Below are 514,919 nucleotides of genomic sequence, written 5' to 3' on the forward strand. Positions count from 1 at the left end.
GTCCCCAGATCCCCGCGGGCTCCGGCTCGGGGCGCCTCGCTGGGGTCGGCCGCCGCTATTGTTGTCGAGGCTGCGGACAGTCTCGGTGGCCGGCGTTCCCGAGGTCCCGAGCCGCGAGGACAGGATTCCGCAGGTTCGACAGAAGGCAGATCAGATGCACTTCCCAACGCAAGGAGTCCGGAGCGAGAGCCGTCTCAACTTTTCCGCGGCGCTCGGGAGTGTGCGCGTTCCGAGCTCCCGGCGTGTGTGTGTGCGAGCGAGACGCGCTCGGAGAGAGTGACTGAGTGAGCGTGTGCGCCGCAGCGATCCCGGCCAGTGCACTCCTCCTTCTCCTTTTCCTCCACCTCCTCCGCCTCCCGGTGACTCACGCTGTATACACACACACTCACAGGCCGGGCTGTGTAAACAGTTGGGAAGCCGGGTTGTGCAATGAGGTGGCTGCGACGACTCGGGCCTTGCCGCCAGCGAGCAATCACCAGAGCGGAGGGGGAGGCGGGGGGGGTGGGGGGGAGCAGAGGTGGAGCTGGGTCCGCGGGGGCGCTAGGGGTGGCCCCAGCGCTGGGGATGCTCCGGGCAGCGCGCGCTCCAGCGCAGGTGGTGCGTCCGGAGCCGGCTGGGGCGCGCGCACACACCCCCGGGGCTGGGCTGGGCAGGAGGCGGCGCGCGCCCCCGGGCGGGCCTGGAGCTCAGCTACCGAAGCCGGAGGAGGGAGGCGGGGGAAAGTTCCCGTGACGTCAGGGTCCCGGGGAAGTGGGCGGGAGGGGCGGGGCTGCGGGAGGCGAAGTGGCCGGTGATTGGTGCGCGCTGCCATTCACACCTAGCACAATGGTCTGCGGGCACGCGCACCGCCGTTCTCCGCACCCCCGCTCGCTGTCGCCCCGCCGTTAAGCCTTTGGCCACGGGGATCCCCCCTCACCGCCCCGCGCCTAGGAACCTCCGGTTGGAGCCGTGGGCGCCGCTGAGGTCGGGTGCAGCGGGAGGAAGGGAGGATAGGAAAGGTGTTGAATTCCAGAACCAGTCATTCACCCCCACGCGGTAGTTCCGGGGAAGACCTGTGCGTGGTAGTGGATGTGGCTTTTTTTTTTTCCCTTTTCCTGCCCCCCCTCCCAGTTCTAATCCTCAGCGTCTGTTCGCTTCCACAAATAGAACCTTCTGTTGGATGAAATAAAAGCAAACACTAGGCCTTCTGCGCTGCCTCCACCTCCACGCCCCTCCCGCGCCTGCCATCCGCCCGGATTGAACGGAAATAGCTTCTCCAGGCTCCCTAGCCGCCCCTTCGCGGTGACTCGCAGAAAGAGCTTCCTGAGCCGCGGCCAGTGGGAAACAAAGGATGTGGGGAGCGGACGGAAGGGGCCCACGTGGCCGCCGCCCGGTTCCTGCCCCCTCCCCAGCCTCCACAGCAGAGCCTGGGGCCCGGCGCCAGTCCCGGTTCTGTGGTGGGCGGGTAGGGGAGTGGAAGTCATTCTGGTCACAGACAATGATACTGCCTACACTAGGGCAACCCTGCCAGGTCGTATGCGTGCATTCGTGCAGTGTGGTTTGGGTGAGCATGAAACGTGTGCCAGACTCTGCACAAAGCTCCGAGGGGGTGGGGGGTGGGGGGACACACACCTTATCTGTCATTTTCTTTAAAGAGAGAACCAGGTCAATTTGGAGTCCTTGCGTTTCTTCTGCTAAATACTTAATTTTCTAAAACCAGGTCCAAGACCCAAGGATAAATCCTTTTCCATATTAAGTTTCCATTCATTCAACAAACACTAATTAAGCATCAACTAAGAGCTGGACGCTGAGGATTAAGAGATGAAAATTAAAATGATGCTAATAGCTAACATTACTGAGGTCCGTAATGTGTTAGGCACTGTTCTTAGCACTTTACACAGATTACTTCACTTGGTATTACAACTTCACTGTGGGGTTTTGTGTTTTGTGTTTTTCTGCCCCATTTTCCAGGGGAAGAGGCCTGCAAAGAATTAGTTACTTACTGTGGTCAAGTCCCTAGTTAAGTGGTGGCACTTCAAGCTGGTAAGCACCAGTGGGGGACTCAAAGGAGAGATTATGATTTGCCGGGAGAAAAGAGGAAGGACTCCATCTAGGAAGCATTTGACCTGGGGGACGTGGGGGATGGTGAGATGGTTGCTGAGGGGGAGGTATAATGGTGGGTGGCTAGGCTAGACCAGGTAGGGATGTTGGCTCAGAGGCCTGAGTGGCTGCAAGGGAAGCAGGGAGCTGAGCCTGCAGAAGTCCTTTGGGAAAATGTAAAGGGCTCCGATGCCATGCTGAATTGGTTGCACTCAGTCCTATGGCCAGGAGAGAGCCCACCTGAGGTGTTTGGTCTTAAAAGATTCTTTTGGCCTGACTGGCGCGGCTCAGTGGTTGAGCGTAGACTTATGAACCAGAAAGTCATGGTTGGATTCCTAGTCAGGGCACATGCCTGGGTTTCTGGCTTGATCCCCAGTGGGGGGCGTGCAAGAGGCAGCCAATTGGTGATTCCCATCATTGATGCTTCTCTCTCTCTCTTCCCCTCCCTTCCTCTCTGAAATCAATAAAAATATATATTTTTAAAATGTTTATTTGTGCGAGTCTTTAGATCCACAGAACGGCCAGCTTTGAATCTGTACTTGGACGGCAAACTTAGCATGGTCCATCAGTGTCTTCCTCCGGTGTGCGCCTCCTTCACTGCCTCCCCTGAGGGGCAGCACCGCCACACACTCCAGGCGCCAGAATCCCTGACAGTCATTTCCCGCTGAAGCCACCCTTTTCCCGTGCCCCAGCGCCACTGGGTCCCGGGGTCCTCCTTAGACGGTTTGCTGTCAGAGCCATCCCTGCGCAGCTCCCTGGGGCTGCTGCTTGCAAACTGTTTCCCATGTTCAGCAGGAGGCCCTGGAGGGAGATGGCTGGGTGGGAGGAAGAGAGGATTGTGGCTACTTATTCCTTTCTCTCTCTGCTTGGGACTGGCTACACCTCCTCTGTGGCTCCAGGCCCCTAGAAGTCCCCTTTGTGTAGCTGTTACCATGTGCTGTGAGATTCCCCCTCCAGAACTGGAGAATTTAGTCCACCCAAGGCTGGGTGCCTCTGGGGAGCCTTTTCTGGACATTGTCTTGACTGAGAAGAGCTACCTTGTTCATGGTCACACTCCCTTTCCAGGAGGTTACACCAATGACTGGTGATTATGAAGGTCTGGCCTCCTTGCTACAACTTGGGCTGATTCTGAAGGGCGCCTCTGCTTCAGACCAGCTGTGTAAAGAGTTCCCATTGAATTCTTCCCATTGAACTACCTGGCCTGGTTTTCCTGACTGATACAAACCTTGCACATTCCCCATGCCTCTCCACTCTCATGAGCTTAGCTTAGGACCTTCTGGGTTTTTGCATAAGCTCCTAACTGGGTCACTCCTTCATCCCTTCAACATACACTGAGCATCTCATCTGCCAGTGCACCTACTAGATGCTGGAGGTGCAATGGTGCACAAGACAAAACGTGCCCTTTATCTCCTCCATCTGGGCCCCACACAGCTGTCAGAGTATGTTTTCTAAAATTTGAACTTGATCACATCAGGCCCTGGCCTCAAACCTTGCAGGGACCTTCGGATGAAATCCAGCCACCACAGTGTGGAAAAATAGGCCCTCTTTCCTGGCCCCCGCTTCCCTTCCGGGCCTCACCTTCCTTGTTTTCTCACTTCCCTACCTATGTCAGCTCCTGGTAGGGCCCTAAACACAATGTGCCAATTCACACTGCTGTGCTTTTGCTTGTGCTGTTCCCTCCCACTGGAATTCCCTCGCCTCTCCCTGCCAATCTAATGAACTCCTATTCATCCTTCAAAACACCACCCAGATTTTCCCAGCACAGAAGTTAGAGAGGTAAATGTCCTCCCAGGCGGGGTTGAGTCCTGTTTTTGTCATGGCACTTTCTACTCAACCGTTTTCACAGAGAGGAGGGGCCATGTCTCATTTAGCCCGGTGTTGGTTATGAAGGGGGGAGGGAGGGGTTAGTAAGTGTCAACCAAGTAAATGTATTCAAGGACAGAGGGTCACCCACAGGGAAGGTGATGGGATGCAAGTTGCTGGGGAAAGAAGGGGCTTGAGCTTTGAGGGTTTCCAGCCCAGACGCCTGTGAGGATGGACGGGTACCCTTAGCAGGGCCTGAGCAGGTCAGCCAAGGGGACAAGTGAGCTAAAATTATCTTGATTTCATTGCTGGGGCTTTCCCTGCTGGCAAAGTCTGGACTGAACTTCCATCAGACATTTTGGACACTGATATGAAGAAGCTAATTGCTCTTTATGGATCTCAGATGTCTCCCCTGTGAAATGGACATAATAAAGTCCTGCTTTTCCTCCTTTTCGAGGTTCTTCTGAAAGCAAATAGGTAGAGACGTGAAAAGTATTTTTGAGTTATCTACCTCTACACAAATGTGATCGAGGGTATGCCTTGATTTTGAACTATGCTCATTTAGTCAACAAATAGTCATGATAGGCTTAAATATGCTGAACTGAAAAAGACCTTCACTGTGAAAATCCAAGTTGACAAATACAAATATATAAATAAATAGGATGTTAATCAGGAAGTAATTCTTCCCAGATTAAAAGAGTTCTTAGCCCTAACCGGTTTGGCTCAGTGGATAGAGCGTTGGCCTGTGGACTGAAGGGTCCCAGGTTCGATTCTGGTCAAGGGCATGTAGCTCGGTTGTGGGCACATCCCCAGGAGGGGGTGTGCAGGAGGCAGCTGATCGATGTTTCTCTCTCATCATCGATGTTTCTAACTCTCTATCCCTCTCCCTTCCTCTCTGAAATCAATAAAGATATATTTTTTTAAAAAAGAGTTCTTAGCTTTATTGGGAGCATCTACCACGTGATGCCATTAGCAAGCTCCTTTCGTTCATTTAGGAAGTGGCTTGGTAAAAATGTGGGAACCTTGAGAGCAAGAATCACAGCTGATTGTGTGTGTACGTGTGTGTGTACATGTGTACGTGTGTGTGTGTCCTCTAGCCTCGGCATAATTCTGAGCTCACACCTGATGTGTAATACATGTTGAACTGGGGAAAAACATTGATTTATCTCCAACTTTTCAGGAATCACATGTTGCGTAATATGGGGAAACCTGTATTGATTTTTCTGGATAAGGTTGGGCCACTGATGAGCTCGGACTTGATTCTTTTTTATTCACGCCCAGGTAGGTTCTGAGTCTTCCCGCTTCTAAATGCTGGGGAATTCTCAACCAGGGAGCCAGCAGGGCTCCTGTTTCCGCCTCTCTCCTTCACGGTACACGAGGCTTCACAGCCACACCGCGTGCCTTATGCTCCCTGCCCCTAAATTCTAAACGAATGAGCAGCAGCAACAAAACTGGGACATATCTAAGAAAGACAATATTAGTGTTTAAGACAAGGTTCCAAGAACTGGAGAAGAAATGAAAATTGACTAAGTTCCTTCCTTATGCTAGACCCTGAGCTATTCTCTTGTTTAATGTTCAAGATCATCTCACCAAGTAGTTATCACCATCCTTTTACAGATTCACCAGAAGGATCAAGAGAAGTAGATCAGCTTGCCTAAGATCACACAGTGGGAAGATGGCAAAGTTAGAATTGGAACCCTGCTCAGACTAACCCCTAACCTTGCTCCTTCTACATCCAACTGCCAATGAAGAGGAATTCTATTGCAACATTTCTCTTATTTTATTTAATATATTTTTTATTGATTTCAGAGAGGAATAGAGAGGGAGAGAGAGAGAGATAGAAACATCAATGATGAGAGAGAATCACTGTTTGGCTGCCTCTTGCACACCCCCTACTGGGGATCAAGCCTGCAACCCAAGCATGTGCCCTGACCGGGAATGGAACGGTGACCTCCACTGAGCCGCACCGGCCGGACTTCTCTTATTTTATTCTAAGTGCACACACAAGACGCCTCAGACCCTTGCGGCCTCCTCCTAAGCTCTGTGGGGGCCTGGACAAGAGTACAAACCAGAGTCTGTGATCCGATGCCTAGTCTCTCTCCTGGCCGGTTCAGCCATTGCCTCCAGGGCACGTTCTAGACATCCCAGCCAACACATCCCAGCTCTTCTGGGTCTGTCACCTGGAAGGCCTGCCTGTGGCCTCTCCAGCACAGGAGATGAAGTTCTTCCTTGGCCTCCGGGTGACAGACCCAGCGGAGCCTGTCCTGCCCAGACCCCAGGCAGGAGCACGAGGCAGCTACCTTGGGAGGAGTCCTCTGCCTCAGCCTTCCACGCCTTCCTGGCTGAGGCCCCAGACCTCACGGTGCTGACCAGAGCACCCCGCTGCGCCCCTTTGGAGTTCCTGGCCCACAGGAGTGTTTACCCCTGTGTTTGGGGGTGACTGGTTACATAGCAATAGATGACTGCAACATGCTGGAACTATTCTGGATACATTAGGGGGTGTGGCAGGTAGGGTGTGCCAGGCTGTAGGACACCTGGGGACGGTACCACCCCAAGCCACAGTGGGCAGAGGGCTCGGTCAGTTGAATGCAGGCCGAGGGCCCTGCTTCCCTGCTGCTGGGATCAGTGCGAGCTGAGTGGACAGAAAAGGAGGCATTTCCTTCCTTCCTTTCTTTCTTTTACAATTAATTTATTATTTAAAATTTTGTTATTGAATTTATTGGGGTGACATTGGTGTAGCTACTGCGGAAAGCGTTATAGAGTTACTGCAAAAAATTAAAAATGGAACTGCCTTATCACCCAGCCATTCCACTTCTGGGAATATAATAAAAAAAAAAAAGAGCACACACACACAAAACACCAATTCAAAAGAATATGTGCACCCCTGCGCTCCCTGCTGCACAATTTGCAATAGCCAAGATCTGGAAGCAGCCCAAGCGCCCATCGGTAGATGAGTGGATAAAAAGCTGTGGTCCATCTACGCCATGGAATACTACTCGGCAGTAAAAAAAGAAGGAAGTCCTAGCTTTTGCGACAGCAGGGATGGACCTAGAAAAGGCGTTTTCTAAACACTCACACAGGTGCCCTGTAAACTTGTTGATCATCTCTCAGGACTTGGGGAGGCCCCCGGGTCAGCCCTCACTGGCTCTGCCTCATCAGTGAGTCATCTTGACACATAAGCATCGATCTACATATCTACATTTATATTCACACACACACATATCCTACAGGCTGCCTTTTTCCTTTGCTTATTAAAAAAAAGTCCCCACCCTACCACCCCCTGACCTGACGTCTGCAGGCTATGTTGAATGAATTCATCTTGCCTCTCCAAACATGCCATTTTCCTGGACTCAGCTGAACTAGGCTGCGGTGGCAGCTCGCCAAGCATACCTCCCTTTGCTCTCAAAGGCAGCCTGGCCCCATGCAAGGGGCTATTTGGTTTCTGGGATTTTCATAAAACAACAACAACAAAAAACTCTAGGCCTGTGGCTTTTCTGCCGTATTTCTGGGGAAGGCTGCAGACAGTGACCTGAACGGTGAAGTGGGCTGGGGGCAAACCACAGTGGGTCGGGTCGCCAATTGTTTGTGGCATCTCCACTGTCCCTTCTTGGGAATTGCAGGGGGCGGGAGGGCAGATCCCTCAGCACCCCGGGGCTCCGGCTTCTGGCTCCCAGCTCTCCCTGGAGGGCTGGTCTCCACTGGTCTGAGTAACTGGCAGCTGCAGGCTCAGCAGGGGCAGCTCTTGGGGTTTGTAGAATTTATAACTCACTTTACACAAACCTGGGAGACAAGAATCTGAGGCAGTTGTCCACGTAGCCAGTTTTCAGACAGCCTCCTCCCCGGAGAAGGGGAAGGGGACCCGCCTCTGCTGAACAGCCACTCTGTCGCTCACTGAGCTTTGCATACTTTATCTCACTTATCCTCGCAACAGACCTACAAGTCAATATCTTCTCTGTTTGCCAACTGAGGAAACAGAGGCCCAGGGAAGCTAATTAATTTGCCTAAAGTCACACTGTTAGAAAGACTGAGTCAGGATTCGAACTCAAGGTCTGCCCACCTCAAGTCACTTCCCTCATCCCTTCTCTGCCTCCTTCCCGGCTTGCTCCCACTCTGGCTCCCTCTCTCCCACTCACTCTCTTCATCCCCCTCTGTAGGAAACTATAGAGCAGCGGTTCTCAACCTGTGGGTCGCGACCCCTTTGGCGGTCGAACAACCCTTTCACAGGGGTCGCCTAAGACCATCCTGCATATCAGATATTTACATTACGATTCACAACAGTAGCAACATTACAGTTATGAAGTAGAAACGAAAATAATGTTATGGTTGGGTCACAACATGAGGAACTGTATTTAAAGGGCCAGAAGGTTGAGAACCACTGTTATAGAGTATCTCTGCTAACCTATGGGGTGAGACTACGTCTGGCCTCCCCTGTGGGTTTGAGAGAGGGCTTACCTAGCTCATGCAAAACATGATTCAACTCCCCAAAACTTGTTCTCAGACCTTCGGGGAGTGCTCCATTTTGTGCATTGGGATGAACCTGAACTGGGACTCTGGGAGGATCTTGGTCCTTGGCCAGAGTCATTGGACATTCAATGGGTATTTACTGAGCTCCTACTATGTGCCAAGCTTCGTGTTAGACACCTGAAGCAGAGAGCAGCCCTGTCCTCAGCGAGCTCCCAGCGGAGTGGGAGGAAGGCAGCGAACGGAGCACTGTAGCATGAGCAGAATGGAGTAGATACTAGAGGAGGAACACACTGGAGGGAGAGGTCATTTCTGTGGAAAGCCCCTTATGGACAGGCTCTGGAACCTGACGTTGAACTTGTGGAGTGTGGAGATTCACCTGACCTGGTTCCTGCACCTTGACAGAGTGAGAATTACGACGATCAAGGCAGTCGGCAGACCCGGGTGAATGTATCCGCAGATCCATGAACAGTCAAGTCACTCTGCCGAGGCTGTTTGCAGATATGGCCTTTAAAGAGGTCAGTAAGTTAAAATGAGGTCATGTGGGTGGGCCCTCATCCAATGTGACTGGTGTCCTTGTAAGAGGAGATTGGGACACAGGTAGCACCCATTCCAAGGAATGACCATGTGAGCACATGGTGGCCATCTACAGGCCAAGGAGAGAGGCCTTGAAAGAAAGGAAACCTGCCCACACCTTGAACTTGGACTTGATCTGAAGCACCCACATGAGGTCACGGGATCGGGAAGGAATGCACACAGGCCTCCAGACTGTGACAAAATAAGTTGTTTAGCCGCTTGGTCTGTGGCGTTTATTATGGTAGCCCGAGCTAGCTGGTGCAGGTGGCAATTGGTCCACCCCTGCGGTGCAGTCAGAGGGGCACACAGCTGCATGGGAGAGGGAAGTCGGGGTCTGGCAGTGGTGACAATGACAGAGGCACAGTCACCGATCACCCCACGGTGCTGCTTGATGCTTCTCCTCTGACCACCTCTCTTTCTGTTCAGACGAGCCCCCTTGCTCTCTCTCCAAACAACACCAGGACAATGTTTCGTTAGATTTCTGCTCCCCACATTACCTTCACACTCCCCAAGTTACTCCAGTTCACCTTGCTGGGCGATTGGGGGACTCCTCCAGCTCTTCTCTCACATCTCACACCGGTATGGCTGGCCCCCTGGTTTCCTCCTTGAACTTCGACAACCTCATTTCCAAGTTCATAGGAATAGTGGGAGGCCAGCATGTTTAACAATCCGTTTGGGGTTGTAGGATTTGCCGATTTCCATGGTGTAAATACTCCCGCCATGGTCCATTCTAAAATGCCCCCATGAGGTCCCGGAGTGCAGCATCGGAGAGAGATGCACACGTTGCAGCCAGGACACTGCTGCTCAGCAGGCACCGCCCGTGGCCTTCAGGGATGACACATCACCTTCCTGTCCTCTGAGAGTCCGAGTCCCCGATGTTTGTAGGAACATTGTTTATGGGGTAGGAGAGGGTTAACAATGTCTTAGGAGCCCCCGGTGGGAACCTGGGAAAAACCAGAGCATGGGAAAATCCCGAGGGTGCCCCGTTCTGGAAGCACCCCTCCCTCACTGTTCCCAGGCTGAGAGGATAAAGGCCACCCTAGAGAATGAAGTGGACCTAGGACTCAGCCAGGCCCAGGGGGTGAGGACTCTCACTGCCATCCCCAGGGAGGCTCCCTCCCCCCATTCACCTCCTACAATCGCTTCCTCTGTTCCCGGGGCTCTGCTTCCCTCGGGGTCCCATCCAGCAAGAGCCGTGATAAAGGCCACCATTGATGAGCTCTTCCTCTGTGCCAGGCACTGGGCTGGGTCCTCTAGATCCATTTTCTCACCGAATTCACCCCACAGCCCATGGACATGGTGGGTGTAGTTCCGTCCCAAAGATGAGGTTCACAGAGGTCAGAGGAACGGTCTCAAGGTCATGGCAGCAGGGCCGTGGTGACTGAAGCTGTGGATTTCCCATGGTGCTTCTGGGGTCAAGCAGGCCAGACTGAGTGGCAGGGTAATAACAAGGACGATCGTGGTGAGTACTTACTGCGGGCCTGACTTTAACGAGGGCACATGCGCACACTGACCTCCCTGTGAGATGGGGCTAAGCTGTGACCGGGTCTGCAATGACCGTGTGCAACTGGCCCCTAGCGACGGCTGATTCCTAGCAGGGCTGTGAGCTCCTTGGGCTGGGGTTAGGGTTGCTGGCCAATCCATTCATGCCCGCCCCCTCCTCAGTCTGGCTTTGGCTTCCTGGCTCTCTTCATAACCGCCCAGAGGACTAGCCCTTTGCCGGGGCTGGGTGGGAGAGACCCACGCTCCGCTGTTCCTGCCACAGGCCCCGTCTGGGCCGTGGGAGAGGAAGTATCTGCATCCTTCCCCTCAGTGCCCATCCTCCCGTTGGCTGAGCCAGCACCTGGGCGGGGAAGAGGGTAGAATGGGGCTATTCAGAGAGCTTTCCTGATGCAATAACTGATTGCAAAACCCTCGCATCCCTGAGCATTTTGTGGAGGGTGGTAGTTTTGAACAGCAGCAGGAAGCCCCAAACTTACCCAGCCCCCAGAACAGGGCCCTGCAGGTCAAAGGCTAGTCGGGAGGAGCGGCTACCCCGAGGTGGGTGCTAGGAAAACAACAGAAACGCCAGCGACCACCGAGCTGGGGCTCACACCCCTAATCGCCTTTGATCAACAGTCCTCTCAGGTGGGAGGGGCAAACCCAGGTCTCCGCTTACAGAGGAGAGTGCTCACCTGCTCAAGGTCACTGAAGGAGTCAACAGCAGCAATGAGACTGAAATCTGACCTTCACACTGAGGTCGGGTGGGCGTTCTCCACAGTGGGGGTCTGCACTGGGGGGAGGGGCGATGGGGGATGCTGTCCAGAGGGGCTGGAAGCAAGCAGATTTTTTTTTTTTAAGAAGAAGGATAAAAACCTGTAGCGGGATTGATTCAAGTGCAAATCATGGCTCTGCAGCATCAGGCAAGTCACTTAACCTCTCTGTGTCTCACTGTCCTCTGCAGTGAGACAGGGTTATTATGGTCACCAGTTTGAGCTCTGGAGTGGGAATGCCTGGATTTAAATCCTGGCTGCTCTACTTACAGTCTGTGTGACTTTGGACACGTCACTTAACCTCTCTGTGCTCAGTTTTCTTGTTTGTCAAGTGCATATTTTAAAATCCACCTACAGGCTTGCTGTGAGGATTTTCTTAGCTAATACAAGTAAGGCTCTTCGCACGAGCCCGGGTTATGGTGAGCAGTCAATAAATATCAACTGCTCGTATCTGCAAAATGAAGGAAAAAGAGCTTTTGGAGATTAATGAAGATAGCACATTCCTGGTGTGTGTGTGTGTGTGTGTGTGTGTGTGAGGAAGTGCAGGAGGGTTCTCCACAGACTGAACTGGAACCTTCTAGAAAGGAGGAAGGAACAGAAGGCTGGCCTGAAACAACTACCTGGCCTTCACCTATGTGCTCCACGGCCTCTTCCCTGTGAGTCAAGCGCCACTTCCTTCCAGCCACTCCTCATTCCCAGCAGCCATTCCCTTGGGAGAACTACCTCAAGCTGGAAATCTTGGCCAGGGCAGTGAAAGGGCAGAAATGTAAATACATGGGCCTCGGCGTTTTGTAACAGCCATGAGTCACTTCTCCACATAGAAACCACGGCGAGGGGACGAGAGCGCCAGTCTTATCAGCGAGGCCGGACTTGGTGGTCTCCACCCGGGGCCCTCCCCAGCTCCCTCCACCAGAACCATGATCTCTGGGTGTCTGTGCCAAAGGCATGTCATGGTTCAGAAGAGGAAACCGAACACGACTGGACCCAGGTCTCAGTTCCCCTCATCAAACATCGCTTCTGCCTTTTGTTGTTGTTGTTGTTAATCCTCAATTGAGGATATTTTTTCCATTGATTCTTAGAGAAAGTGGAAGGGATGGAGGGAGGGGGAGAGACAGAGAGAGAGAGAGAGAGAGAGAGAGAGAGAGAGAGAAAGAGAGAAACGTCGATGTGAGAGAGACACAGTGATTGGTTGCCTCCCACCTGCACCTCGACCAGGGCCAGGGATCAAACCCACAACCCAAGTACGTGCCTTGACCAGGAATCAAACCCAAGACCCTCTGGTGGGAGAGCTGACACTCTAACCACTGAGCACACCGGTCAGGGCATGTCTTCTCAATTCTTGGCTACCTGGACCCTTTCCCAGCTGCCTCCAAGGCCTGGCAACTTGCCATATATTAGTTCTACAGTTTATAAGTAACAGAAATTACAGTATTATAATCAACTAGAGGCCCAGTGCATGAAACTTGTGCACTGGGAGGGAGGGGGGTTCCTTCAGGCTGGCCTGTGCCCTCTCATAGTCTGGGAGCCCCTGACTGATTGCCCCAAAGAGGATCGCCCCTGCAGAGAAAGGCCCCGCCCACCCGCCACTGCCCGCCGGTCAGTGGCCTGGGCCTCCCTCTGCAGGGCGATCATGGGGCAATGGCTGGGCCCCCAACCAATCGCATTGCACCCGCCTTGGCTGGCTTGGAGCCAGTGGGTGTCATAGTGTGGTCGTCTGAACGGCCGTTCTGCTGTTCGGCTGTATGGTCGATTTGCATATTACACTTTTATTATTATAGATGGGGGCTTGTTTGCTCACATAAAAAGAAATTCAAACGTGAACAGGAGTGGTTGGTATTTTGGCAGTACCTGTTGACGACGCGGGCTTGGAGGACGATGATGCCAGCAGTCTCAGCCTTTAAGTGGGCAGGGGGGCGGGTGTCAGAGGGGGCTGCTGTGGAGCCCAAGGACTCAGGGACCTTCCATCGCCTCCCCTACTACATGTTGGGAAATAGAGAGTTTCCAAGTCCCGATGATTCCGTTTGCTGCTGCTTCCAGAGGCTTCTTTTTCTTTTCTTTTTTTTAAAATATATTTTATTGATTTTTTACAGAGAGGAAGGGAGAGAGATAGAGAGTTAGAAACATCAATGAGAGAGAAACATCGATCAGCTGCCTCCTGCACATCTCCTACTGGGGATGTGCCTACAACCAAGGTACATGCCCTTGACCGGAATCGAACCTGGGACCCTTCAGTCCGCAGGCCAACGCTCTATCCACTGACCCAAACCGGTTTCAGCTCCAGAGACTTCTTTGGGGAGGAAGGGACACCTAAGGACAACCCTGAAGGCTGGGTGGGCTTGCCAGGAGTGGGAGGGAAAGTCCCAGGAGAGGAGAGCACAAAACCCAGAGTCAGGATGGCGTAGGGACTCCGGGGACAGTTCCCATGATTATGAGCAGGTTTTGGCTTTCTTTTTTTCTTCTGTCACTTCATTGAGATTGAATCTAGAACTCAGTTTTGCCACCAATATTAGAGAAGGAAGGATCAGCAGTCAGCCCACGTGCTGCCACTGGGGCAGATGCTTCATTCTAAGCCTCAGTTCTTCTTCCATACAATGGGCTTGTGGCCGAGTTGTCCAAATGATGGAATGAGAAGTGGACATCAGTTTTCAACAAACATTTTTGATTGAACTGCTCACAAAGGTACCCTGCCCACCTTTGTGCCAAGGGTACCTCATCTCTTTCTTTCTCAGCATCCTCAGCCTCCTGTTAGGAGCAGGGGACCCCAAGGTAGATTGAGGCATCTCCCATCCTCACCAAAATACACATTCTGGCCTGGCCAGCGTGGCTCAGTGGTTGAGTGTCGACCTATGAACCAGGAGGTCAGGGTTCAATTCCCAGTCAGGGCACATGTCCAGGTTGCGGGCTTGATCCCCAGTGTGGGGCGTGCAGGAGGCAGCTGATCCATCATTCTCTCTCATCACTGATGTTTCTATCTCTCTTCCTCCCTCTCCCTTCCTCTCTGAAATCAATAAAAATACATTTAAAAAGAAAAACACCTTCTGCGGTGAGGTTCAGCTCTCACCGCCCCAGAGATGGTGTCCCCAGAAGGGTGAGCGACTCCAGCAGGACTAGCGGTTGGGGTGCGTCAGTGGATGTGGGGAGACTTTGGACAGCTGGGTGGACAGATGGGCTCTCCCACACCTGACCTTTGGGGGCTGGAGCAGCAGTTTCTCTGGGGAAGGCTCCTTCTCCCTTGCCTTCTGGCCAGAGCGTGGTGTCCACTGGCCTGGCCGTTTCACATCCCCTCGGCGGGTTCATCCCGACCAGGGCAGTTCCGGGAGGCCAGAGCAGCCCTTGTTCCCACTGTGTCCCCTGAACTTGAGGAGTGGCCAGATTTTGGAGAAAGCATTGATTGCATTCCCAGAGGTCCCTAGGCCACCTGGTGACATTCCACATCTGCAAGTCACCTCTCTTCATCACTGTCATCATCATCATCGTCATCTGCACCATCATCAGCATGGCCTTCCTGTCCTGAGCCCCCTCCAGCAGCACTCAGACCCCACAAAGCCTGGGAGAGAGCTCCCGCTCTCTCACTGCTGAGCAGTGTCTGAGGGGTGAAGCTAAGCTGCAAGGTCGTACCACAGGTTAAGCTAAACTGTCAGGTCACACAGCAGATTAAGCTAAACTGCCAAGGTCACACAGCAGGTGAAGCTAAGCAGCCAAGGTCACACAGCAGGTTAAGTTAAGCAGCCAAGGTCACAGAGCAGGTGAAGCTAAGCTGTCAAGGTCACACAGCAGGTTAAGTTAAGCAGCCAAGGTCACAGAGCCGGTTAAGCTAAGCTGCCAGGGTCGCAGGGAGTCAGAACTTCCCTGTGGAATCAGACTCCATCACACTGGCCTTCAGTCCTGGCGGTGACCCCGCCCTGTTGCCTAGAGCCAGGATATGGGGTCTGAACTCGCACTTCCCGAGGAGGGGCAGAGGGGCGGAGGGGAGGCCAGCCTTTTCTGGAACAGCCCTGAGGGTGACTCAGAGAGGCCCTTTGCCATCCTCTCTCTGTGAACACTGGGTCGATTGTGGACCATTGTTGTTCTGCACAAGAATAAGTGTGAGTAACTGGAATGGAGAGGCTGGGAAGGGGCAGTTCCTGGGTAGAGGCGGTGGGGGGGGAGTGGTTCTTGGGAACAGGAGGTGTCCCTTACTCAGGAAAGCTCTGCCTCGTGCCAGACTCGAGGGAGACAGCACAAAAGCAGGAGCCAGGCAGAGCGATTCCAAAGCCTGCGGGCCTGGGGGAAGTTTGACATCACGTCTGTGGGCAGAGGAGGGACCTGGGAAAGTGAGGAGGTTGCCGGGCAGGGTGGAGAGACAGGTGTGATGGAGACCACAGGCCCTGGGGCAGAGGAGTGCCGCAGGGGCAGGTGATGGGCTGCATTGGGGGCAGGAGGGGATGCGTCCAGATTTATAGATGCTGTCCCCACGCTGCCAACCTGCTCCCCAGGGCAGAACACACTGTGAGGGCCATTTGCTGAGAGTGGGGAACTTGACCAAGTTGGGCACCCTCTACGGGCACAGACAACACAGATATCCAGGGCAGCACAGCTCAGAGCAAAGCCAGAAGGAGGGAGGGATTGGCTCCATGGGGTGGCCAAGTGCTACTTCCCAGAACATTTACCAGAATGCTCGCAAGCCCCGGAAATGTGCTGGTCCAAATCGAGGGGGACTAACTAGTAAAATGCACATTACCTGAAAATAAAATAAAATGGTTTTTATTGATTTTTAGAGAGGGAAGGAGAGGGATAGAGAGATAGAAACATCGATGGGAGAGAAACATCCATTGGCTGCCTCCTGCATGCCCCCTACTGGGGATCGAGCCTGCAACCCGGGCGTGTGCCCTGACCAGAATTGAACCGTGACCTCTTGGTTCATGGGTCGATGCTCCACCGCTGAGCCACACCGGCTGGGCTCTCCCTGGCTTCTTTGAACTCTTTCAGCGCCATGGCTCCTGGACAGTTGAAAATCACACACGTGCCGGTCCCCATGGCTTGTGTTACATTTCCATTGGACGAGGCTGGCCAGGTTTGACTCCTCCAGCTTGGGTTAGAAGGTGAGATGACAGCCTGGCCTCATTCACAGGTCCTCCCCGAACCACGCCGACACACAGTGACTGAAACAGCCAGGATTGATGCTGCTGACAGTCGTGTGAGTCAGCAGTCTGAGCCAGGCTCCGCTGGGCTATTCTTCTGCCTTTCTCAGCTGGTCATGCTCCGTGTCCGTGGTCAGCTGGGCGGCTCTGACTCATAGGATTGGCTGGCTGTTGCCAGGGTGACAGAGAAACTGGGCCAGTGCCCCTCATCATCAGTCCAAGGTGCTAAAAGCTGGCGAATACTAGTAGAAGGTCAGACGCCCTGAAGGCCTGGGCTCAGAGTCCACCCAGTGCCACTCCTGTCACACCCATTGTCCGAAGTGAGTGGGGTTTGCAGGCCGGCAGACAGACGCCGCCTCCTTCGTGAGAAGTGCTGCAAGAACTGTGGCATTTTTGCAACCTGCTTGTGCCAGCCGAGTGGCCCCAAACAGAGAAAAAAAATGGGCCTCGCTCCCAATCCTGCCCTTGGTCAGGGCCTCACTATGACTGTCATGGGCTCCGGGCAGTTTTGCCTGCACGGCCCCTCCCTCCATAAAATGAATAAATGAATGAAATGAAAACTGTTTTGTAGCTACATTGGTATAAGGATGAATGTGATCTAGGCTGGATTCGTTATTACATGCTCATTATTATCAAATCCATTTCTTCTTCTGATTTTAAAAGACATGAAAGCTGAACCACTGCCGTGGGCCCCTGTATCACGGGCACTAGGCCTTGTGCCGAGTGTGCCGACTGGAGAAGTCGGTTCTGCTCTTTGGGGCTCCGCGGGCACAAGGGCACCAGGCCCGAGGGGCTCAGAGTGCCAGCCGTTGCTCAGCCTCTTGGGAGTTATTCAGGCGGGTGGTGGGGGGGGGGGGGGGAAGGCAGGCATCCTCTGAACTACTGACATATTTCCCCAACTCACTGTGTTTCGAACACCCTCTAAGCACGTCCGTACTTGGTCCTTCCTTAGTTGAGGGAGGAGCCGTGGCTGGGCTCCCAGGGAAGCTCCTGGGGCAGGTGAAGCCAGGAAGCGAGTTCAGGCTTCCAGGGGTGAGAGCCTCTCGGACCCTCCCGTTCCCAGATCACTTACGGGCTGGGAAGGGCTCCCCCCTGCCGCCCCCCCCCCCCCCCCCCCCCCCGCCTCCGAGCCCCACACCTGCCCTCTGAGCTGAGCCAGGCAGATGGTTCTACCCACCTTTTCAGACGCAGACACTGAGCTCCGAGAGGAAAATTACTTGCCCAGTTAGTGGGAGGTCCGCCAGGGGCCCAGGTTCTGTGATAGGCACGTTGGGCCGGTCCCCGACCCCCATCCAATCCCAATGGCAGGACCTGGTGGTAACGAGGATGGCCAGCGGCCTCACAACCGAAGCTTCCCGTGACACCTGACCGAGGACAGGCCTTGGCCGAGGGACGTGGGAGAGGAGGGTCCCTGAGGGGCGGTGAGCTTGGCCACCTGAGTTGGGGTGGGGGGCTGCGTGGCTCTTTTGGGTCCTGAGGGAATAACTCCCGCAGCTCTTCCCACTCACAGCTTGCTCTCCGCTCCTTCCGTGTGCGCACACTGGTCTGCTGTTTCTAACGATGTTATGTCATCACTATTTATATGGAGACCACACAGGAAAGACTCAGCTTCGACGCCCATGGCCCTGCTTCTCCCGCAGCCTTCCAGCGAGGTGGCTGATTTGACCTCTCTGTGACTCAGTTTCCCGAGTTTGAAATGAGCCCGGGAGCACCCGTTTTGGGGTTGGTTCCTCCGTGGGGATTAACTGAGGGACAATGTGGGGAATTTCCAGCCCATCGTTCAAAGGCCTGCGCTGGGCCTGGAGGTCTCCAGGCAGGGACCCTGCAGTGGGCAGTCTCAGGGCCCCTCCCCCGGCCTTGCTCCCGCGCCGCCCTCTGTAGATGAAACACGGAGTGTGTTACCTCAGACCAACGCGAACCCAAATGCTAAGCAATGTGGTCGTTCTTCTGTGACAACATCAACAGTCGGGATCCTTGCCCCTCAGAGGTCTGCTGGGGAGTGTGGGGCCCAGCCCTGCCCCCAGAACCGGCCTGTGTAAGCTGAGACCGAAGGTGGGGGTGGGGGAGCCGGCATACCAGTCATATTTCCCACAGGCGCCCAAAGCCATTTCCACTCCATGCTGAAGGTCCCTCCCACCCCGAGACCATTCCCTTCCCCGCCAGCCCAAGTGCACCTTGGCCGTGGCGGAGACCTGTTTCCTGCCACAGCCGCCTCGGGCCTTAAAGTCAGATCCTCAGGGAGGAGAGGGCCTCAGAGCATGGGGAGAAGCAGGGGACCCTGGAGGAACAGAGCAGGGCCACATAGTCAATCAGGTGAGATCAGGGAAGGCCTCCTGGAGGAGGTGAGAGCTGAGCTGTGTTCTAGGTTCAGGACACAGACTGGGAAGGGAGTTCCAGGCAAAGGACTCAGAGGCGCTGAGAGACCCTGTGGAGCGAGAGAAGGGACAGCCTGAGGAGGAACAGGCCTCCAACGGGGCAGGTGTCCAGTGGGCCCCTCCACCTGGCTCAAGGTGGTGCCTGAACGGATCGTTTCCTTTTCAGCATCTATGCATTTGCTTCATGGCTATTAGAAAAACAGAGAGAGAATACCGGGCCTTCCTGCGGAAAGTTGCCTTTAGAATTTTCTAAGGGCAGTGGAAGGGTGAGTTAACACCATCAAGTGCTGATGAGGACCTGGGACAACGGGGACTCTCATCCGTCGCTGGTGGGAGGAGCAATGGGGACAGCCACCGTGGAAAACCATTTGGCAGCATCTGACGTCAAGCCCAGCACCCAGCACCTGGAAGGTGCCCAGTGCAGAGCTGGGACTGAAGGAAGCAGGAGAGGACACTGGCGTTTACGGCCAGGCAGAGGAGGAGCTGGCCGGGCCGTGGGGGAGGGGCAGACAAGACTGGAACACGGGCCACATGCAGCGGGGGATTCAAGGGGATGCGGTTTAGACACCCACTGACACATTACACCAGCTGTGTTCCTCCTTTTATCCCCCTTTCGCATTCATTCATTCATTCATTCATTCTTTCTTTCTTTCGTTCACAATACTTCTGAAGTACCTCCTGTGTGCCAGGCACTGTGCTGGGCACCGAGTATTCGTTAGTGACCAGTTGAGGCCTGGTTCGCACCCTCAGGAGCCTGGACAGGGAGTCGGAGAAACAAGTGAACAGGTCCATGAATGTCACGTTCCTGCCTGGAGGGCTGGGTGCTTCCCTGGGAAGCGGTCACATCAAACAGCAGGGGCAGTCTCTGAGCCCTTCCACTCTGACCCATCCTCTTGTCTCCAACTCCCCAAGAGGTGGCACCACCATCCCTCCCGTCCTACACATAAGGCAGCGACGGCAGGCGAGGAGGGGACCCACCCAAGGTCACACAGCCTTTCCACTCCGGCCACCACAGCCTAACCCTGCGCCCCTTATGCGGGTTGATTGAAAGCCTGGGGGGAGGCATGCAAGGAGGCTTGGGAGGGAGGGGCAGGCTCTGGTTCGAGACCTTTTACAATCCCTTCTCTCCTGGATCCCGGGCCCTGCTGGGCAACACTGTGGACAAGCCCTGGGGCGGGCCAGCGGCCTGGCAACCTACGGCCCAGACTGAGCACGTGGATGGCCACGGTGAGAGATGCACTCACTAAGTCCTCAGTGTCCTCCACTTCCCTGGCACCTTCCCCAGGTGACGCCCACAAACATTAAAGAGACAGGAGAGAAAAGGACGGTGGCCATAGCTTCCTTCTCTCTCCCTCCGTGGTTTGCATCACTGCAGGGCCGGGCACCTGGGTTAGCAGCCACACCTCTGCCTCCTGAGGAGGTGCAGACCCGCTGAGGACTGTGAGAGGAGCCCCTCACTGCACCCCCCACACACCAAGCATCCTCTGTCCACGCGCTGTCAAACCCACCCGGGCACTTCACAGTGGGGTGAGGCTGGCCCGCGCTGGCGTTCCCATCTCAGGCCAAGGGCCTCAGGAGTTCCTTCTCATTTCTCCCAAAACAGCCCTGGGAGGTGGGCATTTGGACATCTCCATTTTATAGATGAAACCCTGGCGCCGTGGGAATTTATTCCCTTTCCCCAGTTCAGGCTGGTGGTGGAGCCAGGGCTGAAATGAAGCCACATTCGAGGCCAGAACCCAGGCGCCCGCTCGACCGGTCGGCTGCGCAGCCCTCATTCCCGTACAGTTCCCTTCACCGTGCATGACCCAAGGGCCCGCAGAGCGGTGCAACCATCCTCTCGGTCGGTTTTGGAACATTTTCACCAAGAAAAGCCAGGCCTTTAGCTGCTTCCCCTGAACCACTCCCTCCATCACCTCCTAACCCTGGCAACGCCTGATCTACTTTCTCTCCTGATTCGCCTCTTCTGGACATTTCATATGAATGGAATCATAGGGTATGTGGTCTTTTGTGCTGGTTTCTGCATGGACATGATTCTCTTGGGCATACACCTAGGAGCAGAATCGCAAGGTCAAATGTTAAGCCTGTGTTTTCATTGCCACTATTTTGAGGGAGGCCAGAGCAGTCACAGTTTTCAGCTGAGGAAATAAAGGCTCCAAAAAAACCCAGTGACTTGCCCACGCTGTACAAAGCGTGAGTGGCCGAGGAGGCTTTGCCTATAGTTAGGAGCAAATTCAAAAGCCAAGCTCTTTCAGCCTATTCCACTGCAGGGACAGAATTCCCACAACTTTAAGTCATGCTAAAAAAAAAAAAAAAAAAAAAAAGATGCGGTCAGAATTAAACCAGTGATCAAGCAGGTCTCTGCCTGAGACCTACCATGACTAGACCACTCATTCAATGAACTTTATTCAGCACCTACTATGTGCTACAATTTTTGCTGGGTATGATGGTGGCCACAAAGATAAAGGAGGGGCCACCCTGGCCCCCAAGGATCACTGACCCTATTGAAGAAAGCCCCGGGCATGCCAGTGGCTAATGTTGATGGGTGACAGGTGCAGTGGCCGAGCAAGGTGCTGGGGACACGGGGCAGGGCTGGGGGAGCCTCCCAGAGGTTCTGCTGGTGAGCTGGGCACTGGACGATGGGGATAAGCAAAAGGCATTTCAAGGTCAGAGGACAGTCTGTTCAAAGGCCTTACAGTGTTGGTGGGTCAGAGTGGAAGGTGTGGGCAGAGACCTGGACAAGAAGCTGAGCGGCGGGTCAGGGCCTCAGACACCACATCGAGGAGACTGGATTTGTTCTTTTGAAGTGCCTTCAGCAGGAATGACACGGGGTAATTTGAGTTAGAAAAACCCCTCTGGAGCAGCAAAGAGAATGAGAGGAGCAGATGAAGATGGGGGCAGGAGGCTGGGCTGGGCTGGAAGGCTACTGCACCAGTCCCAGCAAGAGAAGTGAGAGCCTGAGTAGGACAGTGGCTGTTGGGATGGAGAGGAAAGGACCAATGAGAGAGGCATCTAGCTGTTGACTGGCTCTGAAAGAGGCAACTTCTGGGATATAGTGGGTTGAATGATCTCCTCCCCGCGCCACCCCCGAAAAAAATGTATCCACTGGGAACCTGTGAATGTGACCTTATTTGAAAAAGGATCTTTGCAGATGTTATTAAGGTACAGATCTCGAGACAAGAACATCTGGGGTTATCCCAATAGGCCCTAAAAATCCATTGGCCAGTGGTGTCCTTACAAGAGACACAGAAGAAGGCCATGAAGAGGAAGTAGCGATTGGAGTTATGCAGCCATAGCCAAGGAATGCCAGAAGCTGAAGAGCCAGGAAAAGATTCTCCCCCAAAGCCCAGCAGACACCTTGATCTGGAACTTCTGGTCTCCCCAACAGTGAGAGAATGAGTGTGCTGTTTAAGCCACCACGATGGTAGTTATCTGTTTCAGCAGCCTCGGGCAGCTGGTACACGGCATTACACGGGTTCTCGGGGGCTCTCAGCTCTGAATCTTCCCATCCAGATCTCGTCTCTGGGCCCCCAGGACAGGGGCGCCCTGCTCCCAGCCTGCAGACCCAGTCAGGGCAAGGCTGCAGGGAGAGGAACTCATCGGAGCTCAGCCTCCTGCTAAACAAACAATCCCCACTGTGTTGCCACATGAGGATTAGTCAAGTAATTATGTGCTCTGACTTCCCCTGAGTAAGTCGTGGGGCTGAAGGCTGAGGCCTCTGGAGGGATGAGTGGACTCAGCGCCTGGTCAGCAAGGAACAGCAGCGCCAGATACCTCCCAGAAAAGGGCGAGGCCGTGGGAACCTGCAAGAAACCCAACCAGGCGCGCAGGTGGCACACCCCACACATGAGCCAGGCGGGTGAACTTGAGGTCACCAGCTAGCCACCAGCCTATGCACCCTGCTCCATGCCACAGAAATATTTCGGTTGTGCCAGAAAGATTCAGGGATTAGCTTGAGGTCAGAGGGCAAGTAATGCCAGGTCAGTGCTCGGACCCAGGCTTCGGACCCACGTGCTGCCACCTCTGTTCCAGGGCCTGGGCAGTCTCTGAGGGTCCAGGCATGTGAGATTGGGCCAGCTCAAGGTCAGTGTCAGCCCACCCGGAACATCACTGGCCTCTACCTTGGAGCGCTCTGGTCTCTTCATCTCCTCATAAGGCCACCAATTCCATCGCCAGGGCTTCGTGACCCCATCTGCCTTTAATTACCTCCCAAAGTCCACGAAAGCTCTTCTGACATATATGTCATGGTTTCAGCAAGGAGCCATGGTTTTAATTCGCATTTCTCTAATAATTAACGACATTGAGCATCTTTCAATGTCCTCATTTGACACCTGTTTATTCTACTTGGCAAAATCTATTCAAATCTTTTGCCCATTTAAAAAATGTGTTGTTTGTTTTCTTATTATTGGGTTCTGAAATTTCTTTATATATTCTGGGTACAAAACCTTTATTAGATGCATGACTTGCAAATATTTTCTCCAAGTCTGTGGCATAGCTTATCATTCTCTTAATAGTATCTTTTTAAAAAGCAGAAGTCTTTTAATTTTGGTGAAATTCAGTCTATTCATTTATTACACTTTCGGAGTCACATCTAAGAAATCTCTCTCTAACCCAAAGTCACAAAGGGTCTCTCCTATGTTTTTTATTCTAGAAATTGGATAGTTTTAGGTTTTTGCACTTAGACCTATGTTCCATTTTGAGTGTATGGCACAAGGTAAGATCCAAGTTCATTTTTTAGAATGTGGATATCCAATTATCCCAGCACCATTTGTTGAAAAACCAGTTTTTCCTCCACAGAACTGCTTTTGCTCCCTGTAAAAAAGCACCGGTGCTCATATCTGTGTGCGTCTGTTTCTGGACTCTCTTCTGTTGCATCGATCTGTTTGTGTGTTGTTACACCAATACCACACTGTGCTGACTACTGTAACTATAACAGGACTTGAAACCAGGTAGTGTTAGTCCTCCAACTTTGTTCTTGTTCAAAATTGTTTGACTGTTCGAGGTCCTTTGCATTTCCATAGGAATTACAGGGTCAGTCTGTCAATTTCTCAAAAGAAAATTCGGTAAAACCCTATACCTAGTAGTTGCTCATCCAACTGTTCTGGGCTTCAGTCTTGAATATTCACCTTACAACAGGGTTTCATGGTTTTCTGAGCTTTTTCATGTCCTCAATCTAACTCTCTCTCAATAACCCTGACATAGGCAGGTGCTGGTGTCCCCATGGTGACATGGCAAGGAGTGGCAGGAACACGTTTTGAATGAATGATGGCAGACTCCCCCAATTCAGGGCTCTTTGCTCTGAGCATGATCTCCAGTATACTCTTATGACTCCAAGTTCAATAAACTGGGCATGGCCCTGGCCGGGTAGCTCAGTTGGTTGCTAATGTTGTGGGTTTGATCTTTAGTCTGGGCACATATGGGAAGCAACCAATGGATGCATCAATGGGTGGAACAACAAATTGATGTTTCTCTCTCTCTCTCTCAAATCAATATATAAACTGGGCAAGAAGGAGCATTCCTTTTTTAAAAAAGCCATTTCAAATGCCAGTGCATTTCCTCAGCCCTTCTTTGAACGCAATCCTCCGACTCTTCTGAAACATGGGCGTCCATCTTAATAAGAAAACCATATGTCTTTGTTCCGTTTTAACTTTCTTTCTTGGCAAGAACACAGCTCCGCGGAGGAAGGAGAGAGGAAACGGATACAGCACAGAAAGAGGGGTTCCGGTTGGAAGCGAGGAAGAGCTTCCAGATGGTGAAGGCTGCCAGCCTTGGTTAGAACTGCCAGGAAGAATGAGAACACGGTCAGCCCGGAGATGCCGAGGCCCACCACTCCCCACGGAGCAGGACTGGTCTCCGTGCTCTGTCCTCTCAGGCCCTGGAGCTCCATGTGGCCTCTGAACGCATTCTCCCGCGACATGCTGCCTGTCACAGGGGCTCCCGGGCTGGCCTGCCCTGCCCAGGGGTCCCCTGATGGATGACACACAGTATGCACAGCAGTTCTGGAATACAGGTTCTGTGTTGGGTTTCCTGGAATCAGTTTCTGAGCTGGAGATTTGCATGCAGGTGTGTCAGGGGTGCTCTTGGGAACAACAGCTGGGGGTAGGGGGGTGGTAAAGGAAGCAGACTGGGCGACAGAGGCTCAGCCCTCATCTGAGAGCTGGGATGGCCCCAAGAGTCAGTCCCTTTCTTAAAAAAAAATAAAAAAATAAAAATAAATATAAAAATAAATATAAATATAAATGTAAATATATATATATAAATATATATATTACTGATTTCATATGGGAAGGGAGAAAGAAAGAGAGATAGAAACATCAATGATGAGAGAGAATCATTCATCGGCTGCCTCCTGCATACCCCCTACTGGGGATCGAGCCCACAACCAGGGCATGGGCCCTTGACTGGAATCGAATCCTGGACCTTTCAGTCCACAGGCCAACGTTCTATCCACTGAGCCAAACCATCTAGGGCCCTTTCTTTTTTTGAAAAAAAAAATTTTTTTTTAATTGATTTCAGAGAGAAAGGGAGAAGAAGAGAGAAATGTCAATGATGAGATAGAATCATTGAGTGGCTGCCTCCGGCACGCCCCGCACTGGGGATGGAGCCTGCAACTCAGGCATGTGCCCTGACCAGGAATGGAACCACGATTCCTGGTTCATAGGTTGATGCTCAACCACTGAGCCAAGCCGGGTGAGTCAGTCCCTTTCTACTCCCCTATCCAGCAGTGTTTAGCTGCCCCAGGGAAGGTGAGGGACTCTGTGGGGGAGGTGAGGAGGGTTCTCAGCAGCCTATGCTCCCAGCAGCTAGAGAAAGGAATGCCGGTCCCGGAGGGAGGGGCATGCGGGCGGTGCCCACCAGGCCCTGCAGGTCTAAGTGCATGCTGTCTGGGCTCTGCGCTGTCCTAGGGAACGAGAGCTCTGATGTTCCCGCTTAGGCGTGAGGAACGCACCTCCAGGGCCCTGCTGAGGCCACGCGTCCAGTGCTGGCTCCCAGGCAGGGCAGAGGCCATGACATCGGTGCAAAAACAGCACCATCAGGGGCTCTCCCGGGCCCTCGGGAAGCCTCACCCGCACCCCCCACCCTCTCACCGGTCAGCCCTCTCTGTCTCCTGTGCCCAGGAGCATGGCGGGCACTGGCATGAGGCAGGACCCAGGCACAGGCCTGATGAAAGGAGCGACAGGCTCTCAGCCCCAGAGCTACTCCCTGCGGCTCGGTTTCTTTTCTCTCTTTTTCTCACTAAATGTTTTTCTGAGCTTTTGCTTCCATTTTCATTCCTGCCAGGGCCCCTCTTGATATTAGTGAAAGACAAGATCATTCTAGAACTTTGTGATTTCCTTCAGGCCTCCCACACGACATATGATTTCCAAACTGAGAGAATCCCTTGGGTGACTCAGGGACGCTCCAGGAGGATCCCCCCCCCCCCCCCCCCCAAACGCCCCCATGGGGAAGGCAGCCTTTTCTCTGCCCACATACTCAGCGAGCTTCTGGAAGAAAAGAGGAACCACCTCCCCTGCATGCAGCCCAGGGCGCTCAGCTTTACCTGCGACCTGGAGGGGGTGGTCCCCACAGAGATCCCGAGAGGTGGGAGGGGGAAGCCAGACAGGGGGCATCTTCCTGCTCCACCTGCTCCTCTCACAGGCCTGGGCGAAGCTCCTGTGCGTTGGTGCAGCCCAGTCGCTGCTCAGGAGCCCTGTGCTCCCTGCTGTGACCGGGGAGGTAGAGGGACCTGATGCAGACTAAGGGTGGAGGCTGAGTGGAGAGGATGGCTGAGCTGAGACCTGGAGGAGGAGGAGGCAGGGGAGGAGGAGGCAGAGGAGGAGGAGGAGGAGGGGAGCTGGCCAGGTGAGAAGGACAGAGTTGAGGGCACAAGGAAGAGTCCAGACCTGGAGATGGGCCCCTGCAGAGGCCACAGGCAGGCGGGGGCCTCAGAGCTTTGGGGGAGGAGGACCCTCGGTAGAGTGATGGGGACAGAGCAGACACAGCAAGCAGGGCCTGAGAAGGGAACAGCGGAGGCTAGACCAAGGCCAGGGGTGTCCGCAGGAAGAATCGGGGGTCCTGGGAGTGAAGTATGGGCTGACACTAAGCCCCTTTGAAAAGAGTCCAGAACAGCATCCGGCCTCCCCCAACCCCAGTGGGAATGGAGGCCCAGTGCCAGTGGCAGCAGCATTGGGGGCGGTCTCCCTCCCTGGCACACACCTCCCCGACACCTGCATCGCCGGGGCTTCCTCTCCCCTTTCTGGTCTTTGTCTAAACAGCATGTTCTCAGGTGGCCCTCCTAATTACCCCCTTTGTAACCTCTATACTCTCCTCCTGCTGACTATGCTCCTCCCCTGGAGGCTGTGCTCCCCTCCTAGAGGCCATGCTCCCCTCCTGGAGGCTGAGCTCCTCCCCTGGAGGCCGGGCTCCTCCCCTGGAGGCCATGCTCCTCCCCTGGAAGCCCTGCTCCTCTCCTGGAGGTCAAGCTCCTCCCCTGGAGGCCGTGCTCCTCCCCTGGAGGCCATACTCCCCTCCTGGAGGCCATGCTCCTCCCTTGGAGGCCATGCTCCCCTCCTGGAGGCTGTGCTCCTTCCTGGAGGCCATGCTCCTCCCGTGGAGGCTGTGCTCTACTCCTGGAGGCTGTGCTCCCTTCCTGGAGGCCGTGCTCCTCCCCTGGAGGCCATGCTCCCCTCCTGGAGGCCATGCTCCTCCCCTGGAGGCTGTGCTCCTCCCCTGGAGGCCATACCCCCCTCCTGGAGGCTGTGCTCCTCCCCTGGAGGCCATGCTCCCCTCCTGGAGGCTGTGCTCCCCTCCTGGAGGCCATGCTCCTCCTGTGGAGGCTGTGCTCTACTCCTGGAGGCTGTGCTCCCCTCCTGGAGGCCGTGCTCCTCCCCTGGAGGCCATACCCCCCTCCTGGAGGCTGTGCTCCTCCCCTGGAGGCCATACTCCCCTCCTGGAGGCCATGCTCCTCCCCTGGAGGCCGTGCTCATCGCCTGGAGGCCGGGCTCCTCCCCTGGAGGCCATACTCCCCTCCTGGAGGCCATGCTCCTCCCTTGGAGGCCATGCTCCCCTCCTGGAGGCTGTGCTCCTCCCTGGAGGCCATGCTCCTCCCGTGGAGGCTGTGCTCTACTCCTGGAGGCTGTGCTCCCTTCCTGGAGGCCATGCTCCTCCCCTGGAGGCCGTGCTCCTCCCCTGGAGGCTGTGCTCCTCCCCTGGAGGCCATACCCCCCTCCTGGAGGCTGTGCTCCTCCCCTGGAGGCCATACTCCCCTCCTGGAGGCCAAGCTCCTCCCCTGGAGGCCGTGCTCCCCTCCTGGAGGCTGTGCTCTTCCCTGGAGGCCATGCTCCTCCTGTGGAGGCTGTGCTCCCCTCCTGGAGGCCGTGCTCCTCCCCTGGAGGCCGGGCTCCTTCCCTGGAGGCCATGCTCCCCTCCTGGAGGCCATGCTCCTCCCCTGGAGGCTGTGCTCCTCCCCTGGAGGTTGTGCTCCCCTCCTGGAGGCTGTGCTCCTCCCCTGGAGGCCGTGCTCCTCCCCTGGAGGCTGTGCTCCTCTCCTGGAGGCCGTGCTCCTCCCCTGGAGGTTATGCTCCCCTCCTGGAGGCTATGCTCCTCCCCTGGAGGCTGTGCTCCCCTCCTGGAGGCTGTGCTCCTCCCTGGAGGCCATGCTCCTCCCGTGGAGGCTGTGCTCTACTCCTGGAGGCTGTGCTCCCCTCCTGGAGGCCATGCTCCTCCCCTGGAGGCTATGCTCCCCTCCTGGAGGCCATGCTCCTCCCCTGGAGGCCATGCTCCTCCCCTGGAGGCTGTGCTCCCCTCCTGGAGGCTGTGCTTCTCCCCTGGAGGCTATGCTCCTCCCCTGGAGGCCGTGCTCCTCCCCTAGAGGTGGCCCTGGCCTCCACCACCCACCCTTTGCTCCTCTGCCTGCGCACTGACGCTCTCCACTCACTGCTGAATCCTTTGTCCGCTGCTGCATCCCCACAGCCTTGGTGCTGGGCACATGGTAGCTACTCACTAAAGATGGATGGATGAAACCACTAATCACAACTCCTTCTACTGAGCACTCAGAATGTGCCACCTCTGCCTTCCCGCTTCACATATGCTCCCTCGTCACCACCCCCATTTTACAGACGAGCAAACTGAGACCGAGGGACATAAAGACACGTGCTCCAAATGCACATCTAGCTGATGGCAGAGCTGGGGTTTAAACCCACAGAGTCGGTGTCTGCTGCTGTTGAGTGCCCTCTGGGAACTGCGTTAGCATCTGCAAGAAGGCATGGCCAACCAGACAACCGCTAAGAAGGGCAGGCATTTCTCCTGCGGTGATGGCGTTCGCTAAGGTATTGGCACAAACCTCCAGCTCACCGACACGGGACTCGAGTTTGTCGGTAAAGCTGCTGAGTGGAACTCCTGGCCACGGTGCCCTTTTCCACAGCCCGTGGGGTGGGTCCAGGCTGCTGGGGAGCCAGCGCCTCCTGCCTCCCTCCCTCAGTTCACCCCGGAGGCTGCCTGTGGGGACGTGACAGAGGGAGCGTCCTTTCTCCCCAGGAGCACACGCTCCCAGCCATTGCTACCTGCAGGTTTCTTGTTCCTGCTGTGAAGAAACAGCGTGGATGTGGATGTGGACGTGGATGTGGACGTGGACAGGGAGCTGCACCCTGACCGAGGCCTTGTCTTATTTCACCCTCCCACCACTGCTCAGGGGTGTCCTTTCATCCCCAGGATGGGGCTCAGAGGTCAGGGCCACACCCACTGTCTCAGGCGCTGAGGTTGGAGCCCCACCACTTCTTCCGTCACCATCACCCCTGTGAGTGCTCTGGGCTGGTTCCCTTGGGGGAGAAAAGGGTGATACGAATGAGTCCACCTCTCACTTCCCGGCCCCACCCAGTGCACTTTGAAGAGGTGGAAATTTTATTAAATCCCTCAGCACAGCTTCTTTCTACGTTTTCTGTGGTCTAACTCTCCCTGGGTGTTTTTGCTATGGTTTTGGCTCCCCCACCCCCTCTTAAAACCTTAGCATTTTCTTTCCTTGTTGCCTCTTAAATGAACCAAGTGCTAACATTTGCAGCATTTGCTGGACAGTTTATGCTCGGGCAGTAAATGCATGTCAACCCGGCATGGAACGGGTCCCCCGTGTGGGCCTGGGTTCTCTCCCGCTGGGTCTCCCCTCTCCGGCACTCCTACCCCACCCCCTCCCCCCCCCCACCCCCCCCCCCCCCCCCGCCACGCTCCAGCCTCCCGGGTTTGCAATTACTTTATTTTATTATTATTATTTTTTATTGTCTAAGTTTTACATATGTGTCCTTCTTCCAGTCTCCCAGGTGTGTTGCGTCTTTTCTGACCTCAGGGCTCCCTCACCCCTCTCACCCCGGAAGAAGGACTGTGTCTGCCTCATTCATCTGATCGCACAATTCAACTCTTACAATTACCTCCAAAAAGGACTGAATGTAGCACAAAGACGTGGATACATATTTTAGAAAATTAACTATCCCAACCTCAAATCGGGACCTTCCCCTCCCCTGCCCCCGCGCCAGGCAGGAAGCACGAGTTCCGCTGGTTCCTGGCAGTACCTCTGGTTCGTGGACCGCGAGCATAGTCCATCACACACACAGCTGCCTCGGGGGCAGGAGCAGGCCTGAGGCGTGTGGGGCTCACCAAGCGTCCAGCCCGGCTCCTGCCCCTCCGTGCTCAGTGGGCAGCCCCAGGAGGTGCGGGCGGGGGGGGGGGGGGGGGAGTGGAGGTGATAGCGCCTTGTCACAGGTGAGGCCTCCAAGGCACAGATGAGCGAAGGGAGTCACCTCAGGTCACAGAGCTAGTAAGAAAGAGTGAAATTGGAACTTGGGTCTTCTGACATACCCAGCTGTTCAGGGAAAAACGCTGAAGGAAGCTTGAGTTCCCTAAACCCTATCCCCAAGTGCCCAGCCGCTCTGCAGAGCTGAGGTTAGCTAAAACGGTGTTGCAATCCCTCCCGGCTGGCTGGGCAGCCCAGCCCGGGTTCTCAGCTGTGGCTTGCTATGTGCCCTCCGAGGCAGCCCTTCCCAGGCCCGTGGTTCAGTGCCCACCTGGGTGAACCACCGGCAATCAGCCTGCTGGCACCTCGCCTTTCGCTCAGCGTGGTGTGAAGCTGGTATTCTCTTGCTGGCATTGACGGGTCACCTGCGACACATGGTTAGATGCAGGCATTGCCTCAAAGGCAAACACAGGCCCACAGGAAACATCGATTTGCAGAACGCAAGTGCTCCAGGGGGCCAGGAGCTGGCTGGGGTGTCACCTGCCTCAAGGAAACAGATGGGACATGCTGGCGAGCTCACGGTCACAGACTCGGAGAGATGGAAATGCCTGGTCCTCTGTGGGTGTGGACCAGCATGGGCAGCCCCAGAGGCCCAGAAAGCCGTGCTCCCCAGCTCATACTTCCCAAGTGAAACTCAAGGTCGGGGCAGCACACACACCACCCCCACCCCACCCCCCGGGCCTGTCCTTTCTGCTGTTCCTGCCAAAACCCCAACCCCAGTGGGTGGGCATGCCTGGATGAATCAGAGAAACATCAATCGGCTGCCTCCTGCATGCCCCCCACTGGGGATTGAGCCCACAACCCGGGCATGTGCCCTGACCGGGAATCAAACCTGTGACCTCCGGGTTCATAGGTCAGTGCTCAACCACTGAGCCACACTGGCCGGGCTTTTGGGCTTATGACATAAGAATATGGTGTTTTGAAACTATCTCTAGGGTTTCTGCTGTTCTGTTTGGCTTTCGTAACCCAATGTTAATTCGTCCGGGCTTTCCCTATGTGCCAGGTGCAGAGTCCTGTGGAGTGAGTCACAAGCAGCTGGTGAACATGGTAAATGCAGACTCCGGGGCCTGCCTCCCAGAATTCTGAGGCAGTGGGTCCGGAGCAGACCTGGGCGTCTGCATTTTAACAAGGTCTTCAGGTCTCTGATAAAGGTGTTGCTGGACCTCACGCTGAGAAACCTCGAACGTATGAGTCAGATGTGCTTCCACCCACGGGACACAGCTAAGGGAGGGAGGGAGACGAGACCCCCACTGTAAGTCACAAGGCAGAAGGTGCCCAGGCCGCAGGACAGCAGGAAACAAGGTGACCTCCTGACCCCGAAGGCTCCACACCTTCGCTGTGTTGTATCCCGACCAACCTGGAATTCTTTATTCATAGTGTTACTCCTACTCTAGTGGAAGCGCCGTTTCAATGAGGCAGGATCTTTGTTTTGGTGAGGGGTGGGAACGTGTCTCGGATACTGGAAATCAGATGCCGGAAGCGAGAACTGGGGAGCCTTGGGAAGTGTAACAATGAGGTGCAGCCTCCAAGGCCCGCCCTCCACTCCTTCTCCGGACAAGAAAGAGGCCCCGAGGGAGGGGCGGGTGAAGGAAGTCAGGATGACAGGCTGTGCAGCTAAGGCAGGGCCAAGCACCTCTCGGACCCCCACCCGCCGCTTCTCAGGTGCCGGGCACGCGTTCACCCTCACGAAAGGGAATCTGCCCAAGGGTTAGAGGAACCTGGATGCCCTCTGAGGGGACCAGCACCACCGAGGCAGGGCTTTCCTCAAGGAACTCACACCCGCCCTGTGGTCTGGCTCAGGACTTCATCAGCCTCCACCAAGAAGTCCTGCCCTTCACGCCCAGCTCTGTCACAGGGACATGCTTGGGGGCGGGGGGGACGGGACGGGAGAGGCAGCTCATCACTCATAAGCTCAGATCCTGAACACAGGCCTGCAGGGCTGGGCCTGGGCCTGCTTCCTCACCCGCACCCAGGGCTGCTGGGAGGGTTAGTGGGGTCATGAATGTGAAAGGTGTCGGATGAACGCTGACAGGTGGTAACTATGGTTGCTCTGGGGGAACTTCATCTGTGTTCATGTATGCCTCGTTCTGGTTTACCCTTCACACAAAGGGTTGCCCAGCCTTGCTCCTGAGGCTCCCTTGCAAGCGCCGTGGACAGGGTGAGTGCATCCTTTGCTCACTCCACTCCCTCTGGCCCAAGGGGAAGGAACATTTGGGGCCTGGTGAGTTCTGGTTTTTGTTCCCTCAGTCCTCCTGGAGGTTCTTTCCTGGCCTCAGGTGGTTTCCTCAGCTGATGAAGCGTCAGCCGAAAACTCTGGGGGACGCTCTGCGCATCTCCAGAGCTCTGTCTGAGCAGCTCTCTGCTTTCCAAATGCTGGCTGTGGTGGCCGGGCACTCCAGGCGGCAGGGAAGGGCTGTGGCCCAATGCATCATTGCATACAGTTGTTAAAGGTGAGATGGCACATCCAATTTCTATTAGTTCATCACTACCAGAGGGGAACTCAGTACTGTAGTTTATTTTATTTTATTTTTTAATATGTTTTTATTGATTTCAGAGAGGAAGGGAGAGGCAGAGAGATGGAAACATCAACGATGAGAAAGAATCATTGATCGGCTGCCTCCTGCATGCTCCCTACTGGGGATCAAGTTTGCAACCCAGGCATGTGCCCTGACCAGGAATCGAACCGTGACCTCCTGGTTCATAGGTTGACGCTCAACCACTGAGCCACACCAGCTAGGCCTAAGTACTGTAGTTTAAAAGAAGAGGTGGGTGCAAATTTATCTTTACAGCAACTGGGATGCATATGAAAATATCATCTTTTCTCAGCGAGGAAGTCAACCGGGACTGCTAATTGCACTGGGCTTCCTTGCCTTGTTCATAATTGTAGGAAATGCTGAGGTGCAGTGAGAGGTTGGTAAAAGCAGAGATGTCATTTTTCCCCCCATACTCATTCACAAACCTGAATTTTACCCACAGTCCCCTGGGGAGCCCACGGTGCCCTGGACAAGAGGTCTTGTGCTAAGAGCGAACAGTAACTTCCCTTCTGAGTGTCAGGGGCCTTTGGGTGGCCTCTCTGGCCCTCGCTAAGTGGCTTGCAGCATATTCCTCACACAGTCCCACGTTTTGTACAAAAGAGAAACCTCAGCTTCTTTCTTCGTGGGCAAAACCATCCCCACTCCTTTCAACATCGAGTCGGTGTTTCCTCATCCTCAGCCTGGTTTTTACTGCTCTCGGGACCAGTTGGAGCTGTGGTGACGGGAACCAGCCTGGCAGCTCAGCCTGGGACCCCACGCAGAGCCCGGTGGGCGTGCTCCCCTCACTCCGAGGACAGCCCTCCCGTCCGTGCCCAGCGGCGTCCGGCTTCTTCACAGCATTGCACTTCTGGCTTATGTTCTATTTATGACCAAGGACGGTCCTTGGGTTGCTGCCTTTCATAATTACTGCTTGCTTTTTCCTTTTGTTTTTGTTTGCAAACCAATTTTGTATTTGTTCATAAAAAATATTCCCACTCAATGTTTCTTTCTGTGGCCATAAATGTTTATGACCTTGTTTTAAGTTTGGGTCATTCTGCCACCCACTGAATGACTACCAGGCCATCTGTAGGGGCTGAATTTCATCCTTTGTGGCAGGACCAACAGAGAAAAGAACTGGCTGGGGTTTTCACTCCATTATACTTAAAAAAAAAAAGTAGCTAATAAGAACCATTGATTACTGTTAGTAATCACCGCATAGAAATGAAATATACAACTGGGAGATAAAGAAATAGAAATGGATCAAATTAAGTTCCTTATTGTTATCAGCCACTAATCTTATCCTTTCATTAACCTTTAACTTTTTTTTAATAGTAATTGCATCTTTTAATCCAGGATTTCTTGAGGCTTGTTTAGAATTCTTCTTTCCATCCAATTTGTGTGATTAAGACTCCAAGACTCTTCTTAGAAGATGGATGAGATTTGGTAACCAGGTGAAGTTGGGGCACTGGGAGCTCTTAGAGCTGCTCGCTCTTTAAATGACTAAGCTCTCCCTCCCTCTCAGCTTATTTGTTTGTATCGTTCATAGACCATCAAATTCACCTGTTTCAAGTGTTGATTCAATGACTGTTAGTAAATCCAGAGTTGTGCAACCATCACTACAATCCAGTTTTAGAACATTTCCTTCACCCCAAAGCGACCCCTTGTGCAAGTTACTCCCCATTCTCGCCTCCAGCCCTAGGCCACCACTAATCTACTCTCTGTCCCCATAGATGTGTCTTTTCTGGACTTTTCATCTAAGTACACAATGTCCAACCTCTTCATAGCATGTATTAGTAAGTACCGAGTAGAATTCCCTTGTAGGGCCCACCCCTTTCGCTTATCCATTCACCAGTTGGACATAAGGATTGCCTCCATATTTTTGCTATTATAAATCATGCTACTTAACATTCAGCCTGGCCAACATGACTCAGTGTTGACCTATGAACCAGGAGGTCATGGTTCAATTCCCAATCAGGGTACATGCCTGGGTTGCAGGCTCAATCCCCAGTGGGGGCAAGGGGGTGTGCAGGAGGCAGCCAATCAATGATTCTCTCTCATCATTGATGTTTCTATCTTTCTCTCCCACTCCCTTCCTCTCTGAAATCAATAAAAATATATTTTAATAAGAACATTCATACATAAGTTGAAATCAATAAAAATATATTTTAAAAAGAACATTCATACATAAGTCTTTGTATGAACATAGGTTTTCTCTCCTGTTGGGTAGATACCAAGGAGTGGAATTGCTGGGTTGTGTGGTGAATTGTTTAATTTTTTTTAAGCTAATCTTTTCCAAGTGGCTGCATGGATTTGCATTTCCATCAGCAATGCATGAGAGTTCCTGCTCCCTTTCCATTTAATGGCCTTCTTTTCAGAATAGTTACCCCTCCACAAAGTTTGGTAAAAGCCAGAAGGCAGATTTCCAAAATGTAACGAATTTCCAATGCAGCTGGGTAATCCTCCATGGTTTACCCACATCTGCCAATCAGAAGGGTTCAGACTTTTCAACTTGTTTTGATTCCTGTTACCTGATTTACTGAAACACAACTTGTTTACTCAATAATTTTTCTGCATTTCTTTTCTTTGTGTTACTGTCCTCTCTCTACACATGGCACTCATATGACCTTCTGTGGAGTTTACTTTTTTATGTATCTGTCTGCCCCAACTAGACAAGAATCCCTTCAGAAGGGAGATTTCTGTATCCAAAGAAACTACTACAAAACATGGCAGAAAGTGGGCCTTAACAAGTATTTGAAGAATCACATTTGGTTCACATATATACTGATTTGCATGCCAGCCTGCTTTCCTTCCAAGGGCCATGTACTTCCCCAATGTCCTATTCCTTGACAATGTGTCCTGGAAATTAGGGTTTAGAGCAGCCGTGGGCAAACTACGGCCCTCGGGCCGGATCAGGCCCATTTGAAATGAATAAAACTAAAAAAAAAAAAGACCGTACCCTTTTATGTAATGATGTTTACTTTGAATTTATATTAGTTCACACAAACACTCCATCTATGCTTTTGTTCTGGCCCTCCGGTCCAGTTTAAGAAGCCATTGTGGCCCTCGAGTCAAAAAGTTTGCCCACCCCTGGTTTAGAGAAACCTTGGGAAGTCCAAATCTTTGTGTTTATAGGAAAAATCTGAGGCCTGGAGCAGTGAAGTGACCTGCCCACGGTCATCTACAGGTGCTAGTCAGGAGTGCTGAGGGTTAACTCCAGTCCTGGAGGCAACCCTGTCAAATAGACAAGTGAGCTGAAGTGTGGGGACAGTGGGAGTGCTGGGGAGGCGGGAATGGGGCTGGTCTGGGGCAGAATCCCGAGTGCTGTGCCTGAACTGCATTCCCTCGAAAGGAAGGTTTCTGAGTAGGATGTGGAATGACCCCATCGGCAATCCAGCAGGTTAATAAGGGAGGAGAAAGATTAGAGGTTGGGGACCAGCTGGAAGGCGGCCGAATAGTCTAAGTATGAAGGCAGGGAGCAGGGCCTGGACTTGGCGGGGTGTTTGCAGAGGGAACTTCGGAAGAGAAGCACTGGGCTATGCTAACTGGATAGTTGACTGTGGCCTGCAAGCCTGGAAAATGGTCTCAGTAACGGAAATAAGGGAGATGGGACAGAAGAGCAGGTCTGTTGGTCACCAGTGTCCTCTAGGGGCCTGGGGCAAAGAGCCTGGTGGGTCACATCGCTTGCTCTGCATTCACTGTTCTGACCCACTATGGGCTCCACCACACATCAGCAAGGGACCTCAGGCAAATGACTAGGATGACTCCGAGCCTTAGTTTCTGCATCTGTAAAATGGGCTAACAACCCTACCTTCTAGGGAAGCGATTCTCAACCTGTGGGTCGCGACCCCTTTGGTGGTCGAATGACCCTTTCACAGGGGTTGCCTAAGATCATCCTGCATATTAGATATTTACATTACAATTCATAACAGTAGCAACATTACAGTTATGAAGTAGCAATGAAAATAATATTATGGTTGGGTCACAACATGAGGAACTGTAATTTAAGGGCCAGAAGGTTGAGAACCACTGTTCTAGGGTATTCATAAGGATTCACTGAGGTGACATTTAGGCACTTGGACCTGAGTCTGATGTGTAGCCAGCGATAAGTTCAGGGCAGCCTTGGTTCCCTTAGTCCTGTAATTTCTCCCCCCCGCCCTCCCCGCCCCCCGCCCCCCAACACTCAGATGCAGCCCTCACCGAACGCAGCTGCTCCAAGCTGGACACCCTGTGGTCAAAGTTCTGTATCAGGCCAGAAATAAATGATCTCATCTTTCGGAGTTTGTGGTAATGTTTTAAACTTACCCAACTGGAAGTTTCTTAAAGGAACTAGCACATAAAAAATGCCATGTTCACACAATTGTCCAAGTCTTAAATCAGTCATATCTGAAAAGCTGGTTTAGCTCCAATGTGTAGTGTGGTTTTCAAATGTCACTCATGGGGCCTCGGGTAATCTCAGGCGAGGCTCTGGGGCTGCCCCGGGAGGAAGGGGCTGGAGTCCTACCTCGTCTTGACTAGAAAGACTGCCCTTTCAGTTGTCTTATATGATCGAGTTTCTCAGTAATAAGGTAAATATGATTTCATGTGAAGAAAAGGTTTCACTTCTTGGGAAAACTCCTGTAATAGAAATTGAACACATATGCCAGAATGACAATGACAACCTAATGTTTACATCTTCAAAGATGCAAAAAAAAAAAATTTATCTAAAACTTCCAATTCTTAAGTTGGTTAGAAAAATGTGTGAAACATGGCTTCTGAAGTCTGGAAAGGAAGCAGCCCACCGGATGCAAGCTCTATCCCTTTTCCCCAGTGGGATGGTGTCATTTCGCATTTTTCTGACTGAGACTGGCATCTACACTAATATCTTGCGTTCTCTTCGGAAGGAGTTGGGAAAAACGCAGCTTGAACCTCGGGCGAGCATTTCATGCCGGCCTCGATCTGCTTAGGAAATAAAGTATTTCACAAAAGAACCACATTCCATGGGAAGCATGTTTGTTCTGGCTTAAACATAATAGTTTCCTCAGGAAGTTGGATTCAGATAAAGCATCTTAAGAAATTCAAAATCACTCAGTTTGTAGCAACTGAATGCCACCCTGCTTTCTGAATTCCATGAAAACGCTTTCAACATTGCTTCTGCCATTTTCAGACTAGGCTTTTCTGCGGAAATGTATGTTATTTCAGAGCCATCATTGCCTCTTTGAGGTCCAATCCAGTTATTCGCTGCATTTTAATGAAAATTTTTTTGCACGCACACACACGCACATACACACACACACGCACGCACACAGGTACATGCTTGTTTATTTACAAAAGGCTCAGTTTTCCAATGTGGACTTGGGATGTATTTTAAGATTCTACAGGAATTAATCAGGAGGAGGAGCATGAAGACTCTGAGACCTGACAACCTAACTCCCCATCCCAGCTCAGCCACTTACTAGCTCTGGGAATTCCCATGGGCTATTTCACTTCTCTGTGCCTCATTTTACTTATCTGGAAAATGGGAATAATAACCGTAGCACCTTCATCAGGCGATTACGGGAGTTACTGTATTTGTGTCTTGGAGTAGAGCCTGGTACACAGTAAGCGCTCAATAAGCGCTAGCCATTATGCGCTATTCTTGGTTTCCTAGTGTAGTCAGGATGTGTTTGACTTCACTGACTATTCTGGTTGGTAACAGGTTGATATGGAGACTATTAATAGAATAGCACTCTTCACACAATGAGAACATAATCAATGATACTCAGTTTAAAGACCCTGCTGGTCATAAGTCCACCGACTTTTGGGCTAAAGGGGCATCAGAGAATAAATAACTGGTTCAGCGCCTTTAGTTCATGACCGAAGACCCCAAGGCCCGGGGGCTGGAGCCACAGCAGAGGACGGACAGGACGTGGTGGCTTCCCACGGTGACACTGTGTGGTGGCAGCAGTCACCACGGCACTGACGAGCCTGCTACGGAGCATCGTGCTTTGCTTCGTCACCTCACGCTTTGCTTACTGTCCTGATGGGAAATGCTTGCAGCTGGAGTATTTCGATGTGTTTCCATTTCCAATATCTCTTGAAAGGCATCACTGAGTTCAAACTACAAAAAAGACAGTCTGAGGTAGGAGAGCTAGAAGGGCCTGGCACCTCCCAGCCTGCACCATTGGAACAGCTTACCCCTCCGGCGGTGCACAGACAGGACAAGCTGTAGTTTATCAAAGTTTTATTCAAATTATAAAATGCTTAAAAATAAACAATATAATTTCCTTGACTTTTTATTGTAACATAGAAAAATGATTTCAATTGCATTTAAAATCTTCAAGTTTTACCCCAAACAAAGTGTGCGATGCAGCCAGTCAAAGCGCTGTGACCAGCGCGCTCTCTACAGATGGCTGGGGCAGGAGGTAGGCTGCGGGCGTGGCTGCGGGCAGGTGGCTTTTCCTACTCGGAGTGACGGTGTCTTTTCTTGTTGTGGCTCTCAATCGCCCTTCTCAGTGCTTCGTCCTGGACCAGATCACACATCCTCACATCCGCGTGGCCACAGCCAATTTTAGGGCAACTGGGAGAGATTAGAAAATGAGGTCAGGCCACTGAATGCCTTCTGCATGAACTTCTCTCGCTCACACATACTTAAACGAGGGCATTTTACCCCAAAGAAGCACGTCTTAAAAATCAGGTGTGATGGACACGCATTAGAGTATGAACGGATGCCCACCTGTGCCAGGCCCCGTCCCGTGCTGGGGGCACAGGCTACGCCCATCCAGTGCCCACTCCCCGGCTCTTGTTTTCCAATGGGGGACACAGGTGGTCACAAAGTCACCACCTAGAGGCAGACTGGAAGTTCAGTTTGCATTAAGTGCTACGAAGGCAAGGAAGCGGTCAAGGCAGGGAGAGGCTGTCCCTCGGGGGTCAGCCACGCCTCGCAGGTCTCGTCCAGAACAGGTGCCCGTGTGGGCCGGGCTGGAGCAGCAGCAGGTGTAGGGGCCCAGGAAGCGGCAGCTGGTGGCCTGGAGGAAGAGCGAGCTCAGCAGGAGGGAGGGCCCTTGGAGAGGAGGGCGGAGGCGGAGCAGGGCGATTTTGTTTTTGAACATGAAGAGAAGCAGTGGAGGGTTTGAACAAGGAGGGCTGTGATTAGAAAACAGGGCTCTGGCTGCTGAGTGGAGGACAAAGGCGGAGTGGATGCAGGGACACTGGGGACCCGCAGGGATCCAGGAGGGAGGGTGGTGTGGATGAGGGGGAGCAGAGAGGAGCCTCAGGACAGAGCTGCCAGTAGAACCCCTAGGACTGGCTGACGGAGCGGCGGGAACAGAGAAGAGCTTCATTCCGAGTTTGGCAGAGCCGATAGGCAACTGGTTGGTGGTGCCTCATCTCCGAGGGGAACAACAGCAAACCAGGTTGGGGGGGGATTCAGGAGTCCCAGGAGGTGTGTGTTCCCTCTGAACTGCCCTCCCCTGGAGAGAGACTGAGTGGGCCGATGGGGACTTCAGCTGTGGCCGAGGACATCGGCGCGTGACTCATCCTCGTGGGGGTGGGGAGCTCATGGCTCTGTGGACGGTCTCCTCTGAAGGCAGTGGCTGGATGAAGTCACCTAATTTCTTCTCAACAGGAGCCAGACTGTGTGGAGTGAAGTGCCCAGTGTTTGGAGTCAAGCTGACCTAGTCTGGATCCTGTCTGTGCCGCCCACTCACGCGACCCTCCTGAGCCTCTGCTGCCGGGAGTGAGGATGGGGCTGCAGGCAGCGCCCTGCTCGGACTCGCCGGCTCCCTTCATGACCTCCCATGACTCTCGTTTGCTCCTTGGTGACCGTTCTTCTAGCACATTTTAAAGCTGATGGTCTCTGTACATCTTTATACATCAACACACATGCACACTTTCATGCATGCAACGGCCCTTCTGTGTGGCTGGTCCTGGGCTAGGGCCTGGGCGTCCAAGTGTGAATTACAAATATAGGTTCCTGCCCACACACAGCCCCGCCTAGTGACCCGAGACAGCTCACCAAACAGCACAGGTGGAGTGAGATCAAAGATAACAAGTACGAAATGAGATAAAAATAACAAATACAAGACAAAAGACGTAACCCAGAGGGGGAGACGGCTGACCACGGAGCTCTGATTTGTCCAGCAGCGGGAAGCCCACAGCTCACCCTGCAAGACACCCTCTTGGTCTCTGGGCCAAGGCGACTTTAGAGCAGAGACATCAGTCACTGAGGTGAATCTGCGCTGTGAGCAGTCGGTTTTAAAAATGCTAAAAGGTGCCCTGGATAGTCAGGTGAAGGTGCCCTGTGTGGTCAGGTGAAGGTGCCCTGGGTGGTCAGGTGAAGGTGCCCTGGGTGGTCAGGTGAAGGTGCCCTGGATGGTCAGGTGAAGGTGCCCTGGGTGGTCAGGTGAAGGTGCCCTGTGTGGTCAGGTGAAGGTGCCCTGTGTGGTCAGGTGAAGGTGCGCTGGGTGGTCAGGTGAAGGTGCCCTGTGTGGTCAGGTGAAGGTGCCCTGTGTGGTCAGGTGAAGGTGCGCTGGGTGGTCAGGTGAAGGTGCCCTGGGTGGTCAGGTGAAGGTGCGCTGGGTGGTCAGGTGAAGGTGCCCGGGTGGTCAGGTGAAGGTGCGCTGGGTGGTCAGGTGAAGGTGCCCTGGGTGATCAGGTGAAGGTGCCCGAGTGGTCAGGTGAAGGTGCCCTGGATGGTCAGGTGAAGGTGCCCTGGGTGGTCAGGTGAAGGTGCCCTGTGTGGTCAGGTGAAGGTGCCCTGGGTGGTCAGGTGAAGGTGCCCTGGGTGGTCAGGTGAAGGTGCCCTGGATGGTCAGGTCCTTGTGTTAAATGTGAGTCTAGAAAGGCGCCCATGGGAAGGAGATCAGGAACCAGGCCAGGTTCGCCTCATTCTGATGACTGAACTTTGGGTGAGGGTAGGGATTGGGTGCCTGGAAATGCCTGACACTCGATCCAAACCCCCTGGTGCTGCCACGTGAATGTTTTCTCTAAGGAAGTAAGTAAACAGCTGCAACTATGAAAAGGACATGGATACTTTTCTGACTTCAGAAAAGGCATTTTCATCGTTCAAATTCTGGGACATGGAAATGCAACTCGAAGCAGGTGGCCGGGAGGACTGTGGGGCGACCCTCACTCAGTGTTTTCCCACCACGAGCATCCTCTCTGCCGCCAGCCGTGGTCTCGCCCCTCCGCAGAACAAAGGCTCTCACACCGCCGGCCAGACAGTGAATAAGCGGTGGACAGGGAAGTGGAGAGTGAGGTGGAGGACTTCCTGATGACATCAGCGGTTTCAGTCAGAGATGAGAGCATTTGGAGAATGTTTGCCGGGATTAGCCACACCGCTCAGCTGCAGAGCAGCAGGCACACTCGCCCGGAGGGGACGGAGCCAGCGGGGCCTGTGTCAGACAGAGAGGCCTCAGCTCATTGAAGGGATCGACTCCGGGACAGAAGCATCGACCGAAACCCCTCTCAAGGGGAGCCCAGCAGCCGATGACACAAATAGGCTCAGGAGTGAAAGAGACCCGGTGCTCGCCTCCTGGCTGGACACTCTGGGCCAGTGACTCAATTCCTGTGCCTCAGTTTCTCCCTCTAGAAAGATGACGGTAGAGCATAGGGTTTTGTGAGAAATAAGTAGATGACACTGACAAGGGTCAAGGAACTCACTCAGGTGCTACAATGTGCGGTTCCTGCTCTAGTCCACAGCTCTGCACCTAAGAATCGTGTGGAGAAGAGCCAGCCCACCCACAACGCTGGGGCCACATGGACATGGTGCCACGGGAGCCTGGGGGAGGCGCCTTTTGTTCAGCAAGAATAAGGGTTCAGGGAAGGCTTCCTGGAGGAGGGGTCCCTGCAGGAGCTGGGGGAGAACCTGGCTTCTCACCCCATCTCAAGTAAACAAAGCTTTAAGATACAAAGGTTAGGACAAGGCCATGATGACATGATTCTGAATCTGGGCACTCCTCCAGGGAAACAACTCTACATAACAACTCTACACAACTCTACACAACATCCTGGTGAGCAAGTCGGGTGTGGCAGTGCCCAGTCTTAAGCTCTCCAGCTCTGGCGTCACTGCTGTGCAGGAGTCAGACCCACAGGCCTGGAAGGAGAGGCTGGGTCCTGACTCAGGTCACGGCCAGGGGAGAGCACTCCTGCGGCAGCGAGCCAGCGTGAGCGTCTGCTGAACAAAGGGTCTCAGGGTCTCAGGAGGCTGTGGGGAACCTTGGCCTCAGCATCAGCTCAAAAGGACAAGATTCTGATTCTTAGGAGCTCCTGGATTTTGGTCCCAAGAATTCCAAGGTTCAACCCAGCTCTAGAAAGTTCTAGAAGGAAGGTCTGTCGCCCCCTCTGGAAATCTGAGTGGGATGGATTCCTATCAGACCTAAACACAGAGGGCAACTGCATCCCACATCCCCTGAGTCTGAAACAACGTGAGGTAACACCAACGGGCTCCCTGTCCAGAACCAGACTGCTACTTGCTTAGGCTCTGTTGTCCAGGAAGAGCTTCCTCCTGGCTGCTCGCTTCGCCACTGTCGAGAAGGTTGTGGTCCAGAGCTAGGTTGCAACTCCCCACCATTTCCTTAATCCCGAATTCTGGGAGATGATATTTCCACCTTACACATGGAGAAATGGAGGCTCGGAGAGGTTGGCACAGGGACCACATGCACAGTGCTGGAGTTCTGCTGATCAACACCACAGTTCTGGTCAACTTTACTCTACATGCTCTTAGATGTGGCTTTGTTACTATAGTGCAGGTTCTTAAACAAAAAAGGAAAGAAATGATGGTGGAAAACTGGAAATGTCTTATTAATATAAAAATCGTTGCAGGGGTGGGGATAGGGTGGAGGGGGTCAGTAGGAAAAAAAAGGGGACATCTGTAATACTTTCAACATTAAATTAATAAAATTGTAAGACAGTTTTGTTAGTCAGATAAATAGGCTATTATGAGAGATATTCCAGGAAATCATTCTAACTGTATTTAGTTAGGGCCGACGTCTCACCAGTCTTACTCTGACTCAAACCAAGGGAGAGGTCCTGCCAGAGACTAGGGCAGGGACAGTAACATTTAGTCAGTGCTCAGCAACACAGTGTACCTGGAACTCCAGCCTCACAAACACAATCAGACATCAAGGAGGAAGAACGGAGACTTCTCAAATGCATGTGTCACAGACATTTAAACAAAGGGACCTGGAGCTGCTCATCATGCCGGCGTGCATCAGGGAAGTGACACAGCTCCATGCTTCATCAGGAGCCTCTGAGGTGGACTGTGCAGAGGCCCTGAATTCCATCTCCTGCCAAGTGCCCCTTGTCTTCAGGCCCCGCCCACTCCCCCACACTCTTTTCTCCCTGTGTGCTCCTGATGATGTCTTAGACGGCTCCACGGGTCCTCCTCCTCTGGCTGCCCTTTCACCGCTGAGTGTCCACCATAGGCCCAGGGCCAGGTGCTGAGGGCAGCGGGGCGCAGAGCAGAGCCTAGCCAGGTCCTGTCCCTGCTGGCTCTCAGTGGTGGTCACGTCCAGTGCAGAGCTGCGTCTGGGCTGGCAGGTAAGTGGGGTTGACTCCTCTGTGCTGACAACCTCACAATCAACGTCTCCAGCTCAGAGCTCTCTCCCAAGTTCAAAAAAATCTAAGATACTTCCAAATGGCTGTATCGCTGCGACCTCAAACTCCACGTGACTTAGATGTGTTCCGCTTCTAGGCCCTCTCGGTTGTCTAACATGTCCGTCCTTCTAGACACCGTTTATAAATTCCAGTCTCCCTTCACTTCTCTTCAACGTTCAGTTACCAAATCTGACAGTTTTCCTCTGAAATCACTCTCATCTTCATTCCCCTTTCAGATCCTATCTCGCCTCAATCCAAGCTCTTATTATTTATAACTCAATATACTGCAAAAACATCCTAATGCTTTTAATACACACACACACACACACACACACACACACACACACACACACACATGGACTTCAGAGAGGAAGGGAGATAGAAACATCAGTGATGAGAGAGAATCATTGACTGGCTGCTTCCTGGACGCCCCACACTGGGGATCGAGCCCGCAACCCAGGCACGTGCCCTGACTGGGAATCGAACTGCGACCTCCTGGTTCGTGGGTGGTGCTCAACCACTGAGGCGCACTGGCCAGGCTCCTCATGCCTTTTTAATCCATCCTGTGAACTGCTGTTGGAGTAACTTCTTAAACTCCAGGGTGGCCTACCTTACTCCCTCCAAATAATGTCCTCTCATGTCTATAGAATAATAGTGGCAAAAAAATGACGACCATGATGATGATGGGATGACGTGTGCTGAGTCTTACCATGTGCCAGGCACTTTAAACGCTTTATATATATCTTATTCAAATTTAAGACATACTAATCAGGCAATTACAACTATTAGCATCAATTCATAGATGAGAAAACTAACAAAATCATGACCTTTAACGCCCTCTATACTGAGCCTTTACACCACTCCTCTATTGCTCTTATCCATTATCCTTCTATTCTCTCTCCAATACACACTCCCTGAAACAGTCCCTACTATCCACCAAGCGATCAGGCTCTGAGTGGGGTGAGCCCCTCGCTCAGAATGGTTTTTCTTTGCCGTTCCGAAATCTTTCTCATTTTTCAGGGCCCAGGAAAAACGTTACCCTCGCTGTCAATCTCGCAGACTTCTTCCACTTGGATGTAATTGTTGTTATTAAGCTATGAGAATCCGAAGAGTTTGCAGAATCTGAACCCAAGTTATAGAAATATGAGAAATTTATTTTTTCCTAAATGGCAAGTATCACACAAGAGCTTCCAAATATGCACAATTCAAAAAAGGCCGAGGGCATGAGAAAGCCAAAGTGTGCAATTAAGAAGATCCACTTAAATGTGAAGCCGGTTCTAGACGTACCCGCCCCCCGGTCCTCCCCCTCCCCCTGGGACTATGAGAACGTGCTTTGTACCAGTGGCTGCCCTTTGCAAATCTGACTCCTGGAGAATATTCCAAACTAAGAAAGAAGAGCTGGAAACAGAACTCTGGGAACACCTCTTCTTAGCAATTATGTTAAAAAATGGACACTTTGCAGAGAATGAAGAGAGGAAAGAGTTCATAGAAAAGAAAGGCGAGAAGTTCAGAAACAAAGGATATTCGCAGGGTGGAACGGAAGGTTTCACTAGGGAAATACAACAGCACAACTGTAAGGTGAAAGCTCAAAGCAGATAAGAATGCACTCAACTGTCTCCATTTTGCAACCAGTAGGCCGGCCTCCTAGAATAAATAGGGTCAATCACTTGACTGAATGACCATCGAGATAGCTGCCATCTCCAACGCCCTCTCTCTAAGCCCACACCCGTGAGGGGTGGTGGGGATTCCAATCCCAGGTCCGGACCCGCACATTTCTGGGCCCTGAGAAGCGAGCCCACATCCAAGGACTGTTATCACAAGTCCACCGAGAGCTGGCCACACCTGCCATTCCATTCCTGGTGACAATGCCAAGTCTGTGATAAGAGTGTAACACCTCCCCAAGTCAGCCTCCGGGAGCCCAGCTGTGTCCTCTGTGGTCATGGGAGGCAAGGGGGTGGGGTGCGTTTGAGAAGGAGGTAGAAATATCCATATGAAAGAGCCTTCAAACATTCCAATTTCAAAGTAATAACTTCTCATTGACCACCTATCCACACATTTACTTAAACCTTTGGGGAAGTTACTGAAGTAATTAAAGATATGAAAGATTGTTCGTCTTTCTCTTAGTATCACAGTTCTTTCATTTGTTTTCAGGCTATAGCACAAATTCACCAAACTCCTGTTACTTAATGATGACAATCCAATCCAACTCCTTTGTCTCCGACTTTAGAAACGTGTGGCTGGCGTTCCCTGGCTCTTCCCGAGGAGGTTACTACCCTTTTCCTCCTGGATTGTTTTCCCAGAAAGCCAGCCCCCATGTTTACGCCATCTGGGAGGCGGCTTACTTGAGGGTAAAACACCTTTTCCCGTGGCGTGAACTCAGCGCCTCCGCCAGCCCAGCCCTAGGAAGGCCCCACTTCCCTTCCGGGACCAACTCACCAGGCCTTTTTCTTCCGCCGGTGCTTGGACTCGATCATTCGAACAATGGCTTCCTCTTCGTAGGTGTGGCCGCACACTTTATTTTTCACTGGCTTCTTCATTTCCAACTGCAATCAAGGAGACATCAGGCTTTCAGGAATGCTAATGACCAACTTCCAGTAACTTCTCCAAGTCACTGATTACTTGGCACTGTTTTTTCCTAGTTGGGCTTTCTATGTTTAACCTCCCAATCTCAAGGCTTAATTAGGACCGAGGGCCACAGAAGAAATAGCAGGGAGACTAGTGGTAACAATGTCACTGGCCTGTGGGCCAGTAATTTACTCCCAAATGGTATGACTGATTGAAAAGTCTTTCCAGCCCACGGACCTCCCGTGTATATATACTCTCTGATCCCCATCACTCCTCTTTCCTCCCTTCTTAACCGTGGACATGAAACCCAGTCAGCAAGCAAACAGGAGCCCCTGGCCTCTGTGAAGAGACCTGCTCTGGTTTCAGGGGAGGAAGGAGGACACGGTACCTGTGTGATGGGGCAGATGAAGTTGGTCTGACTCTGGGTCACAATCATATCTTCGTCAACCCCCTCTGGTCCATCAGCCTCTCTGTCCGCTTGAAGACCGTCTACAAGAAAAAGGGAAGTGGCTGAGCCTCCGGGTCCACCATGACAAGGGCAGGAAGGAGTGGAAGGAACGGGCAATAGTCGCTCAGGGTCTACTCGGTGCCAGCCCCTGTGCGGGGCACTTGGATGCCTATTAACCCTCCTGCCCATTTTTGACGAGGAGACCGAGACAGAGCAGTAAACCACTTTTTCCAAGTTACAGAGGATCCTCTGTGGGCGTGCTGTCCAGTAACCAGGAGTGCGGCTTTGGTGTCCCACGGACCTGGTTATCTCTCTCACGCCCAGCTGCGAGGTCTTGGCCAGCCAGGCCTTTCTTAAAGCTCCACTTGACAGCTTTGTTGCAAAAATGAAGAGATAGAGAATGTGGTGCGCTTCGCACTGCCCCAGGCACGAGGACGCATTCACTAAACGCAATGACTGTTAGGTGGTGCAGGGGTTCTTTAACTTGTTGGTCTTAGAACCCCTTTATTCTGTTAGATGTTATTGAGGGACAGGAAAGGGGACAGACAGGAGAGGAGGAGAGTCAGGAGCAGAGCGGAGCATTCTCTCGGGTGGCTCTCCAAGCCGCCTCCTGTGGCGGCCACTGCCCATCTCTGCGTGTGTGTTTGACCGTCTGCGAGAGAGTGACCCCTGTCCACGCCTCGCAGGGCTTGTTCTGAACCAGTGGCTGGTTTCCGACTGCATGTGTTACACTGTGGACTTCACCGGAAAGTCTGTTAGATGAGTTACAGAGCTCAGCCAGCGTGAACGACTGTGGGTTTGTTTTTTATTTTCTATTTTTAAATTTCAAAACGTAGAGGAAGCAAGAAAGCACAAGTCAAATGCACTGCCAACCACGAGGGAAGGCGGAGTGGGGAACTGGCACCGTAGGTGGCTACCAACATGAGTGATCACGGAAGGAGGTCTGACGGCGTAAGCCGAGGAAGAATGCCAGCGGTGAGTAAGAGCCCACAGACCAGCAGTCTAAAAGGAGAAAGGTTCTCCGAAGCTAAACTTCTCTCCAGATAGAACATTCCCTCACCCGAAACCTGTATTTATAGAAAGTGATATTGACGCTGGGATTCTACAATGTGCTAACAAAAGGTCACGTCTGGCAATAAATGTCACTTACACGAGTTTAGCTGACCAGAAGACACAACTTTTTGATAAGCCCAGTATTAGAAAATTGGAGGGAAAAATATAGATCAAATCAGGCAGGGATTTAGTCAAGTGATGCCTGGCTCTATCTTCTTGGCCTGGTTCATTTGAATACTAAAACCAGGGGGCCACCCCTCACTCCCCCAAGTTGTTTGTTATTAAAGAGATCTCAAACTTTTTTCTGATTATAAAGAGAAAAACAAGAACACTGGTCCTGTTGTTTGCCACAAACATATTGGAGGCATGCTGTTGGTCTGTGCCAGCTGCCGACTTCTGAGCAGTGGGGCAGAGCTCGGCTGCACCCTCCCATCCAAGCCTGGGCCCCGGCCCCAGCGAGGTGCCGAGGTTGGAGGTCTGGGCAGGAGCTGGCATTTACAGAGGACCCATGAGAAATGCCAGTGGCTTTCCTGTGATTCATTTGATGTCCTAAAGTGAGCACTACAGGGGAGAAGCCAGGGGAATGCTTGAAGCAGTGTGAACAGTTCAGGATTCCAAAATGCCATGAACATTCCCCAGTGATGTGACCTGGGGGAGGGAGGTGAAGGCGTTTATTGGATCCCAAGATGTAGGCTCACGGTTAGTCAGTTATGACTGTTACTGAGGAGCTAAGAAGGGCTGCCCTCAGCCTTTCTCACTCAGTCATCATCTTCCTCATGGCTCAAACCAAAGCCTTTGCAATTATTCTTGATTATTCCTTTTCCTTCATTCCTCTCATCCAAAACATCAGCGAGTTCTGTGGACAGTTTCTGAGCTACATTCCGTAATCCGGATCTAGATTCTTGATTTCCACTCCATCTTAGAACAAACTACTGCGGCCTGCTGCCCGGACCTGTGCAGCAGCCTTCGGGCGAGACTCGGTGCACACTCTTCACAGTGGCCCACGCAGCCCACCTCTCTGACCATCTCCCTCTCACTCCCCAGGCCCAAGCAATGTAACCTCTTACAGAGGCTTCTCTGGCGCCTCAGCCTAAGAAGCCACCTAGGCATTCCCCATGACATTCCTTTGTGACACTACCCATAGCATTTATCTGTGAGCTGTTCTTTTTATTTTTTAAATAACTTTTTATTGATTCCAGAAAGGGAGAGGAAGAGAGAGAGAGAGAAACATCAATAATAGAGAATCATTGATCGGCTGCCTCCTGCATGCCCCACACCGGGGGTTGAGCCCACAACCCGGGCATGTGCTCTGACCAGGAATCGAACCATGACCTCCTGGTTCATAGGTCCATGCTCAATCACTGAGCCATGCTGGCCGGGCTGTGAGTTATGTTTTTGTCTGTCTCCTTCCCTTTTCCCCTCCCCTCCCTTGGTCTCCCTCTGGGGTCTTTGTTGTCTTGTTCACTGATGTTTCCTGGAGTCTAAAATATCTTTGGCATATAGTAATAGGTGTTCAGTAAACATCTGATTTAGTAAAGGGTTTTATCTAACAAGGCAGGAGTGGGCATATTTTTCATAAGGATATACTTAACATAGTTGACAGATGTGGCAACCACAAACACACACACCCTCACACAACAATGATTTTATAGGTTTTAGGCAAATGACAGAGAATTTCACCCCAGGTTGGGGTGCAGCCCTGGACCCTGAATTACATGTCAAAGGCAGGAAGTAAATATAAGGTTTACAATTACAGTAGGCCATGTGGTAATTACAAAGGAGACTCTAGACATGGTCTTGTGGTCAGAAAATACACTTGGTCCTGGCCACACACAGCCTAGTATTAGTCACTTGTCTGTCTTCAGGCCTCCCGACTTTGGCCACCGTCAGACAGCTTCATGTCAGCTAGGAACACAAGCTGATTGCTGTGTGCTTTTTCAATGAAGCCTGGACGTTTTTCTAAAAGCACTTTTCTCTTGGGGTTAGTAGCACATAAAGAAAATACTTTATAAATATTGTTGCCTGCTTGAGATGCTTCCTGGGCTGTCCAGACTCTTGGGCTGGCACTATTCCAGGGCAGCCTATTTGGAGGGGCTGAGCTGTACACGGAAGGTTTGGGGGCCCCCCTAATGTGCAAAAGAACATGGATTCCAAGTTTGAAACTCTCTCGTTATAGTATCTGCACATGTGTCTGCGCCAGTTGCTGACTTGTTTCTCCTCCCCAGGAACCTACAGCTGGGCTACCTGTTAACCTGGACATATCTCAGACTCCAAGTGGGAAAAGAAGTACAGGTGTGTGTGTGTGTGTGTGTGTGTGTGTGTGTGTGTGGCTTTGAGGTCTCTCTATGGCACTGCTGGGTGTCCAGCTTTGCATCATGGTTTCTTCCTGAGACTGGTGGCCCGGCCTGGCCTGAATGCTAGCTGTTTGGTGGGCCAAGTTGCCATTGAGGGAACTGAATCCTATTTCCAATACTCTCTGGCACCCAGGCCTCTGCTGTGTGTGAATGGCTTCTGCAGAATTAAGATGCAGGTCATGTACAGAGAGGACCTACAGAACTAAATTTCCTAGATGTTACAGCCTTCATAGGACAGCATCATTGCAGAAATCAAGTTTCAACAAAGATGTTCAAGAACAGACTGAGTTATTACAATTCAATCAGAACAACGGCTAGAAGATAGGGTCCAATAAATGTTACTTACAATATATATTCTATTAGAATCAATGTTATATACTGATAAAATTGTTATTGCTATTATTATTATTATTATTATTATTATTATTATTATTTTTACCACTATGTGCCCGAAGCACTATGCCTAGTATTGGCAAAAAACAGTCCTTGCCCTCAGGGAGCTCAGCCACGTAGGACGGAGGGGCAGGCTGTGTTAGAGCCCATGTTCCAGATTGCTGTGATCCTCACTGCTGCACGGTCCTTCCCTCTTCTTATCACACCTCTCCCGAGAGCCTGGCTTAGTCATGTCATGCACACTGTCTTGTGAGGGCTCTGCATACACAAGATACTATGGAAAGACCCTCCCAGGAAAGGACAGTGTTGGCCTCTTTGAAGAGCTGATATCTGAACTGCATCATAAAGAAGGGCCTTTCAACCTACATTTCCTGATGCAGCTCTGCTACCGCCTTAAATGTGAGCATTTCAGTCTTAGCCACCTGAGGTCAACATTCTGATCAATGTCCCTCCTCTTCTCTTGGTTATAAGCTATTCTCATCCCAGATTGTATGTATTTGGAGACGATATCTCTACCCAATCCCTAAAGCCAGTCTCCCTTTTTAGAAATCTCACAGCAACTACTGCCTATACCATATTTTTTTAGCTTTTACTTCCTCATTATCCAATTGTTGCATGTGGATGGAGCTTCCTTTCCAGGTAGACCAAAAGCTCTTTGAGGACAAGCACTGAGTGTGTAGCGGTCAAACCAACTCAACTCAGGTTGCATTGTTGAACATCTGCTCTGTGCCGAACACTATGCAAGTGCCAGGCGTGGATACAAAGAGGACTAAGATTGGGTCTGGCAGAGGAGACACATAGAAACATTTATATTCAGTGCGATGAGTGAAATAATACATGTGCTGTGTACAAAGTATGAAAGTAACCCAGAGGATCTCTGTGGGTGGGGTGAGGAGTCCAGGTGAATCTCCTGCAGAAAGTGATGACTAAGCCAGGCTCTCCAGGAGGTGTGATAAGAAGAGGGAAGGGCATTCAGGCAGTTGTACAGTATTCAGGAACCTGGGCTCTAGAAACTGCCTGCCTGGGTTGGAATCCTGGCTCCATCACTTTTTCAGCTTGGGTAAGTTACATTATCTTTCTTTGTCTCAATCTTCTCAGATGTAAAATGGAGCTAATAATTGTACCTACTTCATAGAGTTGTATAAGAATTAAATGAGTTAATGTGTGAAAGGTCTTAAAATAGTGCGATAAAAAAAAATGGTATGATTTTTAACATTATTACTCAGAATACCCACAGACCTAGCTAGCATGTAGTGGGCACATGCAATATGTACGCTCAATTCAATAAAAATGATACGCAATGGGATCACCCAGAGAAAAGACAAGATGGTCCCACCCAGGATTCTAAATGGGATGAGCTCTTTCATGCCCCAGGCGCAGTGAGGCCCAAGCTAGCTCAGTTGTGTTTAGCTGACACAGTGCTATGAACATTTTCAATTTCTGGCCGCTTTCACTTCCATGGCTCTTTCGACACACTCTACTAAAGATACTGAAAGCACACTGAATGAAGAATTTCAAAATATTTCCTCCAAATGAGCTGACAATCATAATAAGATGTACCCGTTCACATTATCATGAACTCACTAATTTACCTACTGTTGTTTTAGGCATGTGCTTCGTCCTCAACTGACATCATGTAATAATTTGCTTCCACTTACTTAAATACTGTCATATCTGTCATATGCCAAAATATGCAGGCTTTAAAATAAGTAAAACCCAGTGTATTCTACTAGTGGGACAATAACCAATCAGTTTTTTATAGTCATACAATATCCATCTCAAGCCAACAAATACTGAAAATATCCCCAAATTCAGTACATGCGTTTAAGACTACTTGTAAGAGAAGACTTAATGACCATCTCTAGATTACCAAGCAAAAGCAGGAAATCTAATGCACACATTCTGTTTCTTTATTCTGCAATTAACTAGAAAACCACATGATAGGAAAGCTGCAGAGCCCACACAGAGAAGGTCCACAACTCGCAATTATTTAGATCCCCAGTAGAGTATGAAGCAAGCAAAGATCGGAAGATGAGAAACGCCAATTGAGCTAATGGTACGTTTTATTTTTGAGGGTTGTAGATGCCACCCGTCCAGGTAGCTAAGACATGCAATCTCTATCTTTAAACTGTCTTCACTCTGTCTCCTCCTCTTCATTCTCTCTGCTGCCCTCACCCAAGTCCCCAGAACTGCCTATTTAGAATATTGCAAAAGGTTCTTTACTCATCTCTCTGTCTGAGTCTCTCCCCAATCTATTCTCTCTATTACAACTAGCCATCTTTCTAAAACCACGGCCTCCTAAGCATGACAACAAGACTTCAGTAGGTGGCTCAGAGCATCTTCATCTCCTACTGCTCCCCACCTCACCCCATCTCCTATGTCCACCTGAACTAATTACACTGGCCACGCTCTTGTGCACTCTGCTGGCCTTGCACCTAGCAATCTCTGACCACCCTTCCAGACTCAGAATTTCCTCTATGAAATCCCAAAGCAGAGGTGAGTCCTCCTTTGCCTCCAGCCTATCTTTTGCATGTGCTCTAATCATATGTTTAATTCTCCATTTTCCCTGTCACACTGTGAATTCCTTAAGGGAAGGAACTCCATCTTACTTATCTTCAGATTCTCAGTGAGCCAGGCAAGGTGCAAGAACTTAGTAAATGTTCACTGAGTGATGGTTGCGGAAACAAGAGAATGCTTTGAATAGTGCTATCTATAAGGCGACTGTAATAATATGATGAAGACAGAGAGGGCTGTTTTGAAGGCAAGTCTTTAGAATAAGCAGCTTGGCCCTTGATCTAATTACTAATTTTACAGAAAGGGAGTCATAACACACTGCGGAGGTCATTCTGCTCTACATTCTCTGCTCCACTTCTGTGTGAAAGCAAATCACCAAATGGCAAGATGATAGAGGTCATATTCCAAGAAACAAACTATACCACTATGTCTTTAGATCATTTCTAATTCTATTTCTTTGTCCCAAACCACCCACGTTCATAGGAAAGTACAATAATAATCAGTTATCAGCCCAGCCGGCGTGGCTCAGTGGTTAAGCATTGACCTATGAACCAGGAGATCACAGTTTGACTCCAGGTCAGGGCACATGCCTGGGTTGTGGGCTCGATCGCCAGTGTGGGGTGTGCAGGAGACAGCCAATTGATGATTCTCTCTCATCACTGATGTTTCTATCTCTCTCTGCCGCGCCCTTCCTCTCTAAAATCAATAAAAATATATATATTTTTAAAATCAGTTATAAAAAATGTGTGAATGACTTCAAGTTTACTGAGTTTACCCAGGAGGGCAGAGAGTACACACAGTGATATTCAAGAACAGCAGTTTTTATAACAGGAACACTGGGGAGACCCAGGTATCTGACAGACTGAGGACTTAAGGGAACTGTGGCATCACCACTCACAACAACTGATAGTTATTGAAAATAATCTGTAACACTGGAGATGCTTATGTCATAACATGAGATGAAAAAATGAAATTTGAAACTATATGATTAATTCATCTTAACAATAGTATGTAGAAAAAAGGCTGGAAGAAAATCTGATAATCTAATGGAATACTGCAGTCCATGATGCCCAGGAGACATCATTAGTGTAGGTGTGAACTGGAGATGGAGAAATTAAGGAAAATTTCTAAGGTTTCTGAAAAGTAATTATTTAGCCTGGTAGGCATGGCTCAGTGGTTGAGCGTCCACCTATGAAACAGGAGGTCACGGTTCGATTCCCAGTCAGGGCATGTGCCTGGGTTGCTGGCTCGATCCCAGTGCGGGACGAGATTGGATCCCAGGAGGCAGCCAATCAATGATTCTCACTCATCATTGATGCTTCTCTCTCCCTCTCCCTTCCTCTCTGAAATCAATAAAAATGTATACATAAAAAAGAAAAGTAATTATTTAGCTTGCACATTTTACATCTAGTACTCTTCAGGAGACCAAGTAACACTTATGAGGTCAGCGGAGCCGACGGCAATGAGGATGGACGGACTTGTTTATTCACTTTGTCAAACTGAAACACATTATGAAATCAAGCCCAGAGACCATTTACTAAAAAAGGAACTTTAAAAATGATAATTGCTCAACTTGAAAACTGCAACGTTTCAATTTTGAGTCAAGAACAGGGGCTAATGACACTATTTCCATCCCTGATATTTTCTAGCTGTATCATCCGAATGACAGCTAAAAATATTTCAAACTTATCTGATCCACAACAAGGCAATACATCACAATTTAATTTATGTAATATCTTCTCTTCCATCTCCTCTGATGTCTGAGCTCCAGACACAACAATAGTGAAATACCTGTAGACAATGCGATACTTTAATAACAGAATAAAACTAGCACTAATATCATACTTGGTTCTGTAAGGCTTCTCAAAATGAATGATCAATTTAATTCTAAATGATAAATTTTCATCCTCAAAGGATGAAGAGCACCTGCAGGCATCCACTTTGGGATGAGGAGCGGTGAAGGGGAAGCACTTGTCCTGAGACTGTAATGCCCGACCCAGTCCCTTCCTCAGACCCCAGGTTTCATCAGTAGGTCACTCCCCAGGACTACGCAGCACGGCCGTTACAATATGCCACAGAACCCACGTATCCATTACACAGGCTTATTTCCCTGCCTGTAACAGAGTGTCAAGATTTACTTTGGGTCCACTTAACAATTCTTCTTTATGGTGGCACATGGTAGTCGTGTTAAAAAAAGGAGAACCAGTCCCAAAGTGCCATCAATATGGAAGAAATTTAAAACGGTCAAAGTGTGAGGGCCCAAATCTAGTGAGGCTCAACCATCCTGTCAGGAACTGTCAGCCACGCCACCCAAAACGTAGCTCAACCCCACCCTGTCACAGGCCCAGGGTCCATCTGGGTGGGCTGCTCCAAGAGGCAGGAGGCCACACACACTGTGCTGGCCCTGACCTCTGTTTTCAGGGTCTTGCCTGAAGTTAGCATAACAGAAAATATAACCCAAAACCCCTGCCTACTGGAAGGAAGAAGTAAAATGAGAGAGAAAGAGAGTGAGAGAGGGAGGGAAGGAGGGAGAGAAGGAGGGAGGGAGGGAGGGAGGGGGAGGGAGGGAGGAGGGAGGGGGAGAGGAGGAGGAGGAGGAGGAGGAGGAGGAGGAGGAGGAGGAGGAGGAGGAGGAGGAGAGCGGGAGAGAAAGAAGAAAGAAGCAAGAGGATGTGGAAGTCTCCAATCCCACAAGGAAAGGCACAGCCCTGGCCTCCACCCCTCCTTCCTCTCCCACCTCCCTCCTTCTCCACCTTCCATCCTCTTTAAAACTCCCCACATGCAAAGAAGACACATGACTTCAAAACCGGGATCAGCTTAGGCCACAGCTCTTGTGGATGTGTACACTAGATCTGAGTCATTTGTTCACTGTGTAAACATGAAGAAATCACACTTCTAAAACTTCCTCCTTCAGACGTTACAGCCCTTGACAATGTGCTTAGCATGAAACATCTACTCTTTTCCTTATCCACACCCAAGTCATCAAGAGGGACGATTTCCTTTCTCACCAAAAGCTCAGATTCCAGGGCAGGTGACAGTAAGAGGCAGCAGGACAGGGAGGCGGGGGCGGGAGGCACTGGCTGTGGGTGTCAAGCCTCTGTCCAGGCAGAGAACGGAGGCCCCGGAGAGGGATTTACCAAGGCCACCGCCCTCCTCTGGAAGCTCCCCACCCAGGCACTCAACACATCCTCAGTAATTCTCTGTTTATGCCGCGGTGCCCCTCACTAATCTGTAAGCAACGCAAGGAGAAGGACCCCTTCTGTTCATCTCTATATCCCGAGTGCATGGCTCATGCCGGGGCTCAGTGTCAGAACAAGGGACCCCATCCTAAGTGGTCCTCAGTGACTTCAAAATCCTGTTCACTCCCTAGCTCTTCTGCAGAAAGGGGTCTGTGCAAGACCCAGAGGCAGGGACTTCAGGCGGCTGGGCCAGGCACCCCTGGGCTCTCTGGTAAACTGGGTGCTAAATCTCCTGCCGGCCATCAGTCTTGTTCCTATTTCATTAGGATACTATAAAGATGAGATAAATGTTTTGTCCTCATCAGAGGAACAAACCTAATATAAACACATCGAGACAGTGACAAAAACATATGAATAAGAAAAACATCACGAGTTTTGGGGGGGGGGGGCAAAGCAGGTGATGGGATGATCTTGTCTTTCATTTTCACAGCTTGTGGGGTCCAGCGCACCATCTGTAGTCACCCATAAGCTCACAGACAGCCGTGATGCAGTGAAAGAATAGACAAAAGGAAGGATGGAGAAAGAGAGAAGAAAACGGGCTCTCAGAACTGGCTTTACCAACTCCAGAGGAAAAGGAAAAGATCTGGATCACTTCCTTCCTGAGCACAGAATGTGGCTGGAGCCACAGTCTCCAGTGCAGAGCGGCTCTGACCTAGAGGGTGCGGTAAGCAGGGAGCAGGCAGAGTAACCAGCACACAGCCGTGACACCACAGAACCAGGCTTACTGCGGCTCTGCAATTTTCTGACTACAATTCTCTTCCTCAGCTAAAGATTCTCATAAGACAAAGAAAAAACAATATGGGGAGGCAACTGGTTAGGAGGCGGGGAAGCCTGTCTCTCCCTCGGAGACCCTCAGCCAGGAGCCCATGCGGGAAAAGGCAGCAAGGAGCTCCGGAGCCCACGGAGGAGAAGAGCTGACAGCACTTGGAGGGTGAACACCACGGAGGGAGGGAAGTTACGCAGGGAGGTAATTAGCACTAATGATAGGGTCGTAATTAGAAGCAATGGGATTAAGAAAAGGAAATTTTTAACTGTCAGGAAAACCTCTGCTGGGCCCATCGTGAGGGGAAAATGAGTCTCCCATCTTCTTCACACAGACTGAAGGCCATTCATCCTACCAAAGTGGTTCAAATGAGCTGGGAATTATTTAAAGGGGATCTTATTTTTGGTACCTAAAGTAGACTGGGTTACTTATGACACAGAGGCCTGGCGTGTCTAATTTTATCATTGTTCTCTATTCTAAATTCAATGGTAAAGGAGTTAATGATAAAAAAGCCTCTGATTCTTTTCATTCCAAAAATATGACTCAACACTAAAGAGATCAAGACTAGCAGAGTGAGAACAAGTGAGAAAAACGGAACAGTCGAGCAAGCTTCCATTTACAACGGAGCCAGAGCTGAGCGCTAACGAAAGGGGAATAGGAAAAACCGGGCCTCTTTTATTTTTCAGAATGAATTCAGTGACATTACTTTTCAGAATTCATGTAAAGATGGCGAGGGAACTTGTCACACTGGGAACGAGCGCTGGCCTTCCCGTCGGAGGTTATGGTTTCACAGTGACCGTGAGCAGCATGCCCACAGCAGTGCCGTAACTGAAACTTGCAGCCCTAAGGAAGGTTCACTTCGTGTCGTATTCAAGGACTGCCGTGTAGGAGGCTGACGGCCTCCTAGGGTCAGGACTAAAACTTGAAGGAAATTTGTTTTCTCTTCCTCATTCGGGAGCCCCCGGTATGGTTCATGCAAGTTTCATTTAGCAAATGTCTGCTGAGCACCACAGCTTCCTGAGCACAGAGGAGGCAGAGCAGGGGTTGAAACAGACAAGTAAGCCCATGAACATAGCCTGGTGTGCGGAGCCCATGACCACAGCCGTGAGCTTGGGGGACCAGGGGAGCTCATAGGGAGGCTTCTGAGCTTGACAGTGGGAGGGACAGTTCCAGTGGGAGGGATCCTGAAGGAAAGGAGGTAGGATGAGCAAGGGCAAGGACATGAGAGCAAGCATGCTTGATGTGCCTCCATTCTCAGGAGAGGGGCTTAAGAGCAGGCACTCCAATAACATGTACCAATACCCTATATGTCCAGCCTAATAAAGTAAGCGATAAAAACATTTAAAGTCAGGTTTTCTGGTATTACAGTATTATTATTATTATTATTTATTATTATTAAGTGCCTCCTAAAATGTAAGCTGGATAGGAGCTGATCTGCCTGCAATCCAGCCCACCCACCCAGCACCATTCACTGAGGGCCTGGCATGACGGTGGCCCTGTGTACATCAAGATGGGTGACACAGAGCCCTGCCCTAACGGGCTGATGTCTAGTGGTGCCATTAAAACACAGCGGGATAAGTGCCATGAGCTTCAACAGTGGACTCCAAGGAGACAGGCCATTCCAAGCAGGGGCACGGGAGCTCCTGCTAGGCCTGTAGGCAAGGGGTCCAGGTGCACTTGGAACTCGAGTGCCTGGGTGGAGGGCTGGGGGAGAGGAAGGTGGGAGGGAAGGGATGCAAGACAGGCAGAGCAGGACGACACCACATACTGCTCCACAGGGCTCTTCCCCAGCAACAAGGCGTCAGGGCACTTTAAAAACTGATTCCATAGTGGATTACAAACATGAAACACTGACAGATTTCTCAGGTAAGTCAGACGCTGTGACGAGTACTCTGTGCTCTCCCCACCAGGTCTGCTCATCCCAGCTGTTCATCCAAGTGTAAACTCAGGGCCAGAGCTATAACACATTTTCAGAGAATCCTCTCAAAACCTGTGGTCTGGTTTCAGATCCTAAGATCTCATAAACACCACGATGACCTGATTCAGTCCTTGTCAAAAGTCCTTTTCCATAGACACTCAGTGTCACCATCACAGTGTCAACACTGTGTCTATTACTCTGGTAACAAGTTTCACCTAAAACCCTACTGCTGACAGGCACTGTGTTTGGAAGGGATAGACAGCCTGATTCGAAAGCAGCGTTCACTGCACTCAGAATTTTATGATGCAGGCTTTCAGCTTGTACAATATTAACTAGCTAATTGCTAACTTGATTTTCCTTTTCCTTTCTGCACTGCTTCTGAGGTTCTGATGAAATGTTTGCTGCCACTGCTAGTGACATTCAGAAAAGGATTTGACTCCACGTGGGACTTTTGATGCAATAGATGTTTGCACACCGCTGTCAGAACAAATAAGATTGGTTTTTCCTAAGTGTGAAAGGAACACAGCTTTTCCAAAGAACAGTGAGAAGAAAATATAAGCAAAGGACACTTGGGGAAATTTGGCTGGGGGACACTTTTGGGTTCTGTTGATCTGACTGTATGAGAAAGATTTTTAAGAGCTTTTATATAAAAGGCCCCCCCCCCACCTCCCCCAAACCAATATCGAGGGTACAAAAACACAGTGCCTTAAATCAACTGTTTGCCAATGACAAGAAAATAGCACTTTGGTGGCAAGTGCACCGGAATGAGTGAAAGTTCCCGGCTCTGTCGCCAATGTGACAGGCACACAGCTGCTCTTGTTCTTGACCTTGTTCTTTCTCTAACCTGAAAAATAAAGGGACGAGAAGGGTAAGGGAGGTGGATTCTATAGTCTCAAACACCCATTCCAGTTTTAAATCATCTATCCTTCCAATCACTATCAACATTTTACCCTGAGAGGAACCAGACTATGTTAAAAACAAAGAAGGTTTTATGACTATTTAGGGAGTCAACTCAAATGACTCCCCGTACTGATCTCAAAGTAAACTGTTGCGTCCAAGAGTCAACCTATTTGCAAACCAAACTTGCATAACATCCTAGTTTATGTTACAGAAATAAATGGCCATTAGTAACTGAGCAAATAAAATCTGAATTTCAAGTGATGAAAACATGCTTCGCTTTGACCAATATTAAGCATAAATTGAGCAACAGAGATGGTTACCCAAGCAGCGCAGGTAGGTGCAATGTGCTCATTACCAACACTTTAAAAAGTGTGTTTGGGGAACCTTATAATCACAGCATTATTTTCCAAAAGTCACTGGACTACAAAGCAGAATTCTGTTTAGACCTGTCATATGCTTAGAAGGGGGTAGGGTTGCAAGTCAGCAACAGTAACAGATATTAAATCAGTTGCTGAATTTGTTTTCCCAGAAGAAACAGACTTCTTACTGTGGCAGGGACACTTACCCTACTTTTAAAGCAAAACCTTTGCTTGCTCTTCTTTTCAGCCTTCAAGATTACAAACATCTCATATACACTAAGCCCATTTTCCCAAGTTATAATTATTTTTTCAAAGACTTCTACCAATTAGTTCATACAAACCCATCATTCCACAAACATTAACACTGGTGTCGGTCGTGGAAAAGGGCAAGGTGATCACAGCCGGGGACATTATTGGACAGAGATTGGCAAGTCATGGTATTAGTGAGGGGAAGTGTTCCCACAGCTCCCAGAGGTCTTGCTGGTGTGAAGGTCTATGAAGCCAACAGGACCATCCGTTTGAAGCTGTTAAAAAGCGCACACGGGAGCTGGTGTATTTCTTGGCACTACTATTTGAAGATGCACCAACCTGGAAGCCCAACCCATTCCCATGTAGACTGAAACAAGCCTTGGAAAGGATTTGCAAAAAAGAAACTCACATTTCCCCAAAGAGTGAGTTGGATGCAGCTAATGCTTAATCATCTGTGCTCCAGACAGTAAAATGTCACACATGGAAAACAGAACTGTGAACCCAGCCATGTGAATTTCCCTGTGGTCACCTCAACTTCTCCCACTTTTACTCTGCATCAGTTTCACTCAACAAGACCCCAGCATCCTCACCATGTCTCCCAACCCATTCTGATCCTCACCATCCTCTCAGGGCTTCTGACTGCACATGACCAGCGCCCCCTTGCCCCTCCCCCACTCTGACGGAGGCAGCGGCATGCAGTGTGGGAGGGCCAAGGGGCTCAGTCAGCTCCAGGGAAATCCTGCCTCCCCTGGCTGTCTGATCTCTCAGAGCCTTAGTTTCCTCACCTGTAAAATGGGCAACACTTTCCTGGCAGGACTGCTGTGAGGATTGAGCATTTAACCGAATACCTAATTTAACGTAATTCAATGATTATTTAATGTACTCAGCACATCATAAAGCGCTAAACAGGTCTCTTTTCTTTCCCCTTCCCTTGGCCTCCAGGATATGGGATGTGTTTACTTCTGCTTTCTGCTTCAACCCTGCCTTTCATATCTCCTTCAAAACCATTTCAATAGCCATTCCTACTGGCAGTGGGGCCCTGCTCTTCTCTCCGGGTGACAAGGTGCCGTGTGATAACAGATGGCCTCTCCTAGCTTGTCACTTTCCCAGTCCTGTGTATTAGCTTCCTTGTTATAGTGCCTGGGTTAATGCCATATGCACACAGGGCCATAAATGCTGTTTCCTGTGTATCTACCTCCATCAATGCCACTATGTTATCTGTTCAGATGACACACGAAACTACCTATCCACTTTGCACTTTCCCCTTTGGTTGAGCAATGCCTGGTTCTCAATCATAAGTACCTTTATTATATATGACATATGCTTATCTTTCTTCTGTGATCCTTCCTCTTCTCCCACTGGGTCACGTCACCATGTCAATGATTTGCCAAATAAGCGACTTCTAGTCATTTTCCACTTGGCCTTCAGCATAATTCAGAACACTGCAAAGGCTTGGATTGTCCCCCAAACCCCTCCAGCCTGTGAAATACCTCCCATTTTGTTCCTTTCTTTATTATCAAAAATGAAAATTTTAGTTACCTCCTGGCTATCTATGTTTCCTCCCTACAGCCTCAGAGAGGCCTCATGAAAGGAGACAACATGGGCTCAATACTGCCTCCCTCAGTCCCCTGAGCAAGCCCCCCACTCTTCCTGAGGGTGTTCTCATCTCTAAGTGGAAAAACACCTGCCTTCTAGGACTGCTCCGAGGATAAAGACATTTTGGGTAAAATGCTAAATCCGGGGCTCAGCACATGACAGCCATCAAGAAATGAGAAAAAAGATTTTTCTTAATCTTCCAGCGCTGCTTCCCACCACCCACCATTCCATCATGTCCTGTCCCACTCCTTTTTTAAAATATATGTTTTTATTGATTTTTTTTTTTTAGGGAGAGGGATAGAGAGACAGAAACATTGATGAGAATGATACATCATCAATCGGTTGCTTCCTGCATGCCGCCTACTGGGGACTGAGCCCGAAACCTGGGCATGTGCCTGACCAGGAATCAAACCGGTAACCTCTTGGTTCCTGGGCTGATGCGCAACCACTGAACCACACCAACTGGGCTCACTCCTTTTATTGGCAGCACTTTTGAGGGTTTGGCTCAAAACTCAGGGCCTTACCTTGACTTCCCTCTGCAGGACAAAACATCCCCAAGAACCTTATCCACTGCTTCTAGGTTGCTTCAAGATACTTCATAACCTTTTTTGAGATAGAGAACACAATCCTTCTCAAACACACTCTGCCCAGCATCCCTCTGCTACATCCCAAGCTCTAAAGGCCTCACCTCAAGATGTCCTTGAAATGCCAACCCCAGCTAAAGCCTTTGCTGATTCAATAGAATGGACACCCTTGCACAACGACCCTTGAGGAAACCAATTCTGCTCCAGCACGGGGAAGCGGGGGGAGAACTCTGGTCCAACTTGTTATGTGGCCAGAGACAAAGCCCTTCACTTCTCTAGGCCAGGGATACAGGCTGGGCTGGAAGTCTAGATTCTCTGAATTCACACACTGGATCCCCTGTCCTCTCTGACTAATGGTGCTGGTTCTGTAGCTGTGAGAATGACCTTGAAGTCCCTTGCCTCGGCGGCTGTTCTCAAGAACAGAGACCATTCTCTGGGTAACTCCCTTAGCGCAGCTCACAGTGCTGGGCCATCATCAGTTTTGCGCACGCGCTCAGATGACAGTGATCAAAGTGCCTCTGGTGGAGCAGACAGCTGCCACCAGATGACTCAGGCCTCTGCAAAATGGCTTAATTTAGACCCTCTCCGCTGCCTACAAAACAGAAGGAGGTGAACTGCACACCCTTTCATTCACCCTCACAGTGGCTCCCTAGGGTCAGAAGTCTTTATCACTGTAACACAGGTGAGAGAGCAGATAGATGGCTTCTGGGGGTGGGGTGGGAAGAACCCTAACTGATGGGGACGGAGGTCTGGGCTTTGGGCTTCCTCTGCCACCAACCGAGCATGGGATCCTGGAGGAGGCACTTCCCAGGCCTAGTCTTCTCTGGAAAATGGCCTCGGGCAGTGGTCCCAAAGCTGGGCTGGGTATCAGAACCACAAGGAAAACGAGATTAGAAATAAATCCAGATTCCCAGGTCCACTCTTGGAGGTTCTCATTCCACAGACCTGGATTGAGGCCTAGGAACAAAGGTCACTGGCAGCAATAAAGGCTTATGACATTGGAGTCCCAGTTTAGTGTTCCATTCAGACAACTTCTCCAAGTTCCAAAACCCATTAGGTCATCTTCCACCTCCCCTCTGAGAACCCAAACTGTGGACCATTTCCAAGCAGATTGCATGGTAGCTTAGCACTTTTTGAGAACCCAGAAAATGTTGAAATCTAACAGTTCATAAGACTCACAGGGCAAGTAAAGAGGTAACCTTGTTCTGACAGAAATCCAAGCTAAAGTGCAGGAACTCCTCTCTGAGCAAGCTTCTCGTGGCCAACAGGGAATGCCGAAAGGGAAGGCAGAAGGCAGCAGGCTCACAGAGCAGCAGGCCAAGCTTCTCTCTCTCTCTCTCAGAGAGAAAGGGAGAGGGAGGGAGAGAGAGATAAAAACGTCAATGATGAGAGAGAGTCATTGATCGGCTGCCTCCTGCATGCTCCACACCAGGGATTGAACCTGCAACCTGGGCATGTTCCCTGAGCGGGAATCGAACCGTGACCTCCTGGTTCATAGGTCGACGCTGAGCCACTGAGCCACGCCAGCTGGGCAGGCCAACCTTCTCTTAAAAGAGAACCTGCAATGTTTCTGGGTCTGCTTGGCTATGGCTTAAAGATTCAGTGAAAATCTCTGAACAAGGGAAGAGCTAACCTAAGACCCACCAGCTTGGTCACATGAGCGCTCTTATCTAATGAAACTGACTGTGGGAACCAGGCCCTGTGCAAGCACGTTACACACACTGCCTCATTCCACGGACACGGCTCTGATGCAAGCACTATTATCACATCTTATTGAAAACTGAAGTTCACAGAGCAAGCTCAACAGATATACGTGACTCCATAAATTACACAATACTGCAAACATGACCTCAAGAGCTAATGCACCTGAGGTCGAATTTTCTAGACTACCTGACGCTGAATGGGAAGGACCAGCAAACCTGCCAATGCTCGAAGGATCGGTGGATGGGAGACAGAAGTAAGCACAGAATCCTCAGATCTGCTTTACTTAGGGGCTCGGACAAATGGGAAGAGAATAATAAATACAATTTATAAAACTGGAATCCAGCTCTCTTCATGTGGGTTTCTGGTGTCTGTGCCCTTGAAGAGCTAGTTTTCATAAGTGGCTGTAGGTCCCATGTCAGTGGACTGAGAATGACAGAGTCACTTACAAGGCAAGAACGTGTGAGAATTAAATAGACTGAGTCTGCAGAGCAGCTTTGATCTCCTGAGGGAAAGGCGCCAAATAAATGAAATATGGAAATATTATTTGCCCTTGCAAAGGCTGTCGTGGACAGAGGCTTATAAGAGAGACTTACTCCCCGCCACCCCTCCCGCCCCAATCCCCTGTTCTCTAAACTTTCCAAGTTTTATCCCCTGCAAATAAATTTGTGGTTTCAAAATGTGGACCAAGCTATACTCTGCAACTCTACTGTTGATTAGAATCTGAAATACAGTAAGCTCGTCATAAATTCCTTGCAAGGGGATCTGAGTTCTGAAACAGTAAAGTACCCTCTCACAACATGGTCAGATTTGGGAGTCCCCCAAACTTGCTATCATAAAGCATCAATAGGAAAGTGTATAGAAAGAACTTGGTTGTTTGCTGCTACAAAGTAAAGAAGAAAATGCATGTTTTTTAAACCTCAGGAAGAAGGGCAATTAGGGTTTTCATCTCTCGCAGCCTGGGTTTTCCTCCCCTCTCCAAGGTTACTCTTTCCCATCACATGGCACTTGACATTTACACAGTGTTTTACAATCTTTTTATTATCGAATGTTCACAGGCGCCCTCGGAGGGAGCGCCCTGGGTCCTGATAACCATTTTAAAGGTGAGGAAACAGCCATAGAAGTCTTGTGACTCGTTCAAAGTTATGAGACAACTTTCTGCCTTAATCAAGGACATTTTACCACCTCTTTCACAGTATCTGTAGGCAAACACAAAAACCTAGTGCATAATGGGAACAAGGCCTGGGTTTCCTCTTAGTGGACTCCGTCTTACATTAACACTGGAAGAGGTCTGTGGCCATCCAGTCCAAACCCTGCACCTTCCAAATGGGGCCTGGAGAGGTGAGCGCCCACGGCCTCCCCTTCGTTAGAGCCAATGTCAGGATGACTACTGCTCACCTACATCCGAAGCCCAGAGGTTCTCTCCCGTCCCTTCTCGTTGAGGTGTACTCTAAGGCAGTGGTTCTCAACCTTCTGGCCCTTTAAATACAGTTCCTCATGTTGTGACCCAACCATAAAATTATTTTCGTTGCGACTTCATAACTGTAATGTTGCTACTGTTATGAATCGTAATGTAAATATCTGATATGCAGGATGGTTTTAGGTGACCCCTGTGAAAGGGTCGTTCAACCGTCAAAGGGGTCGTGACCCACAGGTTGAGAACTGCTGCTCTAAGGGGTAGATCTAAATTCTAGCACCAAGTATACGTTGAAGGGTTAAGAAATGAACGTCGCTGGCCATGGAATGAAACCTAGACTCCTCCAGAGGCAAGCGTATCATCTGGTCCAAGGATGCTCCAACCTTCACAGCAGGATCCGAGATCCTCTGGGACTAGCCTTCCTCCCTGAGGTTTGAGATGATCAAAAGGGCAGAGGATTCGATCTCCACACTTCAGGGTGGGTCCAAAGCTAGTTCTGTTTCCCCCAGCGAGAGGGCAGCTTTATTTCCATCTCTCTGAAAGATGCCCACCCCCAGCCCTTTCTCTGTCATTATCCCTCCCCCTCAGTTCACCCACTATCAGCTCTAACTCCCACCCTCGCTGGCCCAAAGGTCAATAGCTCTTCTAGTGCTGGTTCTGTTGGAGGCACTTGGAGAAAAGTGGGAATAACACCACTCTTACTATTAATACTACCTCTACCCCCACCTCCATTTTACTGAGTACGCACATGTTCCAGGCCCTGTGCTCAGTGAGCACTCTGTGTGGATAAACCCAATGTGCAACGTGTCTCACCACAATTCTGCAGCTTACAAATACCATTCCCATTTTACAGACAAGGAAACTGAGGTACAGAGAGGTGAGTTCACCCAACGTCCTACGGCTAATAAGTCTGGTCCCAGAGGCCACCCTGGTTAGTTAGCACTCTATGGGGCCACTAGATAAAGAAGGGCCTGTGGGCACTCAGTTCGTCCAGGGAACAACTCAGACAGGTGTGTGGCTGCAGAGTAACACCATCTGGCAACGAGGTGGTCTATCAACAAAGGCAGATGTGGGTCCCAAGTAGAAATCAACCTAAACACCAAGCTCTGAATGTAAGCCAAGCACGCTATTTGTTCAAAAGGAAGTGTTCTTGTGAACTAAAATGAAAGGAAACAGGATATCAAAGACAATGGCAATTCAAAGGTTCTGTGGCAGCTCTGAAGGAAGAGCCAGGCTGACAGAGCCAGCCGCTCATGGCTGAGGGCGCCGGCGGTGGGAGTGGCTGAATGGACCTGGGGCACAGCAGCCAGGCTGCACCAGGCCTTTACACGCTCCCCAAAACATCTTAATCCTTGTCTTCCCGAGATCACCAGCAAGAAGGGATGCCTTGCTGCGGACGAGGCCAGGCTGATCTTGCTGACACCTCCGACTTGGTTTCCCAGGTGAGACGGGCCTGAGAGAGGAAGCCTTCCTTGATGTTGCTGTGACATGATTCAGGAGTAGTTTTCTCTGGGTCTAAACTCATAGCTCACAGCTCAGTGTGGGGTGAATCTGAACAATGCCCCTCGTGCTTCTTAGGTCTAAGGACTGAGGGCACGGGCACGGTGGGTAGTAGAGGAGGCACTGAGCTGGGGTCAGAGACCTGCCCTTGGGTCTCACTGAAGCAGTAACCAGACATTTCCTCATCTGCGACAGGGTTGGGACTCGATGACCTGGGATGCTATTTTTAACTATAACATTTAAAAATTACAACTTCTCTGACACTAAAAAGAAAAACACCAGAAAATGGAAACGCAGCCCCTGGGATTAATGGAAAGGCTGACCCCGTTTCTGATGAAGCACCGAGGAAGACTGCTATCAGTGAGTCACGCCAGAAACCAGTGAGAGTCAGATTTTGTGCACCAGCCTCTGAATCATACAGAGGATCCTCAAGACCACAGTTTGAACATCCCTGAGTTGGGCTCTCACAAGAGAACTACTCACCACCACCTCTGGCTTTGCAACAAACCACGTTCCCAAACCAGCAGATTTTCTCCAATGAAAACATGCACTGAGACCCTCCTTGTGCCTGTCACAAAACCCGGTCCCAGCCCGCAAGGTGCTCAGTCATTTACAAGCTCATAGCTCCCCACGTGCTTTTATACACAGTTATTTTATTTTCACTACAAGCTGATGCAACAGGCATGGAAAATGATTCTTCAATGAGGAACACCGTTCTTATACTTCGCTCCATCTCCCTTGCACTAACACATGTCTTATAAATCATTTAGGAATCTGCTCTACAGAGAGATGCATCATAAAGGTTCCTACAATCAGGTTTAGAAAATGCTATGTGTGGACATGATTCTGACCATCAGTTTCAATGTGATAACAAGTGATCAAAAGAATCTGTAGAAAAGAGCCAGCCTTTGGGTGGTGTCTGCCTCTTAAGAGTGACTATCCACTTGGAAAACTGGCCTGTGCTATTTCCTCAAAAGTTCGTCTAGTTTTAAAAAATGTATTTCCTTGTGCAGGTGAAACCTCACCCATAATTATGATAGTTCTGGAATATGGCAATCCTTTATTGAGGAGGAGCTCTTTAATCCACACTAATCTCAAAAGATTCAAAGGGAGTCCCAGGTGACCGATTCATCAATCTAGTCAAACCCATTTAGAGACAGCAGAGTCTTTGTAAACCCATTCATGATGATCCTCTTAGTAATTGATGACTTACTACGTATGGTTTTGCCTTTAAATCCTTCAACAATTTTACCATATTGGAGAAATGGGATCTTTCAGGTCAAATGTTCAGGTCTATAATATTCCTAAAGAAATCTTACTTTCAACGCCTTTTATTTCCTTACATTCTGCATCCGATATTTGCATGGAAAATACTTCTAACCTCCTTAGATCTGTACTTGTTCTCCTGCAATAAGGCTGTAGCTCTCACACACTATTGAAAAGATTTTTTTTAAGCTTAATTTAAAGGGCCTTTTGAAAAAATAATACTCTCTTAATTCAATCTGATCAAGAAATGAAACACGAAATATTTTAGTATTTTGGGACAAACCTATAAAATCAATTTCTTAAGCCAGAATAATCTTTAATGTCTTCTATAAAGGTGACATTCTATAACAATTCAAAGGATAAAAACAAACTGGATTATACTAGTATATTAACTATATTATATTATAATTTTCAATTGGTAATTATTCAATGGGCAATTATAGTTCAATTGACAATTCTCAATTTTTTGTTGTCTTTCCTTATCTTTCTATCTTTTTAAGTCAAGTTTTCTTTCTAAACTTATAAGAGAACTGTGCACACATATGGTTAAAAATTTCAACACAAGTGAATAAAATGAGAAGTACAAGCCTCCCTTCCTTGTCCACAAACCCACAATCCCAATCCTCAGAAATGAGCACGGTTACGCTTTTGCATATGCTTCCAGAGATCACAAACACCACACACACCATATTTGTGCACACATACTTTATATGAAGAGACACACACATACACATACACATACACACATATATAATGCCTGTTTTCACCCCAAAAGAGATCATATGTTAATGTGCATTGTTCTGCACCTTTGCTATTTAACCTCGATAATATTTTGGGGTATCATTTCATATTGACACATATAGGTTGACTTCATTTTTAAAAGTAGCTGCTTAATATTCTGTTTTCTAGGCATCCAGAATTCATTTAATCAATTCCCTAACAATGAACATTTAAGTAGCTTCCTGTCCCGCTCCTTTTAGAGGTACAATTGACATAAATTTAAAGTGTATAATTTGATGTTTGGCATGTATGCATCCATGAAACCATCACCGCAATCAGGATAGTGAACAATCAATTTTCCTTGAGCCCTGAGTAATCCCTCTCTTCCAGACCTCCCTCCCCCACCCCTGCAGGCTATAACTGATGTTTTCTGCCACTTTAGGTCAATTTGCATTGTGAAAAGTTCATATAAAGTCTCATGTGGTATATGCTCTTTTTTTGTTTAGTTCCTTGCTGCATGTTTGAATAGTTTGTCTCTGCTTTTTTGCTGAGTAGCATTATATTCCATGGATTTGCCATTAAATATTTATCCATTCAGCAATTGATGAACATTTGGGTTGTATTCAGTTTTGAATAATCCTATATAATAAAGAGCTAATATGCTAATTAGGCCAAACAGTCGAACGACCTTCCAGATGTCCTTCCAGACAAACTTCTGGATGAAGCTAGGGCTCCGAGGGCCGGCCAAGACTACAAGGGGCTGCAAGGGTTGGTGAGGCTGCGAGGACCGAGCCCCTTGCATGAATTTCATGCATCAGGCTTCTAGTCTATAATAATAGAAGCGTAATATGCTAATTAGACCAGATGACCTGACCTTCCGGATGAAGCCAGGGCTGTGAGAGAAGCCTGGGTCCTGGGTGCCTGCTGGCAGCCGGAGGGAAGCCCAGGTCCTGGGTGCCAGAAGGAAGCCGGTGCTGGCAGCTGGGGGAAGGAAGGCCTACTCTTGCACGAATTTTGTGCATCGGGCCTCTAGTCATAAATAAAGCTGTATGAACATCTGTACAGTAGAAATCTTTGTATGGACATATGCTTCCAATGCTTTTTGTATAACACCTAGGAAGGGGGTGGCTGGGTTGTATGGTAGGTATCTATTTAACTTTTAAAGAAACTGTTGAATTGCTTTTTGATGTGGTTGTAACATTTTACATTCCCACCAGCTATCTATAGAGTGAGATACTCCATATCCTTGCTACCACTTGGTATGGTCAGTCTATTATTATTATTATTATTATTATTATTATTATTTAGCCAGTCTTACAGATGTGGTGATCTCTCATTATGATTTTAATCTGCATTTCCCTAGTGAAGAAGTTGAGTATCTTTGCACGTGCTTACTTGTCATCTGCATATTTTCTTTACAGTGTCTGTTCACTTGAATATTTTTTGTCCATTTCAATATCTTTTCAAAATCTTTTTTTTTTTTAATCCTCACCCAAGGATATTTTTTCCATTGATTTGTAGAGAGAGTGGAAGAGAGAAGGAAAGACAGGGAAAAATATATCGATGTGAGAGAAACACATGGATAGGTTGCCTCCTGCATGTGTCCCGACCAGGGCCTGGGCTGGGGAGGAGCCTGCAACCAAGGTACGTGCCCTTGCCTGGAATGGAACCCAGGACCCTTCTTTCCATAGTCTGATGCTCTATCCACTGAGCAAAATTGGCTAGGGCTCTTTTGTCTATTTTTAATGGATTTTTAAAAATTAATAGAGTTTGAGAGTGCTTTTTGCATTCTAGATACAAGTCCTTCATTAGATTTGTGACGTACAAGTATCATTTTCCAGTCTGTCACTCACCTGCTCATTCTGCTAAGAATATCTTTTGAAGAGCAATCCTTAATTTTGATGATGTCTAAGTTATAATTTTAAAAAAATGAATTGTTCCTTTGTATTGTGTCTAAGAAATCTTTACCTAAACCAAGGTCACAGTGTCACCTACATTTTCTTCTAGGACTTCCATGGTTTTAGGTTTTTATTTAGATCTATGACCATTTTGAGTTAATATTTCTATATGAAGTGCGATATGGATCATTTATTTTTAAAACATAAGGATAGCTAATTGCTGCAAGACCGTTTGTTGAAAAAGAATGAATTGTATTTGCATGTTTGTGGAAAGGCACGGAACTGTTTTTTACATTTGTGGAAAATTAATTGGCTGCCTATCTGTGGGTCTATTTCTAGACCCTATTCTGTCCCATTAATCTGTTTGTTTGTGTAGATCCTATTAGACTGTCTTGAGTGCTGTAGCTTTATAAGTCCTGAAGTCACGTAGAGTAAGTTCACTAACTTCGTCCTTCCTTTGAAAGTTATTTTGGCTGCTCTAGATCCTTGGCATTTCCACATGAATTTCAGAATAAGCTTGTCAATATCAACAACAACAAAAACCACCTGCTGGCGTTTGGATTGGGGTTGCTTGAATCAACAGAGACATTTGGTGAGAAATGGCATCTCAAGTATGTTGAGTCTTCCAACTCATTAATATGATGTATCTCTTCATTTATCTAGGTCTTCTTTGATTTCTCTCAGCAACATTTTACAGTTCTCGCATATCTTTTGTCAGATATAGCCAAAGGTATTTAATATGTTTTGTATGATAAATGGCATTTAATAGTTTTTAATTTACGATAATTTGTTGTTAGTATGTGAAAATATAATGGTTTTTATTTATTGATCTTGTATCCTACAAATTTGCTAAACTCAATTTTCAGTTATATTATTTTTTCTGTAGATTCCATTGGATCTTCTGCACAGATGATCATGTCATCTTCAAATAAAGAGTTTTACTACTTTTTCCCCAATCTGGATGCTTTTAGAAAAATTGAATTTATTGATGTGGCATTGGTTAATAAACCATACAAGTTTCAAGTGTACAATTCTACAGCACATAGTCTGCACACTGCATCGTGTGCTCACCACCCAAAGTCAAGTCTCTTTCTACCACCATTTAGATCCACTATGCCCTCTTCCACCTCCTCCCACTCCCCCTGGCAATCACCATACACTATTTTTTTCTTTCCTTAATCCTTTCACCATTTTTCACCCAGCCCCCAACCCCCCTCTCCTCTGACAGCTGTCAGTCTGTTCTCTTATCTATGAGTCTGTTTCTATTTTGTTTATTTTGTTCATTTGATTTCACATATAAGTGAAATCATATGGTATTTGTCTTTCTCTGGCTGGCTTATCTCATTTAGCCTAATACTCTTCATGTCCATCTATGCTATCTCAAAAGGTAAGATTTCCTTTATTTTTATGGCCAAGTAGTATTCCATTGTGTAAATGTACCACAGCTATTTTATCCACTCATCTACTGCCGGACACTTGGGCTGTTTCCAAATCTTGGCTATTAAAAAGAATGCCGCAATGAACATAGGGGTGCATATATTCTTCTGAATTAGTGTTTCGGGTTTCTTTGGGTATACTCCCAAAAGTGGGATCGCTGGGTCATAAGGCAGTTCCATTTTTAATTTTTTGAGGTAACTCCATACTGCTTTCCACAGTGGCTGCACCAGTCTGCATTCCCACCAGCAGTGCATGAGGATCCCCTTCTTTCCACACCCTTAACAACACTTGTTATTTGTTGATTTATTGATGATGGCCATTCTGACAGGCATAAGGTGATATCTCATTTGTATTTCTCTGATGACTAATGAGGTTGAGCATCTTTTCATACGTCTATTGACCATCTATATAAAAAACCTAGAGCGAATATCATACATGACAAAAAACCCGAAACAAGCGAGAATGTCTACTTTTACCATGTCTACTCAGCATTGTACTGGGGATTCTAACAAGTGCAATAAGGCAAGGAAAAATGTTAATATGGTGAATGTGTTAATATGGTGAATTACAATGATCAATTTTTAAATATTAAACCAACCTTGCATTCCTAAAATAAATGCCACTTGGTCATGATGTATTATCTTTTTAATATATATTTGGATCCCATTTACTAAAAATTTGTTTAACATTTTTGCATCTATGTTTATGAGGAATATTGGGACTGTGGTTTTGTCTGGTTTTTGTATCAGGGTCATATTGGATTCATAGAATGTGTTCAGTAATATTTTTTCCTCTTCAATTGAGTTTGTGTAGAACAGGTATTACCTCTTACTTAAATATTTAGTAGAATTCATCATGAAACCATCTGGGGACTGGAGTTTTCTTTGTGGAAATATTTGTGTGTGTGTGTGTGTGTGTGTGTGTGTGTTTTAAAATAAACTACAATTTCTTTAATATAATAGATATAGCACTATTTAGTTTAATCTATTTCTTCTTAAATGAGCTTGGGCAGTTTGAGGTTTTAAGTTTAATTTATTATACTTTTAATATGTGCTGATGTAACCTCTCATTCCAGATACTAGTAACTAGTTTCATTGTTTTTTTTCCCTCCTTGGTCTGGGCTGGATGCTTATCAATTTTATTGACCTCAAACAATCTGCTTTTAGTTTCATTTTTTTCTACTTATTTTCTGACCTCTATTTTATTAATTTCCACTCTTCTCTTTAATATGCTCATTTTAAATTTCATTTGCTCTTCTTTTTCTAGCCTTTAACCTGGAACCTGAGGTGACTGATCTGAGACCTTTTCCTTTTCTAGTATGGGCAGGTGTTTAAATACATTTCTCTCTATTGCTTTAGGTGCATTCTATACATTTGATATGTTGTGTTTTCATTTTCATTTAGCTCGAAATACTTTTTAATTTCCATTTTGATTTCTCTTTGACCACAGGTTATTTAGATTATGTATTCATTTTCCAAATATTTGAAAATTTCCAGATCTCTTTCTTTTATTGATTTCTAATTTAATTCCAATGTGGTTGGAACATACTTTAAATGACTTAAAACCTTTTAAACTTATTGAGACAAATTTTATTGCACAAAATATGATCTCTTTTAGTAAATGCAGCATATGCACTTGAAAAGAAAAACCATATTCTGCTGTTAGGTTGAAAGTTCTATAAATGTCAATTAGGTGAACATGGATGATGGTGTTATTCAAGTGTTTTATATCCTTACTGATTTTCTGAGTGCTTGTTGAAATATGACTATAACTGTGGATTTGTCTACCTTCCCTTGGAGTTCTATCAGTTTTTGTTTCATAAAATTTGAAGCTTTGATAGTAGGTGTTAATAATGTATGTCCTCTGGATGAACCAACCCCTTTATCATTATATAATGACCCTCTTTACTCCTAGTCATATTCTTTGCTCTGAAATCTACATTGTCTGATTAATAGTCACTTTGGCTTCCTTCGGTTGGTGTCAGCATGAGTTTCCATTCTTTACTTTTAGTCTATTTGTGTCTTTATATTTAAAGTGGGTTTATTATAGGTGCCATATAGTTTGACCTTGCTTTTATATACAGTCTGATAATCTCTGTTTTTTAACTGCTGTGCTTAGACCCTTTACATTTAATGAGTACTAGTATGGTTGGGTTCAAACTTACCACCTTGCTATTTGTTTTCTCTTTGTTCCATCTGTTCATTATTCCTTTTTTCCTCTATTATATTTGACCTGGTAACTTTTAGATTCTTTCTTTTTTTTTTGTTAAGTTTCACCAAGATATTTTTTCATTGATTTGAGAGAGATGCATTGATTGGTTGCCTCCCACACGTGCCCCAACCAGGGACGGGGACTGAGCCTGCAACTGAGGTAAGTGCCCTTGACCAGAATCAAACATGGGACCCTTCAGTCCACAGGCCGACACTCTATGCATTGAGCCAAATTGGCTAGGACAAAGTTGAGTATTTCTTATGAGCCCTATTTGGAATCATCCTTTGCTGTGTTATTTTAGTGATTTCTTTATATCACTGTATGTATCCTTAACTTATCACAGTTTACCTTCAAGTGATATTATACTACTTCATGTTATATTATGAGACTTAAAACAATATACTTCTGCCCTAACCGGTTTGTCTCAGTGGATAGAGCATCAGCCTGCGGACTCAAGGGTCCTAGGTTCGATTCCGGTCAAGGGCATGTACCTTGGTTGCGGGCACATCCCCAGTAGGGAGTGTGCAGGAGGTAGCTGATCGATGTTTCTCTCTCATCGATGTTTCTAACTCTCTATCCCTCTCACTTCCTCTCTGTAAAAAAAATCAATAAAATATATTTAAAAAAATAAAAATCATCATTCTCCCCTTTTAAAAAAACAACACAAAACAAAACAAAAAACACACAATATACTTCCAATTCTCCTATCCCAGTCTCTGTGCTATTGTCATATATTTATTTCTAAATATGATATAAATATTGATATTCTTTTTACTTTAAAAAGTCTGATTACCTAAAAAGGTTAAAATAACAAAGTAAATATCTTCATCTATACCTATATAGTTTTATTTATAGTACTCTTTACTCCTTTGTGTAGATCTAGCTTTACATTTGATATCATTTTCTTTCTCCTTGAAGAATTTTCTTTAACATTTTTTAAGATGCAAGTTTGATGGGGGTAAATTCTTTCACATTTTGTATACATCAAAATGTCTTTATCTCATCGTTTTTAAAAACGATATTTCTTCTGAGTTTAGAATTCTAGATTGAGAAATTTTTCCTTGTAGTACTTAAAAATATTTGCTCCACTGTTTCATTATTTATGATAAATATGCTATCATTTTTGTATGTGTTACTTTGTATGTAACATGTCTTTTTCCCACTGGCTGCTTTAAAATATTTCTCTTTATCATTTAAGTACTTTGATTACAATATATTTACATTGGTATAGTTTTCTTCATGTTTCTTGTGCTTAGAGTTGTTGAATTTGGATCTGTGGGTTCAGTTCTCACAAATCTGGCAAAATTTCAGCCATTTCTTTCACAATATTTTTTCAGTTTTTCTCTCTCCTCTCCTTTTGGAACTTTAATGACATATATTTTAACCCCTTGAAACTGTCCAACAATTCACTGGTACCATGTTCATTTTGTAAAAGTCTTTTTTTGTTTGTTTCATTTTGGAGAGCTTTTAATGCTGTGTCATCCAGTTCATTAACCTTTTCTTATGCAATATCTAGGCTGTTATTGATACCACCGTTATTTTTTTAAAATCTCAGCCATTGTATATTTCATCTCTAGAAATATATATATATATATATATATATATATATATATATATATATACTCTTCCATGTCTCTAGGTAACATGGGCAATCTTACCTCTAGCTTTCTGAACATATGGAATGCAGTCATAACAATTGCTTTAATGCTGTTGCTTACTTATTTTTATATCTGTGTCATTTCATCATTTTAGAGTCTGTTCAATAGATTGTATTTTCCTACTACTTGCCTGGTAATTTTTGATTGGGTGCCAGGCATTGTGGGGTAATGTTTACTTTTGTTTTCTTATAAACATTCTTGAGTTTTATTCTGGGATGCAGTTAAAATTAATTGGAAACAGTTTGATCCTTTTGGGGCTTGCTTTTAAGATTTGTTCAGGGTGATTAGAGCTGAGTTGATTTAATCTATGGTTAATTTTTCCCCACTATTGAGGCAAAACTCTAATGCTTCTGCATTATGAAATTTTCTTTTTCCTTGTTATTGAGAAGAGACACTATTCCCATCCCTCTGTGAGTTCCAGGCACAGTTCTCTCTAATCCTTAGATTGTTCTTTCTCGGTCCTTGGGCTGTCTCCCCACATGCATGTGCTCATCTGTATTCAACTCAGCACTCGAGGGAGACGTCCTCAGCTCTCCAGATTGTCTCTGTGCAGCTCCCTATTCTCGGCTAGCCATTTTGGTCCCCCACTACGTCTCCAGTCGGGGAGACCACAGGGATCTGCCTACTGTGGCCTGGAGACTGTCTCTAGGCAATAAGCTGAAGCAATCATGTGGCTCATTTTGTTTTCTGTCTTCAAAGATCAATGTCCCAAGTGCTACTGTTTCATATATTTTGTCAGTTTTTCCCTTGTTTTAAAAGCTGCGGGTGGAGGTTAACTATGGTCCATGTTACTTCATCTTGATCAGAAGCTGAAGTCTTGCTTTTACTTTCTAGCTCATGTAATAGATTCTGTAATAAACATCATTGCATACATACCTTTGGTTAAATGTGTGGATCTGTCTGTTGAATAAATTACTTACGGTGCCACTGTTAAAGGGTATATGCATTTTAAACACAGATTATTTTGCCAAAATGATCTCTAAACAGGCTTTACCAATCAATAATCCTACTAACATTTTTAAAAACACCTATTTCCCCATATATTCTACAACACTGAGTATTATCAGATGTGTACATCTTTACCACTTTGATAGGTAAGAAAAGCTATTTTAATTTCATTTCTTTTTTAAGGTTAAACCTTTTATATGCTTACTGGTAACTGATATTTCCTTTTCTGGAATTGCTTATTTATGTCCTTTGAATTTTTAGAAAATTCATTTGTCATTTTCCTTTTGACTTGCACGAATTTGTGCAGGAAATTACCCCCCACCCCTCCTCCCCCAGTCAATGGTTTTTCTTTTGACTTTCCTCAGGGTGGTTTGTGCCATAATGAATCTCAAGTTTTTCTATGTAGTTCAAGCTATCATTGCGTTCCTGTGTGGTTTCTGGATTTTGCATGTTTTCTGGATGTGCATATGTACACGATAGTAACAGGAGTTTATATCCTAAATTCATAATTAATAAGTGAGACAGTTTTTAGTTTCTTCTTTTTTTTCTAGAAACTGAACTTAGATAACAGTATTGCTACACTAAGTTCATGTAACTTATGCTCATCAAGATCTCTGGTGGGCAACTATCTTTGATTAATAAAACATGGAAGATATAAATTATGTGCAAATTCAGCTTGGTAATGAAGAATTTCAAAGCATGGAGGAGAGTAGAGGTATAAAAAGGGAACCACTGGTTTTAAATTAGTGTCTCATTTTTCTCAGGATAGACTCATCTTAGGGTTTGCTAGGAAGGTGGAGGGATGATGTGAAACCCAAAGCTATGATAATTCTAAGACATGTTTGTTGGTTGGCCATAAGCTAGTTCCTAAAGCCTGGACCCTCCCATGACAACAGACTTAGAATAGACTTTGTACCTTGTCATATACTTTATAATGTTGCCTAGTTGTTTTCTGTAAGTTCTATTTTCCCAACAACACAGTCATTAGAGAGCAGGACCTTAGCCAATGTTTTCCACAAATTTGAGCTGAGAGAGAGAGAGAGGGAGAGGGAGAGAGAGAGAGGGAGAAGGAGAGGGAGAGGGGGAGGGAGAGAGAGAGAGAGAGAGAGAGAGAGAGAGAGAGAGAGTTAAATTGAGTTGTATTGAGCTTATGCATGTGCTGTTGATGGTAGGAAAACTGTAGAAACTACGTCAACTTAGGTGAATCGATTTCAAGAAGAGGGCATGCTATTTATTCATGTGCTTGCCTGAGAATGACACATGTCATCATCAGGTGTTTGACAAGAACCAAGCTACTGCCCAACGAAAGAAAGTGAATGCAGTGAGGCCTGAATGGAACACGTCTTCAGGGAAGCATAACTGCTAGCGGCCAGGCTTCCGCTTAGCACAGTTACCGTGAATAAATCACCAAGGGACTTAAAATTGCAAACCTTCACATTTCTTTTAAAAAAATAACTTTAAACTTGATATTTCAATCACAGCTTACATTCATCAATATTGTTCTGTATTAGTTGCAGGTGCACAGTGGTTGGACAATCATACACTTTACATAGTGTTCTCCCGATATTTCCAGGGCACACACAGTTATCACAATGTTTTTCACTTTATTCTCTATATTGTACTTTACAGCCCAGTGACTATTTTTAATGGCCCATTTGTACTTGCAATCCCTTCACCTTTTCACCCAGTCTCCCAACCCCTCCCCTCTGGCAAACGTCAAAATGTTCTCTGTATCTATGAGTCTGTTTCAATTTTATTTGTTCAGCAAACCGTGTTTCCTTAGGAAAAAGGAACTAACCTCCAGCAAGGGCCTACGATATGCGATGAAGGAGGTGAGCTAACTTTTGTTGTGTATCATGTACTCAGCATTGTCCTAATGAGCACTTTTCATGAATCTGCTCACTGAATCTTCACAAGCACGGAGGGAGGTACTGTTACTCCCACTTTATAGGTGGGAAAACAGGTTCAGGTACACACAAGCTTACTTAGGAAACACAAAAAGGCAGTGTGATTGGAACACAGGTCTACCTGACTCCCAGCCCAGCCCCTGACTATGCTACAGCGCACCTCACGCCATCCTCAGAGCAACCCAGACTGACGCTTTCCCATGTTGCTGCTGTGGAAACTGGAGCTCTGAGGTCAAGGAACTGCCCAAGGCCCAGCCAGGTCTTCTTGACTCGGGCTCATGTAACACTGTTCTGCTACATGGAGCCTCAGTCTGTACTCCTCTACGCACTTGTCCCTCTCTCTCTAGCCCTGCAACTGTCCTTCCATCTGTTCCCAACACACACACACGGAAAAGAAAAAGGAAAAAGGTCTAGTCACGTGAGAGAGGCCAGTGATGAGGGACATGCTATGCAGCGTCATTCTTCTGTGTGTCTTGGCTCATGTGTGCCTGGTTATCTTCTTCCCTTGAACCCTTCATGGGAGTCCACACACTCCTTTGAGCCCTCCTCAACTCCCATCTATCGCTCTTTTTTTTTATTTACAAATACTTTTATTCAGTTCAGAGAGGGAGAGGGAGAGAGATAGAAACATCAATGATGAGAGAGAATCATTGACCAGCTGCGTCCTGCACGCCCCACAATGGGGATCAAGCCTGCAACCCAAGCACGTGCCCCGACCAGGAATTGAACCGTGACCTCCTGGTTCATAGGTCAACGCTCAACCACTGAGCCACAGTGGCCAGGCCCCACCTCCCACTCTTGAACCAGTTGCTCTCACTATGCTCTTTACATCACTTGGTTTACACCTCTGCTAATTCAGTGTCCCTCACACTCTGTCCATTTCTCCATCTAGTCTAGACTGTATCTAGCACAGTGGTTCTCAACCTGTGGGTCGCGACCCCTTTGGGGGTCTAACGACCCTTTCACAGGGATCACCTAAGACCATCGGAAAACACATATATAATTACATATTGTTTTTGTGATTAATCACTATGCTTTAATTATGTTCAATTTGTAACAATGAAATTGGGGGTCACCACAACATGAGGAACTGTATTAAAGGGTCATGGCATTAGGAAGGTTGAGAACCACTGAGCTAGCATCTTCTTGTGTCATCACCAGCACCTGGCACACTGCTCAGGCTCAGTGCACATGAAAGAACTCAAGAGCTTGAATGAAAGCTTGCAGGTCACTACGTGGGTGGTCCTTGGGTAACACCGTCTCTTTAGAACATGGATGAGATGCCTTCCCTCTTGGTTATACCAATTAGCCTATGGTAAAGTTGGTTTTGTTATGCATCATTTCACTGCAATTCCAAGAGCCTACTGACTTGCTGTACAGCACTTACTGCTGAGAAAAACAGCTAGTCAGGATCCCAGCCCCACCTGCAGAGTGTAACAAAGATGCCCTGCAGACAACCACCACCTGAGCCGGGCCATTTCCAGGGAGAGACCGAGTGTTTAGGATGCAAGGCCCCTTGAAGGGAAACTGCAAAGCTAGAAAGCACCTCCCTCTTCCCAGATCTGTGTCAGATTTCAGAGGCACCAGGTGCCGGCTGCCCCAACATCCGCGGAGGCAGTCAACACTTTGCCTCAGTTGCTAAGTTATTTTGAATGAATCATCTCCGACATCCACCCAGCTCAATCTCTGCACATCTGCTACCCTATTTGAGTACCGGTCTTTGAATACCTCACACCCATTGCTTCACTTTCCGTGATCCTTAATGGCCATGCTGGGAGCGCTGCAGCGCCTGCACCTGGGCACACAGGGTTGTCCAGAGGCCCTAGCGGTGGCAGATACGAGGACGACATCGGTAGCTTTCTGCCACTATCCTGATGGAACAGCTGGTAGACCGAACCTTGTCTCTATCATTTCAGCTGTGCTGATTTTTCATTTTGTCCTGCCAAACCAATTTCTCTTACCTGTTCAGAGAAGGAAAGTTGTGGGTTTTATTTCCCTTCTTTGTCACCAGACTGAGCGTGGTCACTCCTGTCCACGGAGGGACACGGAGCACTGAGACACAATGGGGCACGTGCAGCACACGCTGGGGTTGAGGGTGGATGGAGAGCAGCAGTCAGTCACACGATAGCCAATCTCAAGGACCTGCTTCAGTCTCCTTAGTTTAGGTGGAAGCTAGTAAGAGATGCGTAGCTGGCAGGTCATAAGGTCCTGTTCTTTACTGCTAAGAACAAACCTATCTGCCATCGAATACAAATTTGGAGCTTGCAGCTGGTTCAGACTTGGCGTAGAGGCCCTTACTATTTTTTTTTATGTGTTTTTCATGAGGCATTTTTAGATTTGGGATGATAGTGAAAGACAGTGGAAAGAAGTTTGCATAAAATGAACCTAATTGCTAACTTTTTCTCCCTGTAATGAACTTCCTGCCTTTCAGGTCTTATCCTACCACTCTTGCCTTGTACTCCAGCTTCATCTGTCTTCTCAATGTTCTTGAACACCAGTTCATTCCAGCCCCAGGGCCTTTGCATATGCTGTTTTTGTTCCTTTGTACTTGCTGAGCTCTTTCCTGTGTTCTATCCCTGTGGGTCCCTTCTGGTTCAGCTCAAATGTCACTCCCTCTCAGAGGCTTTCTCTGACCACTCATCTCAAACAGGCCCCCACTCTGCTGTCTCCTGCTCCCCAGCCCACCCACCACTGGGCAGAGAGCTCATGACATAACCCTTGCACCTAAAACAGATCTCCTGCCTTTGGCGCTGGCCAGCACACCTTCTACTACCACAGTGTGCCCTCTGTGTGCTGTGGTACTATGGATGCAACATGGATCGATACTGCAAAAGGTTTTCTAACAATGTCTTAAAACAATAAAGGCTTCTGTTAACTCTGAGGAATTCAGAAAATTTAATTAATAACCCACTTTCCGAGCATCTGAACTTTTATTTTAATGTTTCTATTTCACTTTAGCTCCTAAACTATAACAGGTACGTTTCTTGAAAAGCATGGCTCAGCGACATGAAAGCTTACTTAATGTTTTAAAGGCTTTATAATTTCTAAAGTTCTTATTCCCTCTCTGGCTCTCTTGTTATCTTAATTTCAGGAAAAACAACCATCTCTTGATTCTATTTCACCATTTAGAGTCACAAAAATTATTCCAAATTTCTTAATTTCCAAGCAACACATTAACTTCTTCAGATTTCTTTCAAAACAGCGACGGGGAAATCCCTGATGATTTCAGCTGACAATTCCTTCATCAGGAAAAGGGTTTCAATGCTAATCACCAGAAAAGTTACAGTTTACCGGAAAGAAAGGGGAAATGCTGACAGATTGCACAACATACCATGAATAAAGCATGATTTATTAGCTGAATGGCATACTCATGCTGACCATTTTATCAAGAATTCCTAGTGACATCATAAACTATGTTGGAGCCAATGAACTGCTTCTATTGTCCGTGGTTCTGAGAGTCCAAGGTGAAAACAAGATTTACTTCTTTGAAGGTTTTATGGGGAAAAGGAAACATCTAACAGTCTGTGCACCCTTCCCCCCGTCCCCCCTCCCCCCCGACCTCAACCGTGGACTTGGACAAAGATTCTGGATTTTAAATGAAGCAAAGAACTGAGCTGGAGGGAGCCCTTAATCTGGTATCTAATTCCATCCAGCACTGAGGAGAGCGCTGTTCGTCTATTACTTGGAGAAGGAAAGGCTTGATCTGCTTCTGCTTCTAGGTGTGGGTGCACAGATCAAAGTTCTCTGCGGGGGGCAGCGAGGGCAAATGCCACAGTCAGGTCCCCAGAACAAAATCCTCCCCCCTCCCAGTTACAAAAGGAAGACAGTTTGAAGGTAGTAACTACCAGATTGTACCTTTGACCCCCAATTAATCTGGTAAAATCAGTTAGGTTTCAGTGGAAGTAATCATGTAACGTATCACACATGACATCACCATGAGTACTGGGTTTCCCCCGTGTAGTCTACACAAATCACAAATCCATCAATCCACCATGTGCTTTATTGATGCTTTATTATAGGTGATTACAAACACACAAGGCATTTCACAAACATATCTTGTTAATCATTACATTGTAATTCAGCAGGAGGGATGATGTAAAATTTATGGTCTTCAGTAAGTGAACAGGATACAAAGAAATGAAGCCTGAAACAGCTCCCAGTGACTCAGCCCCAGAGTCAGCCCAAACCTCTGCTCAGATGGGCCCTGAGCATTTACTCATGACATTGGCTAATCTAGTCATTAGATTACTCATTAGATTGGCTGAGAGAGTCAAAGATTAGTGGAGAACGAATAAGAGACTGGTAGGTATACAGAACACTAAGGAAAACTTAGAGATAAAAGCTGTGGTAGCAGTCTTTATTTTAAAAACCACAATAAATTGCCAAAACAAAAAGTGATTACGAATTTCCCTGTGACCAGCAGCAACTTCTATCACTTATAGGGCACGTATCATAGACTAGATTGCTCCAAGCATTCTCCACGCATTCTCTCTCTTAATCCCCATGACAACTCTATCATGTTCAATCCCCCTCTTAGGGTTAAAGAAACTGAAGAGCAAGAAGGTTAAAAACCTGCCTGCCATCTCACAGCCGGAGGGCTGGGAATGGAATCACTCCCGTCCCACTCCAGTCTGAGCTCCTGCCGATGGCGCAGCTTCTCTCGTTGAGTATTTTGGAGCTAGTCTCTGAGTGCCCTTTGGGGTCCCTGCGAAACATTTCCAGCATTTTCTGATGTCACATCCTACTAATTACACAAGTGATTAGCGTTTCCCAATAGGAAGATACTATCTACCGAGCTTGTTTAATCACATCTCATCCCACGTCAGCGTCTCTGCCTCAGTGTCCCACTGACCACAGCAGAAACGAAAAAGAAACTGGCTTCCGACCCAGCCTGTGTTATCATCTTTCTGAGGTTCTCGCTGCAGAGTTTTAACATTTCCTTCTTAAAAACCTTATAACCACAGACTGGTGCTTCTTGTTTTGACAGTCCAACCTTATTAGATCACGTCCTAGCTCAGTGTAGGCCTTGCTCAATACTCTGAAATTTCAGGCCTACTGAAGCTATGAAAAACGTTTCGAAGGAGTCCGAGACCTGATGTGAAATCGGAGTCGTGGGAATTTGGACAAACTAATAAACAGCTCCATGGCAAGCTGAAACAATGACAATGCAATGAATCACTAATATTCACTTACAACTTTTTATGCAAAGCCTTCGAAGTGTTTAATGAATTTGTGCAAACCGATTAAACTTCTCTGCCAGCAATAACTAACTCCACGTTGTACTCTCATGACACAATCCTTTCACGGGCTGCTGGCCTGCCTCATGTTATCATGCTCCAATGCCCTCAGGGGCTGGCAGGTGGTTCCAGAAATGCACTCCTATCTACAGAGTAAAGAAATGTTCACAGGAAGAAGAGCTTGAGCTGGGGCAGACTGTAGCAACTGACGCCTGCCTGCCTGAATTGGGGGGTGGGGGGAGGGGGGAAGCTGCAAAAACTTGGGGGAGGAGGCTGGTCTTGCAGCTCAAAAGAGAGAGAGGGAGAAGCAAATGGCTCCCAGTGGAAGAAATTTAGAAAAACTGTTCACATCACCTTTGGGTTATGGGGCCCCATGACTCAGTGTTCAGCCTGTGGAAGTGAAACATTATTTCCCCTCTAGATCGCCGTGCTCCGGTCCCCAGATATAGCCTATAACTTCCACTGCCTCAGCCGCCAAAGCGGATGACTAAGGACGAGGCCAGAGGGTGCAACTTTGGGTTGCTGTTTAGCCTGTATTACTGGTAGCAACCAGAACAGCATAAAATGCCACCAATGAAAGAGGTAAGAAAAAAAGAAAAGAAAAAGACTGTTCTCTGACTCGGGGAACACATCAGGTGGGAGAATTTTCAACTGTGTGATTTTTAAGTAAATGACACAATGAATGTTTTACTTGGGATTTTTTTCATCTCAAAGCAGAGAGCAAAGGCCCGAGACGCAATACTTAGCATCTTATTACATTTAGGTCATGGGGAGTAACGAGAAGAATTTTCACTTTTCAATTGGGATCATATTGTTAACAAAAAGCAAAACCAAAAACAGCGTCAGGCTCTAAGAGGATTAAAAACTCCGAGGCCTCTGGGCTAGGGAGGGAGCACCAGGTGGGACCAGGGCACAGTGGCGTAGCCTGCTGCCCGCACAGGCAGACTACGCCATGTGGGAGTGTTGTCTGATTTGGAATTTTTAAAACAAGAAGTTGGAAATGCAGACTGTTATGTGAAATCTTTCATTTTTGCATGTTGCAACTAACTGATGTATTCATGTCCAGCTACATGGGCCAAACCAAACACATCTGCGGGCTGGATCCAGCGCCGAGACTCTGGTGTCTGCCCTCTGTGACCACAGTGATGGTTTTAACCCTTAAGCAGTTAAAAGGAAACAAGATGGACACGTCCTCCAGGGAGTAAATTATGCCATTGCTTGGTCAAAAGGCTCTTCATAACTCTACTGTGTGGGGTTTTAGAAATAAGTCCCAGAAGTTGATGAGTTTATTCTGCGAGCAATGCCCAGTTTCCCACTGTGCAGCCGGCCGCTGGAAGGGGATGGTGTCAGATCTGTAGGGCGGGTGAGGGAAGGGGTTCAGCGAGGGAGATGTGCTGTGGCCTCAGAGAATGAGATCTGAACAATGACTCCACGCTGGGGCTCATGCCCCCTGGTTAGAAATCGAGGCTTTGTTCTTTGCTGCTGCTAGAGACGCAGGAACCCAAGGGATGTGTCAACCAGGGTCTCCAGTTGGCAGCTCAGCAGGGTGGATGGAAAAGTTCAGCTAGAAAAGAACCATAATCCCTGCTGATCTGACAACACGTACAGAGGGAGACCACACGGCGGCCGGCTGGCTGCCTGCCTATCTTCCTTATCATGCACAAGGCATCATGCCATCCACCAGGCTCTCAGCTCTCTCCATACTGCTCTCGGGAGAGTTCTAAACATAGCCACTGCACATGTGTTTGGAAGGAAGGGGGTGTCTATTTTAAAGAAGAGAAAGTTCCTTGTCTCTGGCTATGCAGCTTGAAATTGACAACCTACTGTTCTACCAGAGACCACTGAACCTCATGTTAAAAGCGAGGAAGAGGCGACAGATTTGGGACTCTTGCCTCCGCGCTGAGTGACGGGAGAGCTGACCTGTGACTGAGTTACAATGGGTTGGGGGAACTCTGTGCTCACTGGCCTGCTCTCATCTGAACATGCTGTCTAACCCACTGGCACAGCACAGCAATGGCACTAAGACCGAACCGTTACAGACTGCCTACTACACGTTTGCCAGGTGCAGTTCTACGTGCTTTACATGTATGAACGCATTTATTCCTCACACAACCCCAAGGATGTAGGTGCTGCATCATCCCCATTTTACAGATGTCGAAACTTAAACACAGAGGTTAAGTATTTTGCCTAAGGTCACAGTTAGTGATGCGTGGAACAGGAATTCACACTTAGACAGTCTGGCTCCAGTGCTGAGCTCTTAACCATTTAGCTAGATAACCTCTCAAAATGGGTATGAGGTAACAGCCACAATTAGAGACTGGGCTACTCACTGCAGAATATGAAGGCTTGGGAATTTTCTGTTCCAATGGGAATTTGCTACTTTCACCTTTTATGCAGGTCTCAGAGCAATCATGCGTACAGGAGAACAATCTAAGAAACTTCAATCTGCACATTTGACTAATATTTGTATGGCTGAGCTGCACAGACACATACATTCAAGCATACTCATTGTGGGGAGAGGAGAGAGAGAGAGAGAGAGAGAGAGAGAGAGAGAGAGAGAGAGAATGGTGTGGGTGGTGGAAGCAGCAGTTTCTCAGTGGCCCCAGCCCCCCTGCACGCCTCCCTTACTACACAGGTCTTGTGTGAAGTGCAAGTTTGTGATTTAAAGATAAGTGGGATTTTTATTTTTTTATAACATGGCTCCTCCAGGCAAGCCAACTACTTCATCTGCTGCTCCATGGAAAACAAGTTACAACACTTGAGAAACAAGGTACCCGTGTGGGGCTGACCGAGAGCCGGCGCCTGGGCCTCCTGAAAGGCTTGCAGAAGGAACCGTATGTATAACTTCTGCCTCGCACACTTCAAACACCCAGCTTCCTGCATAAACTATAACCAAATTAACTTCGCATATATTATCTCAATTTTTCTTGTGATCATTCTCAAGCATTTCTCTAAAGATATAATCTATGGTTATTTTTAGGCCCAGCAGTTGTTTTTTTAAATATAATCTTATTCCCCATTATGACTTGTGATCTTAACTCCCGAGTCTGGCTTTAGTGCCAATCTTACATGGGCCCCTAAAAGAGCACTCAGTAATAACTCCAAAGCCTGTAGGGTCATTGATGATGGCTTGTTATTGCTGTTTAATTGCTTTTTTGTTTATGGCTCTCCACTAGAGGAGGCGGGAACCCGCCTCTAACAATGACTGACACAGTGAATGCTCAATACCTAGCCAATGAAAAATAAACGCCATGCGAATTTAGATACCACAGCACAATGCCACCCTTTGGTCAGAAAAAGCACATTGTATACAGGTGTGTGTTTCTACAGTCCTAAACGAGGCGAGCATCCCCCTTCTAACTTCCCTGTACTCGGAGTCTGTTTCTTTTTAACTCAACGTCCTTTGCTGGGTGATCTCATTCACTCCCCTACAACAACCATATGCCAACAACGCCCAAGTTTTTATATCTCCCCCAGCCTCCCCGCAAGCTCCAGGTCTGGTTTTCCAGCTGGCCTCAGATTCCCCCGCCTTCCGTGAGCCACTCAAGTGAACGTTTCCAGAACCCAGCTTTATCTTCACCTTCCCAACCTTACTCCATTTCCCTTCTCCTGAGTGAGGGCACATTTACTGCTGCAATTACTGGGAGACTTTGGTGTCAGACAAGTCCATGTTCAGATTCTCTAGTTGTACAAGGTCGGGCTTCTTTGAGCTTAGATTTCTACTTCTCTAAGAAGGCACAGTATTACTCCACAGTGTTGTCATGAAGACGAAATCACCTAATCTAGGAAATTCCTTAGCTCTAAGCCAGTATACAGTTTCAGCCTGCAGCAAACAGCACCTTTTATTGTTCTCCATACCAGTCCATTCGGTCTCCATGCATCCAGCCTCCTCCACTGGAAAACTCAAAGCCATGTTTTACTTCTGATGGTCCCTTCGCTCCCTCTTAAGTCAGAGTCCCCAATTCTATCAATTAGGCTCCTCAGACTCCTAACCTGGCTTTGTCCTCTCCTTCTCCACGGCTCCTGCCCTCATTCAGGCCCTCGTTGCATCTAAACGACTGTCACCATTTGCTTCAGGTCTCTGTACGTAAGCCCATACATCACAGTGACACCAAAGTCATCTCTGTCAACACCTACATCGATCATGTCACTCCGATGCCTGGAAACGTTCACGGGCTCCCACAGGTGAAGTCCCCACCAGCATTTTTAAGAAATACGGTGGGAACTATCCCTTATGTCCATAACTTGTCAAAACTGTTCTATGTATTTTTCACTTAATCATCACACCAATGCCAATGAAATAAATACAATGATCCTTGTATTAAATAAATACAATGATCCTTACAGATGAAAAAAATAAGACTAATCATTATCCACTAATGCAAGTCAAATAATCTGTCCTTTCACAATCGGGTTTGATTCCACCCTGTACATCTGTCAGAGCAATGACTTCCCTTCTTATCTCCAGAAATAAGCTCTAAAAGTCAAGGCACAAAAGGAAATTTCATATAAATCGGAGCCAACCAGATAATCGCTTAGAAGGGTTGAGTGAACACAGCCAATGTCCCTTTTAGCGTTGGAAAGAAGGCCGTTTCTTTGGCTGGCACCCGATGAAGGAGCTGCCATGCATCACCTGTGCTATTTAACTGCAGTTTCATTTCTGTCTTTGCTGAGTCTGTGCAGATGATTTTGTGTATAGCAACTGGAATAGGGTAACAGAGCACTTGGAATGCACCATGGAAATTACTTGTCCTTCCCAAGCAGCTAGAGGGCGCAGAGACCCTTTGCCTTCTTAGCACCTAGCATTGTACTTTGCATGCAATGGGCAGCTAATTTATACACTTGTGGGGAAAAATTCACATCCTTTGATAGTCATCACAAATGTCGAATTAGTTAAGTGTGGGTTAGAGGAGTGTCAGGTAGGTGCTCATCTGATCCTGCAAAACCAACGATCTATGGTCAACAAGACTTGTCTGCCTCCATGTTCTGCACTGCAGTGGGTGACGCACATTCAGCCAGACTTTGCAAGTATCCATCCAGTTGAGAGCAACATCTTGCAAAGTCAAGAGCCTGACAGTTCCCACAGGCTCCTCTGAGTCAAAGCTGAAGTGCAGGTTCACGGGTGGAGACAGCTGCTCTGAAAGCTGCCTCATTTTCTGGTCTAGTGTGGTCAGGAACAGGAAATCGAACCTGTGGTATTTTGGGCTTTGATTCTACCCTACCCTTAAAAAAGCACTCGGTGGCAGCGGGGTCTATACGTGTGGAAAGAGTGAGCTCATCTCATGTGTCCGTTGGACAAACAGAAGACGTTGGAAGCCTGAGGCTGGAGCTACAACACTGGGTCCACCTGCTCAGTGTCTGGGGAAAGCCCTGTGGGTGCTGAGCACAGCGCTGCAGACACGCTGTCCCTATGTCCAGAGTCCCCCGGCTGCACAGGCGCCGAGCTCCTGCCCGGTTCCTCAGCAGTGGGCCTGTAGAGTAGAATCTATAATAGTCTTGCTACAAGCAATCTGGTGGCAAGCACATTCCTACACTCACTAAATTCTAGTGTAACATCCTGAAAGTCTCACAGACCCGGACCTGCCTACTGCCCCGGGCTGGCTCCCTAACCCTCTGGTCTCAGTCTCCTCTCTGGGGACAATGTCATTTGCCTTGCATCATTGCTCTAATCTGCTTTTTCTATCTGATCAAATCAAACAACAGGGGTGAAGCATTTAGCACAGTGCCTGCTACATCTATAAGCTCAATAATCAGCAGTACTTGCTAGAATTCCTCTCTCAATCCTTACCCCATATTGTTCTCAAAGTCAAAGTCAAAGTCTTTCAATGGCTTTGAGGCCCTTCCAGATGTGCCCCTCATTACCTCTCTGATCTCACTTCCTGCTTTTCTTCCCCTCACCCACTCCATGTGGACATCTTTGTCGTTCCTGCCACCTGCCAGGCTTACTCATACACCAGGTGCCCCACATGGTCTGATGTGCTGAGGGCAGTGCCTGGCTCAGAGGAGACATCCAAGTTTGTGTTGAATGAAGAATGAATGAACTGGCTTGTACGGTAAACTAATAATGCCTCTGGAGAATTGAACTCTGGACTAAATACCTAACTGCAGAGGTCTTGGTATGTTTGGGTCTGCTTCTGAGAGGACCGGGACTCTGGCTCCTACCCCTAACAAGACACTATTCCAAGTGCTTCCACGAATTAGTTCATTTAATCCTCACCCCACCCTTCACCGTGTGGTGAGGTATTACTATCAGTGCTTATTTTAGGGACAACCGAGCTCTGAGAGGTTAAGTAATTTGCTGAAGGTCACAAAGCTAGTGAGTGATGTAGGCTGATGTCATGTGCCATTGACCCTACTACCTCCAGGCGGATGACTGTTTTGAATGCTATTTACTGTCCGACTCTCGCTGATTTCACAGTCCATTCTGAAGCCAGCAATACAGGCAGGTGACTTTCCTTGGCGCCTCCTCCACTGGCCCCTGCTGCTGGGGTTCCAGCAGATTCCTCAGCTCATCCTGCTCGGGTTACAAGGCAGCAGTTCAGACCAAGTGGTAAGGCAGACTGTTCACTTCAGGGGCAGAAAGGCCCAAATGTTTTGCTTTGTTTTTCTTACAACTTATTCTTCACAAAACCGGCTGATCATTGAGACACAGAAATGACTTTTTTTTCCAACAAATAATGACAGGCTTTGAAGTCAGTGGGTCGGACAGGGCACTGTTTGGAGCCTCCGCTGCTGGTTAGGCAGGATGCTAAAGAGCTGTTCGAGGACACAGAGGTCAGCTGGAATGTCCTCCCGTCACTCCTTCCCCCTCTAGTGCCCATCCATCCTTCAGGACTCACATCAGCACCCTGTCCCCGCTGAAGCCGCTCAGACCAGCCCTGTCCTCGGCCTCCTGCCTCCCCTCCAGGCTAAGCCTCTGTCCTCCACCATGACGCTTGCTGAACTGCAGGGAAACTACCTGTCCTCCGACACGGGGCGCAGGGGCAATGCCACATGCTCGTCCCCTCCGAGCCTCAGGAACAGAGGAGTCCCATAAATGACCATGGAATGGACTAGGACCGCCCTCCTGCGGTACCACAACCTCGGAGATCTCCGAATCTGCCTTGTCACCTTTGACCTGACTCAGACTGAGATCCAAATGGCACAGCCCTTGACGGGACCCAGTTCTAGTTCAAGAAAGCCACGATTATGTGGAACAGTCTTCAAACCCAATGTTCTTGCCATCTGCTCAAAAGATCTCCCCCTGGTCTCGATGAATTCATTACCCCCAATTCTCATTACATAAATGTATTCAAAGAGCCATTTACATTTTCCTGAGGGGTCTTTCCTCTCTGCAGAAGGCAGCACAATAAATCGTTATTTCCTCTCGATTCAGCCAACACATTGGCTGATGAGAAGCCTGTATCAATGAGAATATTTATAAGCTCTTGAGTTCTACTGTGTACAGATTTAAAAATACAAAATGTTTGTAAGGGATGCTGACAATATTTTCAAGGGCTTACTTTCAGACTAGTTTATTGGGTCACTGCAAAGGAGCTATCAAACGCAGGGGAAAGAACAACGCATTCCTTTTTACTGGCATCAGGCTATGAGCTGTGGGGCCTGGAGTCCGCATGCAGATGAATATTTCCGCAGCTAATGGGGCAGGGAAGCGCACTTTTAAGTATCTGAGGAATAATCCAGATGGGATTTTGAAGTGAGACTCTCTTAATCACCCAAACTTAATCCTATCAATGCTGACTAAATTTTGTGCTGGTTATCGAGATTAATTTAAAAAAACACATCCTGCTTATTCTGAAGCAATGTAGACATGAGTCTCAAACTGGTGACAACAAACCACATACCACAAAGTATTTAAATGAATCAGAAGTTCCAGGGCAGGTGGGGCCTAAATAAAAAAAAAACAACAACCAAAAAACCCAAAAAAAGACAGAACCCTCCCCTCCCCAAAAAACTAAACCCATAAGAACCGCTGGTCACGTTCAACGGCATTCCATTTGATTCTTATAACAACCTGGTCCATCTCCACAGAAGAGGAAAATAAAGGAAGCAGTTTGAGGAACCTCCTGCCTCTCCTAACTAACAATGCACCCACGGGACTTGAAGTGCTGGCTGACAGCATCGCCAGGGGATGGAGAGGAGGCTCTCTGAGGCCAGACTGCCCGATTCCAAATGCTGGCTCCGACACTTACTGGCCGGCTGATTTTGAGCAAGTTTCTTAACTCTGTGTCTCAGTGTTCTCATCTGTAAAATGGAGCACACACGTCAGAGGGCTGTGGTCAGGGTGAATGCATAAACTTTTATGAAGTGCTTGCTCCAGTGCGGGGGTGCAGGCAGCACTCTTCCCACTCTTGTCTGACTCCAGAGCCCAGGCTTTTTCTTCCACAGCAAGGGTTAGTGTTAGGAAGCATAACACTAACAAATCAACCTCCGCAACAGTTCAGAATGGCTCTGCACTCGGTAAGTAACCAGTGAAAGTTAATGAAGAAAGTCCACTCCAGTTCTCACTGTTTCATTCCAGACGGAAGCGTTAATGTTGAGAAGCAGGCATCAAAGGACACAGAATTTGGCTCGACACAGAAAATCATTCCCATCGTTGAGAACTGCCTGGAAATGGAATGAGCTGCTTGTCCCAGGAGGTGCCTCAATCAACGGTGACTACTGACTGTACAGGGCGGGTTAGAACTGCCACCCTCGGGGCAGGGGAGCGCGGGGTGAGACAAGCTCCAGGGTTGATCTGTGATTCCACACCTGACACTGGAGAAGATATTAGCAAAAGGGCTGCTTTTTGCCAGGCTCTTTGCTGTATAGGGATGTAACTTTAGTGACATCATACTCACTTACCTTAACTGCAAAGCATGAACGGTATGAAATAAAGGCTGTTAAAAATGGGCGTGTCTGTGAGTGAATGTGAGATGTTAATTCATTCCTTGATTTTAGGATCTCTTACAGTAAGTGGCCCAGTGAAGTGATTATAGCAATTTAATCGAAGTTAATAGTAATTTAATTGACCACGAATAACTAGGTTTACAGTGAGAAGGCAAATACTTCTTGAATTTCTAAACGTATGCTGTGTTTTCTATGCAAAACAGTAATCAGAGGTCCTTGGTTTTCGGAGGGAAAACTGGTATAAATAATGTTCTTTAGATTTCTTAAGAGGAAAGAAGTAAAATCGCTGATCCATTTTCATTCCAGGAAAGATACATCTTGGCCATTTTCCTACCTTGGTGGGCTTCTCTTTAGCAGTCTTCACCTCATGCTTATGTGTGACAACATGAAGGAGGGGAAGGCAATCTTAAAAGCTCTGATAGAAACAACTGTGACCCCCTCCCCAAAAACAAACAGACAAAAAGACTCTACTACTGCAAAACTCACCAGCTTGCTTCTGTACTCGAGGTATGCTATCTCTCATTCATTCACTCATTTTCTCTCTCACACCCCTCCCTTTCTAGTATGTGCTGTGGCACTGGAAAGGGAGGGCTACAGTGTTCAGTAAAGATGCCACATGCACAGAGGAAGTTGATTGTTGAAACGCTAAGGGCACAAGCTCCGAATAAGGCAAGCATGAAATGTCATTAAAGCTCAGGTTGTAAAATGGGCATAATCCCTAACGGTGCCCGTTTCAAAGGGCCCTGAACAGAAGGACACGGGATCACCAATGCACAGCTATTACTACAGCGCTCAGCACACATCCATGCTTGACGAGCACTAGTTATCACTGTTATTTTTATTACCACTCAAGGGTTAATCATTTGCAAAACTAAGACTCTAAACTATAATTCCTACTAATACTTTAATAAATAGCATTTAGTTCTTGGATAGTTCTAAAGGCACACGGGTCAGGGTCACACAGTAATTCAGGGTCTTCATTAGAGGCAACAATTACCATTGGGCAACAATATGCTTAAGTTTTAGCCCAAATAATATTTTAGTTAATAGAAGGCTCAAAATAGAATTTACTAAAGCTAAATAACCAAAAAACAAACAAACAAACCAAGCTCCTTAAATATATAAAGTTATTGCTTCCCTTTACTTGGGGAGGCAAAATTCAAGCTCTGCCCATAAATCTACCTGATACTCCCTAACCCCCCACCAAACTAAGCTACATTAATGCATATTAAAAGTCAAGGAGCAAATAAGGCAGACAAATGTGATACACTGTGAAGGGATTAATGATCCACCCTTAGGCCTTTCTCTTTCCCTCCTTGGTCCTCCCAGCCCGGTCAGAGCTGAGCTAACTGCAGGCAGGTGTGCCGAGCCCAAGGCGGACAATCTAGATCTGGGGGGTCTTCTCTCTGTGGGTCGGGGAGGATGATCAATCTTCCCTCAGGGTCTCTTTTTGGGGGAACTTTCTGAGAAAAACTGAGACCTTCTTTGAAGAAAGCATCCTTTGAATTCTGACCAACTTTTAACTTGGTTTTGGTTTCTCACCAAATGGCTTTTGTGGAGGCTCTTTTTACCTATCTGCTATCCGGTGAAATCAAGATGGTGAAACTCTGACACGTTCTGAGCCCCACATCTTTTTCTCTCTTTGACAGACACACAGAGATAACCGCACTAGGAGTTCCCACAAAGGGAAGAGATGGGAGGTACCAGGGGTACGAACTCAAGTCTAGGGAGACAAGCACAGGGCTGACAATCACAGTGCTTTTACAGGAAACAAGGGATATGGAGGCAAACCAAAGCCATAAAAAGGTGCTTTTCCTTCTTCTGCAGCCAAACCCGATGTCATCAGAGCCACACGACATTCAAGAAAGTCCAACCTATTTTAAGGAGTTTCAGGTGACAGATTATTGGCTCACAATGAGACACAGACTGATGGATACGGAGGAGAAAAAGTTCACTGTGCCGTGAACCACTGCTAATCTTAACTGATAAAACCAGCAGAGACATGCATCTCCACTTTCAAGTGTTTACTGGATGACATCACACCGTGGGTTTAATCAAAGTGCTGTCTGGATTATCCGGTAAATGTCACATAATCATACTTGAGTGCCTTAGATAAAGGCCTCGGAACATTGTCAATGATTTCACACTGCAAAACAAATTTCCCAGATGAGTGAGTAACATTAACTCCTTTACCCTTGTGTTCTTTTGGGTATAACTCTAACCCCATACATGACATCTGTCTTGAATAGAACTATGATTTTGTTTTAGAAAAGAATCCTGTAATGCAAGACAGTTTCCATTAGGCACATAAGAAAGTATCAGATTGAAGCTTTTGATGTAGGTTGGTAAAATAAATATCACAATATCAGTCCATCAGGGGAAATGCATATCAAAACAATGAGAAAACACTTCACACCAACTAGGATGCTACAATCAAAGAGACAGATAACAACAAGTGTCGGCGAGGACGAGGAGAGATGGGAACCCTCACACACTGCTGCTGGGAATGTAAAATGGCGCAGCCGCTTTGGAAAACAGCCTGGCAGTTCCTAAAAAGGATAAACATAGAGTTACCATATGACCAGCAATTGCACTCCCAGACATATACCACGAGAAATGAAAGTAAAAACATATGTCCACTTGTGCACGAATGTTGATAAGCAGCATTATTCTTAGCAGCCAAAAGATAAGACACAACTCAAATGATCATCAACTGATGAATGGATAAATAACATGTGGTATAGCCACACAGTGGAATGTTACGTACCACTAAAAAGAAAGTTCTTTCACATGCTACAACATGGATGAACCTTGAAAGCATGATGTGAGGTGAGAGAAGCCAGTCACAAAAGGCCACATATGCATATTTATAAGAAATGTTCAGAACAGGCAAATCTACAGAAACAGATTAGTGGAAAAAGATTAGTGGTTGCCTAGAGCTGGGGGGGGGGGGGGGGGGGGGCTTGGAGGAAATGGAAAGTGAATACTGATGGGTACAGGGATTCTTTTTGAAAATGTTCTAAAATTGCTTGTGGTGATAGTTACTCTGGGAATATAATAAAAATCATTGCATCGTGCATGTTAAATGGGTCAATTGTGAATTATATCTCAATAAAGCTGCTATAAAAAGGCAATATGATCGACCAAGTACCGCAGGAGTTGCTTCTTAAGGATTCAGATGGCATCCTCTCTCATAACTCTCAGGGAGTCACCTGTCAGGTACGAGGTCAGGACCGAATGAATGATTTTCAAAAATTTTAGCAACCTCATTAATGCTTACAGTCATCCTGCTACTTCTGCTACTCAGCATCCTTGAGGATTAAGCTTTTTTCCTGTTTGTAGTCCTACATTAATCAGCATGGAACTTCCACATAGTAGGTGCTCAGTTATCATTTCTTGAATTGAATTCAAATATATTTCAAAAATAACCTATTGGGGACCATAAATAAAAGTCAACCGAAGAATATTTTGCCTTGTTTGAAGAAAGATGATCAGTACCACTATAGCTCTCTTTTTTAATCCTCACCTGAGGATATTTTCCATTGATTTTTGGAGTGAAAGACAGAAAGAAATATTGATGTGAGAGAAACACATCGATTGGTTTCCTCCTGCATGCACCCTGACAAGGGCCTGGGCTGGGAAGGAGCCTGCAACTGAGGTACGTGTCCTTGACCGGGATCAAACCCAGGACCCTTCAGTCTACAGGCTGACACTCTATCCATTGAGCCAAACCAGCTAGGGCACCACTACAGCTCTTTACCCACTAAATCTGGGGCATCTGAAATGCAATGAAGTTCCTAAAATATTAATCAGTGCTGGCTATAACAATAAGATTCATGCTATTCAACTGCCTGGTTTGTATCTCCCTTGATAAAATCTGAACCGTCCTGGACAGCAGTCACTTTCAAAGTGATTTATATACAACAGCCCTGAGAGCACAGGTGGGGCAACATTCCACTTCTCTGATATTTAATGTCAGGAAAAACCCAGGTGGTCTATTGTGGTTGTTGTTTGTTTTGCTTTTTCCTATATTACAGCTTGATGTTCAAGAGGATGAGCTTTGTAGCTAGTCCCGCCTGGCTTTAAATTTGAGCTCTACCATTTATTACTAGCTGTTTAAGGTCGGCACAAGTTATCTGACATCTCCATACTTCAGCTTCACCATTTGTAAAATATGTGCCACGGGATTTCTGTGAAGACATAAAGCACCTAGAAGAGTGCCTGGAATATAACAAGTGCTCAACAGTGAAAGCTATTACTATAGTAGAATTCAAATTTGCAGAATCCCTGAAACAGAACTCAGGAATAGCTATTGTTATCACAGAGAGGAACATACAGCACCAAATATAAACCAGGTCTACTGAGGCAGATCAAAGTAAAACTATGGAATTACACTCTTCTCCAAGTTCCTGGCTGGGAAATACTATTCCAAACTACAGGTGTTTTTGTTTGTTTTTTGTAAAAGGCAATTTGGAACAATTTCAAATTTTCTCAACAAAATTCTTGATGATACAAAGGGAGTTTCTGCACTATTTCCCTTTCCATAGATTCTCTATTATTGCTAGTGTGGCAGATACTGAGAATATTTGCCAATATCAAAATTCTCCTCTTCCTCCTGGGTCCCTAACTACCTGTTTTTTCAGCCTTCCCTGTAGGTAGGTGTGGTACACGTGACTCAGTCCTGGTCAATAAAATGTGAGCGAAAGTGATGTGTATTTCCTGGTCTAGATCTGGCCCAACCTTACTCTTTCCCCATGGGACCAATTTGAATGGAGGGGATTCAGGAGGAGGGAGCCACAAGATGGAAGGAGCCTGGGTCCTTGAATAACTTTCTGGAGTAGACTGCCCAAAAACCACACTATAATTTACAAAGGGAAAAAGACACAGTAATAAGCCACTGGGGTTTTGGAGTTGTTTATATAGAAGCACCTGTTAGTTACTCTAATTAATGCAGCTAGGTAGAGCTTTGTTAATTATTGTTTAGCGGATCAGGTTTGCTTCCAGAATAGTTCTCTCTCTGTTAGATACTGGCAACACTTATACTAATAAAACACATTTCACAGATCCCTTCTGCTTAGTCTCTTTTACCATCATCATGATCACTAGATACAATCTTTCAATCATACCCACAAAACATATCCAGGTGTATTATCTGATCCTGCCGGATTCCTCTTGAGAGGATGTCTTCTGCATTGTGTTACTTGTAATCTTAATACAGATCTCTTTGCAGAGCTGGCCAAGGGATACCTCTTACTGTGCACTTAATTAGTCACCACCTCAGAAAATTGTTTTATAATTACATCAAGCTCTGAGGAGTTGACCAATTTAAAACTCTCAGGCAAAAATTAAAAGCTATCAGCAAACACTGATTACATTTAGTTATAATTTTCATATAACTCTTTATAGCAATCTCTTAGTAAGTAGCCCATGTATTTAATGTAACCACAATTTTTTTTTGTATTAAAGTTACAAATGCAGTGAAATGTAAATGAAATCTTTTATAATTACTGTTGTCAACCTCTTGGGATGAATAAGCCAAGTTTGTACAGCTACCTTGGCTTTAACACCATCAACAACTTTCTGCAAATTTCTATTCTTGCCTGGTAACACCTCCTTTTTCTCTTCCCTTTCTTTAATGGTCTTAGTGCTCACTACAATTATAGCTTTTTAGTTGCTATTTTATTGCCTGATTTTATTACTAGACTGTAATTCCCATGAAGGCAGAGCTCATATCTGGTTTTGTTCATCCAATAAATATTCCCTGAATGCCTATTGTCAGGCCCTGCTCCAGGAACAAGAGAATTAAACATCATTAGGATATGGTACCTGGCCTCAAGGTTCATACAGTTTGGTGGAGGAGACAGGTAAAAAGCCTATAAATAATATATGCGGGGATGAGTGCTACTATGGTGTATTATCACTTCATGCTTCCTTGGTTTTTGGTGGTAGAAGGGACTGTCTATCTATCTCATGATAGCCCAGCCAGTCTGAGAACTGCCTCTTTTGTATTCATATCTTTGACACCCATATTTGTATCACGTGGCTCTGTCCCCTTGATCACAGTTGCTTGGATTACAGTAGACTTTGACCTATGCTATATCAACCAACTTCTCACTTCTGAGAGGCTGGAATTGGAACTGAGAAATTCTAATTTGATCTGAGCTCTGTAGTTGAGATGAAAGAGGATATGTAGCCTAGAGTGCTATGTGGTAGCCATCTTCTACCAGGTAGCCAGGGATACTGAGAAAGCTGGCCCAGAGAGAGGAGAAAGAAGCAAGGATGGAAAGGAGACATGAGAGACTGTATGGACTGAGGAAGACCTCAAGAGCCCACTTCTCATTCTGGTTCTTGTCCCTTTCCCCATGAGACACCCCTGCTTCTTGATAGCTGTTCGTTGTTGTTGCTAAACTATCTTGTGTTACTTTATGCTGCTTTCAACCATGTTTTAATGGAAAGATTTCTACTTAATCTCATTCACTTTCATATAAGATATACTAGAGGCCCGATGCACGAAATTCGTGCATGGGTAGGGTCCCTAGGCTTGGCTGGCTATCAGGTACGATCTATGGGGCTACTGGCGGGACAATGGGCGGGGGAGGGGGAGTGGTGGGCACGCACTGGCCTTGGCTGGCCTGGTGCCGCCCACTCACCAGCCGGCCCTGGCCCTGCTGGTTGCCTCCCTCTTCGGGGCAACCGACAGGGTGATTGGGGGGGTCCCTGCTGACACCCGCCTTGGCTGACCTGGGGCCTGCGGGCTGGGGGCAGCTCCTGCATTGAGAGTCTGCCCCCTGGTGGTCAGTGTGCATCATAGCAACCGGTCATTCCACTGGTTGTTTCGCTGTTTGGTCAATTTGCATATTAGGCTTTTAGTATATAGGATGGGTTATCATCAAAGAATGTTGCTTTTTTATGTTATAAACCAGGGGTGGGGAATCTTTTTTCTGCCAACAGCCATTTGGAGATTTATAACATCATTCAATTAATATAATTCACTTAATATAAATTTATGTTGCTGTGAAAAAAGCTCCTAGATTTATTGAATTTCTAGTCCCACCTGCAGTTGCCTTGGCAGGGCCAGGCCAAATGATTCCTTGGGCCTTATCTGGCCCACGGCCGGACGTTCCCCACCCCGGTAATGCCTCGGCTGGATTTTAAAACTTGGGAACTCCAGCGATACTTCTCAGGTGCTTGCCGCGAGGTTTCCCATTTCCTCACTGGTGACTTTATAATGCAGACCCATTTCCATTCGAGGGCAGAACATCAAAGCCCAACATTCTTTAAACTCCTGTGAAAAACACTATCACATGTGTCCACCAGCTTTTGTGGCCAGTTAACATTCAGGGGAGAAAATAATTCCTCTTATAAACATCAATGGTGTATTTGTACTCATAAACAAAAAGGCTTTGATGACGAATGCTTTGATTTCAGCTCAGCAGTTGATCAACTAGCCTGATTAACAACTGTTAACTGGAGGCACCAGAATTGGAACACACCTATAACACATGGTTTTAAGGCCCTACCAAGAAAACAAACTTAAGCTTTATATTGGGGGGGGGGGGGGGGGGGGGAGATAATACACTAGAGATTTCCATATCAACACACCCACAAACCTTTGCTACTTTTAAAGTGCATTCTGTTCATTCTTCAGGCACTGTGAACGTAAGGGGAGTAAGCTCTGTCTTAAATGAGCTCACAGTTCACTGGGAAGGACAGACAAGGAAAGAGGAGACCATAACGCCCTCTGAGAGGAGACATGCTGGAGATCCCAGCGTGAATGAGAGGTTTCCCCAGCCAGGCCTTGCACCGAGTCCAAGAGAATAGGGGAGAGTTAGGCAGCACCAGAGCAGAGACCGGGGCAGGATTGCTAAGAGACAGGAGCACATGATGCTCAAGTACAAGGCGAAGACATGAGGGAGAAGAGGGTCTGTGTGTCAGCTGCCGGCCGGCCGGAAAATGGTTATGCACACAAGATGCTTCAGGTAACTGACTATATTTTCCTCCAAAGCTACGGTTCCGTGCTTTCCATATATTTTGATTTCTCAGGTTTGATTCAGTTCACCCACTATTTATTGAGGATTTAGTAAGTTGTAGGTACTGCTGTAGCCCTGGGAGCACCAAGATGAGTGAGACCGCGGACAGCACTTGTCCGGAACAGCCTCGCCTCGCAGGGAAGACAGACACACAGAGTCCAGAGTGTTAAGAAAACTACATGCATGAAGGTGAAGGGGCAAAAGAGCCTGAAATGAGGCCTTCAGAAGGAATAAGAACACACCAGCCAGCTTAACAACAGGAACAACAAATGAAGAAGCATTTCAGATGCAGAAAGAACATAAACAACGATGATCGCTGGGTATGACCATTGTAATAACTAGGCTTGGTGCCAGGTGTACTAGATTCATGGGGGTGGGGGGAGATCAACTTCGTAAGTTATATAAATGTCTAACCACTGTGCTGCATACGGGACACTAATGTAATAATGAATGTCAACTGTCATTGAACAATAAAAACAAATTTAAAAAAAAGGCATTGCCGGGAGAAAGTACCAGGGCACCGGGAGAGAACGAACCTGAGATATAGCCAGGAGCCAAAATAACTGCAATGTGATCGTTGGGAGGGAGCGAGACTCCAGGGTTTTGGTTTGAGTGGGCGATCCACTGATTGCGGCGGGGACTGCAGGAAGAGCAGCTGATTCTGGAGAAAAAAGTCACCCGGAAGCTGCAACGCCGCCACGTCCAAGTGGAAAGAGGAGTATTACGAGTAAGATGACGGCCAGGGCTCTCGCTCAGCAGCGTAAAGTGGGGGTGGGAGCAGAAGTCGTGGAAACAACTGAAATGATACAGTATAAAGGAGGGCAGCTGGCCACAAGCAGCATCCTAAAAAATAGTACTGTAAGTGTGGGCAGAGGACCAAGAAGCTCACAGAGATGACGGAGGGAGCAATGAGTTTCTAGGAGAAGGAAGTAGGCAAATGTTTTAAGTGAAGCAAAGAGACCAGTAAGATAGGGACTGAAAATTCTGCAATCCACAGGTTGCTGGAGACATGGTCTGGAGAAGGGTGCTTGGAGTGTTTGAGAGAGATGAGGCTGGGGAGGAGAGAACGGAGAGAGGAAGCGGTCCCTGGGTATCAGACCACTCTTTTAAGAAGGCTGCTTGGGAAGGGGAAGCGAGAGAAGGGACATCTGCTAGTTCAGGACAATCTCAATCTCTCTCTCATCTAGCAATCATTTGAAAGGGAAAGACAGAAAGACGAGTGGGTTCCTAGGCTGAGAAGAAAGCCGCAGAGATGGAGACGAGTGATATAGTGAGAAGACATAACTGAAGAAAAGGTCCTGGAGGAGAACGCTGTCCTAACTATGCACTTTATTTTAACACATTTTAGCTTTTAATTGTCACGCAATATAGGTGCAAAGCAGTAGTGGCAGGCACGGAACAGTGACACGGGGCTTGGAGCAACACCAGAGAGCGTGAGACAAATTCTGGATCTTATTATCTGAAGGTTTCTTACATGTTCGATAAAACCCGACAGAGGAGGCACATAGGTGGTGAGATGAGAGAAAGCCCACCCCTCACAGTTCTGGGATAAGCAGGGTATTACAGCCACGACACAAACATGACTTTCTTAGGCTGCAACGAGTCAGATCTGAGTTTGAGCCTCAGCTTTGCTTGAAATTAACTGCTGGCTTTGGACAATTGCTTTGCTCTCGGCCTCAGTGTCTTCCTCTACAAAACGGAGGGGCCCTGGCTGGTTTGGCTCTGTGGATAGAGCAGTGATGGCAAACCCTTTGAGCTCGGCGTGTCAGCATTTTGAAAAACCCTGACTTAACTCTGGTGCCGTGTCACATATAGAAATTTTTTTATATTTGCAACCATAGTAAAACAAAGATTTATATTTCTGATATTTATTTTATATATTTAAATGCCATTTAACAAAGAAAAATCAACCAAAAAAATGAGTTTGCGTGTCACCTCTGACACGCGTGTCATAGGTTCGCCATCACTGGGATAGAGCGTTGGCCTGCAGAGTGAAGGGTCCTGGGTTCGATTCCAGTCAGGGGTACGTGCCTAGGTTGGGGGCTCGGTCCCCGTAGGGGTTGTGTGGAGGCAGCCGATCAATGATTCTCTCTCATCGTTGATGTTTTTCTCTCTCCCTCTCCCTTCCTCTCTGAAATCAATGAAAAATACATATATTTAAAAGACACCTTAAACACACACACACACACAAAACCCAAACAAACAAACAAAAAAACACAGAGGGAAGTGTCATTACAGCCCAGTCAGCAAGGCTCAGGCAAGTTCCCAGGCATCCAAGAACTTTGTAAAATAGACGCTCTGTGCAGGTATATATGCTGTATGATGTACCTCTGAAGATGCTGTTTGGAGTCTCTGAAAACTGGGCAAATCTGGGAGGGATTGGTCCTTGACTAGTTTGTGTTGTGGCTACCACTGTAAAGTCATATCAATACCAAGGAAAGTACGTGGTAAAGAAAGACCTTCAGCTTTCATTGGCAATTAATTCCTTTGGATTTTCTGGTCGTTTTGTGAGCTTGAGAAGGAGCCAGAAGGTTGGGTGTTGAGAGGAGTACAAATTAGTTACCCCAGGCACCGGGGGGTGGGGCAACAAGTGTGGCAACGGGCAATGGAGACTGTACACACGAGACTCCAGTGTACATCCTAATGGTTAGGGACTCGAGTTTTAGTCAAGACAAACCTGAGTTTGAATCCTGACTCAGTCACTTATTAGCCACGACCCCTTGGACCCAACGCCACTGAGCTTCAGTTTCCTCACGTGTAAACTGGGATAACAGCACCTACCCTCACAACGTTGTCATGTTTGGACACACACTGTATGTACCTATGTGAGTTCCTGGCATGCTGTACGTGCCTCTGGTGCAGGCGTCATAGCACCTTGCATCGCTTTTCCATGTAGCGGTTACTTACTGACAGTAAGAGCTTCGTAGGTGCACAGTTATCTAAACATACATGCTTAAAGTATAAGATCTATTATGTCACTTAGACTTTAAAACTCCATAAGAGTAAAAACTATGTCTATCTATTTTTCTCTGGATCCTCAGGGTACAAAGTACCCGGCACAGAGTGGGTATTTAGAAAATATCTGTTGAAGGAAGAGAGTGAGGCAGAGAAAAAAGAGGGAAGGAGGGATGGATGTTGAGAGATGCCAACTGAGAGGATACGAAATTCAAGACAGAAGGATGGAAACAAGGCACCCCTGGGCTACTGAATGTGGCGAAGACTTGTTGCAAAAAGCCACTTTCTTGGGCCGATGTGACTTATCTCTACTCCTCTACACTTGGATGCAATCTTTCTCTCCATCTGGCAAATGGGAATGGACCAGCCATATTTCTAGTTTGCTAACAACGACTGCCTAAGGTACATATCTGTTGCTTTCCAGAGCAAACCATACCACTGTTTTAGGTTATTGTAGTGATAAGCGCCTTCAGATCCAATTCCAACGACACAGCATGGAAGTGCATTTGACTCAAATCCAGCTATATTTAGAATCCTTTTCACACTGCATCACTCAAGCTGATGTGGGGACAGCTGTTGCTATTCTTTCCTAGAATCTTACCGAGAGGAAGGTTTTAGTAAGGTTTTTAAAAATAAATTACACAGGTGCTGTCTGAGTCATTAGCGCATGAGCTGTAAGAAGGATGTGGCCTCTGGGCTCAGTGGTTGGGGCGTCATCTGTGCACTGCAAGGCTGGAGATTGACTCTGGTTGGTTGTGAACAGGAGGCAGCCGATCAATGTTTCTCTCTCATATCAATCTTTCTCTCCCTCTCCCTTCCTGTCTCTCTAAAATCAATAACATTTTAAAAATGTACAAATCAGGCTCCCTTTCCACGAGCTCCAAGATGGGAATAGGGCTTTGACTGTGTGGATCAATCTATTTTCTTTTGGTTGCATCAAGTTATTTTTTTCACAGAACAAGAAGTAAAGTTCTCCCTGGAGTTTTGTTGTTGTTAGTAGTTATTCTAATATCATCACAGAATAAAGTGAGGCCATGAAGTCCTTTCTCTAGATTCAGATTCAAGTAACATTGAGAGACACGGCTCAGAAGCTCTGTAAATGCTTCCATGTCCACTGTGTCATTTTCCCAAGAGATTTACAGATAACCAAAGCAAATGTGAATGACAGGCCTTCAAAGAAGTGAGAAGCCAGAGAGACAGCTGAGAACCTGAAGAACAAGGGAAGCCAAGTGCCCTGGGGTGGTGCACAGGCCTCTGTTCAGCAGTCCTGCGTCCTCCGTTCTGAGCAAGGACCACTGGGCTGGCTGACCTCCAGACCCCAGGCCACTCTGCTCTGCTCTCTCCAGCTCTGCATCTGCTTGTCACTCCAAGTCTCGGCCAGTGTGTAACTCTTTGAACTCAAGTCAAGTAAAGGAGCTGTGAGAGTCGAGGAAATGTCCCATGCTTAGGGGGTATTTTTTAATAAGATGGGAGTACCCAAAAGTAAACTTTTTACCCTCTGAATTTTTATTTAGGTACTATAAAGCCAATAATATTCCAATATTGTGTTGTAGATCAAGGTGCCTGAGTCGAAACTGAGAGACAGGCAAAGTCGGCCTAATCATAAAGTTATAGAAGAAACCCAAATTGTGTCTCCACGTTGACTGTGGTGTGTCTCAAGGGCCATGCCCTCCCCCACCATCAAGCATGCTTTTCATATTATCCCATCTTACGGATACGCACAGAGGTTAATGAGGCAATTTCCAGGTGATCACAACTAGCAAGAGAGGCAGGATGGTGCTTACACACAGTTCTCTTGATTCTAAGTTCAGTGCTTTCTTGGATACCACAGTAGCAGTGGTGGTTAATAATTACTGTGTGTTACTGTGTCAGGCAGTGTGCCAACAGTTCGACATTGGAGCTTATCTTATCTCATCATCATAATAACTCAATGATGTAGATATTATTACTATTCCCATTTACAGATGTGGAAAGTGAGCCCAGAGAGGTTACCTAATATGCCCAAGGTCAGACAGCTACTAAGAAGCACCATCGAGATTCTAATTCAAGCAGTTCGCTTTAAGACAGTGGTTCTCAACCTTGGCTGCACATTAGAATCACCTGGGAATCTTTTTAAAATACTGATTTCTGGGCCTCATCCTCCAGAAATTCTGTTTCTTTGTTATGGGGTGGGGCCACAACATTAGTAACAAAGAAACAGAATTTCCGGAGGATGAGGCCCAGAAATCAGGATTTTAAAAAGATTCCCAGGTGATTCTAATGTGCAGCCAAGGTTGAGAACCACTGCTTTAAGACTTGCTAGACAGCAATTAGATGGACTCTTATAATAGCCAAGCTGCCCTCATCGCAGTTTCCACCCACAATTTAGGTGACAACAGTTTCACGGAGAAGAGTCCAGGGTTCCCTAACATGGCTCTACACAGGAGCTCCCAGTCACCGAGACACGGGCGCTGGCGGAAGGGCCCCCTGCTCTGAACACAAGCACAGCTGCAGGAGCACAGCGCAGCCGCTGTAAACACGGAGGGCACAGGCTGTACAGCACCACCCCCCATGCCCAAGCGCGATGAATTATACACGAACAACACACTGTGATTATGTGCTGAACGAAACTCCATGGAAATGACTGCATTTTCACTGACGTAGGCTGAAGTACTGACTTTCTCAGGGTTATATCTGTGCTTTAAGATTAGGAGACAAAAGGCTGAAATCAAAGGGTAAGTTCTTCCTCTTAAATCAAAGGAGTTAGTGGAGCAGAGGTGAATGTGTGCCCCACCAACCACACGGGGCCTGAAGACGGCTTTCGCTCTGTTCTACGTTGCTTTTAATTAGCAATCATTAGCCATATTTAAAAATTAAGACATTTCATTACAAAATCCAAACTTCCAATTTCTCTAAGAAAAGCTAGGAGATATGATACTAGACAGGGCACGGGCTCTCTCTCTAGCTCACCAATTTCGACAGGACCAGTTTTACCCATTTATTCCTCTGTGGTCCCTTCCAGATCGTGAGCTTAGGAAACATGAGTTGGAGAGTGTGGAGGAGGACCTGGAAGTGCCTCCGAGCCTTCTAAGATTCTCGAGTCAGTTTCAACACACCCAACAGCGTCCTCTGCCAGCCTCGCTAGAGCACACTGACATTTTAGTCATTCAGTAACCAAGCTTCCGTTTTCGCCTCAGATGACAAGATAAACCAACAGCTCCCTCTCAACTTGGCTTGGCTGTCTCTGAAACGACAATGTCTCCAGCATTAAAGCACCACCATCAGCAGGGCCTGTCGCAGCAGCGACCTTTCCCAGGCTCCAGGGCAAATGACCCTGTGTGCCCTGCACACCTTGGGCAAAGGCTAAGTCTGCCTCACCCGCGTGTCCTCGTGTTTTAAGGGAGAAAGGCTCCCACTGGCTAAAACTCTGAACCTTTGGTAAAGCCATCTCCATCTGCTTATAACTGTCCCAAACGTTTACATTTGCATCCACTAACCCCGTGGTCGGCAAACTGCGGCTCGAGAGCCACATGCGGCTCTTTGGCCCCTTGAGTGTGGCTCTTCCACAAAATACCATATCGGGTGCGCACGTACAGTGCGATTGAAACTTCGTGGCCCATGCGCAGAAGTCGGTATTTTGTGGAAGAGCCACACTCAAGGGGCCAAAGAGCCGCATGTGGCTCTCGAGCCGCAGTTTGCCAACCACTGAACTAACCCCTTCTGGGCAGATGGGCAGGGCTCTCTTCCTGAAACCTCCGTGGTCTGCAGCTGTGCTCTGTTCAGGCAGACAGGAGGTCCGAGGGGCAGGAGCCAGGGAGGCGAGTATGCATTTGAGAAAGTCTTAAATTACTCAATTAAATAGGTTTATCCGATCCAAATATAGTTCCAGATGAACCACACCAGTATAAAACGGGATTTCCTTTACTAAATTTGGGATTTTATAATGTAATAAAAATATTTCTTCAATTAGTCAGTGAATTGCCATTGAATGTTCTCGTCCTAAATAAAGGATCTACACACATGTAACTGCTTTCTTCTGTCTGGATCCCAGACAAAAAACTAAAAACCAGAAGGGACCAAATGCATTGCTAGAATTACCCATTTGGTATCACTTTATATTATTTCAGATAGACGTCAGGTAGAGACTTTTTTAAAAGTGAGGTTAATAGGATCCTTTCTAAACAGGATTTATTTTGTTTTCATTCTGTGTTTGATGATAGGGAATATGCAGCTTCTTTCACTGTTAAAAAATTCCTGCTTGTTAGAAAGTCTGCCGTCAATTCAGCTTTACTGCTCCAAATAAACAGTTTGCACACAGAACAATAAAACTTTAATGAAAGAACATAATAGGCTTAGCAGATGCTGCAATCACAGAACATTTTAGGTAAATGGTTTTAAAAGGACATGTCATCAGTTTAGAAAGTCGGAGAAAACGAAATTCAGCTGCTGGATTTCTGCAGCCTCTCTCTGAGGGGACGTTCGGGCCTACTTTTCTCTAGTAGAAACATAAGACTAAGTTTACAATGAACCAACTTACAGCAAACGTGGCCACAGGGAGCGTAACTCTCTAACTAGGTCCCATTACCCCTGTTCCTGCTTGTGTTGCTAATAAAGGCACTTTGATGGGTTCTTAAAAAAACCCATCTTTACCATTTGTTTGCTGACAGCTTCTGGGGTGTTAAAGAAAACTGTTGCTTTCTTAGCAGAGTCCTTAAACAACCACTAGATGAGGACATACAGATGGCTCCTGCCCTCAAGGAACTTATACTGTAGCAGGAAAACAACAGAAAAAATATATGCTCATCGGTATATAGTTTAACCCACTTCTTGCTAATTTATGGATCGTGTAAAAGACTGCACCGAGTTTACTAAGTCATTTCTGCTAATACAAATGCCACCTTCAGAAGGACAAACTTTTTAAGGCTGAAAAAGGGTGTTACAATTTTAGAATGTTACGTAAGACAACCTAATTACCGAGAAGATAGGCAAGCACATGAAGGGGCCGACATTTTCTTTCCTAACAATGAAGTTGGGTGATCTACTTGGTTATTTTAGTGAATTAAAGTTACAATTTAAGTCTGCTTAGTGTTTCAACTCTTAGTTTCAAAAAAAGAGAGAAAATTAAAGCAGTGGTCTTAGTTTAATGCATCAAAAAAACAAAACAAAACAAAAACGCCTTATGACCAGCAAATCCCGTGGTCGGCAAACTGTGGCTCGTGAGCCACATGCGGCTCTTTGGCCCCTTGAGTGTGGCTCTTCCACAAAATACCACGTGCAGGCGCACGTACAGTGCGACTGAAACTTCGTGGCCCATGCGCAGAAGTCAGTTTTCGGCCTGGGCGAGTCTATTTTGAAGAAGTACTGTTGATATTTGGCTCTGTTGACTAATGAGTTTGCCGACCACTGCCCTAACCCTACACATGCTGTGAAAAAGTTTAAGCAGACTTGGCTTACTCCCGTCTACTGACTTGGTTCTAATTAGTACTCTTTCTTAACACAATGCTTGTATCATACACACTCCATTACAAATATGTGAGAGGGGTCTCAGCATGGTCATTATCATCCTTAAATAACAAGACCGTTCTCTCCCAAGGAAGCTGCTCTTCTGACGGTGGCAGAGAAAATGTTACTGTCCCTGCTGCTGGATCCACCTTCTGCAATATACAAGGGGAAGAAAACATCCCTGACATATCTCCTGCTCCATCTGCTCACTGCCCCGGGCTCCCATGTCTCTCTCAGCTCCCAGGTGCACTGAACCACATCTATCAAAATATTTACCCCGAAAATAGCTTTGTAATAAGAGAGGAATGATCTTATTTGATGATCTCTTTTCAAAATACCTATGCATTTAACTGGCAATTCTAAACTTTTGGAGATAGATCACATGAACCCACTTATTGGAAAAAAACAAAAACACAAACCAAAATTCCCCTCATGGTAGATCTAGCTGATATATTCTAATCACTCTACAAGCACACAACGGATTTAATTTGCTTTACATTTCCACCTGACTATGGTTCTGGCCTCCAGCTGAGTGTGCCTCAATTCCAATTCCATCCTGGTTCTCATTTCTAGTTGAACTTGCTAGATGGTTAGCAGGGAGACAATATTAGGTATGAACCTTTAGTAGCGATGGCACACCAACATTACACACAGCAAGTGAAAGCTATGATGGTCTATTGCAATTTTTGAACAGGTTAAAGCGAATTATCAGCTCGGCTGGTGTGGCTCAGTGTTGAGCATAGATCTATGAACCAGGAGGTCACAGGTTCAGTTCCCAGTCAGGGAACATACCCAGGTTGCGGCTTGATCCCCAGGAAGGGGCATGCAGGAGGCAGCTGATCAATGATTTTCTCTCACCATTGATCTTTGTATCCCTCTCTCCCTTTCCCTTCTTCTCTGAAATCAATAAAAACATATTAAAAAAAATAAAGCGACTATCATCTTTTGGGGCTGCTAATTTTTATTCCAGAATGAAAAACAAAAGACCATCTAAAACAAAAGACAGGAACAAAACCCTTCTGACGGAAGCAAAAGCCTACCAAAAACCTACCTTGTATTCTTCAATACTCATGGCTGAGGAGACACCTTCACCACACTGCCCACAAGGCCACTGCATAGCCAGCACCTAAAACAACGGCTCAGCACCCTGGGTCGCGCCCAATGTGAAGGGCAAATGGAAAGGTCAGTTCGGGTGAACCTGGCAAAGCAACAGTGTGAGCCTCCCAGGTCCCGGCCAGGGCATCCCTCTGCTTCTGCCCTCCGGGCTTCCATGTCACTCCCAACTTCCTACCCTCGGAAGGAAGGAACCAGACAGGGTGGCAGGGAAACCTGAGTGGAGGCCAGGACACAGAGCTGAGGAGGCCCTGAGGGGCCCCACAGGTTGAATGTGGCACTCATTCTGCATAAGTGGGGGGAATTCCCTGAACTCTTTTCTTTTTATAAATTAAATTTTAAAAAGTAAGATACCTACGTACCCATGCTCCCTTCCCTCCGGAACAACAAAGACCACCATCATTTCATTACAATCAATTAAAATCCAGCAAATGTTTCTTGAGTTTGTGCACTGCCTTGGGAACCCAGGCAATTTATTTTAAGATCTCAAGTATGTTTCTTTTTTCGTAGAGCCCCTCCCCGACATCCTATCAAACATATTAAAAGTTGTATTCACAACCCACGTTAAAAATAATTTTATGGCCACAACATTTTTGAAAAAATTCTTGTATTTTTGTTTTTGAACTTATTTGGCTACCAGTTACTCATTTAATTTGTACTTTGCTATGATGTCTAGTAATCAATGCTAAATTTAACATTTAAGGGAGATGACAAAATAGTTGGTTTTAGACTTGTTTGCCTAACACTTATTTTTGATCCTGTACTTCTTTGTGTTTCAGAGCCAGTAATTTTTCTTTTGAGATCAACATTTTTGAGGTTCTTGAAAAGTACAATATTACTTAGTCATTGGGCCCCTAGTGCCTGATGAACCCCACGGTGGCCTTGGCTGTAATAGCTGGAGAGGCAATTTGAGAAGGAGACGCCTTCCGGGGGAACTGGAGGAGAGATCCGGGTGAGCACAGTGGGAGGAATCCCAGGGGAGGGAGAGGATGGCTGATGGAACCCATGCCACAGAGACTCGGCTCAGCAGAACAGCAGACAGGATATCTGGCCCTTCGACAACCATTCTGTGTATGTCAAACGGGGGCCACAGATGAAGGCAGCACTTTCCTTCCCGTCAAGGAACTCATAACCTGGTAGGGGAACGAGGACTGACTACAGATGTGAGACAGAGTGTGAAAACTGTTGTAAGAAAGACCTCCAGTACCATCAAACCATAGAGTGTCACTGAGCCACCAAATTATACACTATGGGTGGGGGTCACTCACACTGTCGTCTATGGGACCAGTGCGCCACAATCATGGCGGAAGGGATAATACAAGTCTTTCTAGAAGAGATGGCATTTGAGCAAGAGGTCTGTTCTGCCATTTACTAGCAGAGACACCTTTCCGAGCTCCCGTTTGCTCATCTACAATAAGAATGACAACACTGACTTCACTGGGTTACTAGGAGGAGACAAAAAGATGCATGTTCAAGTACACTACCTGTGCCAAGCCCACCTTCCTTCCATCTTTTTTTTTTTTTTTTTTTTTTTTTAGAGAGAGAGAGTGGAAGGGTTGGAGAGAGACACAGAGAGAGAAACATCCATGTGAGAGAAACACATCGATTGGTTGTCTCCTGCACCTGCCCTGAACAGGGCCCGGGGATCAAGCTTGCAACCAAGGTACGTGCCCTTGACCAGAATGGAACCCGGTATCCTTCAGTCCACAGGCCGAAGCTCTATCCACTGAGGCAAACTGGCCAGGGCTTCCTTCCATCTTTGTTGGAATGTTCACTGAGCTTCCACCTTGTATCAGATACTCTACTGGGCACTGCATATACAATAAGGAGCAATACACACGGGTTTGCCTTCATGAAAGTTACAATGAACTGAGATGATTCTATTACTAACTATTCCACAGGCAGTGATAGGAGGAAGGTGGGCCAAGTAGAAGAATTAGCATGAGCAAAAGCAAAGAGAACAGTTGTCCAGTGTTTTAGGAAAAGGGTTTTAAGGTGCTACTTATACTTAGTCTCTGAGTGGTAATACTCAGAGAGAAGAGTGGGGAAAATGTGCAGCAAAGGCAAGTTAGAGGCTAGAACAGAGGGGCAAATAGGTTTTGTCTACTATCTCCGTTCTCATCACTGGGTAATGACTTTCGGGAAGGCTGCATTGAGAATGAACTCATGGTTGTTTGTCAGTGTCAGCCTTGGGCATTGGAGGGGCTGGGGGGTGAGGCATGAGTAATGGATCGGGCATTCTTTGTCTAAATGAAATTGAGCAGCCTGCCTTTGTGAAAAGCTTGTCTGGAAGAATCTGTGTCATTTCTTTAGCAGAGACCTTGAGCATTGGAGTGGAACAGAGGAGCCGGGGGAGACAGACCTCTGGCTGGCGGAAGCACAGTAGCAGGCCAGAGATCAAAGGCATATAGGGTGGTGGCGACTGCGCTAATGAAGTGGCTTAGCCCAGACTCCATGTTGGGCTGAGTCACCAAAACGAAGCCAATGAATTGGAAAAAGTGAAAGAGGTTGGATTTTGGAGGCAGAGTCCTGTGTTCAAATTCCACCTCTTTTACTTACTAGTTTCTTATGCGACCTAATCTTTCTGAACCTAGTTTCTCTCAATAAAAAATATGGATGTTAATATTAACTTCACAGAGTTGTGGGAATGATTAAAAACAATGTACAGTACCTAGAATACAATAAATAGTCCTCCCCCTCCTGCTTTCCTGAAATAACTGGAGATCCATACGTAGATCATTTTGTAGGTCTAGAGCAGGGGTGGGCAAACTTTTTGACTCAAGGGCCACAATGGGTTCTTAAACCGGACCGGAGGGCCGGAACAAAAGCATGGATGGAGTGTTTGTGTGAACTAATATAAATTCAAAGTAAACATCATTACATAAAAGGGTACGGTCTTTTTTTTTTTTTTTTAGTTTTATTCATTTAAAACGGGCCGTATCCGGCACGCGGGCCGTAGTTTGCCCACGGCTGGTCTAGAGAAAAGGAATATGAAATCGGAGGACTGCAAGGATAAACAGCCAGTGTGGTTGGGCCTGGCAGCAAAAGAGAAAATACAAATGATGAGAGCTCAGGAAGTTAGGGAATGGTGAGATGAGGATGGGTCACGGTTGGCTGGTGGTCCACAGACATGGTCTTACGTACTGGATACCAAGGGAAGACACAATGAGTACTCTGCTGGTGGAGTTCATAGCTCGTGGAGGGAGTCCTTTTCAACCCAAAGTTATAATGCATGATGAAAAGTGTGTCCCCAAACTAGGTACAGATGACATGGGACAGTTAGGGAACAGGGGACAGGGTGGAAGAGAAATTAGGGAAAGTTTCACAAAAGCTGCAATCAGAGTTGCATCAAAGGACATCCAATTTTTTCCAGATAGAGCGAAAGAAAATTTTCAAGACCAATCAAGAACAAATCAATTCTTATCATTAGAATTCTAACCCTCGTCAGTGAAACTAATGATATATTCATCCTACATAGAAGCCCAATAAGTCAAAACAGTTTTTGTTTCTTTTTTCATGATTTCTCTGTTTTGAAATCTTGAACGCATGAAGCTTTCCTCTGCACTTAGGGCCTCCCATCTGCCCTACAGTGTGGGCTGAGCAGGGAGTGGGGCCCAGAGCACATATGCCTTTCTTAAACACAGCCTGAGAGGCCCTTGTCTCAAGAGCTCTGCAAGTCCTCTGAGAATGACATCGTTGAGGTGAATCATCAGCAATACATTCCTCCTTGCAAAAGGACGGGTACCTGGGCACAGCATGAGTTATGCTGAACAGGGAAGGAGAGGCACCTGGTTGGGGGTGCTGCAGAAAACCTGGGACCTAACTGGCTCTGGGCCCATCATGAGACATGAAGACTATCAAGAAATAACCGCATTCATGAGATCCCAGGATTCTAACACATCATACAGCAACCCAATTTCACAGGTACAGAACCTAAATTATGGGGAGGGTACCAGCTGGCCCCAGTCTGAATGCTGAGCCAGAAATGAGGCAGATTTAAGAAACTGACCTTCAATTTGCCCTTCATGGCTTAGCCCACTCGACTAAACTGAAAGATACAATTCAGAGGATAAGGTGATGAATCACAATCACAGTGTGGTATAAAAAAAGAATTAAATAAAAACCAGTCACAACCTCAAATATGTCCATAAACTGTCCGTTGGAAAGGTAGTTTTAAAATACACTTTCCAATTCTTTTGAACTAAAATCAAATTCAGGACGCTGTAGGAAGGCAGTTCAAACAAAAGCTAATTTTGTTTAATGAACTAACCAGGAAGGCATTGTGAAAGTATTGTGCAACTAAATGCTTAGCTAATTACTGTGAGATCAAATAACTGTTACCATAGTTACCGCACACTGTTTTCCATAATAACTTTTATCACTTCAATAAATCTTTGTGACGCAACAAATATAAAAAGTTTACTGTAACATGACTATAATGTTTTGGAAGGCCCACACTGATGACTGCCCTACTGAAATTACCTTCCCATATTTGCCAGTGAATTAGGGGGTGATACTGTATCTAGGTGACTCAATATCAAAATGTTTCACTGGCTTCTTTAAGAGGCCGTAATTCCTCACAAGTGGAATTTACCTGGTCCTGTCATTCAACTGAAAACAACAGCAAAACCCCCCAAAGGGCCTTTTCATCATGACATCCTGTCTCTGAATGAGAACGAAAAGAACAGCAACCATATATAAAGCAATAATTGTCAAGTTCCATGCTGGGCACTTGACATACACCATCATCTGGTCCTTCCCACACTGTTGGAGGATAAGGATCCTGCCAGTGTCATCCAGCTCCCTCCTGGGAGAGATTTCAACTCAGGTCTGACTAGCTCCCAATTGGCTCTCTTGCTTTACACATAGCCGACTAAAAACTGCAAAAGAGACAATTTCTGTAAGTGTTCCCTTGCTGCTGGGTATAGTGTTATGCCACACAAGATGCCTTGACACAAGGACTGACTGGTCTGGTAGCTGAAATGATGTCACAGCGCCACTGGAAGATGGTCTCTTTCCCCAGATAAACTGGAGTTGAGATCTGATATTACTATTCCTAGTCTCCTTCTCCCAATGCCCCCCACATGCAGGGTCATCTTCACTCTCATTTGGCCACTTTCACTCTTCCCTGTACCCTGATTGGCCTTTTCTAGATCTAAATGCTGAGATTTTTGAATAAGCAAAATGGCAAACATGGTCTGATAAGGTAAGACCAACCATCAACTTGTATGGGTGTGATAAGATAAAGAAACTGCAGATTCAAAAGCCAGATCTGTCACTGCGAAGCTGTGTGGCCTTGAGTAAATCACTGAACATCTCTGCATTTTCCCATCTGGGAAAACTCACAGGGATATTACGCAGATTAATTAGTTAATGTTGTTGAGCTCTTTGAAGATATAAAGTGCTAAGTATAACAGCCATTATCAAGGTGAAACATACATATGATTACAGTTATTAAAAAGACCGAGCCCTAACCAGTTTGGCTCAGTGGATAGAGCGTCAGCCTACGGACTCAAGGGTTCCAGGTTCGATTCTGGTCAAGGGCATATACCTTGGTTGCGGGCACATCCCCAGTAGGGAGTGTGCAGGAGGCAGCTGATCGATGTTTCTCTCTCATCGATGTTTCTAACTCTGTATCCCTCTCCCTTCCTCTCTGTAAAAAAATCAAAATATATTTAAAGAAAAAAAAAAGCAAGACCGAAAGCCACTCTCAAAAGCATACACTACTGCAATAATAGCAAGCATGCACCCTCCAGGTCTGCTGTAGAAACCCAAGGGCTCCTACCTATGAAACCTGATTCATACCTATTCAGCACAGTTCCAAAGGTTTTCAGAGGCCAAAAGCCATTTCATCCTTGGTTTCAAAGATGAACAGGTAGGATTCCTGTCAGGGACTGAATCAGCCTTTCATGATGACTCAGCCACTATAACCTCTCTCATGTTTGAGATAGCCAAAAGCTGACACCTCTTGTTTTTGTCCCCCATGGCCTGGGCACTTAAGCCACAAACTTGTCCTTGACTCTATCTGTCTCTTACTCCCTCCCATTTCTTCTACTCGACCTATTACTACTATATCCCAACTATCTTTCAAATTCAATTCCTCCTCTCTGAACCCATCTTAAATAAGACTCTCCTCACCACAATTACTACAATCCTATATAATAAAAGGCTAATATGCAAATCGACCAAAAGGTGGAACGACAGGTTGCTATGATGCGCACTGACCACCAGGGGACAGATGCTCAATGCAGGAGCTGCCTCCTGGTGGTCAGTGCACTCCCACAGGGGGAGTGCTGCTCAGCCAGAAGCCGGGCTCATGGCTGGTGAGCACAGCGGCGGTGGCGGGAGCCTCTCCCACCTCCGCAGAACTAAGAATGTCCGACTGCCGGCTTAGGCCCACTCCCCATGGGCCTAAACTATCAGACATCTCCCAAGAGCTCCTGGACCGCAAAAGGGCGTAGGCCAGGCTGAAGGACACCCCTCCCCCACCCCCAAGTGCATGAATTTTGTGCACCAGGCCTCTAGTAGTCTTATAACTGTCTTCCTGCCTCTAGCTTTCCCTCCCCCTCAAATCTGTTTGTCAACCTACCCAGAATGGAACATAATGCTGATCATGACTTGGTTCTGTTTGAAACAATTCAATGCACACCACTGCTCTCAGGATAAAATTCAGGTTCTTTAGCAAGTGACATAAGGATCTGCAGAAACTGTCTCCTGTATACTGTCTACAATTTCATGTTTTCCTCCTCTCTCATCATATTCTAGTCACTCTCTTCTTATAGCTTCCTCAGCTTACTTCTTCTACAACAACTGCGCTCAAATTCCTATCACTTGTAAAGACACTAGTCTTGAAGAACCCTAGAGGCGGTGGCCAATTTTTACTTCAGCCTGGCAGAAAGTATGAATGTATTCAATAAGTGTTAAATGAATGAATGAATGAATGAACAGAGGCTTCCGGAGGACATGTTAACCACTTATGTTAACTTACTTTGCTCCAGTCTCAGCTTGGTAAAGACTCTCAGGAAATAAACTGGATAGACGTTTTTAACTATAGAAATGATGACTGATGCAGTCTTGTTATTTAGACTCAAGGGAACCAAGTTATTCTTTGTAATACAGACCTCAACGGTTCGAGTTTGCCTTTTACACTTTTAGATTTAGTCAGATCCCATGAACTATTGCCAAGAAGCACACACTCGAAGCATAAAATAAGAGTCTTAATTTTTGCAGAAAGCTGTGATCATGGAATGCACACATCTATGCCAACCTCTGCTGTAAAAAACTTCTCTTCCTTAAAGTCATGATAGGACAGAAAATAAATTAACCACGCAGCGAGTGGAATACAGAGGCAGGTCACTGTAAAGTGGTATGGTTTTATTTGCTCCATAAGTGTAAGAGAAAAGGTGAAAGGCAACCAGCATTTTAATTCTTTGCTCTGAATGCCATTGGATACATAAAATCTAATCAGCCATATGCAAGCCGACTTCTCTTACTCAAAGTAAAAGAGCCAAATCCATATTAATCCATTTTGGGGAATGAGCAAAGGCAGGCATGTACAAGAAGCTCATATTTTGTGGAAATAAAAAAGAGAATTATGGAACTTAAAAATACATTAAAATTAAGGCATGATCTCTCCCCCAATATCTGCCAATTCAAAAAGTCTTTGAAATTGATAAAACACAAGAGATTTAAATGTCTACTGGTCATCCAGGAAAAACATCATTTATCAAGTTAATTTCATTTAAAGTTCACACAATGGTCATCCAATAGAGCCACCTATTTTAGCTTCCTACTTTTTGACATTCTTCCTCCTCCTGCATCTCAATTTTCATCCTCTAAGTTCATAACGACTCCTTAGTTCTGATCTGCAGGCTCTGTGCTGTCGGCCGCACCATTCTGAAATCACTTCCTCCTCTGGCCTCTACACTTCTATGGGATCTGCACCTCTTCCATCTTGGACCATTCCTCCTAAGATCTTTCTTCCTCCTTCAAGCCAATGCACACATGTCCATCTCAGCCCTCTGTGTTGCTCCTGCTAAAATGTCAACATTATATCTGGATATGAAACTTCCAAATAATTCGTTTTTAGGCATGACCTTTCTCCCAATTGCAGTCTGCATCCTCAACAGCCTGGGCTACATTTTAATTGCTCATCATACACCGTGGCTTCCAAGAAAACCTGTGAACTTGAATAGACCATCACAGTTCCTTTTGCTTTTAAAAATTATTTTTGCAATGGAGTGATCATTTTCTGGGCACTTGTGATAAAAACCTGGGGTCCTTTCCTTGTAACCACCAATATAAGTCCCACTGACGAATGCTCATTTCCTCTCCCACAAATCACAGCCACCCTTTCCCTGCATTCCTAATTTAACCAATCAAAACACTGCTCAAAATACTTATTGTTTAACATGCAAACTAGTCCTCTCCTGTATCCCAGTTTCTTCTTTCCTTCATGTCACCAGATTAAATTTTTTGAATATATAAACTTTTTCGAGTATGAACTTTTTTTAAGTATAAACTTTAGGCTTTTTGTATTAAAAAAAACTTTAAAAAAATATTAGTATGATTAGGCCCTCCCCCACTCAAAAGACTTCTCTAGTTTAATGTCACCTATAACAGTGGTCGCCAACTGGTGGTCCACGAACTACTGGTGGTCCGTGAGGTCTGAAAGGTTAGCGACCACTGATTTATAAGATAAATTATTCATTTCTTAACCTGCATTCAACTCCCTCAGCAGTTTAGTCCTGACCTTCCAGTCTCACTTCTCATAAACTCCCATAAAAATACAATATGAATGAAAGCCCCTATATATCATTGCACTCACTAAAGTAAAGCAATAAAAGGACATGCTTAGGAAAGGGACCCTTTCCCACTCTGCCCTTGAACCAAATGTTCAATGCCTTTATTATAAACCAGTGTTTTACCCTATGATGCTTCCAGGGACATAGTAACTCCTAACGTTTCTCCTTGTCCTTCTTAAGAAACACTGGAATGTTTTTCAAGATCTGTCTCCTTGTCCTCAACTCCCTTTTCCTAAGACTTACTTGCAAAGAAAAACAGAGGCCTACTACTGCTTTCTTTTATTTTACCTCCTATTTCTAATCTCAAGCTCCCAGTGCTTTTTGTTGTTGCTGTTCATTCTGAAATTCTTAAGGATTCCTGTAAAATATTCAGAAGATCAATGTAAGGAAAGTGATCAGCGGAACGGTTTTCTGTTCTTCCCAACTACATAGCAGGACCAAGCGATACGCACTTTAGAGAAACAAAATCTTCACAGCAAAGAACCATTCACACCTCCACGTAGTCCTACCCACGCTCCTCCCATAGGAGGTGAGCATGGATGGTGGTATTTGTCCTGGTTTCCACAGACTAGGGTTTTTTTTTGAATTTTTCTTTTCTTTTTTTTTTTTTTTTTTTACTGTCTAAAGTTTTACATATGTCTCCTTTTTTCCCAATTGAACCCCCGGCCCCAGCCCCCAGCTATTCCCTCCTTGGGGCAAGCCCCGACCATCGCAGTGTCTGTGTCCCTTGGTTATGCTAATATGCATGCATATAAGTCCTTTGGTTGCTCTCTAACCACCCCCCCCTCCCCTACCATTTGTCTCTGGATCTATTCTTGTTCATCCCATGGACTATTTTTAATATTCAAGAAACTTCACTCATGAGGAAAATCTGTAGCAATCTTGACTTTATAAGACATGCTGATTTTTTTTTAAAAAGCTACATACTGTTAGATTAAAAAATAAAAAGGTCTGCTGCTGAATCCCTAGTCGCTACTCTAATCACTATTTCATTCTACAATTTGATGGTGCTTGAAAAACAGACCTCCTCTGCCCCAGCTCATGAATAGTTAGCCGTATTCATTTGTTCTTAATTTGAGTTACAGAATTTAGTTTGAAGCAAGGCAATACTTCTGTGGTGTGCCCTTGAGATAAGATCCGTACAGAAATGCAACCTGGGTATGTGCCCTGACCGGGAACCAAACCAGCGATCTTTCAGTGCACGGGATGGTGCTCAACCAACTGAGCCACACTGGCCAAGGAGAAGTCTCGGCTTCTTGAAGATAGATGTCATCTCAGCCATTATCCTCTCCCCACTTAGTCTGGCCACTTAATATTTGTTGATTTAATGCAGTAGATGAAGTATTGCCAGCTGCAGCTATCATTCCCCCAGCTGCCTCATTACGAAGTCTCTGCCCCGTGGACAGGAAGTAGGGCAGTTGCACATGTGAAAGAACCATCGTAAACATACAGAAATGTTCTCAACCTCCACCCTTTTCACAGAGGCAATGAAATGGTCAAAACCACTTATCAGTCACAAGATCACTACTTGTCTTTTTGTAATGCTATTTTTCAAAGCTCTTTCAAAATCAGTATTTCATCTGATTCTTTCATCAACGCTCTTAGTAAATCGGGTGAGCAATACCACTTCAGAGATGAGGAAATGGACACAGAATGGGTCTCACCTAAAGCTACACAGCTTTCTCGAGAGTGCAGGAAAACAACTGCACCCCCCGCAGTACTCAGCCGGTGACACCAGGCTGTGGAGCTGTGGGCATCAGGTTCCCAAGTCTCAAAGCTCCTGGCACAGGACTGGCACACAGTAAGCTCCTGCCGTCTTATTCATCTGTTACCCCAGTTTCTGGAGCAATATTTGGTGAATGGATGGATGAACAATGAATGGGTGAATAATAATGAATGGATGGATGGAGGAGTGGCAGAACTAAAAGAAGCTTTGACTCATACTTCAGCTTTATAGATAGCAGCTTTCAGAAAGTTACATAAAACTAATTTCACAAACGCTTTGCAAAAGCTTCCACGCTGCCTTTTTTACTTCCTTGCCTGATTAGCTGCAAACCAGAGTAGATGTTTTTCCCTGACCCATTTTCAGAGTTAATCTTTAAATCCCTTGGTTACAAAATCGTAAGGATTAAATATTTGTTCTGTGAAAATGTATAATGGTTCAGGCAAGAACAAATTTAAAAGTGTAAGTATACGGATTCAATTCCCAGAATTCAAGATATTAATAAAAGAGTTATATTAAAATGCCTTAAGTGGGATGAATCCCCAATGAGAGTTTAGTTGCCGAAATTTCAAAAGCTACTGAAGTCATAAACCCAATTCCATGAGAATAGCAAAGGAGCCAAAATGAAAAAAACCAACAAGATGCCTTTATAAATCACAAAGGTTCGATGATGCTGGATTGAGACTAACAGCCTTTCTGATAGAAAATAAGAAGTCTTGCATTTCCAACCTTGTGAACTTATCACTTTCCATTCTTTCCCTCGGTTAATGCAACTGGGGTACAGCTTGCATAAGCTTGCCCCGCACAGTATCCAACACAATAGTGACTGTCAATAAATGTTAAACAACAAATCTGGATGATTCCACACAAAAAGCAGCAGGTAAGGACATGATTCTGTGGTGACTATGGCGTATTCTGGTTGACTCACAAAACAGTGATTTTTCTCTCCTGCACTGAAAGGTAAGTGTCAGGGCGTTTTAGCAAGAGCCACTGAACATTGTCCCCTGCAGGTTTCGCTCAACACATCATGCTCCTTGGTCCATGTGAAATAAGCATTTATCTGTAGGATAATATAGCCAGGTTTTGCCTTAAATCTGTGCTGTAGGATACACTGGGAATGAAAGAATCATGCCATGACAGAACATGAAGGCCCTCACCTAGATCCAAAGCCTCACTTTAGAGAGGATACTCCAGCCCAGAGAGAGTGTGTGAATTGTCCTTGGGTCAACATCCACTGAGAGAGGGAGCCAGCAGGACTAGAATCTAAATCTGCTGGGAAAACAATCAGATCTGGCGAAGATGCACAAAAGTACAGTCGTGTATATGTGTATGTACATGGTGGGCAAAAGTCGGGTTACAGTTGCTTGTATGGAAAATAATACAATAATTAATACATTTATTTATTTTGCATACTCATATCATTGGGAATATGTATATTTCTGAAATGAATCAAAGTAACCTGTTCCCACCTATTAGTATCCTTTTGCAATAGTGCTGTTTTTGGTGCAGCACTACTACTCAGATGATTTCATCTTTAATTTTATCTTCGTGGTTCTCTTCTGAAAAACACATGCTCACACTGGGCTGACACCAGAAGGCAGCCTAAGGAATCAGGCTGTCCTAGGTAACGTCGTGTTCAGGGACCCACTCCCTTCCAACACACTCTGACTCACCGTGGAGACATCTCCTCCCATATTCCTTAATTTGAAACCCAAACCTAAGAGTAGTGTAAGTCGGATGCATTCCAGCTCTTGCTTTGACACTGACCTTGGCCTCTAGAAAGTCACTGAACATTTTTTAATGAAATATTTATTGAGCAACTTTCGTGGCAAATATTATGTACCTGGCACTGGACGAGGCACTTTACATATAGTTCAATAACAACTAATTTTCTAAAAGTGGGTACTTTGGAAACTTAATGATCTCACTGGATCCTCTAACAACCTTCCCAAAAGGATGGTAAAATTATTCTTCCCATTTTACAAATAAGGAAACCAAGGCTTTGTGTTCACATTACTGTTCCTATGTTATAGAAGAGGATCCTGAGGGTTAAAGAAGTTATCCAGACTCTCCCTAACATAACTAGCTTACTGAGCGGCTAGGAAGTGGCAGAGAGAGGATTTAAACCCAGGTCTGAATAACTCCAAAGTCCATGGTGGACACTGAGGTGCCTTCCAGACGGTCCTCAGGAATGAAATGGCCGGGAGTGCTGATGGCAGAAAGTCGTCTGCTCTCAGCCCTCTCTGGGCACTGCTTTAGCCAGAAAGTCTCAGATCATGGCCTTCTTGGGGTGAGCAGCACCCCACAGCTGGTTGATGACATAAAGGCCTGGCTGAAGCTTCTGCTGAGACTGTATCTTCCCCACTTGACTTGTCCCTCCGCTCAGTCCTGCCCCCTCTCCTCCCCTCCCACAGCTGTTGATTCCAAGCACACCCCACAAACTTATGCACCCTAATCTCCATCTCAGAGTCGGCTCCCAGACCACCAAGTCGCCTCACCAGGCTGCTGCCTCAGTTGCTTCGTCTCTAAAAGGAGAGGTTGGGTTATAGAACCCAATGGAGTTTCAGCTTCAAAACTGTAGGGTGGTACAACTGACAAAACTTAGGCATTAGAAGATCTGATCTCAATTTTTCTCTCAGCCACTTACCAGCAGCCAGCATGACAACACCAGGGATTCACACTTCCTAGCCTGTAAATGGGTAACACTCTACCCTGCCTTTGCTCTGACCACACTGTGGGCCCTCCTGCCCCCGCCCCCTGGCTGGCTAGCCCTTACTCACTCAAGACTCAGTCCACTTGTCATGTCACTGAGGAAGTCTTCCTCGGCACTGAAGGAAGGATTAGGTGTCTGTGCTCAGTGTTGCTGTGATACTCACTACACTCACTGTCACCTTATGTCTACCTGCTTCGCAATTGCTCACTTATGTGACTACCTTCTCGTTTTGGCAGAACTTGGTGGCTTAGCACAGTCATTTATTTGCTCATGAATCTGCAATTGGGGCAGGGCTCAGCGAGAGGGGCCTGTCCTGCTCCACACACAGCAGTGAGGCTGGGGCAGCTTCCCAGAGCTAGAGTCTACTTCCAGCGGCTCAGAGCTGGCAGGGATGCGGCTGACAGTTCCTCTCCACCTGGTCCCTCTCCCCACCCCTCACCCCCCAGCAATTCAGGTTTCTTCACAGCATGGGCTCTAAAAGTGAGTGTCCTCAAGAGACAGACAGGAGTGGAAACTGCTGGTTTCTTAAGCTCTGGGACCAGAAACTGAAGAGTTCTGCCATAGTTTACTGTCAAGCAGACAGAGAACCCAGAATCAAGGGGAGGAGGCAGAGCCCACCTTCCCATGGGAGGAGTGTCAGAGTTTGAGGGGCCATGCTGTAGAACCACCACACTTCTCTACTGAACGCTGGGCTCCTTTGGAGCCACGAACAAGGCATGTGTCTGCTGAATAAACGGATCCACCTGACCCAAACTGCCCTCACAGCCTTCACAGTGTCAGTCGGGCACTCGCACCAAGGAGGGTCCAGACAACTCAGCCGCATCGACCAGCAAGAGGATTAAGGCTCAAAGAAAATCAGACTTGATGTCTTAGAAATGGGAGCGATAAACCCTGCGGCATATAAGTAAAAGAACACAGCAAAGAATTTATGTGGGTCGGTTATACAAAAACTGCAATGATTCAGAATTCGCTATACATGGGAAGTTTATACTATTTACTTGCTCGGTGTTTTTTAATCCTCAGAATTTGAATGATAGTATTGCTAATTTTCTTTCTTTTACAAAGGGACACTATTTACTTTTGCAAATTGAGTCCCATGGTAGCTGGACAATCTGAGGGTGCACGACATGTCTTGGTAGAAGGTTCATGGCACACTGCTGGCTCAAGTACTATGCACCGATGTGCATCTAGCCATTCAACACAATATGAAAGACTGCGTAGGACCTTACTTATCAGACATCTGTAAATATGACTGAGACACAAATGCGAACAACGAAGGCATTTGAGTTGGAATTATTAAAGGTAATTATTAAAGTCAAAGAAAATGAAATAATTTGACAATTAAGATCAAATAAAAGCCTACTCTAAAAGGTGAATTTTGACTAAATAAAAGAAAGAATAAATTAGTTTGCTAATTTGCAGAAATACCTAATTACAGCTTTAGAAACACTTTAGATCTGAAAATATTTAATCTCTTCTAGGTTTTCTAAGGAGCTTCCAAAACTAAACAATCTTACAGGAGAAATTAAGACTATGACTAAAAAAAAATAAAATCAGTTTTCCCCAAAGGAATGGATTTTTTTCTTAGAATTCTTTCTGTGTGGTGTAACATTTAGAAAAATGTAATTCCTAAATGTAATTACCTTGTAAACCAGACAGCCTATATGACTTCCTCGTAAGCTTTCTGGAGGGAAGGCTCAATACTAATTTGGCAACTCCGTAATAGCTGCTGGTTTTTTAAGAAAAACTAAGAGGTATATTTATGACACTATCGGCACACCCTACCCAGTGTTTACGCAGTTACTACTTCTTACCCAGCACAACATCTGAGAAACCACAAAATCCCCTGATATCAGAGATAAAATACAAAGTAAACTCCCCCCCCCCACACACACACACATTAAAAAAAACACCAAAAAAAAACCTAATGCGATCCATCTGAGACATATTGCAGGAATTCCCCAAACACCCATCCACAAAGACTGCATCTTTTTTTGTGTAGAGCCAAAAAGAAGCCTGCCCCTTGGGGTTAGTTATCATCAATCAGTACTTCACTATGTATCTACTATAAGCAAGGCTCTGGGCTAGGCACAAAAAATTTCACCATCTGTGTACACCTGCTAATTCAGATTTTCTATCAGATAACACCACTTAACATTCTCAGGACAAGGGAACATGGAACTCACATGGTGTAAATAAACTCCCTATGTAGTCCCCTCATCTGGATGCCACCGAGCCTTACTTAGACATGGCGACACCCTGGAGGACAGTTGTTCATCTGCGAAGGCAAGACAGGAAAACAACAGTGAGAGCTGAGAGCTTGGGCACAATGCTGAGTCCTCTCTATGTACTGCTATTTCACTCAGTCCTCGTTTTACAGGTAAGAAAAGCCAGGCTTACGGGGGTAAAGAGATTCGCCCAGGAGCACAGCTGGTAGGCAAGGGCGCTTTGAACGGTCCTGCTTTGCTCCAGACCTTGAGCTCTGAACCTCTGAACTGCCCCCTCAACATGCGACTGTCCATTTAATGTGATCCATGTGCTGCTAAAATAGACGACGAAGTTAACGTATGCTTACCTTATGACATAACCTAGAAATGGATAAATTCAAACAATAGATTTTTTTAAACCAATAACTACCAGATTAAAATAACCCTTCAGTTATAAAACGCCCCATTATTTTACATATTACTGAGCTGTCCATGATAAGACCTCATTGCTAGAAAGATATGTGCCAATTTTAGAGATACTAAACCGGGAAAACGTCTGCCTTAAAACCGATGAAGTACAGTATATGTTTATTTTTACCTGCTTGCTCCTCTTTCTTTTATTTACCATCCTCTTCCCGGTCCCACACATTAGTTCTTGTTACTTGCTTCCTAAAGGCTGGTGTTCTCAGAATTAGTTCCTCTTCTTTTTGCTGATTACTAGCCCACCCTCAACGATCTCATCTATTTCCAAGGCTACAAGCGATTCCTGATGGCACCCCTAAGCATGCCTTTAGCTCTTTCCTCAGACTCTAGACCATATTTCCAATGAGTTACCTCCAAACTGATATTGTACCAATCTCTTAAACTTAGTCCCTATGTTAAAGAAGCCAGACTTACTGTCCTAACCCAAGCCTGCTTCCCGTTCGGGGATCGTGCCTTGTGGTGGCAGTCTAGTGTAGTATACTGAAGAGGGAAAGTCTTTAGACTACAGGTCTAAGTTCAAACCACAGCTGACACCTAGCCCCTGTCAGAACTTGGGAACTCATTTAACATTGCTTATAAAAGCCTGTTTCTTACCTGGCTGGGTAGCTCAATTGGTTAGAGCCTCGTCTCAGGACACCAAGGTTTTGGGTTTGACTCCAGGTCAGGGCACATTAAAGAATCAACCAATGTGCCTTAGCTGGTTTGGCTCAGTGGATAGAGTGTCGGCCTGCGGACTGAAGGGTCCCGGGTTCAGTTCCAGTCAGGGGCACATGCCTGGGTTGCGGGTTCGATCCCAAATAGGGGGCGTGCAGGAGACAGCCAATCAATGATTCTCTCTCATCATTGATGTTTCTATCTCTATCTCTCTCTGCCTCTCCCTTTCTCTCTGAAATACACACACACACACACACACACACACACACACACACATAAAGAATCAACCAATGAATACATAAATAAGTGGAACAACAAAAATCTATGTTTTTCTCTCTCTCCATTCCTCTCTCTCTCATTATTGAAGAAAAAAAAAAGCCTGAGTTACTTTATCTAAAAAGTGGGATTAATATCGGTAACTTTCAGATGGTGGTAAGATCAAATCAGTGCACATGAAAATAATATCACATTGTGTAGTTCATAATAGGCCCTCGATAAATAGTTGCTAACATTGCTATTATTAGTCAAGGAGATCCTCTTTTTCCCAGGAATGTAAGTTGGAAATATTACTATCTTCTGGCTCTTATTCAAGCTCTGTATCTACTCAAGCACCAAATGCTACTGATTCTACTTGAAGAAATATCATTCCTTCCACTGTGTGAAAATGTGAACTTTCCTCTCTTTTGTATTAGTATTTAAACATATTCAAGTCTCTCCCACGTAAAAAATCACTGTGTCTTCCTACTGAATCCGTGACCTAACATTCTATTGTTTCAAGTACCTCAGACAAATGTTTGCTTTTGGAAAAGATCTACACATTTCTTAAGTTCCTTTCTGGGCATTTTGTGTCATGTTGTTATTTAGAATGGAACTGTTTGCTTATTTTTTTTAATATATAAATTTTTAAAAATATATATATTTTACTGATTTTTTACAGAGAGGAAGGAAGAGGAATAGAGTTAGAAACATCGATCAGCTGCCTCCTGCACACACACACCACCACCACCACCACCACCACCCCCACCACCACCACCCCGGGGATGTGCCCGAAACCAAGGCACATGCCCTTGACCAGAATCGAACCTGGGACCTTTCAGTCCGCAGGCCGACACTCCATCCACTGAGCCAGACCGGTCAGGGCGTGTTTGCTCATTTTGTTCCCCACCCCAACTACACTTCCCAATGGGATGGCTGGTATGTAAATAAGACAGCTACTGACATTTGTCTACTTTGTCCTGCAGCAGACTGCCTTACTCGCTTTGTAATTACTTATACTTTTTTATTATGGAAATAATACATTTTTACTATAAAAACTTTGAATATACACATAAATAAACATTTAAACCACTGGTAGTCCCACCATCAAAGATAACCAACTACTATCAATAGCTGTGTATATATCCTTTTAGATAATTTCCCATATGGCATATCATAGATTTAAATCTATTTTATAAAAATAGATCACATTAAGCATGCTGTTTTATTATAATACATATACATAAACATTTACTACATGTAGACTAATATTAATATTAAAATTAACATCGTTACCAACTGTCAACATAAACGTCACTATTTAAAGATCAGGATTCAAAATGATTTAAAATCTAAAAACTAAGAAATGGCTGGAAAAGAAATGACAAAATAAATGTGAATCAGAAGAAATTATAGCTACAATAACTTCAGACAAACCTGAATTCATGAGAATAAAAGTGAAACAAGTCAAAGTAGATTATTTTAGTTAATAAATGTTCACTTACAATAAAAAAAAATAGGATTTTAGGCTACAAATATTTCTTTTAAAAAATATGTTTTTATTCATTTCTTTAGTGAGAGAGGAAGGGAGAGTGGGGTAGAGAGATAGAAACATCAGAGAAATATCTCCGATCGGCTGCCTCCTGTAGGCCCCCCACAGGGGATTGAGCCCGAAACACTGGCATGTGCCCTGACCTGTAATTGAACTGGTGACCTCTTGGTCCTGGGTTGATGCTCAACAGCTGGGCTATACCGGCCAAGCTAGGCTACACGTATTTCCATAGCTATGTTAACAGAGATACACCAAACTCATTTTTAAAAACAGAGGGGTAAATAGAGAGAAACTCAATAGTATCAGTATTTCAATCCTCTTCATATTAATTTAAAAAAAAATAGAGGGCTAGAGAATCCAAGAGGGTGGAGAAGGATATGCTTTTTTGAAAAACACACTGTGTGCATCTTTACCTTTCCATACCAATAAGCAAACACACAGAACAATGCCTCTCAATGTTTTTAAAAGTTCATGTCACCTTGAAATAAACTTAAAAAAATCTCAAGCCTGCCTTTAATGTTTAAAATAAGAGATAAATATTGTGAACTTAAAATATGAAAATGGTAGATTTGGGAAATTTTTTGCTTAAAAACTCTGATGACCATCAACACTGAGCATTCTTGCTCCATGGCCTCCACCTTCTAACCTGCATGGCGGGGGAAGAGAACTCGGTGGGGGGCGTGTTGATCAAACTGCTTTGCCTGCCCAGTCACAAGTGGAGAAAAACCAGCCTCATAAATGCAGGCTGACGACATATGTGGCATTCGAAGCCCGCTCATTTGTTTGGGAGTAAACAGGGAAATATTTAGCTCAAAAATACTTCAAAGTGATTTTCTGGAAGTAATCCTGGCAACTGAACGACATTTGAGTTCCAGACACTCCCCACGAAGATCTGGCAAACACAGGATGGAGTGAGAAGAGGATTCCTCACAACTCCAAGTGGACTTTCCAGCTGTGAGTTGATAAGCTATCATCCAAACTTATTATTCAGACAAATTAAGTTAAAATTTCCCCTCCCTGAATTCACCTGCAGGAACCTGCTTCTTGAGAACTTTAGTACTAGTCAGAGTTAGCAGCCATGTTCAGTATAGCCCAATGGCCAGGAGAGCCGAGGGGGCACTAGACGGGGTTTGAACTTGGCACTGCCAATTACTTATTAGCTGGGTGCCCTCAGGCAAGCACTGAGACCGTTCTGCTCTATCTTTACCAGTAAGATACGTAAAATACTATTTGTACCCACTTCAGATGTGTTTTAAGTACTACACGAGGCAGATAAGCATCAGAACATTTAGGTTGCAGGAATCACTGGGAAAATGTCCATGAGTCTTAATAGCACAGCTGGACTTTGGCTGCAAACTTTGATGTGTCAGGTAATGACGTTGGGTTTTACCCCTTGAAGTTTCAGTTCTCTGTAACCTTCTAATACATCTTCCAAACATGTTATGCTTCGTGGACTGTCTGTAAGTTTGAAGCCCTTGCTTTTGTCCTTATCATCTCAGAAACTGAGCAACATTATGCTTTAGCTCAAATCTTTCCAAGAACTCCCCCTTCTGCCATGACTGAAAAGGTCTAACAGAACATGAGGTAATGCAAGTATTCCCTGATTATAGCTCCTCATATTCAGTTTCAACTTTTAACAATCAAATCTTTAATTCATCTGGAATGTATTTTAATGTATAAATTTTGGGTTAAGAGTCACTAAAACATTAGCCAATGGTTCCAAAATAATTTCTTGAATAAACCAACTTTTCCCCACTGATTTGAAAATCTATCATACAACAAAATCGTATATGTGATTATTATGCTAGCTGTCTATTTCTTAATGTTCTCCCTTAAGTATCACAAAGAAAGGGACTTGGTTGCTCCAGTTCAACCGCTGGCCCACCAGAGTGATGCTTGGCTCACAGGAATAAATGGCTGACAAAGGCTTTCCTCCTTTGATCTATCAATGTGATCACCATAGTATTGGATTTCTAATGATAAACACATGCTACATTACTGAAACAAGTCTGAACTGTTCAGGTTTACAATTCTTGCAATATGCTACCAGATTTCATTGTTAGTATTTGACTTAAAATTTCACATATGTAGTTTTAAGTGAAAGTGTTTTGAACTTACAAGAAAAAGAAAAATTAGTATGTCTAGACTTTGTACTCTGGGGAGAAAAAACCTTTCTTTTAATTCTATTTTTGCCAGTTTGGCTAAGAAGTCCTCTCCCCAACTCTTAGTCAATTGGTGGGGGAGTTATTCATCCTATTTCTACACTAGCACTGCTTACACTTACACTTTCTTTTTTTTTTTTTTTTTTAAATCTTTATTGATCAGGTTATTACATTTGTTCCTCTTTTTTCCCCCCATAACTCCCCTCCTTCCAGCTCCCACCCCACCCTCCACCCTCACTCCCCACCCACTGAGTTCATCCATAGGTGCATGATTTTTGTCCAGTCACTTCCCGCATCTCCCACACCCCTTTTCCCCCAAGAATAGTCAGTCCATTCCCTTTCTATGTCCCTGATTCATTATAGTCACCAGTTCATTCTGTACATCAGGTTATTTATTCACTTGATTCTTAGATTCATTTGTTGATAGATGCATATTTGTTGTTCATAATTTGTATCTTTACCTTTTTCTTCTTCTTCCTCTTCTTAAAGGATACCTTTCAGCATTTCATATAATACTGGTTTGGCGGTGATGAACTCCTTTAGCTTTTCCTTATCTGTGAAGCTCTTTATCTGACCTTCAGTTCTGAATGATAGCTTTGCTGGATAAAGTAATCTTGGTTGTAGGTTCTTGGTATTCATCACTTTGAATATTTCTTGCCATTCCCTTCTGGCCTGCAAAGTTTCTGTTGAGAAATCAGCTGACAGGCGTATGGGTATTCCCTTGTAGGTAATTGAGCCTCTTTCTCTTGCTGCTTTTAAGATTTTCTCTTTGTCTTTTGCTCTTGGCATTTTAATGATGATGTGTCTTGGTGTGGTCCTCTTTGGATTCCTTTTGTTTGGGGTTCTCTGCGCTTCTTGGACCTGTAAGTCCCTTTCTTTCTCCAGGTGGGGGAAGTTTTCTGCCATTATTTCTTGAAATAGGTTTTCAATATCTTGCTGTCTCTCATCTTCTGGCACTCCAATGACTCTGATATTAGTCCGCTTAAAGCTGTCCCAGAGGCTCCTTACACTATCTTCACACTTTCGGATTCTTTTTTCATTTTGCTTTTCCAATTGGGTGTTTTTTGTCGAATCTTTGGTTTGATTCTTGTGCTCCTCTGGTCTGCTATTGGGTATAATATTCTTTATTTCAGTCCGTGTATGCTTACTTTCTAATTTCTTTATCGTAGCATCGAGGGTCTCATTAGTTTTCGTGAGGCTCTGCACAAATTTATGGCAAGCCCTCAAAATTGCGATTCTTAGCTCCATATCCTCCATTTCTGTCATGTTTTTTTGTCTCCGCATCTTTTATGCTTTCTTGGTGCACCCCCTTGTGGTCTCTGTGCGCAGTCTTGTTCTAGCCAAGCCTTAATTGTTGTAGTTAACACTAGAGGGATTTGACCACCAGGCCAACTGGCAGTGGAAATCAGCTGTGGGAAAACTTCAGTCCTCAGGGGAGGCGCTAGTCCAGCCCTTGCCTGAGGCGATCGGCAAATGGCTGTGCGCAGGGTTTGGGCGGGGCGGGCTCAACAGGGCGGGGGGGAGGGAGCAGCTATGGCCGCTCTCAGTCCGTCCCCAGGGGCTCTGCCTCTCTGTCCCAGCAATCGCTGCAAACCTCGGAGGGGCCGTAGCCAGACAGTCCCGCTTCTCCCGTTTGAGTCTGGGTCCCTATAGACTCGCCCGGATCTGTAGCCCAGAGTCTGAGACTCCCTCCTGCTTGAAAACGACAATCGCACCCTCAGCCGCCAGCCCGCTTTGCGCGCGCACCCTCACCACCGCACCGCCGTACCTTTAAATTTTCCACACTGCGCCTCCGCTGAGCGTCGGAATGCTGTTGTTTTTGCTTCTAGTTGAAGAGACTCTCCTCAGCCAGCCTTCCCGTGGTTCTGGTTGATGTCCGCTCCGACTTTTAGTTGTATTTTTGAAGTGGTTGTCCACGGCGGCAGTCTCCGGTGTTTACCTATGCCGCCATCTTCCTACACTTACACTTTCTTTATCCTGCCTTCCTTACTGGCACCAATAATACACCAGCATTTTGGAGTTTCCTTGTGCTCTTCCACCTTCCTTCTGCCAAACTGTTGAAACACTTACTGATCACAGATCCCTATTATTGTTAGTCTGTTACATTTTCTTTTTTGAGGAGTTATTAGCGTCTGGCTTACTACTATATTAATAACTGTTATTCACTATTAATTCCATACTACTTAAAAATACTCTATTTACAATTTCTTTCTCTTACTGTGTTCTTTATTCTTATTACTTGTTAGGATATCCTTGCATATATATTTTTTTCTTAGGGCAAACACAAGAGCGGGATATTTTGAGTCATTCAATGTCAAAGAGAATGTTTTTGTTGCCCTTTCAAGAAAAGACGCCTCATCTGGCTGTGAGATCTGAGTAACAACCCTTTCCTCTCTGAGGGCTAAGGCGCTGAGCCACTGTTTTCACAGAGTGCTACTAAGTGACTAGATACAAACTTACCCTCCTCCGGTGCATACATCTCCCTCACTGCACCCCACCCCTCCCCACATCTGGATGCTTATAATCAATTCATTTTTGAAATGACAATTTGCTAGGATGTGTTTAAGAGTGAATTTTCCTCATTATTCTCTTTATTTAGCAACAGCTTTATTGAGATGTAATTCACATGGCACAAATTCTTTCAGTAGTTTCTGCTGACCACCCTGAGCCCTTCGATGAGAAGAGTCACGACTCCCTTCAGCTGAGATGGTGGTGAATGTGTGAAGTTTAATATGTAAGCCCAGGTCATCGTCTCGAACCAGAGGCCCCTCTGGTACACCTGAGGCCACCTGCTGCTGCCACGGTAACCCTCCCGTCTGCTCCACCGGCTCCACCGTGGAACCTGCTTTACATTCTTTACACTCTCCTGGCTGTCTCGTCAGTTCCTCTTCTGTCTCCATGGTTTCGTCATGCCCAGGGCTCAGCCCTCCTCTCTCTCATCCACATACACTCTCTGGGCCATGCATCACTTCCTAGCTCCAACTGGCACCTACATTCCCGAATACTGTTTACGTAGACACATTCTCCAGCAGTAACATCTCTCATTAGACACAGCGATTCACAACTATAAGGCTATCTTGAAATCTCAGGAGGGGTAGATTGAAGAAACACTTCTCTGCCCGGGACCTCTGGTCTGTGACACGTCAAAGTCACCTCTGGTGGCCGGCACCATCGTCCACTCAGCTGTCCACTCCAGAAGCCTGCAAGTCCTCCTCACCAGACTTGAGCACAAAGACAGTGACTCCCTAGTTTACCACCGTATCCCACTGAGTGTCTGACATACAGCAGCACAACAAATACTTGTTGAAGAAATGGATTCAGTCAATCCAGTACATATCCTTCCAACTCGCTCTCTTCTTTTCATCATACTGTCAGTACTTCGGTTAAAATCACTATTATTGTCACAAGACTTACTACCAGTCTCCCAGCCTCCAGTCCTGTTTCCCCCAACCCATTCTCCATGCTACAGTCACAGCTAACTTTTTCAGTAGTCACAGATCAGTTCTTATCATTCCTCAACTTAAGGCCCTTTAAAATTAAATCCAAATTTCTCAACATCACACACAAATCTGTAACTCTCTTGATGCCCCATGGCTGAATTAAATATTCATCTCCTGTGCTCTCCAAGGTTTCCTGTACTTCTCCTACCATTGTGTCTATTCTGTGTTGTAACTGTCTGTATACTTTCTGTCTCCTCAACTACACTGTCCTTTTCCCTGCATTCTAGTGCCCTGTAGTTCCTGGCACACGGTAGACATTCAATGAATATCTGGTGAATGAATGTTTTCAAATATCACCAGTGACCATGTAAGTAGATAACTTCGGGATTCCATCCTTGGGCAGGAATTCCAAACTCAGTTGGGATCCATAAATAGGTACTGAGAGTACATGAACGCCATGAAATTATACCCAACATTGGATGTGTTTATACATTTTTTGAGGGTAGTTTTCAGACTGCCTGAAGAGTCCATAATCCTAAAAGTTACTGTTGGGATTTATTTGGTTAGAAAGGAATATTCTAAAGTGTATTACAAAATAACAAAAACAAAAGGCAGACACACATAACACGCAGACACGCACACAGGGATTGACTTAATGAAAACAACACGTATGGTAAACCTTTTATTGAAAAGGGACAAGAATCAGAGGAGTTAGGGGGCTCCAGGAAGACTAAAGAAAAACAGATGATGCCAGAAAAAGGATTTAGAAAGACAGAACAGAGAGCGAAAAGGAGCTGGGTCTACTCTGCCATTGTATACGGGGCCCTTGTGCAGCCAGTAGGTGAAAGGCTGGCCTCGTCACGAAGGGCCTGTGTCTGAAGATCTCTGTATAATTTTGAGAACTGCAAACTTCAGCTTGTCATAACGCTGCCCAAGTGCAGGATAGTTCTGTGCTAACAAGCTGGTTGTTTTTCTAGTTCTGTCCAGTGAATCCCGGTCTAGACTCTGACCTTCAACAGGAGAAAAAGAAAGAGGAAGGCCATGGCCTGGGCTGCTGGGAAAAGAGGGGCAGGGAGAGGGGCAAACACTCATTGCTTCTCAGGGGACCATCTTTCTCCGGCTCCTTCTACTCCTCTGTCTTTATTTAGAGCACAGTTTATGGACTTCCCTATGTGCAGGAATCTTGACAATATATCATGTACTTTGGTAAAATGAGAAGATGCATGAAAGTTCTGAAAATTACAGGTAGTTTTGAGAGTTGTGGGTACTTTTTATAAATGTTGACGATTGTTTATCCTCTCACCCTTAAATAAACATTTAATGAAGGAAGCGAATAGGATTTTTCCCTTTTTGGTAATTCCTTATATCAGCATATAACATACTATACTGCCTAGTTTGATTTAGGAAATGCTAACTTTTGTATCATAGGCAGCTGTTACTAGTTCACTAAGCTAGGGTAAGCACTTCAGCAGTGGTACAAGGCTTGGTTTTGAGTGTTTCGATGCTACCTCGCCTAACTTCCACCACTGCAGAGGCCACAGTGTAGCTAGTGATCTTACATCCAAGAGTCTCTGGTGTGAAACCAGAGACTTGCTCACACGGGGATGAAACTGGGACCCTGTCCTCCTTAGCATCATCCTTCACCCCAAGAAAATGAAAGCCAAACGATGGTGAATTTGGTCAAAAGGCCTAAAGAATTCACTGATTGGTTAACCAGCACCTAAATAATCAAGAATGGTCCATAACCACCTGTCTAGCAATTCGGCCCCACGTCACTACACAGAGAGCCTGCAGTGACACAGGGATAGAGGCCTCACCAACTTACTAGACATACTAATAATCCAACAGTGTCCTATTTTGCTGCAGAGTTCCAACTGTATAAACGAACTAACTGTGGTTGTTTAAATAATCATTTTTAGGAACCAAGTTTGTAAAAAAAAAAAAAAAAAAGTATTTTCAAGATTTTATATTTACCTATCTTATCTGAAATTTTGGTGAGGTCCTAATCTATGAATAAAAGAGAGAGTATTTCAAATCATAGTGACAACTGAGGATTACCTGTGTAAATTCCTGGTAAATTTATGGTGAAATTTAATAGTCAGTTATTCTGGCTGGAGGTTGTAGTGAAAGAGGAAGAACAGAAGAGAAAGGGGAAAAACTGATTAAAAATCCCACTGCACAGTCGACTTATTTGATGAACAGTTAATTTTTTAAAAAATTCCAGGATTCACTGAGGGTTTTGCCGTTATCTACTCTGATGTCCTTTTTGGCAAGGAGACATGTTAATGATTTCTTGAAATCTGGTGCAAGGCCCGTCGTGTTCACAGACCAGTTGAACACGTTGTTGAGAATGTGTGCTTTACTGTTTCTGCAGCGGTGTGTGGGATCTGAAACCCTTTCAAGTACAATTGTTTGAGAAAAGAGAGGAAGATGAGAATGGAAGAAAAAATTCTATAACCTCGTTCATTGCCTGCTCTACTCGCATCCTTATCCTTAATCTTGTCGACCTCACTGTGTCCTCCATCTTCTTTAGGTTTCCCTGCTGCAAGAGAGACCAGGTTAGGAAGTGACTGAGAATGGTGCCAGGATCAAGGCTGACAATGAGATGAGAGGCAGAAGCAAAGCCACAAGAGGCCAAGAAGCAGAACGGGAAATGAGTTTTGGGAGGGCGTCTATAGTATATTTTCCATTCATCTATACAGGTGTGAAATTTGCAAAGCCAAACAAATAATACTCACCAGAGGAAAAGGATCTATTGCACCGATTTAATATATGGTGTTCTCTAACTGAAATGTGCACATTATGAAGATGTTCTCAACACACTACTTCTGAGAAGACTTCTTCTCGTGAAGTGTGGAATGGACAGGAGGCATGGAGCAGGAGGACACATGGGTATCACCGGGAAAGTCCAGCAGTCCACTCCAACAGATGCCCACAAAGTAGCGTCTACCTTGATGAGCCTTGCAGACTGACACCCTCCTCACTGACTGCACCCAGGAATGCAGACTCATGCTAACAAAACTCACAAGACACTGATGTATAAAACAAAAGGAAGTGACTTTATTATTAACAGTGAATAACAGAGGACTCGGGTACACGATGTCTGTATTGGCCTGAGTGAATTATCGTGGTGGGAAGGCCAATTGCCAGAGGGAAGCTGGGTGCACATGGAGGCGGGCGAGTGGAGTCAATTGCAGGATTCCAGTGTAAATGGCATAAGGCTCTGCAGCTCTCTACACAGGGCTACCCGCCTGCCAGGCCTCAACCAGCAGGGGCTGTTGGTCAGAGAGTGCTTTGCAAGGTATCGTGACAGTTACATTAACAGCTTTTGCTTTTCTCTGCTTTGGAGGCAGAGAAAATGCTCTTCTGATGGAGATTTGATGTGTGTGTGTGTGTGTGTGTGTGTGTGTGTGTGTAAGAGGTCAATACCCTCAATTGGTTATAGTCAAGTCTTACTGCCAAGGAGTCTTTATGTCTCTTAAGATCACACTGCCTCTCTTGGATTGAATTTGTGAGGTAGGGTGTTCATTTCTCAGTTTAATTTTTAGAGAGCATTTTCGCTTTCCTGTTTTCTGGGATCCAGAGGGGGCACTGCAAGGCAGACTCCACATTTGCCTACAGGTTCCACAAAGTGTCGTCAAATTCAAATCAACCTGTATTCACTGTGCCAACTTTATGCCCACTGCTGTGCCAGGCACAAAATAATTCTCAAGATATATAACAAGAACCTCTAAGGAAATGTTGTATCTACTGGATGCCTACAGCCCTAGGTTCTTCTTAAGGTACATTTATCCATTCATTTTCCTCTAGTATTTACACACCCTCTACTGTGTACCAAGATTTACTAAGTAGAAGACATATAAACATACACATGACACCATCCTGCTCCCTTTAGGAGCTTATAAACCAGCAAAGGAACGACATGTGTTTTTTTAAAGGTACTGATCCAAGTGTAATGGAGTATGCTAGAGGAGGGCTTTAGGGCTGAGACAGAAGCCACATCTTTTTAAAATCAGATTTTTAAAAACATACTAAATAAAAATGATGATTATTTAAAAAAAACAACAGTTAATTTTGAAGCACAAAATGTAAGTTCCTTCCTTGCTACTCCCCAACCCTTTTCTGCCTCTCAAGGTTGCCCTCAGTAGTTTGTGAATACTCTTCTGACCTTTTTCTGTGTATGAAACACACACACACATTTATACATAAACATAAATTTATATATTTATTATATCAACATGTAAAATTTATGTTAGACATCCCGTTTAGATAATACATACATACACATGCACATGCACGCAGGTGTGGGATGATACTACATATATTGTCCCATAACTTGTCCTTTTAGTTGTAAATTATAACGTGTATAGAAAAGCGCATAAAATAAATATGCTCAGTTTAGAAAATAAATGACCCTGGATAGCTACTACCACTGGGTCAATAAGAAGAAAGTTCTGAGTACCCAAGAAACAGAAACCCACCCCCTCCAAAACCATTATTCTGAAATTTATGGTAACCATTTCCTAGTTTTCTGCGGAGTTTTACTGCTATGAGACAAAGTTCAAATTTGCCTATTATCAGCAAACACCCTCAAGGCAAAAGCAGCTTCCACTCTCTAAGCCTTGCTGAACTCTCACTTTTCCTCAAGTTTGGCCTTTAATTTCTTCTCTTTTCAGCCCTTTGTTGCTCTGAGGATATCTTCTTATACATATTCAACAGTTCCAATTATTTTCAGCAAGAGGATTGTTCAAATAACCTACCTAGCCCTAGTTGGTTTTGCTCACTGGATAGAGCGTCAGCCTATGGATTCCAGTCAAGGGCACATGCCCAGGTTGCGGGCTCCATTCCCAGTAGGGGGCGTGCAGGAGGCAGCCAATCAATGATTCTCTTTCATCATTGATGTTTCTATCTCTCTCTCCCTCTGCCTTCCTCTCTGAAATCAATAAAAGTATACTTTAAAACAAAAAGCAAATAACCTACCTAGCCATATTTCCAGTAACAGAAATGTGTGTCACTTCTCAATTTCTTCCTTGTGTTACAGTTATGTGGATAAAATTAGATTCTTATCCACTAGATCCTAACTCCTTAGGGGTTATGAAAGGCAAACATCTTTCATTTCCTACAGCACAAATGTGAAATATGTGAAATATGCAGTAAATGCAGAAAGAGTAAAGAATACAGGAACGGTAAAGAGAATGAATATGTAAGTGATTAGTAGTCCTGCCCTAGAAGAATTTCCGTTTTCATTTTGTGAAGGAAGATTAGATGTATATGCATGAAATAATTTGACATGAAACAATTTGAGGCAATAAAGAGATATTTGAATGAAATCCCTTATATTCACTGACATGAAAAAATTCCAAGATATATTGTCAAGTGAAAAAACAAACTGAAGGATGGTATCTGTGCATAAAATATATATTTACATTTATCTCCCTGTCTGTAAACAGGTGTGTCCGCATATATGCATCCATGAACGTTCCAGTTTATGCACAGAAACAGAACTCTAAAGACACACAATGGTGAGTACTTCTACGGACTAGGATTGGCTAGCCAGAAGTTATCTTTTCACTTTCAAATATCTTATGTAATATTTTAACATGAAGCATATATTGCTTTTAAAAAAATAATATATTTTTATTGATTTCAGAGAGGAAAGGGGAGAAAGAGATAGAAACATCAATGATGAGGGGGAATCACTGATCAGCTGCCTCCAACATGCCCCACCCTGGGGATCAAGCCCACGACCCAGGCATGTGCGCCTACTAGTTCATAGATTGATGCTCAATCACTGAGGCACGCCGGCCAGGCAAAGCATATATTACTTTTATAGGTAGGAGGAACTTTAAATTATAATCAAGGGCAAACATATGTGACAAAGGAAATCAAGAAGAAAAAACAGGAAGACAGAAATTCCTGGGGAAGGCCTCTTTGAAAAGGTAGGACTTGGAGTGGGCACTGCGGGACTAGAGTTTAAATGAGAGAACAGGGTGGGCAAAGGAGGGTGAGGTGGGGCCGTGCTGTGCTTTGAGTAGACGTTAGGGAGGAAATGAGGATAGTACCTGAAGAGGACCATAAGGAAGTTCACCTGGCTAAAGCTAAAACCAGCTGACATTGATATATGGTTAAAGGGGCAAAACAGAGCCATAGCATAAAATGTGGAATGGCATAAAAATTAAGAGCTTATGATTGCTTTGATGGGAAATAGAAGTCATTACGACCTGAACAAGGTCGTAATAGGAGATAATATTAATCTCATGGGTAGAGTTTTTGTAGAATGAGCTCAAACATGAAAAATCCCTGGTACAGTGGGGCCTTGACTTACGAGTGTCCCGACTAACGAGTTTTTTGAGATACCAGCTGTCTCTTGGCCGATTTTTTGCATTGAGTTGATAGAGTAATTTGAGTTAACGAGCTCCTTAACAAGCTCGGTCTTGGAACGAATTAAACTTGTAAGTCAAGGCCCCACTGTAATTTGTAAAGTGCTACATCAATAATTCTAGGTTTTATTAAATAAGTTATTATATTACAATTATATTTTAGGGAGACTATATTGGTTTCTATACTAATAAAAGCCTAGGTGGCCCTCACACCCTCATGTCATCACAAGATGGCCTCCACAAGATGACCAGCAGGGAGGGCAGGTGTGGGCGATCAGGCCGGCTGGGGAGGACAGTTGGGCCAAACAGGCCAGGAGGGGAGAGCAATTGGGGGGACCAGGCCGGCAGGGGAGGGCAGTTGGGGGCATTCAGGTTGGCAGGGAAGGGCAGTTGGGGGTGATCAGGCCAGCAGGGGAGGGCATATGGGGGTGTTCGGGCCAGCAGGGGAGCAGTTAGGCATCAGTCAGGCCGGCAGGGGAGCAGTTAGGGGGCGATCAGGCTGGTAGGCATAAGTGATTAGGGGCAATCAGGCAGGCAGGCGAGTGGTTAGGAGTCACCAGTCCCAAATTGTGAGAGGGATATCCAAGGGGTCCCAGATTGGAGAGGGTGCAGGCTGGGCTGAGGGACACCCCTCTCCCCCCCCCCCCCCCCCCCAGTGCACGAATTTCATGCACCAGGCCTCTAGTTCTTGTATAAAATGCATTACGGGGAAGAAAAACTCAGAGCAAGGACATTTCCTTAGCAATATAACATACTTGAAAGAACTTGGCCAGTTTTCACAACCTGAAAAAAATTCGGATAACTTCCAATCTCCCAAGATTGCTGCAGGGATTAATTGTAAGGTCAAAATGCATTAGTCCATTTCTTCTCAACTGCAATTATAGTCCAGAGGCATGCTGATAATGATCAGAACTGATCCCCTGATCATGGGAATGGAAAGGCTGAACCCAAGAGATTTTTCTAAATAAAGAACCCATAAAGATTTATTCATTAGATGTAGGGAATGAAAGAGGGAAAAATGGAGATTTCTGGGTGTCCAGCTGGGAGGCCTGGGGAAGGGTCCGAACACCTAGAAACTGACCTACCTCTGTGATCCACGTTTTGGGAGTCATGTCACTGACCTCATGAGTTTCCCCTCCCCCATCTCTGTTACTCCTGACCCACAACCCTCCCGATTTGGGTATAGAGCAATCTCCCTGTATGAGTGCAAATATGGCTTGAAATATTTTAAACTCAAAGTACATTTATATTCATTTTATTTTGGAAAGTTACTTTCAGGAATGTATAAAAACCTTGAAACAATAGGAACATGCAAAGTTACTGACTATTCAATGGTTGCAGTGAGCAAAACTTACCAATACCTTGTAAAAAATCAAAATGAACGCCACATTTGACTTTAGAAGAAAAATTCTATATAAATAAAGTGTCTAACAGATTGAATATCTGTAGGGTTTTAAATTATTTGTATTGGTATTATATTAAAGTCTGAACCACACAATTATGAAAACCAAGACAAAACAATAAAAATGAACCCCATAAGTGATTCTAATTTACTGTTTTATAAATTCTTTTCTTCTAAGTGGAATCTGACTTCTGAGTGACATGTTACAATCCTGGATACAGTCCTAAAGCAGAGCTTACAGCACTCCAAAGTCTCAGCTGGATACTCTGTTGTCTAGCTAGAGGTCAAAAGCTTGAGGACTAATACATGATAGAAAATAAAAATTAAAAAGTTTACACGTGATCTGTCAGATTTCTTACTTTTCTGTCAGGCCACATCCCTGCAGAGGATGACAGAGAGAGGCAATTGTGTAACTGAGCCTCCAGAACTAGTTACCGCTCTGGAATGTGCCCACTGTTTTGCAATGCACTTGGTCACCATCATATGAAAACCTTGGGAAATATAACATCTTGGTTACCTGCTAGTTCCTGTGAGAGAATAACTCATAACTCATTCACATCACACTACAATGGTACTTTAGTCTAAACTACCAACTGACATTTCTTTGTACTTATGATTATATTTTAAAAGAATGTCAAGAATATTTATACATACTTACAAACAAAGGGGGGGAGGGGATGAAAAGGAGGAGAAGAAAGAGGAGGAGAAAGGAAATACACCTTCAGAGTAATATGGGAAGGGGGAGGTAGAAGACACAGATGAAACAAAATTGGCCGTGACTTGCTGTTTGTTGAAGGTGGGGATAAGTGCACAGAAGTTCATCTTCTACTGTGCCTACTTTGTATGTTGAAATGTTCCATAATAAGAAGTTAAAAAAAGGCACATAGCGAATAGTTCAGGATTGTCTCCTAACTCAACACCTAAAGAGGGACCTCTCAGTACTATAAATAGTTATAATTAGTACAGCAATAAATATATCATCTTTAGAACACTGAGTTACAATTTCAAGAGTTCCTGAGGTGTATGTGCCCAACAACAGTAACAATAATCATACCAGACAATAACCCTTGTTAAGCACATAGCGCTTACACAAAGTATTTTCACATCCATTATCTCAACTGATATTCACAATAACACTGTGAGATACCATGGGTAACATTCTAATTTATGAAAAAGAAATATGAAGCCCAGAGTAAGTGACTTTCATTTCATTCATTCATTCCACAAACATTTACTGAATATCTAGTATGTGTCAGTCAGTTCTGACTGAGGTATAAGGAATTAAAAGACAAAATGTAATTCCTTCTTTCAAGAGGTGTGTTGCTTAGCCCAGGCGATGTGGCTCAGTGGTTGAGCATCAATCTATGAGCCAGTACATCACGGTTCAATTCCTGGTCAGGGCACATGCCCAGGTTGAGGGCTTGATCCCCAGTGTGGGGCATGCAGGAGGCAGCTGATCAATGATTCTCTCTCGTCATTGATGTTTATATCGCTCCCTTTCCCTTCCTCTATGAAATCAGGGGAACAGATTTATAAACTGATAATTACATGATGATGTGATTCATGCTATAATGAAGTATTTCTCAAAAAAATTTTTAACCCTGACCTGCAGTAAGAAATATATTCCTACCCAATATATACAAAAATGTGTTTAAGTGAAACAAAAGTTTTATGATATAATCCTCTTCCAATGCATGTTACGCATTGTGGAATTTTCTAATCTACACTATTCAATAATTTTTTCCTTTTTAAGAAAATTCCGATCACAAGCTGTTACAATGATTTCATTACTCAATAGTGGACTGCTACCTCCATTGTGCTGTGATGAGTATGGTCTGAGTTCTGATCATACAGAGTTCACAGAAGGAAGCAAAAACTGTTCCAGGGAATGAGAAAGGCATTAAAGAGGTTGGACTCCAAGTACTTTTCAATATTAAAGTGGCAGAACTGGACCAAAGGTCTTATGATGCTCTAATCACTTTGCTCTTGCAATAGCTGTGCTGTTGTTGCACGCTCGCCAAACACAAAACAGCAACAGACTGTGAACTCACTGATAAGCTATGAAAACAAGTTGTTTTCTTGAAGGGATGTCAGCGATCATTCATTCACATGCACTAAATCTGCACTTCCTGTCTATTGGATCATCCTGCTACTACCTGTAAAACAACTGTAAACATCCTGAGACTATAAGTCTATGACTCACAGCCCTAGATATTTGTCCTCTAGAGCAAAGACTTAAAAAGCAAGAGAACAGGATAATGTGTTAGAGGTAAACTTAGATATTACAGTTTTTATCAATCACCAATCCACATTGGGATTTTGTTCAGTGCCTTAATCCTCTACCTCATTTGCTGTCCATCCATTGTACCTGCTATGTACAGACTCAGTGAAGGGAAGAGCTGGTGGGGAGGGGAGAGAGGGTAGAGATCAACCAAAGTTCTTGTATGCATGCATATAAGCAAACAATGGACATAGACACTGCGGGGTAAGGGCATGTGCTGGGGGAGGCGGAGGAGTGGCCGGGGAGAGGCCAATGGGGGGAAAAGGAGACATATGTAATACTTTAATCAATAAAGAATTAAAAAAATTAAAAAGCCTATGACTCCATGAGTACTAATATCTCATGCTGCTGCCCTCTGCTGTCTGAGAAAGACGGAAAGATTAGGGGACCCTTGGACTACATTTTGCTTTGCCATTTCCTCCAATAGGAAGGTTTCCATTCTCAGGTACTTGTTTTGAGAATCCATTTTTGCCCAATTGCCCCAAAGACTCATTTTGTGAACTTGACCTAGTTTGGTAAGTTCTGTCTTTTATCCATTAAGCAATAAAAAAATAATTGATGCTTTCCCAAATCAGCCTGTGATTAGCTCACAATAGAATAACAATGCACTAGGGATTGAATAAATATTCATCAAGGATACTGATATTGACACTGAATAGAAAATAGACAAAAGGAAGAAAGTTCATTGGACTTCATGAGATTTGGAGGAACTACAGGCTGTTTCTCATCCCTACTTTCCCAAAGGGAAACATGCTCTGAATATCAATAATAAAAGGTTTTTGTGGCTGAAGGTTGAAAAAAATAGTAATCTTCATTAAAAACAAACCAAACTAAAACAACCCCCAAACACCAACTAGCATTTGTGCCTTTCATCATATAATTGTAGGGTCTTAGTATATGGAAAGTTTCCTGGGCTAGACTTTCTAGGTATGAATTCAGTAACACAGGATTGGCCAGAAGGAAATGAGAATTACACTTTTGAGAAAGTTACTAAAAAGCATAAGCCATTTGTAAAGACGGTCTGCTCTTTGGATGAATCTCTTGGTTTGGAAGATGCGTTTAGGCTTGATACCTTTGAATATTCTAAACAAGTCTGAGTAGGTCAATGAACTACAATCCACAAGGTCTTCAAAAAGATCTTCATGTTTTAGAATATACAAAAGGCCTATTGTAAGAATACTCACTCTTTAATTTAGACCAAGGATAACATTTCTAAAAATCTGCAAATATTTAGTTGAGAAGCAAATGATAAAACAGTGAAACAATCAACTAAAGATATGTTGCTAAAAATAATATAAAGCAGACTCCTTTTTAATCCACAATTATTCTTATACAGAAAGTAGAACTGTGGAGAAAACCACTGGACTCTATTTTGAGGCTAAAGCTGAATTCCAGTAGAACATGAGTTTGGTATCATTTTCCTCCGATGAACCTGAATACTCGCTTGCAAATTTGTATGAAGCATCTTCAAATGACTGCACTCCTTTAAGCATCTCAAAATCAGTCATGTCCAAAGCCAAACTCTAATTCACTTCTACCCTTTCCTCCTGCCAACCTCCCCGGACACCTATTCTTCTTAATTCTAGTGATCTTTAAAATGGGTATGCCAAAGAAAATGCACAAGAAAGGGGGTTAAAATATTGAAACCTTTGTACTGGACACATGCTCAAAAGCATTTAAATATTTTTAAAATATATATTTTTTAATTTATTTCAGAGAGGAAGTGAGACATAGAAACATAGATGAGAGAGAATCATTGACTGGCTGCCTCCTGCACGCCCCCTACTGGGGATTGAGCCCACAACCTGGGCATGTGTCCTGATTGGGAACTGAACCATGACCTCCTGGTTCATAGGTCGATGCTCAACCACTGAGCACACTGGCGCCTGGCAAAAGTATTAAGGGTGAGTGATTATTTAAGAAGTTACTAACCTAACCTAGGCTTCCTCACTGTCTTCAGACCATCAGTCTACTCAGTGCTTAGTAAATTCTCTCAGTCCCTTCCACTTTTCCTCTGCATATCCACCACAGTGCAGCAGCTCCGATTCTCCGTGTCCTGCTTGGAATTCGGCGGCAGCTTCTAGCGTGTCTCCCTTCTTGCAACATCTTCTTACAACTCATCCTTTGCTACCACTAGAAATATCTTCACTAGTCAGATATCACTTACCAAAAAGCAGCACTACCCACAAAATTATCCAAACACTTTAGTTTTCAGCACTTTCTGTACTCTTAGCTAAAAATCTAGGGAAGTAGTGGGGCAAGGAGGGGGGGGGGGGGAGGGCGAAGGCATGGACTTCAGGCCTAGGCTTATGTTTTACAAGCTTAATGACTTTGAGGAAAATTCCTTAGGCTTTCTGGGCTTTTATTTCCACCTTTGAGTGGTGACAGTAATAGCTCATGAAACTGTTATGTAAATCCAATGAGATTATATAACAGAAGGAAATTAGTGCAGAGCCAGGCACACACGAATTGATCGTCCATTTTGGCCCCCTTCCTGCCCTGCAACAAATGCCCTCTGCCTCGCTCCCCCTTCATTTGCCCCACCATGATCCTGGCACGTTACCCACCAACCCTCTGGAACACCTGCTTTCCTCAAATGTGACCGGCACTCTTAAGCCCCTGTGGTTCTGATTATACTATATCCTCAGCCTCACATGCCCTTTACTGCCTTTTCCAAGTGAAATTCTACCCAAGCCTCAAGGCCAAGCTCGAGTGTCAACTCTTCCAGGAACTCGTCCCTTTCTCCACTGATCAGCTTCAATCTCGGCCTTCGTGAGCTCCCTGCACTCTGCTTGCGGCTTTCACGTGGTAGTGCTTTATTTCTCTGTGCTAGAATATTACTTATCCGTATACTGAATGTAAGGTTAGGTGTACATATGTTACCTGCATGAATTATAAGCTTCTCGAAGGCAGAAAGCGTGGCCTCTGTATTTTCTCAGCAGTTAACACTGGATGGGATTTAGTAAATGTCTGCTGAATGAATACATAGGTGCATGAAAACATTTTCAGAAGGAGTAAATTTTTACCAGAACAAAACACCAACCACTTGTTTCAACTTTTAAAGTAATTTTTAGAAAACCAGTTCTACCTGAAAAATAGATTATTATTTAGCCTTTGTAATAGATAAATTAAAAATAACAAAGAAATGAACTAAAAATGGTTCACTTTTGAGACTTCAGACTGAGTGCACAGAACAAAATATTATTTTTAATTAGTTAAACTGATTTTTAAAATGTATAATATCAAGTCTTGTGCCCTGATAGAGCACCAGTGAGTGACTGTTAATAGAGAGTAGTGATTAAAAGAGGAAATTCATGTACATACATAAAGTGGAATATTAGGTATCAATTTAAAATCATGTGTTAAAATACTGAATGAGTCACAGTATACTAAGGGAAACACTCAGGACATAAAGAGATCCCAATTTTACAAGTTTACACTTAATACAGAAAAAGACTACGAAAATACAGAGGATGTCAATATGTGGTTATCTCTGAGAAAGAATTGCAGGTGATTTTAAGTTTTTGTCCTTTAGATTACCTGAAATTTCTATAATATACACATTTGTATCACTAAAAAAGTAACTTAAAAATTTGACTATAAAGAAATGCTAATTAAAGTTTAATCATATTTGGAAATACTAGAAAAGTTTTATTAGCCCAGTAAGAGACTTCTTGGTTTTTAATATTAATCACAATATATTCGTATAGACATCATTAAAAACTGAGAGTTAATGCTGCAGTTTAATATTGAGAAATGTTTTCCTTAATTATAAAGAGAGAGCAGTCAGTAAACATCTGACTCGTACTTGGGTAGGCAGACAGCACCAGCTCTGGAGGTTCAAGGACGCGGCTGGCATTCCAGCTGGACCCCCTGTCCACTGTCGGCCTCGTTCTCAGAGCCACAGCCACTCTATCCGCAAGTCAGGAAGACCCCTCCTCTTTCTCACTGGGAACCTGCAGAACCCATGTAGCTACCATTTATGAAATGGCTATGGCCGTGTCCGGGACACGGAGGCAGGTCTTCTGTCTCCTATCTCCCGGGTCTGGAGATTGTCCACGGATCGAAAGATGGAGAAGGATGTGTACAGGGGCCATTCTGACCCGAAGGGAACCCGGAAGGTCTGCTGAAGCTTGTGGGGTAGTCAAGGCTGATTCTAAAACGCTGAGTGACCGCAGGTACTTGCCAGCCTCGGCCGTGGATGTGGCGCTCACTGGTGGACCCCTCTGCAGAGTGGGATGGGGGCCCCTGAAGGAAAACGAGAGGAGGGAGTTTGGGACGACACAAGATGATGAGAGAGAGGGAGGAGAGAACCAACCCTGAAGGGCAGGGCCATGGAAGAGGCAGAGAAAAGAGGAAGCCTCAGGAGGAAGCAGAAATGACCAGATTGCCAAACAGGGAGGAGTAAGTGGGACAGGGAAAGCCGTCTCTTCCTCCCCAAATTTTCTCTCCCTTCGTGCTCATTCCCCTGGTTCTCCTCTTTCCTGCCCCTCCCAGCTCCTCCACTTCCAAAACCACATTCCTATTCCGAAGAGTCCTCCCATTTGCTCTCTGACAAGTGGCATTCCTTCCTGGGGAGTTAGGAGGTGGAAACCTAGGAAAGAACTCATCTACAGTGGCCTGCAAGGCTCAAACTGGCTTGCCACCCCCGGGCTTCAGGGATGAGATCTAGAACTGATCCTGGCTGCAGACACGAGGGGCACGGAGCAGAGGGAGCAGCTGTCCACCTCTCTGCTTTCTGCTCCCGGCCACCCCATGTCCTCATTTGCACTATCTTCAATTACAAAGGATGCACTGTCTTCAATTACAAACGACCCACGTGAATGTCCCATGATGAGGACTTACTATCTGATAATTGTATGGCCACCGTCCCTCTCTGGCAAATTTATAAAATGCTATTTTAAAACGTCAGGACTGGACATGTTTAAAAGAAAGTCCACACAAAGACCGAGCCATGAGAATACAGTCAAAAGTCATATCCTCAGGGTGGGAATGCATTTATTTCCACGGTGCACCCCAATATGTCAGTTTCATGTGCCCAAAAAGCTCCAGACTAAACTGCTTGCTTCTGGTTTCCTTGAAGAAAATTCTATGCATTTTTTTTTTTACAAATAAATACAATGGCTGTATTGAATCAAAAGTGTAAATAGTTTTTCAGTGTTCTTCCATCTGTGGGTGCTAAGTGGGGGCAACTTCAGAGACTCAATGATACACTTCAATTCCACTGTCACCAGTCCATTAATTCATCTCTTAGACATCATTACTTGAAAAATAAGAAAACGCTAATAGTTACCAGAAAATGCATTCATTCCCTAGTTTATGTGTGTTATTCTCTACCTCACCAAACAGGATGAGAATTTGTCAAAAGCTGTGCAGCCTGAAGTGAAAACTAAAATGTCTTTGCAGACAACTTTGTTCAGCAAACAAGCAGAATTTGCTCCAAGAGAAAACACTGTCTTGTAAAATATACCAAGCAATAAATAGGAAGTGCCTTGCTAAATAAATGTATTCCAATAGCATGAACCAAATGAACTAGTAGGGACCTCCCAGAAAGATTGCTCCCTGTACCTTTAGCCCCTGCTTCTTGGGTGGGGCGGGGGGGTGGGGGGGGGGGGTGGCGGTGAGGTTTGCTGGCAAACTCCAGGATATATAGGGTCAGGATGAGCTGATAATTTTCACTTCTTCCACTTGGACAAAGCCAAGAGAGAAACAAGAGCTGCAAGGCTCTGAATAACTATGCAGTAGTGTTGACTGTAAAAAAGCATTGTTGGGTTTGAGGTGAACGGAAGGGACAGAAAGAGGTTGTCAGAGCTTAAAGGAGCCCCGGGATGAAAGAAGGCGTCTGTCTTCGATGGGAGGCAAGCTCTACTGTGAGCTAAGTGGTTTCCAGCTGCCCCGCTCACTGGGCCTCTCTGGGCGGCAGAGCCCACACTGGTCTAAGAGCCGATTTTAGTCTCTGAGGTCATGTGTGAGAACACTGAGTTCTCAGCCTGAGCTCCTTGTAGGGATTAGCACAGATAGCCCAAGAAAGATGTGCTGGAGATGTGGTAAATAACCCTCAGAATTAGCCCACTGAGGAAGACACTCCGATTTAGCAACACAGATTTTAGCAAAGGTATTCCAAAATAATCACTCAGTTTTAAGATACTCTAATGTCCCACAAAAGAGATCACAGTGTCCCTGATGAATTGACTTTCCATTTTCTCCTATTTCTAAGAGTTTTTCTTGTTCCTCGACCACGCCAGCCAATGGGAGGCAGCTTATGTAATGGTTAAGGGCATGGATTCTGCAGCCAGATTTCCTGGGTTTGAATCATGAATATGAAGTTGGGCGAATTGCTCAACCTCGGTGAGCCTCAATATCCTCATTTGTGAAACGGGGACGATTCCACCACCTACCTCACAGCACCTGAGCAGAACTGGTACACAGTCAGTGCTCAGAGAAGGTCAACAGCTGCTACTTGTTAAAAATAAAGTCACTACTGCAAGATTATGACACCCTTGTACCTAGACTTTTTTTAAAAAGCATATGATTAGTCCTGGCCGGTGGGGCTCAGTGGTTAGAGCGTCGCCCCATGCACCGAAGGATCTCAGGTTTGATTCCCAGTTAAGGGCACATACCTGGGTTGCAGGTTCAATGTCTGCCCCTGGCCAGGGTGCATGAAGGCGGCAACCAATGGTTGTGTCTCTCTCACATTAATGTTTCCCTCTCTCATTCCCTCTCCCCCTCCCTCTTCCACTTTCTCTAAAAATCAATGGAAAAACATCCTCAGGTGAGGATTAACAACAAACTAATAATAATAAAAAGCATATGATTAATGTATTTAATAATATGCATATCTGCTTCTCCAAGCTAAGAATGTACTTCTTGAAGGCTTATTAATCTTTTGTCTCAAATACCTCAGTTTCAAGCATATAATAAGAGCTCAATAAATGTTTGAAAGAAAAAATTAAAGAGAAAGAAGAAAGCTTTGCAAACCAAATAAGGTGAGCAATTGTAATATTTGTCCTATAAATAAATTCAGATTTCCTGAGCTTTTATTGAGTGCCTGTTTTATGCCAGGCCCTGCGTGCAGACTCTCTGCTATCTGAATACATTGCCATGGACAAGACACTGCTCCGTAACTGCAATAATAACACAGTGGCTGCTGGGCTATGCTGACTCATTTAGACTAGCCCCTCAGCTACAACCTGAAAAGGGCTGGTTGACTAAATCGTGTTGAGTTAATTTGGGGGCCATACAAACAACTCATTCACATGCTTCAAAATGCAGCAGGAAGGGTCCGCACGCCCTTTCCAGGGAGTGCCGTGGTAGGACTGGCATTCTCTCCTCTTGATCCAGGGTGATGGTAGCTTTGGGGATATAAAAAGCACCTTGGGGTGTTTTTAGCACCCACAGGGCCTCAGTGAGAAAGCCCAAGTTTAAAGGATCTCTTTAACCACAGAATAAGGAACCATGCATTACATTCAAGACTTGGCCGCAAGTCAATTTCCAAACGTTAATTCTTCATGAAATCATCATATACCTCAGGGAAAATTCATATCGATCTCAGCTCTTTTACCTTTTACTTTATTGGGAAGAAAATTCTGAGCCAGAGTAATGAATAAGTGGATTTCAGTCTTCTGAAAGGGCTTGGGTGTGGCTGAGATAGCTAACTTTGAAAACTTAGCAACACAGGATACATTATGAGTAAGTTCTTTACTTTTTTTTTTTAAATAATGATGCTAACTCACCAGATCCTTCTGAAAGAGTCCTTTTATTCATTTCAATGAAGTCAAGTAGAGAACAAGTTGTAATATGAAACACAATTTATGCAACTGTGTTGAAATTCTCCACCAGAGTTACATCTTCTAATGTAAGAATTTTATGGTAAAACAATTTCAAAATAATATCAAGCACTGGGTTAGGCTTATTTAGGCTGTCATAGGAAAACTCCTTGAATACAAATCATTGAAATCTTAAGGCAAAATGATAGTTCCTTTAAATATTTTTTTTTTTTGAATTGTGTTCCCGACAGTTTACAATAAAAGAGCTGAAACGAAGCCTCAATTGAAATTATATTGTTAGGCAACTCCAAAAACTAAACACAAAAACATGTTAAAATACAGATTGCAACATCAAGGGAAAACCATCCTCATATATACAGTTTTAGACTCTCAGCCATTCTGACCCCAGCCCACAGCCTTCCAAGGTTTTCCCTCCCGTCAGCCAGCGAGCGCCTCACTCCTGCCGCAGCCGCAGGGGTTACTCAGGGAAAGGCGTGCAGTGCCTTTAAAGGGCCAATAAGAACTCCTGTGGGTGGGTTTGGTCTGCCTTTCAAAACCAATGAACTTCTCATTTTATAACCTTTACTAACAAGAGAGAAGTGTGTAAGTCATACAGCCAACTTAACTATAAGGCAGGCTATGTTGCATGTTGAATTAAATAAAAAGAAAGAAAAAGCTTTGTGAATGGCATGATCCAGGTTATGTTAGAAAATTAATGAATCCTACTTGGTAGTATTACTAAGCTCATTTTGACAATGATTTTCAGGCCGTCTGATGTTTTCAATCAGAAAAGCCCAAGCCTCTAAAATAAAACCTCTGTGACATTTTATTAATTCTTTATAAAATAAAGTAAGTCTTTGAACCACAGGAGAATTCTGAGAATCTGGCCTTTCCAGAAAGCCCAAGAAAAATACTTGTTTCACCATTCTCAAATTCGTTTGACTTTGAAACAAAATAAACATATTACTCTATTTAATATCATTGCACAAGCGAATTCACAAGAATGAAATGTGTTCAGAGTTCCTAGAAAAAATGTAGCAATACAGGCTGCCAACTTGTTCAATGTCAAGCTCTAGGCAGGATAGCAACACTAGCAGTAAATGACTCAGAGTGAGTCACGCTTAAGCTATTTTTGCTTTTAAAGTACTGCCAGGCACTGTGTTAATATTCAACCCAGAGTAAATTTAGCCCAACAAGAAAACAAGTGTTTCCATGGTTGCTTCTTCCTGGTGTTTATGGTATATATGTAGCCATTAGGCACAGGAAGCCAGCCAGATAAATTAAGTAGAAATGCTCATCTTTCATTCCTGTCCAGGCTTTGGAACACTGGCAACACTGAATGCCATTCTGGCCATTCTTCCATCTCCTTCTGTGTAGCTGCCTCTCCAGACCTCAACAGCAAATATGTAGGGTGTGTATTACTAATGATTCATTTAAAAACCTGTACTATTTACAGAGGCTCTAGTGGATTGTTGCTTATGGATTTTATGTGGCTCTGTATTAAGAGTCACAGCCACAGGGAACTAAAATGCGTAAAAATAGCTGGCAAAGGTGGACTATAGACACCAAATGGAGTCCTTCTGCAGCATCGCGGGCAGTGAATGGCCAGTCTGGCAATGTGAATACGCAGGAGGTGTTTGAAAAATACTGGTTATGGGAGATAAACGGCTAGAATAAGACTGATCTGGAAAAAATAATCTAAAATTTTCAGAATGTGCTATTCCTACTGCAGATGCATACTTAAGTAGTACAGTGAATTCGAAATAGATGCTAGGACTTTTCCCTAATTAAAACCCACCTGTTTGTTTACAGCTGTTAAAATCATTAGCATTATCTATGGAATCTATGCTCTAGTTACATACAGTGGTTTGGTATTTTTCTCAGTAAAAAAATACTAAAGCTAGATATCCCAGTGCAGCGTTTCCAAGTAGGATGCATGCACCTCAGAGGATGTGCAAAATCTTAAAACTTCTGTTGATAATTAACTTTTATCGAAAAAATTAGGTTTTGCCAATAATGTACATTGCCATTATGGTGAACATGTATAAATATGAACACACGAAATACTGAGAGGCATATGCTCCACTACGGGGAAGAATAGTCAAAGGTGCTTTAAGGAGCACAGCCTCCCGAGGGAACGGAGCCTTCTCTTCATGTTTGATCCAAGTACAATGTGTTTTTTACATTCAAATGGTCCCTGGCACAAAGGATGTAGAGTGGAAAAGGCTAGGTCAGCAAGCAACTGGAGAAGATCGAGAAATGGTAATGCGAGCAAGGCAAGCCTGGGACACAGCCACACAAAGTGCATAACGACAGGACTGAGCACAGCGACGCTCGCCCGGACCAACCAGCCCAATCGAATGGTCCTTGCTCTAAATAAAAAAATGATCTCTCCTCAAGATCCCTAGCCCGTCAGGACTCCCGGAAAATTATAATGCAGGTCCAAACGCTATTTTTAGTGAACGGGGAAAGCCCACCATAAGTGTAATTCTAGAACAGGCATCTTTCTCAACACATGGCTCCTGGGGAACAACTGTGAAAGGGGTACCAGGGGTGCAAAAGGTGAGAACTCCTAAAATAGTTTCTAACTTGCTTGAATGGGTCTCTAATTCCATGGAAAGAATCTAGCACAGGACTTGGCGTATAGAGGAGGTGCTCAATAAGTCTCTGTGGAATGAATGGGTGGGATACATATCTGTTTGCCCACCAAACATCCTACTGGAAAGCCATGCATTCTAAAGGTCTGTGATTGTTATCTACATGTTTATTATACAGGTAATTTTCAGAGTTTGAAAGCCTAAGGGACTATAAATAATTTATCAGAATTTCTGGCTTTCTGACTCCCTTGATTACTAATTTCACTAACTCTACTAACAACATGAAAGTTTCAGGTTAGAGGAGTATAAACAATGTTCACAGAAGGAACATTAAAATATAAGCAGAGGCAAAGATGGGGTGGGATGAATTGTTAAAGCATGAGGTTTTTTAGGGCAGTGAAACTATTCTCTATATTATCATAGTAGATACATGACATTATGTCTGGACCGTGAGCCCCCACTACTCAGCTTCCTTTCCTGCCGATTCTGACCTCATCTCTTGTTCACGTATGTCCTAATCCTAGGAGCCTGAAATCTGGATTCTCTTGTTCCCACGGCACAGCACGGGATGCTATTTCTATTCCCCAGTCTGACTACTCACTCTGACCTATGACCTGTCTTGACCTCACTGTTTGTGTATACGAGGGCTGGAAGGGCCTGGCCTACTACTGACCCTTGGTACTCTAAACCTTGATACAGTTCCCTAATTCTGTCTACCAACCTCATATTCATCTTGCTGTAAGCCCCAGCACAGCCTAATAGTAATTACACAGGAAGAGAGCCTGGGGGAATGATATTGGCACAAAATTATAATATTGAAAGACATTTCTTAAAAATAGAAATAAAAAAGTTCATTATAAAATGTATGATTCCCTGTAAGGCTCTTAGGAGCAGAATTTTATTCTATCTTTTAACTTCCTACCTTAATTTAATATTCACAGGACATCCTAAGTGTAAAATGCCAGAACTGATTTGGAACGGGAGGGCAGGAGGGAGCATTAGTACCTTGTGTAGACTCTACTATTTAAGACACTAAATTTGAGTTAAGCCACCCCCTAATAAACATGTTTATTTATTAAAACACCAGAGAAGAGCTTAGGCCTAAGAATGCTATGACAATCAAGACACATTTCAGAATGGCTAACCCTCTGGCCAAGTGAGAATGCAATCAATAACATGACTAGTTTCATGTGCTCTGTCAAGATATAGATAACCCTGTGAAGGCTAAAAATACATTTTTCGATGGCCCAATTAATTTTGCTTTCACAGTGTCCTCCAAGGGAAAATCATAGGGCAGAGAATAAAAGCCTAAAAAGAAAAACACACACAAATGTTCAAGCTCTCTTTTTTATAAAAGGGGTCTATTTTTTCAAAAACAAAAAAATTTTTTTTTCTTTCCTATTCTCATTTTAGAAGAGGGAACTCAACTATGACCTGTTGTTACTATTTACCTCTAAACTCAATTTTTAGTATATGTGCTGCCGAAGCGAGCACTCTAAACTCAATTTTTAGATCAGAAAATATTATTGCACGTTGATTTCAAGACTTTTTAAATAGATTAGCAAATGTTCTTCTCATTAAGCCTATGATGGGGTAAAGGGAACAAAACCTGCTGGCCCGGCCTGCGCACCTGAGTTAGCAGGTCAATTAGGCTATGGCCTTGGTGACTGGGACACAGGCTAGCTGTTGGTCACCCCTTACTCCCTCAGCCAGGTGCTTTGTGTAATGTACAATAAACTGTACAGCTGTCTGAAATAAATTATTTTAATAAAGGAATTATTTAGGTTCTAGGGAGGCAGTACTGTCTAGCCTAGAATGTCTTACAAGCTATCTAAGATGTCAAAATAATTCCTATCTTGTCAATGCCTTTCAATGGTTTTATATCAAACCACTTACCTGAATCCTACCCCCTCCACCTTCAGTGTGACTACCCACTTCCTGCCCACTCTACTCTCCCACCTTGCTGCCCAGAGAGGTGCACAGAATCACCTGGTTGTGAGCTAGGCTCCCTGCCAGCTCAACCGAGTCCCTGAGCTTCCTCATTACCCCAGAATGACATCTTTTATGAGATTCTTCCCAGCTAACGAGCCAGCTCTGCAGAGTAGACCCTGAAAGGCTCTATCAGGGCCACCAGGAAACAAGTCATAGAATCTTACTGAGATCTCCAAGTGAATTTGTGTTAACATCTCTAACAAGGTAAAAGTCTGTAGCAAACAGGCTGAGTTTGAGCTGTGAGAATGATTCATATATATAGTAAGAGATACCAATAATGTTAATTAAAATATTTAACACAAAGGCAGAAACTAGTATAAAATATTTAGAAAGTGACAACCCTCCCTTCTTCAAAATTACACATAGAGATTGATTCTGCCCACTTAGGACAATCAATCCACAGAGCACTATGACACATAAGTCAGCGAGGGGGAAACACAAAACCGCATCATAGAACGACTCTGTTTCACATCAAAACTTGGGACACCTGGAAAAAAAAAGTAGGGAGAACCAAGATGGCGGCATAGGTTAACGCCGGAGTTTGCTGCCTCCAACAACCACTTCAAAAATACAACTAAAAGACGGAACGGACCTCATCCAGAACCACAGGAAGGCTGGCTGAGTGGAAGTTCTACAACTAGGAGGAAAGAGGAAACCATACGAGACACAGAGGAGGCGCAGTGCTGAAGTGAAATACTAAGGTGTGGAGTGCATGTGGAGCGGGCCTGCGGCGGAGGGTGCGGTTGTTGTTTTCAATCGGGAGGGAGTTTCAGACTCTGAGTTCCAGATCCGGGCGAATCTCTAGGGACCCAGACTCAAACGGGAGAAGCGGGAAGGCAGCTTTCTCTCCGAGGTTTGCAGCGGTTGCAGAGCCGCTGGGGACGGAACTGAGAGCAGCCATAACTGCTCGCCCTGCCCGCCCTGTAGATCCCCTGGGACCCGCCCCGCCCAAGCCCTGCACAGAGGCATTTGCCGGATAGCCTCAGGCAAAGGCTAGATTAGCACCGCCCTAGAGATTCAGCACAAAAGCTCTCCCACTGCAGACACAGCTGACTCTCATAGCCAGTTAGCCTGGAGGTCAATTCACCCCCAGTATTGCCGACAACAATCAAGGCTTAACTACAACAAGACTGTGCACAAAGACCACAAGGGGGTGCACCAAGAAAGCATAAAAAATTCGGAGACAAAAAAACATGACAGAAATGGAGGATATAGAGCTAAAAAACGCACTTTTAAGGGCTTTCAATAATTTTCTAGAAACTGCCGATAAACTTGATGAGAGCCTCAAGAAAACTAATGAGACCCTCGATGTTGTGATAAAGAACCAACTAGAAATTAAGCATACACTGACTGAAATAAAGAATATTATACAGACTCCCAACAGCAGAACAGAGGAGCGCAAGAATCAAGTCAAAGATTTGAAATGCGAAGAAGCAAAAAAAAACCCAACCGGGAAAAGCAAAATGAAAAAAGAACCCGAAAATACGAAGATAGTGTAAGGAGCCTCTGGGACAGCTTCAAGCGCACCAATATCAGAATTATAGGGGTGCCAGAAGATGAGAGACAGCAAGATATTGAAAACCTATGTGAAGAAATAATGACAGAAAACTTCCCCCACCTGGTGAAAGAAATGGACTTACAGGTCCAAGAAGCGCAGAGAACCCCAAACAAAAGGAATCCAAAGAGGACCACACCAAGGCACATCATCATTAAAATGCCAAGAGCAAAAGACAAAGAGAGAATCTTAAAAGCAGCAAGAGAAAGAAAGTCAATTACCTACAAGGGAATACCCATACGCCTGTCAGCTGATTTCTCAACAGAAACTTTGCAGGCCAGAAGGGAATGGCAAGAAATATTCAAAGTGATGAATACCAAGAACCTACAACCAAGATTACTTTATCCAGCAAAGCTATCATTCAGAATTGAAGGTCAGATAAAGAGCTTCACAGATAAGGAAAAGCTAAAGGAGTTCATCACCACCAAACCAGTATTATACGAAATGCTGAAAGGTATCCTTTAAGAAGAAGAGGAAGAAGAAGAAAAAGGTAAAGATACAAATTATGAACAACAAACATGCATCTATCAACAAGTGAATCTAAGGATCAAGTGAATAAATAATATGATGTACAGAATGAACTGGTGATTATAATAAAATCAGGGACATAGAAAGGGAATGGACTGACTATTCTTGGGGGGAAAGGGGTGTGGGAGATGTGGGAAGAGACTGGACAAAAATCATGCACCTATGGATGAGGACAGTGGGTGGGGAGTGAGGGCGGAGGGTGGGGCGGGAACTGAAAGGAGGGGAGTTATGGGGGGAAAAAAGAGGAACAAATGTAATAATCTGAACAATAAAGATTTAATTAAAAAAAAAACAAAAAAAAAACTTGGGACACCTGGACTGACAAGCACAGGCCAATGGGCTAGAATATCAGAGACCAGAACTCTTCTTTAAAGTTAAGAAATACAAAGTCAATGAAAATACCACATCCAAAATTGCAAAGAGCTGACAACGTAAGGGAGACAGACGGAAATGCTCTAAAGCAGTGGTTCTCAACCTTCTGCTTGAGAGCAGTGGTTCCTCATGTTGTGACCCAACCAAAAAATTATTCTCGTTGCTACTTCATAACTGTAATGTTGCTACTGTTATGAATCGTAATGTAAATATCTGATATGCAGGATGGTCTTAGGCGACCCCTGTGAAAGGGTCATTCGACCGCCAAAGGGGTCGCGACCCACAGGTTGAGAACCACTGCTCTAAAGGATAACAAACGAAGTGAAACAGAGTAAGAGCAGCTTGTCTGGGACATGCAAGTGGCAAAGGCCAAAGGTTTAGTACCACCTGAGTTGGCCAGTATGTAGGAAATGGGCTCTCCTATACCTTCTAGATGGGAATTTAAATGAATATAATCTTTATGGAGGGCAATTTGTCCTCCACGGTACAATTTCAAAATTCCCATGTGCTCTGACTCAGCAGTTTCACCATCACTTATCTTACAGATATAGACCTTCTTGTGTGGAATTTTCCATGTGTAAGTATATTTATTGCAGTAATATCGATAGCAGTCAAAGAACAATTATCCCATCATCAGGGGACTGGTTAAAAATTATGAGCTACCATGCAGCATTAAAAAGAATGAGGAAGCCCTATATGTATGGATATAAAAGAATATCCAAAATATATTAAGTGAAAAAGCAAAGTATAACAGTGTATCTATATGCTGTCATCAACACATACACATACACACAGAGAGAGATATTTCTACAGACATACATAAGAAACTGGCAGCAGTAACTACTTCCAGGGAAGCAAAGACCTTTTCACCACATAGTCTTTTGTACTTTCATATATTAATTCATTTAATCTTCACAATTCTATAAAGAAGGTATATTACTATCATACCATTTTAATAGGTGGAGAAACTGAGACACAGAGTTTTTTTTATTTTAAAACTTAAAATCCATAGTTACACAGCTAATAAGGGCTGGACCCAGACTTGAACCCCAAAAGGGTGGCTCTAGAACTAATCTATGACCTACTAGTGACCCTCAAAGAAGTGCCAATCTCAGAATAATAATACACCTTACATTTATCTGTGTAAGACTTTGTAAAATACTTTCATGTGTTCTATCTCAACTTACAATAGTCTTGTGATCTGAAATAATAAAATAGCCCTGGTCAGGTAGCTCAGTTGATTGGAGTGTCATCCTGATATGTCAAGGTTGAGGTTCAATCCCTGGTCAGGGCACATACAATAATCAACCAATGGCCCTGATCGGGTGACTCAGTTTGTTGGAGTGTCGTCCCGTGCACCGAAAACTGCGGGTTCGATCCCCAGTTGGGGCATGCAGGGAGGTAACTGATGGATACTTCTCTCTCACATCGATGTTTCTCTCTTTGTCTCTCTCTCTCCAATCAATAAAAAACATGACCACAGGTGAGGATTAAAAAAATTCACCACATGATAACATTAAAATTAGACAATATAAGTCAAGCATCTACTGCTTTCATAGGAAAGGCAATGAAATAAATTAGATAATGTGATTCACAACATATTGTAAATGCCATTTAAACAGTGAAATACTGTCTTGGATTTACTAAAATAAAAAAACATAATTCTTATATTCTATTTTTAATTATATGGTCATGTTGAACACCTTTGCAGTTTAGTATATGTTAAAATATTGTGTATTCAATTACCACTAAATAAAATTCATTTTAATCAACCCTTGTCCTTCTCAAAATTGCTTAAAATTGTTAAAACAGGACAAACTAGAACAGAAAGTTTGAAAAGCAAATTTATCTGTCAAACTTGGGAAAGGAAATCCCCCATTTTTTCTATTAGCTCAGCTCTTAAGTAGATTCAGATATACGTGTAGAAAGTACCAGCTGACATTACTCAATGGGGGTTTCCTTACTTTTGTTAATTTTGGATTTCCTTGCTAGCAGGGACACAATATTTGTTTCTGTTTTATTTAGAAATACTCAGTGAAAGTAAAATGTGTATTTCCCTTATAAAAGTAAAATAAACATTCTCGACTCCCATTTTCCAACTGAAGCACACAAATATCTGAAGAAAATTAAGCCCTGGCACCACTGGATGGGAAAAAATGTGCCAGACACCCTCCCAGCATCATGTTTTCTAAAGTCTCCCTACAGTATTATCTCATGCTCTTTAATACTTGCCACTTTAAAGAACTCTCTCTTTAATTAAATAATTACCTTCTTGGGAAAACACAACTCACTCCTATATTCAGTAGGATTCTCACCTCTCCAATTCTACTTACTCAAATTCTACCACTTCTTCAAAGTCTTGTTCAAAACTCATCTCTATGAAGCCATTGCCCTCTGTTTCAAAGACCCCTCCCTTGTCGGGTGTTAATTATACAAATCACACATCCTGGCAGCTGATCATCTGTCTCCTCCTATTCTTTTATCATTCAGTAGCACACGGTGTATATTCTCTCATGGCACTTATTATTCTGCTTTGAATTACAGTTATTTTAAGTATCTGTTTCTCTACTCCACTCAAAGGTCTAAACCAGCCGTGGGCAAACCGTTCGAAATGAATAAAACTAAAAAAAAAAAAAAAAGACCGTACCCTTTTATGTAATGATGTTTACTTTGAATTTATATTAGTTCACACAAACACTCCATCCATGCTTTTGTTCCGGCCCTCCGGTCCAGTTTAAGAACCCATTGTGGCCCTCGAGTCAAAAAGTTTGCCCACCCCTGGTCTAAACCATGTTCATCTGTGTTCTACCTTTGATTAAAGCCCTGTCCTTGTTTGCTTGAATAGACATAAATCTTGCCCATCCTATAAAAACACAAACTTCTTGAGAGAAAAGAATATGCCACACTTCTTTTTTTCTCTATTTCTGAATACTTAGCCCAATGCCACGTACAAAACAGCACTGAAAGACTCAACAAATACTGTATAGGTAAACCAGTTGTAGTTTAGTTTTACTTAAGTTAAATTATCTCTTCAGTTGCTCTGGTATCTGAATAGATATGTCTCTGATTGAATGAATGACTCAAAAAAGTGAGAGAATACTTCAAATACCCCTTGCTCTGAGAGTTGCATGAGAGAGTTAAACACACACACACACACACACACACACACACGGCCAGTGCTGTCTCAGTAGTTAAAAAATGATAATGTGGTAGAGTAGACTGAAAACCTGGCCACAACACTTTCTACCTCCTCCCATCAGGAAGCAGAGTCTAATCTCCCACCCTTGAACCTGGGCTGCCTGGTCATGGCTTTGACAAATCAAGTCTGGCAAAAGTTATACTGTGTGATTTCCAAGCTGGGACCTCCAGACATCTTCTGCTCCTGCTCTTGAGGCTCTTATCTCCCTTCTGCCATTATGTGAACAAACCTGAACCACAAGGATGGGGAAAAAGCTGTCCCAACTGAGGGTGCCCTAGAACTGGAAGCCCCAAGTCAACCGGGGCGCTGACCACAAATGTGTGAGTGAACCTTGCTGACCACAAATGTGTGAGTGAACCTAGCTGGACCAGCAGAAGAATCACCCAGCTAAACCCAGTTCAAATAGCCAATCCATGGAAGCACGAGCCAAATGAATGGTGGTTGTTTTAAGTCATTAAAGTTTTGCGGTGGTTTGCGGTGGTTTGTTCCACCACAAAGCTAACTGGGAGAACTAGAAAGTCATCACCACTTACATTTAAAACAGAACACTTACAAGGTGTCACGACACTAATTTCTACTCCACAACAGTTTTGCACTTTACAGCTAATGAAAATCACTGCTAAATGTTTAATATTTCTTTTGAATAATATTAAAATTCTAATTATGATTAAAGCACAATTTCTAAATAAAGAGTAATTGCTAGCTTTTTGACTGATTTTAAAAAAACACATTATCTAATAAATGAGTACAACTCATCCCTATCTCCTTATGCATCGTGAGAATTCTTTTATTTAACTACACAATGTGCTTGCTGCTTGAAGTAGGGTATGACTTCTATTCTTCATTGCTTTAAATACTCACTCTGGGAGAGTCAAAATAAGCAGTGAAGCAAACTCTTAAGTCAGTACTACTTACAAGGAGTAGGAACTCCTCCCCCCCTCCCCCCATAAAACAATGGCTAATCCTACCTCCTATAAATCGCATTAGATTATGAAATTTAGTTTATGAATTTTGAAATATGAAAAATAAGAATAATTTTTAGTTTAAGACAGGTGGCTCTGGAAATAATCTATGACTTACTAGTGACCCTGAAAGAAGTACCAATCTCAGAATAATAATATGCCTTACATTTATCCAAATAAGACTTTGCAAAACACTTTCATGTGTTACATAATTTTCAATTTACAAAAGCCTTGTGATCCATTCTCTCTGAAACAAACACACCTTCCAGCTACTAAAATAAATGAAATAAAAGTGATGATAAATTCTCAAAATTCCTGCCACTGAAAATAACTGCAGTAGTAGAAAAGTTTCTTTCAAATAATTCTACAAAAATTCACCACATGCTAACATTCAAATTAGATAATATAAGCCAAGCATCACTGTATTCATAGGAAAGGCAATGAGATCAACTAGGTCATGGGATTCACAACGTACCATAAATGCCATTTAAACAGTGAAATCCTGTCTTTATTTTACTATAAGAAGAAAATGATACTAAAACAAACTCTCCCTTGAATATTGTTATCACCAAAGCCCTTGTCCTCCTTCCAATCTCCCGAGCCTTCCTTTCTGTCACCTCCTTTTCTTCCTCTCCTTCAGAGCCTCTTGGACTCTTCCCCTTGCACGGCTGTCTCCAACCATAGCTCGGACCATCGCCTGGGAGCATGTGAAGAGCCTCTCTCCCTCTCCTGAGCCATAGTTCACACCAAAGCTTTCCTCATCTCCAGCCATTTATTGAAGATCTATGCCCAAACCCAGCCCCTTAAATTCAATATACTTGACACTAAAGTCATCCTCCCCACTTAAAGACCAGCTCTTCCATGAGATATCTTAGTACTTTTAGAGGTATCACCTTTTCCCCATTTATTCAAACTAGAAACCCCAGTGCCATCTTCAACTCCTTATTCTCCTATTGTTGTTTATTTTTAATATATTTTTATTGATTTCAGAGAGGAAGGGAGACAGAGAAAGAGATAGAAACATCAATGACCTGGAATCGAACTCTGACCATCTGGTTCATAGGTCAACACTCAACCAGGGAGCCATGCCAGCTGGGCTCTCCTATTGTTTTAAACGAATTGGCAAGTCCTACAGATTTAACCTCCACCACACCTCTTGTATGCATTCCCTGTTTTCCAATTCCCCCATCGTAATTCAGGATATCATCAGTACCTGATTGAACCACTTTACCAAGACCTGTTTCCATCCCAATTTATCATATATACCACAATGATTTTATCTTCTTAAAGTTCAAATCTAATCAAATGGCTCACCTAATGAAAAACTTAATGTCCCCATGACTTACTAATTAAACTGTCCTATTCAAGGCAACAAATAACTCCACAAATCACTCCCAACATACCCTTGTACTCTTATCTGCCATATACTTATGATCTAACTGGATTACTTACTGGTTTTTCATGTCCTGTGTCTTTTTCTACTTCTGTTCATGGTTTACAGTATTTCCTTGCTCAATAATGGGGATCAGAATACATATGTAAAATTTGCACTGCTTTAAAATTTAACATTATGTGATAAAGAAATTCCTAAACATTTCTTTTTTTTTTTTTTTGGTAAAAAATTTTCACAAATTTGAGTCATGGCACACATTCTGTACCTGTAATATTTTATTGATTACAGATATCTTAAATTATCATTGTATTAACAAAGCTTAAGCTTGATTCTCAGATAGAGTTTGAGTATTACTAACTACAAGGCTGGTATTTATAACCTATAATTGTAATATGCTTCTCCCAACCCTCTCCTCCTTTAGGGCCTCTTCATCTCCTCCCCGAATGATGACCTCCAGTCTCCAGCCCATGCAATTACCAGAATGCAGCTGCAGGCCACTGGCCATTACAGCAAACACAAAGAATAGCTCACTGCTTCTCAGAGCTTGGAATTCTGAAAACATAATAATATACTTTCTATGTTTAGAGGTGGGGTCATGGGGTAACCTGTATTCAAGTCCAATGAGTCAGATGAGAAAGTTAGTATGTTTCAGACATCTGTGCTGGCATGTACTGTCATCAAAAGCAGTGGACACAGAATATTTTATTTTAAAAGACAGTATTAATACATGTTCAAATGTCAGATTATAAATTGGGTATGTCAGTATTATTGGTTTCCATTTTGCATATCATTTAAACAAAATAATTATCATATTTCAAAGCTACATCAAACATGGCCTCAAATTCCTCTTTTCCTGCCGAACCATCTCACATGCTATGAGATAAGCCTCTCCAAATCCAGACTTCTTAAGAGGCCCCACACTACAGATGTGCAGTTGCTCTACCGTGGGGAAGACTCCGGGAAGCCAGGGATATCGGTGTTAAGGCAGAAGGATGAGCTTGCCTCGCCAAGTGAAGAGAGGGAGAGGTAAACAGAACATGCCATGAAGAGGGCATCGAGTGTGACAGCCTGGAAGTGAAAGAGAATACAATACTTCCAGGGAATTGCAAGTGTCTGGATCAAAGGGCTGGAGAGGAGAGGGGAGAGAAGGAGGAAAAGAAGCCAGTGCCAGATGGCCTCTATGCCAGGAGGGCTGGACGGGCCACGTGAGGGACAACCATGACCAGACCTGGCACTTTGGGATGATCAATCACTCGGGCAGAAACTGGGGGGAGGCCAGTCTGGAGCAGGAAGCAGGTAGGAGGCTGAGGGTAAAATCACAAATAGAGCAGCAGCAGCAGAAGGAAATGGGGGAGGGACTAGTAGAGGTTTTCAGGAATGGGACTAGACAGCACATCTTGTTAACTGGCTGAAAGTTCTTACTTGTCTCTTTGGAGAAATAATTTTTCTGCTTTTGATAAATGTAAAAAATAAAGCTCTGATGGAGAAGGAAAATATACCTAAATGAATTACAACTATATTATCTTGACTCTAACCCTATCAAGTGTAAGAAGCATTGTCAACCTAATACTTTGGGTGAGGACCAAAGCTACCACGTAACAGGAGAGCTGGAGGTTAAGGCTGATGGCTGGGGGCAGGAATTAAAAGTTCTGGAGTCTGACTTGTAAATTTCTTGCTTTATGTAACTGAAATAAAGTAAAAAAAATAGTGTCCTCCTAGGAAAACAGAAAGGAAGTACTTTCCACCAGTCAGGTAAGCATCCAATGGTCAAACTGGGCAAGGTCTGGGAACACCTCCAGCCAATTGGCAACCGCACTTGTACTCAGAGCACAGCTGACGCCCAAGGGGACCTTGGAGAAAGGGTCACAAGGCCTCACCCCATCCTCTCATTCCCAGGAGGAGTGTGTGTCCAAGTACCTGCCATGGAATATTTGTCCCATGGGGGACAAGTCCCTTGAACTAGGCTGTAACTCCTTTGGTAGTCTTTCATTCATTCCCCAAATATACAGGAAGCCCTGGATCCATGCCAGGTGCTGTTCTAGGCACCGCAGAGGGTAGCAATCAAGGCAGACAAGTACCTGCTCTCACTGAACTGACATTCTAACCAAAGGCAAATACATAATGAAGATGAAGAAATCCCATGATAAAGATAATAGATTAATTTATCCAACTCTGAAAACTGCATTTTATTATTTTTAATAAGCTGACCATTTATTTTAGAAAATGCTACTCAACACCTTTCACCACCACCCCTACTCTCATTTCTTCCCCAAATTTTGTACATCAAGTTCTAAGAGCTTGCAATCTCAAGTGAACAGTGTCCTCTCTCTCTCACACCCAAGACATTAACTACTTGCCTATGTCCCTTGTGCCTAGCACAGTGCTCTGCATAGAGGAGGTGCCTGTTCACTACAAAATATTTTTAAAATGTCATCAGTGGATTAGGAAAAAAAGCTAACTTAAATAACTGGGCTCAAACAGCAGAGCAGATGCTCTCCAATCAGTCCAGTGCATACCCATAAGAGAACCCCCAGCATATTAGAGGCCCATAGAGCATGCAGTGATAGCTGCAGCTCCATTACATCGGCTATTATATTTGCTCAAAAGAAATACATTTCATCAGACACAGGCCGGTTCATGATGTGAACAGTACTGTGCTTTCTACTTCCCCATCACAAAAAGGTTGCCAAAACCAATACTGTACTAAAAACTTATTTGTCACCTTATCAACATTTGTTCACACCCTTGTCCACGACAGAACATTTCTTAACCACTTGAAAGTCGAGCAATATTTTATCCTTCACTAAAATGTCTTAATGCTTTAACAAAATAGTTAAAACACTCTGAGCTGGTTTCCTTGAAGTAAAAAACTAATGCCAACTATTAATAACTCATAGCATGTATATTCCTTGAAGTAAAAACGATTAAAGGAAATGCCTTTAAGCAAGCAAAAAGAGAGTAACTAATATTTGGGGAGTATACTATGTTTGTAACATACTTTCACTTTTTGTTTTTAAATATCTGATTTAATCCTTTACAACTCTGTGAATTAGGTATTATTAATTATTATTAATTTTACACATACTTTACAGAAAAGTAAAATTCCACTGATTTTATTTAAAAAAACAACAACAACACAAACACACAAACTACTCCATGGTTGAGCCAGAATCTGAATTTCTATTTTCTGATTCCAAATTCTAGGATCTTTCCAGGCGTGGACAGTTCCATCCTTAACACTGTTATCAACATAGCTAAAGTGATTACATAAAGGAGTTTACAAAATAGGATTTCATGACTAATATAAATTTTAAAAATACAAGGTGACTAACTCTGAAGGACAGTACTTGAGTATAACAAACGCACAACTATCTATGATCATTATTAAGGCTATCAATTATGCATATGAATAGACACTTGTCGGTCTGTTCACACCTGTATTCCCAGCATACTCAATAAACAAGTGTTGAATGAATGAGTGAATGAATGCTAAGTACAACATGAAGTATAAAAAAGAGGTTCTCAGACACAGAAGGGTAGAGTTAATTTATACAGAGTTAATTTATACAAAAGTAGCTATACAGTTTTTCACATGGAAAACAATACATTAATAAGTAATAATACAAGAATAAACTTTGTGTTCTGTGTCCTCACAACTGTAAACCTACTCTTGCTCAACCCTGTACTGAAACTCAGGACACTGAGTACAACTTAATTCTTTAGGTAATTACCAAGGGACTTATGAGTGCCTCGCTATGCTATGTATGAATGAATGTTCCCTATTAGAGAATGAACCACATGAGACCTGGAATAGGAAGTCAGACTTGTAGCCTCTAGAATACCTCGCTAAATGACCCTTAATAGGTTAGTTATTTTCAACCCTGACTGTATATAAACACGACCCGAGGAATTTAAAAAATGCCTAGAGCCCCACCAGACACCAACAAAATCTTAATCTCTGGAGGTGAGGATGGAGCTCTCATTTTTACTTTTAAGGTCCACAGTGATATCAAGTGATAGTCAGTTCACTAGATATCAAGTGATGGGTGAGCGCCACAACTGTAAACCAATGGCTCTCAAACTCTTATGTATGACATTCAGCTGAGGACTTGTTAAAATTCAGCCCAACCCCCATGGTTTCAGACTCAGAAGGTCTGGGGTGGCCCCAGAAAACCTGCATTTTCAATGTTTCCAGGTGGTGCTCCTGCTGCTGGCGGGCACCACACTTTGAGAACCACTGTTGCAGACCCTCTTAAGTGTTTCTTGAATGAATTAAGTTATATGTGCAGAAGATGCACAAATAGGAAAAACATGAACATTATATGAAAGTTTTAAATATAAAATAGGAACTTCATGCTTCACTGGTCATCAGGAAAATGTAAATTAAATCCATAGTGAGATACCACTGCATACTTATTAGGAAGGCTAAAATGAAAAAACGAACCCCAAATACCCAAATGCTGGTGAGGGAATGCAGAATGGTACACCACACTGGAAAACAGCCTGGCAGTTCCTACAGTTAAACATACTCACCATGCGAGTCAGCAATCCCATCCATGCCTGGATATTTACCCAAGAGAAATTAAAACTTATATTCACATAAAAACCATGACTGTTTTATAACAGTTCTATTCATCATGCCCCCAAGCCCGAAACAACCGAAATGTCCTTCAACTACTGACTAGATAAGTCAGCTATGGTACATCCACAGGATGAGATACTACTCGGCAACACAATGCAACAAGCTGATGATAGTAGCAACACTATGGATGAATCTCAAATGCATTCTGCTCAGTGAAAGAAGCCACGTAAAAGTCTGTCTACTGTATGATTCCATGTATGTCACATCTGGGAAAAGTTACAATGATGGAGACAAAAACAAAACACTGGTTGCCAGAGGCTGGAAATGGGGGAGGTATCAACTACAAAAGGACACCCATTATATGCATCTAACAATTATGAAACTTAAATCCTTCCAAGCTCAGAAATGAATAACTTGACAAGATATTTATTTTCTGAAGTATGATGTATATCGTCCCAGGACACTTATGATTCGGCCTCCCTATTCCAGGTTCAGGTTGCTTTCTGAGGACCGATGGCATCACACTCTCTCAAAATAAGCCACCACAAGACATCCACAGCTCACAGTTTGTGTTTAAACTTGCTGCTGACTCATTTCTCCCTTGATAACTGAACCTTTCTTTCCTAATAACTTTAATTATAGCCATCTCTCATTCTAAAGCTTCCCCTTTCCTTGGGAACGAATTTGTTATCCCTGTGATCTCCTGACTATGAGACACAGGGCAAATATGTCACCTCCGGGACCCAGTCTGCTAAAAACAGAACCTGCATTTTTCATGCATTCCTCTCCTGCACACTGATGTCACAAAGATTAAGAGAGATGGTGTATGGGGCTATTGTTGTTACGTTTGAAATAAATTTCATAGAATTTGTTCTAAGCTTGTAGTGCAATAAATATCCCACTCCTCTCTGGCATAACACAGCAACTATTCACACCGGAAGTAGCATTCTTAGGTACTACTTATTGAATTTTTTGGTAATGCCAAAACCATAGGATCTGGAAAAGGAGGGCCCAGTTTTAAGTCTCTGTCAACTTCCTCTGTGACCTTGAGCAAACCACTTACCTTTTACGAATCTCATGTCTTTACCTATAAAACGAGACTTTACTTATAAAACAACTACATGTTTTTCTAGGGGCTACTTCAAAGGCAAGATGGGGCACACAGTAATAAACCACTACATAATGTCTGATATGACTCCTACCCCTGACCTCTGAATGGAAGTGACCCAGCAAGAAAGTCTCTCATTGTCATTGGAGCACATCAAGGCAGATCCATGGAGGCCCAAACAAATTGTTCTCTACTCAAGAGCCCTATGACAAATCAATTTTTCAAGAGATGAAAGAAACACCTAAATTGAGAGAAAAGAGGACCACATGGGAGTGTTTTCAAGAGCTGGTATAATACATGGGGGAAACAACATGAGCTTTGAGTTTTAGCACTTATGGACTCGGGGAAGTTATATGACTTCTCTTTGCATATTTTCTAATCTATAAAATGGGCATAGTTACCTTGTAGGGTTGCAAGAAATCAACAATAATATAAAGAATGTAAGCTCTATATGCTGTGCACAGGTAGGCACTCAAATCATTGCTGTCTGTAGTTACTCATCAATTCAATAAGCACTCAGTAAGTACCATGTGGACTAGGCACCATACAAAGCCTGGCTATTACTTTTATTATTACTAATTTCCAAAAGGACTAGGACAAATCTAAGGTGAAGGCTGAGTAGACTGACATCTTTATTGCTCATTATAAAGGGCATAGAGAAAAGCTAATTTCTCACCATAAAGAAGCTCCCTGATAGGGCCTTGACTAAAATTCCAACATGACAGAGTCCATCTATTTTGCATTAATCTATTTTTCTTCACTTATTCAATTACTTATTTGGTGCCCCAATCTGCTTTAAAATATAAACATTTCTGGAAATTAAATAAGATAAAACAGGAGGAGGAGGATAGTCACAACCCTCCCTGATGCCCGCCTCTATCTCTGGCACTTCCTGTCTGCTGGTTCGACGATTTACTAGCTTCATAACCTTGGAAATATCACTGTACTTCTCTGAAGCAGCTTCATCGTTAAGGTGGGAAGGGTACCATTTAGCTTCCCTGATGTAAATAAAGACATTTGGGAAAGAAAAACAGCACGGGGTGAGAAATACCAAGAAAGCAGAAAGGAGGAAAGAGACACAGAAGAGAGTCAGTCAGAGGCTAACTCAGAGAAGAGGAAGAGGGATAGAAACAAATATACAAGGAATAAAAAATTTGCATAGGACAGAATTTCACTCAATAAGCATAAGTCCTCAGGCCAGGGATGCTATCCAGCCTGAAAGGTCAATCTCTGTTGTGAAATGTATGGTTTTTAGCATTTCCCAATAATTATGGTCATACAGATGGCTTCATCAATAACAAGGAATAAAATGAAGACCAACTGAGGGCCACAGAGATGACAAAGCTGTCTATAGAAGAGCCAGAAAACTGAATTTTTCATAAATTTTGTTACATATTCTTCTAAGCAGTCACATTTGAAGTGAGCCATCCTCAATTCCTGAGCATATACTATTAAAAACTGTCTGTTGCTATATGCACAATACATTTGCACCAACACATCACTGTAGAGGACTGTGTACACAAAATCATTATGTTGACTTTTTTGAGCAATTTAAAGGGTTGTTTTCAGATCCCAACCCTATAAATGCTAATTTTCTTCCTCCTCTTCTTCTCTTCTTTACTGATGATAAATTACTGAAGGGAAAAGGAGTTTTAGCACCAGACTGCCTTAACTAGGTTCTGACCCTCTTTTTCTAGTTAATAATTCTGTTTTGTAAATATTATCTGAACTCTGGTTATGTGAGGAACAAAAGGAATATAGAGATGAGTAAGAACTATACTCCTGCCTTAAAGGATCTTGGGTTTTGGTTAATTGCCAACCAGCAATACACAGTGTTTGGATGGACAGCAACACCTTAGGAAAAGACATATTTAGAGGTGGGAGGATCTATCAGGATTAAGTCAGGTTGGTCAACACTTTGCCCAGTTTAAATGCACTCAACATACTTCTAGGCACAGCCAAACATTTTCCCTCTTGGCAGAACCTTTGTGTCTTCGTCTCTTTTCTTCCAGGTCTCAAAACTCACACACACCTTCCCAATCTGCAAAGGTGCGAATCTTCTCTATAATCTTCCCCAGTGTCCGTCAGCATCTGGGTTAGGGGCTCCCACACGTAGCTCCTCACCACAAAACCTCCATCTACTTCTCCACAGAACCCATGAGGCTTCCACTCTACATTCCCAAATGACACAGAATGCACATGATGGCCTTACTTTGAAGTATCTTGAAAGCTAAACCATCCCTTTCTCTGAAGAAATTATAATCTACTGTTAATTGGCCAAATTAATGCTAATGTCAGCATTAATTGCACAACAAGGCACTAAATTATGAGGTTAAATCAAAGGTCACAAACTGATTGTTTTGTTTGCACAGTGTTTTGAAAATCTGCTAACCAATCAGCTAGATTTCTGGGTTTTCCAAAAGAACCTGAAGATCTGGCCATGCCAGCAACAACAGACTGGCATGGTGGCAGTGTCTCCTTTAGGCAGGGCATGAGATCTCAAGTCTCTGGTCTTCTGAAAATTCTTGTGAACACCAAGGACCTGGGCTATAGATGCTATATCTAGATCTCATGCTGAAGTTCAAGGAATATAGCAGTAAGTAAAACACAAAAGCCCCAGCCCTCGAGGAACTACCTGTGGTTTTGAAATATGCTGAAGGAAAGGGAAAGCACCCCATTAGGAACAGCAAAGTGAAGGCATGTCACGTTCCCAAGGAACTCCCTATTAATGGGATCCTTGAGGGAAGTGAATCGCCACACCCTATTTTATCAGTTTCGAGATCTAGATTGAGCATGCTTAAAGGGGAAGGTACACAGTTAATTTGTGAGTCCATATAATTAAAAGATTAGAATATAAATTTATATATATATAAATATAAATATAAATATAAATATAAAACAAATGTTATTGTCACTGAAATTGATTTCTAAGATTCACTCATGGATTCAAATATCTCCATATCTTATTTTCTGCATTTTTCACATATGACCTAAACATGTATATGGTTAAATCTATGAACATCTTCAAAACAGCATATTTGCATTAAAAAAAGGCATGTTCTTCTTTACTCTTAACCTTTAAAAGTAGCAACAAAATGACATTTTATATAAGGTTATTTTAATACTAAAGATCTCAAATTCACAGTCAATTCTATTTTTGACCACAAAGTGAAGCCCTTATATTTTGAAGATTTCTAAGTACCAATTCTTGTCTGATGCCCTTAACTTCTGCCTTGCTGACCTGTACTAAAACTTCTTATGCCTGCTAATCATATAACAGGGAAATGAATAAAGGATGCCAGAAAGATTGCTTAATGGCTTGAGAAATCTATACAGAGGTGTAGGCACATTCTAATTAAGTTCTCCTGATGCTAAAATTGCAGAAAATCACAGGTTGCAACAGTAGAGACAGTGTAAGTGAAAAAGGCAAGGAAGAGAGAGCATTACCTGAACATATTGTTTAGATAAATTAAAATAATTTCATCCAAAAAAGTCTGACTACATCTTAAAGCCTTAAACCAAATCATACTGTTTATTTCACAACTTGGGTTAGTAAGAACATGATTATCATTTAGGAAAATGGAATTCTTCTCTAACTCAGTTATCATCACCACCACCATCATAGTCATCTTGTCTAGAAGTATACACATTATCTTCAGACAATCTTGCTCTGTATGACTCAAAGAATTACAACTCAGAAAAATGGGTGACATCGGTAAGAAGACCAGGCTATACATTAAGTGACTCAAACCAAGGACTTCTGGCTGCTAAGCTCATATTCTTCCCACTACGCTGTTCTAGCTCTTTCTCAATAATAACTTAAATCTAAAGTAAGCCTTTAAGAGGCTGCCAAGATCCACTATCTCATTAGATCTCAGTAATAATCCTGAGAAGTAAATAGGGCAGACATAATCTCTCTAATATACAGGACACTTGGTACCCAGGGATAAAATGATTTGTCCAAAGAGATTGGATCTAATGCCTGGTAATACCCATAAGACATAAGTAACTACTAAAAAAATACCGTATGTTACTGAAGGATGTTACCTTTAGAGTAATCATATCTTCAAAGAAGTAGAGTGTATCTGTTACGCTTGCATTCTAGGGATGGTAAATACTAGGTATCTGTACTGCCTCTTTCCCACCATAATCCTTCACACACTCTTTCCTGCTGGGTCTGAACCCAGCCTCAGAATCTTCTTGAAAATACAGCTCCAGGCAGCCCCTATCAACTGACTGGCAAGACAAGCCACCCAGGTAAAACCTGCGTTACTTACCCTGACTCTCTTCATTTAGGTCCCACATTGTATTACATTTGTTTTTGACATCCTTTCTTTGCTTTTCATTTGATAACTGCCATTCAAGCTTCTCACATTATTTCACGTGTGTATATACTGTCTTCTCCCAGTACCAGGACTCTGCCTTTTATTTATCCCAGAACATCAACTCAAAGTGTTCTGCGTGATGGAGACAAACGTATGGTATTTACGGAAAAAACTCAGGTTTGAAAAACACACCTGGAACAAAAAGTTGCCGTTGTTTCTGATTATGGTTTAGACCAGCGGTAAGGAAACTTTTCTGAAAGGGGCCATATTATAAATATGAGCTTTGTGGGTCAGATGGTCTCTGACATACCACACAGCTCTGCACTGCAGTGTAAGACACCGCAGACGATCTATAGATTAATAAATGTATCTATATTCCAATAAACTTCACTTGTGGACAATAGAGTCTGAATGTCCATACCATTTTCACATATCACAAAAAAAAGGATTCTTCTCTTGATCCCCACCTCCCACCCCCAATTAAAAATTAAAAAGCCATTCTTAGCTTGCAGGCCACAGAAAAGCAGGAGGCAGGCTGGGTTCGGCCCACAGGCTGCAGTTCATGGACCCTTGGCCTGGCTCTGAGATTTCCAAAGTGAGAATTTCTGGTGGTCTACAAGATCCAGTCAACAAGTCCAACTCCCACTGAGTGATTGTGGGGCCGGATTTTCTTCGTGTTATCAATGACAAGAGACTGAACACAGACGCAAGTACAAGGGTCCAGCTGCCTTCTATTAAGGCAGAAATTGAAGAGATTTGCCAAAATGTAAAACAGCGTCTCTCTTCTAATTCTTTATGGTATTATTATATGCATTATTATATTTCAGATACTCATAAAGCTGTTTATGTTAACATGTAATGGGCTTATTATTGATTTTTAAATGGATTATTATATTTTAAATTCCTCAGTTTTGATTTCTAACATGATGAATATCAGTAGCTATAACCCATGTGAAACAAAGCTCTCTGGGGCCCTCAGTAATTTTAAGAATGTAAAGGGATCTTGAGAGCAGACAGTTTGAGAACTAACTGCTGACTACAGCTGGTTGACTCATTCCTGCGGCACTTCCACCCACCAGACAGACCACCTGATTTCAGTCTCCATCCTGACTTCTCCCCACCTAAGAGCTTCCTGGCATTTCTGATTAGATCCTGATTTGGTAAAATGAAATCCCATGCAATTTATGTTCTTGGATAATGAATTGGTGAAGACAAGGTGGCCATCTTCATGAAAGAACCTTCAGAAACATGCAGCCCACAAACACACTGCAGCCTTTACTTCGCCAAAACAGGCAACGTGATGCAACGATTCCTCCTTAGCTTGTATTTTCAAACCTTAAAAAAAAGGTATTGGGATTCCTTGCCTCCATGAGAACATAGCTCAAAACAAACAGATTTCACTGGCTCCTTTATAAATCAGAGACCCTTTGACTTGGCCCCGAAAAAACTGTGGGAGCCCTCAGGGCAGCCTGAAATCTAAAGAAAGAAAATTCATCAGATCTGATGCCAGTTTATTGGCAGTGCCAATTGATAATGCACTGTCAATTGTATTTGCAACATCTTTAAGAGAGGATTAACATTTGGTTTGTTCTGTTGAGATTTAAATTTTTTTAAAGAATATTTTAGGAAATAAGAGGAAAAGTGGTCTTATTTCCAGTGTTACCATATAAGGAAACCTTATATAGGGAAGCATTTCTTTCGATATAAATTAACTTTGTCATAAGGTTGAGCTGTCTATCCAAATGATGTGTACTGCTGGCCTTGGGAATCCTGTCTGCCCCCCAACCCCCAACCCTAAATTTAGAGAGATTTAAACAATAACTATGATTTCCAACATTAATCATTTTGTTGAATTATACATTAACTAGAAAGTGTTTCGCCACAAGTATATGACTCTAAAAATCTCTTATGGAATAATAACTTTGTAAATACCGAAAAAGAAATTTGTATTTTAGGATATTTATCTTCAACCTGCATTATAAAATACTCAAAATAAAATAAAATAAAAGGAATTATAATCAGATACTAAATCTGCCATAATTTGTGATTTTGGCTCCAACTAGTAAAATAAAAAACTTCTGGCTATTTTGAACAACACCAAAACTGAAATTCACTACCATCTTTAAGATCAGAAAGCCACTAGCAAATTATTACCTGTTTAGGGGATTACTACTCATTTGGGCAACAGTGCAAATTATATTAGAAAGATTTTGGTAGTTGTGATGCTCAATGAAGAACAGAAAATAGCCTTAAAATGTGGGGAAATGCTTACTGTTTAAATCTACAGTAAAAGCAAAAGTCTCACCATGATTGCAAAACATTTCAAATTGTGAAACTTCATCTGTAAAATAGACAAAAGTAAGCCAGCTTCCTCAGTTAGTTTTGAGATCTCAGCATCAACTTAAAGAAAATGCTTATATTTAAAAGAAAGCCTATTTCAAAACACGAATCCCTACATTTAGTACAAAATAAAGCCATAAATTGGTATGTCGTATCATACAACATTCCTCTTGTTCCATGTGTATGCAAATGAAGGCGATGTGAAACTTAAGTTTTTAAAAAAGTGACTTACTCCACTCTTCAATTCTTTAAGCAATAAAAGTGCCTCAAGCCAAAAAGAAAAAAAGACAACTGATGCCAAGGTAAAAACAATCAAATTACATAAAATCGGTATGTGAATTTCATGGAAAAAAAGAAAACAAGGATATGTGTACTTCACTGAGTAGAAAAGATGTATTGCTTCTGGCAAATACTGTCTACAAAACGTTTTTTTATATGATAAATCATTTTCCCCATTCTCATCTTAAAATAAAAATTATGTTAATTAAAAAACCTGAGTACAATAAAGTTGATTAGGAAGGCAATAAATTTCAAAATCACATGGAATTTATACTATCACAAAGATAGAAGGGATCAAGAGAATTTTGGTCCATATTTGAGAAGAAAAAATATAGTCTGAATAAACATTGTTTCTACTATTCCAAAGCAACAAAACTAGAATCAAGTATAGTTATTTTAAAGCTTGGCACAGCAGTTTAAAATTTGAAAAACACCCTTGTTATTTTAATAAAATAATTTTCAGTTTTATTTTTCCCCCCATTCCCCTCCCCAACACGGGGACAACACAGTGTAAATTTCTGTAGCTGGTAGGGAATTTTCTTAGCACTTTGTGGAAACTGTTGGCTTTCAGAAACAGACAGGCTGATTTGAACCAAAAGTTAAGACAAAACACAGAATTGCAACAATAATAAGAAGCCATTTAGGAAGAGGATCAAGCCAAGCAGATAAGCAAACTTCATAAAATCAGCTTTCTGGGACTGTCCATCAAGTCAGTTCCCTAATTTCAAAAAGCCAAAGCAAAGCAAAGCATGCTGACTTACATTGCTTCTTCAGTTCTCTCAGCTGTTGTTTAAACTGCACAAATTTTTCATTGTTTTGAAAGTCTGCATCAGAATTCTTATTCTGTAAAGCCAAAAATTTCTTCTCCACTAATAACTTTAGATCTGGTATATTCTCTGGACGTTCTTCTTTTACCTGACAATGACAATAACATTATCTTAGTCAAATGTTATCAATAACACAGTTTTGTAACATTATTTTTACTTCATCTCATTCAAATGAAAATACAATGAGGTAGAAAACAGAATCCCCTCACTAGAGAACCAAAGTGATTGGGACTTGTTCCAGGACAGATTGCTGGGAAAAATGGAGGGAATCATTCATCCCATCTACTCATCGCTTTCTTCTTCTTCTTCTTTTTTTCTTTTTTTTGCTAAATTTATTGGGGTGACATTAGTTAATGTTAATTAGTTAAAAAGATTATATATGTTTCAAGTGTACAATCCTGTAATATATCACCCAAAGTTCAATCTCCTTCCATCACCCCCTTTACCCTTTCAACCACCCCCAGATAAGCACTTTACTGTTATCTGTGTCAATGAGTTTTTATTTGTTTTGTTTGTTCATTTGTTGATTTCTGTTTTGTTTTTGTTTTTTGTTAATCCTCACCAAAGGATATTTCCATTGGATTTTAGAGAGAGTGAAAGGGAGCGGGAGAGAGAGAAACACTGATGTGAGAGAAACACATTAATTGGTTGCCTCCCACGGGAGCCTGAACCAGGGCTGGGGATCAAGCCTGCACCCAACGTACGTGCCCTTAACCACAACTGAACGTGGCACCCTTCAGGCCACAGGATGACACTCTATCCACTGAGCCAAACCAGCTAGGACTGTTGCTTTCTGTTTTATATCTCACATAAGTGAAGTCATGTGGTTCTTGTCCTTTTCTGACTTATTTTGCTTAGCATGATACCCTCAAGATACATCCATGTTGTCGCAAATGGCAATATTTCATCTTTTCTTAGGGCTGAGTAGTATTCCACTGTGCCCTAACTTGCCTTCTCCCCACAACTACTGGAGAAAAATGGCACACAGCCCAACGCTGTGAGCTCCACTGCACCAGAACCTGAGCACCACTTCTTCCTTTAACCCAGGTCTGCTCGGTGCCCTCCCCTGCTTCACCTGCAGCCACTCCACCCTCCATTCCCATCACTCCTCCTTTCTGGCCCTCTGCATCGGCAGGTGAGAGTGGCTGCGACCTCACAAAAGAAGTTGAGACTTTAACCTTGAACTTCACCATCTGCTGCCACAACAAGGAATAAATGTCTACTATTCTGTTCAAAGCTAAATTCTCAATCTATGTTCTTGGTTTTCCTCCCAATATTTTATTATAAAAACTAGAGGCCCGGTGCACAAAAATCTGTGCACTCGGTGGGGGGGCGGTCCCCAGCCCGGCCTGTGCCCTCTCACAGTCTGGGACCCCTCGGTAGATAACAACCTGCTGGCTTAGGCCTGCTCCCGGGTGGCAGAGGGCAGGCCCAATCCCTAAGTGCAGCCCCTGGTCAGGCTCAGAGCAGGGCCGATTGGGGAGTTGGGGCGCTGCCCCATTATGCACAGAGCAGGGCGGATCGGGAGGTTGCAATGCCACCCTCAGTCACGCTCAGGGTAGACTGATTGGGGGGTTGGGGCACCTCCCCCTGTTACACTCAAGGCAGGGTCGATGGGGAGGTTGCGGTGCCATCCCCGTCACACACAGAGCAGGGCCGATCAGGGGGTTGGGGTGCTGCCCTCTGTCACTCACAGAGCAGGGCCAATCAGGGGGTTGGGGCGCTGCTCCCTGTCACTCACAGAGCAGGGCCGATCAGGGGGTTGGGGCGCTGCCCTCTGTCACTCACAGAGCAGGGCCAATCAGGGGGTTGGGGCGCTGCTCCCTGTCACTCACAGAGCAGGGCCGATCAGGGGGTTGGGGCACCGCCCCCTGTCACACACAGAGCAGGGTGGATCAGGGGGTTGGGGCGCTGCACCCTGTCACACTCAGGGCAGGGCCAATGGGGAGGTTATGGCTCTCCCCCGTCATACACAGAGCAAGGCCCGTGGAGGGGGGTTGGGGCGCCACCCTCTATCACTCACAAAGCAGGGCCGATCAGGGGGTTGGGGCACTGCCACTGTCACACTCAGGGCAGGGCCGATGGAGAGGTTATGGTTCTACCCTGTCACACACAGAGCAGGGCCGATCAGGGGGTTGGTGCGCTGCACCCTGTCACACACAGAGCCGCAGGGCAATCGGGGGATTGGGGAGCTCCCCCCCTATCAGGCACAGAGCAGGGCTGATCAGGGGGTTTGGGCGCTGCCCCCTGGCACGCTGACCCCGGTGCCGGGAGCCTCGCTGCTCCACTGATCCCGGTGCCAGGAGGCATATTACCCTTTTACTATATAGGATAGAGGCCTGGTGCATGGGTGGGGGCCGGCTGGTTTGCCCTGAAGGGTGTCCTGGATCAGGGTGGGGGTCCCCACTGGGGTACCTGGCCAGGCTGGCTGAGGGGCTGAGGGCTGTTTTCCCGCTGGCAGTTGACTAAAAGCTCCCAACCGCTCCTTGTTTTCTTTTTTTTTTTTTTTTATTCTGGGCCAGCTTTAGCTCTGAGGCCTCGCTGCTGAAAACATGGATACAATGTTGCGGTCCAGGGCTGACTGAAAGCCGGTTTTGTTTAGCTTCTTATTTGCAACATAGTAATAGTTGCTTAGAGTTGCAGTTGAGAGTCCGGCAAGTCAGGCGGGGAACGTTGGAGTCTGCAGTTCCTGGAGGAAGCAAGCCTCCCTGCTCGCTTCAGTGCATGGCTGCCGGCCGCCATCTTGGCTGACAGTTAATTTGCATAAGGATACGCTGATTAGCCAATGGGAAGGGTAGCGGTCGTACGCCAATTACCATGTTTCTCTTTTATTAGTGTAGATTTCAAATGTGAAAACTTGAAAAATTCATTGTATTTTACCATTCATCTACTTCCTGGATGCCACAATTAATGTTTTGCTATGAGTGCTTTATCACACATCTATTCATCTGTGTCCCTCTATCTATCCTCAACCTTGTTCTCAAGTTCATTCTGAATTCCATCTTCATCTCCTTCAGAGCAAACTTTCCCCTGTAAGTGCTTTCCCCAAAGCCTTTAAATTGGTTCTTTACACCCATATTTAAAAACAAACAACCTCTTTAATCCCTGCCCACTCCCCTGCTATTTTCTCTCCAAGTCCAGATCCTTGAAAAAAAATCATCTATACCCACTGTTTCTGCTTCCTCATCCTCACACATGACCCACCCCCATCACTGCTGGCCCCCACTTCTCTGCAGTGGCTCTTCTTCAGGCCTTCATAATGGGTCCCTTGAATCACTGGCCTTTTCCTGATGCTCCTGCCACCAAGCAAAATTCACCAAATTCTCCCATGTGCCCTGATATGCTCTGGACAGATTTCTTCCACAGCCCCAGTAATATTCGATTGCACTTATTTTTACATGTTTCTTTTCCCTAATAACATGTAAACTCTTTGGAAAATGTCTCATTTACCACTGTGTTGCCAGCACCTAGCACATAGTAGATAGTACTCAATACATATGTACTCAATATATTTTAAAGGAATTAATCTGATTCACTCCAAATAGATTTACCCATTAAAACGCACATTTTATCAATGTGTTAATAATAGAGCATAAAACACACTTTCTGAGCTGGAAGATAACTTGGAGATCATCTAACCTTGATACCTACCTTCTGCAATTTCATAAGCAAATAATATGATATAGAAAGAAGTTAAATGATTTATCTACTATCATCCAGTTAGTTAGAAGCAATGCTAAGACTGCAAGATAGATACAAAAAATTATTGGTATTGATATAATCTTGCTTAATTGCTATGCATTTTAATTAGCTAAATCAAAAATGAAAATTAAGTATAAAATCAAAATGCCTAAATTTATATTTATAGTACAGAGTGAAGGAATTAATTGTGTTCTCATTGCATTGATGAAACTCTACCAGTGCTGGGCCCACCAGCAAAGAGAGTTGTGGAAACAGAGAGAGGCTTTAATGACAAGTCTTATATGTAATTTAAAAATTTAAATAAGCCCTAGCTGGTGTTGCTCAGTGGATAGAGCATCAGCCTACAGACTGAAGGGTCCCAGGTTGGATTCCATTTAAGGGCACATGCTTGGGTTGTGGGCTGGATCCCCAGTAGGGGGTGTGCAAGAGGCAGCCGATCAATGATTCTCTTTCATCACTGACATTTCTATCTCCTTCTCCCTCTCCCTTCCTCTCTGAAATCAATAAAAATATATTTTTAAAAGTTTTTTTTAATAAGTCCTGTAAGGCTAAAGAAACAATAAAGCTCAATTTGGAAAAGAGGAGGTAGAAAGGCAATTTATTAATGCTTTAAGTCTCAGGAATAAGAGCTATTACACATGGTGACTACTAGCCTCCACCCCTACACTAAATAGAACAAGATGAAACAAGTTCAAGATTGCAGAATGAAGAGTTCAAAGTGGATACAGAAAATAAATTATGAGTTCTTAGAAAGGAATCATAGTCTCTTTTTCTGGATTTATAAAATATAACCGACTCACATCCACCTGAGATGTTAATGGTAATACTACAAGCAGGCATACAGATGAACCTTCTCCAGGTCTTTAATGAGTCAAATTATTATTTAATCTGGGGTGATCAGAAAAGATCTGGTCTGAGCAGATGGTCAGTAAATGCAAATGTTCTTTTTCAACACAGTCTCTAACTCACTCAACATACTTAATTTTCCTAATTTAACTACAACCACAGCTGAAGAGATGGAGAGAGGGGGAGGGAAGATAGAGGAAAAAGCATTTTGAGGTTGACAGCATGGCAATCTGAAATATGACTAGGAAAACCTGAATAAACCAAATTTAGTGATTCAGAGAAGTTTTCTTCCCCACAGCCAGAACCTCAAGAGAACTGCTGCACAGCACATAAATTCATAGCAGCAGATATCTTCTCTGGAAATCTGATGCTACAGCTGGCATAGCTACACACTGCAAAAAGAATTACTGCACTCTAGCTTTAAAAATGAGAGCCTGCAAAATATCAAATTCATTATCTGTTTAAAACAATGCACTACATGGGGATCAACTATATTTTTAATGGTTTCTTGCTTTGTTTGTATCTTCAAGAGAAACAGATACATAATCCCAAGAGGGAAATAAAAAAAGCCATTGGTTGGTAACTGATAATAAGTGTTATGAAGTCTAAAAAAGGGAAGGATAGCCCTCATTTTCTAGGACAAATTTAAAGTACCTCCAAGAACTTTGGGAGGGGAAGAGAGGATCTATTAGATCCCAGGCCACCCCCTCCCTAAGGACAAAGCCCTAGATACAGGACCTGACACCTCAGTGAATTAAAGCACTGGGTACACTAGTATGCTAAGGCTGTCAGTGAGCCACAGACTGGGTGGCTTTAACAGGAGAAATGATTTTCTCACAGATCTGGAGGCTAAATGTCTGAGACCAAGGTGATAGCAGGGTTGGTGTCTTTGGAGGCCTCTCCCTTTGGCTTGAAGACAGCCGTCTTCTTGTGTCATCACGTGGTCTTCCTTCTGTGTGTGACCATGTTCAAATTCTCTCTTCTTATAAGGTCGCTGGTCATATTGGATTAGTGCTCATTCCAATGACTTTATTTAAACTTAATCACAATTTAAAGCCCTGCCTGAGGTACTGGGGATTAGGGCTTCAACATAAGAATTTTCAGGGAACACAATTCAGCACATACACTGGATTAATGAATTTTTTAAAAATATATTTTATTGATTTTTTACAGAGAGAACAGGAGAGGGACAGAGAGCCAGAAACATTGATGAGAGAAACATCAATTCAGCTGCCTCCCGCACACTCCCCACTGGGGATGTGCCCACAACCAAGGCACATGCCCCCGACCGGAATCGAACCTGGGACCCCCCCCAGTCCACAGGCCGATGCTCTATCCACTGAGCCAAACCAGTCAGGGCGGATTAATGAATTTTTAAAACAGAATTCTTTAAATAGTTTACAAATGATTAATCTTTATACTACTATAATTTTAAAATGATAGAACTACTGAGAAGTAAACTTAGCAGGTATCATACAGACATAAGGAGAATTTCATACTGCCCTCGGGAGAGAAAAAGTCAAGTTTTAATGCATCACCCACTTACCCATCCAGTATTCAGTGAGTGCCCTCTATGTGCTAAGAGACCAGGAAAGTGGATGGGAGCAGATGGTAAACAACTCTGGGAGCCAGGCTATGCAAGTGAGCCCTGACCTGATATGCAGCAGAAAAGACACTACAATATTTTAAGGATTAAAGCAATAATACCATGAGAACTTTTAAAAAAATTATTACTATGGTTAAAGTATTATAAGATGCCCTACAGATAGAGAGGGAGAATGAGGTTAATGCTGTATGTTAACTAATGGCAGAGGGGCTGGCAGGCTGGTCCAATTATAAATGCTATTTGAGAAGCAGAATGGCTGAGTCTTTTCGTGAGAGGAAGACCAGGACTGATGATGACTCTAAGACAGTCAATATTTAATATAGCCAACTAGCTACTAACATTTTCTTGGGGAAAAAAGGGGGCAATCCTGAATGTCTGTTTAACATCTCAGTGGAGAGATTAGAAGGAGGTCAGAAAGACATTTAAAATGAGAACATGGGAAGAAAAAGAAAAGATGTGAAAGCAAAGAAGAAAGCCAGGAGTGAGGAATGTCACAGAGAAAGAAAAGAGAAAACTTCCATAGAGTGATGCTTGTTCTTTGGGAAAAATGATACAAGAGAGCTCAAGTAAGCTAAGGTCTAAAGACTTAAATACTAGGCACTCAGTACAGAGCACTGAAACTATTGATCTGTCTCAGCCTCACAGCCTGTGAAGCTGTGCTCAGGCAAGGCTTATTCCACTGGTGTCCAGTCCACAGTAGGTGCTCAAATGATGCTGATGAACAAGTGAATTACGGGGAGGCCAAATTATGCTGCACTGAGATGACAAAAGAGATTCAAGGAGTTCTGTGTGAACAAATGAATACATTTTGGTGACAAAGGAAGGAGAGAGTGCAGGAAGTAGATCATGGGCAAGAAAGAGCTAAAGGGACTAGTTTATTTGCAAAGAGGGTGACAGTAGCTTGAAGTGAAGTTGACATGATGGAGGAGAAAGAACATAGATCTCGGGATCCGAGAGGTCTCGGTCCGCCCTATGCATGAATCTTAGGACAGTCCTGCTAGCTTCTAGACCAGTGATGGCGAACCTTTTGAGCTCGGCGTGTCAGCATTTTGAAAAACCCTAACTTAACTCTGGTGCCGTGTCACATATAGAAATTTTTTGATATTTGCAACCATAGTAAAACAAAGACTTATATTTTTAATATTTATTTTATATATTTAAATGCCATTTAACAAAGAAAAATCAACCAAAAAAATGAGTTCGCGTGTCACCTCTGACACGCGTGTCATAGGTTAGCCATCACTGTTCTAGACCTTGGATTTCTCTCCTTTCTTAATTAGGCACCAGGGATACCCACTTAAATGCTGCAAAGACTCAATTAAATCATGTTTGTGTTTAACTTTGGCATACAGAAATGTTAAGAAGCTTCAACTCTTTTCCTTCCAACTTTAGCACAGAGCCTTAGCATGTCTGTGGACGCAGAAGAAGGAGCCAATGGGGAAACAAGTCCAAAACATTAAGAGAAAGCAAGTAACAGATTTCAGTTGAGAAAATCATTCAAGTACTAGGACAAAAACTAGAGAAGGAAGAAGGTGACCTGCTGGGGAAGCGCAATAGTCTCTACCTGGTGTCATAAGTGCCTCCAGGGCTGGGCAAGCAAGGATCTGAGAACCTGCCCCCAAAGTGTAGGACAACAGGAAGTGGTGAGGACTGTGTTGAGTAGCAGGCACCAGCCCCAGGTGAGAGGAGGCTGCTACACAGCTCTGGATGACTGCTGCCTCCTCAGAGAGCAAGCCCTGTTTTTAAAGAAAGGTTAGAAATCTAGATTGTTGTGAGACATTTTCTTGTTTTTAAAACAATATATAGTCCAAACAATACATCAGCCCACAGGCCATGAATGTGAAACCTCTGTTTAATGCAAACAACATGCTTTAGACATAAAAATAAAAGTACTCTTGAGATCCACATTATTTGGGGGGGGGGGGGGGGGGGGTACTGCAATCCTCAGACTTCTTTCTACTTTAGGGATGAAATGTGGTCCTCTCAAGCAAGACAGAGAATAATGGGAAAAGAAGGGTGTGGGGGAGAGAAAGGAAAGTAAAGAATCCCATTTTGACATGTTATTCCAAAGTATTTATGACCAAAAACTTGGGCTTTAGACTTGCGATTAAAAATAAGACTCTGCTACTCACAGAATGACCTTAGAAAAGTTACTAAACGCATCTAACCTTGGTTCCCTCACTTGTAAATAGAAAATAGTAACAGTGTTCACCTCACAGTGTGGCTGAGAGGAAGAGATGAATGAAGCAGTAAGGCACAGAGCTGACTGTCACAGAGAATATGCAATGAGTAGCAGCTATTGTTGTTGTTCTCATTTTGTGTGTGTCTCCAGGGGCTGGATGTACAGGTTTGCAGCTCAGCAAACTGACATGGAAATACCCATGTGGAGGGAATCAGTTTGGATTTCAGTGGAAACCGTGGAAATAAATGGGATCACCAGGGGACTAAATACACAGAAACTAAAAAAGAACCAAAAATAGAACTCTGAAGAATGCCACACTTATGAAGCAGCTAGAAGAATCTAAAAAGAAAAAGCACAAGAGTGAAAAAGACAACCAAAATAAAGTGTCCAAAAGTCTAGGAAAAATATCAGGATCTGTCAAATGCTGCAGAGAAATCAAGCTCATAAGGACTGAAAGTGGCCACTGGCCTCAGTGACGGGTCACTGGGGACTTTAGCAAGAGAGGTCTGCACAAGGTGCTGACTCCGAAATATCCAGGTCTTTGTCTAAGAACTGTTTCAAAAAGATGGAGCAGTGACTGGAAAACACACACAGAATCCCAAAAGTTCCATGAATTCTCCAACTGCTCAGTTTCAGCTCAAAATCACTTGTAAATGCGCATTTAAATGGAACCCAATGCTCCTGTGACTGCAATATCAATGAGGTGACTGTCAAGAACTCAGCCTGGTTGTTTTTAGGGAAAAAAGATAATGGTAGAATAAAAGGCGGAACTCAGTCCTTACCCATAGTGAAACTACATATTATTTTCAACATGCTTTAACCTAACTTTTTAAATATTTATATGATAATATACTTTATTTCTTTTAAATAAGACTGTGTGTGTGTGTGTGTGTGTGTGTATATGCAATGACTCAAAGTGTGTCATTTTACTGCCAGAGGGCAAAGTCAAGGTCTCCTCCAATTATCATTATTGCCTTATAGCTACCATCTCACTGGGAGGGAAGATCACAGAAGCTAAAGATATTAATGGGCTGACTCATTCACACACTTTTGAATCATGTGAGAATCTAGCACAAAATCAGTCATTCTTGTAACTGAACTGAGACTCAGATGAATTTACTCTCTCCAACAGAGTCACTGTTAGATGTCAGGCTCCCAAAATAACTCTTGAGATCCACAGTATTTGGAGGGGGGCGGGGAGGGGGGGGGGGGTACTGCAATTCTCAGACTTCTTTCTAATCTATATTTTAGAAATCACACAGCCTTTAGAAGTTTATTATGGGTACATAAGAGTGATAAGCAATTTGCTTTGCGTTCTGCTCAGTACACTAAGTATTCCAAGTTCTGAGTCACAGTCAGCTTGATCTAAGGCTATGGGGCCAGCTTTCATGCTGGGTATCCAGAAGAAATGGCCTAGCTGGTCCTAGAACATTCATTCAACAAATATTTACTGAGTCCCAGTTGGGTACCAGGCATATGCTAAGCACTGAGACATTTATGGAAGCCGGCCCAGGCTTCTGACACACCACCAACCCAACTGGTCATGCACAGGGTGAATTTATATAGGCCAACACCGTCTCCACCTTTATACAGCAAAAAGGCTTGGTAACGTTTTTATTGAAAGGCATGTCCAGGCTAAGAATCATTATGCTTTCCGTGGCTAGAACCTAATTGCATGTACATGGGGAGACACATCACATTTTCTACAGAGTATACTATACCGTCTTCGTTCTGTTTAAAAAAAAATCACACACACTAATGATGACCAGCATGAATTACACCCTTCATCTCATGCCAGTTTCTGTTGCCCATTGCACAACCTGCACTGAACTCTTTGGACCCAACTCTTTATAGTTGAGTGAGTTTCCCTGTGCCATTATTTAGTTTGACTTCTGACAAAACACTTAAGAGAGAATACTTCCTTGTTGAGCATTACCACACATCCCATGGAATTCACAGTTTGCCAAGGTGCTGTAACACACCATTAGTGAGCAGTGGCCACCAGACATGGAAACATCTTTCCTCCTTCAAGCCTTTCAGCAAAATGTTGAAAATGAAAAAACTTACACAGTGCGAGAAAGTGCTACTGGTCTAGTCCTAATGGGCCAATCCTGTGGAACAGGCCGTTGTCTAACAGATGGCAGTTGAGTGAGGCAACCTGCCATCAATGTGCATCTGTTACTAAACATTCATGCTGTTGAAAATCACTCTAATTTCTCACGGCACCATCCCCACTATAAGACTAGGACAAACAGGAGCCATAGCGATCACCTATTTACACAGAATGCAGCATTAAGATTACCATATTGGAGGCCAGGAAGGGGGCAGGGGTGACAAACTGTTGATTTTGTTCTGTTTTGGCATAATTTAAAGACATGTGCATTATTTATTTATTCATCCATTCAATAAATATTTACCAAATGCCTACCCCACGCAGGCATGGTGAAAGGCATTGGAAATGCAATGCAAACAGACTAACCTGGCCCCTGTTGTTCTCATTGGGGTTGGGATCCAGTGGAGGAAACAAATATTATTCAAATAGTCAAACAAATATGCTACCACCAACTGAGGAAGGAAACCTATCAGGTGCTAGGAGAGAGCATGTCACAACGTAAACAGTGAGGACCTTTTTCATAGGCAACCTAAGCGCTGTACAATTGAAACACAGGCCATGCTGCGGGGAGGGTGGGACGAGGCTGCCTACTGTTGTTATTAACAACTACTGTGCACTTGCATAGCACCTTTCATCTGAGAGATTCAAAGCCTGACATACACAAGAACCATTATCCCAATTTTACAGATGTGAGGAATGGGCAGCTCACAGCAGTTAAGCGTCTTGCCCAAGGTCATACTGAGTCAGTGACAGACGGTTTCAACTCATTCAAACCCCCTTTCAACCTCATTTTGCTTTGCATGTGCTTCCAATAACTTTTATACCCCAACTTAATTTTATGAAAGCATACTTGATTTCAGGCATATATTCTCAAACTTCAGGGGTCATTCTGTAACTGGACAATCAAAGGGTCTGGGCTGCCTGTCACTACTTGAGCCAATTAGGCAGAGACAGGGTTGAATCATATATGAGCGTTTATTCCAATACTGCTGGCAGTATGGGAGAGTAGCAGGTCATCCACAAAAATTTGTTCTGGTGCCCCACCATAAGACAGCTGCTTATATTGGGTAGAAGAACAAAGATTACATGGGAAATAGGCAAAAGGGTATGCCAAATGGGCAGTTCACAGGAAATGTAGGCTGGAGATTTTCAAAGGCCTGCAGGTATGCAAAGGCTGGGGTCTTCAAAGGGCTGGTGACATGCAAAAGGCTGGCAGCTCTGGTTTCGGCAACAAGATTGTTAATCTTTCATGAAAATTGGCAGCTCCCAGATGGAGAGAATGTGCCGCATTTCCAGGTGAGCTCCCCGGTCCCACGTGCAACTCCCAGCCAGGTTAGAATGTGCTTTCTTTAATCAGAACAAGACAACCATGGTTAACAGAGCATTACTAATATTTCTTACAATTATAGCTGGTCCCCAATATTCTATTTCTGCCCCTATCAATATGTTAGTTCTTAGATGAAAAGACACTTATTCTGAATTTGAAATTGCCTTTCCTGTCCACAATACCTCTGTCATTCACAGAATTACTAAATGCCTTACTTATCATCACAGAATTTCACTTAAGATTTTGCAGTGAAGAAAGTACAGCAATGGGTTGATGCTAGTGGGATTTAATGGTCTTACCAAGTACCCCATTATCCAGAAAGAGGATCTGTCAGAATGCTGTCACCTACTGAAGATTCAGTTCCTGTGCTACCTGAGCAACACCACCCCCTGAGGTTAGAGTCATGGCCCACAGGATGCTTGTAACATGTGAATAAATCATGGCATTGTTTCTCCCACAGCCAGAACACATGGGCCGAGGAGCCAGGGGACAAAGATAGAATTAGTTACACATCTCCTCCCCCTCATCACACCTAATGACCAACTTGCATTTGTCCCCATGGCTGTAACTCTAGTTCTGCTGGTTTAACAGTCTCAGCACCCAAGAAAAGAATGGTTTCACTAAGGGACTCAACAATGCCTCCACTGAGTTGAAAGCTTAAACTGCAACCTAGCGATTTTGAGCTCTTCATGACACTCAACAGACAGACAAAAAGTGAGGTTACAGAACTGGTTGGGACATGAATCTTCATTATCAAGGGTAAATAGGGTTTCTGCTACAGAGTGAGAAAAGGGAGGTGTGTGTCTGGAACCAGGAATCCTCCAGGTTTTTGCCATGTCTACTGGTAAATGATAATGGAAGTCAGAAACAACTCCACACAGACAGAATATCAAGAACATAGATACCTCAGCAATGAAAGCCCAGGTGTTACAGTCAGATAAAAACCTCCACCAGCTCAGAGTTGGCTGAGAGCAGAGAGAACATGAAATGGGTAGTAGAGAAAGGGAATTTAAAATACCAACTGAGTTCAGGACCAACAGCAAAAGTTAAGACTAAAGTATCCACTCTTATTTCTTCCTTGGTTTGGCATGTACGTCTTTATGTTTGTAACTGATTTCTCCCTTTCCCTTTCTTCTAATCCCATATAATAAAAGCCTAATATGCGAATTGTCCCCTCGTGCAGTCGTTTGACCAGGAGTTCGACCACTCACTATGATATGCGCTGACCACCAGGGGGCAGCGCACAACATGGAGGCATCGGTGACACAGTGGAGGCATCGGTGACACAGTGATGGCAGCAGGTGGCAGTGGAGGCACTGCTGGCCCCAATGGGCCCCAACAAGAGCAGGACCATGGCAGGATGGTGGAGCAGGTGACAGGGTGGCGCCAGGCCAAGGTGGGTGTGAGCAGGGGGCTGATCAGCAGTGGCAGCGACCAGCGGCGGTGGCAGCAGCAGCGGCAGCAGCAGCGAGGGAGTGGGGCCACTGCCTGGCTCCCAGGCGCTAAGGAAGCCGGGAGGGGGCCCTGTCCCAATTGATCGCCCCACAGGCAAGATGGTGGAGCAGGTGAGGGTTTGGCACCAGGCCAAGGTGGGGTGCCAGGCAGGGCTGTGGGGCTGCGAGGCTGGGGGTGCAAGCTGGGACCCAACCCCTGTAGGCCACCCCAAGAGACCCCACCCATGCACCAATTTGTGCACCAGGCCGCTAGTATTTTATAAAAAGTGAGTTGGTGGCTCATTAGTTATAGAGTGCCATTATGAAACAATAATGAAAGTCATAAGCATGGCCCCAATATTCAAGACTTGGAAACTGTAACTGATAAGATGTTGTGTTTTTCCTCCTTTTGTGGAAAGAGAGAGCATGTTTTTCACTGTTATGAGAGACAGCAACATTAGCAGGAAGCATTTTGTAGTTGTCACTGTTTGCAAATTTAAGTCTGGAAGAAGAGTGGATGCAACAGAGGTTGAGCAGCCAAGCTTGTTCATTGGTCCAGAATCTTTGGAACATCTTTCCAATGTTTAGGGAATTTCCCACCTTAGGAGTGATCCCTTACTGGGATAAGAACCAGCAATTTGTTTTCTCAGCCTCCTTTGCAGCAAGAACACAGACACGTCACCTTGGTCCTTTGCCTGTGGCCCATTGTCTGTGGGACTGCAGTATAGAAGGTGCCAGTACAGCCCCTGAGACCAGATTACCAAGGGATTTAACCATTAAGTCCCAATTCTACCTCATACTAGCTGTGTAATCTTGGACAAGTTACTTAGCCTCTCAGAAATTTGATTTTTTCATCTATAACTCTGCCCAAATCATAGGGTTGTATAAAGAATTTAGGAATTTGAAATCTAAATGCAATAGCTACTAGCCACATATGGTTATTTAAATCTAATTTAACACATTGCGCACCAGTAGTTTTATTGCTAGCTTTACCCAGTGGCCAGGTAAGTTTCTATTGAATGAGTACAAAAAACATCTTACAAAGTATCATACTTTAAAAAGATATTAACTTGTAAGAACATGTAATAAAAAACTTCAAAATGCAATGGGTATTTAATTTTAAGACGTGCCTTTAACATTTATGTAAAACACTGTGTAATATGAAAACACGAGAATGCTCGTGATCCGCCCACAATCTGTTAAAATGAAATAAAATTAATAATTTCATGCCTCAGTCACACTGCCACATTTCAAGTGCTCACATGCCACCTGCACCCAGTGGCTACCTTTTTACAATGCAGACAGAGAACACTGCCTTTACTGTAGAAAGTGCTACAGGAAAGTACTGACTCACAGAACACTTCCTGGCACCCAGTAAGCACTCAGATGGTAAATGCTGCTATAATTAGTAGTAGTGGTGTTTTCATTATCATTATCCTATCTAATAATAGACAAACATGGTAATTGACCATACCTTCGCTACACCTCCCATTGGCTAATCAGTGTGATATGCAAATTAACAGCCAATAAAGATGGCGGCTAATTTGCATACTGCAGGCAGGGTGGACAGTGCGATCCGCCCGCCCCACGACCAGCCGCCGCCTGCCCCGCCGCCCGCTGGGCCTGCAGTCCGTGTGCGCGGCCCGGCGGCCGGCGGGGCGGGGTGCAGCGGATCGAGTTCCGCCTGCCCCGCGCCCCGCCGCGCTGCCTGCGGGGCCGATAGAGATCCGCCCGCCCCGTCCCACCGCCCGCCGGGCCTGCTGTGCGGTAGGCAGCAGGGCGGGGCGGCGCAGCAGAGGGCCTGCCATCTGTGACCCAGCGCGGGATCCGGTCCTGCCATCTGCCACCCAGGGAGCCGGCCTAAGCCAGCAGGTGGTTATCTCCCGAGGGGTCCCAACCCCCTCATACCCCTACCCCCCGCCCCTGCCAGTGCACAAATTTTTGTGCACCGGGCCTCTAGTTTACACTATAGCCGTAGAAATCATTTATCTTATACCTAGAAGTTTGTACCTTTGACAGCCTTTACCCAATTTTCCACATCTCTCACCTCTGGCAACCACATTATCATCATCATTATTATAATAGCAAGTTTAAGATACAGCAGAATTTTAAAATCGGGTAGAGGAGACAGATAAGTAAGAAGCCATTAAATGGAGTCCTATAAGGACTGGCAGCAGTATCAATAGCAACAGCTGCTCTCAATGTACAGTTTAGTTTACTAGTATTATGGGCAAGCTATCGAGCTAAGCACTTCACATGGATTATTTAATTTAATCTTCCCCAAACAAACAACCTAGGAAGTAAGAACCAACACATCCTTACACTACAGGTTAGGAAATCAAGGCTCAGAAGTGGTTTAACTGCAAGTAGTCAGAAGTCTCATCAGTGCTGGAGCTGGAACTTGCATTGGTAGGTCTATTAAACTAGTAAGTCCATGTCTTAACAACTACTTAGAAGTCACAAGTATTTCCTGAGTGCCCACTAGAAGCCATGCACCGCTCTAGCTGCCGGGAATACAGGAGTACACAAAAGAGAGCAAGTCCCGGCCCTCATGGAGCTTACACTGTAGTTGGGAAGAACAATAAGAAAATACGTAATTAGCCGGATGGTAGTAAGTGCTGTGAACAATAAAACAGGGCGGGGATAGGTGAGCTCTTCTATGATGGACGGCCAGGGAAGGCTTCAATGAACAGATGTCATTTGAACAAAGACTTGAAGAAAATTAAAAAGGGCAGGAGAGTGAAAGGAGATGAGGTCAGAAGTAAAGATGGAGGGAGGGTGGGGCAGACCAGGGAGGCCATGTGTGGCCTTTAGCCTCTACTCTAGGAGAGATAGGAAGGAGTGAGAAGATCTGGTTTTCTTTTTTAAAGGATAACTGGCTGTTATGATAAGAATAGATTTAGGGGGGAAAGGACAAAAGCAAGAAACCAGTGAGAAGCAGGAAACCAGGTAATAGGCTACTGCAATCATCCAGGCAAAAGGCGATGATGGTATGAATTAAGGTAATAGCTAAAGTAGCAGAGGTGGTCATGTTTTTGTTTTGTTTTTTGAAAAATATTTTCATTGATTTTTAGATAGAGAGGAAGGGAGAGGGATAGAAAGAGACAGAAACACTAATGAGAGAGGAATTCATTGATTGGCTGCCTCCTGCACGGCTCCCACTGGGGATCGAGCCTGCAACACAAGCCCACAACTTGGGCATGTGCCCTGTCCGGGAATGGAACCAGTGACCTCTTGGTTCTTGAGTCGAAGCTCAACCACTGAGCCACACCAGCTGGGTGAGGTGACACTGTAAAGATGGAACAATAGGGCCTACTGATGGGCTGGATAAGAGCTCAGGACAACTGGCTTTGGCCTGACTAAAGAAATAGTACCGTTGCCATCCTCTAAGGTGGGCAAGTCTGGAGGAATGGCTGGTTTGGGAGAAAAAAGAAATCCAGACTTGAATTTGGGCAGGTTAAATGTGAAAGGCCTATGGGGATGAAATGAATGCAAATGAAAAGAAGACAGTTGTATATCTGAGACTTGGAGAGAAGATAAGGTTATAGCTACAAATGCTATGAAAAATGATGAAGGGCATGGTATTATAAGAGCACAAGGAGTGATACATTTGGCAGACAGACTTGGTGATGGCAGGGAGGGCTAATAAAAAAGCAGCTAGTCTAAGTTTGCAAAGGGTGAGAAAGAGTTAGCTATCTGAAAGTGAAAGAAGGGCACCACCAGTGTGCTAAGGCAAGAGAACATTCCAAGAATGAGCATAAGAGTGGTAAAAATCAGACTGCAGAGCTAAGCAGGGGAAGCTTGAAACTACTTATTCCTGAGAGCAGGGATTGCTTACCAGAGGGAAAAGTTGTGAAAAAGGAGGGAAAAATAATCAAATTTTCTATTTAAAAAGACCTCTTGAGCTACTACTAGAGAGAAAACAAACATATCAGAAGAGAACAACACTTCATGCAGCAAACTTGCCATAGGAGACCTGAGACTGTGAAATGGGGGTGAAGGAGGCGAACTGATTGGGGGTGAAGAAGGTGAACTGATCTGAAAAGCAATAAAATCTGGCGATGGAATGAGAGACGTGAGGAGCTAGGAGGAGCAAGGACACTAACCATGTTTCTGATGTGGGAAACTGGGTGGATAGTATTGCCACTTGCAAAGTAATAGGAGCCCAGAGAAAACCAGAGGAGAAACTTCTCTCGGGGACCTCTGAATTAAGTCAAATTGTAAGCATATTTGTCACCTCTCAGGAAGAGAAGGCAATGTGAGAAAAGAATCAAGGAGCAGGTAGGCATACCCAGATTTAATGGATGGCAAATGGATGAAGTGGGGTCCACCAAGGAGGCTATGGAGAGTGGAAGCCAGGAGAAAAAACAGGTGTGTGATCATGGACGTCAAGGGAACTTGATTCAGAAAGAAGGGAGTTATTAGCAGCGGTGAAGTCGAAGAAGAGAACGAGTGAAGGTTTTCACTAGGTGTGCAACTGCGGGCAGGCAGCCTCTGCTTCCTCTCCTACACAAGAGCGTTCTGTGATCTGCACCCTGGTGATGCGTATAAAGTACCTAGCACGTGTTAGACCCACAGGGCACAGAAATAACGCTCTATTTTTATTACCACATATCTTATGCATGCTAGACAGGCAGGTCCAGGGAACAAGGAGAACGGGGGTTGACAGCATGAACCACATGGGGCCAGGAAGGGAAACTGCAGCTTGAAAAGGGCAACTGGGAGGCAAGACCTAGAATCTTTTGCCTTTTCCCCCACCTCTCTCCCGGTGCTCCCCTCCTCCCTCCTAAATGCAGTTTCTAATGCACAAGCTCCCCGGCCCTGTCAAAGGGGCCTTTTAAGCATACCTTCATGTTTACACCAAGCACTCTGCTTGGCCATTTACCACAATCCTCAGAGTTTGTGACAGAGATGCCAGACTCTTAAAAGGGCAGTTCACAAATAAATGAGTAAGTGTCTGTGGATATGAATCTATCGTTTAGTGATTTCAGAAGTTCTTCCAACAGTTTTTGAAATGATAGGCTAAGTAATGTTTATCAAATGAAATATTCTAACTACCTGATTAAGGAGACCATTGGACAACCAAATTGACTCTTGGGTTAGTTTCGACACTGGCAAAATGACAGTCACATGGAAGTTTCCCAGGTGGCATATACTTTCCTATCGAGAATTAAGGTTTCACCCTTTCTTGCTCTCACCTCCTCAAAGACATGGGGTCAGGTGGACCTGGGAAAAATGTCTCCAATGCTTGCTTTGTTAATGTAAGAAACACGTGGTTTAGAAGAATTCCACCGATTTAACCTAAACTATCCCCGTCCTAACATAATTTCTTTCCTACTCTCTTTTCTGTAGGATCAGCCTTGCAATTCTTTCAATACACAAAGTCTATATTATAATCCCTTCCCTACCTGTTGATTCTGTGTTACATCCATCAAAGTCAAGTTTCCTAGAAAAGTCCTCATTTATGAGGATCTCAACCTTCTTATACTCCTTCCGATAAACTTCTCTTTTCCATACGGTTCAGCAGTGGCAGGAGATACTGAAGCTTGTCTGGCGGTAAAGAGACATCATGCTTCAGGATCTGAACAATGAAAGAAGTAGTCCTTGCCCCAGTCCTTGTGTGAGTGTGTGTGGAAGAGGAGGGATATACACACCTGCTACTATCTAGCCCAGTGGTTCCCAACGTGGGGCACACACCCCACAGTGGGGCGATTTATTTTTAAGGGGAGCAATTTGAGAATGAGTTATTAACAGTGAATTTTCTGCATTTCTTTTGGTTCTAAGGGGCCTCATGTACAGTATATAAATATGTATTGTGACATACTTATGCATTTCAGTTCTCTATTATATGTTTTGAAACTTTATTTCTATTTTTTCATACCACTTCATATTATTTTTTAAACAATTTCTTAGTGATTTCTTCCTCAGTACTTCAACTGTCCTTTCATTCTTTTATTTTTCTCTTTCATGAATGCCATGTTCTTTGGAAGCTTGTTTAGACCAAGTTAATGTCCTTTTAGGCTTCCTCCATATGAATAGGAGTTCACTTTTTGAATAAGAACTATATGTCACAGGGGAGGCATCAGCATTTTAGAGATGCTTAGGTGGGGCATGGCCAAAGAAAGCTTGGGAACCACTGATCAAGCCTAAAAATAAGCCGGGGTGGGGTGGGGGTGGGAGGAGGTTTGGGCTGTGTTAATTTCATGGAAGCCCCTCCTTTCCGAGCATTCTGGTCCAGGAAGCCGAGACTGCTGCTCCTGGGCCACGGGGCGGCACCCCGCCACTACCAGGCAGCTGGGAGGAGGCTGTGAGAGCTTCCCCCAGGCTCCATGTCTGCCCTGGGTCCTCCGGTCACACCCTCCATGAACCCGAGGATCCTATAACCAATACAACACATTCACCATTTCTGTTGTAACCAAACAGAAAATTGATGTCCTATGACTATAGAAACAGGAAAAACAGAAGCAAAATATCTACTCTAGGGCTACTACATTTTTCTCTAAATCCGTAAGTTAACTTCTAACTCTCACAGGTGCCCTGAGGGTTTGGGTAAATAACAAGTCAAATCCCTTATGCTGATACCATGCCACACATACCACCACAGAATGAGGGCAATCCCAGGAGCGAGGCCCCGTCCTTCCCTCAGTTATCACATCTCACCCAACACAATAAAGAAGATGGGATTACTAACCCCGGCAACTGATTAATGCTCCTTATCCCTTACCTGCTCCATTTACTCTTGCCTATCAAATTCTCTGATGTTGCCTTCTCTATAATTAATATGGCTTCCTCATATTTGAAATTACTTCCCACGACTAAAGCTATCAAATTGCCTCTCGCCTTCCAATCCCTTCCCTCTGAGAAAGAGTTCCTGACTAAATGAGAATGAATGCTATCCACTGCTAACCTAATCAAAATCCCAATGCACCACAGGAAAATTAAAATAATAAACAAAAACTGGTTTGGTGCTTCATAGTTTATAGAGCACTTTTCAGAATAATTTATATAATTTGATTCTTGCTGCCCAGAGAGATTAATTAACTTCCTTGAACCAAACACCAAATAGGTGAGAACCCCGAGGTGGCCACCGAGTCTGGAAGCGCAGGTAATACCATTTCATAAGGCACTGTAATATTATACCACTAAGCCAGCTATTGTGCATTCCCTGACATTTCCACACTTGGTGGCCACCCTGTACACTCCGACCTTCTAGCATAACTCATTTCCCTCAACTCCCTCATACTTTTACTCGGAAGTGCTAAAGAAGGCAACAATGGAAAATAACTTGGGATGATACTTTAAAAATTTTATAAACCAGCTTTCACATTCTGTTCTCCAATTTAACTTCAAAACCACCTGGTGCATGGAGACCAAAAGAGGCAATTCATGCCAGCTCCGGTTTGGCTCAGTGGATAGAGCGTCGGCCTGCGAACTGAAGGGTCCCGGGTTTGATTCTGGTCAAGGGCATGTACCTTGGTTGCGGGCACATCCCCAGTGGGGGGTGTGCAGGAGGCAGCTGATCGATGTTTCTCTCTCATCGATGTTTCTAACTCTCTATTCCTCTCCCTTCCTCTCTGTAAAAAATCAATAAAATATATATATTTTTTTAAAATGCCACATACTGGCCGTATCACTCCCTTCTTCACGCAGACTTCTCCCTCATTGCTCGGAAAACTGGTCATGAATATATCTGATGGCTCACCTGGCAGGATGACAAAAGTGCCTCAACTGAGAATCCTGCCTGGCACAGAGCAAGCCCAGAGAAATGTTAGTTAGCTGGGCTTACTATTATGATGGAAAGGGCTAATTATTTTAACAAACATAAACACAAAGCATCGCATTAAAACTAGAAAGAAAAAAAAACACACCTCCTTCATATTCACCCCACTGCTACTTTAAAAATATACCACCAACAAAAAGTTCTTGAAGGGTCAATGATACTGGCCCCTCTAAAGTTTTCCCTCTTTCTAATATAACAGTTCCACTTAACAATATTCACCTTCTCAAGTAGTTCTGTAATACTAACAGATTCCCTCCTTCTTATGTGTCACATCAGTGTGCGGAGTCCCTTAGGCTAAATGTCCCAAACCTTCATCTTTGGGAAAATTACAGTAAGCTATGTAGAACATCAAAAGCACACTTTATAACTGAAACTAGATAAAAGTATTCTTACTCCCAACAGAAATCCAAAGAAGTCAGTCTGCCCTGAGGCACTGAGTGTCATGAAAAGAGCCTCAAATTACATGTCAAAAGCCTCCTGAGACTAAGCATGTCCCTGACCCCTCCCAAGGCTCAGAGTCCACCAATCTACTTACCTACCTCAGAAGGTTACTGTGGTCTTTAAAGAGGTTGGGGATCCAAGCGGGCTCCCCGCTCCCTTACCTGGCACAAAGGAAGTTGGTTCCAGACTCTTACTTAAAGGGCCTGGGGGCTGGAGTAGAAACTGCCTACATTTCCAAGTCTGGCTTAACACACAAATCAATGACCCCAGGCAAATATCAGGCACTGGGACAGCCAGTAGACGTGAATTCACTATTTCCCAGTTTGGGGCTAAGTCCGCTAGAACATTCTAAACACCAAACCGATACCTATACTACACATGGCCTTTGTCCCAGTTTTATAGAAACTGGATTACAATGAACTACTTATGATTAAATCATTTTTAAAATTTATTTTTAATTTAACCTGGAAACCTAGCCACTGAGCGTTATTTCTATGGGAGTCTATATTCCAGAATTCCATTCAGAAATCCGGATGCTGGGAGCCTATCTTTTGTTTTTCCAGGTCCACGAGCTCAGAGACTCCCTCTGGCAGATTCTGGAAGTCGCTTTCACTCTTTGGTCCTGTGGCCTTTCAGATAAAAGATGTCAGCTGCAGACTGTCAGGATATAATAACTATAGGACCATCTTTCACCTTTTTTTTTTTGGCCACATTCCTATTTATAATCTCATTTTATCTATAATTGCCCAGTGAAGTATGTAGAACAAATACTATTATTACTCATTTCAGAAATGAGGAAGCTGAAGTACAAAAGTTAAGTGACTTGTCAAGGTCAAAGCCTGGCAGGATGAGGATCAGAAGTCAGATCTTTATTTGCCAGCCCAACACTCTTATCAATTAAACAGCAAAGGCTTCGAAAAGGGGGAGAAGGAAGTAAATGTGATTTAAAATTATTTTTAAACAATTTTGTCTGGCTTGGTGAATTTTCATTAATTTCCTCTTGTCGGCTGATGAGTTAGTCACTAAAACCTTCAGCTCAGAAGTAGAAATTGTTTTAAATTATTTCCTCATTGTTATATGTAGATGTTCAACTTTTAAGTGTTTCATAATAAAGTGACTCAGGGACGAAGCAAGCCCAATCTATATTAGTCATTTGTTGAACGGTTACAGGAGATTCATGCAAAACTATGGGGAAGACAGAAATAAACATTTACCCAAAAGATGACTAAATTAAAGACAAAAAGTGCATGTAAAATGTAGACATTTTTCCTGCTAGTTTAAGCTGTGGGATGGGAGAACAAATGTGAGGAAACAAGACACAAGTCACCTATTTTCATTTTTTTCTGAGTTTAGGTGGTGCCCAAGAGTTTTTTGTGGTAAGGGAAAGAAGTTAAAAGTTAACAGGACAGAACACCCAGACCTTGCCTTTATATAGCACTTTTACCTCTCAAGTGCTTTCACATACGTTATCTCATTTTTTTAATCAAGAAATCACTCTGAGAGAGATAGGGGCAGATATAACTAAGTTCATTTTGCAAAGTTGCTTAAGGCCACACAGCCATTCAGGAGGCAGGTGTAGAAAAAACTCAGTAATTAAATTGGACGTTGACACCAATTTACCACTGTAAAGGGATCATACACGTTCCATGTTACAAAGGCAAAGCACTTTAATCCCATAATCTAGAGCACCAATTCAATTACTATTATAGAAAAGGTGGTAGGACATATTCTAATTGCATCTATATTACTTATAGGTGCTTTAAGTCATGTCTTAAGAATTTCTTCTAAAAAAAATGAAGCACACAATGTTTGTATTGAGACTTTTAAAAACACAGAGTAGCCTAATGCATCAAATTTAATGTCTGATTTCAGTAAGAGGAATGTTCTGAACACACCCAGGACTTAGTCCATTTAGAGTTCCTATTTAGTATTTCATGTGGCATTTTTGGCTTCTGTTTCATGTTGGGGGCAGAAATAAACCTCAGGGTGACAGAGAGTAACCTAATGGGTAGAGAGGGCTTTCTTGGTACCAGTAACATTCCAGGAATCACAAATAGCTGAGGCCACGGGAAGGCAGATGATGAAGTATATGAGACCTCGGGAAGGTAAAAGGCAAGCGAGTCAGAATGTCTGGAAACCAATCATGCGATGTAATCATCTTAAACTATTTCTGGTTATTGGTCCCATTTTTAAGAAACACTGATTTGGTCTTTCGAAATACCACTATTGGAAGATAATAAAACGATTAGTTGAAGATGAAATAAAGGACAGAAGACATAATCAAATTAAAATCTGTTCACAGTAGCAGATTGTATTACTCCAGCCCATGAAAAATGGATATAGGGATTTCCACTATTTTAAAGAATGCTGTGTTATGTGACATACATTTTCCTTGGGGGTGGGTAGGGAAATGAAATTTTTAAAACTCCAATGGTTAGAATATCATGTTGGCCGTGACACAGAACAAGGAGAGATGAGTGTCACTATTCCCTGAAGCTCGATGCTTTGAGAGAAGCAGAGGAGAAAGAAATGGCTCCGTTCTCCCAATGGCAGCTCCCCGGGCCCGGCTCCACTTCTGAATGAAAGAGCATGTGCTGCCAGCACAACTGCACTCACATAGGGACTGAAAAATAATGCCCACTGATAGTCTCCCCTTTATACTCTTTCCATTCTGTCACTTGTCAGCAAGAGGGAGACTACACATTTCAAATACAGCTGACAACTCGCATATGATACATCAGAGGAACCAGTCCAGCACATTTTTCTCTCCCAGTATTGTTCAAATGTGTGCTGCTAAGAATGTAAACAAAAATTACTTAAAGATGGAAATGTCTCAAGAAATATTTCTGTCAGGCACCTGAGTGTCTAATTATGCTATTTATTGAACTATTCTGCTCACATCTTTTAAGTAATTTTTATTTATTTTATCTAAGAAAGCATCAAAAGTTATTTCTGAATTACCAAAGTTTTTATTTAGTTGTCTGATCCTTTTCTCTAGAATGACCCCTCCCGCCCCCCTTATCACCTTTAACTAGGGTATGCCCCGGAATCTCTTTCTCAATGCTACAGACTTAAGTAGACTTAACTGATCCGGTCGACCAAATGCCACGCTGCTCAGTGGCCTCTGCACTGGCCTGGTCCCCAGGATTTGCCCGTAAGTTAGTACTAAGTTCCCACCAACACCCCCTGCCCTCATTACGAACACCCCCTGCCCCCATTTCCAACACCCCCTGCCCCCATTACCAACACCCCCTGCCCCCATTACCAACACCCCCTCCCCCCATTTCCAACACCCCCTGCCCCCATTTCCAACACCCCCTGCCCCCATTACCAACACTCCCTGCCCCCATTACGAATACCCCTTCTAAGGAAAGAGGCCCTTCCTTCAACAAACAGTCTCTGGCCTTTCCCAATTATTTCCGGCTGCCTACTCTACTCCCCAAATTTTAACTCAAAATTCCCTTTCAGATACTATTTAAATTTGATCATAGGAAATGGCTTCTTTACAGAATTCTCTGGCAACTTTACAAATCAGTATGACATAAGTTATGGGCTTTCACGCTATCACTTTTCATTGTTACCAGAATACTATGACTTTTACTATGATCCCCACTTGAAGAAGAAACTGAGGCTCAGAGTTACCGTGTAGAAAAGCCAGAATTTAAACAAAGTCTCCTTTTCCTTATTCTGAGTTTCTTCAGCACCTTTTCACTCTCTCTCTCAATCTATTTCAGTGTTACTGGTAATATTATTTTGTGGCTAGTTTGTGTACACATGCCAAGAGGCTTTTGTATCTTTATTAGACTAAGCATACTATTGGCAATAATTGAACAACTTAATCATGAGGTTAATAAACCAGCAATGCTTTCACCTCCACACTTTGAAAATGCATCCATTTTACAGTGAACCTTACTATTTAGTGACCCCTTTCCCCATGTAATCTATTTTCTCATCTCCCTTCTACTGCTAGAGGTGGGGGAAAGCCTAAATCTCAATTATGGTGAAAAGTGTGATATGCAAGGAGACGAAAGTAACTGCCCAAAATAAGGGTTCGATGCTATACATGGACTACGCTCAATGTCAGAAAAAAGCAGGAGTTTGCTGTATTAAAGAGCACTCGAGTCACCTAAATAATCTGGGTAACTGGCTGCCAGACTGCCTGGTGCCACAGAGGCCACGGCGCTCAGTAACACTGGCACCCAGTGTGCACCTGGAGTGGTCTGTACACTTTTCCTGCCCACATTGCTGCTGTGTCCCCCGCTGCCTCTTCTGTAAGCCCCTCTCTTTCTTTCCTCAAAACTGTCTCCTCCTCTCCGCATTCCTGATGAGCACTCCACACACAGGTCCTGTTCGCTTCAAATGGAGACTCTGATAGGCAAGTGACGACTGCATGTTTTGGGTTTGTTTTTGTGGTTTTCTTTATTGGGGGGGGGGGGGGGTTGTTTGTTTGAAAATATATCTTTCTTGATTTCAGAGAGGAAGGGGAGAGATAGAAACATCAATGATGAGAGAGAATCATTGACCGGCTGCCTCCTGCACACCCAACACTGGGGATCAAGCCTGAAACCTGGGCAGGTGCCCTGCCCCGGAATCGAACTGTGACCTCCTGGTTCATAGGTCGACACTCAACCACTGAGCCACACTGGCTGGGCATCACTGCATGTCTCCAGAGGCCTGGTTCTCTCCAGAGCTTCTACGCAGCGGTTCTCAACCTATGGGTCGCGCCCCCTTTGGGGGTCGAATGACCCTTTTCACAGGGGTTGCCTAAATACATCCTGCATATCAGATATTTACATTACGATTCATAACAGCAGCAAAATTACAGTTATGAAGTAGCAACGAAAATAATTTTATGGTTGGGGTCACCACAACATGAGGAACTGTGTTAAAGGGTCGCAGCATTAGGAAGGTTGAGAACCGCTGTACAGAAATGCCTCCGAGGACATTTCAGATAGGGGGCTTGATGCACTCCCCACTTCCCTGGGGCCACGAAAACACCAGCCAACCTGCTGGGCTCATCCCCTAGCCTCCTGTCAGACAGGACAAACCCCGAAGTGGGTTCTGTAGAGTGTCAGTCCTTCCCCCAAAGAGAGTGGTTTTCTAGTTGAACAAAATCAGGAGATTACTAAAGCGCCTTCTTTCCTTTGGAGAATCACAAGGCATAAACTTGTATAGGAACCTGTATGAATTCCTGCTTAACTTCTGCTCTGTGCAGACTTTGCAGTGGTTCTCAACCTTCCTAATGCTGCGACCCTTTAATACAGTTCCTCATGTTGTGGTGACCCCCAACCATAAAATTATTTTCGTTTTTACTTCATAACTGTAATGTTGCTACTGTTATGCATCGTAATCTAAATATCTGATATGCAGGATGTATTTAGGTGACCCCTGTGAAAGGGTCGTGACCCACAGGTTGAGAACCCCGGCTTTAGAGTCTTTAAGGATATTCTTCAATCAAGCATTCCCCAAACTTATTTGACCACAAAACCCTTTTTTCCTCACATGCTTATGCACGGCCTAATAAATTAGTATTTGGAGCCAAGTTTTGAAAATGCTCACTAGAGGCACATTAAGGCCCGGCAGAGTGTAAAGGTTTTATAATTCTGAATAATCCAACACTTACTACCTACAAAACACGAAGATGGATTTCTATAAACTACCCATGAACATCAGCCTCAATGTAGCACAGACCAGAACGTTCGCTATTAGCAGCTACATTGCTTGGTGACCTGAGAGATGTCTATCTAGATTCTTTCCTATAGAGGCAACTCAATTAGTGACATACTATATCCAAACCTAGCTCTCTCTGCATATTGGACAAAATGCTACCAAACACAACCTTAAATTTGGAAGTAGTTACAGAGGGAGTTCTAAAGCACTGGCATAAAAATTAATTTCCAGTAATCACCAAAGCAGACACATCCTGGGGCCAAGTGGTTGAAGAGTGAATACCTACAGTCACCTTTTTCTTTCCTGGTTAATTCCCACTAGTGGGCAATATTCCTATAGATGAAAAGGCTCAGATATAAATCACTTGGAAATTTTTGACAAGAAAGGTGTTAAGAGTCAAGTGTGTGTGACAGGGAGTGGAGAAGAGGGTATTCTCCAGGAGCTTCCAATCTGGCTCCAAGAGGTTTTCCTAATACCACTGTCATCTCTCACCTTCTTGCTATTCCATGACCACAGTAATTTCTGATGCTCGGGAATCTCCTGTCCCCAAATTTTATAATCCCCTTCCTCTCCTTTCTCCTTTGTCAATGATTCACAATGTGGGTGCACCTCACAGTCAGTCAGTAGACAATCATATCCAGTAAACTACACCATCTGGCCTGGAACATCCTTCAGATACTATAAATTATTAGCTTTCTAAGTGAAAAAATACTTCCCAAATCTGGTTTAACTAAAATGGTAACTTCCAACTTGCAAGATACTCCTTGAGAGTTGATGTTGAAGTAGTGAATGATAAGGTAACTCTAGAGTAAGATTTACAAAAGGCAAAGCTTACCAGTTGATGGAGGTAGAAGGGTGAGCAGGCACAGGGAAGTGACATGTCAAAAACATTCTAAACGAGTTGCATAAGGCTGAGGTAAGCTATACCTTTGACCCACCTCATTCTTTTATTATATCTAAGATTGTGCTGGTTTCAACAGCTTACACGAGGTATATTTCCACTCTTCTCTCAATCAGATTAAATGTTCGAATTGGTTTATCAAATAAAAACCACAGCACACAGGGCACATCCATGAACAGAGTTCTAAGAAACAACACAAGTAGACCAATTTAGCCCTTAATTGCTCCTATTAGTTAAGAAGAAAAATACTCTCCCTCCTCAGGCTTTTGGTGGGAATTGTTATAAAACATTAATTAAAAAAAAAAAAAGTGCCACAACAACCTAATTTCAATGTTTTCAAATTTTACATAATCTATAAGATACACATAGCACCAAAGAGAGTAGGAGAGGAAAGTGAAGAAAATACAAATGCTCTGGATTTTCCAATACATAAACATGCGGAAACAGCATATACTAAGAGAATTATATATAAGAGAATTAGGTAAAACCTGACCACTCTTTTGAGGTTTACAGTTTATTAAAGTAACATTACACAATTAAGTATCATGATAAAAAAATAAACGCCAAAGTATAATGTGAATCACTAGCTTTAGTTACTTTGCTAAATTCTAGGACTAGACCACTCATCAGAAAGCAAAGAGGATGTGTATTTTATCGCTGACTGCTAATGATACATGAAAACAATCTGAACCTGTGAGGACATTCATCATTTAGCTTCATGGCACTCATCCTTTTTTTTTTTTTAATCCTCACCTGAGGATATGTTTTTCTTCTTCTTTTTTTCCTTTTCTTTTTTTTTTTTTTTTTTAGAGTGAGAGGGAAGAGGGAAGAGAGAAAGAGAGAGAGAGAGAGAGAGAGAGAGAGAAACATCGATCAGTTGCCTCCCATATGTGCCCCAATCAGGGATGGAAACTGCAATCAAGGTTATGTGCCCTGACGGAGAATCAAGCTGGCAACCTTTCGGTGCACAGGACAACACAACTGAACCACTCTGGCCACGTCCTCCTGAGTTATTAATTTTCCTTGAACACCGTGTTTTCCCTTTGTAGCACATGCCACAACAGTCATTAATAATGTCTGTACTGCTCTGTATCCCTATCTACACTTCTGACATCATGGAGGTTGTGTGGGCTTTGCTGAGTGACCTCCTGCGTCTTGGACCTAGAATGACCTGGCACACAGAGGTGTTAAGTAAACATTTATTCAGTGAATGTTTGAGAACAAAACGCCAACCAATGGTGCCCATTCCATACACCCAGATAATAAAAGCTTAGAAATGAAGTAAAGGAACATCAGGTCATCAAGACTGGTGTTCAGCACATCACTGTTCTCAACATGAAGCTGAGAAAAGCTTTTCCCTGGCAAGTGACAGTGCGAAAGGCAGTAACTGCTCCACAGTTTTCTGTGAGTCATTTTACAGCTTTCAAAACCTTTCCATCATCTGGTGGTCTCATGATGAACGTGGCCAAAGAAGTCATACAGCACTCTGTGGTTCGAAATGAATGCTTTAAAGAATTGTGACAGGTATGTAACCCATTTATTCTGAGTTTTTAGAAATGACACAGACTATCTGGAACTTTCTTTAGTGCTCACTGCATAATATTCCCTCTGCAAACTATCTGGGACAAAGTCCTATTTTTTTATTTTATTTTTTTATTTTCAGAGCTCTGAAATGAACACTGACTCCAAATAAAACCTTCAGGCATTGGAGAATATACAGCAGCTCTATTTTCTCAAAGGAAAAAGAGAGGCAATCCGAGAGCTTCTGTTGAAAGGGGGTCCCCAGGGGTTGTGGGTAAACTGACCTACACCTCTAAGGTTCCAAAGTAAACTTCTAAAACCTCTTCAGAGGTAGATAGCCTCCAGAATTCTGTGAAGGTGAGAGTGGGAGGAAGACGTTAGTTTAAATAATAAGCTCTAAAGCTCTTTGATGGTTACATTTTTTTTTTTAATGTACCATGACTATATGAACATTCATACATAGAAAGACCACAGGATGGATTAGAATCTGGGCAAATGACATAATAAAGCTCTTCAAAGTCTGCACAGAGCAGAAGTTAAGCAGGGACTCATACAGGTTCCTATTATCTGTATTCTTTCTGAGTAATCTGACTTAAAACAGTTTCTGTTTTAGGGATCATGAACACCTCATACTGTAACTTAACAAGCTTATATCTAATCCTATGATTACTGAATTCTAGACTAGGACAGGTCAAAGCCAATGTAAGTTTTATTTCAAAGCCTTGAAATGAAGTGAGCAAAGTACTTGTTTTGAAGAAAGACTCTGTTCCATCTTTCTAAGTAATACATTTGGAAATCTGGATTTGCAGCAGTAACATATCTTCATCCAATTTTATGAAAGTCAAAGGGTCTGATACACACACAGTACTCTAATCTGAGTCACATAATAATGTTGTGAAATAGGCAACCCAAGGAGTTTACAGATGAAGAACATAAAGTTCCAAAAGGTTTCGTTTGTTGACCCAGGGTCATAACTTAGAAAATGGAAGAAGTAATTAGGGTTGGAAGGGTTTCTGATCCTGAGATCATTGCTATTTCTAAAGAGCTATACCATTCTGGCCCCTCCCAAGCTAGTGTTCATTTTTTATCCCTCACCAAAACAAGCAACAAGATAGCATGTCCATAGCTTCAAGTATATAAAGAACATAGTATATTAAAAGGGATAAAACATTTCCCTCAAAATACAAGTCATGTCCCCATGTGGTTTCAGGTCTCGAAACCTTCCAAAATTATGGTCTACTATTCTTGGTCTTGTGTCAAGCTTACATAGAGAGCATAACTTTGCATCAGAAAATAACAAAAATATGTTTCCTTTTCTTATGAAAGACCAGGGACCTTCCTAACAGCACAAGAATCACTAAATCCAGTTGCTCCATATTCTGAAGTTAGCACCAAAAAGTGGGATAAAACTCAAAGCATAATCTTTTCTGTTTAGTAGGGTGGGGGCAATGGGATGAAAGAAATTCTGTTAACTACTGAATGAGTGAGGGCAAGGTGAGGGTGAGGGCTTCTTTGTCTTTAACTTTTGTTTTTTATGAGTGGCTCAGTTTTCTGAAGGGGCAAGAGTTCAATTCTTTATGTAAAAATACCTTAAGTATCTGTGAATCCTCCAGTTCAATAGGAATAAAAAAATCTACGTTAAATTCTTTAACTTCCCAACTCTGTTTTTTTTTATCTCTAATGTACACTGTGCTGTTACATTTGCACAACTTCCAAGTGAAAGACAGAAAAGCCTATCAAATAACTTCCACAGAACATAAGGGTCGAAGCAGGATTAACCTATACAATACGTTAACTCTGATGTCTGGTAGCAAACACACTTTATTCTAGAAAGTCAGCCTTGTTCTTTGAGGTCAGTAGTTTTCAACCCTGGAGACATATATTAAAATGAGCTTTTACAAATACTGTCCCCCAATCCTGCTCCAAACCAATGAAATCAAAATCGCTTTAGAGTAGAGATGGGCTAGTCCTAGGGGTGGGCTAGAATCAAAAGCCTTTGGTCTGAGTGCTTCGCCCCCAGTTTCAAATGCCCCAACAGGAGGTCATTTTCATATTTTCCTGTGCAAGAAATAGTCACAATACCAGGACTAACAGTGCCCATGCTTAGAAACATCAGAATTTCATCAGCTGAAGGAGTTTATTACTTAGATATAAGCAGATACTCTTAAGTTAATCACAAATAATACACTTAATAAATACTAGTCAAATACCAACATCCAGAAAAGGGGAAAAAATTTAAACCAGAAAATTATTTCTTTTAATTTTTTATAACTTCATATAACTATGTAATGCTCATTTACGCATGGTTTAGGTATTAAACCATATTTAAAATGTTATCTTCCCCTGACTAGTAGCCAATCTTGTAAAATATTTGATTTTTGGAATTTTCCCATAGATATAAGTTAGTAAAGGCAAATAAAGAAACCAGAAGTACAAGACATCCTATTACACAGGTATATGAAATAAGTTCAAAGGGGAGTTTCCACTGCTCAGAAGACAAAAGACTTCTCAGAAACATTAGTGCAATCGGATTGCTCACTTCTTACTCAACCCGGTACTGCTGAAAAGGAGGTTGCTATGTTCCCACCTTAACTGCCTATCTGTTGTTCCTGTGACAGCTGGAGTCAACAAAGATAAGTTTGGCTTCTGGAAAAACCAAAATGCCAAGCTTCTTTATTTTAAAACCTGTTCTGAAACTCTTCCGTATTATCTGATTCTATGAATTTTGAAATAGCTACATATTAGTTAAAGCTGGAGAATGAGTAACTAAACCAGGTCTAAATTGTATGCTTAAGCAAACAGAAAAATAAAAACAAGTTTTAGGGAATTTTTAGGCCTAAGGAGGCTTAGACTGAAGTCTAATACCAAAAGATGCAGGAAAATCTAAAATAGAAGTAATGTCCTAATTAAATGTGGGTGGCCTAACTGGAAAAAATATTTAAGATTCCTACTCTATGAACTTCCTGATTTAGAAGACATGAATGGCTGCTACAGGAAGACATTAATGGCTGCTACAGAAAAAACTAATAAGGAAATACTAGTAATAAAGGTTAGAGAAGAATTCTGATTCTGTGTTTTTATTTCTAGGTCAGAGTTGTAACCAAATATAACGAGGTGAGTGGAATAAACTTACATGATTTATCGTCGACTGAACAGCCTTTACATAATGATTTAGTTCCCGATCCATCATAGCAAATTCAACCATCGCCTTATCCATACTGTATTCACTACTCACTTCAGCTGAAAAAAAGAAAATGCAATTATTATTTTCCATTTAAAATGCCATATCTGAGAAAAGTTGCACCAATGTAATGTATATCAATCAATGCTCTAAATGATTTTGTGAAGGTATTACATGTTTTTTAAAACTTCCTCAACATATTGGTGCTTCATTCAAAATTCTAAGAACATACCCAGTTGAAAAAGGCTCAAAGGAAAAAAGATGGACTCAGACTCAGGGGTTCCAGGCTCTGCCACTTACTTGTATGATCTTAAACCAATCACTACACTTTTCCCAGCTTCAGCTCCCTCATCCCCTAAAGCACCCCAGTCATCTACCTACACATTGACCTCACAGGACTGTTAAAGACCAAATAAGGAAGATTTCCACGTCTAATAACAGTAGCTTGGGTTATGCAGGCCAGTCCTCCTTTTGAAGACAACTAAAACGATTGGGAAAAAGAAATCTTAAAAACAAAAGAGCCACGAGATAGTAAGAAACCATCAGTGCAAAATCTAGGGGGAAATGAAAAAGACAAGCAAAGCACCAAACCAAGCTGGGTTCCCTTCCTCAGAATAAAGATGAGCCGGAAGTGTTCCCACCCTGTTCCTGGCTGCTTCTGAAAGCCACCTGCTTCTGAAACACTGTGGCCACAGCCAGCCCTCCTGAACTTGCAGCTGGGGTCCCCCTCACCTGAGTGGTCCTGGGAACCTAAGAACTTCTGATCTTGGGGTGGTCCCAGAGTGAGGGTACCCACACGTACTCTCCTCTAGAGAAGTCACTCATCCTGGGCCTCAAATAATCCCAATAAATAATCATTAAGGATAATGAACAGATTACAGGAGGAGGAGGGACCCTTACCCTATAACACACAAGCCACCAAGAGTAAGAATCAGCAGAAACAGATCCACAAATGTTTCAGATGTTGGGATTATCTATCAGAATATGAAGCAGCTACGTTTACTACGCTTAAAATTTTAAAATACCCTCGGGGAACACGAGAATAAACAGTGACCAGAAGACTGGAAAAGTGTTTTAAAACAGTTTTCTTAAGCTCTAAACACAAAGGAAAAGAGAAAGAACACAGGATAATAAACATTTGGAAATGCAGTCACTCAAAGGCCCTTCATTCAAATGTTGGTATTTCTTGTCTACGCTGAAGAACAATATGTCATATTGTCCCAAAGCATGAAATAATAAAATCCACTTACATCTGGCTTTTAAAGATGATTTTCCTAGTCTTTACCATTAGTCTTTAATTTTACAATAGTTAATTATAAACACATCCCGTAAAATATATCCAGAGTTAATCTGCTTCTGGGAGAATACCTCTTGGTTTATAATATCATTTGATAAAATGTTGACAACCTTTTGAAAGCACTTAGTAATGTGCCTTTGACATGAAAATGCTATGAAAAGTTTTGCAAAGTAAAATAAACACGATGATGATTCTCATTATCAAGGTCCCATGGATAATAGCAGGAATTGAATCAGATAGCAATTTCAAATACAAAGCCAAGAGACCCTCCCTGTAAAGGAGAAAGTGAGCAATGGCTGGGTCTTTCATAGCATGAAGCCTAAAGGAGGCCAACTGGGGCTACAGGCAGCCTCAGCTAAAGTTCCAGGGCCCAGGAACGTGGGGACAAGCTGAAGAACCTCTCTAATGAATGGTGCAGCCTGAGGCAACAAAGGGAAAACACCAGAAGAGATCAGGAAGCTAGTCCTAAAAATAACTGAGAACCACACCACACCTGGAAGTGATGTCGTCAGATAACTTCGGGCTAAACCCAGTGTCTTGGTCTATTGCAGAGACCAGAGACTGAAGACAAGAACTAGCAGAGATTCCATAATGGTATCTGGGAGACAGGCCATGAGAATGTCCATATCAAGTTGCAAAACTACCTCCACTATTTAAATATTTAAAATTATTTTTGTGATTCTTTTTATTCTTCTGCTAATCCTTATTTCTCTTATTATTGCGATCATAATCCCTTTTTCTTGATACACTGGGGGCCTTGACTTACGAGTGTCCCGACTAACGAGTTTTTTGAGATACGAGCTGTCTCTCGGCCGATTTTTTGCTTTGAGTTGCAAGCTAAAATTCGGGTTAAGCCGAAACCAGTTTGGCTCAGTGGATGGAGCGTCGGCCTGCGGACTGAAAGGTCCCAGGTTCGATTCCAGTCAAGGGCATGTACCTGGGTTTCGGGCACTTCCCCAGTAGGAGATGTGCAGGAGGCAGCTGATCGATGTTTCTCTCTCATCGATGTTTCTAACTCTCTATCTCTCTCCCTTCCTCTCTGTAAAAAAATCAATAAAATATATATAAAAAAAAAAAATTCGGGTTAAGAGCCAGCTTCAGATACCCCACCGCTAGTTGGCGCAGCGAACGTCACAGTGAACGCTACAACATCAGCCTAGCATCACGTGTCTCACTTGTTCACTTTTTGATTTGACATACGAGTAATTTGAGTTACGAGCTCTGTCACGGAACGAATTAAACTCATAAGTCAAGGCCCCACTGTATATATTTTTATTGATTTCTGAGAGGAAGGGAGGGAAGGAGAGAGAGAGAGAAAGGAGGAGGAGGAGGGAGAGAGGGAGGGAGGGAGGGAGAGAAACACCAATGATGAGAGAAAATCATTGATCGACTGCCTCCCATATGCCCCAGACTGGGGATCAAGCCCACAACCCAGGCCATGTGCCCATGTGCCGTGACTGGGAATTGAACTGTGATCTCCTGGTTTATAGGTCAACGCTCAACCACTGAGCCATGCTGGCCAGGCTATAACCTCTTTTTTTAAATGTTATTTGGGTTCATGTTTCAGAAACACTAAGCTAGGGAAGACAGAGAATCTGTGTCTTTTTCTACTAAAGAACTGCAGAAAAAGAGAAGCATACTGTTGCATAAAAAAAGCCAACAGGCCAAATAAATCCCAAAGAATTCATGAATTCAGAAGAGAAAAAAGGGATGAACAAATAAAAAGGGAGTTGGTTGTTGACTAAAAAAGTGGTTGGGAGTAGGGGAGTGTGGAAGGACTGACCAGCCAGAGGTTCCTGCTCCGTTATTCCACAGTATATCATCCCACTATCAAAAACCTCCCACTTATCCCACTCCTGACACCAAAACAAAAGACAAAACCCTCCCTAAAAATTTACAGGGAAAGCCCTTCCTAAAAATCCACACCAACCAAATTCTACACTGCACATCCTTCGAGGACTGAGCACAAGCCCTACTTGCTTTTAAACTATGTCAGCCTAGAAGGATAGTGCTTAATTTACCATAACTATACTTGATATTTTGGCACTTTTAACCATAAATAATCTTGTCTTTTTATATGCATTCATCACATTTCTCCAAACAAATTATAATACATTTATGGGCAAGAATGATGCCTTAGTGTTTTGGGGCTCCAACAAAGAATTATAGCACCTCTTTCTTCAATATTGTTATATGGCCATTTAATTTAATAAATTTGGAAATTAAACCTTTGCCAACTATAAATTGTCCTGCCTCAAATATTCAATTCAATTAAAATATGAAGAAAACATGATATAGATTCATTTGCCTATTATATTTTCATTGTGATTTTTCTATAAGAAAGAGGCTGGCACCAATAAAGTGGGGGGAAGGGGAGAGAGCAGGAAGGAAGAGAACCACACAAATGATGTTAAAATTCACAGAACAACAGTTTCAGAGAGGGAAGTACTTCTGTACCACACTCTGCAAGCCTGGCATTGGAGAAAATTGGTGCAGATGATAAAACATGGAAAGTAATGACAATGATGAAAAAAGTATATAATAACAGTAGCTGTAGCTAACAATTAATAAACACTTTATTATGTGCCAAGACTGTATGAGCGCACCATATTTACCTTAAGCCTCACAGCAGCATGAAGAGACGGAGAGTTTTATCTCCACTTCATACATGAGAAACTGAAGCACTGAGCCGATGAAGTGACTTGCCCCAGGCAGAGGCCACCTCCAACTCAGGCTTCCTTTCTGTAAAGTCTGTACACCTGCCACCAACACTAAAGGTGCTTAAACACAAGGACAAGCACCCAACTCCTCCAAGAAAATCTACCAAACAAACCCTCAGGGGGAGAAAGTCAGGGCCCTAGCTTCATTTTAGCTCCCTGGTGATCCCTTCTAAGTAGGACACTAGGTACTGCCATTCAAATGGTATTAGACCTGGTCCTGGAAAAGCTTTTCCAAATTCCTTAAGGAGAGGAAACTGATAAAATAATAATCTCCCCTTTTTAGAAGATTACAGTTGACCCTTGAACTACATGGGTTTGAAATGCACATGTCTACTTGCACACAGATTTTTTTTAAATTACTGCAAATGTATTTTCTCTTCCTTATGGTTTTCTCAGTGACATTTCCTCTAACTTACTTTATCATCTTACAGTGTATAATACATATAACATACAAAATATGTGTTAATCGACTGTTTATGTTATTAGTAAGGCTTCTGATCAATGGTAGGCTAACAGTAGTTAAATTTTGAGGAGTCAAAAGTAATACATGGGTGTATGTTTTTCCCATTGATTTTTAGGGAGAGTGGAAGAGCGAGAGAAAGACAGAGAGAAACATCAATGTGAGAGAAACACATCAATTGGTTGTCTCCTGCACAAGCCCTGATCAGGGCCCAGGCTGGGGAGGAGCCTGCAACCAAGGTACGTGCCTTGACCAGAATAGAACCCGGGACCCCTTGGTCCGAGGGCCAATGCTCTATCCACTAAGTAAAACCAGCTAGGGCCAGTAAATACATGGATTTAAACTGTGTGGAGGTCAACAACCCTAACATCCACGTTGGTTAAGAGTCAACTGTACTGTTTGTTTTTTTAATTCAATTTATTTGCGTGACATCTACACTAATAAAAGAGAAACATGGTAATTGGCATACGACCGCTACCCTTCCCATTGGCTAATCAGCGTATCCTTATGCAAATTAACTGTCAGCCAAGATGGCGGCCGGCAGCCATGCACTGAAGCGAGCAGGGAGGCTTGCTTCCTCCAGGAACTGCAGACTCCAACATTCCCCGCCTGACTTGCCGGACTCTCAACTGCAACTCTAAGCAACTATTACTATGTTGCAAATAAGAAGCTAAACAAAAGCGGCTTTCAGTCAGCCCTGGACCGCAACATTGTATCCATGTTTTCAGCAGCGAGGCCTCAGAGCTAAAGCTGGCCCAGAATAAAAAAAAAAAAGAAAACAAGGAGCGATTGGGAGCTTTTAGTCAACTGCCAGAGGGAAAACAGCCCTCAGCCCCTCAGCCAGCCTGGCCAGGCACCCCAGTGGGGACCCCCACCCTGATCCAGGTCACCCTTCAGGGCAAACCAGCCGGCCCCCACCCGTGCACCAGGCCTCTATCCTATATAGTAAAAGGGTAATATGCCTCCTGGCACCGGGATCAGCGGAGCAGCGAGGCTCCCGGCACTGGGATCAGCGTGCCAGGGGGCAGCGCCCAAACCCCCTGATCAGCCCTGCTCTGTGCCTGATGGGGGGGAGCTCCCCAATCCCCCAATTGCCCTGCGGCTCTGTGTGTGACAGGGTGCAGCGCACCAACCCCCTGATCGGCCCTGCTCTGTGTGTGACAGGGTGCAGCGCACCAACCCCCTGATCGGCCCTGCTCTGTGTGTGACAGGGTGAGGCGCCCCAACCCCCCGCCCCCACAGGCCCTGCTCTGTGTGTGACAGGGTAGAACCATAACCTCTCCATCGGCCCTGCCCTGAGTGTGACAGTGGTGGCGCCCCAACCCCCTGATCGGCCCTGCTCTGTGGGTGATAGAGGGTGGCGCCCCAACCCTCCTCCACGGGCCTTGCTCTGTGTGTGACAGGGTAGAGCCATAACCTCCCCTTTGACTCTACCCTGAGTGTGACAGGGTGCAGCGCTCCAACCCTTGATCCACCCTGCTCTGTGTGTGACAGGGGGCGGTGCCCCAGCTCCCCTATCGGCCCTACTCTGTGAGTGATAGGGGGGAGCTCCTCAACCCCTTAATTGGCCCTGCTCTGTGAGTGACAGGGGGCAGCACCCCAACCCCCTGACGGGCCCTGCTCTGTGTGTGACAGGGGGCAGCGCCCCAACCCCCCTGATGGACCCTGCTCTGTGAGTGACAGGGGGCAGCGCCCCAACCCCCCTGATGGGCCCTGCTCTGTGTGTGACAAGGGGCAGCGCCCCAACCCCCCTGATGGACCCTGCTCTGTGAGTGACAGGGGGCAGCGCCCCAACCCCCTGATTGGCCCTGCTCTGTGAGTGACAGGGGGCAGCGCCCCAACCCCCTGATTGGCCCTGCTCTGTGAGTGACAGGGGGCAGCGCCCCAACCCCCTGATCGGCCCTGCTCTGTGCGTGACAGGGGGTGGCGCCGAAACCTCCCCATTGACCCTGCCTTGAGTATAACAGGGGGAGGTGCCCCAACCCCCCAATCAGTCTACCCTGAGCGTGACTGAGGGTGGCATTGCAACCTCCCGATCCGCCCTGCTCTGTGCATGACGGGGGCAGCGCCCCAACTCCCCAATTGGCCCTGCTCTGAGCCTGACCAGGGGCTGCACTTAGGGACTGGGCCTGCCCTCTGCCACCCGGGAGCAGGCCTAAGCCAGCAGGTCGTTATCTCTGGAGGGGTCCCAGACTGTGAGAGGGCACAGGCCGGGCTGGGGGACACCCCCCCCCCCCCCCCCCCCGCCGAGTGCACAAATTTTTGTGCACCGGGCCTCTAGTTGGTTAATAAAATTATATAGGTTTCATGTGTATAATTCTATAATGCATCATCTGTATATTGTATTTTGTGTTCACCACCCCAAGTCATTTATCCCCCTCTTTGCTCTCTTCTCCCTCACCCCATCCCTCTTGCCCTCTGGTAATCACCATATATTGTCTGTGTTTATGAGTTGTTGTTTTTTACTTACTCCCTTCACCTTTTTCACCCAGCCCCTCAAACCTCCTCCCCTCTGACAGCTGTCGGTCTGTTTTCTGTATACATGAGTCTGTTTCTATTTTGCTTGTTAGTTTATTTTGTTCAATAGATTTCACATGTAAGTGAAATCATATGGTACTTGTCTTTCTCTGACTGGCTTAGTCCACTTAGCATCATACTCTCCAGGTCCATCCATGCTGTTGCAAAAGGTAAGATTTCCTTCTTTTTTATGGCTGAGTAGTATTTCATTGTGTAAATATAACACAGCTTTTTTATCCACTTATCTGCTGATGGGCACTTGGGCTGCTTCCAAATTTTGGCTATTGTCAATAATGCTGCAATGATCACAGGGGTGCATATATATTCAACTGTACTAAATTTTAACACGGGTGAAGAGAGTGACCTTCCACATCGGCAAGGCTAACTAGAGGTGCTATACAAGCAAACAAGTCACCATTGAATGAGAGGAGAATAACTAAGCCAACTCTAACTGAGAAGCCAAACCAGTACTAGGATCAAGAGCATGGCAGCAACAAAGATGGAGGTGGCAGCCATGGACTGATTACTGGGCAGCAAATGAGGAGCAGCAGGAGGGAAACGTTCAAGAGGATGGGGAAAGTGCTGGAAACACTGAGGGGAGCCCAATGTCAAAACCATTTCTATTTTTCTGCCTTCCCCAGCGGAGCAGGGTCTGGAGAGCTAGGGATTTTCCTAGTTCTTGAATGTGCCATTCTATGAGTATGCACTTAGTCCAGCCAATCCTTGCTTGTGCTAACCATCTGAACCTAAGTGATATACTTGAACATGCACTTACAAGCCACTAAATACGTGGGCAAGGCTTGGGGGGAGCTCTGTGACTGTGAGACCTGCGTAACACATCTGGTATACTAATTAAGAAGTTAGTACGATAAGTAGCTGAAATATGTCCGCCTGCCCCTGCCCCAACAAATCAAGTCCAGACGGCACAGATAAACCTTAATTTACATTATAAACGTATAACTATTTCTGTTAATACTAATACCAGGGCTGCCCTCCCACAGATCTTCGTGGCTGTACCCAGTGATCCTGGTCAGCACCACCCCAAACACTATGAGCTGCTAAAAGTACCCAAAGAACTTCAAAAATGTTATTTCGACCAGGAAGGGCCACAGCATTAAACCCACTCTTAAAAGATGTTTTGTTTCTTTTCTTTTCTTTTTTTCCTGTTCAGTGGCAAACTCTAGAAAAATAAGGATAATCACTAAAGGAAGGCTTCTTTTTAGACCGAAGTACTCTGACATTTATGTAATATAAAAAGTATCTGAATGGATGAAGTTGGCTTGCACATAATTTTCCTAAAGTCAAACCAACCTATAATTATGCAATCTGAACAGCCATGCTATTCATTAGACACGTCATCTGTTACTCAATGTCAAAATGCACTAACAGCAATATTATAACTATTACTAACTCTCTCTTTTTGAAGTGTTGAATAGGCATTCAAATTACATGATCAGGAGACATTAAGCAGAAATGGGTAATTTAGTGTTGCAATCAAATTCAACTGAAAACAACATTCATGAGAACTCTGTGAGAGTAAGATGATAGCTGAGGCAGGAACAAGTGTGAAAGCAAAGTGGTGACAACCACTGCTGGCTGTCTTGGATATGGACTACTGGGGCAAAATGAGGAAGAAGAGATAGGTCTGTGAAAGGAAAGGAAGGGAGACAAACTAGCTATTTTTATAGACATAGACTCAGGTGAGACAAATTCCAGGCCCTCGACTAGAAGATGTAGGTAGTAAGGCTGTAGCACATGAATTCTTATGTAGCAGAGCATGGACACATGAGTTGATCCAGGATGGGCTTCAAGATTGCCAGATCTATTCACATCTTGTTTGATCAATATAATGGCCTTCTCTAGGTCACAAGTTAGAAATGGGGGAGCAGAACATTCATCATCTTGGCTTCCCCAAGTTCAGTTGGGCATGGTCACCAGAACAATCAAGCTTGAGTTCTAGACCAGCAACCAGCTCAGCAAGAACAGAAGGTAAGTGATGCAACTCAGAGCTGTAGCTTCATGATCAACTATTCCAAATAAGGCCCCTCCTAGCCATAGCTGTCCGACAGCTGCAGCCCAAGGCATGCATGACAGAGAAACAAACCCCGAGGCCCAGCCACGAGGTTGGGGAAGCACAGCTGAAATAGGTCCCAGAGCCAAGCAAGCTCCCTCTCATCCAGAATAGAACCAAATGCTTCATTCTTCATAAAACCATAAAACTTCTTTACCTTACAACTGGGACGTGTGTGTGTGCGTGTGCGTGTGTGTGTGTGTGTGTGTGTGTGTTAGAGAGGCACACCCTGAAGACAAATTTCACCTATGTATCTTTTCAAACTTTTTGTCCCAGATTCAACTGCACAGTTTTCCCCATGGCCAATATGTTTCCTGAAATTTTGTCCCAAACAAATAAAAAGTGCAGAATCAAGTGTTTTGTGTTGTGGTTTTTTTTTCCTACAAAGTCATGTATAAGCGTATCTGAATAGGAACAATGCCAATTACATATAGTTGATTAAATTCAACTCTGTGTATTTTATTAGTGAAATACCAGATGAAGACAAAGCATCCATTTAGGGTTCTCAGGGGGCTGCTGACTCCAATTCAGCATGAATCACACATTCAGAAGGATCTGATAAATACTCAATGCCATAAAGTGCATATCATTCTGGGAAGGAGAAAGGAAGGCAAGGAGGCAGGGAATCACCTCACTGTGTTATAAATTTCCTAGAGTAGATGGGACATGTACATAGTAGGGAGATCTTATTTTCTGAAACACAGAATAAGTATTTCCTACTCTCTTCAAATTAAAAATTGATTCTTCTATATTTTGTAAGCAAGACATTTCTTTTCTTTGGATAAACTGAAATAAACAGCAGCATAAATCATACCACCGTTCCCTCCCTCCACAGTACACTCTTCCTCTGAAAAGGGAGCCCCAGCTATCTCTTGCAGCACGGATCTCCACACACCTTCCTCCAAGAGTAGCTGTGTGTGTTTTCCTGGAGCCTAGTATTAAGCAATCGGTATACAGTCATCAGGCGTTGAGTTTAATGACTTACTCACTGCTTGAGCAATATTTAATAGAAACTTGGTTACTTCTCACTACACTGTACTTTAGTCATAATTATCCCTCCACATAGATATTAGTGTGGTAAAATTAAAACCAAATCCACATTTTATAACTGCTTCCCACCAGAAATAATAGTGAAGAGTATAACAGTGTATGGCACAAACAAATAAGCAAGCGATCCTTTTATAAACAGCGAATATGGGGGAAATCTTCAAGAAATATTGATGTTTATAATAATTTTTACCCACCTATACAATCTGCTTATAATACAGAGAGGAAAGTTGTATAATACAGTAACTCAAAAAGCCAGCTCTCGAGTCAGATTACTTTCAAATCTAAGCTCTATTGTTAGCTCTGTAGTCTTTAGCAAGTCACTTTACCAGAATCTCAGTTTCCTCTCCTATATAAAGGGTAAAATAACAATATCTAACTCACAAAATGATATGAGGACTAAATGAGAAAATGTAGGTAAAATGATCAGCCTAGGGCCTGGCCCACAGTCAGCACTAACAAAATATTATCTGTCATTAAAATTATTCCAGAATGGATAAGTACTTTGCAAATGTAATTAATCTTAATGCTAAAAAGCATTTTGCCCTTAGAACCAAAAAGTATTAAGTGAACATCACCTCCTTAACTTTCAGTTATTTTTACTAACTTGAGCCCAAAGCACTGAGCTGAACTCACAAGACTGTGATGTTCAATGAGAAACTTTGTAAACAAACTGATGCCCAAAAACTCATGTACCTAGCAAATCTTTATTGAGCACTTAATACATGTCAGGCAGAGGATAAAAATGTCTTGATGCGGAAGGAGTGGCTAACACTGCCCACAGACGGCAGGAAAGATTTAGCAGGAGGGTAAATCCGCATGTTTCTTGGAGGATGAGTAAGTGTGTGCCAGATGTTCACCAGACTGGGGTAGAGGCTAAACAAATGCCCTCACGCCTCTCCTCAGAGGGTGACTTAGAGTTTAAGTGCTCAAAGAAAAACACTGGGCATGAACTGAGGAGAGAGACAAAGATTAAATCTTCACTGAGCAGTGACTACGTGCCAGGCACTTTGAACACACTACTCATCCTAGCCTTTGTTACAACAATATGAATTAGGTATCATTAGACATAATTTCGAGATAAGAAAACTGATGTTCAAAGAGACTAACTCATTTGCCCCAGGTCACACATTAATAAACGGTGGAGTTTGGAATGACCTCATGTGTGACTTAAAGTTAGCATGGAAGACACGTGCTATAGCGGCTGAACTGCTGCTACCCAGGAAAACTAAAATACACTTCATGCAAAAGTCACGGGATAATGAATAACTGCTTCTCTAGCTAAAGGAATTCTCCTCAACATTAACTTATTTTAAGAGAGAGCAAGAGAAAGTGAAAAAGAAAGACTGACTCACTGACTTAAACAGTTCTCAGAGGAATGGAGACTATCTTTCATCATATAGACATATTTCCTTTGAGAGCATAGTTAATATTCTCGAAACTACCATGGTAAAGTTATAACTCAAAGTGCTGCTTGAAGTAAATTCTATGAAGAGGTGAAGTCATAAAACCACAGAAGTCAATCTCTGGATACAATCTAATCTCTACCAGTTATCAAAAGCACTATGAACCCTAGGTTATGGGCACCTATAATTTCAAAACATATCCACAGATGTCTTTGGTTACCTGTTATAAAGTCCCTGACTATTTAAAGTCAAGCCTGTCTTTTATTTGACTGAAATTCCTTTTCTATACCATTCTTGCCTACTTCTTCCTATTCACTATAAAGAAATAGTGAATGCAAGGCAGCAAGCAAAATTCACAACAGCATTTCCCAGCCAACATAATTTCTAGGACTTGGCTTTGCCCAAGGTCTACCTACAGTATGAGGCTTGAAGGCTCAGGAGGAGGCTTAAGGAACAGAATCTGACTTTGATTTCTGGTTCATGACCAAAGTGCCAGCATGAATTTGTGGCAGCAAAAATAAAAGAAGTGAGGCTTAAATGTCATGTGGTTATTAAGAAAATTAAATGAAAATGTAAGTGAAGCATCCAACATTATGTCTTAAATTCAGTAGACACGATAAATGGAGCCTCTTTTTTGCTGTTTAACTACATGTGCTTGGCAATATTTCCCAATACAAATTTTCTTTTCCACTTAAGCTAGTATCGAATCATAGAGTCATCTCACCCACTTTTTAAAATCAATAAAACATACAGCTAAGAAATTCGTTGAGCATAGGGTTGAAAAATCCAAACATGGGTCTCCAATCCCAAAATTCCCTCCTTACAGGCAACCATTGCTAAGAGGGTCCTGGGAATGTAATCTCACAGAGCTAGTCCATGTAAAAGGCATCTTCTTGTAAAAGGACTACAGAAATAAGAATACTTACAGAAGTAGCAGAAATAAGGAATATAAAATGGCCCAACTATTCTCAGAATGCCTCATGTTGAAAATCATGTGCCCTAGTCTTCAGAAAGTGCACCTGAATAGAAAGTTTGGTGTCAAAATGTTCATCTATAATAATAAAAGTGTAATATGCTAATTAGACCAGATGTCCTTCCAGACAAAGCTGGGGCTGCAAGGGAAGCCCGGGTCCCGGGTGCCTGCCAGTGGCTGAAGGGAAGCCTGGGTCCCGGGTGCCAGAGGGAAGCTGGTGGCGGCAGCCGGGGAAAGGAAGGCCTACTCTTGCATGAATTTTGTGCATCAGCCCTCTAGTTCTAAAATAAAACATAAAAGGCAAATAAATATATCCGGAAACACAATGCAAACATATTAACAACAAGAAAGCAGTGATGCTAAGCAAAGAATAGAGTATGAAGGCTAGAGGGGGGGTCTTCCATTCACTCATTTAACAAATATTTACCAAGCACAGCCCTGTGTGCTTGGAGACCTAAAGAAAGCAGTAACAAGGCAAACACTGTACCTTCTCTCAAAGAGTTTGACAAATTTCTACTCCATGCAAAATTTCTACAAAGTCCTAGTATCTGCCTTTGTGTGGGATGGAGAATCTGGTTCCACTGCTGAACACCTCATTATTAGATTCCTTCCAAAGAGAGAGCTGAGCCAGCACCTTCCTAGAACAATTCCAGACAATGACAACAATAAAGTTGAATGGCTCTTTCACACACATTAACTGATTTACACCTCATAACCTGCATATAGAGTGATTTTACTCTCTGTTTTATTCACTTGAGAAAATTGACACTCAGAGAGGTTAAATGACTCCAATGAAGTCATGCCTCACTATCAGAAGTAGGACTTGACCCTTGATCCTCAACTCCAGAGCTAAAGAAGCGCCACCTGCTGGTCCACACAGAGCCAACTCTTCTAGACCACAGTCCTTCAAAGACCTGAAGGTGGCTAATTAAATATTTCCTACCCGGCAAGTTCATTGGCTGACCTGCCTTCAAGGTGGACTACAAAATTAAAAAAACAAGAATTACAACCAGGGGGTTGACCAATGAAGACCATGATAACACTATTATTACATGTATACCACTGAAATCTTGGGTTAACCTTGTCGATAAAAAAATTCAACAGAAATGGCTATTAAGCAGACCTCTCGTTTCCTATACTAGTACCACTGAGTCTTTCTATCTAAAATTCAAAACATAAGACTGTGAGATTTCTAGGTTCCTGAAATCTGGCATTCCATTTCATTCAGGAGGTGAAGGTCTTTCTGAATATCAACATGTCATCCAATTACCAGCTAGTTCACCCTATGTCCTATGTCCATAAGTCTGATAACCTTGCCTCTCTTGGTTTTTTTCAATTAGTTAAACAATAGCTAACATTTATCGAGCACTTACTATGTGAGCCAGACACTATGCTAACCAATTTACATGCATCATTTTATTTAATACTTACAATAACTCTGTGAAAAGGACAGTATCATTATCCCCATTTGATGAAAGGAAAAAAATGGACTCAGAGAGGTTAACTACTTTGAACCAAGTCATACAGCTAATAAGCTATGGAGAGAAGACTCAAATCACAGACATAAATGTAAAACCTAAAACTATTAAGCTTCTAGAGAGAATTTTAAGGAATTATTAGGTTAAGCAAATACTTTTTTAGATATAACACCAAAAGCACGTCCATAACAGAACAAATTGATAAACTAGATATCATCAAAATTAACAACTTCTGCCTCTTCAAAACAATCTGTTAAGAGCACAGATTGGGTGAAAATATTCACAAATCATATATCCAATAAAGAACTGTAGTCAGAATATATAAAGAATTCTCAAAATTCAATAAAAGTTTTTAAAAATAGCCCAATAACAAAGGGGAGCAAGATTTGGATAGACACTTGACCAAATTGGTGAGTGCCAAATAACCCATGAAAAGGTATTCAAGATTACTGGTCATTAGGAGATGAAATTAAAATACTATAAGATACCACTGCATATTTATTAGAGTGGCTAAAATTAAGAAGACTGACATATCAAGTGTTGGCAAGGATGTAGAGTGACCAGAGAATTACCTTAATGTATTCCACACATAGGTTCCTAATTTTCAGAAAACTATAATATTACCAAAAAAGTATACTTTACTGTATAATCTAACCAGTTAATATAATTTAATCTTATCATAATTATTCAAAAAGGACTTCAAATATCATATCTTTGTGTTATCATTACGGTTTTACTAGTAAAGTATGGAAACTTAAGTTAACAAATTTATCATGTAACAGATATCAAAGAAAGCAACGTTTTTGTCTATAATGACCTCATGAGAGTATTGATTGCTTTTTATTATAATTTGTTTTCTCGAATTCAGTGGTCCTCAAAGTGTTGTCACCAGACCACCAATATCGGTGTCCCCTGGAACTTGTTAGAAACCCAAAGTCTGAGGCCCTACACAGACAACTGATTCCGAAACTCTAGGGTGGGGACCAGAAATATCTATTTGAACAAATCCTTTGGGGTAATTCTTAAGCCTGGTAAAAGCTGAGATCCACTGTTCTAATGTATGTTTTAAAGTTAAAGGCACAAATTGGCTTTTCTCTGAGATTTTTTAATAAATTCACAGAATTTGAAGACAAAAAGGAAATATTACTTCAAATACACATTTTCAATAAATCTCAAACTCAACCAGCTATCTCCCTATTTCTATACTTACTGAATTATTTTAGGCCTTTTATTACGTTATAAAACCAACACTGAACGTAAGATCCCATAAATAATGCACTCTACAAAAGCCCCTGTCTGAAAACCAATTTTCTACTTCAATACCCTAAGCCATTTACTCACATTTATTTTTGCAACTGCACCCAACATTCCTTCCAAGTTTACTAGGTTTGCTTCTAATTTTAGCTACAAACTTTCATTCTCCAGAGAACATCTGTGCAACTTTTAATTAGGCTCATCTAAATGGAATGGATTTTAAAAATAACTCTAGTTATAAATTTTTAATTGTTTCATAAAGCTACTTTAGAAGCAGAATGAAAGTGGAAATGATATTGTACTGAATCAGGACATCTGGGGCTGTCAGTAATTTGTTCAGAGACCTTGAGTTAGTAACTTAATCTTTCTGGGGCTCAATTCCCTCACTTGTAAGAGGAAGTTGAGGTGACCTGTGAAGTCCATTTCAGGTCTAAGAGTCTATAAATCTGTGATCGTACTGTTATACTCTACTAGAGGCCCAGTGCATAAAATTCATGCACGTGGGGAGGGGGTGTCCCTCAGCCCAGCCTGCACCCTCTCCAATCTGGGACCCCTCGGGGGATGTCCAACTGCTGGTTTAGGCCCGATCCCACAGGACTGCTGGCTCCCAACCGCTTGCCTACCTGCCTGCCTGATTGCCCCTAACCACTCCCCTGACAGCCTGGTCCCCCCAACTGCCCTCCCCTGTAGGCCTGGTCATCCCTAACTGCCCTCCCCTGCCGGCCTGGTCACCCCTAACTGTCCTCCCTGCAAGCCTGGTCCCCCTCAACTGCCCTCACCTTCAGGCCTGGTCCCCCTCAACTGCCCTCCCCTGCTGGCCCAGTCACCAACGGCCCTCCTCTGCTGGCCTGTTTGCCCCCAACTGCCTTCCCTTGCCGGCCATCTTGTGGCAGCCATCTTGTGATGACATGGGCATGGCCATCTTGTGACCACATGGGTGCAGCCATCTTTGTGCAAGGGCATGATGGTCAATTTGCATATTGCCTCTTTATTATATAGGATGGTATTGTACTTTTACATTGATATGATGTTGCCAAATTATTTTCTTGTATAGAGTCTATTTTTATCAATTTTAAAATTGTTTTAAGACATGTGCTTCTTCTTAGGGTTCAAGAACATCACTGTAATGCCACTTCCTAGAAATCTGAATACTACAAACTATAAACACACGTAAACTCTTAGTAGCTGAACACCAAAATGACAGTGTGATTTTAGCAGTCTCTTTCCTCTTTCTTGAACTGTTGAATTTAGCTCTGAAACTATGGGATGCACTGTACGACCCCTGAAAGCTTTCACAGTGTCATAAACAATGTGGATTCTGGAGGCAACTGTCTGGGTTTGAGTTCTGGATCTACCACTTATGAACTTTTTGTGATCTTGGGCAAGTTATTTAAACTCTTTAAACCTTCAATAAGCATCAGATTTTTTCTTACTAATATTACTTCCAAAGTCAGCTCTCTCATCAGAAATTTTCAGAATTGATCTGCAATTCAAATTAGTAAACACAGAGGGTAAAGTACACCTGCTTTGTGCAAGGCGCCTCACCTTCACCCTAGGGGCAGGGCTTCTCCACCTTCAGAATGCATCAGAATTATTTGGAATGTTAGTTTTGAATGCAGATTCCTGGGCTCAGCTTCCAGAAGCTCCAACTCTACACTTTTTTAAGGTTTCTAAGGCAGGCTGCTGAGGGTTGCAGTCTGAGAAACATTTCTGTAGGGGTTTGAAAGAGGTAGAACCCCTCCCTTTAAATACTTAAAATCTCTAGGCCTCTGCTCCATTTCAGAATTCACTGCAGCTACCACAGTGTTGCTCCTGTTGGCTGTGTACCATGTACACCTAATATGGTCCTTTCATGTAGATTCCATATGTCATCACTTTAAGTTCCAGTATCTATGTCCTGATGCAAGGCTATAGCTCAACTCTTTACCTATATTTGAGATCTGCCCAATCCTCCAAACCCCAACACCTCCAAACCTGTGGCTACTGAAAGTTCCTGGTATTCCTGACCTCTGCACACCAGAAGGTTCACTAACCCTGACCACTGACTTATAAACCTGACCATGGCCTCATTCACAGTCCTAGTCTCAGAATAACACTTCCGACTCTGCTGCCAGCAAACAGCCCAGTATGTCTTCAGTGTAGTACAAATTTTCAAAGAAAGATAGTAGTGTGTCAAAACCCACATAAATTTAACTCACAAAACTTTTAATATATACAAAACAACAAGAACAACAACAAAGTAACAATCAGGGATCAGGGAACCCGGGGCAGAATGCAGACCATGACCAAGGACTTCAAATGTATTACAAATGTTTGACATAACCTCACTGAAGAAAGTGAAGGGAAAAAGGAACTGACCCAAGTAACCTTGAAAGCTCTGTTTTGACTCAAAACTGTAGGACTAAAGACAAAAAGCACTGTACATATAAACACTGTATGTTAGTTGATGGTGCTGTTTGTCATGGAGGAATCCTATATAATAAAAGCCTAATATGCTAAGTGTCAGCTTGTCTGTTCAACCAAAGTGTAATCTATATATATAAAAACCTAAGTGAACAACTGGTCACTATGACACACAATGACCACCAAGGGGCAGACACTCAATGCAGAAGCTGCCCCTCGTGGTCAATGCGCTCCCACAGCCAACCTCCTGTGGTACGTCCCCCCCCCCACCCCCTCTACCCCACCCCCCGCCGCCAGCCAGCCCCAGTTGGCCCTGATAGGGACTGGGCAAGACTGCCTCGATAGGCCCGATCACCAGCCAGGCCGAGGGACCCCGCCCGTGCACGAATTCGTGCACCAGGCCTCTAGTATGCTAATGATATGCTAAGGCCACTCAACTGCTTGCTATGACGTGCACTGACCACCAGGGGCAGATAGTTGACCAGTCAACCAGTTGCTATGACATGCACTGATCACCAGGGGGCAGATGCTCAATGCAGGAGCTGCCCCCTGGTGGTCAGTGTGCTCCCACAGGGGGAGCACTGCTCAGCCAGAAGCCCTGAGCCGGGCTCACTGGTGGCGAGCGCAGTGATGGTGGCAGGAGCCTCTCCCACCTTCACAGCAGCGCTAAGGGTGTCTGACTGATGGCTTAGGCCCGCTCCTCCCCGGGAGCCATCAGTCGTACATCCCCCGAGGGCTCCCAGACTGTGAGAGGACAGAGGCCGGGCTGAGGGAGCCCCCCAAGTGCATGAATTTCGTGCACTGGGCCTCTAGTGAATTAATAATTCTGAAACTGCTTTACATGTCTACTGAGGTCACACGAATAAATAAATGGACGATGGACAGTGAGGGCCTGGTTTCTCAGTGTTGGAGAAATTACAAACTAGGGAAAATGAGAGTTGACCATGTGGTACCACTAGATTAGAGATGAAAGCATCGGTATAAACATGTTCACCTTACTACAGATACAGAAGGACAGATACAAAAATAATGACAGGTATGTACTAGTATGTACATATGTTAGTACACTACAGATGCTCCTCAACTCTGTCTGCCAAAAGGGCTAAAAGCAGTGAGATCCTGGTAGCAGCAAGCACACCCAGAACTCAGATTTTAGTTTCTAAACCCAATTTTTCCGACAAAAGGAACAAGAAGAGCTCCTTGGAGAAACAGCTAATTCTGGGGCTGGGGAAGGGAAAATGCAATTCTTTACAGAAGATTCCAAACAATGTGTGTAGATACCTGTCCCTCCTAAAGATGGAGCTTAATTCTTCCCCCTGCGTGTGGGTGGAGTTAGTCACTTGCTTCCAAAACACAGTATATAGAGGGGGAAAAAGAAAAGCACCTTTTTAGTAAAGAAACTGGACAAACACAGCTGGGGCCAGGTGGTCAAGGTCAACACCATCTGTAAGTCATGCTGATGTCATGTATTCCCCGGGATGATGTGATGAGAAGGGCACTTGACCTCTATAATCCTCTTTCCAAAAATAACATAACCCTCATCTAACCATGGCAAACCCAAATTGAGGGACATTCTACAAAATACTTAACCAGGATTCCTTAAAACTGTCAGTTATAAATTTTATTTTAATTAAAAAAATAAAAACAGACTATGAAACAACCAAGGAGATGACAACTAAATGCAATGTGGATCCTGGATTGGATCCTGGACAATGTCTTAAAAATGGACACCAGTGAAATCCAAATAAAGTCTGGAGCTCACTATTTAGTTTAGTCAATAGTAATGGATCAGTGCTGTTTTCTAGTTTTGACAAACGGGGGCTGGGTGAGGGTATATGGGAACTGTCTGCAACTTTTCTGTCCATCTGAAATTATTCCAAAATAAAATGTTTATTTTACAAAAAGAAAAGAGAGAGCATACACACAAAATGAAGTGAAAGGAAAGACTGTAAAAGGAAGTAAGTGACACTGTACTTAGGAAAAGCTACACAATTAAAAAATAAATCTTAACTCTTTTATTTGGTATAAAGAATTTGACTTGCATGTAGCTAACGCACTAGTTAGACAACATCATCTCAGCAACTTTCTCAGAGTTCATAAAGCCAATAAAACACATACCCATACACACACACACAGCCAAAATCTTTCCTCAATACCATCTTCAAAAAGAAAATATTAAACAGGCTCAGGTTGGCCAATAAACTGAAGTGGGAATTAAGAAGCACATCTATCAGCTAGTTGTAGAGTCTTAGACACGTCATTTCATCTCTCTGGGACTGTTTCTTTAAAAAAAAAAAAAAAATTATTTTATTGATTTTTTGCAGAGAGGAAGGGAGAGGGATAGAGATATAGAAACATTGATGAGAGAGAAACATCGATCAGCTGCCTCCTGCACACCCACTACTGGGGATGTGCCCGCAACCAAGGTACATGCCCTTGACCGGAATCAAACCTGGGACCCTTCAGTCCGAAGGCCTATGCTCTATCCACTGAGCCAAACCGGTTAGGGCGGGGACTGTTTCTTTATCTGTAACAGAAGCAGGTTTAAAAAGAAGTTTAAGGATCCTTTCAGTCAAAGATACAAAATTCTACAAAGGTGATTAGCAACCTCTTTGAAACCAAATTCTACATTTTCTCCTATCCTCCAATAGCTCCTTCTCAATCGCTTCTTTCTGCAACTTTACCCAATCCCTCAGGACGCTAACCCAGGCCCTCAGGAATCCACATACTCTCCCTAAGAAACAATATTCATTCTGTGGCTTCCATTCCCATGTACAGGCTATTTCCGAATCTATACCTTCATCCTGAGCTCAAAGACCAACTGTATAGTGGTCATACCACTTGAAGATATGAATAAAACTGAATTCCCCCCACCCCCCCAAAAATTATCCCAGTCCTCAGGTGCCCATCGTGAAAGGCAAAATAATGCTCCCCCTTCCCAAAATGTCCATGTCCTAATCCCCAGAACCTGTGAGTACAGTACAGTAAGTGAAAGGAGGGAATTAAGGTTTAAATAAGGTTGAGATGGGGAGGTGAGTGATCTTGGATTATCTGGGTGCAGCTAATATAAACACGAGGGTCCATGTTAGTGGAAGAAAAGCAGGAGGCCAATGTTAGAGTGATGCAGGGTAATAAAGACGTGACCAGCCATTGCTGGCTTGGGAAAAGGCAAGAAAAGGATTCTTAACTAGAGTCTCCAGAAAGAAACACAGCCATACTGACCCCTTGATTTTATCCCAGTGCGACCTACGTACTTCAGATTTCTAACCTCAAGCTCTCTGAGAATAAATCTGTGTTGTTTTAAGCTGCTAACTGTGGTAATTACTGTGGCAATAGCACAGTGATACACCATATTCGAATACAGGACCTAATGTGGATGGTTAAGTCAGAAATCTGAGTTAATTATCATTGACAGCTGCTTTCCCCTAATTTGCATACTTAATAAATCATCAAGTTTCATCAATTATTTCTCCTCTGTCTCTTAGGAATCTGTCTATTTCTCACCAACCCCATACCACCTTGAGTCCAAGTCACTATTATCTAACACTTGGGGATTATTGCAACAGCCTCCCAACTGGTTGGCCTACCTCCAGGCTCATTCCTGCAAAACCATTTCCCACATTATAGCCAGAGAACTAATGAAAAATACAAATCGTCTTATTCCTCTTTTAAAAACACTTTATAGCTTCTCACGGCCCTAAAGCTAAAGTCCAAACTCTTTCATTTGACTTACAAGAGCCTGCCACCCCTATTTTGGCCCTTTCCTCCTCTCTCCAGCCTCTACCAGCACTCAATGGCCATGTCTATTTTAGTCACTGCTAGAGTTCCAAAATCCAGCACAGTCAGTAAGTGGTTTTCAAACATCAATTCTCTTGGTCCTTACATGAATGTTACCCTCTCTTTGAGAAGCAGAGCTTATGTCCTTTACCCACGGGCTGAGGCTGGCCCTGTGTCTGCTTTGAATAACTGGACACTATGAAAGCGACATTCTGTAACTTCTGAGTCCAGGTCCTAAGAGGTCTGGCCGCTCCTGCTTCCTTCCTCTTGGAATGGCCACCGTGCTGGGAGAAACCCAAACCACATGAAGCGGCCATATGAAGGGGGATGCTAAGGCTCTGGTCAATAATTCCAGCTGACAACGGCCAACAGTCAGCACCCACTGCCAGCTGCGCAACAGGGCCATCCTGCAAGTTCCCACCCAGTCGAGCCCCCAGATGGCTGCCATCTTCACTGACATCACGTGAGTAAAAGAACCTCCCAGCCCAGGTCAGGTAATGCACTAAATCATGACACATTAGGACAAAAAGAGTTTGTAGTTTTAAAACATTAAGGTCATTTGTTTCACAGAAATATGGACATATGCCAATGTGGGTTCAAACCCCACTCCTGATACCAATTTCACTTATTGCTACTACTGCCAAGCTGGGGTGATTACCCCAGTAAGTTCCATCTGTTGGCGCAAGGAACGGAATGAAAGCACAGTGAAGGGAGGACTTGCTGGGGCCCACCGCTGGAGAGCAGTCACTACGGCACATGATAAATAGTGCCTCTAATAAATGTATGAGGACCTACATACATTTATTATGTTTTTACACCTCACTTCCTTTCCGGATCTACATTTAAAATGTGTTCTTAATGAAAACAGGAAGTTAAATCAATCACCTGTTAAACTCTAACAAATAACATAATATTTTGGCAAATATACCTTCCCCTTTAGAGAAGAAATCCATTCGCATGGCCAACCAAAACCAATAAAGAAAGAAAGAACACAGGACATTAAAATCCTGGTCACATGGCAGTCTACCCTGCCCTGGCAATAACTATACTAACATGTGAGGGCAGATTATGTAAAAGATTCTGCTTATATTTCGAGAGCCCCCCCCCCCCCCATTGGTGATATGGCCAAGAGTGATAAGAATGAGAAGCAATACACTGGGGTGAAGATGCAAATATTTTTTAAATACAAGAATGAAAAACAGCCTTAGCCGGTTTGGCTCAGTGGATAGAGCGTTGGCTCGCAGACTAAAAGGTCCTGGGTTCAATTCCGGTTTAGGGCAGGTACGTCAGATGCAGGCTTGATCCCTGGCCCTGGTCAGGGAGGGTGCAGGAGGCAACCAATCAATGTGTCTCTCTCACATTGATATTTCTCTCTCTGTCTCTCCCCTTCCCTTCCACTCTCTCTGAAAGTCAATGGAAAAATAGCCTTGGGTGAGGATTAACAACAACAAAAAGAATGAAAAATAAATTCCTGGAACATACAATCAGTTAATTAAAAAATAAAAGAGGAAAGGAAATAAATAAATAAATAAATAAATAAATAAAATAAAAGAGGAAAGGAAAAAAGCCACCTCACAGTTGAGCATCCGAAATACCTCAGACCAGAGGTTCTCAACCTGTGGGTCGCGACCCCTTTGGGGGTCAAACGACCTTTTCACAGGGGTCGCCTAAGACCATCGGAAAACACATATATAATTACATATTGTTTTTGTGATTAACCACTATGCTTTAATTATGTTCAATTTGTAACAATGAAATTGGGGGTCACCACAACATGAGGAACTGTATTAAAGGGTCGCAGCATTAGGAACATTGAGAACCACTGCCTTAGACCTTGTATGGTCATCTGACATCCACCTGGGTCTAAGAAAAGTTTCTGGGTATTACAGGGATTTGGTATATGAATCTGTTAGGGTTCATTAGAGCAACACTATTTGTATTTTGCCTCCCAATTATTAAGTACCTAAACGCAGGTGCATGGTGCACTTTGAAAATTATAAAATTATTTCTGAGTTCCAGCCAAGGTCCAAATGAACTCATAAACTTAGCCTTAAGAGAACAAAGATATGGCAGATACAGGGTAATTCCTTCAAACTCAACAAACTCCAAAACTACCTAAGAACTCTGGAAGGTTCCATTACAAGGGAACAGACTAACAAGCTGCATCTTCTATGTAACACATTACATAATCTTTCTTTGTTAACTGGTTTAAATGTCTATTTTAGTCTGTCCCACAGGAACTCTGATCCTTTTTGCTTGAAATTAAATCCCATACTAATTTTTCTGAAACTAGAACACATTCCTGCTTCTCAGACCTTACCATAAATGTCTCCTTTTTTTCTATTAAGAAGATAAGGCCCATACTCCCTCCACCCACACAAACACACTTGGCCCTTAACATCTTGGTGCCATTCTCCATCTCAATAGAAAAGTATATACTTTAAGTTGTTTTCCCACTGATTCTTATAACCAAAGCAAGTGTTTCTGGTCTGACTAGCCAACGAGAAGTAAATCCTGCCTAACAAAGCGTATAAGCTGCTTCAAACTAGGAACAACCATGAAAAAAAGATACTGTCCATATGCAAAGAAGTGAAGGTAATTGGTTCAAAGTCGCACAGCTAGTAGGTGGCAGGATTTGCATGTTACCTCATGGCTACCTGTATAATATTAAACTGTTACAATATTAATTCTGTGTAATACTCATTTTGAGCCAAGAACGTCAAAGGATCCCTCTCTCTCACCTGCAAAGGGCCTAAATAATTATTAACAAAAATGAAATCATGTTAGTGCTATGTGCCAAGCACAGTGGGGAACATTTTACACACATTATTTAATTCTCATATCAACCCTAAATAAAGTAGGAATGAGGGAGGTATTTGTGGACACATAGTTAAGTCGTCATTAGGTATTAGTTGCTAGTTTATAATACTATTCCTATTTTACAGATGAGAAAATCAGTTATTTAAAGTCACAATGCTATTAACTGGCAGAACTGAGTCTGAACCCAGGTTACTTGATTCCAGAATTTTTCAAGTCCTAAGTTATTCTGCTCAGCCAACCAAGTATTGTGCTGGCTTATTCGGCAAAAAGGGAAAGAAGAAAGGAAGCCAGCAGCAACCATGCCCTTGCTGCATGAAGAGATGTCTTACATCTTCCTGACGTAAGTGCTGAAGCTGTAACATGTGGTGGAAAAATCTCAGAAAGGCCCAAGCTGAAGTTAATCTTCAGTCTGAACGGCTCGTGGGTCCCTGAATCTGCCAGGTGTTGGGAAACAATTCTTAATAGGTCTCACACATCTCGGCACGGTTTGCAAGCAGAGGCATGAAGGGCCCTTTTGTTGCAAACTATCTCTTCAAAGATGTTTGTACAATGAACAGAGCTTTGGAAGACTGGGACAGTGTTTCCCCCCAAAGCAGAGGGCAGTACAGTAAGATAATGTCTTCCGCCAGGGCAAAGCCCATTGTAGAAATCTGGATCCCATAGCTGTGACACAAACCCACTGCAGAATCACTCTGGACCCTTCCATATCACTCCCGTAAGGACTTGGGCAGCAAGGCAAACCCATGGGCATATGTGCTACAAGAAATAAAGACCTGTCTCTCATCCAGAAGTCTCCTGTCTTTTGCTCGCATCCATGAAACTGGTGGCTAACATGGTAACTACCAAGTAGGGTGAAAACTTACTCTCCACAGAACCTGACACCAAGGACTTCACACCTCTTCTCACCTTTGCTTTCCTCAGAAGTAACCTCTCCCAGGAAACACCTACCCACCTTTTTCTCTTCACCTTCTGTGTGAAATTTTTCCTATAGGCCCTTAGCTAGGATTGCTTATGAAGAGGTTTCTATCACACACCTTTAAAGCTTTATTCCACTTGCTTATTTGTGTGCTGTTCCACTTAACCAATTTGTTGCCACTCAGCTCAAATGTATCTTCTAATACACACCCTCGGGTAATGAATGGAATTGCTTTGAGCATCTCCTTTTACAGCGAGCATGTTAAACTTTCTCCATAGAGGGTGCTGGAAGGACACTGCCGGAGGGAATCCTGCAGCTAACGTTATACAGGACTTAATGAGGAAAGACTAGATGCTTTTGCCCGAGATCAGGAACAAGATAGAGTGTCAGTTCTCACCACTTCTATTCAACATTGTACTCTAGTTTCTAGTCAGGGCAATTAGGCAAGAAAAATAAACAAAAAGCAACCAGATTAGAAAAGGGAAAAATAAAACTATCGACATGCTCTGATCCTAAGGAATCACCTGACATTTGTAGGCAAATTAGCTGTACACTGCATCGTATGGGATATACACTCAGTGTGTGTGTATGTGTGTATATATATATATACACACACACATAAAACTAATAAACAATTTCAGTAAAGTTGCAGGCTGAAGAGATGTAAGACATCTCTTCAGCCTGCAACTTTACTATAAGATTAACATATAAAAATCAATTCTATTTGTAATGAATAATCGGAAAATGAAATTAAGAAAACAATTCCATTTATATTAACATCAAAAAGAGTAAAATTTTTTTTGGAATAAATTAACAAAAAGTGTAAAACTAATACTCTGAAAATGTTATTGAAAGAAATTTTAAAATATCTTTTAAAATGTAAAACAACATGAAAAATGTAAATATGTAAAAATACATGGAAATGGAAGACTTAATATTGTCCAGATGGTAATACTCCCCAAATTAATCTACAGATTCATAAAATCCCATCAGAATCCCAGTTAGGTTCTTAGTAGAAATGGACAGCTGATCCCAAAATTCATATAGAATTACAAGGGACCTCAAACAATCTTTAAAAAGATGAACAAAATTGGAGGACTATACTTCCTAATTTCAAAATTTGCTACAAAGCAACACAACAAGACAGTGTGATACAGGCACAAAGACAGGCATACAACTTCATCAATGGAACAGAACTGAGAGTCCAAAAATAAACTTGTGTGGTCAACTTACTTTCGACTTGGTACCAAGACCATTCATTGCGGAAAGAACAGAGCTGGGACAACTGGATAGCCACGTGCATACAAAGGAATGAAATTTGACTTTAAATTAAAAAATATACAAAAATTACCTCAAAATGGATCTAAATGTAATAGCTATAAATATAAAACTCTTAGAAAAAATAGGATTAACTTTTCATAACCTTAGATTTTGGTGATAGATTCTTAGGTATGATACCCAAAGCACAAGCAACAAAAGAAAAATAGATCATTGGACTTCATCAAAATTAAAAACTTCTACATTTCAAAGGACACTATCAAGAAAGTAAAACAGCAATGCACAGAACAGGAAAAAGTACGCACACATCATACACTTGGTAAGGGCCTTGTATCTAGAGTACGTATTTGTGGAACTAACTCCAGAAAATGTAAAGGGCTTAGGAAAGGAGGAAATCCCATGAACTTCACTATGGACAGGCCTGACCCTAGAAGAACTTGCAAGTTCGAGTTATTACGAACTCATGAGATAGAAGCTGCCAAGGCTCACATTATACTCTTTATGTGAAATTAAAAATTATTTTCTACCAATAATTAATTGAAATGGCCAGAAAAAAAAAAGGTTATTTACAAGAACATTTCTGTTATTTTCTCCATAATTCCTTTCCAGGTACATTGATTTTATAAACTTGAACCCATCCTTATTAGCCTTATACATATGAACAGAGACTATCACAGAATGACTTTTACCTAGACCAGGAGTCAGTAAGATGCAGCCCACTACTGGTCAAATCAGACCCATTCGTTCATATATTATTTATGGCAGAGTTGGGCAGTTGCAACAGAGACAAGACTTGGTTGGGAAACAGGCTATTTACTGGCCTTTTCAAACTGGATCTCATGGTGGGAATGTGGACTTACAAACAATTAAATGCAAAGAAGTGCTGTATTGTTTTGATAAATGAATGCACAACCCATACAGAGGAACCAAAGAGAGCCATTGGGTCTGGGTAGGAGAAGAATGTCTGTAGAAAACACAATACTTATGCTTCGCCTGGAAAGATGAGTAAGTGCCCTCCACGCAGTCAACTGGGAGAGAGCATTGTAGGAAAAGGAAGTCATGTGAGCAAAGGCAAAGAGGCGTGACAGAGCACATGGTGTAACTCGACCCAGTTTCTCTAGCTGGAGCACACAGAGCGGAAGGAGGAGTATAGCTAGTGACATCATGAACATTCTTGTAAACCAGGCTCAACAGTTTAAAATGGGTATAGAAATTAACAGCTTCCATTTTTCAGAGAGTAAATGCCAGATGTTTTGGTCATGGCCAGAGGCAAGATCAAGCAAGGATGACCTGTACAGTAGAAACAATTCATGGTAATCAAGATTTTTAAATACAGTCCTTCTTAGTCAAAGCCTTTTGTTTTAAGCCCAGCAAGGGAACCTTATAAGTCAATAATGAGCATTAGTATAGAATGGATATGCAACTTTCAGGTACAATGATGACAGAGCTCAGCCAAAGGGCTGTCCCTCCAATGAGCACAGGCGCAGGGTGGGTAAGAGGACTGATCTCAGAGCTCACTGCAAACAAGAAGGGAAAAGTCACACATGAGGAAAAGGGTTGAGAAAGGCTCAGTGTACTCATATGTAAAACAGCAATTAATTATGTTACCTACCTACCCTTACAGCATTGTTGCAGGATTAAATGAATGAATACCCATGAGGTATTTAGAACATGGCAGGTAAATACACAAAGAGCACTGTATGTTTGTCACTGGTACGTTGCCTAGTAAGTGTCATCTACAAAAGATGTGTGTCAACCGGATAGAAATTCAAGCTGTTAGGTCATAATGTAAAAAGTCGTGAGTGGGACAGACAGACCCATCATCTCATTTGAAACATACCATTTACTACCATGTAGCCTTCCTTATATTTGTCTTACCTGCTAACTAAATTATTAGCTTTTTGAACACATGGGCCAATAAATATTAGTAATTTATAAACCAAGTATCAGCAATCATCTAAGAATAGTGAAAGCCAGCCAAACACAAGTAAATGTTTTGAATCGGTACAGTATAACAGTAAAGGGAGAAAACTACATTGCCCAAGCACTGCCCCAAAGAAAAGGAAGCCTAAATCTTTGTTTGGAAGCAAAAGCCATCACTGCTGCCACCACCAGTTTAGAGAGTGTAACTACATTTTACACATATTCTCTCTCCTCTGTCTACTGAGTATTGCCTATAACTTCTCACTGTGTATAACTTTTCCAATTAACATTTCCTTCTCTTCACTTATTCAGCTAGCTTCCAGATCTGACACTACAACAGTAGTAATAAAGACAAAACCATAAAAGGTGCCTTCTATGTCCTCTTTCAGTGAATTTAAGAAATATGATGAAATAGTGATGAAATCATTTTTAATCAGCCATCATTATGGCAGACAGTGCTGGAAGAATGGGGAAGGGTAGACCTAAAGGTAACCGAAGCTTCCTCTCAACTTTAGGCGGAAGTGTCTGATTCCACAAGGCATTCAAAGAAATGCATGCGAGGAACATGCCTCTTGCAACTTGGTCACATGCAAAGATGAAGCAAGAAGCACATCTGTTTGGAGCTTGCCCCAAGTGCCTCTAAAGCTTCTCCAAACTGGGTTCATAACTCCCACCCACAGAGAAAGCCAGCGCCTTAAGCAGCAACCAGGGACAAGCAAATTAGAACATTTCCAAGGTCAATTGCTCACAGCCCTAATTGTTTACTGCAACTAGAGTATATCTGGCTGCTGAAGAGGCTGAACCTCTCTGCCTTGCCCAATAGCATAAGAAACTAATTTACCACATCAGCTACACAATAGGAAGTTTTGGAGGTGTGGATTCAAATAGCATATGACATTTCAAACAAATATTCATAAGGTCTCCCAAAGTAAGTCATTTTAAGGTGCTAAAAAACTTTGGGAAAAACCTAAAAGAGCAAGCACACCAGTGGCAATGGAGTGACAAGTGCAACAACACCACCAACAACAAATCAATGAATAGTATTATCTTGTTTTACCAACTGATTCGATTTAAATACTCACCAAAACTGCTAAAGCTGCAAAACTGATTTAAGTACCCTTATAATTTCTTGCCTTCCTCTGACAGCCACCGAAAAGTGAAATATCCTCTGTACTTGCTGCTATGACAACAGCCATTTGCCACATGTGCTGTTTACTGTATGAAATGTGGCCGGTACAGACTGCGATGCATTGTAAGTTTTTTAAAAAGTAAAAACAGCTCATCAAATATTTTATATTGATTACATGTTGAAAAATACTTTTTAGCCTCTTTCTTCTCACCATTTATAAGGAACATAATGGAAAATTTTAAAGTACACATCTGGCTCATACCATGTTATTATTGGACACTTGCTATATATAAATAACGCTTCACACTTATATAGAACACAAATATATAGTTATAGTTCTAAGTACAGAAGACAGAGAAATAGGTCTGGATAATAAAATAATCCTATATAATAAAAGCCTAATATGCAAATCAACCAAATGGTGGAATGACTGGTTGCTATGATGCACACTGACCACCAGGGGGCAGATGCTTAACGTAGGAGCTGCCCCCAGGCCAGCCAAGGCGGGTGCCAGCAGGGGCCCCCCGATTGCCCTGCCAGTCACCCCACAGATCAGCCCTGATCACCGGGCAGGCTTAGGGACCCTACCCATGCATGAATTTCATGCACCAGGCCTCTAGTCTTTTTATAAAAATCACATTGGTTTCAAATGTTGATCACCAACCTAATAAAAGCTCCTTTCTCTTATCACAAGACAAAATTTTATATCTTTCAAAAAGGAACCTGATGTTCCAAAGATGATCCTTAAGTCTGCTCTATATCTGCCATGAGTTTACATCTTAGCCTAGCATTAGCCAAGCTTAATTCTTTCAATGACCAAACATCTATATGTATATAAACCTAATATGCAAAGTGTCCCCTTGGGAGTTCAACCAACCGCGAGTTTGATCGCTCTATTAGGTCACTGAAACCTAACCCATGCCTCTGCTCCAAAGATAAAGAACAAGAATCAATGCAAAGATTATTCTCAAGAGTCTAGATAGAAAAACCCAGGCAGTATTCAGATACTGTCCATCTCCTGTTTTAAAACCTAAAATGTGACTCAGTTACTATTTCAAAATGTGACATCCCAGTGGGAATGGGAGAGCTTAGCTAACAGGAAAGCAGATCAAGCAATTATCTGAACACATTCCATCATGTGGAGAAATCACACCAACTTTCAGGCTGGGACAGCCAGTGGAAGAAAGACAAACTGGAGGTGTCAGAACAGTTGGAAATTTATGGGGGGAGACCGCACGGACACGAGGTGAGGTGAGGCAAGGTGAACAGCAGCCCAAACTTTCCTCTCCAGAGCTCTTACAAAGAAAAGCACTCAACTTTCTGACCCAGGAAGCCAACAGGACAGGAAACTCATCTCAAACTGTCCCAGGCACTACTGGCCCATTGAGAGAAAGACAAAATGACATGATATTTATGTGAACAGCAGGTATAAATCATTTTAAAGTGGTTTTGAAATGTAATCAACAACAAAATCAGGATCCATTAACTTAGAATAATAAATATGAGATGTATATTTCCATTTTTGGCAAGGCCTGTATCTATCTCTGGTAAATGCAATTGAATAACCTGGATAACTGAAAATAAAGCAGCAGAAATGAGAGGTATGTTCCTTAGTCCTACAGTTTCTCTGCTCTGATGTGGTTAACACATTTTGCCTCTTTTTTTGTTGTTGTTGTTATATGGGATAATTCAGGCTCCAAATTACTAAATTCCAATAGATTAGTGATTGTACCTTTGACACAATCCTGAGCCCTGCAAACTGGTCAATAAGGCTGATGGCCACCTCATAACTGAGGTGTTCTAGTGCCACCTAGTGGCATCTGTGTCCTGTCAAAAGGGAAATAATGAATAATTAGAGCAGGGTTCTCAAAGGGAGGTCCCTGGACCAGCAGCAGCACCAGTATCACCTTGGAACTTCTTAGACATGAAATTCTTGAGGTCATCCCACACCTACTGAAATTCTAGTGGTCGGGCCCAGTGGACTGTGTTTTAACAAGTTCTCTAAGTGATTCAAATGCACCTTCAAGTTTGAGAACCACTGGATTAATCAGTCCTTATACAAAGATTTAGTGAAAAGTCTTAAATAAAATCAGGTTCATAACCTAACAAAAGTACTGTTTCTAATTTTTGGAAAGCAACTCCCCCCCCCCCCCCACCTACTTTTTGGGTACAAATATCTGTACTTAAAGAACAGATTTAAAGCTACTTAAGAACATCAAATGAGTCCCAGCCTCTAAAATATCAGATGAGTTCTCTGAGCAAACCCAGTTTGTTAGGGGCAAAAATCGAATATTGGGGACAAGCCATGGTTATGTGAAATATTAATCATGCTCTGTTAACCATGATTGCCTTGTGTTGGTTAAAGAAAGGACACTCTGACCTGGCTGGGAGTTGTACGCCCCCAGGACCTGGGAGTCAGTCAACCTTGGACCTGGGAATCAACCTTGGAACCATTCTCTTTCAAGAACTGCCTATTATCGTGGAAAAATTAACAACCTTGTTGCCCAAACCATGGAGTCCCACCCCAGCCTCCTACTTCCGCATGTAATCCTTGTCCTACCCTATATAAGCAGCTGGCTTATGGGGGGCTGCAGAGCAGATTTTTGTCGATGACCTGCTGCTCCCATACTGCCGGCAGTATTGGAATAAATGCTCATAATGATCCAACCCTGTCTCTGCTTAATTGGCTCAAGTAGTGACAGGCAGCACGGACCCATTGATTGTCCGGTTACAAGTTCACAGGGGACACCAGACCCATTAACAAAACAAAGTATGATGTAAATACAAAAAGCCCCAAGAAGCAAAGAAAAGGTCTAACTCTACCAGGATATCAGGAATAACACGTTACTATATCTTAAGAAGGAAGGGAACTCACCTGAAAACACATGAAAAGCCAAGGAGGTAGAATATTGGTGATTTTTTATATTGAGAGTCATCTACCCTAATGCTAACAGACACCACTAAAGAGTCCACTGTATACATCTGCTCCGTGCAATTATATGTGAAGTAATCGAGAAAAAAGCAGATCTGATGAAGCCTTGCAAAATTGTTTCTTTCCTATTTAGGTCTTAGGGGACGTGTCAGAGGTATGAACAGTAGACAAGAAACAGTGTTTTTCTTACACCTGGGAAACACCGTGACATCAGCAAAATAACAGAGTTTTCCTAGAGAGCTGGATTTTGTATATTCTGTAGGCCAGGGGTCCTCAAACTACGGCCCGCGGGCCACATGCAAATACAAATATTGTATTTGTTCCCGTTTTGTTTTTTTACTTCAAAATAAGATATGTGCAGTGTGCATAGGAATTTGTTCATAGTTTTTTTTTAAACTATAGTCCGGCCCTCCAACGGTCTGAGGGACAGTGAACTGGCCCCCTGTTTAAAAAGTTTGAGGACCCCTGCTGTAGGCAATGCCTTTATACGTTTAGCACTATAGATCCCATAATTATGTATATTCAATTGCCTTAAGTTATTTAACTTACAATAATATTTTGCTTTGATGCTTGCCTCCAGTTATAAAAGCTACACAAGAAACGCAAACTTTGGCTCCTTATGGTTATTGTTATTTTCACTGTCACTGTGGCCACCACCATCACCAAATCACCTCCTTCTAATCACTGCGTCTAGTCAATAACATCATTACAGAATAAAGAACAGGAGCAAAGCCAAAAAAGAAACCTCCCCCCTCAACTAGAGCCCTGGCTACAAGAAACAACACTCTAGATGGAGAAATATATCACAACATAATGCTAACGCAGAATGTGGGTCTTCCTAAGAAAATAAGCCTTCAGGCTGGTAATATGCTGGCCTGCCAAGTCATTGAGCAATGTCAAACAATTTTAACGTGAAAGGTTTAAGTAAATGATTACTCCTTTTTCATAAAATAAGGTGATGGGTAATAGGATATGGGTAATCATAATTTTATTTTTGTCTATATTCATTCAATTTTCAGAACGCCTTATAGCAGCAGTAAAACTAGAATATTATCCCCAAATCACCCAGAATCAGAGCTATTCACTGGACTAAATACTTAACATTTGCAAATTTGAAAGTTCAAATAATTCATGAGGACCACAAATGTCCAAGGCCGTGCAATTTTTAACTTAATGGCTGTTCTTTATTCATCATTAACTCTGATGAACAGGAGACAAGAAATGGTGTTTTATCACAAAGTGAAAACTGTTTCTCACCTGAGTGGAGACTAAGGTGAGTACAAAGGAATCAGATGTAGAATCTCAGGGGGAAGGGGGGTGAGTGGGAAGAGATCAACCAAAGAACTTGTATGCATGTATGCATAATCCATGGACACAGACAATAGGGTGATGAAGGCCTGGGGCGAGGGGTGGGGATGGGCTAGAAGGGGCCAATGGGGAGGGAAAAGGGGACATACATAATTCTTTCAACAATGAAGATTTTAAAAAGCAAGTAAGTAAATAAATAAATAAATGTGATGAGTTTTAGTCAAAATATAAATTTTGGACATGAAAGAATTATCTATCATTCAATCACTTCACTATATCATTTCTATCCATCAGGACTGCAACTGTTGGAATGAAAGAGAAAATCTGACAGCCATTATTTTCTTCCTGCCATTACGAGTTCAGAAATAAGACCAAAAAAAGAGTAGGGAGAGTGTAATGGCCCCTAAAGGCCCCAACTTCCTCTCTTCATGAGCAGATTCAACTCTGCCTTTAAAAATAGAAGAGGCTGCCCTGGCGAGTGTGGCTCAGGTGGTTGAGCCTCTTTCTGTGCACCCAAACTAAAGGCTGCCAGTTGATCAGAGGCAGAGCACATGCCTGGGATCCCCGGGAGGGGGGGTGGGGGGGGGAATGCAGGAGGCAGCTGATCGATGTTTCTTTCTCGGACCAATGTTCCTCTTTCCCTCTCTCTTTCCCTCTCCCTTCCTCACTCTCTAAAAATCAATTAAAAAGTCTTAAATTAAAAAAAAAATTAAAAACCAACAGAAGAGGCTGAAACCAAGAGAGGGCACCCTCTGACTTCAGAGGGAGAGAATGTCCAAGGGAAGTTGCTGAGAACTTCACTAGCAGAAGAGACAAAAGCTGATAGGCTTTTTCAGAAAAATCATGCAACCTCATTTGGGTATTAAGGGAAGAAAAGAAGAGAAAAGGAGAGAAAAAGGGAGGGGAGGGGAGAAAAGGGGAAGGGAAAGAACAGGAAAAAAATCAGATAATGTTACCTTCAACAACAACAAAAAATTTTCTGAGCTAAAGATTATTTCAATGGTATCTGACTACTGCAAATGCCATTAGGCAAACACGATCAATTTTCGATCAAGTGTAAGATCGAAGGGCAGAAACTATGGAGTCAGAACATATATGTTCAAATCTCAAGTCTTAACACTTTCTAACTCTGTGATCCTAGAAAAGGACTCAATTTCACCAAGCTCCATTCGCTCATGTATGCAGTGGGAATAACAACAGTCCCTCCTTCACAGGATTACTGTTAGGACCAAATGAGATATCACATGTAAGAAAGCACAGTGCCTACACACACTGGAAATGTGTAACATTCAGCTATGTTACCTTCACCTTTATGACCATCATCATCACCATACCCTGGCACAGTTCAGCAAACACCCGACTGATTATCTGCTGACCATAATTACTGAAGTCTTTCTGCCCTGTGGCTCCACAAAGCCACAGGAAGAAAAGCAATATAGAGAGAAAAACCAAGAAGCCTCCAACAAGGTTTCTTATCTACTGAACCCTTGAGCAATTAAAATGTATCCTCTTCTTCCAAATGTTCCTCACAAATATTTAGCAAGATCTGATAAAAACTTTCAATCCTCGCTCTAGCCGGTTTGGCTCAGTGGACAGAGTGTCAGCCTGTGGACCAAAAGGTCCCAGGTTCGATTCTGGTCAAGGGCACATACCTCGGTTGCAGGCTCCTTCCTGGCCCGGGCCCTGGTCAGGGTGTGTGCAGGAGGCAAACTATCGATGTGTTTCTCTCACATCGATGTTTCTCTCTGTCTTTCCCTCTCTCTTCCACTCTCTCACAAAATCAATGGAAAAATATCCTCGGGTGAGAATAAAAAACAAAACAAACCAAAAAAAACAACTTTCAATCCTCTTCCCTAGAAGAGCATTAAGCAAACCTCTGAAGTCCATCCATGGACAGGCCCTGGCAGAGCGGTACAAAGAGAAAGGACACAACCCTGAGGGACATTAACATTTCAGGGAAGGGCCATTTCTCAAATTCACATAACTAAACTCAAACGGTTTACAAAAATTCAATTGCTTAAGGATAATGTGAATAACAACAATTCTGGTAAATTAGGTCAGTACATTCTGTTTAAGCAAGCAGAAACGGGCGCCTTTCCCTCCCCACTATCCTCCCCCCCACAGGCCTGCATCTCCTAAACTCTAAGGACCCCACAAGACTTGCAACCAGGGAAGCAATGGGCAGCAGCAGCTTGTCCCGAACTAACCCCCTGAACCTGTCTCCAAGGCCCCTTTTCTCTTACTTTCCAGTGAGCTGACAGCAACCCCACCTAGGCTCTCTCCTGTTGCTTCTTCTATCCTAGGTCCTTCCTTATTTCACTGTCCCCAGCTTCAATAAATGTACTATTAAATTTTAAAAAAAAAAGAAAGCAGGAAAGTAGACAATAAATTTAAAACTCTGAAAAATAAGTTCCAGTTATCTCAAAAAATCTCCTAATGTAACAAATTTCATTTCCCAATTAGGTCAAATAAAGAAGCTACTTCTAGAAAATCAACAATTTTAGAGAAAGACTAATAGACATGGTGGCAGTAAGAGTCCAATTGCCTAGGCCAGCCAGTGGTCGGCAAACTCATTAGTCAACAGAGCCAAATATCAACAGTACAATGATTGAAATTTCTTTTGAGAGCCAAATTTTTTAAACTTAAACTATATAGGTAAGTACATTGTTATTAACTTAACACTACGGTGTCGGGTGAATTTCCCGCCAAAATATAAGATGGCGCGGGCAATTATTTAGGTTTCCCGCGCAAAATCAGAGTTAGTTTAAAATGCCTATATCTTTTGAAGTATGGGTTCGATTGAAATGAAATTTTCGGTTTCTTGTGTAAAAAATGAAAATTTATTCAATCACAGACATTTTTTTATCTATTCAGTACATAAATAATTCGATATATATAAACTAAATACGAAAAACCCAAAAAATACTTATTACCTAAAAATATACACATATTTTTAAAGTTTAAAATAAAATTTTCATAATAAATCAAAACAAATAGAAATTAATAGTTTTTTAGCGTATGATATTTTTCAAAACACGCCCCTTTATGTAGAGGTATATTGCAAAATTTGCACATGTAGCGTGTCTCACTGCGCAATTTATGAACGGAACATACGCGACACCTTCTCAAAATGTTTTTCTTTTTTCCACTTCCGACAATTGCCTGTAACGTATGCTTTCTCATGTCCATCGATAGCCTGCATGGTGGATCAGATGTAGGTGGTTTAGCCCGCATTCCAGAAGTAGACGGTACTGGGTGAAGGTCTGGAACAATGTCCATGTCCTCTGGAATATCATCCGTCAACCAGTGGATAGCTGTTTGTTTCAAAAACATTTTAAAACCCATTTTTCTTTGCCTCACTGATTTGTAAACTGCATAAGAATTAAATAATGCGCAATTTATCATATACATTGCCAACCTTTTTGTCCATTTGACCGTCCTCCGCAATATCGAATAATATGAAAGGTATTGGTCGGCCCGGTCAACACCTTTCATATGTTTATTGTAGTCAATGAGTGCATTCGGTTTGACAATTTTCTTTTTTGATGTTCTGTCAATATTCTGACTTTCTTCCATCTCCGCAGAATGAATCGAAGAAATCAGGTATACAGGCTTTTTTGATTGCCACACTTGTAACAATATATCATTTTTCCTTATAAATTTTGTTTCACCTTTTTTCAAAGAAATTGTTTGAAAATCTTTAGGTATACCTCGATTTTTCCGGATTGTTCCACATATTCTGAATTTGTTTTTCATAAGTGCTTCACAATTTGCGACGCTATTATAATAATTGTCCATATATATATGGTACCACGAATCAGTGTATGGAGACACTACTGTTTGTATCGTTTCCAATAATCGCTTTCCTTCGCCGCAATAAATTTCCATGTTACAGATATATCCTGTATCACTTTCGCACAACAAACGAACCAATATTCCATATTTAACGATCTTGCCAGCATTATATACCCTATAGAATAATCTTCCCCTCCAAGGTACGATCCCTTCATCTAGTGATAATTGCTGATGAGGTTTGTAAATATTTATAAATTTAGGCACAAAATAATCTAGTACTGGTCTCACTTTGCAAAGTCTATCTGATTCATTTACGATATCCGCATTATTATTGAAGTGCCAAGCTTTCCATATCTGTCGGAACCTGTCTCTCGTCATCGTTTTACCAAAATATGGCGTCTCCGTCCATGGCTCCGTGGTCCAATAGTCATCTCTTCTATCTTTGCGCACCTGTCCCATGAGAACAATTAACCCTAAAAACTTCTTCATCTCTTGAGGGGTTATATCTTTCCACTTTAGGCTTTTTTTTGAAAGTTTGAAATTATTCCTATTTTGATTATAATACCTGTTTGACTCCTCTACAAGAAATTCAAAAAAATCATCTCCGATAAATAATTTCACGGCATCTTCTATATAATTTATAACAGCATCTGTGTTTAATCCTTGATGCCCTAAAAAATCTTCTAAGACCGGTGGATTATCAACATGCGACCATTCTTCTCTCCCGCCTTCTATATCTGACTCTGAGTCAGAGCTGGAGCTCGAAATTCTTCTTCGCCTCAATGTCCTGGGACGCACCATTACTTCATCATCACTAGAATCTTCATCACTTGTACTCGCATTTTCAAGATCGCTATCACAAGAATAATTGGACAACTTGTCTGCACAAAACTCATCATCACTATAGTCTGAATGCTGCGACATTCTAGGTTAAAGCAAATAAAAATAATACTAACTGAAAATAGCGGTACTCCGATAGATATCTGATATAAAAAAATAATTATTATGCGAACACTTTGCGGAACGATTTTATTTTATTTGGTTAAAAAATTCTATATGAATGTCTTTATCACAATATATTTAAATATTTAAACACGTAATAATATTCACAAAACTCAAAACTAAAGACGTCCGGACACAAGAAGTATTTCTCAATAACTATTCTCTTTGCATGGTGAGATATCCAGGGATATCGGTTATAAAATGAGAAAACAATACATTGGTACCCTAACGGTATTGTACTCGACCAGCGCCATAAAGTGTTCTCTACTTACAAGGGATTTTTATGATACCTATTACCCCAATGGGTATGAAACGGTTCGCATACGCAGGTAGGTATCTTTGTGAACGGCAAACAAACAAATATTTGGTAATAAGCAGTTACAATCGGCCCGAGTTTACACGTTTCCCGCACTCCACCGCAAATCTATATGAACCGAGTTAAGACGGCTCCCGCGGAGTACGCGCAATTCACGCGAGCCGACTTAACTCGTTTCCCGCAATCCAAGTGTTAATTAGGGTACTCCTAAGGCTCAGGAAGAGCCACACTCAAGGGGCCAAAGAGCCGCATGTGGCTCTCAAGCCGCAGTTTGCCAACCACGGGCCTAGACCAGTGGTTGCCAACCCGTGGTCTGCGGACCGAGGTCCGAAAGGTTGGCGACAGCTGGCCTAAACACCATTATGCAGTAACACAACAGAGTCAAAAGTGATTATTTCAAATAAGCTAGAAAAATCATCTGGTATAGGAATATGCAACCAACAAGAAACAAAACAGAACACATCCACACCCCTCAGGTTCTCGGTGGCAAGAATCCCCTTCAACAGTGATTTAATAATAAAGTGACAAGAATTGCAGTGCAGAGTGAGATAATGATACCTAAGTGATCACTACCGTCTATTTGAACAAAGCCCATTCCTTCTAAAAAAAAAGAAAGAAATTGGACAACCCAAAAGGTCAACACAAAGCGTGCCTCACCTTATAAGGTTAAGAGGAAAAGGGAACTGCTCTGAGGATAGTTCATGAACTTCCCCTCCTGTTCTTCTGCACTTCAATTTCTCACAATCCATTCACTGTAGTCAACTCAAATGCAAACCACATGACTGAAATAATTATAGCTAACATTTCCTGATCACTTAAGCATCTAGGACTGCTCTACATAATTAGTATTATCTCATTTACAAATGAGAAATAAAAGCAAACAGAGGTAATAGAACTTGCCCAAGGTCACAAAAACTGTAAGTGAAGAGCTAGGATGAGAACCAGGCATTCCACATGCACAGCCCTGCACTGTCCGCCTACCTGACAGTGTGTGCACAAGATACAAAGCACACAAATCAAGTCCTCTTTATCTCATGCCCAGTAAAGTCTGGGAGATGTGGGAAGGTGCAGTCACCTGGGAGCAAGTCAGTGGCCAGAATAGGTGTGGCCACTGGAAACTCGGGAAGATTTAATATTTAAACTCCAGAACAAAGGGAGTTCTCTCTCTTGCTTTCTTGCTGCTCGTGCCTAACTCCTGGTTTGTGGGGCTCCCACGCTCTGCACTCACCCATGTGGCTCATGGCCATGTGGAACCCACACAGTGGACTGAATCTAGCCTCAGGGGACTCAGCTTCACCACAGAACCGAAGCTCTGTATACTGACTTTGCTTTAAACTCTGCTAAAGCCCCAGCTGCCCCTCTTTCAGGACTGGATTAGGGGAGATGGGACTTTGGAGCCTGAGGAATGTAACACCACAAAAATAAAGCCTTTTACTGAAAGGGCGAGGGCTAGGCCCTCCATCTTGCCCCAGGGTAAGGGCTACGCCCTCCATCTTGCCTCAGGGTAAGGGCTACGTCCTCCATCTTACCTTGGCCACGTGCTGGCAAGGAGCTTCTTCCCGGAAGTCTAAGACTCTGCTAGCCACACCCAGGAACAAGACACCGACTTGCGCCTGGCCAATCGGCAGAGCACAGTCCTTTCTCCTCCCCTTACTCCAACCCCCCCTTTAAAACCCGTCTCTACGCGGGGTTCTGTCTCTCAGCCACTTGGCTTGCCGTTGTGTCGGTGAGTCTGGTGGACGGGGAGCTCAAGCTAGCTTGAAATACAGATTCTTATGCTTTTGCATCAGATTGGCTGGCTCCCTGATGTGGTTTCTTGGGGATCTTGAAATCTGGGCATAACATTTACCACATCTCATCCTCTAGTGGGGGCCTCCAGAAGTGCTCATTCCAGCGGTGTCCAAGAACCCCATTCCCACTAGCGACGGAGAAATTCAATTCTCCGGTAACTAAATGTCCTGAAATATCAGGAGTTTTCCTCCTCTCCGGGTCCTTGGACAGCACATCAGTCTGGTGCCACATTAAACCTGCTTTTTAAATAAGCTCTTGCTGAATTACTCCAGTGGGGGGCATCATGGCATTCTCTCTGTAGGAAATTCCTCATGCCATCTCTGGCCTGCTCAGCGCAGTCCCATTCACTTTCATAACCAGTGGTTCTCGGGCTGTGGTCCCTGAGAACCTTATATGAGGTCCGCAGAGTCAAAACTATTTTCAAAATAATTGTAAGAGCTTCAACAGAGACCACATGACCCACAAAGCTGAAAATATTTGCTATCTAATCCCTTACAGAAAAACTTGGCTGACTCCCATTTTAGAGCACGAACCTTTCAAAAAGCAATGCTTACAGTTCTTTCTAAATTACATAGAACATGTTGTATTTTGTACCAAAATATACTTAAAAAAAAAAAAAGGAACTTCATAGTGAAAACACTCAGAAGCAAATCCTGAAAATAAACAGATACAATCCTACAGGAGGTTTATGTTCCAGCTCTCTCCTCTTATGATTTAAGATTTTATTAGGACTTTTATCCAGGGCTACGTAACAAAGCCAAGTACCCAAAAATAGACTACAAATCAGGCTGGGCAGGCTGAAGACCTTTAGAGGCCACCCACTAAAGATGACGGTGACTTCTGCTGCCAGCCAGGAATGAATAACTGCTATGGAACTAGCCCTCCAGCCATAAACAACTAGAAACGTGGACAAAATATATGAAACAAATGCTCTGACAATGGGACAATCGGTGGAGGGGAACTATGATTCCTGCAAAAAAGGAAACAAGTGAGATAAGTCCTGCCAGTGTCCTCCTCCCTGCAAGGGAGAGGGGGTGGAGTTGCGGGGGGCTGGTGGGGGGCAAGGAGAGCACAGAAGTCTTAAAGGACCTAGGAGCCAGACACTGGAGTTCAGGAAGGCTGAGGCAGCAGGGGTTTGCAAGACAGAGCCCTGGGAGGGAGCTACACAGGGAAAGTGCCCTAGGAATCTGCACAGGGATCCCTTGGGCCTGATGCTGACGCCTAAGCTGCTGAGGAAGAGCTGGGAGCTGTAAAGTGAACAATTCCCAGAATTCACACAGCACTGGAAGACATTCGTCGTCAGGGCACATGGCCAGATTGCAGGTTCAGTCCTGGCTGGGGTGCATAAGGGAGGCACAGGTTGATGTTTTTCTCTCACATCCATGTTTCTCTCTCTCTCTCTCTCCCTCTCCCTTCCTCTCTTTAAAATCACTAAAAAACATACTAAAAAAAAAACTTAAAAGATAAAAAAGGACATTCAGATTCCACCCAGCAGAGCAGAGCTCTCACAGAACCCTCCAGACAATCAACAGAGACTCCAGAAAGGCCAAAGTAACAAAGCTAAATTAGCCCTAAAGTAAAACTACACTAGACCTTCCCTAGTGTAAACAAAGTTTAAAGGATCAGCTCAATCCACAAACAACTTAACTTCCTGGCAAAACAAACACCAAAACTCTTTAAAAGAAGCCAACAAAATCCAAACACTCAACAACATAATACATACAATGTCCATGTTAAGCAGCAGCAAAAGACTGAGATGACAGAACTAGCAAAGATATTGAAACAGCTATATAAATATGCTCCACATATTCAAGAATATAGAAGAGAACATGAACATAATGAAGAGAGAAATGCAAGATAGAAATAAGAGTCCATTTAATTCTTTCTTATGTCATCTACAGCTGAAAAATCCACCCCATGAAATTAAAAATTCACTGAATAGACTTAGCAGTAGGTTAGACACTGCAGAAAACAAGAATAGTGAACTTAAAGACATAGAAATACAAACTTTTCAAATTAGTGTCAGAGCGAAAAAGGACTGGAGGAAAAAACTAACTGAGCCTCAGACTTGTAATTAGAGTCCCAGATGGAGAGGGGGTAAGAAGGAACAGTATTTGAAGAAATAGCAGCAGAAATTTTCCCAAATTTGATCAGAACTGTAAAGCCACAAATTCATAAAGCTCAAAGAACACTAGACAGAATAAACAAAGAAAATCATACCAGGGCACATCACAATCAAATTACAAAAACCAATGATATTAAAAAGAAAACAAAAAGATAATATTGATCCCCTGCCTCCACATCTATTCTATTATAATAAAAGCATAATATGCTAATTATACCAGATGTCCTTCCCGACAAAGCCAGGGCTGCAAGGGAAGCCCAGGTCCTGGGTGCCAGAGGGAAGCCAGTGCTGGCAGCCAGGCGAAGGCCTACTCTTGCACAAATTTTGTGCATCAAGTCTCTAGTATAAGATTAAAAACAACTATAATCCAAAGAAAGCAAATAACATCTTTCTGGATATTCTGACCGAAAAATGTTGGTCAAGTCCATTGAAGCTGCTCTCCTTGTACAGGCCTTCCTTTGGCAGCAGTACCTCTAGCATAAGCTTAGTCTGTCTATAAGGTGATCAAAATACAGTTAAACCTCGTTTCTTGAATATCTCCTATCTCGAACAATTCGCTTCTTGACTCGACAACCCTTTCATACTATCTGTTTAATCAGCCATGTGTCTCTCAGGCAACAAATGAAGGAGAGAATTCGAGAGTATGAGTCAGTTTAACATCATTAACATCTCAGGATAATGTGCTGTGAATAGTTTCATAGGTTTTTTTTTGGTTTGTTGCCGCTTATTATTATTAAATTTTCATTTTTACTGTACATTTCTTTTCCTTTTTGTTAAATTTTTATTTACATTTCATGTCCTTTTTGTTTTTAAAGTGTTTATTTATAGGTTAAATAGTACATTAGACATTTACTGTATATAAGAAAGGTTAAAACAGGGAACCACTTGGGGGTCTGGAATGGATTAATTCAACTTACATTATTTCTAATGAAAAAAATGCTTCGGTTTTCCACCAACCTTCCAAGAACAAATTAAGTTCGAGAACTGATGTTCCACTGCAGAGTTAAGTTACTGGAAAACATATTTATCAAATGCATTTGTATACTGCAAAGTTCACAAATGCCACATACTTTTGACTGTATGTTCCTTGAGGTCAGACCATATTTTAGCCCATAAATTTCCAGTGCAGTTCCTATTGGCACATAACTGCTTGAACACACATGAATGAGTCATTCTCATTTCATCCTCAGCACATCGCTATATGACATACAGAACAAGATGAAAGAACAGGTGCCAAGAGGGATTAAATGACTGCCCCAAGGGTACACACAAAGTGAGCAATACCTCGCATCCCTAGCATAATGCCCCCACACAAGTTACCTCAAAGTAGACACAAAAGAAATACATTTTAATTATGACTACTTACTCTGAGTTTCCACAAGATCCAAAGCAACACTAGAAGCTGTGTCCATTCCGGTGTTGATGCAGTTTTGGAAGTTTTTTAAGGAGGAGAGAGCAGATTCTACACCGCTGAAGGATATAAAACCAGTTGAACCTGAATTTGAACTGGAACGCCCAGGCATCTTGAATTTTTACCTAAGTTTTCAAACACAATGAAATATAATTTATGAGCTTTTATGAAGAATTTATAAAATTTATAAAGAAAAATGGCTTTATCTATTTTTTTTATTTATCTTAAAAATCAAGACCTAAGGCACATAGGGCAAAATGTTACACATGCTAAAATCCAAATCACAAAACAAGGGTTTCTGTTATGTCATTTTCTGGAACTTTCTGCGGTATTAATATTTTACACCAAAAGAGAGAGAATATCTGACTATAAATAACCAGTGATGATTTTTGAATATTTGCATTTTAGTGAAAGACAGTATTATTTACAATCTCACTTTATTACAACAAATAAGTTGAGACAGCTTATACAATATAAATACAATCACATATAATAAATTCATAAAAATCAGAATAAAAAAAAAGACTAAAGAGAAAACCAAGTACATGAGAAAGTTAGAATGCAATCATGTAGGCTTAGGATTCTTTAGAATTCTACCAGTATTACAATGAGTGGCCAGATTATTATGACCGGCCAGATTATTATGACCACCCCATCAGTACAATGAAGTCAATTAGTTATGCAAATAATAATAAAACCTTGAGAGTATTTGTTTAGGAAGTTTTCAGTATTCAGTATTTTTGGAAGTGTCAATGAAGTACTGATGGGGTGGTCATAATAATCTGGATGGCCCTAACCGGTTTGGCTCAGTGGATAGAGCATCGGCCTGCAGACTCAAGGGTCCCAGGTTCGATTCCAGTCAAGGGCATGTACCTTGGCTGCGGGCACATCCCCAGTAGGGGGTGTGTAGGAGGCAGCTGATTGATGTTTCTAACTCTCTATCCCTCTCCCTTTCTCTCTGTAAAATATCAATAAAATATATTTTTTTAAAAATAATAATAATCTGGCCGGTCATAATAATCTGGCCACTTGTATACTTGTAATACAGATTTGGCTATGAGCATCTTGACAATCATACAAATGGCTGATATATTCACTAGCTATTAGAGAAATGCAAATCAAAACCACAATGAGCTACCCCTTCATACCTGTTAGAATGGCTCTTATCAACAAGACAATAGATAACAAGTGTCTGAGAGGTTGCGGAGAAAAAGGAACCCTCATTCACTGCTGGTGGGAATATAAATTGATACAGCCACTATGCAAAGCAGTATGGAGGTTCCTCAAAAAAATTAAGAACAGAGTTATTACCCTATGACCCAGAAAGCATTTATTCATAAAGACATGTGTATCCCTATTGCAGCATTATTCACAGTGGCTAAGACATGTATACAACCAATGTGTCCCTTAATACATGACTGGATACGGAAGATGTGATACATATACACAATGGAATACTAACTATTCAGCCAGAAGAAAAAATGAAATACCGCCATTTGCGACATGAATAAAACTTGTGAACATCATGCTAAGCAAAGTCAAACAGACAAAGAACCATATGATTTCACTCTCACGTGGCATATAAAATTGAGAGCAACAAATGAACAAATAAGACAAACAAAAACTCAGACATAGACAACCAGAGGATTCCAGAGGGAAAGGGGGGTGAGGGATACAAGAGGGTAAAGTGGGTCAATAAATGGTGACAGAAGAAGAGGACTTGTGGTGGTGAACACACAATGCCATATACAGATGATGTATTATAGAAGTGTATATTGAAACCTATATATATTTATTAACCATGTCACCCCAATAAGTTCAATAAAAAAATTTTTAAGTGAAAGTTTTAGAATTTTCATTCTCCATAAAGAAAAAGTACACCAGTAATTCCTGGTAAATAAGTCTATCCATGGCAATCAAGGCATCATGGATCATCACATATCTATAATAATAAAAGCGTAATAAGCAAATCGACTGAACAGCCGAGCAGCGGAACAACTGTCCAGATGCCCTTCCAGACGAAGCCAGGCTACAAAGGCCTACTCTTGCATGAATTTTGTGCATCAGTCCTCTAGTGAGATAAGAGTCATACTGAAAAATATCCTCAGACAGCAGCTTGGTGCCCACCAATCCCATTTCCTCTTCAACTTGGTCACATAGCTTGACTATAGTTTGCAGCCTTCCTTGCAGTTGGGTGTGGTCATATGACTGAATTCAAGGCAATGATGTATGAGCCATATGCAGGCCCAGTCCATAAAAAACACACTTTCTCCATACTCCTTCCCATTTTGATAGCTTGAAACAGGCAAGCAGTGACCTTGGAAGCTATATATTGAAGATGGAGAATATGGAAGAAGCCCAGGACCCGACATCACTGTTTGGAGGAAAACTGCCCCACTAAACAGGCTCAATGGATGAAAGAAACAAAAACTTCAATTGTGCAAAGCCACTTTGATTTGGGGGTTTGCCTGTCATACTACCATTACTCAAAAAATACAAACTTGCAGGGATCAAATGATATGGTTCAAGTATTCAGTTTCCTAGTCGGATTCTGTGTAAGTCTACGTGATCTAGAGCAGCACTATCCAAAGGAACTTTCAGACACGACAAAAATGGTCAAGGCTCTGCACTATCCAATATGGTAGCGACTAGGCACATGTGTGGCTATCCATTACCTCAAATGTGGTCAGCGTGAGTGAGGAACTGAGTTTTTAATTGTGTTTAATTTTAATCAATTTAACTTTAAAAAGCCACATGCGTCTAGTGCAGTGGTTCTCAACCTTCTGGCCCTTTAAATACAGTTCCTCATGTTGTGACCCCCAACCATAAAATTATTTTCATTGCTACTTCATAACTGTAATGTTGCTACTGTTATGAATTGTAATGTAAGTATCTGATATGCAGGATGGTCTTAGGCGACCCCTTAGAAAGGGTCATTCAACCACCAAAGGGGTCGCGACCCACAGGTTGAGAACCGCTGGTCTAGAGGCTGCTGCATTGGGCAGCACAGTTCTATAGACACGATTTTCAAAGCGTGTTACATATATGAACTAGGGGGTAAAGCCACAGTATAAGCAGGGCACATCTTCCTGGAATATCAATTTTACTTACAGAAAACATGAAACATGTTTAGATTAAAATAAACATTAACTGCATTATAGAGCAGAATATGGAGGCAATACAGAGCAGGGATTAAGCATGTAGTTTCAAGAGCCAGCCGATTGGAGTTCAAAGCCTGATTTTACTTCTTAAGTAGCTGAATGACTTTAGGCAAATTATTTAACCTCTCAATGCTACACCTTATCTTTCTGCAAAATAAGGATGATCCAGTGACTATGAGTTTGTTCATAGATATAGATATTGATGTAGATGTATATATAGGTATACAGTGGGGCCTTGACTTACGAGTGTCCCGACTAACGAGTTTTTCGAGATACGAGCCGTCTCTCGGCCGATTTTTTGCTTTGAGTTGCGAGCTAAAATTTGGGTTACGAGCCAGCTTCAGATACCCTACTGCTAGTTGGCGCAGCGAATGTCACAGTGAATGCCACAACATCAGCCCAGCATCACGTGTCTCACTCGTTCACTTTTTGATTTGACATACAAGTAATTTGAGTTACGAGCTCCATCGTGGAACGAATTAAACTCGTAAGTCAAGGCCTCACTGTATACCTAATCTAATAAAAGAGAAACATGCAAATTAACCGTACCTCTGCCACACCCACCAGCCACGCCCCATCAGCCAATCAGAAGCGAATATGCAAATTAAACCAACTAAGATGGCAGTTAATTTGCATACTAGGCACCAGTGGCCTGGGTCTGGGAAACATCATAGGACACCCAGGTCACTCTGAGGGCCCTCTGGGCCCTGAGCAGCCTAGGAAGGGCCTGAGCCTGCAATCAGAGCCGAGGGGCAAAGCCTGCAATTGGAGCGGGGTGGGGGTCCCCTGCCCAGGCCTAACGCCCCAGCCAGAGGCCTTAGGCCTGGGAAGGCGATCGGAGTGGGCTGGGGGTCCCCTACCCAGGCCTAATGCCCCTCTGGCCTGGGCAGGGGCGGAGCCTGCAATCGGAGCAGGCTGGGGGGTCCCCTGTCCAGGCCTAATGCCCAGCCAGAGGCCTGAGGCCTGGGCAAGGGCCTCAGGCCTAATGCCCGGCCAGAAGCCTGAGGCATGGGCAGGGGCGGAGCCAGCGACTGCACGGGGCTGGGGGTCCCCTGCCCAGACCTAACGCCCTGGCCAGAGGCCTTAGGCCTGGGCAGGCGATCGGAGAGGGCTGGGGGTCCCCTGTCCAGGCCTAACGCCCAGCCAGAGGCCTGAGGCCTGGGCAGGAGCGGAGCCGGTGATGGCACGGGGTTGGGGGTCCCCTGCCCAGGCCTAACGCCCCAGCCAGAGGCCTGAGGCCTGGGCAGGGGCAGAGCCTGGGATGGCATGGGGCTGGGGGTCCCCTGCCCAGGTCTAATGCCCTGGCCAGAGGTTTTAGGCCTGGGCAGGGGCCAAGCTGGGGATCCGTGTGAACTACAGAGGAAACACCTTTTCTGACTGCTCATTGGCTAAGCTCCCTGTATGCCACGGGTAATATTCTTAGTAACTTGAGTAATAAGAATCCAAGAAGGTGATGTAGGGTTTTTCCACCTCACTCCTGGAGGAAAAAACAAAGGTCTGCTGCTGGAGGGCTAAGAAATGTCATATCCTGCCCTAGCTGGTTTGGCTCAGTGGATAATGCCTCAGCCTGCCCACCGCAGGGTCTGGGTTCAATTTTGACCAAGGGCATGTACCTAGGTTGCAGGCTCCTCCCTGGCCAGGGCCCAGGTCAGGGCTCATGCAGGAGGCAACCAATCAAAGTGTTCCTCTCACTTTGATGTTCCTTTCTTTCCCTTTCTCTTCCACATTCTCTAAAAATCAATGGAAACATATCCTCAGATGAGGATAAAAAAACATAATAATAAAGAAATGTCATATCCTATGAAAGACACATCTTGAAAATGCCTAAAGAAAGTCGTCATTTTTTCATGGTGAAGGGACTGGAGTCCATGTTGATGAAAACACCTTGGTGGCTGCGGTGACTGGCAGTGGCTGCAGCAGCGGGGTGATGGGGCTGGCGCCTTCCCCTGATCAGCCTGGTTGCCTCCCACAAAGGGAGGCCAGACGGCAGCTTAGGTCCAATCCCCAAGGCGAGCAGGGAGCGGGCCTAAGCCGTCAGCAGGACATCCCCTGAGGGCTCCCAGTATGTGAGAGGGGGCAGGCTGGGTTGACAGACCGCCCCCCCCCCCCCGCCCAGTGCACAAATTTCATGCACCGGGCCCCTAGCAGATAGATATAGATATAGAATAAAACACTCAGGATAAGCCCCAGCACATAAATCTTTTAACATGGGGACAGATATTACCATCAACTTCATCATTATAACACTGTGAGGGGCGATACAAAGTGGTGCTTAAGAGAATGGACAGTGGACACAGAGGCCTGGAACTTCCATCCTGTCTACGCCCCGATTAAGTTTCTTATCTTCTCTATCTGCAGCTTGCTCCTGTGTGAAAGCAGAAAAACCACATCTCTCTCATAGCATTATTAAGGATAAATTAAATTTTGCAGTTTTCTCAAACTTCTCTGATCTTAAGAATCAGTTGAAAAACTTACTAAAATTACAGATTTATGGATACTATCTCAGACCCATTGAATCAGAGTCTCTCTAGTGGACACACTGAGGAAACAGTATTTTTATGAAGTCCCCCAGATGATTCTTAGGACCACACTTGTATGGAGAACATTGAGATATTTGTGTTTCCCCAAAATTCATATGTTGAGACCCTAACACTCCATGTGATGATATGTGGAGATGAAGCCTTTGGGAGATAATCAGGTTTAGATGGGGTCATGAGGATAGAATCTTCATGATAAGATGGGTGTCCTTATTAGAAGAGGAAGAGACACTAGGGTGCATTCTCATTCTCTCTGCTCCTTGTCCTCCTCCTCCTCACAAGTAAAGACACAGCAAGAAGGGGGAAGGTGGAAGGGGGCCGGCTGCAAACCAGAAAGAGAACCCTCACCAGTATCCAACCATGCCAGCATTTGTCTCCAAAAACTCTAAGAAATAATTTCCTATTGTTTAAGTTACCAGCTTACAGTTTTTTTTTTAAATAGCAGCCCCAGCTGACTAAGATAGAATATATATAAGGATTAATCAATTCAGGATAAATGGAAAAGTGTCTACCACATAGTAGCTATTCTTTTATGTGAAGGCAAAATCCACATCACTCCAATAAAACTTTACACTTGCAGAGAGCTGGGGAAAACTTTCTCCTGTGATTCTGGAATATTTCAAAGGAAAAGATTCAGATTGGGAAGCACAGAGAGTGGATGGAGCAGAAACGTGGAGTAGACACACTTTTCCATTCTTCCCACGAAGTACAGCTAAGTATATGTCACAACACAGCCCCTCCCAAAGAAAGGAATATCTGGCCCCGGTGTCAGCAGTGCACTGGCTGAGAAACCCTGGTTTAAATCGACCTCCTCTTGGAGCCTTCCCTGGTAACAGCAATCCTTTTGATCCTTGTACCTATAGTCTCCGAGAAAGTTTAAATAAGGTTACACATTTCATGAGTTTTCCCCCAGCATGTTATTTTACCTCCCCTAACAGGCCTTGTCTTACTTACCCTATTCCAGCGGCTATAACAAAATACCAGACTGGGTAGCTTATAAACAACAGAAATTCATTTCTCACAGTTCTGGAGACTGGGAAGTCCAAGATCAAGGTACAGCAAGTTCTGGTGACAGCCCTCTCCCGTGTTCACAGCCCATGCCTTCTACCTCTTTGTCACCACAGAAGGGACAAGAGACCTCTCCGGAGCCTCTTTTATAAAGTCCTTAAGCCACCCATGAGCTCCGTCCTCTAGTCCAGTGATGGCGAACCTATGACACGCGTGTCAGAGGTGACACGTGAACTCATTTTTTTGGTTGATTTTTCTTTGTTAAATGGCATTTAAATATATAAAATAAACATCAAAAATATAAATCTTTGTTTTACTATGGTTGCAAATATCAAAAAATTTCTATATGTGACACGGCACCAGAGTTAAGTTAGGGTTTTTCAAAATGCTGACACGCCGAGCTCAAAAGGTTCGCCATCACTGCTCTACTCCTAAGCACCCCCAAAGGCCCCGTCTAGTAAAATAACACTGGCATTAGGATTTCAACACATGAATGGGGGAGGGGACACAGACATTCCGACCCTAGCAGGTCTATAAGACTCTCGGCAGGCAGGACCAATGGTTAGCTAATGCGAAAGCACTACTCGCCCTGGCCGGGTGGCCCAGCTGCTTGGCGCGGAGTCCCCAAAAGGCTGTGGTGCAATTCCTGTTCAGGGCACATACCTAGGTTTGGGGCTCAATCCCATCCGGGTGTGTAGGGGAGGCAACCGATCAATGTTTCTTTCTCTCCCCCCCACCCCCGCCTCCCTCCGTCCCTCCTTTCTTCTCTTAAAAAACACACAAAAATAAATAAAAACTCATCCTCCGGGGAGGATTAAAAACACACACACAAACGTCCTCCTGTTGCCTCCTGTAGAGCTCAGTGGTAGGCACAGAAGAACAACTTAAAGCGATGTGCTGGCCTCCTCTAACCACGGCCTGCGCAGGTTGAAGCGGAGCTCTATGTCAGGATGCGAGGGTACGTCTTTCTTTTTAAAGCCCCTTTCCCATGCAAGCCTGTTCCCTCTATCATATTCTCTCTCTCTCTCTCTCTCACTCTCACTCTCACTCTCTCACTCTATCTCAATAAAACTCATCACAGCTACCTGCTCCCACGCCCGCCACTCCTCCCCCGGGAGCAGCTTGCACCAGCGCTCAGACCCAGGACCCGTCCCCGGCGCACGGCTCGGCTCCCACCAGGCAGGCGGCGGGGGAGCCTCGGGGAAGTCACAGCAGCAGCCATTCTCCGCCCCCGCCCCGCCCCCCCCTCCCCCTCGGTCCCCGCAGCGGCCGCCCCCGGGGCCCGGGCTTCATCCCCGTCGTCTCTGGTCCCCGCAAACCCTGACGGGTCCGAAAGGGAACCTGCAGCACCGAGCGTGTGTCCGGACGACCTGCCCACCGCCCTGGTGTAGAGACCTTTCAGACCAGATCTCCTGGGGTCCGGAAAGCGTGACCCGTCCCCAACGCCGCGGGCTGCAGGGCGGAGGGGGGCGGTCTCGGAGGACCAGGTCAGCGGCCGCAGCCTCGACGCCGACCGTGACGCGGGGGGGACCCCAGCCCAGGAGGCCCGCGGAGGCCCCGGGAGGGAGGCGACACCTCCCGGCCTCCCCATCGCCACCCGCGCGTCTGCCTTACCTGCCGTCCCTCCCAGCTCCGTCCGGCTGCACCCCGACTTCCCACAACAGGACCCCAAATCCTCCCTTAACCGAGCGCGGGCTCCAACGTCATCAGCCGTTGCCCGCCTGCGGTCACGTGACGCCCCGCCCCTCGGGTCACGTGACGGTCAGGGGAGCCAGGGGCGGAAGCCGGGGTCCAGCGGGCTCCTGGTCCGGGGCTGAGGGTAGGAAGCTCCCCCGCGGAGAGGCGGGGTGGGGGGGCCCCCCGGTGCCGAACCCGCGCGCGATCGGCGGCCCGGCTCTGCCCCTCGCGGCCCGGACGGCAGGTGAGTGAGTGGCGGGGTGCACGCGCCCCTCCCTTGCGCCCCCTTCCCCTCCTGGGCCGCGCTGGCCGAGGGGACTTGGGGTGGGGTCTGGGTGGGGTGCCTGGCGTGGAGGGCTGTGGGGCTCCGGGCGGGGCTGCCGCAGCCCGGGCTCCTCTTCTCCACTGGATGGAAATTGCTTCCCTGCTCCGCCCGCGTCCGAACCTTCCGAGTTCCCGGGAGCAAGGCCGGTGCACGTCGCTCTTCTCCACGGACTCTGGAGAGAGCTGAGGCTCAGTGAGCGATTTACCGCCCGACGGCCCGCGAGCGCATCCTGGGTCTGCCATGGCCCTGAGTCCCGGCAAGTCACTGTGCCTCTGCACCTGAGTTCCCTCGCCTGTGACCTGCGGTGCCAAGGCCCTTTGCATTTCGGAAAAGTGTTCAGAGGATCCCCAAAACCAAACAAACCAAAAACGTACAGAGCCCATAGGAGGCGCGGGGCGCCTGGCTGCGAGTGCACGGAGCTCCCTCCCTGATGAGAGATGGGGTGAGGGTGGTGGGAGGGGGGCGGAGGTCTTACTGCCTGGACCCACCATGAGGAACACCTTCCCGTTTTCTTTTTGCTGTCTTTTCCAGGACTCATGAATCAGACTAGAGCGATCAGACTCATTTCAGAGTTTTTCTGGAGATTCCCATCACTTTTATCTTGATCCACAACCATCATATTTTGTCCTGAGAATGGGTTGGTACTGAAGTGTGTGGCAGGATAAAAATAGACCTGTCTTTTCTTGTCCTCAACAGCAGCTTGTCCCAAGACAATTTAATGTCCTTCAGAGTTCAGTTCTGTACTTATTGGCTAACTGGTAGGATGGTGTCATGCTTCATTCTTGAAAGCAGGATATCTTTTTGCCTAGGATCACTTTCCAAACTAAAAAACAGTTTCATACCAAATTCTTAAAGATAAAATAACTACCACCTTTCTGGGTGCTTTGTAAAGACAATTAGAAAATTGAGTGGGATCTCTAGTTTCATTCCATGCCAAATGGCAGTGCAATCTGCATTGGGATCTTCTTCATCCCTAGCACCAATAGAACCAAATGCAAGATTTAATATAGCTTCTGCTACGATGTTTATTTACATGTCATTCTAGAGTGATTTGTTTTTAAGCTCAACTAAGTCTTAACACCTATGAAGCTACCTGTCTGAGATTGCTGCAGCATTGGTGCCCATCTTTAATGATGCTCTTAAATTCTGTTCTGTAGGGCCAGTTTTTCAGCCAACAATGGGGTATTTGCCAAACACTCTAGCAGCGGCCTTATCACAATCTGCAGGTGGCTTTTCTCTGAGACTTGTCACCTCATGGTCTCTAGGTGGCTACTGTGGCTTCGGGCATGAAATGTTCATTGAGCCATATTTAAAGGCAGGAAGGAAGGGGATAGAGAGGGAAATTTCTCTCCACATGCTTCTCTCCTTGTAGCAGGAGGAATAAATATTTCCCAGAAGTCCCACCATAGACTTCTTCTTATACCTCATTGGTCAAAACTGAGTGACGTGTCTAAACCTAGCTTCAAGGAGGTGGAAAGTAGTGCAAATGTTGAGAAAGACCTGGGCTTTCAAGATTTTGAAAAGTAAATCAGGCTTCCATGAAATTGACAAATGATGACCTAGATTCCTAGCCAATCGATACAGAGAGGAGAGGAATGCAACAAAGATGACACAAATTAGCACTTGAAAAGATAGTGATTTGAGAGGGAATTGGGAGAGAGTTTGGGAAAATTAATGATACCTTGAAATTGTTTTGCAAAGATTACCTCCTTAAAGATCATGATATGAAAGTCAACCATGAAGTATAAGATGCTGTGTTATCAAAATCAGAGTTTGGTAAAATAAACTTTTGACTCCGCTGTTTGTCCATTGAATTAGTACATCGTTGTTGCAATTTTAGCCTAAATTTTGTTAAGCAGAAACTTATTTTCATCGGGTTACAATGTTTTAAGATATAACTAATCAGACTTTCCTACTGCTTGGTATGAAATGCTTATCTTTACTTTACAGTCACTGCGCAGCCTTTCTCAGGCATGTATTGTCCTCGATAACAAGGACTTCCTGCACATAACATATGAGAAAAGCATCTCTAAAGGTGTTCCTTCAACTAATTCTAGTGGATTTTAGGACATACCTTTTCCCGAAGGTGAAACAAGTGACAGTTCCTGGAAGGAAAATACAATAATTGGTGCCCAATTGAGGGCACCTTGGAACCACTCATGCTCAATGGTTCCTTCTCCCAAGCTCAGTGGTAGCCACATTGGGTCTTTCCTCAGGGGGAGAAGTGAATCAAGGGGTGAAAAAGAGGCCAAGAGTGTTCATTTATCAAAGCCCTTCTACATGGAAAATGTGAAGAAATGCCCTCCCCCGTCCCCCCCCATCAGAAATCATTTTTCTTATTTGTTTTTTAGGGAGTTTGGGAGAAAAATAGTATCTATGTGTTTCACATGCTGCCTTAAAAAAATGGAGATTTATTTTGTTTTTTGGATACAGTTTCTTAAATGGAGCAAACATCTGTCAGCAGAGCCGGTTTCCACTAATGATTCACAGACCCGAGCTCTGAAGCCGGGTGACCGTCCCCACCGGCCAGTGGGGACACGCACGGAGTAGCTGCCGGTCCTCAGGATGTTGGACTTCCTGGCTGAGAACAACCTCTGCGGCCAGGCCATCCTCAGGATCGTCTCCTGTGGCAATGCCATCATTGCTGAACTTCTGAGGCTCTCTGAGTTTATTCCTGCTGTGTTCAGGTTAAAAGACCGAGCTGATCAACAGAAATATGGAGATATCATATTTGATTTCAGCTACTTTAAGGTAATCTGCCCCTATAGCATATTTACCATTGTCTTTTCTACGAAAGCATGCTTTCTGTGGGGACCATGAGATGCTGCGAAGTTAAGTCATTATGGAGAAAGAGTTAAGTAGGAGAGATTTTTATTTTTATGTTTTTGTTAATCCTCACCCAAGGATATTTTTCCATTGGTTTCTAGAGAATTGAAAGGAGGGGGAGAGAAAGAGAAACATTGATGTGAGAGAGACACATTGATTGGTTGCCTCCCGCACACACCCTGACCAGGGCCGGGGATTGAGCCTGCAACCAAGGTGTATGCCCTTAACTGGAATCAATCCTGGGACCCTTCAGACCGCAGGCTGATGTTCTACTACACTGAGCCAAACCGGCTAGGGCAAAGAGGAGAGATTTTTAAACCAAATTTAATATCAGCCAACTAACTTGAAAATAATGTGAAGGTATTGTGTGCAGCCCTAATACAATAGAACCACATTTTATTAAGATAACTTTGATATAACATATTTCATATTTAAAGCATGCTAATTGTGGTTGCAATTCAAATTCGTTTCTTTCAAAGGGATTTTATATCTAGGCTTCTGTTATCTTTATTTCTTTCTGTTGCTCTGCTTTCAACTTTTGACATCCCTCTTAAGGCATAAGAACACATTTTTAAGACTACTTAGAAATCGTTACCCACAAGTATGTTTTTATTGACATCTCCATAAATGTGTTTTTCTTCTTAGGGTCCAGAATTATGGGAAAGCAAACTGGAAGCTAAGCCAGAGCTACAGGATTTAGATGAAGAATTTCGTGAAAACAACATAGAAATTGTGACCAGATTTTATTTAGCATTTCAAAGTGTGCATAAATATATTGTAGACTTAAACAGGTATTGATTAATTTAGTAATAGCTTATTCTGATAATAAATCATGGCGGGGGAAAGGGACATTCTAGAACATGTCAATCTTTCTGAGTTATTATTACACAGCGTACTAGGTTATACCATGCACAGTTGTCTTGTCCTTCCTGTGGCACTAGTCATCTTCAGTATCTTAGAGTTTTATTATGATTTCCTGCTCTTGTAAAGTGTTACAATAATCTTGGTCTATACTAACTCATAATGTCTTTCAATCCTGTGGTTTGTGATCATATTTTAGTATATTAAATATGAGAAGTGGAAAAAAAGGAACATATTTTCATAGCATTGGTAACCATACTTTCCTTCTTATCCCTAACAACACAATATTCTCTTCCTTCCAGCCCTGCGGTTCTCAACCTGTGGGTCGCGACCCCTTTGAGGGCCGAACAACCCTTTCACAGGGGTTGCCTAAGACCATCGGAAAACACATATATAATTACATATTGTTTTTGTGATTAATCACTATGCTTTAATTATGTTCAATTTGTAACAAAATACATCCTGCATATCAGATATTTACATTACGATTCATAACAGTAGCAAAACTACAGTTATGAAGTAGCAACGAAAATAATTTTATGGTTGGGGGTCACCACAATGTGAGGAACTGTATTAAAGGGTCGAGGCATTAGGAAGGTTGAGAACCACTGTTCCAGCCCTTAGGAATTCATTACTCACTAGCTTTAAAACTAATTAAAAGCATTTTAAACTAGTCCATGTTTGTATGCCATTACTTCCTAAGATATTTGTAATTCACAAATTGGGACTAGGGAATATTCCTTTTACTTGGAGTAGCCATAACTAGCAACCTCTGGCTCTAATCGCCATGAGTTTCAGCTCAAAAATTATTTGAAGGCCAGAATGCCTAGTATCTTGCTTTACCTTTAGAAATCTTTACTTTTCTTCATCAAAGATATTGTTCAAGTTTTCATTGTCAATAACTTGCTCTGGGGTTTCATTTCTAGATACTTGGAAGATCTCAATGAAGGTGTTTACATTCAGCAAACCATAGAAACTGTGCTTCTCAATGAAGATGGAAAACAACTTTTAGTAAGTGCTAGTGACCATTTAAATAGGAGTTCAAGAATGTCAAGCTTAACATCACTTTTTCCCTGTAAGTCACAAGTGCATACAGAGTACCCTTTAAAGTGAAGCAAAATTCACTGATAATTATCTTCTGACTAACAGATCTGTGTCTGAATGTAGAACAGTGTAGACTTTAAACAGAATTACAAGTGAATAAAGATGGTGTTGAGTTTCTGAGCTTCCTCAGTGTAACAGTCCTCTCTTCTTTATCTTTTGCATCCCAGATATCTAGCCTAGTACCTAGTATAGAGTGATCACTTAAGCAATGTCTGTTAAGTAAGTGAATGACTTAGGGGTGTTCATAATATTGGTATCCCAAGCAAAATATCAAAACCAGGCCAGCTGAAAGATAAGCACTCTGAGTTGAAATTTATTTTGCATAAGATTGTTAAAGCTCATTCTGTACAGAAGGTGAGAAAACCCTTCGGGAGAAACCTACATTCTCCTTGTAATAGGAAGCTTTTAGGAGGAATGGGAGCAAAGTGATCTTTTTAACCATCATCAACATCCCTCCATGAGAATGTGTCCTCCTGTGAGTTTGGCCATTGTCTCTTTCTCTTCCTAGTGTGAAGCGCTGTACCTGTACGGAGTCATGCTGTTGGTCATTGACCAAAAGATTGAAGGGGAAGTCAGAGAGAGAATGCTGGTTTCTTACTATCGATACAGGTATCCCTGGGTTGGGGCTACACGTGCCAGAAGCATGCTATCGGTACAATGCAGTGTAGGTTTCTAAATTGCTTTTATTGTGCAGCAATGTAATCTAGAATGCAAAAAAGAGAAGATTCTTAATATCTTCCGAAGATACAATAGAAATTACAGCAGTTACTATATATTTTACATCATCATAACAGATTAGATATCATATAATATCCAGATTACATATATGTTATAAATTATTAGTGATATACGGATTGTCATGTCCATGATGGTACCTCAGTTTTTGGGTGTGTGGTATGTTTTTTTAAGGGAACCTGAATTTTCTTTCTTTACCTTAAAGATAAATTTGCAAATGTGGAAGTCTAATGAATGTTCTTCTTTGGTTTGTTTTTGTTTTTAAGTTTCAAATGTTACTCCTTTGCAGATGTAAGGAAATGGATGAATTTTCTGTTGTGAGTTTCAAGTTAATGGCTTTGAAAAGTAATCACTCAGAGGTCAGGTTGAAAGGGAGTTCTCACTCATATACATGCACGAGACAAACACAAAACAAGCAACAGCACCCCATCATGATCATGTGTTAGGTATGTCTACAAAGCGCTGTGACTTCAAGGAGCACCACTTCAACCAACTCTAATCTAGTACCTAGTACACAGGTTTCAATTTGTTGACTTAATGAGTCAAAATCTGGATACAGGATTAATGTGAGAAATAGTCAAATTCAGGGAAGAAACAGTCAATAAGCAGGAGTCAGTTAGGAACTTGAGCTAAAGATGCGTGGACTAGAATTAACATTTTCAAACTTACAAATTAGGACAACCTAAATAGGGCAAGGAGGGAGATCCAACAGAGGGATTGTTTGGGGACCCCTGGGACTGCTGCCTGCTCAGCAGTAAATTACTCTTAGCTACTCAGCTGGCCTGCTTCCTCTCAGCCTTATCAGTGGGAGGAGACTGTCCGCCCACATGCATAATTCAGTCTCATCTGCGTGACCAAGAGCTGTCTTAACATCCGTGGTTTTAAAAATGAACTTCGAATGGCCTTGCCTATATTTCTGAAAGTATCTGGAAGAACAAAAGGTAAATGACAGAAAGAAGAAGAGAAAAGTGCTTCTCAAGCCCAGCTTGGACAATCTGGCTTTGTCCCTTTGGGTACAACAGCTAATTCACTGGAATGTAAAGCCCCATTATTGAAGTGACACAGAAAAATTGCAAGTCAGAGTTGTGACAGAGGAGATTCCTACATTCAGTAGGAGGCCATCATCAAGTCTAAGATTCTTTGAGTCTCTGAGGGAATCCTACTTCAAACCATCCCGAAAATCATAGATGTTTTGATTAAATCTATGTAGAAAGTGCCCCTTAACAAGAAAAAACAATTAATGTGTATCCTACTTTAAATTGTCTTGATTTTTTTGATTTTTTAAAATATATTTTATTGATATTTTATGGAGAGGAAGGGAGAGAGATAGAGAGTTCGAAACATCGATGAGAGAGAAACATCAATCAGCTGCCTCCTGCACACCTCCTACTGGGGATGTGCCCGCCACCAAGGTACATGCCCTTGACCAGAATCGAACCTGGGACCTTTCAGTACGCAGGCCGACGCTCTATCCACTGAGCCAAACCGGTTAGGGCGATTTTTTTAAAATTATTTTTTAATCTATGAAACATTGGTGCAGGTTCACATTCTTTATGTACAACTCTGAAATCCAAAGAGCTATGGAAAATACACACACACACACACAGTAACTCCTTTGGCAGCAAAATATGATCCAACCTGAAATCATATGGAGTCAAAACCTGACCAGAGCAAATATGAGGCTATAGATAGTCTTCATTTATCTCTCTTGTGTGATAGTCCTAAAATTTGCTATAAAAATATTAATGTGTGGTGATCATGGAATGCCAGCTGACACCCTACTGGAATATTATATTGTACATGGTCTGTGCACATATTACTTTCTTACATTTGGAAAATGCTGTATTCTGAAACAAATCCAGACCCACAGATTTTGGAAAAGGGACAGTGGACCTTAACCTAGAACTATACTTACATCCAAGAACCCATCATATGTTTGCTGTATTTTAACAGGCTTTTTGAAAATATGATTTTGAATCTTAAGGATATAAATTGACCCACTGTGATATCTAAAACTAGATAAAATCAAGAAATTCTTCTGCTTTGTTGGACTTTTCAGTTTCTGATGTGTGTGGTTTGTTTGGCCCTTTATTTCCCTTTGTGCACGTGACTCAGTGCCGCCCGATCTTCTGCTGATTCAAACATGGACGATATTTGTAAGCTGCTCCGAAGTACAGGTTATTCCAGCCAACCAGGAGCCAAAAGACCACCCAACTATCCTGAGAGCTATTTCCAGAGAGTGCCTATCAATGAATCCTTCATCAGTATGGTCATTGGTCGACTAAGATCTGACGATATTTACAACCAGGTGGGAAATGAGTCCACTAAGACCTTAGTCATTTAAAAGTCCGATTTCACTTTCCTCCTCAATTCCTCCTGCTCTTCCTGCTTTCTCAAAAGAGTAAAAGCAGCTAAAAATTATTTAAGACCTTTGAGTTATGCTGTGGGATGGGAGAGAAAAGAGGGATATTGATTTAGGCAGAATTGGAGATTTCTGGGAAGAGATGGGATTTGAGCTTTATTGGGAAAGAAGTAGTTATTGAGTGGATGTATGTGCCTGTGCACGTGCTGGGGATACATCGCTGATGGAGGGAGGCCATGGCCCCTGTGTACAGTGGGCTCGTAGCTGAGGAAAGAAGAAAGACAACTAAAGAAATTATGTGGAGGCAAGATGCGTCGTATCTTGGGGAAGCACGTGTGTCAGAGAACAGGTGTCAAAGGGGATGTGAGAGCAGTCCAGGCAGAGGAGGCAGCATGAGCAGGACTGGAAACCCTGCCTGCCCTGGCCAGTGTATCTCAGTGGTTAGAGCAACAGCCAGTGCACCAGTGTTGTCTGTCTGCCCTGCCCTCCCCTGTCCCTGGCTGATTGGAGTGGGGCAGTCCCTTGACCCAAGATGGACCAGATTCCATCTCCAGGTAATTTGGAATTGAGCCTGAGAAACAGTTTCTGGGCATGGGTTTACTCCCAACATGCAAAACCTGGACTTTGGAGCAGCCTCATTCTGCCATGTTATGGAAAACATTCTGGAGAGAGAAAAACATTGGGCAGACACATCAAAAAGAGAAACAGTGAGGGCTTTGTGGTTCACAGCTCTAGGCCCTTCCAGAGAGCTGGCCAGGTTCCATGAGACATCACTCTGCTGTCCTTGTAATCATTCCTCCCTTCCTGCTCAGTCCTTGAGGTGATATGTACTGTGAGCAGCCAAAGATTCCTCAGGCAGGAGGCGATGGACACACCAGCACTGGGAAGCTGGCAGGAGAACCCCCCGCAAAGCAGATTAGAAGAGTGGTGGCTGGGAAACCAGCGGAGAGAATTTCGTTCCTGAGAGAGCTTAAGTGCGAGTGCTAAAAGAGGCATTGAATTGCGTGATTGTGAGCTTATGAGTGACCTTCGGTGGAAGACATTTCAATGAGTTGACGAACAAACGGGCAGTGAGAAAATAGCAATAGTGAGTGTGGATTCTGTCAGTTCTAAGAGATTGTGATGGGAAAGCACAAAATGGACAACTAGTGGGAGTCCTGGGGTTGCAACAGCTTAGAATTGCAGCTGAGTTGAGGGTTGGAAGGAAGAGCATCAGATGGCGTGGTCGGGGATAAGGAAGGCCATGCCAGCAAAGCCAGGAGAATGGCTTCCAGTGTCCGGGTGCTCTGAAGAGATGGCTTTTGGAGAATGGTGTTCTAGGATGCAGTCATATACTGGGCGCATGGAAGTTCAGTTGTTACCAACGGCTGCCTCTCCTGGTCTCCCCTCTGTTTGCAGGTCTCAGCGTACCCCTTGCCGGAGCACCGCAGCACGGCCCTGGCAAATCAGGCCGCCATGCTGTACGTCATTCTCTACTTTGACCCTTCCATCCTTCATACCCATCAAGCAAAAATGCGAGAGATAGTGGATAAATACTTTCCAGATAATTGGGCAAGTATTGCTATTAGGTTTTTTTACTCTATAAGAAGTTTATTAAAGAACTGGTTTCTCCATTCTTTTGGCCTATTACCCAGAGGTCATAATGTTGTACATAGTGAGACAAAAATCACTTAGGTAAAATTACTTTAAGTATGTTGAGAATTTTATAAATCCAAACATGAAGGAATAGACCAGCCAGTAAAATTTCCTGAACCTGTTCCTTTTTTTCTCAAATGGGCACTCTCAAGGTAAAACCATATATTTTAACGTGTCTTGCTTTTTAGCTACAGAGATTGCAGCTAAGTTACACAAGCCTGTCTTCTTATTTTATGACTCGAAGCTAGCAGAATTGATCTAATTTGTCGTTTTATGAATAGAATTTCACTTTTATAATAGGTTTTCTCTATACGCTCACACTGATGGGGCTATGAAGGTTTAGCTTCCTGCAGGGATTTGCTTATCACTTTTTAATGTTACAGTAGTAATTCTTAAAAGAATAAAACTGACTTAACATACTTAATGTATGTGAAATGTTTTCTTCGCTCATAGAGGTTTTCACAAACTGTGAGTTGGATCATGTTCTCAGGCAGCAGATTTCTTAGCATCTGTTGAGTCTCAAACTATCTGTGATGAGGCCCCGAATGAGGACCTTTACTGGTGGGAAGAACAGACTGCAATTAGGAGATGGTGCTCCCTGCCCACGAATGATCGTTCTCACACAATAGGGTTGAGCCACCGAGAAGCACACGCTGATAGTCTGGCTCCTGAGCTTCATACAGAGGTGTTGGCCGTAATGCTATTCTCAGAAACGCTCTAAGTATGAAGGAAGGTCAGACCCACCTGGTGCACTGAAAATAAAGGGGAAAAAAAGATATGTCAGGCAAATGCCAACCAATAAAAAGCTAGTGCGAAAATATTAATATTACATCAAGAGAATTTTAAAGAAAAACACTAATAGGGATAAAGAGGCATTGTGTGTAATATTTTAAAAAAATAAATGTAAAACAATGCCATTCTCAGTTTTTTGGAGGGAAAACTTTGATTATTTTATTTCTTCTTTTTTTTTTTAACTTTGATTATTTTAATACAAAAATATGTTAGCATGTAATGGGTTTATTGTTATTTTAAATGAAATTTTTCAATTTTAATGTGTAATATGATAAATATCAATAGATATAATCCACATTTTTCAAAAACATTCTTTGGGGTCCTCAGTGACTTTTAAGAGTGTAAAGACTGAGATGAAAATGTTTGAGAACATTGTCTAGTCAGTCTCTGCCTCTCTTTCCCCTTTCATTTTCCTTCACCTAGGAATCTAACACATAGCACTTTGAAAGGAAAATCTCCTTTTACTTATTGTTCATGAACAGCAACATTGTCACTTTTGTGCCAGAGTCCTCCTAAGTAAGAACACTTCCCTGTGTATCTGGAACATCTTGCTTTCTCATTGGTTTTCATTGGAATGGAATTTAAAATGGGAGTGGGCGATGTGTCCTCTAACTGTGTATTTTCCCAGCCCCTTGCCTGGACGTGGGTGGGTGTTTAGCAAATGCTGAGTGAATGTCTCCTCTTTCAGGTAATTAGCATTTACATGGGGATCACAGTTAATCTAGCAGATGCTTGGGAACCTTACAAAGCTGCAAAAACTGCTTTAAACAATACCCTGGACCTTGCAAATGTCAGAGAACAGGTAAGTTCTGGCCAGTCGGGGAGGATTCTCAAACAACCTCCAGCCTGCATTAATAGGGTAGGAAATGAGCCCAGTAGATTTCCAAAGGCATTTGGAAGATGTCCACAAAAAACATGAATGCAATGATTAATGAAAGCTGATGTTTGCAGAATAAGATAGATTAGTTGTAGATTTTAAAACTTGTATCTTATACATAAATGGGAGACTTGGGTCTTAAGGAGGATTCAGCCACCTAAGATGAACCAGCGTGACATGTGGTTCCCATTGGCTTGGTTTATTCTTGCTTAAAGATTGTGTCCTTATGTTCTGGTTACTTTCACTGGTAACCAGAATTTTCATATTGTCGTCAACAAGATGGGTGTTGAAGACAGTAACTGAATGTACACATATGCCCTGTCACTGTACTTTAAATTCATCATTTCTGATGTGCAAGATAAGCAACAAGACTGAAGGCATTCCTCTCAAAGTTTAAATTGTTACGTTGTGTCTCTTTAATAAAGAACACAAGGTAGCCCTGGCTGGTATGGCTCAATTCATTGGAGCTTTGTTCCGTAAACCAAGAGGTTGCAGGTTCAATCCCTGGTCAGGGTACTTATGGGTGGCAACAGAGGAATTAAAAGCTTTTATTGGGGAACATACTTGGTATTTCTGAACAGCTGTCTTTCTCAGCCTACCTATCTGAGTTTTTGAGTTTCCAGTGTGGATAGAATAATATTGATTCAAAGACCTCGCATGTTTTATTCTGATACATTGCAATCCATAAATAATGCACAAAATAATTGCAATTCTGGAATGTCTCCTAGAAATATATTGGAGAAAGTGGTGCTTTCATACTTACCAGCATCAGAGCATTAATTTTTCATTACTGAAATCTCTTTCCAAAATTGCATTTTCTTGTTTGTGACATTGTAAGAAATTCTTCAGAGTCTCCTGATGAAGCATCTAGTGATAGTTTTAAGCTAATTTGAAGAGGTTAATGATGTTTGACATTAAGTCTTGCCGAGGGCAAATCAGAATGACCAAATTTACCAAAGGTCTGCAAATTCAGTTTCGATGCACTGAGGTGTGTTTTTTGTGAAGTTTCATCTGTCTGTAGAAGTCTCATCTTTTGAGTATTTCTACTCTGATCTGACTCCTTTATTGATAATAATGGAAAGAACAGATCATTTAGCTTCTGCCTTTATGTTTCTTTTCCACCCAAGAATAGAAGGGAACCACCTGATCCAGTTCTCTAATTTACATTTGGAGAAACCAATATGCAGAGGTTAAACCCAGAGTCACACCAATATTTAATCACAGCCTGGACTAGATTTTAGTCTCTTAATCCTAAGTCCAATACTCTTTTTTTAAAAAATATGTCTTTATTGATCTTAGAGAGGAAGAGAGAAAGAAAGTCAATGATGAGAGAGAATCATTGATCAGCTGCCTCTTGCATGCCCCACACTGGCAATCGAGGCTGCATCCCAGGCATATGCCCTGACCAGGAATCGAACCAAGACCTCCTAGTTCATAGGCTGATGCTCAACCACTGAGCCATACTGGCCGGGCAGTCCAATACTCTTTTTATTATTTTTTTTTAAATATATTCCACTGATTTCCCACAGAGAGGAAGGGAAGGGACAGAGAGTTAGAAACATCAATGAGAGAGACATTGATCAGCTGCCTCCTGCACACTCCCCACTGGGGATGTGCCCGCAACCAAGGTACATGCCCTTGACCGGAATCGAACCTGGGACTCCTCAGTCCGCAGACCAACACTCTATCCACTGAGTCAAACCGGTCAGGGCCCAATACTCTTTTTAAAAATGTCCAGTAAACTCCCGTTGAGCCTTATCTACTACAGTCCATATGTTAGGCATCTCATATAGAAATGTCATCATCCATCCAGGGATTCATTTCAATGTGATTCGCTTTTTAAATGTGATTCACGTTTTTTATTTGCAAAGGCAAGCAGATATGCCACTGCCAGTGAAAGAGTGCACGCTCAAGTGCAGCAGTTCCTGAAAGAAGGTTACCTGAGGGAGGAGATGGTCCTGGACAACATCCCAAGGCTTCTGAACTGCCTGAGAGACTGCAACGTGGCCATCCGGTGGCTCATGCTCCACACGGCGGACTCAGGTGAGGCACGGGAGGTGTGGCCGTCTGCATCGCTCCACGAGAAGGCGTTCAGAGCTAAGATCTGCTTCATGATGCAAAGTGGTTTAGCTCTTGGATGAGAATTGAGTTGCTTTCTAAGTTAGTCATTCTGTGCCTACTTGGACAAGTCAGTGCCCACCTGAACAACCCCTTCGTCAGGTACTGCTAGGTGCTTGGAATCTGAAGAAATTTACCTCCCTTGTTCAAGGATCTTGTCACTGGGCAAACTGGGGAGATCAGATGTATACATTTGAAAAGTATAACTATAGATCTGTGGTGGGCAGAGTAATGTCTCCCTACTCCCTCCCAAAGATGTTCATGGCCTAATCCTCGGAACCTGTGGGTGTGTTATACTATGTGGCAAAGGGCGTGTAGGGGAGTTAAGGTTACAGATGGGATTAGGCTTCTAATCAGTTGATCTTAAAGTGAAGAAGTTATTCCAGTGGGTCCAGTGCAGTCACAAAGGTCCTTAAGTCAGGTAAAGGGAAGCGGAGAGTCAGAACTAGAAAGATGGCATCATGAAAAAGTGGGTTTTCCCTGGAGCCTCCAGAAGGAACACAGCCCACTGACATCTTGCTTTTAGCCCAGTGAGACCCATTTCAGATTTCCCACCTCTGGAACTATCCTATATAATAAAATCCTAATATGCAAGTCGACCAAACTGCAGAACAACCAGTCACTATGACGCGCACTGACTACCAGGGGGCAGATGCTCAACACAGGAACTGCCCACAGGCCCCAGTCCAGCCAAGGCGGGTGCCAGCAGGGGGCCCTCCAATCACCCCGCTGGTTGCCCCACAGATTGGCCCTGATCGCCAGCCAGGCCTAGGGACCCTACCCGTGTGCAAATTTCATGCACCAGGCCTCTACTAAGGGAATAAATTTGTGTCTTTTTAAGCCACTAAGTTTGTGGTAATTTGTTATAGCAGCAATAGGAAAGTAATGCAAGGGCTGCGCCCATGACTAAGCCAGACGGATGGTGGGATTTGAGTCCAGAGCAAGAGAGAAACATAGCTTGGGATGGAGAGGTGGCGGTGGTCAGGGAAGGCTCCACTCAGGAGGCAGGAGCTGACTGGCCTTTGATAAGTTTCAAAGTGAAAAAAAAGACACAGAAGAGATTCTAGACCAGCCGTGGGCAAACTACGGCCCTCGGGCCGGATCCGGCCCGTTTGAAATGAATAAAACTAAAAAAAAAAAAAGACCGTACCCTTTAATGTAATGATGTTTACTTTGAATTTATATTAGTTCACACAAACACTCCATCCATGCTTTTGTTCCGGCCCTCCGGTCCAGTTTAAGAACCGATTGTGGCCCTCGAGTCAAAAAGTTTGCCCACCCCTGTTCTAGACTGAAGAAATGCTAGAAGAAAAGGTATGATTTGGGAAGAATAGGAAAGCATGGGCGCACTGAGTTGAGGAACTATCTAGACAAGAGCACTTAATTAAGGTAGATTGGTCTTAACCTTTTCTGGGTCAAGGTTCTCTCTGAGACCCTATTGGCCATGAAGGTCAGCGCTTCACAGGTTGTGTGAAACACCTCCACAGGTGAGCCCTGGTTCAATGGTAGAATGTCCCTCTAGCTGCCATGTGTTTCCACTTCCTGTGAGTGGTCAGTAGTTAGACTTCCTCATCCTTTGTATCTGAAAATGTGTGGCATTTCTCCTCAGCCTCTGTCTTCTCACTAGAAGTCTCCAACTTCTTAAGCCTTTCTCACTAGAGCAGTGGTTCTCAACCTTGGCTGCACATTAGAATCACCTGGGAATCTTTTTAAAATCCTGATTTCTGGGCCTCATCCTCCAGAAATTTTGTTTCTTTGTTATGAGGTGAGGCCACAACATTAGTAACAAAGAAACAGAATTCCCAGAGGATGAGGCCCAGAAATCAGGATTTTAAAAAGATTCCCAGGTGATTCTAATGTGCAGCCAAGGTTGAGAACCACTGCACTAGAGCTAGTTTCAAACTGTTTTTGCTTTTCCCATCATTTTGCTTCTTGGCCCACATCTCTCTTCAGTTTACTAGTATAGCTTACTCACAGCATGAATATGATAGCTAAAGTTTTTAATCATGTAATAGATCTGTTTGGTTTTTTTTATTTTTCTTTGGTTAAGCCTCACCACGGATATTTTTTCCATTGAGTTTTAGAGAGAGTAGAAGGGAGGGGAAGAGATAGAGAGAGAAACATTGATGTGAGAGAGACACATCGATTGGTTGCTGCCTTCACAGGCATGGCTGGGGCAGGAATAGAGCCTGCAATCAAGATACGTGCCCTTGACCAGAATTGGACCTGAAACCCTTCAGTCTTCAGGCCAACGCTCTAACCACTGAGCAAACAGCTAGGGCAGATCTGTTTTTTTTAATAAGTTGAGTTTGTCTTACATAAACTCTAGTTCTAATTTGTGGATTTTACTACATCAACTCAGCTTATGATCTTTTTTTTCCAAAAGTCTTACCTTCTCAAGCCTATAAGCAACTCAAGCCCTCACTTTATCCTCTCCAGCTGTGGTTTTCTAGTGACTCAGCCTCATCTCCATGTTTCTGACTCTGGGAGCCAGTGGTTCCCTGGATTTGCATCCTGCCGGGGACCACCTCAGCCTGCCAGGGTCCTCTGCTTTTACCTTCAGCCACATCTGTTTTCCATTTCTGTGCCTGGAAACTGTCTGACCTGATTGCACAAGGTCATAATTTACCAGAAACAGATGATCCGCCTATCTGGTTGTGAGTCATATGTGGGAAGAGTAACTGCTTATTTTGCTTTTATGGTGTTTTAGTCATATGTGCAGAAGGAAAGTGTGGTCTTCATCTGCCTCCTATTAACCGGCTGGAGGCATTCACCCAGGCTCAGGGCTGCCTGCAGCTACTGAAGAAACGGTGTCAGAGGCTCTGCCTGTCCCTATCGGACACTCGATAATAAATCAACCCCCAAATGCCTGCAAAATCTGGAAGTACATTCCATTTAACAGTTCAATTATACTTTCTCCCATAGCATACATGTACTTACAATTAATTTTATCATGTTGTTGATATACATTTTGCTGATTGCCTTTTAAAAACTTAAAATGAAGGAAAGTATTTAAGAATTCATATTCCATAGATAATCCCTACACGTTTAATAAATGGAAACTCTTTTCTGTTCTAGCCTGTGACCCAAACAACAAACGCCTTCGTCAGATCAAGGACCAGATCCTAACAGACTCGAGGTACAATCCCAAGATCCTCTTCCAGTTTCTGTTGGATACTGCACAATTTGAGTTCATACTCAAAGAGGTAAAAATACTGAATTGGATAATCACCAAAGTCATAGTTTTTTTATGGTTAGTGTTTGTTTGTTTGTTTGTTTGAAAGATTGGGATTTAGTAGCAGTATCTGTGATTCAAGCTACAGATTCTCGCTGTCTGAGATAATTCTTATGAAAAAGGACAGAATTAACCACTGAACAAGCATTTAGTGCCAGCTGTCATTGGAGCCACGGTGATGGGGGAAAGTGCACAGGATTGAGGAGGTTACAGTCTAGTGAGGCGTATGGACATGACCAAGAGACTCCCCCTAATGAAGATGCAAATACAAACTGAGATGCATGCTCTAAAGCAGTGGTTCTCAACCTTCCTAATGCCGTGACCCTGTAATACAGTTCCACATGTTGTGGTGACCCCCAACCATAAAATTATGTTCGTTGCTACTTCATAACTGTAATTTTGCTACTGTTATGAATCGTAATGTAAATATCTGATATGCAGGATGTATTTTCATTGTTACAAATTGAACATAAATAAAGCATAGTGATTAATCACAAAAGCAATATGTAGCCCTAACCGGTTTGGCTCAGTGGTTAGAGCGTCGGCCTGTGGACTGAAAGGTCCCAGGTTCGATTCCGGTCAAGGGCATGTACCTTGGTGGCAGGCACATCCCCAGTGGGGAGTGTGCAGGAGGCAGCTGAATCAATGTTTCTCTCTCTCATGATATTTCTAACTCTCTATCCCTCTCCCTTCCTCTCTGTAAAAAAAGCAAACAAGCAAAAACAAAAACCAATATATAATTAGGTATGTGTTTTCCGATGGTCTTAGGCGACCCCTTTAAAGGGTCGTTCGACCCCCAAAGGGGTCTCGACCCACAGGTTGAGAACCGCTGCTCTAAAGGAAAGGACCACAATCTTCTGGGAACCTAAAGTGAAGGCTTCTGTCGTCGCTCTGACAACTTCCCTAAGAAGAGAAGCTTCTGACGGGGCCTGAAGAAGGGACCTGTCAGAGTTAGCTAAAACAGTGATAGGGAACATGGAGAACATTCCAAAGAGAAGACAAACTATGTCCCAGTCCTCTGGGTGAGGAACAGCCTGGCCAGCTCAAAACTTAAAAGACCAGTTGGCTGGAGGGGAGAGAATGCAAGTGGGAGGAGATACAGAATGAGCTTGAACTGTGGGCCGGAGCCAGCCTGTGCTGGGCCCTGCAGGATTTGTCTTCATGTAAAAGCCATGGTAGCCTGTTGCAAAGGGCCAAGTGGGTAGACGATTTGCATTTGAACAAGGTCCTCTCTTAAGGACTTTAAGGAGTTTGAGTTCACTGAAATTCTGGGTTTTGTCTTATCCCTAAAGAAGCTCCTCTGGGCATGGTAAAAGTGGCAGGTTGCCGTAGCTGATTTGGCTCAATGGATAGAGCATCAGCCCCTGGACTGAAGGATCCTGGGTTCAATTCTGGTCAAGGGCACGTACCTCAGTTACAGGCTCAATCCCCCGTCCCTGGGTCCCTGGTCAGGATATGTGTGGGAGGTAACCAGTCGTGTCTCTCTCACATAGATATTTTTCTCTCTCTGTTTCTCCCTCTCCCTTCCACTCTCAAAAAACAAAACAAAACAATGGAAAAATATCCTCAGGTGAGGATTAACAACAACAAAAAATTGCAGATACCTGGGAATGCCCAGGTTCTGGAAACAGTAACCTTGGGGGTTTGGAGCAGGTGAGCCCAGTAACTAGCCCAGGACAATAATGCCCATTCGGAACCAATACTTAAGCTTGCCTCAGTCTGGTGAGGAGTATACTGGATGTTTCTTTAGCTCCTAGGTATGAGGACACTGTGTTCTCCTATGAGGGAGCTCCGAAAAAGTAGGTGTTGATGATTAACCTGATGTTAATGCGTGTGCTGCATGATTTCAGCAACTAGTTTCCATATAACTTTGTATTATCAGAGAAATACCACAAAAGTACAGGGGTTTATTTCCCTTGGATTTTAATAGGAAAGTACACATGAATACTGGTTTTCCTCTTAAGAAATTCTTTATTTTTTTCACAGTGAATATTGAAAAGACGAGCAATGGAGTGGGGAGACTCCATCTGCAGATGGAAGCTCGGTGGAATTTTGTGGGGAATCTTAGTGATAGGGCAGGATGAGTGACCAATGAAATAAATAATAGGATGAGGGACTGAGAATTATTTATAGAGTTCACCCTATCTTATTGAGTGCTAGGATCCATCAGTGCCATTTGGCCAGCAATAGCAACAACACTATCAACCTGAGGCCTTCATTACAGACCAAATGGCTTTGAGCCCTTCGAATACTCATTCACAGGTTGAACCCACAGGTTCATAAATTATAGGATGTGATTTGGGATAGGGGATGGGGCTTAAATTAGGAGATGCACCTTCCTGTAAAGATCAGAAGCAGCACAGTTTCAATTAGTGGGATTATAGGAGAATCCGAAAGTGATGCTCAAAAAAGGGTTTGTGTAGAAGGAGGTAGGAGAGATGAACACATAGGTTAAGGAACCAAACTGAACCATCAGAAAGTCATATTATCATTGTTTTGCTCTATTTGTATTGGGCATCATAGAAATTGTTGCCTCAAAAGGACCATAGAGCAGTAGTCGCCAAATTTCATTTCATGTTACAATGCTGATTCCTGGGCGTACCTGTGAACCAGAATCTTCAGGGGTGGAGTTCAGGAATCTAACCATGAAAGCCCTCCAGGGGGTGCTCATGTGCAGTTGATCTGAGAAACACTGCATTAGGGAGGGGCCAGCTTTGCCCCTCCATTTGTATAAGAAGTCAGGCTTAAGAGATGTCAGCAGGGTAATGTGAATGTTAGACATTATATTTTTCTAATAAACTGGGTGTCATCCAGGCTTTCTTAGTAAATGGCCTAATCTGGATTTTCTCTTAAGTAAATGAATCTCTTCTGTCCCTTCAACAGATGTTCAAGCAAATGCTTTCAGAAAAGCAAGCCAAGTGGGAGCATTACAAGAAGGAGGGCTCAGAGCGAATGACAGAACTTGCTGACGTCTTCTCAGGAGTGAAACCCCTAACCAGAGTGGAAAAAAATGGTAATTGCTGAAGAAGAAATGGGCAGAGACAAAAGTTCTTAGTTATTATCCATTGAGGGCTAGGACATTGCTAATGAAGATCCCTGGGCAATATCCATATCCTGTCTCATTTCTTATCTTTGAAGAATGAGATTAAACTAAATCAAGGGTTCTTATTCTCTGGTTCATAGTCTTTATAGAATCACTAGAAGCCCGGTGCACAAATTCATGCACAGTTGGGGTCCCTCTGGGTGGCCTGCGGGGATCGGGCCCCAGCTCGCACCCCCAGCCTTACAGCCCCACAGCCCTGCCTGGCACCCCGCCACCCCCTCACCTGCTCCACCATCCGGCCTGTGGGGAGATTGATTGGGGTTGGGCCCCCTGCCACTGTCGCTGGTCACCATCTGCCGGGTGATTGCCGGGCAGTCAGGTTCCCGCTTGGACTTGCCTTGGCCTGGCACTGCCCTCTCACCTGCTCCATCATCTTGCCACGGTCCCGCTCTCATCAGGGCCCTTTGGCCGGCAGCACATTCACTGCCGCCCACTGCCAGTGCCAGCGCCCGCCATGTTCTGCGCTGCCCCCTGGTGGTCAACACACATCATAGTGAGCAGTAGAACTCCTGGTCAAACAATTTGCATATTAGGCTTTTATTATATAGGATAATCCATCCCCCGACCCCCACTATAGTATGCAATACTAGGGTGTCAGTTTATGTGTTTGGGAGGGAGGGAGCCTATAACTGTCATGATCTTCTCAGAAGGATACTTCACCCAAAACATTAATAACTACTAACATAGATGGTAAGGAGATTCTCACCTTCTGATCTTGTTTGGTTCTTTTTCACTGTTGCGCCTGCCATCTAGTGGCAGAAGAAGGAACCTGCAGACTGTTTTGAAATTAAACATAACTTAAGTATAACTTTGACTTTACTAGTAATCCTGTTTCATTTAAGAAATTTTATCTATAGGAAAATTGTGGTATTACTTCAGTTTTTATATAACTAGGAAATTTTCAAATCGCCCCTGAAAAGCCACTCTGAATTTAAAGATGACAAGTTACACTTTTTTAAAATGTTTAATGTTTGTTTTAACTATCAAATCCATTTTGAGTTATACAATAAAATTGCTTAATAGTATAGATTTTTATTTTTAAAAGCTTTACTATTTTTAATCAATATGAGCTTGTGATTACTATATTTGGCTTTTGTTGATTTATTTCAGTGGTTCTCAACCTTGGCTGCACATTCCTCTGGAATGAGGCCCAGAAATCAGGATTTTAAAAAGATTCCCAAGTGATTCTAATGTGCAGCCAAGGTTGAGAACCACTTATTTATTTGATGCCGAATGGTTGTCTAAAGTATATTTCCAAATGACATCATTATTCCTATTGGAAAAAGTTGGCCAGTTTTTAATGATGTGATTTAAATTGCCAACAGGTTTTGCAGGTCACCATCTTGTGACTGAAAAACAAAGAGCCACCTGTAACCGTCTAACCAGATTAGTTACCTGGAATTGGCACATTCATCCCTGTTCAGTCTCTTTCAAGTCCTCATAAATACCAGCATTGTTTCAGAGGTCATTCAAAACAATGTCTTGTACCTTTTCTGGCTACATAGCCTGTTTCAGCTTAGGAAGTACTTCCACAAATCTTTCTCATTTGACCCTCGCAATCCTGTAAGATTAAACATCTTCGTTCTTATTTTATATGTAAGGAAACCAAAGCTTAAAAATGTGGTCACTTGCCGAAACCGGTTTGGCTCAGTGGATAGAGCGTCGGCCTGCGGACTGAAGGGTCCCAGGTTCGATTCCGGTCAAGGGCATGTACCTTCGTTGCGGGCATATCCCCGGTGGGGGATGTGCAGGAGGCAGCTGATCGATGTTTCTCTCTCATCGATGTTTCTGGCTCTCTATATCTCTCCCTTCCTCTCTGTAAAAAATCAATAAAATATATTTTTTTAAAAAAATGTGGTCACTTGTCTAAGGTAAGAAAGGTCTAGAGCAGTGGTTCTCAACCTTGGCTGCACATTAGAATCACCTGGGAATCTTTTTAAAATCCTGATTTCTGGGCCTCATCCTCCAGAAATTCTGTTTCCTTGTTATGGGGTGGGGCCACAACATTAGTAACAAAGAAACAGAATTTCCAGAGGATGAGGCCCAGAAATTAGGATTTTAAAAAGATTCCCAGGTGATTCTAATGTGCAGCCAAGGTTGAGAACCACTCTTCTAGGTCATATGCCCTGGGCATTTTTGTTGTTTGGATAATTCCTGAGAGCAGTGGTAGGTACATAGTAAAAACTGTGAGTAAGAACTAGTTTTGTGAAGAATAATTTAATTAAATTCAAAGGCAGTAGTCTTTCCTTCTTTCTGTATTAATAGAAAATCTTCAAGCTTGGTTCAGAGAGATCTCCAAGCAAATACTGTCTTTAAATTATGATGATTCTACTGCTGCAGGCAGAAAAACTGTGCAACTGATACAAGCTTTGGAGGAGGTAAGGCGAGTCTTTTTTTAATGCTCTTATTTCTATGAAATTAGCAATTTTAAAAAATATATATTTTTATTGATTTCAGAGAGGAGAGTAGAGGGAGAGAGATAGAAACATCGATGATGAGAGAGAATCATTGATGACTGCCTCCTACATGCCCTGCACTAGGGATCGAGCCTGTAATCCAGGCATATGCCCTGACCAGGAATCAAACCGTGACCTCCTCGTTCATAGATCAACGCTCAACCACTGAACCACACCAGCCAGGCAGGGAAGTCTTTTTAAATGACAGTTCTTGGATCATGAATGATACCTCTGACCCACCCACCAATCTGCTCCTAGAAGTGTATCTAAGAAAATATTTTATCAAAAGCAAAAGTAATACAAATTAATCTGCTCACTGTAATATTATATAGTGCCCTTAATTTGGGAAAGTAATTAAATGACCAGCAAGAAGAGAATGGTTGCAAAAATTGTGATATTTCAATTGTGGAAACATGATGTCTCAGAAAAATAATTATGAAAACAAGATAGAAACATTGGGAAAATTGTGGTAAGGAAGTAAAAGCAAAAAGGAAATTGCATTGCATATATCATTTTTAAGTTTATAAAAAGAATATGCCCTAGAAAAAACTAGAAGGCATACAGAAAAGTGAAATAGTTGTATGATAATTATATGCTTATAAATGGTATGTTTTCTTTTGTGAAATAAAAGTTTATTTTTTTACGTACTCAAAAATGATTGTACCAAAAAGAATTATTATACCGTCTCACTCTTAAAATGTTAAGTGTATGTTTAACTAGGTTTAAAATGGAGACATTTTAAAACATCAGAGCAGTAACTATAAACTCTATTATTTTTAAAACATCACCTATACTCATCTGTAACCCAGTCCAATTGCACTGATTGGTGTAATTAAAAGATATAATTGATATTTTTTTCTTGGCAGACATTCTTATAGGCTTGTTAATTTTGCAAGGTTTTTAGGATGGTCACTATTAATGGCCACAAAGTATAATCGAGCATTGTTAGCGTGCCAAATTCCCTGACCATTCCAGAACAGTTGCTCACTTGTACTGTTTTTATTTGGTTGTTTTGGATTTTCTAGTCTGTGGTATAACTATAAACAACTTTGTAAAACTCGGATGCTTTTTATCTTTTGCGTTATTTATTCTGGCATGTAGCTCAGGCCCCTTGAATTATATACATTAAAGTTCAGGACACGGTGGAATCATTATTTTGTTTTAAAGAGTACATCAAAGGAACTTAATAATGCCCATGTGCCAGCACCTTGGTTGTGAAGGAGCTTGCTTTGTTTTTTAGCAACCCTGCAAATCTTCAGAATTAAGAGGATTTCCAGTAGGTGTTTATTGATTCCGAACTGGAAACGGGGAGTAGTCACTTACGATATCAATCATATATTTACAGGATAAGAAGTCCCGCTCAGTTTCTAATCCTAGAAAGTTTCGCATGGGTTTATGACTTGGCTTACACATTCCTGAAATTATAATTTGAAATTAAAAATTTGCCAAGAAATTCTTCATTAGTAGTGTGCTTTATTTGAAGTGTTTTCAAGAAAAAGCAAACTCCATAGAGGCCATTCAGGATTTTAAAAGGACATGTATTTCTGTAACAGGTTCAGGAATTTCACCAGTTGGAATCAAATCTGCAGGTGTGTCAGTTTCTCGCCGACACTCGCAAGTTCCTGCACCAAATGATCCGAACCATTAACATTAAGGAGGAGGTGCTGATCACTATGCACATCGCGGGGGACCTTTCTTTCGCTTGGCAGTTGATTGACAGGTAATGTGGAGAGTCTGACATCTGCCCTTGAAGAAACCACTGTGAATGGCTTCTTACCATTTATCTCTCTTTACAGTTTCACGTCTATCATGCAAGAGAGCATAAGGGTAAACCCATCCATGGTTACCAAACTCAGAGCTACATTCCTAAAGGTAAGCGAAGACCAGTGAGATCACATTCTCAGCCACAAGGAGAGAGGTGGCCTTCATTGTTACCTCATTCATTCAGTCCAACATTTCATCCTTTTAGAAAGCTGGATAATCTTAAGTATAGCTATAGACTGGAAATCGTTAGCAGCTTTTCTATGAGAGCATGGTTTCAAAAGTGCCAGAAGTACTGGAAGTGTGAATAAGTTGGAGCATCTTCCAGAAAATTATTTTTAAATGAAGAAGTAGATTTTGTAGTTTTACAAGTATACTAAAAATGTGAACCCTATGGGTCTTTTATTCCCTGGATGTAAATTAGATCCTTTCACTTATTCATTTTTTAAAAATTCTGCATGGGCCTTGCTCTCAAGGTAATATCAGATCATGATAAATGGACAAGTAATTTACACAATGTCTTCTGATGGAATTACCATGTATATGAATTCTCAGGTGCACTTTCTTTCATATTTAACATCTCTGTCATTGGCGATGGGTTTTATCATCGATGGCACATCATAGTTTATTTGTCAGCATGTTTTCTCCTTTTTAAAAATTTAATTTTTAAAAATATTGTTTTATTTTTTTAATCATCACCAAGGACAAGCTTAAAGAGAGAGAGAGAGAGAGAGACATTGATGTGAGAGAAAAACATCAATCGGTTGGGGATCGAACCCACAACCCAGATGTGTGCCCTGGCTGGGAATTGAACCAGCAATCCTTCGGTGCACAGGATGAAGCTCAACCAACCGAGCCACTGGGCGGGTTTTCTTTCTGAGAGGAACATAAATAACGGCACGTCTCACAGCATGACAGCTTTGCGTGGACTTAGTGCAGGGTCCTTCCACCAGAACGTCTGGTTTCCAGAGGACCAGCTGTCCTCTAGCACAGTGGCTCTCAGACTTGAGGGCACATGAGCTTCCCCGGGGGTGGGGGGTGTCACACACCGATCGCTGGGCCCCACCCCGAGGTCCGACTGAGGAAGTCTGGGTGGGGCAGGAGAACTGGCCTCTGCAGCACGTTCCCAGGTGCTCTTGGTGCTGCTGGTCCAGAGACCACAGTTTGAGAACCCCTGCTGCAGCCAAAGACTTTCATTGTTTAAACTTACATCCATGTCAGAAACTGTTAATGACTTTGAGAAGCTCAGCAGTTGTTGCTCTCTCTTGGGTAAAGCCCAGGAGCTTTGTTATATGTCACGATCTCTGGAAAAAGAGAGACTTCTAGGGCTTTCCGAAACAGGGAAATGGCAGACCTATCGTTTTTCTTCCAGCTCGCCTCTGCCCTTGACCTGCCTCTTCTCCGCATTAATCAAGCCAACAGCCCTGACCTTCTCAGCGTGTCTCAGTATTATTCGGGCGAATTGGTGTCCTACGTGAGAAAGGTAAGAAGTGCATCAAAGCTGTATCGTTTTTCTTGGCAAAGTAGCTGCTATTTTAAATACAAAAAGTATGGCTGGGCCCCTATAAAAAGTCCACCCACGTTTCTTTCCCTTGTTAGTGTTTGACTCCAGCAATTTGCAATGGCTGAGAATCAGCGTATTGTTACTGTGGATGTGCAGGTGTGTCTTCACTTTGAAAGAACTCCCATTCCCATTTTTTAAATGCGGGTGGTTTCAACTTCCGTTTTATAGACATAGAAACTGAGGGACAGACTATAGTGGCTTCAGAGTCACAGCACTGCTTGGTAAAAGGAGCCAGATCTAGATCCAGCATGTCCTAGTCCGAACATAACGTTTTCAGGGGACTTTGGTCCTTGTTTCAAGAACTTATGAGGCAGCACAGGCCTGGATTCCAAATTGACCTGTGTCACATTAGCTGAATGGTCTCTGGCCATGTCACTTAGCGTCTCAGAACCTCAGTCTTTTAAAAGCTTGTCATGGTGCAGCACAGGGGATATAGCTGATAATGTTGTAATAATTGTATGGGAACTAGAATTATCAGAGGGATTACTGTATAAGTTATATAAATATCCAGCATGCTGTACACCTGAAACTAATACAGTATTGAATGTCAGCTGTAATTGAAAAATAAATGTAATTAATTAGTTAATTAATTAAAAGTATCCAGCAGCCTGTAAAAAAATAAATAAAAGTTGGTGATGTGAAAAAGCTACATTTTCTGTAGCATTTCTATGCGGATTAGCTTTCTGTCCTGTGAGCAGTTCAAGATTGAAGGGGCGTAGCCCTGTGCCCTGAGCAGGTATTGAAAAGCTCCTTTAAGCCCCTCAGCATCCCTTCCTGCAGACAGCTGGCTTTGACACACTGGTACCCTTCTTGCTGTCAGAGCATTTATCAGCTAAGAAAAAGAGAAGAGGTGCTTCATTGTTTTTCGTCTTTTCTCTTTCCTTAAAGGTTTTGCAGATCATTCCAGAAAGCATGTTTACTTCTCTTCTAAAGATCATAAAGCTTCAGACCCACGATATCATCGAGGTGCCCACCCGCCTGGACAAGGACAAGCTGAGGGACTACGCCCAGCTGGGCCCACGATACCAGGTGGCTTGTCCCTTTGACTCATGCCTTTCCGTATTTAAAACCTAACCCATGAAAGATCACAGGTCTGTGTCACCCGCCATATCCCTGGGACCCCCAGACCAATTCTGATTTGTTTGTTCCTACTCTCAGTGCTAACTCCCTTTGCTATTTTAGTGCCTCGTAAGTTCGTGCATTGTCCTGGTGTCATGGGAGGCCTTGCCTGGCTGAGTATTCTCAGAGGAAGTGGGGTCTGCTGATCACGGTTCTCTAGAGTAGTCCTGGTGAATCAGGCCTTAGTCTCCCGGGGCTAGAGTGCCTAGACTTTTCATGTTTGGATCCCTCCTTTACATCCAACCAGTGGCTCGAAATAATCTATGGTCGTTTCACCATGGCCTACAGCCAGACTCGGGGGTCCACTCAGTAGTTAAGCAGCCTCTGAGGTCATTATTCTCAAACACCTCTGCTTTTCTTTCTCCCTGAAAAGTGAAGTCAAGTGAAAATTGAAATGTGCTGCCTGGGGTCCTCACATTCATCCCAGTGTCAACTTCACACCCTCTGACACAGCTCCAAAATTATACCATAAATTTTTATACCGTAAATTTAGATTCCAAGCTTGGGATTGCCACATGTGTTCCAACATAGCGCCTGTCTACCCGATCAGCGTCTCCTGGTGTTGCCTGAAAACAATGTAGGCGGCAGTAAGGGGAGGTACCTGCGTAGAGTCTCCACAAGCCTTTTCTACTTGGAAGGGCTCATCCATGTCATTGAGTCCTGCCCCCATGTTGTGCATGAGAAACTGAGGCCCAAAGAAGGGAAAACAGTTGGTCAAAGTTTAAAGAACTATTTAATGTCTTCAGGCTCAGTTTTCCAAAATGTCTCTCAGGGACACCCCGAAGCCTCATTTCTGACTAGGACACGTGCACACGGGGGTCCGAAAGCTACACGCTCATTCCAGTTGTCTTTGCCCATTCCAGGACCGTCGGCCAATTATTTTACCTTCCCTACCAACGATGGGTCTTTTATCTGAAGTGCTTCACTAACCACTTTGTCTTTGTTAAAGGTTGCCAAGCTGACTCATGCGATTTCCATTTTCACTGAAGGCATCTTAATGATGAAAACGACTTTGGTCGGCATCATCAAGGTAACTGCTCTGATGCTGGTCTGTGTGTCTTCATCGTGAGACTCTTAGTTTGAATGGATGTGGTATTTATCCCTTGGGGAACAGGGAATGACATCATTCCCGTGTGTGCCTGCTGTTTCACATTCGGCTTCTGGGCTTTATATTACTCATGTATTGATGGAGGAAGAGAGAGCATTATAATCTTTATTTCTCGTAATACCCAAGAGTTACTTAAATCTAAGAAAAATCCATTTTATTGACTTTATAATTTTTTAAAAAATGGTTTAGTGCCCTTAGACAAAATAGCTGGCTAGTCCTCTCTCTTTCTGTCGCTTCCTTTTCCTTTTTAGTATTTTTATATTGCACCCAGGTGCAGAGAGCTGAGGTCATCCTACCTTATTGTCATTAGCAGGTCATTGTCAGCACTGATGCATGTAAGCTGTCTCTTATTTTTTCTCTTTCTCTTTTCCTGGGTACCCACAGAGCCCACTCTTTATGTTTGGTTTCTGTCCCTAAACATGCAAGTATCCTTCTTTTTAGCATGTGGTGTTATTATATGAGTGCATGTGTGTTTTTTTTTTATTTACCTAAATTACTGTGTTCGGTCTCTGATTCTTTCTCCAACTCTTCTCTCTAGGTACTGCTTTTGAAATAAATTTACGTTGCTGTGGGTCAGGTAGTTGGTTACTTCTAACTGCTGCACTGATTTCACATTTTATGTAACAACTGCCTGAGGGCAAACACCTGTGTTGCCCAGGGTCTCACCTGTGCCCCTCCCCTTTATCATCTCGGAACATGTCCCCATTGCAGACCTGTATAAGAATTTCTGGCCGAAACCGGTTTGGCTCAGTGGATAGAGCGTCGGCCTGCGGACTGAAGGGTCCCAGGTTCGATTCCGGTCAAGGGCATGTACCTGGGTTGCGGGCACATCCCCAGTGGGAGATGTGCAGGAGGCGGCTGATCGATGTTTCTCTCTCATCGATGTTTCTAACTCTCTATCTCTCTCCCTTCCTCTCTGTAAAAAATCAATAAAATATATTTAAAAAAAAAAAAAAGAATTTCTGAAATCTACATACCCAGAGTGGGTCACTGGGTCAGACATGCCTTAATTTATACTTAATTTGTCTCAATACTACCAGATTGCCTTCTGAAATGACCATTTTCTTTGTATCTACCCACATTTCCCCAATACTTGTTATTTTCCACTTTCTAATGTTTGCTTGCCCACGGGGTATAAAGTGGTATCTCACTGCTGTTCTAGTTCATTATCCTGAGATTAATGATGTTCAAGGTGCTTTCATTTTCTTTTCTGTTTATCTGAGAGCAGTAAAACCTGAACATTTCTGATTTTTAATGAAGTGTAAAGCTATCGAATACCCAGGGTAACATTTATGTTAATAAAATCCAAGAAACTAGAGGAAATGAACCTAAAGAGATATGGAACTTTAGTGTATGATCTCTGGAAGTGCTTTAAAAGAAATACATTTACCCTTGGAGTATTAATAGAATCCGTTAAACATGCTTTAGTCCTGATGCCAGTTGAATTCAGTTGATATGGAGAAATTATACATGCAGCTTACCACTTCTGACTAATCCATAAAGTAGTGATAAATCCTAGGACCAGATTAAGTATCTTACATGTGAAGTGACCCCTATAAGAAGGATGTAATAAAACCTAACATTTAGCACTAATTATCAAAGCAAAGGCTGCTTAGAAAGGTGTAAATCATTTGCCCCACATTTTCAGGTAATAAGAGCAGAGGGCATATCGTCCTGACCCCATCCCACCCAGGAGACGACTGTCTTTGCCAGTCTGACAGCCCAGGCCCTTACGGATCTGGAACCTCCCAATGTGAAGGATCTATTTCAGACACTTGTAAAAAGTAGTTCACTTTAGTCATGACTTAAAGCAAGTGAAATGTACACAGCGATATGTGTTCATTGTTAGAGTTAGCCCCCAAAAGAGTGATAATCTAAATAGTATTTAATGGTAAGAGATTGGCTGAATACATCCTGGTGTGCTCATGCTATGGATGGTCCTGCTGCCGTTCAAAATGAATTTGCCACTGGAAGATTTCCAGGAGTTAAAGTGAAAACAGTGAATTGCAGAACTGTGTTTGTGTGTGTGTGTGTGTGTGTGTGTGTGTGTGTGTTATCCCATTTAGATTTTTGAAATTAAATATGAATTTAAGGACAAATACTTGTGTATGTAAATGAATAGAGAAAGTTCTGGAAGATCCATATGAAAATGGTTCCCTGTTGCTAACTTTAGGGGAAGGGTTAGAAAGGTGAGGACGGGGTGTGTGAGGGGGGCTTTCTCTCTGCTGTGAACACTCCATAGATGAGTGAAAATCTAGGGAGAACGGGAAGGTCCATTGGAGACCTTTAGATTCCTGAAAACATTGAACTTCTTCTCATCAAACCTGTTCTTATGAGGAATGTTTCTTTGAAAACTTCTCATTACTTCTTTGATTTTACTCTCATTGTTTATATTTATTTATAATTTACCTTTTTATTATAAAATAAAGCATAGATATTAAAAGCTGCAGAAACAATTGTGTAGCTTAGTAGATTATTATAAGGTAAATATCATTCGTTTTCACCAACACTTAAGTTAAGACACATAATTTAGCCAGCTCCCACACCTATCCTCCCCCTCATGTGCTCTGACCTAATTTCAGTCTCTCTGTTTACAGTTTTATTATCCAAAAATAAATCTCTCGACGCTATAGTTTACATTTAAAATATATATATCATGTCTTTTACGTCTCTTTTACTCTCCAGGTTTCTTTATTCTTTTTTTCTATTGAAGAACCCAGGCCTTCGACCGGTAGTCTCCCAGTCTGGATTTTGCTGATTGCATAGCCATGCTGTCGTGCAACATGTTTTTCTGGCTTTTGTAATTCTGCAGCTTTCATTGCATTTATCTTCCTTGAAGTTTAGACATAACCAAATGCAGATGGAACCCATCAGTTACCTTTATGACGTTCTGAAATAATGGTTCTTTACAGATTAAAAAGAGAGACAAGTCTCAAGGAATCCAAAGGATGCCGTGAAGCTATTTAATGTTTACGGATCTGATAGGAGACTGTTTTGGGGGGAATAACAAAAGCTTTCTCATTACAGAAAAAAAGAATCAGCAAAATATGCTCAGGGAACAGATTTTCTTTCATATTTTATCTCCCTAATTTCCAACCCCATTCCCAGTGTGCTGAAAGAGAATTGTTCCATCTGCAGAGCGTCCAACCCAAACCTTGAGTTGTCCATATGGCTATAGAGGCCCTGAGGTAACATCCAGAGGAAAAACACACTGACTTCAATTGCAGACCCATTATTCTGCCCCCTCCTGGTGATAAGAAAAGGAAGTTTAATTTGTAATGAAGTGATTAAAACGTGAGACAATTTGAAACTTCCATACCCATCCACCACCTTTGAAACGTCATGTTATAAAATTATCATGAGTTTTACTGAGGTAAACCAGATCCTAATGAGGTGACAGGCCTGATAATTCCGTCCTACTGAGCAGATCACAGAGGGACAGGAAGGGACAGCAGTCCCAGTCCTTTAGAAAAGAGGTGGAAAGCGGTCCACTGGAAGTTCTTTCCTCTGGACTTGGGGGCCCGGCTTTTTCTCACTGCCGCTTATTACTCTTCGATTTTCACTCAGGTGGATCCCAAACAGTTGCTGGAAGACGGGATAAGGAAAGAGCTCGTTAAACGTGTTGCTTTTGCTCTTCATCGGGGATTGATCTTCAACCCTCGAGCCAAGGTACCAGATGACCAAACTACATCTGTCCTTTCTCTTGCTGTCTATTCAGTTTGAAAAAATGGACTAGAGCATCACTTTTAACTATTGTGAACAAGACCCTTCCTCCTAACATATATCGAATAGCTGATTTTCAGTACAATCAATAGATGTGCCTTTTGATCCAATATGGTAATGTATTCATATTATGAAAAAATCCTTTCTAAAATCAGTCCTGTTTTTCTTTACCTGTTGATCCGCTAATATTTTTTTAATCCTCACCTGAGGGTATGTTTTTATTGATTTTAGAGAGAAAGGAAGGGAGAGACAGAGAAAGAGAGAGGGAGAAAGAGGCCTTGATGTGAGAGGGAAACATCGATCGGTTGCCTCCCATACATCAACCAGGGATTGAACCCCCAACCTTTTGGTGTATGGGACGATGCTCCAAACAACTCAGCCACCAGCCAGGGCTGAACCCCTAATTTAAGAATTGAACTGATGTTTGTAATCCAGAGTTACTTCTTCTAGATACAGAACTTAATCGTAAAGCAAATAGAAAGTAAGTTTTTATTTTGTTCAATGTATTAAGGAATATGGTCATTTTTCTCAGGAGAAAAAAGAAATAGGCCTGAAATTTATTTATTTATATATATATATATATATATATATATATATATATATATGTGGTACTTTTCACATCAGGAAATTCAATTTAAAATAGTTGAAGTGTTTTAAGATAGATATACTCATCAAATGATGTGTGAGAAATCAACATTAATTTTTTATATTCTTTTGTATGAGGCTTCCTTCCCAGGTGAATGAAATGTATTCCTTGCTGAATGTCGGACCTTGGTTACCACTGATCCTAGATGAGTAGGAAATGAGCATTTTCCAAGGCGTCTTGAACTATCAGTGTGGTCTCTTAGGGGATCATTTAAAGTCCAGCGTGGATATTAGTGGTTAACAGCCTCCTGCAATATGATAGAATTTGTGTTTCCCCTTTTGCACAGCCAAGTGAATTGATGCCCAAGCTGAAAGAATTGGGAGCGACCATGGACGGATTTCACCGCTCTTTTGAATACATACAGGACTATGTCAACATTTATGCTCTGAAGATTTGGCAGGAAGAAGTATCTCGTATTATAAATTACAATGTCGAGCAGGAGTGTAATAATTTCTTACGAACAAAGGTATCTAAGTGCATTTTTAAATTCTTGACTGTGTTTGTTATTTCTGACTTTTAAAATACATACCCTAGACTTCAGAAATGTCAACAAGAAAGTTTATTTAAACAGTGACTAAAAATCAGTAAGCACTAGAAAGTCACAAATATCCAGAGTACCTACAGGAGCTGTGAGGGTTTCAAAGTTTATATGATACCTGACCTTTGGGAGTTCACTCTCCTATGGAGAAAACAAGACTAAATGGTTGCAGAATGAATCCATTTGTTGTCATTGTTATAACTCAAGTGATCGAGAATTCAGAAGACTTAGAGGTCAGTTGGGTTTGATCAGAGTATATACCTGAGAGCGGAATTGCTGGGCCATATAGTAATTCTGTGTGTAGCTTATTGATGAACCACCAAGCTATTTACCACAGTGCCCGCACCATTTTTATTTCCACCAGCAATATCTGAGGGTTCTAATTGCCTAATTCTTCCACATCCTTGCCAACACTTGTTTTCTTTTTTTTAAAAAAAAAAAAAAAAATTATACCCATTCTAATTGGTATGAAGTGGTATTTCATGTGGTTTTGATTTGCATTTTCCAAATGACTAATGATGTTGAGCATCTTTTCCTGTGTTTTTTGGCCAAATCTATATCTTCCTTGAAGAAATGTCTACACAAGTCCTTTGCCTATTTGTTAATTGGGTTGTTTGAGCACCAAATTCTTAAGTATCACAGCTGAGAAGTTAGATTTTAGTAGTTAGCAAGGAGCTACTCTATACGCTTTTAATTAGAGAATTGATGATTCATGCATTGAAACATTAAATATCTTCCAGCCTTGTGATATTTTTGGTTTTGTTATTACATTGACATGTGTTAGCTCATGAGCCAAAAGCCGTATGTCTCTGTGTCTCTTCTTACTTATCCTCATTCATGTTACTTTTTCACAAATGTTTCTTTTTTAATAAATGTTATATATGGCATTTTGCAATGACTATTAACACAGTTTTAAAAGTTTCCTTTTTGAAACTAAGGAGCACTCATTGTCGCTCTTTATGCAACATTATCTTTATAAAGCTACTAGAGGCCCGGTGCACAAAAATTTGTGCACTCAGGGGGGTCCCTCAGCCCGGCCTGTGCCCTCTCACAGTCTGGGACCCCTCAGGGGATGTCCACCTGCTGGCTTAGGCCCGCTCCCCGGGGTATTGGGCCTAAGCTGGCAGTCAGATATCCCTCTGGCAGCCCAAGAGCCCTCGGGGGATGTCCACTTGCCAGCGGGGAGCAGGCCTAAGCTGCAGTCGGACATCCTTAGCGCTGCTGAGGAGGCAGGAGAGGCTCCCGCCATCACTGCTGTGCTGGCAACCATCAGCCTGGCTTGTGGCTGAGCAGAGATCCCCCTGTGGGAGCTCACTGACCACCAGGGGGCAGCTCCTGCATTGAGCATCTGCCCCCTGGTGGTCAGTGTGTGTCATAGTGACCAGTCATTCCCAGTCGTTCTGCTGTTAGGGTCAATTTGCATATTACCCTTTTATTATATGCCTGGTGCATGGGTGGGGGCTGGCTGGTTTGCCCTGAAGGGGTGTCCCAGATCAGGGTGGGTGCCTGGCCATCCTGGGTGAGGGGCTGAGGGCCGTTTTCAGACTGGCCACACCCCCTTCAGGGTGGGGGTCCCTGCTCGAGTGCCTGGCCAGCCTGGGTGAGAGGCTGAGGGCTGCTTGCAGGCTGGTCACGCCCCCCAGCAGGGACCCTCACCCCTTGAGGGTGTGGCCAGCCTGGGTGAGGGGCTGATGGCTGTTTGCAGGCTGGCCACAGCCCCTTCGGGGGGGGGGGGGCCTGCTGGGGTGCCTGGCCAGCCTGGGTGAGGGGCTGATGGCTGTTTGCAGGCTGGCCACAGCCCCTTCAGGGTGTGGGTCCCCGCTGGGGTGCCTGGCCAGCCTGGGTGAGGTGCTGATGGCTGTTTGCAGGCTGGCCACGGCCCCCAGCCACCCAAGCTCCCAGTGGAGGCTGGCTGGAAGCACGTATCTGGGATTTATTTATCTTCTATAATTGAAACTTTGTTGCCTTTAGCGGAGGCCACAACCGGCCAGGGCAGGCGAGAAGCTTGGCTTCTCCATCGCCGGGGAAACCAAGTCTCCTGCTTGCTCCAGCTCTGTGGCTGCTGGCCGCCATCTTGGTTGGGTTAATTTGCATATAGTCACTCTGATTGGCTGGTGGGCGTGGCTTGGGGCGTGGCGAAGGTACAGTCAATTTGCATGTTTCTCTTTTATTAGATTAGAAGTGGGAAAAGCATTACTAGGTTACCTGGTCAAAGATGTACCAAATATTTGTTTTTTTCTTCTAGATTCAAGACTGGCAAAGTATGTACCAGTCCACTCATATTCCAATACCAAAGTTTACCCCTGTGGATGAGTCTGTGACGTTTATCGGTCGGCTCTGCAGAGAAATCTTGCGGATCACAGACCCAAAGTAGGTGCATCTGAACTCCACTGGCCTTGAACACCAGGGACGATCGAAGTCTACACATGTGTTGCATATACTGAGGTCACAGCTTTGCTTATTGAAATTCACTTTTTTGAGACTACGTATTTTCCTCAGTCCAAAGAGATAGAGATCAAAACAACCCTAAGGTTTGTTTGGCCACCTATGCTCCTCTTGCTCCCCATTTAACATTCTACTTGCTTGGACCAGTGGACATCCCAATATATCAAATTATTTTTTAAATTACAAATTGCTTCTCTGTATCTAGTAGCGTGTGTGCGCGAACGAGCACATGCACACACGTGCGCACACACACACACACACACACATTCCAGCCACAGGGTCTTGCACTTGTCGGTTGATATCCTGGCCTTTTAAGATGACCCTGACCCTCTTGTTTCTTAGCCCGTACCAAGGCACCTTTGGTAGCAAGAACTAACCCTTTCCTGAGCATTTACCTTGTGCTCTCTTCCCAGAACATGATCTGCGTTCTTTCGCTTACTCATTACAAGAGTTTTATGAGGTAGGCACTGTTACTCTTTCCCTTTTAAAAATGAAGTGACTGAGGCACAGAAAAGATAAGTCACTTGCCCAAAATCTCACAGAGTTAGTAAATGGTGGGCCCAGAATACACACCAGGAACCAGCTCTTAAGTCCTGTGGCGATCAAGGGTAGACCACATAGGCACATAGGTTTGCATGCAGTGAGTCACAGTTTATAGAGTCACAAAAACTTAGATAATCAAAACTGCCCTTGTCAATATGTAAACTTAATCCAAAAATCCCATCGGAAATGAGTGTTGTCTAAGAGTAATTGATCCAAACCTTTTGTAGCTCCTCCTTTCTTGGTGCCCACGGGTTCATCACTAAATCCTTTCTAGAAAACTACCCCCAGATGCCACACTAATAGTTACAGAGGGTTTAAGCATGATAGGGGCTTTCAGGTCAAGTGTTGACTTGATCGTCAGTGCTGGGAGCCTCGTGAGTGACAAAGTGCCAGCACTGGGCGATGGAGGGCACACCTCAAAGCCTGAAAGGTTTCCGTGTGCAGTTCTGGAAATCTCTCGCTCTTCTCATTTACTTCCAGAGTTACATCTCCCAGCCCTCGCGGCTCTCACTGCCTCCCAAGTTCCATTTCGGTAAAGTCGCATTCTGGTTCTTAGAATTGGGCACGTCATGTGTGGAGTGTGAAATTGCCGGGGCTGGGAATCCATGCCAGACCTGCCAAGTCAGACTCCCCAGGAGTGGGTTTGGCCATCTGCTTGTAACATAGTCTACCAGTGATTCAAGGTCCCGGCCCCACGTGTGGAGCCATTAAAATGGTGGTGGAGAGTGTGGTGTGGAAATCAGGCCTCTCTGAGCCTCAGTTATCTCACCTGTAGAGAAAGGGCCACTTCCTCTCATGAGGAAGAAAAAGAGAGCACATGGGAGGAGCTCTGCCCAGCGCCTGGCCTGGGAGAAGTGCTCAGCAAAAGGCTGCCTATCGTCATGGTCACGCTCCTGAGTCTAAATGAAGTCATTGTTGCTACCAGAACTGGGAGAAAAGAGGAAATGGCTTGTCATTGTACTCTCAAATGTTACATAGGATTCAAAGTTTCTTTTTTACCAGAGTGCAGATAACACATGACTTGTCCCCAGTTTCTGGAAATTTAAAGATAGGCCCCATGGAGAGACACCCGGGCCCTAAAGTCCTCCAGCCTGACACCCAAGTCTAACCTTGTCCTCTTGGCATGACTCCAAGCAGCAGCACAACCAGTGACATAGTGTAGGGCAGGAAAAGGGGGTGCAATGCAGTGCACCGCCCTGGTCCCTCGGGCATCGCCGTGAAGGTACATACGCTGGGTGCCTGCAGGCAGAGGTTATTCAGCACGAGCCATGTCCCTGCTGTTTTCCGTGTCTGATACCCCAAAGCCGCGGAGTCCTCCATCTCTTAAGGACGACTCAGCTGCTTCTGGGCTTTGGGTGTGTTTCGTGTTGCAGGATGACATGTCACATCGACCAGCTGAACACATGGTATGACATGAAAACGCACCAAGAAGTGACCAGCAGCCGCCTCTTCTCGGAAATCCAGACCACGCTGGGGACCTTCGGGCTGAACGGGCTGGACAGGCTGCTGTGCTTTATGATCGTGAAGGAGCTCCAGGTGAGCTCGGCGAGACGGGAGTGGGCCACTCCACTTTCCTTTCATCCTTTCCCGTACTGACGTGTATGAGACTCCGGTAGGTATGTAAGGACGGGAAGCAACTAGAATCTCGCAGCCAGCATAGTATTTGTGTGGGCAGATGGTTTTTGTGAGTTTCATCTTGGGAAGATAAGACTTCTTCTCATTGAAGCCAGCAACTAGCTCCTCCCAAAAGTGGGTGTTTCTGATGGGAACCGGAGGCGGCTGCTTCCCGGGACCCTCGTTACAGTGGTGTGACGTGGGCCAGTCTGTGTGCTACTGAACGCTTAGGTAACTGGAGTACTTGCTCATCTTATTCATTATATTTGGTTCTTTGGTTTTGCCTTCTTCTTGTTCTAGAATTTCCTCAGTATGTTTCAGAAAATTATCATGAGAGACAAAACTGTGCAGGATACTTTAAAAACCCTCATGAATGCTGTCAGCCCCCTCAAAAGCATTGTAGGTAAGTGTTCTGAAACTAGCCTGAGGTGCAGATAACACTGTAACCTTTCCAAATCCACTAAATAGAAAATTATATTTTAACCTTTCAGCCAATTCGAATAAAATTTATTTTTCCGCCATTGCCAAAACACAGAAGATTTGGACAGCTTATCTCGAGGCTATAATGAAGGTATGTTGTGGAAGAAAGGGTGATAATGCTGTGTTTTTTTAATTATTAATTTCTTATAATTTTGTTGCTCAAAGAGAGCCACAGAGCCACTCTTCTTTTGTCATTAAAACAAAAACACTTCAATTTGTCATTATTTCTGTAATTTGTCTCTTTATCTTCCTCTCTTGGAGCTGTTCTTAACTATGCTTTTCATTGGCCTGGGGGGTTTTTTTGCTCAAGGAATCTGTTTCTTTCTGAAATGCCTTTTGGCAAGAAGTGCTTTCACACAGGAAATGGGAAATTAATCGTCCATCTCACAAAAACGTCCATGCCGTGACTGCTCTGTCCGGTTACAGATCGTTTATCTCCTTCCCCTCTGTCTGCACGGATGTTAAAAGCCAGGTTCTCTGGGGCATAGGGCGTCCTTACACTGCAAATAGGACACTGTGTCCCTGGAAATGACCGGGAAAGTGAAATGCGGAGATTAATTTGCTGGATGGAAATCAGCTTGTAGAACCCGCTGTCTGCTCTCCTGCCTGGCCCTGTGACGGGCGCTCTGAGTCTTCCCAGTGTCCTTCTCTTGTCGCTCGATGACCCGAGACATTCGACAGCCCTTTCCTGGCACTCGTTATGTACAAAGCATCGTCAGTTGGGTGACACAAAGTTAAAGGAAACGCTACCTGTCTCCTCAGAATACCTATTGACAGTCTGTCTGCTAGATTTCCTGCTGGAAAATGGATTCATGGTTAAAAGTGTCCCATAAAGGAAACGTCTAGAATGCCACAGGAATTTGCAAAAGTTCCATTCTCTTGTTCCCAGTGACAGAAGTTGCTCATTGAGTCAATACTCATTGTTGTCTTGGCCAAACTCACAATGTATTTCCCATCATTTCAGGGAGTTGTTTATGGGTGTGTGTTTAATTTAGAAACAAACAGAATAGGTAACACTAGGAGCCTTTGGCCTCTTGTTATGAAACCTGATGTTCCATCACCAAGTGACTTTCAAATACTGAGCTTCTCAGGCCGAGTTTCTAATCGTGGGAAAACCTGGGCAGAGTGAGGAGTGGCCTGAGGTCGGTCTGTGGGAGCCGAGGGAGGCGACGGGTTCTCGGGGAAGGCTTGGGCGTGTTCTGCTTGGTGGCCAGGCAGTTCAAAGGCCACTGTGTTACGGACCACGGTTCGTTGTCATAGCTGGTGACTCTGCAGTAGCCAAGTATTGGGCCTTAGTGACCTTTGCCTAAAGCCCCAGGGACAAGTTTGTCACCTTGGAAATAACCTGCTGTTCAATAGTGACCATAGCCACTAGCCACGTGTTGATGTTGAGCACCTAAAACGTGCCTTGGGGGGCCGAGAAACCGAACCTTTAATCTTATTTCATTTAAATCAGTTTAAATAAATAGCCACATGTGGCTAGTGGCTGCTGTATTTCTAGAGAAATCATGGCAAAAGCGATGATCCAAATATCTCTAAATAGGCCATTAAATGGGTAGAATGAGCTCCAGTGTTGTATGAAAGGCTTGGAGTAAGTAAGCACCAAAAAGAGAAAGTGTTGGTCACCAATATTCAGTGTGCTTTAAATGAGAACAAGTTATGTTGAACTGACTTTATTTGTTTCCATTTCTAGATTGGTACTTTCAAGGGAACCCTTGACATTGAGTATCTGGAATTAAGCAAGGAATTAGATGGGCCAGATACAAGGTTGGAGGCACATTTTTGAGTGGCTTGAGAGAACCCACTGTTTTCTTGGCTTGCCCTATTCTGACTTTAAAGTAATATTTTTCTGTAACAAACGGTTTCTCACTTATAAATAGCATTTTTTACAAAGGCTTTTATTTTCCTCACCCAAGTAGAATAGTAGTCTGGTAAGAATAATGGTCGAAAGTAATACATTTGAGGTCATTTAACACTGTAACTGTTACAAGCTCCATTTATCTAAATGATAACTTGTCTTTTTGTTTGTAGAGAAGGCCACTCTCTTTTTCTTAATTTTTCTCTGCTCCCAACAACTCAGAGTAAATGTGTTCATTTCCCCTTTGTTGTTGCTGTTTTATAAAACAGCCTCCCCTCTTGTCCCTCCACTCCCCATCACTAACCATTTAGGGATACCTCTCCTAGATTGGAACATAAGAAATGTACTGGCACAGAAAGTTATGCTGTTGCCTTTATGATGCCAACAAGCTTACGGGAGCAGGCTGAAATCTATCTCAAGCCAGATCCCTAAGTAGTTTCTATCACCTCATTGTTCCTTGGGAATTACAGTGGTTGATGCACTGTGTTGACATAACTGTTTCACCAATCTGTTTTTAATAGTCTGGTAATTACCTTTGGGTACAGTTGGCTCCCAGGATCCTATCTGCTTTATTTTGTGCTCATGAAAGAATTATTCTGAGACAGTGTCTGTGTGCTTCACCAGATTCCAGTAGGGGTTCTAGGTACAAAAAGAAGGTTAAGGACCCCTAGACTTGGGTGTAGCATCGTCAGGGGACTTTCTTGGTAGATTTTATGTGGATTATTATTTTTTAACCCAGATTATTACATGATGTTTATCCTGAGTGATGTAGAACACATATTCACCAAATTTTAGAGTATTCGAGGGAATGGCATCCTGAGCACTTGTTTCGATGAGGACAAGTAAAGGAGGTAGGGCTGCTCCTAGCAGCTACTACACTTAGAGAACTTATTCCCAAAGAGCAAACACAGAGCTCCAAAACAGACACCTTTAACCATGAACACTGAGCATCACCAGGCCCCTTTGCAGAATACTAGACCCGGGGCTATGCTGAGGTCAGCACACTGGAGTCCATCCGGTTTCCTGGCATGGGCTCTTGTGCTCCATCGGGGTGACGTTGCTCTCAGCAGGGAGCCAGTCCAGGCGGTCCCCCCATTTTCCTGTAGAACCTTGACCCTCCAGTGAAAAGTGTTTGCCTCCTTCCCGTCGCTGAGATGCCCACCTGCCCCACCTGTTCTTTCTCTCGCTTGTTCACAGGTGGGGCAGATGCAGATTCTGAGACAACAGATTGCCAACGAATTAAATTACTCCTGTCGATTTGACTCCAAACATCTGGCAGCCGCCCTGGAGAATCTCAATAAGTAAGTGCCAGCATTTGAAAGAGCCCGATTCTTCCATACCTACTCGAAACGTTAAGTTCTTTTTGGGTAAGAAGGCTCTCTGGATGAATAGGCTGCTTCCTGTATTGTCCTGTGGGGTGTGTGTGTGTGTGTGTGTGTGTCTGTCTGTTTCTTGATGGATTCATTTCTTCAACCAATAAATATTGATCACTTAACACATACCAGACACCGTAGTAGGTACTTGCACAGATTGAGAAAGCAGTTACAGTTGGCCTCTGAACACCACGGGTTTGAACTGTTTGGGTCCACTTATAATGTAGATTTTTTCCCAATAAATACTATAAGTGTTTTTTCTCTTATGACTTTCTTAACACTTTTCTCTAGCTTACTTTAAGAATACAGCATATAATACATACAACTTACAAAATGTGTTAATCAGTGTGTATGTAATCAGTAAGGCTTCTGGTCAACAGTAAGCTATTAGTATGTAGGTTTTGAGGAGCCAAAAGTTATACATGGGTTTCCGATTGCGCATGTTGTTCGAGGGTCAACTGTTACCAAAACCCCCACTTGGCTGTCCACAGGACTGAGTCACTGAGCATCCTGTGGGCAAGTAGAAGTGTTTTCTTTGCGAGGTGTGGCTCTGGGCACACATCCTGGGTACAGTCCTTCGCCAATGAGTGGTTCTCATTCCAAGCTCCCTACTTAAGTAATTCATGCTTCTTGGTCAAACAGTTCAGTCAGTTCACAAAACTTGAGTGGTGAAAGCATTTGGTATGGGTGAATTCCAGAAGATAAAGCAATTTGAGGTTAAATTTTTCATGTATACCCAATCGGAGACCTGGCACTGGAGAATGAGAAGGATTAAGCCCTCATTTTCCAGATGAGGACACTGAGGCCCTGAAAGATTACATCATAGTCTGTACTAACTGTTGTAAAATTCCGTATATTTCTAACATGTATCACTGCTTTGTGTTTCTTCCACGCAGGGCTCTCCTAGCAGACATCGAAGCCCACTACCAGGACCCCTCCCTGCCTTACCCCAAAGAAGATAACACACTCTTATATGAAATCACAGCCTACTTGGAGGCAGCTGGCATTCACAACCCACTAAATAAGGTTGATGGTTAAAATGTATAATGGTGTGGTGGGAGAAACATGGTCCACAAAGGCGCTTTGGCCGGAGTAGCAGATCACTGGGCTAACGTCCTGGGAGAACCTGGGTTCAGATCCCAGCACCTCCCTTCCTTCACTCAAGTCCCCACCCCTCTGAGCTCCTTTTTCCCACAGGTAACAGGAGGGTGTGCTCACACCTTTCCTGCCTGACTCTGGCTGAGGGACTCAGGTGATAGTGTTTGCCAGAGCTCCTTAACAAGCAAAACGGGCTCTGTCTGTAAGAGACTCCTTTTAGGCTTGTCCAGGGTTTGATACCTGAATTGCAACCAAATGGTGGCATTGATCCTTCCTGCTTGTGTCTGATTGTAATCACAGCTGTAGCCTGGGGCTCCTAACGCCCCTGCAATCCCGACCTCCGAAGTCCTCTGAGAACTGGACGTTTTCTCACAAGTTGGTATCAGATCTCCTTTGGTGGCAACACCTGTTCCTGTGAACGTTCATGTTCTGATGACTTTGATTATAGGATGTTATCTAGCCCTATATTACCTTGGTAAAATCTATAACATGTGAAATTTTGAAATCTGTATGATACCCTGGGTTTTTTGGTTAAAAGATTATGAGCCTAGATAGCAGCTCACATTTTTTGAGTACTTACAACGAGCCAAGCACTGAAACGTGCCATTGTTGGGCGAGGAGCCCGAGGCTCAGGGGTGGATCATGTTCCTCGTCCCAATGGATCTTGTCCCAGTCCATCTCGGTCTCACAGCAACTCTATGAAACATGCCATTGTTGGGTGAGGAACCTGAGGCTCAGAGGTGGATCACGTCCCCGGGCTCCTCACTAGTTAGTGTGGAGCCAGGCAGTCTAAGCAGAGCCCTGCTCCCCAGCCAGAACGTGACCCTGTACTCAGGCTGCTGGCGGGGAGGGAGAGGGCCAAGTATCTACCTCCTGCCAGGTGGACTGGGAGGGAGACTGCTCTGTGACACTGCCCAGGGCTCGGCAAATGACAGGAGACATCTGCTTGCTTTCTGCGTGTGTCCTGCCACGCGCAGCCCTGTGGAGCTTTCCTTCCTTCTGCCTCCTCCCCACCCTCCCTCTGTCCTCCCTTCATCCCTCCAGCTTTGCCTTGACTATTGCACTTGCTTTCCTTCCTATCCCACTCTTGCTCATCACTCTTTTCCTCCTCCCTTTGTTAATGACATTCAGAGGATTGTGAGGAGGGAGGAGTACCTGTTAATCTCTAAGCAAAATTGTTCCTTTCCCAGAGGGCTAATTGTTATATAGGTATTTATGTTTTCGGGGATCTGGTGATGTTAAATAAACTCTGAAGGCAGCAAATTAATGGAACATCCTAGTTTTAGGTGGTCTGAAAAGGAAATTGAAATAAAAAGGAACCCTTCCATTTATAAATGTGTTCTGCAGTGTTATGCAGTGTGAAAAAACATCCATTTTTTGTACCTTTCTCTTTCCAGATATACATAACAACCAAGCGCCTACCCTACTTCCCCGTTGTCAACTTTCTATTTCTGATCGCTCAATTGCCAAAACTTCAGTACAACAAAAACCTAGGTATGAGATGAATCCATTATTTGCAATAAGTAGCAATATCAATAGATCAATAACTAACAAAACAGCTCTTTGTATAGAATGCTATGTCACATGTTTTCTTAGTTAAATCTATGTTTATAAAATCCATATCTTTGGGCCTCTGAAACTTAATGCCCCTCCATGAAATGGGGACAGTGAATTTCCTGTCAACCTACCATAGTCCACCTTTATTTCCAGTGGTTAATTATTGAACTTGTAAAAGGTGTGGGGCCTTGGCTTCTTTCCTTTCTGTAAAGTTTAGGCAGCTGATTATGGTTCTGCCTCCTGCCCGCCCCCTACTGGGGATCGAGCCTACAACCCAGGCATGTGCCCTGACTGGGAGTTGAACTGTGACCTCCTGGTTCATAGGTCGATGGTCAACCACTGAGCCACACCAGCCAGGCTTTTATATTTTTTAGATCTTTAAATTTTTCTACAATCGCATGCTGTAATTATATAATGCAAAAGACAGAGTGATGGTAATTGTAAAACTGAGTAATTATTCTATCATGTTGAATCCTTCAGACCACAAGCAGCCCCCACCAATCCCGGGTCTAACTCAGAATGTCCAGGGTTATTATTCCTTCCAAATAGTCCCGTGCCAGTGAGGATGTGGTCCAAACAGGAGCGTCCCTACTGACTGGACGTCGCCAGAGGCCAGCCTTTGACCTGGTGGTGTAACTGGTGGTCTGCGGTTCCTTGCAGGAATGGTCTGCCGCAAACCTGCCGACCCCGTGGACTGGCCGCCGCTCGTCCTGGGACTGCTCACCCTGCTGAAGCAGTTTCATTCACGGTACACGGAGCAGTTCCTGGCGCTGATCGGCCAGTTCATCCGCTCCACAGTGGAGCAGTGTACCAGGTACGTAGGCCAGGAGTGCATGGGACCCGTACGGGAGGGCGTTCCCTCGTACACCAGGTTCCTCTTAGTGCCTCGCCGGGCAGATGGGGATGGGCTGCTCAGCCTGCTCAGTAAAGCAAGTCAGGGCACATCTCCTTGATTCAAGGAAATTAAGGTGGGCCCCTCCTTAGTTGCCCTGCCCAGGGTGCTCCAGGTACATTCACAGGGATGTTGCATGAATGAGTCACAACCATGATTAGTGCGGGGATGCCTCTCTCAGACCTCAGGAGCCTGCGTGCCCTGACTGGGCCACAGCCAGGGACAGCTCCACACCCTTGGTGGGAGGCAGGGAGCATGTCTGTCAGACGCTGGACACAGCTTGAGCCCCGGTGTGTAATGAGACCGAAATCACACCCCAGTTCCTATTGAATACAAAGCTTGTAAACCTTTCCTTCCCCCCCGCCCCCCCCCCAAAAAAAAAAAAGTTATTTGCGTGAGATGCTGGGTCCTGAGCCTCCTTCTCTGGTACCTAATGGCTCAGCCCGGCTAACTGAAATTCTGTCACGTCACACATTCAAAACCTGGGAGATTACCACCTGGCCACGTGTGTCAGTGTGACTTAGACAACGAGGATGGTCTTCCCAGCCCTCTGCTGATCGGACGTCATTTCAGAGCCCATTTTATTTGCCTCCTTCCACAGGCACGATCAGCTCTCAGGTGTGCCGGGCAGGTAGTCATCCCGTCTCCACTGGGACACGCCCTTCCATGAGGCACTCGTTACCTCTCAAGGCAACACCAGACACTGGTAGAGTCGTTCTCATCATTGAAAGGTTCCTGATTGCACACAATAAGCGGAAAATGCCCTCCCATCTTGGAAACATCACTCACTGGGCCTTCTCTGACCCTTTTATTAGAATAAAGCCGTCTCCTTCCTTGGCAGCATCACCATAGGTTGTTACTGTCCCCGCCGCCTTAGGGCTTCTCTCTCATTCGGGGAGCGCCTCCACCTATTCCTGACGTGCTGGTGACCTCTCCGGGGGTTCTTGTTTGTTACTAGTTTGGCCATCTCACAGTGTGTTTTCCCTGATTCCAAATACAGCCTCCCCTTAGGGTGGAGGGGTGTCACACCCCTTCCTTCCGGGTCCCCCTCAGTGCACCTAGAATCGCAGTACTGGGTCCTTGACATCCACTGTATACCAGTGGCTCGTAGTGATTTTATATTCATTTTAAATCCTGCCATCTTTTCTCCGTGGGCCTCAACCAGGCCACCCCTCCCCGGTCTTATGTCACGGTTAGAATAACACTGGATATTTTTCTAGGACATGTGGTCAGCCTTTTTCAAAGAGCAAATTTATTTTTTAACAATTGAAATATAGAAGAGCACTTGGAAGGATGGGGAAATCTCAATAATGAAATTGTCACAATCACAAAATAAGGGCAATTGCAAAGGAAAGTAGCAGGCCCCCAAAATCTGATGAATCTCGCCCAGGGCCATGGGGAGAGGAGAGGAGGCCAAGGACTCGTTCAGGTGGCACCAGGGCGGTGGTTTCCAGTCACCTCCACACCCGGCCACCCCCAGTCGTAGTGCACCGTCTGGCAGGAGTTGGCGGGTCCACCTCCTGTTTCTCCTTCGATAATGACTACAAAGGAGTAAGTGTGCCTCTAGTCTGGCTTGTTCCTGGCAACCGGAGAGAGGTCACCAGCTTACAGGGGTCAAGCTGCAGCTCAGGATTTCTGATTCGGCTCAGTGAAGTGACGTAGGGACTCGGGATGTATGGAGACGCCTTCCTTCCCTGGTTCCAAGCAGAGCAAATATAAATGTAGCCCTGGCCACACCTGAAAGATTGAGAGCAGTGGGAACTTTGCCAGTTGCAATCATCTTAAACGTTCTTTTCAAAGCAAAAAACCAGTAGAGAAATACATCAGTAATCCATTTCCATAGCATTCTTTATTTAGAAAATGCCAATCTGTACATAAATTGGAAATAGTTCTCATACCCAAAAACTCATCTTGAGAAAAGTAATGTAAGCTGCACAAGACGACCATCATGCATGCTGCTGCATTCCCAGCTCTAGAGTGGCTGGCACTATAACTGTGTGAATAAATACATGAGTAGGATCCATATGGAAAATTACAAGACGCCGTATTTACTTGCCACCTTCAAATATACAGTACTGGTCCAGGCACAGTCCCAGGTACTGGAGACAGAACGATGAAGACATGAACAACCGAAAATATGAGGCCTGGGGAAGATTCCAGGCACACTGAGAGCACAAGGAAAAGGCCATCCGCCCACAGGAGCCAGGGCGGACTGCACCGAGGAGGAAGTACCCAAGCTGGGTAGAAGTTTACTTTCAAATACGCATGCAGAGCGAAAGTAGCTGCAGAGGCTGGAGGGCATGGGGGAATGTGGCCTGTTCGGGGGCCTGCCAGTCTTTGAACCATGAAGTGCTGAGGGATACCAAGGGGTGAGTCCAGACAGACGGCCAGGTCCACGTGAACCACAGTTTATCCTCTACGCTATACTATGAAACTAGGCGAGCAGGATAGACTTGGTATGAATCAAGGTCTTCTTGTAGGTGTTTCTTTGACTGCATTTAGTAATCTGTCATTGAGTTCGTATTTCAGTATCCTAACTGGGAGTCTCCCATGTGCAACGCAGTTAATCGATCCAGAGTGTTCTCTTACAGCCAGAAGGTCCCTGAAATGCCTGCAGATGTTGTAGGTGCTCTTCTGTTCCTGGAGGATTATGTTCGGTACACAAAACTCCCCAGGAGGGTAAGTGATAAATAAAGAACTGCATTATGCCTTTTGTAAAAAGGTGGGATTGCGTGGCCCCAACTTAGAAGTGAAGTTCAGTAGCTCATTCTCAGGGGATGCCTGTCCCCTCGCCACTGCTCTGCACACGGCTCTGAGACGTCCTTCCTTCTCCACCATGCTAAGAGCTTCGCAAGGAGACAGAATGTCTACCGTACCCCTGGCAGCAGCTTCCCCAGTTGAGGAGGTGAGATGTGCAGTCCAGGAGAGAATTCCTTCAGTGCCAGGGTAGAGAAACAACCAGGTGTGGTGTGTTCTCTCCAAGTAACGGGGTTAAGTTCATGTTACAGCTAACGTTACATATGACCACTGTTCCAAAAATGACACACCCCTTTTTACCTTTTAAGAATTGTTTTCCTAAGTGTGTGTGTGTGTGTGTGTGTAATCTGGAAGAATTCAATACAAAATAATTATCAGTTTAGTTCTAAGGGATTGAGATCAGATTCTTTCTTATACTCCTGCATTTATTAAATTTCCTCTAATAAGCAGTTGATACCTTTATAATAAAAAAAAAATTAAACACTGCTTTTAAAAAAATACCAATTTCTAGCACCTGGAGATTGCCTAGCTCTACACCCCACCCCATCCTACCCCTCAGAACAGCTCAGGAATGGGTGCCTATGTGGGCCTTCTTCTCATCCCCCTCTGGGTTGGTCATTGGCCAGACTTCCTGATCTTCCTGGAGATATTACCTCTTAGTACTTCCTAGCAGATCACAGTGCCTTTAAGAGTTCAGGTTTGCAGGCAGGGGGAGCTGGGCAGCATCCCCTGAGATGTCAGCAGTGCCAAGAAAATAGGCACCAGGATGGAGAACACCAGGAACCGAAGCGTGGTCTCAAGGCGTGGCCCACCCCTTGAGGCCAGTGCTCCCTGGGATTCCCCCTGCTAGAAGGATATCATTTCTTCAGTTTTCTTTTGGGAAATGTTGCATGTGTTCTGAATAACACTATGAATAATTTAACTCGTTTTATTATTTCAGGTTGCTGAAGCACACGTGCCTAATTTCATTTTTGATGAGTTCAGAACAGTACTGTAACTTGATTTCTTCTTCTACTTTGATGAAAGGATTATCCCTAAATCTTCCCACCACCACTAAAATGAATTGAGGATGAAACTCAACTGCTCATATAAACTGCATGTTTTCCCTTTATCGTGGGAAACATCAGACATTCTGAGTAAGATGTATCTCATGGAATAGATAATAGACTATTGTTTAAATCATGGTATTATATGCAATTTATATCATGTAGGAGCAAAACACACTTTTGTACTGCCTCTTTAAAAATGCTAAATGTACGTATACCTCAATTTAGTTTTATGTTCTAAAGAACTATTTGTGCAGCTCCAGATTTTCAGTAAAATAGTATTGCCAGTACCCAGTGCTCCGGTTTATTCGAAAACTATGTATTCACTGTGCAAACACCTTGTTTTGGAGGTCCTATGGACACACCCAGGACAGGCTGGTGGCTCCTAGTGATAGTCAAACTAGCAGCAAATGCAGTGATCACACAATCTGTGGACTACAGACTAAGGAAGTTTCTTAGTGTCTGTGGCTCACAGTCCCTCTTCTCATCTCAGACACCCTCAGGGGTTCCAGCATCTCTTCTGAGAAAGTGAGTTTTTAAACAGAAAATAGAACTTTGGGAACCAAGGGAATGAATCAAGGCAAAGTGATGGATGCAAATGAGTCCACTAGTAAGTTGGCCAGAGAAAAAGTTTTTCAACCGAAAGAACTAAAAAGTTAAAAAAGTTAAAAAAGATAAAGTTTTATTATTAAAAGCTTACATGTGATTTTAGCCCTAATCATTAGAATCTAAAGTCATTACTTAATAGTCCAGGTTATATTTTACTGCTCCGATTTCAGGGGGAGCATTACTGATATTGTGATTAACTCACGTCTATAATCTTTTCAAATACACCATAAACTTGGAAAAACATATTGGTTTTAAGGCATTATACCAGGCATTACAAGTGCTTTTTATTCATTCAGTTTCTTGAAACAATCCTAGCCTGGCTTATTAATGCTCTACAGTGGACCTTATAAAGCCCTTGCTGCTTTCCTGTATGAATGTATAAATGTGATATTTTCCAAGAACTCAGAAAAGAACCTTATCACACTCTCTCCCTGGATAGATGAGGAAAATCAGGTCCAGAGATTTAAGGCAACTTCCCCCAGCATCAGCGTCAGAACAGGTTTCCCTCTGCATTTTGCATCCCACTGTGGTCTTCTTTTCCATCATCCTGAAGCTACGTAAAGAAGTCCACAACAAGAAACAAAACGACCTGAGGGTTCATTCTTCATTTTATTTGTATGTCCCACAGTAACTCATTCCAAATACTGAATTCAAAAGAAAAACTGTTCTCAGTATTAGCACTGATTTATGGTAACAATCATTTCTTTTGAACTATCTTATTTGACCCTTCATTTTAAATTGAAAATTAAAGTATATATTTACATGTTTATATACAAATAACTTCAAAAACAAATTAATTCCAGTCTTGGTCCAAGAGTTTCCAAGAAGTGGTATAGTACCATACTGCATAAATCCTCTTCTGAAAGTCCCTTAGGACTTGGTGAGTTCCAAATACTCATTCACAAATGGTCCCTCTCTTTAAAGAACCAAGTACTTCATTTCTGAATAAATCAGAGGGAATATCACAGAACATGCTTTGTAAAATACAGCACCACTACTGAAAATGGCTCGGGGTTTTGTAATCCAAGGTTCTGATTTAAAGCAAAAATATGTGGCATAGATGGCAACAGCAAAGAAGTGTCCAATTAAACTTAGAGGATTAGGAGAGAGCCTATAATAGGAGAAAAACAAAACATAAATATTGGTAAGACACAGAAATCAAATTTACTAGAAAAGAGTTTCAATTGTGTGTATGATCTATAAAGCTAAACATTCTACATTTTAGAGGACTTTATAAGCTTGTGTCTGCCTGCTAAGTTTGATGCAGGGATGAACTTTTAAAACATATTTTTACAAGAAACTACTTGGACTATACCTGTCAGAATTCAGTAACTACTCTTAGTCTAGTTTACACAAGTCCTATGTTTTGAGTTGTTTTCTTTCGGTAATCTTGAGTCTGGCCTATGGGAGTCTGACATTCAGATTATAGAAGAGAAAAGACAACATCTGCACTGTGAAAATTATCACTGAGTTTCTTGAGTCCCTGCACTTGAATGGAATTAATTTTTAAATACAAATTTTTCAGTCATCCATGGCTCCCATAGATCAGATGTGGATTAGCCCAGAGGCAAAAAACAAGCTTCTATTTTAATCAAGGGTTTTAGCCTCGTCTACCGACAACTTCTAATCAATGCTGTTTCCCCAAATAAAGCACAGGCATAAATGTTGTCTTTTCTCATTTCTCTGGGAATCCTGATTTGCATACTAGTGGATAATAAAATGACAAAATATATAAGGAGAAAATTTTGCAGTAATTCTTAACCCAAGTGTTAATCCTAAGGACATCTGGACTATGTTCCCTTTGTGTCAAAACAACTTACACAGAAAGCAGCCCAACAGGACCAGCAACACACTCTCCACCAAGTTTGAAATATAAAAAACAGGCTTTTCTTAGCTGATGTAGGGAATCTAAAATAAAATTTAAAAATTACTCTCAAATTATTTATACATTTATGTTAGGGTGCTAATGACATATCAGAATAAAAGTATAACAAATATCAAACCTCTAATTTTTTTTTAAATCTAGTCCTGAAATTTCAACAATCTAAGATTTCTTTTACATTCCACAATCAACATTATGGATAGTGGTATGAATAAACTTTTCTGTTAATAAATAATGACTATACCAAAAATGTAGGTCCCAGAAGTTAGAGTTGTTTAAACTATTTCCTTGATTATGTTATAAATTCATTCAATGATGCAAAATACTCTGTAAACTCTTTGTTATAAAATCACAATTCTGGAAACCAAATACCTTGTCTGAGATGCCCAACCCATACCTTTAAGCGGTAAATTATCAAGTTAAAAAAATAGCTGTGAATAATAAAAAATGTCTCCTATTTGTATAGCTTTTTACACTTTTCAAAGTAACTCATTAAATACTCACAACATAGTATAATCAATCCATAACCTATTTTGATAGTTTAGAATTAATGTTCTTTTCAGGTCTGCCTAGATTTTTTTCTTAACAACCAATAAAATAGGATACAATAGGTAAACTTGTACTCCAATATGCCCTAGCCGGTTTGGCAGTGGATAGAGTGTTGGCCTGCGGACCAAAGGGTCCCGGGTTCGATTCCTTCAAGGGCACATATCTCAGTTGCAGGCTCCTCCCCGGCCCAGGCCCTCGTCAGGGCTTGTGCAGGAGGCAACCAATTAATGTGCTTCTCTCACATTGATGTTTCTCTCTGTCTTTCCCTCTCTCTTCCACTCTCCCAAAAAAAAAAAAAAAAAAATCAACGGAAAAATATCCTCAGGTGAGGATTAACAAAAAATAAGCTTGTACTTCAATAAAGTTCTTTTCTTCTCCAATCTTTCATAACTTTTTTATCACAGATTGACAGATTCAAATTCATAGTGTAAGAAACACAACAGCTTAGAAAAGCTTTAAAGAACTTAGAAAAACTCAAAACTGAGTTCTTTTTACTTGCCCAACCAGACATTTAACTTCCTTACCAGTTAGCGAGAGAGATTTGTTTGGCAAATCACCATCACTGAGTTTTTTAGGGTTTTTTTCTTTTAACAAGAATAATGGTTATAGAGGTTACAGAAGGCATTTGTAGTGTATTATCCTTTGTAATCAGATCACCAAACCACAGATCACTAAAGGCCTTGGCCAGGTTATAGAAATAGTGTTGGGATCTGAAGGAATGGGATCAGAGTTATATTTACTCTTGAAAACCTGAAGGTCTAGTTTCGTTAACTGATTTGTACACTGCTGTGGTTAGGAGGTGGCACTCTTGCCTTCCCTCCATTTCTAACACTGCTTCTGCTAAGTCATGTTTTCCTTACTGTATAGATTGACCACCACCTCTCTATAGGAATATGAAAACAAAAGCAGGGGAAGATTTCAAATAAGCAAAAGGTGGATGCGTTCTGCTACTTTGTGCATTTTTAAAATATATATATTGATTTCAGAGAGGAAAGGAGAGGGGGAGAGAGAGAGAGAAACTTCAATGACGAGAATCACTAATTGGCTGACTCCTGACCACCCCCTACTGGAGATCAAACCTACAACCCAGGCATGTGCTCCAACCAGGAATAGAACGGAGATCTCCTGGTTCATAGGTTGACACACAATCACTGAGTCACACTGGCCGGGCTACTTGTGCATTTGATGACAAAAACAATGTTACCTGGAGCTCACATTCATTTCATAAAATTCTATTTGGGGGAAAAATGGAAACTAGTGTTTGGGAAGAAAAATGAACAACTATATTGCCTTTTAATTCATGACCATCAAGATTCCCCATTACAATCTTATGCATCTGGTTTGGACCAAGGGAATTAAAAGTAGCAATACATTATCAATGTATTGCTTTTAGGGTTGTCTAAGGGGAAGACGGCAGCCATGTCTAACAGATTCACGATGATGCTCAAGGATGGAGTTAAAAATGATTACCAACCTGAGAGTCAGCAAACTCAGGAAACATTTGTTTCTGGCCTAATTGCTAAATTTTTTATAGTTCAATTCTGTTCCTCTACTAAAAATCTACAATATTTATTTTTTTAAAATCTGCACTTACCATCTTTTGCAGAAAATAATTCATAAAGTGCCTGAGCAAGGATATTCACAACAAAGGAATGAGACATTTTTCTTGACCAATAGAATGATTTTTTGGCCTAAAAAAGGAAAAGATCACTTATTATATGATAAGGGAGGGGAAAAAAAAGCACCAACTGATGTTTATAATCCCCTCAAATAGATATTTATCCTGAGGTCCACGTAGAATTATGCCCTGCCAGTTACCAAAACGTCTTCAGAGCAATGAGTTATGAAGCAAAGAGCATCACTGCAGCTAAGTTTACAATCGGTATGAGCAAAGTGGCACATGCAATCAAGTGTTACCTAATATTCAAATACAGAAATTGAGATTCTCTAAGATTCACAGGTTGCCGGTCAGGTTCTATAAGCCTGCATAGGATTGCATAAGACCCATTAAGCATCAGATCTCCCCATCAAGGCCCCATTCCTCTTAGGCCCCACAAAGAAATCTATTTTGAGACATTTTTTGTCAGAATAATTTAATCTCTTACCTGGAAAATAGCTGCATCATCATAAAGATCAGGGATACCCTTTAGCAATTTCCTCCACAGTTTTATATCTTTAAAAACAACACTCATTCCTCCTCCGGTGAGAGGATGCCTTATATTATATGCATCTCCCAAAAGAAGAACACCTAGAAAGAGGTAATTTAAAGTATGACATCATCCTGCAGCATCACTTGAGACCAAAAAAAAAAAAAAAAGTATGTTAATTTACAAATGTTATTGATGCGAGTTAGTAAATAGTAATGTGAAAATAACAAGGGTACAGATCATGACTAAATTTTGTTGAGGCAAAAATTCAAGAGTTGATTCAGTCAATAGCTACTGGATATCTAATATGTGCCAGATGCTGGGAATACAGTGAGAAAAAGACTATGATCTCTGCCCTCATGAAATCCACATGCGAATCTAATATTAAACAATGTCAAGACATTTATAAGGCCTCTTTCATGAAAAAAAAAAAAAAATCAAAAGGATCTACAGGTATCCAGGCATAAGAAACAAGTCTTCTAACAAGGGGGGAAAAACCAAGAGGTCATGGACATTTCACAGCAATATTCACTGCCAGCACATGACAGAGAAATGTCTGTACAATTCTAAGGAAAGAGGGTAGGCCTAGGAAGATTATATCAAGCCACATCATAGTTCAAGCTGAAAGGCATCAGGGGAGATATTTTCAAAACCATCAGAAGTTAATTCAGGAGAATAAACCTTGATTGAATCTTATCTGAAAATTAGGAAGCTCCACAACTTGCCTCGAGGTGCACCTCCTGACTGCTGCCCCACTCTGAGATTCCCAGTCCATTGTCAGAATTATGGATAATTGTTTTATTAAATAATAACTACAGCTATCATAAACTAATTTTGGTATTAGTAATGTGTTAATTCATGGAAACCAATTCTCTGTCCCACATGTTATTCCCAGCAGCATAAATTTAACCATGTATTTGTCACTTGGAATACTGAATGTGAATATTTGGAATACCATTTATAAATAAATCCAATAAAATAATACCTCGTTTGTTTACTGGTGAAGGAGGAAGGAAGCTTGCTGGCATAGACCTCAAACGAGAATTCTGCGTGGCTTCTAAGAATGGTTCTTTCAAGTGATCTGCAATAAACCCCACCCCACCAAATAAATGGTTTATAACATTTAAATTACCAATTACCACATTTTCTTATCAAATATAAAGAAATAACTACTATATATCTGTTATGGTTGTTACATATATTCCTTGTGATAAATAAAAAGCTAATTATTTTATTAATAAAACTGTTTATTAAGCACCTATTCATGCTAAGGAATGACTAAGGAATCTTAAGAGAAAATTAATGTAAAAAGAAATACAGCTAAATAAATAAAAAACTAGATGAACAGTGAAGCAAATTCAGATGACATGAGATCGGGAGAAAACCACCTGCCTCTGCTCCAGATGTTGACAGCTGTCATAATTAACAATTTATTGTCACCACCATATTCTGGTAATATCAGATGAAATATACTAACATTTCACAAACAGCAGAAGGCTATGTATACTAGAAACAGGATTTAAGTAATTAAGTATAAAGATATTTCAAGAATTTACAGACCTTAGATTGCTAGCCAGACTACTTTTAAAAAATATTAAAATTTTGTCAATAATGATAATTATTCTGAAAACTATGCTTTATTGATATGAAAAGGATATCAAAACTATTTTTTTTAACGTGGAGATTTTCTTATGTGCTAGTTTAAATAAATAGTTCAGCTCCAGTGTATCTTAATGGCTGGATGCATTTTTCACCTGCCAATCTTATCTCTGGCCTGTTTTTGTTTTGTTTTTTTCAGTTTTTTATAACAATTTATATTTTATAATACATAATATAGTACACAAGACTATTTGGAAAAATTAAAAATAGACAAAATCTAAAATTAAACAAAATCACTTAGCTCCATAGCCCAGACATAAACAAGCCTATTATTGGTGTATCTTTTATACATTTGTTCGTAAAATGGTATGAAATAAAAAATTAGTTTTCTGTCCAATTCTATTCTCTCATCTTTCTTTGTATATGCAGTAGATTTAGACCATTTCTACTTTTATTCTTTTGATATCTACTTTCATGACTTCAATAATAATTTCATAACTCCATTAGGGATTTATCAGAGGATATACACCATGAAAGAAACTTAGCTCACATATACTAATACCCATCTCTCCTCTAATTTACGTATTTTAGTGAAAATATATTGGCTTTCATTTGCTTAATATTAATATTTTTCATGATAAACAAGTATATTTTATTGAGCCAATAACCTTAAATATGTATATTTTGACTCCCTATTAGGTAATACATATAAATGTGCATCTCCAGGAATCTCGCCTTTTTTGTCTCTACAAATTGGGTTAATTTATCCAGGGTCACAGTTGATGGTTTTACAGACAACTCCAGGCAGTTCCATCATTCATAGTCATCATATATTTGTATAGTTATTGCTGTAAAGTCTCTTGCAGATGGGGCTGCTATTTCATAATTCACACAAATATTCCATTTGGCTAAAAATAGATAAAACTGATAAATTATGTGCAGTGTATTCTGCAACTGTAATAAAGTGTTTTGTTCATATGTTTATTCTGGAATCTGAAAACCAGTAAATATGATAACTTTGTATATTTATTGCCTAGAATTGGAAATGTGGACTCCTATGTGACTAAATCTGGCCTGCTTTAACACAGCGTTAGTGAGGACTGAAGATGAAGAGCCTTTTGTGAGATGTGCTTTCACACTTAGATTACAATGAAAGTGAAATCCTATTTCTTACCAGGTAATTGTGGGTAAATTTTTTCAACCATGTATTCTCTTAAATTCCTTGGCAATTCTCCTTGAACGTCAACAAGTACTCGAGTTTCATGAGATGAAATCTGGTAGATGAGAACTGGGCTTGGATTAAGTAAAAGAAGTTCAGCATGATTTGCTTTAAATTGTGGTGCATTCTAGAAAAATAAAATGAAATATTTTAATAATTTTAGAATTTCAGGTTGCTTTTATTTTTTTACAATCACACCCCTACAGTAAGTACCTCCATAAGAAAGCCAACAAAATGAGATGAAACGGAAACTTTACTCGAGATCAGGTTTTTCCTAAACTTGGAAAATAGTCCATCTGCAACAACAGTCAATGGAGCATGGAGTTCCTACAACAAAGATAAAGAACATTCAGCTAAGCAGTTAGAAATACACAGTAAAAGGACCATTCTTGTAAAATGTGCATGAACGGATTTAAATATGTTACCGGATAACATTATAAAGGATATTTAAAGATAATACTATTGAGGAAGCTGTTATGTGGACTTAAGTTAATGCATGCCCAATCTTTAGAGACACTTCCTGGAGTCCCTGAGGATCACCTTCCTCCAAAGCTCTACCATCCAAACCATCTGGGATTAAGCTGCACTTGATAAACAATGAAGAAAACCATAAAGCAAGCATAGCCAATAGAAGACTGAAATCTCATTCATTACAAATTCCAAGGACGAGCCAATTTTTTGTATTCTAGAATTTCATAATTAATATAGTACTTCAATCAGTAGCTAGGACTTTGAAGAGTTTTTGTGTGCATGGGTGTACATACAATTTATTATTACCTGGCAATCACCCTCATTAGAGTACAATTTCTAAGAGGGGGTGAGCCTATAGAGCAGCTCAGAAGAATCCACAGATTAGCCTTTTACTACGCCAACAGGAGCAGATACTGGAAACTATTTTCTTCTGCTATTTCCTTAGATTCTCTTACTTTTGCCTTTCTTACTTAAACAATTGTTTCTTTTAGCTTAGTCATTTCTTTTATGTTGAATCCTTCCTTCACCTTCCAGTTCCCCTCGGCTTCTCTGCTAGTGTATATTTCTCATTCAGTTTTTAATACTGTTAATAGAGTGGTGTTTGTTTGCAAAGTTATTTATATAACATTCTGAAGTGCACTACAGACAATGTGTTACGCTTAGAAAGAACTCAACTCCATTTGTTGAGTAATAATTTGCTGAGCCCACTTTTTTAAAGGAGGAGGAGAAAATGAAAGAGGAAAATCTCTTAGGAGAAGCTAACACCTGATATATCTCACCTTGATGTCTCCAGTTTCTTTATCCCTGTACTGAACTCCAACCACAGCATCATCTTCTTCTAATAACTGAAGCGCAACGCCCTCAATAAACTTCGTACTAAAAGATAGATAAACAAATACATTCTATAGTAGCTCACTAGAGCAATTTAAGTAAGGAATCATAAATTCCTTATCCCTCATCTTGTTTGCCCATGTAAACTGGACATGCATGTGGGTGCACACACATGTACATAAAAAAAGGTATGGAGTGACAAAAAAGGCAAAAACATCATTAATGATTTTTAGAATTATGTGTGGTTTTTAATATCTAATTTTTAAGAATTGGCTACATTACTAATGTAATATTTTAAAAAGTAACGTTAGATTTTTATCTCAATTTATCTACATGCAAATAAACCTAACATACCCTCAACCAATTCATACACAGATGAGAATACAGAATTGAAATTTATCCAGTAAATTATTCAGAGTGGTTAATTCTAGTCAGAAGGATCATGGATAATTTTTTAAATCTTCTTTATATTTTGGGGCACTTTTCTACAATAAACATATTCTAGTTCCATAGATATAAAGTCCTTTCAGTCTTAAAGATAAAATTACTTCAACACTTAAGTTTATGCCAATGACAAGAGGTTCTCATATTTTAAAAGTCCCTCAATTATAATGTCAATGACAAGAGGTTCTCATATTTTAAAAGTTCCTCAATTACAATGTTTAAAGGCTAGAAGCAAATACAAGTTAATAGAAAAGAGAAGCCAGTCCTGTCACACTAGGTCCTTCATAACAATGGAACAGGGACTTTCCCTTGAAGGCCTCTGTCCTGATTTAATAGGAAGTATTATAGTCACAAACCCTAACTCCCAATAGGCACACACGCACTGACTTTTTTTTTTTTTTTTTTTTTTAAATATATATTTTATTGATTTTTTACAGAGAGGAAGGGAGAAGGATAGAGAGTTAGAAACATCCATGAGAGAGAAACATCGACCAGTTGCCTCCTGCACATCTCCTACTGGGGATGTGCCCGCAACCCAGGTACATGCCCTTGACCAGAATCGAACCTGGGACCTTTCAGTCCGCAGGCCGACGCTCTATCTACTGAGCCAAACCGGTTCCGGCCACGCACTGACTTCTTAATTACAATAACTATCTTCTAAATTCCAACCACGTAACAATCCCACAATTTATTTATTCAAAGGAAAATTCACAATAGTTCCATGTCATTCCAAAAAGAATTCTCTATATGATATTCTTAATAAAGGCACTGAAAAGATTTAAGCGTAAGACCTATGGTCTAGCCCACATCTGAACACTTATGGAAATTTATAAAATAGTATTTGTACTTAAATGTGTTAATTCTTTAACATTACATATTTGAAGCCATAGTCTTACTTGGGCTCTGCCATAGCTGCCTTCCGGAGACTCATGATGAATCTTCCATGATGGAAAGCTCTTCCACTCTGCACTTGATTGTCTTCTAGCAGAGGGTAAGGAATCTGAACATCTGATTTGCTTTCCCGATCATGAATTACGTAGCCATGTATAACCTGGGCATCAATACCTTCCACTGTATCTACAAAACAATTCCGTTAAAAAAAATCAATTTTGTTAATATGCCCAGAGTTATGGTAGGCATGAAGAGAACATGAAGGCATGGAAAGTCTCTGTCTTCAAAAAGGTAGACATTCGTGTAACTATTTCAGAAATTTTAATGCTTCTGTAAGATGATACTCTTAGCAAATTTATAGTATCACAAAAGATTAATATTCATATATAAAACTCAGACATTAAAATCCATAGGAAAAATATTAAGACCCAATAACAATGGGTAGAAAGTATACAGATGATTCACATTAAACAATCTAGAACATTGAACATATCAGAAAAAGGTTCAAAACTTGATTTAAAAAAAATAAAATTAAATTAAATCAAAATACCAAATCTATCAAAATTGCTGGTAAGATTAGAGAAAATTGATAAATTTATATATTATTGGTCATGTGATAAACTAATAACATTTTAGAAAATAATAAAGCAATAATTATCATAAAGTTATCCACTGACATACTAGTAATCTTAGTCTTGAAAATTCATCTAAGACATTCACCCTGAAAATATAATTTTTAATAACTTTTAAAGTTATATACAAGAACTAGATGCCTGGTGCATAAAATTCGTGCACGGGTGCGGTCCCTAGGCCTGGCTGGCGATTGAAGGGCAAGCGTCTGGCATGGAAGGGCAGGTCCCAGCTGATCTCTGGGCCCTAGGCAGCACCTGGGCCCCTGGGGCCCCACGCCCCTCTCTGCCTGAGTCATTGGGTCCCCGCCAGGCTCCCTCAGTGCCTGGGAGCCAGGCGGCAGCCCGCTCCCATCTGCCTTGGCCTGGTGCCGCCTGCTCACCTGCTCCACCATTCCACCAAGGTTCTACTCTCATCAGGGCCCATCGGGGCTGGCAGTGCCTCCACTGCCACCCTCTGCCAGCACCATGTTGCCAACACCGACCATGTCCCACGCCACCCCCTGGTGGTCAGCGCACGTCATAGCGAGCGGTCGAACTCCCAGTCGAACTCCCGGTCAAAGGGACAATTTACATATTAGGCTTTTATTATATAGGATAGGTTCACTACAGTGTTATCACTAATAAAAAACCTAAATATTAATGTAACTTAGAAAGGTAAGGTACATTATGAACTATCAATTAAGAAAATACTATGCACAGACATACAATTATAATGAAAAACAATGGTTAACAGTAATAAAAATATACTTATGTTACATGAAAAAGTGGAGTTTAGCAAGTATATTAATATCGTCACATACTATATGTTTAAATACATTAAAATACAATGTTAAGATAAAGTACATTAAAATAATTTCATTTCTGATTAAAGAAAAACTTTTATCACACATCTATGCCAAGATCAAAATAGTTTTCTGATACACTTTTTAATTACTCTAAAAGTGAGTAGAGTATCTTTTTTAAATGAAAATAAAATAGAATACCTTTTTACCAGGGATAGGGTAGTCTAAAATGAACAGTGCTTCCTTATACCACAGAACTCAACACCAATATGAACCTACCTTCAAGACCAAGGTCTTTAAGGACATGATAACCACCTGGCTGCAGAAATTCTCCAACTATCCTGTCAGGCTCTTGTAAATCTCTCTCAATTACTGTCACCTTTCTTCCATCTCTGGAGAGCACTGCTGCCAAAGCAGAGCCAAGGACACCAGATCCCACAATGATAACTTCCGGGTCATTTTGAGAAGATATCGATGTAGAGGCAGCTGCTCCTATTAAGGTGGTTTCTGAAATATTGGTTCCTTTTTTGCACTGTTTCAAAAAAAAAAAGTAAATTATTTTTTTTACTATCCTTAAATCTTATTGCTACTATACAGACACATTGGACTTTTGCATCTGGGAAAGCTACCCCCTAACCATTACCAAACCAAATGAACCATTATGTCCTTAAATCTTGATCATATATGAAAACCAACAACACTAAAATATTGAAGAAATTAAAATGTATAATAATATCCCAATACAATTAAGTGTATATTCCTTTTCCAAATATGGTATTTAGAAAATGCTGTGATACAGATATATTTAGAAATTCACACCAGGCAAAATATTTTAAAAAATGTTTATAAGGGGCTTCAAAGGCTTATTATAGGGAAAATTCTATCATTAATTACTCAATTCTTCAAACATAATCTGAGAATCTGCCAAATGCAAATCACATACAACTTCCAGTTGGACTTCATGTTGCAAACTATTCAGCACCTTTTATATATTGCCACTATTCACCTTTATTTTCTCCTTCTGTACTGTCACCTGAAAAATCTACCTCAATCTAAAATCACTTCTATGTAACAAATTGTCAGATTTTGCCTACTCATCTACTAATTGAAAATTATTTAACTCTACAAAATTCCAAAAAGAACAAAATAAGTCCTTGTCCCTTGGAACTTGACCTGTTCACAATTTTAGTCTTTGACATGTAAGAACATATTTAATTTACTCCTTCATTTTAACTCTGATTCTCTAAGAGAGCCTGGTCAGTAATGTCAATCAAGTTGGTCCTCCAATTTACTAATAAGGACAAACATTAAACCTATCACTAATTGGGCTGACAGTAAAAACTTTAACTTTGAACATAAGAAGATGAAAAAGTCCTGTTTTGAGAGATTTATGCCCACTGATAATAACAGTGACTGTATGGGTTTTGTGTTTTTTTTAATGAACAATTCAATGCTGTAATAAGTAATTTTTTCCCTTTTTTGGCCTATGGATTCACAAATATGACTACATTTCATTTCAGGTAAAGGTTTGCAAGGAACCATCTTCCTTGAGTTCTCTGACCTTAAGGATTAAAATAAGACTAATTGTCATTTTGAAGTGTTTTTAATAAAAGAGACCTCAGGCAGAAAGGAAGGAAATAACCCCAAAAATCCTTTAGAACTTTAATTCTCTGTAATCCTAATATTCTTTTATTATGTTTCCATAATGGACTGGGGCCTTGTCCATTCCATTTTTTATCATTTTTCTTAGGGAAATTAACTTTCTGTCCTTTACCAAGAGAAGCCGAGAGCAGACTCTTCCCTTTAGTCTAGCATTTCTTACTGGCCAGAATAACTGACTATATATATAAATTATTGTTCTGAGAGCAAGATAAGCTCCTTTTGTCATCTTATGCCATTTTAAATTAGTTTTTCTTCAAGGTTTTCCCTGTTACACACACACACACACACACACACACACACACACACACACACAATCCTGGTGGAATGAACACTGGAGGAAGTCAGAACCTGGTCAGGAGAAGCAGCACTGAAGGGAACTTAGTACTTAATAAAAAGCAGAAAGCCTGAGGCATTCACAGAGTGGGAGCAAGGCAGACTGCAGCTAACCCAATGCTCCTGCCCCAAGATTTGTCTACACAGTATGATGTGACACCATTCCTTCAAGGACCCTGAGGGACCTTATCACAGACAACAATACCCAAGATTTCAATCTGAGAATCAAAGTTTCCCCCTCCCTGCTCTCCCATTCCTCCAGCCTACACCCACCATCCCACTATTCAAAAGGCTCCTAGCAGATGCATCCTACCTTTAGACTAACATTAATAACAACTATTAGACAGTTATGGACCAAGCATTAAATCATTTAATTCTCTAACTACCAGTAAGGCTGCTGCTGTCCCCATCTCACAGAAGAGACAACAGTCTTACAAAGACTAAACCATTTGCCAAAGGTCTCACAGCCACAGGTAGCAGAACAGAACTTCTAAACCAAGTCCCTGTCTCCTGCAGGCTTGCTGACCTGTACTCTGGATGTAAAACTAATGCAGCCCCGGAACCCTGACTCTGCGGGCCTCTACCCTATGTCCCGCCCCCCTCACCTGGTCTACCGCTGGTCTCTGCCCTGAAATCCTGGCTCCCATTCCTGTCTCCCTACAATTTAGTCTTCACCCAGCAATTGGAATGCTCTTTTAATAAAGTAAGTCAAATACTGTTACTCCCGTGCTTCAAATCCTCCAGTGCTCTTGGGAAGAGGTCCAACACCAATTGACCAATTGACCAAGTTCTGGCTTAACAGCCTCATCTCCAACTGTCGTCCTCCGCTGCTTTCCCAAGGATCATAACTTCGCGTGGATTTGAAGCCGTCTTTGGTTTGGAAACATGACTGCACTGTGGACATTGCTCACTTACTCACCTCATCAGGGCATCGCTGCACCGATTTGCTCAAGGCCCCAGCGATGTGGAAAGCAAGCACTGTGCCCGTGGCCGCAGAATGCTGGGTACCTTCATTCTGCCCAGCCAGCTGTCACTTCTGGACACGGAGGACTCACCTGCAGCAGGTGTCCTTCTTCCGGGTATAAATACCAACCGCACCCAGGGATTTAAATAAAACATTCTTTTTTTCCATCACAGAAAGTGATTCTGTCCTCCTTCAAAATGAAATTCTAACCTTCCATGTCACCTTTCATAATCAAACCGATATTCATGATGAAATCAACATTCATAATAACATAATTCATTTAGTCTTGGCTCAGACAACACTACATGAAATGTTTCCAAGTCCTTGCTGAGAGTGCCAAGGAACAGTCAAAAGCTTTTTAAAACAAAACACACAAAAAACCACCAAACAAGTACATGAGAATTCATGCCTGAGTATCTACACCTTTTAGAGAAAATGGACATTTGAGTGACCCCAACCCTAGTTTTAAAATAAGACACGCATTCCTTTGACCACTTTGAATTCAACCCACCTTCCTGGACCCGAGCTGCTCGTTATTTTCTGTCCCCGGCGGGGATTTGGCCCAGAAGAAGCCGATGAAAGGCAGGGCCGCCAGGAGGTCCGAGAAGACGGCGAGCTGGGAGCCCTTCTGCTGGCGCCGCGGGAGGGCCCCGCCGCGGGAGCGGAAGCGGCAGCGGCAGCGGTAGGACAGCACCAGGCCCAGCGACAGGAACACCAGCACGCACAGCAGCAGCTCCTTGTTGGCCCAAGTGACCACGTCCCCGCATTTCTTATAAAAGTACGTGAAGGTGGCAAGGCCGAGGAAGGTCCACATGGTCGATGCTGAGATCCTCTGCTGTCCTTGTAGGACGCTGATGATTCGAGATTCTCCCCAGAATGTGTTCCGAAAAGGAGCACCGGGAGCCGGCCCCGCTCCCAGGGACCGTCCTCACAGGATTACAATTCCAATCAGGCTCATTTAGAAAATCCTAACGCGAGTATGAAAGTATCTGAACGGGGAAGGTGGGGCTTGGCAGTCTGTCAAAACCGCCTGCTCCCACGGCTCCGGGCTTACACTCTCCTCTCTCTGGGGCCATCCATTTATGTTTCTTCCTTTCTTTTGTGAGATGGGTTTCCCTGAGGGTTGTTGCGGATGATGGTTTCAGTTCTGATGGTGGCTCATCGTGCTGTAAAACGCTCTCTCAACAGCAGCAGGTGCCCTACGAGAAGATGGAGGAGGAAAAAGTCAAATACCTTGGCGCCGAGAAAAATGCGGCCTTGCCTCTTCCGCCGGCGATGGCGGGGCGAGCGCGGAGTCGGAGTCCTCGACCCGCCTCTCTCTCTCCCGGGCGACCCCACGGGTGGAGCCCGCGCAGCCCACGGCCGAGAGGAACCTGCCCGGCAGGGCTGCCTCCTCCCCCCGACCAGGTGGACGAGGACTCCAGGCGGCGGCGCCGGGAAAAGGGGCGCGGCCCTACCTGGAGACTCTCCTCCGCGGCGGCTCGCGATCCAGCCTCCTCACCTTCCAGTTCGCCACCTCGTGTCCCCGCGAGTGAATACAGGTCTCCAGGCAGCGGCGGCGGCGGCGGCGGCTCCCTACGGCGTCCTCTCCAGCATCCCTCGCGCGGTAACCAAAGTAACCGCCGCGCGCCCTGCGCCTGTCCCCGAGCCCTGCGCGCCCGGCCGCCCGAGATCCCGACCCACGCGAGGGACCAGGGGGCGTGGCTCCGGAGAGCGAGCCCGCCCCGCCCAGCGCGCCCTCCGCGCGGGCCCCGCCCACCTCCGCCACCGTCCAATGAGGGCGCGCACGCGCGGTAGGCCGAGGTGGCGCTATGCGGCGTTTGGCCAATCGCGGGCGGCGCAGCCCTCCCGGTGACGCCCCGGCAGGCGCTAGGGCGATGTTGCGTGGTGTGGGGTGGGGGCGTGGGTCTCGGCTGGCTGTTCGGTGGGCGGTGGGGAAGGCCCGGCTGGATCCGGAGGAGGTGGGGCGTGGCCCAGGGTCCCGAGGTCAGTGTACCCGCCTCAGCCCCAGCCGCTGAGGTCCTGTCCTGGGGAAGGTGGGGTCGGTTCCGAGGAAATCCCGCCCGGAGCTCTCCCGCCTAGAGTCTGGATGATGTTCCCATTCATTCCGTGAGCACTTACTCGGCGCTTCCTAACCGGCCGGCCCCGGGGCTGTCGAGACGAATCAGATACCACCTTTTGGCCCTGTGCCCGGTGTGTAGGCAGGAAGGGCTGGAGGACGTGACTTTCGAGCCGAAAACGGAAGAGCGAGTAGGCGGGCATTTGCCTGTGGGAGAGGCGCTGCCAGGTGTTGCCTTCCTCCACACGTTGTCAGCAAGACTCGTCGCTGTGCTCGGACTAAATACGCTGACGTGCCTCGCCCTCCCTGTTCTCTCAAAAACAAAGACATGGGGGGAGGAGGCCATGGGGGTGTTGCGATTGGGGCAGATTGTGTTCAGAGACTGAGATTGTCTTCTCCAGATATTTACTTAACACGGGTTCACTGTGGGCATTATAACTTGCAACAGTAATATTTCACAGGCCAGTAGCATATAGGATACTGTCCTTTAAACTGGTAACATTACAAACCAACGACAGATCTCACTACCGCACCAGGCAAAGAGGGGACGAGAGTCCAACTTCAGTGACGTGATAACTTTCTCCGGGTTTGTTCTTGGTGGAGTCCGCGCTTCCCACCAGCTGCCAGCGTGGTCCCTCGCATGCCGGGGCCGGTGGCCGGGGTTGCTCCTAAGGGTATTGCAGGGACCTGTACGTGGTACACGGCACTGCCTACAGCGAATGGCCTCACCACGGCAGGAGCATGTCCCTTCTCTTCCTGATGCTGCTGCACAGTGTATGGCCACTGTCCCTGCCTGCCAAGGGCGGCCTGACCACAACCCGGACCAAGTTCTCAAGATCTCATAGAACTATTTAGATAGGCCAGCAAAGAGCAGCTTTGTCCAAGCCAAACACTCAGTAAAGCCTCCTAAGTTCCCGGTATTTCAAGTTTAAATATCACATTTGGAGTATCTGGGTGGCCCCGGTAGTCATGAGGGTCCTTACAAGTGAAGGAAGGACTCAGAAGGTGAGGACCGGAGGGATGGCCCCATGAGAAGAAATCGGCCTAACAATGCCGGCTTTGAAGTTGCAGGAAGAGGGCCAGGAGCCAAGGAACGCACGAGGCCTCTTCAGGCTTGAAAAGGGTCCCAGAGAGTCTCCCGACGAAAGCAGCTCTGTTGACTTTAGCCCATTTTGGACTTCTAACCCTCTAGAACTGTAAGTTAATAAACTTATGTTGTCTTAAACCACAAGAAAACAGTATCACATGATCGTTTTTCCTCCACAGGCTCTTATAGATAAGGTCCCGGTGATGCCCCTCAACAGGTGTCAGTGACATCCTGGCACAGCTCCCTTAATTTAAACCCGAAGTGGGAAACCTGTTTCCTGCCAAGCACCATTCGGGTATTTATAACATCATGTGCAGGCCATATGAAATTGTCAACTTAAAAATTAGCCTGCTAGATTTGGTCAAACTTTTAATTAACTCACCCCCAATGCCTTGGGCAGGACCAGACTAAATGATTTCACGGGTCTTATATGGTCCAAGGGCGGGCCGAACTTTCCCCACCCCTGATTTAAACAAAATTCACCCATGGGTCAAAGCAACTTCACTGAAGTCATAAACAAGTTCATTTGAAATCATAACCAATACACACCAGGGGCAAAGAAGTAACACAAAGGGAGGTGTGTCATAAGTGCCCTGAGAGAGTGGGTGAACTAGGAACCATGGAAACAAACAGGAGACAGTCCTTCACTGGCCAGGAGGGACTTAGGTAAGGTCTGGGGAAGTTAAACGTGAATTTGTTCAGGACAAGCGTGCTAATGAGAACAACAAAAGTGTGCAAGAGTCAGGGTGAAAGATGGCCCCTGTTATAAAATGATGAAACTTCCCTAGAATTTATTTTTTTTAATTTTTTTTTATTTTTAAATATATTTTATTGATTTCAGAGAGGAAGGAAGAGGAAGAGAGAGATAGAAACATCAATGATGAGAGGGAATCATTGATCGGCTGCCTCCTGCACACCCCTCACTGGGGATTGAGCCTGCAACCCAGGCATCTGCCCTTGACTAGAATCGAACCTGGGACCTTTCAGTCCGCAGGCCGACACTCTATCCACTGAGCCAAACTGGCTAGGGCGTCCATAGAATTTAGTGACCCGGTGGATGACCAACTTTAAACCCTATGACTCATGTACAAATCCTTTCTGCCGTTCGGAGCACAGCTGAATTGTCACCTTTTCCAAGTCTCCACTGACCCTCACCAAGTCACATCATAGTTTATTCATACTTTATTGTTCCAAGCTCTGACAGTACATTTAGGGTTAAGTCTTATCATCCCACTAGTCCCTATGTTCCTTGAGGGAAGGATCTGTGTCTGATAAATCAGAATCATCCACAGCATCACAGCATCTACCACAATGCTTTGAACTTAATTTATCCTCCATAAGAATGTAGTTAACGAATGAATGAATGATGAATGACAGTAGTGTAGTAGGAAGACTGGGTGACTAGAATCAGGAGATCTAAATTCTGGCTGCCACGAACCAGCTCTGTGACCTTGGACAAATCAAAAGTCAGTCACCATGGGGGGGTAGAAGGGGGCATCTGTCTTCCTTGCCATCCTGCCCGACACTGCTGAATTTAAGGAAGTATGGCACCAGTTATCATTTTCACCCCTAATACTATGTTTTATCTGCTACTAAGATAATCACGTGTCAAAACACTTTCCTGGGCATCACATGACCCCCAAAACAACTTTCCTCAACTGTTCTTCCTCTTAGTACTTCTGGGCTTTGGCCTCAGATCACTTTTCTAGTTCTTAGAGCAGCTTCTGCTGACATTTACTGGAATTGTGCCCTGGGCTGTGTAAGAAAATATCCAAATAATTCTTAAAATGATTCAACCAAAGTGTCACACAACTGACCCTAACACAAGAGAGGAGAAGGAATAGGCTGGGGAAAGATTATCCAAACAAGCTGCCTTAAAAGGGTTTCAAGCATTTAAAGTTATTGACCTTGAATTACATGTTTTTCTCTCCCACCCCCTCCAAAAGGTATTTAACGAAATTATTTCACTGGAGTAATTTAAATTGATAAACATTTCTGGAAAGTGTAGGGCGAGGCTATAGGGTTAAGCCTCGGACTGACCTGTTGGCAAAGCCACAAACAAGTCCCAGCTTAGAGGGCACAGTCCTCTTAGCATAGTTAGGCTTGACCTTATGACTCTCCCTAGAGCTTATCTGGGAAGCTAATGGGCTGAGGGACATGCAGCAAGTGCCTCCAAAACAAGTGAAACTCACAGAACACTACCTATGGTGACCACTACCTTGTTTACCTCTGGCTATAAAATAAAAGGCTCAGCTTGCCTCTGGATCTCTCTCTGTGGCCTCAGCCAGGCACAGGAAGATCCACCTAGACCCAGCTTATTCTCTTTGTCATTTCTTCATCCTTCACCGCCCTCACTCAGGCTTATGAACCCTTGGCTGAGCTGGCTCGGCACAGGAAAGTAATTAAGTAATATTAATATGCCTTTAAAACTTTATGCCCTTTGACTCAATAATCTCATTGTTAGGAATTCACTCTATGGAAATAGAGATGTACATTAAGATTTGTGTAACAACACAAAGCAAAAAAGCAAAAGCAATCACAACCACCATACCAAAACAAAACCACCACCAAAAGACAAATAAACCCTGTTTACTGTAGTGTTATTTTTAATAGCAAACAACTAGAAACAATATAAACATCCAACATCAAACAAATGGTTATGGTACATCATTCAATGCAGTATTATGAAACCATGAAAAACCGCATAATAATTTAAAACAAGTAAATTGACAAATGATGTGAAATTAGGAAAAAAGACAATAATATATGACAATTGTGTGTGTGTGTGTGTAACACACAATAATATATTAGAAAAGTGGTTATTGGTAAAGATCCCAGAACTTTCATGGTAAGTGGTCTCAGAGGAAAATGATTTCAGGTGAGATTTATTTTGGTGTTCATACTTTTATGTTTTATACTTCTTTGTATATTTTAGCAACTCTGACTTTAGTGATCAGAAAGTAAGCTATTTTAAGAGAAAATCTTCCACCTGTATTTGTCAGTCTAATCAACTAATACTTTTCTAAATCTGACCATTTATCCATGGCTCAAAATTAATCCTGACCCTTTTACAACTAAAGCATCTACTTCATCCCACACTGTGTCAAATCCTAGGATATTTATTGCTTTTACCAGTCAAGCAATGTTAGACCAGCAATCTATCTATCTTAGCACCCACAAGCTACCTCTGCCTGTAAGTGGCCACATGCCCATAATGTTAATGATTGCCAAGCATCCTGTATCTTTTATAACCAAGCATTTGGACCATCCTTAGCCTTGACTTGATTCCTAGTTCACTGGGAGGGGAAGGTGGGAGAGGGAAGGAAGGGAAACAAAACAAATGATAGAAAAAACACACACTAATTTTGGGTTAGAATACAGTTGAACAAGGCAGAGGAGGTTAGGGTCAAAGAGAGGTAGAAAACAAACACGAAATGAAAGAGATAGGGGAGTAACAGGAAGGGTAATTTCCAACAGAAAAGGCAGCAGTTACCCAAATGCTTGCCATATTACGATACTGATGTGCTACATTATCAGCCTACTCACTCTTAGTCGTGCTCTTCATGTTCACAGGATAAATAACAAAAGGATTGTGCAATTTTAGTGGGTCCAAAGGACACCCAGATGTCTGAGGCTACCTTCAAGATGATCCAACTGGCCAGTGTGACTAAGGAACAGAATTTTAAATTTCATCTTAATTATATAAATTTAAATAGACACAGGTGGCTAGTGGCTATTCTATTAGTGCAGTTCTAATACTACAAAAGTTAATGTTCAGCAATTGAAAATGCATTTTTTAAAATGAATCTTTTCTTCCTTAAAACCCAAAGAACAGCCAGGAAATCGGATTATTTGTTCAAAAAAATCTTTCTCTGAATAAATCCCTGAGACCAGTAATGATTTATTGCCACCCAATCAGGAAAGAGAAAATAAGGCAATTCAATGGGTATCTCAGCTGCAGGCTCTCGGGTGTCATTTTGTTTACTCTCTGGGTTACACTTTAGTTTTTTTTCTTTCTTTTTTAAAATATATTTTTAATTGATTTCAGAGAGGAAGGGAGAGGGAGAGAGAGATAGAAATATCAATGATGAGAGAGTCATTGATCGGCTGCCTCCTGCACACCCCCTACTGGGGATCAAGCCTGCAACCCAGGCATGTACCCTTGGCCAGATTTGAACCTGGGACCCTTCAGTCTGCAGGCCAACGCTCTATCCACTGAGCCAAACCGGCCAGGGCACACTTTAAATTTTCTTTTGAAGCTCTTCCTATTTTACCTTAGATCAAAACAAATTTCTTCTTTTTCTCCATCCATGGCAGTATCTATCTCTCACTGGCAGATTCAATGACCTAGTTAGTGATCTAGATCTTCCCATCCTCCCAAGAGGTTCACCTTTTCTAGATGTTTTGGCAAACAAACCAAAGAAACGGTGTAGGGAGCGGCTATAGGGTCAAGCCTCAGACTGACTTGTGGCAGAGCCTCATACAAGTCCCAGGTTCGAGGGCAGAGCCCTCCTAGCACAATTAAGCTTGACCTTATAGTCCTCCCTTGTTCCTAGGTCTAGTTAATGGGCTGTGGGAGGTGTATCAATTGCTGCCAAAACAAGGCTTGAGTAACAAAATAGATTATTGTAAACATGTTGACCACTCCCTTTGTTTTGCTTTGTGTGACCTGACTATAAAATAAAGCTTCAGCTTACAAGCTGTGTCACTGTTTCCTCATCCAGGCAGTGATCCACCCGGTCCCAAGTGTATTCTCTTGTCTGCTTTAATCCTTCACCGCCCCTCCTCAGGTGCCCCCCTGGCCGACAGGGTTCACTTTGTAGTGCAGTGATCAGAGAACACCTTAATAATAATGTCCCAAAAAGAATAGTGGACTTTGAGACTTAAGAGGAAGATGAATTTGGGACTGAAAATGATGAGATGAGGGCCAGTTCCCCTGAACAGTCTTTCCAAGTCCATTCAGGAGGAAAATCTTCAACCTCAGGAGACTCAATAGACTTTTGTATGTGAATTTTCTGATGCTGACTGAGGTAGGCACTTCTGCTAAAGCATTTCTCACAGTCGGTACATTTGTAAGGTTTTTCTCCTATGTGGGTCCTCCGGTGCCTAATAAGGTTAAAACTTTGACTAAAGCACTCACTGCAATCAGGACATTTATAAGGTTTCTCTCCTGTGTGTGTCCTTTGGTGAATCACCAGGGTGGAACTCTGACTAAAAGTTTTCCAGCACTCAGAACATCTGTAAGGTTTTTCTCCTGTATGTGTCCTCTGATGTCTGATGAGATGGGAGCTGAGGCCAAAACTCTTTCCACATTCACAACATTTATATGGTTTCTCTCCTGGCTGGGTCCGACATTCTTCTATCACACTGCAGTTCTGACTCAAACTTTCTTCACAATCTGAACTTTCATAGGGTTTTTCTCCTGTGTGTGTTTTCTGGTGTGCTATGAGGTTTGAACTTCGACTGAAATTCTTCCCACATTCTGTACACCGGTAGGGTTTTTCTCCTGTATGTATTCTCTGATGCTTTATTAGAGTAGAATTACAACCAAAGCTTTTTCCACACTCAGTACATGTGTAGGGCTTCTCACCTGTGTGTGTCCGCTGGTGGCGAATCAGGCTGGAACTCTGACTAAAACCCTTCCCACAGTCAGGGCATTTGTAAGGTTTTTCTCCAGTGTGAGTCCTCTGATGTTCTATTAGGACGTAACTGTGGCTGAAGCATTTCCCACAAGCAGGACATTCATATGGTTTTTCACCAGTGTGTAATCTGTGATGCTGAATCAGGTGGGAGCTGCTGCTGAAACTCTTCCCACACTCAGGACATTTATAGGGTTTCTCTCCTGTGTGTGTCCTCTCATGGATAATAAGATGGGAGGTATTGCTGAAGCTTTTCCCACATTCCCCACACTGGTAGGGCTTCTCTCCTGTGTGTGTTCTCAGATGTTGAATCAGGTGAGAGCTGTTACTGAAGCATTTCCCACACTCAGAGCATTTATAAGGTTTTTCTCCTGAGTGGGTCCGTTGGTGAGCACGCAAATGAGAACTGTTATTGAAGCTTTTCCAACATTCAGAACATTTGTAGGGTTTGTCTCTGAAGTGTGAATTCTGCTGGACAGAGGCACTGTCATGTTCTCCTGGGTCCCAACCCCCATCATTGGGTTTTTCTTCCTCTTTTCCTGTAGAATTTTCCTGATTCTCTGACTTACCATTATTCTCACAGAAACCATCACACCAAGTTTCATCTCCTTGGGACCCTGTCAGTGGTATTTCTTTTGTGTCCTCATGCTTACAATTTTGTAGGCCATCTTTTTTAGACCATTTTGAGGCTCTCTCTTTAAGTTTATCTGCCTTACGGTTATTGTGTTGAACAGTTTCTAAATTATTCTTACGTTCATGTCCTGCAAAAATAAATAAATATTCTAAATATAGTTCCTAATCTCTGACAGGGGAATTCTGAATTGCAGTGGAAAGAGGAAATAACAAAGTAAAACCTTGTAAATAATTTTTTTAAAGCTAGTTTTACTTAACATCAGAAGCAAATGAAATTATTGTACTTAGTAACAACACTAATCAAGTATCTGAACATTTGTCAGCAATTGCCAAGGGATGTATTCATTAAAAATAAATTCACTAGTTTTATTCTTAAAGACCTAAAAGAAAAAAGGGGATCTGAGTAGGGGAGAAACTGAATAGGACACCATCTGAGGTGAAAACAAGACAATGTCTGAGTGTATACAGAAATAACTATGATAGCCACTACAGGCATACCTCATTTTATTGTGCTTAGCTTTACTATATTTCACAGATGTTGCATTTTTTACAAATTGACAGCAAATACCTGCACCAGATTATGACTTACTTTATTGAGATGCTTGCTTTATTGTGATCTAGAACTGAAACTGTAGTTTCTCTAAGGTATGCATTTATTTACTAAGAACAGTAGCTTTGCATATAATATCTCATTAATCCATATATATATATATATATATATATGACAAATATTATCACATTTCTTTTTCTTAAAGAAAAAACTAAGGCTGTAAGAGTTAACACAATTAGAGTTTGTCTCATTCTAATGCCCTGTTCTCTCTACACACCCTATAGCGCATCTTATAATGGATTTTCAAAGTATTCAGATCATCTTCTTGATCCCTCACCTGTAAAAGAGCTTTTCAAACTCTTCCTTTCGGTGAAGCATTTAGAATCTGAGACCAAGTTTTTCTCTTGCTCCATCACAATGACCACAACCACGTTAGTGGTCAGAAATCCTGTGGAAGGAAACAGGTCACGTTTGGAGGTATTTGTTAAAATGTATTCTTCTTCCTTCCCAATCATTGTAACATAACAATTATAGGCATAGAATGGTCTGTTAATAATTATGGAAATAAGAAATATGATCTTTAGAAGTCCTTTTAGAAAATTCCTTTCTCATATGCAAGTGTTTAGAATTAAGAGTTAACCCAATATATCTTTTCCAAGGAAATAATTTAAAAAATTAAATTTTCACATTAGAATATGAAGATCAGGCTTCAAAAATAGAATGAATACAATACTAATTGTCCACTCAGAGCTTAGAAACACTTTTAATGGAAAAAACAAAGTTTTTTTTTTATTGGGGCAGGGGAAAGGAACCAATAATAAGACTTCAAGGAATCAATATGCAGGTAAAGAAGCCGCTAAAGAGAAAGCACCCTGTTTAGTTTAGAAAGAATAACTTGGTCCTTAAAAGGATGAAACCTTTTAAGTCAATTTCAAAAGAAAGTTAGGATTTCCATAACCAGTAACAAGAAATTAGTGCAAAGCAGGGCTGGGATAATTTTAAACAATAACCACTAACTATAAAAGAAAGCGAATGCGAGATCTCTTTCTTGCCTCTAAGTCTATCATAATCCCAATATCCATTTCAGCCTCAACTTTATCTTCTGCAGGCAAATACAATCCCTGACCTACTTTAAGGGACCAAAAAATGTGATCTGTCACTGGAAGGCAGTTATATATGAACTTGGCACCCAAGTTAAGATAGAAAGAATACATAACTTGGGAAAAATGAAAGCCTAAAAGAAAGATATACAAAGGTGTGCATATGAAAAACAAGAAAAAGTTTACTACTACTGAAGTAAACTGAGTAACTTGCACATACTATTTCTCATTTAATTCTCACAATAACCCTCTGAAGCATATAAACGGTTACCAATATTTTATAGATGAGTTCAAAAAGACATCAAGAAACTTTCCCAAGGCCACACAATCCGAGAGTGGGAGAGCAGGATTCAGTCCCAAGTCTGTTTGGACACTGACTTTCACACACTCAGCTATTACAGTAAACTAGAGCAGGAAGCAGAGAGCTGGGCATAACCCCAAACTTCAAATGACCCTCAAAGAAGGCCTTTATTTAGAATACATTGCCTGGATGAGAAGGGATTTACATCCCTAGACCTTATACCAAATGGAGCTGGCATTCCCTTAGCATCCTGAGCAATTAGGGATGTGTTAAAAGAAAAGGTGGAACCAGTCTCAATTACAAATATCCCATGTTTGACTAGGGGGAAATGACAGCTGAATGGGCGGGGGGGAGGTTGTTCAAATGGAGTAATATGTTTTGCTTTCTAAGTTACTACATATTTCTATCAAAGTCCTTACAAAGGAAGCGAGAGCCTGGGTAACAGCCCGTGCCAGCATTTTCCCTGCTAAGACACTATCACTTTTGACAGTAGAGGGGTCCTCCGGTCACTGGCTCCCTCATAGGGCAGCACACTCCAAGCCATAACCGGTACTGAAAGGCTGTCCTTACGGTGTCGCTCTATAGAGCGGGCCAGTCTTCACTGTCAGCGCCCAAGGGGGCCTTAGGATGGGGCCTGAGTGCACTGACCGAAGCTGGGCTAATTACGAACCCCTGGCCGGGACTATTCGCTGGGGTGCGCTGCGAGGTGAGGTTCCAGGAGACCCGAGCGTCACCAGCTACCGAGACCCTTAAGGGACTCCCTCGCCGCAGCGGGACCCCCTCCGGGACCCGCAGAGCGGCTTCCACTCCTGCCCGCGGCCCTCTGCTCCCTCCCACCCCCCGCCCCAAGAAGGAACTCACTGTTCTGGGGGCTACACACAAGGCGCCCTGCACCCCCCGCAGGCCCAGCAGTCCGGGAGGAAGCAGCCCCTCTCCTTTTGACCCCACCAACCCAGGGTCCTAAACTCAAACCGCTAGACGGGAGCGAGAAGTGGCCCGGCCGCCGGCGGCGTTTCCGGGGCCTCTCTAGGAAACGGCGGCCGCCAGCTCGTTGTTCTTAACTCTTAGGGGCCCGGACAGAAGGGAAGGAGCTGGTGGGGTTCCCTCCCTTGGGCTGCCATTCGCCTTCTGTGATTCTCACCCCTCCGACTAGTCAGGTTCCTGTAATAGGGGCCTGATTAGAGCAAATGCTTTTCTTTGACCTAAGGGCATCATTACTTAACATCATCATTACAATCATTAGAATCAAAACAAATGGAGTATTTATTAAGCACCTATTGTTTCTGTTCTCACCGCTGTGAAACTTGAGGAGCTAAGGCATCCATCCACATATAAAACAAGTTGCTTACAAAGCACCGTTATTACTAATATTCGGAGAAACAGTTAACCTCTCCTTTTTTGTTACAGAGAAAATAGAAGCCAACCTCTTCATACCAAACTTGCAAATCAATGTAAGTCTGCAACGGTCACACTCGCTTTCTTCCTTCCTGTTACATCAGAGGACTGGACCTTGCATTTAAAACAAGCCCTTTACTCAGTGGTTCTCAACCTTCTGGCCCTTTAAATACAGTTCCTCATGTTGTGACCCAACCATAAAGTTATTTTCATTGCTGCTTCATAACTGTAATGTTGCTACTGTTATGAATCATAATGTAAATATCTGATATGCAGGATGGTCTTAGGCGACCCCTGTGAAAGGGTCGTTCGACCGCCAAAGGGGTCGCGACCCACAGGTTGAGAACCGCTGCCTTTACTGGTAGTACTCACCTTCCCTCCCACCTTCTTAGAATCCTTACACTATCAACTAACCTCTCAGGTCTCACAGCTCCATCCCAAAATAGTCCCTCAGTTTTATTTTCCTCACAATGTTTCTACTTTATCACTTGCCACTTACCTTTTAAACCATTTCTCCTGCAGCAAAAACAATAAATCATTAAGATTAGTCATGACCTCCGTGTTCTTAGTGGGATCCTTTCTTCAGTTTAGACACTGCTGAAAACTCCTAGAAACACTCTTTCGAGGTGATAGCACACTGTCCTCCTTTTTCTCCACAATCTCTAGTCAGGCTCAAAAAACATGGTCTGAGTACAGGTCAGCAACTTACAAAAGGCCTTTTACACATCTTACCTGTGTGTCTTGAAGAACTTCTCTGCTAAACAAAAGGATACCAATGAGTCTTAAGGGCCTTGTCCCACAGCAACCACACAAAGAAGCCATGGCAGAAAAGAGAACATGCCAAAAGCCTCGAGATTTCTGAAAGTATTATATCAGCTGGAACTGAGGGCCACAGAGACAGCACAACATGATAAGAGATCTTTTGATCCCCCAAGTTTTATTGGCAGAAAGAAGGCTATGAAAACTACTCAGCCACAAACATGAGCTACTGTTGAAGGAAACCAAATTATGCTACTCCAAATACGCCTCTTTAACATAAAAATTATTTTGAGCTGAGGGCAATCAAGAAGCAACAAATGCAGGGAAAGCTCTCTCTACCCTCCTCTTTTTCTGCGTAAAGGCAGGATATCAATGCCCCTTCACTGGAGATGGCTCTAGACCAGTGATGGCGAACCTATGACATGCGTGTCAGAGGTGACACGCGAACTCATTTTTTTGGTTGATTTTTCTTTGTTAAGTAGCATTTAAATATATAAAATAAATATCAAAAATATAAGTCTTTGTTTTATGGTTGCAAATATCAAAAAAATTCTATATGTGACACGGCACCAGAGTTAAGTTAGGATTTTTCAAAATGCTGACACGCCGAGCTCAAAAGGTTCGCCATCACTGCTCTAGACTCTTATCAGAACCTGAGGAATCTGCGAACAAACGTTACTCTATTAGTTCCCCTTCCCCCATATAATTACCTTCCTACAGTTTGCCTCCCTTAGAAGCCTAAAACTGTTTTACTTTGTCTTATCATTTCTCTATAGATTTGTTATTGTTTGTTGAAGATGGTATATGAACCAGAGTTCTAAGTCATCTATTTGAGTTACTCTTTCCCTGAGTTTCTCCCATGTACATAGGGTGGGGCAAAAATAGGTTTACAATTGTTCCTATGGAAAAATAATACAATAATTAATAAATAATACAAGAATAAACTCTGTTTCATATACTGGTACTCACAACTGTAAACCTACTTTTGCCCAACCCAGTAAATGAGATAATACATGTTAATAAACTTCTGTTTGTTTTCGTTCTTTAATCTGGTTGTTTGTTTGGTTTTTTGTTATGTGTGTCCAAGCTGAGAACTTAGAAGGAAAAGGATTTTTTTTCCTCTTTTCCACTAGCAATAAGATAATATCTAAATTTCAGGAGCTTTCTGTTGAGCCTTGTTTTGGCAACTGTGTTCCTCCCACTGGATGCCAAACTGCTTGTGGTGTTCAGAACACAGCTTGCTCTTTCACGCTTTTGTGCCTTACTCTCTTCCACCATATCACTGCTTCTGGCACGTCTAGCCGTGTCCCTCTGCCTACCTCTGGCTGCGTAGAAAGTGTCCACTCCTCATTTCAGCTCAAGTATCTTCTCCTTAGTTTAGTACCCGTTTACTCTCCCAGGAAGACTTAGACCCTTTCCCTCCCCAAACTGTATTCTGTTTATTAGATTACAGTGTTCTATGTCCCCCAAAATTCTGAACCAACTGAGAAATAGACAGGGGTATCAGAGAAGGATCAAAACGAACACCTTTGTGGCAGGTAAAGCTGGATTGGAGCATTGGCCTTGGGTCCAAGACTTCCTGCAGGTCCCCATGCATTAGACTGGCTTACTCTCTCAGTTGTAGGACAGAGAAATCCTGCCCCAGAAATGTTATTGACCACATGCACAAGAGGCAGATAACAGGTAATAAATGTTCCATGGGCAGGAAGATCTTAGAGTCCCCAAGGAGGGATAAATCACACAAACACATGTTCAGTCCTTTCCCCCCCCCTCTCTCATCTATTAAATAAGTTGTTGTTTCTGACCCCAAAAGTGATAAGGGGTAAAGTTTGAGGCAGTGGAATGAAGGGCAGAAGATTTCCATAGAAATGGAAGTTCTTATTTTATAAAGCTGCAGAAGTATGGGGATCAGAAAATAATGGCTCTCCATTACATCTGTAAGATTCTTGAAGGTGCCTTTCAATAAACATCACAGACTGGATTCAAACAAGAATAAATGAACAAACTTGCTCACCAGGTTGTCTTATATTATAAACCATGTGGATATCTGTCATCCAGGTTAGCAGGAGAGTTCTCTGAACACCGGAATCCTGTTTTAGTCTTACATTCCAAGCACACAGCACATAGTAAAATGCAATGGATACTGAATGGTTAAATAAACTCCTAGGTTACAAGGTATAGACGTCAGTGATGGTATATCCTATTGTGAAGCCTGGACAATTCAAGTCCCTTTATTTCTCCTTTCACTTGTTTCCTTTGTTCTTTCACTCAATTATTCAGCAGATATGTAGTGTCAATTACTATTGACTCCTACAGGGTCAACCTGAACTGAAGTTGGTGTAGATTCTCCTCACCCCCAACTGATTGATACAGGCACTGGCAGGTGAACTTTGGCCTTCCCCAGCCATGGCTGCTTTCAGGCATCAGTGTCAATGATAAAACAGTTCAAACTGTCTTCATAGGGATGCTCTAGGAGTGTTTTCCGCTTCAAGTTACAGTGGTTTAAGCCATACGGATATTATTATTAACTTAAGAAATGTCTAAGGCAGGCAGTGCAGGATGGATTAAGCAGGTCAGTGATTTTCTTCAAGAACCCATGCCATTTCACTCCTTACTCTCCATCATCCTCAGCATTGTGATGGCATCTCCCCCTCAGGCTTCTCACTTCCTGGCTACAAGATGGCTGCATCAGCTCCTCCCATCACACTGTAACACCACAGTATGCAAAGCAAGAAACAAAGGGAAGGGGACAAAAGGCTTTATTTTTATGTCCCTTTCTTTTCCTAAGGAAAAACATATTTTCAACCCCCCCCCCTCCCTAGACTTCCACTCCTGTCTCATTGGCCAGAAATTGATCCCATGCCCTCTGATTAGACCAATCATTGCAAGGGGGAATGGGCTTGTTGTGATTGGCTGAGGCCAACATGATTTAGCCTCTGGAATTGAACACATTGCCCAAACCAGATTAGTAAAAAGGGGAAGACTGACGATAACAAACTGTCTGCCACAACAAACATGAAACAAAAGGAGAAGCTTCTGGACAGCAGTATCCACCAGCTTTCTGAAGGGCATGGATCTGAGATAACACCTTCGAATATAACTCCAGTACTTTCACCCATGGCCCCATCCATTGGTGGACACTGGGACTCCTTCCATTCCTTGCTATTGTGAATAACATTGTAATTAACATGGAAGTATAGATATCTCTTCAAGATAGTGATTTTGTCTCCTTAGGGTATTTACCCAGAAGTGAGATTGCTGGATCATATGGTAGTTCTATTTTTAATTACTTTAAAAGCATCCATACTGGGTTTGCAGATAGGGGCGAGCAGCTGAAACGGGTAACAACCAGCCCGATCAAGCTGGGGAGGTTCAGCTGAGAGACAGTCTGCAGCCAGGAAAGACAGAGAACTCCTGAAAAATGCGGATGGTTAGAGATTGAGGCTGAAACTTCCCCCTGGGCGCCAGCGCAGCGGCGAGACCACGCCATCTTGGGAAGCGGTTACCTACCGGCATCCAGAGATCGGCTACTAACCCAGCGGCTACTAACCCGGAGGCGGCGACTTGCGGGCGGCGCGACTGCGGGAGCCCAGAGGAGGCCTGCGCCCCTCCACGGAGGGGCGGACACTCCTGGGCGGCCAGCAGAGGCACAGCGACCACGCCATCTTGGGAAACAGAGCTGCTTGAGACTAGGATCCTGGCCTCAGCACCACCCAGTCTGATCTCAGACGCATACCAGGACCCTGCAGCCACTGGGGACAGAGACCTGTGACCACAGCTACAGACCTGCAGACACGGAAAGTTCGGAGATCCCTGCTGCAGATCCGAGATAATCAGAATGAAGAGACGACACAATACCCAGAGGAAAGACAATGAAGAATCACCAAGAAAGGAAATTAATGAAGCTGAAGCGTGCAACATGACAGAAAAAGAATTCAGAATGATGGTTGTACAATTCATTCACCGGATGGATGAGAAAATCAACAACCTATGCAAGAATCAGGAAGAAATGAAAAGTGATATAGCTACAATCAAAAACACCATGGAAAGTTTCAACAGCAGACTAGAAGAAGCAGAAGACCGAATTAGTGAGTTAGAAGATAAGGCAGAGAAACAAGCTCAATCTGAACAGCAACTGGAGAAAAGAATTAAAAAACAGGAGGAGAGCCTAAGGGAGCTTCAGGACAACATGAAACGAAGTAACATACGCATAATAGGGCTGCAAGAAGGACAAGAAGAGCAGCAAGGATTAGAAAATCTATTTGAAGAAATAATGACAGAAAACTTCCCAGATATGGGGAAGAAAAAAGTTACACAAATACAGAGAGTCCCAGGCAAGATGAACCCCAAAAGACCGACACCAAGACACGTCATAATAACGATGGCAAATGTACAAGACAAAGAGAGAATCTTAAAGGCTGCAAGAGAGAAACAGAGAGTTACCTACAAAGGGTCCCCCATCAGATTATCAAACGATTTCTCAACAGAAACACATCAGGCCAGAAAAGAATGGACGGAAATCTACAAAGTGATGCAAAGCAAAGGACTGAATCCAAGAATACTCTATCCAGCAAGGCTATCATTCAAAATTGAAGGGGAAATAAGAAGCTTCACAGACAAAAAAAGGCTAAGGGAGTTCATCACCACCAAGCCAGCAATGCAAGAAATGCTAAAGGGACTGGTGTAAAAAGAAGAAATAAAAAGCCCAGAAAGAAAGCAGCCACAAAAAAATAGAAATGGCTACAAACAAGTACCTTTCAATAATAACTTTAAATGTAAATGGACTAAATGGTCCAATCAAAAGATATCGAGTGGCTGAATGGATAAAAAAACATGACCCATACATTTGCTGTCTACAAGAGACCCACCTCATTAGAAGGGACTCACACAGACTGAAAGTGAAGGGATGGAAAAATATCTTTCAGGCAAATGGAAATGAAAAAAAAGCTGGGGTAGCAATACTTATATCCGACAAAATAGACCTCAAAGTGAAGGCCATAACCAGAGATAAGGAAGGCCACTTCATAATACTAAAGGGATCAATACAACAAGAGGATATAACCCTGATAAACATATATGCACCCAATGCAGGAGCACCCACATACATAAGAAAACTCCTGGAAGGTATCAGGGGAGAGATCGACAACAATACAATCATAGTAGGGGACTTTAATACACCACTAACATCACTGGATAAATCCGCTAGACAAAAACTCAGCAAAGAAACAGCAATCCTAAATGACTCACTAGATCAGATGGACTTAATTGACATCTTCAGAACACTTCACCCCACAGCTGCGGAATATACATTCCTCTCAGGTGCTCATGGGACATATTCAAAAATAGACCACATATTGGGTCACAAGCAAAGTCTCCACAAATTCAAGAAGATTGAAATCATAAAAAGCATCTTCTCAGACCACGATGGCATAATGTTAGAAATAAACCACAATAAAAACAACCCAAAATACTCAAACACTTGGAAGCTGAATAGCATGTTATTAAATATTGATTGGGTTACCGATGACATCAAAGAAGAAATTAAAAACATCCTGGACACTAATGACAATGAAAACACAACAATCCAAAACCTCTGGGACACAATGAAAGCAGTCCTGAGAGGGAAGTTTATAGCTCTACAGGCCTACCTCAAAAAACAAGAAAAAATGGTAGTTAATCATCTAACTCTACAACTCAAAGAATTAGAAAGAGAGCAACAAGAAAAGCCCAGAGTGAGCAGAAGGAAGGAGATAATAAAGATTAGAGCAGAAATCAATGAAATAGAGACCAAAAAAACAATACAGAAAATCAATGAAACCAAGAGCTGGTTCTTTGAAAGGATAAACAAGATTGACAAACCCCTAGCCAGGCTCACCAAGAAGCAAAGAGAGAGGTCCCAAATAAACCAAATCAGAAATGATAGAGGCGAAATAACAACAGACCCCAAAGAAATACAAATGATTGTTAAACAATACTACGGACAACTCTACTCCAACAAACTAGACAACCTGGAGGAAATGGACAAATTCCTAGAAAAATACAACATTCCAAAACTCAATCAGGAAGAATCTAAAAATCTCAATAGGCCAATAACGATGGAAGAAATTGAAGCAGTCATCAAAAAGCTTCCAGCAAACAAAAGCCCAGGACCAGACGGCTTCTCAGGGGAGTTTTACCAAACTTTTAAGGAAGAACTGAAACCTATCCTCCTCAGATTACTACAAAAAGTCCAAGAGGATGGAACACTTCCAAACACATTTTATGAAGCTAGCATCACCCTAATACCAAAACCAGGTAAAGACAACACAATGAAAGAGAATTACAGGCCAATATCCCTCATGAACATAGATGCCAAAATCCTCAACAAAATCTTAGCAAATCGGATCCAGCAGTACATCAGAAGGATCATACACCATGACCAAGTAGGATTTATCCCAGGGATGCAAGGATGGTACAACATCCGTAAATCAATAAACGTGATACATCACATAAACAAATTGAAAGAAAAAAACCACATGGTCATATCAATTGATGCAGAAAAAGCATTTGACAAAATCCAACACCCATTTTTGATAAAAACTCTCAGCAAGGTGGGAATAGAAGGATCATACCTCAACATAATAAAAGCCATATATGACAGGCCCACAGCCAACATCATACTCAATGGACAAAAACTAACACCATTTCCCCTAAGAACAGGAACAAGACAGGGATGTCCACTCTCTCCACTCCTGTTCAACATAGTCCTGGAAGTATTAGCCATTGCAATTAGACAAGAAGAACAAATAAAAGGCATCCAAATTGGAAAAGAGGAAGTAAAACTGTCCTTATTTGCAGATGACATGATATTATACATACAGAACCCTAGAGACTCCATCAAAAAACTACTAGACTTAATACATGAATTTGGCAATGTAGCAGGATACAAAATTAACCCCAAGAAATCCGAGGCATTTCTATATACCAATAGTGAACTTTCAGAAAGAGAGATTATAAAAACAATCCCATTTACCATCGCACCCCAAAAATTAAGATACCTAGGAATAAACTTAACTAAAGAGGTAAAAGACCTCTACTCAGAAAACTATAGGACGTTGAAAAAAGAGATAGAGGAAGACATAAACAGATGGAAGAACATACCATGTTCTTGGATTGGTAGAATCAACATCATTAAAATGTCCATATTACCCAAAGCAATCTATACATTCAACGCACTTCCCATTAAAATACCAATGGCCTTCTTCAAGGATCTAGAACGAACTCTCCAAAAATTCATCTGGAATAAAAAAAGACCCCGAATAGCTGCAGCGATCCTGAGAAAAAACAAAGTAGGTGGGATCTCAATGCCAGATATCAAGCTGTATTACAAAGCCACTGTTCTCAAAACTGCCTGGTACTGGCACAAGAACAGACATATAGATCAGTGGAATAGAATAGAGAGTCCAGAAATTAGCCCGAACCAATATGCTCAATTAATTTTTGACAAAGGAGGCATGAACATACAATGGAGCCAAGATAGTCTCTTCAATAAATGGTGTTGGGAAAATTGGACAGATATATGCAAGAAAATGAAACTAGACCACCAACTTACACCATACACAAGAATAAACTCAAAATGGATAAAGGACTTAAATGTACGACAGGAAACCATAAAAATTCTAGAAGAATACAAAGGCAGCAAAATCTCAGACATATGCCAAAACAATTTCTTCACTGATACAGCTCCTAGGGCAGTTGAAACTAAAGAGAAACTGAACAAATGGGACTACATCAAAATAAAAAGCTTCTGCACAGCAAAAGAAACCATCAACAAAACAACAAGAAAACCCACCTCGTGGGAAAACATATTTGCCAACGTCATATCTGATAAGGGCTTAATCTCCAAAATTTATAGGGAACTCATACAACTTAACAAAAAGAAGATAAACAATCCAATAAAAAAATGGGCCAAGGATCTAAATAGACACCTTTCAAAAGAGGACATTCAGAAAGCCAAGAGACATATGAAAACATGCTCAAAGTCACTAATCATCCGAGAGATGCAAATCAAAACAACAATGAGGTACCATTTCACACCTGTCAGAATGGCCATCATCAACAAATCAACAAACGACAAGTGCTGGAGAGGATGTGGAGAAAAAGGAACACTTGTGCACTGCTGGTGGGAATGCAGACTGGTGCAGCCACTATGGAAGGCAGTATGGAGGTTCCTCAAAAAATTGGAAATGGAACTCCCATTTGACCCTGTGATCCCACTTCTAGGAATATATCCCAAGAAACCAGAAACACCAATCAGAAAGGATATATGCACCCCGATGTTCATAGCAGCACAATTCACCATAGCTAAGATCTGGAAACAGCCTAAGTGCCCATCAGTAGATGAATGGATTAGAAAGCTGTGGTACATCTACACGATGGAATACTATGCTGCTGTAAAAAAGAAGGAATTCTTACCATTTGCAACAGCATGGATGGAACTGGAGAGCATTATGCTAAGTGAAATAAGCCAGTCAATGAAGGAAAAATACCACATGATCTCACTCATTCATGGATAATAAAGACCATTACAAACTTTTGAACAATAATAGATACAGAGGCAGAGCTGCCTCAAACTGATTGTCAAACTGCAGTGGGAAGGCCAGGGAGGGTTGGGGGGGAGGAGGGAGGGGATTAAGAGATCAACCGAAGGACTGGTATGCATCCATATAACCATAACTAATGGACATAAGACACTGGGGGGTAAGGGAGGGCAGGGGTCTGTCAAGGGCGGGGGGGAAAAAAGGACACTTATGTAATACACTTTGTAATACTTTTAGCGAAAAATAAAAAAAATAAAAAAAAATGTATTTTCTTTGATTTCAGAGAGGAATGGAGAGGGAGAAAGAGATAGAAACATCAATGATGAGAGATAATCATTGATCAGCTGCCTCCTGCACGCCTACACTGAGGATTGAGCCCACAACCCTGACATGTGCCCTGACCAGGAATCCAACCATGACCTCCTGGTTCATAAGTCAAGGGTCAACCACTGAGCCATGCCAGCCAGAGCCATACTGTTTTTCATAGTGGCTGTACCAATTTACATTCCCACTAATAGTGTTTGCTACCTTGCCAGCATTTGTTATCTCTTGTCTTTTTGTTATAGTTGTCATAACAAGTTGTGAGGTAATATCTAATTGAGATTTTGATTTGCATTTTACTGATTATTAATGATATCCAGCACATTTTTTTGTACTTGGCCATTTGTTTGTCTTCTTTGGGAAAATGTCTATTGAGGTCTATTAACCCTTTATTAGATGTGTCATTTGCAAATATTTTCTCCCTTTCCATAAATTGCCTTTACACTTTGCTGTTCAGAAACCCAACCATCTGACATCCTGAGCTCATTCTTCCAGCCTCCAGAACTCTGAGAAAATACATTTCTATTGTTTAAGCCACCCAGTCAATGGTACAGTATTTTGTTGTGGCAGCTCGAGCTATGTGATCAGAACAGCTCGCACTAAGTTGTCAATGGTCAGGTTTCCTTTTTTGCAGGAACATGTGCATTTTAAAAGAGAAGCTGGTTAAAATGATGGGCTCACTAACTGGCAGGTGGTACAGAGCCATCTGGTGAGGGGCAGTGTGATGTCATAATCAACAAATTCTTTGCCTCATGTGTAAGATTTGTGACCCTTTCCCAAGAAACTCAATCTTCCTAAGCCTCAGTAACCTGGGTACAGTGATGCCCATGCTCCAGAGCTATGGGGATTGTTCTGATTCCTTTTAGTGGTGGGCTTTCTGAGGTCTCTGGTTCCTGTTCTTCTCCCCATCATGCCACCTCCCACTGCTTCCTGCATTATTTGGGGGTATATACAGGGAATAGCTACTGAAACAATCGCTGCTCCAAGTGCATTTCGCTTGTTCAGTATCCACAGGATGGAGTGAAACAGAGCCGCGCCTTGGCTTAGGGAGAGAGGATAGGCTGGCCCAGAGCTCCAAAGCTATAGGTCCCCAATGCAGGGGCATGACTCTATTGAAACAGATATCAAAGGAGATTGCAACATGTTTTTTGAAGGTGGGTGGGAGGGTTGGGTGTGGGGGTTGGGAGGGGAGGAAATGTCCAGGATGATTTGATTCGGGTGCTAATGGCAAGTCAAGGGCATCAATGGGCAGAGTCTAGATTGCACTTCTCATTCTTTCCTGTTCACTCAGGATGGCATTTTCGTTATTCATATTAAATTCAATATTCTAAACTGTGTCAGCAGGTGGCTCCAGAGGCAACTATTTGGTGGAATTGCAGCAAAATGTAAATTATGCTGCAGAGAAACCCAACCTTGTATACTGATCCAAAGGAATCTTGATGCAGACATAAAGTGATATTGTTCCAACTAGATTAAATAGGAATAAACCTGAGTATAATAGAAGATTATGAGCATGGATACTCTGTCATGTGAACCATGTGAAATTACTAAAGAGAAACAGAGACTATTGTTCTGAGTGCCACACCACTCTCCAGAATGTTAAGGGTCAGTTTTCCTCCTCGGCCAGAGATTTTTCTAAGGTTAGTTGTCTTCAAATGTTCTCATCGAGGCTCCCACCCAACTGCAAGCCAATCTTCCTCTGGAAGACAAAAGGTCAAGACCAGACAGGCTGCATTCCTAGTAGTACTATAGGAGAATTCCAGGTCTGGGAGCCACGGAGTTGTAGAAACCTACAAAACTGGTCTCAAATTATGCAGGGACCTAGAAGAGAAGGACACCATTTCGAAATGTGAGGTCTGAGTACGTGTCATGAAGCATGACATGCTATGAAGCAAGCGAAGGGCACTTGATTCATTTGTAAATCCACCCAATGCTAGGAAAGCAGGGTGGTGACCAGCCAAAACTAAAAATAGCAACATTTCTCCAGGACATCTTTTCACTTCCTCTTTATAGTTCCAACCCCCTACCTCCAACTCTGCACCTGCCCTCCAATTTCAGATTAATCAGTGAGCCCCTACCAGTTGTTACCTCTTTCAGCCCCTGCATTTAAAAATATGTATTTTTATTGATTTCAGAGAGGAAGGGGGAGAGAGATAGAAACACCAATGATGAGAGAGAATCATTGATCAGCTGCCTCCTGCACGCCACACACTGAGGATAAAGCCCGAAATCTGGTCATGTGCCCTGCCCGGGAGTCAAACCATGACTTCCTGGTTCATAGGTCGACGCTCAACCACCGAACCACGCCGGTTGGGCTCAGCCCTTGCATTTATTCTTTGTCTCTTAACCCATCCTTGTGGGTGCTGGGCAGGTTGAACAATATTTGTGGAATCACAGACCAAGCGTTGGAAGGAGGTAAGGTAAAGAAGAATAGTATTCAGGCAGTGCCTTTCCCAGCCCAGACACTGTCACATGTTCCTCTCACCTCACCCTCACAGCCATCCTATATGATATAGAAATTGGTATTGAATTTATGAACTCACTTCTCCTGTATTTTCTACTGTAGTGAACGAATGCTATTCCCAGGTAACAAGTTGCCTGCACCATATTTTGGGCACCATCTTTGACTATAGCTTTTCCCTTACCCCATAACCAACCACTCACCAAATTCTGTTGATCCCACTCTTAAATAACTCAAACATGTCCACTACTCAGCTCTCTCCCACTGTCACTTTCCTAGGTCAGTCCACCATCATTTCTTACCTAACATGTTTCTGTCTCCAGGTTGGATCAAGTAGGGTATGTCTGGAGTAGGGGCAGTTGAGGAAGAGTGAAGTGTTGAAGAAATATCCTGATATTATCATTGCCTTTTAACAATATTAAACCAAATGATGGCATATGTGGGATGTTCATATTATTGTGCTTGGCACTGTAACTACTCAATACATAGGGCTGGTATTAATGTGGAAATCACATGCAAAAGACTTCTTGGTTAATGTGTTTAATATTGTTATGCAGCTCAGCTAGCAGGTCATGCTTTGTCTTTGTCTATTTGGACTAGAGGCTTGGTGCACAAATTCGTGCACAGGTGGGGTCCCTCCTGCACGCCAGACACTGGGGATCATGCCCTTCGGGGATCAGGCTGAAACCTGCAGTCCAATACCACCTGCCACTCCTGCCTGACACTCCTGATACACAGCCTGTAGTATTTTGTTATAGCAGCCCTAGCAAACTGAGACAGTAAGGAATAGGAATACTAAGTGCCCTACAAAGTACAGGATGTCAGATTCTGCACACTGAAAAATTATCCTACCCCCAAATGCAAATGTTCGCTAGAGAAACACCTATCTGGTTTCAACTCTCCGTCTTAGAGCTAACCCAATCACACTTGTCATGGAGGGAAGATACTATATCTTACTCACCTTCTTCTAGGACTAGCACAGTGTCTGGCACTCTATTGGAGCTTAGTAATTGTGAGGGTGTGATATCTTTAAAATTATTCATGTGTTTATTATGCATTTTACCTTTTGCCTCAGTTCACCTGAGCCATCCATCTGTGTGGGGGCAGCGTGGGAGTGCATATCATGACATGTTACTGAGGGACTACAAAGAGAGACTGTGGTAATATTCAAAAATTAGATTTTGCTGCAAGACAATAATAACATTTTTTTCCCAAGCTCTTGTCTGGAGGAAGGATTGGTTAGAGTCCTTCGGCGTACATATCAAGGGCCTTGTTTGGGGGCTCAGGAAAAAATTCTTCCAATGGGAATTTGAGAAAGAAGATGAAGGGGGAGGTTCTGGAGCAGGGAAGCCCTTCTGCTGAAGGTGAAGAGCTTGAGATGTAGAAAGGTAACCCTGATTGGCACTGTAACTCCTCAATACATGGGGCTGGTATTAATAGGGAAATCACATGCAAAAGACTTATTGATTAATGTGTTTAATATCGTAATGCTCTTATCCGCTCCTCCATTCCATGGTAATCTGTCTAAAAATTGCACCCCAACCCCACAGATATGGCTCAGTGGCTGAGCGTTGACCTATGAACCAGGAGGTCATGGTTCGATTCCTAGTCAGGGCACATGCCTGGGTTGCAGGCTCCATCCCCAGGAAGGGTGTGCAGGAGGCAGCCGGTCAATGATTCTCTAATTATTGATGTTTCTCTCTCTCTCTCTCTCCCTTCCCCTCTGAAATAAAATATACATATATTTTTAAATTGCACCCCCATCACTCATGTTCATCGCATTTTATACCTGTTTATTTCCTTGTTTATTGTCTTTCTCTTTTACTAGAATGTCAAATCCATAAGATAGTTCTTTGTCCATTTAATTACTGCTGTGTTCCCAGCATCTAAAACCGTACCAGGCAGCTCAATAAATATTTATTGAATGAGTGAATGAGTTTTCTTTCCTTTTCATCTCCCTTCCACATCTAAACAAAGGAGTAGACGAAATAATTTCATTTGAGGGGATATCTTTGAGGCTTTTGAAGTCATTCGTTGGATTTCCTCTACTCGCAGAGGATTTCCTAAGAGCAGGCTTTGTAAAACTGCATCCTGAAAGATCTAAGGACAGGCGCATCTCTGACTCAGTGCCCCTTGTTCCACAGTCTGTGTCTTCTTCCTTTGAATTCCCTTGCACAATTTATAGTGTCACAAGTGATGGCACTGGGCCACTGATTGTTCAGGAAGTGCACAGATAAAATAGAGCTGAAGCCCTGGGTGTTTGCCTGTTTCTGGCAAGCAAACCTGGTCATGTTTCCCTCTTCCAAGCAGTGGGACCTAATAGGTAGTAGGTCTTAATGGAACTGCCCAGAGAAGCATGTCATGTTACTGAAGGAAGTCATACCTCCTGGTCCATCATGCTTGTGGGAAGCGAATATGGGTGAAAAGGTGGAGACCAGATTCTGCATTAGAAAACAATCTTATCAGGAAATCCTGTGCATTCAGATCACTGAGTTCTGGCAATCGGCACTGAGACTTTTCTTTGCCACAAAAGAATAAATGTCCTAGGAAAGATCAGGTCAAGTGACCAAGAACGTGCATCTTCACAAAGGATTGGAACCATCAAGTTCTTTATTAGTATCTGGAAAGATCAACCATGTTCCTTTGGGATGAATTACATAGTGCTTCATTATTAGGATGGGAAAGGGAAGAAGACAGGGTGGGTCCACAAAGGGTGTGAAAGTTTACCATGTGACATCTGCCTAAGGCCAAGTTCACGTAGAATAAGTCATTTGTTACCTTTGGAGAAACCTCCTAGTAAGCTATTGGATAATAGGATGAAACAATGGGCTCCTGATCCTTCTGTCCTCAGTTTCATTTGCTTAGTGGTGCAAAGCTGATTGAGTACTTTCACACAATATGTCACTTACTTCTCACCACAAGTCTGTGAAGAGGACAGAACAGGAATCATGTCCATTTTTCAGACAGGGAAACTGAGGATCCGAGAGAGGAAGTGAGTTGTCTAAGCCCATGGAGCCAGTGGAGGAGTCAGTCAAGAGCCCTGGTCTCCCAGCCCCATTGTAGTGTGTCTTATACTCCACCTGGATGCAGACTCCAGGGTAGGTCATATGTAGTGTGACCATATGATATGTCACCTACTTTGGAGCACAAAAGAGGCTCTATGAATAATTATTCTGAGACAACAACTGGAAACCAGGACTATCTCCGGAATATTTGGCTGAATGGTCTCCTTCATCATGGGGCAGAAGCAGAGGAGACAGGTGTCTTATACACTGCCCAGCCCATCTCTTTTCTTTGGCAGGAGACAAACATTTTTATCTTATTTGTTGAAAGGAGTGACTTTTCAGTCCTGAGAATAGAGTTCAATGAACAGACTCAGTTGGGTCAAGTAAGGAGGAACCGTTCTCTTTGTTTTGTGCCACCGTGTCCGACCAGTTTGGAACACAAAGCTCCAGAAATATGACCAGTGCTTGGAAGATGTACTCAAGAATAATGAAGGAAAGATGAGAAAGATGGTTTTTGCAGGGCACAGAGTAAGAGGCTGATGAGAATAGTCAGAAAGGACCACCTGGGTAACTTATGGTCTGATAGCTGGGCAGCAAGCAGCATGGGTGTTATTATCTGTGTCCATGTGTTTCCACTGGAAAAGGCAAATTCTACCATGTGATAAGACCATGAGGCTTCTTAAGTGGGTGTACACTGCCCCATCTGGCTAGCTAGTTCATTTGTTCCCTGGGCATTGTGAATATCTCGCTGGTGATTACATTATCTATTTTAGCAAGAATTTGCTTCTGGATATAGTCCCTCAGGCAAAAGTGTATAACAGTGATTACAGTTATATTTCTAATAATACCACATAATCTTTGCAGAATGCTTTTGTAATTATTAGTGTTTTTACCACAGTTGTAAGTTTACACATGTAAAGTGCTTAGAACAGTGCCTGACACATAAGTACAATATATTTTCTATTATTATTTCCTTTGACTTGCACAAATACCCTACAAAATGGATTGAGCAGAAATGACAAAGAAGAAAAATAAACACAGATTGGCTAAGTTTATTTTCCATCGTTACCCAGCCTGTTTCAACAGCACGATCCTGGTCAGAGGCCTTTGGGGTAATGATACTACAAGTACACTTGGATATTTGGAATCTTGAAGCAGGATTGTGGCTGGGTGATCAGTTGTGTCAGTGTGCCGTGCCCTGTCTACCTCATTCTCCATCACCAGTGCAGTAAACCCAGTCCCATCACAGACATGGCCTAATTGAGTCCACTCCATAAAGCTGTATTTGCAAAGGCACCAAGGGACCCAAAGGCAATCTGTCAGGAAACATTTTTGCTGCATTCCAGAACTCGGTCATAACTCAATGCACTAGGAATGAATTGTCCTCTCTCAATCACATAGCAGGGCATTGCTGATCTCTGTCAGCTTCCAGCATGAAAGTGGAGAAGTGAAATCAATAGAAATAGCAAGTTGAAGCTATATCTAAATAAATTTTATTTATTTATTTTTGCCAAAATTGTGTCCTTAGAGTAAAAGAAGAATCAAAGAGAAAGGTCACTGTGGGTTTCCCTTTTGAGAAAGGTCATATCTGAGTAAGGATATGGCAGGTCCACCCAAGATCAAAGCCATTTGAGAATTAGGTGTGGAAACCAGAATGGTGGGTATGTATACAATTACATACCTACTGGTTCTGTTTCTACGTATAAATAGATTTATTATACAGAATTTGCTCTTATAATTATGGAGGCTGGCAAGTTCCAAGATCTACAAAATGAGCCGACAATAAGGATGGATACTCAGGCAAGCCAATGGTTTAATTCCAGCTCAAGTCCAAAGGCCTGAGGCTCAGGAAGAGCCCATGTTTCAGTTCTAGTCCAAAGGCACAAGAAATGCCAATGTCCCGGTACAAAGCTCTGAGGCAGGAAAATTCTCTTCTACTCAGGGGACAGTAAACTTCTTTGTTCTATTCAAGCCTTCAATGGGTTAGATGAGCCCATATACATTAGAGAGAGCAATCTGCTTTTCTTAGTCTAGTGATTTGTAAATGTTAATCTCATCCAAAAAACACCTTCACAGAAATACCTAGAATAATGTTTGACCAAATATCTGGGCACCCTGTGGCCCAATCAAGTTGATCATCATAGCTGGTATCAAAGGTGTATCAAAATTACAGACAGTGGTCTGGGAACTGCTAGAAGCAGAAGTCAGTGATTTTGACCGACTCCGTAAGGAGGCATGCAACTAGCCAAGGCCTGTTTATGGAGTGCTAGAAATCAGGGGAGACATAAAGGAAATTGCAACCAGGCATCAGCCCACCAGGGAAAATGGACATTGCCAGAGAGTATAGCTGGTATTCCTGTGCTGAGAGCTATTCCTAAATATATTTAGAAAGTACATTTTAAAAAAGGGCCATTGTGGCTCAGTGGTTGAGCCATGACCTATGAACTAGGAGGTCAGCGTTCTATTCCTGGTCAGGAATGCCTGGGTTTTGGGCTCAATCCCCAGTGGAGGGCATGCAGAAGATAGCCGATTCTCTCTCATTATTGATGTTTCTATCTCTCCTTCTCCCTTCCTCTGAAATCAATAAAAAATATATTTAAATAAAAACAAAAATATAAAGGGCTGTACTTACTGCTAAAACAATTAGAAAATATAAGAAATCACAACCAAAATTTCATCAATAATCAAAGCAAGTATTCATTTTTTTTTCTAATTTTCGTTTGTACACAGCTTTTTATATAATTGTAGTCATGCTATATATGGGACATTGTGTTATAGGTTAAACACGTGTTATCCTTGACCAAATGCAAATTTATCTCCAGGGGACATTATGCAAGGTATGGGGACATTTTGGGTTGTCAGTCTTACAGGGAGTATGCTATGGCCAACTGGTGGAGGCCAGGAATGCTGCAGAACATCCTGTAATTCCCAGACCTAACCCCACTCCCAGGCAAACGATTATCTGATCCAAAATGTCAGTGGTGCTGAGGTTCAGAAACTTTGCTATACTTTTTAGAACTAATTTTACTTCATCTACAGTGCTCAATATTGTTACATTGTCTTTGAACTAATTTAGTCAACATTGTAGGTATTGATTACATGTATTAGTGAATGCATAATGCCTCATTGAGTTCATATAAAGAAATTTCCATAACTATTCCCCTAATAATGCTGTGATGATCATTGTGCAAGTTTCTTAATTTGAAATATTCCTTTTGGATTAATTCCCAGTCATGAGGTTAAAGGTCCACTGCCAAAAAAGAGACTGGCAATGTCTTGTGAGTAATAGTTTATGTTTTAGGTTCTTAAAAGCAGGGACTTACCTATTTAATGTTTTAAATCCTTCAAACTTAATACAATGTCCTGCATATGCTATATCTCAATAAGAGTTCATTTAACATAAATCTTAATGTCAACAAAGATCTCTCAAGATACAGTTTACAGTTTAAATTTAAAAAAAAAAAACTAGGATAATTATATTGTTCTCCTTTGGTCTGTGAAACATAGTTATTAATGTTAATTAATTTCCTAATGTTATGTTATCCTTGTATTCTTGAAATTCTACTTGATCATGAGTATTATCCTTTTTACATATTGTTGATTTGAGCTGTTGGTATTTTACCTAAGTTTTATTCACAAAAGATCTTGGTTTATAATTTCATTTTTTTGTGCTACCATTATCTAGGCATGTACAGATGTCGACATAGCTAGAGTGGGAAAGTCACAGAAGGAAGCAGAGGAGAAAAATTCCATGGAGGTATGAATGTATAGGGCCGTGGTCGGCAAACTGCGGCTCGCGAGCCAAATGAGGCTCTTCGGCCCCTTGAGTGTCGCTCTTCCTAAGCCTTAGGAGTACCCTAATTAAGTTAATAACAATGTACCTACCTATATAGTTTAAGTTTAAAAAATTTGGCTCTCAAAGGAAATTTCAATCGTTGTACTGTTGATATTTGGCTCTGTTGACTAATGAGTTTGCTGACCACTGGTATAGGGGGAAAAGGCAACAAGTCATTGGAAAAATAGTATGATGCCAGACTAACATAAATCTCTCTAAGTAAATAAATGAATGAATAAAAAGCCATCAATCCTTGGAAAATTTATTCAATGTTCTCCCATACATTAATAATTCAGCAAATATTAAGCACCTACTACATCCAGCCATTGTGTTGGATGTGATGGATATCATGGTGAATAATTTATAGCAATATCGTGGGAGGTACACTCTAGGCCAGTGGTTCTCAACCTTCCTAATGCCGCAACCCTTTAATACAGTTCCTCATGTTGTGGTGACCCCCAACCATAAAATTATTTTCGTTGCTACTTCATAGTTGTAATTTTGCTACTGTTATGAATCGTAATGTAAATATCTGATATGCTATATGTGTTTTCCGATGGTCGCGACCCACAGGTTGAGAACCGCTGCTCTAGGCAATGGTACTCTTAACCCAAAATGCTGGGGAAAAATAAGTGATTTCTTTAATTACAAACTTAATATATGCTGAATGCAAAAAAAAGAAAGAAAAACCAAGAAGCTTGCATCCATCCATAGTCTCATTACCACTCAAATATAAATGTTCTTGCTATATATAAATGTGTTACAAACAACCCCAAAACATAGTCATTAAAACAACAATTTGTTGTTATTTAGAGTTCTGGATCTGATGGGCTTAGTGAGGCAATTCTTACTTAGTGCCTCAGATGGTGACAGTCAAAGGGCATCAACCTCTCCATGTGGCTAGCTTGAGCTTCCTCACAACATGATGGTTTCAGGGTACTGAGCCTTCTTACACAGCAGTTGCCTTCCTGAAAGTGTTCTAAGAGACATAGGCAGCTGCAAGTCATCTTAGGACCTAGTCTCAGAATGACATTGGCAGTCTTTTGTTGATCAAAGCCGTCATAAATCAGGTCACACTCAAGGGAGCAGTGGAATAGACTGTAACTCTGGCTTGTGTGTTAGGGAGAAGGAATCCACGGTGCCCAGCCATCTTGGAGACAAGCTACCTCAATCGCTTACCTTTGTCAATGTGACTTTTAAATAATTTTTCTATGAACCAAAAATATGACCATTAAAATCAGGAAATTAACATTGATAATCCTCAGAACTCATTCAAGTTTTGTCAGTGATCCCAACAATAGAATCCAGTTCAGAACCACACATTGCATTTAGTTGACAAGCCTCTTTAGTCTCTCTTAGTGTGGCACAATTCTTGTTTTTCTCTGACTTTCATGACTTTGACATCCTTGAAGAGTACAGGCCAGTTTGCACATAGAATGTCCCTGAATGTCAGTTTCATATGATGTTTCCCCATGATCTGTTTCAGGTTTTGTCCTTTGGATGAAAATATCACAGAGGTGTTCCTAGGTTTTCTGTCAATTTAAATCTACAGTTGAGCCCCTCTAATAAATTTTAAATTTCAATTGTATTTTTCAACTCCAGAATTTCCACTTGGTTCTTTATAATAATGTCTATATTTTTACTGATAGTTTTTATTTGATGTGATGTTGACATCTTACCTTCCTTTACTTCTTTAATCAAAGTTTCTGTTAATTCTTTGAACATATTTTTAATGGCTACTTTGAATTCTTTGTGAAGTCTGACATCTGGTTCCTCTCACAATTTCTGCTGCCTGCTTTTTTCCTGTGTATGTCCCACAATTCTTAGTTGATAACTGAACATTTCAGATAATGTATTGTAGCAATTCTGAATTTCCCTTCTCCTAAACTTGCTATTGTTTGCTTATTTGCTTAGCGACTGGTTGGTCTGTTTATTTCCCCCACGGTGTGAAGGCTCTTCAGAGGGCTCAGCCTTGGGCCTGTGTACTGCCATCCCGGGATGACTAGGTTTTCTCTTTCGCTGTTTCTTTCCCTGTGCAGACCCAGCTTTTAGCTTCACTAATTGCTAGGCAAATGCTCTATTTTTTGGGCACTGCCCTGGGGTATAAATTGCTCCACAATTAACCAGTTAAACTTGGGCTCCTTTGTAAGGCTGGTTTTGAGGTCATTGTTAAATTTGTTCTGACTCCCAGGTAGGCTCTTCTTAGCTACCTCCTTCCCAGGGACAAACTAGCTGGCCTACGGTTTAGCCTGTATCTCTCATGAAGCTGCGGGCCTCCTCTTCATTGCTTTCCATGCATAGCCCATGGACAATAGTGGGGTGAAGGCCTTGGGGTGGGGCGGGAATCAGTAGAGGAGGGCAAAGAAGGTGGAAATTGTCTGTGACACCCTCAACAATAAAAATAAATAAAAATAATAATTGTTTTTTGAGAATGGCCTTAGGCTTGAACTTTCTCTCACTTTGTTTCACATAAAGTTAGTTCCTTACAGGCTAGCTTCAGAGCTCACAGTCCTAAATCCACCTTCCACTTAGACCAGTGGTTCTCAACCTTCTGGCCCTTTAAATACAGTTCCTCATGTTGTGATCCAACCATAAAATTATTTTCATTGCTACTTCATAACTGTAATGTTGCTACTGTTATGAATCGTAATGTAAATATCTGATATGCAGGATGGTCTTAGGTGACCCCTGTGAAAGGGTCGTTTGACCGCCAAAGGGGTCGCGACCCACAGGTTGAGAACCGCTGACTTAGACCGTTAAACAGTCTCCTACCTTTGTTCCTGCCAATTATTCACCAACAATTAAGTGAATTTACTTCCTTAAATAAACTCCACCAAGGGTCTTCCAGGAAGGTGTGTGCACTGCTTGTTTATCACTCCTCAGCCCTGTTAATGTTTCACCTCTGTTGCTGTGCCTTCCAGTCCCTTTTTGCCTGGCAGCATGGAGGAGGAGGAGGAGGAGGAGAAGGGGGAAGGGAAGGGGGAGGAGGAGGGGGAGGTGGTGGTGGTTACTATGCAGGGCATGCTATTTGTCAGGAATGGGAACTTAGTAAAGTAACTAGACCACTGTCTTACAGATAGAAAGTGGGAAACTGGATTAAATAGAAATAGAATACAGGGTCTTCAACCTTAAGCTTGGCATGTGTTTGGGGCAAGACCAACCCATATGAAACAATTAGTGAATGAAACAAGATGCTGTGTTAAACTGCTCTGTCCTCTTCATTTTATTGCAGCATATATTCTGCCTTTCCAAATATAATTACATCCAAAGCAAAGATCACATTTTCCACTAATTGTATCTTTTAGAACGCTTAGTGCTATGTGGGGCATAAAGTGAGCACCCAGTAAATGGGTGTTAGGGGACAGCAAGTATAGAGACTGAACACTTATGCAATAAGTAGGAAGTCTGAAATATTAAGACAAATTCTGTTTTCACTAAATGGCAGCCAGAGGAAAAATCTGAAACTCAGAGGGGAGGTGACCCACTCAAAATCACACAGTGCGTTAGAGGCAGACTAGGCAGAAACCAGTTCCCCAAGCTCCCTGCCAAGCATACCTCCCTCCGAGCCCACTGCCTGCTTAGGTCAGGACAGCACACATGGTATCCACACCATAGTTTTCTAGTTCATGAGACTAAATGGCCCCACCTACTTCACCTCTACACACACTGCTTTTCACTTACCTATAGAAATGTAGCTCAAAAGTCATCTCTTAGAAGCCTAGCCAGAACACCCTAGTCCAGTGATGGCGAACCTATGACACGCATGTCAGAGGTGACACGTGAACTCATTTTTTTGGTTGATTTTTCTTTGTTAAATGGCATTTAAATATATAAAATAAATATCAAAAACATAAGTCTTTGTTTCACTATGGTTGCAAATATCAAAAAATTTCTATATGTGACATGGCACCAGAGTTAAGTTAGGGTTTTTCAAAATGCTGACACGCCGAGCTCAAAAGGTTCGCCATCACTGCCCTAGTCTGAGTGAGGTGCCCCTCTTAGCTAGCCGTTGGCACTTTGGGCATTCCTCTAGCATAGCATCTTGGCAGGGATCACTCCCACTAACTTACCTGCCTGCTCTCCCATTAGATTAGAAACTTTCTGAAGACAGGGACCAAGCCTCCTTTGACTTGTGAAATCATTGCCTAACATAGCATCTGGTACATGGCCTCCTAATGGAGGCTAATGGATGAATGCGTGCAATTCAAGTAACTCAGTGTGGGATGTGAAGGTCACAGTCAACGATGGCTTCTTGGAGCAGATGCAATTGCATGAAATGAAGGGTAAATCCAATTAACCAGGTAGTGGCAAGTGAAATAACACTTGTTCCTTTGTTTCACAAATATTTGAGGGTATCCTGTTTGCTTCTGGGGGAAAATCAGCTAATATGACAGACATGGTCTTTGTGCTCATATGCAGCAACAAAGGTAGACAGGAGACACAGATGTGAAAAAATAATTTCTGATAGTGGTGAATTAAGTACTTTGAAGAAAATAAGAGAATTATGCTAGAGCAGCGTTTCTCAACCTGTGGGTCGCGACCCCTTTGGGGATCGAATGACCTTTTCACAGGGGTCACCTAAGACCATCAGAAAACACATATATAATTACATATTGTTTTTGTGATTAATCACTATGCTTTAATTATGTTCAATTTGTAACAATGAAATTGGGGGTCACCACAACATGAGGAACTGTATTAAAGAGTCACAGCATTAGGAAGGTTTAGAACCACTGTGTTAGAAAATGGCTGGGGTGAGGGCTCTTCAGATAAAGTGATCAAGAAATGCTTCTCTGAGGAAGTGACATTTTAATCGACACCCACAAGATGAGAAGGAGCCTGCCTTATAGATGGGGGAGACACTTGGAGGTGACCAAAGCAAGGGGACCAGATTGGACTGGAGCACAGAATGAAGAGAGCTGTGGAGGTAGGGCTGGAGAAGCAAAGACCGGGTCAGGGAGGGCCTGGAGGCCCAGATAAGGAGCCCAGAGGTTACTCTAAGTACAATGGGAAGGTTTTTGGTGGGGGAGGGGATGTGCTCTGATTTGTATGTTGAAAAGGTCATCCAAGGTGGGAGTCAGGTGAGAGGGTGAAGAGTGGGCTAGCTCCACCTTCAGAACTGAGTCCTAGTCCCCAATTGGGGCTTCCAATCAACATTTCAGAGGCAGCCCGGAGTTAAAGACAAGCAGCCTGTAAGAAATGTGTAGGCTTTTGAACTTTCTGATGTTTATTGTTTTTGCAACCTTATGCTTCTCGAAGTCCTTAAGCCTCAGGGATCGGATGGAGCTGAGGGTAAGGAAGCCTACGGTGGTGTAGAGGAGGAGGCAGCAGCTGGCCAAGGAGAAGAAAGCCAGCCAAGTCCCCAGGGCCTGCAGCAAAAAATGGAAACACCAGCACCAGCAGGTTCGGGCTTGAGAACAGAGAAGAGGGGGTGGGTTTAGAAAGGGAGCTTTTACATCTACTTAAATCATTTAGTTATATAGGCAGCCCCTTATCACATAGAACTTTATAGCCAGATCTTTTAACAGTACCTAATTATATTGCCTAATCAACACTTACATCACTTACCAACATTAAACTCACTCTTTCCTTGACTTCTGCAGGGCCCTACATGGGCAACTTGAGGTACATAGATGTGACAATGAAGAAAAAGCAGGAGGGAGAAAGAGTTTTATCCTATTATTTTGTAGAAATTTCTGATGCAGAGGGACCAGCTGGAAATCTGCTCCAGCAATCTGGGCCCCCATTGCCGGTGATTTAGGGCAGCTGCTGTATAAACGAAACCAGAAAGCAAGGCAAAGGGCAGGTCCAAGACTCTGCTTAATTTTCTTTCCAGTCTTTCTGCCGAGATCACAAACACTGCTCTGCACAATTTGAAGGGACTTTTTTTTTCATCCTCAAGTTCATGAATGCTGTGCTCAGCATGTGGTAGCGACTCGGCAAAGCTATGAAATAATTCTTCCGGAAAGAAATAGGCCATAGAGCTAACTGGGTGAGCAAAAATAGGTCATGGCATGAGCATAGAAGGGCTGCTGGCCAAGGCTGGAACCAGAAGGGGGCCATTTGCGAGGACACTGTCAGTGCCCGGCCTCACTGGACAGGTTCATTTCCACTTCCTGCCACAAGTGTGCCCCGTGCTTTTGTACTGAATCAGGCACTGCTTCTTATCTTCCTGTTGTTTAGCCACTTTCAAAGGTGGAATTCCATCTCAGCATTCAAATCCTAGCTTACCTGCTCTGCGACATTAGTAAGTTACTTAAATTTTTTTTTCTTTGAGTCCCAGTTTTCTTACCTGTAAAATAGGAGGCAGTAATATTTACCTAGAGTTTTTGAGAGTTCAGTTAGAGAATTGAGTAACTCATCTCATGGGGTTGTCAGGAGAATTGAAAGGGTTAATATGTGGAAAGTGCTGGGAGCAGGGTCCGACACACAGAGCATGTATTAGGTTTGGTTCTTCTCCGTCCATAGGGTGCCAGACACACTGAGCATGCATGCTGGGACTTCTCCATGTTTCTAAGAACTAAATAACTTGAAAATGTCTAGGTAGAAACAAGCCATGGAATTCCCTTTTTTAGAACTGCCTTTTGCATTTGTGTTTCTGTTTCCTCAGAACACAATGCCATGAGTCAAAATTTCCAGTGAAGTCACTGGAAATGTAAATTGAACAAGTTTTATAAGAACAGACTTGTGTTAGGCCTGCAGCCATACCTTTTGTGCTTTCTCATGCTTCACGTCCAATCCCCCCTTGCCACCTCCCAATCTGTGGATGACTCTTCACAGCTTCTAAGGGGGCAGAGTTGGGGGCTCACTGGAAAGGCAGTGAGCTCCTTACCCAGCTGGAAGTCAGAGCAGGTCCACATGGATGTGGCCCGTGAGAGGGGTCCAGGACAGAGCTAGAGCATGAGGCTCCAGTAGGGAGCAGCCTACGAGGGACCTTGCAGGAAGAGCTTCCTCATACATTGGCAACTTGGTGGAACCACCCCGGGAAAGGGGTAAAGTCTGAGGATCTTAATGCAAATTTTAGCTCATGGTGCCCAGAGAACACCTTGGCATTGCACGGTTTGGGTGCGTCCTTTTGTACTAGTATATGTTACGGGAGCTGGAATTTGCAAGTTGAAAGAAACTGTTATGACACTTCTGACAATAGACCAATGCCCTGTACTAAAGACAGGCACTGCTTCTTATCTTCCTGTTGTTTAGCCACTCTCAAAGGTGGAATTCCATCTCAGCATTCCAACCCTGGCTTACCTCAGAGGAAGAAAATGGTTGAGCCCATAGGTGGAGGCTGTGACTGAGAATAAAGATCAAGAGGAGAAAAAGGCACTGGAAGTTGATCACTTGGGGCAAGAAGGAAAAGAATGAAATGAATGATTACTTCTGCTTCCCCTGGGCACAGCAGACACCATTGTATGGGTTATGGCAGGTGCCAAGGAGAAAAAGTTCCTGATGACTCTGAAGGACTTTTATGATAGAGCAGATGACAGATGGCTTGTCCTGACAGCTTCAGGTCAGGTTTTTCATGGCAGATTCTGGAAAAACGTATTGGTCTATTGTCAGAGCTGGAAGAGGAGCAAGAAGAGAAGTGTCATAATAGGTTGCTTTCAACTTGCAAATTCTAGCTCCCAGGTCATCCATGGTCGAGCAGGTTTCTTGACTTCAGGGTCATAGCAAACAGGTTGCTCTTCAAAAAGCTGGAAAGTGTGACCAGGGACTTGGAGAAAAGGGGTTCAAGAAATGGACCTCTCTGCATAGCCTGCATCCAATGACTGACGGTTGTGGAGAGTAGGAAGGCCTGCTTTTCTCAACTTTGGACAATAGCAAAGGGCCATTCTGGTTCTAGAGTTCCTCGTGGCATCAATGCCATGTGAGTAGTGTAATCAAGATTTTTCTGACTCGAGAAACTGTACTGTTAACCAGTTAACTACCATGTGTCCAAAATGGAAACCATCCCCACACGCCACGATATTTTGAATTTAATTTAAAAACTCAATGTGTAATGAATATTATACAAATAAATATATTACTCACAATTCAGATGTTCTTGAATATTTTCAGCAGAAAATTCTCACAAAAAATTATTTTAAAATTGGTCAGGGCTGCCACTTAGGGAAAAAAAATTTTTTTTTTTTATAGACGCGTGTGGCGTGTGAGGAAGGTCCTCCGCTTGCGTCTACAGATGCTTATGGCGGACAATGGGTTAACTACTATGCCATTTGTGCTAGAATAAAACCAGGCAGAAAATAGCAAGAAGTGAAAGGAGGAAGAACCATAATGGTATCTTCTTGGTGAATGTTTGGACCAGGAGCTTGAACCTGCCTTTCTCTGCTCATGAGCCATAGTGGGAGGGAGAGTCAGCTATACGTATGTGATTGGGGACAGAGCCAATATCTATTGTGTTTTTCCTGTTGGGTTTTCCTGGTTAATCAACAGAATTTACTGACTTGTAGAGACACAAATTGCAAGAACTAAAGATGTTGTTTTAGGAAGTGTGGATTTGAATGGTAGTATTAGAATATTAAGATAGGAAATAATCAGCCATATCCTACATGATATTTGGATAGCAGTGGAATTGATAAAATCAGTAAAATCAGAGCATAGAGGAGTATCCATGTGAGCTTTACTAGTGCATGGTTTATTTTGAGGCATTTGTGTTCCATTTGGAACTCAGAGTAACATTTAAGATCCTACTGTCCATCCATCCCTCCTTCCGTCCACCCAGATGGTCATCAAAGATTCATTCACTGCCTATTGTATGCCAGGGACTTTGTTAGGTTCTGGGATTGAAAGCTAAAGTATAGTAATGAGCCTTGTATCCTATGGAGTTGACAAACATTTCCAATACAATAGCATAATTACTTGAATCTATTGCAGTGGTTCTCAACCTTGACTGCACATTAGAATCACCTGGGAATCTTTTTAAAATCCTGATTTCCGGGCCTCATCCTCCGGAAATTCTGTTTCTTTGTTACTAATGTTGTGGCCCCACCCCATAACAAAGAAACAGAATTTCCGGAGGATGAGGCCCAGAAATCAGGATTTTAAAAAGATTCCCAGGTGATTCTAATGTGCAGCCAAGGTTGAGAATCACTGATCTATTGGTTTAGGCTAAATTATGCTGTGATAACAAACGATCCCCCAAATCTCAGTGGCTTATAATAACAAGGTTTATTTCTCCCTCACATTACTTGATCTTGATAGGTTGGCTGAAGCTCCGCTCCACATCTTCCCATTATGGGACCAAACTAGTGGGAGCAGTCTCTATGTAGAATATGCTGACCTCATGACAAAGGAAAAAGAGAGAGAGTGGAACCACTGAACAGCTCTGAGGCTTTGGAAGCTTCTTCTGTAGCATGTGGCCCATGGCACTTCTGCTTACATTTCATTGGCCAGAGGGAGTCATGTGACCATGACATCAGCAAGGCCACCTTGGGCAGTTAGCAGTTGGCAGTTGACAGTTGAGAGGAAGCAGCAGTTACCATTGTGCTACATAAGAGTTAAACTTTAGGCACAGACAGCAGGCGGAAAGTTGTCAATATTATGGAGCTCTTCTTAGTTCTCTTGACTGATTTTAATTGAACCCACAGGTTTTTTTTCCTGTCCAAACTTTAGAGACAAACTGTGCCAGAGCTAAATCGTGCAGAGGAGGTATATTGGAACTAGTGTCACTCGTAATACTGGGGATCTGCATAAAAAAATATAGCAAACTTGAGAGGCAGCTTTCCTGACAAGCCTCTGTGGTACAGAGATAGTGCTTAAGTTGGGGGTGTTTCTGTGGGAAAGCCTTTGGGTTTGAAGTCGGACGGACCTGGGTTGGAGTCCTGCCCTGCCACTCACTAGCTGTGTGACTTTGAGGAGTCATTTGGTCTCTCCGATTTTTAGTTTCTTCATTTTGAGCGAGGGTGTCTGGGAGAAAGGGAAATTGTAAACAGTGAACTACTGAAATGTTCGGCTTTTGTAAAAATTCAATGAAAACTGTCATAAGAAGTGGGCAGTTCTTTCCCCCCCGACCCCCCACCCCCCCATTGTGGGAAGCTGGCGCACAGAATAAGTTTACTGAGAGCAGCTGAGATGTGCTGAAGCTGGTAATTATCTCGGAGATGGGCTGAGTTTTGATTGTGTGCCAGGCAAACCTATCAATGAGACATGTGCCTTGATGAAATGCTGACAGTCTATTTACACAGAAGCAGCTGTGATGTTTTAAAGGAATGAAAGGCATGCTGGAGGTCTAAGTTGTTATGGAGGATATGGCTTCCGTTTATCTGTGTGTTTAATTGTGCCGGAATGGTACAAATCTGGTAAATACGTGAGCAAAAGAGTTCCTGAATCTTAATATTCTGGTATCTTAGAGATGGATGAAATCTTGGTAAATGTTTGAGTCCAATCCCTTCTCTATAGATAAAGAAACTAAGACTCATAGAAGTTAATAAACTCGCTTTTATATCACTTATTCTTGGCTAGGCAGAGCAATAGCGTCTGAATAGCTATTAATCCAGAGAGAAAAATGAAAAACTCACCAGTCATTTAGTTAATGAATGTGCTAACTCAATTTCTAAAACAACACCTTTTCCAATATTTAGCTTCACATTCTTAAATATTCACTGTTTACACATAATCAACTAAAGCATAAAAGCTTAACATTAAATTTCCCTGGACATTTAAACATTGATTATGAACTTGTAATCAAGCTCTTATATAAACAAACAATTAAAACTACAAATCTAATAAATCAGATTCTTTTACGTGCTCTAAAGACTTAAGAAGTAGACAATAAACAGAACCTCCCTTTGATTACAGAAATAATTGTACTACGGGGAAATGGTTTCTGAGATGCTGGGGAGCCAGAGGGAAGATATTATTTTGCTCCTCGAGGCCAGGGAAGCGAGTGTGTTTTCTCCTCCTGGACGAGGAGGGGCCTTGCCGATGCCACGGGGCTCAAAAACTAGGAGGTGGTCTAGGAGATATTTGCAGTTAAGTGCGTGGATTGCTAGCATCCTTTCTTCCTAAGGTGATGACGTCATCTCATAGCACAACCATAGCTGGGGCTGTGCTGCCCTGGACGAGCTTCACTCCCCCCCACCTGAGGACAGTGCTTCCCGGAGGGCACACTTCTTTGGGGAGTTTGGGGATCCCAGGGCTCTGCACAGGGAATGTGGTTAACAACTCCAGCTCTTTATGACCCCACACTTCTGCTCACATTCTGTATGCTGGGCTAATTCTATCAGGAACTTTCTAGAGAGGGAGGAGAGCAAGAGTAGGAAGAAGAAAGTCTCTTTTCCCTGTTGCGTAGCCCACCTGAAAAGCTGCGTGCACTCGTACCACAAGAAAACAGTAGTGCAAGTGCTAATGTCGTGAATTTGAGCTGCTTCTCTTTGTTTCCCAGGGTCACTACTTTTAAATCTTTGCAGTATTAGTCCTTGTTATAGGGTGTGCTTTCTATGCTTTCCCAGATTTGATCGATTGATAAAAGCCTCAAAAAGGAAAAGATGACAACTTCTGGCCAGCCGACTTTACAGGTTCAGCAGTTTTGATATAGAGTCAGCCATTGCTAGAAGCACCCTTGACCGCATGGTCCCAAATGGGTCCCAGCAGCAGGGAAACGGGGAGGAAGGGACGTCCCTTCCTTTCAAGGGCTTGACCCGGAGGCTGCTCTATCCCTTCTGCTGTTTTCACGTGGCACCTAGCCAGCAGGGAGGCTGGAAAAGTCTTGGCCAGGTGCCTAGACAAAAATCGAGCGTCCTTTTAATCTAAAAGAAGAGAACCAGCACTGGGTGATACCTAAGTGTCTGTCACTGTCCATGCTCTTGGCCACCCAGTGTTTGTGGGCAACCTCACCCACAGGCACACTTACCTCCTCTCCAAGGGAAACAAGCCTCAAGCCCCAAATGCATTGATACAGCTTAAATGCCTGAGTGACAAGCAGTCAGAGCTGGGAATAGGTCCTGGTGGTATGACAGCTGAAACAAGTGGTCACCTTCACCCCCATCTCTTCCCAAGAAAGCTGCAGTATAAAGTGCAATTTGTAAAAAGAATGAAAAGGAAACACACCTAAGTTATTGGTTCAGAGCAGTGATCACATCTCGCAGGGCAGGAACTGAAAATTTCTTCCACAGAGTAAGTTGCTTGGTTAGCCTGCCTCCCCACCCAGGGGGACCCTGTTCTGACTTTTTCCTTTTGGGTGGTTCTGCCTGTGTAGCCGGAATAGCATTTCCAAGTTATGTCCCTGGCGGGGCGTGCAGGGCCTTCACGGGCCCTTCCTGCAGGTGCGGCACTGGAGCCTGGAGCCTGCTGCTGGGTCCCGGGCGTTGTTAGGTCAGCTTTGCAGTTTCCCAGGCAATAAACCTCCCCAAGAAGCCCCCGAGGAAGCTGTGAGTCTATTTGCTTCCAATCCATTTCATGTGCAAATAATGATGACAGCCAGTATCTGGTTTGACAGAGGTTTAGCCTAAACACTTCATTTACTGACTCCCACGCTCTGCCCAGCCCCCATGGCTCAGTCTAAGTGCAGTTGTCCTGAGTCCGCCTGAAATCAACAGGCTTAAGTGGGAATGCAACGTCCTGAGTTCTGGCTTGTGTGCCATCTGGCAGAAAACTGCATAGCGGCGCTTGAGAAAAGCTTGGGGACAGAGTCTTAGATTTTGCGGAAGCTCCTCAAAGCCCCCTCCAAGGACTCAAAGGGTATCATCAGATGTCTCTCTCTCTCACCATCTCCCCTGTGCCATCCTCCGGGTTTAGTCTCACTCAGGCAAGTTCCACCTGCATTCCTAAATATACCAGGTCCTGATTTTCGAGGAGGGCATACACAATCACACCAGCATCCATACAGGAAGTCTTAGGGAAGTTCCCGATTGGCCCACCCCAAATCAGTCATTATGCCCAGGGGATGGAGTTCTTTGGCTTAGTCTGCCGTTGTGTAGACCATCATGGCAGGGGACCTGGCCAGGACCACCGAAAAGGCAGAGATATCAGCTGCCCCAAAGAAGTTGAGGGGGGCCTATCAGACTGAATGGGAGGGTATGGCTGGCCAGCACAAATGAAAGAGACCCAGGACATCGGGCCACCAGCTGGGGCAACAATGCTCCTAGTAAAGAGGGCGGAACTGCTAAGTAACTCATTTTCATGTAATAAGAGTTGTTAGAACGGGCGCCATGCCTCTTCAGGCCAGGTGGAAACCACAGGGAGATCAAGAAGCATCATTTCCTCTTCAAAACTGATGCGAGTCTGCCTGAGTGTGGCCCTAAACCTGCCCATGGCCCTGTACCTGGTCCTTCCCCGGCTGGAGGAAGCTCCGAACGAAACTCCTCTGTCCTCACCCTCCTCTTTCTCTCTGCCTCCCTCTCCAAAAGTGAGTCTCTCTCTCATGCTAGTGTCCTTGCCCCAGTCTGGGGCAGAGGGGAGCCTCTGAGTGTGGGCTTAGACTCAGACACAAGAGGAGTGTCCTTTGGCTGAAAACAAGAAGGGTTAAAATTAAATCCTTTACCCCTGGAGGAGGGGCAGGAGCGGCCGGAGAACAGCGAGGGTGTGTTCCAGCCTGCACACCCCACTGCTCTTTAGGCCCACAGTCCCTCCACTCCCCTACACGACTCCACGTTCACCAACCGGCCCATCCTTTCACCCATATATTCACCCCTAGAACTCTCTGAGCATGAGCACTGTAGTAATAATGGTGCTGGTCTCCACATGTTTGAGAAGCTCTTAGGATGATAGCACTTGGACCACATTTATTCCTTTGAAGTTGCCCCACTCTAACCCACCACCCTACCTGAACCCACCTTCCTGAGTTCCTCAAGGATCCATCTTGCTCCATCTTTCCAGCGTCTAGTCTCATCCTCTCACTCCGGCTGTCAGGATGGTTGACAGGCAGATATGGGTCAAAGGGAGCAGCACTGTTGCCTCATGGTTTTGAGGATGGTTTCCTGGCCCTGCCGATTCTCAGCATAGCCTGCAGGCAGCACTCACCATTAGGGTTCAGTTCAGGAAGAAAACCTGGTCCTCCTCTGAGCAGGGATTTCCCAGCTCATTGTCCTCCAAGGCAAAGGTTGCTGTGGATTTCCTGTCTCGGGCCCCCAAAACTTCCCACTTGACCACACTGCCCTGCCCTTGGGGTAAATGTGGAGTTGTGTCTCAAAGTCAAGAGTAACTCGAGAGTTTTGGAAAGACTCTTAATGAATCTGCTAGGGTTGGTAGCTAATGTCAAGTGGATTGGGAATTTGTCAAATGGGTTGGAAATTTGCTATTCCGTGAGGTTCTTGGAGTCAGAAGCTCTGTTTGCAGCCACTGGTGGGAAGGCTGGGCCTTGCTACATCAGCCTGTGCCGCCCTACTATGGTTGTGTTTTCCAAGGTGTCCGCACAGGATCTCTCATCCTGTATACTCTTCTGCACTGTGACTTTGCCACTCTGTCATGAAGAGGTGGAGTCTGTTTCCTCCACCGCCTTGCAGCCAGGAGGCCCTGGTACTGCTTTGACTAATAGACACAGCGGAAATGCTGCTGCACACTTCCGGCACAGCCCTTGGCTGGCCTGGGGCTTTGATTTCTGCCACTCAGAAGCCAGCCAGTACTTAAGAAGTTCATCTATACACTGAGACAACTCTGCTGTGAGCAGTACAAAAGCCCACTTGGAGAGGCCCCGGAGGATGAAATGCTCGATGGAAGGGAGCAAGGATAAGGAGCACTGAGGCCCCAGACATAGGAACACCTAAAATTATAGAATTTTAACTTAATTCCTCTCGGAATTTATACTTGTATCTCTTTCTCTCATGCTCAAAATCTTGAATCCAAATGATGTTAACATAATCAGTTTTATCTTACAAATATACCCACAAACATTTCAAATAATGAATAGGGCAATGCCAACCTTATTAGAATACTAGGGGCCCAGTGCATGAATTCATGCACCTTGAAAGGAACTGTGGTCCGCAAGGCTGCAGTAGGGACAGGGGAGGGTCTCGGCCCATCCGCTGCACCCCCACCTGGCCCCTCACTCCACAGCCCCTGCTCCCCTGTCTGCTGGCAGTGCGGCTCCTGCCGCTGGGGCTCCCACATGCTGAGGGTGCCTGCCCCACTCACATCCACTGACAGCGCACAGAATGATTGGGGCCGGCACCAGCAGCGGGTATGAGTGGCAGCTGCTGCCCCAATTGCCCCTCAGGAGCAGGGGGAGGTGGAGAAGCCCTCAGGGGTGATCAGGGCCTGTAGCCACCCCTCGCACCCGCTGATGGCGCCGAGTGATCGGGACCAGCGCCAGACACTGGCAGCAGGTGCGAGTGGCGATTCCGGTGCCAGCTTCAGGTGTGAGCAGGGCCGGCGCCGGCAGTGGGTGTGAACGCTGGGCAGGATTGCGGCACGCAGGAGCAAAGAATTTTCAGTAACCATCAGAGGCTCACCCCAATGAGAGTGACCAGCGCCCCACCTTGGTCTGACGCCCCCGCTCATCTGCTCCACCATCCGCTGCAGCCAACGCCCACCATGTTCCACACACCTTCCCCCCCCTCACCCCGGTGGTCAGTGCACGTCATAGCAACCAGTTTTTCGATTGTTCTGCCATTCGTCTATTTGCATATTAGCCTTTTATTATATAGAATTGAGATTGTGATCTTGAAAAGATAACTTTTAGTTCTTTTGGTCTTTATAATATACTAGAGGCCTGGTGCACGAAATTCATGCACTGGAGGGGGTCTCTCAGCCTGGCCTGTGCCCTCTTGCAGTCCAGGACCTCTCATTCCTTATTGCTCGCTGCTCCTTAGCACTGCCACAGAGGCAGGAGAGGCTCCTGCCACTGCCACTGTGCTCACTAACCATGAGCCCAGCTTCTGTCTGAGCTGCGCTCCCCCTGTGGGAGCTCACTGACCACCAGGAGGCAGTTCCTGCATTGAGCATCTGCCCCCTGGTGGTCAGTGTGCATCATAGCGACTGGTTGTTCTGGTTGTTCTGCCGTAATGGTCACTTAGGCTTTTATTATGTAGATTCCTTTAGAATCAACCTCCACACTACATTTGGGGCTGGATAATTCTTTACTGTGGGAACACCTCTGTGCATTGTAGCCTCTACACTCTTCCCATTTAGATGCCAGTAACAACACTTCAGTTGTGACAACCAAAAAATGACCCTGGGCACTGCCAAAGGTTGACTGGGGAACGAAATTGCTCCAGGTTAAAGACTACTGCTTTAGGAATGAATATACAGTCAAAATACTGAACTAAAATTCTTATGATATCATTATTTTCTCTGTCTGATGATGCCACTAACATGATGTATAGTCAGGTTCACTTGTTTCAGTGGTTTTAAGTTTTTGAGATTGCTTTTTACTTGTCTAATTTTAAAAAACGTAATGTTTTACATCATTCCAAAATCAAGATTTGCAGCCAGGTATTTTAATTTTGTCTTTTAATTATGTAAAGTATAATATTGAATAGCAGTACTGTCAAAGAAGTTTTCACATCTCTACCCTGCTCCCTGGGGTTATCCTACCATTATATATATATATATTTATATGCACATTTACTTTATTGCTTCCTTTCTAATAGGAAAGTCACCATACTATAAGCCCTGTTGCATATAATAAAAGCAAAGATTTCTATTCATCTTTTGTAACTGAAGTATTCGAGTAGCTACCACATGCAAAGCTCTGTGCTAGCCATGAAGAGTCTTGCCTTATTGGAGAAGAAAGACTAATACAGGATCTATTTCCATTAGTCAAGGCCAAATTGTCAAGGTTTCAAATACCATAGCTGATTTCTGCCATGTGATTGGGGGCCATCCTAACTTTGACCTCTGGTGAAGCACACATCTCTGGGGCTAAATGTGCTGACTGAGAAGTCTTCATGTAACCTTGGGTGAGGATATTCTTTATTAAAGAAATGATTGGGCCTGGTCGGAGTGGCTCAGTTGTTTGAGCATTGTCCTGTGTACCGAAAGATTGCCGGTTCTATTCCCAGCCAAGGCCCATACCTGGGTTGTGGGTTTGATCCCTGGTTAGGGCAGATGAAGAAGGCAACCAATTGATGTTTCTCTCTCACAATGGTGTTTCTTTCTCTCTTTCTCTCTCTCTCTCTCTCTCTCTCTCTCTCTCTCTCTCTCCCCCCCCCCCTTCCTCCCTCCCTCTAAGCATGTCCTTGGGTGAGAATTTTTAAAAAATGATTGGGGTGAGGCAGTTTGGGACAACTGCTTATCATTTTTATCTTCATAAAAATGCTAAGCTAGTGTTAAAAATGAGAGGAATGACCTAGACTGGACCCCTGCCACACTTGTGTTATTGGCTACTGGATTCTTTTAAGTGAGACATCAAGAAATCTCAAAGTCGCCCAGCCGATGTGGCTCAGTGATTGAGCATCGACCCATGAACCAAGAGGTCACTGGTTCAATTCCAGATCAAGGCACATGCCCTGTTTCAGACTCAATCCTCAGTAGGGGGAGGCAGTTGATCAATGTTTCTCTCTCACTGCTGTTTTTATTTCTCTCTGACTTCCTCTCTTTTTAAAATCAAAAACATATTTAAAAAGAAAAGAAAAATCTGAGTCAAATTTAACCACTTAACATCTACCTACCTTAATTGTCAAAATATCAATGGGTAAAAGTTACATGTGAATAAATGTGTTCCTTTTTCTTATAAAAATTTCCAAATATAAACAAAAATAGAAAATAGAAGGAACTACTTAGTCATCACCCAGTTTCAACAACCATCAGCACACACTTATTTCATCTTTCCTAACCAATTATTTTCTAAAGTATTTCAAAGCAGATTCCACTTAATAAGTCATTTCACTCTTAATACTATGCTGCTGTAAAAAAGGAAGGAATTCTTACCATTTGCAACAGCATGGAGGGAACTGGAGAGTATTATGCTAAGTAAAATAAGCCAGTCACTGAAAGAAAAATACCACATGATCTCACTCATTTATGGATAATTAAGACCATTATAAACTGATGAACAAAAATAGATACAGAGGCAGAGCAACATCGAACAGACTGTCAAACTACAGCGGGAAGGCCGGGGAGGGTTGCGGTGGTAGGTAAGAGATCAACCGAAGGACTTGTATGCATGCATATAAGCATAACCAATGGACACAAGACACTGGGGGGTATGGGAGGCTAGGGGAAGGTCAAGGGGAGAAAAAAAAAGGAGACATATATAATACTCTTTGTAATACTTTAAGCAATAAAACAATAAAAAAAATCAACCAAAAAATTAAAAAAAAAATAAATAAAAGCACATGCTGACACATTCCTCTCCCCCCCCAAAAATAATAAATAATAAAAAATGCATTGAAAAAAAATTAGGTGGCAGGGGTGGGGCAGAGCATTTTCTTACATAACTACAATGTCAGTAACACACCTGTGAAAAATAATTTGTTAATATCATCCGATATTGAGTCCAAATTTAAATTTACCTGATTATCTAAAACAAAAAAACCCAACTGTCTTTACTGTTATATTAAATCAGGGTCTACACAAAGTCCACTCATTGTATTTGGGGGAACCTGCTTATGGGATATGAACTGATACAACTGAGCCCGAAACATTCTGGGAGGCCAAACATAAATTGTCAAGGATCACGCCACATTAGCTCCTGGTTGGTTTGACTCCAGATATATAGGGTTGTGTTTCCCTCGGACTTCTCCAAGTTGAACGTTCTCAATTCCCACCATGGTTTCTCTGTGACATAGTTTCTCTCCTCCTTCCCATTCTTCCCTTCTTAGCATCTTCCAGTTGGTTAATGTCTCTAATAAACATAAGGAGGTGCTATCCTCAATTATCAATCCTCAGGTCAGCATTGATATCCCTACTTTAGAAATAGAGCTCATAGCTTCATGGGTGGCTGACTTGGTCTTGAGCTCAGTATTAGTTGTAAATTCCAGATGTAGGCCAACAACTTATAGCTTTGCCTGATTCTTCTTTCTGGATCACAAGCCATTTGAGTTCTAGCCACCCTTTGGTTCCCACTAAAAACCTGATTGATCAGTCGGTCATTTGGAAATACCCAGGTGCCCATCCAGCAGGGCTTGGTTAAGAGCGTGGGTCCTGGAGTCTCAGAAGCATGGCTTAGTCATTAGATGCATAGACTTTGCAGCCAGGCTTTCCAAGTTCAAATTCCAGGTCTGCCAACTATGATCTGGGAGAAATGGGTAAATCATTTAACCTCTGTTTCTTTGTTTATAAAGTGGGAATGATGATAATACCTACTTCATCAGGTTGTTGTGAGGATTAAATTAACACATGGAAAGCCCATGAAACACTGTGGCCTGACACAGTGTTATGTGTTTGTTATTGTTACTGTTCTGCATTTACCACTTAGATGATGCAAGACCTTGAGCAAGTCACCCAGGTAAAATATGTCTCCAATTCCTTATCTCTGACTTGGGGACCCTACTAACAAATAGTTTGAAGATTAAAAGACACAATTCACCAAAAGCTGAAAGAAAAGGGGTACATAATAAGCACTCAATAAATATAACTATTACTAATTTTGCATTTTGTATTTACCATGTACAGATCCCAAGTCAGAAAGGCAGGTGTGTTAGAAACACTGGCATCTCTTTATTTTCAAAATATCAACTGGGTTTCATCTCGAACTTCTTACTGCCTCAGTACTTCTTGGAGTTTCTTCCCTGAGTCTTCCTAAGATATAACATAATGACCAGGTTTCTGGAGGGTCCTGTTAGTCATTAGTCCCCCATCCACTCTGATGTCCTTATCTCCGTCCAGGAGGTCTCTGCCATATCAGTACCACAGTTGGGTCCCAGGGGCTTGGCCAAGCCTATAGGCCTTCGCACAGTCTCCTGTGCATTTCCAGCCGCATCCTCAGAAGATTCCTGGATCTAAGAACCTTTCTCTTACAACTTGCCCAAGTCTCTGGAAATCTCTTCTTAATCCAGAGGAAAATCCTTTTGTTCTCTAATCTTGTTCACCTCAATGAATTTTTGGAAACAAGCATCTGGCACAAGTCTCTACAGAGACAGAAGCACAGGGCCTTGAATGGGAGGAGGAAAGAGAGAAAAATCATATATCACTATCTTGCAAAGCTCTCTACGCATCACATCTATAAACCGAAGGGACTTTGTCTCACAGTCACCCAGTGAACACTTACCAAGTGCTAGATACTCTGCCAAGCACTGAAAGAAAGACATGAACTAGGTATGAACCCCACCCTCAAACAGTTCTCCCAGAGCACTGGTGATTTGGGCTTCCAGCAGATATTGGGTAATATCTGGAGACATTTTTAGTTGTCACAACTGGATGGGGTTGTACTACTGGCATCTAGTGGGTAGAGGCCAGAACTGTTGCTAAATGCCCTACAATGCACCAGATAGCCACCCCACCCCCCCCACCCCCGCCGCCCAATAAGAAATGGTTTAGCCTAAAACATCAATCATGACGAGGATGGGACAGGAATTGTCATGCAAGGCAGAAGAAAATGACAAGCCAGTGGTGCCAGAGGCTCATCTAACAAAAATTACTGAAGAGAAAAATTTCTAGACAGACGGAATATTCCTGGGAGTTTTTAATCACAAGGAGATAGCCTGAGATAAGAAGAGCCAAGATTTTAGCTCATAGCCCTTTCCACACAATTTCAGATATCAGTTGTCTAGAAAAGATCCAAAGAGTTCATACCAGCCCCCTCTGGTCTGGCAAAGTGAACTTGCACAGGCTGCTGTCATTGAGGTCCAAGGCAAGACAACTGCCTTGTCCATGGGAACTAGGGACTGGGGGCGGGGCGTATGCAGCTGGCAGCTGCCCTTTTTCACCCTGGTCTGTGGAGCTATTATCCTGCCAGTGACCATTGACCAGGCTACTGGTTTGTGGTGGTTCTCAATCCTGACCTTGCAACAAATCCCTGCAAGGATTCTGATAGCTCCGGGGCAGTGTCACTGGAAAGGGTCCAGGACCAAGGTGGATCTGCCCTAGCACAGCCTGGAATGTGTGGGTTCTTGACTTCATGCAGGAAAGATCTCACAATATGAATCCAGATGATTTTGAGAGTACATGTCTATTAAAACTGGGACAATGAAACAATGGAAGGGCTTAAGATAGAAGAGGTAAGATTACAGCAATAGGAGTGAGCCTAGGTTTGGGGGCTCACTGAAAAGTTAGGCAAAAGGAGGGCCCTTAGCCCAGGACAAGCTGCTGTTGCCCACTGTTCCCCTGGTTGCAAGCCTCACAGGGACTCTTGGAGCTTAGGAGAAAGAGAGCAAAGGTACTACATACCTGAGAAAGAAATTGGGGGCGGGAAGTGTGGGCATGCCCAGGGGAGAGCACCTACTGGGTCCTTTTTCTTAACGGTTTTTATCTATTTTCTAAAGGCAGGAATTTTAGGGGAGATCACAGGGGAGGGTCTCAATAGAATATTCATCAGCTTTCCAGGTGTGTCCTTTGATATGCTAGTGCCATGGCCGGCAAACTGCTCGAGAGCCACATGCGGCTCTTTGGCCCCTTGAGTGTGGCTCTTCCTAAGCCTTAGGAGTACCCTAATTAAGTTAATAACAATGTACCTACCTATATAGTTTAAGTTTAAAAAATTGGCTCTCAAAAGAAATTTCAATCGTTGTACTGGTGATATTTGGCTCTGTTGACTAATGAGTGTGCTAGTGCATCAAAATGAGCATATAGAGGGATCAAGGTCATTCTCTGGTCAGTTTCACCTTGAAAGAATGTCACAGGAAAGAGACCTGACTAGGCAGATCTGCCCTAGTATAGTCTGGAATGAGTAAACCATTTGCTCCTAAGCATCCTTGGTTAGGGGAGATTAGATCTTTCAATTTATTAGCTGGTTATAAATTGCTCAGCCTTGTTTAGCTATCTCAGTTTCCCCATTCCACTTGCCAGGAAATTTTCCTAACCTCTTATTAACGTAGCTTCTTATTAACCCGGGAGGGGTATTTTTTTATGATTAAAACCATTTCTAATTTAATAACTGAAAGGGAGGTTAAAAGCCATTGTGCTATGAAAAACATGTTTTTAATGCAAAAGATAGTTTTCCAAGCATTCCAGGTTTATTTTAATTCAAAAATAGGGTTAGATCTTTTAAAACATTTTTTTGGGGGCCAAGAGAGCCTCATGGTTTAAAACGTGTGTGGGATCCTGGTACAAATTCTCGAGGGTTGAAAGGCACATCCCGTTTTCCAGGCGGAACACCTGGTGCATATTCTCTTAAACCTAGAGGTGGCCACAAACCAGGACCAAATTGGGGAGAAGGGGGGAGATGGCTGAGGACCGACAGGCCTGCAGACTTGAGGAGGTAGTCCACATCAAATGGGTAGTAGCAGAGGGCCTCCCATAGGGAGCTCATGAGGGACACCTTGCCCTCATCCATCACCTTAGAAGGGCAAGACCTGCTTCGGCTGCTGTTCATCATTGGAGTTGCTCCAGCTTGTGGAGCAAATTTACTTCTGGGCACATCTCTTCAATTGAGCTGCTTAGCAGAGAGGGGTCTCTCAGTGGGTGGGTCTTTTCAGTGGAGGGCCATGTTCTCCACCACTCACAGGCAGTGGGCCAAATGAGCCATTCTGGCTCAGTGGACCTCTTCATGGAGGGTTTTATGCGTTGGGTCTTCCTGGCCTTGGTTTTACAATTATAGGTTCTTATAGCATTGCCATCTTTTGGGTTAATTCCAGTAATTTTCTCAAGTTGGCTGTTTCCCTTTTCTCTTCAGCCGTAGCTCCTCCTGCAGCGTGAGCTTTCAGCCAGTTATCATGAGCTTGCTTCTCATGAGTAAAAATCTGTTTTTTTGAAGGAGAGCTCTGTTTTCTGCAGGGGTTTTTCTTTTATTTCCTTAGGTAATTCTCATGTTCAGGCAGAGTTGAGAAATTTATTTTACCAAAAATCCCGTCTCACTGCTATTGTTGTGGGAGGTGATTCAGAACTACTTCCACGTTGGCAGCCTTGGGTGGGAAAGGAGGAACAGATGGAGGAGGTGGCATTTTTTCCAGGCATGGAAAGACAGGTGGCCGCAGCTTAGCAGAGTTGGGGCACTCTGTGATGTCCTTAACTGCAGAAGGCACGGGGTTAAAACCATGAAATGGGGTAACGCCCTGCTTCAAATGTCAAGTGTTAAAGTAGTCCTACTTCCCTAAGATATGTCTATCTGTGTTTAAGAAATAGACTAGATTAAGAGCTCATTATTCACTTTGATTTGCAACCACGTCTAGAGCATGGAAAATAAGGTTTAATTTCTCGAGGACTCAGCATTCACAATGGATGATATAGCCAAGAACTTTAAGGGTCTCTTTATTTCCTGCATGACTGTGGGTGAAGGGGAGGCCTTGGCCCACTTCCTCACATAATTGGACAAGGTTCTCTCTGAGGCTGCGCACGGCTCTAAGCCATCTCGTCTTCTGTGATGACTTTAGTTGCCAGCTTTGTGCTGTTGACTCTCAGCTCATCTCTGGATGACCTTAGTCGGTATTCTCAAACTCATCATGTAGCCACTGATATAGAAATAATTCCCTCTTCTAGTCTCCCAAGCTGGATTTTCCATCTCAGTTACAAGCAGGAAAATCTATACTCCTTCTCTCCCTCATCAAGAGCCACCATTCCAGAAGGTTCTCTGTTCTCAACATCTCCCATTTCACTCCTGTGCAGGCCTTCCCCAGTGCCTCTGTGTTAGCTCAGGCCATCATCACTGCACACCTGGACCATCATCACTGAACCCATGGTCCTTTCTTGTTCAGCTCTGCTTCATTCCCCACCAGGAAACTAGAGTGATCTTTCTAGAATGTACCAATGCTAATGTAAACTTGTGGGGCATTTACTATATATGTTAGTCACTGTGCTGAGCTCTTTACATTTTAATCTCTTTTAAAATCTCCCTTTAAAAAAAGCTATGAAAAAGATACTCCCATTATTCCAGTCTCTCAGATATGGAAACTGAGGTACAGAGAGGTTAAGTATCTTGTCTGAGGTCTCATAGCCATTAAAAGGAAAAGCCTCTTTCAATGGTTGGTCCCTTCGATAACTCCCCAAATCTTGACCTCCAGGGCAAAATGCACACTTTCAGCTTGGTCACAGAGTCCTTGGTGACCCAGGCTCTGTCTGTGTGTCCAGATTTATCACCCACTGTGCTCCACCCTGACACCTGAGCATCGAGCCCTGTGGAGCCATCCACAGCTGCCTGAAGGTGCTCGTGCATCATGCTAGTCTTTGTTCAAATTTTTCCTTTCCCCAAGATGCCTTCCGCATGCAGTCTGTCTGGTAGACACATCTCCCAAGGTTCAACTTAAAGAATGCCTCCTCCATGAAGCCTTTCCAGATGTTGTACTCCCAACCCCTTGGAGAACCTCTTCCTCCCTTGGACTTTGCTGTACCTGGGCCTACATATTATGACCAAGGGTTGAGGGCAGGAGTCTGATTTCCTCTCCATGTGGTTGTGCTTTATGAATATTATAACTATGGCTGCTGTGGCCTGATTGATCCATGCCAACTGGAGAATTGCTTCTCACTGTCTCAGTGGTGTGGGCTATAATGGCCATCTGTGAAGTTCATGTCCCTTCGTGTACAGAAGAATGCATTGGTAGCTGACTGCTGTCTTTGGGCTGTGATGTGGCCTGGGGAGCATGAAGGCCCTCAGAGCCTTGGAAGTGGCTTCCCTGGGACAGCAGACTGCTAAGGAAAGGTGCAAAAAGCTGCCTGCTGTCCTTTGAGTTCCAAATTCCTCAAATTCCCCAAGGGGTCTTGTGAGACTAGAGCCTGTCCGTGACACAGTGGAACCTACTTCTAATGCCCTTCGGCCTTGGCCAGCCCTTTGCTGGTGGGCAGGAGTCTCAGGCTCTATCTTTGGAACTCTGTTCCCAGGCCACCCCTGAAGGACTTGCCTCGCCCCTCCTTTGGTGGGCAGAAGCCTTGCTTGGGCAAGTCTGTCACTGCCTCCCTGCTTCAGTGCCCTTCGTTTTTTATTTATTTATTTATTTATTTATTTATTTATTTATTTATTTATTATTTTTTGTTGTTAATCTCTAACTGAAGCAGATTCTCTAAGGCCGTATGAGAGCTTCAGTAAGTGTCAACAGGGCAGCTTCTAGGCCAACAGGCATGCTGCTTTGAGTACTACTGGTTGCTTCACTTATATCTTGATCACTCACTCTGAATACTGCTTTCAGCCCTTCTGCATCCACTTGGCTCATCATTCTCTTCTTCATGGGCGGTTGAGCAACTGCCTCCTCTTATTCTCTGTCGGTCAATGAAGACATGGACTCTTTGGTGGATTTGTAGTCTCGGAATGTTCCATCAATCCATCGTTTTCTTGTGTTGGCCATCTTGCATAGGTTCGAGAAATTCACAGGTGCAGGATGCTCATGCCCAGGTAGATGCAAGCACTTCAGATATGGGAACATTTTGTCCCCATGTTGCTCCTTCAGCTCTTCCTCAGCTTTTGAGAAGGTCTGGATCTCCGAGCCAACACCAGGTAGCATGGAAGCTTTTGACAACCCATCATTGATGAATGACTTTATGGTCAAGTATGGTGTCATCTCAGCATATGATGAGACAAGCTTGAGCTGAGATATGAATGCCTTGCCAGTCGCCCCAACTGTGCTGTGATCTTCAAGCTCAAGCAAGGTTCCCAGGATGATTGTGTCTAGCCCATTAGAGGATAGCCACATTGCTGTCTCCTTAAGATCAAAGATAGGATCTATATTGACAGGAGGAGGTTGAACATCTGGTTTCACTGTGGAGTACAGTGCACTAAATCTTCTTCCGATTTGAGTGTTCAGGTTTTGTTGAGGCTTCCTGATCATGTGGTACATGATACCTAAAGCGCACTTGACGATGCAGTTGACATGATCAGCTGTCGGCCTTATATCATCAGAAGGTGTCCAAGGGTGATAGGTTCCTTGCTTCGTTAGCATACCTCTATCATCTCATATATACGGATTTAATGATTGTCTTCCAACGTCATATAGTTGAGGGAAGACAGCGAGCAGGAACCCAGTGCCCACAGCAACACTTCTGCCCAATGTTGATGAAACAGTTACATTTGGGCGCACAATTACGATGGTTGAAGTGCTTACAACATGGTTTCTAGGCAAAAGGCAAATTGCCTTTGCCTCTTGGTCCCCGATCTCCACAGGCAATAACATTGTGTCCGCCCTTCATTTTTAAAATGGGGCAATTAGCCCTAACCAGTTTGGCTCAGTGAATAGAGCATCGGCCTGCAGACTCAAGGGTCCCAGGTTCAATTCCGGTCAAGGGCATGTACCTTGGTTGCGGGCACATCCCCAGTAGGGAGTGTGCAGGAGGCAGCTGATCAATGTTTCTCTCTCATCGATGTTTCTAACTCTCTATCCCTCTCTCTTCCTCTCTGTAAAAAATCAAGAAAATAGATTTAAAAAAATTAAAAATAAATAAATAAATAAATAAATAAATAAAATGGAGCAATTACTTGCTCCTCCACTCATTGCACTTGACAATGTGTGCCAGGGGAGACCATGTAAGAAGTACTTTCATTTCCTTATGACTAAGAATGTGGAGGAAGCCCCAGGGAGAAGAAGTAATATTAAGTAATAATTTAAGCCTGAGCTGTCAGGAGCTGGGGCTTGGGGAGTGTGGCTGCCCACACTTCCACAGCTGAAGGACAGCAGCAGACTGGAGGAGGCATTTGGACTCCCACAGACCTCCCCCTGCCACCAGTCCCTACACCAGGTGATCTCTCCCCAGAGCTCCCAGGTGAGCAGGGCAGGGCTGTGCGGCTTGGCGGTTAATGAAGGCAGACAGGAAGGGTGTTGAAAAAAGACTGAATAGGTCTGTACAAAGAACTGGATCTTTGTTGACAGTGAGTCAGAATGGTCTATTAGATTTTCTTAGGCCTCCATGTATAGCCAGTTCTTCTTCCAAATGCCTGTAGTAGTGTGCTCCTTTGGCCCTCTGAGCCCTTGCTATGTGCCTCTCTCAAGGAACGTATATTTGATTCCCACCACAGTAATTTGTGTAGTGCCTTTTCCCCACCCCCTCATATCCTCAGCTGCTTACAAACAAAGGCCATCTCTGTTATTAATCTCTGCATTCCAGCACTGAGCATGGAGCCTGACCCTGGTAGGTGTTCCACACGTGTTGAATAGAAACAACCCTGAGGTAAACTCAACATATAATTTTGGCATTTGTTTTCAGTTCTTCCCTCATTTTATTATCATTATATATCACTAATACTATATGATATTATGTTATTACTAATATATAATATTAACAGTATTATATATTACTAGAAGCCCATTGCAGGAGGATTCCTGCAACAATAGGGCTTCCTCGGGCTGATCGCACCACCAAGCCCCATCTGCCTAGGGCCACTCACAGGGGTCCCGGCTGGGGGCGGGGCTTAGGTGGCACACGGGGCGGATGGCGGCTCACACTGGCCCACCCTGCCTGCAGTATGCAAATTAGCTGCCATCTTTGTTGGTGGTTAATTTGCATATCACCCTGATTAGCCTATGGGAGGCGTAGCGAAGGTACGGTCAATTACCCTTTTTGTCTATTATTAGATAGGAGGATTACTATAGGCAAAGAAGCTAATGGCAATCTAATGTGCTGATAAAAAAGGCAAATAAACATAACTTTGATGATACATATCTCTCCCTTCTCTTTCCCTTTACTTACGGATCCCTTTCTTTCTTTGGGTCTTTGCATAATCTGTTTCCTCTTCTTTGTGGTAAAGAACAAAACTCAACTGAGTAAATCTGAAGATCTAATTGGATTTATTAAGTGATTCATGAATCCAGGCTACACTCTGAGGGGTTGGTATAATGGAAGGTTTGTACAGGAAGAAGGGTGTGATGGAAGTTTTCAGAGAAAGAAAAGGATGATTTTAATCTTTTGGGAGGAAGGGAATGGCAAGGGTTTTTATCATGCAGATAATCTGCTTCTCCTTCCTATGGGTGGACAGATTATATCATTGGTTTTGGCCAGAAATTCCAGACTAGTTTAGATTACATTTCTGAGGAAGGTCAAAACTGCAATAGATCAGATATTAAGTCTAGGTTTGATATCATGGGCTTTAGCACATGTGACACCATTCTGGGAATGCAGGTTTCTTTTTAAAAATTCCCTTCTGTTGATGGGACTCTCAGCTTCATTAAGAGATGTAATAAAAAATTGAGACATTAATGTCAGTCTGGGCTACCAACCACTCTGCAGCTCTGTTGCTCCTTGGTGTGGCATGAAGCTTTTGTTTAATTTCCGTGACATTCACAGGTCACAGTTTCAGGTTAATAACCCTTAAATTGGTCATTCTCTGCATTCCCTTTTTGACATTCCAGTCGTAGGAAGATCATTTGCTTGGCACTTAGCAGCTGCAAGCATACCTTTAAACCTTTTGAGAGAATAAAATGCCAGGGAGATTATGATAACTATAAGTAGGATAATTCCCAATGTTTGGAGTGCACTTCAGAGCCATAGACCCCAAGACCCAAACCAATCAAAGAAAAAACCCTATGGTTTTCCTTTGTTCAATGATCTTATATAATTGAATGTCCTGCTGGATGATCTTATATGATTGAGTTTCAACTTTCTTAGAAACATTTGATTCAGGTGCAACCAGGTGGAGTCAGCCACAGCATAGACACCTCCTTGCTCGGCTAAAGATAACCAAGGGCTATTCTATTATCAAGAACAATTTTGGCTGGAGAGTCTAAGGATCTTCTCTGGGCACCAAATGTCTTAGCAATGAAGTGTGCAATGTCAAAAAGTTAAGGAGAAGCTCCTGATCATATTTATTCCAATTGGCTTTTACTCCTTGCCAGGAAAACATAGCCCTGCCAAAGGAAGCAACTCCTGAATTATAAGTGCCTCCTGGGAGGTCATTTCTACAAGAGTGTGAGGGACACAGATCACCCAAGAGGCATTGCCCTGCTGTGCACCAGCAATCTAGGCAGTCATAGGGCCAAGGAGAATAATGACCACCACAAAGGTAAATCCTGATGGGGCACAATGACCTGCTCACGCCAGGGATCAGTTCGGTTTTTCTCCTGGCCTGAAATAATACATCATTCCAAATTCCAGTGGTTACCCCCACTTAGTAATGGCCTTGGAAATCTGAGAAAGGAAAGAAGGGTTTTTATGTTTAGATGAAGTAGCAAGTCTTGATGGGGTGTCTTGAGCGACAGCAGTCTACATGATGTTAGCTACTTCTCTTCAGCTACTTCTCTTCTTAGTCAGTTTGATTTGAGGGTCTCCGGCATTTGGACAGGATCAGATGTCAGGTAGAGCCTTCTTCAGCTGTAAGGTGTGCATCCAAAGCTCAGTGCTTTGTAGTTTTGCAGCAGTGTCAGTGATCAGGAGAATCTGATGAGGTTCCTTTCATCAGGGCTTGAGGCTGTCATTCTCTGGTGACACTTCTAGAGCACCCAGTTAGCAGTCTCTACACTGTCACCAACAGGATTCCTAGAATTGGTGTTTTGGGAAGCTTTCTTAACCTGTCAATGATAGGCTCGAGCACAAGACATTGAAGACTTAATAGTAGCTGGTCATGCTAGCATGGGACAAGAGAGCAGCAGAAGGCGATATAGACAGTTGTCTATTTGTGATGGATTCTTGCAGAGTGAAAACACAATTTCTAAGTGTCTTTGCCACTGTGTGGGCATCAGCCTTGTGGCAAGAGAAGGTGGCAACCCGTCTGGAATACATACACACAAGAGGGACATTTTGATAACCCATACTGGTGGCAATTGAATGAAGTCCAGTAGCATGTCCTCAAAGGGTTCTGAGGTCACTGGGGACAGAAACAGTTTTTGTGCACTATGGTGGGTGAAGGAATACAGAAACCAAAAAATAGGATTGCCAAGGGAGCATGTGAGAACCAAGTGGCCGTCTTGGGTTTCCCGGAGCCCCAACTACTCATAAAAATTAATATGGTTTATGCATCCTAATTTTTATTTAGAAGCAGGCTGTTGCCACGTTACAAGGAGATTGGGAGGGCAAAAATGTGGCAATGAGGGGGAGTGTCATTTTTGCAGAAGCAGAATGGACTTCATCCCTATGTGCCACAATCACTATGAAGTCTGCTGCCACCACCTTTGCATCCCAGTCAGCTCAGATATTTCCCTGATCCTCAGGTTCAGTCCTTCTAGTATGAGCCTCAATTGTGACAACAGACAAGATTTTATGCCAGATGTATCAGACTTCCAGGAATTGTATATACTTTCTAAAACACTGTAATTAGGTCAGGTACTAAGTCTGGGTTCTAGATTATGGGCTTTAGCACAAGTGATGCCACTTTGGGCCTGTGGTTTCTCTTTAACACTTGGAATTTCATTTCTTTATTCCTCCTGTGGCTACTTCCCCTTCCCCTTCAGCACTCAGCCCACCATGTCAGGCACTGTGGGAACTCTTCCCTGATCTGCTCCCCCAGCAGACTGACCAGGAATATGCCTCCCCAGAGTTTTCAGGCTGTCTTCTGCTACAGGACACACAATTATAAGGGTCTGTGTGTCTCTCTCTTCCGCTAGAATGACAGCTCCTTGAAGGCAGGGCCTGAGTTCTTTACAATGCCCTGCGCAATAACATAGGCATCCATTCATGGATTCAACCAATGCTTTTTGAATGCTGATCACGCGCCAGGCAAAGGTGTTACAGTAATAAATAAACTGACCTGCAGTAGCCAACCTCCAAGATGGCTCCCAATGAGCCTCAGCCCCTGATACTCATGCCTTTGTTTGGTTTCCTCCCACCTGAGTCAGGATTGTCCTGTATGACTGACAGCATGTGGCAGAAATGATGACAGGTGACTGATGCTCTGCAGCATAAGACTCAATCATAAAGGAATGTCCAGCTTTCTTTGGGGTCTCTCAGATTGCTCGCTCTAGGGGAAGCCAGCTGCCATGTCAGGAAGACGGGAATGCAGCCCCGACAAATGTGCACGGGCCGAGGAGCCAGCTTGGCAGCACCTGTCCGCCATGAGAGTGGGCCACTCTGGAAGTGGATCCTCCAGGCTCTGTCAAGCTTCCTGATGCCTATAGCCCCACTGGCATCTGAGGTGCCACCTCGAGAGACCCGTTCAGCCCTGCTGGGCCTCTTCCAAGTTCCTGACTCTCAGATGCCATGCTTCTTGCTGTTTTAGGCCACTAAGTTTTGGAGTTTGCTAAGCAGGGATAGGTAACTGATGCGATTCTTTCTACAAAGTTCACATCCTGGTGGAAGAGGTGAAATGAGTAGAATTTAGGGTCTGGAGATTTCAGTGGCAAGCGAGACACTAGACGAAGTGCCTGATCTCAAGTAAATTCTATAGAATATTAGGCCTTATGTACTAGAAATAAAAGAAAACTGAGCAAGTTGGATAAAAGGGAAAGAATTGTAACTCAGATTGCTTAGTTACTAGACACTTTTTGTCTTTATCTCAATTAGTATCCTCAGCTACTTTGAAGTAGTTTATGAACATTGTTCAGTGGAAATTGAGTGTCAGAAAAGTTAAATGATGCAGCCAATGTCACACAGATGGTGTAGCCCAGGCCGCTCAACTTCCAAAGCCAGTGTTCTTTGCAGCACAGAAGGCTGACCATTCGGGACTTTTGTTTTGGACTTCAACCCTTTTAGCACAGCCAGTACTCAGCATCAACTGGGTGCTTGTAATATGATGGTGGAAAGTAGGCAGGGAAATGACCTTTAGGTAGGATTATCCCAGGCTGGCAGGGGGGCCCAAGCCTCTACTTTCTCTAACTCTTGGAAAACACCTTGATGCATCGAGCTCTGCCTACAGGCGGGGATTAGCCACCCAGGCCTCAAACCCTTGGCTGCTCTAGTAATTGTTTCTAAACAGTGAAGTCCACCCCCACGAACTGCTTCCTGCCCACTTTTCTTTCTGTCTTTCTATGTCGCTTCATTTGCTTTGCATTGCAGGAGCTAGAGTCCTGGCCAAGCTCACCCGTCTATTGCTCCTCATCTATGCTCACTGAGTCGCTGGTGCCTCTTGCCCCTTAGTATTATTTTTTTTTGCCTTCTTGTGCCAAGACCACTAGATGGAGATATACTAATACTTACTGGATGCTTACTATGTGCCAAGCACCCACCATTCTGTGTGCCTTTTCTGCATGATTTCATTGACTCCTCATGACAACCCTTTGTAGAAGTCCCACTATTTTTCTCATTGAGGTAAAGGCTCAAGGTCATTCAGCTACCAGGTGGCAGAGCTGCGATTCAAACCCACGTCTGTTTGAATCCAGACTTCATTCTTTAGCCAAAATCACACACTGAGCTGGAAGAACTTCAAAGATGGGTCATTTCAGAGGTCCCCTTAGCCACTTTTTTTGCCCCTGGGCAGGGTCAAACCAGATTGTCTCTAGAAGATTACAAATGCTATCTTAAATTAGTGCTAAAGAAAGGGGAAAACATATCCCTTAACAGCTCATACAGCTTGTCCAAGGATTTGCAAGTTTAACATTCATGTTATTGCCTAACACAAATAATTCCTTCACGAAACATTTATTAAGTTCCTACTATGTGCTAAGCCCTGTGCTCTGATAGAGTTAGGCATGGGTTATCATGAAAGTTGAAAGAGGCACAGAAGAGACTGGTAAGTCAGGGATGTCACTAGGTGATTCTGAGCTGAACCCTGACAATCTCGTAGGTGCCAGGCAGCACAGAGGGCCATCCAGACAGATGGAACAGCAGCGCAGTCCGGTAGAGGTGACTGAGAATAGCCTGTTTCACAAATAGCTGAGCTTACAGAATGTGTTGGGGCGGGATGAACAATTGGGATTAAGTGATGAACAGGGGCAGGGGCCGGGTCAGTGCCAAGGTAAGGAATTTACTCTTTCTCTGGAAAGCAATGAGGAGCTTTGTAAGGTTTTAGGTAAGGTGCTGATATAATCAGATTTGCTTAGTAGAAAAAATTTTTTTTTTGCAGTGTGGATGATGAATGGGAAATGACAATTAGGGCAGATATTGCGATGGTTTAGGCAAGAGATGATGAGTAGAGAAGAGAGGTGGAAGAGATATGTGGGAGAGATTTACGAGTAGACTAGTTAAAACTTGGCAGCTGCCTGGGTGTGGGGGCAGTGAAGGAGAAAGGCACAGACTGACTCATCCAGGTTCCTGGCGGGGCAAGTGGATGGGGGACCATGTGCTGAGATGGGAATCAGGAGAAGCAGGTTTGAGGGAGAGATATAAATATCTTCTTATCTCCAGGCTCCTTAGGGCAATTCTTATCTAAGATGATGAAATAGAGACTCAAAAAGGTACTGTGATGTGTTCAAATTCACATGGCCAGTAGAGTGTCGGAGGTGGGACTCAAGCCTGGGTGTGTCTATTTATGGAATTATTCTCCTATGCCTAGGCAGATTTGCTTTGCTAGGAATGTAAGGAGGAGAGCTTAGTACAGAGCAATGTGTGGCAAAGCAAACATTCGCCTATGTCAACTTGCCATTTTCACTCATTCATTCATTCATCCATTCAACAAGATTTATCGAGCTCCTGCCATGTGCCATGCATGTGGAGATGCAGTTGTGAACAAGGACCCTACCCACAAGCAGCCTATAGTCTAGTTAGGGAGACAAATGATACACAAATGAGCAAATACTGTCAGAGTAAAGTGATAGGGGCAAGAGTGAGAGTGTGGGTGCTATTTTGGCTAGATGATTAAAAAAAAAGCCTTTCTATAATATTTGATCAAGACCAAGTGATGAGGGAAAACCATGCAAAGATCTGGGGAAAGAAAATTCCCAGCAGAGGAATCATCAAATACAAAGGCCCGAGGTTGGAACTGGCCTGGATATTCAAGGAATCACAAGTAAGCCAGTGTTCCAGGAGAAGTGTAAGTGAGGAAGAGAGTGGTAGGAGATGACCTTGGTGGGATGGGTGAGACCCTGGAGAACTTGTCAAACATGATCAGTGGTTTAGGTTTACTCGAAGCATGATGGGAAAATCTTGGGGGTTTGGAGCAGGGCTGTGTGAGCTGTGTGACAGCTTCTATTTTTAAACTACTCCCCCCGCCCAAAAGACTTGAGGATTCAAATGCAGTTGTAATAAATCAGACAAAAAGGTCCTGTGTATTCTTTTCCTATTTTCCCCCAATTGTAACATCTTGCTAAACTCCAGTACAGTATCACAACCAAGATAACTTTGTGGTTTTCACTTGCATTTCCTTGTGATAACGATGTTGAACATTTGTCACATTCTCATTTACCATCTATACATCCTCCTCAGTGAAAAGTTTGTATCTTTTTCTCATTTTCTATTTTTTTGTTTCTAACAGTTTTTTTGTTGTTCACTTTATATAATCTAGAGGCAAGTCCTTTGTTACGTGACTTGCAAATATTTTCACTTGGTGTGCAGCTTGTCTTTCCATTCTAACAAGACCTTTCATAGAACAAAGGCTTTTAGTTTTTGTGAGATCCAATTTATCAGTTTTTTCTTTTATGGACTGTGCTTTTGGTTTGACACCAAACCAAAAGACCTCTTTTCTTTGCCCTAGAGCCCAGAGGTTTTCCTCTGTGCTTGTCTTGGAAAGTTGAAGAGTAACCTGACTAAAGAAATGTAGGGTTGCTGTACCGAACTGAGGGCCCTCTTGAGATTCAAGGGTAGGTGCAGGAAGAGGCACCTTCTGCTCTGTGGAAGTGGTGACATTATGGGGTCGGAGCTCCGTCTCCTTCTGGCTGGAGTTACATAGGTCTAGCAGATGGTCCTCTTGCAATATGACTAGAGGCCCAAGCTTCCATTCTCCTAGAATAAGGAATTGTCTATTCCTGTCTATAGAAGATACTACTGAGGTCCAGAGAAGGGCTGGGTCTAAACACAAATCTCCTGCTACCCAGAGTAATGACTCTTCTCCTCTACCAGCTGACTTGAATTTCTACCACTAGTTATTGCTTGAGATGAGTGGTTCTCAAAGGATAGTCCATTGATCCCCAGGGATCCCCAAGATTTTTTCAGAAGGTCTTCAAGGTCAGAGTTACTTCCTTTATAATACTAAGACAACAGTTGCCTTTTTACTGTGTTCACATTTTAATTCATGGTGCCAAAGCAAAGGTGGATAAAACCGCTGGAAGTGTGAATTAAGGCAGTGGCACCAACATGTACTGGTTGTCATTGAGTTCTTCACCCACAAGTACTCACAGGTGGCAAAATAGCCAATTTCACACTGACGTGTGATTAAATGGGACCACAAAAAGCTTTGTGCTGTGTACCAAAATGAGGTGTTGTCTTGAGGAAAAGTGCTGCTGCAAGTATTAGTGCTGCAAGCTAACCTATCTTCTCTTTCCCCGCAATGGAGTACAAGAGAATGACTAAGACACTGTAGTTATTTAGCCTGGGATATCTGGCAGACATTTTCCTAACAAATGAACAAAGTGAACTTGTCACTTAAACAATGGACGTAAAACAACATTTGTTGCTAATGATAAAATTTGAGCTCTCAAGTGAAAATTAGAATTTTGAGAAAAACTTGCCACTATGCGTTTGAGAGCTTTCCAATACTTAAAAAAGATTTTCCAGTGATATTAGTGGTCATATTAATAAGTGATTTGGGGGGGTTTGCTTACACTTAGGAGAGCAGCATAACTCAGCAAACTAGTAATCTGCAAGTGACCAATGCAGGATGGTACAAGTCAGCATGGATCAAAGGTCCATTCAAAGCATAAGATCCATCAACTGGTTTTAATATGACAGAGTATAAACATTTCATTAATATGTTTTCAAATTTCATATTGCAATTAATCTTGAAACTTCCACTTGTCGAGTTTTGTGGCGTATCAAAAAAGAATACCCACAATTATCTGAAGAGGCTATTAAAATACTTCTTCCTTTCCCCATTACCTAGCTATTGAGAGGCTGGACATTCGACTTCAATTTAAAAATATAATGGTGGGGAGACTGAATGCAGAGCCAGATTAGAGAATCCAGCTGCCATCCATTAAGCCAGACAACTTAATGGACAGCTGAGCCCCAACCCACACTAGTCCCCTCTAACTTACAGCTCTTGTCAGGGGAGTTCAGAAAGTTTCCTCAATTTCTTAGCTACTCCCTCCCCAAAGGAGGATCCCAGCCGCCCTGCCCCAAAATCTCTAACATCTCCTAGGGGCAAGGATCAACCTCCCCTAATTTTGAACTTCTCCCAGGGGTCAGGGGTCCCAGCCTTCCTCCTCTCCCCCTGCCCTTGTCCTCTGTGATGCTCCCAGGGGCTTGTTGCCAAGAAGGTGAAATGCCACCTATCCAGAATTGGAGTGTGGGCTCTCCAAATACAGTTCACACCAAGTGGGTCTGAGCCTGAATAACACCCCCAAGTCCCTGCCTTCAACTGCCTAAATGAATGCTGCCCTTTGACTTGGGACCTGTTTCCCATGTGGGGATGGACCAATGCTGCTGCTCATTGGAGACAAAGTGAAAACAAACAAAAACTAACAACAACAAACATATTTTATTGTGAAGATGTAAAAAGATATTTACACTAAATATCTTTATATTAATAAACATTAAAAACACTCCGTTTTAATTTTGATTATTGCAAAGATCAATAGGCATAACCCATATAAACAAAAGCTCTTTTAGGTCCTCAATAATTTTTAGAATGCAAAGGGGATCCAAAAGTTGGAGAACTGCTTTATGCTAAAGTGGTGAAACCTTCTATCTCCTGTGACCAAGTGATGCATTACCCAGTATTAGCATCCTTTTCCAGATTATTCTCCAACTGCAGGGTTCAATATGAAAGTCCCTGAAATAAGGACCTTCAAAGGTCAGCTGAGCATGTTCACAGGGGCCCCAGACTTCCAGTGATGGCACGTACCCTTACCCTGTCCCTTTCCTGCTCTCCCTCCTCATGCTGAAGCCAGTAGACCTTGGTCTCATTCTCAGCTTTGCTTTTAGCAGCAAAGGGACCCTAGATAAGTCTTCTGATTCTCTAGTCTCCATAAAGTAAAAAATAATGCCTGTCCTTTCACACAGATTGTTTTGAGGATTAAAAGTAATGGAGACAAATCTGTAAAGTGCTCACAAATGTAAGGATCATTTTCCAAATGAATTCCCATACACATTTATGGCCATTCATTTACAAATATTTACCAAAAATGTCACCCCACAAAGGCCTTGAACGCAAAAACAATAATGCACAGTTCCAGCGGGCAAGGCGCTGTCTAATGAGGGAGATGAAAATAAACGCTTCACTTACAAGACTGTATGTGGTGGAAGATCTCTGAAATCTTAATGGCTACTTCCCTCCAACCACCCACTCATGCTTTTTGCTGCCTTGTGACCCATTCCCCTACCCCACCCCCAGATAACCAGATGGTATTACATCTGTGTCTCAGCAAAGGGATGATACAGAGGAATTAGAGAAAAAGGTTTTGAGTGTTTAGTCAAAAGCCTGATCTGGAGGAGACTAAAAATGTAGAAATTACAAAGGGAAGCAGGGTGAAGCCCCCGCCGCCCCACCTCCAAGATAAGAAACGAGGCTCCCCTCTCCTGAAGGGGAGCTGGAAATGGGGCTTATGAGGCCTGAGATAAAAGGTCCAACCTAGAGGAACTAGGTGGAGAGAAGCCTGCAGAACCAGTATTCATAGAACCACCTGGTCTCCATTCCAGCAATCATTTGTTCAATGTCAGAAATAGGGTTTCCTACTTGGTTGGCATTCACTTGTAGCCTGTTTTCTTTCTCTACCTCTGAGCTGCCCAGATCCCCGATGCTGAGGAAGATACTATTTGTCCTTGGCATTTGAACTTCTCATCAGCAACCAGAAAAAGTGGTTCCATATGTGCCCCCTAAACTTTGCTCAACCACATTCTGACTCACGTTGCATAGACAACCTTCTTTTTAATGGCCTGAGGCTCTGAGTAGTTAAGGGGCAGAAGGAAAAGCTTCATAGGCTTGTGCTTGGGTGATACTAAATGGAACCAGCCTGAGATCTCCCCCTGAAACGGACAGGGAGCAGCAAGACTACAGAGGAAGTGACTCATCCCACTAGGCCTTCCTGGGCAGGAAGTGATGGGAGGAAGAGGAATGGGAGGCTTCACAGAAGAGGTGACATTTGAACTGGGTGTGCGTGCTGAGCCTCTGAAAACCAGCCACCGGTCATTGCCACAGAACTCAGCCTGTCCTATCCAGGAAGAAGAGGCTGTTGCCTGGGAAAGAGGAGCAATTGGGCCCTTGGGGAAGGCACCACTCTGAACAGGAGGTCGGGTAGAGGCCCAGCAGACACCAATTCTTCCCTAGAAAATGTGCCGGTCTTTTCAGAGCATAGAGATTGTCCTACTCACATACCTATCCACCAACAAATAGTGACTGCCACTCCCTGCGCTAGGTTCTAGAATGGGTAAGGGGCGGGCTGGCTACACAGCAGTATAAAAGCCACAATTGATTTATTGGGTTCTCAATAGATACACCAGGCACAGTCCTAAGCATTTACATTTACATGGTATTTTAATCCTCAATTTTCCTGAGGCTAAAGTTCCTACAGCTGGTTAAATGGTAGAAACAGGATTTGAACCTGTATTTATATTTTTCCTGAATTTCTACTTAAATAGCTTAGAATTTAGTTGGGTAGTTAAGGAAGAAATGCTTGAAAAGGTAAATGATACAAGAGAAAACACATTTGGGTGCATGGCCCTTCCCCATAGACACCTATGCTTATCCGCATTGGCAAGCCCTGCATCCCAAGCCTGTCTGCTATGGTAAATTTCCACTCTGCTATCTAACCCATCTCTCACCTACACCAAACACTAGACTTGACGCTAAATCCAAGGTCTTGACGGTTAGAAAGTTGGTCCCTCCAGTCATGTTCCCTGTAGTCAGAGTGGGTGGCAGGTAGTCTGCTGCCTGTCCTCCAGCATCCACTTGCTCTTCTGCTACAGCAATGGAATGTCTTTTCAGCTGGGTCAACAGATGCCCAGAATAAAGACTGCATTTCCTCTCCTACTTTGTAGTTGCATGTGGTTCTGTGACCAGGTTCTGACCAATGGTATTTGAGTGGAAGTGACACATGCAACTTTTGGCTCCAGCCCTTAAAGAGAAAGGCTGTGACTCCGATTCCCCTTCTCCTGCTTCTGCGGGCAGGCAAGAGGATACTGTGATTTGCTACTTCGGACCACATAAGTGAAGGGGCCACTTAGGGGACCCATACCAAGTCCAAGTTTTATGTGAAAGAGAAATAAATTTCTGTTATGTCATTTGGGTATGTATATCTCCTAATAAATATAGGAGAAGAAAACATTAAACAAATCATCACTCAAGGACATAATTTGTATAAGTACAAATTATAATCAATAACAAGAAAGAACATACATAGAATTTTCCCTGAGGGAATAGAATTGAGGGGGGAGCTCAAATGTATCCTTGTTAGTCAAGGAAAGCTCTGTCTTAGCATTGCAGGCTACTCTAGTAACCAAATACCATGGACTGGGTGGCTTAAACAACAAACATTTCTCGCAGTTCTGGAGCTGGAAGTTCAAGATGAAGGTGCTGGTTTGAGCTGGCTGTGTTTCGTTGTGCCTTCACATGGCAGAGGGAGAGAGGGCCCTGCTCTCTAACTCTTCTCATTAGGGCCTCAATCCCATCGTGCGAGTCCCATTCTCATGACCTCATCTAAACCTGGTTACCTCCCAAAGGCCCCACCTCCAAATATTATCACTTTGTGAGTTGGGGCTTCAAGATATGGATTGGGGTTTGTGGGACACAAACATTTACTCCTAACAGCTTCTCTGAGAAAGGGATAGTTATACTGAGACTGAAGCATGGATATGGTTTGGTCAGGGAAAATAGAGAAGCAAGGAAAAAGCATCTATGAAGATTCTGAGACCATAGAGAATGGGGCCACTGCTGGAACCCCAAGAGGGCTGGGAGCCGAGCCCCTCTGTGTCACATTTTCAATCAGTTTCCAATATCACTATCTTCTTTCCTTCTGATCGGTGATAGAACCAGGCACCTCAGAATCTAGACTTGAAGCAGCATAGCTAATTTGAATCCAGATATTTCTTGAAGGGATGCTCTGGCTCTACATCTGGAGGATAGTTGCAAACCTTCCTCCAGGAAGGAGCCCCGGAGTCCAACTAGAGAAGCTGAACTTACAGTTGGGGACCAGGAGTGAATGGGGTCCAGGAGGGAAGAAAGCTGGGGCTCAGAACGCGAGAGACCCAGGAACGGATCAGGAGGTGAGGAGCCAGACAGCGGAGGCTCTGAGGTTAGACATGACCCGGCTGGATGCTCACAGCTGCTTTGTTTTGGAGGCTTGATGCGTGAGCATGGCTGGAGGCTTCACTGCCACTTCTCAGTGATGCCAGGTGCAGTGGCAAATACTCTCAATACAAAATCCCACCCAATCCTCGCACATTGAGTTTGCAAGGAGGGCATTATCTCCATTTTACAAATGAGGAGACTGAAGCTCAGAGAGGAGAGGTAATTGCCCAAAGTCCCCAAGTGGGTAGTGCTGGCCTGGGGTGAGGGTTAGACCCAGCGCTTATCTGACCTCCTCCCAGGGCCATGTGAGGAACACAGCACACCCAACCAGTCCAGAAGACCACCTGGGCAGGTGTGGCAAACTCTTGGCTTAGAAACCAAAGTCAGCCCGCAGCTGTGTTTGGTTTGGCAGGTCAACAGTGTAAGAAAACAAACAAACAACTGAATTTGAATGCCTATAGACACGGAATGGATTTTGTCATAACCTCCCCCACTTAATTCTCTCATTTATTCCCTGCCTGGCCCGAAGGCATTTAAGTGTTCTTGTGGCCTCCCTTCTAGAAAACCTTTATTTGGCACCAGGAGCAGTTGGGGAAGCTTTCCTGAGCCCCTCTTCCCGTTTTTCTAGGAATCCATTGGAGACTTGGAGCTAATGGATTTGAATATGAGGCAAATCTTTGTCCTACAAGGAAGGTAATGCGTGTGGGCAAGGACCCTGTTTAGGAAAGAGCCACTATGCACACACTGCAAGCGAGGGAAGACTGATGGATGGCCGAGTCCTGGAGTTCTTTAGGGACAGGAGGCAGTTGCATATTTGCTTATTTCAAGCTGAACGTAATAGGTGGCCAGCTGGGGCACTTGGAGGTAGAACCCAGGGGGCTGGCTGTCTTGAGAACTCCCCTGGGTCCTCTTCCAGCATTTTGCCAAGCTTACTAGCTCCGTGGGAGCCAAGCACATGATTTTTACCCTTCAGTTCCCCATTGTGTACCCTATCTGTCTGGTCTGGAGTTTAACCAGACTCACCATCAGGCCCAGATTTTCCACTGCAAAGCACTGGCTTCTGAACCCCTGCAGTGCTTGAAGCACAATTTGTGGGCCCATCTCTGTCATTTAGAGTAGCAACCATTTAGTTCACAGGGCAGTTCAAGGGCTTTGAGTTGCAAGTTGCCATGGGTAAGGGAAGTCATTCTCCTGAGCTCAAAATAGCCATCTGTTAACTACTTTAGTTTTTAGATGAAAGCAGCTACATTTTTTTTTTTCCAAAACCAAGATAAATTTAAGTTGTCCATGGTATGTCTAGTGAAAAGCTATAATCGAGGGTTTTATGTTCCATGAATGCCTTGAAAATTAAAGTTCAGCAAAAAAGATGGGATTGTGGGGGTTGAGGGGGGATCATGGAGAAGAAAGACAGCACTCCCCTTCTGTTGACATGAGCTTACAATGAAGGGGAAAGCACTCATTCGTAACCCAAACCTCGCCCCTTGAAAAATAATTTCTGCTCCAATGAAATAGACAGGAAGGGGTGGGGCTTCCAGGTTTATGAAATTTCATTTCATTCAAACAATAACAGCAAAGTGACACATGATATGCCTAGGGTCATAGACTAATTGCCTCTGAGTAAGTAGATTCCCATCATGCTATTCTTCAAAATCTCCAACCTGCTTCCCTGTGTCTGTTTTGAATTTCCTCTTCTCTAACTTATATGTATATCCTGCCTGTTACAAGCTGGCAAGAACAATCACCAGCATTATCTGTTTCCTTTCAGATCCTGGTGTAATTCACTTACCTTCTTCCCACGGCTTGTTTCCCTTGCCATCAAACCAGACTGTCTTATAAAGATGAAGGCAAGAGAGAGGTTGCACTTTTGGACATTATTAAAAAACAGACAGAAAACAAGGCTATTTGGTCCTGAGTACAGAGAAGTCATGTAGTAAATGTACTCATTAATTCATTCATTCCACCAAGAATTTACTGAGGCTACTATGAATGAGCCATATGCAGGCAGTAGCAGTTAAATGAAGAACAAGATGTGGTCTCTTTCTGTCAACTCACAGTTTAGTAGACAACACAAATACCCCAGGCATTTACAAGGGAGGGCAGTGTGAATTAGCTTAGCTGCTATGGTTGAAAGTGCATTTTCAGGTTTTAGGTGAATGAAGGAGGAAAGGATGATTTCTGCTGATTTGATCTGGTTGAAATTGTCAAGGCATTCTCATTGCTAACAATGTATTGTTAAAGAACAAAAAGTCAATCAAGTAAATTTAAAAATCTAATTGACTGCATTGAACAATTTATGAATTGGGCAGCATCCCATCTAGCAAGTAAGAGAGGTACTCAGAGAAGTTGTACAAAATAAAAGGTTTTTAGAGGCAGAAACTGGGTGGGACAAGAAAGTTATTAGCAAAAAAAAAAAAAAAAAAAAAAAAAAAAATTATTAGCAAAGAAGAATGATTTTTTTTCCAGGCAGGGTCGCCTTTGTTTGAGGAAAGACAATAGTGCTCATATTAACTAAGATTGATGTCTTCTTGGTTTAAAATTTCACTCCTGGGAGGAGCTGAAACTTCAGTCGGGTTGGCTATTAAGTCTTGGTGGGGCTTAGCATGAGTTACTCCATTTTGGGCCTGTTGTTTCTTATTAAGTATTAAGGACTCCTTAAAGGCAAAGCAAGGCTTTCGATGGACAATCACAATTTGCCAGTGCCTTCTGCTTTAGCTCTAGGATGTGACTCATTTTATTAATACTAGGAAGAAGGAGAGGAGTAAAAAGTACAGTAGCGTTAGAAAGGGGATTCAAGGGGAGAAACTTAGCTCCCCAGCTATTAGAAGGACCCTCTCTCTCATGCTCTGTGTGCACAGCAGTGGAGGCCTTGGAACTGCCTACTTGGGAGAAATTCAAGAAGGGCTGGTCTGCAAGGGCGATGCATCAAATCCTGAAGGCAGGGACTTGGTTGACAAAAGCACAGCGCCCATGATATCATTTCCCTGACCAGCACCATGGCCAACAGCAGCAGCTCATCAGACGGCCTAATCTCAACCAGTGTTCCTCATCTGAATCAGAGACAGAGACGACCATTTTCTCAATTGTCATAAGAATGTTGCTTAACTAGTCCCACCATGGCTGCACTAGAGAAGTTAATCTCTCACAATCAGTGCTTAGGGTATTGGGGCTTCATTTTCTGAGGAACCCCAAATGCAATCAACTCTCAACAGATAAACAATAGACAGCAGGTTGGTGAGAAAGCTGAAGTTTATTTGCTACCCAGGGCAACTTGGCAACCTGAGGGGAAATGAGGAAAGGCTACAGAAAGAGTAGGAAATAAGTTTTCTTAATCTAGGGGCATCTAGAGAGCTACTTCCAGTACAGCCCTCAGGTGGAGCAGGAAGACACAAAAAGAAACTGGGAATCAAAGTTTCCTCATAACACTGCCACATCCCCTGGATTTTTAGATATGGTTGTAGGCAGAATTCTCACACGGCCCCCAAGATTCCTGCTATGAGGCACATCCCTTCCCTTGGAGGGTGGAAGGGACTTGAGAGTATGATGGGCTTTCACTCTGTGATTGGGTTACCATGTTATACAGCAAAGCAGATGTCCCTAATTTGTCAACTGGTCTAGCAACACCAGGTCCTCCTCAGAGGGTGGAGGAGGGTGAGAACTAAGTAGTCCAAGTCAGAATCCCCTTTAATGAGCAGAGGGTGGAAAGTAAATAAGAGCACTCACATTTCAATCATTATTTACCTGGCATAGCCAAGGACAAACCCATAACAATCTAATTTTGAAATCCTGGTCACTGCAAGTATGTACCATGAAGAGTAGGAGCTGTGTTTATGGGTGGCACCCAGACTTACTCTGAAGTTTATGGGTACAACACCTGTCCAATGATCTAGTGGAATGAACTAGTCACACTGAGGAAGACAGGCCTAGAGTCGGGGTTATTCCATAGCAGCAACTCCCAGGTTGGATGGCAGGAACTGTCCCTCAATAGAGAGGCCTTTCCCCAAGGGAGGACATGGAAGGAAGAGTGCCTGGGAGCCTGCAACACCTTTAATAGAGCCCTACCTAACAAGCCAGGGCCACAGCTCACTAAGCAGAGGCTGCTTAGTCCAGCAGTCCCCTCCAACCCCTAGAGCTAAGAATCTGGAAACATTCCAACTCACAGCAGAGTTGCCGACACAGATTTCACAGGCCTGCCCACTAACACTCGCAGAAATTGGTATTTGAATGGGTGTCAGGCACTGGCTTGCATTTCCTTTTGTTTCTTCGCCACCCCTGTGAAGTAGTTGTTATTATGCTCATTTTACAGGTGGAAGAGCTAAGCCACGGGAAAATAAAATGACTTGCCCAAACTCCCTAGCTCTTAAGTCATAGAGCAAGAATTTGAACTCAAGTCTCTCTGTAACCTGAGCCTCTTACAGATGTTGATGGTTGGGTTCAGAGTTCTCTGCCTTCAAGATTTGACCACAGGGCAAATGCCTCACTATGGTAATTCTGATGCATGTTAACCCTACCAGACCGCTGTACCGATTTTTAGGTAATTTCCACACAAAGGTGGAATATTGGCGCTAGATGAAAGGTAGATGAAAGGTAGACCTATTTTCTACAATGTCTCCAAGTTCCATCTTATTCTAACCACTTGTTTCCATGTAACTAACATTTTTCTATATCATGTTGGTTTTTTCTCTTTAATGCTCAGGAGCCCAGGTGTAGGGGAACAGTTAGGTTCAGGGCCTCAGGTCTGGTATTAAAGTTCTATGGTCTTGCCACTTTGGCCTTATATCTTAAGAAAGCTGGTCTCCAAGGACTTCTATTTTTAAAGAAAGTCCTGATTTGTTATTTCTCACATTATAAATGCAATATATTAAAGTTTACATTAACCAGTAAAATAAAAAAAGAGATGTCTCTTTGTTCTGCTTCATATTTTATTAGCCTTCCCCAAGGGAGCTCATGTTAAAAGCCTGGTACAGGTCTTTCCATATCTTTCTCCTTCTTCATCCGTCTAAAAGCATAGACACATATAGACAGGGTGTTTAGTTTGTTTGTTCACTGTGAATGACACAGAAGAAGAGCACAGTATTTTTTTTCGGGACAATTATATATCTTATCACCCCTACATATCAGTAAATATGAATACAAACATTCCCCCAATTTCCTATCTTTCATAAAACACATATGGAATCCTATATAATAAAAGGGTAATATGCAAATTGTCCCCTTGACCAGGAGTTCTACCGGAAGTTCAACCAGAGGACAGGGCCGGCTGGCCAACCACCTACGGCCCCTCCCCCTGGCTGACCCCACCCCGATTGGCCCCCCACCCCGATCAGGAGCGGGGCCAGCCAGACCCCAACTGTCCCCACCCATGAATTCGTGCACCAGGCCTCTAGTATTTAATAATTGAGATCAAATCAAACATGGAGAATTCATTTTAGCCAGATTTTACCTTTTCATATCCACCTCCCTATTATACCTATATCACCACATACACACGCACACATACACACACACACACACACACACACACACATATATGTGTATATATATATATATATATATATATTTATAATCTAGGTTAAGAATAATTGTGATTCCTGCCATAGTTTTCTCCATATGCAAATAAATTGTATATAAAGATGTAAAAAAAATACGTACACACAGGTTTTTGTTACTGTCTATTTTACAGGATTGAGCTGAATCATACACATTTCTTTAGATATGGCTTTTCTCAGAAATATCTCAAGGAAATCCCTCCATGTCAATTGTTAATGGCACCTACTTATTCCTTTAAGTGTCTGCACAGAACAGTGTAGCTATGCCACAATTTACTCGGCCATTCCCACAGTGATAGCCCCATCTGTTTCTCTTTTAGTCACTCTAACCCTAACTAAAATAGACTACTGCACTTACTACTCTTGTCCCTATGAGCTTGTATATTTGTTCTCAAATTGAAATTAATTCCTGCATAGAGAGCTACACACTGATGTTAATGAAGAAAGGTTATACAATCTGGCATTACTGTCAATAGAACACAAACTTTGTGAAAGGCTCAATTATAACAACAAAAAACTTACAAAAATGCTTTTGCTAAAATAAAAGTGAGAAAAGTAAATGGTATAGATTAGTTATGTAATAATTTATACATTATTTATGCCTTTCTTTTATTATTTATCCCAACATCATCAGCCTTTCAACAAAATACCTAAATATTTGTGATATTAATTAGACTTGGACATCTTTGATATTTTTTTCATATCCTATCTAATAAAAGAGAAACATGGTAATTAGCCGTACGGCCGCTACCCTTCCCATTGGCTAATCAGGGAGATATGCAAATTAACTGCCAGCCAAGATGGCGGCCGGCAGCCAGGCAGCTTGAAGCAGAACATGAGGCTTGCTTGCTTCAGTGACGGAGGAAGCCAAGCTTCCCCGCCTGCCTTGCCAACCTCTGAGCTGCAACTCTAAGAAACATTGTAACAAATATAGAAGCTAAACACACCCCCAGAAACCTGCTTTAGTCAGCCAGGCTTCAGCCAGCCGGACTGCAACATTGTTTCAAATACAGAAGGTAAACAAAGGCCAGAAACCTGCTTTCAGCAGCGGAGGTCTCATAGCTGGAGCCGAGCCTCAGAGCTAAAGCTGGCCCAGAATTAAAAAAAAGGGGGGAAAAAGGACAGGTTGGGAGCTTCAGTCACCCACCAGCCTGAAAACGGCCCTCAGCCCCTCACCCAGACTGGCCAGGCACCCCAGTGGGGACCCCCACCCTGAAGGGGGTGTGACCAGCTGCAAACAGCCATCATCCCCTCATCCAGGCTGGCCAGGCACCCCAGTGGGGACCCCCACCCTGATCCAGGACACCCTTCAGGGCAAACCAGCCGGCCCCCACCCGTGCACCAGGCCTCTATCCTATATAGTAAAAAGGTGATATGCCTCCCAGCACCGGGATCAGCGGAGCAGCGAGGCTCCCGGCACCGGGATCAGCGTGACAGGGGGCAGCGCCCAAACCCCCTGATCGCCTGCGGCTCTGTGTGTGACAGGGGGCGGGGCCACAACCTCCCTATCCGCCCTGCTCTGTTCGTGACAGGGGAAGGCACCCCAACCCCCTGATCAGCCCTGCTTTGTGCCTGATAGGGGGGAGCTCCCCAACCCACTGATCACCCTGCGGCTCTGTGTGTGACAAGGTGCGGCGCCCCAGCCCCCCCCCACCCCCCCCTGCTAAGGGCCCTGCTCTGTGCTCTGTGTGTGACGGGGTAGAGCCATAACCTGCCCATCGGCCCTGCCCTGAGTGTGACAGTGGCGGTGCCCCAACCCCGTGATCTGCCCTGCTCTGTGTGTGACAGGGGGCGGTGCCCCAACTCCCCTATCGGCCCTACTCTGTGAGTGACAGGGGGGAGCTCCCCAACCCCCTGATCACCCTGCGGCTCTGTGTGTGACAGGGTGCGGCACCCCAACCTCCCCCCATCGGCCCTGCCCTGAGTGTGACAGTGGCGGTGCTCCAACCCCCTGATCCACCCTGCTCTGTGGGTGATAGAGGGCGGTGCCCCAACTCCCCTATCAGCCCTGCTCTGTGAATGACAGGGGGGAGCTCCTCAACCCCCTGATCGGCCCTGCTCTGTGCGTGACAGGGTATGGAGCCCCAACCCCCCTGATGGGCCCTGCTCTGTGCATGACAGGGGGCAGCGCCCCAACCCCCTGATCGGCCCTGCTCTGTGCATGACGGGGGGTGGCGCCGCAACCTCCCTATTGACCCTGCCTTGAGTGTGACAGGAGGCAGTGCCCCAACCCCCCAATCAGCCCTACCCTGAGCGTGACTAGGGGTGGCATCGCAACTCCCAATCCGCCCTGCTCTGTGCATGACAGGGGGCGGTGCCCCAACTCCCCAATTGGCCCTGCTCTGAGCCCGACCAGGGGCTGCACCTAGGGATTGGGCCTGCCCTCTGCCACCCGGGAGCGGGCCTAAGCCAGCAGGTCATTATCTCCCGAGGGGTCCCAGACTGCGAGAGGGCACAGGATAGGCTGAGGGACCCCCTATCCCCCCCGAGTGCACAAATTTTTGTGTACCGGGCCTCTAGTATACATATATAACTAAATGTATCTCTTGACTTTTTTTTTAAATATATTTTACTGATTTTTTACAGAGAGGAAGGAAGAGGGATAGAGAGTTAGAAACATCAATGAGAGAGAAACATCGATCAGCTGCCTCCTGCACGCCCCCCACTGGGGATGTGCCTGCAACCAAGGTACATGCCCTTGACCGGAATCGAACCCAGGACCCTTCAGTCCGCAGGCCAACGCTCTATCCACCAAGCCAAACTGGTTATGGCTACTTTTTTGTTATAAAGATGTATTATTGAGGTAGGAGGAGACAACATTGTATTTAGCAGTATGTTAACTTGTTTTGTAACTTTAATTATTTAGACATCTAGTAAGTGGGTTTCAACTTGTTCTGTTGCTCAGGCCCTACAAAATGTTCATATGGGACTGATCCACTTTGGGCCCAAGACTATGCTCATCTATTAATTTGTTCATTCATTCATTCATTCATCCATCAAGCATTTGCTTAATATTTTCTATGAGCAGACATTGTACTACTTTCAATCATTCAACAAACATTTATTGAGTTCTGAGGACCAGACACTCAAAAGGTACTAATTAAATTCTGATTAATATAATCCAATGGTAATTGGAGGGAGTTCAGTCCAATGGGAAAAAAATAGACAAGTAACTCGAACATATGGTAAAGGTTTAATGAAGGTATATTACTATAAATATACATATATATTTATAATATACTATTTATATTTAGTATATTTTTGTATTCTAATGTATAAAATATATAATCTAATGTTATATAATCAATATATTTAAGTATGTAATACATGATATAAAATATAGATACATAATGTATATGATATATAGATTTAGGGCCATAAGAAGGAAGGATAGAACCAAATAAATCAATGGCTTGAAGAAAGGGACAATCACTTGTGGGATTTCAGACCTGTTGATCGATTATGGTAGGAGCACAAATCTCTGGTGAGAAGCAAAGCTTCTGTCCATGCTCATGAAATGCAGATGAGGACCGAGCAATTAGCTGATGAACTTGGCCGTAGTTGCTTGTTCTAGACATTGAGATGACTCACCCCAAAACAAACCTCAGCAGAGGCTGGGGAGCCCAGCATCACACTATCCCATCACCTCCTGCTTTTCTAGCTGAGGCTTTCCAGCACTCTGTCCGACCACCCAGATGGTTTGAGATGCTGCCAGCACCCTCATGAGAGAACCTTAGCCTGTGGGTGTTTTCCTGACCCCACTACCTCAATCCAGAATATTCCCCAAAGCGGTTATTGCGCACAGCACCTAACTCTCCCACACCCCCACTGTTCAGTGATCTCACCTCCCCAGGATGGCAGCCAAGATTCCCAGGAAAACACCTGCTCTGGTGATGAGCACATAACAAAGGGGGAAACAGAGATGCTTCTGGCCAATCCTCCAACCGAGGGGTGATTTTTCTACATGCCTCCCGGTCAGAATTATACTCACCCACCTGAAGCAAATTGTGAAAATTACAGGAGACTGAACCCCCTAGTGCACAAGTCCGGTAGAGGTTTTCAGCTTTGAGAAAACAACTTTAAATGGATCTAGTTGAATCAATGATGAAAATTCAAATAGAAAAATCTAAGCCAATAATTGGGTTTTCCTCAATTGCAATGAAGGAATCTCCACTTCTGGCTTTAATTCTTTTCCTCTGTTTGTATGGGCAACAAAGAAAATATTGCTCTACCTACAAACAAAAGAAACCAAGAGTGACCATCAGGAGGCTACGGGCAGCTGCTCCAATAAAAACTTGATTCCTTGCTCAGTTTCCAGGCCTGAGCCCGTTTTCAAACGCAGAGCACATTGCCTGAGGGAGATGGTTAAGTCCTCAGGAGGGAGGATCTGTAACACTATGGCAAACACATATGGCAATGATGTCCCTCATCCTTTCCCAACAAGACCCGTGGTCATTAGGTAATCCTACCCCAGGGAAAAGCATTCCAAATATTTCATGGACTATAGGGCATAGGGTCCAAGTTATCATAATTCTGCTATGTAGAAATGTACTTCCAACAAATATATGTGGAACATATAATTTTCCAAGATAAATGATATATCTATGAATATGGCCTCACAGCTATATGCAATTTACATATAAATATATTTAAAAACATTATCTATAATGGAGACATTAACATTGAGAGTTTGCTGTGCGCAAGGCACTGTTCTAAAGAGTTTTAACTCTTTGAATCCTCACAGCAGCCCTATGAGATGAGAATTTCATTACATTTTACAGAAGAGGGGAATATAGTGCTTTGTAGAGATGAGGAAATAGGCACCGCACAGTTAGTGAACTTGACGAAGAGCATGTTGACAATGATTGGAGAAACTGGCTTTCAAACCCAGGCACTCTGGCTCCAGGGTCTCTACTCTTTGGGTATGGAGTAAGGGCAAGGAGGACGGGGCCTTATTCTCCTGTTCTTTTTCTCCGGATGTCCTGAACTTTTGCTTCCAACCCAATCAGGGTTTATTTGTGTGTGTGTGACTGGATGAAACCCCCAGAGATTTTGAACTTGTCTATTCATACCTCCAGGGAATTATTTTATCAACAATAGCAAGTCAAACCCACAAGCAAGTGTTCAGCCAAACCTGTGTTCTGGAGAATTTGAGATATTTCCAGTGCATCATATGCTTCAGGTGCCAGGCTGGTGACCCAAGTGAATGGAGCAGCTGGGTGGAGGCTGTGGCAAATCATGGTGCTCACACCTGTCTAAAAGGGGCAGCTGCTCAATTCCAGCCTAGAATTGCCAGGAGCAGAATAATCCAGTGTAAACAGACCTTCCCACTTTTTTTCAAGATAATCAGAAATATAGATAAAATCTCCTGACTTTTAAATATTAATGATTTTTTATTTAAAAATCTTAATCTTATTTAACCAGTTCTGGCAGCTGAATGTTTTATAAAAACTTTAAAGATTGTATAGTTTATATACATTTCATACTGAATGAAAAAGTAGATCCCACAGATGCAAAAATACTGCACCAACCAATCCCAGGTAAAGGAAGATTTACCCCCTGTAGAGCTCTCCCTGCAGCAAGGAGGTGGTCGGTTCTAGTATAAACTTCAAAACTGTACAGAAGGAAGGTTTTGACTTCACTTTTCAGACATTCAGTATGATTGCAAGCTCTGAAGCCTGACTAATAAGAGGCATCTGTATGCAGGAACCAGCCGCCACTCCTGAGAGCAATGCGCACCTCTGTTTACGCAGGGCACTCTTGGGCACTGCACTGTACTCAGAATGTTGTGTCGACATGAAAGCGGATACCAAGAACATTGAATGTCAAATATAAGGTAGTTCTTTTTTAAAAAAGGAGTTTCTGCATTTAATAGTGTGCCAAAAGAATTTTTTAAAATATTTTTTATTGTTTTTTTACAGAGGAAGGGAGAGGGATAGAGAGTTAGAAACATTGATGAGAGAGAAACATCGATCAGCTGCCTCCTGCACGCCCCCTACTGGGGATGTGCCCGCAACCAAGGTACATGCCCTTGACCAGAATCAAACCTGGGACCCTTCAGTCCATAGGCCCACGCTCTATCCACTGAGCCAAACCAGTTAGGGCCAAAAGAATTCTAACTTACTAAATAAAATATATCCTAAGTGAACCTAAAAATTACACTTTATAAACATAAATATATTTTTTGGTGTAATCCATCAATCTTATCTGCAAATAGAAAACCAAAATTGTGTAATATGAAGTAGTATTTCTCACCCAGCAACAAGAAGCATTGCAGTCATGTTTCCAAATGGGTCAGAGACACTATTTAAATCAATCCCATGAAGGCTAACGTAACTTAGATATTTATACCTAAGCTATCCAGTGCTTCACTATTTCTGCAAAACCAGCTTTCTTCTAGAGACAGTGGTTTCTTCATGTTAACTGGGTAAGAACCAGACACATTAAACAGGAAGGAAAAGGCAATTGATTTTTTGCAGCATAAATCCCAAGCATACTTTAGTTTGGGGCCATGTTCATCAGTGGAGTTTTCATCAGAAATATCTGAAAAGATGTCTTACTTTTGATTTAGATTTTTCATCTGAGGTACCTGTACCTTCTGGGAGACAAAAGCACATCTCAGGCCTTTCAGTATCACTATTTGGTACAGGGGAGGTGAGGCTGTCTGGTGCCTCTTTAGAGTCTGTTCTAGAAGGAAAAAATAAGGAAACCAAACCTTATTCTAGACTTCTCTGCCACCCCAAACCAGCAAAACATACTTTCCTTTTGTATACAGTACAAGGCAAAAGATAAACAGAAACCGAGAGCTTCAAAGAGCTGTCTAGAGCTTGCCATTGTACATTCATACTTGTGTATATATTAAGTATAAAATAATGACTTTTGGACATAGGAGCTTTGCAGTCAGTTATTTGAAAGTTACAGTACTTAAAAACTCCTTGGTAATAAATAGCTTGGATGTTTCAAGTCCTGCATCCAGTGTGACCTTGGAGTGAACTTGTTTCAGGCTTTGGGAATGGATTAGAGCACCTTGGAGCCACAGATGTCCCGCTCTATAATTGCAGGGTCATCAGCAGGCAGCCTGCCAATCAAAACTCATCCATCTTCCTCTCAAGTATTTCAACAGGGAGTCCCTCCCTTGGGCGGAACCCCAGGTATTCTTTAGCACTTCACACTCCCTCCCATTGGCCGGCTCCAACTCCATCATCATGTTACAGCGCAGGGGTGCTTTGGATTCCTCAGCACAACTGGATTACACAAGGCAGGCTGCTTGCGACCCATGACTTCTTGGGTGAAGGTCCCAGGCCAGGACACCCAGGGGAACAGGCCTTCTTTCGCTGCCAGATCCCGGCCATCTATCCATGTTTCACATGCAGATGCTCCTCCCATAATCTTGGGAAACGTAATGGTGGAACAGTCATCTGCACTCTGTCCGAAGGTAATAAAGGGTGTCTGAGCCCAAGCCTTTTCATCGGCCCAAACCAATTACAGAGAGGCAATATGTGGGGATGCTCCCAGTCCAATGGCTGGGCCATTTACTGCTACAATAATAGCTTCTTCAACAGAATGAAATCATTTATGAAGTTTCTGGTAGCTTCCGCCATTTCAGTGCTTTCTCTTTTTCTGCAGCGGACACTGTCTCAGTTGGGTGCCTGCGTGGCCTGCACTTCCTGCTCCTGCTGCTGCTGGGGAGCTCAACATAGAGGGGCCTTGAGCACTCAGTGCTCCACCCTGGGGTGAGCCTCGGGGATGGGACCCTGTGGTGGCATTGCACCAGGTCACAGCTGGCGCCGTGCATTAGTGATTTTTATTTTTAATGGCACTATTTTGCAGGCCAAACAGAATCCCATGGACAGCAATGATTCATGAGCCGCCATTTTGTAACTTCTGACCTGAATAAAAATTAAGTGGGAGGTCTCCCAAATGCTATGAATTGAGTAGCATTGGGAAAGTGACCTCATCTCACCACGTAGCTTCCCCAGTGTAGCCAACCCCTTCTAAAAATTCTCGGACTTAGTGTGTGGAGGCCTTAAAATTTTTTTTTAAAAAATTGAGGGACTGTTACCACAGAAAATGGAAATGGATATTGTGTAGGGAAGATACTACCCCAGATTTCCAGGGAGACCTGGACAGTTGCCCAGTTGCCTTGAATTTGACTAATTAGGGAGAGCAAATCCAGTGGCAAACGAAGCAACTTAAAAGCTTTTCTTCCCGTGAAGCCGATCTCATTAGTTCAGTTCCTGCTCTGAGTTCTGGCAGTGCGGGGCCATCAGGCTCCAGCTATGCTCTTGAATCTGATCTCAAAGGGAGAACTCCTTCCTGCCTCCACTGGCTGTGCTTCCTCATTTTCTTTAAAGTGCTCCCATAGTCTTCATGGATGTTGTGACAGTGCGGCCAGCACCCATGCGAGCCTGTGGAGAAAACAGGTTAGAAACACAGCCTCAACCTGATCTTCTCTCCCAGGCATGGCTTCCTTTCTTGAAAGACCTCTGTGACTGCTCTTGGCTACAACATAAGGTCTAGGCTTTTAATTGTGGCATTTATAAGGCCTGTGATTTGGGCTCCACCTATTTGCCTTTGTCTTTCAATATAACTCTTTCTGCATTGTACCGCAGTCTGAAGGCACTAAGCTGTCTTGCATTCCCTCCACAATCCTGAACATTCCCCCTCCCTTACTTTTGCAGATTCTATTCTGTTCCTGGCATGCCTTTCCTTCCTTGCCACCTACTGTTGGAATTCTACTTACCATAGAAGAACTTGGGGTTCTTTTTGCCATCCAGTACCCAACATCCCTACCTTTCTAGTAGAATGCTGATCCTAAAGGCATTCTCCATGCCTGTGGTCTTGATGGCGTGAAAATGAATAAAGGAAGCCTCAACTACAATTGGAGTCAAGAGGATTTGTAGGGGGAGCTCTCACACTCTACTACTTGTCAGTTACCCCAAACAGAAGAGCGGTACCTTGCATCTCCTACAGGAAGATGTTTTCTACTTTACTACCACAGCAGGAGAATGGAAGATTTTCTCCTGATCTGGCAACAGCTCAGCCAATGAGAGACTGTCACAACTCAGCCAATGAAAAGTCACTACACTTCAAACTTCCAGTTTCTTCCCATGGACTCTGTATTAATTCCTCCTAACTTCCCCCTTCCTCTATTTAAAAAAAAAAAAAGTTCTTCTCTTTCTCCAAACTTGCCTATGGTTTTGTCATAACTTGAATATCCTGAATTGCAATTCTTTGCTATTCCTGAATAAATTAATTTTTGCTGGTAGTACAATAACTTAGTGGTGTGTTTTTTAGAGTTGGAAAGGAATGACCAACTCTTGCTAAAGAAGCCAAAGCTACTAGCCTTCAATTCCTCACCCTGACTTGGACAGTGGCTGAACATGTGACTTTGCTCAGTTTGTTATACATTCTGTCCTGGGACTTTGACAGGTAATAAAAGGACATTTTCAGTAGCAACAAGGCCAAACCAGCCCATTTTTTTCCATGTGGGGTTTGTATTCTTCATCCATGGCTCCCTTGATTCTGCTCACTTGGTCATTTCAGCCTCCTGTAAATTCCATGATCTCCTGATCTCCTTCTTATACCTTGCTCTTTTTTTGGTTAAGCTAGCTAAAGAAGCTTTCTGTTGCTTGCAGCTAAGAACTCTGTCTAACATATCCCTTTTTAAGGCCCAACTTAGATTTTACCTCCCCACAAAGCTTTTCTTTAAGCCATCCCTCTTCCACAGTCCTATAAATTCTCTAATAGAAAAGCAAATCCTTGGAATTGGCTCTGATTTCGAGTTATTTACTTACAGGTCTGTTCCCCCCACCAGACTGGGAGCTCCTTGAGGACACACTGTGTCCTAGGTGGCTTTGTAACTCCAAAGCTAGCTCAGTGCTTGGCACATAGTAGGTACTTCATAATTTTGCACCAAATGGTAAATATGGGTTTAGTTGAATTTATGCAATTGTTTCTTTTTTTTTCTACATATTTTTATTGATTTTAGAGAGGAAGGGAGAGGGAGAGAGAGATAGAAACATCAATGATGAGAGAGAATCATTGATTGGTTGTCTCCTGCACACCCCCTACTGGGGATCAAGCCCGAAACCCAGGCAGTGCCCTTGACTGGAATCAAACCTGAGACCCTTCAGTCCGCAGGCTGATACTCTCTATCCACTGAGCCAAACCTGTCAGGGCAAATTTATGCAATTGTTTCTTTCAGGACATTGCACAGCTTCAGATATTTTTTCCAATTTCTATTTATTTAAGAAGGAACTGAAGACTGAAGGAAAAAGAGAATTATGCAGCTTTTATTATTAACGAAGCCCTGGATCAGCTGCTTTACATGCAGTGCCAGGTCACTAAGTATGATAATGATCCCACTTTATGGCTGAGGAAACAGATTCCAGAAGCTCAAGTGACTTAAAGTCACTGAACTGGTAAGAGACAGAACTGCTATGACCTCAACATGCTTTTCCTCATCCTCTATCTGCTCATGGTGATTCTCTCAAATTATGAAATGTTTAAAAGTTCAGAAGAAATGGAAGGAAAAGCAAGAGGTTGAAAAAACCTCATACAACCAGCCCTTAAATGGAGGAGAAGAATCTACATTTGGAAGCTTAAGTTAAATCTTTTATGGAGCATCTTACCACTACTGTCTTTAAGAGTTTATTCATTATGGGACCTTCTAATTAAGTTTAAGTTCATTTTAGCCCACAAATGCTTCAAATCACCAGGAAAGAATCTGGAAGTGAGAATGCTGTGGATGCACCAAATCCCAGTCCTTACAAAACTCCCCACTGGTAGGGGATGAAGGCTAATAAAAGCCTCATTCAAAGACAACAGGAATCCTAAATGGACCAGCAAAGGGCTGTGGGTACACAGAGCAGGAGGGCAATTCCCAAAAGATGTATCAGGAGTGATTTCATAGGTCAGAGTAAAAGGATGTGTAGAAGAGAAGCCAAGCAGGGTGGTTTAAGAGGGTGGGCTCTGGAGCCAGCTGCCTTGGTCCAAATGTTGCTTGCAGCACCTGCCAGCTCTGGAATCTTGAACAAGTTTCTGTGCCTTTATTTCTTCATCTGTAAAATGGGAGAATAGTAATGATACCTACATCATTAGGTTCTGGTGAGGATTAAGCAAGTTAACATTCATAGTCTTAAACAGCAACCTAACACCAAGTGACACTCTGTGACTGGTACACTCCAGTGTGGGGTGGACCGGCAGAGAAGGGTGCAGGAAGGCATTCCAGCCATGGAACCACAGGAGGTACACGTGGCAAATGGGAACACAGCGCATGATTCAAGGGCTGGAGCTCGGCGTGCACAAGGGATGGGAAGGGTGGGCAGCAGTGGGCTGAGGTGGGATGGAGGAGGACGCCTAGGATGGAGGTGAGCTAAACCTCAGTGGAGGGCATGTGAGCAATGTAGCGACTTTTCCAAGCAATAACCCCCATTTGAAACCCAGAGACTTTGCAGATGCACAATGAATCTGGCTTCTTGAGTTAGGGCATGGATAAAAATAGTCTACAGGAGAGAACCTTGGGTGTTCCTAAAAGGAAAAACCCAGAGAAAACTTTGATATGAATTTTTAAAATATACCCCTAGAAGGGGAAGGAGGGAGCCCTGTTCTGTTTGAGGCAGCCTGCTGCACGTGTCTGAGGCAGCTCTAATAGAAAAAGATTGGCACCCAGACAGGGCACAGACACGAACCCTAAATCTCAGGTCACTTCCTGCTGTCTACCCCTCAGAGAGTCTAAGATTTCTGGATCCATCGCTTCTCCACCCTCAAAATGTGGACAAACCTACCTTTCTCTGCTGGGAAATTCTCTCATGATGTAAAACACTTAGCAATGAACAGGGTGCTGTGAGCCTGCTGGGTAACACCACATGTAGATATCCCCATAGCCCCTCCCACCACATGGGCAATTCCCAAAGCCATGATTAATCCCTTTTGAAAGCTCTGTATACATATCACTCTGCCTGCCCGTCTCCCAAGGGGGTACAGTTGATTAATTCTGAAATCCTCAACAGCCCTGAGACTGTTTAAACTTGTAAATGATGATTCTGTGATTCTAACAGGTTCAACCTTTGTGAGGCCCGGCACACCCAGGAGCCACAAACCCACAGAACAGGTTAACCCAGCCCCAGTCACCCTGAAGGATGTCAAGAGGGGTCCTTAGAATTTAATGCTCTGCTTGTGGGTGTGGCAAGAAAGAACTGCTTTTTCTCATTTGGGGAACCTCCTTTAAAAAATTGAACAAATAATCTACATCCATTGTAAAAACATTAGATAATATAGCCAAAACATAGAAATACAAATTACTACAATCCCATCACCCATAGAAATTCAGCATTAAGCTGTGTAGCATAAGTAACTGTTAATAGACATACCTTTTGCTAATCTGTTGTCAGATAGCCTTCCAGACTTCTTTCTATATATTTTTATAAAATAGAATATTATTCTCATTCTTATTAGTATCTTCTTATTCTCTAAGTTATTTTACTCAATAAAAATATAAAATATAAAATAAGCACCTTCCTGTGTCTCAATGTTGCTTTATGTCACCTTGTTTAATGGCAGACTAGTATCTCACTGTAATGTAATGGAGCAGTCAGAACTCTGAGGGAGATAGAAGCCCAACTCAAAATGGCTTAAGCACCATGGAGGGTTTTATTGGCTCATGTAACTGAAAAGGCAGAAGCAAACTTTAAGCATGGCTGGATACGAGGACAACCATCTCAGCCTTCCTCAGTCCCTCCTCTCTATGTTCCTTTATGTTAGCTGCTCTCAGGTGAGCTCTTCTTGCTGCACACTTAAGTCCTACCAACCCCACATCCAGCGGAGGACCTCTCTGTCCCAATTGTTCCCACAAAAAGTCCCCGAGGAGAGTCCCAATGGCCTCGCTTCGTCCTGTGCCTGTCTCTGAATCAGTCACTATTCACTCTCAGGGGATGGAGGGCTCCTATTGGCCAGTGTCCTCTGTGGAGTTGGGTTAAGAGCCCCTTCCAGCACCAGGAAAAGATCTGTTGCTCAAGTTGGGATGCTGCTACTGTAAGAAAAACAATTGCTAGGCTGACCAACAGTTACGGGTCGGGACCAGGCATACATGCATTTATTACACATAATAAACAATCTTCTTCATTGAGAGTTCTATATATGTTTGGCAATGTGCTAGTCATTTTACATATCTTATATAAGCCTCAAATAATCCTATGAGGTTGGGGCTGTTGTCATTATCAGTGTTTTATAGAAATCTAAAGCTTAGCAAAGTTAGTTTGCCCAAAGCCACAGAGTTAAGCTAATAGGGTGCAGGCACGACTAGAGCAAGAGCCCAAGTTATCAATCCTTGTAAGGGTTGTACTTTTCTGAGCAGACCATAGTTGATGGAGCGGAAGAACTGTTGACATTGGATACCAGAGAGAGTGAGCTGGAAAAATAAGAGGTATTGATCAGAGATTAAAATTATAGACAGGGTTGCAGATACTGATAATGATAAGGTGTAGGGTATGACAGTGGCTGTGGGTAGCTGAGATGTAAGATCTTTGGTGGAGGAGGAGATCAAGGAACCGAGAGGCCAGAGCATTAGAAGAATTATCTACACGGACCTTGAAATTACCAAAAATTAGGTTAGGAGTAGTGATGGAGAGAATGACAAGCCAGGAACTAGAATCCTCAGGAAATGATGGGAAATCACATGGGTCTGGCAAGGACTTCAACCAGAAGGGGCAGTGAGTGTTTTCACCTCTTCACATAACCTTTGGGGTTGTTGATCCTCAGGCAGCACGAGGTCACAGCAAGAGGGTGAAGGGAACACAGAGAAAAAAATTTGACAACATAAAAGATGGATCAATGGATTTCGGACAATGCACTGGGAAGCATGGGGTCTGAACCTAGGTAGTAGAAAGTGTTGAAGAGAGAATAGATTTAAGATACATGGGGGAGGTACTTGCAGATGTGATGGGTGAAGGACAGGTAGGGACCAGGCATACACATATTCCATTTTGATAGGTAATCAAGTTTGCTCAAAACAATTCACAACTATGCCAGAAAGAGTTGGGTGCTACAAATAAAAAGCACAGTAAGAAATTTGTCCCCAAGAAGCTTCCTAAATGTTAGGAAGTAAAGCAAGTATATGAGAAATGGATAATGTGAAGTCAATGAAGTCAAGTGCAGTAAGTGAGATTGGAAGGAAAGGATATTCTTATTCTGTGGCTGATGAGGCCAGATATAAAAGAATGACAGCTGAGATGAGTTTTAAAGAATGGGAAGGAGTCCTACAACTGAGAGTTGCTGATGGAGACAAAGAAATAGCATGAGCAAAGATATGGTAAGGGGGAAACACTTGGTACATCTGGAGAACATGGAGTGACTGATTTGACTGGTTGTTAAGAAGTTGTGAAAGATAAACCTATAGGATGAAGAAACAGGGAAGGGTGGAAGATTGTTAGCTTTTTTTGCTGTCTTCCACATGTGCTTAAACTACTAGTGAAAAGAGGATTTTAAGGCAAGGAGACCATTTGGGGGAAAGATACATTTTGTTTAGAAAATGTTGCATTTGAGGTAACTGTAGGACATCCCAGTGGAGGACATACCCAGTGATCGGAGATAAATTACCATTTATATTTCTTATGAGAAATATTATATGTATGTGTAATATCTGCATATGCCTGCATTTTTTAAATACCCTGACTCATTAAAAAATGATTTGAGTGACACACAAATATACACATCAGAATTTTTTTTAATGAGAGATTAAACACAGGAAAACACAAGGATGCGAAACAAAATTAAATTTAAGCCATAAGGTAAACATATCACCTTTATGCCATAGAGTCCTGTCAAATTGCTAGAGGTGGACAGTACTTGTGGCTTTGAACTTCCTAGCAACCAAAGCGAAAAGAGGAAGCAATGATCAGTTGTCAGATTTCTAATGGATGAGAAATACACATCTGTAAATGTTCAGAACAGGAGAAGTGAGGACTCGGATTTATACAAGAGAGCTCTGAAGGAGACATCAGATGTTCTCCTCACCTGGTCCCCCTCCCATTCAGGAGCACATCCAGCTTGAAGTTAGATATGAACTTAGGATTTGCTCTGTCCAATGATGTGCGAGCACAAGGGATGTGTCATATTTTCAAGTGGAAGTTTAAAAAGCCAGCATGGAACTCTCCACTCACGCTTTCCCGTGCCACAGTGACCACGACTGCCAAGAAGAGAATATAGAGAAAAAGGGAAGGAGAATGGGCTGTTTGGCAACATCTAATGAGACAAGAAAGAAGGCTGAAAGAGGAGAAAGAACCGTGTAATACCTAGAAGGAAGACCGTGGGCACCACAGGATCCTAGAAACTAAGTTGAAGGCTTTTCCCAAAGGAAGAACCTGAGAAAGATTAAATGCTTCCCATAGTCACACAACCAAAAAGTGGTATAATTATTATCTAAGTTCAGTTCTTAATGAGGAAAAGGGAACTACAGGCCCTACCATTTTCCAGCTGTATGACCTAGGGCACAGTTAGCCCACAGTTTACTCACCAATAAACTGGGGACAATAAAAGTACCCCCTAAAAAGATAGTACCTCCTCATCATATATTGTCTACATGCACAAAGGTTAGGGTTCTATGCTTTGAAGACCTGGAATTCGCAAATGTACTCGAACATTCATTTTCACCTTTTGAACCCAGAAAGGGGAAATTTGGCTTTAGGCATCCATTCCCCAAAACCACACATCTCCAGGCTCTGCAGGCCACAGAAGGCCTGGACCTGGGTCTCTGGCAACGCTCACTTAACCTGCATGAGCAAAACAAAATGAAATCACAGTGCTTGCCAGCATCTACCCTGCAAGCTCCAAAGGACAATCTCTTGGCAAGAAGGGAAAATAATCTTTTATTCCTCAACCCCTTGGATTCCAGTTTAAGCCAAAGCCCTATTTTATGAAATAAAAGCAGTGATCCGGCAAAAAAACAATTTTTCAAAAATGGAGTGCCTAATAACGAGAAACAGTACCGCCTCTCAGATGTTATATCTCGGCGCTGCCGTAGGGGCTCATGCCCATCTCTTTTGTCTAAGGCTGTGGTTTGAAAGCCATCTGATATCCAGGTGGTAGCTCTGTTTTCTCTGGTGTCTGCCATGTTGTCTGGCTTCTTTCAGTGGCTGCCAGCTCACTCCATTCACCCTCAGTCTACTGAAGTGCCCACATAGGTTTTGGGAAATGGTAAATTTTTGGTGCTTGTTTGCAAGAACATTTTGTATGAGATCACCCCCAGAATGGAAGATGTGTGTAAGATCACTGAAACCTATATATTTTCAGGGTTGTCCGAAGTGTTCATCCCATCTGCACTTGAATACTTCTAATGACCAAAGAGCACACTATTAAAGAAGAGTATTCTTTCAAGCAACATCTCCACTTAGGCCGTGTGCATTCCCACCTGCAGCCTTAGCCAGTGGGGTGCCTTCTTCCTGAAACCCTTCCCTCCCTACCCTCTGCCAATACACAGTCCAGTCACCCATCTCCCCATACATTGGAGGCTTTCTTCCCTCTCAGTACAATTTTATTCAGTTTAGAGCTTATACAACAGCATTTATTGACACCTACTACTTGCCAGGCACTGTTCTAGGCTTTACATACAAAGACTATAGTTCCCTTTCCCTCATTAAGAACTGAACTTAGATAATAATTATACCACTTTTTGGTTGTGTGACTATGGGAAGCATTTAATCTTTCTCAGGTTCTCCCTTTGGAAAAAGCCTTCAACTTAGCTTCTGGGATCCTGTGGTTCCCACAGTCTTCCTTCTAGGTATTGCACTGTTCTTTCTCCTCTTTCAGCCTTCTTTCTTGTCTCATTAGATGTTGCCAAACAGCCCATTCTCCTTCCCTTTTTCTCTATATTGCTCAGCCCTCAGGGTTAAGGGCCCAGGCTCTGGAGGTGGAGCTGAATTTAAATCCTGCTTATAGGACAGATGGATGAGCTTGCATCAGTTACTGAACCCCTCCGAGTCCTACTTTCCTCATCTGTAAAATGGACCAAACAATAATTTCCATTTCAAAAGTTGATGTGATGTCTAGATGAAATAATGAACATAGAGTTATTATCAGAGTGACTGACACAAGGTCAGCACTTTGTCGATGATAGATGGACGTTAGAACACTTGAGCACAGTGATGCTTTTGCTTGGAACTTTTCCAACTTCCTTGTTAAGATGTATTTAAGATCCTGGCTCAAGCATCATTTACTCAGCGAAGCCCTACCCCAGACCAAGGTGTTGCCTAATTTCACAGTTTAACAGCCCAGTCTTCCTTTCTTGATAGCACCAACACCTGTGATTTCACATGCATCGTTGTGGTTATTATTAACTTATGTCTGTCCCACAGTATCTCCCACAGCCTTATCCCAATCAGACTGTCAGCTACGTGAAGACAAGGGTCTTTATTTTTACTGACCATTCATTCTATCCCTATATCTCAATTTGTAAGTAGGTGCTCAGTATATATGTTAATGAATAAAAAAAGGAACAAGTAAATAATATGTAATATTAAACATATTCTAATGACGCTGAGGTATTGAAAATAACAATTTAGACTTCAAGAGACCAAGTAATAGCTTTAAGGAGTTGGAATGGGATCTGGATGGCATAAATAACATTGTCCAGACAAATGTGTAGAGTAGAAAGAGACTTATAGCTCACTAGGATAGGCCCTTTAACAAAAGATAGTAATTGCTGCCCAGCCGGTGTGGCCCAGTGGTTGAGCATCAACCCATGAACCAGGAGGTCACAGTTCGATTCCCAGTCAGGGCATATGCCCAGGTTGCAGGCTCAATCCCAAGTAAGGGGAGTGCAGGAGGTGGTCAATCGATGATTCTCATCATTGATGTTTCTGTCTCTCCCTCTCCCTTCTTCTCTCTAAAATCAATTTAAAAAACATATTTTAAAAAAGGATAGTACTTGCTAACATATATGTAGCACTTACATTGTGCCAGGCACTGTGCTGTATGCATATTAATTCATTTAATTTCTATAAGTCAATGAGGTGTGGCACCTATGCAGAAGGATTAAGTAAGTGTGATGGGATCATGCTCACTTTGAGGTCTCCTTGCTAGTCCTTGGGTCTTCTCCTCCATGACCTGGGTTCTGGACCTCCCTTAGTTCATGCCCTGGCTCATAGACTTTGTATGATTCTGACCTTTAGTAACAAGATTTCAATATCCTATTTTCCAGACCCTCAATTGGTTTGGTTTGCAATGTTCATGAGCACATTAGTGCTCAGAGGATCCTGAAATATTTCTATCTTATTGCTACTCACAGTCTAATGGGGAAGACCCCAAGTATCCTTTCATTCAAAAACCCTTTTCTTTTTATTGATTGATTGACTTGAGAGAGAGAGAGAGAGAGAGAGATGAATTTGTTTTTCCACTTATTTATGCATTTATTGATTGATTCTTGCATGTGGGCCCTGACCGGGGATTGAACCCACAACTTTGGCATATCAGGACAATATTCTAACCAACTGAGCTAGCTGGCCAGGGTTCAAAGACCCTTTTCTAACTTGAACAGGGTTGTTTCAATCCTTCACTTGTCGTGGCTTGAAGTGACTTGTGAGATTAGATGGTGTCTTCAAGGTCATTTAAGGTCATCCCCGTTGAATTCCATAGCCTCCAGAATAGTCTCCTGGAAGAGTGGTTTTCCAGCCTGTATTTGTACAGAGCCAGTGATGGATTATTCATCAACCCAAGGCACACTTTCCATTATGGCCTGTTGGAAAGATCTTTCTGTACCAAAGTTGAAACTTAACTCCCTATAATTTCTCCTCATGGGCAGTAGAGTACATAGAGGGGCAGTAGGAGCTGTCTGTCCCAGCAGGAGCAAATATTTTACCACTTTGTTATTTAGAATTTCTACTGTGCAATGCTAATGAAAGCATATCAACTTTTCATGTGTTTTTTGTAATTTTCAAATTCTCCACAAACAACACACTCCTCATTGCCTGAGCCAGAAGGACTCAGCCCACCAAGGCCCCCTGGTCTTAGCCCCACCTCCTGGGACCACACAATAAGTCTGCTCCCCCTTCCTCAAGGCAGCCTGTGTAGCCCCCAAAATCTTTCTTTGACCTGGTTTCTCCTGGTAAGTGACAATCCAGGCTCCATTGCTTGGGAGCTGGGTGAACTCAGGCAAGTCACTTAATCCTTCTGGGCCTCGGTATCCTCATTTAAAAAAAGGGGGTGCAGATCAAATCAGACATGTGCTGATGATAGAAAACCAGAAAGTGCTGTGCACATGCTGCTGATTTTTCTAGTGCTGACCATCTGGGCTCCAACAGGAAGTGACCTTTTGCTCCGGGGACAAGAGTAGGAGCCCAACCTGGAGTTGGAGGATGAAAATAGCAGGGGCTGGTCAGGAAATTATAAACCCCAGAATCAGGGCAGAAAACAAAGATGGGATCTGACCAGGAGGACTTTTATGCCAATGAGCACACTGGCAAACACGCACTGAGCACTGTGCCCCAAGCACTTTGCTGCATCATTTCACAAACACCGAACAGCAGCTCCAAGAGGTAGGGCGATGGTTGTCTCCATTAGGCAGATGGGGAAACTGAGGCACAGAAGACTAAGCACTTTGCCAAGGTCGCACACTCTGTGCTAGAGCCGACTGCCTGGCTCCGTAACTCTAGACCCCTGTTCTATCATGATTCTGGCAGCAAGGCCAAGGTGAGGAAGCAACTGGGACAGGGGTTAGGATGGAGCCCGAGGTCCTTAAGATTTTACCTAATGGGGCTTTGGGAGGCAAAGGAGCCAGAGGGACTGGGTTTCTGGAAGGGAATGAAATGCCCAGAGCAGACGCAGAGGCATTGGAACTCAAGTTCATGGGTCAGAAGGGCACCTGCTAGGCTTAGACACCATAAATAATTCTTAACATGTCCCGGCCCCTCTGCTAAACATAATTTGCCCTTGGTCACGAAGGTAGAAGCTGAGCTGGGACATGTTTGATGCCCTTTCCCTTGGTTTCTGAACCACTATCAGGGCACCATGCCTTTGCTTAGCACTCTTACCCTTTAGGAGCTGCTCACATTCCCCCAGGGAGCAGAGACAAACTTTCCTTTCCCACCCCTCGCCCACTGCCCCCATGCCCCACAGGGCTTCCCTCTGCAGATCCCTGGAGCCAACTCCAGCCAGAGGCCAATGTGGGAGCTTTTGCCCATCTCCAGCAGGGTTTGAGCTGAGCAGGCTCTGGCGGGCTTTCGCAGTTCCCAGGCTAGAGCAAGCCCAGACACAGCCCACCTCCCGGGCGTGGGACAACGGGCTGTAAAGTCAGCGGTGGTTTTCAGGGCCCTGTTCAGACTCGTGGGTGGTGCTGAGCCAGATGTGTCAGGGATCAGCCCGGAGTGTCTGGGGCAAGAGAACCAGACAGACCATTCCCCAGGGACGGAAGCCAAAATGATAAATAAAGGCCCAGCACAAAAGAATACATCTTGAATTGACAGATTTCCTGAAGAATGTATAACATGACATTAAGCTTCGCCACCTAAGATGGAGTCGAATTTCTCCCATCATTTGGCTGCAGCTCAAAGGAGAAATATGCTAGACACCCAGTGGTCCCTTTAAGACAGCTGACTCAATGGTTCTCCTATCTTGGTCCACATGGAATCAAAATTCAAGACATATTAACAGACCATTGTTTGCAACTGCCAAGTTTAATGTCCTAGTTGGTTTACTTTCCTCTTAAGGGGAAAGGGTGGGGTAAGGGCTACTTGGCCTGGGAACTGAAGAGTGGTCAGGATCCATCTCTGTGAACCTCAGTTTTCTCTGCTATAAAATGGTCTCTCGCCCTTGCTGGTTTGGTGCAGTGGATAGAGCCTCAGCCCGCAGACTGAAGGGTCCTGGGTTCCATCTGGTCAAGGGCACATACCTCAGTTGCAGGCTTGATCCCTGGTCCTGGTTGGGGGCCCATGCGGGAGGCAACCAATCGGTGTGTCTCTCTCACATCGATGTTTCTGTCTCTCCCTCTCCCTTCCTCTTTCTCTCAAAATCAATGAAAAGACATCCTCAGTTGAGGATTAACAAAAAAAATAAGTAAATAAATAAAATGGGTCTCTATCTCAAAAACTTTATGTTTCCATCTGTCCCTTCCCCTACCATGCCTTACTCTTTCTCCACCTCCTCCCTCAGGGGATGAAAACTTGTCGGGGTGGTTACTGCCAAAGGTCACCCAGGCCCCTGATATTGCCTGGTTGTGGCCTGTTCACCTTTTAAGTCTAAACTCAGCCACATTTTGCCTGAAAATATTTTCTGGTCTTTCCCCATCACTCATTTGGGTTGGATACCACTTCTCAAGGCTCCCACAGCATGTCCTATGTAGCTCTGTAATTGCATGTTCATTTGTGTGTTGGTCTGTGACTAGTCAGGGCACATACCCAGGTTGGGAGTTCGATCCCTGGCTGAATGCAAATGGAAGCAACTGATTGATGTTTCTCTCTCACATCAATGTTTCTCTCTCTCCCCCTCTCCCTTCCTCCCTCTCTCGCAATCCAATTTTTAAAAAGTGCCAAGACCTATCACGGCATCTTGGACACAATGGGTGCTCAGTAAATATCTGGCAAATAAATACGCACCTTATAGGTATATTTGGAGATTAAATTAGATAAAGGATATGAAAACAAAACTGTAAATTACTATTACATTTATTATTATTGTCCATGGATACATTTATGAATTTTATACAAATGGACATATGTATTATTATATTATTTTGTATTATATTGCATAGTACATATGTAATATATACATTAGTAATATTATTAAAATAGTAATAGGTGCCAAAGCCTAGGCAAAGAGATTTGTGTAGTCAAATGTTGAGAAAACAATCAGAAATATACATGTATATGTACAACATTCATACCATCAATGACAAGAAATTATTATAACTCCTGGGCTGAGAATGCCAGTCACAGCTCTAAATTATTTTCCAAGAAAGCAGAGAGGTGCTAGCCAGGGGCTTGAATGTCACCACCGCTGCCTTTTATGTGGTGAAGACTTTCTGGTTTCCAGGTTTTCATACCCCTGGCTCGTACATTTGCCATGTAAATTAATCTAAGAAATCAGACAGTACAAAGGAGGGAAAATGCACTAGGCCCTTGCTTTCATGTTTCTGTCCTTTTCTCAGGAGGGAGGGAGTGCCAACAGGCTAAACATGTGTCCTCCGTTCTGGGAGTGGGGAGGGACCCAAGAAGGGGGCCACGAGTGTGGGAGCAGCTGCTGAAAGTAAGGCCGAGCCAAAGCTCCACGCTGCTGCCACGCCCCAAAGACGGCCTGCCACAGGCCGCCAGACTTCCAGCGTCAGGTGCTATCTGGTAAGTCAGCGTCCTCTCCTTATCACCATCAGGCTCAGCCAGATCCCGGGCTCAGTGATATGCCGCACGTCCCTCTTCTCAGCCTGGACAGACCTGCTCTCCCCAGCCCTGCCTGATCGCTCCTACCCTGCCCAGGTCTGCTAGGAACACGCTCCTGCCTGCCTCCCTCCCTCCTGACCCCCCTCCCTCCTCCCCTGCCTCCTTCCTGCCTCCTTCCTGCCTGCTTCCCTCCCTCCTGACCTCCCTCCCTCCTCCCCTGCCTCCTTCCTGCCTGCCTTCCTGCTTTTCTGCCTTTCTTTCTTCTTTTCTTTTTTTTTTTTAAATATTTTTATTGATTTCAGAGAAGAAGGGAGAGGGAGAGAGATATAGAAACGTCAATAATGAGAGATAATTGATCGGCTGCCTCCTGCACGTCCCCCACCCCCACCCCCCACCCCCCGCCTCCCACTGGGGCTGGAGCCCACCCTGCCTGCAACCCCAGGCATGTGCCCTGCCCAGGAATTGAACTGTGACTACCTGGTTCATAGTTCAATGAGCCACCACAGCCTGGCTCTTTCTTCTTTTCTTAATAAAATTTTACTCTAGTTAATTTTTTAAATTAAATAAGTAATACATTCTAGAGGTTACAAAAAACTATTATAAATGTACAGTTAAAATTCTTCCTCTCTTGCCGGGCTGGTGTTGCCCAGTGGTTAAGCATAGACCTGTGAACCAGGAGGTCATGGTTCAATTCCTGGTCAGGGCACATGCCGGGGTTGTGGGCTTGATCCCCAGTGTGGGGCACACAGGAGGTAGCCAATCAATGATTCTCTCTCATCATTGATGTTTCTATCTCTCTCTCCCTCTCCCTTCCTCTCTGAAATCAATAACAATTAAAAAAAGAATTCTCCCTCCCTTCACTAGCACTCAGGGACTCGATGCCTTCTGTATATCCCTCCAGAGATTTTAAAAATGCACATGCTAATATGATTATATACCTCCACTCCTTTTTTGTAAATACGATAAGCCTTGTATGGTGATACTTAGTGTTCTGTTCCTCATTTTTCTCAATGAATAGATCTTGGAGATCTTTCCAGGTCAGAACTGGAAGAGCTTCCTCTGTCTTTTTCATGGCCGAGTAGTTTTCCAATTCATAGCTTGTTTTAATCAGCCCTGAACTGTTGGACATTTACAACCAATGCTGCAACGGAAAACCTTGACAGCTGTCACTTCCCCACTGTCATCTGTACTTAGGCGTGGGGTCGCTGGGCCATTTTAATAGCTATTGCCAAACTGCCCGTCACGGGAGTTGTAGCAATTTACATTCTCTCCAAGAACATATGAGAAGGAACAGAGTTGTAAAACTTTAAAAGAGGAGTAATTCTACCACCAATAGCCATTTATTAAGCGCTCACTCTAGGCCAGGCACTTTACACTTATCACCTCATTTAATCCTCACCACAACCTTTAATGTCAGTCCATTGTCAGGGGGACCCCAAGATTCACAGATGAATATTACCTTCGGCGTCACCATAGCCCTTCTTGCTACTCGTGGTCTCTCATCTCAAAGCCAGGAAATCGATGCTCACTCTGATCCTCACCAGAACACTTGCAGGCTGCTTGCCCTGAGCGCTTCATGTTGCCAGGCACGCTGCCTCGCCCAGTCCTCCCAGCAGCCTCGTGACTCAGGCTCTGTCATTATCTCAGGAATGGGAAAGCCAAAGGCATGAGCGGTAACAAGCCCTCGGCTCAGGGTGACACAGCGTGTGGGCAGCTGTCCCAGGATTTGGACCCAGACAGTCTGACGACACAAATCCAAGCCGTTCGCAGCACTAAGATCAAAAGTTCTGTGGATGGACGCAGTGAGGGTAGCAAGACAGTGTGAATGCCTCTGACCTGGGCGTGCACTTCAAAATGGTGACTTTTATGTGATGTATATGTTACCGCAATTTTTTTAAAAAGGGGACATGCTAATGCGTGTTTTGAAGAGTTGGGAGGCGAGAGGCCTCGCTTGTCAAGGCTCAGCACAGGCCTTGCCCGGAGAAGGTGCTTTGTCGACGGAAGCGTTGCTCATGACTCGGATTAGTAGTACCTGCTGTGTGTCTGCCATGGAGCCGTCCCAGGTGGGACTTCAGTCTCAAGGGGGGAAAGTCCCCTCGTGTGTGAGGAACAAATGAGCTCTTCTGTGTGAAAATGCTTGGTAAACTTAAAAAGAAAAGTCGAGAAGTGATGGATCAAAGAGTTACCAGCACATTTCGCAGAGAGCGGAGCTTTTTGTCTGTCTCCTCTTAGCACTTGTATTTATCCCATCACAACACTGTGGCCAGGGGAGGGGGTAACTTCCTCAGGCCCCCCTCCCTTCCCGGACTGGAATCTGGGGCAGAAACTCTCTTCCTTGTTTGCATTCCAGCGCCCAGCCCGGAGCCTGCACCCAGAGGTGCCTTGCCCACTCTTGCTGACTCAGCTGAATTTGGGCGCCTTGGAGCAGCCCTCCAGATCCTTTTAGCCAGAGACCTCCTTCCGAGGACAGAGGCAAGATGTTCAGTCCTGCTTTATGCAGCGGGCCCTCTCCTGGGCCAGTGTCTCCTGCTGAGGGTGCAGTCGCCCATCTCTGTGCAAACACTGCATCTGCTGACCAGCGGGCACTGCCCTGTGGGGCGGGAAGGGAAGTCAAGTTCAGGGTGAGGGGAGGGAGGCTCCCGGACCTCCCAGGGAGAGGTGGCTTCAGGACAGGGCCGCCTCCTTGTTTGTGATGGTTTTCATTACTTGTTTGAACTCCTGTGGAGTGGATGTTTCTCAGGCATATTTGGGGATCTAATTCTGGAGTCCTTAAGCACAGAAGAATGTGATAAAATGCCTGCCCGTGGATGTGGAGGCAGCTGCCTCAGCTGTCTGTGCACAGCCTTTGCAGACGGGCAGGCGGGGCGGGGGAGGGGGGGGGGCACGGGGGGGGGGGCAGCAGTGGGCTCAAGAGGGTGAGTGACCTGCCCGGGGTCCCCCTGGAAGTGTCAGAACCAGGACAAAGGCTCACAGTTCTTGGCCAGAACTGACTACAACCCTCTGCTGACTGAAAAGGCTGGTGTTCAGGTAAACTGAGGAACAAAGGCAGGCTCTCCGGGCAGGCAGGCAGTTTTCATATTAAAACAGCAAGGTGTTCGCCCAATAGCCTCTACACCGCTAACCTTTGAACTGAATTAGTCCTCCAAATACCAGACCAGAAAAATCACTTATTCGTCATTCTTCCTTTTGACTCCTCATAACTCCTCAGCGTGTCCTACAGAAGGGAGTGTGGGCTCACCACGGGGAAGAGGAAGAAAAGATGATGAGGTAGCAGAGGGCTTCCTTACTCATCACATGCCAGGGAGCAGCTTCCTCAGGCTGTCTCCGTGGCCAACAGGACTTGCTCCTCGAGGAAGGAAAGACAATGGCTGCCTCGGCGTTCCCCTGCCAGTGCACAATATGCCGACAGCTTGGTGTTTCTTCCCGTCGGATTTGGTGGTGGTCGCCGTGGGGCTGGGGGTTCATGTGAGACCGACATCCTGATCTGAGGCATGAAGAGGCTCTAGTGATGGCGAACCTATGACACGCGTGTCAGAGGTGACACTCGAACTCATTTTTTTGGTTGATTTTTCTTTGTTAAATGGCATTTAAATATATAAAATAAATATAAAAAACATAAGTCTTTGCTTTACAATGGTTGCAAATATCAAAAAATTTCTATATGTGACACGGCGCCAGAGTTAAGTTAGGGTTTTTCAAAATGCTGACACGCTGAGCTCAAAAGGTTCACCATCACTGGGTTAGGCAGTTTGTTCTAGGGCCGGAGGCAAACCCGTGAAGTTTTGTCTCACCCAGAGCTCAGGCTCCTCCCTGCTTCTAGAAGATTTCACCAGGCCAGGAAGCCATCAGTCTGGGGGTCAAATGAAGGGAGGCAGCTCCGGGACACACCCCAGAGCAGTTTCTGGTCAGGCATTCCTGGCAGCAGGGCCACCTCGGCCTCCCACGCCTGGTCCATGATGAAAGCTGATAGGCAAGGCTGCCGAATGCCGGGGCAGGGAGCCACCCAGCGTGGCTTTGGGGCACCGAGAGGTCTCCCTGCTAAAAATACCTCTCCCCCCTTCCTGCTGTGGAAGCTGGAATGGTCACGTGGGAGTGCTACTCCCTTAGTTTGAGGCTTTATATTCTTAGTAGATCTGATTTAAAAATTAAATAGCACTGTGTGCAGAATAAACTGAGGCATGACCACACCATGACGCCTTACTTGGCATTTATTTATATCCATGTGCAAATCCAAGGAAGAATTTGAGAGTCTCACAAGTTTATTTCTCAGAGTAGCCAGCTGAGGCCACCAGATCTTGCTCCGGCAAATCTGTGGGGCCGAGAGAGAGAGCATGAGCTCTCTGCCTTGGACATTTCATTCATCTGCTCAAAATGCTCCAATAGTTCTGACTGTACTTTAAATAGAGCCCTCACCCATACCATTCATCATCTTGCTCACTGAACTCCCACCTCAGTCAAATGCTCTGAGCTCTCCCTGCTCCAGGACTTCCTGCAAGCTAAGCTGCCTCTTTTGCTGGCTGACCTTTTCCCTCTGTCCCTGGCTCCTCTCTGTTCTTCAGGCCTTGACTTGAAATGCCACCACATAGGTGGCCCCCTGACAACGGTAGCTAAGGTAAGTATCCCCTCTTTCAAATTGTTCTTTTACTTTACAGTCTTTCTTACTATTTTCCTGTGTGTGTGTGTGTGTGTGTGTGTGTATGTGTGTTCAACCCTCACTATTTATAGATTCTGTGAATTTGCGTACACCCTAAACTTATTTGTAACCCCCCAAATCAGTACTCCCAGTGCTTTTGAGGTCATCTGTGGACATGCACAAAAGGTGAAAAATTTGAGTCACTCAACGCCCACGTTCGCAGCTGAGGTCCAACAAGGTGACACTCTGCTTCTTGTTCAGCTCTCAAGCTCCATAAAAATGTCCTTTTCACGGTCAATTTTGTGCCATGTTTTCATTTTGTGCTTTTGGTTGGTGGTTTTGCTGTTTGGAATGGCCCCCCAGTGTAGTGCTAAAGTGCTACCTTGTGTTCCCAGGCTTAAGAAGGCTGGGAGGTGTCCTGTGGAGAAGAGATTCATTCAGGCATGAGTTGTACTGCGGTTGGCCATGAGTGCAACAATAATGAATCACTGTATATTTAAAAAGGTGTATTTAAACAGAAGTACACATGAAATAAGGTCATGTATGGATTGGCTGATGAAAATGCTGTGACTGGATCCTCATAGGAACCTAACCCTGTATTTCCCCTAGGAGCAACGGTGCCATATTCACCAACACAATGCTTATGGTAACTTTATAAAACATAATTTCCATAAACAATAATAATGAACTGTATCTTTACCGTTTTCTCAGAGCTGCTGCAACAAGTACCACAACCTGAGTAGCTTAAAACAACAGAATTTTATTCTCACAGTTCTGGAGGCTGGAAGTCCAAAATCAAGGTGTCAGCAGGGTTCGCTTCCTCCAATAGTGCTAGAGGAGAACCCTTCCCTTGCCTCTCCCTAGTTTCCGGTGGTTTGCGGACAGTCCTTGGTGCTCCCTGGCCCACAGCTGCATCTCTGCCTAAGTCATCAAAGGGCATTCTTTCACACGTGACTCTGTCTCTGTGTCTCTTCACTCTTCTTGTAAGGACACCAGTCATATTGGATTTAGGGCACAGCCTACTTGAATATGATTTCATCTTAACTAATTCCATCTGCCAAGACTCTATTTCCAAATTAGATCACATTCTGAAGTTCTGGGAAGGACATGAATTTGGGGGAGAGGACTCTACTTAACCCAGATATACATTTATTTTACCTATTTATAATTTAAAAATATATGCCTTTAATCAATATCTATATTAAAGTACTTAATTAATCAATATATTAAATACTGTGCATATTTAATCAATATCTATTCCCCCAAATAGATTACAAACTCCACAAGGAAGGACAATGAAGTTCTTGTTTGTCTTTTTTTTTTTTTAATATTTTTTTATTGATTTCAGAGAGGAAGGAAGAGGGAGGAAGAGAGAGACAGAAACATCAATGGTGAGAGAGAATCATTGATCAACTGCCTCCTGCACACCTCCTACTAGGGATCGAGCCCTCAATCTTGGCAGGTGCCCTGACCGGGAATCGAACTGTAACCTCCTAATTCATAGGTCGATGCTCAAACACTGAGCAACACTGGCCAGGCCTTATTTGTCTTTTTACCTTCAACACCAAGCCCAGCCTGATACATGGTAGGAGTTCAGTAAATATTTATGGAAGATGAATGGATAAATGAATGAATGAATTTCAAAGCCAGCAATGAGCAAACTATCATGGAGCCTCGACTCCTGGACAGCCATCATCCATCAGGTCAGGCGGAGAAAGAGGCCAAATGGGTGGGCTTCCATCTCCACCTCCCTCCCCACTTCACTTCAACCAGTTTCCCTGTTTGTATCTGTTTTATAAACTTTGCTTCTACGCAATGTTATTTTTATAAAAGAACGTATTAAATGAGTTTGGAAAGTGTGGGAAAAAAAACTGAGCCTATTATATAGATGAGGAAACCTAGGTCCAAAGACATGAAGGGCTTTGCCCTGGGTCCTCAGGCAGTCAATGCAGAGACAGGGCCAGGGGGCTGGTCTTTTGAGCCCTGTCCCACAAGTTTTGACTGGACACTCACTCTCCTGCCAAGACATACACAGGGAGTGCTTTGGAATTTACCCTCCCTGGAACTCTGTTTTTCTATCTGGAGCAACTTCTGGGAGAAGGAAACAGAGCCTGTGGCATGTGCCCCTTCCCCAAGGCTCTGAAAGGCCCTTTGTGCCAAGCTCATGGACATTCCACAGGCCTGCTCTAGACAAATCCATCTGCCAGCGGGTCACAATCCTTGCCTTCATCTCCAAGCCGAGGTATTTTGGCCTTTCTGCTTTTAAATGCACCCTTTGCTTTTTTGGAAGCTGAAGCCAAGCAAAGGAGGCCGGGCTCGTTAGCCCCAAGGCAGATGGGGTGGGGTGGGGTGGGCCACTGAGGAGAGGGCTCTGTTTTGCAGACCTGGCTTGAGAAGAAAACGGGGCTGATTATCTCCCAGGCCCAGCTGCAGAAATGCCTTAGCTCGGCAGCAGATTATAAATAGCCCCGAGTGCACTCCCAGCTGCTTGAAAACAGGATTTTCCCCCTGTGCTGGAAGAACAGCTCTTTACTGCCATCCTGGGCCCCCTCCTTAACCCCACCCCCAAAGAGGTGTGATTTATGTCTTAGCACCACTACTGGGGCCCAGGATCACACAGCCCCAATAAACAAAGATTAATTCATTGCCAAGTTCTATGAAAAAAGGAGGCATTCCTTTGGAAGTCCCTCTTTCATTCTGGATGAGATATGCTGACCCACGAGACCAGAGGGGCAGTTTTGCTGTGAGTTTATTAGCCTGGGTTTCATCTGGCTCTTTCTGCCCTTGTACCCAGTGGGGGCTGGGGAAGAACTGGTGGCTTGCTGACTGACGTGAGGGCACGAGAGGCAGAGAAGAGCCTCTGAACTTGACTGAGTTGACTGAACTTGTTCTGAGATGCTTCCTCGTGAGAAAGCCAGGGATGCTGGGCTGGCCCATTTATATTAGAGTCCTTCTCTCTTGAGGAAATCACATCTCAATGCAAACATCCGAGAAATCCTCACACGAGTGGGCTCACTCACTAGGACCTTAAGAGTGAACAGCTCCCGATGTACAAGCCCTTTCCAGGTTGCTTGGTTTTCTAGATCAAAGCTAAATGCCTGCTTGTGGCAGAAAAGTGTTAACATTTCAGAAAAGCATAGAGAGGAAAGAATTTCACCCAATTCCCACCACACTGAGACAACAATGTTTTCATGGACATCCTTACAAAACCGCTCTTATTGGATTGCAGGTGGATATAATTTTACCTAAATGGGGTTATACCAGTGTGTTAGTTGAGCTCTTGATAGAAATAGGTGTAACATTCAAGTGAGTAATTGAGGAGAGTTTAATAAAGAGACTATTTACATTGGTCTGGGCAGAGGTTAGGAACACCAGCAAGGAATAGTGGTTTATACTACAGCTAGCAACAGGGGAGAGTCATTATCACTCCTAGGTCTGAAGGTCAAGGGGAAGGAGTGGTTACTGCAAACCAGAGCTGTACAGAGAAGGTTGCCCCTCAGGAGCTGGACCCTTCAATACAGACAACAGCCAGCCCCAGAAAACCAACAGGGATGGAGCCTGAGGAATAAATACCTTGACCTCACTCTGCCCCAACCCTCAACTGCTGGAGCCTCCCACTGGCCAACCCAGGCAGAGTTAGAAGGCATAGAAGCCCATTGACAGCCGTCCATGGAGGCCAATACCACAGAGCACAGAGCAGGGTGGAGAAAAACAGAGAGCAAGTAGGAGAGGCAAGCAGAAAATATCCATTACATCCACTATAATACTGCTTTTGTCACTCCATGGTAAGCCAAGAAGTTTCTAACTCAATGACTATAGGCTGGCTTTATGCTTTTTAGTGGCCCTTATGTGAATGTACCAAATTTATTTAACCAATCCCCTATTGATGGACCCAGGGTTGGTTTCTAACTTCTCGAGAGCACGGGCAATGCTGTGATGAGCAGATCTGTACATAAAAGTCTTTGTGCACTCAGGATGCATAATTTTGATGCCCCTTTGATGTTTTTTAGAGACTGAGGCTCATTGCCTTTGAAGCTTGCCCCTAGTCACACAGTGGGCACGTGGCTTTTCTGAATCTTCTTTGTCAACAACGAACATGGAGTGGTCTGTAATAGAAAAAGGAATAATAAAGTAAATTTTAGTGTGTGTGTTTTAAAAATGTTTATTCCCTTGAAAGTCCTATTGCCCACATGACTCAGAAAGGCAGTGGACTGCTAGGTCCTGGGAGCACAGTGCCTGGGTGGGTGAAGAGGGACGAGGGGAAGGGGAGAAGGGAAATGCACAGGGCAGAGAGGAAATTATGTCACAGACGCTCCTTCCCGGGTTTCACAGTTGTTACCTCAAAAGTTGGAAACGGCTCCAGAGGCCTGGGAAGAGCGGAGGAAATGGGCTCTGAGGTCTGAGGGAAGTGAGTGGGAGGCACTTCCTGTTTGCGCCTCAGTCTCCTTGACTGAGAAGTGGCAATGATGCTACCACACAGGCCTGTCTGAGGGTTGCCTGACATACACACACGAAAGGGCCTGGCGCTTCGAGGAGCTCAAGAAATGCACCTTTTGCCCTAACCGGTTTGGCTCAGTGGATAGAGCGTTGGCCTGCGGACTGAAAGGTCCCAGGTTTGATTCCAGTCAAGGGCATGTGCCTTGGTTGCGGGCACATCCCCAGTAGGGAGTATGCAGGAGGCAGCTGATTGATGTTTCTCTCTCATTGATGTTTCTAACTCTCTATCCCTCTCCCTTCCTCTCTAAAAAAAAAATCAATAAAAATATATTTTTAAAAAAAGAAAAGAAAGAAATGCACCTTTCTTCCTGTCTTACCCCAAAGCTGAGAGCCATGCCAGATGAAATCTTTAATTTTTTAAATTCAACTAATATTTATGGAGGAGTAAATAAGACTCTCCTTGCCTTCAAGGAGATTGAGAACCATCATGTGCATGAACTCACTCTGTACCTTAGAGCCTCTGTGCTTTTGTCTAGACCCGTGGTCGGCAAACTGTGGCTCTCGAGCCACGTGCAGCTCTTTGGCCCCTTGAGTGTGGCTCATCCTAAGCCTTAGGAGTACCCTAATTAATTAATAACAATGTACCTACCTATATAGTTTAAGTTTAAACAATTTGGCTCTCAAAAGAAATTTCAATAGTTGTACTGTTGATATTTGGCTCTGTTGACTAATGAGTTTGCCGACCACTGGCTAGACTTTTGTTCCTCTGACTGTGCTTGTCTCCTCTACCCGGTGAAGTCCTTATATCCTCTTTGTCTCATGGGAGTCCACCCAAACATGTCACTCCCTTCTCTGCATCCCCGTAGCACCATGTCTGTTCCTCTCTCACAGTTAATCACTTGGTATAGACCAGGGATTAAGAGTTGGAGTCAGATGGCTTCGGTTTCCACCCCACTCACTCACCTGGGATAGCTCAGTCTCCTCATCTGAAAAATGGGTACAATAGCATTTCCTACCCCAGAGGGTACTTGTGAGAACTGAAAGGGTCTATGCATGCAGAGCACATTAAAGCTTTTACTATTCATCACTGCCCAACTGATGTGTATTTATTTCTAAAATAAAATGGTCTGGAATCAACGGCACACAGAGGACAAGATACACGGTGCCATGGCTACATGGGGGAGAAAGGTTCCCACGGTGGCAGCTTAAGGAGAAGGTGCAGGTGGGGCCCATGTTGATTGCCAGAGAGGAACAGAAGGACAAGGGGCTACTGAGTCTCCAGTCCAGCGCTCTTGCACTGTGTGACTTTGGACAAGCGCCTTCACCTCTCTGGCATATTTCTTGAATGAGGACAAACACCCCTTTCTCGGAGAGTTGCTGTGAGGAGTAGGTGGGTGAGCTAAGTGGCACCCCCGCACACAGGGAGAGGCAGGCTGGCCGCTCCGATTGTACTACTCCTAATACCACTCGAGGCAGCATGGTTATTGTGCCTTCATTACGGCCCTGCTGCTGGGCTGCTCTCTACCTGGTGGGGTGCCTTTAAGCTTTCGGACCCGGGATTACATGGTTCTGGGCGCCTCTGTCAGCTAGAGAGCAGGAGACTGGGCACCTGTCCTGCACTAGCAGAGTCTGTGCCGGGTGAGACCCAGGTCCCTGCTGGGAGCCCATCTGCTGGGTCTGCCAAGGCCAGAGCCAAGATGTAGAAGCCGGGAAGGAGTCACGGTGTCTGAGCTGGATGCCAGCCTGGGCACTGACTTTCTGCTTCCCCTGGTGTCCCCATAGGAGCTGTCAGCTCGCCTGCCTCCTCTGGCCTTCCCCCAAGAGCAGCCACTGGGCCTCTTGGCCACTGTTGCCATGGAGACTGTCTCCCTCAGAGGCCTTGCCTCCCATCTCTGAGTCCCGCATGTTCTTCTTGACAGGGAGCCCCTGCCCCAGGCTGACCTCCGCCTCCCTTTTCATTCTTCATTCATTCACTCATTCATTCAGGTAACAAGCATGTTGGATGCCTACTATATACATGCCAGGTCGTATTGTAGATGCTGCTGATCCAGAATGAACAAGACAACAGAGTCCCTGCCCTCCCAGAGATTATGTTCTAGTGGGGAAGAGAGATAATAAACAAATAAATGTATGACACAAAGAAAATAATGCAAAATGACCTCTCAGAGGAAGTGATGTTTAAGCAGAGGCCAAAATGGATATCTGGGCAGAAACTTTTAAGCAAAGGAGCAGCCAGTGTGAAGACCTGGTGTCAATAACATACTCAGTGTGTTTGAAGAACAGCAAGGTAGCCATAGGGTTGGGGTGCCAGAAATGAGGAGGTCACGGTGAAAGAACTGGATTGATATCAGGGCTTAGGGAGACATGGCAAAGATATTGCATTTTATGAGAAGGGATGGGAAGCTGTGGCCAGTGGAGGGGGCTTAAGCAGGGGAAGGGGATGCTCTGACTCCGTTTGAAAGCTTCACTCTGGGTGCTGTGCTGAGACCTGGTGGTAGGGGTGGGATGGGGAATGCTGGTGGAAGCAGGCTCTTATTTAGAAGGTTGCTCAGTGGCCCAGGTGGGATGAGGTGGCTTGGACCAGCGTGCTGATGGTGTCAGTGATGACGAAGAGGTGGACTCCAGACTTATTTTGAAGGAATAGTCAACAGGACTTGCTGCTAAATAGAAAGTGAAGTGTGAGAAAGTGAACCATCTCAAGAATGACTCCCAGGCTCTGGGCCTGAGCTAAGGGTGGTGTTTCTTTTGAGGTAAAGAAGATGAGGAAGAAGATATTTGGATAAAATTCAGAGTTCAGCTTGGACATGGAAGTGCCATTTATCTGGGAAAGAGAAGATGAGAAGCAGGTATTTTACTGGTCTTTGAACCTGGAGCTCAGGAGGAGACAAGAAGCTGAGGACACGTGCAAGACCAATGGCCTGAATGAGATTTTTAGAGAGTAAGTGTAGGGGTCTGAGGACTGAGCTCTGGTCCCGGTAGCATCTAAAAGTTGAGATGAGAAGGAAGATGCAGTGAAGAGGCTAAAACTAAGTTTAGAAATGGAGGAAAACAAGGAAAGAGCAGAGTTCTAGAAGCTAAGTGAAGGAAAAATTTTAAGAATGAATGCAGTAGGCAGGATGATGGCCTCCGAAAGATATTCACATTCTAACCTCCAGACGCTGTGAATGGCACCCAACCTGGCAGAGACATCACAGGTATAACCAAGGTCATGGACCTTGAGATGCAGGATCCTCCCCTATTACCTGGGTAGGTCTTCCAAGCAGAGGACCTTTCTTGGCTGAGGCCAGAGGGAGCCAGGACTACGGAAGACTGGTCAGAGGAATTCATGTTGCCGCTCTTGGAGGTGGAGGAAGGAGGTCACGAACCAAGGAAGGTGAGCAGCCTCTAGGAGCCTTAGATGCTGGAACAGGCAGGAAACCTCTTCTCCTGGAGCTTCCAGAAAGGAGCGCAGCTCTTCCAGAATCTTTGCCTCGCAAGACCCCCCTCCACCTCCTTACCTACAGAGCTGTCAAATATAAACTAGAGCTGTTCCGAGTCACAAAACTTGTGGTGATTTGCTCCAGAAGCTGCAGAAAACTAACACAGTGAGGAAGTGATCAGCTGGTCAACTCACCATCCAAGCGTCAGTAAAATGACAATAACAATTTCCCAGTGTTTTGGGCAAAATGGAGGTCATGGGGACCTTAATCAGATATGTTCGATGGGCATGAAAGGAAATGTAAGAGGACTGAGGAAGACGTGGGAGAGGAGGGGTAAAATCTGGGGATAGGCCAATCTTTGGAGAAAGTAATCTAGAACAGGAAGCCGAGACATGGGGTAGAGATGAATGTGGCCTCAAGGGAGTTTCTGTTCTTGTTTTTGAAGATGAGAGATATTACCACGTGCCTGCATGCTGATAAGAATGGCCCCAGAGAGAAGCAGAAATCTGATGAAGCAAGAAGGAGACTTGATTCAAACCTGGAGTTCTGTGCTCCGTCCACCCTGAGCCAGGAGCAGGGGTGAAGGATGACAGAAAATCAACCCCTCAACCCAGCCTTTCATGGGGTACAGGATTTCCCCCCAACAACGTGGACACAGAATCTCATCTCAGGCCATTCCCCTCTCCAGGTTTGATTCTGCAGAACCTCAACCCATCCCTCCCACAACCTGTATTCCAGGAGCTGTGAGGTCTCTTGGGTTTCTGTTTGCCTGTTTCCCTGATCAGCAAGACCACATGTATCTTGTTTTTTGTGTCTCCCCAGCCTCGCCCAGATACCGACACACTGGGGGCATCTAATAAGTGTTTTACTGAATGATGGAAATAGGCCAGCTCCATTTCAGTATGTGCCGGGGCTGCAATGACCACAGGTGTGATCTCACTAATCCTGACAGCAGCCCAAACATCCCATTTCCTAGGTAAGTAAGCTGAGGCCCAGGGAGATTACATGACTTGTCCAAAGTCACTAGCTGGTAAATGGCAGAGTTGGGACTTGAACCAAGGCCCCTCTCGCAACCAGCACACCATGTCACCTTTGGCCTAGAACAGTTGAGTGTGTCAACTCAGGAGCTAACGGGGCACAGTGGAGGGCGACCAAGGCCTTCTTGGACAGCTTTGAGGGGTGAGACAGTCTTAGCCAGCAGGAGGGTGGGATGGGATTCTAAGTGAAGAGGGAAGCATGGTGAAGGCACCAAGGTGGGCAATGTGTGCTGGCTGACAAGAAGCTTCCCAAAGCTGGTTCCGGTTTGCTGTGCATGGGAGCGAGGAGTGGGGAGAGAGATGAAGGCGAGGGAGACGGCGCCCAGTGCACGAAAGCCTGGCCGCCCAGCCAGGGAGCTCAGGCTGGATTTTGCAGTCAAGGGAAATCCCCGAAGGAGCCTGGTACAAAACCAGGCAGAGCGCCAGGCCCCCACCCCCAGGGCTGGGGTCCAGATTTGGCCACAGGACTAGAATGGGGAGCCAGTGGCAGCAGCACCCCAAAGCTCCCGCACAGCTGCCTCTGGTCTCTCCATGTCTCCCGTGCATTCAAGTTCATTTCAGAAAAACAGTGATCAGAGACCGAAGCCCAAAGGGGGCCGGGAGGTGTCAGAGAAGGGAGCAAGGGCCAAGACTCTGTGATCCCACAGACAAAGGGAGAAAGCAGGCTGGGAGACGGGACAGCATGTGACACCTGGGCAGCAGGCCTGGCAGCCCTGTGGATAATGGCTCCCTTTGTCCTGCACAGAAATTCTCCAGGAAAGAAAGGAGCCCGGGCCCTGCTTCTCCTGCTTGCACAATGCTGGCTGTCGGGCCCCACCTCGCAGGCCTGCCATGGCTTTTGGGGAGCATTCAGGCTCCTTGGCTGTCTGGGCCCTGCCAGGCTGCAGAAGGGGAAGGTGCAGTGCGAGCCAGGCGTTCTGCAGGGGGTTGGGAGTCTGGGCTGAGGCACAGCCTGAGCCAGAGCTTTGTTTCTTAGCCCGGAGGAAACCAGAGGATGTTGAGGCTCTGCATTAGAGTCCCAGACAGCCTCTGCGCCAGCGCCTCTGAGCGCTGGCCCTCCCCACCCTCACCCTCCACCCCCACGCCCGCCTTTCAGCAGACTACAGTGTTTACAAGGACATCTCGGGGCAGAGAAAGCTGGCTCAAATTCTGACATTGCCACTTAAAATGCCCAGCTGTTTAACCTCGATGGGCCTCTGTTTCCCATTTGTAAAAGGGGCATAATAATGCCAACTTCATAAGATTGCCAATAGGCATAGGGAGAAAATGTATGAAACATGCCTGGCTTGGGACACCGCCTTCCAGAAGCGCTCAGTGAGGGTCCAGTGGATTATGCATCTTGGATTCCTCCGAGGACAAGGCACTCCCTGCCTGCCTTCGCATTCAGAACAGCTGCAAATCTCTGTTACCCTCACTGATGCTGAGGATAAAGGAAGGGGGCCCAGAGTTATTAGCATTGACTATGTCCCAGGTGTTATTGTAAATGACTCCGAGTGACGGGGGTCTTGTCCAGGACCACGCAGAAGAGTGACCAGGGTTTGAACCTGAGTGTGCCCCACACTCTGCACTGTGATACCGCAGGAGATCGTCACACGTGCGAAAACAGCGCACGCGGCCCCTCTGTGTCTCCGCTTCTCCAGGGAAAACAACCCCTGACCTCTTTCCTCTGGGCATGCTCCACTTTGTCACTGTCCCTCTTGGAAAAAAATAGCCTCCAGACACACTGCCCCTATGTCTTCTGACCCGCGCAGAATCAGAACACACTCTCACCTCCTTTCTTCCAGGTGCTAAGTTTATGCTAATGAAACGAAGAGGATGCGCGCTGGGACCATCCCATTATTGAACCTGCGAGAATCCTTTGTCCCTGTGCTCGGAACCCTTTGTAAGAGTCGTTGCAAATGTTCATTGCAGATAAGAGAACTATGAAATTCGTTTAAGCGGGCAAACATACCATGTTTGGTAGCTCACAATCTCCAGCAGAGATGAGGGTTCCGGCTTGGAAGGGACACAGCCAAAAACAATTTGCTAACTGCCCTGACCCAGCTTCTCCACTGGTGACACGGAACAGGAGGGCCACGCTCGCATCACTGGTGCTGGCATGGAGTGCTGTCCCCAGAACCTCTGAAGGCTGGAGCTCCCACACTCAGCACCTCCTTCTTCACCTGGGTCTCTTCTAACTGAGCCTCCAGGCATATTTCAGCAGTTAAAGGAGTTAGCACATGCACAGCCAGCCTCCACATGACCCTCACCCCGGGTACTCGTGTCCTTGTGCAAACCCCTCTCCTACTGGACAAACCTATGCATCTGGAGAAAGGACGGAGACTGACTTTGGAGACTGGGTCATAGCGTCACTGTAACTTTCTTGGAGCACTCGCTCCAGGGAAATCCAGCTGCCCTGTCATGAGGACACACACAGCACTCTGAAGAGGTCTGCATGGCGAAGCCCTGAGGCCTCCTGCCGACAACCAGCACAGACATCCAGGCATCAGGGGCACCACCTTAGAAACGCATCCGCCAGGCCCAGTTAAGCCTTCAGATGACACAGCCCCAAGCTGACATTTGGCTGCAAACTCATGAAAGACCCTGAGCCACAGCCCCCCAGCTAGGCTGCTCCCAGACACCAGATCCACAGAAACTGGGAGATGTATAGAATAAAATATTGTTGAATATTTGTTGCTTACATTTGGGAGGAATTTGTAATGGACCAATAGGTAACTAATACAATACATGCAAAGACTTTAGAACACTGCCTAGCACATAGTCAGCTTTCCTTCAATGCTGTCATTATTTTTATCTCCCTTCACCTCTGTGCTGAATGTCAGAAGTCATCACCTCAGCAGCCTGGGGAGTCTGGGAAATGAAAAACAATGATTTCCCGTAACCCTCCCTGCAACCCTAGGACTGACACATCAGAATCCTCATTTTACCGGTGATGATAACTTGAATCACTCACCTCCGCTTCCGAAGACAATGGTCCAGGATTTGAGCCCTGGTTGCCTGGCTCCAGCCCTCCATCCCCGCCCAACAATGCACCGTGTAGCGCAGGCACCAAGGGAGGCTGCATCGCACTGTGAGAAGCTCCCAGCTTCATGAATTGTCATTTCAAGTCTGCCAGGATGGCATGTGGGAGCTGGGGACCCACGGGAGCAGAAGGAGAGAGAAGCCAGGAATTGGTACTGCATGTAAAGGGGCCCAGGAAAAATGCTTTTGACACCAGCACACACATATCCTCGCCAGCACCGTATGGGGTGGAAATGTCACATGTGGAGCTGACCACGCCTTTTATAAAGACTTCTCTGGATTACGGTGCAGGCTGCCTGGGCACTTCTCAGTTCTCCCAGGAAGCCCCCAGGGTCCCTCTGAGGCTGGGCTGCCTTCCTCACTCCCCAGAGACTCGGCCTGCCTCCTTCCCCACACTGAGCTGCCACCGTAGGCTCCGGTTTTGGGAGTGCCCTGTCCCCCTCCCAACCCTGGAGTGGAACTCTAGCCCACCCCATTTCTTCACTGTCTTCCAAACAGATGCCTGAGGCCTGATTGAAGGGTCTTCTTGTTGGCTGCTGCGCAGGAGGGCGCAGTGAGAGTTACAGGGGAACGTTGCAGGAGTGTATAGTGTAGAATCATGGAAAAAGAGGTTTGAAGACAGACCCACCTGGCCTCAAATTCTGATAAATCACATCGTTGACACTGCCTGAGGCATGTGACACAGCATCTCTGCACCTTTAGTTGCCCGAACATTAAAGAGGATGCTTTGGGGAGGGCTGTTCAGCAAAAGCTATCGAAATGCATGGGACACGAGCTCTTCCTACCAAGAAACTGCCTCACAGCAATACACTGGCCGGTGTTCACCCATCAGGAAGCGGGTAAACAAATCACGGAGCTGCCATAAGATGGGGTTGCTCAGCAGCTGTCAGAAAGAACGAAGGGAAAGAAGACTATCTCTACAGCTCATTTCTTCTCCTCTCACGGGTTCACGTGCAGTCACGCCTTCACCCTGGGCTGCCTTCCTTGTCGCCTGTGATCATGCCTTCTCAATAGGCCCCCCCACCTGGCAGAGTCCCCCACACCTGGCAGAGTCCCCTACACCTGGCAGAGTCCCCCCACACCTGGCAGAGTGTGCACCCCGCCCCCGCCAGCAGAGTGCCCCCAAACAAGCGATGCTCCACAATGAGCTGTGATTCCTGGACTGACACGAGCTGGGGGCCTGCTGTCTGTGAAGCGTCTTCTGACCTTTCTGAAAGCAGCTCCCTTTCTAGACAAGCCAGGGGCGGGGCAGGGCGGGGGGAAGAGTGGGACCCAGGTCTCCCACCTCCTCACGCAGCCCCTCCTCCAGAACTCAGCCTCTCCCAGCGCTCACCTTTGCGCTGCTGCTCCTGCAGCTCCACTGAAGTTCTTGCTCCCTCTTCCTCCCTCTTCCCCTCCAATTCCTCACGCTGCTGCGGGAGTAAAGCACAGCTCCTATCCCGTTCCTGGGGGTTAGAGGTGAGTGCACATGCTTCAGCACCGCACACACACCACTGCCCATCCCACTGTCACCTTGAATGAGGGCCTTGGCTCCAGCCACCCTCATACCCGCCTAAGGCTTCTGCCGCTTTTGTTTATACTGGTCTCTTCACCTATGAAGTTCTCTGTCCCCTGTCCCCTCTCCCCTTTCCTTTCTCCCCTCTCCCCTTTGTCCATCTTTTCATACCAAAATCACACTGACCCGCTAACACCACCTCTGGGAAGACCTCCCAGATCACAACCACTCCTGCCATTTCCTCCACCAACCAGGCTGGCTCAGAATTCCTGGGACACCATTTACAGGACTGATGTGCCCATTAGATGTGGAGACTACTCCAGACCATGGCAGATTTCCCTCCAATTCCCCGCCCCCCCACACACACCCCAGGGAACCTGGCATTTCATAGGCAGCAGATGCTCAATAACTACTTGAAAAAATGAATAAACCAGGGCAAAGGATTAAGGCAGGAATAATTTCCAAGTGGATGAAAGAGTAAATGAATGAATTGTCCTGAATGAGTGAAGGAAAGATTATAACTGACCGCTGAGTCTCATGGTCACTGGTCCCCTTTCCCCAGACCATGCAAGGATCACGTGTTGGTAAAGAAAATCCAGATACAAGCTATGGATAGAATTTCTTTGGGATCCCATGAGTACACCCCAGCAGAGAAACAACATCACCAGCGACTGCAGAAAAGGAAATACAGACCGGCAGAAATATAAACTATGGTCCACCTCACCCATGATTATTAAAAAGTGTAATTTAAAATGAGACAGAAAGTTTTCTTATTAAATGTATAATCCTTTGTGGGCAGAGGCGGGTACTAGTCTCAATACTGGTGGGAATGTTACCATATCTAACATATCTATTTATGGGGGTCAATCTGCAAATACAAATCAAAAATTTTGAACTTGGAAATATGTTTAGCTTCTGATACAGCAACTCCACGTTTAAGAATTAATCAAGAAGAAATAATTGGGCAAACAACCAAGGCTTATGTATGAGAATTTTTATTTACATATTGTTTGTAAGTATAACAAATAAAAAAGAATATAAAAGCCTGGAACAGTCCAGTTAAGTGATTTTCAACCAGTGTGCCTCAGGAATTTGTAAAACATGCCGTACCTGACTAGTTAGTTGGGGTTCACTGACTTCTTTTCCCTTAGATTGTTAAATAAAAAATGACAACAACCAACACAACAATAGCCATCTGGTGTGAATGACCCAAAATTATACCTATTTTTTGTCAGATAAGCAAAAAATATATTTTTTGGTGTGCCGCAGAATTTTAGTAATTTGTTTATGTGGCCAGGAGATGAAAAGGTATCATTGAATAAATTATGCTTCATCCACACAATGAAACAATCAAACTTTGTAGAGTAGTTAAATAGAAAATAATTTAATATAGATGGAACACAATGTTCCCATACACTAAGAGGCAAAAGCAGATAATACTCATGCCTTTTTATTGATATGTATGTGTCTATGTTATTTGTGAATAGAAGAATTATGGAAACCTATACACCAAAGGCTAGCATTGTGAGAAGAACTGTTGCTTTTCATTGTACACACTTCTGTAGTTTTAGAAAAATAATCACTGATTACTTTTCTAATCAGAAAAATCTTTGGAGAGCGCAGGGTGCAGCAGGAGGCGGCCTGGCCTGGGTCCCTCCAGCCCTGACCCTGCTTCTGGCCTTTGCTGCGGCTCTGCCCAAGGACTCAGCCCCTGGGAAAGGCTGCCCAGCCCACTTTCTGAAACAATTAAAACAATGGTGCTTTACACAGCAGCGTCAGGAGCAACTTCCAGAATAAGCCTGGGCTCACTTCAATCCCTGTGTGAGGTAGCAGAGTGTGTGAAGGCCCCACAGCCCTGGGAAAACTGTGCAGGGTGCGCCCTTGGGGACAGGCTTCCTCCTGCGTCCTTGCCCAGCTTTGTTCCAAGGCCACACTGCCTGTGGCTACTGCCCTTGTAACTCACGACTTCATCCACAGCCCCGGGGTATGAACTAATAAGGCCCAGGCAGGGTGCCAAGTTAACCAGAAGAGAGAGGAGAGAAAAGAGTGTTATTTTAACCCAAAAGCCCCACAAGAAAGGAGGCAACAGAGTAAAAATATTTGCTAATGTTTCGTAATTGTTGTATGCCAGACACTGTGTTGGCTAAGGCTTGTAGTCAGTGGTTTTGGATTAAAGCTTCAACTCTATGAACCTTAGTTGTTGGTTTTTTCCCCATCTATGAAATACCTAGCTCTCAGGGTTGCTGTGCAGAATACATAGATTATGCATGTAAAATACTTAACCCAGTGCCTGGCGGATAGTAAGTGATCGACAAGTAGTCATTGTTACACTCTTCTTGGTGTAGTTACACTTAGAAGAAGTTGACCTGCCTTTCTTACTTACCCTCTTATCATGCAGCTGGTCCATTCCAGTGGGGACAGTGGTTGGCACCTCTGCTTTTCCTCAACGAGCCAACAACCCTTGACAAGCGCAGATGAGCACCAGCTAATTAGGATGCCGGGTTGGAGCTAAACTCGGGCTACTTGAGGCTGTCCCTGAAAGGAAGCAGAAGAGCTGTGCGTGAGGGATGCCAACGCCTCAAAGGTAAGTGTTATGGATTGAACTGTGTCTCCAAAAAGATGTCAAGCCCTAACCCCAAGACCTGTGAATGTGACCTTATTTGGAAATAGAGAATTTATAGATGATCAAGTTCAGATGGAGTCATTAGGGTAGGCTCTACTCCAATATGACTCCTGTCCTTATAAACAGAGGAAATTTAGACACAGAAGCAGATGAACAGAGGGACAACACCATGTGAAGACGGAGGCAGAGATTGGAGTGATGCATCTACAGGCCAAAGAACAGCAAAGATTGCTGCAACCGGCCGAAGCCAGGAGAGAGGCAGGGGGCAGATTCTCCCTCACTGGCCTCAGAAGGAGCCAATCCTACCGACACCTTGATCTTGGACTTCCAGCCTCCAAAACTGTGAGACAGTAAATTTCTTGTTTTTAAGTTTCCCATTTGTGGTACTTTGTTATGACAGCCCTAGCAAATGGCTACTGTGGGGTACAGGGGGCGAGAACAGACTCCGTCCTTTGCAGCCATGTGACCCTTGACAAGTTATTTACTCTCATTAAGACTAGTTCCTTTATTCGTGAAAATGAAGTTAATACTAGGGACTACCTCATTGAGGTTCAGTGAGATAATGCATGGAATACTCTAGACACAGTTCCTGACACATAAATGCTCTGTATATATCACAAATGTCCAAATTAGTCACCAGAGGAGGTTATGTGTGGGTGGGGGAGGGGGGAGGGCTTAAATTCACTTAAATTCACAAGTATATCTTTTTCTTCTCATTTGAAATTCTAAACTCCTTATTGGCAGGAAATGAGTAATCATGTGGACTCCCCAGTGACATCAGAACAGCTCTTTCTCTGAATTTCATAAATGCTCAACAAACACTTCTTACTCAGTAAGGTGTGTTCTGTATTATGATTGTATTAGAGTAAGTTCTGGAGTGGATTTTGATGTTTTTGCATCCTCAGCCCTGGATGCCTACCTAAGACATTCGATGAATATTGATTGATTAGTATTGAATGAATGAATGAAATTTATGGGGTACATGGTTTGGCTCATAGTATGATTGAATCTATGGTAAGGTGTGATGTTTTATCACGAAAGAATTTTAGCCAGTACTTGCTCTGATCTCTGCACCATAATAGACTGAAGGAATAAAAGTCCTAAGCTAAGGATTATTGAACACTATCGTGTCAGGTCCTGAGCTTCATGCAGGTTACCTCTTGCGTTCCTCATAACATTATGGAGTCATTGCAACTCTTATCTTCCTCTTGCCAATGTGGAAACTGAGACTCACATCAAAATCCTTGCTTCAAAAGTCACAGCAAGGAAAGGAGCATCAGGATTTAAACTCAGGAAGTCTGATTCCCGGCTCCACACCCTTAACCGTTATAGCTCACTCCCTTCCTCTTACTAAGGAAGTGGAATCCTGTCAAGGTTCTTAATCTAGCTTCAGCATCACTGTTGGGCCTGGCAGGGACCTTGAAAAGCATCTACTTCCACATTCTTTACGAAATGAAACTGAAAACCAAGAAAGACATGTGACTAGCCTTATAATGAAAAAGTTACTCAACGGGGATTCGAACCCAGGTCTCCTGACTCCCAGACTGGGTTGCCTTGATGGGAGTGGGGACTTGGGCTGCAACTGGTCATGCACCAAGGTCCTTAGTTTTCCATCCCACAAGAGGTCAGGAAAAGTCAGGAAACACTGGCTGCCAACCTTCGCTTCCGTCCATGGAGAAGACTTGGGCTGGGAAGGAAACTTTCTGAATGGTCCTCTTTAGAAAACGCGCTCCTTCTGTTCCCACCTCCTCTGAGTGTGAGTCTTGCCAGCCTGGGCCAGATGCAAATGGCATCTCATGAGCATCGGAACCAGGCTCTATTCTGGGTGCTGTGCTGCTCGTTATAACTCAGAACAGGGACGTTACAGTCCATGGGCTCTAAAGATGCAGAGAGTCATAGGGCGTCTAGCCCTGTCCCTAAAGGAGACAAAATGATCCTATTTACTCAGTTATAGCCAGAGAGGCTGGAGCCAATTGCACAGAAGTCCAGATGGCGCCTTTCAAAGCAGAGAAAGGACACTGGTGAGCCTTCCTCATGTTTCACAACATGGTGTGTGTTACACCTGGCTCCTCCTCCTGCCCCCACCCTTCCCCCAGGCGCCTTGCCTTCTGCAGTCCCACAGTCATGGCTCTGGGTCAGGGGCTGAGGCTTGGGCTTGAGCTGGGGCTGGAGAGGTCTGAGCACAGTCACCTGGAATCTGATTCTCCCGAAAAGCACCCATGGATATTCTTCCAAAGACCCCAGGTCCTCACAGAATTTTCTAGAAATAGCAATGGGCTCCTTAGAGCCCAAACAGTTCCTGAGCTATCAGACAGCTGCCAACATCTGGGCTTAGTGCTCAGGGAAACACTTTGCAAGAGCAACTAGTACACGTGAGCTTTGCTGGGTCACTGAACATCACCTAGTTATTTTCCACTCAGTTGAGAGGCAGGCAGTGCAGCTCTGACTGGGGGATGTGGTTTCACTGCATTTAACTGGAGTCAGAAAATGTGAGCACCGAAATGGATCCGGGCCACACATGGCGGGGCGGTTGACACACTTTCTTCTATTTCATATATTGGGCTTCCACGCACATCAACGCATTTGCAAAGAGAGGTCAGATACTTAAAAGTAAATAATAAAAATGCTTATCAATTGGTTCAGTCCCTCCTTACAAAAGGCAACTGAAGCCTAGAGAGAGAAAACAACTTGTCTAAAATCACACAGCCATCGTCAGAGACAGCGATAGAAGCAATAGAACCCAGAGATGCCGGCTCTCAGGGAAAATGGACACAACCTGTTTACTGGTGTCTGAAATTTCATCATTGGGAATTGTTACGTATTTTTTCAAACAACTTGATAGTCTTACTTAGATATTTAAGTAGTAAACAAATACATTTTCATTATACATCTTTATAAAAGACCAAATGTGCTTTTAAAGTCTTTAAAAGTTCTCTTTTGCACCTCCTTATCCTCTCCCCAATGCCAGTCCATTCCCCAAGGGTGTCCAATGTTAACAAATGGTGTCAAATCCTTGCAGGCTTTTTCAATACACTTAATAATACATTTACAATATGTGATTGGGTTTTTAATATATACTTATATAATATATAAATTGTTTTTTAAATATATACCTATATTTACAATATATATCACCTCATTTGTAAATACCAGATCAAATTATATTGTTTTGAGACCCCCCCCCCTGTTCATTTAACCTTGTGTCTTAGGGCTCTTTCCATACTGGTCCTTCTAGAACCTTGGCGTTCTGTCAATGGCTCCATGGTGTCCATTGTAAGAATGCACCTCAATGTATATTTAGCCATTTCTCTATCTCCGGACATCCAGGTCATTTCCCATCTTTTTCTGTTGCAGTCACAACTGCAGGGAACTTCCTTGTACGTACATCTCTGGGACAGGAGCCAGTGTTTCTGCAGAAGAGTTATCTAGAAGTGAAGCCTGTGAGATCATTTGTCTAGCAAAGGCCTCCCTTTAAGTTGCAATGCGTCACCTTAATGTTCAGAACTTTCTCTTCTAAACCTTCTTCGAGGGCCTTCAGCAACCATAAACTTTCATCTAGGATCATCATGGAAACCCTGTGAAAGCAAAGTGCGGTCCCTATTTTACAAAATAAGACTGCAGCCAGAATTTATTAACTAAATTCAAAGACAGCTCTTGTCATCATGCCCAGCTAGCCCCCTTGGGGGATGTCCTCTCAGCCTGGGTCAATCCCAGTTTTCACACCCGTGAGATGGGCCTGGAGATAACAGCTACACTGCCTCGAGCAATGTCAAGTGCTCCGTGGGAGAAGCCAGCACAGCATGAACAGTCACTGCGTTTTCTGCCTATCCCTACCAGCCAAGAGAATCTTGCCCTGTTTGTTTCCTATAATTTGCATGACAACACCAATAGGCTTGTATTTTTCATTTCCAAATCTACAGCTATATCATAATATTGAATAGGCTTTATCAAACCCAAGAGTTTGCTATGCCCTGCTCTCCATTACCCCGCTGCCTCTCAGCATTTACAGATTGCCAAGTGTGACCCCAAGTCAAGAGAGGACCCTGACCCATCCCTTCCTCTTTTTGCATCTGTTCGCAACAGAGGAAGAGCTACCAATTTCCAGCTGTAAGGTTAAAATGGAAACCAGCAAAAGTGCAAGGGAAGGGCTCGATTTCCCAGTAGCTGCAGCTGTCTAGTGCCCTGAGCTATTTTTAAAACCCTTTTCAGAAACTCCAGTGCTTGCAATGGATCTATTTTCTTAACTGCCAAGAGATAATGCTTAAAAGGGGTAGCTTGAAAATATTCCCCGGCCCTCATGAAAATGACTGAAATAGATGGTGGATAAGACAGCCTTTGTCCGGAGCAGTGGAGGAGAGCGAGATGAAGTCTTTCAGACCCCAGGGCAGCCGCGCTGCGGCATCTACCACTGACAACCATGGCTTTGTGTCTTGAATGTGCACCAGGACCAGCAAAGGCAAGAAAACCAAACAGTAATTGTAGAGAACTTCAGAGACCTGACATTTAATTTGATCATCCATTCCAGGAAACAGGGGGCTCAAAATAACTCCCAGAGAATCCCCTTCAATTGAGTGCTGCCTTATCTGGTAAACTTGTCCATACCACAAAAATCAAATGAGTCTTCTGCCCTTTACCCCTGACTTTTCCCGGCCTCATTTGGTGGAACCACCAGCCATGCAGTCATTGGTGTCATAAATTTTGGAATCACCCTCAACTCTGCTTTTTTCTTCACCTCCTGCATCCAGAAAGATCTTACTAATACTGCCTCCTCAATGTTCGGGAGCTGTATTCCCTGTACGTGCCCACAGCCACTGCCTTGATTCAAGCCTTCGTCATCTCTCATCTGGGTTTTTGCAAGAGCATCTTAACTAGTCTTTCTGCATCTGTTTTTGTCCTTCTTCAACAATTGACACTAAGATTTTAAAAAATAATTTCAAATCTCATTATGTCACCTCTGGCTTAGAATCTTTCAGTGTTTAATTGACCTCATTAGACAGTCCACACCCTCCAGCAAAGCACACAAGGCCCTCTTGACCTGGCCACGTAATGTCTTCCCTCAGTCCCGCTATAATCTACCTCATGCTTATGCTCATCGAGCGAGCTGTCATTTTCCACACACCGTATTATTTGTTTTCCCATGCCTTGGCTTATGCTATCTCCCCTGCCTGGAATGTCATTCATCTCTATTTTTTAAAGCAGGTAATCTTTTATGGACATATAGGTTGAATATAGCAAATGGACAAGTTCTAAATTTAGAGCTTGCTGCATTTTTACAGAATTGATGTACTGGAGTAATGATTATACAAATGAAGGATTAGAGTATCATCAGCACAGCAGAGGCCTCCTTCCTGCCCTCTCCCAGACACCATGCCCTGGAAGGTAGCCGATATTCTGACTTCATTCCAAATTTATTATTTTTGCCTGATTTTGAACTTTATTTAAATGGAATAATATAGTATATGCTTTTTCAAAACCTGGTTTCTTCTATTTAATATTATTTTGTGAGATTTGCTCATGTTGTTGCATATGGCAGCAGTGTGTTTTTATGGTCGTATAATATTCCATTGTATAACTATACGACAATTTATTGATTCAGTCTAACGTTGGTGGAAATATGAGTGGTTTCCAGAGTTTAACGATTAAAGAGGTCCTGAACACATATGTGCATTTCTGCTGGTTGAACTGCTGGATTGAATTAGCTTTAATAGATATTGCCAACCAGTTCTCCACTATCAATATGGAGAGTTCTAGTGGCACCATAAATTTGTCTACACTTGAGATTATCAGTTTTTAAATTATACCTATTTTGTTGGACTTTTAAAACTGTGTCTGACAAATACCTGCCTCTGAATAGAAGTGTCTGACCATTTACACCTAATGTAATTATTGTACAGTCAGGTTTAAACCAACCATCTTGTTACTTATAGTCCATTTATCCTATCTGTTCTTTGTTCCTCTTTTCCTCTTTTTTTTTTTGCCTTCTTTTGATTTGTTGAGTATATTTTAGGGTTTGTCCCAGGTTTTATATTATGCACCTTTGAGTTAACAATTCTGTTTTTAAATAGTGTTATAAAACTTCATATATATTGTAAGGACCTTCACAAAGTATACTTTTATTTCTCTCCCTTCTGATTGTGTTTATGTGTGTATGTGTGTGTGTGATTTTATTGTTGTCACACTGATGCTTCCACATAAAGTCTACATTTTTTGGCTTAAACAGCCAATTATTTTTTTTATTAAAAATAAGAAAGTTTAATTTATATTTATTCACATATTTGTCATTTCTAAAGCTCTTTATTGCTTTGTGTAATAAGTTTACAAGTGATGCCACTCAATAAATGTTTGCTGAATAAATGAATTATTGCATTTTACACACATGAATGAAGGCCCTTAGCCTCTTTGAGACTCCATTTCTTTCCTGTAAAATGGATAACTCATTTCTTTTGACAGTGGTCACAAAGTGCTGTGAGGATCAAATGGAATAGTAGACTACTGCAAGCAGTGAGTATCCTGGAACGTCATTCAGCTTGTATATCTTCTAATAGTTCTTCACCGTATTTTTTCCCTTTTTGTTATGGGACTTCAATTGCTTGCATTTAGACCTTTTCAACGTATTTTATATATTTTGTTCCTTCTTTCTTATAATTTACACAGTTTTTCCTCTGTGCTTAGATCTGGATATTTCTTGTTATCCTCTCTTCAAGTTTACTAATAATCTCTTTTATCATATCAAATTTGCTAATAAATCTACCTATTAAGTTCTTAATTTCAATTATTGGACTGTTTAGTTCTAGATTTTTATATGATTTTTTTCTATAGGCCTAATTCTCCACCTTGCCATCACTCTCTTGAAAGAAAATTAGTAGCAGTTTTTTAAAGACTGTTTGTTAACCTCAAAGTCTTGATCACCTGTTGGTCTGTTTCTATTGTCTGATTTTTTTCCCTTTGGATTTTGATCTTTTGATTCTCTTTTATTGCAATATCTGGTAATATTTTTAAATAAAAGCCTTGGAATTCTCCTGAAAAAATTATAGAGAATCTGGATGATGTTATAGTTCTCTAGAGAAGTTTTACTTTTCTTCTTGGATATAATTAGTATAGGAACAGTTCCCCTTAATTCAATCAGAAATTGAAATGGTTTGAGTGTGAGTTTGTTTTTGTAAGGCCTGATCTATTTATTTCCAGTTGCCCTTTCTCTTAGGACATATACCCTTAGTGATCTCATTAAAAGGCTGGTCTAATTACCAGGACCTTTCCTTTCTGGCAGAACTTGAATTCTCCCAGTACCTTGAGATTGACAAAAATTTTGCTTAGATATTTGGCCTTCTAGCTGTCATCTTCTAATTGATTTTCCTGATGAACTGCAAATGCCTTAAGGGGAAAAGTGGTGTAGACTGTCACCCACTTCTCTCCAGCTCTTCTGTCTACAATCTAGTTACCTTGTTTGCTAGTTACCTTGGTTGCTCTCAAGGCCTAGTTACCTTGGTTGCTCTCAAGTCCTAGTTACCTGGGTTGCTCTGAGTCTTTTCAAACAGCTGTTTTTGTTTTTTGTTTTATCAATTGTTTAATTGATTTCTAAGCTAGCCTTTCCAGTTATTCTTGGCAGGAGAATTGGTACATCATAAACAACTATCTAATGCACAGAAGCAAATGTGCCTCCACCCCTTGTTGACTGGCAAACTCACCCTTTTAGTCTTAGATGCCATTTCGCCCGAAAATCCCCCCTTAATATTATTCACTCAACTCTATCCTTCTCTCTTAACTCCTCACACCCTCGTCTATAATACCCTTGTGTGGTTCCCACAGGTAAACTATTGTTTATAATTAAATGATTTTGTTTCTCTCTTTCTTCCACGCTAAACCGTGAGCATCCTGAAGCCAAGGAGGGACTACAGTTTATTCATCTCAGTATCCTCCATCCCTAGTACAATGTCTAACTTTAACAACACATGCATTAATATGAACTTAATTGGTTCTCCGTAGGTGTTCAGAAAAGCACCAAAAGCCAACCAAATCCACCAAAAATGGGATTTCCTTGACCCTAGAAGTTATCACCAGGATTTCCAGACTCATTCTCATGGCCCTCTTCAGACTCTTAGGTGTTCCTCCACCGGCCTTAAGAACATGGCCACTAATTCAGGTGGTTTACCCTATACATCCTGAGTCACCACCTTAAAAAGGCGGTAGTGGTTTTACCCAGTTAAGTCACTTTATCTCTTTCATCTTCAGATCCCTCATATGTAAAATAGGAATATTAAAATCTACCTTCCTATGAGTCAGTTATAGCTTTATGGTTAAACACACAGATTTTAAAGCTAGATAGCCTGGGTGCCAATTCTGGCTAAGCTACTCACAAGCTGTGTGATGTTGAGCAAGTTAATTAACATCCCTGTGTTGATAAGGAATTAACATACATAAAAGTCTTAGAGCAGTTCCTGGCACAGAGTAACTATTCGCCATCAGTATCCTATGAGGATCCAATGAACCAGAATATAAGTACCCTATAAAATACCATGTTGTTTATTACCATAATGACTTAGTATCATTATAATGAAGTCATTTTGCTTGGAAAAGAGAACTTTAACATTGAGGCTTCCATGGGTGCTACCAAATGACATATTTAACTAAAATATAAAGATTCAACCTCTATATTTTCTTTATCTTGTTAAGGAGAATAAGAAAAGAATAAGAATAAGAATAAGAATAAGAATAAGAATAAGAATAAGAATAAGAATAAGAATAAGAAAGAAGAAGAAGAAGAAGAAGAAGAAGAAATTTTTTCAGCCCCAACATTTACTCTGAATGACTCACATATGAGAATTGAGGTTTTCTCTGTAGTTCCTAAAATCTATAAATCAGAAACCCAGAGCATTAGATGTTTCCCCAAACAACAGACTACGGGCAAAGTGGGCCAGAGGCAGCTAAAGAAACATCCGAGAAGGCACAACCTCCGGACAGTATGGCATTCTCTGTGACAGCTCTCATCCCCCAGGGCTCCACATTCAGGACCAAGGTGCACTCTGATGGTGTTACAGGGGTGGGGACTGTGAGACTGAGTCTCTCTGTGACCAAGATGTTGGCCGGTAGTAGATACAGCACCTGTGACAGCATCTTACCCCTAAGCAGTGCTCACAAATAGTTAAACATTGGGATTTTGAAAGTTCAAAATTATTAAAAATAGGCTAGATACAGACAATCAATGTCAAATTCACACAAAAATCACAGTCTAGATCAGGGTTTCTCCACCTCAGCACTGGTGACATTTGGGACAGGGTAATTCTTTGTTGTGGGGGCTGTTCTGCTTATTATGGGATGTTTAGCAGCATCCCTGGTCTCTGCCCACCTGATGCCAGTAGTACACCCTCCCCTCCACCCTATCCCCAACCTTGTGACAACCAAAAATGTCTCCCCTTGTTGCCAAATGTCCCCTGAGAGAGCAAGTTGCTCCTGGTGGAAAACCACTAGTATAAAATTTGGCACTGGGGGGAGGGGGGGTGATTTTGTTTAGGTTTGATGAACAAATTAAAGATTATACTTCCACATTTAAAAGTTAAATCCTGTTGGGCTATTTATATGGCAGGTAAATATTTTTAACCTAAAAGTTGTCCATGGCGGAAACTGCCGTGCCTTCTTTATTATCCAAATGCATAGTAAGGGAAGAGAGGCTATCTTTTTGAGGAGGAAATGCGGAGTACCTTTCAGCATATTCAACAAAGACCCACTGATGGGGCTGCCAAGTAATCAACACTTGATTACCAAGGTTTGGGGAGAAGCAGATGTGTGGATATCCAGAAAAAAACAGAATATGCAAAAATCATTTCTATCTGGCTTGAGGAAGCATGCTGTGTTTTTGTGTTCGTTTCTTTTTGCTGCAAATCAATTGAACTGGATTTTGTTTAGGCCAATATGGAAATAGAAGAGGAAGCCATCTGGGCTGGTCAGAATCTGAAATTCAGAAAGAATACACAAGGTCAGCAATTTGAATTTGACCAAAGAAACATTAGTGAACTAAATTCTCTCCTCTCCCACTTTTTTAAAAATATGTTTTTTATTGATTTTTTTAGACAGAGAGGAAGGGAGAGGGGGAGAGAGATAGAAACATCAAGGATGAGGGAGAACTATTGGCTGCCTCCTGCATGCCCCCCATTGGGGGCAACCCAGACATGTGCCCTGACCAAGAATAGAACCGGGACCTCCTGGTGCATGGATCAGCGCTCAATCACTGAACCACACCAGATGGGCTCTCCTACTTTTTGAAGCCTTCTTGGAATAAAGAAGATTATAATCTTCTCTTTTTGGAATGAAGAGAAGATTAGGAGGGTTGAGATGTGGTGGACACTGTTGGTGCCCATCCAGAACTCCCATTCCTCTGGGATCAGCTCGCTCCCTGTGCCTGTCCCCCACATCTGTCAGCTAACTGAGCACACCTGTAACTTTCCTCACAGCATTGCCCTCAGGTAATAGGAAGGGGTGGGGGGGGGGGGGAAGGGCATATAGTTTTTTTGACTTGAGCTGGGACAAACTAAGGTAAAATTTATGGTCCAGAATTCCCCGTGGGATCAGGGTGAGGCTGGGACATTAGCTGAAATCACACTCTTTTCCCCTTCTTATCCTGCTTCCTCTCTGCCCTCACTCACTTCTCCCCGGAGTTTCTCCTGATGAATCAGTTACTCTCAAATTCTGAGAAGAACTGCCCGAGGACATTTTCCTTTTACCCACAAGACCACGTGGGCCATGTGGCCTGTGCAGGTCCACCCAGAGGGGCCTGAGCCACACAACCAAACCAAGAAGACCTTAGGGATTTAAGATATCTTCCCACTTTTCAAAAATTCTCTATATAGGGCCAGAGCCAGAGAAGGGACCTGAGCCACACAAAAGGGACTGCCCAGAGAAGGAGGAAAAGGATCCTGGGGTCACACTGAAGAATATGATTACCTGGAGATCAGTCTGAAACTCGTGCCAAGGGGAGAAGACAACCCTTGAATCAGGGGCCTGAAGCACAGAAGGTGGGCACCAGGGAAACCACCAGACTTGAACCCCAACTGAGAAGGTAACCGTCAGAGCTGGCCAGCAACCCCACTCTTCTAATGCCAGGTCCGATGCGCTTCTTCTTATGCTCTGTCCTGAGCATTGTGGGGTGTTCGGGAGCATCTTTTGTGGGGTAGCAAGAGCAGCATGGAATTGTGGTGAAAACCCCTGGTTTTGGATGCAGACTCTTCTTGTACAACAGACGAGAGTTGGTGATATCCACACCTCCTTACCCGGATGTGACTGTGGAGATAGTAACAGCACCCATGCCTCTAACTGTCTTCACAGCATTGCCCTGAGCTCATAGGTATATAGTGCTTAGCACTGGATTGGCCCCGAATAGGTAAATGTTGAATGAATAAATGAATGAAAAAGCAAAAAGGGTTTCCTGAGTGGGTAATAACCAGGAGGGCAATGGGCTGTCCATCTGTCACAGAATATCCAGGTTTAACAATACGTGTGGTGGCTAATTCCCATTGCTCAGCCCACCTGGGGGGCCCGAGGACCGGCGAATGCTATTCAGTGACCAAGTCACCATCCCTTTTTCCCTTCCTGTGTCGTGTGGGCCCAGGAAAGGTGGCAAAGGGAGGCGGCCCTGGTGAGTAATCACGGGATGACAGATAATGACACAACATGGAAAGTTGCCTCCTGGGTCCCTGTTTAAGCCGACTCTTGGACACACGTGTTCTTCCAAGCCTGATGGCAGCCTGAGCTTCCACCCGAGGCCCTCACCACAGCAGGGAAACCATCAGGGCGCGGCATCATACAGACATATCAATATTTGAAGCCAGTGCAGTCAGCATGAGAGCCCCAGAGAGCCAGTTGGTTGGGTTGTTGGAGGCAGAAGAGAACCTCAGCGGGGGGTAGGGGGGGTAGAGGCGGCTCCCAGATAAGATGGTTCCTGATGGCTGAGGGCAATTCTCCACAAAGGGGGCAGCTGTGAGCATTAGCAGCCAACACTCACAGTCACCCGAGGATGATGGATGCATGGCCCTTGCAAAGGGATCAGGGCGGGGCACCAACAGCTCCCGTGCAAATGCGGCTGCGTGCACTGAGCAGGAGCCTCCTCCCACAGGACCCCTCTCCCTACTAGTGAGCTCTGTGGACTCAGGGTTTCCGTAAGAAACCTGCCACAGAAGGAGTGGGTTTCTTTTCTCTTGTTGGGATTTTAATCAAACATAACAAAAGCTTAAAAGTCCACCTCTCCGGCCATGTGGGCTTCTGGGCCTTGGTTTCTCTGCTCAATCCTGAAGCACTTGCTGGTGAAGCCGTAGCACCCCCAGGGCCGCCCCCCGCTCCCCCCCCAAGATTCTGCCCTCCAGCCTCTCTCTTCCCTGGAAGAAAGATGGGCCTCCCGCTCTCTCTCCCTCCCTGCCCCGCAGGTGCCCCACTCAGTGGTGGCCTGGCAGCCTCCACCAAAGAATGTCACTCTGGCCTGGGGCCCGGCCTCAGACAAAAGCCCTTTTGGAGCGAGGCCTGCATCCTCAGGCTGACAGGACCTGCTGCCTCCCCGCCACTACGGAGGGCAGCTACACTCATCCCCTCGAATGGAAGGTTTCCACAGACCAAGGCCGCGTCTCTGCTCAGGAAGTAAAATGAGTCTGAGCCTTTGCTGGCCTGTCCGTGGCTCTGGGACAAGTAGCTGACTTTCCTCACACCGAGGAGGGAAGGAAGATGAGACGTCCCACCCGCCACAGACTGGAGGCTGGGAGGCCTACAGACACGTGTGCACTGGGGTGGGAGGAGGGAGCCCAGCGCCCAAAACAAAGCCAGCGTCTGAGCCTCGAACAACCCTTCACACCCAGCCTGACTCTGTCCAGGGCTGGGAGTCAGACGAGCCTGAGTCTAAACTCCAGGCGCTGTTGTTTATTAATGGTGCAAGCCTCAGCAGCTCATTCTCAAACCTGTTTCTGCATCTAAATGAGGCGATAGAAGGATTACTAACTAGACGGAAATACTGTGAGAGCGGGTCATAGTTTTCTGATTACGAAAAGAAATACATGGAGAGAACCAAAAAAATAAAAAAGGTGTAAAGAAAATAAAGCTAAAACGGTTGAAATGAGGCTAATGATGATATACTTTTGCTACTTTTCTTTCCGGTCTTTTTTGCCTTCATGCACATAAGTGTGAATGTTGGAAATCACAACCTTGAAGCCCCTCAATGTGTTTTGTTTGTTCACAGAATTCACATTTAACACATACGCACATGCTAAAGGAGAATAGAGCTTACCTCGTAATTACTTGTTTTGAAGATTAAATGAGATAATATAAGCTCTTAGTGCAATGCCTAGCACTTTCCCAGCAAGCTGACCTTCTAAGACCACACCCCATCACATCAAGCCGTTTGTTGGGGTGGGGAGCAGCATTCAACCTGTGTGGAATCTTCCAAATGTGCCCACATACCCTTCTGAACCAAGATCACTTGTGCTGCTCATTCTTGCCCTCCCACTTCAGGTCAAGTCTCAATCTCGTTGTGATTCTGTTTCTCTGGGATCTCTCTCTAGGCTTGCTTCTGGGAGGCCATCAGCTGGGGGCTCATCTGGACCAAGAACAACAGTTCCCACCAGTGCCCAGCAGAGGTGGCCACTGAAAGCACGGCCATGGTGCTGGAGGAGCTGTTGTTGATGGCAGGCTCATCTAGAATGGGAGTCCTGTCATAGGACTTTTTTTGTCTCGCAGACCACTGTGGCCCCGCATGGCCCCCGACCCTGCCTGCTTCCTCCCCTAGGAAAGGGGAGACATTAGAGGTGGATGTGGCGTTAAAGATCAGCCCTGTCATTTTATGGATGAAAACATGGACACTCAGAGGAGTGAGATGAGTACAGAGCTGGAATGTCCACCAGGCACCGCGGCTTCCTCCCCTCCTGCCATCATCCACTTCCTCGCTCTGCTATCACTGTTTCCTTCTATACTTCTTGGATCGGATCTTCCAAATTTCTTGGATTGTAATTTGGGAAGTTCTACCAACCATAATTTTAATAGCATTTCCCAGGGAAACAAAATTCACGTCCACCTGGAATGTCAGAACCTTATGTGACTTTATTTGAAAATAGAATCTTTGAAGATGAACTTAAGAAGTCAAACTGGATCAGAGTGGACTCTTATCCAATGACTGGTGTTCTAAGGAAGGGGGAGTCTATACACAGACACACAGAGGGCAGACAACCATGTGGAAACAGAAGCAGAGATCGGACGTATCACCAAACGCCAAGGAATGCCAGGGATGGACAGCAGCCAATCTTTGGAAGAGGCAGAAAGGATTCTACCCTAGAATCTTCCAGAACTGTGAGAGAATGGTTTTCTGTTGTTTCAAGCTACCCAGTGTGCGGCACCTTGTTACGACAGACACAGGAAACAGTCGCCCTCTTAGCCTGGTGCTCTTTTCCTTCCCTTGGTGAAGGAAGAACACAGCTCTAAAGACAAGAATTTCTACAAACGTATTAAGGTCTGGGCCCACTGCTCCATGAGAGGTGATGAAGTTGAATGAAACAGGAACAGATATCCTCACAAATGGAGTTCTAAGTCCAGCTCTGCACTCACCCCCTACAAAGAATGTATTTTTACCTCCAAACCAGGGCTCAAAGAGACATAAGTGAGTGGGCAGGGTCAGGGTGGTTGAGAGCCCGGTCTCTGGCCTCATTACCTGTGCCCAGAGTTTGGTTCCTTCACTTCATAATTGGCCATATGACCTTAGCAAGTCTCTTAACCTCTTTGTGCCTTGGTTACCTCAGTTGTAAAATGGGGTGATAATAAAATCACCCCATTAATTTGCAATCTCATAAGTACATTCATGGAAAATGCTTAGAATAGGGTCTGGCACCTGGTAAATAACCAATTATTAGTCTTGTCACCAGTGCTCAAGATCATGTGGTTCTGAGTGACAGAGGCAACATTTGAACCCAGGTCTTTCTGGCTCCACTGAAGGTGTTGGTTCCATGATTCTGTACTAGGAAAGATCCATAAAGCTCTGAGCGCCAGCTTCATCCACAGACTTCATCTTAGTAAACAGGCCCAAGTGTTGTGTACATGATGCTCTGACTTGATGGGGATACCCCACCCAATCAAATGCTCCAAACTGGATGGTGACAAAGTCTTTGATTGGACACTTTCTTTGGGAAATAGGACTGGTGGAGAGGATTCACGCTCAAGCTTTGCCCAGATGAGGCTGAGCCATGTGAAGCCAGCTCTTCATTCAGGTGTTAGATGATGAAGTGTGTGTGTGTATGCATGTGTGTGCATGTGTGTGTGTGTGGGGGGGGGGGGGGTGTGTGTGTGTAGTGAGAGGACTCAGAATCACCATACCCCTGAGCAGAGTCAGTCAAGAAATCAGGCTCATGGTCATCTTTGCAACGACTGTCATAATTGAAGATTGCCTACACATATCCACCCTTGTCAAACAGCCTCCCCTGAGAAGTGGTATAAACAAGTAGTTACCATCTCAGGCTTTGGAACACAAAGGTCTGAATTGAAATCCCTGCTCAGCCACTTACTGGCTTGGGAACATAAGCAGGACAACTTTTCAGAGCCTCTGTTTTCTTTATTTGTAAAAAGGGAATGATCATTGGCCCAACGTCATGGAGCAGTGGTGAAGAACGAACTAGATAATGTCTGTCAAGCATCAAGCCCAGAAGTACTTGGTGCAACCCCCAAGAACTCAACAAATTGATGCTGCCCTGATAATGGCGTTGATAACGTGAAGGTGACGCCCACTCAGAGAGTGAAATGGGGGAGGCCATCATTTCCACAACCACAGTGTCTGGGCAACCCCTTGCCTTGCACACTCCCCATAGCATGGAAGGGAAATCAGATTCACAGACTTGAGTCCTTTAAGTCCATTTGTAAATTTCTGCTTCTACTGGGTATTGGCAAATGCCTTCCATTTCCTTTCCCTTGGAAATGCTGTTAAAATTCTGCCTGGTAGAACTTCCCAATTGATACATACAGACCACCTTCGAGGAGGTTGATCCTAAAACCAGCATCTCCGGTAAACACAACCCTGTTTGTATAATTTGTGAACAATGACTGCAGCTCTTTGTTCTGTGTCTTTTGGCTGATTTTCAGTTCATGAGGAAGTGTCTGTACTGAAGCCAATTTGAATAGATTTTGCAAGTAAAATTTCAGGGGACAATGTGCCAGGTGCCTCAGAGAGCCGGAGTCTGGTGGAATCTGTCATCTGTTCACAATAGCCCTAACTGACGTCTGTATGGTGATCCAGTTTCTAAAGCACCATATTTTCACATTTGGTATTTAATTCCATCTTCATAGTAACGCTTTGAGTCTGATATTGTTCTCACTACTTTACAATTTCCCCATTTAACAGATGAAACAATAAGAGATCGAGTGATGTGTCCAGGTTCTATATGCAGTCCCTAGATCATCTAGAAGTTGGACCCAGGATTTTACTTAAAAGCATTATTTCAATAATTTAGTGAGTATATACTTTGTGACAGGTATGCTGTACCAAGCACTGGAAATACAGAGGTAAATAAGGCATAGTGAGTAGCTTTGATAGGAGGGGAAGCAGCCATGGAAACCAAAGTGTGATAAACATTATAATGTACACACAGACAAGAGGTTAATGTACACACAGACTCATTTCCTACCCCCAGTCTCTCTTCAAGACACTCTCAAGGGACTTCCAATCCCTGAGACATTGTTTCTACCCAAACCCCAACCCTCTCAAAAAACCCTACTCTTATCAAGACAATAACCTCAAGTTGCCAAATTCAAGGGTCAATTCTTCATTCTCATTGAACTCAAGTTCTCAGACGCAATGGACAAGGTTGACCCTTCCTCTAACCCTTTCTCCTGAGGCTTTGGTTTTCCTTTCCCAGAAAGCAAAGATCCTTTTCAGTCTGTCTTGCTTTTCCTTTGCTCTATTTGTAAATATTGAAGAACCCTGGATTCAGGTTGGCTCCCTTTCCCTGCCCAGGCCTGCTCTCTTCCTACATTCCCTCGTGGTCCCAGGGCTACAAATACTATCCAATTGCTGATAATTACAAGTGATTATCTTCAGCCCCAAACCCTCCCCCAAGTTCAAGGCCCACATATCCATTTAGCTTATTGATATCTCCACTTGGATGTGTAATAGTCATGAAAGTTAATCATAGAATTAGTGTGCTTAAAACAAACTCTTAACTTTCTCCCCTAAACCTGTTCCTCCATTCTTGCCTGTCACTGTCAGAGGCACCATCATTCACCCAGTAACTCAGGCCATTTGTAGTCATAGTCATGCTTGATTCCTCTCTCCTCAGAAACCGCATCCAACCTATCAGCAAGTCCTGGAGGTACAGCCTGCAAAGTGTCTTGAGTCTATTCACTTCTCTCAATCTCTACTGCTACCACCCATCATAATCTCTCTGCAACCAATGAAATAGATTCCTAGCTCATAGCTCTATTCTTCCTATTAACTCATGGAGCAGCCAGATAAATCTTTTAAAAGATGTAAATGCCAGTCCTAGCCAGTTTGGCTCAGTGGATAGAGCATCAGCCTGCGGACTGAAGGGTCGCGGGTTTGATTCCAGTCAAGGGCACATACCTGGGTTGTGGGCTCGATCCCCAGTAGGGGGCGTGCAGGAGGCAGCCAATCAATGATTCTCTCTCAGCATTGATGTTTCTATCTTTCTCTCCCTCTCCCTTCCTCTCTAAAATCAATAAAAATAGAAAAATAAAAGAGACAAAAGAAACAGCAAATCTGAAATTTAAAAAAAAAGATATAAATGAGATCATGTTACTCTACTGTTAAAAATCCTTCCACTGGCTTCCACTGCTTTTACAATGAAGTCCCAACTTCTTAGCATGGCCTGCCAGGCTTTCCATGATTCCACTCGTCCCTTCCTCACAGACTTCCTCATCCACAGCACTCAGCCTGGCTCCCTCACTGCCTCCAACCAAACTGCCCCAGGACTTTGCACGTGCTCTTCCTTCTGCTTGAAATCATCTCCCACGCATCTTTGCAGAACTGGATTCTTACAATTCTTTCAGGAAAGGTCACATTCTCCTTGATCCAGGTGCTGATCATATGGGGGTGTCACTTAGTGACAATTCATGGAGCTGAACACAAATTTTTGCACTTCCCTGTATTATGTTATACTTCAATAAGAAGTTTTAAAATAAGCAAAATGATTTCACCTGAAAATCCCTAAGAATGAATTTTCTGTATTAAGGCAAATTATAAGTTTTTGGCAAATGGTACTATTGTAGGTTGAACTGAATTGTGTCCCCCCCCCCCCCCCTTAAAGATATGTTAAAGTCTTAGTCCTGCGCATCTGTCAATGTGACCTTATCTTAAAATATGTTCTTTGCAGATGTAACCAAGTTAAATGAAGTTATACTGGGGTGATCCCTAAACCCAATGGCTGGTGTCCTTAAAGGGAGAGGGGGCTTGGGGACACACAGACACACAGGAAGAAAACCATATGACACAGAGGCAGAGAGATGAAAGTGATACAGCTATAAGCCAAGAAAGATCTCCCCAGGATTGCCTGCAACCACCAGAAGCAGGAGAAAAGCGTGGAACAGACATTCTCCCTCATAACCACCAGAAGAAACCAACCCTGACAACATCTTGATTTCTCCCTCTTGCCTCCTGAACTGAGACAACAAACTGTCATTGTGTGAAGCCGCCTAGTTTGTGATAATTTGCTATGGCAGCGCTAGGAAACTAACATAAGAATCAAATTCCAAGAAGGATTACATTTTAGTCCCCACTCAGCTTCTTGGTAGAAAAAGTAAAGAATGTTCACAAGTGGTGGTTACATTTCAGCATTTTTTTATAACCATCTTCTTTTCAGCCACGCCCAGGTCATCGTCTTTACTTTCCACTGCAAATGACTGAATCAGTCAGTTTCCTGGGCAGGTTAGTCATGTACAGACCTGGAGGAAGAGGAGGAAAAGGAGGGTGGGCAGAGGAAAAAGATATGGCACAATCTTCAGATGTCATCCATGCCCATTCTTCTCAGCTATTAATGTTAGGCAAAGACAGTATTTCCTTTTCTACTTAACTCCTTTCTCCTTACATAACAATTCAGGACTACTTTGTAAAATGTAGACAATATAGGAAAACAAATAAAATAAATAGAAGTACTCATAGTCCACATCCAAAGACAATAACCATGCACATTTTGGTGTATTGCCTGCCAGATTGCTTTCTTTGCATATATATTTTTTTCTAAGAAAAATATCCTTTCCTAACTGCCTACATGTCTTCTCTTCCTTTTTCTTGATAAACACAGATCTTTAAAAATGCTCTTGAGACCCATTCTACTGCCCACACACACATTTCTGCTTTTGTTTTCCCCCATCCAGTCCTTGCCCTGCGCCCCTTCCTGTGGCCAACCCCTGCTTCCACACAAGGAGTCCATTCTCTCTCCAGCCCTGAGTTCACATAGGAAGGCCTGGATCACGGCGCAAACAGTACAAGGGGAAAAGGGTGTTTTCCAAAGACTTCTTTGATGTGGTTGCTTTTCCAATACTTCTTTGGTGTGGTTGCTGAGTTTCCAGCAAATATTATATTGGCTTTCTCTTTCAGACCTTAGGTGCTGAGAGTTGAGTTCATTATACTCCTCCATTCAAGACATGATTATTCTCAGCATCAAGGCAAAGCACTTCTTGATTTAGTGTGCTCCTCAAGTCCCCACTCTCTCCCCCACACCCCCATTAAGACCCACCCTAATGTGTTTGATTTATGTCCTGGAATGGATGGTTTCCATTGCACCTCCAGATCCGCTCTCCATTTCTCTTGGCCCGCTCTGGGACCCTGGAGGCTCATCTGTAAGGTGAACAGCAAACACTTGCTTGCCGGATGACTTCTGATTGGGTTTGGTCAATGAATGGGAAGCACTTTCAGGAGGATCCAGAAGGACCCTTTCCCTTCCTCACTGCCAGGGAGTAGGTCCTCTGCTGGGGCAGGTTTTGGCTGCCTCCCCACACTCCTGTGAGGTGACCCTCCCAGGAAGCTCTCCCAACTGATTTGGCCCCAGGTCTTGGACATACTTAGGTCCATGGCTCCAGACACTTCACCATCACTGGTTGGTTTTCCTAATGGTCCTTTTGTTAATTCTCCAGCTACGTAATGTGTGTATGCCCATCTTTTTCCTGCCTAGAGCATGCCAGGCACGAATAGGTATGTATCTTTGTAAAATAAGGACTGTTTCTTTGTATGCACGCATGTGTAAGTATACACGGTTAATGAATAGAATATTACTGTCCTCCAGATCTCATCCTGTTTCTTATTCATTTCCTGTAACGCTATATCTGTAGTCTGCGTTTCTGTAAATAATCCAAGTTTTTGCTTCTAATTGCAGATAGCAGTGCCCTCCTTCCCCACCCCACCAAGCATCCCTCCTCTTACTCCTGAGTCCCCAGTGAGGAACGCCCCCAGTGCTCTGCAAGGCCACAATAAGTGTGAATTTGTATGCTCTTTTCATCCAATATTTTTCAGTTCTTTTCCTGGTCTCAGTTTTGAGTTTTATGAGCAAATCACATTGTGTAAACCTTGTCTATGTTCCTCAATTAAACAAAGTGACCCTAAATTCAGAAAAGTTGCTTTCAAATGTGTTTTTTCTTGATTTTTTCCCACTGTAATCATAAACTGTGTAATGAAATAAGTGACAAGAGTCACATAGCACCATTTATGGAGATATGTGCCGGGTTCTCCCCTACAGCGTGGAGCCCACTCAGACTGGCTCTCAACGGCCAGTTGTTCAATTTCCAAAACTTTTGCAAGTCAGTTACTAAACACAGCAATTATTAGAAATGGAATTACGTAAACTCACAATTAAATAACTACATTAGAGACAAACATAATGAAAACTCAACACTCATCAGTTCCTAATTATCTTACTACCCTTAACTATTATCTAGACTCAAATTATGTCTCTTGCATCTGTACAGTGGAAATATTGCATAATGATGCACATCTCTTTCCAATGCCACATTCAAAGATGTTACATTGCTGTCTTGAAATCAGCTGTGGTGGGAGTATGTGTGCCATGGAAATTAGAAAACACAGTAGATCAGGAATACCCTGTCCTCAGAGTAGGCTGTTAACCATTTACCAGCACACCTCTGCCCTTGATCCTCACAACTGTCCTATGAGGTTTAAAAGAGATAAGTAACTATCCCAAATCCTTAGTCTAGTGAAAGTTAGAATCGGGAGTACAAGGATAACTCATGAAACTGGAGGCCACATCTGCCCAAGGTATCATAGGACAACAGGGGGCAGACATGTAACCACAAGCAGGATTTTGTTGTGTAGCATCCTGTGCAGACAAGGAAGCTGCCTCTCTTTCTCTCTTGCCACATGACGACCTCTTGGCGTTTCTCCCTGTGCTTGCTTTGTTTTCCTCTTTGCTTTTGTGCACCCATTTCTGCCTCATGGTTCCCAAGTCCTTGATTTAAGAACTTGTCCAGGCTGACTTGAATGACTTCCAGAAAACACCATGTTCCCAGAACAGGATCTGATTGGCCCAGCCTGGGCCACGTGGCTGCCCCTGGTTCAATCCATGAGTCCAGCAGGGCTACTGGGCATAAGGGAAGTGATTCGGGAGGGGGTGGGCTGAGCAGACACCCAGAGTGTATCTCCCATCTTCTCACTGGGACCCAGCCAGGGACCACTGGACGCTCACTCAGGCAGGTAGAATAACAGTGATAATATTAACTACTCTTCTAGTTCTTAGAATGCACTGACATTTAATACAATAACCCTTTGAGGTACTTCTATTATAATAATCATTCTCCTTTTTACAGATGAGAAACCTGGGGCACAGAGGGGTTGAGAAACTTGCCAAAGAGCAATAGTCAGTGGGGGCAAGGCCAGGACTCCAGCACAGCTGTCTGTCTTTGACGCTGACCTTGGGATCTGCTATGTCCCACACCTGGCCGCTCAGATCTGTCAGGCCTCCCTTTCAGAGCTGGTGGGAGGACTAAATTAGACACTGGTGCCTTGGAGAGCCATCTAAGCTCTATTCACATGAGTCCCTCCTCGTGTTGTCATTTACGCTGGAATCAAGGAAGATGTGGGCACATTGAAGGTCAGCCTGCTCCACCTGGCTCTTCTCCACAATCCCACCAGGAGAGTCGCCCCCATCCGTAAGCCATGTCTGTCCAAGGGCTCTAGTGAACTTTGAATACGTTACTTAAAACAGGCAGTAAAGCTTTGACTAGACCAGTGGTCGGCAAACTGCGGCTCGCGAGCTACATGCAGCTCTTTGGCCCCTTGAGTGTGGCTCTTCCACAAAATACCACGTGCGGGCGCACACGTACAGTGCAATTGAAACTTTGAGGCCCATGTGCAGAAGTCAGTATTTTGTGGAAGAGGCCAAAGAGCCGCATGCGGCTCGCGAGCCGCAGTTTGCCGACCACTGCACTAGACCCATCATCAATGCTATGCTTTCTCCAGTGAGGGCTTGGAGGAAGCGGGAGAGAGGCGGGGAACCCCCCACACACCTTGTCTGTTACGCACAGCTGGGGGAGGCAGGATTCAGGTGGAGGCAGCAGGATCAGAGAGGAGTCAGGGCTGAAGGCAGGGCTGCCGGGTGGGACAGCGTGCCAAACAGGGAGTGCCATCCAGTGCCAGCTGTGTCTTGTCAGAATCGGAGCATCGGGATCACCATGAGCTGAGGGAGCTCCCTGTTACACAGACGAGGAAACTGAGGCCAGACCTGCTCAGCACCAGGCTGGTTCTGTCTCTTTTCTGGTTTCCCAGGTGACCTCTGTCGACCTTCAACAATACCTGAGTGTCTTCTCTGTGGGAGGTTCCCCTGCCTGTGGCCGACACCAGGGAGTCACCACCGGGGATGCAGAAGGGGTACAGGCAGAGCCCTGGGGCTCCCAGCCGGAGCTGCCTCAGGTGTCTTCACTTCCACTGCTGTGTTGCTCAACTGGAGGCTGCGCCATTGTGGGAAGAGCCTTCACCTGCTCGTCACTTTACAAAATAAACTCCAAGCCCGTCCGCCTGGCAGTCAAGACCTCCCTCCTCCTCCAGTTATCAGGCTTCCTGCAATCTCCTTGCCAACAAGGGCAACACCTCCTCCCCGGGCACCCAGAGCTGCATTTGCTGTGGCTGACGGTCCCTGCTTCATATCCTGTCTTCACAAGCAGCCTGCAAGCCCCAGGAGGGCTCTCAGGTAAGTCTTTTCACTGCTGCTCGGTGAGCCTTTTATTTATTCACCGTCGATGCTTCCACCCCCCTCCTCAACGCATCTTTCAAATCTCTATTCGATGAAGCAAGAGGGAGAGCTGCCCTGTATGGAGCCGCTAGCACGCCAGGCACTTCACACACCCTGTCTATGAAATCCCAGCAGGAGGGCGCGTTATCTCCATTTTGCAGAAGACGAACCTGAGGTTCAGGACCACTGAGTGGCACCCGGCAGGGGTGAGCAGCAGGTCCAGGCCTACCAGCCCCTGCTATTTCCCACTGGCTCCCTTTCAGATCCCTGCTCCATCAGTGATCTCCCCTCTCTTGTGTCTTCAGCCTCCTCCTCTCCAGTGGACTCCCCTCAGCTCATTCACATGCTCAAGTCTCGTCTATTATTCTCAAAACAAACAAAAACTTATTCCCGGTTCCTAAAAAGTGTTAAAAATAGAATTACCATATGACCCAGCGATTCCACTCCTAGACATATACTCAAAAGATTTAAAAGCAGTTAAACAAACACTTGCACATGAATGTTTATAGCAGCACTATTCACAATTGCCAAAAGGTGGGAAAAAACCCAGATGTCCACCAGCAGATGGATAAACAAAATGTGGTGTATCCATACGAAGGGTCTCCCTGTCCCCAGTCTTGGTCCCCTCAATTCCATCCCCAACACAGCTGCGAGAAAGCAAATGCGATCATGTCATACTCCTTAGGGTCCCCTTTGCCTTCAGAAGCAAGTCCACATTTGGGCAGTACAGTTCCTAGGCATCATGACTTGGTGCCTACCTCCCTATTGACCCCCACACTGGTCTTCAGCTGTTGAAATATCCCAGGGCTTTAGTTATCTGCTTACCCAATCGTTTTCTCAGCTCCTCCGTCCCTGCCCACCCTTCTCATCTGGCAAACTCTGCTCGTTCTCCTCCAGGCAGTCTTCCCGGATCTCACCACCTCTGTGCGCCTGGGTTTTCCCATGCCTACCTTTATCTTTGCCTATAAATTACCACCCCCTCCACCCTACCCCTCAGTCTGAGCAACAGGAAGGCAAACATAGTTTCTTATTTGATTTGGTAACTTCAGCATCTAGAGCAGGGTCTGGCACAGAGGTCCTCAGTACAACTTTATTGACGTGGACACTGAAGATTCATTTTAGTCACCACTGTGTCCTCACATATCTCCCTGCTCAAGCCCTGCCACTTACAGATGCAGCGCGTGGTTGTTAACGTTGCCTCATCCCTTTGGGACAGGGACCATGTTTTACATACACTGCGCACCCTCCACAGCCGGTGGCCCAGCGCCTTGTACATAGTAGGTCCCCAACAAGTATCATTAAAAGACCTAGAAATTATTTTGTAAAATCATGTGTTTCTTTTTCAGGTGAGGTTTATTTTTAATCACACCTTCCTTTGATTTTAAAATTAAAATACAGTGGGGCCTTGACTTATGAGTTTAATTCGTTCTGAGACCGAGCTCGTTAAGGAGCTCGTTAACTCAAATTACTCTATCAACTCAATGCAAAAAATCTGCCGAGAGACAGCTGGTATCTCAAAAAACTCATTCGTTGGGACACTCGTAAGTCAAGGCCCCACTGTATACACCTGGCTGCTGTGGTTGAGCATTGAACCATGCACCTAAAGGGTGCAGGTTTGATTCCGCCTTAGGACACATACCCAGGTAGTGGGTTTGATCCCCAGTCTGGGTGCATACCAGAGGCAACCAATAGATGTTTCTCTCTCACATTGATGTTTCTCTCTCCCTCTCCCTATCTCTCTAAAAATATCAATTAAAATGTTGAAAAAACAAAACAATTAAAATAGGCTCATTGTAAAAACATGGAAAAATGCAAAAATCTTAAGAAAATGATAAAAATCACTCATAATTCCTCAACCTACATTAATGCTAGAATGGATTTCCCCCCTGTCTCTTTTATCACAAGGTACGGCCCCGGATGGCTGAGCTCAGGCCGGCATCGCTAGGACAAGTGCCGGTGAGTGGGAGCCGCCTAAGAGGACAGGAAGGGGCAGAGCCAGCACTAGAAGTGTGAGAAGCTTGTTTTGGGTGCCAATTAGTGGCTCCTATTTATTGAATGCTTGATGGGGACCATGTTCAGATTAGAGCAGCTTCTAAATCGCCCACCACCACCCTCATCTTTCCCCCACCCAGTTCTGAGCCTTTAGAAATAATAGAGGGAAGATCAGATAACAGAACCAGTACTGGAGAGCTGGCCTTAGGTTTAATGGCAACAGTGGCTGTCCTTCCGCCCACCTAACACCTGGCCCTGGCAGCGGTGGGAAAGCGCTGGCCTCCCCCTGTCGTGTGTGTCCCCCCAAAAGTAAGGGTTGGAGGAACAAGGCAGAATGCACACTTCCAGTGGCAACTGGATCCCAGAGGAAAGGTCAATAGGGTACATATGCCCAATTCCTACTCCCAAATTTGCCAGGCAATTCACTCCTCCTGCTCCCAGCGGGGAGGAGGCCTGAGTGAGGGGCCATGAGGCAGCCAGGAGTGTTACAGGCATTGATGCCCCTCCATGTGGCAACCTAAAGGCGAAAGGAAGTTCCACGTAAGAGGCGCTGTGCTAATGATAGTGATTATGTTATCTCTCTTCTGAACACAACTGTAAGGAGGATATTAACATCTCCATTTTTTTTTTTCAGTTATACACGAACATGTTCAAGGTCAGCATTTGTACAGGAGGACTAAGGACAGGGAGGGCTGCAGATCCCCACGGAGGGAGCCTCACACGGCCTTCCGGTGGTCCTCGGGAGGGGCCACCTCGTAGTCGCTGGCACTGAACACCGTCGCCGAGTTCTTTGCCAGGTACTTGAGGAAATCGTGCAGTAATTCAGTAACAAAGCCAGGCTCTTCTCGTCCAGCGGCGTGTAGGCCAGCATCGCTCCAATGCGCACGGACAGCCTCAGCAGATGCGGCGCTCCGTACACCTGGGCCATGGCGCGTCGGGTCGGGGTGGTCTGCGAGGATCTCGGCGGACTGCGGCCGCTCGGACTTGTAGAGCAGCTGAGTGCCCAGCGTGACAGTGAAGTCCTCCTTGATCCGGGCCACCACTTGGTTCACAGCGTACTCCTTATTATCCGTGTTCCCGCGAGGTTTCTTGTAATTCACATAATCCTCCAGGATGGAATCCACGTTCTTCTTGGCGGGAAGATAGAAGAGCTGTTTCTGGCGGGTAATTAAGTCCCAGTCATCAACCCGCCATGGTTTCAGCTCTTCGGGAATCTTTACGAGAAGGGTTAAGTAAGGGCACGATGTCATACAGCCAGCAGCTGGGGGAGCTGGGATTTGAACCAGGTTCTTCTGAATGTTGGTCCCACGTTTTCCAACCTGGTTCACTGCTCTTCCTCTTTCCTTAGGAACCCCATCCATCCCAGCAGCCCTCGCCTGTCCGTCAACCCTGCTAACAGGGCATGCAGTTCATCGGGATGTAGGGGCCATACGCACAGTGAAAATAATATAAAAAACTTAGTTAAAAATTTAGAATAGGGAGATGTCCTGGTTACTGTGATCAAGCAGGTGAAGGCCCTCGTTAAGCTGGGCTTTGAAAAATAAATGGGATTCCTGTGGACAGCCTGCTTTTTCTTCTCATTACTCTGGTTTGTTGGGTCATAAGAATCAGCCCAGAGACCCATTTTTCTTTTCCCACGTGTGTTGATTTCTGGGTATTGGTTTAGGGTTGGTTCCATGATCAATTGTCTGGGGCAGGTTTCTTACACTTTGAGTCTAACTGTCTCCATTTGTCAAATGTGACTGCGGCAAATTCTAAATGACACAGAGTCTACGGAAGTGCTTGGGTCACAGCCTCGCTCAACTCGTCTCCCTGTCTCTCCCGATCTCGAGTCGTTTTCCATCGCTGCTGCTAGGAAACCCGCTGCCCGTGCACGTGCAGAGATCTCCCTGACTTCGACGCGGCCTGATTGCAAGGCTGGCAGCTGCTGGCCTCCCGCCCAGAGCCCTCATTTATAGCCTCACCTCCCGTCCTTGCACAAACATTATCTCGCTTCTTACAAGGGTGGAGACAAGATGTTGTCTTGATGTGATTCTCCCATGGACGCCTGCTGCTCTGCACAATGAAGCATGAACCTGTTTCTGTTCGGAAAAGGAGAGCCGGTGACAGTGCAGAGTGGAGTCCCAGGAGGAGCATGGGCCTGGGTCCCCGGATTCCCCACAGAGGCCCACCTGGGCCCACCAGTCCCTGGGTCGGAGGATGAAGCAGTCTGGCCAAGGGTGCCTGCCATCAGAGCTAGTTGTGTGCATGTGCATGGGCGTGTGCGTGCGTGTGTGTGTGTGTGTGTGTGTGTGGTTTTGTTCTTGTTAGGCGGTTTTGTGGTGATTGTAGGAGACCCTGGACTGGCTTGGATCTACCCAGGTTTCTAAGTGGGTTCCTCAATTTCCAAAGGTGACCTCTGGAGTTAGTTCCACCTTCTAAGGGTCTGCCACTTATATACAGGAATAGCTCCTCTTCCTTCTTTTCTTCCAGGCCATACACCAAGCCCCCAGGGCATCCTCACTTTGACGGCAGAGACTATGTTTCCTTTTTATACCTTATCACCTGTCCCCTCCCCTCCACACACACGTCCACTCTGCAACTAGCATTTTGACTAACACATAAAAGATAGTCATTCAATAGGTAATGAATGAATGGAACCAGGGTAAGCTGATATCTTTCTGAACTCAAGGAGCCCAGTGACTGTAGAAAATAAAATGGGAGTTGGGAGATCTTATATCCTAGTCCCAGCTCAGCCAACAGATGATGATGATGTGATGATATAAGAGCTAATATTTATTCATCACCTTCTATATTCCAGGTACATGTAAAGCTCTTTCCAGCCACTTGTTGCCTTGTTCGATCTTTACAACAACTCTTTAAATAATGATTCTTATCCCCATTTAACAGATGAAGAGTCTGAGGCTTAGAGAAGTTAGTTAACTTGCCCAAGCTCCCTCAATCTGGCATATTTGACCCAGCTTTGGCTATCCTGCCACCCAAGCTTTTTCCAGTACGCTACCACTCCTGATCTCCTTGCCCTGGGTGACTATGGCCAAGTCTCTGCCCCTCTCTGGGCTTCACTGTCCTCATCTGTGAAATGGGGGCAGGGGACAAATGGTGCGACTACTGCATGTCCTATTAGAACTCTTTCCACAAGATTAGCAGCAATACCACAGCGTAATCCCTCCTGTGCTTGCAGCCTTTCACAGCCCATAAAGCCCTTCTCATCCTGCTCATTAAGCAGATTGCCTTGGAAACAAGATTTGCCTACATGGTTAGACCAGCTCCCCAGAGTCATGCTCCAGGGAAATCTCAGCAGCAGGGGCGGCTCCTGGAACAGGCCCGTGTGTGTTTACCCTGAGGACCTAGGAGGCACTGCCTGTCCTTCCAACTCAGGCTCCCTTCTCGGGGGCCTGGCAGGGCTTCCAGATTAGAGTGGTCAGACCAGTGAAGCCACATCCTTGCACAATGCAGGCAAGGCAGGGCCGGGGACTGGGCATGTAGGCCTCTAGGAAACATCTAGTTCTGGGCTGAAATGATGTAAGCAGTTCTGAGAGGCTGGACTCACCCACCCCTGTGGGCTCCAGGAGGGGATCTGTCATTCATTCTCTGTAGTTCACTCACTCATTCATTCATTCAATGAGCTCGTGTTGAGCATCATGGTGAGACCTCCTTGTTATGGTGCCTCCTTCTCTTAAAGAGCCCATCCCTGGAGAAAGTGGAGACAGTGCAGCACTCTTTGCTGTGGGGCCCTAGAACATTGCATACCCTCTCTGAACCTGTTTCCTCACCAACTAAGTGGGGTATATAATACCCCATGCTTTGCCTCATCTTCTGCAACTCACACATTCTATAAACTATTCCCTGTTTCCCAAATACACAAAACACTTATACTCTCATCTCTTCGCATCACAACTCTTACCTCCACTCCCCCCCGCCACACACACACCTTTTCTCTGCCTGGGATGTCCTTTTCCCAAGAACACCTTAAAAACACCTACTCAACCCTAGCACCTAGCCTAGTCTCAGGCATAGTAGAAGATGAATAAATATTTGCTCAATGAATAAATCCCACAAGATCAAGTTTCTCCCTCTCTCTTCCTTCCCCTCCCCCTCTCCTCCTGCACTTCTCCCTCTCCATCTCCCCTGCCCTCTCTCCTCCCCCTCTCTCCCTTAGCCATACCTGATTTCCGCAGGCAAAACAATTATTTATTCTCCCCATTAAACTGTAACAGACACTGTGAATGACACAGAACACTGGTGTTTAGTAAACATTTAGTGAAAGTGAAAAACAAGTTAGTCAGGAAAGGTATTATCTTCATCTTCATAATGGCTCTTAGGTTCTGAAACATCCCAAAGAACTCTGTGACTCATCCTGGAGGATGAAGCAACCACAGGGCCCCAGGGAAGCTGCCTTTCCTGACTAATCTGAGCTGTCAGACCACAGCTCTCCTGGGCATTGAAGAGGAAGAACCGATTTCATGGCTCCCAAACGCACGTTTTCCAGCCTTTCAGAAACGGGGTGCATTTTCTTTCTTTTTTGGTACAAAAAATAACGAGGAGGTAGCATACAAGCAATGTGTCTTTTATTCGATGAAATACGTTATTAGTCATAATTGGAAAATCTGGAAGCAACCTTCATTTGGCAGCTACTGGTTAAATAAATGACGGCACTTTTATGCAGTTGAATAATACCAAATAATGATAAATGCTGTTAGTAATTATGATTAATTATAACTCATGTGTATGTTTGTGTATGGAGAGGAGCATTTGTGACTGTTGCTTCAAATACAGGTGTTCTTTTTTTCACAGCTGAGTTTTCATTACCTTAGATAGCTAATTCCAACATTATTGATTTTTGGAGTTTTTTTTAAAACTTAATTTGAAATAATTTCTAACTTACAGAAAAGTTGCAAAATTAGTACAAAGAACTCTCGTATACCTTTCTTGTGCATTTCTCTCTCTCTCTTGCTCTCATTAGTTATCTATTTATATTTGTGCTGACATAGTTATTTGTTATGAAACACTGGAGGCCTGGTGCATGGATTCATGCATGGGTGGGGTCCCTCGGGGTGGCCTGCAGAGATCGGCCCCTGCTCGTGCCCCCAGCCTTGCAGCCCCGCAGCCCTGCCTGGCACCCTGCCGTGGCCTGGCACCGCCCCCTCACCTGCTCCACCATCCCGCCGTGGTCCTGCTCTCATCAGGGCCCAGCGGGGCTGGCAGCGCCTCTCCTGCCACCTACTGCCAGCACCGCGTCGCCGATGCCTGCCAAGTTCCACGCCGCCTGCTGGTGGTCAGCGCACATCATAGCAAGCGGTCGAACTCCTGGTCGAACAAATGCCCAGGGGGACAATTTGCATATTAGGCTTTTATTATATAGGATTTTAGGAGGTTACATATGTTCTGTCCCTTTTGTTACACCTTAGTGTTTCAATATGCACTTAAGAACAAGGATGTTCTTACAAGTATTACATATATAATCACAATTATTTTTTAGTTAAACTTTACTATAGTCATCATTATATTATCATATGGCTGCACCTTATTATACTTAACCTTTCTTCTAAGATCTGATGACAGAATTGTTTCGGATTTTTAACTATTCTCAGTAATTTTGTGGTGAGGTTCTCTGGGTATAAATCATTATCTTAATCATAGATGATTTCCTTTGCGTGAATTCCTGCAGGTGGTATTCTTGGACAGTGTTCATCAATTTGCATTGCTCCAAGCACCTCACCACATCCTCACAAGTACTAAGGGTGATCATTTTTTTTATTTTAATTGAATTTATTGGGGTGACATTGGTTAATAAAATTACATAGGTTTCAGGTGTACCATTCTATGACACATCATCTGTACGTTATATTGTGTGTTCCCCACCCCAAGTCAAGTCTCCTTCCATCGCCATTTGTCCCCCCTTTACCCTCTTCACCTCCCCCACCCAAACCAATCCCCCTTCATTACTAATTGATGTTGATTCTTTTAATTAGTTTTCTCTATTATTAGTGGATCTAATTTTTTTATACAGGTATTAGCCATGTTCCCTGAGAACGGATGTTTCTTTGCCGACTTCGAGGGGAGATGAAAGGCAGAAACTCTTAAAGGAGGAAGCAATAGGGGTTCACATTGAACAGCATTTGTTTTTATCATTGTTGGTTTCTTTCACTGCTTGGGAGAGGGAGCGGCTGAGAAAAAGCAGCGGGGGTGGGAGTGGGGTGGGGTGGCGGGGGGGGGGGGGGGCGGGGGGGGGGACGACAGCAGGAGTACTTCAGCTCTGAGTCAGCCTGAAGCTCATAAAGTCAATCTTCCTAAAATGCAGGTCTGATTACATCACTGGCCTGCCCATGCCTTTATCTCCCTATCACCTACCAAGAGAAAGGCCTCCTCAGAGGAACCCAACCACCTTCTCAAGTATGTTTCCTTTTTCTGAACATGTCACATCCTCCATTTGTGCCATTCTTGAAACACACCACCCAAGTCCTGCCTCTCTCCTCTTCCTCCAATCCGGTGCCCTCTCTGCTTGATCCCCTAGTCCATCTTCTCTTCCTTCATAACCAGTCCAGCCCTAGCCGGTGGCTCAGTTAGTTAGAACATTGTCCTGTACACCAAGAAGGTTCCTCTCTCTCTCTCTCTTTCTCTCTCTCCCTCTCCCTCTCTCTCCCTCTTTCCCCCATAATGTCCTCTGTCTCTCTAAAAAAGGACAATCAATAAAAGACATAACCTCAAGTGAGGATTTAAAAAAATTTTAAAATAACCATTCCAAAGACCACCTCTTCTTCAATCATACTTTCTTTCATCCCCTAAAACTCAAGTGACTTTTCATTCCTTTGGACTTCTATTTGTTCTTGAGGCAAGAGTTAGGGCCAAGTTTCATTCAATCCCTGGTTTGTTGGGTTCTCCCGCTTCCTATATGTGTGCCTCGGGCAAATTACTTAAAAAGCTAAGTCTCTGATTCCTTTCCACAAAGTCAGAAAAGTAAATAAGATCACATAAGTTAAGTATCCACCGTCACTGGCACAGAGCAGAATGCTCAACAGACGTGAGTTTCTGCCTTAGTTTACGTTGCCTGGCATTCCCGGTGATGAACATAGTTTGTATGCCATCCCGGCCCCTTTCCAGAACACATGGTCCTTGCAGGAAGGAGCCCAGTTCTTGTACATCTGTATGCCCCCTGCACCATAGCATCTAGCACAAACTAGTCAATAAACATGTGTTGAATTTGTTTATGATTAAAGGCCAATCACTGAGAATTTACTTCGGACTGCAATTTAATAGGCATGCGAAAGAAAAGCGCACAGTTTCTGTAATGAACTCCTTGGGGAAGTAAAGAGAAACAGTTGAGCGTGAACTCAGGCTCCAAAGCTGGATCTTCCTCTCTCTAGTTGTCAGATTCTGAAAAAGCCATTTACTTCATGTAAAAGCCTTAGTTTTTGTGTCTGTGCAGGGAGATATTAACAACTCACCGCGTGGGGTTCCTGGGGAAGAGCAAAGGCACTCATTCATAGAGTGGGTAGTACCAGATATCTAGTGAGCGCTCAAGCAAAATTAATTATCATTTTATGGGTATAAAAGGAGGCCAAGACAAAAAGTATTGTGAGAATTAAAGTTATTGTGGAGAGATTGACATGTATCTAGTACATATTTTTTAAATCCCTAAGAATGCTCTTTAATATAGTATTTATTTTACAATGTGCTTATTTAATTGTATTTTAAAAGAAAAAATATTTTATAAACAAAGGGTGAAATTCTTTCATTAACATGAATTGTCAGAATTGATGAGAGTGCCATAATGCCATCATCTTATGTTTCACAGAAAGTATGTATCGTGCAGCTGGGATGGCAAGCCCATGGCACAATTTTATTGTCATCATTCATATTTGGGCATATATGGTATGCCAGGCATTTAACAAAGCATATGCAAAGTACAAGGGCACTAAATAAAAAAGGTTTCAAATTAACTATGTATTGCACTAAAATGGTAAAACAAGAGTCCTGAAATTTTCAGATTTATAGTGCTTCCAAATTGGAAAGAAATGGAATATTTCTCAATTGTGTTAGTTCCAAGGTCCTGAATAAAGTCGAGAAGGAATTCTGGATCTGAATTTTTAAGGAAAAAGGATAATGTGCACAATTTAACCATCCATTTAGACCAGGCCTGGGGAAACTGTTTTCTGCCAAGGGTCATTTGGATATTTATAACATCATTCAAGGGCCATACAAAATTACCAACTTAAAAATTAGCCTGCTATATTTGCTCAAACATTCATTAACTCACCCCTAATGCCTTGGCAGGACCAGACCAAATGATTTCAAGGGCGTTATATGACCTTGGGCCAGATGTTCCCCACTCCTGATTTAGAGGAAGGAGGAAAGGGAGGGTTGGAGAGAGGGAGGAAGGAGAGAAGGGAGGAAGGAAGGGAGGACCACCCCACCAATAAGCAGGTTTCTGCTAAAATTCTTCAATGGCTTCCCAGTGACATTAGGAAAAATTCCAAACTCTAGCATGATGTAGTGGGTAGTGTTGGTTGCCTACATAATCATCATTCTCCCTTCCCCCTTCCCAACTACACCTCTACTTAGTCATGTAAACACTTTACCCCCAGTTTCAGAGAGAATCTGAACTAACGCCCCCCCCCCTCCACTCACACACACCCAGTACATAATAATTTCTGATAATTGTCATTGACCATCATCAGCAAAGGAGTCTTACTCCAGCTGCTGCTGGCAGCCACCTTGTGACCGTGAGGAGAACCAGGCTGGGAAGACAGAGCAATGAGCTAAAGATTCTGGCTCCACTGAATCAACTCTGAAGCCACCCACCTTTGAACCTCTTGTAATGTTAAATGAGAAATTTCTTTATCGTTCAGTCATGTGAGTTTCGGTTTTGTGTAACTGGCATCAGCCAAAAGCATTCTAATAGTAATTCATGCTCCAAGGCTTTCAAACAAGGTATCTCACCACTTAATCTCAATACTTTCAATTCCTGAACTTCTTTCAGTTCTTCTTCCAGGTCTTTACACATATACCTCTCTTTTTGGCTGGGTAATTCCTACCAATCTTTTGGTCTCAGCCTAAATGCTACTTTCTCTGGGAAGGTTCCCCTAAGTTTTCCAGTTGAGTTACACATTGTTCTCTGGGAGATATCTGGGCTAAAATATTTTTTTTTTTTTTTTTTTAGAGAAATCTGGTGTTTAATGGGCACATTCCAGCACCGGGCCTGGAATCGAAGCAGCAGGGACGGGTAGGTGACCCCACGGAGCCTCACATGGCGAAGAGGATGAGGAAGGCGACCATCAAACAGAAGAGCCCCATGGCCTCAGACAGGGCAAAGCCCAGAATGGCATAGGAGAAGAGCTGCTGCTTGAGAGACGGGTTCCTGGCATAGCCAATGATCAAACTGCCAAACACTGTTCCAATTCCGGCCCCTGAACCAGCCACACCCACTGTGGCAGCCCCAGCACCAATAAACTTGGCCGCTGTGTCAATGTCCCGGGAGACAACACTGGTTTGGAACTCCCGTCTGGCCACCTGGAGTGGGGAGCTGCTGTAGGAAGGCTGGATTAATTTTTGGAGGCGATATTGCATGGTGAGTTAACCTATAGATTCTCAACCTGGGTTATAGCTAGGCTTTGTCTCTTACTAGCTGGGTGACACTGAACTTGGTCTGCCCCATGACTTGGACCAAAGCCAGTGCTGAGAAGGCAGCATGGAGAAGAAGCTACTGTGAATGTGTGCCTGATGCTATCTTTGCTGTGGGCCTTGCCCCTTGGGCAGCATCTACTGGCTTTGAGAAAGGAAGGCTCTGGATTTGCTCCCATCATTGCACAACTTCTGTTCACGTCCACAGCTAGATATTGCTGATCATCCAGGTAGAGTGACCCATGGTGATGAGCTCTTGGAACGGACAAGCTAATAAGCAAGTCTCAACTGGGCTGCATGGTCTCATCATCCAGCCTGAACTGGGCGATCCTGCGCAGGCCTCACAGCCCGAGGGGCTCCCCACTCACTCCCAGCCCAGCCCACACTCTGATTCACCCTGTTGGCCAGTGGGAAGACAGGTGTCTGTCTGTGCACAGAGGCTGAACAGGGAGCGAGTACTCTGGCATGATGGGTCGGAGGAAAAAGTTCCTTTTCCTTTTGTCCATTTGAAATTTTTTTTGGACAACATACATGCTTATTGTTGAAAAAGCAAATATATAGATAAAAAATCCATCACCCTAATTTCCACACTGAAGTAAAAATCTTAACATTTTGGTATATACTCCTCTCTCTTATTTATATATTTACTAGAGGCCTGTTGCACGAAGAGATTCATGCAATAGGCCTTCCTTTCCCCTGGCTGCTGGCACCGGTTTGCCTCTGGCACCGGGGCCCAGGCCTTCGCTCTGGCCGAGTTCCGGCTGGAGCCAGCCCTGGAAACGTCAGGCCTCGCTGCTCCGCCGGCCCTGGGGCCGTCAGGCTTTGTTCCACCGCTTGGAGCCTACGTATGCAAATTAACCACCATCTTTGTTGGCGGCTAATTTGCATATCACACTGATTAGCCAATGGGAGGCGTAGCAAAGGTATGGTCAATTACCATGTTTGTCTATTATTAGATAGGATACTAGAGGCCCAGTGCACGAAATACATACACTGGAGGGGGGGGCCCTCAGCCTGGCCTGTACCCTCTCACAGTCCGGGACCCCTTGGGGGATGTCCACCTGCTGGCTTAGGCCCGCTCCCCGTGGGGATCGGGCCTAAGGTGGCAGTCGGACATCCCTCTCGCAGTCCAGGACCCCTTGCTCCTTACTGCCCGCCTGCTTGCTGCTCCTTAGTGCTTCCACGAAGGTGGAAGAAGCTTCTGCCACCACCACTGTGCTGGCCAGCTGTGAGCCCGGCTTCTGGCTGAGCAGCACTCCCCGTGTGGGCGCGCACTGACCACCAGGGGCAGCTCCTGCATTGAGTGTCTGCATTGAGTGCGTATCATAGTGACCGGTCATTCTGGTTGTTCTGCCATAATGGTCACTTGGGCTTTTATTATATAGATATTTATATATTTATGTACATATATATATTCTATTAAATAATATCTTGTAAACACAAAGGCAGAAGGAGGAATAGAGTTCAAGTGCTCTAAGGTCCTAGCATTTTTGGGAAGGTGGTAAAAGTACTCTATATGGAAGTGTATTTTATATTAATAATAATAAGTCAATGATACACATTGAAATATCTAGAGTAGCCACTAAAAGAATGGTAAAAAGCATATGTAACTAACAAGCTAATACAGAGGAAAAATAAAGTCACAAAGAAAAGAAAGGAGAGGAAAAAAAAACTAAAAACAGATATGTCAAATAGAAAACAAATCATGTAGATTTAAACATGAACACATCAGTAACTATATTAAATGGAAATGGATTAAATATTCCAAGTAAAACTCAGAGAGTGTCAGATTGGATAAAAAGAACAAAAGCCAACTTGATGCTGCTACAAGAGGTATGTAAGAACACTGAAAGGTTATAAGGAAATGGATTGGAAAAGACAGACCACGTGAACACTCACCATGAGAAAGCTGGTGCAGGGTAAAGGGCTCTTCAGGTTCAAACTGTTGTTAAAGACAATTCACAAACTTTAAAAACTTAAACCTTTACTTTAAAAAGAAAAATCTCGACGTTTGACTTTTCTTGAAAAAATTGGAAGGTCTGGCAACATGTGGCCTGCATTCCCCCATGGCAATAACTGACAGGCACTGAGAAACCTGGTTCCTCACCACTCTTACCCTCTGCCTGCTTCACTCATTGATGGAACTTGACTGGCCCTAAAGGTATGAGTGAGAGGTATCTGATGTAGACAACCCTTGTATTTGTAATTAAGCACTTGCCACCTCAAGTGTCTCCAAAGGACCCTGGAGGTCCATGACGTGTACTATCTTGTGATTTAACTGATATCCACATAAATTTGACTCAGGCGTGGACATATAAATAAAAACCACAAGAACTTTCAGATAACCTAATAGTCTTAAACCTAATTTTTAAAATTCCAATGTTGTACTCTGGATCATTCTGTTAGGTGTCGATGTCATATTTCTTCCTTACTTTAAAAATAATTTGCTATAAAAGTAATATTTATGATAGAATCAGAACTGAAAATACAGGTAAAACTAAAGGTAGAAAAAAAAATCAGTTAAAATCCCTTTACCCAGACATAAGCTCTGCAACAATTTGTGTACATCCTTCTCATCTTTATTCTATGCATTCAGATACATAGAAAATGAGATTTTATTACCCCAAATGTTTTGTAATTTTTGTAAACTTAACAATATGGCATCAACAACTTCTCACATCTTTAATTATTCCTCTCTAGTGTGATCTTTAATAACCTCATGATAATCCATCATATGGTTGGACTTTGATGTATTTAACCAAGTCCCTGGTTTTGAGATATTTAGGCTTTTTGTACTTTGGGGTTATGTTCTTGAACAATGTTTCAAAGAACACCCTAGAAGTAGAACCGGGGAGCCACATGCTGTGCAATAATCTAAGGCTTTTGATAGCGATGTGGAGGTTGTGCTATATTTCAGTGTTCAGAGGTTCGGCTTACAGGGTAAGATCGGGTTGTCAGGAGAGACACTGTTGGGAATGGAAAGCTTATTGCTAATACTCCATTGAGTAAAGGCCTACAATTTTAACGTGCATCTGACACTAGAGAGATTGAGTATGATACGTGTTGGTTCCAGTACTTGGGGTTCAAAAAGCAAATAGTAGAAATTCAGAATCAAGGAGATGTGGCTTTGTTCTGTGTGTGTGTGTGTGTGTGTGTGTGTGTGTACAGGAAGGTCAATGGGATGATAATACTGCCAATAGAGGTTACTCAGGAATCTCAGGCTGCATTTACAGGAGAACAAGAAGGACAAGGCCAGCAGCAGGAATTCGGCTCAGTCAGATCACTGCAGAACAGCGTGCTCAGTTCTGAGCGCCCCAATTCTGGACGATACGGCAATTAATGTGTATTCAGAGGAAAGGGGCCAGGATGATGAGGGGCCTCCTGACTGTGCCCCCCTGCGTGATACTTAAGGAACTGAGAGTGTCTGGTTCTAGGAGAGGGGACTCACCTATGGTAATTGTCAGCTACCTGTAAGGCTGTGAGTTAAGCCAGTTGCATGGTTCCCAGAATCCAGAACTTGCAAAAATGAATGGAACCCTCAGGCTGACAGATCTCAATTCAGCCTAAAAAAGAGCTGTCTAATAGTCAGAGCTGTTAATAAATGAAACAGAAGTTTCTGGAGGGAACACAAGAAATGATTAGCAGTTGTTACCTCCAGGGAGCGGGAACAGGGGGAAGCACCATTTGGAAAAGTTTTGAACTCATGTGCATGAATTACATTTATGATGAAGAAACAAATTTAATAATCCAGTACAGCAGAAAGAAAACACAGGTGGAGTTTATCTGCTAAGGTATCTTGGTTGCAAGCATCAAATTCTAATTCTGGCTAATCAGCAGAACAAGCCAAAGGGTTTAATGGAAGGATACGATTGCTCACAGAATTAAAGGGAGGACTGAGGGAGGTCCCGAGTCCCCGAGCTGCTTAAGGCCCTCATGGGCGGTCTCTCTTTGCTGTGACTTGATTCTATCAGTTTTCTATCGAGGTGTCCCCGGGTGCCAAACTCAGATTCCTGTGAGAGACAGTCTGATTGGCATAACTTGGGGTCCTATCCCCACACCCTTGCTGATTGGCAGCCCCTCATTGAATGACTTGAAATGGGTGTAGGCAGTTGCCCAAAATAAATTTGGGATGCTATTATCAAACAAGATGGAAGGGATGCTGGCGAAACTGAGGTACCCATTACATTGGTTGATAATAAATGGAATTAGCTATCTGGTAAGGTAGTGGCCCATAGGAAACTGGAATGCTCAGCCATCACAGGACCCCCAGGGGAGCGTTCCGTACTGATTTAGGTTTCGGGGTTGAAAGAACATGATGGAAGTTTACAGAGTGAGGCACGTGGGTGATCTATTTTGGGGGAATTATCTGGAGAGAAGGAAATGAGAACTGCCGGTAACCTCTGCGCGCTCGCGTTAGGCAGGGAAGGGGTGATTCTGGGACATTCTTGTAGCCCGATTTCTCAGGCGGCTGCGCTGTGGGTCCCAGGCAAGTTAAGGTTGGAATTTAATAATGTGACGGTGTGTGAGATAGACTAGCCGAGGAAGAAAAAGTGCCCATAGTAAAGAGGCCATGTCCTGTGTAGGAGGGGATATTTCTTTTCATTTAATTTAATTTTTTAAAATAGATTTTTATTGATCTCAGGAAGAGAGAGAGAGAGAGAGAGAGAGAGAGAGAGAGAGAGAAACATCTATGATAAGTGAGAATCATTGATTGACTGCCTCCTGCACACCCCACACTGGGGATTGAGCTACAACCCAGGCATGTGCCCTGACCGGGAATCGAACCATGACCTCCTGGTTCATAGGTCGACGCTCAACCACTGAGCCATGCTGGGTGGGCTAATTTTATTTTTTTTATTACAGTTTGCATTCAACACTTATTTATATTAGTTTTAGGTGTTCAGCACAGCAGACAGACATTCATATAGGTTACAAAGTGGTCCCACCGAAAAATTCAGTGCCCACCTGGCACCAAAGAGAGTCATTACAGTATTACTGGCTATATCTCCTATGCTGTACTTTACATCCCTGTGACTATTTTGTAACTGCCAATTCATATTTCTTAATCCCATCACCTTCTTTTTTTATTACCAGGAGGGTAATTTTTTAAAATTGATTTCAGAGAGGAAGAGAGAGGGAGAGAGAGATAGAAACATCAATGATGTGAGAGGATCATTGATTAGCTGCCTCCTGCACACCCACGCTGGGGATTGAGCCTGTAACCCAGGCATGTGCCCTGACCAGGAATTGAACCATGACCTCCTGGCTCATAGGTCGGGGCTCAACCACTGAACCACGCCAGCTGGGCCTGGGAGTGGATTTTTTAAAGTAAACTTTTCATTCATATATAACAGACATGCAGAAAAGTGATTAATCAGAAACATATCACTCCATAAATTTCCAGACGTGAGCGTGCCCATGTTACCGGCACTTAGGCATGGAAGCGAGTTTTAAACGTAAATGCTCACAGGACCACATGAGGTCAGTGACAGGAAAGGTGCTGTCCTGGCCTGCTGCTGGGGGTTCTGATTCCCTACTGTGCTGCCCAGGAATCTGCATTTCTACGTGCAGCACCAGAGCCAGGGCCACGCTTCCAGAAATACTGGCCTTTGGATGAAAATAAGCTTTTGAGTCACGTAGTCCTGGAGTTGGAATCCCACCTTCGCCTTGAGTGCGTACGTGATCGTCTCACCTGGGAAGTGGGCCAGTGGTACTTAGTCACAGGCTTGCTTTGAGGGTTAAATAGGAAAATGCAGGTAAATCCACGAAAGCTGCTTAGCATGGCGCTGGGCACACAGCAAGCGCTCAATAAATGTAGCAAAGCCAACAGGTGCGCAATAGAGATAGGGTCGCCCCCAAGTCTTTGTGCCCAGCACCTGGGAAGGTGTGCCGTCCAGCAGGACTAAGGGGAGTATGAGAGTTAGCAACATCGGCTTTGTGGTGAGACACCCTGGGGTGTGAGTGTGAGTCCTGGCTTCACCACTTACTAACTCCTCTGACTCTCAGTTTCCTCATCTGGGAAATGGGCATAATGATGCCGCCTTCACAGGGTGACCGTGGGGATAAAGTGATATAATCCAGTAAAGCCTTGAACCCAAGTCCCGGCCCCTGAGAGGAGCTCATTAAAAGCAGGCTCCTGTTATTATTGTAGCTGCAGCTGAGAATGTTCTGAGTAACGGAAAGTCCTCCGCAGGGGCAGTCGGAGGGACAACCGTCACTCCGCTGCGATAGCAATGGAACAGGACTCTGGGTTGAGCAGTGTAATCAAAAGGCTGAGGACTGGACATTTATTACCAGCTCAAAGTGTCACCACCAGTATGGGGCAGGCGGGGCTGCCCAGGAATCTTCTTCAATGTTCCCACCTTTCAAGGGGGTGGAAGTGAAGTATGGTAGCAATCATCTCAGGTAGAAATTATAGTTTAACTTTAACCCTGCAGTTGGGCTTATGTACCTATTTGCTTTGTTTAACAATGGACAGGTTATTTTGATTTTCTGAATTATATAAATCATCTCATTTGATTAAATGCCTTATTGATTATAATGTGAAAATCCCATGGGTTGTGGTCATACTGGTCTTAGAGAGCACATTTTCCTTTACCTGGGAAGGACAGCACAGTTACCCCAAGGTCAGAGGGTTCTAGACCCAAGGGCTCTAGACCCAAAACTGTGATTTAGATAACATGCCTAAGTTTAACCCAGGTTACCCAAGGGCTCTAGGTAACATGCTGTTTCTGCTTCTGTAAACTGCTTTTTTTGCAAACTAGGTTCCTCATTCCAAACCCTGGGATGTAATCAATACCTTTGTGATTTTTTGCCTGTATAACCCTGGAGCTGCGACCATCTTGTTACTATGAGATTTGGAGAATGGCCCCTCATAGTCCCAGATTGCAATAAATGTGACTCTTTAATTTGACTTCTTGAGGCATCCTTCTGTGATTCTCGGGGTACATTACAACAGAAGCAGGATTGAGTGAGGGTGAGGCTTAGCTCTGCATCCAAAAGCTCTTATTTGACTTCTGCCCAACAAAAGGGCTGGAATTGGAATTGCTGAAGAGGATGGGGGCATCGCACTATTTCCAACGACACTTCCCCATGCTCACATCTCGGCACTGCACATCCAGCCTTGACTTTGAACATTGGGCCTTAGGGGTCACCACAGTGTGCTGTATTTCTGGGGAACTAAATGACACTGGCCAATTCCCCGAGAGCTGGAGTAGAGAGGGCAGACCAGGTTACAGTTTGCTGTTTCCTGCGTGAGGCAGCCTGAGGCCACACCTAGAATCAGAGGTTGCTAGGGGTCAAGCATGCCGCCTGGAGCAATTCAGCCATCTTTCTTTAACACCGGGAGCCCCGCTCTCTGTTAGTGAGAGTACAGACCAAAGTACAAGCTACGTTCCTCATCCTTCAGAGCAGGGCTGCCATGTACAGTAGTGCAGGTTGGAAACAGCCCAAGGCCATTTGACCCACAGAGTGGGGACTGCAGTTCAGGCTGCACTGTGGGCACCTGGGCCAGGCCCACTGTGGGAGAGAGAGGGCCGTGTACTAATTTGCACAAAGGTGCTCTGTAGCCTAGTGGCACCTCTCTTGAGAAGGTCATGTCTACTGACACAGAGACATAAATAAAAACTGCATTTCTAACATGAAAACAAATAATTCCATTTTCTCATTTCAAGAGTGGTTGAGCCCAGCTGGTGTGGCTCAGTAGTTGAGTGTCAACCCATGAAGCTAGAGGTCATGGTTTGATTCCCAGTCAGGGCACATGCCCAGATTGCAGGCTCCATCTCCAGTGGGGGGCTTGCAGGAGGCAGCTGATCGATGATCACTCTAGTGCTGTGGTTGGCAAACTGCGGCTCGAGAGCCACATGCAGCTCTTTGGCCCCTTGAGTGTGGCTCTTCCTAAGCCTTAGGAGTACCCTAATTAAGTTAATAACAATGTACCTACCTATATAGTTTAAGTTTAAAAAATTTGGCTCTCAAAAGAAATTTCAATCGTAGTACTGTTGATATTTGGCTTTGTTGACTAATGAGTTTGCCAACCACTGCCCTAGTGTAATCATCTTGAGTTGCAAACTAGCTGTTTGCCCTTGGAGAAGTCACTTGACTTCTCTGGGCTTCATTTTCCCCATGTGTAAGATGAATCAGTGTCACAGGTAATTGGGACGTGTGTGGTCAGCAGGCCCTAGTGAATAAACTTCCACTTGCTCCTTCCAGGCCCAACCTTCTCTGAGCCTGTGTCCCACCATGCTACAGCCGACAGAAGTTTGCTGAGCCGGAGATGACAGGGAGGCCAGGGTGTAACAACATGATCCCTAACCTGAATACAGTGACCTTACAGAGGGACTCAGCAGCAGTGGCTTTGTGCTCCTGTCCCCAAGCCAAACTGGCTGGCCCTGGACACCCACCAGTTTCATGCCCAAGCTCACAGGCCATTCGGCCTGGGCTGATGCTGTCCCTTTTCCTGCCTGAAAATTAGGACCAACTGTCCCTAACTGTTTCCCCCTGGTCAAGTCAGTAAATGTCCAAACAAGCCCCTGGCCACCTGGAAATTTTCAGTCATCAATAGGCTGTAAACACCATTGGTTCAATGACCTATGTAGTGAGTGACTTCCTCCTCTCTTCACTCACTCTTCAAATGTCTACTAAGCCCCAGCTCTCTGTCAGGCACCATGTTAGGGGCTTGGGACATAGAAATGGATAATGGGGTAGAGCAGGGGTGGGGGACCTTTTTCCTGCCAAGGGCCATTGGATATTTATAACATCATTCGAGGGCCATACAAAGTTATCATCTTAAAAATGAGCCTGCTATATGTGGTCAGACATTTCATTAACTCCCTCCTAATGCCTTGGCAGGGCCAGGCCAAATGATTCCGTGGACCTTATACGGCACTCAGACTGGACGTTCCCCACCCCTGGGAGAGAGAATAGATACCTCGCATCCCCAAACACACCCACTACCCACAAACCATTATCTGGAAGCCAAGGGGTATTTCAGGCTGTGAATCTTTTTCAGGCTAGTAGCTTCCCAACATGCCACATGCCACCCTAACCAGTGGCCTGCTGCCTAGGAAAAAGCCCACTAAGGTAACTGGAAGCAAAGGCGCAAGTAACATACAGAAAGGCTGCAGGGCTTCCTGCCTCAGCCAGCATTGTGTTTCGCATGAAGCAGAACATTTTGCAGCTGCCCACGTACATTTCCCTCTCCTGTTCCAACCAAAGTTTCCGCCTCCCTGTCTGCAGGTTTGTGGAAAAGCCCAGTGTGGTCAACAGTGGTTGAAACAGGAACCACAGAGGCTGGCTGGCTTGGCCTGCGACTATCAGATCTCAACCATAATGTCGCTCTGAGCCCAGGCAGGGTTTCTTTGCCCTAGATTCCTAAGTATTTGTAAAACAAACCTGTAGGTTCTCAAATGCCACCTCTACCGGTGGGCGGGGCTGGGGGGATGAAGGGCGCCCACCCCTCCTCTTCCAGATTGGGATGGGCATGGGTGGAAGTGAATCGGAGCTAATGTTTAGTCAACACCTACTATGTGCTACACTCAACAGCCTTGTATAGGAGGGACTCTGGCCCTGGATTCCCAAATGAAAAAACGGATGCCTTGGCAGGTTTGCCCAAACTCACACCCCCAGTGATAAAAAGAGCCGTCCCATTAACGGCCGGCATTGCTGAGCATGGCCCCTGACTTAGGTCTTTGTTAAGCGCTGTTAGAGATATTATTTCATTTACTAGAGGCCCGGTGCATGAAATTCATGCAAGAGTAGGCCTTCACAGCCCTGGCTGCCTCGGCCCTCACAGCCCTGGCTTCATCTGGAAGGTCATCCAGATGGTCATTCTGCTGTTCCAGTGTTCAGTTGATTTGCATATTATGCTTTTATTATTATAGATTTTTCTTGGTTAATGCTACTAGGTGGGTAATGCTGTTATCCCCATGCTGCAGATGAGGAAACTGAGGTTTATACAGGTTAAGTAACTTGTCCAGGATCCTACAGCCAGTTGGTTTGGAGGAGGGATTCAAACTTCAGTCATGAAAGGACAATTCAGGAGATTCTAGACCAGGGGTGGGCAACCCCTGGCAAGCGTGCCAAACATGGCGTGCCAGTAACTTTTGCTGGCAAGCAAAACCCTCTCTTATAATCTTCTATTTACAATTTTTGTGAACATTTGAATGACTTAAATGTTAAATTACAAGGAACTGGCAAGACACTTGATGTTATGTTTGGTTACATAAAGGCTTTTGAAAAGAAACCGGAAGTCTTTAAGAGGGATGTGGATGGTGAGAGATTTAGATATTTCCCAAACCTCAAGAGGCACATCAAAGACCCCCCAAAAGATGACAGAACAGACTGTCAAAGCCTTCAAAAGCTGTTTTTAAACATCATCGAGTCAACTATTGAGCAGTTCTTCTCAAGATTTGCGAAATTCAGAGAACTGGAAGAGACAGCAAAATTCATGAGGTTTCCAGACAGCATGAAACTGGAGGAACTAAACTTACAAATGTTTTCATGGATAGACATGGCTGACTTTGAAATGCAGTTGACTGAATTTCAGAGTAGCTCAATTTGGAAGCAGAAATTTATTGACCTTAGAGTTGACTTGGAAAACATTGAAAAAAAGCGATTAGACACAGGAGTACCAGAGAGAAGTGTCGAAAACGAACTATTGAGGACTTGGAGTGCCATTCCAGAAAATTTTTTCTGTTTAAAAAACTTTGCAACAGCGTTACTCTCCATGTTTTCATCCACATATGCTTGTGAATCTTTGTTCTCAGTGATGAATTTTGTTAAATTTCGTAATAGGAGTAGCCTGATGGATGAAAGTAGTAGCTCGTGCATATCTCTGAAGATCACGAAATATAAACCTGATGTAAAATCTCTGTCATCAGTGATGCAGCAGCAAAAGTCCCACTGATAATATCTAACGGAGTCATAAAGTTTTCTGTCGGACTATCAGTGTACATGTATACATTAAAAAAGAAATGTATTTTTCATCATCATATACTGTGTTTTTGTCGCTCGAATGAATTTTATTATTTCTTCAAGGTTCTTCACATATGTACACCTTAAGAGATATCAAGTAGGCGTAACATGTTCTCAAAAACTTAGGATTGGCACGCAGAAGAATTTTGAGTCAGAGATTTTGCTGGTTTTGGCACGCACTCACAAAAAGTTTGCCCACCCCTGTTCTAGACTCTTTTGGCAAGCTGGCCTTGAAACACTTTGTCCTTGCTTTGTGGGGAAACACATTTAATTGGATTGAAAAAACAGAAGCAACAACACAACAAATCACCCCCTGCTGAAGGAAAGCAATCAATATACTTAGTTAATACACTTCTGCCTCATTTCAGGTCTAGTCTTCCAATATCTGGCCTGAAGTTCACGGGCCAATTATTGCCAATAGGCCAGGTGGGTTGCAAATCAAACAATCCTTCCTCACAAGCAACCGGCTTCCATGACTGGCCCAGCGGTCAGCCATGTATCTGGTTCAGAAGAGAGCCCTTTAGTGTCATGAAGATCAGCACTGGCATATTCTTTCTGGAACTCTGAATAAAAGAAAGTCAAAGTATATTGCCAAGAAAAAAAATAGAGAGAAGGCGCCTGTTTGCCTTTTTGTAAGTTATATGTTTCCCTTCGTTTGCTTCCAGTTACCTTAATGAGCTTGTTTTTTCTAGGTTGCAGGCCTCTGTGTTAAATGGCAGTTGGCACTGACTATGGGGCTCTAATGAGGAAAAGAAAAGATGCTGAATTTGGTCTCTGCCCTACTTTTCTAGTAAGGAATATAGATTTTAGACAAGCAACTCTAACAGAAGTGACATAATCGCTAACATATCAGCCAGCAAATCCTGAAAGAGCCGGAAGGAGGGCTGCTGATAGTGAATGGAGAAACGGAAAGGTGTCACTGAACAGTAACAGTAGACATCAAATACTGTTTTCTTGTTTTAAAGTGAGTATTGAGCAGGCTTCCCAGTGCCCATGTCCCTTCCCCACTGGGTAGCAGCTCTGAGCTCTGCAAGGCACTGATCCACCCCCCAGGTCAGGCTTCAGGTCCTGGTTACAGCCCAGGGAGATCCCCTCCATCACCTCGGTTTAAGGCTGAGCACGTGATCTGAGTTGGTCTAACCACAGTAAAGCTTAAGACTTCTGTTTGCTGGTTTCAAGCTAAGACTCTCTTCCTCTTTCTTTCCCGGTGACACATATCCACGAGGCCTGGAACCACCGCCACGTTTTGCACCAGGGGAGCCGCCTAAAGGCAAAGCCGACACCAGGAGGACAGGGAGGCCAAGAGAGCTGCAGAGAAATGCAGCTGGAGCCCAGGTCTGAAGCCTGCATACGTCTGGGCATTTTCAAGAATGAGCCATTTAGAGCTGGGCTTTCTATCATCTGTCACCCAAAGCATTCCATGGATACTCATAACGTGTTGTAGTCTTAGTATAATCAGGATCAAGTATTAGTTGTGGGAGGGGGTTACTGGTTTCAAGGACAGAAAAACTAGCCCAAACCAACAAGTAAAGATAGAACCCATTAGCTCAGGAACACAAACAGTTGGTGACTAAGTTGGGCCTCAGGCTTAGCTGAATCCAGAATTCAAACACAGTCACAAAACTCAGCTCCTCCCCATCTCGCTGCTCAGTTCTGCCTCGTTCATCTCCTCCCTTCCCAGGTGCAGTCTAGATCTTAGGGCCTGACCTCTCACATTCAAGTCCATTGGGGAATGGAAATCCGTCTTCGGGGTTATCTAAGCAAACCCCTGGGACTTTCTGGCTGCACCCGGCTGGAGTCCTGTTCCTCTCCTGGCCTAGGCTCTGCGGCCATGAGACTGGACTTCCCAGGTGACGTGGGCCTTAGTCCCACGATTCACCACTGGAACCAACATAAAGGTCAGCAAAGCACATGGCTGAAAGTGGGGGTGGGTGTTTCCCCAAAACTCAATCAGGCCGTGCGGAAATAGGCCCCCAACAGCAGGTGTCCGACAGCTCACTTGAAAATGCCTCTCAGTCAATATTGCTCACATAATACAGATTTGTGACAGGTGGGTTTAACAGAACATTGTGTTAGTCACGGCTAAGAAGTCCTCTCCTGCGTTTGCCACCCTAAAACCAGGAGTAGTTCCTGTGAAATTTTTGCTTTTCTCCCATGACATGTATTCATTCTTTCAACTAATATTTTCTTTCTTCTTTTACCTCAGACGAATCTTTTTCAACTAATATTTTCTGATCACTAATGACAATAATGGTGATGGTTATCACACTTACTACTTACAGATATGGTATAGACATGATCTCACCTAATCCCCATGGGTTTTCAAACAGGGGTGCTGCTGGCATTCAGTGTGTAGAGGTCATGGACGCTGCTAAAAACCCTTCGGTGCATGGGACAGCCCCTCATAGCACAGAATCACCCAGTCCAACATGTCAACAGCATCGAGGTTGAGGACCCTGAACCGTACCAGCTCATGATGCCATCTCCATTGTTACGAATGAGGAAGAATAAAGCTTAGAAAAGCTGAACAATTTGTCCAGGCTTACACAGGGCAGGAAGTGGTGGGGGTGGGGCTGCCATCAAAGACCTTGCCTTCATCTAGTGATTGCCAAACTTGGAACTGGAACTCCCTGTCCCTCCACCTCACCCTCCCCCGTTTTAAATTCTGGTTCAGTGGGCCAGGGCCCCCAGGAGTAGGTATAACAGAACCACAGGTGATGCTAAGGTGAGCCACTAAGTGACGAGCTTTCGGAGGTCCCTGAAAGACATAGGCACTGGCTACACTGAAGCAGAGCTCAGCGCCGGGCACTGGGGAGGCAAACATGCATGGTCTCTGGAGCAAACAGACTCATGGGCGACCAGGATGCGCAGTGTGATGGATGCATAACGACAGGCATCCCACTCCTCCAATCTTTGCACATCTTCCCCCTCTGCTTGGAAGTCCTTTCCCCTCTCTTTTCAAGCTTCCCCTCCATAAAACTCATCCAGAAAGCTTGCCTGACCTCCGTCTCCACAGTCTGTTTCAGATGGTCTGCCTCTGTGGTCCCGAAGAACCCTGAGAATCCTGCTCTTCCTCTCATCACACCCCGTGCTAATTAGTCACTGACTTGGCTAATTAGTCACTAGACTAAGCTTCCTGAGGATGGAGCCCACATCTATGTACCCAGTGCCTGGCTGTAGCTATTTGCTCACAAGTTACTATTTGCTGTTTGTCTATTTCAGGAGTCAACAACATTTTTCTGTAAAGACTCAGGTAGTAAATATGTTAGGGTTTGCAGGCCATATTGCATCACAACCACGTTACTTTCATGTTGTAGCACAAAAAACAGTCATGGAAAATGTGTAAATAAGTTTGGCTGTGTTCCAATGAAACTTCATTTACAAAATCAGGGGGTGGGCCAGATCTGGCTGCAGACCATAGTTTGCTGACCACTACAGTCCCCTAGTCCACTATCATATCCTTCCTTCCAGAGTAAATCTTCATTGTTAGCTGTGCATGTTGCTACTCGGTAATCCCCAAAGTACATCTGGACTTCCCAGCCACCCCTGCAGACAGATGTGGGCATGTGAGTGGATTCTAGCTAATGAGAAGTGGGTGGAAGAATTATTTGGGATTTCTTGGGAGGCTGTTGGAAAAGAGCTGATTTGTTGGAGAAGGGCCTCTGTCTGCCCTCTGCTCTTCCTTCTTCTTCCATCCCCTGGAGGGCCCCATGGCCATCTCGCACCAGGAGGTGGTTCTGAAGGAGAGGCCACCAGCGAGGAAGGAAGAGCAGAGAGATGGGAGCCTGAGTCCCCGAGGACTCCAAGGGCCGCCATACTTGTCCTGCATGGGCAACATGTAGACTTTTACATGAGGGAGAAATAAGCTTCTGCCTCATTTAAGCCACCGCATGTGTTTGCGTTGTGCTGTGCAGCAGAACCTAATCTTAGCTCCAGGCCAGCACGTGGAAACCGTCAACAAATATTTGACTAGTGAGAGGAATGCCCGGGCTGCAAGGGAGCTCCGGGAGGAAATTAATTTTGCGGAGGGGTGGGTGGGGCGTCATGGAAACAAACAAACACCGGGGCCTCCTCGGGCTTTTCTGCGGCTTCGCACCCAGAGTGACTCAGGCCTGTTCCTCCCGCCGCCTGTCTTCCCCCCACGGGGACTTTCCTCCCAGCGGGGCCACAGCAGCTCTTGATCTCTGGGGCACATTCACCGCAAAGATAACCTGCCGGGGAGAATGCAGTGTCCTGCACGAGGACTTACTCTTCCCTGTTGTTTGAACGGGATTTACCACCAGGCAGCAAAGGGACGCAGCCAGGAGAACCCCAGAGAACAGCACTCGGGCGGTGCACGGTGGCGGGTGGGGGCACAGAGGGAAAACCTGGCCTCGGCATCAGGCAACCTTGAATTTGAATGGCGCTTAGCAGGGCGAAATTGGCCAAGTGATGCGATTTCCCTGAGCGCCAGTGTCCCCGTCTACAAAAGAAGTCACTAGGAGCTTTCTCACTGCAAACTTGTGAGATGAACTAGTGAAAGGGCCTGGCACTGAGAAGGCACCGGAATTACAGTCTGGAGACTTCTGTCTGCCTGCTCTCCCCGCGATCAGGGCTGGGCGCGGCGGTGACAAGGGAGGATTTGGGCGGATCCGCCCCTGCTGTGGAAGGGCAAAGTCTTCCAGCCTTCAAGCCCAACGCTTCCTTCCTCTCCTCCTTTCTGAGCCTGTACCCACACAATCGCACTTCCTTTCTATGCCCCCACCCTGCTTTAAAGCGATAGCAGAACAATTCTCAGAATCAGTAAAAAAAATAAAAAATAAAAAAATAAAAAAACAACAGCATTCTTTTTCGGACATTATTTCAGCCACGCCGGAGTCCTGTGTGACATCCAGGGCCACAAGGACATGCCCAATGTCGCACTCACTGGCCATGCGTTTTCACTTTCCCGTGAACGTGGCCTTGACACGTCTCCAACTGAATAAGTGGTCACAGGACACTTCAAACCTGGAGGCCCTTTGCGGAAAGGTGGCTTACAAATGCAAAATAGCCCAGGTCCCCGGGGAAGTCTGAAAAAGCTATTAGTGCCAGGCCTGGGAAATGAACAACCCAAAAAAAGCCGCCAGCAGCGAACAGGACCCCGCGGCATTCCGTGTGAGCGAATTGGGTTCACGGAGCCGCTGCAAACTTCGCCCGCCTACCTGTAAATGGTGTCAAGGAGACGTGCGGGCGAGCTGCAGCAAGAGAAGGGAGAGGGGGGCCCACAGGCGAGGGCTCTTTGGAAGCATTCACGACAGAGCCACTTATTGGGGAATAACAGCAATACGCCCCGAAGGGGAAAGATGCCTATTATGGATAGAGATCTGGGTGGGAAAGAAGGAAGGATCTCTTTCCTAGCACCTGTTGAAACAAATGGTCCTTGTCATCCAACAGGGCATCCAACTATAACAAAAGACACGCTTAGACGTGGGGCAAACGGGAACAAAAGTCTGGTGGAGGCTGGGTAGACAATGCCTCATCATGTATAGCGAGGCCTTTCTCTTTGGTTGTTAACAATAACTAGAGAGAAAATGGGATAAAGTTAACCAGGAACACTGACCCAAGGTGTATGGGATGCGGTGTTAGGCTCTGTGCAGATGAGATAGAAGCCACTCATTCATTCAGGTAAATACCTGGTAGGCGTGTACTTTGCACTAAGCATTGAGGTAGGTGCTGGGAATTCAGTGAAAAAACTGGCAGCCGTGTCCCCTTGCCCTCACACAGTTGACAGGATGGGGGGTGGAACTGGAGCCATGAGCAATCCAGGTTCAGGAGTCAAACAACCTGTATAGAGTCCTGGTTCCCTCACACCGGCTTCATGATCTTGGGCAAGTTACTCAATGCTCCATGCCTCCATTTCCCCACCTGCAAAAAGGCAACGCCACTAGCATCCCCCTTGTAAGGTCAGGGTGAGGCTTACATGAGACAATACTCACAAAGCATTCAGAACACAGCCTGCCATTCCATGCATTTCACTGTCGTGGTCATTATTGCTGCAGGCCAGAGGGCCGGAGGAGGCCAGCCTTGAACAAGTAATGACAAATGCTCTGAAAAGTAGGAAGGAGAAAGCAGAGCTGCACAGGTTGCAAACGTTTAACACAAGGAACTCGTCTAAGAGCTAGATGGCAGTTGGTGGCAGGACACAACCTTCTGATCTGCTCCTTCCCTCAGCCCAATGGAAATGTACTCAAAACACAACTACACCGGGACTCTGGTCCTCCAACTAAAACAGAAAAGCCAGTGAGCCAACATTAGTGTCACCTACTATGGTGGGGGACTCCCTTCTCTGCGTCCAGCATGGAGAGAGAGAGAGCCGTGAGCCGGTTCTTTTAAGTAGGAGGCACTTTGGGGATTTGAGAAAATGAAAAGACAGACACAGAAATAGGATAAAAGCTTGGGCCGGGTGTGGCGTCTGCCCTCTGAATGGAGGGGCAGAACGACCTCCAACACCAGAAGTAGTTTTTATAAATACTCGAATAACAGGAAGTTACATCACATCTGGGTGGGACTTGAATTCCTGGCGACATCATGAGACCCACCCTCTTAACACTGGGCGGGAAAGTCAAAACTGAGTGGCATCCCAGTCTGTTGATCACATCCACCCCCAGGGCATGGCTCTGCCTTTCCTCTGAGTTTCAGCCGACATAGTTTTTAAAATATATTTTATTGACTTTTTTTTACAGAGAGGAAAGGAGAGGGATAGAGTTAGAAACATCGATGAGAGAGAAACACCGATCAGCTGCCTCCTGAACACCCCCTATTGGGGATGTGCCCGCAACCAAGGTACATGCCCTTGACCGGAATCGAACCTGGGACCCTTCAGTCCGCAGGCCGACACTCTATCCACTGAACCAAACTGGTTAGGACTCAGCCGACATATTTAAACCGAGTGTTTGCTAGCGACCCTCAACACCTACGGCATAGCCACGCAGAACCAGGGTTTCCAGAAGCTAATGGCAACCAGAAAAAATCAAGCTCTAGAGTCTGGACTGTGCTTCCGCCCTAAGCCCACAAGTTCACTAGTGTCATGTGTTACAGAATTTACCAGGCTACTGAAAACTACACAGGAGTACCGGAGGCCCAGGAAAAACCCATTTATTTCCAGACATTTCACATGTATCAGTACAGTGACTCTAGGGAGTCTGTTTCTCTCCAAATCCTGAGCAAACCAATATGGAGGAAGCTTTCCCTTTACACCCCTTTGGTTTCTTTGTCCCCCAAATATGGATTATACTTCCGGACCTTTCACGGGCTTTGCAAAAAGCCCCATGTGCTGGGATGGGGGCAATGAGACCACATCTCAAGGCCTGGCCTGGCGCCAGCACTGATAACTCCGTCTGGAGGTTGTGTATTGTTCATGGTTTATGGCCACTAGTACTTAGGTAAACAGGTCTTGCAGGACCAGATTTTAAAGAAGGAGCAGTGACTAGAGTATAGGCTAACAATAATGTGCATTAGGTTACTGCACAGATTTAGATTGCTAGCCCTCCGAAATGTCTCATTTTCCCCATCACGCGAACTTGAGCAATCTGCTTGATTTCTCCTAACCTCGGTTCCTTTCCCCACGCTAGAACCCACATTGTAGGCTTATTGTTAGGACTGAATGTTCAAAAAATAGAACTTCATGGTTGTTGCTGTTATTGTTTCATCTCACACCCAATTTACCGTGAGCACTTATTAATCATTCAGCTCTTCATTGTAGGTCTTCAAATTGGGGTCATAGTATACACACTGTTCCGCAGCTTGCTTTTATACTTAGCATTTTTGCAAGCTGGTACTTACACAGGGGCTTTCTTCTCCTTAGTGTAACAACATTTCAGAGCCATAATAGACACTGTGCATCCCAAGTGATTTTGTGTTTTGTACATCACAACAACAATAGCTACAAATATTTGAAGAGAGTGATAAGTGTATGAATGAGCCGTATTACAGCTCTGCTTTATACCGTGGGAATACATGAAGACCCACCAAGTGAGAAAGGCACAGGCTGTTTATTCTGAGCTCGCTATAGCAAGGGCGTCGGCACCCATCGCTTGAGGTTTGGCAGAGTCTCAAGGTCAGGCAGAGGAGTGGGAAAGCTTTATAGTGGAAGGAAAGGAGGCCTTCCTGGGCCCTGATTGGAGGTTGTTGTCTTAAGGAAGCTGGAGGAGGGCTAACTAGAAGCAGGACATCCTATTGGCTAGGAGTACATGTTTGACTTTCTCTGATTGGTCCTTCGTGTTAGACCAGGGACAAAAATTAGGGAAGCTGTTAGTTATTAATCAGTTATTAATCCTGGCCATTTGGGGCCAGTTTGTACTGAATTATTGTTTAGCTTCCTGGATTGTCACTGAAGATAGCAAGCTGGCTTCCTGCAAGTGTGACTGACAGCAGGCTGGCTACCTGGGTTTATTGTAGATAAGGGGTTCATTTCCTGGGCAGGTTGCAGGTCAAAGTTCTGCGGTTTAGTTGTTTGTTTGTTTTTTATGTTTTATATGATCTGGCCATTGTCTGTGTTATTCAGTCTCTCAATACACAAAGTTTGGTGGTTCTTAAGGGTGACCCTTTGCAATAAATTGCATGAAGGTCTCTCTCATCACAGCCACAGAAAAGAACCCATGACATTAAAATAGAAAGTAATGCTGGCATGTATCCTGGAACTTGAATGCTTTTGGGGATAGCAATCTTGCTTGGACATCTGTACCCCAATAGCACGATTATTGCCAGGCATGGAGCAGAGTATTGAGGGGGTACGCTCTTGTTTCCTAGGTCAGAGGAATTCAGTAAGGTGGTCTTAGCCATGGTGCTCCGGCAGTCAGGGTGGTGTGCTGTTGAGACTTGTTTTTTAAATATATGTTTTATTGTTGATAGTATTATAGATATCTCCGATTTTCCCTCCTTTCCCCTCCCCCCGCTCCCCCCCCCCCCCACACACACATTCACTACCCTATTGCCCGTGTCCATGGGCTGTGCATAAGTATATAAGTTCTTTGGTTTATCTCTTCTCATCCCCCCACCCCCGACCCCACCCCACATCGAGGTACGTCAGTCTGTTCCATGCCTCTCTGCTTGGGGTCTTATTTTGTTGGCCAATTCATTTTGTTCATTAGATTCCACAAATAAGTGAGATCATGCGACATTTGTCTTTCTCAGTTTGGCTACGAGGTTTTGAATGAGAAGTCCTGGGCTCTGGTGCCACTGCTCTGCTAGCCGCGTGCCCTCAGGAAGTCCAGGAACTCCAGGCCTGCTTCCACTTCTGAGGCGCAGGTCAGCTTAGCCCTTTCATCCCTCCCTCTGGGTCAACGTGAGAGCCCTGACAATATTTGTGAAAATGCTTCATAAACTGTGGAGAGTTATGCAAATGCAAATGAATATCATCAGGATTACGGAAATGTTACTGCCTGCAACCACGCCTCCGGCATTCTGGGATCCATTGATGGGATGCTCTCAAAAACAATTCTCCCCTCTGGCGCCTTCCTTAGCCAGGTTGCCTCATGGACTCCCACTTGATCAGCTATTAGGCCTTTGAAGCCGCACACAATTTTCAAGTGAGTTATTCAATTAATCATTTCTGTCATAACTGCATTGTCCCTTCGAATTATCTGCTTCTGGAAAGCCAGCGCAGCTGGTGGAGCGGCCTAGCTCCCCGCTCATCCTGCCCACAGATCAAATGGCCTGGCGGGTGGGGGGTGGGGATGGGGGTGGGGGGGAATCAATGGCCAAATGAATTAGTAGGGAGTTGGAAAAAGAGAGAGAGCCAAGTGGTTCCCAACATCCAGTTTACCTTCCCCGCACAATGAGGTGGTCCAGGAACACAGCTCAATGGGATTGCTGCAGATTGAATGAAAATGAGGGAGATTGCTATTTAAAGGCCCCCTGGGGGAAATTACTGGGTAAAGGATCTTTCCATTTTCCTGAATGAGTCCCCTGGTGGAACTGCTTTTACTAAATTTGAATTTTTATAATCTAGTTTTCAAATTATTATATGTAGTATAATACATATTAAATGATAAACATAAATTATATTATCAAATAGAATATATAAATAAATGTCGAATAAATAGAATATAATTTCTATGGTAATAATAAGTTACTGAGTCCCAGTGGCTAAAAAGTATGTGACTTGTGTGGTGGGTTAGATTTCTCCTCTGAGGGATGCTTAAAGAAACCTGGTGCTTTGACTATAAATCCTTAAGAAAATTCCCTTCACCAAGGGAAAAGGATCTCAGCTCAGGCTAAAGGAAGTATTTTAAATAAATCGTTATGACCAGCAGGAAATTGGTCGCCATTTGAAGTGGTAAACTCCCTGGCAGAAAAATTTAGATTGTGGGGAACCACTCTGTGGAAATCTGTTTTCATTTCATGATTGGGTTTGAATTTTTCTATAAAATATGTCTGTGAGGATGTGAGATGGATGGGCCTCTTACTTCAACATGGTTAGGTTAAAATAGCTTAAGAGTAAAATAAATATGAACAACAAGTTTTGGGGGAATGAAGTATCCAAGTTGCAGTTGGGACAAGCTAACGGGTAGTGTTTGCCCTGTTCTGTCTAGTGATGGGGTCGGGGGGGGCTGATGTCTGTATTTATATGTCCTGTTGACGCTCACACAACATGAGTTTAAACTGCGCAGCTCCACTTACGCGCTGATTTTTTAAAACTTCTGGTATCGATAAATACAGTACTGGCAATATATTTCCTTTTTCTTATGATTTTTTAATAACATTTTATTTTCTCTAGCTTACTTTATTCTAAGAATGCAGAATATAGAATACATATGCCATACAAAATATGTACTAATGGACTGTTTATGTAATCGGTAAGGATAGGTAGTTAAGGTTTGGGGGCGTCAAAAGTTATACATGGATTTTTTACTGCGCAGAGGGTCAGCGCCCCAACCCAGTGTTGTTCCAGGGGAAGCAGTAGCATCACCTGAGAAGTGACTCTACATTCACTGTGTGTGCCTCCTTGAGTCACTGCCTGGCGCAGGTAACACCATTCCTTCCCTCATCTCTTTTTCCAGCAGTTTCCAACACATAACCATGCACACACCGGCAGGGGCAGACGCATACACCTATGTATCTAAAGCTGACAGGGAATCCAGGGAGAGCCTGAAAGCAGGCCTGGAGGTCAGCCAGAGTCACCTGGAAGCCTTACCTTCACCGTCACCTGGAAGGGACCAACCCTCTCATTTTACAAATGAGGGACGTGAGTCCTGTGTGGACCTGTGGCTCCCCTGGGATCACACAGCCACTTAAGCTCTGTGGGCAAGTCCTATTTTCTTCCTCTGTCTCCCCACGGGCATCACTTAGGGAGATTACCAGGTAGCTTGGCTCCTGCCCTGGGCACAGGGAGCCAGGGGCGCTGTGCTCATTAGTTGGGTGATGCTTCCCGTCACCTTTGAAGGGCGGGTAGGGCTGCAGGTAAATATCATTAGCCTTTCTTCCCGGCACAAAACCTGTTTTCACTTGTCGCCCGGGCCGCTGGCCACTTGTGGCCGTAAACATCACTACGGAGCCACTCACACACATCATTTGCTCACAAGCTTCAGAAAGTAGGAGGGCTGGGTCTGGTTCTTATTATTAAAGGCAAACAACCCCGTTATTAAAAATAAACAAGGCAGAACTGCTTTGAAACAATTGATGAAATGTCTCCTGGCTCAGAGGCCTAAATTCACCCCCAAACAAAACCTCCCTTATTGAAATATAAAGGGGGAGGACCTTAAGAAGAGCCTTCAGAAGAACAGCCCCCTTCTGAGCGCCTGGGACAGGTCAGGCTTGGTGACCACATACCTGCTAATCCTCAAGTTTTATAAGTGGGCTCTGTGTTTTGCATTTTACTGGTCATGGCATGGACAGGGCCGCTTATGGCTCCTGGACACAGATGAAATATGGAAGCATTAGGATTTGAACTTGAATCCTATGACTTCCAAAAACCACCCTAGCACACAGCCTCCATGAAAGACAGGTCTCCCCATGCCCCTGTTTTTGCTGTTGATTTCAAAGAGAAACTCAAGATCCGGGAGAAAGAAGTGTGCATCTGCCCTGGTAAAACCTGAAGTTGCAGGCATGCTTGTTGGGTTGCCGGGAAGAGGAAGCCCATTAGCAAGCTAAGTCACTTAAATGTGCAAAGTAGGCAAAGAGTATAGATGCTAAATTTCTGGTGCTCAGCATCTTGCCCCCATGCCTGCCTAATTCTTGTGCCATATATACTCAGCTTCCCAAACAAACCAGAACGTAGCTTTGCAGGTCCAGAATCTCAGCCTTGCCAGTGAATCTAGGGCTAGCTGACCCTGAGTGACAGACTCCTACTAGCCAAACTTATAAGAGACAGATGTATAGACAGAATGTTACTTGGCTACAGTAGAATTTTGTTTTCCTGGCAGTCTTAGTGCTAGGAACAGCTAAGCAATGGGATTGTTCTAAAATGAGATTTTTAAATGTCTAAAATCATGCTATTGTTAGAATCAATAAGCAATTTGCTATGGCAGCTATGCTAGGTAACAGAGAAATTTACTACATACTATACCACCAATGACTAGTTGGGGATGACAAAGCAGCCAAAACTCTTCTTTTTAAAAAAATATTTTTTTATTGAATTCGGAGCAAAAGGGAGAGGGAGAGAGAGATAGGAACATCAATCATGAGAGAGAATCATTGATCAGCTGCCTCCTGGAAACCCCACACTGGGGATTGAGCCTGCAACCTGGGCACATGCCCTGACCAGGAATCTAACCGTGACCTCCTGGTTCATAGGTCAACGCTCAACCACTGAGCCACACCAACCAGGCCAGCCAAAACTCTTGATGTGGAAGGATGGTGTCACTGTTATGAATAGATTGACAAAGACTTTATTACAGCTACTTCATGTTGTGAAAAACCTTACGAATTATAGGGAATTAAAATAAAAACATTTCCTGGAAACCAGTCTGACAGTTCCTCAAAAGGTTACAAATAGCCCTAACTGGTTTTGCTCAGTGGATAGAGCGTCAGCCTGGGGACTGAAGGGTCAAGGGCATGTACCTTGGTTGCGGGCACATCCCCAGTTGGGAGTGTGCAGGAGGCAGCTGATCGTTGTTTCTCTCTCATCGATGTTTCTAACTCTCTATCCTTCTCCCTTCCTCTCTGTAAAAAAAAAAAAATCAATAAAATATATATTTTTTTAAAAAGGTTACAAATAGCTTTTCCATATGACCCAGCAATTCCACTATAGGGATATAAACAACAGAATTGACAGCATCTGACTATACAAAAGTTCATACACAAACGTTCACAGCACCTTTGTTTACAGCAGCCAAAAAGTGGAATCAACTCCTATGTCCGTCAATGGATGAATGGATAAACAAAATGTGGTGTATTCATACAATGAAAAATTATTCGGCCATAAGGGGAAATGGTGTACAGCTACACGCTACAGGATGGATGAACTTTGAAAACACTTTACTGAGAGAAAGAAGGCAGGCACAAAAGGCCACATATTGTATGAAACTATTTATAGAAAATGTCCAGACCAGGCAAATCTATAGAGACAGAAAGTAAACTAGTGGTTGCCTGGGTCAGGATGGCAAGGTTGGCGGAGAAATGGGAGTGGCTGCCAGTGGGTAGAGAGTGGCTTTGAGGGCTGATGTTCTAACAAGAAAACGTCCTAAAATTAGTTGTGGTGATGGTTTCACAACCCCGTGAATATACTAACAATCACTGAATGGCATACTTTAAAAGGATGCATCTTATGGTATGTGAATTACATCTCGATAAAGCTGCTTTAAGAAAAAAACCACATTTACGACTCCGCAGGAGATGCTTGTCCTGAATAGTTCCCATTACTCTTCCCACCCCCAATCCATTCTCCATTCTGTGCTTTGTTCCCCAGGAAGCTGATCCTGTGCACTGTTTACCCACAGGCTCTGCTATGCAAGTGATCAAATAATTTATTGTCCAAACTGGGACACTTTTGAGAATGAACAATGGAGGTAAACAAACTGTCCTGGGCAAATTAGGGTTCCTGGTTCTGTTGGGGTTTGGTCCCCAACATTTGCTCTACAGAGGGCTATAGCTCCTATGAGGCAGACCTCTCCAGGCAGCTGCCTCTCGGGGTTCTGGGCTCCACCTCTGGGCTCCACCTCCTGTCCTTGCCCTTTGGGTCCGAGGTGGGGGTGGGGGGTTAGGGGATAGGGAGTGGCGGGGGGGGGGGGGGGGGGCGGGGGTTGGGGAGGTGGGAGGGGTGGTGGTGGAGGGGGGGTGATAGCTTTCCACCTTGGCCCCTGGAACTGCACTGCCCCCTGGCTTCCCTAGACCCTGCCCGTGCCCCTGTAAAGAGTTTGTGTCTTAAGTTTACTCTATTTTCGGTTGCAATGGGCCATCTGTTTCCTGCCAGCACCCTCCTGACACAAAACTCCAGATAAGCAGCCTGAAAGAGAAATTTGAAAAGAAAAAGTGTGGTCAACACAGTGACACTGCCAGATGTGGGACCCTCCGTCAGTTTCTGTAGATATGTTAGTCCTGTCAGCAACTTTACTGCACCCCCCACCCAACAACAAGGATGTTCCAGAAAATACAATTTAAAAAAATTATTGCAAGGGCTCTCTTTTTGCCAGTGTGAAGGAAATGAGTGTATAGTACAAATTATAACTTTCATTCATAACCATTAATCTAATACAGAATTTAGAATATCTGCCTAAATGTACATATCTTTCCTGTGTATTTCCACTTCAGTGGAGTTTATCTTATCTTCTGAGTTAGCCAAAATGATGTTTTATGTTCATTTATTTTATGATGTTTAGAAGTATCAAATTAAAAAAAGTTTAAAATTTAAAAAACATACTTTTCATTAGGAGGATGCAGCATGAAGACATATGTTCATTGGGTTTATCTTGTTCAGAATGTGCTGTGCTACCTCAGATCTGAGGATTTATGCATTTCATCAACTTCTGGAAAATTCTCTGCCAAAATCTCTTGGAATATCTCTCCTCCTCATTCTCTAACAATATGCTTTATTCTTTATGTCCTTCTTGTCTCATAGCCTCTTTTTTCTATTTTCTACTTAATTTCTATGTGCTTTCTTCAGATCTTTCTTATAAAAAGTTCTCTTTTCAGCTCTATATTGTTGTGCCCAGATTACAAGATTCCCAAGAAACCACATCAGGGAGCCAATTCGATGTAAAAGCATAAGAATCTGTATTCAAGTTAACTTGAGCTCTCCATCCACCAGACTCACCGACACATCGGCTAGCCAAGTGGCCAAGAGAGAGAGCGAACCCCTCCCCGAGATCGGTTATATAGGGGGGGGTTGGAGTAAGGGAGGAGAAAGGACTGTGCTTTGCCGATTGGCCAGGCACAAGTCGATGTCCCGTTCCTGGGTGTGGCTAGCAGAGTCTTAGACTTCCGTGAAGAAGCTCCTTGCCCAACACGTGGCCAAGGTAAGATGGAGGACGTAGCCCTTACCCTGGGGGAAGGTGGAGGGCGTAGCCTTCGCCCTTTCAATATCTATTCAGCTCCCCAACCTGTCCATTTATAGTTCAAATACATATGGTAATTTCAGTGACTATATTTTTCATTGCTGATCAGTGTATTTAATTCTTTTTTTTCCAGTGTTTTCCATCCTTTCATAGTGTCTTGTGTTTTGTATCCTTTGATATTTTAATCAGTTAAAACTTACTTATCCACTAGACTGTTGAATTATCTTTAGCTCTTAGGGGTTAAATCCTGATGTCAGTTGTGTCTGCTGACTCTGGAACATGATCAGTAGACTGTTCCTTGTACAATTTATAATTTTGAATCATGAGCTCATTTCAGGGGCCTTTAGCTGTGGGAAACTTATGAGGACTTGACTGAGGGTATGTCCCCTCAGAGCCATTTCTCATTAGCTTCTGCCAGGCTACCCAGGATTATTGTAGGCCAGTGCCCAGTTTTCACATCAGTTTTCATCTTGGGCATTTGGGATCCATTCAAAGGAAGGCAAATTCAAACTCCAAACAAAGCTGTGGCATAGGCCTCTGGTGACACATTCTCAGGGGATGCTTTAGGCCCACGCAGAGCCCAGCTCCCTGTCCCGATGGGCACACTGCTTCCTGCTTCACCTGCCCTTGAAGCTGGGCGGTCTCGGGATCCCGATTCTGCAGGGGGCTCTCAGTTGCACTTCCCTCCTTACAGGGACCCAGGCCTCTTTTTCCCACCCCCCCGCCTTTGGGGTTGAACACCCAGACCCCTGAAACCAAGGGACAATCGAGGCATCAGCTTTCATGCATTCTCTTCTGGTTTTCAGCTTCCTCTTTGTTCCTGGCCCCTAAGGATTTCCCTTCTTTCTTGCTGGTTCTACCGTGGATTTCAAAGGATTCTGATTACGTTTACCTAGCAAGTCTCTGTGGCTGTCGCAGGAGGGGGTTTCAGGGGATAGAATCTGCCTCTTCATACAAACGGAAAGTCCCCCTTTCCTTGTGTTTACATCACAAAATGTTGGGGTTAGCGTCATATTTTCCATTTCTAGGCAAACTCGGGCGCCTCTGATTGATTGGAAATAACTAGATGTTTTTCAATTGCTTTGCATGGTACGTTAGAGGTTTTCTAGAATAACATGCGTTTCATGCTCTTCTATTGCTGCTCTAACCAGAACTCACATCTCACTTGCCACATGTTCCCTTTTCCCATCGTGCCCCTATGGAACAGAAAGAGACATGTTCCAGAGAGGGAGCGATCGGGTCCTGGACTGTCTTGTTCTATAACGTGCGGTGGGATATCTGCTCCCCTCAGAAGGCCACTCTCAATACCAAGGTAGCTCAGAAGCTCCGTTGGGGTCAGCAGACAGCAGGGGAGAATACAAACAGGAAGGGGAAATCCAACGGTCCTGGAGAACAAGAGTGGCTTGGCACAGAGTAGGTGCTCAAGAAACATCTCAGGAACTGACCTGAACTGTCCCTCACCCACCACGGAGCAGACACACTTTCCTGGTGACCTAGATCCATCCGCTGGGGGCCAGAGAAGCATGCATTCTTCCAGCTTCCTTCTCCCTCTCACATCTTCCCCCTGAGCCAGACCCTGTACCAGACTCCCATGACCACAGCCTGCTTGCAGCTTGCAGGGGAGTTTGTAAAAATTTAGAAATTAAAACATATTGTGGTTGGGGGGAAAATTTCCCATCCAATTCAAAAGTTTCAGTTCCTCTGGAAGAACTGGAATCTGTGGCAATGAAGGGCCGACATTCCCACTTGGCCTTGGACTGGGGAGCAGCTGGAGAACTTGCTCTCAGGTCACTATGGTTCCCCCACCTCCTGTGAACTTGCACCTGGCCTGCCTCACACAGGTGCGCTGCCCGACCCCCATAGGCACAGGCTGGCGACCCTGCTGTTGCAGCATCACTTTGGCCTCGCTACCAACCAGTTAATAAGGAAACACCTTCTTTCACTAGTTTCCTGACCAAGGACACGTTCACACTCTGAGGCTACAACTGGGTGTTTCCTAGGCTACCATCCACAAACACATGTCAAACACCTCTGACAGTGAGTCACTGTGACAGATGTTATTTCTAGACTCTTGCTAGTTTCATTTTCAAAGGGGGATTCTGTTTCTCAATTTGTGATGCTTTAAATACTGACAACTCCTCAGATTTTCTAAGCGAAGGAGTGGCTCTGGGCTCACAGAGAATTTTACTTATAGAGCAAGCTTAAACCAATTTTTTTTCAAAGATGAGCCATGATAATGATCAATGCATATTAATAGCTACACTTTATTGAGTCCTACTGTGTGCTCACATAAGTAATCCCATTCAGACCTTACATAGCCTTTGGAGCTAGCACTTCTATTAGCCACTTTACAGATGAAGAAACTGAGGCACAGAAGGCTTGAAAGTGAAGAAGCCAGAAATCAAACCTAGGTAGCCTGACCCTAAGCCTACCCTCCTTTTTTAAAAAATATATTTTTATTGATTTCAGAAAGGAAGGGAGAGGGGGAGATAGAAAGAAACATCAATGATGAGTGAGAACCATTGATCAGCTGCCCACTGCACGCCCCACACTGGGGATGGAGTCCGCAACCTGGGCATGTGCCTTAACCGGGAATCGAACTGTGACCTCCTGGTTCATATGTTGAGGCTCAACCACTGAGCCACACCAGCTGGACAGAACCTACCCTCTTAACCACCTCACACAGCTGCCTCCAATGCAAAGCCCTTCACTAGGCTCAGGAGTGTCACAAATAGCATCTGAAGTCTCATAGCAACCCCGGGGCCTCACATAGCAACCTGGCCTCACATTAAAGACACCTGTGGAAAAGCATCCCTGAGCATGAAGCAAATATCATAATGGGTTAACATTTAGGGAACCTAATGAAGGGTGAATGAGAAACCTCTGCCCTACTCTTGCAGTGTTTCTATACGTCATGATTACGTCAACATTTAAAAATTAAAAGAAGAAAAAGAATGTGTTAGAATAATATTAATGGACCTGGAGGGATTTTTTACAGAAACCATTGATAGCAAGAAGTGTTAACAGGAAGTGTTAATAGCAAGATCCAAAAAAAGTATGTGTGTGTGATCCATTTTTGGAAAACAAATAATGACAATACACACACACACACACACACACACACACACACACACCCTCCATATCCTTCTATGAGGATGGAATAAAATATGATACATTAAAGAAGTCTGGTGCCCAGTCCCCAGAGATTCCACTTTAATTGTTTATGGGTCGGATTTGTAAATTTGCTGCCTAGTGGAATCATCTGGAAAGCTTTGAAAAGTCTCGATGCCCAGGGCATAGCCCAGATCACCTGAATCAGTCTCCCTGGGAGTGGAGCCCTGGTGGGAGTGATTTAAAATTCCCACAGGGGATTCCAATTGCTGCCAAGTCTGGGGACCAGGCAGAGCTCTCCACTCAGCCTGGGTTGAGAATCACTTCTGGGAAGGAGGGGAACTCATGAGGGCAGCATTACTATATGACTGCATCTGACATCCATTTCAATCCTGGGAGCAGCCCATCAGTGGGAACCCCGGAGAAACAGAGGCTAGCTGGGAGCTCAAACAGCCTGCTGGAGGTCACAGCGTGAGGAGATGGGTGGGGGCCACCTTCCCTGGGGAGAGGCGGGTGAGGGGGCTGCTTTGGGAAGGCATCATTGCCTCCCAATCTCTCCTTCCCAGGATTACTGGGGTTGAAATTCATTCTGGTAGAGATTCATTCCTTTGGGTTCCTCCTTCTAGGAGCTATTAAAAACAAAACAAAACAAAACAAAAAGCAAACATTTCTCCGAGGAATTATGTATTAATTGGTCTTGATGTTTGCATAGAGAATTCTGGGTGTTCCAAAGCAAGGAGAAAGTTAGGGGGGTGCTCAACTACGGGGAAAGAAGGTAACAGGAGGCGTGTAAACCTGACCTTGTCAGTTTTTTCCTCAAAATCCCTCCGTTCACCAGCCTGACCACAGACTTATTAAAAATGCCAAGTCTTGCCCCATCTCTGAGCCTTCCCTGCCTGGTGAATCTTTCTCAGGCTCCCCTCAAGGCTGCTTCACTTTCTCATGAAAGACAGGGGCCTGCTTCTCAGTCCCGAGGCCAGTAGAGACCTGAGGGAAAGGAGACAAGAGATGTGTGCTTGCCTTAGCCGGTTTGGCTCAGTGGATAGTGTCGGCCTGTGGACTGAAGGGTCCCGGGTTCAATTCTGGTCATGCACCTCATTTGCAGGCTCCTCCCTGGCCCGGGCCCTGGTCAGGACGTGAGCAGGAAGCAACAATCGATGTGTTTCTCTCACATCAATATTTCTCTATGTCTTTCCCTCTCTCTTCCACTATAAAAAAATCAATGGAAAAATATCCTCTGGTGAGGATTAAAAAAAGAGAGAGAGGCGTGCTTTTTAAACACCGCTAAGGTTGTGTGTTCAGGGCATTTGAATTCAGGTGTGCGGCAGGAAAGCCGAACACAGTGTCCTTTGGGCCAAATCAGGGCCCCATATGCCAGGAGGGCTGGAGGCTGGGTAGAAGCGAGGCTTCCGGCATGGCAGTCAGAAAACCAAGGTTGAAGTCCTGCCGGCCACTTTCCAATAGTAAAATGAAGGCTAGTATGACCACCTCCTTAAGGTTGTGGTGAGGATTAGATATAATGCACATAAAACGCCTACAATGTACACAGTAGGCCCTTGGCAAAGTCAGAGGGACAGCACGCCAACAGTATAGGCTTGCCACGTGCCCTCTGGGACCAGGGCTGCAATGAGCCTTGACTTGGTCCCTCCTCCCTTCCTTCTTCTGTTTAAAAATTTATTTGATGGTGGTAAGAACACAACATGAGACCTACCCTCTTAACGCATTTCAAAGTATATA

The 514,919-nt window shown here is 44.2% G+C and overlaps 5 protein-coding genes and 3 pseudogenes across 13 annotated transcripts in view; 1 reads left to right on the plus strand and 7 right to left on the minus strand.

Moving 5' to 3' along the window:
- The window catches only part of TRIB1 (tribbles pseudokinase 1), an 8,271-nt gene extending 7,822 nt beyond the window's left edge, over positions 1-449 (minus strand). The window contains exon 1 of the mRNA XM_070391992.1: positions 1-449. This exon is cut by the window's left edge and continues 563 nt beyond it. The gene's annotated coding sequence lies outside the window, so the exon portion shown is untranslated.
- A 38,677-nt stretch (positions 450-39,126) lies between these two features.
- On the minus strand, positions 39,127-264,939 carry NSMCE2 (NSE2 (MMS21) homolog, SMC5-SMC6 complex SUMO ligase). 4 transcript variants are annotated; one of them, XM_070392736.1, is made up of 7 exons: positions 264,844-264,939; positions 256,479-256,648; positions 212,327-212,433; positions 179,606-179,759; positions 47,441-47,541; positions 46,924-47,030; positions 39,127-39,469 (listed from the first exon to the last, which is right to left on the minus strand). In XM_070392736.1, the coding sequence occupies exons 2-7, from the start codon at positions 256,633-256,635 to the stop codon at positions 39,352-39,354; spliced, it is 744 nt and encodes a 247-aa protein (XP_070248837.1). In that variant the 5' UTR covers positions 256,636-256,648; positions 264,844-264,939; the 3' UTR covers positions 39,127-39,351. The 4 variants fall into 4 exon arrangements, with proteins under 4 accessions (XP_070248837.1, XP_070248838.1, XP_070248841.1 ...); XM_070392737.1 differs by lacking the exon at positions 264,844-264,939 and adding an exon at positions 257,672-257,760; XM_070392740.1 differs by lacking the exons at positions 39,127-39,469; positions 46,924-47,030; positions 47,441-47,541 and adding an exon at positions 136,431-138,322.
- A 28-nt stretch (positions 264,940-264,967) lies between these two features.
- On the plus strand, positions 264,968-321,632 carry WASHC5 (WASH complex subunit 5). Of its 4 annotated transcripts, XR_011468272.1 has the most exons (30): positions 264,972-265,150; positions 267,665-267,982; positions 268,703-268,848; positions 269,845-269,929; positions 270,531-270,631; positions 272,873-273,065; positions 274,518-274,670; positions 276,235-276,348; positions 278,295-278,466; positions 281,620-281,747; positions 284,660-284,789; positions 287,145-287,257; positions 288,889-289,055; positions 289,132-289,207; positions 290,469-290,579; positions 291,549-291,689; positions 292,729-292,809; positions 296,455-296,556; positions 297,543-297,722; positions 300,040-300,164; positions 302,156-302,318; positions 302,697-302,799; positions 302,888-302,967; positions 305,932-306,035; positions 307,004-307,133; positions 308,603-308,699; positions 309,423-309,576; positions 312,246-312,333; positions 313,352-313,547; positions 321,281-321,632. XR_011468272.1 is itself a non-coding variant. In XM_070392730.1 (29 exons), the coding sequence occupies exons 2-29, from the start codon at positions 267,797-267,799 to the stop codon at positions 313,406-313,408; spliced, it is 3,480 nt and encodes a 1,159-aa protein (XP_070248831.1). In that variant the 5' UTR covers positions 264,972-265,150; positions 267,665-267,796; the 3' UTR covers positions 313,409-321,632. The 4 variants fall into 4 exon arrangements, 3 of the variants coding, with proteins under 3 accessions (XP_070248833.1, XP_070248831.1, XP_070248832.1); XM_070392730.1 differs by having other exon boundaries at positions 313,352-321,632; XM_070392731.1 differs by lacking the exon at positions 264,972-265,150 and adding an exon at positions 265,784-265,868 and having other exon boundaries at positions 313,352-321,632.
- On the minus strand, positions 314,657-330,150 carry SQLE (squalene epoxidase). Of its 3 annotated transcripts, none has more exons than XM_070392733.1 (12): positions 329,974-330,150; positions 328,984-329,671; positions 325,793-326,045; positions 324,105-324,285; positions 322,713-322,809; positions 321,676-321,789; positions 321,418-321,589; positions 319,630-319,725; positions 318,603-318,745; positions 318,092-318,188; positions 315,887-315,974; positions 314,657-315,177 (listed from the first exon to the last, which is right to left on the minus strand). In XM_070392733.1, the coding sequence occupies exons 2-12, from the start codon at positions 329,284-329,286 to the stop codon at positions 314,985-314,987; spliced, it is 1,737 nt and encodes a 578-aa protein (XP_070248834.1). In that variant the 5' UTR covers positions 329,287-329,671; positions 329,974-330,150; the 3' UTR covers positions 314,657-314,984. The 3 variants fall into 3 exon arrangements, with proteins under 3 accessions (XP_070248834.1, XP_070248835.1, XP_070248836.1); XM_070392734.1 differs by having other exon boundaries at positions 329,930-330,150; XM_070392735.1 differs by lacking the exon at positions 329,974-330,150 and having other exon boundaries at positions 328,984-329,857.
- Positions 330,151-334,213: 4,063 nt separating this feature from the next.
- Positions 334,214-340,745, minus strand: ZNF572 (zinc finger protein 572). The gene is made up of 3 exons (XM_070391867.1): positions 340,703-340,745; positions 338,778-338,888; positions 334,214-338,018 (listed from the first exon to the last, which is right to left on the minus strand). The coding sequence occupies exons 2-3, from the start codon at positions 338,851-338,853 to the stop codon at positions 336,502-336,504; spliced, it is 1,593 nt and encodes a 530-aa protein (XP_070247968.1). The 5' UTR covers positions 338,854-338,888; positions 340,703-340,745; the 3' UTR covers positions 334,214-336,501.
- Positions 340,746-412,877: 72,132 nt separating this feature from the next.
- Positions 412,878-414,775, minus strand: LOC138993474 (chromodomain Y-like protein pseudogene; annotated as a pseudogene).
- Positions 414,776-474,743: 59,968 nt separating this feature from the next.
- LOC138993475 (mortality factor 4-like protein 1 pseudogene) lies at positions 474,744-479,188 on the minus strand (annotated as a pseudogene).
- Positions 479,189-483,166: 3,978 nt separating this feature from the next.
- On the minus strand, positions 483,167-483,594 carry LOC138993476 (ATP synthase F(0) complex subunit C1, mitochondrial pseudogene; annotated as a pseudogene).
- Positions 483,595-514,919: the final 31,325 nt, after the last annotated feature.

Source organism: Myotis yumanensis, unplaced genomic scaffold (assembly GCF_028538775.1).
Source record: "Myotis yumanensis isolate MYYU_CA2020_CCGP unplaced genomic scaffold, mMyoYum1.0.hap1 SCAF_15, whole genome shotgun sequence".
NCBI classification, from domain to species: Eukaryota; Metazoa; Chordata; class Mammalia; order Chiroptera; family Vespertilionidae; genus Myotis; species Myotis yumanensis.

Coding starts and splice junctions, on each gene's coding strand:
- NSMCE2 (XM_070392736.1), bottom strand. CDS start 256,635: ATGCCTGGGCGTTCCAGTTCAAATTCAGGTTCAACTGGTTTTATATCC. Junction 212,434..256,478: donor GGATCTTGTGGAAACTCAGA/GTAAGTAGTCAT, acceptor TCTTTTTTTCAG/CTGAAGTGAGTAGTGAATAC. Junction 47,031..47,440: donor TCATCTGCCCCATCACACAG/GTACCGTGTCCT, acceptor CCTTGATTGCAG/TTGGAAATGAAGAAGCCAGT.
- WASHC5 (XM_070392730.1), top strand. CDS start 267,797: ATGTTGGACTTCCTGGCTGAGAACAACCTCTGCGGCCAGGCCATCCTC. Junction 281,748..284,659: donor TTGAGTTCATACTCAAAGAG/GTAAAAATACTG, acceptor TCCCTTCAACAG/ATGTTCAAGCAAATGCTTTC. Junction 292,810..296,454: donor CTTTGGTCGGCATCATCAAG/GTAACTGCTCTG, acceptor ATTTTCACTCAG/GTGGATCCCAAACAGTTGCT.
- ZNF572 (XM_070391867.1), bottom strand. CDS start 338,853: ATGGAGCAAGAGAAAAACTTGGTCTCAGATTCTAAATGCTTCACCGAA. Junction 338,019..338,777: donor TTTGAAAAGCTCTTTTACAG/GTGAGGGATCAA, acceptor TTATTTTTGCAG/GACATGAACGTAAGAATAAT.
- SQLE (XM_070392733.1), bottom strand. CDS start 329,286: ATGTGGACCTTCCTCGGCCTTGCCACCTTCACGTACTTTTATAAGAAA. Junction 321,590..321,675: donor TTGTTGGCTTTCTTATGGAG/GTACTTACTGTA, acceptor TTATTTTTCTAG/AATGCACCACAATTTAAAGC. Junction 315,975..318,091: donor ATTATTTTCTGCAAAAGATG/GTAAGTGCAGAT, acceptor ATTTTATTTTAG/ATTCCCTACATCAGCTAAGA.